The 535589-nt window shown below is 39.4% G+C and overlaps 1 protein-coding gene and 1 non-coding gene across 2 annotated transcripts; one reads left to right on the forward strand and one right to left on the reverse strand.

The window, feature by feature from the left end:
• Positions 1–238753: 238753 nt before the first annotated feature.
• On the forward strand, positions 238754–487271 carry TTC29 (tetratricopeptide repeat domain 29). Its single transcript, XM_068990160.1, has 11 exons — positions 238754–238845; positions 240697–240780; positions 274568–274791; positions 280069–280254; positions 311625–311837; positions 318887–318972; positions 354410–354501; positions 373294–373417; positions 381258–381486; positions 486619–486688; positions 487221–487271. The coding sequence occupies exons 1-11, from the start codon at positions 238754–238756 to the stop codon at positions 487249–487251; spliced, it is 1431 nt and encodes a 476-aa protein (XP_068846261.1). The 3' UTR covers positions 487252–487271.
• Positions 470938–471065, reverse strand: LOC138094179 (U6atac minor spliceosomal RNA). The gene has a single exon (XR_011146215.1). It is a non-coding gene; the product is annotated as a U6atac minor spliceosomal RNA (small nuclear RNA).
• Positions 487272–535589: the final 48318 nt, after the last annotated feature.

Below are 535589 nucleotides of genomic sequence, written 5' to 3' on the forward strand. Positions count from 1 at the left end.
GGAAGGAATGATGCCAAAGCTGAAACTCCAGTACTTTGGCCACCTCAAGTGAAGAGTTGATTCATTGGAAAAGACTCTGATGCTGGGAGGGATTGGGGGCAGGAGGAGAAGGGGATGACAGAGGATGAGATGGCTGGATGGCATCACTGACTCGAAGGACATGAGTCTGAGTGAACTCTAGGAGTTGGTGATGGACAGGGAGGCCGGGCGTGCTGTGATTCATGCAGTCGCAAAGAGTCAGACACGACTGAGCGACTGAACTGAACTGAAAGCTTCTCAGAATACAGATTAGGACTTCCCTGGGGGTGTGAGATGAGAGTCCGCATGCCAATACAGCGGAGACGAGTTCGAACCCTGGTCCAGGAAGATCCTCCATGCCGTGGAGTGACTAAGCCTGCATATCACAGCTGCTGAGCCCCGCACCGAGAGCCTGTGCTCTGGTGTAAGAGAAGGTACCACAATGAGAAGCCTTCATGTTACAGCTGGAGAAAGCCCACACACAGCAACAAAGGCCCAGTGCAACCAAAAATCAATGAATTATATATATAGGGACACAGGACCCCGGTGGGCTACGGTCCATGGGATCGCAAAGAGTCAGACATGACTGAGCGACTAACACTTCACTTCAAAGAACACAGATTGAAAAATACTGGTTTCATCTGTCTACTCATTTACAGATGGAAAAATTGAGTCCTAGAAAATCAAGAAGCCATGAAGGATTTCTGGCCTTGAATTCCATCAAGAAAGCAAATATATGCAGGACTCAGTGTTTTGGCTGACTCAGAGCCTTTAAATCAGAGATGAATGAATTGGGCTGAACCATAGTATAAACGGCTCTTCCATTTATTCTTCTATCACCCTTCCTTGAGAGAAAAGAGACAGAGAAAGAAAAAGACCTTTCTTTTCTAAACCCAGTGGGCAGGGGTGCTGAGAAGGGTAATCCCTGGTAGTCAGCCACACCCTCTGCTTCTGGTTACTCTAGGTCCCAGCCTCTGTGCTTCCTCCTCCCACAGCCCCAGGAGAGCTGGGAGGCGCCTCACTGCACATCCTCTGGCTCAACAAGGCCCTGAGCAGGACCAGGTCCCAGAGCAGTCATTCTCATTCTTAAAGAATTACACGGGACTAAAGAAATAATTTTTACTTTCCTGCTCATTCCCCGTTGCAAAACTTGAAATTCTTCTGGTAAGTTAACTCTGTGACACATACACAATTATAAGAAAAATATTCAAAATGGAAAGATTTTCTGGTTCAGTATTCCTACTGGTACCTAACATGCCCTGATGCTTCACTGGCAAAGATGTTACTGTAATATTACTTTGTCATTCATATTGAGAGGGTTTTGGCTAAATCAACCCACAGGACAGATAACCATGTTTATAACGTGACTGACCTGTTAGGTTATCTTGCAGGGACCACAGATTAATGAACTGTGAACCAAATATAGCAAACAGATTTGCTTTGTGTGGCCTGTATGGTGTTTTGAAATAATTGCCAAAACTTAAAAATGAAGAGATTTAACATAAAAATCCAGTTTCCCAGTGTCTCGAAAAGAAATTAAAAGATTGGGCAACACTGTGTCCAAAGCCTTAAGGACTGCTGACAGGATTAATTTTGATCTGGGCTGTGTAGCTGCTGCCCCCTGTAGACGGGACATGTATTCTTCAGTTTGTATCATCCCTGGTGTGTAGCCTGGTTCTTTATGGTGGACAGTATCCACATCTTTATTAAAAATGAGACAGGATACTTTTCAAAACAATGTTTCCAGGTTGCTTTGAGTACTTATTTCTGAATGATTTTCTACAAAAAGTTTGTTTGGACAAAAAGCTTAGAGATGTACAAATAAAGTACAATAAAATAATTTTAGAAGAAATAAATGAGAAGCAAGAAATAGTTGACATAAAAGGTACTTGTTTATATATAATTGGTCTAATGTACATAGCGTATATGATTTTGTGGACATCTGAGTCTGCTACCCTTGTACAGTATGTGAAGAGATAATACTGTGTGCTGCTAATTCTAAGATGCACATTTCCCCTCATGTCTGACCAGCTCTGAAATTGAGACTCATTGCAGAATTGCTGTCAGCCAGGCAGCAGTCATGGTGGAGTGGCCACTGCCTGCAGATATCGTCATCACTGTTTTTGCTGCTGTGTCGATTGAGATTATGTGCAATGCTGGGGAGGTGCATAGTGAGTGTAATTGTTATTTCAATTTCAAACATCTTCAACAAGAAGCCTATTATTCAGCCTTGCCATGAAAAGTGACCGTCTATGCAGAAAGACAGCAGCTGGCCACAAATTTGATACTAGCTGAAGCCAGTGTTTTTTGTGGGAGGAATGACTGCAATTCCTTCTTTTCTTGGAAAGAGCAGCCAAACACTTTAGGAGACTAAGGAGGGGAAAATCTTACCGGTCTAGAAGGCTTTGTTACATTTTGTTACTGAGATAAGTGCAAAAGTATTCCTGTTACAGGCCAAACAGTGCAATAGGAGGCAAGAGAAAATGTCAAATAATTTGGAAGAGATGAAAGAAATATCTGGCCAAAGCAAACTGTGTGGCCCACCCAGGCTGCAAGTAGAACCAACATTATTGTGTCATAGATTGATTGCGAGTGTATACTCCTTTTTTTGTATTGCTGCATAAAATGGTGACTCTCTCAATCAATGATGTCTTAAATTCAAGAAAATATGGTAAAATACCACCTGCTGTCGTTGTTCAGTCTCCAAGTCATGTCCAAATCTTCGTGACCCCATGGACTGCAACACACCAAACTTCCTTGTCCCTCACCATCTCCTGGAATTTGCCCAAGGTCTTGTTTACTGAACTGGTGATGCCGTGCAACCATCTCATCCTCTGTCACCCTCTTCTCCTTCTGCCTTCAGTCTTTCCCAGCATCAGGGTCTTTTCCAATGAGTTGACTATTTGCATCAGGTGGCCAAAGTATTGGAGCTTCAGCTTCAGCATCAGTCTTTCCAAAGAGTATTCAGGGTTGATTTCCTTTAAGATTGACTGGTTTGATCTCCTTGCTGTCAAAGGGACACTGTATGACCGTCTCTAGGTGGTTTATTAAAAAAAAGGCAAAATACCACCTTTTTGTCACAGAGAGTGAAATAAGTCAGAAAGACAAAAACAAATATCATATATTAACACACGTGTGGAGTCTGAAAAAGCTAGTATAGATGATTAGAAAGACATAGAGAACAAACATATGGAGACCAAGGAGGAAAGGGGGGTGGTGGGATAAATTGCGAGATTGGGATTAACATATATACACCACTGATACTATGCATAAAATAGATAACTAGTGAATTGAGAGAGTAGCATGGAAACATTCACTACCATATTAAAATAGATAGCCAGTGAGAATTTTCTGTATGACTCAGGGAGCTCAAAAGATTCAGTGGTGCTCTGTGATGACCTAGAGGGATGGGAGGTGGGAGGGAGGTTCAAGATCAGGGGACATGTGTATGCCTATCGCTGATACAAGTTGATATATGGCAGAAACCAACACAATATTGTAAAGCAATTGTCTTTCAATTAAAAATAAATAGACTTTTAAATTAAAAAAAGATAACTCGTGAGAATCTATATAGCACAGAAAACTCTTTACTCGATGCTCTGTGATGACCCAAATGGGAATAAAATCCCCAAAAGAGGGGATATATGTATATGCATAGCTGATTCACTTTACAGTACAGGAAGAACTGACACGGGGGAAGCCTGGCGTGCTGCAGTCCATGGGGTCACGAAGAGTCGGATGCAACTTGGTGACCGAACAACAAGAAACTTGTGCAAGGTTGTAAAGCAACTATACTCCAATAAAAATTAAAAAGAATCAAACAAAAAGAAAAATATGGTAAATAAAGCCAAAAATCAGTGTTGAGTGCAAAAAAAAAAAAAAAAAGACAACCTGAGAGTTATGAGTTAAGTTTTGTTTGGAGCCAGATGAGGACTACAGCCTGGGAGACAGCCTCTCAGACAGCTCTGAGAGACTGCTCCAAAGAGGCAGAGGGGAGGTCAGTATACGTGTGATTTTGTTGAAGGATGATACGTGCAGTTGAGCACACATTTTGGTAGACGGTCGCTGCTAGTCATGAGGAGCAGATGTCACCGTTTATGGTTACGGTGCTTTTCTAGATAAGTGCAAATATAAGAAACTGAGATCATAAAATCTCATGCAATTATTTAACTATCTGAAGACGTGTTCTGCCAGTTTTTCCCAGGGTGCAGAGAGTCTCATCCCTGATCTCCACCCTGAACCCCTTTTAGGAGGTATTGAAAGTCAGTGACTACAGTGGCTAGTGAATTCATTCTTGTAGACAGGCGACAATTTTCAGTTGGCAACAGGAAGAACTAATTGAGCTAGCCATCGACACCATCTCTTCACCTAGCAACTACCCACCTTTTTTCAAAATTGCTTCCTTTCCCTTTCTGAGCACTGAGTGAAAGAGAAATGGAGGCAAAAACGAATAAATGGCTTAGCTCTCAGGAAACAGTAAATGCTGGTGAAGCAGAAAACAGAACCTGAGATTGGTGCTCAGTCATGATAAGTAACACAACCTCCCAAGCTGCCTCTAAAATTTTAAAGGAAAAGTAATTAAGACCAAAACACCAGAGAATTATCATCCCAAGTATTTCCGAATTAAAAACGGGCATGTTTTAATCCTAAGAGTTTTGGAGGAAGTCACAAGTGAAGGGCGAAGTGAACTTGACTTACTGCCTTTACAGACACCAAAACCCACTGTTCAGGACAGGGACACATCCAGCCTTTCTCATGTGTTATTACTTATAGTACGTGCCATAGGACAAATGTTTGTTATTAGCAGAAGTTTCATGAACAAGTTTTATCATCCGTTTTCTGGTCCACTCCAATTTAACAACAATTTTCTATTTTGCCTGCAGGCTAGTAAGCTAAGTTTATGCCAAACACATTTCTATTTTTGCTGTCATGGCCCTAAATGAACATTTTGTTTTGAAAAGGAACTGGAAAAATACATGCAAGAAGGAGAATGTAATTTACTTTCTGACGTTTTCTAAAATAATTTAAAGTGATTCCAAGCAACAAATAGCTGCTTGCTTCAGTTATCTTTCTAGAAAGTGAACTACTGGCTTTGGTTTGATTGGAAAAGACTTGTTGTTACTCTGCAAAGGTCTGCCTTGTTAATGCACATATTTGGGGCGTTGTCTAGTTTTACCTCTGCTCAAGGGGCTTCCTAGGTGGCTCAACTGGTAACAAATCTGCCTACCAATGCAGGAGTCTGAGGGGACTCAGGTTTGATCCCTGGGTCAGGAAGATCCCCTGGAGGAGGGCATGGCAACCCACTCCAGTGTTCTTGCCTCGAGAATCCCATGGACAGAGGAGCCTAGCAGGTTACAATCCACTGGGTCCCAAAGAGTCAGACGTGACTTAACATCTGAGCATGCATACACCTCTGCTTGAAGAACCCTTGAAATGGCCTTGGAAGTTATGAAATTCACTTGGGTATTTTGTGTTCCTCACATTTTAAAATTGTGATATCAACCAAACAAAATGCCAATTGGAAATAGCCTCATCTTATCCCTTTTGGTAAAATCCTTGACTTCCAGGCCTAATTAGTACATCTTTTATTTGGAAAACAAAATGGAAATGGCCTTTCATAAAAGTTAACCACACATACTCCTCTCTTCAGAGGGAAAACCAGAGCATAAGGTATAAGATGACTTTCCCTAGCAAATTTCTGCTTTCATTTTTAAATTGCTGAAGGATTTTGCCCTTGGGCTGACATGTTTTCATACCCTTTACAATTTTCTAAAAGTGAGATTTTGGTGATTGTTTTGAGAATATCACTATAACATGTTGAAAGCCAATTGAAAATAGAAGCTGTTCATTGCTAGAAATTTTGCACTTGGATAGAATTAAAGCTGGGAGGTGTCAGAAGCTTAATTGGGCTGGAACATATCAACATACTTTTAGTTTATACAAGTTTGTGATACAGAATAAGTACTTAATAAATATTTGTTGAATAAACCCTGTGGCATATGCATGCACAAATGCCTGTGTGTGAGCTATACATACTATCAATACAATTTGAAATTAGGGCATGTCCTACAGGTAAAATATTTATGATTAATCAACAGATGAACTCAGTAATAATAGCCATACTAGTAACAATTTTTAAGTTAATAATAATCATTCATTTTGCTCTTCTGCTGTTAACTCCAACACAGATAGTGACTCCCAGACCTTGGTAAGTTGTAAGCAGATGAGAAGTCTCTAGAGTAATCACCAGATTCAATCTTTGTTAGGTTACAGAGCTCAATCTTCATCCTCCAGTAGAGTAAGACCAAGAAGGATCTTTTCACTGGTTATACTTGGCTGGGATGAGAAGAGCAAAAAGACAGACTTTCATTTATTCACTGATACATTCCATATATCTATGTGAAAAGGGCAAGTTATATAAAATTTCAGGTGATGGAAGAAAGCCATTTATACATGGACCAGAGTATCCTCTTTCAACTTTACCTAGAAATTCTCAAGTATTTCTCAGTTAATTTAAAATAATTTGATTTCTTTAGGTAGATGTATTCCTAAGTATTTATTCTTTTCATTGCAATGGTGAATGGAATTGTTTCCTTAATTTCTCTTTCTATTTTCTCATTATTAGTGTATAGGAATGCAAGGGATTTCTGTGTGTTGATTTTATATCCTGCAACTTTATTATGTCTATATATAGAAAACTATAAAAGACTGGTGAAAGAAATCAAAGAGGACACTAATAGATGGAGAAATATACCATGTTCATGGATTGGAAGAATCAATATAGTGAAAAGGAGTATACTACCCAAAGCAATTTATAGATTCAATGCAATCCCTATCAAGCTACCAACGGGATTTTTCACAGAGCTAGAACAAATAATTTCACAATTTGTATGGAAATACAAAAAAACCTCGGATAGCCAAAGCAATCTTGAGAAAGAAGAATGGAACTGGAGGAATCAACCTGCCTGACTTCAGACTATACTAGATAGCCACAGTCATCAGGACAGTATGGTACTGGCACAAAGACAAAAATATAGATCAATGGAACAAAATAGGAAACCCAGAGATAAATCCATGCACCTATGGACACTTTATCTTTGACAAAGGAAGCAAGAATATACAATGGATTAAAGACAATCTCTTTAACAAGTGGTGCTGGGAAAACTGGCCAACCACTTGTAAAAGAATGAAACTAGAACACTTTCTAACACCATACACAAAAATAAACTCAAAATGGATTAAAGATCTAAATGTATAAGACCAGAAACTATAAAACTCCTAGAGGAGAACATAGGCAAAACACTCTCCAACATACATCACAGCAGGATTCTCTATGACCCACCTCCCAGAATATTGGAAATAAAAACAAAAATAAACAGATGGGACCTAATTAAAATTAAAAGCTTCTGTACAATAAAGGAAACTATAAGCAAGGTGAAAAGACAGCCTTCAGAATGGGAGAAAATAGCAAATGAAGCAACTGACAAACAACTAATCTCAAAAATATACAAGCAACTCCTGCAGCTCAATTCCAGAAAAATAAACGACCCAATCAAAAAATGGACCAAAGAACTAAATAGACATTTCTCCAAAGAAGACAAACAGATGGCTAACAAACACATGAAAAGATGCTCCACACCACTCATTATCAGATAAATGCAAATCAAAACCACAATGAGGTACCATTTCACACCAGTCAGAATGGCTGCTATCCAAAAGTCTACAAGCAATAATGCCGGAGAGGGTGTGGAGAAAAGGGAACCCTCTTACACTGTTGGTGGGAATGCAAACTAGTACAGCCACTATGGAGAACACTGTGGAGATTTCTTTAAAAACCGGAAATAGAACTGCCTTATGACCCAGCAATCCCACTGCTGGGCATACACACCAAGGAAACCAGAATTGAAAGAGACACATGTACCCCAATGTTCATCGCAGCACTATTTATTATAGCCAGGACATGGAAACAACCTAGATGTCCATCAGCCAATGAATGGATAAGAAAGCTGTGCTACATATACACAATGGAGTATTACTCAGCCATTAAAAAGAATACATTTGAATCAGTTCTAATGAGGTGGATGAAATTGGAGCCTATTATACAGAGTGAAGCAAGCCAGAAAGAAAAACACCAATACAGTATACTAATGCATACATATGGAATTTAGAAAGATGGTAACAATAACCCTGTATGTGAGACAGCAAAAGAGACACAGATGTATAGAACAGCCTTTTGGACTCTGAGGGAGAGGGCGAGGGTGGGATGATTTGGGAGAATGGCATTGAAACATGTATAATATCATATATGAAACGAATAGCCAGTCCAGGTTCGATGCATGATACTGGATGCTTGGGGCTGGTGCACTGAGATGACCCAGAGGGATGGTACGGGGAGGGAGGAGCAGGGGCTGTTCAGGATGGGGAACACGTGTATACCTGTGGCGGATTCATGTTGATGTATGGCAAAACCAATACAACATTGTAAAGTAATTAACCTCCAATTAAAATAAATAAATTTATTTAAAATAAAAAAATAGAAAAAAAATTGATTTGAGAGGGATTTGGAAAAGTTTAAGAATCCAAGCCATTCCCTGGTGGGCTCAGTGGTAAAGAAGCTGCTGGCCAATGCAGGAGATGCAGGTTTCATCCCTGGGTCGGGAAGATCCCCTGGAGAAGGAAATGGCAATCCACTCCAGTATTTTTTCCTGGGAAGTCCCATGGACAGAGGAGCCTGGAGGGCTACAGTCCATAGGGTCACAAAGAGTCGGGGACTGAGTGACTAAACAACACAACAATATGTGGCAACCCAGGTGCAGTACAAGGGTGGTCAACCAGGAGATGCTAACACCCAGACTGCTAAAATTATTTACTTAGATGTAAATATGTTCATAGACTATCACTTAAATTTCTAAGTTATTAATTTTATACTCAGTTCCAAGTAAATGTAGGTATATTAGATTACAGTAATTAATACTATGACTAGTTAAGACTTCTATCACAGATTTAAATTTTAGAGAATAAAAAGTTCTGTATTGGCCTGTGGAATGTCAAAATAATAATAGTTGATTTCTTTTGTAATTCTATGTTTTTTATTTCATGCATTTATCTATTGGTTTCACCAAAGTGTTGAAGAAGTCCATGGCACAAAAGTACTTTTAATAAAAGGAAACCCTGGACTTGCTCTACTGAAATAACTGTTAAAAATAAAATATATGAGGGAGGCTGCATTCTACATGCCATAGTTTGTTAGAACTTTGAACGGATCCTCCAGGTCAATGACTCTTCCTTTTAAGACAGCTTTGGAAGGATGACCTGCGACGGCATGAAACAAGTTGGTGTGGTTTAAATCTTGGTGGAGAGTTACAGGCTTGTCCTGGATGCTACCAGGCACAGTTCTACAGTACCCCATAACTGAATTAATTTCCAAGGAAGTTCAAGCTTGGACATTAAACGAAAATGGCAAAAACTACTAAATTTCACTCCTGGGAAGTAAATGTTCCTTGTAGTATTATTACAGTGTCATGGGCCCAGTTAACCAATTGGGAGAAAATGGTTTGTTTTTTGGGGGGATTAAATATTTAATGGTGACACATGTCTATAGTTATGGGTATAAAGAGAGAAATGAAATAGTGTGAGCTCTGTATTCTGACTTTGTTGGCTGACAGGATGTTGGATTGTTTGTATGTATTGAGCATCCATGTTGCTCAATACATGGCCCAGACATTGTGCTAGGTTTTGAAGGGTCTGTAAAGTAAATGAGACAATTTAAGAAAATGAATATATTATTTGAGCACAGAGAATGGTCATTATTTCTTTAGAACATGAATATTTTGTTAAATGACATTGTTGTGACTTTAAACGGTTAATTCTACTTCTACTAAGATTTCTTATCATCAGGAAACAATTGAATCAACTAGTTTTCCTTTCCTTTAGAAATTCCCAGACTATTAATATTCATTGTCATGCCAAGCGCCAAATGCGGCCTCCCTGAAGAGGACAGCAAATAGGGCAGGGAGTCTAGCTGAGTCGGTGAAGTCACTAGATATCAGTGAGGGGCCTTGGGCACTTGGAAGGTGATCTTGACCCAAAAGATCTCTCCTAGATTGTCTCAGATGGTTCACCTTATTGAATAGCTCTTCTCTAGAGAATCATTGAAGTGAATGAAGCCTCCTTGTTGGGACTGGCCTCAAATGTGGACACACAATTTCTGATAAATTTTCAGAGCAGAGCTAAATACAAGCAGGAACATTGAATAACATTTTATTAACAACTTATGACTATCAGAAAGGAAACAGACACAGGAATATAAAACTAAGTGATTTGGCATGTAAGGAATAATTCCTAGCGACATTACCAAAATGACAATTTAGGGTCTTGAATTCAAGCATAGGGTCTGAATAGACATTTTTCCAAAGAAGGCATCCAAATGGCCAACAGGTGCATGAAAAGGTGCTCAGCATCACTCATCATCTGAGAAGTGCAAATCAAAAGCCACAGTGAGATAGGACCTCACAACTGTTAGAATGGCTATTATCAAAAAGTTAAGAAATAAAAAGGTTGGCGAGGCTGTGGAGAAAAGGAAAATTTTGTGCACTGTTGGTGAAAATATAAACTGGCATAGCCACTGTGAGAAAAACAGTACACAAGTTCCTCAAAAAACTAAAAATAGATCTACCATGTGATGCAGCATTTCACTTCTGGGTGTATATCCAAAGGAAATGAAGTCATTACCTGGAAGAGATATCTGCACTCCCATATTGATTGCAACATTTTTCATAGTAGTTGAGATATGAAAATAACCTAAGTATCCATCAACAGATGAAAATGTGATATGTATATACAACATTCCATTATATATAATATTTAAATATATGTAGTAATATTATTCAGCCATGAGAAAGAAGGAAATCCTGTCATTTGTGGAAACATGGATGGACCTTGTGCATTTTACATTGAGAGAAATAAACCAGACAGAGAAAGACAAGATATATCACTTATCTGTGGAATCTGAAAAAAAAAACTGGACTCGTAGAAATCAAGTGTAGAATGGTGATTGCTAGCAGCTGATGGGGTCAGGGGACTAGGGAGGGGTTGATAAAAAGGTACAAAATTTCAGTCACAAGTTACATAAGAACTGAGGATCTAATGTGTACCACAGTGACTGTAGCTGATAATCCTTTATTGTATAATTAAAATTGGCCGGGCCTTCCCTAGAGGTCCAGTGCTTAAGGCTCTATGCTCCCACCGCCAGGGCATAGGTTCTGTCTCTGGTCAGGGAACTGAGATCCCATGAGCTGTTTAAAAAAAAAAAAAATTAAAATTTGCTGAGGCAAGAGAGTAGAACTTTAGTGTTCACACCTAAAAAAGAAAAAAGACAGTTATGTGGGATGTAAGGGATATGTTAATGAAGGGGACTTTCACACTGTGTACACATATCAAATCACCATGTTGTACACTTTAAATATAATTTTATTTATCAAATATATGTCAATAAAATTAGGGGGGTTGAGGAATAACTTCTTTCTCTTGAGGTTGTGGTCCAGCAGCTCCAGAGAGGCCATGCTTCCTGCTCCACCTGGGGACGCCCTCCAGCACCTTCATGCCCACTAGGCTCATTGAGGTCCCAACCCCAAAAGGACGCTCAGAGAGAAGAGCTGTCACTCCTGTGGACTGTCCCCTTCCTGATGCCAGAGATCACATCTGTTTTGCTTGTCCTTCACTGAACAGTTGTTTATCGAGTGCCCACCCTCTGCCAGATGCTTGGGATGTGTCAGGAAACTGGAGAGACAAAAGCAAAACAAAACTGTCATTGAGCAAAACACAGTAAGGAAGTTTGAGTGGGATGAATTCTGTGCCATGGGGAAAAAAAAAAGAAGAATAGGTTGAGAAAGATCAGAAATGCCAGTAGGGAGCTGGTGTGTTCAGGGTGAGCTGTCTTTACAAGATAGAGTGGTATGGAGAGGACATTTAGAGAAGGTAGAGCTGAGAAAGATTGGAATGAGGTACAAGAATTAACCTTGGGAATATATGCTGGTGGGGGAGAGGATTGTATACCAGGCAGAGGAAGGAACCAGCACCTAGAGCTTAAGCTGGTTGCTAATTAGAGGAAGGTGCAGAGACCAGTGTGGCTGCAGAAAGGGACAGGGTGACCAGGAGCAAGTGTCAAGGAGACTTAGAGGCCATAGTAAAGACTTAGGCTTTTCTTGAGTGCAAGGCAGTCACTGGACGGATTTGAGCAGAGGTGTGGCATGATTTGAACTTAAATTTTATCAGAGTCATTTGAGCTGTACTATTGTGTGGAGGGTGTTATAATATTCCAGTTGGGACAATTCTGCAATTGTCTACCCTACCAGGGTTTTAATGGTGGAGGTAGTAGAAAGGGGCCATGCTCTGGTTATATTTTGAAGGTAGAGACAATGGGATTTCTCTTTCGGTTTTTTAATTGGAGGATAATTGTTTTACAATGCTATGTTGGTTTCTGCTGTACAACAACGTGAATCAGTCATAATTATATATATCTGAAGCAACTTAGCATGCATGCCTCCCTCTTGAACCTCCCTTCCCCCTCCCATCCTACCCCTCTAGTCATCACAGGCTGGGCTACCAGTGTTATATAGCAGTTTTCCACTAGTTATCTGTTTTACACGTGATAGCGTATATATGTCAATGCTATGCTCTCAATTAGTCCTACCCTCTCCCCAGCTGTGTCGATATGTCCACTTTCTACATCTCTGTCTCCACTCCTTTCCTGCAAATGGATTCATCAGTACTATTTTTCTAGATTCCATATATGTGCATTAACATGCAATATTTGTTTTTCTCTTTCTGACTTACTTCACTCTGTATAATAGGCTCTAGGTTCATCCACCTCACTAAAACTGACTCAAATTTTTATGGCTGAGTAATACACAGAAGAACTGTACAAAAAAGATCTTCATGACTCAGATAATCACAATGGTGTGATCACTCACCTAGAGCCAGACATCCTGGAATGTGAAGTCAAGTGGGCCTTAGGAAGCATCACTATGAACAAAGCTAGTGGATGTGATGGAATTCCAGTTGAGCTATTTCAAATCCTGGAAGATGATGCTGTGAAAGTGCTGCACTCAATATGCCAACAAATTTGGAAAACTCAACTCAGCAGTGGCCACAGGACTGGAAAAGGTCAGTTTTCCTTCCAATCCCAAAGAAAGGCAATGCCAAAGAACGCTCAAACTACCGCACAATTGCACTCATCTCACATGATAGTAATGCTCAAAATTCTCCAAACCAGGCTTCAGCAATATGTGAACTATGAACTTCCAGATGTTCAAGCTGGTTTTAGAAAAGGCAGAGGAACAAGGGATCAAATTTCCAACATCCACTGGATCATGGAAAAAGCAAGAGAGTTCCAGAAAAACATCTATTTCTGCTTTATTAACTATGCCAAAGCCTTTGACTGTGTGTATCACAATTAACTGTGGAAAATTCTGAAAGAGATGGGACTACCAGACCACCTGACTTGCCTCTTAAGAAACCTATATACAGGTCAGGAAGCAACAGTTAGAACTAGACATGGAACAACAGACTGGTTCCAAATAGGAAAAGGAGTACGTCAAGGCTATATATTGTCATCCTGCTTATTTAACACATGTGCAGAGTACATCATGAGAAATGCTGGGCTGGAAGAAGCACAAGCTGGAGTCAAGATTTCCGGGAGAAATATCAATAACCTCGGATATGCAGATGATACCACCCTTATGGCAGAAAGTGAAGAACAACTAAAGAGCCTCTTGATGAAAGTGAAAGAGGAGAGTGAAAAAGTTGGCTTAAAGCTCAGCATTCAGAAAACTAAGCATGGCATCTGGTCCCATCACTTCATGGGAAATAGATAGGGAAACAGTGGAAACAGTGGCTGAATTTATTTTTCTGGGCTCCAAAATCACTGCAGATGGTGATTGCAGCCATGAAATTAAAAGATGCTTACTCCTTGGAAGGAAAGTTATGACCACCCTAGACAGCCTATTAAAAAGCAGAGACATTACTTTGCTGACTAAGGTGCATCTAGTCAAGGCTATGGTTTTTCCTGTGGTCATGTATGGATGTGAGAGTTGGAGTGTGAAGAAAGGTGAGCGCCGAAGAATTGATGCTTTTGAACTGTGGTGTTGGAGAAGACTCTTGAGAGCCCCTTGGACTGCAAGGAGATCCAATCAGTCCATCCTAAAGGAGATCAATCCTGTGTGTTCATTGGAAGGACTGATGCTGAAGCTGAAACGCCAGTACTTTGGCCACCTGATGTGAAGAGCTGACTCATTGGAAAAGACCTTGATGCTAGGAAAGATTGAGGGCAGGAGGAGCAGGGGGCGACAGAGGATGAAATGGTTGGATGGCATCACCGACTCAATGGACGTGGGTTTGGGTGGACTCTGGGAGTTGGTCATGGGCAGGGAGGCCATGGCATGCTGCAGTTCATGGGGTTGCAAAGAGTCGGATACGACTGAACAACTGAACTTGAACTGAACTGAATATTCTATTTTATATATATGTATCATATCCTCTTTATTCATTCATCTGTTGATGGATATCTAGGTTTCTTTCATGTCCTACCTATTGTAAATAGTACTGCAGTTTTTTTGAATTGTGATTTTGATTTGTGATTTTCTCAGGGTATATGCCCAGTGATGTAATTGCTGGGTCATAGGGTAGTTTTATTCCTAGTTTTTAAAAGAATCTCCATACTGTTCTCCATAGTGGCTCTGTCAATCTGTGTTTCTGCCAACAGTGCGGGAAGATTCCCTCTTCACATCCTCTCCAGTGTTAATTAATTGCAGTTGTTTTTTTTTCTCTGATGCTGTGAATTGATACCCCATTGTATTTTTGAGTTGATACACCATTGTAGTTTTGATTTGTATTTCTCTAATAATGAGCAATATTGAGCATCTTTTCATGTCTGTTTAGGTCTCTGCACATTTTTTTATTGGATTTTTCTGATACTGAACTGTATGAGCTGCTCATATATTTTGGAGATTAATCCTTAGTCAGTTGCTTCATTTGCAGTTATTTTCTCCCATTCTGAGGGAGCCAACAGGATTTCTTAATGGATTGAATATACAGTTTGAGAAAAGGGAAGGAATCAGGTATTTTGAGTAACTGGAAAAGAGTTGTTAGCAGCTGACCTTGAGAGCATGTTGAGGAGTCAGAATATGAGACCCTTAGTTATGAGCACATTGAATTGGAGGTGCCTTTTAGATTTCCAAAAGGACAAGCTGAGTGGGTGTTGAATATGTGATCTCCAAGGAGTTCAAAATATGCCACTCTAAAATATGCTTCTTTGGCATATTGATTATATCAAGTCAAAGGTGCTTGAAAAACAGCAGAGGCAAGAAAAACACTCTGATCTTCCTTGTTTTTCTCAAAACTAGGACATGAAATTTCTATATGAAAGATGTCCTACCTATACAGTAAATCTCCTATGGACAAATAAATTCTGTTCCAAGAGCATACTCATAAGTCTAAGTTTGTTTCTAAGTTACCCAAGGTGTCCAACTAACACATTCAGCTGTATGGTGCTGCTTTTACTCTGGCTTCTGGACGTCCTGGGCTTGAAATAAGGATGCTGTGCCCCTGTACTCTGCACAGTACTGTATGGTAAAGTGCACAAGAGCACAGCCACTTGTAGAGGATGTGCACAAGTGACAGTGTGTGCAGACACGTGAATCAGCTCATGTGACTGGATATGTGAACACTCGTTTGAACGTTCATAACTTGAAGGTTTGTGTGTAGGGGACTTACTGTACCAGAAGGAAAGTAGCATTCTCATCCTCAAAGACAAGAAACTGAAATGGAGAGAATTCTATATAAATAAACCTTGCTAAAATAATTCTTATCTTCCTTCAGCCTCCCCACGTGGTTTAGTCACATTTCCACACTGCCTCTCTTTGTTCAATCTGATGCAAAAAAAAAAAAAAAGGTTTTGCCATTTCTCTGGGTTAGAATCCCATGTCATAAAATTTCTACTAAATTTGTATGCTTTTCTCCTGTTGCTCTGTCTTATATCAATTTAATTCTCAGGCCCAATTAAAAGAACCCTAAGAGGGTCGAGGTAAATGTTTTTCTCTCCTACAGTCTCCAGTCTGGACAATGGTTTGGGCTGGAAAACGCTGCCAGGTGTCTAGTAAGCCCTCAATAAATATTCACTGAATGAAAGAATGAATGAATTTAAGGTTTGTTTTCCAAGGTCCAGTTTTCTCTCTGAGGACTTTCCTCTTCTCCAGATAATTATCCCAGAAATATTAACTCTCTTTAGTGGAGACATCAGTCTGTTTGACATCACAAGACAACATGGTCAAGACCTAGCAAAGTGAGTCTAGCAAACCTACGAAAGCACAGATTTCTATTCATATGTAAATTGGGTGTAGGTGGGAATGTTGGTTGGATGGGTGCCTATTATAATTTTTGCAAGGTCATTGAACAAATGGAGAATAAGTTGGGGCCAAGGAAAGTGACATGGGTCTTAAATACATAGGGCATACTCCTAAAAAAGGAGATTGCTGCTGCTAAGTCACTTTAGTCGTGTCCGACTCTGTGTGACCCCATAGACGGCAGCCCACCAGTCTCCCCTGTCCTTGGGATTCTCCAGGCAAGAACACTGGAGCGGGTTGCCATTTCCTTCTCCAACGCATGAAAGTGAAAAGTGAAAGTGAAGTCACTCAGTCGTGTCCGACCCTCAGCACCCCATGGACTGCAGCCTTCCAGGCTCCTCCGTCCATGGGAATTTCCAGGCAAGAGTACTGGAGTGGGGTGCCACTGTCTTCTCCAAAAAAGGAGATTAAGAGATGTAAAAATCAGTACCATGGGATCAATAAACTCCCTTCTTTCCCCATTCACTCCATTTGCTTTTCTAGAAAATTTGCCCTGTGGAAGACAAAATAGCTTAGCTATTGGAGGAGTTGCCCTCAATTGTAGTTAGTAATACTGCAACACAACTTTACTTTTTAAAACTGAAACTTCCCTATCCAGTCAAAAATCATGTAGGTCTTTCATACACAAAGCATTTCTATAAAAGTAGTTAAAACAACATGAAAGAATTACCAACTTGGCGGAGAGTCTTTTTAAACAGCCCAACTAGTCTGTTTATAAATGTGGTTGTCTAAAGACATGCTTCGAATTCTTTGCAAATAAATATTTGTATGATATTTTTGTACAAAGATTAATTTGCCCTCGGAGAAAATGAGTTGAGAAATATTCTTGTGCATAGCTTCACACTTTCAGTGATATGATGAACTTATAGAATTATTTCTATTAAGTGAAAATTTTGGTGAAATTAATTAAAAATGTGGGCCATATTCAAACTACGGAATATGCTGTTTTAAATAATTTACTACAGAGCTAAAGGAAAACAAAAAGTATATCTAGATGACAGTAGCTTAGCCATTTTAAGAAATCAATCTCACTAGAGGCTAAGTTACCCTCTTTATGAGATCATAATTTCTAAAGCACAGATATTGAGTTCTGCTGCTTATATCTGAGAGTGACTGTACATCTGTGGAATACTTCTAAAAGATAATTCATCTTTTTGTAAAAATAAACACAAATTTGGTTGTTGGACAAGGCTATTTGTACACAAAATATTACTTTTTCACCTAACAAGAAAAGATTTGAAAATTTTGCATCCAAATCTCATTTGTCTTCTACTAAGACTGATTCTTTTATTTATGTCATATTTATCATCAGTGAAAAACTTCACTTGGTTTGGTGCTTTATTTTGGCAATTCCCAGACATTCTATTTGCCTTTACATCAGTTTCCTTATAAAAGGAATAGAATATGTTGGTTAATTTTGGCAACAAAACCTCTTACAGTTTTATGACGTTGAGTTAAATGTTATCATGAGGGAAATAAAACTGGAATTTGGAGTAGGTGTCAGAACTATATTTATCAAAGTACAGCAACTGAAACAATGAATTCAGGTAGTAGGTGGCTAGATTTGAACATTAGCATCATTTGAAATGATTATGATTGTCGATTTAGCCTACAAAAGTTTAAATTCCTGAAATGCATGAATTTATAAGTATGCTTGGCAGGTGGATTCTTTACCACTGAACCACCTGGAAAGCCCCTTATACTAAAAGAGGATAAAGTGAGGTTAAGATCTGGTTTCCTAAGCAGGAAGATTGTATTGCCACACACAGACACAAATAGATCCTAACATACTCTGGCAGAGTTTAGTTGAACCAGAACAATATTAATATTATAAGACTCATCCTAGCTTGAAGGATGCGCTCAAGAGAGTATGTTTTTAAGAGAAAACCAGTTCTAAGGAATGATTTCTCACCATGAATTAAAGTTAATTAAGCTTGGCTTTCTTCCTGGAACTTGATGAGAGGGAGATCCTGACTTAAAAACATCCTGAGTCCCTTTGGGGACCAGACTTCTTCAGGCTTATCCTTCACTCGCTGCAGGCCAGTTTGGCATGGAGTGTCCTTGCCCCATAGCTCTGGCTTCATGGTAACAGAGTGGGAGTTCTCCGACGCTTCCAATTGCTCACCAGGCAGTTTCTCTATCATAATGCATCTTTGCAGATTGTTCATCTCTCAACTAGAACAGAGGAAAGCTACCATGAGGAAGAGCAAGTGGTACCCCTCCCATCCCCCTTCTACTTGGCATCTCCTTTTCTTTTTCATTCTACTTATGGTTGGAGTCAAAAAGGAGCTGCACTAGGGTGCTCGAGGAGGGGAGAACAAAAACCTAATGTAAATCCTGAGACACTTTCTATTCCGTAAACAACTTGCTCTCTGTGTTACTGAGCCCAAGCTCATACTGCTCATCATACAAGAGGCCAATAAATTGAGACGTGAATTACTGGGGCAAGAAATAGCAACTTTATTTGGAAAATCAGCAGCCAGAGGAGATGGTGGACTGTTTTCTCAAAGAGCCATCTTGCCTGGGTTAGAATTCAGGCTTCTTTAATACTGAAAGATTCATTCATGCATGCATGCTCTGTTATGTCCGACTCCACGACCCCATGGAGTGTAGTCTGCTAGGCTCATCTGACCGTAGGATTTTCCCAGACAAGAATACTGAAGCGGGTTGCCATTCCCTCCTTCCAGGGACCTTCCCGACCCAGGGATTGAACCCATGTCTCCTGCATCTGCTTGGCAGGTGGATTCTTTACCACTGAGCCACCTGGGAAGCCCCTTATACTAAAATAGGATAAAGTTAAACATTTCCTGGTTCTGGTCAGCCCCCAGAAGGGGTCTGTTAATTTCATTCTGCATGCAGCCATTCACAGGTGGGCCTGATCAGGATGTTTTCTGTGAACTGAACACAGGTATTTTAGTTTGATGCTCATTACCTGGGGCGTAGGATTCCCAGAGATGTGCCTTTATGTATACCTTGAGCTTATAGGCAACGTCCCTTTAGTGATTAACTTGTAATAGAATATGTTCTTCTCTATTGTACCTGAAGCTGCATGTCCAGATGGCAGTTCTCAGCTCCTTGCTCCTTGCTCCTATCTTTGTAACACAGCGCATGATGTTTTGAATACTGTGTTTAATTGGACAATGTAATGTTTGAAGACATTTAACTAAGGGACTTTATCTTGTTCGTTTGAGGGCAGTTTAGAAAGCATCAGTTATCCTATATCCTTCTTTGGTGTTGTGGGCATAGGTACCCAAGGATATTTTAGCAGCCAATTGAATCGGCAGCCTCAAGGCAGTCTTACCATCGTTAGGGTTTGTGAAATTTCCTAGTTGACAATACTTCTAAACTTTCTTTTAGTTGATGAAATTGTAATCAGTTTCTTTGAGTTCCCTGCTTCATGGAGAGCAAAAGGCCTGGATGGAATGAGCAGGTTTGGAGGCTTTTCTTGCTAGCTGGGTGAACTCCAGTCAGGAAGAATGGGATAAGCCAGTCAGAAATACTAGACACGGCTCTGCTCTTATCTGATCAGTGTGTGTGGTTATTTTCTTTTAAGATTTATGTATTCATTTTTGGCTGCTTTGGGGTCTTTGCTGCTGCAAATGGGCTTTCTCTAGTTGCTTTGAGAGGGGTCTGCTCATCCCTGTAATGTGTGCCTTCTCATTGCAGTGACTTCTCTCGTGGAGCATGGATTCTAGGTGTGTAAGCTTCAGTAGTTGTGACTCACGGGCTCAGCATTTGCGGCTTCCGGGCATCAGAGCACAGTCTCAGTAGTTGCAGCTTCTGGACTCTGCAGCTAGGGCTCCATAGTTGTGCTACACCGGCTTGGTAGCTCTGAAGCATGTGGGATCTTCCTGGACCAGGGATCAAACCCATGTTCCCCTGCATTGGCACACACTTAACCGCCAGATCACCAGGGGAGCCCTGATCAGTGTATTTTTTTTTTAAGGAAACATTTCCAGAGAGCTGGAATGAGTTTATTAATTCTGGTAAAGAAGTGAATTTAAAACCTAAGAATCTAATACACTGGTCTAGTTTCGAGTCTGGTCATCTTTCTTTTTTTTCTTTTTTAATTTTTAAATTTTTTTTACTTTACAATACTGTATTGGTTTTGCCATACATCAACATGAATCCGCCACGGGTGTACATAAGTTCCCATTCCTGAACCCTAATGATCAACAGCCCTTGGGACTTCAGTGGCTAGGACTGGTCACTCATGCCATAACTAATAGTCCTGCATGCTGCAACAAAGATCAAAGATCACGTGTGCCCCAGCTAAAACCCAGCGTGACCAAATAAATAAGCACTAAAAAAAAAAAGACCTCAACAAGGACCAAAACCCTTTGTAACTTCTGTGCCCCCTGAGCATACGTGATGCTGGGAGGGGTGGTCTCCTGGGTTGGCGATGAATTAGCTGAACTGCTCAAACTCAAGCAGTGGTGACGGTGCAGGGAGAGGAGACCTGAGGGGTGGAGATTCCCTGGCGGTGGTCTCCACCAGCCTTGCTTGCTCTGGCCTCAAGCTCGACAGCTGGATGAGCATGGGGACTGGAGACACTGGGCAGAGCTGTGTTCTGATATGAGCCTCCCATGGACCAGGCATCCTGATCCCACCATCACACTCACAGCATCTTGAGGTCACAGGTTCCTCTCCAAGAGCAGAGTGTACTTGTCAGGGTGGAATGTTCCCTTACAAATGATCAGAGAGTGGCAATAACATTGTAATCGGGATACAGAAAGTACTTTTCACCTCTGCCAAGTTTTCCTGTGTTCTTCAAAGTGTATTTTCTCATTTTCATGAATTCTCTTTCCTTAGGCAGAGTTTAGAATTCTTCTTCCACAGACAATGCCTTATTGTGTCTGCAGCTTTGAACAATGTTCACCTTTTAAATTGCTAATGTGGATTGTGAAAGTGACAGAATTTTGATGGTAATCCTTCCCAAGATGAATATACCATGATTCCCCCAGCTGTCCTAATCCTGACCTGACCCTGGAAGGACTCCCTTCAGGAGGCGTGTTATCCAAATTAACACATTCCCCTAAAATGGGTTTCCCTCGGTAAAATAATTACTCTGTAATGACCAATGACTAAAATCCATTGACAAAGGGAGGGATATTGTGTTGATATTAATGTGTCAGATTTTATCTTTTAGAATATCCACTAGCTTAAGGTACTTTGTTCTATTTTATTTTCTATTTACCTTGTCTTTCAGGAAGCTTATAGATAAAGAAATGAAAGACCTTGAATGAGAGAGGCAAGTCTTTTTAATGTAGATGCAGTAAACCTCAGAGCTGGGACCACACGGTAGCTCACATTCTGGTTGTGTTTTGCATCCTTCCTCTGTCCATTCTTGGTTGTGTGACTTTCAACCAGTTCCCTGACTAGTCCTGCTTTTGGAAGCGGTGACTGAAAAAGGTGGGCCTTGCACAAGAGTAAGAATGTGAAATCAGTACCTGAAATAGTGTGGTCACTTAGTACACATGTGCTGGTTGAGTAAAATGACCAGCAGGCTAGAGCATCTAAGTCTGTAAGAAGGACAATGCCATGCAGACAGTGGTGTCGTCTCTGGGGGCTTCAAAGAGCTCCGGTTCTTGATGTCTCAGCACAGAAAGAATTCAGCAAGAGGAAAAGTGATAGATAAGAAGTGATTTATGAGAATAGGACTCTTGTGAGGTTTACAGGCTGGCAGGTGAGAAGGTGCCATGCCTGAGAACTTAGTGGGCTATAGCTTTATAATCAAAGGAAAGTGGGGAGGGGGAGAAGATCTTCTTTGTCTTTCTGGTCATCATCGATTCCTCCTCCTGTTTGAGCAGGGGAGTTTTCTTGTTCCTACATGGTCAAACTAGGTCCACAAGTGACTGCTTTATGCATGCAGAGAGCAAGTCCTAGGGGTCATTAACTTACTGAGCTCACTGGGCAGGATGTGGGTCTCATGCTACGATTATTTCATTATTTTGGGGCATGCCTCATGCTTCTGTTGCATGGTTTTGTTGCTAAGCAAGCCTGCTTGGTTTTGTAGTCAAGCAAACTTGCTTTCTTGAGTAATCATTAACTTAGGGATTTCCCATATTTTTCTACTTACAGTCCACTAGTGGGATTAACTATTTAATCGCCTACTTTGTCCCTTTGTCCCTACCACCTAAGTGAAGATACCCAATGGTGGGGGAACAGGGACTGAAGCAACACCAAGTGAACTGAAAGCAGAACAAGATGCTCCTATCAGCAATTTGGGGCAAAAAGAGGCTGAATGCTCCTCTGTACTTATACAGATGATCTAGTCTGCGATATGTCAGAAATGTGAAGAGTCCTTTCCCACACTTCCTAATCACCTATAGCTGTATTCCAACCAACAACAAAGTTTGCATGGGCAGTGGAGAGGCCCATATCTTAAAAAATACCTATTATTTGTGTGAGTGTGGTTTTTTTTTTTTACTATATAATTTTTAAGATAAAATTTTGGAATATTAATTTTAATAAAGAATTGAGTTTCAACTAGATTGCATCTAGTGTACATTTATTTCATCTCTGTTTTGGAAACACTCATCGAGAGAGAAAGCTTGAGTTTTTCCAGGTGCATATGATGTGATTATCCAGAAAATAATGATGAAAAAAGGCAGGAGGATCAGCTATAGGGGGTGGGGGAGAAGATGGAGAGAGTCCTTATCCCCCAGATATTTGAGATTTGCTGACAAGAAAAAGATTACATTTGCCTTAGAAGAAAGATGGAAAGGAAAACAGAGCTGTATTTTAGGACCTAATTCTTTCTTAAAGTCTGAATAGAGGAAATCCCTGGTGGTCCAGTGGTAACGAATCTGCCTGCAATGCAGGAAATGAGACTTGGGTCCCTGGGTTGGGAAGAGCCCCTGGAGGGGGAAATGGCAACTTACTTCAGTATTCTTGCCTGGAGAATCCCTATGGACTGAGGAGCCTGGTGGGCTACAGTTCATAAGGTCACAAAGAGTCGGACAAGACTGAAGTGACCTAGCACACACACTTAAACACCAGTGGTTAAGACTCAGCACTTTCATTGCCAGGGCTCCAGGTTCGAACCCTGGTTGGGGAACTACAATCCTGCAAGCCATGTGTCTCAGCCTAAAAACAAATTACAAAAAAAAAAAAAAAAAAAGAACAAACCTGAAATAATGAGATTATTTACCAGACTACACAAGGTCAGTAGAAAAGTTACCACCATAACCATGTCCAAAAAGAAATCCATTAATCTGTGGATTCAGGAAGAAAGTAGGAGGCAAAGTAGTCATGATGTCTTGACCTCGGGTTAGAGAAAGGAAAAGTCCATAATCCAGGTGTGATTCAGGGAGGTGAAAAGTCCAAAAACATCAGCTGGACATTTGGCTTCTTTGCAGAGCAGGAACTTGGCAGGAGCTCATGGTGATGGAGACACATTATCTTATCACCCCCCAGAGAAGGCCTCCAGCCCTGAGCTTAATGGGGTTGGCAAGGAAGAATCAGGAAACTGAAGAGTGTGTAGCTTTGCTGGACTGTGACTGCACCTACTGGAAGATGGGCAAGTAACCCCAGAGCTCTTTACCACCCTTTAGCTCCAATAAGGGTTACATTTCTCCAGATGCATGGGTATTTTTAAGCCAAAAATGAGAACAGGAACATATCCACTATGGAAAGAGATAAGCTTTGGACTGCTTAGACAGCAGACGATCCAAAGAAACTAAATTCCAGGACAAATATCACCCTGAGGAGTTCGGGGAGGTGAGGGGGAGGGCGGGGTGTGGAATTCTTAATCTCTGTGAGATGACAGACTGCAATTGATTATCTCAGCAAATGGAATTACCTGGGACTTGGTCTCAAAAATCAAGAGACACACTTGTTTTAGGCTTCATAATTTTTTTTTTATCACCTATTACAGGTATCAGTTTGCCAACACAGCTATGTTTTTTCCAGTAGTCATGTACAGATGTGAGCTGAACCTCAAAGAAGGCTGAGCACTGAAGAATTGATGGTTTCAAATTGTGGGGCTGGAAAAGACTCTTGAGAGTCCCTTGGGCAGCAAGGAGATCAAACCATTTAATCCTAAAGGAAATCAATCCTAAATATCCATTGGAAGGACTGGTGCTGAAGCTGAAGCTCCAATACTGTGGCCACCTGATGCGAAGAGCTGACTCATTGGGAAAGACCCTGATGCTGGGAAAGACTGAAGGCAGGAAGAGCAGGGGCAACAGAGGATGAGATGGTTGGATGGCATCACTGACTCAATGGACATGACTTTGAGCAAAGTCCGGGAAATAGTGAAGGACAGGGAAGCCTGGCATGCTGCAGTCCATGGAGTCACAAAGAGTCTGTCACGACTTAGCAACTGAACAACAGCAACAACAACTTTGTCAGCTGAAGATTTGGCACAATATGTGATTTTGAAAAGAATGTATCCAAAATAAAGGCAGCGTTTCTATAGAGATGCAGCCTGATGTAGCAGAAAGAGCATGGATTTGGGGGCCAAAACTGTGGGATGAAATCTGAAATCTTCATCTTGCCTCTTTGATATCTTACGTAAGTTACTTACTGTCTCTGATTCCCCGCCCCTCCCCCCTTTTTTTCATCTGGGCATATGAAAACCTACATACTATTTTGTGGTGAGGATTAAATGAGATACTGCTATGAATGTGCTGGGCTCAGAATAGACATGTTAAATGACAGCTCCTAACATCATATTGTAGGGTTTGGGGATATAATCTGAATCCTGAAATTCTCAAATGTCCTCAAGTGACTTCATTTTTTTCTTCTTAGATATAGAATTGGGAGGTGGGGACAAGGATGAAGTAATTGGAGAATTATTTTAAAATAAAAAGAGAGCACCAAAAGTTTATTTATTTTTTAAATATAAATTTATTTATTTTAATTGGAGGCTAATTACTTTACAATATTGTATTGGTTTTGCCATACATCAACATGAATCCGCCACAGGTATACACGTGTTCCCCATCCTGAAGCCCCCTCCCTCCTCCCTCCCGGTACCATCCCTCAGGGTCATCCCAGTGCACCAGCCCCAAGCATCCTGTATCCTGCATCGAACTTGGACTGGTGATTCATTTCGTATATGATATTATACATGTTTCAATGCCATTCTCCCAAATCATCCCACCCTCTCCTTCTCCCACAGAGTCCAAAAGACTGTTCTATACACCCGTGTCTCTTTTGCTGTCTCGCATACAGAGTTTAAATATTAAGCTTAGAATGTGTTCTCTGTCATCCTCCATTGTTAGCTTGCTCTGCTTCAGTGTATCCATCTCTGAAATGGGAATCCCATTCCTCACAGCGATGAATAATTTATAACAGAGGACAGAAGAGTCATTGGCACTCTGCTTCCCCATGTCAGAAGGTCTATATTTTTCAGTGGTCTAAGCTTCTATCTTTACCCATGGCACTCAAAACCATGAGGGGTTTTGAAAGACCCCCCTCTAAAATGGCCCAGTTTTCTCCTGCTATAGAAATGAGAGATGAGGTGTATTCAAGTGGTAAGTCAGTGACACCCAGTGGCTGTTGCTTTTATATTTACCTTTTTCATTTTCAATATAACTTTGTAAGGTTCTGCCCCAGAACAAATGAAAAAGGTGATGAAGCTATGGAAGTCATAGAAGCCTTCAAAGAAAGTTTTTTAGCTGATACAGCTTTGCTAGCAGATGGGAATAACCTAAAAACAATACCAAAAATAGAGTGCCAGAAGGTGGGGAAAACAGTTCTGGGAATTTCCTGCCCTGTCATTTTGCATTTTATTAAAGTATGTCCTTAAGCTTTCCGTCACTGTTAGGTTTCCCAAGAAACATTCCCATCACTGAAGTGATAGGTCAACTGTCCAAATTTCCCCGAAATTCTAATCTGTTAGAGATAGTTTGGGAACATCCCTGAGGAATTAGACTTCATAGGTGTCAGTAAAACTTAGCTGAAGGTTTAATCCAAAGCTCCACAAAGCTTCTCTTTGACATAATAATGGTGGAGGGGTTAAAGGTCTGGGAACTCCTGCAAGGGCTTGGTGCCCCATGGATGAAGCTGAGTAGACATTAGTGTAATGATGCACAGCTGGGCTCAGGTTCCAGCTTGTACCCTCTGTTGCTGGATGCTCTCAGACCACTCATCACCTCCTGGAGCCTTGATTTCTTCATCTGCACAATGAGACTAATGATACCTAATCTACAGGCTGTTCTAAGGTTTTAATGAAGTAGTGCACCCCAGATAATGGACATACGGCAGCTACTCCCTAAATAGCAATCGCCCTTATCCTTATTTTTAATCAGCTGAGGTTCTTTGCCAACCCCGATGGAAGATGTCTGAGAAAAACCCTTCTGTGAAATTAGGTCTCCTGACTCTTCTCTCTCAGGTGACCACATGGGTGGGACTCTATTCACTGTCATGTTTATAATGACTGTTGTATAGGACTGTTTTCCATAGAGGATTGCTGGACTAATCTTACTACAGTACTTTGGGTTTCTAGAATGAAAGACTCTAAAGAGTGCATTAGAAAATTCTTAGCTAAGAACTTACTTGGTAAGGATTAGTATTTTTGCCATATGAAACAGTGCGGAAGTTATTACAGCATAGAGATATGTGAAGTCAGGCAACTGGGTAACATAGTTTGTAAAGGATTCCACTCAGGGCTTGTTAAAAACAGGAGTCTTCTAGCTCTTGGTTTGTTGCTCCTTTTAATTGCCTCATAAATATTTTCAACAAATGGTTTATTAAAGTATGTAAACAGGAATATGGTAGCAAGTACAGCTTCCAAACCAAGGCCTATTTCTTCCCCTTTCCTTCCTTCCTTTTTTCTTTCTTTCTTTTTTTACATTCATTAAATACATGGGATGGTTAAGATGCCAGGTCTTGCAACCATATGAACTTGAATTTGAATCCTGGCTTTTCCACGTGCTGGTTAACTTCGATTCTCTAAACTCCAGTGGCATCCTCTATAGAATAGAGATGATAATGCCCACCTTACAGAATGGTTGAGAAGAATAAAGGAGAGAATGTCTGGAAAATATTGAGTGCCTGGCACATAGTGCGAGCTCAGTGTAGAGAGGGGGAAAATGGTGATGACCCAGTGCATAGCTCTTATCCTTACCTGGGTCCAACTCTCGTTGTATAACAATTATTTTTTACTCCCCCTTTACTATCTTAAAATGAAATTGTAGAGCTAATATTAGCTACCTACTACATTCTTTAAAAATCAATGCAATGCTCTCACTGAAATATAGAGGAGAGATAGAGGAAGTTCGCTTCTCTGTCTGCTGACAGCACCAGCACCATAGCCAGGGTAATCTCCTTACCATGCGTGCATCTTCTGCCATTTCAGACATGTTCTGCTCTTTGTGACTCTATGGACTAGCCCTCCAGGCTCCTCAGCCCATGGGATTCTCCAGGTATGTCAGGGTGATCAGGTCACCCAGGAGATGGATGCACCAGGACTCAGGGACCCCACAAGGGGCTGAGCCAGACCTGACTTTGAGTGTCTGAGTGTATTCTACGGAGGCATGGGTCAGCAGTGGCTGGCCACGGGGATAGGGGCTCTGGTTGCAGCAGAGCTGGGAAGTGTGGCATGTGAGCCCCACCATAGAGCCACTGAGCAGACAACCCACAAACTGGAGAACAATTATACCAAAGAAGTTCCTGCACTGTTGTGAAAATTCCAGGGCCCACAACAGATTTCCCAACCTGGGGATCCAGCAAAGGAACTGAGAAGACCCAGGGAATTTGACTTTGAAGGCTAATGGGATTTGATTACAGAAATTCCACAGGACTGGGAAACAGACTCTTGGCAAACAAAAGGGTGCGAACAAAACCTTGTGTGCACATGGACCCAGGAGAAAGGAGCAGTGACCCCACAAGAGACTGAGGCAGACTTGCTGTGAGTGTCCAGGAGTCTCCAGCGGAGGCTTGGGTGGATGACAGTGCCTGCCATGGGGTCAGGGGCACCGAACACAACAGTCCTGGCACAAGCCCTTTTGAAGGAGGTCACCATTACTGCCATTACCCCTACCATAGTTTGCCCTCAGGCCAAATTACATGGAGGGAACACAGCCCCAACCATCAGCAGAAAATTGGATTAAAGATTTGCTAAGCATGGCCTTGTCCAGCTGAGCAAAACCCAGATTCCTCCCCAGACAGTGGCTCCCATCAGGAAGCTTCCACAAGCCTCTTATCCTTATCCATCAGAGGGCAGACAGAATGGAAACAACAATACAGAAAACTAACCAAACTAATCACGTGGACCACAGCCTTGTCTAACTCAATGAAACTGTGAGTCATGCCATGTGAGGCCACCCAAGATGGACGGCTCATGGTGGAGAGTTCTGACAAAACATGGTCCACTGGAGAAGGGAATGGCAAACCACTTCAGTATTCTTGCCTTGAGAACCCCATGAACAGTATGAAAAGGCAAAAAGATAGGACACTGAAAGATGAACTCCCCAGGTCAGTAGGTGCCCAATATGCTACTGGAGAAGAGTAGAGAAATACCTCCAGAAAGAATGAAGAGACAGAGCCAAAGCAAAAACAACACCCAGTTGTGGATATAACTGGTGATGGAAGTAAAGTCCATGCTTAAAGAACAATATTGCATAGGGACCTGGAATGTTAGGTCCATGAATCAAGGTAAATTGGAAGTGGTCAAACAGAAGATGGCAAGAGTGAACATCAACATTTAAGGAATCAGTGAACTAAAATGGACTGGAATGGGCAAATTTAATACATCATATCTACTACTGTGGGCAAAAATCCATTAAAAGAAATGGAGTAGCCCTGATAGTCAACAAAAGATTCTGAAATGCAGTACTTGGGTGCAATCTCAAAAACAACAGAATGATCTCTGTTTGTTTCCAAGGCAAACTATTCAGTATCACAGTAATCCAAGTCTATGCCCCACCCCTAATGCTGAAGAAGCTGAAGTTGAATGGATCTATGAGGACCTGTAAGACCTTCTAGAACTAACACATAAAAATGGCGTCCTTTTCATCATAGAGGACTGGAATGCAAAAGTAGGAAGTCAGGAGATACCTGGAGTACCAGGCAAGTTTGGCCTTGGAGTACAAAATGAAGCAGGGCAAAGGCTAATAGAATCATAGCAAATGCCCTCTTCCAACAACACAAGACACGACTCTACACATGGACATCAACACTGAAATCAGATTGATTATATTCTTTGCAGCTGAAGATGGAGAAGCTCTTTACAGTCAGCAAAAACAAGACCGGAAGCTGACTGTGACTCAGATCGTGAACTCCTTATTACAAAATTTAGCCTTAAATTTAAGAAAGTAGGGAAAACCACTAGACCATTCAGGTATGTCCTAAATAAAATCCCTTATGATTATACAGTGGAAGTGACAAATAGATTGAAGGGATTAGATGTAATGGATAGAGTGCCTGAAGAGCTATGGATGGAGGTTCGGGACATTGTATAGGAGGCAGTGATCAAGACCATCCCCAAGAGAAAGACGTGAAAAAACGCAAAATGATTGTCTGAGGAGACCTTGAGAATAGCTGAGAAAAGAAGAGAAACTAAAGGCAAAGGAGAAAAGGAAAGATATGCCCAACTGAATGCTGAGTTCCAAAGAATAGCAAGGAGAGGTAAGAAAGCCTTCCTCAATGATCAATGCAAAGAAATAGAGGAAAACAATAGAATGGGAAAGACTAGAGATCTCTTCAAGAAAACTAGAGATACCAAGGGAACATTCCAAAGATGGGCACAAGAAAGGACAGAAATGGTATGGACCTAACAGAAACAGAAGATATTAAGAAGAAGTGGCAAGAATACACAGAAGAACTATACAAAAAAGAGCTTCATGACCCAGATAATCACGATGGTGTGATCACTCACCTAGAGCCAGACATCCTGGAGTGCGAAGTCAAGTGGGACTTAAGAAGCATCACTACAAACAAAGCTAGTGGAGGTGATGGAATTCCAGTTAAGCTATTTCAAATGCTAAAAGGTGATGCTGTGAAAGTGCTGCACTCAATATGCTGGCAAATTTGGAAAACTCAGCAGTGGCCACAGGACTGAAAAACATCAGTTTTCATTCCAATATCAAAGAAAGGCAATGCCAAAGAATATTGAAACTACTGCACAATTACAATGATCTCACAAGCTAGCAAAGTAATGCTCAAAATTCTCCCGGCTAGGCTTAACATATGTGAACCAAGAACTTCCAGATGTTCAAACTGGATTTAGAAAAGGCAGGAAACCAGAGATTAAATTGCCAGCATCCATTGGATCATACAAAAACCAAGAGAACTCCAGAAAAACATTAACTTCTGCTTCATTGAGTATGCTAAAGTCTTTGACTGTGTGGACCACAACAAACTCTGGAAAATTCTTCAAGAGGTGGAGTACCAGACCACCTGACGAGCCTCCTGAGAAATCTGTATGCTGGTCAAGAAGCAGCAGGCAGAACTGGACATGGAACGATGGACTGGTCCCAAATTGGGAAAGGAGTACGTCAAGGCTGTATATTCTCACTTTGCTTATTGAACTTATGTACAGAGTACATCATGTGAAATGCCAGGCTGGATGAAACACAAGCTGGAATCAAGATTGCCAGAAGAAATATCAATAACCTCAGATATTCAGATGACACCACCCTTATGGCAGAAAGTGAAGAAGAGCTAAAGAGCCTCTTGATGAAAGTGAAAAAGGAGATTGAAAAAGTTGACTTAAAACTCGACATTCAAAAAACTAAGATCATGGCGTCCGGTCCCATCACTTCATGGCAAATAGATGTGGAAACAATGGAAACAGTGAGACTTTATTCTCTTGGCCTCCAAAATCACTGCAGATGGTGACTGCAGCCATGAAATTAAAAGACACTTGCTCCTAGGAAGAAAAGCTTTGACAAGCCTAGACAGCATATTCAAAAGCAGACATTACTTTTCTGACAAAGGTCCATATAGTCAAAGCTATGTTTTCCCAGTAGTCATGTATGGATGTGAAAGTTGGACCATAAAGAAGGCAGATGAATGGATAAAAAAGCTGTGGTACATATACACAATGGGATATTACTCAGCTATGTTGTAGCTATGTTCAAAATGTACACATCTGAATCAGTACTAATGAGGTGGATGAACCTGGAGCCTATTATACAGGGTGAAGTAAGTCAGAAAGAAAAACACCAATACAGTATATTAATGCATATATATGGAATTTAGAAAAATGGTAATGATGACCTTATATGCGAGACAGCAAAAGAGACACAGACTTTTGGACTCTGTGGGAGAAGGTGAGGGTTGGATAATTAGAGAGAATTGCTTTGAAACATGTATTTCCATGGGTGAAATAGATCACCAGTCCAAGTTTGATGTATGAAAGAGGGCACTCAAAACCGGTGCACTGGGACAACCCTGAGGGATGGGATGGGGAGGGAGGTGGGAGGGGAGCTCAGGATGGGGGCACATGTACATCCATGGCTGATTCATGTCAATTATGGCAAAAACCACTACACTATTGTAAAGTAATTAGCCTCCAATTGAAATTAATTAATTAATTTTTAAAAAAGAAGGCTGAGAGGTGAAGAACTGATGCTTTTAAACTGTGGTGTTGGAGAAGACTCTTGAGAGTCCCTTGGACAGCAAGGAGATCAAACTAGTCCATCCTAAAGGAAATCAGTCCTGAATATTCATTGGAAGGGCTGGTGCTGAAGCTGAAGCTCCAGTACTTTGGCCACCTGACTGGATGAACTGACTCATTGGAAAAGACCCTGTTGCTGGACAAGATTGAAGTCAGGAGGAGAAGGGGATGACAGAGGATGAGAAGGTTGGATGTCCTCTCTGACTCCATAGACAAGGAGAGCTGGTGAGTGACAAGGAAGCTTGCTGTGCTGCAGTCCATGGAGTCGCAAAGAGTCAGACACGACTGAGCGACTGAACTGAACTGAAAACAAGTTGACTTATAATAATATGCATTTCGGTATAATGCTTGGGTGCACCTTGAGGCATGAGCTTTGTGCCTCCATGATGGCCCTGACTGACAGCTAACCATGCAGACAGAGTCAGCAGTGTGGTGCACCTACAACAAATAGTAGTGGTCTTGGAGACTTTTTGGAATCAGCGGAAAAGCTTTTGCTACTATTGCACACAAGGCAAACAATCATATTCTCTTATGTATGCATTAGTTACAATGCTGGAAATTTTATACTGGTTTATCTAAATTAAATACATCATTTATATTTAAACCATATAGAAACAGTTTGTTAGAGTTAGATTTTAAGCTCAGAAAATTATCATTAGAGTTTTCATCTATAAAAACTTTGGAAAGAATGAATTTTCATCATGGAACTGCCTCCTTCATGACAGGATGTTGAGCATCCTTGGTCCTTATCCCCTAAATGCCAAAAATCTTGTGCTGCCCAATTTTTGTGACAACCAAAATGAAAAGCACAACTTTCTAAAATGCCCTCTAGAACCACTGACCTGCTGCTGCTGCTAAGTCACTTCAGTCGTGTCTGACTCTGTGCGACCCCATAGACGGCAGCCCACCAGGCTCCCCCGTCCCTGGGATTCTCCAGGCAAGAACACTGGAGTGGGTTGCCATTTCCTTTTCCAGGGAATCTTCCCAACCCAGGGATTTAACCTGTGTCTCCTGCATTGCAGACGGATTCTTTATCACTGAGCCACCAGGGAAGCCCATGGTTTATTACAGGATATTGAATATAGTTCCCTGTGCTATACAGTTGGACTTCATTGTTTATCCATTTTGTAGTAATACTTTGCATCTGCTAATCTCAAACTTTCAATCCAACCCTCCTCCACCTCCCTTCCCCCTTGGCCAACTACAAGACTGTTCTCTGCGTCTACGAGTCTGCTTCAGCTTTGTATGTACGTTCATTTGTGTCTATTTTAGATTCCACATAGAAGTGATACCATATAATACTTGTCTGTCTGACTTCGCTTAGTATAATGATCTCTAGGTCCATCCAGGTTGCTGCAAATGCCATTGTTTCATTCTTTTTATGGCTGAGTAATATTCCTTGTATATATACATCACATCTTCTTTATCCTTTCATCTGCTGATTGACATTCAGGTTGTTGCTCTGTCTTGGCTTTCATTAGTAGTGGTGCTATGAACATATAACTTTTTAAATTAGAGTTTTCATCTTTTGTGGATATATGCCCAGAAGTGGGATTGCTGGATCATATGGCAGTTGTATTTTTCATTTTTTTGAGGAATTTCTTTACTGTCTTCCATAGTGGCAGCCAGCTGGTGCACAGTGCAATACCAATTTATGTTGAAGGGGTATTTTTAATTATTGTGCTAGACTAAGTTGATTAAGAAATTTTTCTCCCATGATCCAGTAAGTGGAGGCCTATGAAAAAGGTAGACTCAATTATAGGGGGATGTGGAAATCTTATTTTCTTTACATATGATTACAGACTGAATAAATTTGTGATCATTCTGTGCTATTATTAACCTGGTATTTAACCCTAGGATCTAGAGATTACACAGTTAAAATGCTGTTTTGGTGAGAGATGGTTCAAACTCATATATCATAGCTGCTTGATTTGCAATATCACTTCAGATTCATATTTGGGTCCAGAATTTACCTTGCTAGCAAACAAAAGCAGCTCAGTAATTTCCAATGGAAAATTAAAATACCATGGAAGTTTTGTTTGAAAACATGGGCTCAATTATTAGTTATCACCTGTAGGCAAGTTAAGCTTGAATCTTGTTAAAGAAATTAAAACAGCAAATGCCCATGTTTTGAGTTTTCATGCATCTTTTCAATTTCTGGACTTGATGGCCCTTAACAGGGACCCCTGCAGAGAGGAGGAAGGCTTCCCCTAAGGTGGGCACAGCCTAGAAGCCTGTTCCCCTCGCTCACCAGGAGACACTGCCAAGAGTCTGCCAGTCCCAGTGGCCATGGCTGAGCTCCCACATTTATAAATAGACTCTTAGTAGTTCTGGGAAGGGTATGGAGTCACCAGAAAATAGAGCAGTTCTGGGTCAGCGGGGAGACAGAGGACCGTGATACATGTTAAATTAATGCCAGAACCCAGAGCACTATTACTAATAATGTTTTCTTTCTCAGAAGGTCGGGCAATTCTCTGGCTCCAGGGGATTTTTTTCCCCCATCTTGCCAAATCACTTGATTTTTACAAGTGCCTGTCTTTGCCTTTTCCTGGCAAGCTCCAGGGCTGACTTCCAGTTACTTCCCCCAGTGGGCACACACTTCCAGGGTTCTGTGAGCTCATGGAGTTGATTTTTATCTTCACGGTTTTGTGGCTACAGTCATTCTAACATGGCTCTTTTTTTTTTTAATTTTTATTTTTACTTTATTTTACTTTACAATACTGTATTGGTTTTGCCATACATTGACATGAATCTGCCACGGGTGTGCATGAGTTCCCTATCCTGAACCCCCCTCCCCCCTCCCACCCCATATCATCTCTCTGGATCATCCCCGTGCACCAGCCCCAAGCATCCTGTATCCTGTATCGAACATAGACTGGCGATTCGTTTCTTACACGATAGTATACATGTTTCAGTGCCATTCTCCCAAATCATCCCACCCTCTCCCTCTCCCTCAGAGTCCAAAAGTCCATTCTATACATCTGTGTCTTTTTTGCTGTCTCACATACAGGGTTATCATTACCATCTTTCTAAATTCCATATATATGTGTTAGTATACTGTATTGGTGTTTTTCTTTCTGGCTTACTTCACTTGTATAATCGGCTCCAGTTTCATCCATCTCATTAGAACTGATTCAAATGTATTCTTTTTAATGGCTGAGTAATACTCCATTGTGTATATGTACCCCAGCTTTCTTATCCATTCATTGGCTGATGGACATCTAGGTTGTTTCCATGTCCTGGCTATTATAAACAGTGCTGCAGTGAACATTGGGGTACATGTGTCTCTTTCAATTCTGGTTTCCTCGGTGTGTATGCCCAGCAGTGGGATTGCTGGGTCATAAGGCAGTTCTATTTCCGGTTTTTAAAGAAATCTCCACACTGTTCTCCATAGTGGCTGTACTAGTTTGCATTCCCACCAACAGTGTAGGAGGGTTCCCTTTTCTCCACACCCTCTCCAGCATTTATTGCTTGTAGACTTTTGGATAGCAGCCATTCTGACTGGTGTGAAATGGTACCTCACTGTTGTTTTGATTTGCATTTCTTTGATAATGAGTGGTGTTGAGCATCTTTTCATGTGTTTGTTAGCCATCTGTATGTCTTCTTTGGAGAAATGTCTATTTAGTTCTTTGGCCCATTTTTTGATTGGGTTGTTTATTTTTCTGGAATTGAGCTGCAGGAGTTGCTTGTATATTTTTGAGATTAGTTGTTTGTCAGTTGCTTCATTTGCTATTATTTTCTCCCATTCAGAAGGCTGTCTTTTCACCTTGCTTATAGTTTCCTTTGTTGTGCAGAAGCTTTTAATTTTAATTAGGTCCCATTTGTTTATTTTTGCTTTTATTGCCAGTATTCTGGGAGGTGGATCATAGAGGATCCTGCTGTGATGTATATCGGAGAGTGTTTTGCCTATGTTCTTCTTTAAGAGTTTTATAGTTTCTGGTCTTACATTTAGATCTTTAATCCATTTTGAGTTTATTTTTGTGTGTGGTGTTAGAAAGTGATCTAGTTTCATTCTTTTACAAGTGGTTGACCAAAAGACTCCAGCAGAAAATTACTAGAGCTAATCAATGAATATAGTAAAGTTGCAGGATATAAAATCAACACACAGAAATCCCTTGCATTCCTATACACTAATAATGAGAAATTAGAAAAGAAATTAAGGAAACAATTCCATTCACCATTGCAACGAAAAGAATAAAATACTTAGGAATATATCTACCTAAAGAAACTAAAGACCTATATATAGAAATATAAAACACTGATGAAAGAAATCATAGAGGACACTAATAGATGGAGAAATATACCATGTGCATGGATTGGAAGAATCAATATAGTGAAAATGAGTATACTACCCAAAGCAATCTACAGATTCAATGCAATCCCTATCAAGCTACCAGCGGTATTTTTCACAGAACTAGAACAAATAATTTCAAGATTTGTATGGAAATACAAAAAACCTCGAATAGCCAAAGCAATCTTGAGAAAGAAGAATGGAACTGGAGGAATCAACTTGCCTGACTTCAGGCTCTACTACAAAGCCTCAGTCATCAAGACAGTATGGTACTGGCACAAAGACAGAAATATAGATCAATGTAACAAAATAGAAAGCCCAAAGATAAATCCACACACCTATGGACACCTTATCTTTGACAAAGGAGGCAAGAATATACAATGGACTAACATGGCTCTTTAAATGCCACCAAAAATACATATTTCTTGAAGATATGTATACATGGGGAGAATTGTAGGTTTGAATAAAATGTAATGGCTAGAAAAAATTCATTGTAAAACAGAGTTTTAAAAAGATCAACAGTAGTTGAATAAACTAAATTTTTTAAAATGGCAAAACTCCCTCCACACTTTGAATAGACCACGTGGTCCAACTTATGTAATAATGTAGAAATAGATTAATGTTTATTTTACTGCATAAGTGCATAGACAAAAATGAATGGCAACATAAAAGTTGGAAGGAAATCTAATGAAATGTTTATACGAATTGACCTCTATGATGTGAAATTACAAACAATTTTAATTATTTTCCTTATAATTTTCTTCACTTTCAAGTTTTCCTATAATAAGTACCCAGAAGTTTTATAATAAGAAAATCCCTTTTAAAACTGCCAGCTGTTTTTCATTTCCTTTTCCACATCAACTAGGATTTATATTTCTCTAAAATGACAGTAGATGTGTGTGTGCTGCTGGAGGTGGAGGGTATAGTACAGGAAGAGGGAAGCAGGGAAGAACAGTGTTTTCATAAGCAATGAATTCATGCTGTTGTCTTAGATACAAAGGATTTTACTTGAATTGCTCCAGGCTTCTCATTTACAAACAAGGGTTATAAACTGTAAAGAAGATTGTCTGGATTTTGGCAACGCAGAAGGCATTTTGCCTTACTTTTCAGAAAATTTTTATTTTATATTAAACTATCATTGATTTACAATGTGTTAGTTTCAGGTATATAGCAAATTGATCAGGTGTATGTATATATACATTCTTTTTAAATGTTCTTTTCCATTATGGTTTATCAAAGGATACTGAATGTAATTCTCTGTGCTAACAGTAGGCCCTTGTTCGTCCATTCCACTAGCCCAGATTTCCCACTCCATCCCTCTTCCAGACCCCTCCCCTCAGCAACCACAAGTCTGTTCTCTGTGTCTGTTTCTGTTTCAGAGTTAGGTTTACCTGTGCCGTCAGTTAGAGTCTACATATAAGTGCTATCACACCATATTTGTCTTTTTCTTTCTCGCTTACTTCATTGAGCGTGCTCATCTCTAGTTGCATCCAAGTTGCTACAAATGGCATTATTTTGTCCTCTTTTATGGCTGAGTAGTACTCTGCTGTATATATTTATCACACTCATCTGTCAATGGACATTTAGGTGGCTTCCATGTCTTGGCTATGGTGAATAGTGCTGAGGCTAGCAGTCTTTAATAACAGCTCCAGAGAGGGGTAATGTGCCATGATTTCTTCATGAGTGGCCAAAAAACTAAGGGGCACCCTAGAAACATTTTCCAAGATACTGTACATCATAATGAAGTAGGAGAGACTTGGACCATCTTCTGTGAATGAGGTAAACCCCGCCTATTTCTGGAAGGATGTCACAGCCGTGGCTTAATGGCAGAGCTAATGAGCATATGTTAATTGCTCTTTTGGGATGCTTCTTCTTGGTTCTACCTCCTCCACAAAATTCCATTCTCTGGTTGCATTCTTCATGCCTCTCTAGCCTTCTGCAGTTGCTTGGTGAATCTTAAACTAAGATCTAGTGAACTTTTTGAGAATCAGTGAACTATGTGTTCCAAAAATGCTGTTTATGCATTGTGGTCAACCTATAGACTAGTTCTGGTCTGCAGAGAATTACAGGATTCACAAGCCCCCATAACTCTGTGCTTCTCATTTAGGAAGAATTTCTTGCCTCATTGTACTGTCACAAGTTATTTTTGCATCTTTTTTTTATCTCCCCTACTAGCTGTAGGCATCTTGATTGCAGTGACTTATCGTTTATCTTCACATCCCCAACACCATCAAACAAGTGCCTTGCACATACTAAGTGTTCAACAAGCATTTCTAGAATAAGCATGTGTGTGTTTGGACATTTGATAGACAAACTACCAAAAGCCCCCCAACACCTGTGTTTTGCCTTCTGCTCTATTGTCAAAATTTTGAGAGTGATTAGAAGGAAGTATAATAATTTAAAATTCAGCATCAAAATATTTGGAATAGAGTGATTTTTAATCTCATATATCATCTGAGTCCTGGTCCAGGTACAACCTAATCTCTTTCCCAATCTATCCAGTACAGCGCTGTGGAGTGAGCATTGGCATTCCTGATGAGGAGCCAGAGGACTCCCCCAAAGCCTTTAAATTAATCTAGGAAAACATGTTGTGTGCCATATGGTTTCACTTGTGCTTTATTGAATTCTAATTCTTGAGAAAGGCTGAAGTTCCACATAGTAAGGCAGTTTTGTACAGCAGGTAGAAGATTCTGGAGACATATTGTGTGGAATCGAATTCCATTCCTACACTTGCTGGTTGTATCCTTGGGCAAATCCTTTACCCCTGTTCTACCTTAACTTCAGCATCTGTAAAATGGGGGTGATGAAAGTCCATGCCTTTTAGGCGGGCTTCTCCAGTGGCTCAGCAGGTAAAGAATCTGCCTACAATACAGAAGACACAGGAGACTCAGGTTTGATCCCTGAGTGGGGAAGATCCCTGGAGGAGAAAAATGGCAACCCACTGCAGTATTCTTACCTAAAAAGTCCCATGGAAGAGGAGCCTGGTGAGCTATAGTCCTTAAGGTCGCAAAGAGTCAAACTCGACTGAACACCTAAGCATGCACGCACCTTTTAGGTACTTATGAGGATTAAGCCTCCCTCTCCCCCTTTCATGTAATTATTCAAACAATTCCATATCTAAGGCCTCACTAGCCAGTAATTTTGGATACAGTCCAGAAGACTGCTCATAAGCTGGTGTCTTTCTCTGGGTTATCCTTACCTACATTCTCTCTGTCAGGACTTCCGGCGTGCACACATATTGGTACAGGGTGCGCAGAGTCCCATCCCTGTTGGGTGGGGCACCTTTTCATTCTCACCAGACTGGATAACAAATACAGAGGTCCTAAATCAGTTAAAAGGAGAAGGAAATCTTAAGTAAGAAGGCCTTTTATTCGGGTAAAGATGAAAGTGTGTCCCAAGATGGAAGTGTTAAATGAACAGAACAAGGAACAGTTAAGTCCCAGACATGACCAGCGTCTCCCTCTAAGAAGTGTATTTATGAATTTTGCTGCAGGACAATCCTTTCTAGCCTTCGCCGGGGGACCCTACTTCACGCATAAAGCAGGTTATTTCAGTGTTCTTTGAAAGACAGCATTATATCCTTCACCTCTTTTAAAAAATTGGAGCGTAATTGCTATACAGGGTTGTGTTAGCTTCTGCTGTGCAATGAAGTGAATCAGCTACGTGTATACAGATCCCCTCCCTCTTGGACCTCCCTTCCACTCCCTATCCCACCCCTCAGGGCATCACAGAGCACCAGGCTGGGCTTCCTGTGCTGGACGCAGCCCAATCTCCCCATTCATCCCACCCTCCTTTTCCCTCCCCATGCCCACATGCCTGCCCTCTAGGTCTGTGGCTGTGTTCCTGCCCTGCAAATAGGTTCATCTGGACCATTTTTCTAGGTTTACATGTGTGCGTTAATATACCACGTTTGTTTTTCTCTTTCTGGCTACCCTCACTCTGTATGGCAGGCTCTAGGTCCGTCCACAGCTGTACTACAGCCTTTACCTTTGAAAGATACACATGATGGCTGCCCCCAAAGTAGTCTTGAAACCTTCAGAAATTAAAAAATAAATAAGAGTAACACTCAATTTAAGAGATCACTTAGACCAAACCAAATATTTAAAATTAAGATAACTAAAATTGCTGAATAATATGCCTTTTCTTTGATGGGTGCGTTTCCTTCCTCTATGATTCTGTGTGTGTTAACTCCCAGGGAGGAGTGTACATGCACAAGGTGGAAGCAAAAGCCGCCCTCATCCAGTGATTTGGGAGGCCAGCTCCATCATACAATGGAGTGCTGGGAACATGGGCTGTTCCTAGAGGAATGCCTCAAGGAGAGAGTACCGCCCCTGAGAAGTCAGAGGTGGGGAACTGCTGTAGCACCTGCCTTTGAAAGGCTTTATGTGTTCAGACAGCCTGAGTGATTGGATAAACCAACGGGCCTGCCACTGTCGTGAAGTACGGTGCCACTGATGGCCTGAAAGACCCCTGCTATTAAAATTCACCTTAGGTGGTGGTTTAGTCACTAAGTCGTGTCCGACTCTTGCGACCCCATGGAGCCTGTCAGACTCCTGTGTCCATGGGATTCTCCAAACAAGAATCCTGGAGTGGATTGCCATTTCCTTCTCCAGGAATCTTCCCAAGCTAGGAATTGAATCCAGACCTCCTGCACTGTAGACAGATTCTTTCCCAACTGAGCTATGAGGGAAGGCAAATTCACCTTTGAAGCTACATGCATATGAGCAAATTTACACTGTCATTTTTTAAAAAGCCAAAGGAAACACAATTCGGCTGTCTTGTGATTCTAGAACCTGTGATTCTAGAGGCTGACACCAGGGCCCAGAGGGCCTGAGGGTAGTAATCCCTAGTTTAGAAAAAATATTTCAGTAATAGAAATCTTTATTGAAATTTGTTTACCTTCCTCCCTTAGGGTTCATTTCCTTCAACTTGTCATTTCACAAGACATTCTGATTCTTTAATGTCTCCACTTGACCACTAGATGGCAACATCGTTCTTTCGTGTCACAACTCTGATACAATTAACAGGATGGATTTCTTTTCCCAACAACCAAATTTAAAAAATTAAAAAGCAAAGACTAGTAATTTAATCCCTCTGTATCCTAGGAAGAAGGTAGAGCATATTAAATTATGATTTCGCAATTTACATACCTAGAAAGTGTACTAAACAACATTCTGTTTTTATGCCTGCTTTGAAAACAGGCAATTTGTGCTTGATGCTTATAGATCCTAGAGTGGTTTCTATTCCTCTGGTTTTTATGGCTGCAAGGAACTAGCCAGACGTTGGATGATTTTTTGAATAAAACAATCTAACATCTCGATTATGCAACAATCCGGGAGGCACTGGTTTCCAAATGCAGAGGCATAATATTAAATAAATAAATGAAAGCTTCCAGTGACCTTCCCTCAGAGATCCTCATTCAGTAGGTCTGCAGCGAGGCCTGGGTGTCTGGATTTTTTAAAGCACTTTCACATGCTCCCAATTATCAGTAAGTTTGAAAGTGGACCCAGTGTCCTTAATTTTTCATGTAATTCTCAAAACAAAATGAATTTTAATTTAATTTAAAATTGCCATATGCACTTTTTTAAAAAGACAAAGTGTACTAACTGAAAAATACTCAAACATCTCAATTGCAAAAAAGCTGAATCTGTAAAAATAGTAGAGCTCTAGTAATTGAAATATTTATTCACCTGATGTATCTAAAACAAAGGTTATCAGACCTGAGTATGGCCCGGTGTTGATGTGATGAAATGGTAGCTTTGGAAAAATGCCCTCTCTCCTGTGTGTTTTTTATGATGGAACATTCTCAAACTGGGAAGTGTTGACTTTCTACAGAAGTGATTTCAGATATTCTAGAATGATGCCCCTCTGTTATCTATTAAATATTAGGGTGTATATCCTTAAACATCATTAATTATCTGAAAGTATCTGAAAAATTTGAGGAGCCCATCAGCTATGTGAAGTGCGGGTTTTCTTTGTCATTATTTATTTTCCCTCTCCTCGCCTTCTCTATCTGTCTGTCTCTCTTTCTCTGTGATTCCCTCTCTCTCTTTCTCTCTATCATTTCTCTAGGTCCTTATTTAGTGTTTGGTTTAATGTGATAGATTTAGACCAACTCATCACCTTTCAAATATTATTTGCCTTGACCCATTTGAATCCACAAACATCATGAGTTTTTTTCTGTACCTAATATGATCTTTTCTGAAATTAAACATTATCATGGTGATGAGTGTCAGAAAATAAACACCACCCTTTCTGGTGTTAACTCATGGTTTTAAATAAAGTTCCTCATAGTGACAATTTAAAGAGAACAGTGCTTTCTTGAATGTATTTAAAATGAAATTACAGATTCTTCTTAAACATTACAGAACAATTTTATTTTCATAGCAGAACACCAGAATGACATACCATGATTTCTCCAGTTTAAAAGAATCAAATCAGCTGCTCACCAGACTGTACTTATATGACTTTTTGTTGCTATCAGGCAAGATTTGGGGAAACTTACTGCTTTGTTAAATTCCTGTGTCTTCTTTTCTGTTTGTTTCTTTGGTTCTTTGGAGTTAGTATTTAATGGGGACAGAGTTACAGTTTACGAAGGTGAAAAATCTGGGAATGGATGACGGTGAGTGTGATTGTACTCAGCACCCCTGAACTGTATGGCTAAATATGGTTAAAATAGTAGGCTTTATGTTATGTGACTTTTACTACAATTAAAAAAAAACACTTGAAATCCTTGAATTTAAGGACAAAATTCCTATAAGTTTTCTAGTTCATGAAAGATATTTCTAATTTTTAAAAGGCATTGCAAAAAGTCCATCAGAAGATGGGGCAGGAATTGCACGGTGCATTGGCTTCAGAGTCAGACGAAAGTCAGAGGAATCCTCGCTCGGGAAGCTGCTCTTTCTTCTTGTCATAAATGGTGTCCCCCTGCTCCCTTCCCTGCATCCCACTGCTGGTCCTTGGCGGTAGGAACAGAGTAAACAGAACATTCTATTCTATTCGGGAAGTTTTGGTTCAGAGGCAGCATCTCTGAAGGCAAGCTGATGGGAGATGTTCCCACTGAACAAGGCCAGCAGAGGGACCTGGCGTTCTGCACATCTGTCTAGGGCGGCACGGGAATGTGTGTGTCCAAATAAACATTTATTTTCTGAGAATTGTATCCCCTATTCCTCTTGTTTTAAAAAATGCAAGAGAATTATCTGCAGGAAAACATTCAGCATCAGATCAAAACAGGAAAATGAAGCCGTGCTTTCTAGTGAGAAAGCTGTACCTCTTCCCCAAATTGGCAGTGATTTTGATTAGCGGGAACCACTGACACTGCTAACCAACCCTGTGTTAATTTTTTAAAGGCACTTGAGGTGTGTTTCATGGCATCTTGTGCCTGTGCAAACTAAAAAATTAAAATAAATTTCAAAAATATTTTAAGCCCCCCCAAAAGTGTGTTGGAGGTGGAGGTGGGGAGGAGCTCTAAATTTAGAAGATTCCAGATTGTAAACACCTGAAAACCCTGTCCTGGTTTCCAAATGTTTACCTGTCTACAGAGCTGTCCCCCTGATTAGCTTCTCTCATCAAAAAGAAATTGTGGTACCCCGAAGATTGGGTTGACAGTGTTAACAACAACTTGTTTAATGAGCAGTGTTATTGAACAATGCAGGGGATGCTGAAGAGTTTTCTTGAAAGGACTATGGTGTTCGAATGTTGTTATGTTGTACGCTCCTACTGTCTCTTATTTTGACAAGCTATCGAAAAGTTTGAGATGAGCTTGGGCAATTTTTGTTTGTTTTTAAACCTGGTTGCTAAAATAGAAATGGAACCCTCGCTTACTTGCTTTTAAGGGAACCCAGGCTGTGCCATTTAAGAGAGCATGTGGCATTAATACAGCACCGAAGATTCTCCAAGTCTGTACATGCTGATGGGCAGGAACCACAGGAGATGTGCTTATTTATTTTAAAACACTAACCGCCCCCCGCCCACCAGTAAAGGTTATTTACTAAATGGTAGGCAAATCGCCAGTTCTTAAGGCTGGCAGGAGTTCATCTTCAGAAATCATTAACTGCATTCCAGGCTTTTTCTTGAAGCTGCAAATCCGTTTTTCTTGGAGTGTCTGCCTCCTCCCTCCTCTGAGATGAGCATCTACTCCAGCGTTTGTTTATTTTAAATTAATTTTTATTGGAGTATACTTACTTTACAATGCTGTATTAGTTTCTGCTGTACAGTAAAGTGAATCAGCTATATGTTTCCGTATATGCCCTCTTTTTTTAAAATTTCCTTCCCGTTTAGGTCACTACAGAGTACTGAGCAGAGTTCCCAGAGCTATACAGTAGATTCTCATCAGTTATCTATTTTACACATAGCATCAATAGTGCATATATGTCCATCCCAATTTTCCACGCAGCTCCAGTCTTAAATCTCACCATAGACTGTACACATTCTATCTCTCAGGACATGTAAGATCACTTTCTTTAGAAGTCTAACCTAAGTTTCCCTTCACAAAATTACAATGATTACCTTTTTTCTTATTAGAAAAACACATCCCTTTTCTTTGTCAAGACAAAACTCCAAATCCTTTGGTTTTGTGTGTTTGCCATTTTGCTTCTGAAGTTTGGTCTTCTTTCTCGGCTAGTTCGGATTATCTTATGAATTGTTTGGAACTTTCCCCATTTCCCTTATTTGTGGAGCCATGACCTGAGAATAAGATGATGTTAAGCCACTGGGAAATGTTGAATTAAAAGAAACTCGGGATAATATACTGAAAAACAAACACAGAAATTAGTGTAAACCCTACTATTGTAAAATTCTAAATTTCATGGTTGACTAAAATTGCACATCTTATTAGGAAGCAGCTTTATTCCCTCCCAGTTGATAAAATCAGACTTACTTACTTATAGAATCCCTTAAAAGCAAACAAGTGGGTTAAATAGTCTAAAGATCCCAGCCTCTTTTTCTTTTGTTTTTAAATTAATTTTTATTGAAGTGTGTTTGCTTTATAATGTTGTGTCATTTCCTGCGGTGCAGCAAAATAAATTAGGTATACATACGCATATGTCCATTCTTTTGGGAATTTCTTCTCATTTATGTCATCACCTAGCATTAAGTAGACAGCATTACTATTTTATCCTAGAATTTTCAGGTTTTTGCATGTAATATTTTCTTTTTCATGTCTTCACGGCAAAAGGAAGTCAATATTGTTCAAAGTGAATCAACTACAGTTTTACATATATGCCCTCTTTTTTTTAAATTTCCTTCCCATCTAGGTCACCACAGAGGACTGAGCAGAGTTCCCTGAGCTATACAGTAGATTCTCATTAGTTATCTATTTTACACATAGTGCCAATAGTGTATATATGTCCATCCCAATTTCCCGCTCAGCTCCAGTCTTATAAAGTCTAATAAAGACTGAATTATTTACCTACTTCAGAGTCATTTTGTCAGAGTGATTTAAAGATTGAGACATAACTACAAATATGTGCAAGACAAGAGGTGTTTATTTTTAAAAGCAGATGCTTAAGTGCAGAGCTTTCAAAGGAAAAGACTGTGGAACTGATTCTGTGGAGATACAGCAATATTGTGATGAAATTAAACATCTGTTCTCCTTCAGACAGACTTCTGTATTCACAAGGGCGAAGATTTCCCTCCACTGAGCAGTAAACGAGATGGAATAAAATAGCTAGTCGGTTTTTTTGAGGGGAAATGCTTCAAGATCGGGAAGCACAGATTGCGACCAACACTAACTGGTAAAAAGTACAGTGGGTTCAGGGAAAACTCTTCAAGCTGACTCAGAAAGCAAACGTGCAAACTGGGTTGTGAAATGGATGGTACCACCTGTCATAAAAGAAGGCTCGCGTGCGTGTGTGTGCGTGCACGCACGCGCATGGTATTTTCTGTGGCCAAGAGCTAGGCAGCAGGTAGTAAGAGGGGGTGGCCAGCAGCCAGAATTTCTGAGCTAATTCTTTCTCAGTTTTAATGATCGAGACCCTTACAAAATCGCAACTTTCACATGGGGAGCAGAATGTTAACGTCTTTATTTTTATTTGAAGTACAGTTACTTTACAATGTCGTGTTAATTTCAAGTGTACAGCAAAATAACTCAGTTATACACACACACATTCTCTTTCAGATTCTTTTCCATTATAGGTTATTACAAGGTATTGAATATAGTTCCCTGTGCTATACAGTAGGACCTTGTTGATTATCTATTTAATATGTAGTAGTGTGTTGGGCTTCCCTGGTGGCTCAGACGGTAAAGAATCTGGTGCAATGCGGAAGACCTGGGTTCGATCCTTGGATTGGGAAGATCCCCTGGAGGAAGGCATGGCATCCCACTCCAATATTCTTGCCTAGAGAATCCCCATGGACAATAAAGCCTGGAGGGCAACAGTCCATGGGCTCACAATGAATTGGACACAACTGAGCAAGAAAGTTATGACCAACCTAGATAGCATATTAAAAAGCAGAGACATTACTTTGCCAACAAATTTCCATCTAGTCAAGGCTATGGTTTTTCAGTGGTCATGTATGGATGTGAGAGATGGACTGTGAAGAAGGCTGAGCGCCGAAGTATTGATGCTTTTGAACTGTGGTGTTGGAGAAGACTCTTGAGAGTCCCTTGGACTGCAAGGAGATCCAACCAGTCCATTCTGAAGGAGATCAGCCCTGGGATTTCTTTGGAAGGAAATTCCAGTACTTTGGCCACCTCATGCGAAGAGTTGACTCATTGGAAAAGACTCTGATGCTGGGAGGGATTAGGGGCAGGAGGAGAAGAAGACGACAGAGGATGAGATGACTGGATGGCATCACTGATTCGATGGACGTGAGTCTGAGTAAACTCCGGGAGTTGGTGATAGACAGGGAGGCCTGGTGTGCCGAGATTCATGGGGTCACAAAGAGTCGGACACGACTGAGCAACTGAACTGAAATGAACTGAGCAACTAAGCGGAGAAGGAAATGGCAACCCTCTCCAGTATTCTTGCCTAGAGAATCCCAGGGACAGAGGAGCCTAGTGGGCTGCTGTCTATGGGGTCACACAGAGTCAGACACAACTGAAGCGACTTAGCAGCAGCAGCAGCAGCATAGCAACTAAGCACAGCACAGTGTGTATCTGTTAGTCCCAAACTCCTAATTTATCTCCCCCTCCCCAGCCCCTGCAGTCCCTGGTAATCATGAGTATGTTTTCTATCTCTGTGAGCGTATTTCTGTTTTGTAAATAAGGTGATTTGTATCATTTATATATATATATATAGGGAGGGTGTTATAGTAGTGATAGTGTCAGTCGCTCAGTCGTGTCCAACTCTTTGTGAGCCCGTGGGGTATCGCCTGCCAGGCTCTTCTGTCCAAGGGGTTCTCCAGGCAAGAATATTGGAGAGGGTAGCCATTCCCTTCTCCAGGGGATTTTTCTCACCTAGGGATCTAGGGTGTTAACTTCCAAACAAAACCACAGGAGGTGGCACCCAAGGAGAACAGACGTTGACAACCAGCGATTGTTAGAGCAGCAAGGATCCCTGGGACTCTGGGACCTCCAGATTACAGAGGAGGAAGCTGCGCCCAGTTAATGTTGTGTGGTCAGAGATCCCTCAGTGAGACCTTGCTGGACAATGCAGCTCCCGTCACTCTGCCAGCTCATTCGTTGCCCTTCTAGACCAGATGGGTCACGAGTCCTTGAGTTTCTTTCCCACCAATTCTCCTCTTCCTCACTCTTCTCAAGGGGAAAATGATCTTGAAGTGGCAGTGTGGAAACTTGCTGGGTTTGATCTCAGTGAGTTAAGTAACACCTCGGTTTAAGCTGGATCACCAGAGAACTGTGTATTTCATCTGGTGGAGAATGGACTTTGGTGAATTCTGCTTTCTTTGTGTGGCGCCACTGGCTTGGGTTATACTGTGTCTAGGAAGAGGCTCTATGAATCCTGCTATCTACTCACTTCAGGGATTCCCAGGTTCGCATCCACAAAAATCGAGCACTGGGGAATGTCTTGATATGACTTCAGTTCAATCAGATCAGTCGCTCAGCCATGCCCAATTCTTTGCGACCCCAAGGACTGCAGCACGCCAGGCCTCTCTGTCCATCACCAACTCCAGGAGTTTACTAAAACTCATGTCCATTGAATCGGTGATGCCATCCAACCATCTCATCCTCTGTCAATCCCCTTCTCCTCCCACCTTCAGTCTTTCTCAGCATCAGGGTCTTTTCAAATGAATCAGTTCTTCACATCAGTTGGACAAAGTATTGGAGTTTCAGCTTCAACATCAGTGCTTCCAATGAATATTCAGGACTGATTTCCTTTAGAATGGATTGGTTGGATCTCCTTGCAGTCCAGGGGACTCTCAAGAGTCTTCTCCAACACCACAGTTCAAAAGCATCAATTCTTCAGCACTCAGCTTTCTTTATAGTCCAACTCTCACATCCATACATAGCTACTGGAAAAACCATAGCTCTGACTAGATGGACCTTTGTTGGCAAAGTAATGTCTCTGCTTTTGAATATGCTGTCTAGGTTGGTCATAGCTTTTCTTCCAAGGAGCAAGCATCTTTTAATTTCATGGCTGCAATCACCATCTGCAGTGATTTTGGAGCCCCCCAAAATAAAATCTGTCACTGTTTCCATTGTTTCCCCATCTATTTGCCATGAAGTAATGGGACCGGATGCCATGATCTTAGTTTTCTGAATGTTGCGTTCTAAGCCAACTTTTTCACTTAGGGGAATGACATGACTTAGGGGAAGACATTTTTTAAAGTTTTAGAACCCAGGAAAAGCTGTTTCTCTCCAACAATTAGGGTGTGTGTTTTTCAGAGGCTATGAGTCTCATAAACGGATTTTCTTTTTCAATCAGGCCATTAGGAAGCATCATTTGTCACTAGAAAGACAGTAGAGGATGGTGATTAGATCTCAGAACTGAGAACCAAAAAGATCCTGTTTCGGGGCTTAGCATCCACACTCAACTACCGGAAGCCTCGGTTTCCTCACCTGTAAAATGAAGATTCTCATAATCTCTCTGTGGCTCCACTGTGAAGAACAGACTTTTTCACAATGATAACAAAGGTAAAACAATGGGCATCTTTGTGGCTTGTGTGTGTGTGTGTGCATGTGCACTATGTGTGTGTGTGCACTGTGTGTGTGTGCACATGCACTGTGTGTGTGTGTGTGTGTGCGCGCGCGCGCACGCAGGAGTGCACGCTTAGTTGCTCAGTCATGTCTGACTCTTCTTGATCATTTGGACTATAGCTCATCAGGTTCCTCTGTCCATGAGATTTTTCAGGCAAGAATACTGGAGTGGGTTGCCATTTCCTTCTCTAGGGGATCTTCCTGACCCAGGAATCGAACTCCTGTCTCTTGTATCTCTTGCATTGCAGGCAGATTCTTCACTCACTGAGCCATCAGGGAAACCTGTGACCCATGGTAAATGCTTAATAAATGGCAGTGAGTATTGTTTTTATTCATGCAGTGAACAATAACATATAGTTAAGCCATAAACATCAGGCACTCTGCTAGGTTCTGGGAATAAAATACAGAGTGACTTATACCTCGTTCCTATTCTCAAAGAGTGTGATATCAGACAGCAGAATTAGGAGATTAAGTAAATGGTAAAATGTAACAGATGCCAAGATGAGGGGTGTTAGGTGAGAGCAGGTTTCAGGAGCATCAGAACTGGGGATGAACCCAGAACCGGAGGAAGATTGGGTGTAAGTTCACCCAGTAGAGACTCAAGAAAAGCCTCGCTGGCAAAGCTTTGCAGGGAAGGACATACCTGGACTGTTGACCAAGGTGCCATGAGGCCAGAGGGATGAGGTTGAGAGCAGTGAGGAACTGGGTCATGAAGCCTTGTGAGCTACACAGAGGAATCCTGACATTATCCTGAATACAGTGGGAAGTCATCAATGTGCTGTCAGCAGGACTAAGACCTGATCTGATTTGCTTTTTAAAGGCACCTCTCTCCGTGGAGAATGAGATTAGATGGGGGCGATGGTGGGCTTTGGGCCAGGGTTGCAGCATCCAGAGTCAGATGTGTACCTTTCACCTTCCAGCAACCATACTGGAGTGAATGGTTTGTATTTACATATTTTGGAGTATTTCCTTTGGCCTTTTAAAAAGACCTATTTTTCCCTTGGCTTTAATTTCAACTATTTACTGTATACTTTTGTATCATGTGCCTTGGTTAGTCTCCTGAAATATACTTTGTGGAATGAGGATTGAGAGAAAGAAAGAAGAAAGAGAGGAGAGAGTACTTATGAACTGATGCCCCTTTTAAAAAACACATTTGGATGTATGTGTGACTCGTGGTAAAGAATCTGTCTGCAAGGCAGAAGATTTGCAGGAGATGCAGCTTTAATCCCTGGGTCGGGAAGATCCCCCGGAGGAGGGAATGGCAACCCACTCCAGTATTCTTGCCTGGGAAATTCCATTGTCAGAGGAGCCTGGCAGGCTGCAGTCCATGGGGTTGCAAAGAAATCAGACACAATTGAACGAGTAAACACCAACAATGTACATATATTAATAGCTGATGTACCTTGTTGTACAGCAGAAAGTAGCCCAATGTTATAAAGCAATTATACTCCAATAAAAAAATGACAAATTTTAAATTAAAAAAAAATTAAAAATACATTACTTCTGAAGAACTGAAGGGTTTCTGTCGTGGATGTGACCTAACTGGGGAGAAAGACCACAGAGCAGAGTCCGTGGCACGTTTTCACCATCAAGTGCATTATATTCTTGTTAAGGGTGTGACCTAGAGAGCCTTCCCACTTTAGTCCAGTCCCAGCTTACATCCTCTGTTAAACATCTGACCGTAATTCAGAGAAACCTGTTTGTTAAAGCTGGTGCAGTCAGAATAGTTTATCGAAATCAGAGTTCATTTGTTCTTTACCCAGCAAGATGTGTCTGAGAGAAAGATTTGTTCAACCAGGTGATATTCAGCTGCATAATAGGCTAACCTGAGCCCTTTGAATTCAAGCAGAAGAAGTTCTCAGCCTGATTGGAATTAACCCACTCTGACTTCTGCTTCATCTTCGCTAAAGCAGAGATGATATTGTTGGGCAGGCAGAGAACCTGTTGGTGTTAATGAGGGGTGGGGTTCAAGTTGGTTTTGCTTTTCTCAAACTATTAAGAAAGAACAAAAAACATTATTTCGAATGAAATCAGTTTCCAGGAAGAAGAAAAAAAAAAACCTGAGAATTTATTATTAAAGAAAGAAATAGAGCCAAGGTGAAAAAAAGGCCTCCTCACATCTCCTGGCCAGGTGCTCTGTGCATATAAATGTTTCAAGTTAAGCTTTAAGATCAAGGGGAAGTCTGTAGGGAGCCTTGTTTCCTGGAGATCTGCTTGCTGGAGCTGCTCCCGAATACAGGCTGCCCATTTTTATTTGGTTATTAAGGATTAAAGGGGGCGACGATTCTGGAAAGGTAGTTCCTTGGTTTCCATTAACTTGGTACAAGATAGTGAAACGCAAGTGTCCAGGGGAGAATTTGCGTATGTATTTGGGGCTATCAGCTCTCATCCTTCCCTGCCATCCTGTGTGTATGTTTAACACAAAATTGCCCTTCCTCTCATGAGCTCAAGCCAGAAAGCAGCTTTGCTGCAATGACTGAGAATCTTGGTGCCTCTCAGAAATCCTCCTGGTTTGCACAGGAGCGCAGAGGGAAGATGAAAAGAATTTCACATGAGATGGTGGTTGCTCGAGGTACCTCAGCGGAGCAGTCACCTCAGAAAGCAGCTGGCCCTTCCCAAGTTGGCTGGGCTTTCAGCGTCTCTGAACATGCGAGCAGGGAGGCCACCCATCACTGCATATCCAGATTTTAAAACTTGGTTTGTTATTGCTTCTGTCACAGCATGTCCTCTGAACTAAAGTGCGCCTGACGTTACTTTTGCCAAGTGCCTAAGAAAGCTTAGTGATAAAATAACAGACACTTGAAGAGAAGGCTTTGCCACTGTGGTGGGTCATTTTATTCCAAAGATCTCAGAGTTTGGGGTCATAAATGCTTATTGCAATAATAGTCATTAAAATAAAAGTATCAGTGAAGGGCTCTGCCATCAAAAAGAACAAAATAACACCCCCCCAAAAAAAACGGTTCCTGATTTCCACCCACTCCTAGCAGAATGAGACCTCCGAGTTTATAGATTTACACTTTCTGTCATCACCATTTTTCATCCCCACGACAGCTCAGGAAATTCAAATGTAAAGACCAATGGGCTGAGTCTAAGGGACCGAAGTGACTTGTCCCAGATCATGTGACTAGCAACTCATCCACTTTGGAATGGAACCTAGATATTTAGACTCTGATTCTTGTGACTTCAGTACTGCACATTCTTCTTAATTATTCCCAGGTTTTGTAGCACAGAAATAGGCTGCATAGTTTGAACAGTGAAAGACCAAATAAAGAAATATAGTTCTGGACAGTGTCTCTTACTGACTGTATGTTTCTAATTGAAATTTGAGTGTGCTCAGGGCCTAATTTATTCTCTGTTATAATTTCATAGTTTCATGTCATGACTACCCAGTATCATGGAGATTTTAAATGCGTGGGAGCTCAGTGGTACAGTTGTGTCAGACTCTTTGTGACCGCATTGACTGGAGTCGGCCAGGCTCCTCTGTCCATGGGATTTCCCAGGCAAGAATACTGTAGTGGGTTGCCATTTCCTCCTCCAGGGAATTCTCCATCTGTTACTTCCTAGTAATGAACACAGTTAAAGATTATAGACATGTAGTTTCACTTTGTGGTTATAGCAGTCTTCTGCTAAAATGTGAACTACTTCTGTTTGAGATGGAATAATAACCTAGAAATAAAGACCTAAAAATATTTTACTGCCGTGCATACTAGTCCTTAGACCTCTGTAAGGTACTTGCTAGCTCTCCGCTTCTAAAATGTTTCTGAATGCTGCTGTTCCAGTCTGTGACTTAGAGGTGTTAGAGAAATTCAGGTTGAGAACAGGATTGCTGCAAAGTAGACAGTCCACTTCATTTATTATTAGAATATATCTCAAGAAAAAGCCATACACAGGCATTTGAGGGTGTTGGGTTTAGCCATGATCAGATGCAGAATCTGACTCCCTCTCTCGGTCCCACCAGCAGTGCCTTAATTTGTGGGTTTTTAAGGAGAAAAGATGTGTTGCCTCACTCATCCATGCAACAAGTTTTCACCCCATATCTACTGGGCATGGGGCACGAGCTGATCACCCAGAAGTCAACTAGAGAGAAGACCTCAAAGAGCTTTGAGTCGGCAGTTCCAGCGGCAAATAGGAGGCTAGTGGGAAGGGGGCATTCTCAGTGGGCAGCCCAGGACCACTCAGACCCTTGTGAAAACCCTGAAGAACCAATATTGTTTCAGTATGACCATCACTGTTACTTAAATGTGATGGCAATAACTTATTTTCTACTGCAATTCTTGTTGCCAATGCACATGGTGAAAATTTCTAAAATAATTTACCATTGTATTGCTCCAATCTTTTTTTTCCCAAATAGTATGAATTATTGTAAGACAACTCTGTTTAGGGTTGAATTGTTTGGGGATGAGAATGGAAAATGAAGCTATCAGACAAATTAACAAAATGAAAGTCGCAACTTGAGTGATCTAAGAAACCCCAGGCTGCAAACTCTACCGGAGCCATGGATAGGTTCTCTTTAACTTGTTGCTTTTCCAGGAACCTCTGTTTTAGTATTACAACAAGTTGGATTCCAAACGCTGGATAGTTTAGAGTTCATTCCCACGCATTTTTATTTCCAGATATTTAAACAACTCCATGACAGTGACCTAGTCAGAGCAGATGTTATTATGGCCATTATCCAGAGGAGTAGACTGAGACTCAGGGATAGATTAAAGATACCAGTTAGTAGTAGAGACTGGAATTTAACTTCAAATCCAGTCATTTTTTCTACCTTCCTACCCTGAATTCTAAATTAGGTCTTCAAAAAATTTGAATATTTAAAACACCCAATATGTCTAGTTAAGTAGCTATTTGGGGAGCTAAGTGATCTTCGAGTCATCCACCCTTGCAAGCGACTCCATCTCAGAACTGAGAGTCAATTCAGTTTTTCCCAGCTTCAGAATAGAGGAGCCTATGGGAAAATAAGTTTAAAGGTTGTGGATCACCAGTCACTTTTGACTGGTAATTAAAAAAAATCAAACAAACCATCTGGCAGTTGTGTCTTAACTTCTTTCTGCTGCCAGTAGCTGGACCTATACACATTCAGACCTCACACACAAATGCCAGTGTCTGCATATTCTCACTATGAAGAGGCATTTTCAGTCAAAGCAGAGAGAAATGAGGCTCTGCCTGTCTGTTGCAATAACATTAATATTATCTCTGTTCAGATGCTTTTAGAAGTACGAAGTTAAATGCAGAGCCCTGGAGATGCCTGGGAGCGCACATGAGGTAAGCGTAACCATTCACGAAACACCTAAGAAGCCGAAAATTTGCAGAATAAACCTCACCATGACTAAATAGAACAATGTCGCCTTTCCCATATGAGATTGACAGCAGGAAATAATGACAATAAGGTTAGCGTAGGATGTATTTGTGATGCAGAGATGTGGAAGATATATATATATGTTATATATGTTCTTGGTCATGATATTATTAACTATCCATGTAAATTTAAGCTTGGGTAATAAAAGGCTTGAAATTTGAGGGAGGCACATTCAGTCTGGCTATAGATAAGCTAAGGAAGAGTAGATACAAAATAAGTGTTCATTGCAGGTGCTTTGACAAGGAAATGTCATTCATATTAGTGGATAGCATTTCAGGATTTAGAGGCACAGAGGGTCAGCTTTGCAACAAGAGCTTCAACTGCAGAATGGAATGTGCTGAGTAAAACTGGCCTGAGATGGTCCTGCCAAAGGCAGTGATGGGCTGAGTTAGCCCCTGGGGACAGGGGAGAAAACGCTGGTGTCCAGTGGCCTATTGACCACTTCAACTCTTATCTTTTCCACTGCTGTTAAGTGAGAAAAGGATTTTACACACACGCACGCATCTATATATATGCACATCTATATACATGCTTGCTTATTTATCTATGTAAGACTTAATTTTTAATTAAAAAAATTTTTTAAGACATTTTTTTTTTTTTTGCTGTTTTAGGTTCCCAGCAAAATTGAGATTATAGAGATTTTCCATGTACCCGATATACATGTGTAGCCTCCCCCTTATCAACATCCTCCCACAGAGTGGTACATTTGTTACCAGGAATGAACCGACACGACTTATACTCACCCCAAATCTGTCGTCCGCATGATGTTTCGCTCGTGGGCTTGTGCCTTCTATGGGTTAGGACAAATGCATAATGACATACATGCATCATCATAGTGTACGGAGATCGTCACTGCCCTTCACATCCTCTGCGCTCTGCCTGTTAATTTCTCTCTGCTCCCCTACCTTCAGTTCCCGGCACCATTGATTCTCTTGCTGTCTCCATACTTTTGCCTGTTTCCAGAATGTTGGAATGTCACAGTATGCAGTCATTTCAGATTGGCGCCTTTCACTTAGTAGTATGTGTTTAAGTGTCCTCCGTGACCTTCATGGTTTGATAGCTCATGTCTTTCTCGTTGTTGTCCAGTCACTCGGTTGTGTTTGACTTTTTACAACCTCATATACTGCAGCACGGCAGGCTTCCCTGGCCTTCCCCATCTCCTGGAGCTTGATCAAACTCATGTCCATTGAGTCAGTGATGCCATCCAACCATCTTATCCTCTGTTGTCCCCTTCTCCTCCTGCCTTCAATCTTTCCCAGCATCAGGGTCTTTCCTAATGAGTCAGCTCTTCACATCAGGTGGCCAGAGTATTGGAGCTCCAGCTTCATTTCTTTCTAGTGCTGAGTAATATTTCATTGTCTAGATGTATTACAATTTACATACCTATTTACCTAATAAAAGCACTTTGGTTACTTCTAAGTTTGCCCTAAATATCGGTGTGTAGGTTTTGGTATAGGCAAAACTTTTCAACCCCTTTTGGTAAATGCCAAGAATGTACTGGATTGTACACTAAGAGTATGTTTGGTTTTGTAAGAAGCTGCAAAATTGCCTTCTAAATGTCTGTACCATTGTGCATTTCTATCAGGAGTGAAAGAAAGTTCTTGTTGATCCACATCCTCACCAGCATTTGGTATTGCCAGTGTTCTGGATTTTTGGCCATTTTAATAGGTGTGCACCTGCATCTTGCTGTTGTTTTAATTTGCCTTTCCCTGATGACATAAGACGTGGAGCATCTTTTTCTATGCCTACTTGCCATCTGTATATTTTCTTTGGTGAAGTGTTTGTTCAGCTGTTTGACTCATTTTTTAAATTGGGCTGTTTGTTTTCTTATTCTTGAGTTTTAGAAGTTTTCTGTACATTTTAAAGAACAGTCCTTTATGAGATGTGTCTTTTGTAAATATTTTCTCCCCATCTGTGGTTTGTCATCTTGTTCTCAGGATGGTTCCTTTCACAGGGCAGAAGTTTTTAATTTTAATAAAGTCCAGCTTGTTAATTATTTCATAGACCATGCCTTTGATGTTGTATCTGAAAAGTCATCACCGTACTCAAGGTCTTCTAGAAAAGCTAGATGCTATCTTCTAGAAGTTTTATAGTTTTGGATTTTACATTTAGATTTGTGATCCATTGGGAATTAAGTTTTGTGAAGGGTATAAGGTCTGTGTCTAGATTTATCTTTTTGTATGTGGATGTCCATTTGTTCCAGCACAGATGGTTGAAAAGACTGTCTTTGCCCCACTGTATTACTCTGCTCTTTTGTTAAAGATCAATTGACTATATGTATGGAGTTCTATTTCTTGGCTCTCTATTCTGTTCCATTCTTCTATTTGTCTGTTCTTTCACCAATAGCATACTGTTTCACTTCTGTAGCTTTTTATGAAGTCTTGAAGCCGAGCAATGTCAATCCTCCAACTTTGTTTCTCTTCAATATTGGGTTGGCTCTTCTGGGTCTTTTATCTTTAATACAGATTTTAGAATCAATTTGCTGATAACCACTAAATAGCTGGAATTTTGATTGAGGCTGCATTGAGTCTATAGATCAAGTTGGGAAGAAATGACGTCTTGAATCTCCTTATCCATGAATATAGACTATCTCTTCATTTGTTTAGTGCTTTGATTTCATTTATCAGAGTTTTACAGTTTTTCAAATATAGTTATTATTCCTATTTTCCTAGCATTATACCTAAGTATCTCCTTTTTTTTTAGAGTGGTAATGTAAATGGTATTTTGTTTTAAATTTCAAATTCTACTTGTTCATTGCAGATATACAGGAAAGCAATTGACTTTGATAAATTAACCTTGTATTCTATCCTGAATAGAAGGACTATAAGCCTTTGTTAGTTCCAGGAATTTTTTATTGTTGATTCTTCTGAATTTTCTATTAATACATAGATGATCATGTCATCTATGAACAAAGATAATTTTATTTCTTCTTTTCTAATCTGTGTATCTTTTCTTATCTTGTCTTATTGCATTAGCTAGGACTTTTAGTACAATATTGAAAAGGAGTGGTGAGAGGGAACGTTCTGACTTTTCCTGATCTTAGTGGGAAAGTTTCTAATTTTTCATCATTATGGATAATGTTAGAGATAGGTATTTTGTAAATCTTTTAGATCAAGTTGAGAATGTTCCACTATATTCCTAACTTGCTGAGAGCTTTTAAAATCATGATGGGTGTATTTTGTCAAAATTTGCTGATATGATCATGTGATTTTTCATTTTTAGCCTATCAATGTGATGAATTATACCAACTGATTTTGGAATGTTGAACCAGCCTTGCCTACCTGGGATATATCCCATTTGGTCATAGTATATAATTCTTTTTGATGTTGTAAGCATGCATATTTATTTAATTTTGCTTTTACCCTTCTAACTTTTTTTGTGTGTGTGTTAGTTCTATAAGGTCTTCACAGAACTGTTCAGCTTCTTCAGCATTAGTGGTTGGGGCATAGACTTGGATTACTGTGATATTGAATGGTTTCCTTGGAAACAGAACAGAGATCATTCTGTCATTTTTGAGATTGCACCCAGGTACTGCATTTCGGACTCTTGTTGACTATGAAGGCTACTCCATTTCTTCTAAGGAATTCTTGCCCACTGTAGTAGATATAATGGTCATGTGAATTAAATTTGTCCGTTTAGTTCACTGATTCCCAAAATGTCAATGTTCACTCTTGTCATCTCCTGTTGGACCACTTCCAATTTACCTTGATTTGTGGACCTAACATTCCAGGTTCCTAGAGTCCCTTGGACTGCAAGAAGTTCCAACCAGTCCATCCTAAAGGAGATAAGTCCTGGGATTTCTTTGGAAGGACTGATGCTGAAGCTGAAACTCCAATACTTTGGCCACCATGTGCGAAGGGTTGACTCATTGGAAAAGACCCTGATGCTGGGATAGATTGGGGGCAGGAGGAGAAGGGAACGACAGAGGATGAGATGGCTGGATGGCATCCCTGACTCGGTGGACATGAGTTTGGGTGAACTCTGGGAGTTGGTGATGGACAGGGAGGCCTAGAGTGCTGTGATTCATGGGGTTGCAAAGAGTCGGACACGACTGAGCAACTGAACTGAACTGAACTGATGCAATATTGTTGTTTATAGCATCAGACTTTGCTTCCATCACCAATCACATCTACAACTGGGCATTGTTTTGGATTCGGCTCCAACTCTTCTTTCTTTTTGGAGTTATTTCTCCACTCATCTCTAGTAGCATATTGGGGGGTTCATTTTTCAGTGTCATATCTTTTTGCCTTTTCATAGTGTTCATGGGGTTCTCAAGGCAAGAATACTGAAGTGGCTTGCTATTCCTTTCTCCAGTGGACCACATTTTGTCAGAACTCTCGACCATGACCCATCCATATTAGGTGACCCTAAACAGCATGACTCGTAGTTTCATTGAGTTAGACAAGGCTGTGATCCAAGTGGTCAGTTTGGTTAGTTTTCTGTGATGGTGGTTCCCATTCTATCTACCCTCTGATGGATAAGGATAAGAGGCTTATGGAAGCTTCCTGATGGAAGGGACTGGTTACTAGGGAATCTGGGTCTTGTTCTGATAGGCAGGGCAATGCTCAGTAAATCTTTAATGCAATTCCCTGTTGATGGGCAGGGCTGTTTTCCCTCCCTGTAGTTTGACCTGAGGCCAAACTGTGGCAGTGGTAATGGCAGTAATGGTGACCTCCTGCAAAAGGACTTTTGCAAGCATGTCACAGCCCCTAGGACTGTTGCATTCAGTGTCTCTGACCCCATGGCAGGCCACTGTCAACCCATGCCTCCACCAGAGATTCCTGGACATTCACAGGAAAGTCTGGCTCCGTCTCTTGGGGGGGTCACTGTTCCTTTCTCCTGCGTCCTGGGGTGCATAAGGTTTTGTTTGTGCCCTACAAGAGTCAGTTTCCCAATTACTGTGGAAGTTGCGCCGTCCTGTGGAAGTTCTATAATCAAATCCCTCTGGCCTTCAAAGTGAGATTCCCTGGGGGTTCTGAGTCTCTTTGCCAGAAAACCAGGTTGGGAAATCTGTTGTGGGCCCTAGAACTTTCATAACAGTGTGAGAACTTTGGTTAATTGTTCTCCAGTTTGTGGGTTATATGCTCGGTAGCTCTAAGGTGGGGCTAATGGTGACCTCCTTCAAGAGGACCTATGCCATACACCGTGCATCCCAGGTCTGCTGCAGCAAGAGCCCCTGTCCCCATGGTAGGCCACTGCTGACCCTTGCTTTCACAGGAGACACTCAAACATTCAAAGAGATATCTGGAGTAATAGGCAAGTTTGGCCTCGGAGTACAAAATGAAGCAATACAAAGGCTAACAGAGTTTTGCCAAGAGAACGCACTGGTCATAGCAAACACCCTTTTCCAACAACACAAGAGAAGACTCCATACATGGACATCACCAGATGGTCAATAGAGAAATCAGATTGATTATGTTCTCTGCAGCCGAAGATAGAGTAGCTCTATACAGTCAGCAAAAACAAGACTGGGAGCTGACTGTGACTTTGATGATGAACTCCTTATTGCAAAATGAGACTTAAGTTGAGAGAGAGTAGGGAAAACCACTAGACCATTCAGGTATGTCCTAAATAAAATCCCTTATGACTATACAGTCGAAGTGCCAAATAGATACAAGGGATTAGATCTGATAGACAGGTGCCTGAAGAACTATGGACAGGGGTTCATAGCATTGTACAGTAGGTGATAATCAAAACCATCCCCAAGAAAAAGGAATGCAAAAAGGTAAAATGGTGGTCTGAGGAGGCCTTACAAATAGCTGAGAAAAGGAGAGAAGCAAAAGGAAAAGGAAAGATATACCCATATGAATGCAAAGTTCCAAAGAATAACAAGGAGAAACAAGAAAGCCTTCCTCAGTGATCAGTGCAAAGAAGTAGAGGAAAACAACAGAATGGCAAGACTAGAGATCTCTTCAAGAGAGTTAAAGACGCCACGGGAACGTTTCATGCAAAGGTAGGCACGGTAAAGGGCAGAAGCAATGTGGATCTAACAGAAGCAGAAGGTACTAAAAGAGGCGGCAAGTATACACAGAAGAACTATACAGAAAAGATCTTAATGAATCAGATAACCACGATGGTATGATCACTCATCTAGAGCCAGACATCCTAGAGTGCAAAGTCAAGTGGGCCTTAGGAAGCATTATTACAAACACAGCTAGTGGAAGTGATGGAATTCCAGTTGAGCTATTTCAAATGCTAAAAGATGATGCTGTGAAAGTGCTGCACTCAATATGCCAGCAAACTTGGAAAACAGCAGTGGCCACAGGACCGGAACAGGTCAATTTTCATTCCAATCCCAAAGAAAGGCAATGCCAAAGAATGTTCAAACTACTACACAATTGCACTCATCTCACACACTAGCAAAGTAACGCTCAAAATTCTCCAAAGTAATGCTAAAAATTCTCCACGCTAGGATTCAACAGTACGTGAACCAAGAACTTCCAGATGTTCAAGCTGGATTTAGAAAAGGCAGAGGAACCAGAGATCAAATTGCCAACATCCCTTGTTTCATAGAAAAAGCAAAAGAGTTCCAGAAAAACATCTACTTCTGTTTCATTGACTATGCTAAAGCCTTTGACTGTGTGGATCACAACAAACTGTGGAAAATTCTTGAAGAGATGGGAATACCAGCCACCTTACCTGTCTCCTGAGAAATCTGTATGCAGGTCAGGAAACAACAGTTAGAACTGGAGATGGAACAATGGACTGGTTTCAAATTGGAAATGAGTATGTCGAGGATGTATATTGTCACCCTGCTTATTTAGCTTTTATGCAGAGTACATCATGTGAAATGCTGGGCTAGAGTAAGCACAAGCTGGAATCAAGATTGCCAGGAGAAATATCAATAACCTCAGATATGCAGATGACACCACCGTTATGGCAGAAAGTGAAGAGGAACTGAAGAGCCTCTTGATGAAAATGAAAGAGGAGAGTGAAAGAGTTGGCTTAAAGCTCAACATTCAGAAAACTAAGATCATGGCATCCGGTCTCATCATTGCATGGCAAATAGATGTGGAAACAATGGAAACAGTGACAGATTTTATATTCAAGACTCCAAAATCTCTGCAGATGGTGACTGCAGCCATGAAATTAAAAGACACTTGCTACTTGGAGGAAAAGCTATGACCAACCCAGACGGCATATTAAAAAGCAGAGACGTTACTTTGCCAACAAAGGTCCATCTAGTCAAAGCTACGGTTTTCCCAGTAGTCATGTATGGATGTGAGAGTTGGACCATAAAGAAGGCTGAGTACTGAAGAATTGATGCTTTTGAACTGTGGTGTTGGAGAAGACTCTTGAGAGTTCCTTGGACTGCAAGGAGATCCAACCAATCAACCTAAAGGAAATCAGTCCTGAATATTAATTGGAAAGACTGATGCTGAAACTGAAGCTCCAATACTTTGGCCACCTGATGTGAAGAGGTGACTCATTGGAAAAAACCTTGAAGCTGGGAAAGATTGAAGTCAGAAGGAAAAGGGGACAACAGAGGATGAGATGTTAGTATGGCATCACTGACTCTATGGACGTAAGTTTGAGCAAGCTCTGGGAATTGGTGATGGACAGGGAAGCCTGGCATGCCTCCCTGTCCACGGGTTTGCTTTGTGTCCATGGGTTCACAAAGAGTCTGACATGACTGAGTGACTGAACTGAGCTGAACTTCTAACTTTATAAGGGAGAGGAAAATATTTCCTGAATATTTAAAAAGATCTAAATATCTGAAACGGTTGGTCTATGTCATAAACTGAATACAAGGTCTGCATTTTCACACTGATTTTGATCTCTTTATTGAATTCTGCAGGTAATGAGACTGGAAGTTTTCTCTTTGAACATGATGGTAGTGATCAGACTATCTGCAATCTTGTACTCACCTAAGATTTGAAGCTATGGCCAAAAATTATATTTATCTTATTTTTTTATTTTAGCAATATAATTTTAGGATTTTAAGTTACTAAATGAACTTAGTAAAGATTTCGCTATCCTGCAATTCATGTCTTGCTTTTTATTTTCCATGTAAATAGGACCAACATACAGTTATTTCCAAATCAAGGAAGTTAGATACCGGCATCTAGAAATTAGGAAAGCTGAGCTTCAGTCTTGATTTTGTATTAATACCTTAGCCACTATCTATTTATTGCATGTTATAGTTGGATCATTTCCTTTCCTCACTATTGTGAAGTAGAAATAAAAGGATTAGTCACACATTACAGAATTTATTCAGTGTCTATTGATTGGCAAATATATACCAGGGCTATCATAAACAGCAGGGATCAGAGATGAATAAAACAAGGTCTCTGTTCTAGTGGCGCTCACAGGTAAATGACGCAGGTGAGTAAGCAGATAAATAATTCGAGTGCTCTGTCCGAGACATGACTAGAGTTTTCTGAATATTTAGGGGATAATGGATCACTGGCACTTCCCTGGTGGTCCAGTGGTTCAGAATCTGCCTGCCAATGCAGGGGATGTGGGTTCAGTCCCTGGTGTGGGGAGATTCCACATGCCTGAGGGCAACCAAGCCCCTGTGCCACAGCTACTGAAGTGCTTAGAGCCTGCAAGCTGCAGCAGGAGAAGACACTGCGAAGGAAAACGGACACGCTGCAGCCAGGGAGCAGCCCCCGCTCAGCAGAGCTAGAAAACCTGCGCACAGCCACGAAGACCCAGCACAGCCAAAACAGATACTACCAGAAATGAAGACTTTTATAAAAGAAGCTCTGCCTTAGGGAGTTCCGTTTGACTTGTGTCTTGAGCACTTTTTGTATATGCTCGACAATGCTCTTAAATGAAGCAAGGATTACTCTCTTCATGCATTTCACAAACCCTCTCCCCAGATGACTGAGATATACTCCAAACTGACTCCCCCTCCTGTAATAATATGCATTGTTTTCAGCTTACAGAGCATTTTCTCATACAAGTCTTGACACAATGCCTATTACTTGGATGTGATGCTCCTCATTTCACAAGGGAGAAAGCTAAGCCCAGAAAGGTCGGTAATGTGCGTGAGGGCCCATTCCATACAGTCTGGCTTTGAACCTGGGCTTCTTTCTGGTTCCCTCAAACTGAAGTCTTTCGTCTTGTTTAACTCTGGTTACCTAAATGGTAAAGTCTGACAGCAGTGTTTCATTGAGCTTCCTGTTTAAAATGGAACATTTTTAGTTTACGTTTCTATTGAAGAGATGGGCATTCATGGGCCCAGATACCCAATCTGTTAAAATGAATTTAGGAACCATTCTGCTGGGCAAGCCGGCTGTTCTATCCAACCCAGTCTAGTGTCGACAACAGAAGCCTCAAGGGATTTGCGAGGAAAGGATGTAGTTTTCCTCCCTGACATTAACCTTAAAGGTTAGGTGTACTCTCAGTAGCCATTTATGGCCCTGACATTCATAAATTTGGTCAAAACCTTTATGAATCCATTTATATTCCTTGCCTGTACCTCTTTTGTGGTAATGAGCTCCATGGGTTTATTATTTTCTTATAAAGTAATACTTCCTTCTATTTGTCCTTAACTCACCTAAGTGTGAAGAAGCTTTCCTCCTCTAGCGAGGAACTGAGAATTCGGAGAATTGAACTTGCATTTATTTTACATCCGATCTCCCAAATTATCCAGGAATTTTTTATTTTTTTCTTGAGCAAGAATAAAGAAAATTGTGAATTCTATTTCTGTTGCAGAGGGACCAATATTTTATTTAAAGATTAAGAATCTATCTTCTGGCGTATTTTCTGTGCACTTTTTGATGATGCTTAAACGTGCTCTGGAGTTCTCTTTTAGAATAACCTCATTTTGGTATTCATAATACATTATTTGCATGTTGAAGGCAGCTCAGATCTGGGCCTAGGGAAGCTTGAGGAAATTTTTGTTCTAATCTACGGCCACTTTTGGAGAGTAAGTATATAGTTTATTATGTTGTATGTATTTCATAGCTGAGTATAACGGATGTATTATAGAAGCTTATTGCATAGGAGAAGAACACTGGCCAAGGTGTGAATAATTTGTTATTCTAGAACCATCTCTGGATTGTGGCCTCCAGCTTTATAAAATTAAGGGTTGAATTAAGTAAATTTCAACATCTCTTCATACTTTAAAATTTGGAGTCCCCGTTTCCTTGGCTGTTGAGTTGCTGATTTAACTGAACACACCCAATCCTCTCTTCTCTAAGTCCCAACGGCTCCCCCAAAACTTCATCACCATTCATTTGCTCAAAGGCTTTTAGATGGATCAAATACACTGTTTGATTTTCTCCATTTTGCCTATTCCTCACTTCAGAGATCCCTTATTAAATGAAAAAAATCATAATTTCCCTACCCCACCCCGTTATAGAAATGATGAACTTTCCTATAGATTGTTCTCAAGTGATGGGTTTGTTTTAGGTTCCACAAGCTTGTCTAGTTTGGAAGTAAGTCTTGAAGGTCCCCTCTGGATCTCTTCTGTTCTAGTTGTTTACCCTTATAATTGATCAGCGTCATTCTTTAGGAGTTGCCATTGACAAGGGTAAATATTAACCAAAGGCTCTCCATTTGCATGTTTGAGTTTGCTCAGAATTTTAAGGCCCAGTGGTATCTATCCTAGCTATGTTTGTTGACTCGAGTTGATCTTTTTTTAGCATTGGACTCTTACTGGTTTTGCCATGAAGTGTAGACATTGGATAAGAATTATTTTCTTCACTTTTTTCCGAATAGCAAAAGCAGGGCTGTCAAGTTTTGAATCATTTGAATACATTACTCTGCTCAGCAAATGGCACTCATCATCCTTGCATTTGTGACCAGGCCTTCTCTACCTGGAGGCTCTGATGCTTCCAGCACACAATTCATACTGTGGTGAAAGCATGTGAACTCATGGGCCCAACAGTGTCATCTGTGAAATGGAGCCAGTGATCCCCATCCTAGGATTGCACGTACACACCTCTGACACACAGAGGGTATTTCAGTTTGTGGATGTTTTCCTCCCTGGTGCTTTCTAGATCTTTCCTCCCACCCTCCAACAATGCCAGTAGGAACCACAGTGGCAGAGGCGTATGAAAGCCTTAGGACTCCAAGTCCAGAAGAAATGGTGTTCACAGATGAATGCTATGGTCTGTGAAAATGTACGAGGATTTTAATATGACTTATAAACTTGACCAGACTGATGGTCACTGTGTTTAGAAAACTTGTGTTTTACGGTCAGGTCGGCTAGGTGTCATCACGCTAGGCTCTTCTGTCTCTGCACCTATTAACTGCGGTGATCTGAGTCTTTCTCTTCGATAGCCGACTTTATTAGACTATAAAGCTTCATCTGTCCAGGTTTGAAATCAGAGCCCCTGCTCCTTGGATGATTTCCTTTGACAGTTGAGCTCTTCTTCCAACCTCTTTGTGCTGTCAGAGCGTTACTGCCAGGAGACAGCTGATTTCTACCACCTGCCCTAGGACAGCCCTTAAAGGACTTTTAATCCCCTCTGTTCACCACCAGTACTTGTCTCCTTTCTCTGCATCTTTGAATGGAGAGGTGAGGTGGCTAGGAAGAGGGGGAAAGAGGAAGCATAAATGCTGGCCAGATCTTTAGAAAATGGTAATTTTATAGAACATAGTAGTTTGTAAAATTGGTCTCCTTTAGTAAACAAAAATGTAACAGTTTCGAGATATCAATCAGAAAATAATGAATGGCTTCCTTACAGAAATAATAAACTACGTATTTATCCATAAAGATACTCCACGAATGCTAGAGGATTCATGAGGCTGATTTTTGAGTTTTAAAAAGCTTGAATCACTCCTTGAGGTTCCTAGTGCAAAGCATTTTGTAGAGACACTGGAGATTTTAATCACGAATAAAACACAGGTCTTCCCTTAATTCCATTTATAGTCTGAGAAAAGAAGCTGAGCATAGACTTATATATCCAAATAAAATTAATATCAAGCCGGGTAACATGATAAAATTCTACGTATGATACAGATGAAATGCTACCAGAATCAAACAGAGAGGGAAACCAACTGTGGGCTGGGGATGGGGGTCTGGGAGGTGAGGGTTTTAAAACCGAGCCCTGTGGAAGGGATAAGATTCAGGCTGACAAGTGGAGGGAAGGGCAGCAGAACTAGAAGAACTGAGTCATCGAGAGATGAGGCTAAATTTTCCCATGTTTGGGGACTTTCTCGTGTTTCCCATTGTTTAAAAGGATCTGGGGAGTGTGAGGGAAGAATTTGGTGGATGATGGGCATGGAAAAACTGCCCAGTTCTTTTCACCTTTATCTGGCTACTTCTTCTGAAGGTCATTGTCTCACACACATTCCTTGAAGATTTTAGATCTCACGCTCTAATTTAGAGAAGTCCAAGTTTTTCCTCATGGCACTTTATGATCTGCTAATCTAAATTCAACCGGGCAGGTTAAGAGGGTGATAGCTCAGGCATTCACTTCTGAACGTTTCTTATTATTTAAAAAAAAAAATTTTTTTTTTAAACTTTCCCTTTGTCCTCCACCCTCCAAAACCATAAGTTCATTGTCTAAGTCTGTGAGCCTCTTTCTGTTTTAAGGTCATGTACACACTGCTGTATTTAAAATGAATAACCAACAAGGACCTACTGTATAGCACACGGAGCTCTACTCAGTGTTATGTGCCAGCCTGGGTGGGAGGGGTTGGGGAGGGAATGAATTTATGTGTATGTATGGCTGAGTGCTTTGCTGTTCCCCTGAAACTGCCACAACATTGTCAATCGACTACGCTACAAAACAAAGTAAAAAGTTGAAAGTTACCAACTTTTGGGTTTTTGTGACTCAGGGAAAGTTGGCAAGTTTAGGACATGATGGTATTTTATTATTTTCCTTAAAGAAAATAACTGATACTCTTAAGACAGACTGCTTAGGTTTGAATCCTGATTTCTAAATTCCATGCCTTAGTTTCTCTAAAGTGGGTAGATAATAATAGGACCTATTTAGCATACTGTAAAAAGTGAAAAATCTGTTATTTCATAGAACAGGAAATCCAGAGGGAGGGCACTTTTAGGGCTTACTCACAGTGAGCAAGCACTGTCTTGGTTTGGGCCGGGGTGGGCAGTGGGGCAGATCAGCTCCTTTCTATCTTTTTCTCTGCCATCCTTAGCAAATGGCTTGGTATCTAGGCTTCTCAACTGATGATCCCAAGCTGACGGCTGCAGTTCCTAGTTTGATACGGCCATTTCCTGCTGGTGCATCTTCTCACCAATGAGGGAAACCTTTCCCGGAAATGCCAAGAAGACCACCTCTCGTTTCTCCTGGTTTACCGCTTCTCTAGGTAGAATATGCCTGCCTTGAATCAGTTGCTGGCAAAAGGGATAATTGACAGAGGCCAAGGTCCCTCCACTGGGGCTTGAGGAAGTACCATTTTCTCTGAGCTCTTGGCATGAAGGTGGGAAACAGGGGAAAATACTGGGACTAAGACAGCAAGGAGGAAGCAGAACCATGGCTCTGGGGCTGGCAGCAGATTATCTGCCTCATTTCCGCTGTACTGTTCGGAGGATTAAGGGATAGAAAAGATCCATAAAAATAATTAGCAAAGTGCCAGACACATAATAAGCCCTCGATAAAATTTAGTGGTTATCCTTATTCTTATTGTTATTTATTATTCTTATTAAATATTAAATTTAAATAATCGAATATTATTTCATTTAAATGAATATTTTCTCTAAGTGATGTGGGCATAATCACCTTTCTCTTTTTTAATAATTATTTTTTAATGTGGATCACTTTAATGTCTTTATTGAATTGGTTACCCTACTGCTTCTGTTTTTTGGTTTCTCTTTTGGCCAAAAGACATGTGGGATCTTAGTTCCCCAACCAGGGATAGATCCCACACCCCCTGAATTGGAAGGTGAAGTCTTAACCACTGGACCTCCAGGGAAGTCTGGTTTTATCTTGGAAAGTGAAAGTTCTAGTCTTTCCCTTTATAGCTGGTTTTATCTTGGAAAAGTGAAAGTTCTAGTCTCTCAGTCATGTCTGACTGTTTGCAACCCCATGGACTATAGCCTGCCAGCCTCCACAGTCCAGGAAAATTCTCCGGGCAAGAATATTGGAGTGGGTAGCCATTCCTTTCTCCAGGACTGGTTTTATCTTTCGGGGTAGTAACTCTGATATTCTCTCAAAGATGCAAATGGGAATTCATCAGTTTCCCAATCTACCTGGAATGGCAGTGTTTTTCCTTCACAGTACCTACTCTTAGGGTACATATGCTGTAGGTTCAGTCTGAACCATATTGATAATAGTATTGTGCTTCTTATTAGCTGAGTAACCTTGAATTAGTTATATGTGTCTTCATTGCTCCATCTCTAAATGCGTGTGAACTTGATACTTAACCTCATTGGGTTCTTACGAACACTAAGTAAGTTGATTCATGTACGGCCACACTTCAAGGGTGCTTAGTATATAGTAAGCACTCAATAAATGTGAACTATAAGAAAGCGAGCATTGAGGGGCTTATCATTTAGATTTCCAACCTGCCTTCTGGAGCATCATTGGTTTAGATTTATGCTCAATGCCCGGTAGATTTTGGACTCACCTCACTGTATCCTCATGAGCTTCTGGTGACAGTGCATAGGGAAAAGAGAATGGGCATAACCAACATTTATTTGTATGGTGACTTGATCAGAGGATAAACAGCTATTTTTATTCTCAGTGCTTTTGGCAGTGAACAGCAGAACTGTGGTCTACAAGGTTCAGAGAAACAAGTTTATTTCTGACCCACAGCAGAATGGTGGTGCTGCCTAGTGACGAAAGAGATGCTTTACAGTCTCAAAATGATGAGTGCAGTTCCAGAAACACATCCACATTCCAGCAGAAACAAAGGAAAGAAATATCTTATTTTTAAGGAGGAAAATAAGCACTTTCCCAGGATTCCCCCAATCCCCACCCCCGCAAAATTCTCCTTCTGTTCTAGTGGGCAAAACCAGGTGAGAAGCCCATGTGAGCTTCAAGGGAAGCTGGAAAAATGAATATTCTGTTTTGGCAATTTCTAAGTTAGAGGCAGGTCAAGGGAGGATGGTGTTGGGAATGGTAATTGGGACAGCCAATCTATGATGCCATAATAGTTTTATTTATTCATTTATTTGGCTGCCCTGGGTCTTAGTTGCAGTGTGCGAGATTTAGTTCCCTGATGAAGGATAGAACCCTGGCCCTGTGCATTGGGAGCACAGGGTTTTAGCCACTGGACCACCAGGGAAGTCCCATGCCATTACAGTTTTAGATGTTAGAGCCTCAAATCAATGCTTCGTATTTTCACAAAGTCCAAGGCAGAGAAAGCAAAAGGACGCATCTGAGTAAAGATATCACTGCTCTGTTGAAATGGCCCATCAGGTATCTTTTAATTTGTATAGTTGCTTTTAGGGAAAAAAAAAAAAAATTATCCATTTGGTTTGACCATGCTGGGTTTTCCAGAGTCTCATTCCTTTTCCATAATTTATTATGCAAATGAAAGAATACGAGGCCTGCCATTTGGCATGGGGGAGAAAAGCCTTAAGTTACCTTGTGTTTTAAATATAAAACATCCTCTTGGAGCCCTACCCTGTGGTGCTGGGAAGTCAGAGCCTTCCCCCTACTCACCAAGCTAGGCTCACACAGCTTTCCTAGAAAGAGTCCGTTTCCCATCTCTTGGTATTTGTAAACCCTCTCTTTGAGAAGAAAATGGGCTGGACTAGGAAGTCACATGAAGACAGAAAGGGGATCTAGGCCACCTCAGTAGTAAAAGGTAAAGACATTTAAATTCATTTGGTTGAAAAGATAAGTACAGATAAAAGCCCAGTAAAAAGGAACCAGATGCCCTGGGCCAGGAAGCAGACGGACAATGGACTTGGCGGTCGTCCACTGGGCCCTTCACCTCTGGTGGTGCTTGGTTCTGAGAAGCTGTAGGTGCCAGCCTACCCAGGGGCTTCACCCTAGTGCCGTGTGGGGAAGAGGGGCACTGGATGATGAGCGCTGGGGAGGGAGGGGCAGGGGTGGGCAGAAAGGGTTTCAGGAGGGTGAGGAAGTGGATGGGAAGGCGGGGAGCCTGCAAGGCTTCAAGCGCTACACAGTCAGAAGAGCCTTGGTCCACGGAGCTCAGAAAACTTTTTCAAATATGCCCTTTGCTTTTAGAAAGAAAACTCGAATACCTCTGTCCTTAGCAGCGGAACATCATCTTAAACTAGAAAGTATCTTTATTTAGGAAGAACTGAAAGAATGCTATTGACACCGCCTGGGCTGTCTGGCATTTCTAGAGCAGTGACATATTTTCCATGATTCAGATCAATTAATTAAGCACAGGCTGAGTGTAGGTTACAAGCGAAGGTCTCTGCCAGTTTCTAAGTTTAATAAGGTGAAAAGGACAAGGCACAGCCCTAGAGTGGTTTATACTATACCTGGGGCTAATTTTTTTCCTCTTGGGGACATCTGGAGATGTTTTGGGTTGTCATGACTTGGAAAGACCCTACTGGAAAGAGGTTGAAAAACTTTGCACTGTCTTAAGGATACATGGGGAAAAAAATAAGAATAAATAGTGATACGATTTTAGAAGTGTACCCAAAATAAAGAATTGCCTTGAAGATAAGACCCAGAAATTCCATCTACAGGAAGTCATGGAGGATATAAAAGTGAAGTCAGGCTTTCAGTGAACCTTGAAGTATACTTACGAGTCAGTCCATCAGGAGCAGGGGTGAGAGAGACCTCCTTAAGGGATTACATAAAGAAGAGAAAGTAAGACTGTAGGCAGAAGCATGTGCAAAAGCAGAGAGACTCCAAATTGCATGATGTGAGAAGTAAGAAGGACTGGGAAATGATTCTGGGTAGGGTTGGTGGGGAGGCAAGATTGAATTATTACCAGCCCAGGAAGCCAGACTAAGAAGCCTGAATTCAGTTCTATAACTGATGGGGGACAATTGAAAAACTTCAGGCCAATGAGTGACATAACCAACATTTTAAGTGACTCAACATTTAAGTAACTCTTACATTCTGAAATTTAAAAGGACTAGAGTGGGGCCCGCTTATTCTAGCCATTAGCATTCTACCAGGTCTTTCTCTCCATCTCTGTCTCTTTCTGTCTCTGTTTCTCTTTATGCCTTTGTCTCTGCCTCATTCTCTCTCCTTCTCTCAACTTAAATTATATATCTCCAGAACCATCTATACTTTTATATTTTACCAAAATTGTTGCTTGTCAACAAAGAAGTCTGGTCTAGAAGGAAAATAAAGTCAACAAGTGTCTAATCACCCGGGAGAATATGGAAGCATTGAGAGCTTAGAGATTTCTGAGAAGTCAAAAGAATAAAGTTTAACAAGAAAGAGACCATGTGGCTACAGAGTTGTGGCTTTTCATGTGGTGTGGCTACAGAGTTGTTGTTGCTTAGTTGCTCGTTCGTATCTGACTCCTTGCAACCCCATGAACTGCAGAACACCAGGCTTCCTTGTCCTTCACCATCTCCCAGATCTTGTTCAAACTCATGTCCATTGAGTCGGTGTTGCCATCCAACAATCTCATCCTCTATCGTCCCCTTCACCTCCTGCCTTCAATCTTGCCCAGCTTCAGGGTCTTTTGCAGTGAGTCAGCTCTTCGCATCAAGTGGCCAAAGTACTGGAGTTTCAGCTTCAGCATCAGTCCTTTCAATGAATATTCAGGACTGATTTCTTTTAGGTTTTACTAGTTTGTTCTCTTTGCCATCCAAGGGACTCTCAAGAGTCTTCTCCAACCCCACAGTTCAAAAGCATCAGTTCTTGAGTGCTCAGCTTTATTTATGGTCCAGCTCTCACATCCATATATGACTACTGGAAAAACCATAGCTTTTACTAGACGGACCTTTGTCAGTAAAGTAATGTTTCTGCTTTTGAATATACTATCTAGGTTTGTCATAGTTTTTCTTCCAAGGAGCAAGTGTTTTTTAATTTCATGGCTGCAGTCAGCATCTGCAGTGATTCTGGAGCCCAAGAAAAGAGTCTCTCACTGTTTCCATTGTTTCCCCATCTATTTGCCATGAAGTGATGGGACTGGATTCCATGATCTTAGTTTTTAGAATCTTAAGTTTTAAGACAGCTTTTTCGCTGTCTTTCACCTTCATCAAGAGGCTCTTCAGTTCCTCTTCACTTTCTGCCATAAGGGTGGAGTCATCAGCTGCAGAATATTAGAATTTAACAGTTTGTATGTAGAGCAGATCCAGGCAACACCAGGTGCCTAAGGTGTTGCTGAATGAAGCAGAAGAGAGTAGCCACTGGGTTTGAAGAGAGCAATGAGTCATTGGATTGAGGAGTTCACTGGCTTATTCTTGTGACCATCAAAGATGCCTGAGATGATGACAGGGCTTGAGGTAAAGATGAAGAATTTGAAGGAGGTGTCACATGTATCCATAAACCTGATGGAATGGTTGTGAGACCACAGAGATGAGATGGGTAGAAGACATCCAGTGGCTTCACCTGCATAACGAGGAGGAATTTTACAACATAGCAGGGGAGTAACTCTCTGGAAATAGCAACAGGGAGCCAAGAATACCAGCTTAGTGCTTGATGAATAGTTCTCAGGAGAACCACATGAAAAGCACCATCCTTAAGGGAGAGCCAGAAATCAAGAAGTTATTTGGTGAAGAAAACAAAGAAGTGTGGACATTTATTTAGCCTGGAATGGAGGGTCTAGAGATCACAGCTAAACTCCTTGAGAAAAGGAGCTGTATCTTATTTACATGCATCTCCCTATTGCCTGTAGTATGACACAAAGTAAGTGCTCAATAAATAAATGAACTAATTCCACATGGTAATAATATAGTCATGCTCAAAATTCTCTAAGCAAGAACTATATAAACCGAGAACTTGCAGATGTTCAAGCTGGATTTAGAAAAGGCAGAGGAACCAGAGATCAAATTGCCAACGTCCACTGGATCATAGAAAAACAAGAGAGTTCCAGAAAAGCATCTACTTCTGCTTTATTGACTACACCAAAGCCTTTGACTGTGTGGATCACAACAAATTGTGGGAAATTCTTCAAAAGATGGAAATACCAGACCACTTTACCTGCCTCCTGAGAAATCTGTATGCAGGTCAAGAAGCAACAGTTAGAACTGGACATGGAACAACAGACTGGTTCCAAATCAGGAAAGGAGTATGTCAAGGTTGTATATTGTCACCTGCTTATTTAATTTATGTGCAAAGTACATCATGCGAAATGCCAGCCTTGATGAAGTACAAGCTGGAATCAAGATTGCCAGGAGAAATATCAGTAACCTCAGGTATGTTGATGGCACCACCCTTATGGCAGAAAGTGAAGAGGAACTAAAGAGCCTCTTGATGAAGGTGAAAGAGGAGAGTGAAAAACCTGGCTTGAAACTTACCATTCTAAAAACTAAGATCATGGAATCCAGTCCCATCACTTCACAGAAAATAGATGGGGAAACAATGGAAAAAGTGAGAAACTTTATTTTCTTGGGCTCCAAAATCACTGCAGATGCTGACTGCAGCCAGGAAACTAAAAGACTCTGGTTCCTTGGGAAGGAAAGCTATGACCAACCATAGACAGCATATTCAAAAGCAGAAACATTACTTTACTGACAAAGGTCCGTCTAGTCAAGGCTATGGTTTTTCCAGTAGTCATGTATGGATGTGAGAGTCAGACCATAAAGAAAGCTGAGCACCAAAGAATTGATGCTTTTGAACTGTGGTGTTGGAGAAGACTCTTGAGAGTCCCTTGGACTGCAAGGAAATTCAACCAATCCATCCTAAAGGAAATCAGTCCTGAATATTCATTGAAAGGACTGATGCTGAAGCTGAAGCTCTGATACTTTGGCCACCTGATGTGAAGAACTTATTCACTGGAAAAGACCCTGATGCTGGGAAAGATTGAAGGTGGGAAGATTGAAGGGGATGACAGAGGATGAGATGGTTGGATGGCATCACCGACTCGATGGACATGAGTTTGAGTAAACTCTGGGAGTTGATGATGGACAAGAAAGCCTGGTTTTCTGCCATCCTTGGGGTTGCAAAGAGTCAGACACGGCTGAGCGACTGAACTGAACTGAACTGAATAATATAATCACATTTAGTTAACAATGAGTTCATAGGGAAATACTGGGAATGGAAATATATTATTCTTGAAAATTAACTCAATATCTTTTATAATATATCAGATTTTGCTGAAAGATGCAGTATGTCTATGGTTTAGACTTTAGCTGACTCTCTGGAATACATATTTTTTCTCTTATAGAGTCAACTTCCATTTACTACTTGACTGTTTCTAAGAGGTAGCAATCACTTTTATACAAACGATGTTTGAAAATAAGTATTGTGGTAGGCAGGACTCTGGGTATTTTGTGTGTGTTTTGTTTTTTGTTGGTTTTTTTCTTTTTCAGTATTATAAACTTGATAATTCAGGTTTGCCTGATTGAACAAGAAAGCTGTTTTGGCATCATTATCTCAATGGAGAAATTCAAATGGCTCTATAATAATGGATTATGGTAGGTAGGTGATCTGATTAGTAGCATCAAGTTAATCTGAAAAGTCATAAACTATTTAGCTGAATTTATCCAGATCATATGAAAAATAGGAAAAAAAAAAGTTCATGAATGATACATTCCAGGATTTTAAACATCAAAATTTTCTAGAAGGTTAAAATTATGTATCAGTTAGGATCCTTCTCACTTAAGCAATAAATTCAAATTAAAGTGACTTCAATGTCTCACTGTTTCATATGAGAAGGAGGAGGTAAGCTATGCTTGATTGATGGATTCCACATCTCAGGGATGTCACAGTGGATCTGGGTTCCTTCTGTGCCACCTTCTATCACAAGTCAGGAAATTCCTTTAGTATCACAGGAGGACCGTAGCAGCTCTAGGCATAATATATATTCATTTATTCAACAGGGCTTCCCTGGTGGCTCAGATGGTAGAGAATCTGCCTGCAATGCAGGAGACTCAGGTTCAGTCCCTAGGTTGGGAAGATCTCCTGCAGAACAGAATGGCTACCCACTCTAGTATTCTTCCCTGAAGATCTCCATGGACAGAGGAGCCTTGGCAGGCTACAATCCATGGGGTCGCAAAGAGTTGGACACAACTGAGCAACTAACATTCAACAGTAATTTATCTAGTCCACGTTATGGGCCAATGTTCTAAGTGGTGGGGATATTATAATGGGACCATGTGGACTCAATGGAATAAGCTGGCCGTGAGTTCAGATAGATGTTCTGCTATATTATCAGATAAGATTCTGTGTTGTTTTCAAGGTAACATTCCAACGGAAACTGAGCCCAAAAAGAAGTGGGGGGGATAGAATAAATATTTATTTCAAGTAATTAAATAGTAAAGAGCAACGAAGCCAGGCTTGGTACTAGAGGCCATTGGAGGGCCTCTTTTGTAAATGATTGTCCAGGGGATTTCTTTGGCTCCATGGAAGACTTGAACGAAGGCAGGGAGTGTCCATGGGAACTTCTTAGGGAAGGGATTCCAAGCAAGCGCAAAGCCCCTAGTGGTGTGGTGTGGTTGATATGTTTGAGAAACAGCAGGGAGGCCAGTGTGGCTGGAAAGTAGTGAGTAGGGAGGGGATTTATAGGACCTGAGATTGCCGAGGTAGGTAAATGTTAGATCCTAAGGGCTCTGTAGGCCGTGGTCCCAGGTGGTGCAGTGCTTCAGAACCCACCTGCCAGTGCAGGAGTCGCAGGAAAGGCGAATTCAGTCCGTGCATTGAAAGATCCCCTGGAGAAGGAAATGGCAACCCATTCCAGTACTCTTGCCTGGGAAATCCCATGGACAGGAGCCTGGCGGGTTACAGTCCGTGAGGCCACGAAGAGTCAGACACACCTGAGCATGCACATACACACAGAATCTTGAATTATATCATAAGATAAAATTTGGGGAGAGTTTTAAGCAGGTAGGTGACATGATATATGTTTGTAAAGGATAGATTCTTCCCACTTCATGGAGAATTGACTGTAAAGGGGTGAGAGGAGAAATGGGGGGGGGGGAGGGGGGCTTGTAGGCTATTGAAAGCAGTCCAGGTAAGAGGCGACTGGGTTTTGGTGGTGGAGAGAAGGAGAAGTGGTCAGATTCAGGATATAATCAGATAACCATACTCATCAATATCCTCAGACTGGAATAAAAGAAACTTTCCTCCACTGTTCCTTTTTATGTTTGAGGAAAGGTTTTTGAGAAACTTCCCAGCTTATCTCTTCCTACTCCTCATCTGTTTGAACGGTATCTTCTACCCAGATCTAAACCAATTTCCTGGCAACTGGGGTGAAACTAAAATGTATGGATCAGATGGATACAACTGTCCTCTGTGTTACAGAATGGTCTGGACTCACCTGGAGGACGGGCCACCTGGAGGAGGGAGAATGAAGAATCTGTGGAGCTCAGTGTGAAATTAAAATGCAAGGCCCTTTGTTGAAAACTGGAGAATTTCAAGCTGGACTGCATGACACCAGAACATTAAACCAAGTAAGTACAGGGCCCTTCTAGCTATGGGGGCCTTGTGCCCTGCCAGTGAAGCTGGTCCTGGCTCTTAGCAAAGCAGTGACTTTGGATCAACAACTAACGTTTTTGTCTCACATCAAAATTGTTTTGTTGGGAGTAATTGATCAATACACAATCTTGGCGGCAACATCAAGGCTTTCTTTCAGGTCATTGAGTTCTTGGTTATTGTCCTACTGGCCAGAAGGAGAAATTAATACCTGCTTGATATATCATCCAGCACTGAATTCCTTCTATTTGTTTTCCCCTTTCACTGTCATGTTGAGCTGAATCCCTTGTCCGTAATCTCAGGAACAGTGAACTCATGTTCTACTCCATTTCCTAACTTAATTCTAACTCCAACCCCTCGACCCTTCTGAGGTCTTGCCCCTGCTCCTTAGAATGGATATGTGCTATTGTTTCTTTTTCCCTCTGTCTTGGGATTTCTAGCTATCTTTTTGTTTGTGTTTGTTTTGGCTGAGTGGCCTTTCTAGTCAAGGCAAGCAGGCTGTTGCCCCAAGGCATGTGAGATCTTAGTTCCTTGACCAGGGATCAAACCCCTGTTTCCTGCATTGGAAGGTAGACTCTTTTTTTTTTTTTTTTCTTTTTACTGAGATAACTTTATATCTTTATTTTAAAAAGAAAAAAAAACTTTAATTTTACTTCACATGACACAGAAGAATTAATTTGAGATGGGTTCAGTGGCTCTGAAGGTAAAGAATCTGCTTGCAGTGCAAGAGAGTTCAATCCCTGGGTGTGGAAGATTGGAGAAGGGAATGGCTACCCACTCCAGTATTCTTGCCTGGAGAATTCCATGGACAGAAGAGCCTGGTGGGCTACAGTCCATGAGGTCCCAAAGGAGCTGGACATGACTAAGCAACTAATACTCTCTCAGAGACCAAACCATAAGTCAAAACCATAAAGTTTATAGAAGAAACATAGGAGAATATATTTGTAAATTTAGTGTAGGCAAACATTTCATAGGACACAAAAAATATAGCCATAAACTAAAACTTGATAAAGTAGACTTCATCAAAATTAAGAATATTAACACCTCTGTAACATGGGTGAAAACATCAAAGAGATATCTCATAACATATAATCAGATTGGCTGTTTAGCACATAAATAGTTGCTCAATAGAAGGGGATGACAGAGGATGAGATGGTTGGATGGCATCACCAACTTAATAGACATGTGCTTGAGCAAATTCCAGGAGATGGCGAAGGACCGGGAAGCTTGGTGTGCTGCAGTCCATGGGGCTGCAAAGAGTAAGACATAACTTAGCAACTGACAGCAACAGTGCTGCTGCTGCTGCTAAGTCACTTCAGTTGTGTCCGACTCTGTGCGACCCCATAGACGGCAGCCCACCAGGCTCCCCCGTCCTTGGGATTCTCCAGGCAAGAACACCGGAGTGGGTTGCCATTTCCTTCTCCAATGCATGGAAGTGAAAAGTGAACGTGAAGTCGCTCAGTCATGTCCGACTCTTTGCGACCCCATAGATGGCAGCCCACCAGGCCCCCCTGTCCCTGGGATTCTCCAGGCAAGAACACCGGAGTGGGTTGCCATTTCCTTCTCCAGTGCATGGAAGTGAAAAGTGAACATGAAGTCGCTCAGTCATGTTCGACTCTTCGCAACTCCATGGACTGCAGCCTACCAGGCTCCTCCATCCATGGGATTTTCCAGGCAAGAGTACTGAAGTGGGGTGTCACCCTCTCCAGACAACAACAGTGGAATTAGTCATTAACAAAATGCAGATTAAAATACAATGAGATAACACTACATACCCACTAGAGTTACTATTAAACTTTTTAATATTTAAAAGATTGAAAATACCAAATAGCGAGGCTATAGAGCAAATGGACCTCATATATTTGTAAAATGATCAAGCCCTTTGAAAATTATTTGGCAATTTCTTATAAAATTAAATATATACGTATTCTCAAATTATGCAAGGATATTCAATAGCTACTTGTTGAGAGTTTAACTAAAGACAGCAGATTCTTAACTACTAGACCACCAGAGAAGTGTTAGCCCTTGTTTTGACAATGCTTTGTGAGATCTTGCAGGATATTTACCTTTGAGGATGGACACTGGCCCCTGGCATTGTGACCAAGGGTTCCTACAAGGCTTCTCTTCAGCACTCACAAATCCTCTTTCCAGATAATTTTGATTTGTGTGTGTGTGTGTGTTTTTAACTTGGTCACCGCATTAGTAGGATATCATGGCTTCCCCGGTGGCTCAGATGGTAAAGAATCTGCCTGCAATACAGGAGACCTGGGTTCGATTCCTGGGTCGGGAAGATCCCCTGAAGAAGGGAATGGCAACCCACTCCGGTACTCTTGCCTGGGAAATCCCGTGAACAGAAGAGCCTGGCAGGCTATAGTCCATGGGGCCACAAAGTGTCAGACGTGACTAAGTGACGAACACTTTCATTTTCCTGGAAGTACACAATACTTTCCACCTCAAGGGAATTCTTGACACTTGTCACTGAATGTATTACTTTAGAGCTTCCCAGAATTTTAACTATATGGTCATCACTTGTGGGATTTTACCACTGATGGGGACAAGGAAAGGAGGGAGAAAATGTCTCTGAAGGGTCAATATTGCTACTATAGAATAAGCAAATTGTTTTCCAGTAGGGGGGAAAGTATATAACTACCAGCCAGTATGTAGAACAAAAGAAATTGCACTTCGCTTTTTTTTTAAAGATTTTTTTTAAAAATTTGGACCATTTTTAAAAGGTCTGTACTGAATTTGTTACAGTATTGCTTCTGTTTTACATTTTTGGGGTTTTTTTTGGCCACAAGGCACATGGAATCCTACTTCCCCCACCAGGAATTGAACCTGCATCCCCTGCATTGGAAAGCAAAGTTTTAACCCCTGGTCCACTAAGGAAGTCCCAAGAAATTGCATTTTAAATAGGCAAAAGTTGGTTTTGGGGAGGACAGATGTCTTCCCTTTTAGCAGATGAATTTTTTATATCTCAAAGGAGAGAACACCCAACTGCTCTGATGATTTAGACATTCACCAGTCAGAATAATTTGGATGTCACTCTCTGAAATCAGCAGTCTTTGATTTTTCTTCCCCCTTGGGTTAGAGTTCCAAGTGAAGGCTGTGGCTTCCCAGGACATTGTTCTTTTAGAATAAGGACAAGCCTGGTAGCTGCCAAGTCAGAAAGACCTCATTCTTGAGGTTTCCAATTGCTAGTGAAATTCGGTGTTCTGTGTGATCATTCTTGTGATCACTGAGAAATGGAAATTATTTCCGTATGTTCGAAGATACCTGGCAGCTTGTTTTTTCCTGTAATTATTATCATTGGCTAATCAGAAAACAAAATATTTATAGAATCATATCTGTATGTTATTATTTAAAAATTTTTAATGAACTCTTTAAACTTTCTTCAGCCAATCAATGATGCCCACCCAACCACTTTTGCTTGAGTTAATTCTTTGCTTGGTCCTGAGTGTAAACCTCTAGTCTCAGCTGTCACTTATGACAAATTAGAGCTTCCAGGCTCACAAACACAGATCTTGCTGGTCACATGTCCCAGAGATGGAGAATGGGATTTCTCCCAAGGGCCAGCTCTGCAGACCCATTATATCATCTCACACTCTGAGTGAGTCTCCCCTTCCCAGACTTCCTGAGCCCCCTTTGACTGTACAGCATCTTTGTCTCTGACCTCTGAACAGGGTCAGTGTTGTAATAGCAGAGAGAAAGCTTTCAGGAATGAACAAATGCTCAGAGAAATCAGGTAGCAGATTGAGTGCAGCATGGTGATCATTTCTGACAATGCTGATAGAGGAACTTCCGCTGCAGCCCATTGATTTCAGTGTCAGGCAGATGAAAAGGAACCTATTGATGAGCCTTTGTCGTTGCTTTGCCAAAGGTGTCTTGTCAGATAAAAGACCAATAGGGGAAACCAACTTACAACAGGCCATCACATCAATTTTCTCGGTGCTGAAGGGAAGGGAATGAGCTATGGTATTTAAACTAATCGATGCCTGTAAAGACACTCTTAAACTCTTACAATAAATTGTTTTGATTTGTTAAAAAAAAAAAAGAGTGGTCTGTAAAAAGGATAAAGGAAAATGGGCCACAGACATTGAAATAAGACATTTCCATTCACAATGACAATGAAGTTACAACATGTAAAAACATTTTTTAATGTTTGCCCATATTGTGAGGCTTCCCTGATGGCTCGGCGGGTAAAGAAGCCATGTGCGATGCAGGAGAGAACAGAAGATGTTGTTTCAGTCCTTGGGTGGAGAAGACCCCCCTGGAGGAGGAAATGGCAACCCACTCTGCTATTCTTGTCTGGAGAATTCCATGGACAGAGCAGCCTGGCAGGCTTCAATCCAGAGGGTCGCAAAGAGTCAGACATGACTGAATGGCTAAGTACACACACATGGGCTTATAGCATAGCACGACAGTGTAAAGTAATTTGTGGAATCTTTTTTAACTTCCCGGTATTGGCTCTTAGAACTCACAACTGAGAGCAAAGGCCACTATTCTGCATTCTGAAGTTAGAGATGATAACTTCAGGCTGGGGTGCCAATCATCTTTCTAAAAGGCTTGTTGAAAGATACCATTTCAGCAGCGTGTGTGCGCTAAGTCACTTCAGTCATGTCTAACTCTTTGCGACTCCATGGAGTGTAGCCTTCCAGGCTCCTCTGTCCATGAAATTCTCCAGGCAAGAATACTGGAGTGGGTTGCTTTTCCTCCTCTGGGGGATCTTCCTGACCCAGTGATCGAACCCATGTCTCTTGAGTCTCCCGCATTGGCAGGTGGATTCTTTACCACTGAGCCACCTACAAAGCCCTTTCAGTGGAATCAGAGACCAACACTGTTTCTAACTTCTCTCATCCCACTCTCCACTCATGTTGTCTTTGTGTATGTTTAGAAAACTGGAAAAGGGCCAGGACATAACTTTCAGAGGCCCTGTGATTTCCCTAAAGGAAAGAGGAAGGCACTTGCTGGTTTCTCCTCTGAAACCAAATGGAGTGGGAGCGAAGAACTTCTTCACAGTGTTTGCAGGTGTCAGTGAGAAATAGACACTCTGCCCCATGTGATGTCTCCTAAGTGACAGGGCTTGCTGGCTTGCTGTGGTGTTTGAAGGCTGGTGCACTGGAGAAGGAAATGGCAGCCCACTCCAGTATTCTTGCCTGGAGAATCCCAGGGATGGAGGAGCCTGGTGGGCTGCCATCTATGGGATTGCACAGAGTCAGACACGACTGAAGCGACTTAGCAGCAGCGGTGGCAGTACTGAGAAAACATGGAAGAATTATAAAGCTGGATGAAGAAGGATGAATTGGTTCTCTTATTTCAGGGTTCCCATGAATGGGCTGGGAAAGGATGCAGAGTAGAGAGGAGGTGGGCAGGGATGACCATAAACTTGCTGGGGGTCACTGCAGGCTGGGATGTGATATGGTGGCCAGGTGAGGCTCAACTTTTGAAGATGTGTTTGGATTTCTCAAAGACTTGAGACCTCAAATAGTCTATCTTGTTATTTTCTTTAGTGAATTTTTTGGAGTTAAAGCCAATGGTAGCAGGGTATTGAGACATCTTCCTACCCACTTCTACTTCAATGATCACAACTTGATTAGTGAAACTGACTACAGGAAAGCAACAGGAAGGGACTTCCCTCATGGTCCAGTGGTTACGAATTCACCTTGCAATGCAGCGGATGCAGGTTCAATCCCTGGTTGGGGAACTGGGATCCCATGTGCTACTGAGCAGCTAAGCCCATACACAGCAACTAGAGAGTCTGTGCACCGCAAGAAAATATCCCACTAGATGCAACTAAGACCCAGTGCAGCCAAACAAATAAATGTTAGAAAAGCAACAGAAAGTTTTGCACTTCTGACATATAGCTGCTCACATAAAAGAAAGAGTAGTTTGGCCTAACAAAGAAAAGTGAAGTCGCTCAGTCATGTTTCCAACTCTTTGTGACCCCGTGGACTGTGGCCCACCAGGCTCCTCTGTCCATGGGATTCTCCAGGCAAGAATACTGGAGTGGGTTGCCATTTCCTTCTCCAGGGGATCTTCCTGACCCAGGGATCAAACCCAGGTCTCCCACATTGCAGGCAGAGGCTTGAACCTCTGAGCCACCGGGGAAGCCACAGCAACGAAAGGACAGCCTATTTGTCAGGCACAGGGATGTCAGGAGACAGATCTACTTCCCTCTTCCCTGTGCTAACACCAGAGGACAAGGACACAGAGGAAGGGGCCCTGCAAGCCACTGGAGACAAAGGCTGAGCCGACTTCACGGGCCTGAGGGGGAAAGCCTCCATTCTAACCAGAGACTGGGCTGGACCACGTGTGAATCGCCGAGGATGACAGTAACGCCACGAGGCTGCGTGAGAGATTGTCGGAGGGAAGAGAGTTGGCCGCACCACTGATAGGAAATGACTGGGAAACGGAAATTTCCCTTCTTCAAGCTCAAGGACTTCAGACCTCAAATAAACTATTAGGTTATCTTCTTTAGTGAATGCTTAAGCTGAGTAACCACAGGCTTATTTTTAACAGGACAAGGAGATTTCTTGTGCATCCTCCACAACGAAACCATCCTAAATTCACGATGGCAGCAGTGTAAATTCACACCTTGATGTAGGGAGGACTGGGGTATCCTAGCTCAGGGTCAGCCTGCTTCTGCTGAACTCACATCTGACTGCCGACCCAAGAGAACTCGGGTCAAAGAGGACAAAGTGGCTCAAGCTGCTAACTGCAGATCTGTGAATGAAGTAGTTTGTGTTTATGCCAAAATCTTTAAGGGTAGTTTGTGATGCAGGTAAAGCTATCAGATACCTTATTATTTTTAAAAATTTATCATTTACTCATGTATTTTTGGCTGCACTGGGTCTTTTTTGCTGCGCACGGGCTTTTTCTAGCTCAGGTAGTGGGGGATACGGTGCTTGGGCCTCTCTTATTGCCGAGCGTGGGCTCTACGTACATGGGCTTCAGTAGCTGAGGCACACGGGCTTAGTTGCCCTCCAGCATTTGGGATCTGAGTTCCCCTGAACAGGGATCAAACCTGTGTCCCCTGCATTGGCAAGCAGATTTTTAATCACTGGACTGCCAGAGAAGCCCGATACATTATTATTTGAAGTTTGAAAATCATAAAGCACCTGTTAAATAAAATCATCCCATTGTCCTGTCTCCCTAAAATAGCTCAGCACTTAAGCCTTAGTCTGCTACGTACCCTTGGCCTGAAATTCCAGCTCCTCTTACAGTTTCTGAGATGACATAGATATTCTGACCAAACGACACTTCTTCTAGCATGCATGCGCAGACAGAGCGTGCGTGCACGCATTCTCATTGTGTTTGGGTCTTTGAGACCCTCTTGAAGCTGTAGCCTGCCAGACTCCTCTGTCCGTGGGGTTTCCCATGTAAGAATACCAGAGCGGGTTGCCATTTCCTCCTCCAGGGGATCTTCCTGACTCAGGGATCAAACCCATGTATCCTGTATCTCCTGCACTGGCAGGTGGATTCTTTACCACTGCACCCCCGGGAAGCCTCAGACATTCAGAATCCCTTTTTAAGACACTGGTGTCATTGAGCAATTGCTTGTGTTGGGTACCTTCCACACCAGTGCTTCATCTTCATGGGGGTTTCATCCAGTTGTCACCGCTTAGACATCTCCTTGGTCAGATCCGAGGCTTGGTTTGCTCAAAGTAGCGCTTATGGTGGCACTCGAATTGGCAGAAACAGAGAACACCTTGGCTCACCTTGGTGGCCACTGACATTAAATTCACCCTTAAAGATGTCATCCTCTGTGATTCTTTAAGGGAAACGGAAATTTCCTCTGTGATTCTTTCTGTCCAATCTCATTTTATGGGGAAAAATATAAATTGTTTCTTGTTTTAAAGGATCATCAATTTCCTATTCCCCCCACTCCCACCATGAGATGCTTTTATGTTTCAAAACTCTTCTCCAACTGGCCAGGTCCTTAATGGCAGGTGGTCAACTCAGGCCAAGATAAGAGATCTGCTTGGCTTGATCCAGGAAAGGACTATAGACACAGGCAGGAGTCAGGAGATTCCTTTTCCTCTTGGCTCCATCACTGCTTTGTGGAGCTTTAGAACAAATCACTTCAGTCCACTGTGCTTTATTTTCCCCCAACTTTAAAGTGAGTAAAGTGTACCTTAACTGGCTTAGCGTGTGGTAATGAGGATGATACAGAGAGAAACCATCTGTCCCCAGACAGACAGGACAGAGGGTGTAGGCACATGAACTTGGGGGGTAGGTGGAGCTCCAGGCATCCTGTGATCCAGGGGAAACAGGGGTGAACTCACACTCAGAAAATCAGCTATTGTCACATCTTGCCTCCTTCCTCTCTCTTTTCTTCCCATTCAAAACAGTACTGTGGTAGGTTGCGCTAAATGGAAATCACATTCATAGATGGCCAGCCTGGCTCCTTGAATATAAAGGTACCAATTTCAACAAGCGAACAAAAGCATTTAACAGCTGAGGAAACAAATTGACAAAGCAAACATAGGCACACTGCATACGAATTATTATCTTTATCAGGACAATATAATATTCTCATTAGGGTATTTACAAAACAAAAATAATTTCTGTTAAATAATGAGCAATATGAAAAATAAAATTGTGATCATAAAAATCAATAAATCCGAAAAAGTGAATATTTATATGTATAGTTCCACTCAGGTCAAACAAAATGAATAAAATATGCAACCTAGGCACATCAAAGTTCAGAGAGAAAGCGACGAAGAACTCCAGATTCTAAACATGGCCAAACTACAGTGAATTGATAGGGTAAAAATGAAATAAAAGGGCTATAAGAATGCACAAATAAAGAGAATAGGAATGAGGTCATTAGAGGCCCATAGACTTTAACACATATTTGAAAGATTGAGAGCAAGCAGGATAGCGTTGGTTGTTGGTGCAGCAGGGCAGAGAAAGCCGGAGCCTAGAGCGTGGACAGAAGATTTATCCTTCAAGGGAGTTGCTTGTTCCAAATCTAAGGTGCTCAAACATTAATGCCAGCGGGCATCACGCTTGCCAAAACACAGATTGCTAGACCCCCATCCCACAGTTTCTGACTTGGTGGGTGTGAGGTAGAACCTGATAATTGGCATTCCTGATAGGTTCTCAAGTGGTGCTGCTGTTGCAGGTATTAGAACCACATTGGAGAACTCTGGATAATAGTCTTGGGTAGTTTTAGGACATTGATTTAATCATCAGGTGTAATAGAGGGCAAGCCTGAGATATAGGCCAGAAAATGGGGGGGCTTAGCAAAAGTCTGTGTACAGAACAGTTAATTGTCTGATCAGCTCCTCAAGCATATTCAGAATGCTAAATAATCAGGAATTGCCTCAAACAAGAAATCCAGATTTTTTTGACTGAAGCTCAAGTGAAAAGGCCTGGTGGTAACTAGTCTGTATTGTTTGATTTTCCTGCAGTGATAATGTATACACATAGTGTTAGTCACTCAGTCATGTCTGACTCTTTGCAAATCCATGGACTGTAGCCTGCCAGGCTCCTCTGTCCATGGGATTCTCCAGGCAGGAATACTGGAGTGGGTTGCCATGCCTGCCTCCAGGGGCTCTTCCCAACCCAGGTACTGAACCCGGGACTCCCACATTACAGGCAGATTCTTTACCACCTGAGCCACCTGGGGAAGCCCCATATTCATGTAGGACTTGTGCAGTTAAAAACCAGGTACACATACTATACAGGGGTGGGATTTCACCCCAGTCTCCATCTTTATCCTGAAAGATCAAGGAATATGCTAGAAGAGCCTTGGTCCTTGAGAAAGAGGTTTTCACAAAATATGCTTTTTTGGTATCTCTAGAGAAATTGAAAAAGGAAAAGAAGACATTTTCACCCACATATGGAAGGGTACATTTTTCAGTTCTGTCAAGAATCAGATTATAGCATGTACATACACAAATGATGAACCTCTTAGTATCTGTTTATAATGAAAACTTCTGCTAGTAAGGACTTGAGTAATTTAACTGCTCTATTTATAACTGTTTGTAATGTGTCTCAGAGCCCAGATTTTCTCACTACAGTTACATTATTTAGGGCTAGACAAGAAAGCTACAATTCATGAGACAATAACCATTTTCTCACTAAAAACTGAATGTGCATTAGTATACATGAATGTGGGCTTATCATTTTAAACAGCTCAAGTCAAATCGTCACATCTTTAAATGATCTTTTTGCTTCTAAAACTCCTCAGAGTTAACAAATGTTACTTTAAAAATGTAATTATCGAAATTCTGATCCACTCTAAACTGTATCCATCTTTCCTTGTGTGAATTTCTGTTTTTAGTAGCAGTGTCAATGGAAACCAAATGTACATTTTCAAATAGGTTCTAGGAAAAGAATTTTGCCTCTCTGTAGTATGGAACCCTACTAGGCCATGTTCACTGGTACCCAAGCTGACAGCCAACAGAGCTATTTTCCTTCCATGGGAGACACCTTGCAAAGCAACTCTTTCCAAGAATTTATGACGGAATCAGTTGCCACTCCAGATGTTTATGCTTTTCTCGAATAACTTCATTCTGTTAGCCCATCATCAGCAGTGTAATGAAAAATGGACGCCAAAATACCGTGTTGCCAAAATATCATAATTGACATAGCAAAAGTCTAGTCTTTGCTGCCTCACTTGGCTGGATGCCTCCAGAGAGTCAAAGGCTATTGGTGATCTGAGTTGGTATGCACTCTAAGGAGGGAAGAAGTGTCCTTAGTAGATGGATGCTTTGACAGAGTACAAAAGAAAGTGAAATAGCCTGTTTTAAAAACAAAAGAGGGGAGAGGGAAACAGAGGGATTTCGTATGCCCTCTACCCCCAAACTCTCAGAGACAATTTAATTTAATTATCATAAGTATTTCTGTCTTTTTTTCAACCTGTGTGGACTTTTACATTGAAATCAGATTACTAATACTAAAATGAGAAGTAGGGAATAGCTACTACTCTCCAGACTCCATTCAAAACTTTCAGGTATTCTTCTCTTTAATTCTCATAACTCTTGAGATGAGTATTGTAAATCCTCATTTGACACATGATGATACTGAGGGACAGAGAGGTGAACTAGCTTGCCTAGAGAGAGGTCTCTAACAGTGGGAGTGAAACTCAGTCCCCAGTCAGTCAGACTCTGTTGCCCATGACTTGAATGCAGAGCTGTGTGGAAAGCAGTCAATAGGATGCAAATGTTATACAAGTGAAAAACACTTTTAATCAATCACCTTGATATTTCGTGTGATACAAACTAACTTCTTGTGGATAAATTGAATTTTACCAGATGCAGGATGATTGATCATTCCTGATTGAAACAAGATGCCCTCGTTTTGTCTCTTCTTGGGTCTGGTTTGATAAGAGATACTTTGCAGAGGCATTGATATCCAAAGTTATCTCATAACATCTAGGCTGTCCAAACCTCTAAAGCAAATACAGATCTTTCTCATGTCTAGGGTTACTTCGTTTTTACAAAGGAGAAACTAAGACGTTTGTTTAAATAGAAATAAGATACTGGGTAAGCTACATACCAGAACCAGATTCATTTTGAAGATCTCTGAAGGATTTTGCTTGATATCAGCTTCTATTTTTTTCCCTTAAAAAAATGTTATAGGCCAGTGGGCACTGTGTGTAGGGTTCCTGCCTCAGGAAAAGTGATACTAGTAATTGTGCCTGGAAAAAAAAAAAAAACTTAATAAAGGGGTGAATGAATGAATGAATGAATGTCCAAGTTGTTTGGACAACAGCATAATTCCCAAGTTTAGAAATTTCAGAGATAAAATGTTTTTGAGGGTGAAAAATATGATACAATTTAAATGGATGAGTAACCAACTCCCTCTTACACAGTTCATGAGGTTCTCACGGCAAGTACACTGGGGTGCTTTGCCATTCCGTCCTCCAGTGGGTCACATTTTGTCAGAACTCTCCGCCATGACCTGTCTGTCCTGGGTGCCCCCCACGGCATGGCTTATAGCTTCACCGAGTTACGCAAGCCCCTTTGCCGTGACAAGGCAGTGCTCTGTGAAGGGGAGAGAGTGAGCGATGGTGTCCAGGCCTGCCGCAGTCCATGGGGTCACACGGAGTTGGACACGACTGGGCAGCTGAACAACAACCACCAATTTTCATTTTACTTGCCTTTCTTGCTTTTTTTCTCTTGAAAATTTTTTACTCTTTATGTGAAAATTCTCTGATACTTACCAACTCTTTAGAAAATGCTCCCTCGCTAATTCTAGAGACCAGCTCCTCTGCACCTTCCCAGGTGCTGCTGTCTTGTTGGGATTGATATCATTTCTCATGGTCCTGGGTAGGAAGCCTCAAAGAGTTAGTGTAATTCCCTGAACCCTTCATTTCACTGGCAGGCAGTGGTGAGACCAGAACATATTCACTGTGAAATTGCTTCAAGGGAAAGTGTATTTACCTACCATACGATCCAGCAACTCACCTTCTGGGCACATATCCAAAAGAAGCATAAACAACACCTTGTAAAGAAATCTCAACCCCCACATTCATAGCAGCATCATTTATAATCACCAAGACATAGAAACAATCTGAATAAAACATGTAAAAGTGTAATATATATGTTATATAATTCCCCAAGAAGAAGAAATGCAAAAAGGCAAAATGGTTGTCTGAGGAGGCTTTACAAATAGCTGAGAAAGAAGAGAAGTGAAAGGTAAAGGAGAAAAGGAAAGATATATCTATGTCAATGCAGAGTTCCAAAGAATAGCAAGGAGAGATAAGAGAGCCTTCTTAAGTGATAAATATAAAGAAATATAGGAAAACAATAAAATGGGAAAGACTACAGACCTCTTCAAGAAAATTAGAGATACTAAGGAAACATTACATGCAAAGATGGGCACAAGGAAGGACAGAAATGGTATGGACCCAATAGTAGCAGAGGACATGAAGAAGAGATGGCAAGAATACACAGAACTATACAAAAAAGATCTTCATGACCCAGATAACCATGATGGTGTGATCACTCACCTAAAGCCAGACGTCCTAGAATGTGAAGTCGTTAGGAAGCATCACTATGAACAAAGCCAGTGGAGGTGATGGATTTCCAGCTAGCTATTTCAAATCCTTAAAGAAGATACACTCAGTATGCCAGCAAATTTGGAAAACTCAGCAGTGGCCACAGGACTGGAAAAGGTCAGTTTTCATTCCAATCCCAAAGAAAGGCAATGCCAAAGAATGTTCAAACTACTGCACAATTGCACTCATCTCACATGCTAGCAAAGTAATGCTCAAAATTCTTCAAGCCAGGCTTCAGCAGTACATGAACTGAGAACTTCCAGATGTTCAAGCTGGCTTTAGAAAAGGCAGAGGAAACAGAGATCAAATTGCCAACATTTGTTGGAAAATAGAAAAAGCAAGAGAATTCCAGAAAAGCATCTACTTCTGCTTCACTGACTACGTCAAAGCCTTCGACTATGTGGATCACAAAAAAAGTGGAAAATTCTTAAAGAGATGGAAATACCAAACCACCTTACCTGCCTCCTGAGAAATCTGTATGCAGGTCAAGAAGCAACATTTAGAACTGGACATGGAACAACAGACTGGTTCCGAATTGGGGAAGGAGTACATCAAGGTTGTATATTGTCACCTTGCTTATTTAACTTGTATGCAGAATACATCATGCAAAATCCTGGGCTGGATGAAACATGAGCTGGAATCAAGATTACAGTAAGAAATATCAATAACCTCAGTTGTGCAGATGACACCACACTTATGGCAGAAAATGAAGAGGAACTATAGAGCCCCTGAGTGAAGAGGTGAAAGAGGAGAGTGGAAAAGCTGGCTTGAAACTCAACATTCAAAAAACAAAGATCATGGCATCCAGTCTCATCACTTCATGGCAAATAGATGGAGAAACAATGGAAACAGTGACAGATTTATTTTCTTAGGCTCCAAAATCACTAAAGATGGTGACTGCATCCATGAAATTAAAAGATGCTTGCTCCTTGGAAGAAAAGCTATGACCAACCTAGATAGCATATTCAAAAGCAGAGACATTACTTTGCCAACAAAGGTCCATCTAGTCAAAGCTATGTTTTTTCCAGTAGTCATGTATGAATATGAGTTGGACTGTAAATAAAGCTGAGTGCCGAAGAATTGATGCTTTTGAACTGTGGTGTTGGAGAAGACTCTTGAGAGTCCCTTGGACTGCAAGGAGAGCTAACCAGTCAATCCTAAAGGAAATCAGTCCTGAATATTCATTGGAAGGACTGATGCTAAAGCTGAAGCTCCAATAGTTTGGCCACCTGATGGAAAGAACTTTTTCATTGGAAAAGATGCTGATGCTGGGAAAGATTGAAGGCAGGAGGAGAAGGGGACAACAGAGGATGAGATGGTTGGATGGGATCACTGACTCGATGGACATGAGCTTGAGCAAGCCCTGGGAGTTGGTGATGGACAGGGAGGCCTGTTGTACTGCTGCTGCTGCTGCTGCTAAGTCACGTCAGTCATGTCCAACTTTGTGTGACCCCATAGATGGCAGCCCACCAGGCTCCCCCGCCCCTGGGATTCTGCAGTCTATAGGGTAGCAAAGGGTCAGATACAACTGAATGACTGGCCTGAACTGGATTCAGTCATAAGAATGAGGGAATTCTACCATAGTGACAACATGGATGAACCTTGAAGTAAATTTTTATGAAAGTGAAAGTCGCTCAGTCATGTCCAACTCTTTGCAATCCCATGGACTATACAGTCCATGGAATTCTCTAGGCCAGAATGCTGGAGTGGGTAGCCATTACCTTCTCCAGGGGATCTCCCCAACCCACTATCAAGCCCAGGTCTCTTGCATTGCAGGCAAATTCTTTACCAGCTGAGCCACCAGGGAAGCCCAAGAAAGGGGAACCTGTGGCTGCATAGGTCAGGAAGATGGTATACTAAATGAAATAAGTCAGACATTGGACAAAAAATATTGTATGATCTCCCATATACATGGAGTCAAATCAAACAGACAAAATCCAAACCATCATAGAAAAAAGAAATCAGATTCGTGGTTATGGGGTATGGATGAGGGGAAGTTGGAGGAAGGTGGTCAAAAGGTGCAAACTTGCTGTTAAAAGATAAATATGTAGTAGGGGTGTAATGTGCAATGATATATATATATATATATATATTTATGATATACAGTAAAATTGTTGAGAGTAAATCCTAAAAGTTCTCATCGCAAGGAGGTTTTTATTCTTTTATTTTTATTTTATGTTAACTAAATCCATTGTGGTAATCATTTTGCAATATATGTGAGATTAAACCATTATACTGTACACCTTCAACTTCCAAGAATTTTTAAAATTGTGTTAAAAATTTGTGTGAAAATTAATGTTCAGTTCAGTTCAGTTCAGTCGCCCAGTCGTGTCTGACTCCTTGCGACCCCATGAACCGTAGCACGCCAGGCCTCCGGAATCTTATTTCATGTGACATGTAAGACTATCACCACGATAGCTCCATCTGGGGCTCTGTGAAGACCTAGAGGGATGGGATGAGGGGTTGGGAGGGAGGTTCAACAGGGAGAGGATACATGTATACTTATGACTGATTCACATTTTTGCATGACACAAACCAACACAACATTATAAAGCAATTATCCTCCAATTAAAAATAAATTTAAAAGAAGACTGTCACTCCAATTTCACCTGTTTACTGACCAAATTCTCAGCTGCCTGACAAACCTCCTCCCTCCTTTGCAGACTTTTCAAATTTTACATTTCCAAAATTTAAATAGCCATGTTTCCTCATTGCATAAAGCTTGTTCTTTTCTAAAGAAAAAAAAACCCAATGCTGTGTCACGATCACGATTTGTGTGCTTTGTGCACAATTTTGCGTACCTTAAAAGATATACGTTTTGTGTACCTTAGTGGTACACATATTTGTTGAATTAAAGTATTTGCTATAGTTAAAAGGTTTTCTACCTAAAACTTGTAAATAATGGTGCTGCCCATAGCTACAGGGGATGGGGATGATGTTCAGAGAATTGTCAGAGATGTAAATAACATACTTTCCGGCTAAGGGACACGAGAGCTCAATTTTTTCTTTTTCTTTTTTTTTTTCCTTCAATTTGTTCAAACTTATTTTTTTGTCGCTCATAACTCAAAAACAGTTTAATGGAAAAACTTCAAGTGTTATAAATATATTAGTCCTTGATGAGAACTCGAATGTAAGAATAATTTTACCAACACGGAATTTAAAGTTTTTTTATTTATTGAAGGTTAATTTTTCTTTTCAAGAGAGAGCCCCATGAAGTCCCTATGGATGAAATCATTTCCACCAGGCATCTGGCAATATTTTCACTAATCTAAGGTTTCATTTTGAAAAAATAAAATGCCCAGTCCTTTCTTTGAAAGGACAAACTCTTCACCATAAAACAGTTTCCTGTGGGTCAAAGCTTGTCATATTTACTTCTGTAGAGTGGCAGGTTATCCCACAGGCTCTATTTTCATTTGCTCCATATAGTTCTGCTTCACCTTTGCTTGCAGACCGTTCTAGTGCAAGTCAGCAGAATGCCTCTGTCTGGAGAAATGTGTGTTGGCCAGTGGGAAAGATTGGGTCAAGTGAGAACCATGATGGCTACCGGCATCAGCTCCCTAGACACCCTCAAAGCAAGGCCAGGCCCTATTCAGGAAGCAGATGCATTTTTCCTCAACTCTCCCATTCAGGTTAGTCCTCTCCACCTCAGTGAGCAGGGAACGTCAGGCTTTCCCCCCAAGAATGCCTGAGCCACAGGTTCTGTGAATGAATGTGGGCTACCGCTTTTCCAATGCTTTCTCCAAAGAAGTGTAGGGTCTAATGGAGACTCTTGGACAGCAAGTAGGAAGGAAAATTGAAGTCACAGCTTTTAGGACAAGTGCTTTCTCTTCCCACACACGCTATGGATTGCTTAATGCTCACAAGAAGCCCATGGCCTTGAAATTCCTTCCAGAAAGTCCCTACAAGGAAACAGAATAAACCACAACCTCCCCATTATGGAAGGCTAGTAGCCTGCATTATCCTGTAGGAATGAAGGGCCTGTGGCTCCACAAAGTCTCAGGCTTTTTTTTTTTTTTCAACTTGATTTGTAGAACTGCTGACCCCTTATCCCTAGGAAGCAGGAGATAATAATAAACAGGTAAAAGCTATCGTTAAGGCCAACCTTGCTCACTGATGATGTTTCCTCTACATTCCTCTTATTAAATGCTTTTAAAGCTGGCCACCAAATCGGTTTCGAATGCATTAAAACTCCTGCTGAAAGGATCAGCCTAATATAATATGGAAAAACGATAAAGAGCCATGAAATACTGCTTTGGGTTCATTGGCTCAGGTATGGAATAAACATCATCTTTGAGGTTCATGCTGCCATTATAAACTCTTCTTGTGGTAAGTAGTTCTTACCACAGTCAATGCAACTGGCAGACAATATGTGTACTCTAAAACTACACGACCAACAGAAGGATTTTTTTCCTTCCCAGGAAAGCACACCTTCCCATATTCTGTTGTAATGATACACAGGCCTTCACCTGGGATGCCCTGTTTTGTCCGGACTATCTTGGTGAACATTTCTATTAGCATCAGTTAATTCTCAACCCTGGCTTGTGTTTCTATCTGGGTTCTTCCAGAGGGTGAATTGACACTACCGAGCCTCTGCTAGTACATCATGGGAAAGGATTCCAAATAGATTTGGTGATATGCGCTGCTGGGGGGGGTTGTGGATTGGTGGACTGTTCACTCCTAGCATTTTTGCACCCTGAATGTGATCAGGGAGTCACCAAAAGTTGGTGGAAACAGACAAGCAAGTGGTTGTTGACAGCACAGCAGTATTAGTCTTGAAGCTCCAGTTGGGGAATTAGACTGGATTGGAAGAACAGCGGAGCTGACTAGGTCAAAGAGCAGTGAACCTTGAAACAGTTTTAAATGCAAACAGATGAAGAGAATGAATTCATCAGGAGATACACAGCCTAAAGGCAGACACAGAGGGGTCTTAACTATACCAACAGGAAGTATGAACTGCTGTCAGAGGAGGAGGAAATTCGAACTGGCTGTGGACACTTTTTTTTTTTGGCAGGCAGTCAGAAGATACAATATTCTACAATGTATATTTGGGGACGATGCAGGGGGCATGGGTTCAATCCCTGGTCAGGGAACTAAGATCCCAAGTATCAAAATAAAATAAAAATTTTTTTAAAAGAATACAATATATATTTCAGCTAACAAGGCATGAAGTTGGGTAAACAGATGAATAAGGATGAATGAATAAGGGCCTACCCAGTAGCTTAGTGGTAAAGAATCTGCCTTCCAATGCAGGAGCTGCAGGAGATGCAGGTTCACTCCCTAGGTCAGGAAGATCCCCTGAAGAAGGAAATAGCAACCCACTCCAGTATTCTTGCCTGGAAAATTCTGTGGGCAGAGGAGCCTGGCAGGCTACAGTCCATGGGGTTGCAAAGAGACAAGACTTAGCAACTAAATAGCAACAATATATATTTCAGCTGATGAGGCAAGAACTTGGGTAAATAAGAACTTAACATTATTCAGTTTTGTAAAATAGTAACAAAAATTAGAAATTTCCAAAAAGAACTCAGATTTCCAATCCACTTCTCATTGCATGCCCCATGCCTTTTTGTGTTGCTCCTTGAGCCCATTTTGAACATAGACTATTTATTTCTTCTCTTTGAAATTTTAAAAATCACATTGTAGATTTCAGTTTGCAGATATACATTTTTCATTTTATGTATATTTGTAATAGGCTGTGGTTAAGTCTATTGTGGTTCTAGTGTTGCAACAAAAACAAAATACATGGACACAAAATTGTGTCATTATAGAATAGAAGGGAATTGTTTTATATAGGATTAGAAAGGAAAAGAGGGGACAAAGGGTGAGGTGGTTCAATGGACATGAATTTGAGCAGACTGTGGGAAACAGGGAGGACAGAGGAGCCTGGCATGCTGCAGTTCATGGGGTCACAAAGAATTGGACACGACTTCCAGACTGAACCACAAGATAAATGATGATACGATCCCTCTCCTCTTCTAATGCACATATGGAAGCAAGCTGGTGACTTGGGCTTTTTTGATGTGATGAGTTTCTCATCCTACTCTCTCTTCTTTCAAAATAAAACTTAGGAAACACCTCTCTGAGAAACTAGGCAAAGCTGGGAAACTGTATCTACTCTCTCACTTCTGTCTTTATCATATATTTTTTGTTTTAAATGCTTACTCGTTCAACAGGAATTGAAGTGAAGGTCACCATGAATTAGATTTGTCATGATTCCTAGTAGTCTTTGAACTTAAAATTTCTGGTTCAGCTTCACTCTATATTAAAACTGAAATTGGCTTATAATTATTTTTTATACTCTTCTGATTTTAATTTAAACTTATGTTAATCTTAAATTACTTGAGATGTTTTTTCTCTATTGTTTTAAGCTTGGTGCAAATTGCTAATAGAATTACTTGGCCTTGATTTTTTGATATTGTTCTTTGTGTTTGTGTGGGTTGGAAGTTATGTTAATAGCTTTATTTACGGATTCAATTTCTTTAGTGATCATTAGTTATTTTAAGGATGTTTGTCTTTCTTTTTAAGTTAGTTTTGGTAGGTTATATTTTCCAACAGGACAATTTCCTTGTCTAAGTTTTCAATTTTTTTAGCTTAAATTTATTTACAGACTATTTCTTCTTTCTGCCCTCTTGAATGAGGAAAGATGGGATATTAGCTGGGATTCTTTTGTTAATAAACAATAAAAATATGAGTCCAGCTCTTTTATGTTCTTTCATGGAAGAGGGAAACGTACTGATTCCCAGGGCTGATGTTCAGATGTCACTGGACCCAGCTGTTCAAAAGGGTTTCCTTGATGGCTCAGTGGTAAAGATTATGTCTGCCAGTGCAGGAGACATAAAGAGATGCAGGTTTGAACTCTGGGTTGGAAGGATCCCCTGGAGGAGGGCATGGCAACCCACTCGATTATTCTTGCCTGGAAAATCCCCATGGGCAGAGGAGCCTGGTGGGCTACAGTCCATAGGGTTGCAAACAGTCAGACACAACTGAACACACACAACAGTGCTCAAAAACTGTTAGCAAGTATCAGATGTCATTTTCGAAAAATCTCTTGATTCTGCTCTTCCATATAGGCTTCATTCTACTGACTACCCTTAATGGGAAAGAAATGTCCACCCCTAGCTCCAGGCTTATATCCTAAACACTTATCTACTCCAGAAATACAGAATGATACTCCTTTCCCCAACTTTTTCAGTAAAATACCTCACATGTGAATCGCTTTATTACTGAAGAAGTCATACGTCTATCCCTAGAGCATGTGCATCTTTGATTGGTGAACCCTAGGGAAGTATGGTATGCTGTGCTGCTCTCAGTGGGAGGGAGAATGTATACTGATTAGGTTAAAGAAATGGATATGCAGTGTATGTGCTCAGCAGCCAGCACCTTTCTCCATCATCAACTTGCATTGCCTTAGTGCTTCACTAAAGCGATGCTTACAAAAATGTAAGGCCTCCTGGAACTGCTTGTTGGCTACAGAAGAGTATATGGGTAATAGATGCTAGAATTTACTGCACTGAATTAACTTCTTTATTAAAAAAGTTAACAGTGAGCTCATACAATGAAGATGGTCCTAGGTGCAGTGGGAGCTGGAACTGCTGCTTTGGGAAATGGGAGAAGTTGATGGAAGGCATGTGAAAAATTTACAAGTGGGGTTACAGATGGAGTTAAGACTGGAAACCATACATTTAGAGTTATGTCAGCTTAATGTGGTTTGAGATGTTTCTCAAGCTCTGAGTGAAGAAAATAATGTTAAAATTGGATCATGTTGAGATTCTTATGGGGCTTCCCATGTGGCACAGAGGTAAGAATCTGACTACCAAGGCAAGAGACTCAAGAGACATGGGTTCAATTCCTGGTTCAGGAAGATCCTCAGAAGGAGGAAATTGTGCCCTATCCCAGTATTCTCTCCCAAAAATATCCCATGGATAAAATATCTTTTCCATTTCTTTGAATTTTGTTCAGTTTTCTTCATTAATATTCTATAGTTTTTAGAGTATAGTTCTTTCTTTGGTAGAGTTCATTCTTATTTTATTCTTGAAGAGATTTTAAACAAGATTTTTTTTACTTTCTGTTTCTGATAGTTCATTATTAGTATATAGAAAAGCAACAAATTTCTGTATATTAATTTTGAATTCTACAACTTTGCTGAATTTATTTCCTAGTTCTAATGCTTTTTAGGTGGCAACTATAGGGTTTTCTATATAAAATATCACACCATCTGCAAATAGTGACAGTTTCCCCCTCCAATTTGGATGCCTTTTCTTTCTTTTTCTTGTGTGATTGCTGTGGCTAGGACTTTCAACAGAATAGAAGTGGTGAGAGTGGGCATCCTTGTCTTGTTCCCAAATATAGGGAAAAGGCTTTCCGCTTTTCACATTTGAGTATGATCTTACCTATGTGTTTGTCATAAATAGTTTTTATTATGTTGTGATTTGTTTCTTCTATACTCATATTGATGACCATTTTTACCATGAATGGATGTTAAATTTTGTCAAATGCATTTCTGCATTTATTGGGATGATCATGTGACTTTTATAGTTCCTTTTTATAATGTGATGTATTGTGTTGATTGATTTGCAAATATTGAACCACCCTTGTGTCCCTGGAATAAATCCAACTTGATCATGGTGTATAATCTCTCTTATTTATTGTTGGATCGTGTTTGCTAATATTTTGTTGAAGTTTTTTGCTTCAATATTCATGAAAGATATTGGCCTTTAATTTTCTTTTTCTATGTGACATCTTTGTCTGCTTTTGGTATTAGGGTAACTGTGGCCTTGTAGAATGCATTTAGGGGTGTTCTGCCCTCTTCGATTTTTTGGAATAGTTAGAGAACAGTAGGTAGTAGCTTTTTTTCTATAAATTTGTGAAATCATCCAGTCCTAGACTTTCGTTTGCTATGAGTTTTTCCTTCATTATTACCAATTCAGTTTCACTACTAGTGATCAGTCTGTTCAAATTGTTTGTTTCTTCTTGATTTAGTCTTGGAAGGTTGTATGTTTTTAGAAATTTATCAACGGCTTTTAGGTTGTCCAATTTGTTGGCATAAAATGTTCCAAAATATTCTCTTACGATATTTCATATTCCAGTGGAATTGGCTGTTATTTCTCTTCTTTCATTTCTAATTGTTTATTTGGGTCCTCTCTCTTGTTGGTGAGCCTGGCTAAAGGTTAATCAATTTATCTTCAAAAAACCTGCTTTTGTTTCATTGATTTTTTTCTACTTTTTAATCTTTGGTTTATTTATTTCCTCTCTGATCTTTGTTATTTCATTCCTCTGCTGACTTTGATTCTGTTTGTTCTTCTTTTTCTATTCTTTTAGGTTTGTAGGTTAGCTTGTTTATTTGAAATTTTTCTTATTCCTTGAGGAAGACCTGCCTCACTATAAATTTCCCTTTTAGAATTTCATTGCATCTCATAGATTTTGGAGCGTTGTGTTTCCATTTTTGTTTGTCTCAAAATACCTTCTGATTTCCTTTTAAATTTTTTTATTAACTATTTTTTAGTTTTTTTCCTTCAGTATCACATAATTTAATCTTCATGTGTTTATTGTCTTCCCATTTTCCTTTCTGTAATTCACTTCTATCTTTATATCACTTTGGTCAGAAAAAAATGCTTCATATAATTTCTATCCCCTTAAATTTATTGAGACTGCTTTCATGGCCTAGAGTGTGATTTATTCTGGAGAATATTCTATGTGCACTTAAAAAGAATGTATATTCTACTATTTTGGCATGTAATGCCCTATAGGTATATATTAAGTCCAACTGGTCTATTGTGTCATTTAAGACTACTATTGCCTTATTGATTTTCTATCAAGATGATTTATCCAGTGATCTAAGGGGAAATGTTAAAGTCCCCTACTATCTTGCTAGTATTGTCAATTTCTCCCTGTTAGTATTTCCTTTATGCATTTAAGTGATGTAGCCTGTATTGGATATATGATATGTGGTATATGGATATATGATAAGTGATATACGTATCCTGTACTGGATACCTATATGTTAACAAGTATAATGTCCCCTTGTTATATTGATCACTATATCATTTTATAATTCCCTTCTTTGTCTTTTGTTATAGACTCTGGTTTAAAGTCCACTTTGTCTGATATGAGTATTTCTATCCAAAAATGGAAGATTATAGTTACAGAAGTAGTTTCAGAAGCAAAAGTGGCCATAAAAGAATATTTATTTATTTTCTGGAGAATCATAAACACAAAGGTTCCACTGTTTCTATTTATCTGAACATCTCAAGACACCATTTTTATTAAATTTAAGTTTATTCTTACCCTGTTTTATTCAGATTATATTGTTTTGAAATTTCCTTTCCATGACAGATACATTTTGGTTGTTTTCATTATTATTAATTTCTACTTGGATGAGGCTCTGCATAAGACCTGGTAATACCAGGACAGAAGGGCTCAGACACTGCTCTCAAACTGTCTCTCCACTGTTGTTGGAGGTCAACATATACATAGATCTTAAAATAATTAGAGATGTGCAAAAGGTCCAGAGGAGAAGAAAAAAAGTAATACTTAGCTCTTCCTAAGAGAGGCATTCACATAAGTGGTAGTAATTAACTTGGGTCCTGCTGCTCCTACTAAGTCACTTCAGTCGTGTCCAACTCTGTGCGACCCCATAGATGGCAGCCTACCAGCCTTCTCCATCCCTGGGATTCTCCAGGCAAGAACAATGGAGTGGGTTGCCATTTCCTTCTCCAATGCATGAAAGTGAAAAGTGAAAGGGAAGTTGCTCAGTCGTGTTCGACTCTTGGCAACCCCATGGACTGCAGCCCACCAGGCTCCTCCATCCATGGGATTTTCCAGGCGAGAATACTGGAGTGGGGTGCCAGTGCCTTCTCTGAACTTGGGTCTTAAAGAAAAATAAAATGATAATAATCATAATAATATATATTTATACAGTCACAGTTATAAATGCCTTCATATATTAACTCTTCTTTGGTCTTCAAGGCAACCTTATGAGTTAGGTTCTATTATTATTCTCAATTTACAGATGAGGAAAGTGAATCACAGTAAGCTTAAGTAACTTGACCAAGTTCATATAGCTAGTAAGCATTGGCACCTGGGTTCAAACCAAGGCAGTCTGCTCATAAGCACTACCTCACATCAGGTAAGCAGTTGTTTCCCAGGGAGACAAATACAGGAAAGCATGAAACTATGGAATTCTCAGGAAATCACAAGCAGTTCAGTATTGCTGGATGTAAATTACGTAATTGAAAGGAAAGAGGTAATTAGGGAGAAGGACATCATCTAAGAGAATTTAGGTATTAGTCTGTTGGCCACGGGGGTCGTTGAACAAGTACAGCCTATCTCAGAGAAACTATTCTGGGGAAAGTATGAAGAGATTGAAAGGAGGCAAAAATTAAAGAAAAAAGAACTCTACAGAGTTTTTTGACAGATACCAGGTGAAAGTGATGAAGTGAACCAGAGCATTGCAGTGCTGCCTTGGAAACATTCTGGCCATTTTTTCTCTCTAGATCTGTTCCCTGCCCTGAGCATCCTTGTTCTCTGTTCTTGAGGTCAGGAATTGCATTTCTCAGATTTCCTTCCTTCTGGCTTCCATGTAGCCATGGGAAATGGGAGACAACAGCTGAGAGTTAGATTAAGGCAAAACCAAGGGTATTTCATCTTCCTTGGTGGCTCAGATGGTAAAGCATCCGCCTACAGTGTGGGAGAGCTGGGTTTGATCCCTGGGTTGGTAAGATCCTCTGGAGAAGGAAATGGCAACCCACTCCAGTATTCTTGCCTGGAAAATCCCATAGACGGAGAAGCGTGGTAGGCTACAGTCCATGGGGTCGCAAAGAGTCGGACACGAATGAGCGACTTGGCTTTCACTTTACTTTCAAGGGCATTTCTTCTTCCTTAACACTGCTACGCCTTCAGCAACATTGCCTCTCCTCCAGGGCTCCAAGTCAGCTGGGCGGCCTCGTCCTCTGTGAGCCCAGGCCCTACCAGAGGCCTTTGCCGAGTCATAGCTCCTGGTCAGAGGCCCCTGCTTCCAGTCCCTGACAGCACCACCTCTCCTCTTTGTCCTCTAAACACCTCACATGGTTACAAAAGACATTTTTGTGTGTGATGAAAATAATTATTTTTAAAAATCTTAAGATGTTTTGACCTTTGTTTAGGTAATTTGGATAATCTGAAATAAGACCTTGTATGCCTTTTAAAGAAACATAAAGGAGCTAAACTTACCTAAAGAACCAAAGTACAAGTTGCAGCCAAGAGAATAAACTCTGTTTGAACTCTTGTCACTTTCTTAGCTCTTGTACAAATCTTTGAAGTTTTCATCAGTTATTTATCTGTCACTAGTGTTTTATTCTGAATGTCCTCAGGGAAGATGCTCTTATGTATTTCCAGAGAACTGTGACAAGCCCCATTTATATATTATTGTCTCTTAATATTAGAAATATTATTGCCATAATGATCAGATTTGAGATTTTTTTGAAAAATCTCAGTTAGGAACACACTATTGGATATTGTACCGTTGGTAATCCTCAATAGGTGAACTCTTCAAAGGGCTTATTTTTTTTAGGTTTTCAAAAATTACTATCATAATGCCTGTTGTATGTAATATAATATAACAATGTAATATAATTTGGTTATGTTGTCATAATTCTAATACAGTATAATGCATTAAATTACAAAATTCAGCAGATAAAAATGATTATAGAGACTGAATTTTGTCACAAGTTGACATCATAGTCTCTCAATCCTACTATACAGCTTTTATTTTTAATAACATTTGCAACTCTTCAATTAATGCATCTCTTTATATAACATGTATTTTTATTAACAAGAAGGAAATCAAGTGCTATGTTCTTCTAAGTTCAAGTTGTATGTTTCCTATAATTCGCATCTTCCTATCATACAGGAGCTTGGAAATTAAAAAAAACATTTAAATTCAACTCAGATGTGCACATGAAGAATATGGCTTAGAACAAGAATCTTGAGAGTCACCACTTTTTTACGTGACAAGAGTCGCAGTAGTAAAGCAACTAATTGAAATTCTAGCTCTAGGGAAAGCCGTTAAGGTTAACATACTTCTTCAGGGGAAAAGATATTCTTGAGGCAAAGGAAGGCTTACTTGAAAACCTCATACAGCGTTTTTAGAAGAATCTGGATGTTAGTATTTTCTCCTGATAGCCTTTAGTATTTCTCTCCTGATTTTTTTTTGTTTTTGGTGTGTGATTCCCTTTTACATTCTCTTGTTCTATTTTCCTTAGAAATGTTACAGCAATTTGTACATTTAGGCCAAACACAGGGACACATTTGTCCTAAAAAAGCACTGCTAAGAGGATGAAGCTCGTGCAGAAGTACCTACAGGCAAGAACTTTCACAGTTTGCTTTTCTTCACGTGATTTACTTTTCTGATTTGAAGATGCTTTGCTCAGGAGATCTACTTGAGTTACTCATATTTTGTATATTTCCTCTGAGTGGATTTTCCCACCTCCCAAGAATTTTATTTTTTGTGACTTTCTTTGCCATTTTACCACTATTTTACATTTTCACTTTCAAAATTCTCTAAGTGAACACAGCCAAGGACCCCAAAGTGCCAACCATCTGAATTCTCAGAGCCCTAAATGTGTTATTGGATATCTTAGGCTGCAGGATTTGTCATCAAATGTTTTTCAGTTAATCCCACTAATTTGAAGCATTGGTTTTCTCCATCACCCTATACTTCAAGCAAACCCACCAGTAAGACAAAAATACCACTGGACTAATATAAAGACAACCAAAATCACATATAATTTTGTGTGTTCTTTTTTTAGTCTTACGCATTTTTTTCAACGTCTCATTTTGTGTTTTAAATGGAACCTGCGGAAGTTGTAGCAAGTTCTTCCTTTGAACGCAGGCTGTCTGCACTCCCCCTAGTGAGCCCACCATGTATAAACAGTATTTCTCTGTGTGTAGGAGAGAATTTCCCTAGAGGCCCACAAAACACTTAATGAAGTGTGAAGCACAAACATTTCATTACAACATATTGTGTATTTTTGCCTTTAATAACTACATTCTTCATCCAGGAACTCTCTATGGCTTTCAAAAATGAATTACAGTAGTATTATTTTCCCCAGAAAATAGTTTCTCCATGACAGAGGCAGCACTTTCCTAAACTATTGTATTTATTAGCAACCTGTTGCCCTTCGACACCAGAGCCATTTTCATCGACCCCGATCGAGTGTGGATCATTTAAACTTCCTTTAAAAATTATTAAAATAGTTTTATGTTATTGGATTCCCTTTTTCTTCACTGTACACGGCACCACCGAAAGCAAGGCATGGAGAGGGAAAGTGTGATTTCGGGGAGGCTACGTGGAGTGGAGAGCTGGCTCTCCACTGCCAAAGAGCAAGCATTTAATTGAGGAGTGAGCAGGTAGTGGGCGGGAGGAGCTTTCCTGTGACTGAGCACAAAAAAGTCAGATAAACTCTGGATTCCTGCATTTGACTACTCCCAACGTAGGCCCCTTCAGAGGAACTCCCCACCTTCTGCCATCTGTCTCTGCCTCTACAAGGCAGCCTCCCATTGGCTCTTTTAAACACATCAGGTGATTAGGAAGCAACTAACCCTACTGACTCTGGTCCTGTAACCATTAACGGAAGAGGATCACTGCTGAACTCCGTAACTCCACAACTCGACATGGACAATGCAGAACGATCTTAAATGTTCACAGAACATGTGTGTGTGTGTGTGCGTGCACCACTGTATCCCAAATGCCAGCTTTGTTACAAAATTAAACCAAGGTAACAACGAAAAAACAGACCGCATGTGAACCTGTGGTGTGCAAGGAGGAAGCTGGTCCTTTTGTATAGGTGTTTTTTCTTAAGTTCAAATGCCACAGGATTTCTCAGATGAAGTGGGTTGTGTAATGTTTTCTATTTTCTTTAGAATCATAGCTGCATCTCATAGCTTCCCTGAATATCGGTTTCTACTGGTAGTCTGTTTACAGAGTTTTGAGAAAATTAAAAGGAAAACTCTGAAGATTATAGAGAGTTTTAGGGGCTTTAGGTCAATGTTTGTGCAAGCGGATATTAAGCTAGCTCTTCCTTTCTTCCAGAATCCTTTTTACTACAATGAATTACCGTGGAGCTTGGAAATACAACCACCTTACCTCTCTCTTCTCTAACAAAGCAATATGGCACTAAGCCAAAATAAATTTTTACAGTTTCTTGAAATATTTCATTTGTGTTTGCTAGAATGGGAGATTTTTTTATCCACCTTTATTTCCATTAGATGTGACCCTTTAAGCTGCTTTTGAGTCTCTTAACAATCCTGGTGTTAAAGTGGTAGGCAGCCATGAACTCATTAGAGAGGGCAGAAGGGATAAGCTTGTTGATAGTTGTGAACTTGGGGCTGGCAATATTCGATGGCCAACGTTATGACTACGACATGAAGTAGTTTGCCTTTGGCCTATGATAGCCTCTCTGTTTATCAGTGAAGTGAGTTATCTAAGTGTTGTTAACATCACTGATTTTTAACAAACCTTTAATTGGCTTCTCTGGTGGCTTAGAGGGTAAAGTGTCTGCCTGCATTGCTGGAGACCCAGGTTCGATCCCTGGGTTGGGAAGATCCCCTAGAGAATGAAATGGCAACCCACTCCAGTATTCTTGCCTGGAAAATCCCATGGACTGAGGAGCCTGGTAGGCTACCAACCATTGGGTCGTAAAGAGTCGGAAACGACTGAGCAACTTCACTTTCTTTCTTTCTTTCTTTAATTGTTAGTAATTTGTGTCTAAATTATCTTTAATACAAAACATCCATATTTTTACTTTCTTGGATTTTTTCTTAGAAGGTAATCTTTTAAGAATGTTATCAAAATCTGTTAATAACTTATAAATGAAATTAAATAGGCCCTTGATAATGGTTCTTTCAGACAGATTTTGAAAAGATGAAATAGGTAATTTCAGTGTTTTAAAAGTCTACTATATATACATAAATTAATATAATCAGTTGTTTAAAGTTTAATTCTTTGGTCTGTAAACTTTCTTAAAAATACATCTCTTTTTGTAAAATTTTTGGAGGCAGAAAGAACAATTTGTTCAAAATAACAATTTGCTATTTTCCTTGCGTTAAGGACATCCAAGCAAGTTTTCATCAGTGGCAAAAGAAAAAGTGGATAGTTGGTGATGAGGATCCTCTTTCTCTGCCACTTGCTTCTTACAGTTTTCAGTAAATAGAGCTTATTTTAAAGGCTGGTGTGTGTGTGTGTGCTCAGTCACTCAGTCATGTCCATCTCTTTATGACCCTGTGGACTGTAGTCCACCAGGTCCTCCATCCATGGGATTTCCTAGGCAAGAAAACTGGAGTGGGTTGCCATTTCCTCCTCCAGGGGATCTTGCCAGTCCAAGGATCAAACATGCATCTCTTGTGTCTCCCACATTGCAGGCAGAGTCTTTACTGACTGAGCTAAAAATTGGTAGTTTGATGATTTAAATAAAACCCTTAAAATAAAACGTTGAGGTTTTACTAGCTGTGGGTCCCTTGCTTAACTCTCTTTTGCCCCTATTTTGCATACTGTACTTGTAATATACATTCACTCCTACACGCGTTCATTCTGTACATAGTCCTTGAGCCCTGCCTGTGGGCAAATGGGAAACAAAGCTGAACAAGACGTGAGTTATGTTCTCAGTATGCCTACTCGACGTGATGTTGTAGATTGGATCAATCTTGTCTGTCCCAGTTGATGCCTTTCTGTATTACAGAGGATGGATACCTAGAAATAATAATGGATACCTAAAATAAACTCTATTTTCTGACCTAGAAATAACACATCAATCGACTACAGATTCCCTTGTAGCTAGAATTCCATGTAGGCACTAACTTTCACTAAATTAACACACCCCACTTAAAACTTTGTTTTTTTTTTTTTTTAATTTTTATTTTTACTTTGTTTTACTTCACAATACTGTATTGGTTTTGCCATACATTGACATGAATCCACCACAGGTGTACATGCGTTCCCAAACATGAACCCCCCTCCCACCTCCCTCCCCATAACATCTCTCTGGGTCATCCCCGTGCACCAGCCCCAAGCATGCTGTATCCTGCGTCGGACATAGACTGGCGATTCGTTTCTTACATGATAGTGTACATGTTTCCATGCCATTCTCCCAAATCATCCCACCCTCTCCCTCTCCCTCTGAGTCCAAAAGTCCGCTCTACACATCTGTGTCTCTTTTGCTGTCTCGCATACAGGGTCATCATTGCCATCTGTCTAAATTCCATATATACGTGTTAGTATACTGTATTGGTGTTTTTCTTTCTGGCTTACTTCACTCTGTATAATTGGCTCCAGTTTCATCCATCTCATCAGAACTGATTCAAATGTATTCTTTTTAATGGCTGAGTAATACTCCATTGTGTATATGTACCACAGCTTTCTTATCCATTTGAAAATGAAAGTAGGTAACATGAGTTTGGGGTCATGTGTGGGGAGATTGAATGAAAGCATTTGGTTTTCCCAAGGCATCTGAAATTTAGACTCTCTGTCTTTTTCCTGGTAGGTGCCATGAACCGAGAGGAGGCAGTAGAAATGGAATTTCTATACAAACAGTTCCTTTGGTGGAGCCAAACAGTTCTTTTGGCTGCATTGCTCCTTGGATGTACATGATCGAAGCTTGATTCCCTGGTCCTGCCAGCAATTCTATAAATTGTGTAATAATCTGTAATAGACGCCATTCTGTGTAAGCTAGCTGGAGTGGATTCTGTTGTCTGTGTCAGAGTACTCCGACCTTTACACTATGCAGTCGGCAGATATTGTGGGTGTAGATTATTTTCATATCAAGTAAACATTAACTAGTGCTATAGGAAGGTAAGGATATATATGTATGAAAATTGGGAGGAAGAGATTATTCCTTGCTTGGGTGTTCAGAAAGAAAGAGCTATTGATTCTTGAGAAAGGTTTTGGAAACTTCTGGAATGGGGAAAACGGTGCACCAAGTCAAGGAAGAAGACAGAATAAGATATAATAATAGGAATGAAGCTAGAACACCGACACATAACAAGCAATACACCTAATGAGACAGTAAGAGGAAATGTTAGAAAGATAAAACAGAAAATAAGGAGAAACTGACGTTTTTGTGCAGGGTGGAAAAGAATCACTGATTGGTTAGTTCATTTAACAATTGTTTCTTGAGACGCTATCCTGTGCCAGACACTGCCAGAGAGAATGCTGCCTCATTAAAATTAATCTAATAGTAAGTAATCTAATCTAAACAATGAACTTTAGTGACAAGAGCACTTCACACAGGGTGCCAAAAGCCTTTTTACCATAGTCTAATGACAGATAATCATCTGTGACAATAGGAAGGAGTTTACTATAGTTTTTACTGTCAACTTCACTACAACTTCTACAACTTCTCCTGTTTTCTTTACACAGCACAACTTTTGACTTCATTATATTGGTTTAAAAGTTCCATTGTATGTACTGACACACACATGATGAGTTCTGTCTTGCTTATAACTTTTATGTAGGCATGCTTTATCACCTCGCATGAGATTGCAAGTTCCCTGTGAATAAATGACTCTGATATTTCAGGCATACGCTAGACAATAAAAATCTTGATAAAAGTCTCCAAATCTACATAAGATTTGCAGAAATTATCTGAGAATTCTGTGATCCCTTTAAACCATATACAAGCTAGAGATTAGCACAGGTCATCCAGGCTTTTGTGATTCAAGAAAAATCAGCTCTCACCTCCATCTCACCTGCAGTGGAAGACCTGGCCTCCCTGAGAACCTCTGAGGGTCCTCCTGGGACAGGTTTGGGGTAGGTGAGAAAGGCTGAGACTACCCAGGTCTCGTCTGGCCCCAGGTTCTGAGTCCCCTAACTCTCCCAGTTTTGCCATCCCATCCCATGGTGAATAGAACCTCAACTCATTCACTGACCCAAATGTCAATACCAGCCTTGATGTCAACTTACTGATGAGTTTGAGCCACAGAGAGGGCTTCTACGGGTTATAGTAAAGTAGGCAAATGCTTTTCTGCTGGCTATTAAGAGGCTCTGTTTCTAACAGTCCTTTCGAGCACCTGACCTCTGTCAGTCTTTCTCCAGCTGTTTCTTTGTCATATCCAGCTTCTTAACACGCTGCTGTCTTTTTGGTTCTGTTGTGCGCTCCTTTCCGTCGATTTTACTCCCATCTCCAATCCTCATTAATTGTGTGAGTGGAACAATCTGATTATTTGTTGGTTTACTACTCTCTCCTCCTCTTGCCATCCTCTTGGATTAAGTTAAAGCCTAACTTCCTCACTCAAGGAATTTTCCCAAACAAACAGGGAACAAACCTCTTGTGTCATTTTATATAATGTATATTTATTCAACTATGTAAGCAGTGACAGAGACCATGTATTCCAAATTCTTCTGTTGGAGGAGAACTTAAATTCCTGCCAGGAAAAAGGAGGTGAAATTGGGAGAATAAATTATGCTAATTTATGAAAACACCATATAGACAGAATTAAAATGTCGATTGTTAAATTGTGATACATTCTTGAGTTCTGTCCCCCATTGGAAAAAGCAGTAAGGTATTAAAATTTTTTCTCTTTTTTAAAACTTTGTCTGAAACTGTAAGAAGTGAACCTAGCTTACCAGAATTCCATTATGACAACATTGAAATCCTGAAATTTACAATAAGATGTAAATTTGTTTTAATGCGTTTAGAATTTTAAATTCTAAATATTAAAGTGTTTTGCTATAGATCAATCAAACTTTTCAAAATTTAAAAACCCTTCCAAAACATAGGATTTTAATGTATTAGATGGTTTAATATAAACAAAAACATTATGCCTTTGCCCATCTGGGAGCCAGAAATATATTGGCTGCTAGGAAATCACAAGTCAATTAACAAAGGCGTCAGAGATTTCTAAAGCAAGGGAAAGCATTCAATTAAGCCAGAAAGCTTTTCCCTTTGTCTGATGAGTCTTCTGTGGCTGGTTCACATTGATAGTCCACAAAATCTGAAAAGAGACCACACAGTGCCAAATAGCAATTTTTCTCCGACCTGCTCATTGGCTTCCAAATCCGCTTTGTCTTATGAACAAACAAGCCTCAGGCATCTTTCCTACTTTGGGTTAAATTCAGACTGTCTGTGGTAGATGGTATGTGACCTGTCTCAGTTTACTTCTCTCCACATATATGATACTTTCAGCTCAGAGTTCTGACTACTTTAGATAACTTAACAGTCGTTTATTTTAGAGCGAAAGATATGTGTGCCTAGGGAGGGAAGTGGTCTCAAGCTCCCCTATTTTGAAATAGGGAAAGGCGATTCTCTAAAGCAGTTTCAAAAATAGAGATTGTATGGTTTTTTTTGAATATGGAAATGATACATTTTCATTTTGGAAAATATTGAAAAAGAAAAAAGTAATTATACCCAGAAATGATCATTGTTATTATTATTTTTTACTCTAGTCTTACAAATGCATTTAAATGTGTATAAATGTATATATTCTACATAAAAGAAATAAACTTTTTTATAGTACATTATGAGATCATTCTATGTTATTGGATATTCTCCTAGAGTATTATTTTCATTGCCTAATAATATACACATATACCATAATTTATTTTAATTAAGCCCACACTGTTACATATTTGGTTTTTTTCCTGTTTACTGTTTCAAATCATGCTTCAAAAAAATGCACATGCTTGCGTATATGTATGAAATTGCAGCCTTTTCATTATAAAAAATATTGATACTCACAGTTTCTTCACCAAGAAATATGGTAAATTTTTAAACTATTTTCAATAAATAGTGCTCGGTTGTCCTCGAAAAATGCTATACTGCCAGTAGTGAGGGAAAGTGGGCATTTTCTTGGTAATTTTGATTGACATTGTTTACCTTAAGCTTGTTTATTTCAATTTTTATCATTTTTGTGCTTTTTCTAGAGATTGCATAAATGGCATTATATTAGTTTTCTGATACTGCTCTAACAAGTTACCACAGATTTAGTGGCTTTAAAAAATCCCACAAATTTATCATCTTATAGTGTCATCTTATAGTTCAAGACCAGAATTGAAGTGATCTCATGGGGCTAAATGAAGGTATGAGTAGAATTCTAGGGGAGAATCAGTTTTCTCGCCTTTCCTATCTTCTAGAGGCTGCCTGCACTCCTTGGCTAGTGGCCCAACTCCATTGTTAAAGCCAGAAAGGACTGGTTGAGTCTTTCTCCTAACACTGTCCCCATGGTTCTGATTCTTCCGCCTCTCTATCCCCCTTTCAAGAATCACTGTGATTATGTTGGCCTACCTGGATCATCCAGAATGATTTCTAGCTGATTAGCAACATTAGTTTCACTCCATGGCTATAACATAGCACATTCCATTCACCAGCTCTTGGGACATGGATATTTTGGGGTCATGTTATTCTGCCTACAACCTGTTTTCATTTCTTACTAGCAAAAATACAGCATAGGAAAGAACTTTTAATGAATAGGTATACATGCAATTTGAATTCTACATTCATATTACCTATATGCATATATATATGTATGTAGATGTATGTCATTTTATGTATATAAATGACCCCCAGCTTAGATGGTTCAACTTGCAATTATTTGACTTTATGATGGTGCAAATGTGATATGTACTTAGCAGAATCTGTATTCACATTTTGACTTTTGATCTTTTCTTACGCTGGTGATATATGGTAGAATATGGTATGATCATCGTACCATCATGAGAAACGCTGGGCTGGATGAAGCCCAAGCTGGAATCGAGAGTGCCGGGAGAGATATCACCTCAGATATGCAGATGACACCACCCTCATGGCAGAAAGCAAAGAAGAACTAAAGAGCCTCTTGATGAAAGTGAAAGCAGAGAGTGAAAAAGTTGGCTTAAAACTCAGCATTCAGAAAACGAAGATCATGGCATCTGGTCCCATCACTTCATGGCAAATAGATGGGGAAACAATGGAAACAGTGACAGACTTTATTTTGAGGGGCTCCAAAATCACTGCAGATGGTGACTGCAGCCATGAAATGAAAAGGTGCTTGCTCCCTGGAAGAAGAGTTATGACCAACTTAGACAGCATATTCAAAAGCAGAGACATTACTTTGCCCACAAAGGTCCGTCTAGTCAAAGTTATGTTTTCTCCAGTAGTCATGTATGGATGTGAGAGTTGGACTATAAAGAAAGCTGAGCACCGAAGAATTGATGCTTTTGATCTGTGGTGTTGGAGAAGACTCTTGAGAATCCCTTGGACTGCAAGGAGATCTAACCAGTCCATCCTAAAGGAGATCAGTCCTGAATATTCACTGGAAGGACTGATGTTGAAGGTGAAACTCCAATACTTTGGCCACCTGATGTGAAGAACTGACTCATTTGAAAAGACCCTGATGCTGGGAAAGATTTTAGGTGGGAAGAGAAGGGGACGACAGAGGATGAGATGGTGAGATGGCATCACGGACTCAATGGACATGAGTTTGGGTGAACTCTGGGAGTTGGTGATGGACAGGGAGGCCTGGTGTGCTGCAGTCCATGGGGTGGCAAGGAGTTGGACATGACTGAGCAACTGAACTGAACTGAACTCATGATATGATCACAACAGTAAATAGCTGATACACTGACAACCATTCTGTTTTTCACTTTCAATACAATAGTCAATAGATTACATGAAATGTGCAACATTTTATTATAAAATAGGCTTTGCATTAAATGATCTTGTCCAAGTGTAGGCTAATGTAGTGTTCCTAGGACTTTAATATAATATAGGTGAGGCTATACTATGATATTCAGTAAGTTAGGCACATTCGATGCATTTTCAACTTGCAATATTTTCAATTTACAATGGGCTTATCAGAATATAACCCCATTTTAAATCAAGGAAGATCTGTATGGTACTTCTGTATGTATGGTTCTAGGCAAAAATCCTTAAGCTTCCTTCTGGATAATTTCTCCATTAAAATTGAGACTCTGATACCAGCCCTATCAACATCACTGGAATGCTTATACATTTTGATAAGCAACAGTGATAGGTGAGTTTTACAAAGGAAATCTGGAAAAATCATTATTTGAAAAGAAATTGCCGCATTGCTATGTTCCGTATTCCAGCACTAAAAAATAATGTTTTGATTGTATTTTCCTGGCTTTTTTTTTCCTCTCACTGATGCCCTGAAGCAGCAGCACCCAACCTTTTTGGCACCAGGGACCAGTTTCATGGGAGACAATCTTTCTACGGATCAGGGGTGGGGATGATTTCGGGATGATTCGAGTATATTACATCTTTTAAATTGGAATAGAATTATTTTACAATGTTCTATTAGTTTCTGCTGTGCAAAATCACGTACCAGCCATGTGTATACATACATCCCCTCCGTCGTGAGCCTCCCTCCCACCCTGCCCGACCCGATCCCTCTAGGTCATCACAGAGCACCAAGCTAAGCTCCTTGTGCTATACAGCAGCTTCCTGCTACTTGGCCAGACAAACAGAGAGATTAGCATCAACAGATTACTATATACACAACCATGCGCATTACATTTAGCGTGCACTTTATTCCTAAGATTATTACATCAGCTGCTCCTGAGATCGTCAGGCATTAGATCCTGGAGGTGAGGGACCCCTGCCCTATGGGATCTCAGAGTATTTTCATTATTTTAACATTGCTTCCTGGCAAGGGACAAACCAGTACATTGAATTTTGCAGTAGCCATTTGAAATGTATTCAAATCCAAAGATTTAGAATGTATATTGGAGAAGGCACTGGCACCCCACTCCAGTACTCTTGCCTGGAAAATCCTATGGGCGGAGGAGCCTGGTAGGCTGCAGTCCATGGGGTCGCTAAGAGTCGGGCACGACTGAGCGACTTCACTTTCACTTTTCACTTTCATGCATTGGAGAAGGAAATGGCACCCCACTCCAGTGTTCTTGCCTGGAGAATCCCAGGGACAGGGGAGCCTGGTGGGCTGCCGTCTATGGGGTTGCGCAGAGTCAGACACGACTGAAGCGACTTAGCAGCAGTAGCAGCAGAATGTATATTGCTTCTTTTGTGACTATTAAAAATAATTGTGTAACTTTCCATGGACAGGATGCACCTCACAGAGATCAGTGATGCTGTAGTCTACTGAAATATACCAAGACTGGAGCAGAGTGTCAACAAGAACCAGCCCAAATTAAATGAGTATGAGGAGCCTTCCTGTAATAAGGTTTAAAGTGAAGTGATCAGAAATAGTTTTTCCTTTAGCATACAGTTGAAAGGAAGGGCAGAAAAAGGGGAAAGCCAACCACCATGTCTCAACTTCATCAAGAAGCACTCCAAAGCAAGAGGGAACAGCTCAGACACAGTTTTAACACCTCTGGTTTTCAGAACACAGTTGGATGTAATGTCAACATCAAGGAACTGACAGAATGAAGCTAACTGGTGTGAGAAAAAAGATCCACCCCACTTCTTGTGAAGACGCTTCTAAATACCAGTTGTCTAAACCTATTGATAAGCATGGATGCATTATTAATAAAGCCAGCAGTCGGCCTGGTGCTACTCAGATGGTTCAAGCATTTAGTAGGAAGCATTGCTGTGAAGTTCTGCACAAAATAATGACAGTGTCTGTCTTAAATCGAAACAAACGGCTGTTGCAGGCTCTGGGGAGGCTGGGCGGAAGCAGCTGCTTTCCAGAGAAAGGCAGAGGGCCACCACCTGCTGAAGACAGGCGGGCAAGCAGTGGTCCGCTGAACATTGACTGCTTAATAATTCAGGGTAACAGGAACCCCTGGCTCTTCAAACATGGCACTGCCCCTTCATCATGGGCTTTTCATTGCCCTAATGAGCTCCTTGAAGAATGAGATGCTAAAATGTCTTCCAGCAATTCTCCAAAGACTGGGACTCAGACTGCCATAATAGAAAGTTCTCTGCAACTAAAGGGTTGAATTTCATAGTTTTTCTCTTTCTTTCTCTTTTTTTTCCTTCTCCCTCCTTCTTAGCCTCTCATATTCCCTTTCTTTCATTGTTTCTTTTGAATATTTCATCCATACTTCCATGGATATCATAAAAATGCCAGGTAAAATATTAAGTCAAAGGAAAGCTTGAGAATCACTTTCTCCATAAACTTCTGATGGATTTTAAGTGTTAAAGTGTTAGTCGCTCAATCGTCCAAATCTTTGCAACCCCATGGACTGTAGCCCACCAGGCTCCTCTATCCATGGGATTCTCCAGGCAAGAATACTGGAGTGGGTTGCTGTTCCCTTCTCCAGGGGATCTTCCTGACCCAGGGATTGAACCCAGGTCTCCTCTGTTGCAGGCAGATTCTTTACCATCTGAGCCATGGGTGAGACTTCCCTCTGATCCATTAATGGAACAAAGATACCTGGGTGGTCTGATTAGGTTCCTATGAGAATCACTTGGAAAAGATCGTGTGTTCCATGGGGCATTTCTCACAGTTGGAGACTTTCATGGCCAATCTTGAAGATGAATCCAACTCTCCTATCATGTCATGCCAAAGGAGAGAAACTCTTGGGCTCAGCAGAATGATTCTAGCCATCTGAACTGCCTGAATTGTCACATGTGAAGCCTGATTCTCATGACTCAAACAAATCAGAACTGCAAGAGAGAATTTGAGGTTTAATTGGTCATACCAAAGAAAAATATTGGCAAAGTGATGTTTTCATTTATTTGTTGAATAACAGTTTCTTAGTTGTACCCCCACTCACCTTTGTTTAACGAGGATTTACTGGACAGTACAATGCATGGAGAAGGAAATGGCAACCCACTCCAGTATTCTTGCCTGGAGAATCCCATGGATGGAGGAGCCTGGTAGGCTACAGTCCGTGGGGTCACAAAAAGTTGGACACGACTGAGTGACTTCACTCACTCACAATGCATGAGGCATGAGACTGGGTTCTGGGAAAACAACAGTGATGAAGGCCCACCTCTGCTCTTATGGGGTTTACACTCTTTCTTTGTGCTGTGCTTAGTCGCTCAGTCATGTCCGACTCTTTGCAACCCCGTGGACTGTAGCCCAGGCTCCTCTGTCCATTGGGATTCTCCAGGCAAGAACACTGGAGTGGATTGCCATGTCCTTCTCCAGGAGTGTCCCAACCCAGAGAACACTCTCTTTCTGGATATACAAATAATAAACTAGTGAAAATATATAAAGGCAGGAATACTGACTGTGTCCAGTGCTTTGGAAGACGTAGCAGAGTTTCATGGCAAGCATAGCGGGATTAGGAAAGGAGGTTCCTACAGACAAGAGATGTGAGGACAGTGTCACAGAGGAGGTGACATTCTACGCACATGACAAGGAACCAGCCGTGAAAGAAGTCAGATGACAGACTCTCCATGGAGAAAGAAAGCAGCTGTAGGAATTCTACAGGTCCTACCAGAAAGCTGTCATGCTGGGAGCAGAGTGAGTGGACAGGATAAGGCTGGTAATATTTATCCTCAAGTACATGTCATTACATCATTACAGGATGTGACTTTCCCAGTGTTCACTCTCCTCTCCTTCATTAGTAACAAAGTCTTGATTTTTAAAAATAGTAGCATGTCTAAATAAAAGATTACATTTCCTGGCCTCTTTTGGTAAGGATGGTTAATGAGGTATAAGCAGAAGATATTAAGAAGTTGGTTAAGATTTCTGGGCAATCTATTTAAGGGAATTGACTCAGCTAGAAGACATGACCTTTTGACCTTCTTTCCCATCCTCTCCTTTCTTGCCTGGAATTCAGGAGTTAAGCCGGAGCTCCAGCAGCCATGAGGGGCCATGTATCAGTCTTGAGAATAAAAACTGTGATTAACAATAGTGGAGCACAAACTAGCTAAGGAGCAGACTTCATGTTGACCAGGGCACCTCCATATTAGTCTATGAGTGCCTAGCCCCATGAAAGAGAAAAATAAACCTCTGTTTTACTCCATCCAATTCAATTTATACTGAATTGTTACATGCAACAGAATATAATTCTTTCAGAAATACCACACCTGGTGCCTTAGACTCTACCTTTTGTGTTCAAATACTGATTATTGAAAGAATGAACATGTTTACTAGGAAAGAAGACATTGGTAAGATTTTTTTTTAAGAAGTATTTTGAAAATAATTTTCTTGGTACTAATAATACTCTTGAAAAACTACTTTCAGAAATGATGCATATATACATTCTGTCATCCTTTTAATGTTTAAAATGAGACAACTTGAAAGATCTTACAAGTAGAGAAATGAAAATCTCAAAATGTTCAATGAGCCAAGAGGGACTTTGTCAATTCTAAATCCCTGATCTTTTGAGTTTAATGTATTATTGCTTGTTATAACTATTATTTGGTGCAGGAATGAAAGTAGCTCATCTAGTCATATTTACATTTTACCAAAATCATTCCCAGAATTAGTTGAATAAAATAGTTTTTAAAAGTTAATGGGTTTTCTTGGCTGCGTCTTCCTTTTGATATTATTATGCACCATATATCATCTTAGGACTTAGGAACCCATGTTGTAAGTGAGACCTTATCATATTTATAGTCCTATGAAATATCATCCACAGTAGCAATGACTACTGACAAATTTTTGTTCTCCATTTTTACCCAGAGAAAAGTAAAAATGTAAAGGTGGAAATATAATTGTTCTCCTTAAGTTGCCATTATTTGTCAAAGGACATTTGAATTGCTTTATAATTAACCTGCTTATGGCTGAAGTCTCAAATAGCAAAGATTTGAGACATTTGAATGAAAATTCTGATAGAGAAAACCAGTGACTTTACCAGTTTTGTTTAGTAAGTGGAAACATCCTTTGTCTATTAAGTTATACAATTTATTTGTTGAAAGGAGATGAAGCATAAAATCAATGTTGTTTAAAATTTAGAAAACTCATACTGAGAAAAATACCCCAAACCATCAGAGGTGTGGTTATGAAGGTGACAGACCTGTGTATAACTAACTTTGGTTCAAACAAAGATGTGTCTGTGTGTGTTAGCCGCTCAGTTGTGTCTGACTCTTTGCAACCCCATGGACTCACTCCTCTGTCCATAGGATTCTCAAGGCAAGAGTACTGGAGTGGGTTGCCATTTCTTTCTCCAGGGGATCTTCCCAACCCAGGGATCAAACCTGGGTCTCCTGCATTGCAGGCAGATTCTTTATGATCTGAACTACCTGCTACTGCTAAGTCACTTCAGTCGTGTCCGACTCTGCTTCAGTCGTGTCCAACTCTGCGTGACCCCATAGATGGCAGCCCACCAGGCTCCCCCGTCCCTGGGATTCTCCAGGCAAGAATACTGGAGTGGGTTGCCATTTCCTTCTCCAATGCATGAAAGTGAAAAGTGAAAGTGAAGTCGCTCAGTCGTGCCCGACTCTAGCGACCCTATGGACTGCAGCCTACCAGGCTCCTCTGTCCATGGGATTTTCCAGACAAGAGTATTGGAGTAGGGTGCCATTGCCTTCTCTGAAGGCGCCAGGGAAGCCCAAACCAAGATGGGATTAATTCTCTAAATAAAGTGATGCTAAAACTCAAGGAGAAAGTAATTATGAATACAGGAATCAAAGCAGGCTTCTGAGATGAGAGGACGTTTGATTGGAGTCTTGAAAGACAAAAAAGGGAATTCCCTGGTGCCCCAGTGGTTGGGACTCTGCACTCTCACTGCCTACCACAGGCCCAGGTTCAGTGCCTGGTTGGGGAGCTAAGATTTCAGAAGCCACGTGGTTCGTGGACCCCAAAAGAATACAAAGATGAGATTTTGAAAGTCTTCAGTTTGTAGACTGTGAAGGAGCCATCCAGGCAGAGGGCAGCATATTTGCAGAGTCTGGTGAGGTGCAAATGTTTGGTAAATTTGGGAGAAGAGGAAAGGTTCAATCCTTGGAGGCAGGAGATGGGCGAGTAGACGTGGTTTTGGGCTTAGCGTGACTCTTCTTCTTGAAAACCACACGTTATGAAGGCTACAGAAATGGGAAAACCTCACTCAACTACCTGAGGGACAATTAAAGTGGGATAAATGAAAAGGGAAATAGGGTGCTGGGCAAGAGAACAGCCCTGTTCAGGCAGGCAGCCACAGGCACTTGCCGTAGCAGTGAAACTGGCATGAAAGGAACAAGCCATAGATTGTTTGGGAAGGACCCTTTAGGCAGAGAGAGCAGAGCACAATATTTTTAAGAGATTGAAAGTGTGTTGAGAGTTGTTGAGAGTTGATGGGGGGAGTGGCAGGCAGTAAGGTTGGAGGCATGTGTGAGAATCAGATCACGGCTAGCTCCTTGTGCCACGTAAGGAGCTTGGGATTCACTCTGAGTTCCCAGGGAAACCATGGGAAGGACTTATTCCTGGAGATGGAAGGGTTTAGATTATGATTTACAAGGTCATTAACTGATTAATGAAGACTAGATTGGAGAGGGAGCAGAAAGCCATTGCAGGAATCTGACTGAGCCATGACCATGGTTTAGACTGAGGGATGGCCGTGAATATGAGAGCTGTGTGGGAGGCAGTCCAGTGTTAGTGGTTCAGTTGTGTCTGATTCCTTGCACCCCTGTGGACTGTAGCGCACCAGGTTCCTCTGTCTGTGCAATTCTCCAGGCAAGAATACTGGAGTGAGTATGCATTTCCTGCTCCAGGGGATCTTCCTGACCCAGGAATTGAACCCAGGTCTCCTGCATTGCAGGCAGAGTCAAGAGGATTTACTAAAAAGACTGAATGCTGGGTCAGTGGAAAGAGAAGAATCAAGAGGAATCAAGTATGACTCCCTTAAAGTCTTGGAACTAAAGTTATAATGAAATTCTTCAAGTCATCGAATTCAGGAAGAGGTTTTTAAAGAAGTCGGGAATTCCCTAGAATTTTCAAGATTCCCATTCTACTTAGGAATTATAGAACAATAAACAAAGATAGGGACTCCGATGCCAGTCGTGTCCGACTCTTTGCGACCCCATAGACTGTAGCGTACCAGGCTCCTCTGTCCATGGGATTTTCCAGGCAACAATACTGGAGTGGATTGCCATTTCCTTCTCCAGGACTCGAACCCAGGACTCAAACCCAGGTCTCCCGCATTGTAGACAGACGCTTTACCATCTGAGCCACCAGGGAAGTCCTGTTATACAAGTCAGACCTGCTTAAATCATAGTCTCCCTTCAATGGACCCACTGCTCTAAAAATAAATTGTTTTTAATGAATTAATCTCACTTAAAATCTACAAGTGAATGTCCTAAAATAAGCATAGTAGTTTGTGGTAGTTGTAGGTTAATTTTTGGTTTCTCTTGCCACGCTGTTGAATGTCTTCTTTAGCCAGTTACATTTTCTTGTTGATTCTGACAACTTATAGCTTAATCTCTCTTTTTTTTTTTTCCTGATGCTAAATGATGAAATATTTATCTCCTGTGATGGTGGACAGATTCAGTTGAATAACTGAATATTTCAAAACTAATTTTAAGCATCTGATTATTTTCCTACCAGGACTTTGACTGGTTTGTTATAAAGAGTGAAGAAAAAGGGTTTGTTGCCCTTCTCAATTTTGCGCTTGATTTGGTGGAATGATGTTCTGAGCAAATCCAAAAAGAGTAGAAAAGGAGCCATATTGTGTGAGCGCCATGACTTTACCTATGTAATCGCTTTTTGGCTAAAACCGATCTTTCGATAGTTTGCCTGTTACAATCTCAGGCAGGCACAGGTTTTTAAACATCTGAAAAGCCATATAGATTCGAAAAAAGATGGCGGAGGAATAGGACGGGAAGACCACTTTCTCCCTCACAAATTCCTCAAAAGAACATTTCAACGCTGAGCAAACTCCACAAAACAACCTCTGTAGGCTGGCAGAGGACAGCAGGCAACCAGAAAAGCAGACCATTGTCTTCAAAAACAGGTAGGAAAAAATATAAACGACGAAAAAGGAGACAAAGGAGGTGGGGAGGGAACTCCGTCCCGGGAAGGGAAGCCCGTCCCGGGAAGGGAATTTTAAGAAGAGAGGTTTCCAAACACCAGGAAACACTCTCCCTGCCGAGTCTGTGGCGAGTCTTGGAAACCCAGAGGGCAACATAACAGGAAGGAAAAATAAAGAAATAATTAAAACCAAGAGATTACAAGCCCAACAGTAACTCCCCCAGCGGAAAAGCAGCACAGAAGCCTGCATCCGCCATTGGGAAGTGGGGGCAGGGCAGGGACGCGCGGGAGGCGCGGGCTGCAGTGCTTTGTAAGAATCGGGCAGGAACACCCCACACGCAACCAGAACGATCTAACTTGGGCTAGCAAACCAAACTGTGGGATAGCTACAGCACGAAAAGCTCGAACATAAGACGCCGCCAGGACCGAGCACAGAACAAAGGACGGAACGGAAAAAGCAGGCTGCAGACCATCCCCCGCCGGGGACAGGCAGCCAGAGCCGTAAGGACTGGAAAGGGGCAATTGCAGACCCGGAGAGACTTTACTTACCTAACTGCAAGCGGGCTTCTTTGCTAAGACTTTTGGGGGTGCTGGACAGTCACAATCTGCCTCACGGGGGACGCCAGCGGTCCACCCAGAAAGTTGAGCAGCAGCGACAGAAAAGGTGACAAGCCGCGGCGATCACGCTCGCCAAACTCCTGAGCTACTCGGACCTGGGAAGGGCACAAAGCGCAGTCCCAGCCGAATCTGTGCCTCTGAGGGCTGCCTGAGCGCCAAACCTGAGCGGCTTGGACCGGGAAGTGCACGCAGCCTAGGGCCGGCCCCAGACGGTTCCCGGCTGAGCATCGTAGAGCCGGAGCGGTTTGTGCGCCGCGAGAAGGGACAGGTCAAGCGGGGCTGTGACACTGTGAGCACACGACAGCGCTATTTGTCTGCGGCATTCCCCCTCCCCACAGCGCGACTGAACTAGTGAGCCTGAAAAACCAGCAAACGGAAGAAGTTAAACAGAGGGAACCACCTTGGAAGTGATCCCACACGGCCCAAAACATCAGAGAAGAGCCGGATATATTTTTACTATTTTAAAAATCATTCCTTTTTTTTTTTTTTCTCTTTTTTTTTTTCTAACCTTTTTTTTTAATTGTTAAATCTTCTATTTCTCCTCTAATTTTTATTACTATAACCTATTATTACTATTTTTAAAAAAAAAAAGACTTTTTTTTTTTTTTTTAAGGCAAACACCATATATAGCCTTTGGATGGTTGTTGGTGGGGGTTTTTTTTGTTTGTTTGGTTTGTTTTTTTTTGTTTGCTTGTTTTTTTTTAATAATTCTTGGTTGTTTTTTTTTCTTTCTTTCTTTCCTGCTTTTTCCTTCTGCTTCTTTTCTTTAATATTGTATTTTTGAAAATCCAACCTCTACTCTAGATTTTTAACCTTTGCTCTTAGGTTTTTGTTGTCAATTATGTTCATTTAAAAACCCAAACTTCACTACCCAAGTTTACCTGAGAGCAAGATTACTGGCTTGACCACTCTCTTCTCCTATGGACTCTCCTTTTTCTCCACCAGGTGGCCTCTGTCTCTTTTCTCCCCCATCTCTTCTCTATCCAACTCTGTGAATCTCTGTGTGTTCCAGACAGTGGAGAACACCTAAGGAACTGGTTACTGGCAGGATTTGTCTCTCTCCTTCTCATTCCTCTCTCTTATCCTCCTGGTCACCTCTGTCTACTTCCTCCCTCTCCTCTTCCCTGTATAACTCCGTAAATACCTGAGCGGGCCAGACTATAGAGCGCACATAAGGAAGTGACTACTGCCTAGCTTGCTCTCTCCTCTTTTGATCTCACCGCATCTCATTCCAGTTACCTCTAACTACCCCCTCCATCTTCTCTTCTCCTTGTTACTCAGTGAACCTCTCTGAGTGTCCCTCAATGTGGAAAAACTTTTCATCTTTAACCTAGATGTTTTATCATCGGTGCTGTATAGATGGAGAAGTCTAGAGGCTACTGTAAAAACTGAAGACCAGAAGCAGGAGGCTTAAATACAAAGCCTGAAAACATTAGAGAACTCTTGAATTCAGGGAACATTAAGCAATAGGAGCTCATCAAATGCCTTCATACTTACACTGAAACCAAGCTCCACCCAAGGGCCAACAAGTTCCAAAACAAGACATATCACTCAAATTCTCCAGCGACACAGGAACACTCCCCTGAGCTTGAATATACAGGCAGCTCAAAATTATTCCAAAACCTTTGATGTCTCATAACCCATCACTGGTCACTCCACTGCACTCCAGAGAGAAGAAACCCAGCTCCACCCACCAGAACTCCAACACAAGCCTCCCTAACCAGGAAACCTTGACAAGCCACTGATAGAATCCCACCCACAGTGAGGAAGCTTCATAATAAAGAGAACTCCACAAATTACCAGAATATAAAAAGACCACCCCAAACGCAGCAATATAACCAAGATGAAGAGACAGAGGAATACTCAGCAGGTAAAGGAACAGGAGAGTTGCCCACCAAACCAAACAAAAGAGGAAGAAGTAGGGAATCTACCTGAGAAGGAATTCCGAATATTGATAGTGAAAATGATCCAAAATCTTGAAATCAAAATGGAATCACAGATAAATAGCCTAGAGACAAGGATTGAGAAGATGCAAGAAAGGTTTAACAAGGACCTAGAAGAAATAAAAAAGAGTCAAAATATAGTGAATAACGCAATAAATGAGATCAGAAACACTCTGGAGGCAACAAATAGTAGAATAATGGAGGCAGAAGATAGGATTAGTGAAATAGAAGATAGAATGGTAGAAATAAATGAATCAGAGAGGAAAAAAGAAATACGAATTAAAAGAAACGAGGACAATCTCAGAGACCTCCAGGACAATATGAAACGCTCCAACATTCGAATTATAGGAATCCCAGAAGAAGAAGACAGAAAGAAAGATCATGAGAAAATCCTTGAGGAGATAATAGTTGAAAACTTCCCTAAAATGGGGAAGGAAATAATCACCCAAGTCCAAGAAACACAGAGAGTTCCAAATAGGATAAACCCAAGGCGAAACACCCCAAGACACATATTAATTAAATTAACAAAGATCAAACACAAAGAACAAATATTAAAAGCAGCAAGGGAAAAACAACAAATAACACACAAGGGGATTCCCATAAGGATAACAGCTGATCTTTCAATAGAAACTCTTCAGGCCAGGAGGGAATGGCAAGACATACTTAAAGTGATGAAAGACAATAACCTACAGCCCAGATTACTGTACCCAGCAAGGATCTCATTCAAATACGAAGGAGAAATCAAAAGCTTTACAGACAAGCAAAAGCTGAGAGAATTCAGCACCACCAAACCAGCTCTCCAACAAATTCTAAAGGATATTCTCTAGACAGGAAATCGAAAAGGGTGTATAAACCCAAACCCAAAACAATAAAGTAAATGGTAACGGGATCATACTTATCAATAATTACCTTAAACGTAAATGGGTTGAACGCCCCAACCAAAAGGCAAAGACTGGCCGAATGGATACAAAAACAAGACCCCTCTATATGCTGCTTACAAGAGACCCACCTCAAAACAAGGGACACATATAGACTGAAAGTGAAGGGCTGGAATAAGATATACCATGCAAATAGAGACCAAAAGAAAGCAGGAGTGGCAATACTCATATCTGATAAAATAGACTTTAAAACAAAGGCTGTGAAAAGAGACAAAGAAGGCCACTACATAATGATCAAAGGATCAATCCAAGAAGAAGATATAACAATTATAAATATATATGCACCCAATATAGGAGCACCGCAATATGTAAGACAAATGCTAACAAGTATGAAAGGGGAAATCAACAATAACACAATAATAGTGGGAGACTTTAATACCCCACTCACACCTATGGACAGATCAACTAAACAGAAAATTAACAAAGAAACGCAAACTTTAAATGATACATTAGATCAATTAGACCTAATTGATATCTATAGGACATTTCACCCCAAAACAATGAATTTCACCTTTTTTTCAAGTGCTCATGGAACCTTCTCCAGGATAGATCACATCCTGGGCCATAAATCTAAACTTGATAAATTCAAAAAAATCGAAATCATTCCAAGCATCTTTTCTGACCATAATGCATTAAGATTAGATCTCAATTACAGGAGAAAAACTACTAAAAATTCCAACATATGGAGGTTGAACAACACACTTCTGAATAACCAACAAATCACAGAAGAAATCAAAAAAGAAATCAAAATATGCATAGAAACTAATGAAAATGAAAACACAACAACCCAAAACCTGTGGGACACTATAAAAGCAGTGCTAAGAGGAAAGTTCATAGCAATACAGGCATACCTCAAGAAACAAGAAAAAAGTCAAATAAATAACCTAACTCTACAACTAAAGCAACTAGAAAAGGAAGAACTGGAGAACCCCAGAGTTAGTAGAAGGAAAGAAATCTTAAAAATTAGGGCAGAAATAAATGCTAAAGAAACAAAAGAGACCATAGCAAAAATCAACAAGGCCAAAAGCTGGTTCTTTGAAAGGATAAATAAAATTGACAAACCACTAGCCAGACTCATCAAGAAGCAAAGAGAGAAAAATCAAATCAATAAAATTAGAAATGAAAATGGAGAGATCACAACAGACAACACAGAAATACAAAAGATCATAAGAGACTACTATCAGCAGTTGTATGCCAATAAAATGGACAATGTGGAAGAAATGGACAAATTGTTAGAAAAGTACAATTTTCCAAAACTGAACCAGGAAGAAATAGAAAATCTTAACAGACCCATCACCAGCACGGAAATTGAAACTGTAATCAGAAATCTTCCAGCAAACAAAAGCCCAGGTCCAGACGGCTTCACAGCTGAATTCTACCAAAAATTTCGAGAAGAGCTAACACCTATCCTCCTCAAACTCTTCCAGAAAATTGCAGAGGAAGGTAAACTTCCAAACTCATTCTATGAGGCCACCATCACCCTAATACCAAAACCTGACAAAGATGTCACAAAAAAAGAAAACTACAGGCCAATATCACTGATGAACATAGATGCAAAAATCCTCAACAAAATTCTAGCAATCAGAATCCAACAACATATTAAAAAGATCATACACCATGACCAAGTGGGCTTTATCCCAGGGATGCAAGGATTCTTCAATATCCGCAAATCAATCAATGTAATTCACCACATTAACAAATTGAAAAATAAAAACCATATGATTATCTCAATAGATGCAGAGAAGGCCTTTGACAAAATTCAACATCCATTTATGATAAAAACTCTCCAGAAAGCAGGAATAGAAGGAACATACCTCAACATAATAAAAGCTATATATGACAAACCCACAGCAAACATTATCCTTAATGGTGAAAAATTGAAAGCATTTCCCCTAAAGTCAGGAACAAGACAAGGGTGTCCACTTTCACCGCTACTATTCAACATAGTTCTGGAAGTTTTGGCCACAGCAATCAGAGCAGAAAAAGAAATAAAAGGAATCCAAATTGGAAAAGAAGAAGTAAAACTCTCACTGTTTGCAGATGACATGATCCTCTACATGGAAAACCCTAAAGACTCCACCAGAAAATTACTAGAGCTCATCAATGAATATAGTAAAGTTGCAGGATATAAAATCAACACACAGAAATCCCTTGCATTCCTATACACTAATAATGAGAAAGTAGAAAAAGAAATTAAGGAAACAATTCCATTCACCATTGCAACAAAAAGAATAAAATACTTAGGAATATATCTACCCAAAGAAACTAAAGACCTATATATAGAAAACTATAAAACACTGATGAAAGAAATCAAAGAGGACACTAATAGATGGAGAAATATACCATGTTCATGGATTGGAAGAATCAATATAGTGAAAATGAGTATACTACCCAAAGCAATTTACAAATTCAATGCAATCCCTATCAAGCTACCAGTCATATTTTTCACAGAACTAGAACAAATAATTTCAAGATTTGTATGGAAATACAAAAAACCTCGAATAGCCAAAGCAATCTTGAGAAAGAAGAATGGAACTGGAGGAATCAACTTGCCTGACTTCAGGCTCTACTACAAAGCCACAGTCATCAAAACAGTATGGTACTGGCACAAAGACAGACATATAGATCAATGGAACAAAATAGAAAGCCCAGAGATAAATCCACACACATATGGACACCTTATCTTTGACAAAGGAGGCAAGAATATACAATGGAGTAAAGACAATCTCTTTAACAAGTGGTGCTGGGAAAACTGGTCAACCACTTGTAAAAGAATGAAACTAGATCACTTTCTAACACCGCACACAAAAATAAACTCAAAATGGATTAAAGATCTAAATGTAAGACCAGAAACTATAAAACTCCTAGAGGAGAATATAGGCAAAACACTCTCAGACATAAATCACAGCAGGATCCTCTATGATCCACCTCCCAGAATTCTGGAAATAAAAGCAAAAATAAACAAATGGGATCTAATTAAAATTAAAAGCTTCTGCACAACAAAGGAAAATATACGCAAGGTGAAAAGACAGCCTTCTGAATGGGAGAAAATAATAGCAAATGAAGCAACTGACAAACAACTAATCTCAAAAATATACAAGCAACTTATGCAGCTCAATTCCAGAAAAATAAACGACCCAATCAAAAAATGGGCCAAAGAACTAAACAGACATTTCTCCAAAGAAGACATACGGATGGCTAACAAACACATGAAAAGATGCTCAACATCACTCATTATCAGAGAAATGCAAATCAAAACCACAATGAGGTACCACTTCACACCAGTCAGAATGTCTGCGATCCAAAAATCTGCAAGCAATAAATGCTGGAGAGGCTGTGGAGAAAAGGGAACCCTCCTACACTGTTGGTGGGAATGCAAACTAGTACAGCCACTATGGAGAACAGTGTGGAGATTCCTTAAAAAATTGCAAATAGAACTACCTTATGACCCAGCAATCCCACTGCTGGGTATACACACCGAGGAAACCAGAATTGAAAGAGACACATGTACCCCAATGTTCATCGCAGCACTGTTTATAATAGCCAGGACATGGAAACAACCTAGATGTCCATCAGCAGATGAATGGATAAGAAAGCTTTGGTACATGTACACAATGGAGTATTACTCAGCCGTTAAAAAGAATTCATTTGAATCAGTTCTGATGAGATGGATGAAACTGGAGCCGATTATACAGAGTGAAGTAAGCCAGAAAGAAAAACACCAATACAGTATACTAACACATATATATGGAATTTAGAAAGATGGCAATGATGACCCTGTATGCAAGACAGGAAAAAAGACACAGCTGTGTATAACGGACTTTTGGACTCAGAGAGAGAGGGAGAGGGTGGGATGATTTGGGAGAATGGCATTCTATCATGTATACTATCATGTAAGAATTGAATCACCAGTCTATGTCTGACGCAGGATACAGCATGCTTGGGGCTGGTGCATGGGGATCACCCACAGAGATGTTATGGGGAGGGAGGTGGGAGGGGGTTTCATGTTTGGGAACACATGTAAGAATTAAAGATTTTAAAATTTAATTAAAAAAAATAAATAAATAAAAAATAAAATTAAAAAAAAAAAAAAAAAGCCATATATCTTTTTGTTTTCAAATTTCAAAATAAAAGTTTTCAGAGCTCAGGTAAATGAGACGGTCAGTAATGTTTTTCTTGATTACTGCTGTTCCACCATCTAGAAAGAAGAATTTCTTTTGAAAGATGTATTTTTAAGTGTCTTTCAAAGAAGTTTGGATGTGGGCTCCTGGTGGTGCCCAGGAAGTGAAATGAACCATAAATGAGACACATCAAAAGTAACTTACAAGGAACTTTTTTAATATTAAAGTGATGAATCAGAGCTCAAATTAACAAGTAAAGGAGTCCGCCTATATAATGAAAATCTTTTTCCAACATAACACTTCATTATAAAGGGAGTTTTTCTATAATAGAAGCAAGTGTAATTACATTTTTATATATAATTAGGACATTATTATCATTTCACCATATCAAAGTTCATTATAAGACATCTCCGATACATTTTTCATAGAGCAAAAATAAAAAGAGAACAGGAGTCCTTCAATTAGACTCATATAAGGACATCCACAGAGACTGAGAGAAGCTGATCAAACAGCTTACTTAGCCCAAAAGGGACCAGGTAGAACCCATGTTGCTTTTATGACACAGAAGTTGCTTTTTTTGTATCCCATATAATTTCTAATTATGGTTTTTTTTACCCTGTTCTTATTCAACCATGAGAAATTAAAGGTGCAACGTTCCCAGCTGGAACCCAACTTTCCCCAATATTTCAAACTCTGCATCACGGCTCCCTGGTGTTTACTGGGCTGTGTGGAATTCTTACTCTGCCCAATGCAAACACCTGTCAAGCAAGAGGCAAGCTACAAACTGTTCTGTTTCACCAGCTTTATGAAAATGAAAAAGGTTCCCTTCTTCCCTTGCCCCCATCACCTTGCAATATTTTTGGAAGATAATTAATGTAGCTTCTAAAAAAATTAAAAAGTGACATATTTTTAGAACAGATCATCTCTAGTTGAGTGTGAAAAATGTGTCATGAGTCAGGACTTATAAATGTGAGAGCAAATAAATTTTGACTTGAAAAGTAGCATATTAACATGTTCCAAGTTAGTTAACACAAGGCGCATCTTTTATACATGACTTTACAGTGGAATGTTGCTTTTGGTACAGATGGAATGATGAAGATAGCATGATCTGAGGAACTGACTCTTAGTACGGCAGCCTCAGAATTTCAGCTTTTTGGCTTACTTAAAGGCCACTCACCAAGCAATGCCCCCGTGAATTTATCATTTATCTTCAGCTTGGTTTTAAGATGTTCAGCCTCTTCTCTATATGCAGGATGTGTGGGATGTGCCAGAGAAAGATTTATCTCTGTCCCTCGTGACTGGAAGGAACATAGGAAGGTCAGCACTGAGTGGTCAAGGGCGTCCACTTTGTACAAACAGGGAAACTGAAGTATACAAATTGCTGTTCCTGCTCCTAGAACTGGCTTTCCTGTCTCTGTGTGCAGGGACCTCTCTGTTCCACCACATTCCAGAGGCACTTGTCATGTTTCTCTACAGTTCTCACAGTTTCATGGATTTTTTAAAAATCAATTTATTTCTTCTGCACTAAATAACAGTTTTTAATTGTTTGTTGCTGCACCACAAGGTCTGTAGGATCTTTAGTTCCCCAACCAGGGTTGGAACCTGCATCTCCTGCATTGGAAATGAGGCATCTTAAACGCTGAACCACCAGGGAAGTCCTAATATATTTTTATTTTAGAGATCTTGTTTGTGTATGTGTGTGTTTATGGTATACCATTGCAAACTTCTCACCCTTTTTTTTTTTTTTTGCGTATGTGTATGTAATCCTCATTTTTTCCCCTCTCTTACATTTTCTTTGAAATTGGGCCCCAGCTGTGGAGTTGTTGTTTTTTTTTTAACTTTTTTTTTTAATTTTTATTTTTACTTTATTTTACTTTAAATCACCCTTTTTTATTTTAAGATAATGATTTGGTATGAATTAATATGTGTAGACAAACAAAAGACATGTATGCTATCTCTCAAACTAATGATTCAGAAGATATTTCAAGGATGCCAGATTTATAATTCTGAATACCAATTTTTATTATTATTGTTAAACTATTAACATATATCACAATTAATTGGACTTGCTGATGAACAGAATTTAAATAAACAGACAAATTATAGATGACGGTTTTACCTGGGCTTTATTGATCACTTCATTCTGTGTTTTTGATTCTTCTGGGTGCATATTACTTTGTATAAAATTCCCATAGACTACATATCAAAATGTTAAAGAAGACTACAAATAAACTGGTCATTTATGGCAGAGATGGATTTGAAATAATGCCTTTATTATAAATCTAAGCACATCCCTTCTTAAAATAAGTGGTAACTCACAGATCTCACAACTGTGAGTAACTCGTTTGACCAGTCACTTATACAGCTGTAAGTACAGACACAGAGAATCCTGTTAGGAATTAACTTGTCTCCCTAATTTCTTAACTCAAATATAGTGATCAATAACTTTTCAGGGTACTTACAATCCTGCCTGTAATCCTACCATGTATACAGTTGTGTCATCGTTGTCTTACAGATTAAATCTTTATCAAAAGTAGCAGCCAGTCTTTCTCTACTCAGATAGACCATCTGCTTATTCCTTTTGAATGTTTATGAAATTTGGTTCTAAATATTAGAATTTTCTATGAGAAATTATTTTCTAGAACCAGATGCCTTCTTCTTTCTCCATCCTAACCAAATTCTAAATGTTCAGATTATAATAAAATTAAGATGACAGTCTCTATGTAACAGTCTTAATATAACAGGGAAAATCTGTTTAAATACTTTCTTATTCCTTGCCTCATAAATTTAAAAATCTCAACATTAGCATAGAGATATGTCACATTTCCCTCCAAATAACCTAAAAAATATCATATTTCTGGCACATTAAATATGACCAGTTAAATATCTACCTCCTTTTTAGTGAAAGCAATAAATATATATTAAAATAAATATAATATTAAAATAGCTAAAGCATAGTCCGTTGAGAACAATCAACAGAAGAGTGTGTAAATCAATTATTGGATTCATTTTATTAAATTTTTATCATATTATCAAACCATGGAGCTTCTCCCTTATCTCATAATAAATAAATGCTTTGACAGAAAATGACGAAGTTTGTATTGTGGGCAGCATTGTCATCCAGCTGTGTGTCTGTGCCTGACAACCTAAGTTTTGAGGCTGTCTTGTATGAATTCAGCCTGCCAGTGAGGTGCCTTTGCACAAATTCGTGTGCATTCACTTGTAATTTGGTTTTGCATGCTCTGATTTCTTTTAAGGTTCACACGCGTTTGTTTATATATGATTCTTCCATTTGACTTTAGGCCTTTGGAGGAAAAGGAACTATATTTGCTATCTGATTTATGCTTTTCCATGGTGCCTGGTAATAAGCTCTGCCCATCACAAACCTTTAGTAAACACTATTGAATCATTTTCTAACTGCTATTTTCCACTATTACATGAGGGGTTTTTGTTTGTTTCTTCCACTTTAGTTCTAATAGTACTGCTGTCTCCCAAATCAGCTGAAAACTTTCCTTTTCAGAACATACGCATTTTAAATATAGCAGTGTGTACATGTCGATCCCAAACTGTATAGCACAGGGAATTCTGCTCAATGTTATACGGCAGCCTGGATGACGGGGAAGTTTGAGGGGAAATGGTTACCTGTATATTTAAGGCTGAATCCCTTTGCTATGCACCTGAAACTATTACATTGTTAATTGGCTGTACTCTAATTTAAAATATAAAGTTTAAAAAGTTAAAATGAAAAATGTTATGTATATTTCACTCTCTAAAAATATGTTTATAAGAGATAATATTTTTAAAAAATTTTAGTGCTAATAAACTTGGAGTTGTACATATTTAAAAAAAAAAGAACATATGAATGCTGGTGGAAAAACTGGGACTGAAGGACTGTAATGTACTATAATGCCCCCACTGCATTTGTGATAAATTCTAAGGTTTCAGAAATCTTTCTAAGGAAATGTCAAGGAGGTGCTTCTTATTTACAGCAGATGCATCTTTTCACAAATCAAAGGCAGTATAGGTTTCCCACTTTGCTTTCAGAATGCGGGGCTGGATGAAGCACTCTTTTAACCTATCAAAGGACTGATCCTGCGTTCAGAGTCTAAAGTTATGTGGATTCATATTTAATTATGTTGGCCAATTATTTTGCTACACTCACAGGATGGGGAGGGATGGTGACATAGAAGAGAATTCCCAAACCGCATAAACTATTGCTATTCCTCTCTGCATTACTACCATACTATCTACATATTGCTGTACCTTTTTTTTTTTTAAATGAAACTTTCATCTGTGGAAAGAATAGCATTAACATAAAGTGCAACAGAAGGAAGCTGCATTTGGCATAGAGCAATGTGCCGGAAAGGCTTGCATTTTAGAAATGCAGTTTTTGCTTCTTCAGAAAGAAGAATTATTCATCTCATTATGCTTACAAGTGTAAAGCTCCAGACATGTTTTTACAACATTAACTCAAAATTGGACTGATTTAGTATACTTGCAAATGGGAACTCTGTTGTTTTTACTCTTTGGCTCCTTGAGGTTACTATTACTTAGTATTTTTCACAAAGAATGTGTGTATTATATTTGTATTTCTTTCTAATTAGTGGCTATCATTGGGACAGCATTCAGGTAAAATGAAAAAAGATGCTTTGTGAAACTTAATGAAGTCACCAATCTTGTGCAAGAAACTAGGAATTTTATGAAGGATAAATATAAGTATCTAGATCTATTCCCTATTTAAATTTCTGGCCCTAGATAAGGGGCCATTCATAAAAGGCCAGAGTGATTTTGTTTTAAGGTTTTGTTTGTGGCTTCATGTTTAAGATAGAGTAAATCCTGTTATAATACTCCAAGTCAACTTCTAACTATATTTCTCCTCTAGAAAATTAGGTAAACAACAGTCAAGTATCACTCACAGGGCAGACCTTTTTATTTGACTGTACAACCAAAGAAACATAGACTTAAAATGTTCTCTCTTCCGTGAGACTCATTCTGAAAAAGCTCACTCCTCAACTCTGCACCAAGGTATATGTGTTTTGCAGTTATCAAGTTGTCTGTTCATTCATGCCTGTGTACATTCTTTCATTCGGAGAGTTGCTTAAGGATTGACCACGATGCTAATAGCTCCTCTCATGGAGCTCCCAGCCTGGCAGTAAAGCTCACTAGACAAGCAGAAACATGAGGTTAATGCTTTCCACATTTCAGAAGCAGTATTTGCTGGCTTTTCCGGCATCCTCCTCCAGGAGAGTTGCTTTGCCTGGGAAACTTGCCGTAGGGGTGAAACACCATAGCAGCAGTGATTCTGGTGGGCAGAACCTCCTCTCCAAGAGAAAATGCAGTTCTGACTCCAGTACTGTGAGCTGCATCTCCAGGGCAGCTTGGACAGCTGTCATGGCCAGCTCATCTCTTGTCTTTTTCTGACCTCTTCTGACCTCATTTCATCCATAAGTAATGTCTGAAGTTTCATACAGTGGCTGGTGCTCTGGCTTCAATAATGTAATTATTAGGGTCCCACAGTCGACCAGTTGGCCAGATGAGCATGGAGCACATCTCTCCCAGATGCCCTTGGCGCCTGACAGATGGCAGTGTCAATCGTGTTTAAAGACCTTGTTGTGTGCTTCGGTTTCCTTTTAGGTCCCTTTAAAGCTGTACCAGCCAAGTTGATTGTGAGAGAAGGTCCAAACATCAGGGCTGAAATGAAGCTCAGAAACCACTGAGAAAAAAAAACAGGTGGAAAGATACTTTGAAAGGACACGATACAGACTGGGGAGGAGGGCATAGATATGATTGGGTGTTTGTCTGTGAAACTCCCAGCAATACCCTTTTCCATTCATTCTAGTCATCTTAACTCGAGTCCAGGATCCCATTCTCCCATCCAGCTCTTAGGTATGATTAAGAAAAAGCCCCCCTCAAGACAGACACAACTTCTCGATTTCACTTGCCCCTTGGCAAAACATCCCGGTGCAGGGCCCAACCAACCCAACAGTCCCTCTCAGCCACACCCACCTCGTGTTTCTTTAGTAACATCAGCAGAAGGCAATGAATCTCCTCTCTTATATCATCACCCGTCCAAAAAGCCCAGGCCTGGATAAGCATTTCTTGAAGCACATCTTCCACGTAACCACATATACCTACTCTGTGTGTGTCACATGAGAAGCCAAGAAATCAACATTCTAGGTGACCACCTAAATAACATACACTTAGTTTTATTTCTGCAAAGAGATGGAGGCTCACTTCTGAAAAGCACCAGAGGGGAGCGTTTTTTTTTTTTTTGATCTGTTTACAATAAATTGACTACTTCCCTTCTCTCAAAATTAAAAAACGTAAATACATTTTACAATCCAGCAATGACTTTTTTTTTTTTTTTTTTACGGTCTGGGGCAGGGGAGGCGTTGGATTCGGCTTGTCACTCATTTTGAGTCATTCATTCAGGAAAACAGCATGAAGTTTGTGCTCTCTTCAGTGCTCTATTTGGATGCTGTCTGAGGCAATGGAGGAGAGAAGGCATAGCTGCCATCTGTGTTCACAGAGCTCACAGTGGAAGAGGGAAGACGAATGAGCTTCCTTCATGTATCTTATTAGACTCTTATGCACTGAGTGCCGTTTACCTGGAGAGGAGCTTGGAACTTGCAGCAAGTTCCCTTGGAACTGCAAGATAGCTGTGAGATCATCCAGAAGGGACAGGGGACAAGGTGGTCACAGATAGACATTTTGAGCTGGCGCTCAGCTCTGCTCCTCCAAGTTTCTCCATAGTGTATTTTGAATCCAGCCTCTTTTCTTCAGCTGACTGTGGTCATCACAGTCTAGAGAATCACACATGCCCCTGACAGTCTCTTCTAGAGGGGCCATGTCCTTCCTTTCAGCCATTAATTTATCACAGAAAAGACCTCAGATTGTGTCACCGTTTTCCTTTGGCAAAGCTTTCTGTTGGCTTTCTGTTGCCTGCGGTGTAAATTCTAAAAACCTGGTAGAGCCTGATTCAGTGACTAATCTTAGGGCCCATCATGCTGTTCCCCTCGCTCAGCCTCCCCCAAATACAGCCTAAGCCCCGGCCCTGCTGACTTCCTGCTCGTCCGTGACTCCAGGTCTCAACCCCTGCTTCTCCTTCTCGTCTGTCCAGCTGGTACATTTCTCCTCACACATAACAGATGCAGAACTCAGATGCAGTCTTGCCCCGTTTGGCCCGGCAGACTGCTCTTCCTTCCCGGGAGAACCCACAGCATTTCTTCATTCCTTTAAAAGATGATAGTGCAGCTGTTCTGCTTCCACTGGACTATGAGTTCCTTGAGGGAAGGGTTTGTGTCTCACCTGACCTTATATCCTGGGGCCCTAGCAAGATCCCCAGCACAGAGTGGCATCCTGACAAATCCTCCTTAAATGGACAGATACATGAAAGAGAAATTGACTGTACCTTCTCCAAGGCCTTTTGTCATCAATACCCTCCTTTTATTCATTGTTTAAGAGAGCTCAGTGATTCATTGAGTCATTCCATGGATGTTTCCAGAGTGAGTGTGTGACCACCTTTGGCACACACCTCATTCAATATCAGGGTACAGATGCTTTGAACATAGCTACAAAAAGTCAAGCTCAGAATATGAACAGATTACTTCTTGAGCCCAAAACTTCTGTCCCTGATTCTCTCAGCTCCCGCATTATTAGCATCTGGGTCAGATCCCTGTGTACGGAGCCGCTGACAGGCTTTATTTTCTTTATGATTATTTTCCTCTGGCTTCGAAGAAGTGCAGCCGTGCTGTTTGGCTGCTCGTGGTTCTGTGATGCCAAGATGTTTTAGAACAATGTTGTGATGCCTGGTCCACACCTACTACCACTGAGACAAGCCCAGAAGTTAAATTATGAAGCAAACGTAAGCTTTGAAGAAATTTTTATTTAATCTGTATTCCCCTGTTTCATCTGCACATCCATCCAGCACAATCTGCATCATTATTAGCCACATCAACTTGCTAAAAAAAAAAGAGAGAGAGAGTAAAAAGTAAGACATCTGTGTTATAGCATTAATATATTCAAAGGTTTTTACTTTCATCTTGCAGGCATTAACAGTGTGTAAATGCAATGTAAGCGCAACCTACAACAGCACCAAGTTAGCAGAAGGAAAACGGACTCAGGAGCCTAGCAAAAGAAGGGCGCCTACAAAAAAAAAGCAAACAAGGGGAAAATAAAAGGTATGTGTGTGTGCAGGGGACATCCAGGTTAGGAATGCTGTAAAAAGCAGAGTTTTATCAAGAAATCAAGTATTTTGCCTATTGCTCTCACAGAGCCTCCTAATTGCCAGCACAATTTCTAAGGCACTGAGGCAACCCTCAAGCAGTGTGCTGAAGGTGTGTTTGTGCGGCTATGCCCTCTGGCTTGGCTGCCAGCCTATTTCCTTAGATCAGAGCCAGAAGGCAGACTGTTTCCGAATACCGATCACCTCACCCGGACCTAATCCTTTGAGTTCTCTTTGGCATCTATCCCTTCTGCCAGTTTCCTCTTCTGTTCCTCTCTTTTCTTCTGAAGTTGACAACAAAGACATCCTCAGGGTCCTCCTTGATGTAAGACCACTCTTGATGTTATTACAGTGTGGTTTTTTTTTTTTTTTTGTAACCTAAAGTTGTGCTACTTTTATATTCAGCTAGCACAATATTTGCACACCAGAAGATAAAGGAAATGTGAATATGTTATCCGGAGTGATAGTTCCATTTTAATTTGTGCCCCTCAGTGTTTTTTTGATGTAAACCCCTTTCCTTTCCCTGCCCCTCATCTCCATACCTGATCAAGAACCCAAAGGTCTCTCTTTAGAGACGATGTTACTTCTATACCTTAAATTGGCCTGACCTGCCAGTTTTAATTTTAAAAATATGGCTGTATGCGATATGGATGAATATGGAATTTCTATGAAGCACAAAACTTTTGAACGGTTCCTGTCCTCTGTGATAGTGGGTTTTTAAAGGGAAATCTCCAAAGAGCTAATTAGTAGACAAGTAGAGCTCAGGCTGAACAAAGCTGAAAAGATAGCAGATAACTAAAAGGACCTGGCCATAGCTGACAAAAATCAAAGCCCTGACTGAGAGCTGGCAGTAACCTTGGGCTGCTAACTGACAGAGACAATAAAAAAAAAAACCCTCTGAACCTGGCAGAGTGACAGCCCCACTAGAGATTCTCGGAAGAGCGCGGGACCTCCACCACAAGGAAGCAGGAATCTTCCAGCAGGCAGAACCCAAGGCTCTTGCTGCCCATCTCAGCTCCAAAAGATGAGAACTGGCTCCGTTCCGACCACCCCTTATGGAGGAGACAGGGAGAGAAGAGGCCCAGGAGCTTTTGAAAGTTGCTCAAAAAGTTTCAGGCTGGCCTTGAACTTGAGGGTGGAGTCGTGGGAAGGAAGAATGGGGTGGGAGGGACAGCCTGAGATGGAGAAAGAGCCCCCCCAGCCGCCCCCTGGTTGTTGCCTGGGGCTCAGACGGATGAGCGGTGAATAAGGGCTGAGGGGAAGCGCTGGCTGGGAGAAGCCAATTCAGGCCAGGACTTAACGAGCCCAACAACCAACGAAATCCAGTCAGAAATACAATGAATGACTCTTGAAAGCAACTTGAGGCATGCCAGGGAAAAAAAGAAAGTGGGGATCAAGGACAAAAGTCACGGCAAGGGCAAGAGTCCTATGTTAGAACACAGAATTTGTAAGAAGGGTGTGGAGCAGACAGCTGCAATTTCAAACCCCTAGAAGTGAGAAATAATACAAAAATGATGATCTTTTTAAAACCCCCTTTAATTCGCTAAGAAGAGAGAGGAAGCTCTGATAGGTTTGTTAGTTTTTAGGCACTAATGAACCCGCTTCTAAAATTCCAAGGGTGTAAAGGGTGGTAAGAAAGAATGCATCTGTTAACTGAGTGATCTGAAAATATCTCTCTGCATTCATGAGATTCCACGATGTATTTCTGGGCATACAAATAATTTCTATTTAGGGAAGAAGCCAAGCCCTAACAAAGTGCTACAGCTACGAGGAGGTAGAAAACTTGAAAGCAAGCACTTAAAAAGCATTCTGCTTTGAAACCCAAATGCTAATAACATACATTAGGTGATTTTCATTATCCCTAAAGAAGATCTTAGTTCCAGACAAGGTCTTCTGGTTCTGTATTTATTCTTTTCTGAGATACTGAACTCTGAATCTGTTGCAGCTCTTGAAGACACGACCAGTGTTTGCAAACCCCAGGGACCTCATCTCAGAGGAAACAAGCAGACCAGGTGAAAGCTTTAGAAGGATAAACCCAAGGGATGTTTTTAAAAGACAGGCATGTATTAAAAAAAAAAAAAAAGCATATAAAAATGCTTACATTCAGGGAAAATGCATCTCAGTTATCTTGTTCAGACTCCAGTGTCTGCCATCATATTCAAAATGTTTATCATATTGATATAATTATATTTTTATGGTAAATATGATTATATGTACCATTCATCTTAAGCGTGTCTTTGAATCCTCCCTAAACTGCAGTCGTATTTCCATGAAGAATACATTGGACGAGTTAAGAAGCTTGGCTTGGCTCAGAATGAGTCTGATCTCAGATGTTTGTTGGAATCTGAGCAATACTGACAGATAACTGAGAAAGGTCTCCCTGAATCAAGCAAATATTTGAAGACTTGGCTCATGGAAAATCTGCCCTGTATTAAACTTGGAATAAAGAGGAATTTTTCTCTTTTGATTTGGGTTTGAGATTCAACATCCAGTTTGAAAAATAAATGTATACCAGAACATGGTGTTTTTTAAAATGGATCTGCTCCTATTTAGAGGTGAGAGCATAATCTCTAAAACAATCTTTAAAAAAAATACTTTATAAAAACAAGGCAAGTAACTTAGAAGCTATTATAAAGCATAGCCTGGCAAAATGGGTTTTGTGGTCTCCTTAACTCATACCTGCAAGAAAAGTTGAGGGTTCTCTGTTTCATATGTAATAATTTAGGCATGATGGAACATGTAGTGAGTTATTTTCTCTAGGAATGGAAATAGATTTTTGGTGCGCCATTGTTAGGGCTAAGCCAAACCTCTTCATCCCAGACCATAGCACATATTTGAGGTGTCTGCAGGATTCAGAATAATTATAGGGAGAATCTGAAAGGATTTTGCTCTGTGGCTGTACAGATGAGGTTCCCAAGGCCCAGACGGGTTAGGAAATTGAAGCCACGTGTTAAGCTGCACAGTGGCTAAGCAGAAGTAGAACGCAGGCCTGATTCTCCATCATTTCATCACTGAGACACATGAACTATACTGCTTTAGTCCCACCTAGCTTACTGATCTGTTTTGGTGTTAATCAATTACTGCTTTTTAAAAATTATAGATAAAACAAAAATAAACTGTCCAAATATAATGGCCTTAATGACCATGTCAAGGTAGTGTTATCTTACTGCTGAAATCCGCCTCCTACCTTTCTCTCCTGAAAGCACCTCTCTTGCCCTCTTACTCTGCTTGGGCTGCTGTAACAAAATGTCCCAATGTGGGTGGCTTAAACAGCAGACCTTTAGCTCTCAGTTCTGAGGTCTGGAAATTCTCCGGTGCAGGGTGCCAGCATGGTCAGACTCTTGGGGAGGGCTTCCTGGCTGCTGTCCTGCAGTGGCCTCACCTGGGGGACAGAGAACAAGCTTTCTGGTCTCTTCTTATAAGGATACTCATTCCATTAGGAGGGTTCTTTGCTCATGACCTCAGCTAATGCTAATCACCTCCCAAAGGCCCTACTTCCAAATACCATCACATTGGGGATTAGGGTTTTAACTTGAATTTAGGGGAGGACACAAACATACAGTTCATAACACTTGCTATTGTTTGTGGTTCTCGTTTTTATTTATCTTCCTAAGATGTGTCCATTTGAGAAAACACGTCAGTTATTGATTTTTCCCCTCTAGCATGTATAGGAGTGTCTGGCACATAGATACAATGATATCGGGCATGCAGAAGGAGTTCAGTAATAATTTTTGAATATGTGGATGAACCAGTTTTCAGTTCTTAGTTGAAAATCAGACAGTGGCTCACCTGATTTTTTAAAAATAGCTCTCCTTATGAATCTTAGAACTCATGAAAATGTCCCTAACAGGCTTCCTGCTTCCTCTCTCAACTTATGCCTTGCTGATCACCCATCTTACTAATTGAAACCTCTTCTAAGATGGGTTGACTGATGCAAATGCTGAAAGTCCTTCCTCTCTGAAAATGAGTGCTCGTGCATTTAAGTGGCTTTTCCTTCGTGGCTCCCTGTGACGAAACCTCGATGTATGTCACAGGAAAATGGAAGAAAGAGTGGGACCACACTATCACATAGGCACCAATTATATATGCCTCATTTACATAATTTTGGACAGATTTCCTTTTTTTCTCTGAATTTCTTCAGTGGGAAATCTTTAATGAATTCTTCAAATTCTTCAATGACTTTAAATAGATGCTTTCCATTCTTTTTCAGTCATCCAACTCAGCTTTTCTAAACAGTCTCTGTGGCAGGACCCATGTACAATGCTATCAACATAAAATTATACAAATACGATATTTTCCCAGTCTTTACACACTGCAATGAACTCATCTCAGCATTGACTTCCTTTTCCTTTTAGCTTAGAGAACAAAAACAATTTCTAAAGAACAATATGGCTTAAAAAAATAGGTCGGCCTGAATAGTAAAAGTTTTGCAGCTACCCTATGATAATTTCAATATCCTTCAGGGAAATTCTCAAAAGATATCAATGTTAAATGCCAAAACATCTCTTAAAAATGGCAGAAAGAACATTCAATATCATTATGTTAATATGGAGTGTCAGCCTTCACTCTAAGTAGTCAGTGTAACCGTAGTCCATTATTTTCATGGCAGAGGCATAATCTTTCTTTCTTTATCTCTCTCCTTTCCTTCCTTCCATCTCAATATATCATTTGAAAGTATGGAAAAATCGTGTTTGAGATCTTTTAAATACATTTATTAATATAATTTTCTTTGTTCCTTTTTTTTAAGTCCGTGTATTTCAGCAGAGGCTATGTTATTCCAGTCATTAAATTGCATTTAGAGATTATTTATAAGCTAAAATTTCCTATATTACTGATTGACTTTGGGGTAAGGATTCTTGATGGGAAATTTTTCTGTGTGCATTTTAATGTGAAAGCTCCTACATTTCTACAAATTGAATAAGTCACAAGGCAGTTATCTATAAAGTTGATGCTACTAAGAAAACTAAGACCTGTGGTTCTTGGAATAACTTTTGCTAGCTATTTAAAAAAATAATTTATTTATTTTTATAATGGATGGTATGTTTTTTCCTACATATAGAGAATTAACGTAGAGAATCCTTTATGATCACTTTTAAATTTAATTTTACAAGGTTCTGCCTCATGAAACAGAATAAATAAATTAAAGGTCTTGAATATAAATTGAGTCTACATAATCAAATTGACTTGACAAAGCTAGTTGAATTGAATAAAACAGTTATGCTCAGAACAACAAGCTGGATTCAATCAAATGCTATTGATAAAAGGACTCTGTTTAATGAACTCTGTTTCATGCGTTTGTGTGTGCTTGTGTATGGGTGTACACATATCCACACATAAGTACAAATATGCATATGGAAGAGGTAAATAATCTGTAACTCCCAAAACAGCTCTTCAAAGTACATCACTTCTGAACACACAGCTCCAGTATGAGTGGAACAGTCTGAAAAAGCATGGTACAACACAACACGTAGAACAGTCTGGGAAAGCCTATTCAACAAGAATAGTGAACATTCACAGTGAAAATTTGAATGTATCCTCTTAGCCAAATTTTACCTGTACAATAAGAAAAAAATATAATTGTGCTTATGACATGGTTTTTACTGCCCTTTATCATCTAAAATATGATTTATTAAGTTTCTACTTCTCTTTGTACTGGGTGGGATTAAGAATGAAGTTTATAAACTGATGAGCTAGTTATATCTTATCCTTATCTAACTCACTGCGGCTTTGCAGGTGTCTCCTCGGTTATTTGTAAAACAATGATTCCAATTAGAGATGAGAAATACATACACTCACAAAATACAAGGTGGCGTAGACTGCTGCCTGTAATGATTAGATGAGATGCCCCCCAAGCGTTCCCACTTCTCAAATACTTGAACCATCATAAATAGAATCTACGGAAGACCTCCAATTAGTGGCTCCAAATCAATGGTGTTTAAAGTTAGAACTGTACTCTGAGAACTCCACTTTGTATATATGTGGTAACAATTTTCATCTTAAAGTGCTTCCGCTAGTGCTTGTTGATGATTTTCCTCCCAATTTTATAGTTGGTGAAAGTAGACAGTGTGTTAAGTCAAGCTTTAGAGTTAAATGCATGATTTCCCGAGTCCCTGTTTATCCATGAGACCCATGCTCATGATTCAGTTGCCTCTCTGAACATACTGATGAGAAATACACTGTCTCTTCTTTCTCATAAATAGTCACAGAATAATATTTAACGTTAAAATTTTAAAAATTAATTAAAAATAAAATAGATTTCCAGTATAATAGCCTTTTAGTATAATGACTTCAGAGTTTTTTTTTTTTTAGATGAAGATCAATGTACCATGCTTTTCTCTAGGTAATGCTTTTTTTATGTTTTATCATCAAATCAAGTGATGCATATATCACAGAACTGACTAAACGCTCACAGTAGTACCAACAATGGTTGCACTCAGCACTGGATTGAAAGCATTGTAAAAGCCAGCAGCTGTTCTATGAAAGGGGCAAATTATGCATGATGAGTGTCTAATTTGAGAACAACACAAAGCTCATTTCATCCAAACAGCACAAAGATTGATGTGACATACTCAATGTATCTCTTATGGATTTTTTGATTGACCTCACTAAGACGAGGAGTAAATGAACACCACTCCCTACTCGTGGCTCAGAAACCAGGGAAAGGGAGGTATGTTTTCCTCTGGGAATGACTTCTGACTTGTTCATGCTGTTGAATGATTGATTCTAAGTACTTTACTATTTAAATAGGAACTTCTTGGCTCAGTACTGAGATGCTGTACATTGAAATGGAAGGCCTGTGACGCCTTTCCTCAATACCTCTGCAAAATACAAAGGTACTCGGTGGGATACGCTCATTGATGAATTCAGATAATCAACCACAAACTTTTCCTTTAATGACTTATCTCGTATTTATGAAATATCATGGTTAAAGTCTATCTAATAAAATAAATATTTTAAGCCTGACTAAATAGAAACATTACTGATCCTGCTGCCTTCTTTAAATCTCATAAATTATTTCAAAGCAGCAGCAATTTGTACTTGACTTCTCATCCTCTGAGGCAGGCCTCTAGGAGCCATATACCACTTCAGAATCCAGAGGTCGATGTATGCTATGCTGTCCTCTGTTGAACAATTCCATCTCATTTATCACTCTATCTCAAATGTCTATCCCAGGGCCTGGCACATAGCTGGCAATCAAAATGTTTTTGGTGAAGAAAACATGAATGGATGGAAATAGAGCAATTCTGGCCATGCAATTCCTTTGAGTTCTAATGACATGGCTAGGTAGTTGGGTAGACAATTTCCATTTTTTCTCACTACTTTTTGCCTTCTGCAGGAAATATAGCATCATATATCATGCATGGTGAGGTGACACCCTTAGAGGGTTGAGTCATTCAGATGAAGTGTTATCATCAGGTAAGTGATAAGACCACTTGGAGGAAAGAATACATGTTTTTGAAGCAAACAGACTTAGGCTTATATCCTAAGATATTTCAACTCTCAGCCCCTGTGGTCCCTTATCTTAAAATATTCACTGTGAAAATTTTCTTAGAAGATGAATGTACACTGTAGCATCACACTTGATATATGGTAGATTGGGATTACATATCATCTTCTCTCTCCTTTCAAACTATTTATAGGTGATTGTTATATGGAGAATTTGAGGGAAAGAATTAAGAATGCATTAAAATATTAACCTTTCCTTTTAACTTCACTGTAACCTGTGAATGATGCATCATTCTGTTTCCACTTACAGCTCTGGACAGTCTGTCATCTGCTTGTTTTATCTAGTCTCTTTACAAAACACAGAACCTGGCTCTTGCCTCCAATGGACTCATCAACCAAATGAAGCATAGATATAGACATAGATTTTCAGGAAGAAGACAAACAGTTACTTAAAGGAAATCAACATGAAACTCAGCTGGCCATATTAAACACTTAATAAATCCACCTGAGCTGCACTCACTCTCCTCTTGACAGGATAATTGCAGGGGTCAGTCATCAGGCTGGAGGGTGACGTGATCACGCAGATGGTGGGAAGGGGTAAGACAGGTGTTTGAGCAGACTCACTAGTCTGTCCAAGTCAATGATTTTCAATATGTTGTTTTGCCCCACAAGCTCCATTTTTTTATTCATATTGGTTCTGCAGATGACCACTGAGTAAACAGATACAAATGACAATAGAGCGTATTTAAATATTAAACATGACATCAACATGGGCTCATCTAACCATTGAAAATGTACATGGCATACAAATATTAAACATGACATTGACATGGGCTGATTCTAACCATGGAAAATGTACATGGTGTCCTTTTGTGATGAGAGGTTCTTACTGTTTAATGCTGTCATTGAGCATGGGTTCTGAAAGCTACAAGCAGATTTGGCCGCCAGAAGTGAACCACCAAATCCTAATCACCAATCATAATTCACAATTATCTGATCACTTATTGTTGTTCAGTTGCTAAGTCATGTCCAACTCTTTGCCACCCCATGGACTGCAGTCCTTCTCTGTCCTTCAATATCTCCCGGTGTTTGCTCAAACTCATGTCCATTGAATCAGTGATGCCATCCAACCATCTCATCCTCGGTCACCCCCTTCTCCTTCTGCCCTCAGTCTTTCCCAGCATCAGGGTCTTTTCTAATGAGTTGGCTTTTCGCATCATGTGGCCAAAGTATTGGAGCTTCAGCTTCAGCATCAGTCCTTCTAATAAATATTCAGGATTTATTTCCTTTAGGATTGGTTGGTTTGATCTCCTTGCTGTCCAAGGAATTCTCAAGAGTCTTCTCCAGCACCACATTTCAAAAGCATCAATTCTTCTGCACTGAACCTTTATGGTCCAACTCTTACATTCAGACATGACTACTAGAAAAACCATAGCTTTCACTATATAGACCTTTGTCAACAAAGTGATGTCTCTGGTTTTTAATACACTGTCTAGGTTTGTCATAGCTTTTCTTCCAAGGAACAGGCATCTTTTGACTTCTGGCTGCAGTCACCATCTGCAGTGAATTTGGAGTCCAAGAAAATAAAACCTGCCACTCTTTCTACTTTTTTGCCATCTATTTGTCACGAAATGATGGAACCAGATGCCATGATCTTAGTTTTTTGAATGTTGAGTTTTAAGCCAGCTTTTTCACTCTCCTCTTTCACTTTCATCAAGAGGCTTTTTAGTTCCTCTTTGCTTTCTGCCATTAGTGTGGTATCATCTGCATACCTGAGGTTGCTGATATTTCTCCCGGCAATCTTGATTCTAGCTTGTGATTCATTCAGCCCAGCACTTATGCTGGACTTAAAAATGTATTGTCTGCCTGAGTCCTCATCAACGCTAGAAAGGAACAAGCATGTGTAATAGTCCAGCTGATGTCAGTAGCTTTAAAGCAATATCTGGGGACATGGGAGGACAACTGAAAGCTGCATTAGATTGAATCTGGCCCTTCTGGAGAGACTGCCCCGACCTGATTGGCAACATTAGGTCAAAAGTCCTTGAGGACCCTGAGCTGTTAGAAATCAGTTATTACACTAAGAAGCACAGATTTTTTTTTAATTGAAATATAGTTAATTTACAATGTTGTGTTAGTTTTAGGTATACTGCAAGGTGATTCAGTTATATGTGCTGTGCTCAGTCATTTAGTCATATCTGACTCTTTACAATCCCATAGTAGCCCGCCAGGCTCCTCTGTCCGTGGAATTTTCCAAGGAAGAATACTTGAGTGGGTTGACATTTTCAGCTCCAGGGGATCTTCCCAACCCAGAAATTGAATCCATATCTCTTTGGCAGGCAGACTCCTTACCACTGCGCCACCTGGAAAACCTTGATTCAGTGATATATATATGTGTGTGTGTGTATATATATATATATATATATATATATATATATATATAATTTTATAGATTCCCATTTTAGCTTATTATAATACATATATATTCTTTTATAGATTCTTTTCCATTACAATATATTGAGAGATGTTGAGTATAGTTCCCTGTGCTATATAGTGGGGTCCTTATTGGTTACCTGTAATATTTTATGTATATAGTAGTGTATATATGCTAATCCAAAACTCCTAATTTATCCTTCCCCATCTTTCCTCTTCGATAACCATAAGTTGTTTTCTGTGTCTATGAGTTGATTTCTGTTGGTAAGTTCATTTGTATCATTGTTTCAGATTCCACACATAAACGATATATGATACCTGTGTTCCTCTGACTTACTTGACTTTGTATGATAATCTCTGGACCCATCCATGTTACTGCAAATGGCAGTATTTTATTCCTTTTAATGACTGAGTAATAGTCCATTGTATATGTCTGAACCACACCTTCTTTGTCCATTCATCTGTCAATAGATACTTAGGTTAGAAGCACAGATTTTTGGATGCTGTTGTTTCAGAATAAAGCATGAGGGACTGGTGACCAGAATGAAAGAAGAGGTGCAACTCACACATCAGGGGAGGCTAACAGGAGACTTGCTGCAAAGAAAGTGGTGTCAAGAAAGTAGAGAACCAAGGATATTGTCTTCTTTATCTCATACAGTGTGCTGGCAAGGCTTCTCTTTTCTCCAGTTACATTCTTCCCTTCAGCCAGATTCCGCCTAAACTAAAAAGCACTGCAACTTAATAAGATTAAATGCAACACCTAGTTCAGTTCAGTTCAGTTCAGTCGCTCAGTCGTGTCCGACTCTTTGTGACCCCATGAATCGCAGCATGCCAGGCCTCCCTGTCCATCACCATCTCCCGGAGCTCACCCAGACTCACATCCATCGAGTCCGTGATGCCATCCAGCCATCAACACCTAGATGTATCATAAATTGTATAAGCCATCAGAATTATAAATTATAAATGAACACTTTATTTACTGGCAAGCCTTTCTCACCTTGGGCACTGACAGCTGGCTCCTCCACATCTTCATGCATTTGCATCTGGTTGTTCTCTTCACTGTCCTTTCTCTGCTGGGTGGTCTCAGTCATCTGGTGGGATCCTCTGCATTTCATCCTCGGCTTGCTACGCTCATTCTCCTGCTCTCTGCTCTTCCCTTGCATTTTCTCATTACTTTGCTGCTCTCTCTCTAGTTCTCGTGTTTCCCTTCAGCCTGGCCTGCCCTTTCTCTCCTGCTGCTGCTCCCTGCGCTGATTTCTGGTCCTCTCCTGCTCTGTCTTCTTTCTTCTTCTCTGTCTTCACTTGTGGTTTCTCTCAGGAAACTCTGCTACTTTGCAAAGGAGAGAAGGAAGTCCAAATTTACCCCATTGGGAATGAAGTTTCTAACACAGTCAAGAGAAGAAACTGCTTGGATGAGAGAGCCACAGTCCTACTTCCAGAAAGCAAAAACAAGCTATTGAGTTGGCCAAGAGGTACATATGGATTTTAAAAGTTAGTACAGGTCTTTCTGTAAGATCTTAATATGAATTTTTTGGCCAACCCAATATGCTGACCAGGAATTCTTCAAGGCTCCATCAGCACACTTTTCCCCCAAGAAGTTAGCCTTGTTCTACCACTAAAGCTCCTCCTTTGGATGAAGGTTTTCCCTTCTTCTTTACTTTCTTCATTACCAGATGGGGGCAATTATTAGCATATTTTTTTGATAAACTAATATCATCCACACACAGCAAACTGAAACAACCATACAGTCACATGAGATCAGGGTTTTTAGAACTTAGAATGAAAAGGATGCTAGAAAAATTTGAACAGCATGTTAGTTGGCAAGAGTAATTAGATACCACCTACCAAGAAGGAGGCTTTAGGGCAATACAATTAAGGAGAGGTTTTATTTTTGTAGGATGGAGAGGAGAGGACAGAGTGAAGGGAGTGAAGAATGACTCAGCTGTCCTCAGGGTCTCTGGGAAGAAGATATCAGGAGAGGAGGCCATCACCATGATTCAGGGAAAAGATTATAAGTGGTATCCACTTTCTCTCTGGGCATGGTTTTGGACAAATGGGGACACTAGACCAGGTACGTGCAGCTTTGACAATGGAGACTGTGTTCGCCCACCTGTGAATTTTAGCTCTCATATCCCGAAAGTCACAGGAAAAGGAATCTGAAGGCTTGAAGTCATGTATGTATTTGTGCATTTGACAAATGATTATTTAGGCTTTACTGTGTGCTCTACAGTAGCTTTAATTTTTTGGCCGTGTCACACGGCATATGGAATTTTAGTTCCCCAACCAGAGATTGAGCCTGTGTCTCTCTATTGGAAGCAGGATTCTTAACCACTGGACTGCTAGGAAAGTCCCTCAACGCTGTTCTTGACAAGGAGAATACACAGTAAACTAAACAAAATTTCCAGCTTTAAGGAGCTTGTGCTGTAGTGAAGGACACAGATAATAAATCCCTAAACAAATAAATGAGCCACTACAGCTATTACTGCCACTGTCATCACTATGGCTGCCATTCCTGTACTCCAGTGGGTGGCCGTTCCCTCCTCCAGGGGGTCTTCCCAGCCTAGGCGTCGAACCCAGGTCTCTCGCATTGCAGATGGATTCTCTACCGGCTGAGCCACAAGAGAAGCCCACTAATAATAATTATCAACCCTTATCTGATGCTTGCAGTTGGCCAAGCATGGTTCTGATTCCTTTACATAGATTACCTCTCGTAATTCCCATAGCTTTCTTCTAAGGTAGGTGCTAAAATAATACCCATTTTTATAGATGAAGCATAAATAGATTAAGTATTTGTGGTATGAAGGTCTTCTGGCCAGAAGTGGAAGGGTAACATAATGTCAGTGGTGAATATTATGAATAAAAAGTCAATGCCCACTGTCTACAGATCTGGCAGATGGAAGTAATAGAATATATAGAGGAACAGCATAACATTTGGAATATGAGATCTTAGGCCAATGTTCCGTATCTGAGCCCTGTGATTTTTGGCAAAAAGTATTGTTTATTTAGAACTTCAGATTTCTCATATGTTAAATGAGGATAAGGAAACCTAGTTAGCAGGGTTTCTGCAAGCATAAAATAAGATTGTGCAATGATCAAACAGCACTTAGCACAGGCATAACATTCAGTATATACATAAAAATTTAAAAATGGGGAGAAACCAGAGTGAGGAGAAAGCAAATGGCTTATGGCTGAATATATCTGGGTTGGGAAATAATTGTGTTTCCTTAAGGAACACCAAAAAAAAGATGTCCTATTCATCATAGGGGACTGGAATGCAAAAGTAGGAAGTCAAGAGATACCTGGAATAACAGGCAAGTTTGGCCTTGGAGTACAGAATGAAGCAGGGCGAAGGCCAACAGAGTTTTGCCAAGAGAGTACACTGGTCATGGCAAACACCCTCTTCCAATAACACAAGAGACGACTCTCCACATGGACATCAGATGGCCAAGACCAAAATCAGATTGATTATATTCTTTGCAGCCAAAGATGGAGAAGCTCTATACAGTCAGCAAAAACAAGACTGGGAGCTGACTGTGGCTCAAATCATAAACTCCTTATTGCAAAATTCAGACTTAAATTGAAGAAACTAGGGAAAACCACTAGACCATTCAGGTATGACCTAAATAAAATCCCTTATGATTATACAGTGAAGTGACAACTAGATTCAAGGGATTAGATCTGATAAAGAGTGCCTGAAGAACTACAGATGAAGGTTTCTTAACATTGTATAGAAGGTGGTGATAAAAAAAAAAAAATCCCAAAGAGGAAGAAATGCAAAAAGGCAAAATGGTTGTCTGAGGAGGCTTTACTTTGTAAGTTGAGAAAAGAAGAGAAGCCAAAGGAAAAGAAGTAAAGGAAAGACATACTTATTTGAATGCAGAGTTCTAAAGAATAGCAAGGAGAGATAAGAAAGCCTTCCTCAGTGATCAGTACAAAGAAATAGAGGAAAACAATAGAATGGGAAAGACTAGAGATCTCTTCAAGAAAATCAGAGATACCAAGGAACATTTCATGCAAAGACAGGCTCAATAAAGGACAGAAATGGTATGGACCTAAGAGAAGAAAAAGATCTTAAGAAGAGGTGGCAAGAATACACAGAAAATCTATACAAAAAGCTATTCATGACCCAGATAGCCACGATGGTGTGATCACTCACCTAGAGCCAGACATCCTGGAGTGCAAAGTCAAATGGGACTTAAGAAGCATCACTACAAACAAAGCTAGTGGAGGTGATGAAATTCCAGTTGAGCTACTTCAAATGCTAAAAGATGATGCTGTGAAAGTGCTGCACTCTATATGCTGGCAAATTTGGAAAACTCAACAGTGGCCATAGGACTGGAAAAGGTCAGCTTTCATTCTAATTGCAAAGAAAGCCCATGCCAAAGAATATTCAAACTACTCCACAACTCCATGCATTTCACATGCTAGCCTAGCAATGTAACACTCAAAATTCTCCAAGCTAGTCTTCAGCCATGAACTGAGAGCTTCCAGATATTCCAGCTGGATTTAGAAAAGGAAGAAGTACCAGAGATCAAATTGCCAACATCCATTGGACCATAGAAAAAGCAAGAGAATTCCAGAAAAACATCTACTTCTGCTTCATTGACTAAGCTAAAGAATGTGGATCACAACAAACTGTGGAAAATTCTTAAAGAGATGGGAATACTAGACCACCTTACCTGCCTCCTGGAAAATCGGTATGCAGGTCAAGAAGCAGCAGTTAGAACAGGACATGAAACAAAGGACTGGTTCCAAATTGGGAAAGGAGTATGTCAAAGCTATATATTGTCACCTTGCTTTAACTTATATGCAGAGTACATCATGTTACATGCTGGACTGGATGAAGCACAAGCTAGAATCAAGATTGTAGGAGGAAATATCAATAACCTCAGTTATGCAGCTGATACCACCCTTATGTCAGAAAGCAGAGGAACTAAAGAGCCTCTTGATGAATGTTAAAAAGGAGAGTGGAAAAGCTTGCTTAAAACTCAACATTCAAAAAATGAAGATCATGTCATCTGGTCCCATCACATTATGCAAATAGAGGGGTAAACAATGGAAACAGTGACAGACTTCATTTTCTTGGGCTCCAAAATCACTGCAGATGCTGACTGCAGCCATGAAATTAAAAGATGCTTCCTTCTTGGAAGAAAAGCTAAATCAAGCTAGATAGGATATTCAAAAGCAGAGACATTACTGTACTGACAAAAGTCCGTCTAGTCAAGGCTATGGTTTTTCCAGTAGTCATGTATGGATGTGAGAGTTGGACCATAAGAAAGCTGAGCACCAAAGAACTGATGCTTTTGAGCTGTGGTGTTGGAGAAGACTCTTGAGAGTCCCTTGGACTGCAAGGAAATCTAACCAGTCAATCCTAAAGGAGATCAGTCCTGAATATTCATTGGAAGGACTGATGCTAAAGCTGAAGCTCCAATACTTTGGCCACCAGATGCGAAGAACTGACCCCTTGGAAAAGTCCCTGATGTTGGGAAAGATTGAAGGCAGTAGGAAGGGGTGACAGAGGATGAGATGGTTGGATGGCATCACTACTTGATGGACATGAGTTTGAGCAAGCTCTGGGAGTTGATGATGGACAGGGAGGACTGGCGTGCTGCAGTCCATGGGATTGCAAAGAATCAGACACAACTGAGTGACTGAAATGACTGACTGACTAAAGGATTAAGTCAGAAGACTAAGAAGAAATAGAGGAGATTCAGATCTTTCTGAGGGAAATGGACTCTTTAAAAAGATGGTCATTTCTGGAAGAGGAAATGAAGGTGAGCTGCCTCTGAGGAGCTCAGGCTGTCTAGAAGAGAGCATCAGATCTCTAAAGAACCTGGGCCTCCTGCATTCAGAGCACAGAGTCTTAGCCACTGGACCACCAGGGAAGTCCCTAAGAATTTTATTAAAAAATAAACAGAGTCTTTCAAGCCACTCGATTTTTCAGTGCATATGAGAAGTATACTAAGTGAAAAGTTTTAGGAGAAGAGTTCCCACATATTTGTTGTTAGCAATATTAAGGTGCTTTAGTTAGTCTTCCCTAGTGGCTCAGATGGTAAAGCGTCTGTCTGCAATGCAGGAGACCTGGGTGCGATCCCTGGGTTGGGAAGACCCCCTGGAAAAGGAAATGGCAGCCCACTCCAGTATTCTTGCCTGGAAAATCCCATGGACCATGGAGCCTGGTAGGCTACCGTCCACGGGGTCGCAAAGAGTTGGACACGACTGAGCGACTTCACTTCCACTTTCCTTTCTTTCAGTTAAATGACCAAGTATATGTGACTCTTTTTTGGGACCACCTAGAAGATGCTTGCAGGTGGCATGTGTCAGTAAGGCCACCTGATCTAGCCTCCTTGGTCTACCAGATGTTGGGTGGGCGCTTGTGAGGATTTTCTAAGTGAGTCAGATCTGGACCTCCCAGTTGCTTCTTGGCTTCTACTTTTTTAACTATAAAATTTATTTTGTTTCCAGCCTTGGTCTCTGTATTTTCTCTTGATTCAAAAGCCTGACAATTTTTAGTGTAATTTTCTAACACAAATAATGTGGAATGACTAATCAGTCAAAGTCACCATTGCAAATTCAAACTGTATTCATTAATACAAATAATTCTTACGGTGCCCAGTAAATATGTGTAAGCCTGTTAATAGTCAACCGCAGTGTGAGTGATTGACATTCTCCTCCTTTCTCTGAAAGACCCCGTCCTTTGAGTGTGAAGCCAGTGGGACATATGGAGATCAGCACTTTATAGAGTGTTTTGATTCACTCCGAGGAGTGACAATAAGGGATTCAAAACAGAGACAACATACAAACAAGATTCTTTAAAGGCTTCCGGAAACCGGCCTATAAACCAGACAAACTTTGAGTGGCGATGGGACTGTAGTCTTTTTGAGAAAGACAAACATTAATAGCTCTAGACAGGACTGATGGACTTGTAGGCAACACTGGAGCAAAAGTGATCCCCTTTTCAGTATAAAACTCAGTTTCACACTAACTTTACAATTTTTTTTTTTTTTTTGCTGAGCTTCTAGCATATCAAAAGTATCATCCTCTATTTTTCAAAACGTAGAGTACAATCTGTGAAATATTTTGAGCTTTGGGGGTTCAAAAAAAGAAGCATTCACTTTCCTTTTTCCCCTAAGTTTATTAGAGCCCACTCTCCATGAGGGCAGTTACCTGAGTCAGCTCTGCCTCTCTGCCCACCAAGGCCGATAGCGGGCTATGGAAGGGATGGTGAGGACACCCCATTCATAAGTTGTGGGTGTTATTATCCTCTACTTTTTGTGTGTCACTACATTCTTTCATTAATTCAACAATTATTTATTCAGAACCTAGTATGCCAGACACTGATGTAATCTATGGTTGACGTGAACTCACCAAATCACAGTGGGTTTTTTCACTGTTTCTTATGTAACCCTTTCAAAGAGAAAAACTTACTGTGAAATACCTACACCTATATTATCCTGTCCTATGAAGACATAGTCCTCTTAATATTAAAAAAAAAATACACAAAAAATTAGAGAATGATCCTTTGCCCGAAACTCAACAAAAAGTATTTGGAATATCTAATGTGAAATTGACTTTTTTAATGTACTGAAAAGGCAATCATTTTTTTCAGATGTTGCCTGCTAGAACTAGGGAGGCCAGATGTGGGTGTCCACTCTTTCTAGTCCTTGTTTATATTCACGGGCTGCTCTCCTGCTGGAGGTACGTCTGCTGCTCTTCCAGGACTGAAATGATGCTATTATGATATGTGTGTGCATGCTCAGCTGGGTCCAACTCTTTGTGACCCCATAGCCGCTACAGCCCACCAGGTTTCTCTGCTCAGGCCAGGAATACTGGAGTGGGTTGCATTTCCTACTGCAGGAGATCTTCCCGACCCACTGACTGAACCATGTCTCTTGCATCTCCTGCACCGGCTGGCAGATTCTCTACCACTGCGCCAAAGTACTCTGAGGCAATGCAGAATAAAGGCGAGGAGCTCAGGTCTTGGAAGTACCCTTCATGGATTCCAAGCCTGATTCTCCACATGTGACTCTGAGACTCTGAGCAATTTGTGTAAACTACAATTTGCTCAAATCTGTAATTCAGATTCTTCCTTATAAAGTAAAATTTCATCATACAATAATTATCTGTTGTGGTCCTTCTCAGGGAAGGCTGCTATTTTGGGGTCTGCTGCGGATACAGCCATAAGCAAACTAGATAAGTCCCTGCTGCCATGGAACTTATGTTTTGTATTTATTAATACAAATAAATATTAATATATACTGTCAAGAAGATAAGAGCTATGCAGAAAAATAAAGCATGGTAAGAGAATAAAGAGTATTTAGATAGAGTCATCAGAACAATCTTCTCTTAGAAGATATTTGATCAGAGGTCTGCATGATGTGAAGAATAAGTCATGCATGTAACTGGTGCTTCTGTGATAGAAAGGTGCAGGTGCAAAGGCCCTGAGGCTAACGCGTGCCTAAGATGATGATATTACTGATTAAATACAGTTGTTGGGAGGTTCAGTGAGTTAATTCACTCAAGAACTTTAGATAGAGCCTATGTATAAATTTGCTATTGTTGTTGTTTACTTGCCAAGTAGTGTCTGACTCTTTTGCGACCCCATGGACTGTAGCCCACCAGGCTCCTCTGTCCATGGGGTTTCCTTCTTGATAAATGCTAGATCTTAGTTTTGCAAGACGGCTGCATATATTCTGGCCCAGCTGGTGCAGGTCCCCACCTGGCCGGAGGCTACCCTGATGTTTGGGGACACTGCCACCTGCTGCTTCCTGCTGGAAAAACTAGCTGGTTCAGGTAACATTTTGAGAAGCTGGTGCTGTATCTCATCTGAGGCTCACCCTTCTTCCTGTGTCTTGGTTTCTACTGGCGTGACATCCATCCAACTCCTCACATCAATTCCGCCTTCTGCTTTGTATAAGATTTCTATCCCCAGTGCTGCGGATGTCACCTGCCACACTCCAGTGCTCTCACCACCAGGGATCCAGGACGATTGTCTATAAGGCAGATGCCTTCAGACCCAGATGACTGCCTCCAACTCATGTTTCACTGACATGTTTCATGTCAAATGGCTACCTCCAGGTGGTTCTCGCGGTAAAGAACCCTCTTGCCAATGCAGGCGACACAGGAGACGCAGGCTGGGAAGATCCCCCAGAGGAGGAGTTGGCAGCCCACTCCAGTGTTCTTGCCTGGAGAATTCCACTGATGGGGGAACCTGGTGGGCTACAGTGCATGGGGTCGCAAAGAGTCGTACACTACTGAGACAGACACACACCCTCTTTGAGCAATAATCCCATAGAAGAATAGAGACACCCAGTTATGATGGGGCTTATGAGACTACCCGCCTGCTCCAGGGGTGCTCTGCTGGTCTCATGAAAGAAAGAGGGACCGGCTCCTAAAGAGCTGCCGCTGCTTCTGTGCACCCACCAGTGGAGGCTTGTACCTGCTCCCACAGATTCATGACCTGAAACACATCTGTTGAATTTTTCATGATTTTTTATTTTTAGAAAATCACACTTCTGGGTACCTACAATCTTGTCCGTAGCTGGAAAAGTGACAAGTGGTGGAAAATGACCTCCTAGTCACACCTTGGTCTCGCTGTGCACACGATGATGCCATTTGGTGTACCTGGGTATTGGCAGAACTTGCTTAAGGAGCATATATTCTATGACTTTCTGTTCCAGTGCCTCTACATAATCCCCTAATGTGCTATCCCATGCATGCACGTTCCGTGGCTCGGTTGTGTCCGACTCTTTGTGACCCCGTAGACTGTTGTGGCCCACCAGGCTCCTCTGTCCATGGGATTCTCTGGGCAGGGATACTGGAGTGGGTTACCATTTCCTCTTCCAGAGGATCTTCCCTACCCAGGGTTCGCACTCACGTCTCTTTCATTTCCTGCGTCGGCAGGTGAATCCTTTACCACTGAGGCACCTGGGAAGCCTGCTATCACATGGTCAATCACAATAACATCAGCTACAGTGGATATTGTCAGCCTATTACAAGTTAGATGTTATGCTAAGACTTTTCATCTGTTATCTCATTTCAACCTCACAACAATCCTATGTAAGCCAGGAACTCCATGCACTGGTGGGCTATGAGATCACATCTCCCATTTGTACCCAGGTCACAATCGTCTGGTGTGAACCCCTTGTCACTAGCAGATGTCCAGCTTCTTTACCAGTGCTTCTTCCATGAATTTCTTGGAACCCCAGGAGATTCCTCCCACCCCCAAACCTGGCTCTCTCTGCCATGTTGGTGTGGGGCTTGGCCACTCCTGGCGGTTTTGCCACTCTCCTTTTCCTGTCCGAAGGATTGTTTCACTTAGGCAGCAGCTCTTGTTCCCTTTGGCACAGCTCTGTCTCACCTGTAGGCTCAGATGCCTCCCATATTTCCTTCTGTGATAGGGGAAGTTGAGCTGTAATATTTTAGCCAGATTCATGATGGCTTTAAGGACTAGAATGGAATAATATATGGAAGACTTCAAACTGGAGGTATGTTTGCTCTCCTTGGGCTCAAGACCCTCTGAAGCTCCTAAACTCTGAGACCCAAGCCTCTACAATACAGTGATCTCCCAGCCCCTTTCTTCCAGCATGATGCAGAGGCCAACTCTTGTTGGCAAGGAGACTTCCTTTCAAATGTGTCTTGTACTCTGATTCCAAATTTCTTCTTCAGTTCTAAAGAAGGACAGTTATGGGGACAGTTATCCCCATTATCTGAAATGTAATCCATGGGCTCTCATTTTGCACTCCAGGATGAAGAACAACTTGGTCCCTATGTGGAAAGCCTCTCCCTAAGCTTTACCCTCCAAAGGCAATGCATGACAACACCACAAACCAACACCACAACATTCACTAATTTCTGAGTTACTTCCTGTTGACTCACCTCCATTTGAGATGTAAACAGAGACATCCAAATTGAGTTCCTGCATTCTCAGCCAGAGCCCCCATAAACATGAGGCTGAAACTAGTGGCTATACTCCTTGGCACTTCCAGTCTCTGCTCCTAAACCTCACCATTCATATTATCCCAGTGGCTTCCCACCACAGCCCTATGGAGTCAGCAGTATTGGTATCCCTTTGGCACTTATTATGCACAAACACTGATGAGATTGGAGCTATAATTAGGTCTATGTAACAGACAAGAAATACCAGGTTTAGAAAGTTTAAATAACTCACCAATGTGGTAGACACTTGTGCATAGCGCACATCGTGTGTTTGCCACGTTCCCTCATCCAATGCTTCCCATCCAGTGCTAGGTCAAGGATAACCTACTCCCCTTATGAACTCCTTGGCCATTTTGAGACAGGCTGGGACCTAGGACATAGGACCTTTTGCAGCAGTGCTTGTATCTGGACAGACATCTTCTCAAGCAACAAAATAGAAAGAAACTATAAGGGACTAAAAATAACTGCATGCACGTGCAATTAGGCAAATTCTGGACAACCAGATACAAAAAAAATAAAAAAACCCACACCAAAAAACCAGCTGCCACTTTTGAAGTGCCGGGAGCAAAAGCAGGGCACTGCACACGACCTCTGCACGCAACACTACCTAAGGGGTGGACAAACCATCTAAACCAGCCCTCTGTCCTCATCCCCGGACACACCCCCACCCTCATTCCATATAAGGAACCAGCTTGGCCCCCGCTGGAGAGCAAGCCAGGGAACCTGTTACTTGTTTTCATGCCCTCCTCTGGTCCCAGAAGCCCAAATAAAGCCTTGCCTGAATTTCCTGTCTAGCCTCTTATCAATTTCTATGGATTGGCAAAGGCCAAGGATCCTGACTGGTATCAATTTCAGTAACTACCACTGTGTCTAGTTTGCTTTCTAGCTTTGGAGCAGCCTATAGAGATATTCAAGCATGTCTCCAGGTCTATACCTCTGGACTAATCACCAAATAAGGCAAATACCACTTTTTCAAAACATGCCACCCTGATTTATCGCTCATGGACAGCACAGCCCTCCTGCCTCAACCTTGGGGTCACTACAAAGACCTTTATGGACTCCTCAATCCAGAGAGACCTTTCTTGTCTGCACTGCCATAAGAACTTCTTTTTATTTTTCTTAAACCACACAACATGGTGTTTTGTTATTTATTACAAAAGGCCTTTATTAATCACTATGTATCATTGTGCTCTGTTCCCCTGTGCTTTTCATCTTTATATGTGTTGGATTTGTCTTCCACGTAAAATTAGAACTCCTTTGAAGGTAAAGACCTTGTCTTAAACTTCCTTTATGCTTTCTTTGAAGAATTTAATGTTATGCCAAGTTCATACAAATGAATATTGGCTTGAATATTGTTGACAATAATTAACCCAAAAGAGGGAACTGGTAGAGATAATTTATAATGTCCCTTAAAGTATGTGTTTTGAATTATTTTCCTACAGACAAAAAACATTCATAAGTGCTACAAGTTGTCCATGACCATTTTAGAAGCAAGTAGTAAAGCCTTTTTATCTTTATTTAAAATTTTTCAAAGTGATGAATCTTACGGTTCATAGATAAATAGTGAAAGAGGAAGCATAAACATGGTTTTTAATAACTTGAAAAAAGTTATAATAGTTTCCTAAGGTTACTAGGTAATAATGTTCACACATTAATTGCTAAGTAGTCTTATCTCAACATTTTCTAAAGTGTCTCTGGATGTCTTAATCATCCACTTTGTAAAAATATATTAAGAACGTGAGCCTTGCAATTACATATAAAAAAGGAGTTTAGCATTTTGGTTTGATTTTGGTGACAGTATTTGATGAAGGGAAATGCCACTACCTCCTTTTGAAGTATTTCAGTTTAATGAAGTTCCTTTTAACAAGTACTTACTAAAATATTGAATAAAAAGTTCGACTATCTTACTAGGTGGTTAGTGAAGCACTTCTCTTTCTACCTTTTTGGGAAACTGTACCGCTTTCTGATTATAAATGATCTATATTTTGTCTTATTTCTTAATGTTTCTGGAGTCTACTGTTATGGAAAAGTTAAACCTCCCTCAAGAACATAAACATATAAAGCCAAAGATTATCTTGCCACGGGCCATCACTCTGCCCTTAAATAATATGAATTTGATCAAAATCAGATATTGAAGTAGACGACATTCACTGGAAAGTTTGCATTCCTTTTCCTGTTTTCTTAAAATTCCCAGAAACTTGTTTATTTCCATAAAGAGCCCATTATCTTCCAAACGCATCAGCCTTTCGAAAGCTTTATTTAAATACCTCTGTCAAATGAAAGGCTTCTTTCATGCCATTTCAAGCCCTGAAGTACCAAAAGGGTAAATAACCTGAGTATCACTTTTGACTGACTTGACTTTGAAAGAGGCGCAGGCTAGGTAAACAGTCACTCAGCCGCCAGACTCTTCCCTGCCTCTCTATACATCATCTGCAAATATTGGGAACAGTGATCAACACCTTAATTCACCGGATTAATGAGTTAGAGCCCACAGAAAAGGACAAAAACCCATAACTTTTCCACAAACTTAGTTAAATGTCAAGGTTTTTAAAGGCCTAGTTAGCAAGTATATTAGATGAGATATGTCAGTTTCCCAATTTACGACTCTGACTTGTCTCTTGTGATTCCTTATAGCCTCTAGCCATTCTCCTCTTACCTGAGGCATTCTCTGGCAAAAACCTGATGCTTCCAGTCATTCTGCATTCTTGTGTTCCTTCAAAAATAATTGGACAGGCACCTTTCCATAAACAATCATCATTAGTTATATACGGTACACAGATCCGAACACCACACAAGTAAGTTTCAATGGAATGTCTTGAGCCAAATAATAGTAATTTGGTCTGCGTGTTACAGATGTGATTGACAGAGACTTAATGCACTTAGCACTTTTCCAGGAGGCTCTGTGCATCAGCTCCTTGATGCTCAGAAAGTCCTGCTCCCAGAAAAGTGACATAGACATTGACCATTGAGTTTGTTGCTATTCAATAGCCGGTCCGTTTCCAGACTCTATGATTAAAGTCATTATAGGAACTGTCAGCGGAGGAAAGAAATGAAAACTGTCACAAGAAGCAACTGTCTGAAATGCTCATGATTCCCATAATGTTTAACAGTTTGAAAGCAGGAAATTTTAAACTAATGAAGATCAACCTAAATTAGAAGCTGCAAGCTTCAAATATTTTCTGCTAGGTGGATGAACGCCACATCTCCCCCCCTTTTTTTTCTTTTAACCTTCTTGGGAAAATTCTGAAAAAAAAAATTAAAATAAACCTTTGTATCCATGGCTACAAATGAAGTTTACAACAAATATGAATTAACACCTTTCAAGGATCTGCTATTAGAAGCAGGCATATTCTACAGATAGATTGAGGAAATAAATGTTGAAACTGAATACTAGTACATTACTGGAAAGGTTTGAGTCATTATTTTCATATTCAAAGACCGTGATAACTTTAATGTTTGATAGGACACAATATTTCCAATTTGACAATGATCCTGAACTTGTTTATAAGTTGCTAGCAGGGTTTTTTTCTGATATTAAAAATGGAAATTTCTGATGTAAAATAAGAATTAGTTATGATTTTATAATATTCCACAGAGAGCTTTTATGGACATTAAAATGATTTATCAGTTAAACACGTTTTTGAAATGTATTCACTGAAAAATGATTCTAAGAGTTTAGTACCGCTAGTAGATTATCAGTGACTAGTTAAGCTCATTTTTTACTGTATTTAAAAACAAATGGCATGTCTGAAAACCTGTCACAGACTGTAGGAGCTTGGAAGACAGGATAACTAATTATAATGTGGTATTCTGAACGAGATCCCAGACAGAAAAAAAAGACATTAGGACAGACTAGTGAAACTTGAATAAAACTTAGAGTTTAGCTGACCAGTATTTGTTCCTTAGTAGTGACAAACGTGTGATAGCACTTAGAGTATCCCGTGGGACTTACTTAAACTACAAAAATAATTTGTTATTTACCTGAAATTCCTGTTTAATTGGATGTCCTGTACTTTATCAGTTAAATCTGGCAACCCAAATAGTGATGTAAGATAATAACATTAGGAGAAGCTGGGTGAGAGGTATATTGGAATTTTCTCTAATATCATTACAACTTTTCTATAAATCTAAAATTATTCTAAAATAAAGTGTATTTACATTTCTAAAGAGCAATGGGGAAACATATAGCCATGAAAGACAATTTGCTTTAATATGTTAGTTGGAGTATTTATATACCTAAAAAATATTAAAATCTGACACCAGCCTAAACTTTATTTTTTTTTCCATATGTAAACAAGTTCACCCTTTAAAAAAATGTATGGTTTAACCCCATTTGTCAGTAAAAGGAGAGCCTAATAAAATAATGCTAACAGTAATATTCTATTTATTTTTCGTTCCTCACCTGCTATGCCCAGGTTTTGACATTAAGAATATTGTGTTTGATATTTTCTGCATTAAAAACCACTTCAGGCTTTGGTTCCATTTTACTCCCAGTCAGAAAGATCAGAAAAAGCTCAAGTCACACAGTGAGAAACTTTATCCACTGAATGAGACATTATCCATTCCACCAGACTGCAAATCAAAGAGTATCTCTTAGGCTGCTTAAAAATTCATTTTAAAATCTGATCCTGATTGTACTTTTATGGTAATTTCATACCATCAATCATCCTTTTACCTTTAGTCTCTGGGTCCACCGCTCTCCCCATAGATCTCATTCATTCTCCCTCATTATAATTCTTTAGGTGAGAAAACAGGAGAAGAAACCTTAACAGAAAATGAGGGAAAGATGTAAATTTCTTGAGAAAAGTCAGGTTCACTAAGAAGCAGAGCTAATGATATGTTCTGATCTTCCCTTTTATTGGTAATTAAAAGATGGGAGGAAAAAGGGACCCCAAAAAGATAGAAAAAAAAAAACACGTCCCCCATGCAAATAACATGTTTGTAATCTGCATTTGATTTTATTAATCGGCTTGATAGTTTTAAGCTGTCAGCATTCTTACTTATTTCTCTCATTTGATGTGAACAAAAGAAATATTTTTGAAACTCTTGAGCACTTCTCTTTCATTGTATGATGCTTGCCTGCCCTTCATTGGGGTTACCTCCTTTCTAATTCTGTTTTTAGTAAATGGAATTATCAGAGCGTAGAATTATCAGCAGGCAGCTATGAGCCACACAGAGCAGGCCCCTCTCTAGGTATATAGGTTCACACAGAGTTATGGGAAATCAATAACATAACTTTGGTTATTATTCTCCATTTGGCAACGTACAGATGCCTGCTCCAGCTAACAATTAATCACTGGAAGGAAGGAGCATGGGGCTGTGTATCAGCCAGAAAGTGCTCATGGCAAGTGAAATAATTTCTAACGTTCAGTTTAAGTCAAGCATTCATTCAGCCTTTTCAGCGTGATTCAATTTTCCTAACAATAAATGCTATATTTTGGCTCCATTGATTTGAATGCTGACTCTGGTGTAAAGTATATTTCTTAGAGCAACAAGAAATGTAGCAGGTAATAAACTCAGCAGTGAGCTCAGCCTCGGAACATTTCGATTGGAATTTCAAAAAAAAAAAAAAAAAAAGGCCATTAATCACAAGGGAAGCGAAGCCCAAGTCCGGCTGCATCTTCTTTTCTACTGCCTTTAACAAAATGTTACCATAAACCACAGAATGCCAATAATAGCAATAATCCCTCCAAAATGGGTTGTTACCAGCAGTTAGTGACCAGTTTCTTAGTTAATGGCCTGAGGGGAAAGGCTTTAAGAAAGCTGTATTCACTATTTCCTCTCGGGCATTTTAACTGGATGCATTAAACTGCATTTTCATTGGGATTTCAAAATGTTTGTGCTCTGACAAGGCACTCATCTTAAGGTCTTTCGATTAAGTCTCCGTCTCCACAGTGTTAAGAGGAGCAAATAAGCACTGCATCTAAGTGGGAGGGGGATAATTTGACCAGTCCCTTAATAAGTTAAATGACAGTCGGAAATATGTAAAAATATATGTGCCGGTATCACGCGGAGGTTCTTTGTTCTGATGTAGCGGCTTTCTGTGTTGATGAGCTGTAAATAGATCTTCCGTTCATTCATTTCTTCAAGCAGATGATAATCTCCTTGCTGTCTTTGTGGGGTGGTTGTGAGAATCAAAGGCGATTCTCTTCGTGAAAGAGATCGGAACCTGGGTGGTGGTGCCCGGTACCAAAGGCAGGGACAGCTACCCGGCCACCACCTTCACCACTAGTAACCAGATGCACTTTGGCATAGCTAACTGGTTAATTCTCACATATGTCCAGAGGGTTAAATGCTAACTCCCTGTTGTAAAGGCACCTGGGGGGTGGGAGTGAGGGAGTGACCAAGGAAATGAGTTTTCCTTAACAGCTTCTAGCAAGAGTTTGAACTCATTCACATTTAGATTGCAAACATCAAGATTTAAGGGATTCCATTTTGATCTTAGGGCTTATAAAGCATCAGCGCTACTTCTTTTGAAAATGTAACCTTTTTATCAAATGTCATGAAACATCTGTTTATCAGAGTATAGTTTCTGTTAGAAATAAATTGTGCCCAGCATGCAAATTAAGTCAGGTCTATAGCCCTGGGACTTTGAAGTGATTATGAGGAATTTTAAAATTCCACAAGTGAAATAATAACGCTGCAATAATTAATGTTGGGACAAAACGATACTGTTCTTTTCTGGCAACCTAATGTACGTGAACACAGAGGTGTTTTACTAACGTGAGAGAAGCTGACTTAAATATAATTCAGGTGATAATATAGCATACCATAGCTGAGATGGTCATAACTGAATAATAATAATAATTAAGAATAACATTTTTCTCTTAGGAATGCCAAGATGCCACCTTTTTTAATGTATTATTTTTTGTATTTACACCTGAAGTAACTTCTTCTGATTCATATTTTATACATGCAGTTAACATATTATCATGAAGCATGGCCATCAAAACACTTTTTTTACTTCACCACATTAATCTCAGAAATGCACTTCTAGATTTAAACTCAAACATTCTGACACTATTTATATACTAACCATTAATCATTCAGAAAGGTAAAGAGGTTACATAGTATTATATAATTCATCAACTTCCACAGTCTATTGGTTCTAGGTGAACCACTTCAATTGCTCATTAATTGCAACCATTCACCTGACTTTGTAAATCAAGACAAAAATGATTGACATTAGAAAGGAAATAGCCAGCATCAGACACAGGTCTGCTCCTACTCAAGTTCAGTGCTGTTTTAGATTACCAATGCTCAATTTTATGTGTGCATGGTGGGGAAAGTGGTAAAGGGTGTGCCATCTATCTGTCTATCATCTTTTATTACATATTATATGTATACATATTTTTTAAGTGTGTGAAGAAATCAAAGCAATAGAAATGAAACCTTGTATAGTAAGTTTATCAAATTGAAATTACATCTTATGAAAAATCAAATATCCGTTTGAAATCAGAATTTCCTGTTTTCCTCATAACCAAAGTTCCAGGTTGGTCTAGCACCAATCCCTTTTAAAGGATGGCTGGAAAATGATGGAGAGCAGGGTTATCCCCTGAAGTGTATGTGTTATGAATGAATGGAGAGAAAGATGCTGCCCCACTCTGAGGCACCATTTTACAATGTGAAAGGCAGGATGAGATGACCCTGCAGGAGGTAATAGAAACCTTTGCCCCAGAAACCAGGCTGAGCTTGTGCAGAGGAGGGTGGTGCCAAATCTGTCTCATTCAAACCTGATCTTTCTCCCCCAGCTCCCTATATGGCCGTTTTATGAATGTCTGAAGTTATTGCAGTGGAGACAAAGCCTTTTATGCTGCAGTGCATCTCAGAAGAAGATGATGGTGCACAAGGTCTGGTTGAAAGGGACAGAGTATGAGGTCATGAGGTCATGACCTCTACAGGGAAGAACAGAGCAATTCTGAGCATGGGTGTGAACACGTGAGGGGAGGCTGTGGACGCGGAGGCCCAACAGCAGCTTTTCAATGTTTCTTCCTTGAGCCAGTCCTTTTGCCTATAAATGCATCTCTCAGAAATGTTACACAGGTTACAACATAGATCAAGAGTACTGAATTCCTCAGGAGGAAGACAAGCAAGCATTCCTCTACAACCACATCTTGAAAGATTGCAAAGAATGGAGGGAGAATGCCATGTCTTGCATATAAAACACGACATTAATTCAGAATTCTGCTAACTTAATTTTCTTCTGTCGGACACGGTGCGAATGTATCAGACGTCCAAAGAGTGAACACAAATGTGAAAGGAATGGTAATGAGCACAAACTCTTCTGGAGGACCCAAGTGCTTTGTGCTCCCTCAGCAACATGGCTGGTGGTGGGAGAGAGCGATGTGGGGTCAGAAGGAAGAGAAAGAAAACACACTGATTGGACTGGTCAGCGTTTTCTCACATATTATTATATTTTAGCTTCAACTGTGAGGTAGCTATGATTATCTCTAGTTTACAGCTGGGAAAGCCATAGCAATATGCCCAAGCTAGTATTCTGCACAGGCTGAGTCCCCAACCCCAAATCACATTTCCCAGATGCCGACACTGACGTTCTTTATTCAGTAATAATTTAGGGTCCCAGTGTATGCGAAATCAGCTTAGCAGGGTCTCTGCCTACAGACCCATAGATAACAATTAATCTGAATGATTAGAACCTATCTATTATTGCAGTTACATTTTAGAATACTAATTTTAATGTCTACACATTTCCAAAAGAGATTTCCCACAAATATTTTTGATCCCTGAGGTAAGTTTCCATATCATCTAGGCTGGAAAAAAGGGTCTTGAAAAGGATGTTTTTACCTCCACTCATGACCTACTTACTTTGCAAAATTATCAAAAGATTAAAAAGCTTTTCTGAAAGATTTTTTTTCGGATTCTGGTATGTACATTTCTTTCACTCACTGCTCCCTAATCTGCTTTTATTTTCAGAGTTTAAGAGATTTCTGAAAGACACACTTTTCCAAAGAGTCTGACACCAACCCTCAGGCTGCTTATGAAAATGAAATGCAAACACACCGCACTTGTACCTTGGGCTTGCGCAATTGGAAAATGTTTTTCCAATTACAAGATTATTCAGTAACCTAAGCCATTTCATAGGAATTCACAAAATTTCAGGACTAAAAGGGACCCCTAAGAACATTTAGTCTAACTTTTCAAATATGTTTGAAAAAAACATAGTGAAACACAAAATACTGAGTAAAGCTGATTTCTTCAAAAGCGTTTATCTCAATGTGAAACCCTCTTGCTAAGGACATTTTACTGTTAATACAAGCAATTCTCAGCATTCTGATTGGAAAATAGTTTCTGAGTGTGAACAGTGTGATCAAATCTGATTTGTGCCCATAAACTACATTACAATGGGGCAATGAGTTTCAGACTCTACTCCCACTCCATAGGATTTCACTATTAAAACATATTGAGAGTGATCTTTTCTCAAATATGTAGGAAAAGATTAAATTAATTGATAGAATTCTCTCTGCTGAAATTTTTGTCCCCTCATATTTTTAAAGCCTTCTCTATAATAAGACACTAGTGTAAACTATCTCATTTAGAACAAAATTACTTAGAAATTGTTGTTTTAATATTTCATTATGTTTTACATTATGACTTGTAGTTCAACTAGTTGAATATCTTTGGGACTCAGTAATAGTGGACTACTTTCCTGACCAAAGATACCACAAAGTACCATTTATTTTTTTGTTTAAATTTTACTAAAGTACAGTTTATTTACAATGTTTCATTTCTGCTGTACAATAAAGTGACTGAGTTATACATATACATTTTTTTTCAGATTTTTTTCCAGTATGGTTTATCATGGAATATGGAATATAGTTCCCTGAGCTATACAGCAGGACCTTGTTGTTTATCCATTTTATGATAAGAGTTTGCATCTGCTAACCCCAACCTCCCAGTCTATCCCTTCCTCATCCTACCACCCCTGACAACCAAGGTCTGTTTTCTGTATCTGTGGGTCTGTTGTTTTTGTAGATATGTTCATTTGTGTCATATTTTAGATTCCACATGTAAGTGATATATGATTGTCTTTTTCTGTCTGACTTACTTCACTTAGGAAGATAATCTCTAGGTCCCATCCATGTTGCTGTAAATGGCATTATTTCATTCTTTTTAATGTGCATGTTAAGTTGCTTCAGTCGTGCCCAACTCTGTGCGACCCTATGGACTGAAGCCTACCAAACTACTCTAATCCTTGGGATTCTCCAGGCAAGAATAATGGAGTAAGTTGCCATGCCCTCCTCCAGGGGATCTTCCCAACTCAGGGATTGAACCTGCATCTCTTGCATCTTTAGTTGAGCAGTATTCCATTGGTGATATATATATATATCTATTATATATATATAATAGATATATGTATATATTACATATATTCCAATGGAATATATTTATGTGTATATATATATATACGCACACATGTTATATAATATAGATACATCACATCTTCTCACAAAGATACCATTTAACAAACTCAGAAATACTTTTTATATCACACAGCATAGAATGTTCTAAATTCATTTCTGTAAATGGTACATTATAAACAATATTTTCTAAGTGTGTGTCAACCAGATAGGGAAGCAAGAAAAGAACCAGTGATGCACATTTATTCACTAGATCCCCAGAGAAGCCTGAGAAAGCAACTGAGGACTCCTGGGCTGGGGCCCATCCTGGGCAGGCCTGGAGTAAGGGGTCAGGGCAGCAAATAGAGGAGTTGCACCCCAGCAAGGTGATACAGTTGGTACATTCTCTTTGATAAACGTTGGAAGTAAATAACAGGGGTATGATTTCCAGGATTTTGCCCATATGACTCTCAGTAAAATGAATCATTTGTGAGTCAAGAATGAATCATAGTCTAAGTGATGAAAGCACAAAATAATAGGACTCTATTGTAAAATACATGAAAAGAAAGTCTAATAGGAAAAATTGAGTTCATAAAATGGAAAGGAAATGGTTGCTGCTAATTTTTCAAAGAACAGACATAGAAATTTGAGGCTATTTTTCTATGGATCTGGAAAGACTTTTAAATTGTGCCTGACCTGGGACTTTTAGAACAAAAGCTTCTAAGGCTAGGATTCTCTGCTTTGTTGGTAAAGCATTGTGATTCTCATTTAGAATGTCCAAATTTGAGATAGAATTGCAGGATTAACTTCTCTATTTCTGTTTATCAGAATGGAGGTTAGATGCTGGAAAAAGTCACCTAAGAAAATTGGGCAGAAAGACATGGAAACAATCTAGGTGTCCATTGGCAGATGAATGGAAAAAGAAGTTGTGGGGTACAGAATACAATGGAATGTTACTCAGCCATAAAAAAGGAATGAATTTGAGTCAGTTGAACTGAGGTGGATGAAACTAGAGCCTGTTATACAGAGCAAAGTATGTCAGAAAGAGGAAAACAAATATCATGTATTAACACACACACGCACACACACACACACACGTGTGTGTGTGTGTGTATATATATATATATATATATATATATATATATATATATATATATATATATCTCCTTCTCCAAGGATCTTCCCAGGGATTGAATCTACTCTTTCAGTGTCTCCTGCATTGGCAGGCAGATTCTTTACTACTGAGCTACCTGGGGAGCTCTAGAGAGAAGGTAGTAACATTATGTTAAGATTCAAGCCTACAAAGCAAGATTTATGGGTGGGGAGCATAAACCTCAGCAGCAAAGCAGGTGGGGAGCTGAAAACAGGAACAACTCTTTACTAGCAAGTGTCTGGGGGAAGATCCCCTGGTTGGTCCTCTTATTGGGCATGAAGATGGATAAGAAGATATAAATGAAATGAAATCAGCAAATAGAATTCTGTGGAATAAGGATAGACTATACCCAGCAAAATTAAACTAAGAGAATTCTTTTGCCTATGAGTTACAATCCCCCATATTTTTCTTATGCCTTCTTATGCAAGGCTAAAGCATAAAATAGTATCTCATTAAGAACTTGTAGGATGAAGTGGTTTGGTCTTGAGGACTGAGCAAAATGATTTGTTGGAAACAGCTGAAACAGCTGTTGGAAACACTGCAATAAACTATTGCTAAGGATAAATAAATGGGTGGCTGCTGTGTGCGTGGGATTCCGATGACTGCAGAGGGAGTGAAGTGTGAGGTTGAATATTAGGACTACCTTAAAAGGGTCATAATTTCAGAATTTCTTTCCATTTCCATTTCTACCACCTTGGTCCAAATGTTATCATCTTTCACATAAACTACCACAGGAGCCTCTTACTTGGCCTTCCTGCTTTTACTCTTGCCTTTTACATCATTATGTTCTCCAAAGAAAGGCAGAGGTGACCTTGTTAAACTATAAATTGCATCATGTCACCCTCTTGCTTTAAAGCCTTGCTTGGCTTCCTGTAGCATTTGAAGTACAATCCAACCTCCTCACTGGGCCTACAAAGGCCCTGCCTCGCCTGACATCTGCCTAACTTTCTTACATGTCATCCTTTACGCTCTGCTTTAACCACTGTGCTCATCTTCTTCCTATGCCAACTATGTGCCAAACTTATTCCCACCGCAGGGCCTTTGCACCAGCTGTTCTCCCTACCTGGTAAGCCCAGTTGCTCACAAAGCATGCTCCTTCTTATCATGAGGCCTCATCTTACAATATCTTTTTGGAGAAGCCTTCTCTGAACACTCTGACCACGCATCCAAAAAAGTCTCTACTTGTTTTCTAGGACATCACTCTGATTATTTTCATCATTTGGCACTATCATCACCTACTATTTTCTTGTTTACCTTTTTATTGTCTGTCTCCCCTGTTTTAAAGAAAAAGTATAATGACAATTTATTCAAACATGTATCCCCAAGAGCCAGACAGTCTGGCATTTAATAAGAGTGCAGTAAAAGAGTGTTGAAAAAACGAATGAACAAATGAGTCATTATCTTGGCTTGACAAAGAGCCTCAGTGGGGAATCTTGACCAAAAATGAATGTTTTGTAGGTTTATAGGTCCTTCTCTGCATGTCCTAAATGCCAAGCAATGAATTAACCCAAGGAGGAAAATCATTTAAGCAAGAATATTTTTGGTGCTGTACATAGAAGTTCTCAGATGGCACTAGTGAAAAGAATCTGCCTGCAATGCAGGAGACTAAGAGATGTGGGTTCCATCCCTGGATTGGGTAGGTCCTCGGAAGGAGGAAATGGCAACCCACTCCAGTATTCTTGCCGGGAGAATCCCATGGACAGAGGAGCCTGATGGGCTACAGTCCACCGGATCACAGAGTCGGACATGACTGAGCATCTGAGCACTTAGAGATCCTTATTGCTGTTGTTCAGTCACTAAGTTGAGTCCAGCTCCTTGTGACCCCATGGACTACGGCACACCAGGCTTGCTGCCCTTCACTATCTCCCGGAGTTTGCTCAAATTCATGTCCATTGAGTTAGTGATGCCATCCAACCATTTCATCCTCTTCTGCCCTCTTCTCCTCCTGCCCTCAGTCTTTCCCAGCATCAGGATCTTTCCTAACAAGTTGGCTCTTTGCATCAGGTGGCCAAAGTATTGGAGCTTCTGCTTCATCATCTGTCCTTGCAATGAATATTATAGATGCTATGAGTGAACAAACCAACCATCTTCGCTTGAGAAGGATCCATAATGGGGAATCTTGACCCCAAATGAATGTTCTGTGGGTTTATAGGTGTTTCTGTGCATGTCCCAAATGCCAAGCAACAAATTAACCCAAAGAGGAAAACCATTTAAGCAAGAGTGTTTTCGGTATCATGTAGGTAATGCAATGGCTCCATGTGTGGGATTCGTCTCTTTTTGGTCTTCTGTTCAGAACATTCCTCAAATATGAACTTTTTAAGTTTCATTCAAGCACATGTAAAACGTAAAGTTTTCCGCTATTTTCTGACAACTTCTGAACTGTTTCACAAAATCTATAGTATTTTTGTGTGAGACTCTCCAGCCAGTGTAGACAGGATGGTCTTCTGTGTTGTAGGTTTACAAAACTGTTGACAAATAAACACGGACTGCGTCGGGAGGCAGCGTATTCCTAGGTAGGATGTTCTAATAGGAATGTGCAATGGGCTGGGGGGAGGGGTGCAGATGATGAAGTGGGAATCTGTCCACCCACACTGGTTGGAAAACCTACTTTAAAACTTACCCAGCACCAACTGAGCTTAATGCGGCTGTTACAGGGAGTGTGTGCGCTATGATGGCAATGTGTCAGGCCTAATTGGGACCTTCTGAGAGCTAAGAGGACATGTAATTCTAGCAGGAAAATGGTAATCCACTCCCAAGCACTGTATTCACGGGAAAACTTTCCTTCAGCCCTCCCTGCCTTCCTCGCTTAGCTATTCAAGGGAAGTGATCAGTGCATGCAAACTTATAAAAATTTAAACTATTTGGGTGCTTTTAGAAATGAGTTACAGACCTTGACTAAACAGACTAAAAAATTCCTCCGTGACAATGAGGTACTGAATAGGTATGACTGACTCCTCTCTCACATAAGGGCAGGTCCAGCCAGTCAGAAAACTACCTGGATTTACAGGAGCGACATATGCGGGTGATTCCAACTCAAACTGTGAATGTAAGCCCTAAGGAATTCATTTTAAATGTTAGTTGCTCAACTGAGTCTGACTCTTGGTGACCCCATGAACTGTAGCCCTCCAGGCTCCTCTGTCCACAGAATTCTCCAGGCAAGAATACTGGAGTGGGTAGCCATTACCTACTCCAGGTGACCTTCCCAGCCCAGGGATCGAACCCAGGTCTCTTGCATTGCAGGCAGATTCTTTACCATCTGAGCCACCAGGGAAGTTCTCGGCATTAACCCTGATTTCCAATTTTAATAAGTGTTCACCAAACCCTTTCTGGAACAACAAATGGGAAGTGGTGTAAGACAGACACCTCTCCTTCTCTAGCTTAGAGAGAAGCTGAAGTGGGCTAGAAGGTTGCATATGTCGATATAATCAATCCTGATGTCATTAACACCGAGAGAAGTGGCCGTTCTCAGTAGGGTACTGACCAAGCTTCTAGTCTCCATTGATCTTTTGCTGGAGTGGAGGCATGGGATCAACGTACTTCTTGGAAGCACAGGGTCAAAGTACTTCTCAGATCTGAGCTGACTCCAGATGTCATGACCTTCATCTCACCTTGCTAATTAAATTGTTGTCCAGTTATTCGGTTTTGTCTGATTTTGTGACCCCATGGACTGTAGCACCCCAGCTCTGTCCTCCACTATCTCCCAGAGTTTACTCAATTTCATGTTCGTTGAGTTGGACATAGTGAACAAGAAAAGCAACCACTCATAGATGCAAAGAAATAGTTTCTACCTCTCACCTGTGGGTCATACAGTGTGGTCCACCATGAAAAGAAGCTTTTGACCAATAAACTATGATCTTCATAAAGATGAATCTAAAGGGAATAAAGCTAGAGAACTTAGGGAAATATATTTTTACCATGCTTCTCCTTTTTGCTTGCAAACAAAATAAACTCTAAAGGGTTTTATTGGGAATCTAGATGTTTTGGAGGAAGTTTGCTGTAACTGTTGAATATTTTTATCTTGGCCTGGTTTTTATTAACAATTATGGATCACATACTATGTGCCAGGTACGACTCCTGTGCTTTATACACATGAACTCCAAGAAGCAAGTTTATCACTATACCCAAGTTTATCGTTTTCACAGACAAAGGAGGTGCACAAACCAGGTGGCACTAGTGGTAAAGAACCTGCCTGCCAGTGCAGGTAAGTGTAAGAGACCTGGGTTCAATCCCTGGATTGGGAAGATCCCCTGAAATGGCAACCCATTCCAGTATTCTTGCCTGGAGAATCCTATGGACAGAGGAGCCTGATGGGCTTCACAGAGTTGGACACAACTGAAGCGACTTAGCACGCACACAACGAGAATAAAACACCACCTATCACAATAAACTGTGGAAAATTCTGAAAGAGATGGGAAAGCAGATCACCTGACCTGCCTCTTGAGAAACCTATATGCAGGTTAGGAAGCAACAGTTAGAAGTGGACATGGAACAACAGACTGGTTCCAAATAGGAAAAGGAGTACGGCAAGGCTGTATATTGTCACCCTGATTATTTAACTTCTATGCAGAGTACATCATGAGAAACGCTGGGCTGGAAGAAGCACAAGCTGGAATCAAGACTGCTGGGAGAAATATCCATAACCTCAGATATGCAGATGACACCACCCTTATGGCAGAAAGTGAAGAGGAACTGAGAAGCCTCTTGATGAAAGTGAAAGAGGAAAGTGAAAAAGTTGGCTTAAAGCTCAACATTCAGAAAACAAAGATCATGGCATCCAGTCCCATCAGTTCATGGGAAATAGATGAGGAAACAGTGGAAACAGTGTCAGACTTTATTTTTTTGGGCTCCAAAATCACTGCAGATGGTGACTGCAGCTATGAAATTAAAAGATGCTTACTCCTTGGAAGAAAAGTTATGACCAACCTAGACAGCATATTCAAAAGCAGAGACATTACTTTGCCAGCAAAGATCCGTTTACTCAAGGCTATGGTTTTTCCTGTGGTCATGTATGGATGTGAGAGTTGGACTGTGAAGAAAGCTGAGCACCGAAGAATTGATGCTTTTGAACTGTGGTGTTGGAGAAGACTCTTGAGAGTCCCTTGGACTGCAAGGAGATCCAACCAGTCCATTCTAAAAGAGATCAGCCCTGGGATTTCTTTGGATGGAATGATGCTAAAGCTGAAACTCCAGTACTTTGGCCACCTCATGTGAAGAGTTGACTCATTGGAAAAGACTTTGATGCTGGGAGGGATTGGGGGCAGGAGGAAAAGGGGACGACAGAGGGTGAGATGGCTTGATGGCAACACTGACTCGATGGACGTGAGTCTGAGTGAACTCCGGGAGTTGGTGATGGGCAGGGAGGCCTGGCGTGCTGCGATTCATGGGGTTGCAGAGGGTCGGACACGACTGAGTGACTAAACTGAACTGAATGTATTATTTTCAAAAGAGGATTTGAGTAAAACTGGAGAAAATATTTGACTTGTAAGGATTGCAGACTAGACGATACTTAGGAAAAGACACTGGCAATGACAAGGAGAAAGAAAGCAGTGTTCCAGACTTAAATGAGACTTTCAGGCACTGGGTAGGAACAAACAGTGATGAGTCAGAACCAAAGCTTCCATAGATCAGGAATGCTGCAGCCAGACCATTTCCCCTGCTGCCTAAAGCAAATGAAACCATGGTTCATAGTATTTGCCTGGAGAGCTCCCCTGTGTCCTGTTAGTTGTTTGCTGAAGTGTTTGCTTTGTTTTGTATAAACGTGCCATCTCAGGGGCTGCAAGAGGAGCAACATGGTAAATCTCCCTAACAAGAGCTCTTCCAGCAGTCGTTTGTTTCCTCGAGTCTAGTGTGTAACTACAAGTCACTTTCTGATCAGTTCTTCTCAGAACGAGGTGGCATGATGTGTCCTGCCAGGTTACCCAGAAGCAATTCTTTATTTATCCAGATTTCTCCCAGATCATTTCCAAAGATCTGTCTACTTGTGTTTTAGTTCACCAATGTTTTATTTACAGCATCTCACCGAGACCAGGCAGTACAGAAGGGGACCCTGTGTTTTGTGATAAGCTTTCCTTTCAAAGCTTCATGCTCAAAGAGAATTGACTAGAGTGTCAGCTGACCTTTAGCTGAAGCTTAACAAGCCAGTACCGTGCTATGAACAGAAAACAGCTTCACTGGACATCACCAACCAAACAAAACAGCATTTCAAATTGTTCTTAAGGATTCGAAGTTAGAATAACGCCTATTATAAACTAAATTTTAAAACATTCACTTGGGGAATTTGATTTTGTCCCTTAAAATATTTTTCTTCTCTGATGAAACTTATAAAAAAGTAGTCAACATTACTTTTCCTTTCCTCCATATTCAGCTTGGTAAAAAAATAATGTCAGCCAGAGACATTAACTCCCGCCTTGTCATACATGCTAAAGTGTTCTCATTATCTGCCTTGCCAGCTCTAAACTTATTCAACAAAAAAAAGATCTCAGCATGAAACTCATTCTGACTATGGGGAGCCCCATGAACTGTGTTTAAAAATTCAGCACAAAATGTCCTCATCGTATATAAGAAGTTCTCTTTATAAATGACTAATGCTTTGAAATTTAGGAGCCACTTTCAGGACTGTGTTTCTGAGGCATCTATGAAATCAAGAAAAGATGCTCTACAGGTGGCATTTTCTGAGCCTATGGCATGCTCCTGGTTTAAGAAGACCAGACAAATGCCGCTGGTCCTTGCTGGATTAGCACAATGAAATCTTTTTAACGTTGGCCTGTGGTGCTTATCTCTGAAACTGAAGAACCAGCCAGTGGCAAAATGGGGAATGTCACCAAATAGTTCAGACACAGAAAAGGCTGGCTTGATGAGTGCATAAGATACCTGTACAACCCAGTCCATACCCGCTCACAACCCACATCCCCCATTAAGGTGGAGGGACACAAAAATGAGGTCTCTAATGTGTAGGGTGATGCATTCCAGGACAGCAGTGGATGTTATTTGGATTCTCCATCCTCAGTAGTAAATGTAGAATTTCCTCTCTCTCCTTCTAAAAAAATTTTATTGGAGTTCAATGGCTTTACAATGTTGTGTTAGTTTCTGCTGTACTGCAAAGTGAATCATCTATATGTATATATAAAAATCTCCTCTTTTGGAGGTTTCCTGCCTATGTAGGTCACCACAGAGCATTGAGTAGAGTTCCCTGTACTATAGAGTAGGTTCTCATTAGCTATCTATTTTATATACAGTAGTGTACATATGTCAATTCCGATCTCCCAATTCATCCCACCCCCCTTTCCCACTTCAGTATCCATAAGTTTGTTCTCTATGTCTGTGTCTCTATTTCGTCTTTACCAAGAGCTGTACCATTTTTCTAGCAGCCACATGGAGGACATTGTGGTGGTTTCTTTAGAAACGATAGCACTACCGTATAACCCAGCAATCACACTCCTGGGCGTATGCCTGGAGAAAACCATAATTCCAAAAGATACATGCACCACAATGTTTGAAAGTGAAAATGAAAGTCGCTCAGTCATGTTCGATTCTGCGACCCCTTGGATTATACAGTTCATGGAATTTTCCAGGCCAGAATACTGGAGTGGGTAGCCTTTCCCTTCTCCAGGGTATCTTCTCAATGCAGGGACTGAACCCAGGTCTCCTGCATTGCAAGTGGATTCTTTACCAGCCGAGCCACCAGGGAAGCCCAAGAATACTGGAGTTGCAGCACTATTTACAATAGCCAAGACGTGGAAGCAACCTAAATGTTCATCAACAGAGGCAAGGGTAAAGAAGTGGCACATATATACAATGGAATATCTCTCAGCCATAGAAAGGAACACTCACTCTTTCCTGCTTGCTCTTCCCAATTCATCTCAGGCATCTCTACTTTAGTTCATATGTATCCGTGTCAAGACCTTCTAAATCACAGGCCCAGGGCAATTTCTCTCCTTTCTTTGGTGTGACATAGGTCACAGTTCTCCTACAGAGCTGAATGGATATGATGGGATACCTAAACTTAAGGCAAAAAAGGAGAAGCAAAACTGTAGATTCTAATGATCCAAGAGGATTGACTAACTCACCAGGCCCTGATGGGTTTCCATGGGGACCCACTCAGCACTCCTTCTAGACAACAAGGGTTCTTTATTACTTACCATAATCTAATTTTGATAATCCACCTATCTTCTTGGGACAAAAGTCCCTTACCATAGATACTCACTGACCTGGGTCCATGGCAGTGAAAGGGTGTTGGAGGATTGGGGCATGGTTGGGATGTAGATGTAGGCTGTCTATGAAATGAACATCTCTAGCATGATGGTTTTCCAACTTTGTTGTGTGTTTGAGTCACTTGATTCCTGTAATTCCTGTGGTATGCTCAGTCATGTCTGACTCTCTGTGACCCCATGGACTGTAGTTCACAAGGCTCCTCTGTATATGGAATTTTCCAGGCAAGAATATTGGATTGGGTTGCCATTTTCTACCCCAGGGGATCTTCCTGACCCAGGGATCGAACCCACATCTCTTGTGTCTCCTGCACTGACAGGAGGATTCTTTACCAGCTGAGCCACCAGCAAAGCCCCATGAAGAGCAGGCAGGTCTTTATATTGGAGGAAGACAAGGATGGGAAGCCAGGTACTAGTCAGTGTGACATCAGGGATCATGCCTCATACATAGTAGGGCCTGGCAGACAGTAGGTACTTTGTGATCATTTAATGAAGGAATAATTGAAAGAAAGCACAAAGGTGAAATACATAGAGACTATTTAAGAAACCACAAGTTGTCCGGTTTGGTCAGAGAATAAGGTAGGTTAGGTTTTACCAACCTTGGTACTAACAATGGTTTGGACCAGATAATTCATTGCTGTGGGAAGTGATGGTCCTTTGCATTTCAGAGTGCTTTGCAGGGTCACTGACTTCTACCTATGAGATGCCAGTAACATCTCTTAAGTTGTGAGAGCCCAAAACATCTGCAGATATTGGTAAATATCCCCCAAGGGGGTGAAACTGTGCCTGGATGAGGAACATCGTGATAGGAAATTGTTGCAAAACAGGAGGAGAAGGGATGTAGGATCAAAATTTGAGAGCTCTGATATGTCAGGGTATTACACTTAGGTATTTACATAGAGTGTTAGGGTACATAAGGTTTTTACACTTCATTTAATAGACAAAGCGTATTTATTAAAGATTTCTGGGCTAGGGAATTACAGAATCAGGGTTGTGATTTAGAGAGAATAATTTGGCAGTTTATATAACTAACTGAATTTTATAAAATATATGTATATAAATATTATCAAGAAACAAGGCACTTAGCTCAAACAGCTTTGAAACATTTTTGAGATACAGCTACCAGTTTTCCTATGAATCAGTATCACAACATTTGTTCCAAAACTAGTCCAAGTATAATCCAAATCAGCACACTCAGAGGGATTGCTATTCTCATTTCTCCTTACATCCTGGGTGAAAAGCTCATCAAGTCACACTTAAGAACGAAATGGGAGACAATGTGGAAAAGAGAAAGAAAAGTGATTTTAAAGCTTCTTCTGATACACGTTAACAGAGAGCCTTGAAACCATGTAAAGAGAGTCTGAAGCCAACAGCAGACAACTGCTTGCTCTACAGGGGCATCTTTTCATGGGCTGGCTTCCACGCGCAATTGCTAACAAGCCACAGGTGCCAAGCCACAGGAGCCCGGGAGAGCCTGATTTTAAGAAGAGAAATGACAATCCTCTACCCGTCATTCATCCCAAGGTGTGCTTGTCATCTCTCATAGCACATGGTGAGTTACCTTTTTATTAGTGGCTTTGGAAATATTTTCATGTGTGAGAAGCTGCAACACCCTTACCTGCAAAACCGCTCGTAAATGAGACTATGCTGGATGGAGGATGTGCGATCCACCTGCCAGGAGATGAAAGGTGTGCATTCACTCTCTTAGACGATCGGATTAAGGGCCTCTTTCCTTCCTGCCTGTCTCTTCACACTGTGAAAATGATGGGCACATGCAGTTCTCCTATCTTACTTCATTCTCTTCCCCATTTCTCTAACCATTTAAACTAGCCAGCTTGAAATCAAGATACTTACAAGAATGAAGTTAATCTCAGGGGTTTGCTTAATAATATCATCTGACATTTTGAAGTTTTCAAAATGCTTTCCCATAAGTCATTTTGCCTGAGCCCAGTCAAAGCCCTTAAAATGAACATTCTGTACTCCTTACAGAAAGAAACTGAGGTTCAGTAAAGTTTAACGCCTTGTCCATGGAAATCATGGAACCTGAGAAAGAAGATAGGTTTGCTGACTCCAGTTCTAACATTGTGACCATCTCTTAATTATTCTGCACCACCGTGTCCAACGATATTTAGATATTTCTTCCTTTTTTATTCTAGCCAGAGTCATACTTCCAATGAACACTTATAAGAATAATTAGACCCATCTCATCCTTTGACAGATCTTCATAACCTTTTGCTAGGTCTTCAGGCCTTTATCATGACTGCCTGAAATTCCTCATTACCCTCTGCTATCAAAGTTAACCTCTCCTCAACACTGTGGTGGGATCCCATCTGTTTTCAGGTACTTTCAGAACTATTCAGGTATTTAAGAACCATTCGTGTATTTAAGATTTGTCCTTCTCATCTTATCTTTGCTCTCAATCATGTCCAAAACTCTTCTTTCCTACTTCCCATTTAAGTGGGATTTATGACTATAAGTTCTAACATGGTGGTAAAAACAAGGCCTGGGTCTCCCATACTTCCTCTCCCTCTCTCTTCTAGGTTGGTTCCTCCAGTTTGCGGATAGAAAAGGGGGAGAAAATAAAGAATGTCTCCTAACCTTCCTAAATTGTAAAGACGCTAGACAGCAGAGGGGAAGAAACATTGTCAACTCTTTCCATATTGTGGAGCTTCAACGATCACTGTGTTCTGCTGATTCATTTCCTTGGTGTGAAGCAACAGCTGGGCCTTCAGTTTCTCTCTTTTCACCATTTGGTTTTTCTTCATTTTCTCTCACTCTTGGGATCAGGTGTGTGTGTGTTCACCTCTGTGAAAGAGTGGTAGCTCCTGAAGGAGACCTTCGTCATCAAGGTCAGAGGTGACAAGAATGGATACAAGTTTCAGTCCATCCCTGTGGAGGTCCAGCGTGCTCACCATGTTCTCTTCTTGAGTGCCTGTCCACACTCTTCAGGCTCCAGCATTTGACAGAGGCATTTTCACAGAGACAGTTCAGCCAGCCCCTGCAACTGTATAAACCAATTCTGCCTCTCATGTAAATCCATGGATGTGTGTGTGTGTGTGTGTAGCCTATTGCATCTTCTTCTCTGGTTGAACCCTAATAATACAAAATTTGGGTGTGGGGTCAAGAGACATTTGTTTTCAGAACAATATAAATAATTGCATACTTGTATGCTGATTGAAATGAACCCAAAAATATAGTGTAGTGGGAGAAAAAAGGCTCAAGTCACACCCTTGAATAGAAAAAGGGGACGAAGTACAGTGTGCAAGAGGAAGTTCTGGCCCTAGCTAGGGACACAAAAAGGCCATCTACATCAGCAAAAAACAGATTGTACAGCTACAGGTACTAGTAAGTGGATAAATAAGGTGTTGGCACCCTGGAGAAGTTTTCTTCTGAGCACTCTAAGTGGAATTTGTAAAATATTTACTTCAAGAAGAAGGAAAATAATATGAACCTATAAAGAAAATCTGAGATACAAAAAGTAATAATAAGAAAAGAAAATGATAAATTTGTGCATGCTAATTCGCTTCAGACTCTTTGCGACCCCATGGACTATAGCCCACCTGTTCCATGGAATTCTCCAGGCAAGAATACTGGAGTAGGTTGCCATGCCCTCCTCCAGGGGATCTTCTCAACCCAGGGATCAAACCTATGTCTCTTTTGTTTCCTGTATTGGCAGGTAGGTGCTTTATCACTAGTGCGCCTGGGAAGCCCAGATAAAATACTAGTTTTACCTAAACTATTCTAGATCATAGAAGAAGAGGGAAACCCTCTCAACTTACTCTATGCAACCAGCATTATACTAGTACCAAAACTAGACAAAAACTCCTAAAATTTTAACTAATCAAATCCAGTAATACATAAGCGGGATAATACATCATAACAAAAGGAATTTAACTTAGGAATGTGACATTACCCTAACATACTAAAATAAATTATTATAATTCTATACAGTTTAAGTGGAGGTAAAACATTTGATAAAATGTATTACCCATTTGTAGGGGCTTCCCAGATAGCTCAGTGGTAAAGAATCCGCTTGCCAAGCAGGAGACACAGATTTGATCCCTCAGCTGGGAAGATGACCTGGAGGAGGAAATGGCAACCCACTCCAGTATTCTTGCCTGGAGAATCCCACGGACAGGCTCCTCTGGGGTCCATGGGGTCACAAAGAGTCAGACACGACTTAGCAACTAAACAACAACAACAACCACAAAATCACCCATTTGTAGTAAAAAGTCTCAGTAAAGGAGACAAAAGTTCTTTAAATTGAGCAACATCTACTAAAGCATGCGGCTAACATCTTACCAAATGGTAAGAGACTGAATGCTTTTCCCATAATATCAGGAACAAGGCAAAGATATCTGCCTTTCTAGTTTGGAAATGTTTAAGTAAAGTGGTTTTTATTTATAAACCATATAATGTCCATGTAGAAACAAATAAACAAAAAATGCCAGTATTAGTAAATAAGTTAAGCAATGCTGCAGCATTCAAAAATTAATTGTATTTTTATATACTAGTAATGGCTTCCCTGATGGCTCAGATGGTAAAGCGTCTGCCTGCAGTGCGGGAGACCCAGGTTCGATCCCTGTGTTGGGAAGATCTCCTGGAGAAGGAAATGGCAACCCACTCCAGTATTCTTGCCTGGAGAATCCCACGGATGGAGGAGCCTGGTAGGCTATAGTCCATGGGGTTGCAAAGAGTCGGAAACAACTGAGCGACTTCACTTTCAATGGGAAATAGATGGGGAAACAGTGGAAACAGTGTCAGACTTTATTTGGGGGGGGCTCCAAAATCACTGCAGATGGTGACTGCAGCCATGAAATTAAAAGACACTTACTCCTTGGAAGAAAAGTTATGACCAACCTAGATAGCATATTCAAAAGCAGAGACATTACTTTGCCGACTAAGGTCTGTTTAATCAAGGCCATAGTTTTTCCAGTGGTCATGTATGGATGTGAGAGTTGGACTGTGAAGAAGGCCGAGCGCCGAAGAATTGATGCTTTTGAACTGTGGTGTTGGAGAAGACTGTTGAGAGTCCCTTGGACTGCAAGGAGATCCAACCAGTCCATTCTGAAGGAGATCAGCCCTGGGATTTCTTTGGAAGGAATGACACTAAAGCTGAAACTCCAGTACTTTGGCCACCTCATGCAAAGAGTTGACTCATTGGAAGACTCTGATGCTGGGAGGTATTGGGGGCAGGAGGAAAAGGGGACGACAGAGGATGAAATGGCTGGATGGCATCATGGGCTCGATGGATGTGAGTCTGAGTGAACTCCAGGAGTTGGTGATGGGCAGGGAGGCCTGGCGTGCTGCAATTCTTGGGGTTACAGAGAGTTGGACACGACTGAGTGACTGAATTGAACTGAACTGAACTGAAGAAGCAATTATAAGTTGAAATTAATAAAACAAGCTCATACAAAATCGCATTAAAAGTGTGAAATACATAGGGAAATTTTAACAAAATATGCACTAGACCTGAACACTGAAAACAGCAATGTATTATGAGATCAAGGAATACCTAAGTAAATGAGAAGTATGTCTTTTCCATGGGTCAGAAGACTCAATATTACTAAAATGTCAATTATCCTAAAACTGGTTAGGAGATTCAAGGCAATTCTGATTAAAAAATCCCATAATTTTTATTGAAAACTGACAGGCTAATTCTAGAAGTGCCTGGAAACCAAAGAACCAATAGCCAAAACTATTGGGACCAAAAACAAAAAAATTTAAACCAACAAATTCAGATGACTTACATTATTTTATTTGAACAAGAGTATTAGTAAGGCTAAACATACAAATCAATGGAATAGAATAAAAGAGCTGAGAAACAGACTCACATATAAATGGTTAATTGAATTTCCATAAAAGGACCATGGACACTCAAATAAAGAAAGAAAAGCTGGAGCAATTGGATAATCTTAAGAGAAAGAAAAAAAAAGAACCTCAGTTATTGCCTTAATCCATACATATAAGATTAAATTGAAATGGATCACAGTCTTAAGTGCAAGGGTAAATTTATAAAATTTCTGGAAGAAAACACAAAAGTTTATGTGACCTTGAATGAGACAAAGATTTCTAACTAATTTTTGTGTCTCATTTCAAGGATACAAAAAGCGCAGATCATAAAAGAAAACAAAATTGAGTTCATCAAAACTAAAAACATTTCCTCTTTGAAAACTACTTTAAGATAAAAAAACAAACCACAGACTGAGAGAATACATTCACAAAACATATATCTGGTAAAAGACTTGTTTTTATGTATAAAGAATATATAAAGAACTTTTACTACTTAATAAGACGACCTTTGCATTGAACTCTTCACCAAAGAATATATGCAAAATACAGAAACAATGACAAACCTGCAAGAAAAGATGTAACATTGTTAGTCATTAGGGAAATGCAGATTACACTTACATTAAAAAGACTATAGTAGAAAGAATGGCAACAGGTACCAAATATTGCCAAGAACTTGGAGCAATAGGAACTCCTGGATGTTGCTGTTGGGAATGTGAAATTCGACAGCTACTTGAAAGATAGCTTGGCACCCAAAAAGTGAACCATATGTTTACTATATAACTCAGTAATGTTATTCCTAAGTGTTTTCCCAAGATTAAAAAAAAAAGTCCACACAAGGACTTGTACTCAAAGGATCACAACAGTTTTATCACAAATTAAAAAATATAAACTTACCAAATATCCATAAACCTATGATATCCATAAACCTAAGTTATGGCATATTCATACAGTGGAATATTATCCAACAACAATAAAAGCTACAAGGGCTTCCCAGGTCGCTCAGTGGAAAAGAATCTGCCTGCCAATGCAGGAGATGGGGGTTTGATCCCTGGGTCAGGAAGAGCCCCTGGAGAAGGAACTAGCAAACCACTCCAGTATTCTTGCCTAGGAAATCCCATGGACAGAGGAGCCTGGCAGGCTATTGTCCATGGGGTCGCAAAAAACTCAGACATGACTTAGCACCTAAACAACAACAAAAGCTACAAACTCTAATTTAAAAAGATGCATGCACCCCAATTTTCATAGTAACACTGTCTACAATAGTCAAGACATGGAAGCAACCCAGGTGTCTATTGACAGAAGAATGGATAAAGAAGATGTGCAATATATTAATGGAATACATAAACTCAGCCATCAAAAGGAATGAAATAATGCCATTTGCAGAGCAATATGGGTGAACAAAGAGATTATATACTAAGTGAAGTATGTCAGACAGAGAAAGTCAAATACCATATGACATCACTTACATGTGGAATCTAATAAAGAAACAAATGAACTTATTTACAAAGCAGAAAAAGACTGACAGACATTGAAAACAAACTATGGCTATCAATGGGGAGGGAAGGCAAAGGACAAATCAGGAGTCTGGGATTGGCAGATGCAAGCTAATGTGTATAAAATAGATAAACAATAAGGTCCTACTGTATAAGCACCAGAGGAGGCAATGGCAACCCACTCCAGTGTTCTTGCCTGGAAAATCCCATGGATGGAGGAGCCTGGTGGGCTGCTGTCTATGGGGTCGCACAGAGTCGGACACGACTGAAGTGACTTAGCAGCAGCAGCATATAAGCACAGGGAACTATATTTGATATCTTGCAATAAACTGTAATGAAAAAGAATTTTTTTTAGAAAAGACGCACTCCTTAGCTCACTCCAGCTTAAACAGAATTTTGTTCAGGACTCAATTTGCCCGTTTGGCCAAATTGAATTATTGAATTGTAGAACAGAAAGAATAGGTGAAATATAATCAAATGCCAAATCAATTGCCTAGACCAAGGAGATAAATTTTCTCTTGTCATTTATAGTATGTGTTGTTTATTTGATAGTAAGTACACCAGGCAGAAGACTTATGTTTCTGCAAATTTATCATGGAGTCAAAATTTCATCAGCACTCACTGAAAAAAAGTAATATATAGAAGCACCCTATTTATAATTGTTCATAATATTGCATTATATCCAGATCATACAAGCAATTATGTACCAGAAAGTAGAGCTTTGTGTGTGTGTGTGTGGCTATTGGTGATGAACTATCAAATGAATTTTTCTCGAAAGTCATCATTGCAAGCATTTATTGAATGCTGACAGTATTCTGAGCACTATACCAAAAGGAAGAATGACAATCTTTTCTGTACTATATTTGCTATCTATAATTCATGGAGACACAAAGAAAAAAAAACAAAACCTCAAATCCACAAGAAAACTCACTCACGAGCTGTGCAGAGAATGTTCGGTGGCCTTCTCTGATAGGGCAGGCAGTTAGCTGGGGCAGTGGGGGAGCCCGGACTTTCCCTCTGCTCAGTTCACCTATTCAGAGACCAGAATATTCTTAACCTTTTCTGGGTGGGTGAACGACAGATTAGGAATTTCTAATTGCCTTCTCTCTGAGGGCTCTCTCCCAACCAAGTGGCGAAGGTATTAGCAGAAAGTGCTGTGCATCCAAGGTGATGATAACTTTTTGTGAAATTAAGAGACCTTTATTTGAAAACAGCTTCAATAGCTGGAGGCGTAGAATAGAAGAAAGGTCCTTCAGGCTGTAATAATTGCCGGCTGCCCTGGGAAATGGCTTCAAGGCCGGAGCAGTCGTGGCTTCATGCAAGCACATCCTCTAATTATTGAAAAACCTGTGTAGAGTCTCCATGTTAATCAGTCTCTCAGAGACTTTAGCTTTATGTGGTTAGTGCAGATTTACGGCATTTTTCTTTTCCTGTTATTAAAACTGATATTTCACAAGGAAGAAACTATCTCCAGACAACTGTTAAAATGCAAAGTTTCAGTCATAAAAGAAAACTGCAAGATTATTCTGAGAAGATTCCACAGAGATTTCCAAACAAGGATAAGAAACAACACATCAAAGACAGGGGGTGGGGGGTAGAATTCAAAAATAAAAAGGCATGAGTTTAAAATATTAACAAAAAGACTCAACAGTTGGCCCATAGAATCAAGAGGTTAGAGTGTAATTAATTTAAGTGCTTGTTACAATTATGGAAATAAACATTTCATGCATAAATGCAAACTGAATTATACATAATTATGGAAGCACTAAACTAATTGGAACATTTGGATTAACATAGTAGAAGCCAAATTGGCTTTTTAAACCAATGATACAGTGCTTTGCACATATCCTGCATGTACATGGCAAATATTAGTTATTATGGGTAAGAAGTATATTTAGAAACATACATTTCTTTCAAGTGTTTTGTTTCTCTTGTAAAGTGCTGTTGTTTTAGTTGTTAAGTCATGTCTGACTTCTTGTGACCCTTTGGACTATAGCCTGCCAGGTTCCTTTGCTCATGGGATTTCCCAGGCACGAATATTGGAGTGGGTTGCTATTTCCTTCTCTAGGGGATTTTCCTGACCCAGGGATCAAATCCACATTGGCAGGCGGATTCTTTACCACTGAGCCACTGGGGAAGCCCTCTTGGAAAGTATAGAGAGATATTTACGTATTAAACCGTGTGACTCTCATTGAAGAACAGACTAGAGCTATCTGTTGTGCCCATTATGTTCCAGACTCAAGTCTCCTTCCTACCTTACCACTTCATAACCAAAGCTTGAGGGATACCTGAAGATGGGTGGCAGGAATTGGCAATCTGAGAAAAGTGAAAAGAAATTTGTGCTTAATTGAGATGAGGCCAAAAAGATTGAAGATGAAGTCTTCCTCATTAAGTTTAAATTTAAAAGCTTTTTAAAATAGGTCATATAGCTACTTTTATTTTTTAAATTTTATTAGAATATAGTTTATTTACAGTATTGTATTAGTTTCAAGTGTACAACACAGTGAATCAGTTATCCATATACATATATCCTCTCTTTTTTAAGATTCTTTTCCCATATAGGCCATCACAGAGCATTGAGTAGAGTTCCCTGTGCTGCACGTGTGTGCACACTCAGTCATTCAGTTGTGTCTAACACTTTAGTGACCCCACAGACTATAGCCCACCAGGCTCCTCTGTCCATGGGATTTTCCAGGCAAGAATACTGGAGTGGGTTGCCATTTCCTCCTCCAGGGGATCTTCCTGACCCAGGGATAAAACCCATGTCTCCTACATCTACTGCGTTGGCAGGTGGATTCTTTACCACTGAACCACCGTGCTGTTCAGTAGGTCCTTATTAGTGATCTATTTCATAAACTGTAGTGTGATTGTCATTCCCAGTCTCCCGATTTATCCCTCCCCCCACTATCCCCTGGTAATATAAGTTTGTATTCTACATCTGAGACTCTACTACTGTTTTGTAAATAAATTAATTTGTACCTTTTTTTTTTTTTTAGATCCCACATATAAAAGCTTGTCTGTGCCTTCCTTGCTACCTTTTGGCATTTTTCAACATTAATCTGTCACATGTGTTTATTAACGTGCTTTTTCCTCTCCCACAGGCACCGCATCACTGTATGACTGTATGCAAATCTTTGTCAGTATATGTAAACATGACCCTCCTCGAAATGTCCTGTCCTACTAAAGCAAAAGGAAAAACAAACAATTATAGTGACAAAATTGTTCTTTCTCCTCTTCTTCTGTCATTAAAGTTCACATTCCTATAGAGAAGCAGAATCTGATCATAGCTTGATTTCAGGAAAGCCATCTGATTAAACTACATCGTACTACAGTTGAAATGACTAACGAAGCTCCCAGGGGTATCGTGTTGTTAGTACACGTGAATCTGTAAGTGGAAGGAAACGGTTCCCCAGACATGGCAATTATATCAGATAAGGGATCATATTAACACTAGGGACTCTTATCTCACTGGCTTGGAATCCATGTGCTCATGCATTATCTCATCTCCTTGCAGGATCTCACTCCATGATTTCTAAACTCCTGGGGAGTTGCTTTCCTGTGTCTAGGTATGAGTTAGCTGGCTACAATCTGCAGTGTTTGCACTGTGGTCCTCCTGTCCAACCATGGCCTTTTTCATTTACATGCTTTCTGCAAACCCCTTCACTAGGACCATTGTTCCTGGTGCTTTTCAAGAATCTTGGCACCTAAACCAAAAGCACTACATACTCCTTGAGGGTATTAGGAAACAGTCATTGAGGTCTTCAGTGATTTAAAGCCATTCTATCTAGTAGTGAGGACAGTGTTTTCATTTCTAACCCTGGGTCCTTATAGACACCAAAGTAACCCTCATGAACCTATGTCTCCTGTAATCCCATAAAGATAGTTTCTTGAGATTTTTGCTTCAAGCTGTCTTGACACAGGGCTCTGATGCTCTTCCCCAACTCTTTTATCCAGACTCTCAACCCCACAAAACTCAGTTTATAAAAGTAATTGCTTGTGGGCCTTTACTCACTAAATGTTCTGACTTTCAAGCCTATAAGCATGTCCGGAAGATAGCAAGGGTTTGATGAATCTTTGTAGAATTGACGAATAAATAAGTCAGGAAAAAAAATCAAGTACTATGGATCCCAGTAGCAGACATAGTTCAGGCTGTGGCTGGAGCCACAGTTATAAGCAAATTTCCAAAGGAATATTTAAAAAGTATAGAGACCTTTCTGAGATTTCTAAAACCCATTTGGCCTCTCCTCCTGAATACATACACAAACACACACATATATATGGGATTCCAAAGAAGGAAAAGAAAATTCTTGGAAGTTCTGGTGCCTCCTTCTCTTTTAAGAAGAAAGGGTAACGCTCTTCCCTCTGATAATGTTTGCCCTTGTATTGCCAGTTAATGCCAGGTTAGCTGACTGTGGGTCATGGTCTACGTGATGGACCGGGACAAGAAGGTCTGTCTTATGCTTAGGAGCTGGGGGCCGCAAAGCAAAGAAGAAACTGAGCATAGATAATCAAATCTTTGAAGGAAAACAATCAGACCTGGAGTCAGCTACTTTTATTTTTTATTTGGCTGTGCTGGGTCTTAGGTGCAGCTTGTGGGACATATAACAGTTCCCTGACCAGGGATCCAATCCAGGCCCCCTGAATTGGGAGCATGGAGTCTTAACCCCTGGACCGCCAGGGGAGTCCCTGGAGTCAGCTACTTATTGAGGACTGAATATTTTATTATCATGATCTGAGTCTCTGAGAGATTATATAACTTGCCTAGAGTCATACTTCTAGTGAGATTCAACTGTAGTCTGTCTGAATCTAGAACTTAAGCAATTTCTGCTCCCATTCAACCTCAAAGCTAGCACATATATCATAAAGTCTGATCCACACTGAGTAAGGGAACAGAAGTATCATTCAATGCTATAAATGTTACTTTTATCAATTTTCCTCTTATCCTGAATATTTTCTTTTCATTTACAGAATTTTTAGAGCAGACTAAAGTATTATGCATTAAAATGAGATGAGATTTTTATCTTGCTCTGGCATCCTATTTACTTAAAAATTTTAAGCTTTAGTTAACTTTAGTAAAAATGTATTTTATTCTTTCTAATATCTATTCTTATCAAAATTTCTAACCTTTATTCAATAATTGCTCTGTCTGGCTCTTTATACAGAATATTTTATTTAATTCTTTTCCCGCTCCTGTTCAATCACTAAGTTGTGTCAGATTCTTTGTGACCCCATGGACTGCAGCACACTAGGCTTCACTGTCCTTCACTATTTCCTGGAGTTTGCTCAAAGTCATGTGTTTTGAGTCAGTAATGCTATCTAACCATGTTATCCTCTGCCACCCTCTTCTCCTTTACCATTAATTTTTTTTTACTTTAATTCTTTATTTTTAAACCTTAATTCCTTTACCATTGTTGTAAAACTATTATCTTTAATCCCATGAAGTAGATAAACGGATGTCTTGAAAGTTTAAGTATCTTTCCCAGGACTAAATAAAGAGAAGTGACAGGGATAGAATATGCATTTATTTATTTTTAACGATAGATTTTATATTATTTTAATTAATTTTTATCAGAGTATAGTCACTTTTACAGTGTTGTGTTATAGAACATGAACTCAGGTTAGCAAAATTTGTGCTCCTCTCCAGATGGAGATTTTAACTATCCTTCTCCTGAATTCCCACTTACTCTCCCTTTTACTGACAGCATTCTGAAAGTCATTATCCCTGACTGTGGTATCATTTTGCAATGTAATATTTAACCTATTAACCGATCACAGTTTATAGCATTCCTCTTAGACATCCAGGAGTTCCGCAGTGGACTCTCAGAGTGGTCTTTTAAATCTCACCACCTTTTCTCAGCTTCATTAGACATGTTCATCCTTTGCTACTCTCTGCACTTTACCTTTTCCTCTTCCTCTCTCCTACTGCAGACTGAGCCCCCAATAGCGAAATTTGGATATGATTTATTAGATAGTTTTAACCAAGAACATCTATCCAAAAACAGATAGATGGACTGCTTTGCCCTGGGCAGACTTCTCAGACCAGGGGTGTTTCCCTGGAGGGGCTTCAGTGGGATGGGACAAGTAAGCCAAAGTTTTCCACCATAGTTGACTCCCAACCATCTATGGAGCAGCAGCTGCTGCTGTATAACAGTCTGTCTACTCACCGTGAATTTTTTCATCCACTTACATTTTTTAAAAGTCACATAGAATTTTTATTAGAGCTAGAATTGCCTAAAGAGGCAATATTCCCCAATGTCCATCAGTGGACAATTTTTCAGTGTAATGGTGAGTTGATTTAAGCTCTTTTTCAGAAGATTTTTGAAAATCATAACAGAATAAAAATAATCCAATCTTATAACAAAAGGATAAATATGCATAAAATTTATAATTTTATCTTAATCATATTAAGTTTGGTAGCTCCAAATGAATCTACCATTTAGCAATTAAAGATATTTTTCAACAGATCACTGAAAGGTTAACATATACATGGACCCAGCCCTGTATATTCTGATTTAGTACTTCTCAGATAGGGCTTGGTGCCAACATAAAAATTAAAAAAAAACCTTATAGGTGAAACAGTAAGTGAAAGTGAAGTCGTTCAGTTGTGTCCGACTCTTTGCGACCCCATGGACTGTAGCCCACCAGCCTTCTCCATCCATGGAATTTTCCAGGCAGGAGTACTGGAGTGGGTTGCCATATAAATAAACATCTATTCAGGATTGAGAAGCACTGATATACTATGTACTAATTCTTAATAGATACCACCTGCCTTTACAATGTCTCTTAAGTAGAAATGGTGGGTTGGGACAGCTCTTTATGAAAAAAATAAGTCATCTATCTTTGTTGGCCTCTCCTTCCCCCTAATTCTTAACAGATACTGTTTGCCTTTATAACATCGCTTAAGCAGAAATGGTGCTCAATTTAAGAGAGAGAAGCTGTTGGGACAGCTCTTTGTGAAAAAAATAAGTCATCCATCCTTGCTGGCCTCTCCCTCCTCCCTTACATCTGTCAAAGTCCAGGGCTGGGTTGGGTGGGACACTTACCCTCAGGCAGCCCAGCCATTAATGACCGAGCTGTTTACTCTGAGCAATGAAGCTACACTCAAGAAAGTGCTTTGGTTCTCTCAGACGGAGCCTAAGGGAATACGACTTCTGATCCAGCTTGTGAGGTAGTTGTTCTTTCCTGGGGTTCTCCAAGTTACTAGAACCACTTACCCCATCCTGCCAGGGCCCTGAAACTGTTGTTCACTCTATCCAGAAGAGTGAAATCAAATCCTTTTCTTTGAGGTGGGGAAGCTCTCAGTGGGTGTGGAGAAGGTGGGAGAGCATTAATGGTTGTTTGGGTTTCACTCTATAGCAGGGTCTGTGCAGCCTGTGTGAAAGGTTTGATCATACTGGGAATGAGAAAATGAGCATTTCATAAGACAAAGACATCACCCTAGTTCTTTATCTACCTGACCTGGAATTGCTACCATTAGAACTACTTCTGCAAATTCAGAACACAATGTGGGGGCTTTATCCTCAAGAAATCAAAGCCAATTTTGTGCAGGTCACTTCAGATGGGATAGTGTGAAAGTTAAAGTGTCAGTCACTCAGTGTGTCCCACTCTTTGCGACCCCATGGACTGTAGCCCCCCAGGCTCCCCTGTCCATGGAATTCTCCAGGCAAGAATACTAAAATGGGTTGCCATTTTCTTCTCCAGGAGACCCTCCTGACCCAGAGATCAAACCTGGGTCTCCTGCATTGTGGGCAAATTCTTTACGCTCTGAGCCACCAGGGAAGCCCATGGATGGGAAGGGGGTAGAAAAATCATTAACTCTCCAGGTAACTTTGATATTGTCAGGTCCCAAATAAGTAGGTAATGAGTCAGGCAAAACTGGATGGGATATGTTCCCAGGGAAAAGAAACCTAACAGGGAAATGTTTAAACACCTTAATTCTAATTTCAGACTGGCTACCAGTTTGCTTAAAGACCCATGCAGAGTAGAAAGACACTGGATTACGTCACTGATTTTTGCCACCTCGGTTGCAATGCAAATACATAGGGCGTGGACACCTACAAAAAATATTAAGTCAGAAAAAATTCTAATTAATTTAGAATGATCAAATCCTGGTATCCCATTGCTGGAAATGAACACAGAAATCATTGAGTCATTGATCCTCCTTTCACAGATGGAGAAGGCCAATCCTGAAGTTAAACAATATGTCTCAGGTTGCACAAAGGACTGATCCTACTAGAACCATGGTGGTTGGATTCTCCCAGTTTAAAATTTTCCAGTTGGTTTAGAGCCAGTCCTGATTTCCAGATAAAAGTTTTCTTTGTAAGACTTTCAGTGTAACATAGTTACTCTTAGAGGTATTTTTAATCAGCTGTCCATGTGATTGTCAATAAGTTACTTGCTGCTGCTGCTAAGTCGCTTCAGTCGTGTCTGACTCTGTGCGACCCCATAGATGGCAGCCCACCAGGCTCCCCCATCCCTGGGATTCTCCAGGCAAGAATACTGGAGTGGGTTGCCATTTCCTTCTCCAATGCATGTAAGTGAAAAGTGAAAGTGAAGTCACTCAGTCGTGTCCGACTCAGCGACCCCATGGACTGCAGCGCACCAAGCTCCTCTATCTATGGGATTTTCCAGGCAAGAGTACTGGAGTAGAGTGCCATTGACTTCTCCAATAAGTTACTTAGCTCCTCTAAATCTCAGTTTCCACATTTGTGACAGGATTGGACCAATTTTCCCTAGTATGTTAATAGATCCTCCAGAATCTCACACCACAATTCTTTTTTTAAAAAAAATTTTTTTAGTGAAGTATATTTGCTTTATAATGTTCTGTTAGTTTCTACTGCACAGCAAGGTGAATCAGTTATATATATATATATATATATATATATATATATATATATATATATATATATATCTCCCTTCCTTTTCAAACTTCCTTCCAAAAAGAAGAATGGATAAAGAAAATGTGGTACATATATACAATGGAATATTATTCAGCCATAAAAAGGAACAAAATTGGGTCATTTGTATAGACATGGATGGACCTAGAGACTGTCAGACAGACTGAACTAAGTCAGAAAGAGAAAAACAAATATCATATATTAACACATATATACAGAGAAAGCAATGGCATCCCACTCCACTACTCTTGCCTGGAAAGTCTCACGGACAGAGGAACCTAGTGGGCTGCAGTCCATGGGGTCACTAAGAGTCAGACATGACTGAGAGACTTCACTTTCACTTTTCACTTTCATGCATTGGAGAAGGAAATGGCAACCCACTCCAGTGTTCTTGCCTGGAGAATCCCAGGGACGAGGAAGCCTGGTAGGCTGCTGTCTATGGGGTAGCACAGAGTTGGACACAACTGAAGTGACCTAGTAGCAGCAGCAGCAGCAGCAACACATATATAGGTCCACGATTTTTGAAAGTGAAGTCATTTTTCAATCATCAGAGAAGAGCAAAAGTAGCAACATTTGCTATGTGCATGCAGACTTTGTGAGCACATGTGTTGGAAGCTGGATGAATCCAAGTCTTAGGTGATCTTTCTCATCTCCAATTCTTGTTGTACTTACTGCTCATGTCTCCATGAGGCATGTATCACTTGCCTTACACATATTTGCAAGTACATATATATACATGTTTACATGCAGATTTATTTGGGGTCCCCAGAAAGCAGGAGCTGTGACTTATAGTTCTTCAAATTCTCAATGCCTTGTATGTAAGAGTAAATGATAATATTTCCCTGGAATGAACTTAGATTACTTCATTACTTTCTTTACTGAGGACATAAATAGTATAAGGTATCTGGCATGGATCATTTCCCTACAACTACAGCAGGTTCCAATTGGTATGGGATGCACCTCTTTTTTTCACTGGGGTATAGTTGCTTTACAATGTTGTGCTGCTGTACAACAATGTGAATCAGCTGTATCTACACTTACATCCCCTCCTCCCACTGAGAGCTCCCATCACAGAGCACCAAGCTGAACTCCCTGTGCTATACAGCAGCTTCACACTAGCTACCTATTGCACCTCTTTAGATTTCCTTCTCATTGCAAAGGATATGAACAGGATCAAGAATGGGCCTAAATACAGAACCAAAGTGCAGAATCATTAGGCAATCTAACAACTTCCTTCTCCCTTTTTTAATAAACAAAAGGAAATAAAGGTAGTGTTATTTTTGCTGTATTCACTTTGTTTAATGAAAAGATATACCGTATGAGCAAATAAAAACAATTTCTAGCACAATACTAGAAAGTTGCATTACAAGAACTTTCCTTAGCAGCCTTCACTTTTCATCTCTCAAACGGCATAGAGGTATATATGATGGGAAGAGTTTGGGTTTATGTCAGATGTGACTTAATTTCTCTGAGTCTCTGAATCCCCCTTCTGAAACAGAGTTAACAATGCCTTTCAGGAAATTTTTACAAGGATCAAATGAAATAGTCCAAATCCATGTGCCTGATTTGTGACTGGTCCTCAATAAATGACTTGTGTTTGCAAGCAAAATGGACAAGAGCACTGTGTGGCTTGTCACTCTTTCCCAGTCAGTCACCTTTCTCCTGAAAGTGCTTACCACGATACTTACTTTTCTGCAGATCTCCCTAATGAAGTGGAATTGATCCTTCATGACAGGGAAGCCAACTATATACAAATACACACATGTACACACACACACACACTACTGTTATCTGAGGTTAAGAAAATTTTAATATTTATGCATAGATATGATCCACAGTTTTATATAAATATGTATGTATGGTATACATATTACACAGTCATTTAGAATATAACTTCTTTAAAGACAATGAATCTTGTGCTAGTTTAATTCTGTTTAGTTACCGAGTATATGAGAATACTACATGAATGCTGTTGTGGTTGCATTTTGTTAGAATGAGAGTCTCACTCACCACAGACTCATCCCCTGAGTGTTTCATATTGTAAGCATTTTTTTTCCTCCCCAATCCTCCTGCCTCTTCCACGCATTTGCCTTTATATTTGCATTGTCTGGTAATTTGGATATTTTTATTTGAGATTATTTGGCCTGTGTCAGGTATTCTTCTCTGTGGTCCCCAGGGTCTTGTATCTTGTTTTTAACTTCTTCTCTTGCCTTGCTCTCTTTTTATCAGATGTCATCTATTGTGCCTCCCTACTTTACCCTTGGGTGTTTCAATTATGCATGAATGAGATCTGCCTCACAGTTGCACGTTTCCATTTTCAGTCTAAATAACTGCACACAGAATGAAAAATCTCTGCACTGAACTTGAGAGGCTCTCCGCTGCTCCTGGGTTTCATATGGGCTCATACCAGTCCTCTGATCCCGGTAGCCATTGTAGGGTCGTGTTGATGTCAACTGTCCTTAGCATTCACCTCCGCTATTACTATCACCAAAGCTCTTGCATTCAGCTCTCTTCAGCTCTTCCTCCAATACTCCAGCTAAGACACTATTTCCACATTCATATTCTGTTGACTATGGTTCCTTTGCCAGTGCAGTATTCTTGCCTGGAGAATCCCATGGATAGAGGAGCATGGCAGGTTATTGTCCATAGGGTTGCAGAGTCAGACATGAATGAAGTCTCTGAGTACATATGCATGCCTGGTTCCTTTGAGTTTCCTTTCAAACAAGCACCAGATAATTTAGCAGCAGGTTCTCTAAGAGTCTTAAATCAATGAATACTGTTTCAGCAATACCAATAAATCACTATTCCCCTAGAAAACCCCATGGTTTAAATAAGTCAGAATTTCTCAAGATTTCAAACTTACTATGTTTATGAGGAGGCAGGATAGAAAGGAATGGAAAAATATCATGTTAGCCAGCATGAAAAGGTGTATGTGCCTGAAGTAAGTATGGGGTAGAACAAAAAGGGGATGAAGGTTCAGGTTGGTTTCCTTTTGTGAATCATTAATCTGGCCATGAATATAAGATCTTAGTTGTCTCAGCTTATGCCTGATATAGAATTACCACTTTATATTACTTACTGTATTTCATTTATATAATTCTGTGTCTCTAGTATTCAGTACAATGACCAACCCATAAAAGAAACTCAAGGATGAAATCACAAGGATGTTACAATTGTGACAATAAAACAAAGTATTATGTTATGCATTTTAAGTGTAAATTGGTAAAGTAAATCTGAAGTCATCAACCTAAGCAGCTGACCTCTAAAATTGACAGCTTTGTAACTGGAACAATTTAAGGTGACCATGATTCTTGTAAGTAATCCATTGAGTTCTACACACAAAATCATTTTAAATATACCAGGTTCGATCCCTAAGTTGGGGAGATCCCCTGGGGAAGGGAATGGCTACCCACTCCAGTATTCTTGCCTGGAGAATTCCATGGACAGAAGAGCCTGGTGGGCTACAGTCCACAGGGTTGCAGAGTCAGACACGACTGAGCAACTAACACTCTATCATCTTTATATAAGAAGGCTTATCTACAAACACAATGGGAGTAACTTGTGTAATCATAGAAATGCAGTATAAAGTAAATCCTCTCTTGAGAGAATAAGGTGGTTATGCCTGCATATAAAGTAATACCTCAGAGCCTTTGTAGGGTGTTTTTCAGCCCAGTTAATGGTTTAATTCTCCTCACTCTGTACAGCCCATGTTGTGTAAACAATCCTTAGAGCCAACCTATAAAGCAGAGTTGATGGAGGTCTTGCTAACAGTCTTATTTAGATGAGAAGCAAGTGCTGTCCAGGAAAATGTGTGTGCAGATTCCTGAGCTCTTCTAGCGCCACTCCACTATAGGAGAGCAGATCTTTGAACAGCTTTGTGTCAAGCCTTCCAGCAGGGCTGTCTGGTCACAAAGATCAGCACCCTGTGCCGTGGAGATGATGAACAATCCCATGTTTTCCAGTGCATAGACACACACTCTTATAACATCAGAGGGGTGACCAGAATTTGGAAGCTGCAGCATCAGTTATAAGCAAGAAAGCTGTATGTAGGCCAGCATTTCCCAGGCATTTTCATGAGACAGACAATTTCAAAATATTTTAAAAGTATGGGCAGAGCCAATATAGAGGCCATGAGGAAAACACATATGCACCTGCCTACGGCTCAGACAGCTACAGAATCTGCCTGCTATAAAGGAGACCTGGGCTCCATCCTTGGGTAAGGAATGTCCCCTGGGAAAGGGAATAGCTCCCCACTCCAGTATTTTTGCCTGGAGAATTCCATGGACAGAGGAGCTTGCTGGGCTATAGTCCTTGGGGTTGCAAAGAGTTAGAAACGACTGAACGACTAACACTTTCACTTTCACACCCACCTACTGTCACCATCATAAGTGAAATGATAGGTAGTACCAATAAATAAATAAACTGGGAAAGATATCATTTCAGTAGTTCTATAAGTGAAAGTGTTTTGTTCTTTTTCACAGGGTTTGGCCTCTGTGGTTGATGGCTCAGCCTTGGCAACTGCCTGGGGAAACTGCCTGCCCCAGCCTCTTGGAGGACAATCTCACAAGCCCTGTATTGAAGACCTCATCAGCCACTTTTGTTCAGTCCTGGGTGACCACGCAAGACATGTTTAGATTTTTACTGCTTCTTTAAATAACCAAATAGAAGTCTGTATTCATCCTTAAAGAAAACATTCAAAACCCACTCCACCAATATCACAGTGACTCTCTTGTTCTGTGGAAATTTACAGAACAGCAGGACAAGAAAATCCCTCGGAAATAAAAGCGTGTAAAAAAAAGATGGAGAACTTTGTCATTCAATCTGGTCAATAATTACTCTTGAGTATACATTTTCAAGGATACTAAACAAAAGCGTTCATCTGTGCTGTGATCAGCAGTGTTTCTAATGGGATATGGAGGAGAAGCAAAGTAAATACAAATCAACACATGAATTTGGAAAAATAACACTGTCCCTCTCGGGAACCTGAGAGAAAAAAACGAAACAGAAAACAATCAACTTGCTCAAAGTCTAGGTATAAGCGACATGATGATTAGTTAAATCATCTTAATGAAATGTACAGACCTATGTGCTCTTAGATAGATAATTCATATGCAATTTTATTATCTCTCAAGGTTTAATTAAATATTTGCCTTTTGGCTAATCAACAGCAATTAATAAGAAATGCTTTTAGTCATACAGCTTATAAGAAATATGGACATGGCCCACACTGGAATTTCACTGGTCTCTTAATGAAGGCAAGAGTGTACAATAACATGAGAGTATGGATCTCAAGCCTGGGTTCTCTAGGGAAACAGAACCCACAGGGTGTGTGGGGGGCTCCCCAGGTGGCACTCGTGGTAAAGAATCTGCCTGCCAGTGCAGGAGATGAAAGAGACAGTTCAATCTCTGTTTAAATGCATGAGGGACAACTTCTCAGGTCAGGAGTGATGAACAAATTAAACTTTTCAGACCCCCTCTTTCAGCCTCCCAAGATATATTTCTAAAAAGTGCCTTGCCCCAGGGTTCTCTTTCAGCAGCTGTCTGCCCTTGAATCTGTCTTAACTGGCTTCCCTGGTGACTCAGTGGTAAAGAATAGGCCTGCCAATGCAGGAGATGTAGGTTCAATCCTTGGGCTGAGAAGATCCCTGGGAGAAAGAAATGGCAGCCTACTCCAGATTCTTGTCTGGGAAACCCCATGGACAGAGAAGCCTGTAGGCTACAGTCCATGGGATCACAGAGAGTTGGACACAACTTAGTGACTAAACAACAACCATAGGGTGTGTGTATGTGTGGAGAGGGAGACAGAGACAGATTTATTTTAAGGAACTGACTCCTGTGATTGTGGAGGCTGGCAAGTCCAAATTCTGTAGGTCAACCTACGAGGCTGGAGACCCAGGGAAGAGCTGATACAACAGCTCTAGTCCAAGCAAGTCTGGAGGCAGTCATTCCAGGGACTTCAGTTTAAATATTAATCACCAGAAAATTACTAGAGCTAATGAATGAATATAGTAAAGTTGCAGGATATAAAATCAACACACAGAAATCCCTTGCATTCCTATACACTAATAATGAGAAAATAGAAAAAGAAATTAAGGAAACAATTCCATTCACCATTGCAACAGAAAGAATAAAATACTTAGGAATATATCTACCTAAAGAAACTAAAGACCTATATATAGAAAACTATAAAACACTGGTGAAAGAAATCAAAGAGGACACTAATAGATGGAGAAATATACCATGTTCATGGATCAGAAGAATCAATATAGTGAAAATGAGTATACTACCCAAAGCAATCTACAGATTCAATGCAATCCCTATCAAGCTACCAGCGGTATTTTTCACAGAGCTAGAACAAATAATTTCACAATTTGTATGAAAATACAAAAAACTTCAAATAGCCAGAGCAATCTCGAGAAAGAAGAATGGAACTGGAGGAATCAACCTGCCTGACTTCAGGCTCTACTACAAAGCCACAGACATCAAGAGAGTATGGTACTGGCACAAAGACAGAAATATAGATCAATGGAACAAAATAGAAAGCCCAGAGATAAATCCATACACCTATGGACACCTTATCTTCGACAAAGGAGGCAAGAATATACAATGGATTAAAAACAATCTCTTTAACAAGTGGTGCTGGGAAAATTGGTCAACCACTTGTAAAAGAATGAAACTAGAACACTTTCTAACACCATACACAAAAATAAACTCAAAATGGATTAAAGATCTAAATGTAAGACCAGAAACTATAAAACTTCTAGAGGAGAACATAGGCAAAACACTCTCTGACATAAATCATAGCAGGATCCTCTATGACCCACCTCCCAGGATATTGGAAATCAAAGCAAAAATAAACAATTGGGACCTAATTAAAATTAAAAGCTTCTGCACAACAAAGGAAACTATAAGCAAGGTGAAAAGACAGCCTTCTGAATGGGAGAAAACAATAGCAAATGAAGCAACTGACAAACAACTAATCTCAAAAATATACAAGGAACTCCTGCAGCTCAATTCCAGAAAAATAAATGACCCAATCAAAAAATGGGCCAAAGAACTAAATAGACATTTCTCCAAAGAAGACATACAGATGGCTAACAAATCCATCTAGTCAAGGCTATGGTTTTTCCTGTGGTCATGTATGGATGTGAGAGTTGGACTGTGAAGAAGGCTGAGCACCAAAGAATTGATGCTTTTGAACTGTGGTGTTGGAGAAGACTCTTGAGAGTCCCTTGGACTGCAAGGAGATACAACCAGTCCATTCTGAAGGAGATCAGCCCTGGGATTTCTTTGGAAGGATGATGCTAAAGCTGAAACTCCAGTACTTTGGACACCTCATGCAAAGAGTTGACTCATTGGAAAAGACTTTGATGCTGGGAGGGATTGGGGGCAGGAGGAGAAGGGGATGACAGAGGATGAGACGGCTGGATGACATCACTGACTCGATGGACGTGAGTCTGAGTGAACTCCGGGAGTTGGTGATGGACAGGGAGGCCTGGTGTGCTGCGATTCATGGGGTCGCAAAGAGTCGGACATGACTGAGCGACTGAACTGAACTGAACAAACACGTGAAAAGATGTTTCTCATTATCAGAGAAATGCAAATCAAAACCACAGTGAGGTGCCATTTCACGCCAGTCAGAATGGCTGCTATCCAAAATTCTACAAGCAATAAATGCTGGAGAGGGTGTGAAGAAAAGGACCCTCTTACACTGTTCATGGGAATGCAAACTAGTACAGCCGCTATGGAGAACAGTGTGGAGATTCCTTAAAAAACTGGAAATAGAACTGCCTTATGACCTAGCAATCCCACTGCTGGGCATACACACCGAAGAAACCAGAATTGAAAGAAACACGTGTACCCCAATGTTCATCACAACACTGTTTATAATAGCCAGGACATGGAAGCAACCTAGATGTCCATCAACAGATGAATGGATAAAAAAGCTGGGTTACATATACACAATGGAGTATTACTCAGCCATTAAAAAAAAATACATTTGAATCAGTTCTAATGAGGTGGATGAAACTGGAGCCTATTATACAAAGTGAAGTAAGCCAGAAAGAAGAACACCAATACAGTATACTAACGCATATATATGGAATTTAGAAAGATGGTAACGATAACCCTGTATGCGAGACAGCAAAAGAGACAGATGTATAGAACAGTCTTTTGGACTCTGTGGGAGAGGGAGAGGGTAGGATGATTTGGGAGAATGGCACTGAAACATGTATAATATCATATAAGAAACGAATCACCAGTCTTAGGTTTGATGCAGGATACAGGATGCTTGGGGCTGGTGCACTGGGATGACCCAGAGGGATGGTTCAGGGAGGGAGGTGGGAGGAGGGTTCAGGATTGGGAACACATGTACACCCGTGGCGGATTCATGTTGATGTATGGCAAAACCAATACAATATTGTAAGGTGATTAGCCTCCAATTAAAATAAATAAATTTAAATTAAAAAAGTAAAATGAAGATAAATAAATAAATATTAATCTCATATGTTGAGATTAACACATGCCCACGACGATATATAAAATAAGTAACCAACAAAGATCTACTGTATAGCACAGGGAACTATACTCAGTTATTTTTATAATAACTTGTAGCTCAGTCAATAAAGAATCTGTCTGCAATGCAAGAGATCTGGGTTTGATCCCTGGGTTAGGTAGATCCCCTAGAGAAATAAATGGCTACCCACTCCAGTACTCTTCCCTGGAGAATCCCATGGACAGAGGAGCCTGGTGGTCTACAGTCCTTGGGGCTGCAAGAGTCAGACAGGGCTTAGTGACTAAATCACCATCATAAGGGAAAAGAATCTGAAAAGGAATATATATGTATAAGTGTATATGTGTGTGTGTAAAATGAATCATCGGGCTGTACATCTGAAACTACCATGATATTGTAAATCAGCCATACTTCAATTAAAAAACGATAACCTCAGGGACTTCCCTGGTGGCCCAGCGGCTAATTTGCATTCTAATGCAGGGGATATGGATGCGATCCCTGGTCAGGGAACTAAGATTCCGTATGGTGTGGGGCAGTTAAGCCTGCATGCCACAACAAGAGACGCCCAGGGGCCTCACCTTCTGAGCCTGAGCACTCCAGCGCCCTTGTTCCATAACAAGAGAAGCCCGTGAGCCACAGTTAAGATCCAAGTGCAGCCAAAAATGATGATAAAAAATTATAGTCTCATCTTAAAAACACCTTGGCAATATTGAAATTGGTGTTTGATCGAATACCTGGGTTCTGTGACTTAGTCAAGTAGACACATATTAATCATTGCAACCCTGGAAAGAAAAAAAAAGAAAGAATGTTTATTTAAGGAGGCTTAAAATAAGATGAGAAAGTAAATATAACACTTGCTAAAGTCTCAGTATCAAACTAGGAAAAGGAGTTTGGTTTGAAAAAAGAAAAAAGCAATATTGGGTAACTGATATGGAGTCAGCTTAAGAATGTCATCCTATGTTTTATGCACAGAATGCACTCATAGCACCTAAAATATACACATGTAGTATTCTTCAACTGTCACCATACAAAGCATAAAACTGCACTGTGAAAAGAAGGGGTGCTTATTAAAAACATAAAGAACCAAGAGTGTCATTTGTTTCCTAACTTGTCATGAAATAAATAATGACCTTTTGATCCTCAGCTTAGCACTACCATTTCATGCAACCATTTCATACCATTTCAAACTACTACATGTTTTTACAGTCCTAGTTTCCCTGGAAAATAAAAAATCAAGGGAGGAGGAGAATAGTGAATGACAAATTACCAGTGTACTTTGTACATTTGGACAGTGGTAAGTGATTTGAGCATATAAAAAGAAACTTTGAGTAGTTTTTGGTAGAAATTTATTTGCCATAGTTTAAGCTAGCTGATGCTTCATTAAAAGTAATTTTTAGCGAGGTAAATTCTTAAACTGCAGTCAACAATAAAGCATGGTTTGAGGGACGAGAAAGTCAAACCCCTATGCAGAATTTAATTAGGATTCATTTGTAAAATTGATTTCATTTCCAAAGAAAACTTGGAAAATCTCTATTAATCTCATGACTTCATTTGAAGACATTATAATTTAGGGGGGAATTCCCCTCAGGACAAGTGGTTAAGACCCCACCCTTCCAATGCAAGAGGTGCAGGTCAGTCCTTGGTGGGGGAACTAAGGCAAATGAAAGTAAATTAAGGACAAGTTAAGCCAAATTAAAACAAAAAGACATTATAATTTTTAGTATGTTCATAAAATGAGCAGAGAATTGGTCCTGTGGCAGCTGATACAAAGCTTGGCCAACCAAAGGAGACTTTGCAAGACAAAATATGTTGCCCAAGAGTGACCCCATTTTTGAAGGGGTTCAAAATGTTGCCCCTTGAAAAGAAAGTTATGACCAACCTAAACAGCATATTACAAAGCAGAGACATTACTTTGCCAACAAAAGTCCATCTAGTCAAGGCTATGGTTTTTCCAGTAGTCATGTATGGATGTGAGAGTTGGACTATAAAGAAAGCTGAGTGCCAAAGAATTGATGCTTTTGAACTGTGGTGTTGGAGAAGACCCTGAGAATCCCTTGGACTGCAGGGAGATCCAACCAGTCCATTCTGAAGGAGATCAGCCTTGGGATTTCTTTGGAAGGAATGATGCTAAAGCTGAAACTCCAATACTGTGGCCACCTGATGCGGAGAGCTGACTCGTTTGAAAAGACCCTGATGCTGGGAAAGATTGAAGGCGAGAGGAGAAGGGGACAACAGAGGATGAGATGGTTGTAGGTCATCACCGACTCAATGGACATGGGTTTGTGTGGACTGCAGGAGTTGGTGATGGATATGGAGGCCTGGCATGCTGTGGTTCATGGGGTCGCAAAGAGTCGGACATGACTGAGTGACTGAACTGAACTGAAAAGGTAAAAAAAAAAAAGAAAAATAATAAAATATAATGATAATATGATAAAGTATAATAATGGCAGCCACTTCATTAATTTGTTCGCAGATTCTGAGCTACAACACGGAAAAGTGCTCAGTACAGTGCCTGGCTTATGTAAGTATCCCTTCCATGTCTATTACTCTTGAGGTGATGAGGGCTTGTTAAAAACCTGGCTGCTGATCTCACTCAGCCCAGTTGCTTGCCATATCTGAATAAGATTGCTCTTCTTGCATTTTCCATACACATAACATTCATTAAAGATCAAACTTAGTTTTCCCTTTAGAAAAAGAAAGAGAGAGAAATTTCCCAGTCTTGGGTACTAGAGAAATAGGAATGAATTGTTTCTAAAAACAAACAGGAAAAAGAATTCACCCCTTTCTGCAGGGAGTAGTCCTGGCTGGAATACAAGGCAGCCCAGTGGAAATGGACTGGGTTTTGTCCCCACTTTACATCCCCTGCCCTCAGGGGCCTTTGTAACAGATCTGAGATACACAGTGGTGTCTTTGACCCTGTGCTCATGTAGCTGAGGGGTCTGATGAGATGTTTCACATGCCTGTATGTGCTAGGTGAATTAAATTTGGTTTCTCTATTTCTGTCAATGGAGTTGGTATCCAATTAGATGGATATATAAAGCTTTTAAAATTTTATTTATTTTTTTCAATTTTTTTCTTTTCTCAATGAATTGTTTTTGGCTTTTATTTCCAATGCTGTTAGTTGCTCAGTCATGTCCACTGATGACCACTGGGTCCACTCTTGATGACCCCATGGAATGTAGCCCACCAGGCTCCTCTGTCCATGGGATTCTCCAGGCATAAATACTGGAGTGTGTTGCCATTTCCTTTTCCAGGGGATCTTCCCAACCCAGGGATTGAAGGCAGCTCCTGTATTGCAGGTAAATTCTTTACCATCTGAGCTACAGGACTTGAAGAAAGTGTATTTTTAAGATAATACTGGATCTTTTTTTTTTTTTTTTTTTGCCTTTAAACACATTTTTAATTGATTTATTTTTAAACTGAAGGATAATTGCTTTACAGAATTTTGTTGGTTTCTGCCAAACATCAGCATGAATCAGCCATAGGTATACATATGTCCCATCACTCTTGAACCAACCTCCCACCTCCCACCCCATCCCCCACTTCTAGGTTGTTACAGAGCATTGGGTTTCTGCTCCCTGCATCATACAGCAAATTCCCACTGGCTATCTGCTTTACATATGGTAATATATATGTTTCCATTCTACTCTCTCAATTTGTCCCACCCTCTCCTTCCCCCACTGTGTCCAGAAGTCTGTTCTCTATGTCTGCATCTCCATTGCTGCCCTGCAGATGGGTTCATCAGTACCATCTTTGCTGACTCCATATATGTGCTGCTACTGCTAAGTCGCTTCAGTTGTGTCTGACTCTGTGTGACCCCATAGATGGCAGCCCACCAGGCTCCCCCATCCCTGGGATTCTCCAGGCAAGAACACTGGAGTGGGTTGCCATTTCCTTCTCCAATGCATGAAAGTGAAAAGTGAAAGGGAAGTCGCTCAGTCGTGTCCGACTCTTAGCGACCCCATGTACTGCAGCTCACCAGGCTCCTCTGTCCATGGGATTTGCCAGGCAAGAATACTGGAGTGGGATGCCATTGCCTTCTCCCCATATATGTGCATTAATATGCAATTTTTGTTTTCCCTTACCTTACTCTGTATAATAGGCTCTAGGTTCATTCACTTCTTTAGAACTGACTCAAATGTGTTCCTTTTGCAGATTACAAAGAAAACTTCAACTGATGCAGCAACAACCAGAAATGGATTATTTAAGGGGAAATATATATACATGTTTTATGTTCTTATGTTCTGCCCACTCTTCCTGCATTCCGCACGTAATAGAGCCAGGAAGGGGATAGATACTCACAGATACAGGAGATGGGCCACCAGAAAAGTAACCTTGGCTGGGAGATAGGGCTGATTTTGTTGGGTATTTCACCTTCAGGACAGCCCTTTTGAAGGGTCTCTTTGTTTTTCTCGGCCCATCTATCCATTGCTTTCAGAATTATAAAATTTCTCTTTGTCCTTTCTACCAGGGAAACAAGTCAGTAGAAAATAGCTGAAACTCTGGGTAGAGTCTGGGCCACAGGACTGGGCAGTAGCTTGGAAAGATGGGAGGAAATGGTTTTAAAAGCCAAGGGATGGGGTTGTCTGGAATTGGGAGGTTGGGGCTAAGATAAAAGAGGGTCAAGAAAAATAGACTCAGTAATGACCATGGAGGCTCGCTGTGGGGGAGAGGAGGGTTAGCTGTGTGTCTGTGAAAGGCAGCAGGGGTAAGTTAGCCACCCCAGGAAAATGCCCTCCAGGCCGTTAGCCCTTTGGCATTTATCTATATTGGCATGGATGGAATGACAGCTTTTGCGGAAGGAGCTGACTGATTACACGGCCCACTTGTGCACGGGCACATGCTCAGAAGGGGGATGGACCACCTCACTCCTTAGGATGCCTTAGGAAGCATCCCTACAAAGAAAGCTACTGGAGGTGATGGAATCCAGTTGAGCTATTTCAAATCCTAAAAGATGATGCTGTGAAAGTGCTGCACTCAATATGCCAGCAAATTTGGACACAGGACTGGAAAAGGTCAGTTTTCATTCCAATTCCAAAGGAAGGCAATGCCAAAGAATGTTCAAACTACCAAACAATTGCACTCATCTCACATGCTAGTGAAGTAATGCTCAAAATTCTCCAAACCAGGCTTCAGCAATACGTGAACCGTGCACTTCCAGATGTTCAAGCTGGTTTTAGAAAAGGCAGAGTAACCAGAGATCAAATTGCCAACATCCATTGGATCATCAAAAAAGCAAGAGAGTTCTAGAAAAACATCTATTTCTGCTTTATTGACTATGCCAAAGGCTTGAACTATATGGACCACAACAAAATATGGAAAGTTTTTAAAGAGATGGAAATACCAGACCACCTGACCTGCCTCTTGAGAAATCTGTATGCAGGTCAGGAATCAAGAGTTAGAACTGGACATGGAACAACAGACTGGTTCCAAATTGGGAAAGGAGTACGGGCAAGGCTGTATATTGTCACCCTGCTTATTTAACTTATATGCAGAGTACATCATGAGAAACACTGGGCTGGAAGAAACACAAACTGGAATCAAGATTGCTAGGAGAAATATCAATAACCTCAGATATGCAGATGACACCACCCTTATGGCAGAAAGTGAAGAAGAACTAAAGAGCCTCTTGATGAAAGTGAAAGAGGAGAGTAAAAATGTTGGCTTAAAACTCAACATTCAGAAAATGAAGATCATGGCATCTGGTCCCATCACTTCATGGCAAATAGATGGGGAAACAGTGGAAACAGTGTCAGACTTTATTTTGGGGGGTTCCAAAATCACTGCAGATGGTGATTGCAGCCATGAATTTAAAAGACACTTGCTCCTTGGAAGAAAAGATATGACCAACCTAGACAGCATATTACAAAGCAGAGACATTACTTTGCCAACAAAAGTCCGTCCAGTCAAAGCTTTGGTTTTTCCAGTAGTCATGTATGGATGTGAGAGTTGGACTATAAAGAAAGTTGAGTACCAAAGAATTGATGCTTTTGAACTGTGGTGTTGGAGAAGACTCTTGAGAGTCCCTTGGACTGCAAGGAGATCCAACCAGTCCATTCTGAAGGAGATCAGTCCTGGGTGTTCTTTGGAAGAACTGATGCTAAAGCTGAAACTCCAATACTTTGGCCACCTGATGCGAAGAATTGACTCATTGGAAAAGACTCTGATGCTGGGAGAGATTGGGGGCAGGAGGAGAAGGGGACGACAGAGGATGAGATGGCTTGATGGCATTACTGACTCGATGGACGTGAGTCTTAGTGAACTCCAGGAGTTGGTGATGGACAGGGAGGCCTGGTGTGCTGCAATTCATGGGGTCACAAAGAGTCGGACTTGACTGAGTGACTTCACTTCATTTGTGCCTAGAAATCTTCTATGGAGCCAGTGGTAGCTATGGAATTTATTGGCAACTTAGAGTCTTTGTATCTGTCTAACCTCCTTGCGATGGACAGGGAGGTGATGGGCAGGGAGGCCTGGCTTGCTGCAGTTCATGGAGTCTCAAAGATTTGGACATGACTGAGCGACTAAACTGAACTGAACCTTCTTGTGACTATTTCCCATCATTTTATGAGAAAGGCATCATTTTATGTATGTTTGGTGCAACTTGGGGTCATAAAACAGAACCAGAAATCTGGTGTGGCTCTCTTTAATTCTTCATTCCTTTTCATGTTCTCCCTACAGACCTCTAGCCAGTTCCTGTGGCCATGCCTCTCGTTTCTTCCTCTGGAGCACTGATTAAAAGTGGCCTCCTCTTCCATGCTCAGTGCTGGACAAGTGAACTTTACTGTGACTAAGTCCCTCATCAGGGACCTGGCTATCAAATCTACCTCTTTAGCTTCTCCAGGCTTCAAGTTATGTAAATGCTAACTGCTACTCTAACAAAATGCAGACATCTATTCTAAGTAGTCCTCTTATTCTAGTATAACTCCAACATACTCTTTCTACCTTTTTTAACACTTTATTTTTTTTCTCCCAAATAGTCCTGTAGAGTCTTTAGCCAGACAACACAATTTTGGTCTGTATCTGAGTCTTTTGGGATTCACTTTGACTTTATCCTAATTTAATTCATGTATAATGTATTTTCATGCATCATAGGGAGCCAGAGTTCATAGCCAACTATATGAATGAATTGATAAAAGAAATTCAAAAATAATATAGTTCATTTAAATACACTTAAACACCAAATTCATTCATTGTATGCTATGAACTAGAGTGTTGAAATGTAGGTCAAATGTAGTATAGCTTAATTTCTTCTGTAAAAATCTATTTGTTTTTTATTTAATATTTTTATTCCCCACCAATTGTCCTCCACCTTGTAAGCTTTTGCTAATTCACAAACTTTTTAATTCTTACTTTTTAAATAATTATTATAACATTTTAAAAGTTAATTTAAAAATAAATTTTAGATTAAAATTTAAAATTAAAATGATAAATAGAAGCAGTTTCCTTCTGGTTCTCTGAGGGTAAACTGTCTTTGTCATGCATCAGATTAGGTCCTTTTTTCTTTGCCATTTTTTCATTTTATTTCACTCTTTTTTTTTTTTTTTAACCGTAAACCCTTTCTTTTCATTCTATCTCTGAAAAGGTATATTAAAGTTTCTAAAGGTTTCAGACCTATACCGCATACCTGTGTCTTGAGAAATAGATGCAGTGAAGGAAGTTTGATATCTTTGTAATGATAATTTAATGACTGTACTACTTGATGTTAGAAAATTCCTCAAAGTAAAATAGTCCTAATGTGATTACAATGTGTGCAGTCATTGAGAATATCTGATAGGCGTGGTATGAATCATATATTAAAATATGTTCTCACTTAAATTTAAAGCATTAGCTCAAACAATTCTCTGTAGAATAAATAGTATCTTGACCTAGATTTTTATTGTTATCTTTCATTCAATCTTGAAGAAGACCTTCAAACTCACTTGCCTGGGGCACTGCTGAGCACAAGGTTTTTTTTGTGCTCATGAAAGAAAGATAAGAGTTACTCTTGAGAAGTCAGAAATCCTACAGTAAAAACTCAGTGTGGGATTATCTGTTTCCTTTATCCAAATCACATCTATGTAGACCCTTGGTTTATTTTTATCAATTTGTTTGACTCTTGAACCACAATCCATGGTTATCATGTGTTAGCATCACTACAACTAAAGAGTGAGAGTGGGTATGGTTCAAATGTATTCCATTAAGTAATTTTATTTGGGAGGTAATCATTTCTAACTACTACGTTAAAATGGCAATTTAACAAGTGTGACTAATGGTTGAAAGCCTAGAAGCAAAGAGGTCACATAAAACCAGGAAAGAGTGAAGGTAGACTAATAGAGATGGCTCACCAAGTTTGAATCAATAGCTCAAGTATAAACAGGGGTGGAGGGGAGGGGGTGACTGGAAGGCCTGGCCAGGGAGGAGCTGGCCGCCAAGACGTCTGCAGGGGGACCAGCAAACCTTGGTTTCACTTTACACATCACTCCCATTTTTCACATTCTAAGCAAATGCTAAGTGCACATGAAATAATTATTCTATGAATGTTGTTGAACATAGTGATAATAGCCTACTGATAGTATATCTTCTGATAATGTATCAATTTTTTCCCACCTGCCCACTTCCTCTAACCTACCTCTGGTCTACTCTCCAACTGTTGAACGGATAGCTTGAACCCTAGAGCTTCTTTCACTTTTCATTTATTCCTGCTTAACATGCTCTTTCTCCCCGAACTGCTTGCCCTTCACCCATCTTTCTCAGAACCACCTGACATATGTCATTCGGATTAAGTTCTTCAGGGATATCCAGGCTCCATCATCCCCCAGCTCCTCTTGGCATTGATCCTTAGTTCAGCCTGGGAGCTGGAGTCTGGGTGTTTGGGGACATCTTGCCTCAGTTGTATGATTTCCCATGGGCTTCATTTTGCCCTAAGTAGTTGAGCAAAACTCTGTGCTGACCCAGAAAAAAAGCACAAGGGCAGGGAGCTCTGTGCATGGAGCTCTTTGCACATGCACACAGCTGGGCTCTACTTGCACCCCTTGGAGCCCAGAACTTTCCAGCGCTTGCAGGAGGCATCAGAAAAAAGACACCCTGAGTTTAACTGGCCTGACACACTTCTCCAGGGGAAACTTGTGAACCTGAGCCAAAGGGCTGGTGACTTGTTTACTGTGTAAGCAAGAAAAGGTGTGTAAGTAAATAATGTGAGGTGTGTGTATAAGCATGTTTGATGTAGAGTGGAAACTTGTACAGAATAAACAATAGCTTTGAAAAATTTAAAAAACAATGATGTTTACAAAGCAAGATTCTCTATTCAGTGTCAGAAGCAAGTTTATATATTTATTTAACTTTGTTCCTTATTACATATCAGGTTAACACTTCCTCCTTTGATGGTTTTCATCCCTTTTCTGGCTTAACTACTGTCAGTGTTTTAATTACTTCCAAATATATATCACTCAATCTGAGTTCCAGTCCGGTTTATTCAGCAGCTTCCTTGACCACTCACCTCTGCACATCTCACTGACATCTCAAATTTAACATGTCGATATAGCACCCTGGATTTGCCTTCCTTCTGTTCTGAGACACCCCACTTTCCCTCTCTCACGTTTCTCCATTTCAGTAGAGAAACCATATTTCGAGTTGCTGAGTCCAAAGATCTAGGATAACAGGGAAGCCCCTCTATTTAAAAGGATTATGAAGACAAAAGGTAGGATTTATAAAACTTTTTGATAATTTTATTCCTAAATATATTATACTTGTTTATATGAAGGCTAGTCTCTTTATGTATATATGGTAGTGTGTCGTGAATTTTGCACACTCTAATCACAAAATTTCATCTTAATTTACATAACTCTTATGCCTTTCCAAGTTGGAAGAATAGAAAAATTGAATGGCTGTAATACTAGCACAACAGACATATTGGGGTAGGCTGCTCTGTAGAGTTTCACAGGAAGACAGTCTTTGGTGGTCTTGAAAAACATCAGCTCAGTGTCTAGTTTACAGCCCTACAGAGTCCAAAGGGAAGAATATTTACCAGTTCACCAAGAAATAATCTGGAAGCAGAAGCTGTTTTACATTCAGTTCAGTTCAGTCGCTCAGTCATGCCCAACTCTTTGTGACCCCATGAATCACAGCACGCCAGGCCTCCCTGCCCATCACCAACTCCTGGAGTTCACTCAGACTCACATCCATCAAGCCCATGATGCCATCCAGCCATCTCATTCTCGGTCGTCCCCTTCTCCTCCTGCCCCCAATCCCTCCCAACATCAGAGTCTTTTCCAGTGAGTCAATTCTTCACATGAGGTGGCCAAAGTACTAGAGTTTCAGCTTTAGCATCATTCCTTCCAAAGAAATCCCAGGGCTGATCTCCTTCAGAATGGACTGGTTGGATCTCCTTGCAGTCCGAGGGTCTCTCAAGAGTCTTCTCCAACACCACAGTTCAAAAGCATCAATTCTTCGGTGCTCAGCCTTCTTCACAGTCCAACTCTCACATCCATACATGACCACAGGAAAAACCATAGCCTTGACTAGACAGACCTTAGTCGGCAAAGTAATGTCTCTGCTTTTGAATATACTGTCTAGGTTGGTCATAACTTTTCTTCCAAGGACTAAGCGTCTTTTAATTTCATAGCTGCAGTCACCATCTGCAGTGATTTTGGAGCCCCCAAAAATAAAGTCTGACACTGTTTCTACTGTTTCCCCATCTATTTCCCATGAAGTGATGGGACCGGATGCCATGATCTTCATTTTCTGAATGTTGAGCTTTAAGCCAACTTTTTCGCTCTCCTCTTTCAGTTTCATCAAGAGGCTTTTTAGCTCCTCTTCACTTTCTGCCATAAGGGTGGTGTCATCTGCATATCTGAGGTTATTGATATTTCTCCCAGCAATCTTGATTCCAGCTTGTGTTTCTTCTAGTCCAGCGTTTCTCATGATGTACTCTGCATATAAGTTAAATAAGCAGGGTGACAATATACAGTCTTGATGTACTCCTTTTCCTGTTTGGAACCAGTCTGTTGTTCCATGTCCAGTTCTAACTGTTACTTCCTGGCCTGCATATAGGTTTCTCAAGAGGCAGGTTAGGTGGTCTGGTATTCCCATCTCTTTCAGAATTTTCCACAGTTTATTGTGATCCACACAGTCAATGAAACATTTTAAAAGCTAGTTTATGCACCACCTTGCCAATTAATATTCAAATCTGTATTTAACTGGGCAAGAAATCCTGTCTACTTACTTGAGAGGTAACTTTCCATTTCACAGTAGAAAGCAGCTTGAGAGTCAGAAGTGAGAAAGGTATCAGATGTCCTTACAAGGTATGCCTGCCAGAATTTGGCCCCCTTTAGTACTGTATTACTCCAGGGCGATCTCTGGCCAGATGATTGGAATTTGCCAGTAGAGTCAACCCGTTTCCCTGGAAATGTGAAAATTCTTCCTCACCCACAGCCTTCCACTTTTATCAGTCACATTATCTCTTCTAGGCAACTTCCCTGGTGGCTCAGTTGGTAAAGAGTTTTCCTGCAATGCAAGAGACCTGTGTTCAATCCCTGGGTCAGGAAGAACCCATTGAGAAGGAAGTGGCAAGCCACTCCAGTATTCTTGGTCAGAGGAGCCTGGTGGGCTACATTCCATGGGGTCCTAAAGAGTTGGACACAACTGAGTTACTAACTCTGGCTAGGAAAGTTATATCTCAGTGGAATCAATTACAAGCACGATTTTCTAAAAATGCTACTAAGTTTTGACAACCATAAGCCCTCAGTCTCAGAGGCAACGTGTTTATAAGCCATCTTATATAACAGGCTACTTTTACAGAGGCTTCGTCTGCCCAGGAGAGTTGCTTTTCACAGCTCCCAGTTTCACTTGACACCCTGTTCTCACAGTTCTCACATGTTCTTGATACAACGTCCTTGGTCCCTGTAGCTTCCTATGAACTGACTATATATGTTGTTCTTTATTTTATTAAATAATTATCTGCTTTGATCGTTTCAGTGGCGCTAACAGAGAAAAACTGAAAAACATTTTTCACTATGAATTTCATCAGTGTTTTCGAAGAATAAGCTATTGGAAAACATCTGAAATTTTCTATCACAACTTTCAGCTTTCTATCTCTGGAACAGAAGGTGATGAAGAGAAAAATGAAAACACTGAAATATGTAAATTGGGTGTCAAATTTATGGAAAATATTTTACCCTTCTTTCAATGTGTCATTGCAGCAATGAAATATGACACTGATGTGCTCTTCTGAAATTTACGTATATAATGACTTATCTACAGAGGAAGCTTACAGTGGTAGTTTATTTGATCTTCAACAGCACTGCCTTCTCCATCTCATCTTTCAATCCAAACATTTTTCAAGAAGAGAGGTGGTTTGGAATGGAAACAAAATGTGTCTCTTGGTGAATCATTTCTCTCTGTGGTACTAAGAACTCTAACTCAACACATCTTGGAACTCTAAATTTTTACAAATGGGACACTAGGTATAAAATCAAGCAGAACCATTCTCTCTTCTATCTCTTGGTTGTTGTTGGATTCAGGTATACTGGCTCTGGGGGGAAAACACCATCTGTTAATTCTTGGTTCGGTGTACATAGTGTATCCTATAGCGCAGCACCCCAAACTTCGAAATTAGTATATGCCAGCTGTTCAAGCCTTCGTTTGTTTCCTTTTATAAGCTCAAGTCTTTGTGGATAACAGGTTATGTGTAAAAGCAGTTTATCCATGAGTATCAAGTCCCTTGACTTATTCCCAAGAAGCCATTGGTACTGTGGCCATAAATAAGGCATTTATGACGCATAGGTGATGCTGCTTTTATAAACATAACCAATAAGGAAGGAAAACCTATACAGGATATGCATCTATTCTAATTAAGAGAAAATACTGCCTCCTCTTTGATGAAAGGGATATGATATGACCAAATTGCTACCAGGTAGTAGATTGGCTCTTCCATGGTAAGGGATCCTGAACAGGGGGTTGCCACATAGCCTCTTAGCAGCAGGAAAGATCCAGCCACCCATGCGGAGAGCAAATCTTGCTACTGTGCTTATCCATGGGCAACCTCCATTCCTATGAATATGATTACATTGTTCATAAGTTATTTAGTAAACACTGGAATAAGTTTACCTCTACTGAGCAGTAAAGTGTATCTGCCTTGTTATTAAGAGCCTCTTCTGTCTATTCTGGGTCCATTCTATGTAGTCAGTCCAGGTAATTCTCCCCAGACCCCTTGCTTCTTCCATGTCTCTGATCATTCAGAAAAGCAGCTAGAAAATGCCCATATATCAGTGTGGACTTCTTTCTCAGACACTTTCTCCATCTAGGTAAAGTGGACAAGAGTAAATGGGGAGCATTAGCCCAATTCCCATTCTAACTTCAAATATCAAGACATAAAATGTTGTAGAGAATTTAGTAAAGTTTTTAAACGTATTGGTCAGGATCCTTCAAAAGCTGGTGCAAAAATGGCGTAATATGTGAGGATCTTATTTGAAGATGTTCCTGCTCGAGCAAAAATAGGGAAGGAACAGAAGAAGGCTAGGAGAACTATCAGACTGTGACGCCATTCTGACCCCAAGGAAAGAAGGAGAGGTCAGGCAGCCATAGTTTTAGACTGCTAGAAAACCAGAGGGGACTCCTTTAGCCAAAGCTGGCTTTCAAGGGAGTTCAGTGTCTCTCAGGAATGGGTTTGCCTTAGTACATATGAGGCTGTGAGTGACTCATGAAAGGTGAGGAAGCAAATTTCAAAACACAGTAACTGGGACACGTGATTAATTATACACCCTGTAGTGAGCAGCCTACGAGATACAATCTCATGATCACTGCAGTGTATCCTTAATTATCTTACTATCTAAGAAAAATATTAAGATGGTACTGTTAAAGTTGTTCACAGAACCACTGGGGAAGTTATTTTTTTTTTTAGCATTTTAATTTGTATTATCCAAAATTCTATCTTCCTGGTTATGTTATCAATTAAGTTTAATTGATTTTCTATTTTCTCTTATCATCCTTTACAGTACTCAAATTTTTTTTAATAAATCACATGGACTCATTATTATTATAGTAGTAAAGAGAGTTATATAGAGGTATGAACAGAAATCTCAGCGGCCACTAAATTGGCCTGTACAGATGGCTCTTTTTGGATAGATTACCCTAGTTAAGGGCTTCCTTGATGGCTCAGACTGTAAAGAATCTGTCTGCAATGCAGGAGACACAGGATATGTGGGTTCGATTCCTGGGTCAGGAAGATTCCCCTGGAGAAGGGAATGGCAACCCACTCCAGTATTCTTGCCTGGAGAATTCCATGGACAGAGGAGCCTAGTGGGCTACAGTCTGTGGGATAGCAAAGGGTTAGGCATGACTGACTGATTAACACACACACCCCGTGTCAAAGACCTACTCCTCAGTTTTGAAGATCCAGAAATGTGACTTTGAAGCATACCCAGTGGTGATCAATCTTAGTAAAGGCTTTAATCCCACATAACTAAAGTCACACGTGTTAACACACAAACCAAATGCCACTGTCTTAATTTACAGTGAGAATATAATTTCCGGGAGAACATAAATTTCATGTGAGTTATTTAGCCAGAACACACTTTTCATCCATTTAGGAATCTCTACATAGAGAAAGAAATTCTACTTATGAGATTCTTGATAAGCATGGAAAAGAGTTAATTAAAATCATGACTTAGGGGAAAAGCTTTGGAGTCAGCTAGACCAAAGTTATATGTAGACTATTCTGTAAATAACCAATTTCACCCATAAAGGGCTGATAAATTTTATTTTCAAATATTATTTCAGTCTTCTTGAAGGTGATACTTTTCCCATGCCATAGCTACAACAAATTCTATAAAATTGACATCTATTTCAACTATAATCCTGAATATCCTAGATCAATAAATATGTTGTTGTGTGTTCAGGTTTTCCTTGCTTTTGTTGGAACTCAGAATATTTTATCACTGTATTTTTTCATGGGATAAGCTCTTCTTCCACAGCTTTCTGCCTCTCTATTCTAAAACTGATCATATATCCAAAGAGCCAAAGCCATCTGCTCTTTGAGTCCCTTTGGTATACCTGACACACCTCTACTCTTTTTCTCGAGGCTCAAAGTCGCATCTCAAGCAGCATCCTCTCTGTGAACATTTTTGTGACTGCCGAACCTCCACTCAGTCCTGTCCAGATGTGTGGTCCCTCCTGGGGGCACCAAATGTGATGTCATCTTTGCAGCACTTGCCGCATGCACTGTGGACGTCCACAGGATTGGATGGTCCAGCGTGGAGCACCAGCCACAGTGGTCTGTGCTGTACCAGGTTCCATTGGGTTAACTGATTACATCAGCTGGTTGGAGGCCAGTAATCAATGGGGTTGGGGTGGAAATATTTGGGAGGCCTGAGGTCAATACCAGAGAAGAAAGTCCTATCTCAATGTTAAGTGAATCATCTTATATAAGAAGCAAGTTAGGAGCAAAGAGGATTGAGAACAGAAGAGGGAGCCGAATGTAATGGCAGGAGACAGGACCTCATCCGGTTCTCTCTTTTTCTGGTGAAGATGGGACATGGAGCTTGAAAGCAAAGGAATAGTTGTCTCTGTTGTACCTCTGTGAGTTCACTGAGGACATGACTTACCTTTATATTCCTACCCTAGCAGACCACCCAGTTTGTTGAAATGATGGATGGATGGATAGATGGATTTTTAAATTTAGACTTTCAAATTTAGTGTTTAGGACCATTACTTTATATATATATCTTTTTCTGCAATATCTAATTCAGCTTTTATTTTTACTTTTATTTAATATGTTGCTTCCCTCGGAGACTGAACTGGAAGTGTTAGTAGAATTTTACCAAATGTGGTATTTGTCATCTTGTTTATAACAGTCTTTGTAAAACGTCATTATAGTCTATATTTTTGTTCATGAACTTACAATTCCCCTTGCATATAAACAGTTAGATCTCTGTCTTTGGAGAATGGGAAATTTCATTTCTGAATTGCATTAGAAAAATACTGATATGCCTCTTAATATCTTAGAATGATATTTGTGTAAATGTAAGTAGCTGGATGAAAGTATAGACATGAATATGTTTCTTATTGGACTTCCCAGGTGGCACTAACGGTAAAGAACCTGCCTGCCAATGCAGGAGACATAAGAGGTGGGTTCAATCCCTGGGTCAGGAAGATCTCTGGAGGAGGGCATGGCAGCCCACTCCAGTATTCTTGCCTGGAAAATCTAATGGACAGCGGAGCCTGGCAGGCTGCAGTCCACAGGGTTGCAAAGAGTTCAACACAACTGAACGACTTAGCACGCATCCATGTTTCTTATTATAGACATACAAAACTAAGTTTTCAAGAGATTTGACAACTATTGAAGCAGATTATTTTGTAGAAATTTGTCTTCACTTGTAGAAAACATTGCTGCTGTACCTTGACTCAGTGTGTGAGGCACAAAAAAATGAGTAAAATTAACAATGAAGCATGTATGTATGTTCAAGTTCAAATGATACTGGTTTAATTAGCAGATTTAGGAGTCTGAGAAAATAGAATTGTACCAATCAGAACCAAAAGTATAAAAATGCTGAAAGAAATGAGTTTTAATACTGATATTTATAAGACATGATTTAAGGAAGTTGTTTTTTGTATACTTCGTATTTTAAAACAATGTGGCTTGTACACATTAAGAAAAAAAACACAGCTAAAACTATATTTAAACCAAGAAAATATACATTAGATTTTAAAAAAGGTAGTTTAGGTTTTCAAGTTAAGTCCTGACCGTCAGGCTTCTTTAATGTTGATGGTGTTAAGGAAATCTTTTTCCAGACCCTTGGCTTTCATATGTGCTTTTTCCTAACCTTGGTATGCCTGCTTGTTAAGCCTTCAGTCTGCTCCTTCTCCTTCTCCAATCCCTTTTCATTTTACAAAATCTTGACTAACAAAGGGACCATTTGAGAATGCATAATTCAAAAACATTTTGCTGATTCTATTCAATTAAATCTTAAAAGGTATTTGTCTAGGTTCTTTTAACTGCAAAACAATTCAAGGGTGAATGTGGCTCAGACAGTAAAGAAACTGCCTGCAATGCAGGAGGCCCTGTGTTCAATCCCTGGGTCAGGAAGATCCCCTGGAGAAGGGAATGGCAATTCTCTCCAGTATTCTTGCCTGGAGAATCCCATGAGAGAGAAACCTGGCAGGCTACAGTTTATGTGGTTGCAGAGTCGGACATGACTGAGGGACTAATACCTTGTGGCTTATCTGGTAAAGTATCTGCATGAAATGCAGAAGACACAGGAAAGTGAGTTTAGTCCCTGGGTCAGGAAGATCCTCTGGAGGAGGAAATAGCAACCCACTCCAATATTCTTGCCAGAAAAATCCCCTGGACGAGGAGCATGGCAGGCTACAGTCCAAAGGGTTGCAAAAAGTTGGCAATCACTTAGCAACTATGCACACTGCTGCTGCTGCTAAGTCGCTTCAGTCGTGTCCGACTCTGTGTGACCCCATAGACAGCAGCCTACCAGGCTCCCCCGTCCCTGGGATTCTCCAGGCAAGAACACTGGAGTGGGTTGCCATTTCCTTCTCCAATGCATGAAAGTGAAAAGTGAAAGTGAAGTTGCTCAGTCGTGTCTGACCCTCAGCGACCTCATGGACTGCAGCCTACCAGGCTCCTCCATCCATGGGATTTTCCAGGCAAGAGTACTGGAGTGGGGTGTCATTGCCTTCTCCGAACTATGCACACACATGCATATATATTGGTAAAATCTTTTATCAAAAGGCATTCAATTCTAAATTCAGTGTAAAAATGATTACTTGCAAGTGTTGATAAGCAAACTGCTTTTTGTTTTTACCTTAGAATATTTAGTGCAGTGCCCTGTTTATGTATGATCAATACATATTGACTAGGGTTCTCCACCTGATTTATTGCACAAATAGAAAATATTTAAACATCAAAAGCACTTTCTAATATTTTCAGCCAGATCAAAACCACATCATTTGACTATATAAGTAGAATATTTTGGCCTCAAATTTTTAAACAAATTTTATCAAATCTCTACATAATAATAGAAAAATAAATGTAATAACATATGCTCCTTAATGCAATTTCTTAATATAATTTTAAAAGTCTCAGCTATTACTTTAGAAAACACAATGTTCTCACGTGTTTAGTGTGAATAATCAATATTGTCTGTAATTAATACATACTATTTCACAATAACATTTTATCTCATTTGTAATACTTTCTTAACTACTGTGTAAATTAACTTTACTTGTAAGTAATAAAATCAACTCTGGCTAACTTTAGAAAAATTAAATTATTGGAGTGATATCAGAAGTCTAAAAGTCATTGTGAAACTGTGAAAGAGACATGGGAAGGGCCAGTATCAGGGCAGAACCTGGGGCTAGAAAATAAAAATTATAGTTATTATGTCAGGGCAGGTTACAGCTTCCAACATGATGAGAGGCATAATTCATAACATATCAGGCTCCAAAATCCAAAGATATGTAAATAAGCATTTGGGTTTGATGTGCAAATTTCAATGAACCATACTTTACTTTGGATTAGAGTATCCATCCACCTAAACCACCGCCCACCAAACTTCACGGAGGTGAAAGACTCCTGTATTTTCACAAGATATTTATGCTTCCTTTTGGGATGCATGTATAGCACCAAGGCATGGAGGGTGCATGCTAATTTTTGTTCTCCGACTCTATTAGAGAACCTCCCAGTGCAGTGATCTAGGCTGGTATTCTGTAAGATGGTGAGCTAATTAAGGCACCTGTGTACTAAGTTGCAGCGAGGAGCCAGAGTTGACAGATTACTGAATTGAAAATAAAAGCATACTGCTGTCCCTGCTAGGTCACGGCAAATTGTTTCTGTTTGTTTGGGGCTTTTTTTTTCCAATTAATCAAAATATAGGGAGTAGAGGAGTTTATGCTGCGTTTGTCCCGGCAAGAAGGATCTATTAGAAACAGCAGCATTATGAGAGCTACCATCTGATTAACCTTTTATTCTTCAGAATACAAATCTATTTTGGTCAGATAATCCTGAGAATTAAATGGAAAAGGAATTGGGGCTTCCCTGGTGGCTCAGTGGTAAAGAATCCACCTGCAATGCAAGAGATGCATGAGGCTCGGGTTTGATCCCTGGGTTGGGAAGATCCCCTGGAGGAGGACATGGCACCCCGCTCCAGTATTCTTGTCTGGTGTATCCCATGGATAGAGGAGCCTGGCAGGCTGCAGTTCATAGGGTCGCGAAGAGCTGGACACAACTGAAGCGACGGAGCATGCACACAAAGAATTATCATTCTTATATTTTTCAAGTCTGAAATTCCAACATGATGCAACACTACTTTTAACTCACTATTTTGGTAGGAAAGTGTAGGGTTAGTTTGAAACTGATCCATGGTAGCTTTTGATTTATCTCTAGGGACACCTGCACCCATGGTACTTTCCAGTGTCGACCAAGATAGGAATGAAATGTACTGGCTGGTGATATATAAGGTGCTGTGTAAAATCTGAAACTCCCTTGAAGGCACTATGGACTAGTTTGTCTACATTATTTATGAAAAATATATAGACTGTTAATCTGCACCTGGTTTACCTGGTTACATGGCCTATTTTGTCTATAAGACTGGTAGAATATAAAAGACCCCTTAGTGAAAAGGGAACCCCTGCACACTGTTGATGAGAATGTGAATTGGTAGTCATTACAGAAAAAAATAAGGAACTTCCCCAAAAACTTAAAAATAGAATTCACATATGATGTAGCAATCCTAATTTTGGGTATAAATCCAGAAAAGACAAGAAATCAGTATCTTGGAGGGATATCTGCCCTCCCACTTTCAAGGTAGCATTATTTTATAATTGCCAAGATATGTAAACAATCTAAAGGCCTTCAATGGGGGAATAAATAAAGAAAATGTGATATATAGCATATATAATAATATATATAATGTTTCATATTCTATAATGAAATATTAGCCATAAAAAAGAAAATCTGGCCATTTGCAATAATATAGATAAATTTGTAGCACATTATGCCAACTGAAATAAGCCAAACAGGGATGGACAAATACTGTATGGTATCACTCTTATGTAGAATCTAAAAAAACGGCCTATTACATTGAAGCAGAGAATGGAATGGCAGTTGCCAGGGGCTGCGGGCAGGAGGAAACGGGGAGGTGTAGGTCAAAGGATACAAGCTTTCAGTTATAAGATGACTAAATTCTGAGGAACTCATGTACAGCATGGTGATCAGAGTTACTACTAATACAGTAAATTATGCTTGAGATGTGCTGAGAATAGGTCTTAAGTGATCTTACCACACACACAAAGAGTTAACTACGTAAGGTGATGAAAAATGTTCATGATCTTGATAACCATTTCACAACGTACAGGTACATCAAATCATCACATTATATACTTTAAATATTCTTATTATTATTACTTAAAATTTTTATTTTTTCAGTTATTCCTTAATAAAGGTAAAAAATTAGAAAAAAGAAGTTATTTATTGTTTTAATTCTAAAAAATAATAAATAAAAGATCCCTTGGTACATTTTCATTCTGGAGGCAAAGTGCATCCTGTACAACTGGGAGAGGATGAGAGAAGTTGTCCCTGGGTGTTCAGGACCAATCTGAAGCTGCCTTATATATGTTGTTAGAGTTTCAGCTTCAGCATCAGTCCTTCCAATAAATACTCAGGACTGATTTCCTTTAGGATGGACTGGTTGGATCTCTTTGAAGTCCAAGGGACTCTCAAGAGTCTTCTCCAACACCACAGTTCAAAAGCATCGATACTTTGGTGCTCACCTTTCTTTATAGTCCAACTCTCACATCCATACATGACTACTGGAAAAACTATAGCTTTGACTAGATGGACCTTTGTTGGCAAAGTAGTGTCTCTGCTTTTTAATACGTTGTCTAAGTTTGTCATTGCTTTTTTTCCAAGGAAGTGTCTTTTAATTTCATGGCTGCAGTCACCATCTGCAGTGATTTTGGAGCCCCCCAAAATAAAGTCTGTCATTGTTTCTATTGTTGTCCCATCTATTTGCCATGAAGTGTTGGGACCAGATGCCATGATCTTCGTTTTCTGAATGTTGAGTTTTAAGCCAGTTTTTTCACTCTCCTCTTTCACTTTCATCAAGAGGCTCTTTAGCTCTTTGCATTCTGCCATAAAGGTGATGTCATCTGCGTATCTGAGGTTATCAATATTTCTCCCGGCAATCTTGATTCCAGCTTGTGATTCATCCAGCCTGGCATTTCATATAATGTACTCTGCATGTAAGTTAAATAAGCAGGGTGACAATATACAGCCCTGACGTACTCCTTTCCCAGTTTGGAACCGGTCTGTTGTTCCATGTCCAGTTCTAACTGTTGTTTCTTGACCTGCATACAGATTCTCAGGAGGCAGGTCAGCTGGTCTGGTATTCCCAACTCTTTCAGAATTTTCCACTGTTTGTTGTGATCCACACAGTCAAAAGCTTTGGCATGGTCAATAAAGCAGAAGTAGATGCTTTTTTGGAACTGTTTTGATTTTTCTATGCTCTAATGAATGTTGGCAGTTTGATCTATGATTCCTCTGTCTTTTCTAAATCTAGCTTGAACATCTGCAAGTTCATGGTTCATGTACTGTTGAAGCTTTGCTTGGAGAGTTTTGAGCATTACTTTACTAGCATGTGAGATGAGTGCAATTGTGTGGTAGTTTGAGCATTCTTTGGCATTGCCTTTCTTTGGGATTGGAATGAAAACTGACCTTTTCCAGTCATGGGACCACTGCTGAGTTTCCCAAATTTGCTGGCATATTGAATGCATCACTTTCACAGCATCATCTTTTAGGATTTGAAATAGCTCAACTGGAATTCCATCACCTTCACTAGCTTTGTTTGTAGTGATACTCCCTAAGGCCCACTTGACTTCACATTCCAGGATGTCTGTCTCCTATCATAGTCAGTTTTATTTAATAGGTCAGGTGGTCACTAAAAAAAAATCCTGCCATTGTCCTGTATACATTTACAAATGTAAGGGGAATAATCATAACATGGGCTTGGTGTCTACTATGCCTATTTTAGAACTTTAAAAGAAAAACAATTAACTTACCTTAACTCTGTTTATAATGTGTTTTTCATCCTTAAAAAATAGCATTAGCTCAGAATTAGTGTCCAGTGTCTAGCTCAAAAGTTTTAGATGTATTCTTTTTGCCATTGTAGCTACCTAATTAAATAAGTAATTATCTCAGAGGGGAAGAAAAGAAATTCACAGTGTGCATTGTGGTATTATTTCTGGACCCCAAGGTACATCAGTTCAGTTCAGTCGCTCAGTCGTGTCCACCTCTTTGTGACTCCATGAATCGTAGCACGCCAGGCCTCCCTGTCTATCACCAACTCCCGGAGTTCACTCAGATTCACATCCATCTAGTCAGTGATGCCATCCAGCCATCTCATCCTCTGTTGTCCCCTTCTCCTCCTGCCCCCAATCCCTCCCAGCATCAGAGTCTTTTCCAATGAGTCAACTCTTCGCATGAGGTGGCCAAAGTACTAGAGTTTCAGCTTTAGCATCAGTCCTTCCAAAGAAATCCCAGGGCTGATCTCTTTTAGAATGGACTGTTTGGATCTCCTTGAAATCCAAGGGACTCTCAAGAGTCTTCTCCAACACCACAGTTCAAAAGCATCAATTCTTAGGTGTTCTGCCTTCTTCACAGTCCAACTCTCACATCCATACATGACCACTGGGAAAACCATAGCCTTGACTAGATGGACCTTAGTCGGCAAAGTAATGTCTCTGCTTTTGAATATGCTATCTAGTTTGGTCATAACTTTTCTTCCAAGGACTAAGCGTCTTTTAATTTCATGTCACCATCTACAGTGATTTTGGAGCCCCCCAAAATAAAGTCTGACACAGTTTCCACTGTTTCCCCATCTATTTGCCATGAAGTGATGGGACCAGATGCCATGATCTTCGTTTTCTGAATGTTGAGCTTTAAACCAACTTTTTCACTCTCCTCTTTCATTTTCTTTCTTTTTTTTAAATTTTTATTTTTACCCTATTTTACTTTACAATACTGTATTGGTTTTGTCATACAATGACATGAATCCACCATAGGTGTTCCTCTTTACTTTCTGCCATAAGGGTGGTGTCATCTGCATATGTGAAGTTATTGATATTTCTCCCAGCAATCTTGATTCCAGCTTGTGTTTCTTCCAGTCCAGGGTTTCTCATGATGTACTCTGCATAGAAGTTAAATAAGCAGGGTGACAATATACAGCCTTGACGTACTCCTTTCCCTATTTGGAACCAGTCTGTTGTCCCATGTCCAGTTCTAACTTTTGCATATAGAGCTTTCATTCAAGAGGCTGTGGGTCTAATCCTGGTATATAAAGAGAGACCAGTACTTTCCACTCTGTATTTTAGTAGCTCAAGTCAGGACTGTGTTTATCAGCTTTAGGATATATTTTTTTTCTTCTCATACAAATACATTTCTAATTAAAATGGTTACTCATTAATTTGATTCCAAGCAATGTCATGAGAAATGAATCACAGCCACAGATCTCTGTAGGTGAGGTCATTCTAATGAAAACAGCAGCGTGGCTGAGTATCATGGTGAATATACCCAATCTCCCATTGAGCTGTAATAACTTGATTTCCCTTGGCCTGGAAACAGTGCATTTTCACTGAAGCCATGGTGCTCATTTCAATGATAACATTTCCCACCAGCACTCTTAATGATGGGAAATAATTTAGTAGAGAACTTACAGAGTCTATGGCATTTTCCTCCATAAATGGTTGGTGAAGGAAAAATGTTCAGGACTTTCTTTGGGAACATAGTTCAGAGGTGAGACATACAATATTGTATCCTAGAATTCCTTTCTCTGAAAGACTTTAAGTAACTTCCTTTAAAGTAAACTAAAAGTAAGTTTGCAACACAACTTACTTTCCAGTTGGCCAGACAGTCATTAACTAAACCAAGAAACTGTTAAATAAAAATATACCTAGTCACCCAAAATAGCATGTGGACTCTAGAGCTTTTGAAAAAACACAAAAACAAAAACAAAAAAACCTTCCTTGACAATTTTATTCTTTATAATATTATTGTTTCACCTTTTTCATTCAAGAGTCCCCAAACTCCATTCTGAAGGAGAAACGATGTACCTAGGGTTTGGCTAACATAAACTAGCAAACTCCTTGTATGTGTGATGTTTTTTCAATGTAAACTAACAATTTCTGCCTCTGTGTGTGTGTGTGTGTGTGTGTGTGTGTGTGTGTACACACATGAGCCTTCTCAGAGATTGAGTTTTTCATTTTTGTCTCCCAGGATATGATGGGGAATACTTCTAATTATAGATCTGTGAATATTATGAGATGTTGAATAAGAAAGAACTTAGTCCACAAGCTACTTTCTCTTCAAGGAAACGACCTTGGGCAAAGAAATAACATGGTCTTCAAGCAAGGGAAAATAGCTACCTCAGACAAAGGAAGGACATTTTTCTAAGCAAATATACCTCAGTGGAAGATGTGTAAGAGGGAATTCCAACTTTAGGTTGCTCAGAGTCTTCCGAATATGCCACTGTGATCCCAATTCCATTGTTAAAATATCACTCTTTTCTCATGAATGCCCTAACATTCATATGGGGGCTCGTCCCTGGCTGCAAAATCAGCTCTTAGTGGAATTAACTCACTTGACTTTTTTCCAGAATGGTTATATAAAGGGTTTTAGTCCATGTTTTGAGAACAGAACTTACTATTTTGATTTTGTCATTCTCTTGTTTGTATATATATATATATTTCTGGCCATGCCTTCCACGTATCCATGTAGGGTTTCAATAGCTGTTAGAGGAGTGCCTGTGTGTGTGCTAAGTCGCTTCAGTAATGTTCGACTCTGCGAACCAATGGACTATATCCTGCCAGGCTCCTCTGTCCACGGGATTCTCCAGGCAAGAATACTGGAGCGGATTGCCATGCCCTCCTCCAGAAGATCTTTCCAACACAGGGATTGAACTGGCGTCTCTTACATCTCCTGTGTTGGCAAGTAGGGTTGGTTTGCTTGTGTTTTTAACCACTAGCACCACCTGCGAAGTGTGTCTTCAAAAGCAGGCACTCATCCTCAAATGCTTGAATTCCTCATTTTCTCATGAGGCCCTTTGATGGTAGCTCCATGATCTGTTGGAGTTTCACCCTCAGTGAACATTGATTACAAGTAATCTCAGTTGATAATCACTGTTTCACAAAAGTTGTCACAGCTTGCTGCTTCCTTACAAAACTATGAACTAAAGCCTCATTACTTTTCACATTAATGTAGGTGGCCAATCCCAAGAATCTTACATTTTCCTGAAGACCATTTCCCACTATCCGGCTACTAGTACCAGTATTTCTATCAGTTAGAATTCAATCCCAATGAATAGAATTTACTGTGCAGTTAGTCCCCTACATACGACCTTCAAGTTTTGAACTTTGAAAGATGTGAATGTATGTTCGCATGTCTAGTCACATAAGTTAGTTCACGTGTCTGCATACATTGTCACATGTGTGGTTGTGCTTTTGTGTACTTAACAGTACAGTACTGTATAGAATATAGAAGTACACTATCTTTATTTCAAGCCCAGGAAGTCCAGAAGCAAGTGTAAAAGCAACAGTGATGTTGCTGGTACTGGTAATAAATGCCAGCTATTGAACTGTACTGCAAGATTCCTTGGTGGCTCAGACAGTGAAGAATCTCCCTGCAATGCAGAAGACCCAGGTTTGATCCCTGGGTTGGGAAGATCCCCTGGAGAAGGAAATGGCAACCCACTCCAGTATTCTTGCCTGGAAAATCCTATGGAAAGAGGAGCCCATGGGGTCGCAAAGAATCGCACTCAATTGAGCGATTAACACACACACACTGTAGGATTAATAATGTCTGCTTTCTTGTGTGTGTATGTTTGTTTTTTATGTCTTATTTGTGTGAAAAGTATTATAAACCTACTATAGTACAATTCTATATAGCTGATCTTGTTAGTTGGGTACCTAGGCTAACTTTGTTGGACCTAGGAACAAATTGGACTTACGAACGTACTCTTGGAAAGAAACTCATTTGTATATAAGGGACTTATTTTAATGAGAATTTACTGTGAACTGATCAAAAAGGAATGGACAGGGATCTGAAAAATAAGGGCTTGGAACTGGCAAGAATCAACGCAGATTCTGACTAAGAAAGTAGAAACTACAACAATGATCTAAAAAGCCCAAAACTGGCCTTGCTTATGTCATATTCTGCTTTCTTGGATAGAGGAGAATAGAATACCTAAATCTGCCCCCCTGGACCGTGTCTAATGGAAAGTTGTCATTTTCTTAAGACACATTTTCAGAAATAAGAAAAGGATGCAAAAACAGCCAAGTCACATGCAAATTTTTGGTTGTACACAAAAGCTCTTGTAGAGGATACACACAAATGACAGTGTATGTCAGAGGATTCCTAATAACCAACCCACATACAAATAAATTAATTTGATTCAGATTTTTAGAAAATTATTTTAGTTCATTTTTCTACTACAAATTTAAGACAGGTAGTTTGTAACTTGGCTATTATGAGTTCATCAAGGCCTCCCTGTCACTTTTCACCAGTTTTTATACTTGTTCTATATTTTCTCTTCCTCTATTTTATACCCTTTAATTTTCCCGTTGTCTTAATTTAGTATTCCATTCCTAAGAAAGGTTCAGAGGATGACAAACAGCACATATATTTATCTCTTTTAATAAAAATGTTTAAGTAACTAAAACAATAATATTAATAATAGTGATACAAAAATAGGGTAGGAACTGTCAGTGGATGAGGGATTTTTAAAACTGTCAGAAGATAAGAAAACCACAGCCCTCAAGTGGCTGAGGATAATCATCTAACAAAACCCTGGCGTCACTGCTCAGCATCTACAGGGGAAGAAGAGTAGGAGAAGTGGGGCTGAAAATAAGGGGAAAACTCTGAACATGATACAGTTTAACTGCTCAACACCCTATGTAACCCCCTCACCCCCAGGCAGAGAGCAAGAAGGAGCCCTTTAAATAGCACTTTTAATAAAGACTTTCAGTGAAATTTCAAGGGGAAGTTTAGGCTCCAGGTGGAATCCTTGTTACTCTGGCATAGAGGACACAGCCTGAGCACTGATTCTCTAAGTTCTCATCCTAAAAGAAACTCAAGGAGATGTAGCTTGCCCACCTTATCCACAGCTCTGGAGACTCTCACCTAAGGAAGAAACTTGGAGAACAGTACTATTCAAACGAGGAAGGAAACTTAACACAGAGATACAGTCCTTCCCTATTAAATATGAATCAATGTCTTTAGCACTGATGCTGAATCCACCCCCCTTATTTTCTAAATTCCATAGTTGAAGATCTTGATTTTTAGCATTCATATGACTACTCAAAATAAAGATCATATTTTCCAGCTGTTCTTGAAGCTAAAGATGACAATGTGATAAAGTTCTTGCCAATGGGGTGTAGCAAGAAACCATGCATTCATCTTCTTGGAAAGACTATGGTATTATTCCCAATTCTAGGTGGGGAAGGCAGAGAAGGTAATGAGAGGAATTACACATGGAAGAATCAGTTCTAGGCACCTCTGTTTATTCTGTTACTCATTCAATTAATTAAAAAAAAATATTTTTGAACACATACTATCTATGAACTCCAGTACCATTCCAGGGAATTCAGAGAAAAGTAAGACAAAAATAAGAGCTCTTTGCTCTTAAAGAGATCCTAATATTTCTGTGGAAATTTACTCATATAAACCAAGGACCACACAAAGTAACGGGCTTCCCTGGTAGCTCAGTTGGTAAAGAATCTGCCTGCAATATGGGAGACCACCTGCAGTGCAGGAGACTTGGGTTTGATCTCTAGGTCAGGTAGATTCCCTGGAGAAGGAAATGGCAACCCATTCCAGGATTCTGGCCTGGGAAATCCCATGGACAGAGGAGTCTGACAGGCTGCAGTCCCCATGGGTTCGCAAGGGTTGGACACAACTTAGTGACTAAACCAACTCATGCAGAGTAATACTTTTAATAATGAAAGTAGGCCTAAGGGGAAGGAGTTGAGAGAGAGAGAGAGAGAGAGAGAGTTTAATTCTGTGAGGCTGTTGTAGAGTCCTCAAAGTTTTCAGAAGGGTCAGTCTCTAGATACAGTTACACCTGAAGCTGGCATCTTTGTGTTGCAGAAAACAGTGTTTCCATTTTTTGCTTAAACCAGTTTGAGCTTACACTCAAAGTGTAATCTTCTGTCACTTACAAATAACATTCTCTGAGCTCCTTAGCTCTATGAACTATCTGGCTAAGGAGTGGAGAAAGAGAATAACCAAAGAACTGCCAGTGAAAAACAGCAAACAGGAGGAATAAATCCAAAGAGGCTGGAGGAACCTCCTAGAAAGCCACACTGGGAGAGCCGCATGCTGGAAGGACGGTGCATGGAATTTACATACCTCAAAGCTGAAAAGGCAGGAAGAACTTGAACAGAATTCACACAGTCAGTCACCTGTGGAGCTATGTTGTTTCTGGAAACTGAGAAATGAGTTCATGAGAACAGAATTCGAGGGGTCCCATGGAGCCCAGTCACAGATAGTCACAGTGATCGACTGAATGTATTCAATATAATGTAAATTTACTTGGTGGAAGTAATTCAGTAATTTATTGCAGCAAATTAGATGTTGGAATGAAAGTGTGGCTATGGTTGTTATGCTTGTAGTCCAAATAGAATCGATTTATGATTAACAGAATGGTGTGAACAGTACAGCTGACTCACTTTCTTACAGAGCGTGACAGTAGCCAATGAATAAACGCTTAGCTTTCCAGCACATCTATATTTGCGGAGTAATAAGCAACAAGCTTCACTGTCTTGCGCTCTGTCTGTATGAGACAATGAGCCAGGAAGTTCACGTCCTTATATTTACATGTGAGAGAAGGGGTGGGACCTTGGACTGCGATTAACTGGCTGACATTAAGTGGGTGTAAATATAAAATCCCGAGTTTCAGAGGAAATTTGAAAATATATATGTAAAGACAGAACGCAGGGAGAGTCTATGAAAGAGACCTTGAGTTTTTAGCTCATCACCACTCAAAACTGGATTCTCTTTCTGAAAACAGGATTGGGAAAGGTGTTTGCGTGGGACATGAAAAAAATAGTTCTGAGCGCAACAGAGGCTGAGGAAGATGAGAATGAACGACTTACCCAGCTGGATAGTGGGGGTCTTGGGGGTCTTGAACGCCAAGCTGAGCGTTTTTCCATCAATGTATGATAGGGCAATGTTGCAAAATATTGAGAATGCAGTGCCATGAGGGAAATGATTCAGGGCGGCAAATTAGAGGCCTCTTGGATAAGGTGAACTAATTTCTGAGAGCTGTCTAACTTCTGAGAGTCGTCTGGCGGGAAAAAGCTGCCGGGTGTGGACCTCCCCAGCACTGCGCGCGCTAGGCCCCGCCCCTGCAAGGCTCCGCCCCTGAGCCCGAGGAGAGTGGAAGCTGCACCAATCCAGAATCTCAGTTTAGCCTAACCCCGCCCCCTTCCTTCCCGTTCCGCCCCCTTTGTATCCCTGGAGACGCTCTTGCGTCCTCTCTCTGCGCCTGCTCCGCAGTGTCTGGGAACCACCGCGGGAGGAGAGGGCAGCGCCGGCGCCCAGCACCTGCCACGGGTGAGGGACACACTTCGGGGGAACAGAAAGCCAGAGTTGTTCCCCAGGACCAATCCATCGAGATTCGTGGCGGACTCCAAGAAGTAGATGGGTTATTTTTCCAGGCAGTCCCTCCTCTGACCCATACAGACCTTCCTCAGTCAGTCGAGCGACAAGCTTACTAAGCCAAGGCCCTCGCCATTTATTTCAAGAAATGCATAGAAGGGGGAGCACAGAAGGGCTCTCTCCTCGCCGCCCAGTTTACCCTCTGAGGGCAGTGGGAAAAAATCAATTAGTCCTGTGTAGAACTGGGTAGGAACTTAGATGCCTTCGGTTTTGGTAGATAACCAAAGTTTGAGAGATCACATTATCACTAGTCACATTTATATAAGAATACACCGATTTTTGTTGTTGTTTAGTCCCTAAGTTGTGTCTGACTTTTGGGAAATCCCATGGACAGTGGAGCCTGGCGGGCTACAGACCATGGGGTCCCAAAAGAGTCCCAAAGAATATATCAATAGTATTTCAGATGTATTGATATTTCATTGAATTAGTGATTAGGTTCTCCAATAGGAGCTATACTTCGTTTTATTTTATTTTATTTTTTTTATGGTTTGCATCTTTAATCATTGACATAATAAGTCAGCTGTCACAGCAGGATTCTTTTTTTTAAGTTTATATAACTACAAGTAGATACCTGGTGTTTTGTGGTACAAATAAATCTTATTCCATGATTTGGAGCAGTGAGGGGAGTTAGTGAGTTAGTCTGTTGACTAATTTTTAACTTTTTTCTTCTCTCCTTTGCTATTATTCTTTGCTTCCAAATTTTCAGGCTGAAGTCTGTAAACCTGGAGAGACCTTCAGCAGTAATCTCCAAATGTAAGTCGAGTGAAACATGGCCCACTTTCAAACACTTTTCCTGCTTTAAGTTTTGATTTAACTATCAATGCATGTCAGTTAGCAGGAAATGTGTGGTTTCTGTTTCTTTAACAACCTGTTTACCTATCATAGAATGCTAAATGTGTCCAAAAATACAAGGGATAAACATTTACTGACTTTTTATGTGATTTTTTTTTTTACTCTTTTCAGGAGCAGATTACTGACGTTTCTTCTATAGTTTTCTTTAAACTTTCATAGTAAAAGAGCTTGTGATGATAATATGAAAAGTTCCAATTCTTATCGATGATCTTGTTGATGATGGTAGAATCATATTTATTTTGAACTCTCTTGTGACACATGATACGTTTGCTTGCTGTGTGTTTATTGGCTTTCTTTCTCACATTTCAACTTTTTCCCCCAAGGTGACTGAATTCTGGAAATAGTGGTCAGCCTCAAACGTAGTTACTCCCCAGGTAGCCTGTGTCTATACAACTCTAGGCTTCCCCTTCCTTTGTGTTTCTTGATAAGGGTGTCTCTGGGGATTGTGGGGGAAAGAGGGTTACTCTTTGAAGAATTTTACTTGGGGGCCAGAAACTTAAACTCACACCATGGGACACATTCAGCCTGATCCACCCCTCTCAAACCTTTCATCCTGTATTTCTCCATTCTCATTTGTCTTTGCATGTGGGGGCCAAACTAAGAGATTGTAACTGTGATACAGGAGCCAACCAGGAGATCAAAGAGTCCACCAAATCTCCTCTGAATACCAACCGTGGAATGGCTTAAGGCAACCTTTTGATCTTTGTCTCAGCTCCTGTGATGCCTAGAGTACACTGCCCATTTGGTAGCACTGGGGGAGCTGCCTCTGGGTTCCCTAACAGACAGCTTCACCCTGACCTCCTAGGGCTAGGCTCACTTGGGTACCAGCCAGGGAAGTACCTCTCATTATTCTCCCTTAGGTACCCGTCCTGCGGTAGCACCCACCGTGTGTGGTGTGGAGCTAGGAGGACCCTGATAAAGTGTCAGTTGTGAAGGATGATGGGTTCCATTTCTGCTTCAGGCCTAGATCAGCCACTCCCAGCACTAGTCCCATTCCTTCTGGATGGAGCCCACTAGAAAGCAGGGAACACTCTCTAGTCCACACCAGGAAAATGATACTGTTCATATTAACAAAGAAGAAAAGGCTTTCTTCACTCAACAGGTATGATTTCAGCCTGAAATGACAGGCCCCTAAGTGTGCTTGCATTTTTTTTCACTTATTTTCCCCTTGGTTTGCTTCTATATGCTAAAATGCAGCTATTTTCTACTCTAAGAACATTCAGCAGAAATAAGACTGAACTGATCAGACATAAAAGAGATGGTGATTACTTAGATAGGAAAATAATATGTTACAGGATCCTTTTACATATTTGATGCATTTCAAATATTATGTGTGTCATAAAATTTGGTTAAACAGCTACCTATTATGTAAAACAAAATATCTTTACATAGCCATGTATGGATTGTAAAAAAAAATACCCCTTTCCCAATAGGCATAGGCTAGGGAGGATGTGGGGCTTAGAGCAGCGAAGGGAGCCCGTCACATTCCACCCTAACTTTGAGCTTAAACTTTCAACATAAAATGGTTGAGGGATATTTTTTCCAGCGCACAGTTAATAATTTTTTTCCACTTTATCATTCAGCTCTGACCACCCCCCATTCAGAGTTGTGCCTTGAGGCTTGCCAGCAGGGCTTGCAATACTTACATTAAACTAAATTTAAGAGTAAAGGTGCTCCTGCTGCTAATGTTCTTAGATCAGAGGAGAGCAAAATGAAGGAACTGGCAGCTGAAACTTTAATGGTTGGAAACGTTGACTCAGATTAAAAAAAAAAATCGCAGTTGATCTGCGTGACGAAGAAGACATGTTCCTCTCCACGTCTAACATGTGCATAAGATTTTATTAGATGCTTGTATTTTCTAGCAAAAATGGTCTAACCCAAGTAAACATCAGTGAGGATTAATTTTATATCACAACCTGGTAGGCCAGCTCTTGGGAGGCTTATACACGCCTTGCTGGAATACGTGAGATGGCACTGAGTTTCTGGGGTTTGGTCCCTCTGTGTGCGAGCTAAGTCGCTTAGTTGTGTCCGACTCTTTGTGACCCCGTGGACTATAGCCCACCGGGCTCCTGTGTCCCTAAGATTCTCCAGGCAAGAAGAGGGTAGCCATTCCCTTCTCCAAGAGATCTTCCCAACCCAGGGATTGAACTTGCATCTCTTATGTCTCCTGCATAGACAGGTGGGTTCTTTACTACTGGTGCCACCTAGGAAATATATTTAGTCCCACTGTGTACAAGTGTCTGGGTCTTCCTAGTGTTTGAAGAAATTGCAAGTACCTTTTTCTGGTTTTGAAGCTCCTTGAGAAACCCTTCAAAGGTCCCTAAGATTATGCAGAGATCACCTCTGCCCAGTGCCTTTGGTAAGCATAGGGACTGTTAGAACAGAGTCTTCATTTGTCAGAGAAGGAATGTCCAGACTGAATCAAGCACAGGCTTCCTTTCTTTCCCTTTCCAAATCCCCTGGGGGCAAACGCTGGGTTAGGAGCTGAGATGGCCTAGATTTGCTCTTATTTGCTCCATAACAGCTGAGGACTCTGCAATGTAGAGTCTTCGCAGCTTCTCTGAAACAGGCTCACAAGGAGTAGGATTGGGGAGCCTTTGCCCTTTAAATCTGTCCACCAGGTCTAATTTTGCCTTAGCTTTAACTTCTCACTACATGTTCTATACAGTATTGTCATTTAGTAAGTTCTGTTTATCCAGTTAACTCAACAAGTTGATATAACATCTGATCAGAAAAATACAAATTTTTATATACAGAAAAGTAACTTTCTTACGAAGTTATGGCATGCAGTACATTATGTTTCTTAAATGTTTGTTTTGGAGGCGATGACTGACATTTGCTATTTAGACTGAGTGCTTTAAAACTATAAATGTATAAAAATAAGTAGACCTTATGTTTCAAGGATCATATCATACTCTAATAATCTGGGCAATGTTAGGATTCTATAGACTTCCCCAATGGCTCAGTGGTAAAGAATCACTTGCAGTGCAGGAGACACAGGAGATGCAGGTTTGATCCCTGGGTCAAGAAATCCCTTGGAGGAAGAAATGGCAGTCCACCCCAGTATTCTTGCCTGGAGAACCCCATGGACAGAGGAGACTGGCGGGCTACAGTCCAAAGGGTAACAAAAAGTCAGACGCGACAGAGCACACACACACGCATTATATCTAAAATATGACACTTATCTCCATTAGAATTTTCTCTTTATTATGCAAATAATTATTTTCAGGCCAAAGTAATTTTTTTTTTTTCAGAAACACTAGACTGCCTGTTTCCACACTGAATTTCAAAAGGCTTTTCCTCAAATCTCATTGCTTTTCCAGCCTCCATTTTGCCATGGCTTTGTACACAGCTCTAGAGGAATAGGTTGTCTCTGTAGGCTGCAGGCAGTCCTACCTTGAGTCTGACCACATCTCTCCACCACCTCTACCTAAACCACCATCCTCTGTCATCCAGATTTCATAGCAACCTCCAGCTGGTCTCCATGTCTTTCTTTCTGCCTTCTACAGTCTAAGTCCAAAAGAGATGGCAGAATAATCCTTTCAAAGTAGAAGTCAAACTGTGTCACTCCTGGGCTCAAACCCTCCAATCAGCGTTAAAGTCCTTTAAGACCCTGTTATCATCAGAACACCACCAAATTTCTCCTTAACTTCTCTGATGTCATATTTTTCTGCTGTTATTCATCCCTGGCTACTGGTGAGCACTGGGTCCTTTTTAGTTCCCTGCTTGATTTTCAGTTATAGATCCCATCATCATCTAATCTTCTGTGTTATTTTTGCTTGTTTGTGTATTGTCTGTTTCCCCACCATACTGACCCTATAATATAGATTCTGTGAGGCTAGAGATTTTTGTCTTTTTGTTCACTGCCTCATCTTCAGCACCTAAAATAGTACCTGGCACTAAGCAGTGGCTTAATGCATATTTGTTGATTATATTTAAGGCCCAGATTGATGGTGATTTACCCTAGGTCACAGAGATAATAAATACTGGAGGAAGTGATTTAGAACCTGAAACAAGCCTTGCTTATGGGTATGTGACCCAGGATGGTAGAGGTAGAAGTGAAATGGTAGAGGTCAAAACTTGTGGAGATAGTGGTGGTAGAATCAAGAGGCTCTGGTCTTCTGAATGCCTCTCCAGCAGGAGAAGGTGAGTTCTTTTGTATCTGAAAGTGCTTGTAACATGTGACAGTTTTCCACTATAAGTTCATCAACATCATGCCCACACTTCTTCCTTTTTGGAGTAAGATTTAGATAACTGGATTTTATAGATCTGCCTTCATTATGGCTCACTTACTTTCTCCATTGTGGCGTATTGCACTTCCCAAAGATAGCCACAGTATCTTCCATCCCACATCTTCCTCTTACAATGTGACTTCAATGCTTTCCCCTCAGTGGGTGAGTCCATTTCATTAGCCTTAAATCTAGGCAGCATGTTTTAACAATGGAAGTCATGCTATGTGACTTCCAAAGCCAGACCCTGGGAATACAGCCTCCACTTGGCTTTTCTCTGGGTACTTGCCTTTCTAGCCCTGAGCAACCACTTAAGAAGTATGAGGCTGCCATACTAAGAGGAAGCCCAAGCCATATGAGGAGGTCACATGTATGTGTTCTGATAGATAGCCCCAGCTGAGGTCCCAGATAATAGCATTCACCGCCAGGTATGTGAGTGAAGACCTTATAGGTATTTCCTCTTTCCCACCACTGAGTTACCCCTAAACTTCTGAGTCTTCTCAGCAGAGGCCCCAGTAAAAATGAAGTAGGGAAAAGCTATCCCCACTGTGCCTTCTCCTAACTCCTGACCCACATAACATGAAAGGTAATACATTGATTGTTGTTTTAAGCAATGTTTTTTAAACCACTACACTTTTAAATTGAAGTATAGTTGATTTATAATGTTTCAAGCATATAGCAAAGCGATCAGTTATATATATCTGAATATATGTATAAGGTGAAGTGAAGTTGTTGCTCAGTCGTGTTTGACTCTTAGCAACCCCGTGGACTGTAGCCTACCAGGCTCCTCTGTCCATGGGATTTTCCAGGCAAGAGTACTGGGTTGCCATTTTCTTCTTCAGGGGATCTTCCCAATCCGGGGATTGAACCTGGGCCTCCCATATTGGAGGCAGATGCTTTACCATCTGAGCCACCAGGGAAGCCCCTGTATACATATAATATATGTATACTCTTTTTCAAATTATTTTCCAGTATAGGTGATTACAAGATATTGAATATGGTTCCTTGTGCTACACAGTAGATTCTGTTATTTATTTTATATGTTGTAATGTGTATTTGTTAATTACAAATTTCTAATTTATTCCTCCCCCCCTTTCCTTTTTGGTAATCATAAGTTTGTTTACCACATCTGTGAGTCTGTTTCTATTTTGTAAATAAGGTAATTTGTATAGTTTTTTAAAAGATTCCACATATAAAGATTCCACATTCCACATATATCACATCTAAGTGATATTATATTTGTCTTTGTCTGACTTCTTCACTTAGTATGATAATCTCTAGGTCCATCCATTGTTGCTGTAAATGGCATTATTTCATTCTTTTCTATGATTGAGTAACATTCCATTGTGTATGGAATATTATCTTTTTTATCCATATCTTTTTTATCCATTCTTTGCTCAATAGGCATTTAGTTTGCTTCTACATCTTAGTCATTATAAATAGTGTTGCTGAAAACATTGGTGCATATGTTTCTTTTTGATTTAGAGTTTTCATCTTTTCCAGATATATGCCCAGCTGTCTCCTTATTGAGAATTGTTCTTAGCATTTAGCACTTCTAAGGGAAAGCCTTTATTTGTGAGAAAGTTTTTAGAAAACAGCAAAGTATGAATAATTTTAAGTTATTGTTTGTAACAGGAGAGCAAAGCATGAGTATTTGAAATCCATAGCTGCCCTAAAAATCTTCACTTTTTAATTGCAACCAGCTCTACTGACGAAACCCATACCAAAGCTCCTAGTTGTCTGAATCTTCAACACATTTATCAGATTTTTTCTTCTCTACTTTGTGATGGAGATGCAGACAAGTAATAAATTGGCCAAAAGGCAGATAGTAAGAAAAATAACGAGAGAAGCCACCTGCAGTATTCACTCACTGAGCTTCATGCCTGAATAACAGAGCTAAAGATCCACGCGCAGAGGCATTCTCAGCTCAGATGACTGACTAGATCTCTAATAATGTCTTAAAAGATTCTTTGAATGATTTACTGTTTAAATGCTGTTTCCGTTTATTTTTTTGGCAGTCCAAAATGACTACCCTGCCCCCGCTGCCCATGACACGCCCAAAGCTTGCGGCCTTGGCTAGACAGAAGCTGCCGTGCTCACCAAGAACAATTCCAAGGTATGTGACCCTGGCTTTCTTTTTTTTTCCCTACAGAAGAAATTTCTTGCAGTAAGAAATGTCAGTAACATATCTCAGCAATAAAAATTGTTTAAAGACAAAAGTACATTTTTATATTCAGAATGTTCAAATTTGCTGTTTCAGAAAGATTGATAAATCTTATTCAAAGATTAAGATTATATTTATTTAGCAGGCAAGTGCTCATTTGGTCATTTTATTCCCTACTGCCATTATATTGTGGTTCCTGCAAAGCTTTGGAAATACATTTCCTTTTTAAAATATGTGTGGGAAAATTGAAAGCAGAAGCTTTAGGCGTGAAAGTTGTATGGCATCTAAACCACAAGACCGCGATCCTGATTTCTGTTTTGGAGGAAGGAAGACACAGTCTTACTCCGAGGGTAAACTAGTAGTCATGATTTAGCGCCTGAAATGATCCTAGAGCTTGAAAATACATCAAACCTCCCCTGCCTGTGAATGGCTGCTGAATTCAGGGAGTTTTCATCTTGGGCCGAAAACCTGCAGGGCAGGAACTTGATGTTTTTGATTGTAATTATGCATATTAACTAAGACTGTGTTACTTAGAAGTTTCCACGTCTAGTTTTATTGATTTTTAATTATGCACATATTATTTATCAACATAAATAATTTGCATATGTAGGTTTGATTAGCTTTTTATGCATGCCTTTCAATTCCTACAAGGCATAATGATCAAAGTATTATGAGACTGCTTTGTTCGAAGAAGCACCATACCTCATTTTTGGTATTTCTGGCAGTGACCAAAGCTCCTGGACCAAAATAAATACGTTCAGCTAAACTGGCACCAAAGTTCTTTTGTAATAGAAATGAAATTTGTAGAAACTGTAAAATAGAATTGCAGAAAATTATGTTTACTTTCAAATAATTTGAAAAGCAACATTTTTGATAGAGGCATAACTTCAGTGTATACATTCTTATTTTCCATCTTCCTTTTGGACAATGTGAAATATTTGCAAAATCTGAAAAAGCTAGCTGCTTCTTCCTGTCATTTTGTAATAACTGAGTTTACATTTTCTTTTCAACATGAGCAAAAACATAACTCAGTGTCACATCCCTAGGATAAGACAGATTTTAAAGAAAAAAATTTTGAATTCTTTTTATTAAAGAAAAACATTTTTATCATAACCATTTAAGGCAAATTTTTTAATCAACATTCTCCATTAGTTTCTGAATAAAAAGAGATACTTGTATATCCTGTACTTCAGTTGCCATGATATGTTAATAGTCTGCTTATTCTTAAAGGTGCAAGGGGTATGAAGAATGAATATATTACATGTGTAATATATTTCTCATTAAAGTCTTCTTAAAATCACTTTCAGCTTGAACTTTTAATAGTAATTTGAGTTTTATGTGTGATTTTTAAAAACCACTTGAACAGAATGTCAGAGCAAAATTCTATGTTTTCAACGAATAAATTCAACACATTTGTATCAAATAGGGGTGTTTCAGTTCGCGATACTGTGCTGAACACAATCTGACTTCTGTAGCTGGAAGGCTGTGAGAGAACATAAGTAAAATGGACGATCTTAAAAGTTTTGAGGAGAAAACCCCATTTATTTAAGAATGTAGACTATTTTAGTATGTTGGTGTTTTATTTGTTTACATACTGAGTTCAGTATTCTTCCCTTTTTCCATTCAAGAAAGTTAAAAATTTGAAATTAGCAATGAAGACCTAACACTGTAGCTCTTGCAGAACATTTGTTATCTAAGATATTATACCCTGAATATTCCTGTTCTCCTGGCGGCATTTTATATGTTTCGTACCTTTTCACTTCGATAAGGCAGTTCTTTATTATTTCTTTCTATTTCATTTAGGTCTGAACTGATCAAAGAAAAAGATGACATAGATCATTATCTGGAGGTGAATTTCAAAGGATTGTCAAAAGAGGAGGTTGCTGCGTAAGTATATACCTCTTAAAGGTACTTTAATATAAAGTTTGTTTTTTTGTCTTGATTCTTTGTTGAAATTTCAGTTTTCCTGTGCAGTTCATTTTTTTCACTGGAACATGACATTTAAAAATTAAAGCTCATATTAAATAGTGATAAGTCACATCTATTGATCTTATACATATCAAAGTCTTTAATTTTATGACTTTCAAAATTCTCATATTTACTAAGATATTATACTATCGTATTTGCAATATTTTAGTTAAGTCGGTATCATTGATTGCTTAATAGCTTCCATTTTAGGGTATATTGCCTCCATGGGGGAAAAATGCTTTATTAAGAGAAAGAGTTGTGTTATCTTTTTTCCTGGTGATTAAAAAGAAATCCCTACTAATGTATATTTTCTCTCCCATCAAAAACTTATAAAAAGAAGTAATGGATCATAGTTTATTGGTTAATTTAAAAATAATTGCATGTATTTTTTTAATGAACAATGTAAACTTTGCCATTTTACTGCTAGTTAGAACCTAATATGTGGTCTGAGTAAAAATAGTATAAAAATCCATGTAAGTTAGTGAGAAATAAATGGAAACCTAGAATAATAGACAAACAGGTTTAATATTTCTTACCTATAGATGTGTTGACTCTGTTATTATCAGATTTTTAGATGTAAGTATTGACAAATAGAAATCTTACATATGTACATGCATCTTATGGAATTTATTAGATGGCTAAAATGTTAAAATATTTTATAAAACAAATGCTTTTAAAAGAGTTTTTCTATGTATATTATCTAGTGCTATGGGATTCCATTGAAGAGGTATTCCTATTGATGGTTTTGGTGTAGGTTTTCATGCAGTTTAAAATTCGAAGTCTCTTGATACATTTCATTAGATAATTGTCAGTGTGCATATAGCATGGAAAAATGGAATAGTTCATTCTATCCATATTTTATAGAGTGACAAAAGTTACAGTAAATATAATCACTGTCTTTCTTGGAGTTCTATTGACTGCCAAGTGTAATATCTGGGACCTTTGGTTTTTAAATGCTATTCTAGTTGCTAATTCATTAACTTTCCATGGTAACCTGTTGGATAAAATTAAAGGTCAATATAGTCTGATGGTGTGATTCTTTCTTAAAAGAAAAATATATGTGAGTGATATTTTCATTTTGATTTAAATATGGGATATCTAAAAAAATAAATATAATGACTAGCTATTAAGAATTAAGAATTAAATTTGGAGTTAAACTTAGGCTTCACTTATTTAACAAACTAGACACCTTTATACTTAAAATTTGCTTTCAGTCTGCACTGAAGAAAACATTATTCTTAAACAGTCCAGAATAGGCTGTACTGATGAGTGTTCTCTTACAAATATTTTTTTCACTAAAGAAGTGAAAGTGAAATTGTTAGTTACTTAGTCATGTCCAACTGTGTAACCCCATGGACTGCAGCCTGCCAGGCTCCTCTGTCCATGGGATTTAGCAGGCAAGAATACTGGAGTGGATAGCCATTCTCTTCTCCAGGGGATCTTCCAGACCCAGGGATTGAACCTGGGTCTGCTACCTTGCAGATAGATTCTTTACTTTACACAAAACAAGTAGCACTGGGGAGTTCTCAATCTTTAACATTGAATTCTACTTAAACCTACCTACACTTGAGTACTTTTTTAGATCAGAGCTCTTCCCTAAGATAGTGGGTACAAATCTTAGTAGGAAGTTTTTGTACTTGACTCACTATTATGCTTCTGACTGATACACATTTTAAACCTTGCCCTAAACAAACTAATTGAATAGCATGTAAAGGACAAAATTGATTTCAGCATCTCCCAGCAATACCCAACAGATGCCATGAGGAATTATGCATATTCCAAGCAATTTCTGCGTATAACTTTTAATCAGCCATTCTACTCTAAAAAGAGGAAAGATAAATGCAGGAAGCATTTATTAAGTGCCTACTTTATATCTAATACTAGGATTTTCACAGAGCGAGAAACAGTGTTATTTTACTGTAAAATATTTGGTCTCATCTTTATCTTTATTTGAGATAGTACAAGTAGGGAATAAATATGCAATGAATGAATCCTGATTATACTGTGAGATGTAGCCTAGAGGTCTGGAGAAAAATCAGAGAAAACTAAGATGTTGGATAAAACTTGTCAAAGAAGACATATTCCAAGTTTGGCTCCTTATCTGTTAGCATTGTATAATGAACAAACTGGTGAGTCACAGGTCCTCACTATACAAGGACATAATGGGGAGAAATGGATGAATCAGATTTTCAGTCAAGCAAAGCAGTATCTAAGATATATCCTCAAATGCCTCTCTAGACTGCCTTATTCCCTAAGATGATAATAGAAATGTATACTTAGATAATTCATGTTCATTAGCTTTGATATCCTGTAATGTGGATGTGTTCTTTGTCTAGTCCCAGAATAACCCTTCACTGTCTACTCTAAAATTTACCAAACTATTGGTACTAATACATAAACTCACACTCCATGTCCCTCCTGTTGCAATGGGTTGGAAAGTTCCTGTTCTTGTCTAAGGATTATGTCTCTACTTGTACTGCAGGTGCCATCCCCTCTTACTTGTTCCAAGACTTTCTCCAGCCGTTAAACATATTTAATTGCTACATCATCAATTTCTTTTTTTGCACTGATTCAGTTTCATCAGCATTCGTATCTACTCTAGTATTTACCTTGACTTCTTATCCTCTTCCAGATTCTGCCCCATTTTTCTCTACCCTTCACAGTAACTGAAAGCACTATTTCCATATTTCTTTATCCTGTTCTGAGACCAGCTGAGATTGACTCTGAATAGATTTCCAGACCCAGAACTCACTGAAATCTGTTTATTGTGATCAGTATTCTCCTTTTAAATCACACCTAATGGTCATGTGTCTGTCCTTATCTTTCTTGATGTCTGCACATTATTTGATAGAGTTGAGTTCTTTCTCTTTGAACATTCTGTGCTTGTATCTTCCACGATGCCATGTTCTGTGGTTTTCCTCCAGACTGTTTGACCACAGGCAGAGCTCAATAGCTAAATGATAAATGAATAAATAGGTGAAGAATAACTGTTGGATTACTAACACCATGAAATCCGTATTGTGCTATGATATTCTTTGATTACAGCATTTTTAGTTCAGTATTGTAGGTAGCTGGTTCACAGTTGTATTGAGGAAGTTTAATTCCTCAAAAGTGTATTATGTTTACAAGTAAGAGTATAAAATTTAAATGGATAGTTGAGCAGGACAGGCTAAAATAGTTGTTACTGGAATGGCCAAACCTAGTTGATGGGGAATCATTTTACTTTGGATTGAGTAAAATGGTTCAAAGGCAAAGGGCTTCTGAGTTTTTTATCATCTACATTTGCAGAAGGAATTCTAGTGTAGTATTCTATACTTCTTAAGTGACCAGATTATTGCTGTGCCTAATAATGACATTTTGATTTTCTTAAATAAGTGGTTGAATAGTTCATTGATAGTATTTGACTGATCTTTAACAACTAAAGAAGATTATGTTTTATTTCTGTACTTTGTGCTTTTTTATTCTGTGTTATATTATCAGAGTGCATTATTTAAGTGATACTTAAAGTACCACTTATTATTATAATTGCTTTGAGTAGCTAAATAATAAAAGTGTCATTTATAGATTCAAATAAAATTTTCTTGGGGGCAGTTTTTACAGCTTTAGCTATGTATATGAGGATACAAATAAGCAAAATTATCAAGGGACAAAGAATGTTAGTCTGCTCAATATTATTTTCTGCTTCAGATATCAAATTCTATTACACAGAAGAATAGATTTAATTCAAAATTGTGTGCATCTCTAAAATATTTTCTTCTTTGAGAATATCTTCCAGCATCACCAGTTGGTGTTTACTGAGTGTCACTTGGTCAACACAACCTTTCTATCCTGCCTTTGAATTGTACCTTACTTACTCAGTTAAGGTCATGGAGAAGGGAAAGGCTACCCACTCCAGTATTCTGGCCTGGAGAATTCCATGGACTGTATAGTCTATTGGGTCACAAAGAGTCAGACATGACTGAGCGACTCTACTCAGTTAAGGTAAATTAGTCTTTTGTCAGTCTTAGGTTTTCATCTTGAAAATATTTCAAAACTGTCTTCCGAAAGTGCTTTTATAAATGACAGACATACTTGTTATGGGGCTTCCCATGTGCCTCAGATAGTAAAGAATCTGCCTGTAATGCAAGAGACCAGGGTCTGACCCCTGGATTGGGAGGATCCCCTGGAGAAGGAAATGGCTACTCACTCCAGTATCCTTGCCTGGAAGATCCCATGGACAGAGGAGCCATGGGATTGCAGAGTTGGATATGACTGAGTGACTGAAACTTTCACTTTTATCCTTGTTGTGAGCAAATTTAGCATTTGGCTTTGCCGTATAGTCAGGCTCTTAGAATATCTATAACAAGGTGAAGGTGTTTATTCAGAATATAATATTTCGAGATAACATTAGGGGGATTTAGGCCCTTTAGGTGAACTCTTCCTCTGCTTCATTCATCTTGTTTACTTTTAAATAATTTTGTGATATTTTGTTTTTTCTTCAAAACACTTTGCTTCTCTTTTTAAAGTGATAAATTCATACAGAGTTTTGACAATTAAACTTTCTGAAGATGCCAGTTTCTAAATAAATGGCTACATGACTAGCATGTAGGAATAGGCAGAAGAGAGAAGGAAAGGACAATGACCCACTTTCCTTCTCAGACGCAAATCAGACTTTAATATTTTCTTCCTTGAATACTCATGGCTGATTCATGTTGTTGTAAGGCAGAAACCAGCATGACACTGTAAAACAGTTGTCCTCCAATTAAAAACAAAATTTCAAAACAAAAATCTTCTTCTTGATTTAAGAAAAAGAGACAGGATTTTGGTGTTCTTAAGTGGAGAGACAATTAATCCTTACTTTCTCCTGAATATAAACAAAATAAGCAATAGCAGAGAACACAGATGGGAACAGAAGAGAGATGCCACTCCTTTTTATTTTTATTTATTTACTTATTTACAATCTGGTGCTGTTTTCCACAGCAGATCCCTAAGATGTGAAACTAGGAAAGAAAAGAATTTTTGACCATAATTTTTTGAAAAAGAATATTGACATCAGTAAAGTTTATAGTTTGGGAATTTAAAAAAATGCAGAGGAAAGGAACTTTTAAAAATTGTTTGCTGGATACAAAAGGGATCTCAAGTTTACACCAAAACCAAATCTAAGTAAATAAAAAGGAAAGATTTTAAATGTCAATAAAACAGAGAAATGTCAATTTCTTAGGCATTTATATCTTTATGTCCTTTAAAAGTTTGCTTTAAAATGTTAATTTTCACATATGGTATTTAAACTTAACAGCTTTAAGTAGACTTAAAAAAGCTTTATAAGAGAAAAGCATACGAATCATAGGAATCATGACATTAAAATTCTAGCTATTAGGGGAGATTTCTTCCTCAGCTGGAAATTTGGCTTTGCTACTTAAAACCTGTGGAATTTGTTGCAGGTCACCTGACTTCACTAATCTTTGATTTCCAAAACTACTGGGAGACTGTAATAATAAAAGAAAATTCTTATGAGAGTTAAAAAGAGAATCTGTATATGAAACACAGTTTCACTTTCTTTAACTGCCGTTGATCATTTTTCTTTGGCTTTTAAAACATTCATTAATGTAAATGAACTAGATATTTGGCACTGACATTAAGTGTAGATTTAGGTAGCAATATTAATTTATCTTTTTTCTTTAAATATTTATAGTTACATATTTTATTTTGTACCAGGTATCGTTTTTAGTAAGAGATACATTTCAAACTCAGTAGTGCTAACCAAGTAGGGGAAATGTTTTTAATTTCAACTTACAGTAAACTTTTCAGAAATTTTTTATGCTATACTAAATGACATAATTTGCATAGCTTCCTAAGCTGTGCAGTTTTCTAAAATGTCTATAAACTGCTTAAACTTATTGTTACCATGATAAGATTGCTTTGAATTTAAACCTACTGTTTCAGAAATGTGTAGAATATAGTCAAAGAATGTAACTCTTCGTACAATAGCTCATAAACCTGGAAGTGCATAATGGCACTGTATTTAGAAATCATTTGGGAGATTTAGTAATGAAGAACAAAGTGATAAAAGGGGATTAGCACCCAGGTACCACAGAGGTTGAGTCAGTTGAAATTCAAAGTGGGATCAACATACCCGGGCACATCATATGTAATTTATGAAGCCAGATGATTTTACTATGTGAGCTTTGTCTCTGATGTTGTGTTCTGTCCGTATTAAGAAAAACTTGCATGGGAATATCCAAAACTAATTTGACTCTGTTCCATTCTCTGTTATGTTCATCTTGCTTCAGTTCCATAAAAATCATCCCCCTGACTCATATCCGTACCCTGTTCTGTTTTCTGTGTTGGAAAATGGAGATGTTGTAATAAACAGTGTCATCTTCTCAGTGCTTAAAGTAAAACCAGGCTATGGACTCACAAATGCTTGTATGCTTTCCTAGGGCTTGCAGAGTCCTCAGGGTTCTTCCATGTTGTAGTATTTGTAACAATCTCCTTCCTTTTTAAGGCTGAATAGTATTCCACTGTATGTTTATACCATATTTTGGTTATCCATTCATCTGTCAAAGGCACTTGGCTTGCTTCAGTGTTTTTCCTATTATGAATAAGGTTAATGTGAACATGCGTGGACAAATATCTCTTTAAGACCCTGTTCTCAATTCTTCTGTGTATATACTCAGACGTAGAATTGCTAAATAATTTTGGTAACTCTATTTTAAATTTTTTGAGAACCACCATGCTGCCACCACTATGGCTATGAAATTTTTCATTCTCAACAACAATGCACTGTGCTTTCTCACCAACAGTGCACAATGTTTGTCTTCTAATAACATAAACAGATCATTTTGTTATAGAAAGACTTTATTTTTTAGAGTTTTTGGCTCACAGCAAAACCGAGGGGAAGTTTCCCAGATACCCCTTGCTCCCAGACATATTAATACATTGTTTTTTAATGCTGTATCCTAAATTATGTACAAAACAAAATGTGGAGTTATAGATCAAAGTTACAATAATACTAACTCTTAGAATAATTATTTGTATAAGTTCATTAGTCTCTCAAATTATGTAAAAAACAGAATGTGAAGTTACCAACTATTATTAATATTACAAAAATACTAACATATAATTGACCATGTGTCTATCTTTACTGAGACCTCTATTTCTTTATGTGGTTTCACATGACTGTCTATTGTCCTTTTATTTCAGTCTGCAGGACTGCTTTTAGCATTTCTTGAAGGGCAGGTCCAAGGAAAATAAAGTTCTTCAGTTTTGGTTTATCTGGGAACATTCTTAATTTCTCCCTCACTTGAGAAGTACAGTTAGGCCAGATGTAGAATTATTGGTTGACAATTGTTTTAGCATTTTGGACATTTTAGACCCTGCTTCCTGGCTTCCAAAGTTCCTAGTGAGAAATCTGCTTAAAAACTTATTGATGATCCTGTATATCTAATGAGTTGCTCCTCTGTTGCCCCTTTAAAGATCCACACTTTGCCTTTGGGAGTGTGATGATAATGTGCTTCAGTGTGGATCTCTTTGAATTTTCCCACATAGAGTTTACTGAACTTTTCAACTATTTATATTCATGACATTTATCGAACTTGGGAAATTTTTATCATTTTTCTGAAACGAATCTATCTACCCACCCTCTGTCCTCTTCTCCTAGGACGCCCACAATGCATTGTTGTTGTTGTTCAGACACTTAGTCATTCCAGGCTTCCCTGTCCTTTACCATCACCCTGAGTTTGCTCAAATTCATGTCCATAGAGTTAATGATGCCATCCAACCATCTCATCCTCTGTCATCCCGTTCTCCTCCTGCCCTCAATCTTTCCCAGCATCAGGGTCTTTTCCATTGAGTCAGCTCTACACATCAGGTGACCAAAGTATTGGAACTTCAGCTTCAGCATCAGTCCTTCCAATGAATATTCAGGGTGGATTTCCTTTAGGGTTGACTAGTTTGATCTCCTTGCAGTCCAGGGGACTCTCAAGAGTCTTCTCCAACACCACAGTTCAAAAGCATCAATTCTTCGGTGCTCAGCTTTCACATGATGTATGCTGCATATACAATGGCACCCCACTCCAGTACTCTTGCCTGGAAAATCCCATGGATGGAGGAGCCTGGTGGGCTGCAGTCCATGGGGTCGCTAAGAGTCGGACACGACTGAGTGACTTCACTTTCACTTTTCACTTTCGTGTATTGGAGAAGGAAATGGCAACCCATTCTAGTATTCTTGCCTGGAGAATCTCAGGGACGGGGGAGCCTGGCGGGCTGCCGTCTGTGGGGTCGCACAGAGTCAAACACCACTGAAGCGACTTAGCAGCAGCAGCGTGCTGCATATAAGTTAAATAAACAGGGTGACAATATACAGCCCTGACATACTCCTTTCCCAATTTTGAACCAGTCCATTGTTCCATGACTGGTTCTAAGTGTTGCATCTTAACCTGCATACAGGTTTCTCAGGAGGCAGGTAAGGTGGTCTAGTATTTCCCTCTCTTTATGACCAACCTAGAGAGCATATTCAAAAGCAGAGACATTACTTTGCCAACAAAGGTCCATCTAGTCAAGGCTATGGTTTTTCCAGTAGTTGTGTATGGATGTCAGAGTTGGACTGTGAAGAAAGCTGAGCACTGAAGAACTGATGCTTTTGAACTGTGGTGTTGAAGAAGACCCTTGAGAATCCCTTGGAGTGCAAGGAGATCCAACCAGTCCATTCTGAAGGAGATCAGTCCTTGGTGTTCTTTGGAAGGAATGATGCTAAAGCTGAAACTCCAGTACTTTGGCCACCTCATGCGAAGAGTTGACTCACTGGAAAAGACTCTGATGCTGGGAGGGATTGGGGGCAGGAAGAGAAGGGGATGACAGAGGATGAGATGGCTGGATGGCATCACCGACTTGATGGACGTGAGTTTGAGTGAACTCTGGGAGTTGGTGGTGGACAGGGAGGCCTGGAGTGCTGCAGTTCATAGGATTGCAAAGAGTCGGACATGACTGAGCGACTGAACTGAACTGAACTGAATGATTTTCCACAGTTTCTTGTGATCCACATAGTTAAGTGGATCAAGTGTGTAGTCAGTGAAGCAGAAGTAGATGTAGTGTAATCAATGAAGCAGAAGTAGATGTTTATATGAAATTCCTTTGCTTTTTTTATGATCCAGCGGATGTTGGCAATTTGGTCTCTGGTTCCTCTGCGTTTTCTAAATCCAGCTTGTACGTCTGGGTATTCTTAGTTCATGTATTGGTGAAGCCTAACTTAAAGGATTTTGAGGATTACTTTGCTAGCGTGTGAAATGAGTACCATTGTGCAGTAGTTTGAACATTCTTTGGCATTGCTTTTCTTTGGGACTGGAATGAAACTGACCTTTTCCAGTCCTCTGGCGACTGCTGAGTTTTCCAAATTTGCTGGTGTATTGAGTGCAGCACTTTCACAGCATCATCTTTTAGGATTTGACATAGCTCAGCTGAAATTCTATCACCTCCACTAGCTTTGTTCATACTGATGCTTCCTGAGGCCCACTTGAGTTTGCACTCCAGGATGTCTGGCTCTAGGTGAGTGATCATACCATCATGGTTATCTGGATCATTAAGATCTTTTTGTACAGTTCTGTATATTCTTGCCACCTTTTTAAAATATCTTCTGCTTCTATTAGGTCCATACCATTTCTGTCCTTTATTGTGCCCATCTTTGCATGGAATGTTCCCTTGGTATCTCTAATATTCTTTTTTTTTTTTTTGGTATCTCTAATATTCTTGAAGAGATATCTAGTCTTTCCCATTCTGTTGTTTTCCTTGATTTCTTTGCATTGATCACTGAGGAAGGCTTTCTTATCTCTCCTTTCTGTTCTTTGGAACTCTGCATTCAGAAGGGTATATCTTTCCTTTTCTGTTATGCTTCTTTTCTTTGCTCAGCTATTTGTAAGGCTTCCTTAGACAACTATTTTGCTTTTTTGCATTTCTTTTTCTTGGGCATGGTTTTGATCACTGCCTCCTGTGTACAGTGTTATGAACCTCCATCCATAGTTCTTCAGGCACTCTGTCTATCAGATCTAATCCCTTGAATCTATTTGTCACTTCCATTGTATAATTGTAAGGGATTTGATTTAGGCCTTATCTGAACGGCCAAAGTGGTTTTCCCTAGGTTCTTCAATTTAAGTCTGAATTTTGCAATAAGGAGTTCATGATCTGAGCCACAGTCAGCTCCCGGTCTTGTTTTTGCTGGCTGTATTAAGCCTCTCCATCCTTGGCTGCAAAGAGTATAATCAGTCTAATTTCAGTATTGACCATCTGGTGATGTCCCTGTATAGGGTCATCTCTTGTGTTTTTGGAAGAGGGTGTTTGCCATGACCAATGCATTCTCTTGGCAAAACTGTTTGCCTTCGCCCTGCTTCATTTTGTTCACCAAGGCCAAACTTGCCTGTTATTCCAGGTATCTCTTGACTTCCTACTTTTGCATTCCAGTCCCCTGTGATGAGAAGGACATCTTTTTTTGGTGGTTGTTCTAGAAGGTCATTTAGGTCTACATAGAACCATTCGACTTCAGCTTCTTCAGCATTAGTGGTTGGCTCATAGACTTGGATTACTGTGATATTGTATGGCTTGCCTTGGAAATGGAACAATGCATATTTTGGTCTATTTAATTAAATGTACACATTTGTAGAGGATATTTTTCCTTGATTATTTTAATTAGATTATTTGGAAACTTTCAGAATTTGTACTGGGATGAGTCTAAAATCATTTTAAATACTCTGAGCTGGGAAGTATGTGTTTAGAAATATGTTTATAAATATATATAGTGTGTATTTGTGGTACATATGGAATGATGACAACTATGCTCACATCTGTATCCTCAGTATTCATATGGTGCTTGGCTCACGGGTGTTGGGGCAGTTGATGAATAGGGATCTTTTACTCCTTTGCACATGTCCTCTGCCTGAAATGCCTGCTCCTTCTCCCAAGCCTTGTGTACTTGTTAAACTTCTCTACCAGCCTCAATTTAACTGTTCCTTGCTCTGTGAGGCCTCCTTTGATCCATCCTCATTCACATGGTAGGGTTCAGAGTGCCTTCTTGAATTTCTTCATAGCCATTGATAACCATGTACTTGTGGATTTTTTTTCCTTCTTGATTAAAAATAAAATATTGTGGTCCACTAGTGGATAGTGATTATGACCCATCAGTTTGGCGATCATGTGTGTGCGTGCACTAAGTGCTAAGTCACTTCAGTCATGTCCAACTCTTTTCAACCAGCATTTAAAATATGAAAGAGAGTATAGTAGAATAGAATTAGAAAAGGGTGCCTTTCATAGAGAGGTTCTGCCAGATGTAATGAAATAGGGTGTGGGGTCTGAAAACAGACTCTCAGGACTCCAAACCCCAGCTTTACACTTACTAACAAGGTAACTGATCATCTTTGACCAAGTAACTTAACATTTCTGTGCCTCAGTGTTCTCATCTGGAAAAAATACAGATGATTATCGGACCAGGCTCATGAAATGGTTATGAGGATTAATTGAGTTAATATTTATAAAACGATCAGAACATTTTGAGTATTAGTGCTTTTAAATTTTGTTTCATATAACGTACCTATATGTGTGAAATATACATGTACATTTACCGAACTGCAATGTAAAATGTCTTTCTTGCCGTGAATTGCCATATGGAGAGGACTCTGCTCTAGACTCAGAGTTCTTTGAAAGCAGTTTTTCATTCTTCTTTAAGACTTGACTTACATAGGATAATGCTTTATTTCTTGCTAACTTCCTTTCTAGAGAGGATTGAAGAAACTTGGTGTTTTATTTTACATAGCTGTCAGATATATATAGTAAATGAAAGGCTAGTATGGGAGAAGTATGTAAATATGCTCCCCACTAGAGTTAATATAGTTCCTCTGAAAAAAAGATTAAATTTAATTCTGAATTTCTGTTCAGACTGGGCAAAAGGGAGATATGATGGACTGCAGAGTTCTCATTATCTGATGAAAAGAAGCATATCAGTTCTTCAAAAGAGAAAAACTTTTTCCTGATAAAACTCCAAAAGAAGGTTATCACATGACCTTATATAAGACAAATGGAGCAATGTAATAAAGTTTTGCACACCTAATGAAATGGGTGTATAGACAGCTTGTCATAAATATTACATCTCCTAGCTAGGTTTTAAGGAAAGGAAAGGAAAGGAAAGTGAAGTCGCTCAGTTGCGTCTGACTCTTTGCGACCCCATGGACCGTAACCTACCAGGCTCCTCTGTCCATGGGATTTTCCAGGCAAGAGTACTGGAGTGGGTTGCCATTTCCTTCTCCAGGGTATCTTCCCAACCCAGGGATCAAACCCGAGGTCTCCCGCATTGCAGACAGATGCTTTACCATCTGGGCCACCAGGGAAGATAGTAATCCATAAGGCAGATTAAATTAATACTGTGTGCTGCTCTGTGTTTTAAGAGAACTTCACAATAAACCTGTGAAGAGTTGTTACTGCTCTCAGAGACCAAGGCATGGAAAGGTTAAGTACTTTGACCGAGGCAGTCTAATGCTAAAAAGAAGTACAAACGGTAAGATAGAAAAGATAATTCATAGAGAGGAAAGAGTGAGTAAGCTAGAAAGAAAATGAATCAGGCATATGTCAGAGATCAGATTTCTAGACTCCTCCTGAACAGCCAGTGCTATTACGGATCGAGAACCTCCCTCTAGGGTCATTTCATAAGGACCCAGTTATTCTACAACCCAGACTCGTATGTCCATAAAATCTCCTTAAGCTTGTCTGAAACAATCCCTTGTCCTGCAGCCCAATAACCAGAGAAATACATTACTGAATAAGGGAATTGTCTTGAGAGTTAAACTTACTTAGGGTTTTGTTTTTTGTCCCGCTTCAAGATCAAGATGGATGGCTAAAGAAACGTCCTTCCTATGTTTGAAAGGATGGCCCAGAAGTCCAAAAGACAGAAAATTCTTAACATGATGAGAAAGAAAAGAAGAAAACTGAGAATTACCCAGATTTTCAGAAATCTATTTTAAGACAGCAGTTTGAAAATGACCAGAGATAATAATGATAAAAGAAGTTGGTTCATCAAGAAGTTGTTCAGTCGCCCAGTCATGTCCAACTCTTTGCGACTCCATGGAAAGCTCATGGCAGGCCTCTCTGTAGATTCATCAAGAAGATATAATCATAAATGTGCTTGTGTTCCTATGATAGAACTTTGAAAGGCTGATGGAAAGAAAAGGAAAAACAGAGAAGTCCACAATTATAGTTGAAGATTTTAACACCACTCTTTCAATGATTGATTAAAAATCAGCAGAATATTGAGGAGCTGAAAAATACCATTGATAAACTTAATTAGCATTTACATACATTCCACCAACCAGTAGCAGAGAACACGTTATTTTCAAGTACACATGGAACGTTTTTCAGAAGTGATGATATTCTGAGCCATAAAACAAATTTCGATATACTTAAAAAGGTTTAAATCCTAAAAATTTTCTCTTACAACAATGGAATTAGAAATAACAGCAGGAAGATCTCTGAAAGATCCCCACAAATTTAGAAACTAGACAGTGTATTTCTGAATAAACCATGGATCAAAGAAGAAATCAAAGCATTTAAAAATCCTTTGAACTGAATTTTTTTTTAAATGACATATCAAAATTTTCAGCTAAAGCAGAGCTTAAAGGGATGTTTATAGTATTAAAATGTTTATATTAGAAAAATAGAAATATCTAAAGTTATTGCCCTAAGTTTTCATTAAAAAAAAAAAACTAGAAAAAAATTGAAATTATAGAAAAAAGAGTAGTAAAATGGGGGCAGAATACAGAAAACAGTAGAGAAAATTGACGAAACTAAAAACTGCTTCTTTGAAAAGATCAATAAAGTTGATCAATCTATAGTCATAATGATTAGAGAAAAAAAGACACAATTTACCAATTTCAGAAATGAAAGAGGGGATACATCACTACAGATTACATGAATATTAAAATGATCATTAGGAAATAAACTATATACTGATAAACTCAACAACTTATAGAAATGGTTAACTTTCTTTCAGTTGTGTCTGACTCTGTGTGACCCTGTAGACGGCAGCCCACTAGGCTCCTCTGTCCCAGGGATTCTCCAGGCAAGAACACTGGAGTGGGTTGCCATTTCCTTCTCCAATGCATGAAAGTGAAAAGTGAAAGTGAAGTTGCTCAGTAGTGTCCGACTCTTAGCAACCGCATGGACTGCAGCCTACCAGGCTCCTCCACCCATGGGATTTTCCAGTCAAGAGTACTGGAGTGGGTTGCCATTGCCTTCTCCACTAACTTTCTTGAGACACTGCCAAAGTTCACTTAAACAGAAATAGATATGACAATGGATTCACTAAACATATTGAATTAATAGTTTAAAAACTTTCCTCAAAGAAAATTCCAGGCCCATTTGGCTTTACTGTGAATTCTAACATTTAAGAAAAACAAAAAATAAAAAAACCCATCAATTTGGCCCAAACTCTTCAAGAAAATAAAAGAGAAAATGCTTCTCAACTCATTCTATGAGATCAGAAACCCTGATACCAATACCATTAAAAGTCATTACATTAAAAAAAATAGTAGAGTAATAATATTTCTCATGAATGTTGATGCAAAAAATCTTTGAAAAAGGTAACAGTTGGTCTGAGCTCCTGCCAGGGAAGCTGGTGTGCCATGCAAAGTCCTTTCCTTTTGGCATCAGTGCAAGGAACAGCCAGTTTGTGCTCTCCTGAACCATTTACCTCAGGATGAAGCCTACAAACAGAGGAAAACCAAACACACTACCCGTCTTAAGAAATCTAGAACTTTATTATTTTGAATAGACAAATAGCTTCTGATTATTTGAAAAAAATATTGCAAAAAAGAGTAAAAGATTAACAAAGAGAACATTCAACATGAGCTGAAACAAAGTTCCTGTAGAGAAAAAGAACTACTTTGGGAGATTTCCCATTTCTTTCCTTACAGACATTATAGATAATCTTACATCCTTTCAATATAACTTGATGCTATGAAATCAGAGAAAAAGAATTCTTTAAAAGTTGCTGAAATATTTTTTTAAAACTGAAAGAAAGGATGGAAGAGAAAGATAAGGTTAGCTCTTAACATGCAGAATAAAAACACAAAAGATATAGAAATATTTCAGAAGGCTTGAGCTACAGAACATAGTCTGGGTGGAGGATATTTATCCAAGAGAAGTAGAGAAGAGAAAATGGAGAGAATGGAAAATAATAACTACATAGATAGAGATGTGGATAGATTTGTAGACATAGAAATCTTAGATTGGAAAAAAAAAAAAACCCTACAGATCTTTGGACTGTGACTACCAAAAAAACCCAGAAATTAAATAACCAAAAAAAAAAAAAAAGAAAAAACCCACTTGGATATATCTTTATGAAATTTCAGAATACTGAGTATAAAGAGGATACTAGAAGCTTTCAGGGTTTGGAGGAATGGTTGTCATCAAGAAATACAGATCAGACAACCATCACGATTGTCAGTAATAACACTTGGTTCTAGAAAAAAAAGAATAGATATCTTATGCAGAATAATTATTTTAACTTAGGATTCTGTACCCAGGTAAACTATTAATCAAAACTGAGGGCAAAACAAGAATCGTTTCAGATAGTATGAGAATTGGTAAGCATCTCTTCCTACGCAGTCTTTTTGGATACTTCATCCCTGCTCCAGATGGTCACTGCAGAGTCTAGGACAGAGGTCCCCAACCCCATGGACCAGTACTGGTCTATGGCCCCTTAGGAACTGGGCTGCACAGCAGGAGGTGAGCCACAGTGGATTGAGCGAAGCTTCATTTAAATGTATTTGCAGCCGCTCCCCATCGCTCCAGTTACTACCTGAGCTCCGCCTCCTGTCGGATTAGTGGTGACGTTAGTGGTGACATTATAGGAACAAGAACCCTATTGTGAACTGTACATGCAGGGGGTCTAGGTTGCATGCTCCTTGTGAGAATCTAATGCCTGATGATCTGAAGGGGAGCTGGGGTGGTGATAGTGCTGGAGAGCAGCAGCAAATACAGATTGGCAGAGACGTTTGACTGCACAGAGACCATAATTAATCAATTGCTTGCAGACTCATATCAAAACCATAGAAGTGAGTGGCAAGTGATGGTGAGTTGTATAATTATTTCATATTTTATATCACAATATAATACAGAAATAAAGTACGCCACAAATGTAATGTACTTGAATCATCCCCAAACCATAACCCTCGCATCCGTGGAAAATTACCTGGATGAAACCAGTCCGTGGTGCCAAAAAGCTTAGGGACTGCTAGGGGAATGAAGGGGATTTCCTGGTGGCTCAGTGGTAAGGAATCTTTCTGCTAATGCAAGAGACATGGATTTTATACCTGGGTTGGGAAGATCTCCTGGAGAAGAAAATGGGAACCCATTCCTGTATTCTTGCCTGGCAAATCCCATTGACAGAGGAGCCTGGAGGGCTGCAGTCCATGGTGTCGTCACAAAATAGCTGGACATGACTAGTGGCTAAAGAACAGCAGCAGCAGCAAGGGGGAAGAAAAGAGAATTCAAGAGAGAGTTATGGGGTCTAAGAAAAAACAGTCCCTAACTCAGAAGCTCAAAGTAAATGTCTACAAAGTTGCTTTAAACTGATGTGATTAAGCACCTGAAAGTTCTTAATTATAATGGTTTAATATATAACATATCACACATATTAAGGTTAGGAAAATGATTGGGAAATTGAGATTTAAGTGTATTATTTAAATATTCTATTAAATGCAGAAAGGTAGTATAATGTATACTATCATCTATATTATATAAAAATAATGTATAGAAATATTAATGTATAAAAAAATAAACCCAACAAAATTTGCAAATAGATCAGTTGTCCCCAAGAATTGAAATGTCATTTCTATTAAATACTAATTTCGATGTGTGTATACATACACATGTACATATATATTCTATTCCCCTGACTTGTCTTTTCTTGTATCAGTGCCACAGCTCATTTTATTTATATGGTTTAAATATATTTTATATCTGACAGTCTCCTTCTTCGTTCCAAGTGATCAGGTTTTTCTTGAACATTAACCATTTTATATGGATTTTAGAATTATCTTGCCAAGAGTCAGGAAATATCATTGAGGTTTTTATTAGGACTGCCTTGATTTTACATGTTATTTTAGGAGACTTGGTATCATTAAAATATTGAGTCCCACGTCAGCAAGAACATCCAGTTAACACTACATGGTGTTAAATAATAGGAATGACACCAGTCGTTTTTTCAAATCCCTAACTTTAATGGAAATGATTCTACTGTATCACAAAACAGGGACTTTATGCTATAGGTTTGTAATAGACACATATTACCAAGATAAAGAATTCATTTTTTAGTTTCCACTTTTCTTAATCATGAATGAGTTTTGAACTTTACTAAATAATTTTCTAGCATCTACTGAGATTATCGTAAAGTTAAGAGAGTCTAATTTTGAACCATTCTTAGAACTCTGGGATAAACCCTACTTATTCATTATAGTTTTAGTTTGCTATGAGATCTTTTTGATGAGGGAGTATTATTGGGGGAATTTTGTATCTAAATTATGATACTATTGAGCAATAATTTTCTTTTGCTATACAAAAAATTAGCAGTTACCATAATTAGAAAATATATTATCTATTTACTTCCTGATACTTTGACGACTTCTGCTTTTGTCAATTATAAAGTGGTTGCAAAATTTGTCTTGTCACATAATCAAAGTTTTTTTGTTTTATGGATCACATTTTTTTCTGTTTTACTAATTTATACATTTGCCTTTAATACTTCCCTCCCTGTCTTTTATTTGACTTCATGACATTGTTATTGTATTAGAAATTTTTTCCTAGGATCCTGAGCTGAAAGCCAGCTTCTTAACTAATGTTAGTTACTCTTATTTCCTAACAAATGCACTTAATTATAAGTTTCTTTTCGAATCCATGATGGTTTCTTCCCCCAGGGTTTAATATTTTTTTCTTTCAGTTCTAAATATATGAAAATTTCTACAGTGATTTCCCCTTTTGGCCATGAATAAATTAGAAATATATTTATACATTTGCAGTGTATAGTTTTTTCTTGTGGCTTTATTTTTTTTTTGCAAGGGAGAATGCAGGATTGGGGACTGAATATATATTTGTGCTCAGTAAATGTGCCATGTGTGATATCAGTTTATGAAATGTTTAGTGTGGCCAGTACATGATTAATTTTTATAAATATGCCATGTATGTCTGAAAAGTAAATATATATTCTCTATTTGGTAGTAGTTCTTGGATAGAAAGCAATCAGAATCTAATTATTAGATTGAGCCTATTATTTCAGTCAAGTTAGACAATTGTTAGTCAAATATTTTCCCCTCTATTTTTATAATTTTCTGGAAAAAAATGCCTTTTTTGGCTGATTTTACATATTTTGAAGTTATTGTTATTAGGAGTATTATTTGTAGCTGCCATATTTCCCAGTAAAATAATCTTTTTATTAATCTCTGATATTTGTATGCCTATTTCATCTTTTTTGCCCAAATTCTATTTTATTTGATACAAATAATGTTATATAAGCTTTATTTTTGTTGGAATTTGTTCTATTATGTAAAAACACAAAAGGAACAAATTGCATGTTGTTCTGTGTCTTAAGGAAGTTGTAATCCCTACTTTATGTCTAACTTGTATAATTTTTTAACAGTTTGAATTCAAGCCTATTTTATTTTCTCACAAATACTTCCTTTTGTTCTTCCAATATTCTTTATGATGTATATATTTGATTTGATATACCCTAAGCTCTTAGTTACAAGTAGGAATTTTCTAAATGTTTGAAATAGCTGCAATAAAATGAATGAAACATTCCGGAAAATAAGATATTTATATATAGATGTTGTCTGACTAAAGCTTCAAAATGATCAGTTGATTTTTTATTTTTATTAATTCAGTTTTTACTAAGCGTAAAATGAAAAATATATTCTGGAAGTTTAACCACTGAGAATGTACAGCTTGTAAGAAATCCTGGCTTCACTGTTTATATCTGTAATACACAACCGCTTTGCAACAGTAGTTAAAGAGTCCACAGTCTGAAAGGTTTCTTCATAGGACTTACAGCATGGAAGTTATCTTTTAAGCATTCAAGTTTGAAAGGAAAAAATATATTCTTAATTTATTTTTTGATATGGGGAAAATTGAAATATATTTATTGAAAAAAAATTACTCCACAAAAAAAATTTTGAAGACATAATGAGGTCGCCAGCTGCTCTAAAATAATCAGAACTTAACATTTCTCCTCAGTTAAATTTACTCTAGATTTCTTATTTAAGAAAAAAAGAATGATAGCGCTGGAATGAGCCTAAAAATCATTTATTTTTTGTCTGGAAAAAAAAAAAGACAAAAGAAAAAGAATGTAGTTAACAAAGCCCAATGGATAGTTTGCAAGGAGAAGTTTTTTAAAGCTTTTTTTTTTTTTCCTCATGACAAAATATTAACTCACGAGAAGAAATGTCATAGTAAGAGAAGTCGAAATACAGGTTTTGTTATTTATCCTCACGCTATCCTAATGCGATTACATTGCTGAAAAGAGCACAGATAATGTTTTGTTTTCATTTCTAATTCATGTAATTTTCCCTTTGTAATTTAAACATGTTATATTTTTCTTTTAGATACTTGTCATATTTATAGGCCAATGTACACTATTTTCTTGCTATCATTTTAATAGCTATTTATACATTATAAAGGGATATATGTTTGGAAGGAACAACATTAGAATATATTACGATAAAGTCGCAGGTATAAGGAATTGATTGGTTTACTTTTCCCAAAGAAACCTCCTCATGCAGTTGTTTAATGTGAAAGGTTTTTCTTGAAAAGGTTAAAAAAGTTCTAATCAACTTTTGTACATTATGTAGAACTTCATTTTCTAAACTCTGCAAAAGAAAGTTTCATATTTAATGGGAAATCATGAATTATTCCATTTATTATCTACTTCCTCCTTTCAAAGACATGATCTGGATAAAAGGCGGGGTGAATAATTTCAAAAAAATACAATACATTTTTAATGGGAAGGTGCAAACTACAGATTCTCATGACTATTAGCAAGTGTAGAGGAAACAGAATTTTACTTGCAAAACTCGTCAAACTCTTGGAAAGATAAAATGCATGACATACTTTAGTTAAAAAAAAAACATAGTGAGATGAAGTTTTCTTTTTAATGCAACTTGTTGTTTTTACTAAGTTTTGTCTTTATATTCTCCAGCTTTCCATCTTTATTAAAGTTTGATTGTTTTCCTCAATATATGTGGAGAATTGATAGTTCTTTTATTTATAAAGATATGAAAATGAATAATTCAAAGAAAAGTTTTAAGTGATATTATCTGTGACAAAATTTCCTAAATAATAGAATTTCACAAAATTTGAAGTGCAATTACAGAATTGTTTTTAAAAAAAACAAAGTGACTCTTTTATGGAGTTTTATATTAATTTAAAAATTACAAATATTAATTTAGATGCAAATATGGAGTTGAACTAGCATGCCGTGTTTACACATGTGTATAGTCCATTGTTTGTAGCATGAAGCTTAATTTTTCCTTTTCTCCTCTTTTTCTTATTGCCATTATAATAGGATGTAGAATCTGACAGGATTATATTACTTATTCAGATTTTTTATCGTTATAACTTAATACAAAAGCAATGATTATTTTTAGGGTTTGATTTTAAGCCTATATTTAATTGGATAAATAACAATATAATCAGTATAAACTGGTTATATAATTATGTTTTCCTATAGTGGAAAGTTACAATGTAAACTGAAAAAACAAGATTTGGTACGATTTCCTCTCGGTTAGCCAGGGTGTTTGGATTCACGTGTGATATTTCTGGGTTGGAAATATTTTCCCTGAAAATTCTTGTTAAACAATGACCTTCATTTATATCTTTCCTTGTTTGATCTTTGGCTTAAAACATTGTTTCATTAAAAAGTCTGAATTTCTTAAAAGGGTTTGTAAATAATAAAACCACGTATAAAGATTATGTGTGTGATTAGTCTCACATAAGGCAGTTTCTTCAGGTGTTTTTTCACTGAACTGCTAAGGAAACACTTTAAAAATGGTAGATTTTAGATTTTTTTCCGGTAAAGAAAATCTTTCAGTAAAGAAAATGTGTGTGACAGCTACATGTATAAATATTTTAGTGCTATTTTATATTGATTGATTGATGAATAGTTTGTTCCTTCCTGATTGATGAAAATCTCTGTACTTCAAATATTTGATTGAATGGAAAATCATTTGAGTAAATCATTCTTACAGAGTATACACATAAAAAATACCTTTATATTATTAAGGAAATCATTTAAAGTCATTTTAAGGATTGCACTCGGTACTGTTTGCTGAAAAACCAGTTTTCCTCTGCTAAAGGGTAATACTCATCATCAAATATACTGTTTAACATTTATTGATCTCACAAAAGTTACTGCCTTTTGTGCTAAATACTGGCTGTGACATAACTGAAACTGAGAAATCATCTTTGTTCCATTCTTCACAAACAGTCCATATATCCTAAAATAAAAATCACTCATGTCGAAGTGAATTCTTACTGTGCTATTGTTGAGAGAATTCTTTGCTGATCAAATTTTTTGATATTTTATTTTTTGTTGAAAGAATTATATTAGTAATAGTCCCATTGACTATTATTATTACATTTTTTAAAAAAGAATTAAAGGTTCAACTTAGGTTAAGTAGTTTTTGTCCAAATGGAATTTTTCAATGTGCATATACTTTTAAAATGTTGAAAATCCAACTGTGCTAACTTTGATTATTAATAGATGAAAATTTGTATTTTCCAAAAATCCAAGCAAAACTTGTGTATGTAATAGTTTCCTGTAAAGATTCAGTTTAGCAAATAGGATTGTTTAGAAAATCACAAAAAATTCTGTTCCGTAACCTTTGAGGTTGGAATTTATTTTTTTCAATTATCAAGTACAGCCAGCTATAAAATGAATCAAAATCTGAACTGAAGCAAAAGTCCTGCTATATTAATAACTTATATTCTGACTTTTACTAACATTTTATGGTGATTAGTTTTTTCAGTTTATACAATTAAAGATGATTACACATTTATTTGACTAATAATTCTAGTGAAATTTCCAGAAACTATAAACTTATACCTGCATTAGTGATATTTCTTTGGAATGAAGCCAAAACGTTAAATATTTTTCAGTCTTTATATAAAATTATAGCAATAAAAATGTATTATAGTTCAATTAAATATAGCACAATAGATACACTTTCATAATTATTTTAAAATTTTTCTCTTAAATACAACCAATCTATTTTACAAAGAAAATCAAGATTGTTTAATGGCTGTGATGTTACAATTCCTATTGCAAGATTAGTCACAGCTGCAATTATATTATGAGTTATTTGGCTTATTTTAAATATATGTTAAAGGTATACATAAGCTGAAGTGATTATATTATGTTCATCATATGTTCATTTTCCTTAAAGAAGTTCTCCAAAAATATGTAGGGGAAATTAATAATAATATTTATAACTAAGTATAATTGTAATATTAATTATAACAATAGATTCTTTTGTTCCAAGCATAACAAATTCTACTTTTTGAGACAGTAACATATGTATTAATACAGTCAAATTAAGTTGTATAGAATATAAGCAGTGATTACCAGGTTGGTTGTGATTAGTGGACATATGGAGACAGAAAATGAATATGTTTTAGAGAAATCATCATAATTTTAAAAGTGCCCTTAGCATACATTTAATTTGGATTAATAAAAATGCCTTAATAAGTATGTTTCTCTCTAGAATATGTTTTTAGTTTTTCAAAGCTTAAAAATGGATTGGTTTGAAAACCGTGAATGTGTGATATGCCACCTGCCCTATTTACATTTTTAACAGTTGAGTATTTGTTAACTGATCCCATAGACAGCTACATGTTTTGCTGTTACCAGATGGATGAGATAGAATGCCATGCATAACTTTACATTTATCTTCTTTGAGTGTCACCTTATTTGCATATCAATTAAAATAATATCTGTATTAAAATGGATAATGAAAGTTATCAAATTTACATGACATGACTGCAGTTTGCAAAATTTCCAGTAGATGCCCCCAGAGACCAGTCAACTCATTGGAAATCCTTGAAATTTAAGAGTCTTTTTTATATTGAAACTTTTTCTCTTGCTGTATTTCGAAGTACATAGAAAATAAATTAGAAGTCCTAAAAAAATTCCCAACTCCAATAGTTTATTGTGCAAAATTATATATGAGTGAGTCATATATTTGTAATCCATATTACTCAACTCTAATAATCGTTAAAATCCTACATGTGCAGTATTAAGAAAAATGCTGTCAGTTTTCATTGTAAAAGCATTCTGTAGGCTTTTAAAGTAAAATCATTTCAAACATAATTTTTTCTTTCTACCTCCTCTGTCTTTATATATTTACATGACTAAAGAAATGCTATATCCTTGTTTTAGCATTTTAGAAATAAGGATCCTTTTCACACACAAAAAAACCTATAAAACAAGCCTATATAACATATGATTCTTATCAGTGTGTGTGTGAGTCAAGAAACAGATTTGTTCCTCCTTCTAATTATACATAATATCTACCTTCACTGAAAAGTATGGGCAAGATTGGTGACTCACTTTATTCCACAGAAATTATATTAACTGAAGCTATTTAAGTATTAATTTGAGTCAATGTAATTATCCCGTAGGTGATTCTAATAACATTTATCCCTACAATACGAATTTAAGACTGTTATTACTGACACATAGATAACCCAGTAGTGACTTATAAATATTAACTTAGTGGAATAAAAGTATTATACTGCCTTTTGATTAGATATAACATATCTTTTGAGTTTATCTTTGTCATATTAAGTAAAAATTTTATGATCTTGTTTTAGAGTATTGAGCTTATTGAACTGCTTTTGAAATATTTTACTGAATGTGAAGCGTCACCTTGGTTCAGTATTTCAGTTTGACTTATGAAAATGTTGAATTACATTAATCATAGAATAGTTGATAATGCATTTTAATTTTGAAAATCTATCTAATGGCTAGTATAAATACTTGTAAGTACAAAGTGAAGACGATAAATTGGCATTCTGCTCATTTGTGTTTTTCATACTCATCCAGTTTCATCCTTTTACATGTTTGTCTTATGTGTTTGTCAGTGTTACCCGGTTAGACTTTACATCTCTGTGTGGGGATCACGTCTATTCAGTTTGCTTTGCCTGGATGCTACTGATTGTCTGCTGCCTTGTTTGAAGGAAAGGGATTCTCTCTCTGGAAGAGTCGCAAAGTGACAGCCGTGTTTTTCCCCAATCCAGCACAAACATTCATTAACACGGATAAAGAAGATGGCTTTCTTTCTTCCTTTTTTTTAACTGAACTATATTTGATTTACAGTGTTGTGTTAGTTTCAGGTGCACAGCAAAGTCACTCACACGCGCACACACATGCATGTATGTATATATATACGTATGTTTGTTTTGTTTCATTGTCTTTTCCTATATAGGTTATTACATATTATCGAGTTTAGTTCCCTGTGTTATAGAGTAGGTCCTTGTTGCTTATTCTATATATTGTAGTGTGTATATGTTCCTCCCAAAAGACAATGGCTTTCTAACTGGAGTCACATCATAATTATATAATGATGTCAAATTTCTCAACAATCAATACAGGTAACAAAAAAAAATGTGTGAAGGAGGAAGAGAAGAAGAAAATTAACGTTATTTGATATAATCGGGGGCAATGTGATAAAGTGAAAAAAATTCAGAATTTGTAATCAGAGAAACCTGATTATGAAAGCCACCCCAGCCAGTTATTATCATGTATGACTGTGGGCAAGCCAAAACCTCACCAAAGAGGGTTTCTTTATCTGTAAAAATGGAAGTCGTATTTTTAGAGTTATCGTGTGATTTAGAAATGATGTCTGACACATAGTACATGCTCTGTGAATAGTAGCTATTCAAAATGGTTTAAGGCAGAATTTAAAAATGATAAAATATCTCCGTGGCCCTTTAATAGAAAGCTGTCCATTTCCCAGCATCTTCACACATTCAGCTGCTATAGAATTGTGTTGGATTGTTCAGGTTTACTTTCTTCCAGTATATAGATTCTTTTTTTATGGAGTATAATTGCTTTATAATGTTGTGCTAGTTTCTGCTGAACAGTGAAACAAATCAGCAGTATGTTTACATATATCTCCTCCCTCTTGGGCCTTCCTCCCACCCCCTCCCATAAAGGGAAAATTTGTTGTAAATTCAAAATATTTAGAATCTCCATTGAATAATGCATTTAAATAGTAATAAAAACCCATATGAAATGCATGACCACTTAATTCCAGTTTTAAAACCACTTTTCTCCAGCTGCATCCCTTAGCCCGGTTACGCCTTAAGCACCTGCAGTGGCAAAGATCTTCCTTAGGATATAGACTTTAGATGTTCAGCATATCTGTGAATGTCACAACTTCTGTTTCTATGAATGGCCTCTTTTCTGTCAAGAGGACTCTCCTCAAATTCCGTAATATTGAAACGTTCCAGAAATTTTACCAGAATTCTCAGTTTTCATCCATCAGGGTGATTTCAGGTCAATGATATTTTTCTTATTCTAATGCTGAAAAAGGGCATATTCTAATTTAGATAAGTATTTGTTGTAATATAAAAATAAAACCAAAGACTAATAACTTCATGTCCAAATGAGAGAAGTAAAATAGTGAATTTGAATTCTCTTTATGTTTCTGTTTGCATTTTTTAAAATTCCTTTTTGTAAATCAAGTAAACTTTGCCTGTTAGAAAATGTAAAACCTGACAAATTCACATATAATAGTAGAAATTGACATACATTTTTATTTTCAGATAGCAAATTCATTTTAAAAATTAAAAATTATTCTGTTTAAAAGAAATGTTATGCATTAACTGTGAATGTTTAAATAGGAACCTATTTAGTAAAGCATTAATTGCGCTTTCTGGTTCTAAAATATTAGTAATGAGGCTTTAAGAATGTCATACATGTATGTGTGTATGTGTACACAAATGTGTGTGTAAAATTGAGTTGAGGTCAGAATAGTCATGTATACTTTCTAAATACATCCTATTTGAAATATTTTTTGCAAAGAATGATCTTTTTTAAAAATGTACTAAAAATTTTAAAAATTGATACCAGTTATATATCATGGATGTTTGGAGCTGTCTTGGGTACCAAGACAATCCCTTCTGAATCAGTTCACGTTCTTTGGTCACAGACGCAGAGACAGAGTCTGACGAAGTAGAGTGGAAATGATTTTATTAGAAAGATATTTGGTAACTAGCTGAATTTAGGGGAAAACCTGGCTCAGAAGAAAAGGAAAAGACATGGGACACTTGGAAGGATCTAGGTAGTCAGAACCGCTTTCAACTCTTGTCAGGATGTTGCTGCCAGGTGGACTGAACTCCGAAAACCTTCTACCTCTTTGAGTCTCTTGCTTCAAGATTCAGAATGCTGGGAGAGAGACCAGTGGCTTAATGTGGGAGGGAGTCTTTGAAATCAGGTCCCACCAAGATGACACATGATGTGCCATTTCCAAAAATACTTCAGAGTACTGCGGATGTGGAGCTAGATGCTGAGCGGATCAAATCCACCCCAAGCACCCTCAAGGAGTGATGTTGCACCCTCAATGAGTGACATTCTGCGTTTCTGTCCCGGCTGGGACGAGCACTGAGATGGCCTCCTGACAGTTTGTTTCTACTGTTTATATCAGGGATCCCCAACCCCTGGGCCAAGAACTAGTCCCAGTCTGTGGCCTATTAGGAACTGGGCCACACAGCAGGAAGTGGGCGGCAGGTGAGCGAGCAAGCGAGGCTCCATCTGTATTTATAGCCATTCCCCATCCCTTGTATCCCCCTGGTCTATGGAAAAATTGTCTTCCACAAAACTGATCATCCCTAGTGCCAAAAGAGTTGGGGACCACTGTTTTAAATCGATGATCTAATTTTTATTCATAATTTATACACACACAAACACATATATATATTCTTTTTCAGATCCTTTTTCATTATGTTATCACAAGATGTTGAATATAGTTCCCTGTGCCACACAATAGGTCCCTGTTGCTGGTCTGTTTTATACACAGCAGTGTGTATCTATTAATCCCAAACTCCTAATTTATCCCCCCCCACCACCTTCTCTTTTTGATAACCATAAACTTATTCTCTGTGTGTCAGTGCTTGTTTGAAGCAAGGCTGGATTTCCAGCCCCCTGACCTCTCAAACTTCCTCACCATCCGCCAGACTATCTTTTGGGTACCTCTTGGATGTCCACTTCAGGTTCCTCAAACTCAAGTTATCTGAACCCATGCTTGTTACCCTTCCCCAAACCTAGTCATCCTTTTGTGTTCCCCTCTTTAGCAAATTGGGCTTCCCAGGTGGCGCGAGGGGTAATGAACCGGCCTCCAGGAGACATGAGAGGCATGGCTCGATCCCTGGGTTGCGAAGACCTGGAAGATGGCATGACAACCCACTCCAGTATTCTTGCCTGAAGAATCCCCATGGACAGAGAAGCTTGGTGGGCTACAGCCCATGGGGTCACAAAGTGCTGGACAATACTGAAGCAGCTTAGCACACATGCATACGCTTTAATAAATTACCAACTGCCCACCCCCAAAATCTTATTGTCATCATAGCTCTTCTCCTTCCATCAACCCTAACATCCACTCAGTCACCAAGTAGTCAGTATTTTTATATCCTGAATATGTATCAAATCCACCTACTGCTGTGTGTTCCCCTGCCTTAACTTCAGTTAGTCCCATGGTCTCTCTGTCCATGAACACCAGTGTCTCCTGCCTCTTCTCCCTGCTCCCGGTTCTACCCTCCTCCCAGCCATTCTCTTGGACCTAGTGTGAATTTCAGAGTCACAAGCTCAAGGATGCTAAGTTAAATGTCTTTTTTTTTATCACTAATTATAATTCCTGGTCCTAAGCCTTGATTCTCCCTAATGTAAAAATCCGACCTCGTCCCTCTTAGGTAAAGTCAGTCCAATTCAGTGATTTCTCAGGCTATTCAGATTCTTACACTCCTTCCCATCACCCTGTGTTCCTATATAGAAACAACGCAACACTGATACCAAGAACACAGCACTGATGCCAGGTAGGAAGAAACAGGGTTACTAGGTTTAGCAAATAAAAATACAACATGCACTTCAAATTTCAAAAAACTGAAACTATTTTCGGTATAAGTATTCCCATGCAATATTCAGGATACACTAATACAAAAAACCATTTGTGGTTTATCTGATATTCGGATTTTACTGGGTATCCTGCCCAGGTTTATCTGGCAAGCTCAGGAGAGGGGGCTTGTCAGCATTTACTCCCAGATCTTGATCTAGGACCTTGTGATAGACTCTAAACTTGCCTGGTATCCATTTCTCCTCACTTTACTAACCCAATTCCAGTTTCATTTGAGGCAACAGTGTGCCTCCAAATAGACAGGATATTTGTTTTTCTAGTCTTTGCAGCCAGGGATGGCCACGTGACACAGTTCTCACCAAGGGAACAAAGTGGAATTCCAATAGTAGTTGCAGGAATAAAAATATTCCCAGTAATAGAGAAAGACACAGCTGATGTCACCCGCCTATCCCATTTCCTCTTGGCTGGAAGGTGGACTTGATGTCTGGATTGGGGCAGCCCTCCAGTGACCAGGGACAGGCAGGAAATAATCCCTGAAGCACAGGCCTTGAACTCGCCAGGCCACAGAACCAAGGCTAACAGCTGCCTACCTTTGGCATCTTGTGCTGTGAGCAGTACAAACTTCTAGTTTGGAAAGCACCATGAGCCAGGTTTTCTCTTCCTTGGAACTGAATGGGTTCCTAACCTCTGGAGTGCTGTCCAGGGCTCTGTCACTGATGCGCTTGATTCATCCTTTTCTGTCAGCTCTTGAAATATGCTGACCTGCCTCTTTCAGGAGCACGCCAGTGCTGCTTACTCGCAGAGTTGCAGCTGTGTCCCCATTCAGTCCCAGGTGGGCAGCACATCCGACAGCCTTTTCGCACACACGCCCTTGCTAGGGCCAGTGACAGAGGGCAGACACCCCAGCCCTCTCTTCCCATTAACTTTGATGTCACACACGGAGGTCACCAGACAATTCACAGTCTTTGACCCATACTGTCCAGGGGCCATGGCACATCATGCAGGCTGTTTGGGTTTTCTTCTAATCAGAAGCTGTCTGCAGTGACTTTTGCTGCCTTTCCATGCCCTGTGTTGGGGCGGTGGGGAGGGGAGGGAGAGACACAACCTGACTCACCTTACATCTCACGCTTTCCTTCTCCACACTCTCGGCCAGAGGGCAGAAGCAAAAATCTGTGCTTGCTTCTCTCTTCTCCATTTCAAATATTTTTGGTCATTGTTTTGACAAGATGGTGGCCTTTGACTTGTGGACCTGGGAATGTGGTTTCCTTACTCTCTTTATGGACTAGTCCTGTAACAGTAGGTGCCTTGCATTGGCCACTAGGTTGAGGAGGATTGCAATTCAGTTGCGAATCCACTTCCAAGTAATTTTTCTAATATATTGGATTGGCTGAAATGTTTGTTTGAGTTTTTCCATGCAGCTTATAGAAAAACTCAAAATAATTTTTGGCCAACCCAATGCAGAAAGCTGAGCACCAAAGAATTGATGCTTTTGAACTGTGGTGTTGGAGAAGACTCCTAAGAGTCCCTTGGACTGCAAGGAGATCCAACCAGTCCATCCTAAAGGAGATCATCATTGGAAGGACTGATGCTAAAACTGAAGCTCCAATACTTTGGCCACCAGATGTAAAGAACTGACTCCTTGGAAAAGACCCTGATACTGGGAGGGATTGTGGGCAGGAGGAGAAGGGGACAACAGAGGATGAGATGGTTGGATGGCATCACCGCCTCAGAGGACATGGGTTTGGGTGGACTCCGGGAGTTGGTGATAGACAGGGAGGCCTGGTGTGCTGCAGTTCATGGGGTCGCAAAGAGTCAGACACGACTGAGTGAGTGAACTGAACTGAGTACAATCTCACTGAGTCATTTCCCAGACTCAAACACGTCTATGACTCTATCCCACTCTTAGCTTGGAGTCCAAACTATTACGGTGCTCTGAAGTCTCCACAATATGGGTTCTGCCCTCCCCTTTTTTTAACTTCCCTCTTCCTACTCCCTTCCTTATCACTGTATGTATTTAGTTCTAGAGCAAAGCTGATCCACTGAGTAAAAAATTCTGGGTGTATGGCACCTGGGCATTTTTGTTTTGTTTGCTTTTTAAACTCTATAGGGTGAGTGTGTTGCTGGACTTCATCATGTTTCTCAGAGAATATTCATGTACATATTTTTGCTTGGTTCTTAGAAGAATCCTGTGATATAGGTATAGCAAAGATTAATATATATATTTCACAGATGAGAAGAAGTGAAGTCCTGAAAGGTTAGGAAGAAATGGCCTGAACCTCAGGGGTTTTAATTCTAGACTGTAACCACTCCACACTGAAATGTTTATTGATAGTAATATCACATCTTGTCAGTTCTAAATATTTAATTGTCCCCTATTTAAAAATGTAAAATAATTAGTAAAAAGTGATATCATTTGGCCTCTGATTACTTGCTTAATAGATTAATAGCCACCACACAGCTATTATTCCATAACTCTTTATTTCCTTATATAACAATGTTCATGCTCTGAAATTATTTATGATTTGTTTACTTATTTGTTGGTTGTGTTCTTCCACTAGAATATACACCTCACAAGGGTATTGACTCTATTTGATCTAGAACAGTGCCTAGCACTTAATAGGAAACTCAATAGCTATTGATTGAATAAATAAATACACTATTCAATTGTTTGAATAGTGTATTTGATCTGCAAGGAGATGAGACCAGTCAATCCTAAAGGAAATCAACCCTGAATATTCATTGGAAAGACTGATGATGAAGCTGAAACTCCAATACTTTGGCCATCTAATGCAAAGAGCTGACTCATTAGAAAAGACCCTGATGCTGGGAAAGATTAAAGGCAGGAGGAAAAGACGACAATAGAGGACAAGATGATTGGATGGGATCACTGATTCAATGGACATGAGACGGTGAGGGACAGGGAAGCCTGGAGTGCTGCAGTTCATGGGGTTGCAAAGTGTCAGACACGACTGAGCGACTGAAAAATAACAACAACAACTTTCAATTGTCATTTTATCTCTTTGCATATGATTTATTATTGTTAGAAATGAAGTAGTAATCTAACACGTCATTCACTTAATCCTAACTGAAAATAATTTTTAAAATATATTTAGCAAGAGATATCCATAAACTCTTTCTGCATAAATGAATGAATGAATGAACCTTCATAACATACAGGGAAGCCACTTAATAGAGCTTTGATTTGATATTCAGTGACACATTTAAATTTTGTTTGCGTTACTGGCTTTTTGTGTTGTTTGGGTGGGAGGGTAACTTATTAAGTATTTTTGGTTATTGTCAATTGCTATGGTCTGAATGTTGTGTTCCTAAAATTCATATATTGAAATCCCATTCCCTGGAAGTGTAGGTAGATGGGGTTTTTAGAAGTGATTAGGTCATGAGGGTGGGGCACTCATGAATAGGATTCAGTTAATCAGTTCAGTAGTTCAGTTGTGTCCAACTCTTTGCAACCCCATGAATCGCAGCATGCCAGGCCTCCCTGTCCATCACCAACTCCTGGAGTTCACTCAGACTCACGTCCATTGAGTCAGTGATGCCATCAAGCCATCTCATCCTCTGTCATCCCCTTTTCCTCCTGCCCCCAATCCCTCCCAGCATCAGAGTCTTTTCCAGTGAGTCAACTCTTTGCATGAGGTGGCCAAAGTACTGGAGTTTCAGCTTTAGCATCATTCCATCCAAAGAAATCCCAGGGCTGATCTCCTTCAGAATGGACTGGTTGGATCTCCTTGCAGTCCAAGGGACTCTCAAGAGTCTTCTCCAGCACCACAGTTCAAAAGCATCAATTCTTCGGCACTCAGCCTTCTTCACAGTCCAACTCTCACATCCATACATGACTACTGGAAAAACCATAGCCTTGAGTAAACGGACCTTTGTTGGCAAAGTAATGTCTCTGCTTTTGAATATGCTGTCTAGGTTGGTCATAACTTTCCTTTCAAGGAGTAAGCATCTTCTAATTTCATGGCTGCAGTCACCATCTGCAGTGATTTTGGAGCCCCCCAAAACAAACTCTGACACTGTTTCCACTGTTTCCCCATCTATTTCCCATGAAGTGATGGGACCAGATGCCATAATCTTCGTTTTCTGAATGTTGAGCTTTAGGCCAACTTTTTCACTCTCCTCTTTTACTTTCATCAAGAGGCTTTTTAGTTCCTCTTCACTTTCTGCCATAAGGGTGGTGTCATCTGCATATCTGAGGTGATTGATATTTTTCCCAGCAATCTTGATTCCAGCTTGTGTTTCTTCCAGCCCAGCATTTCTCATGATGTGCTCTGCAAAGAAGTTAAATAGCAGGGTGACAATATACAGCCTTGATGCACTCCTTTTCCTATTTGGAACCAGTCTGTTGTTCCATGTCCAGCTCTAACTGTTGCTTCCTGACCTGCGTATAGGTTTCTCAAGAGGCAGATCAGGTGGTCTGGTATTCCCATCTCTTTCAGAATTTTCCACAGTTTATTGTGATCCACACAGTCAAAGGCTTTGGCATAGTCAATAAAGCAGAAATAGATGTTTTTCTGGAACTCTCTTGCTTTTTCCATGACCCAGTGGATGTTGGCAATTTGATCCCTGGTTTCTCTGCCTTTTCTAAAAGCAGCTTGAACATCTGGAAGTTCACGGTTCGCATATTGCTGAAGCCTGGCTTGGGGAATTTTCTTTTTTCTTTTTTTTTTAAAATTTGTTAACGTGTTTATTTTTTTTTTTTTAATTTTTAAATCTTTAATTCTTACATGTGTTCCCAAACATGAACCCCCCTCCCACCTCCCTCCCCATAACATCTCTGTGGAGAATTGTCAGCATTACTTTACTAGTGTGTGAGATGAGTGCAATTGTGCAGTATTTTGAGCATTCTTTGGGATTGCCTTTCTTTGGGATTGGAATGAAAACTGACCTTTTCCAGTCCTGTGGCCACTGCTGAGTTTTCCAAATTTGCTGGCATATTGAGTGCAGCACTTTCACAGCATCATCTTTCAGGATTTGAAATAGCTCCATGAATAGGATTAGTGCTCTTATAAAAGAGGCTCCAGAGAGTGCTCTAGCTTCTTACATTATATGAGGACACAACTAGAAAGTTCAGGCTATGAACCAGAAGGGGCAACCTTCCTGGAGCCTTGGTCTTAGACTTCTGGCCTCCAGAACTGTGAGCAATAAAGTTCAGTTGTTTATAAGCTACTCAGTTAGTGGTATTCTGTTGTTCAGTTGCTCAGTCGTGTCTGACCCTTTGCGACCCTATGGACTTCATACTCTGCTACATCAGCCCAAATGGACTGAGACATCTGTCAGCTAGCTTATTTGTCCTTATCAAAGGGAGCTCAGCTCTGGAACTGATATATTTATAATGTAATTTCCCTAAAATTACTATATTTAGATAGCTCTTGGCATCTTTCATTAAACTGGAGTTGTTCAATTATAAGTGTTTGAGGTCGAGATAGCTTTCAGCCCTTTCACTGAGGAAAAAAAAAAGGCAGCATGATCCAACCTTTAATTATTATAGGATCAAAAAAATCAAACGATTTGAAGGATTAAAATAACGAGTTCAGTGTTCTGATTCTTATTCCCAGTTACCGGAACTCGTACACGAAGAACGTCTGTGTGGAGATGCTGCGGGATGGTTATCATAAGTCCTTTACCGAGTTCTTCGCTCTGACAGAGAAGTGGGGTGCCCTGAGGGAGGCTGCGAGGGTCCGATCCCTGTCCTGGGCACAGAGACCCCTGGAAGAGCAGCCCGACAAGCTGGATCACTTCTACTACTACCTGACCAGGGCTGAGACAGCTGAAAGGAAAGGTACGTGGAGGGGTTTGGGGAAACAGCACCACCGAAACCAGAACAGGGAGCACCTGAGGGCAAGTCCCCAGTTGCTTCATATGTGAATTTAAGACCATTAGGACACCTCAGCACAATTCAGCCTAGTCAACCAAGCATCTTCATGGAATGGACAGTAGAGAATGCTGACCCACAAGAGTGCCCAGACACATGGCCGTCCTGGCGATGTCACTCTAAGCCTGGGTAGACACTAAACAAATAGCACCTAGTAACATCTCCAGGGCTTCCCAAAGTATTAAAATCTTTGGTGTCATTAATTAGACATCTTTATATAGTTTTTTTCTTTATACGTAATCTGAATATTGACTTTCACTGAGGAGCCCTTTGCAGAGTATTGTAATTTGCCAGTTAAACTTATTTTCTAGTATTTATAGAATGGAATTTGAAGGTTTTATCCTTAAGTTCTATGCTTAAAATTTCTATCAGAGAATTTTTATTAGTGAATTGTGAGGAGACAGGAAAAGTCTATAATCCATAGTTATGAATAAAATTGTTAATTTTTTATTTTCTATCACATCATCTCATTAATTCCTTTTTTGATATTGTAAATTTTTCCGGAAGGTCAATATGTTTCAATCTACTACAGTTATATGATATCACTGTCATAAGTATTTCTTAGTTACATGTCCAGAATTGGTCATTTTATACAATCAAGGAAAGGAAATCCCCAAATTTGGCATATACATTTAGTATTCTCAATTGTCTTCTTCTTTGACATTTTTTGTGTGAAAATACCACTGGACTCAAAAAGAGAGAAGCTTTAAGCTCCACCATGAAAATGTCTCTATTTCATTGGACAGCACAATACGTAAGTGAACTTGTGTGTGTATGTGTGTATGCGTAGATAAGCGGTGATTATTTGTGTAATGAAAATATTTAACTACAGAATTGACTTTGAAAAGAGTCCTTTGGTAAATTTTAAAATGTGATTTACATATACATTCTCAAGAAATTAACTGTTTTAAATTTTAAAATGCTACTGTAAAAAAACTTATTTTCTAGGTCAGGCCCAAATTCTGAGGTGATATTTACACTGAAAATAGAATTGATCAAGATAAAATTTGTTTATAAGTCATTTTTTTCAAGTTGAATTAATTTGATTCATTAAACATTTTAAATAGAAGCATTCATTTTAGTAGCATAATAGTATAAATTTAGGCCAAACACATCAGTAGTCATAAAGTATCATAAAAGAAACTTATAAAGCATTTTATAATTATAAAGAAACTAGAATGCTAAATAATCTATTTGAAGGTAGAAAAATACTTTATTTGAAAAAGTAATTATATTATATATAAATTAAAATGATTCTCCAATCCCCCCAATTTAAAAAGTCCAAGCTTCATAATAGCCAATGTCTTATACACATGTACAAGTAATGAAATATTTTTCTTACTGAGTAGTTTGTCACATGTTCTTGGTAACTAAGGTTCTATTTGATAAATGGAATAAAATTACTTCTTGCTCAGAACAACTCTTCTGTAGGGTTATTGACTTCAAAATGCTGTGGCTTTTGCCTGGTTAAAATACAAAAAGTTAAAATTATTGCAAAAAAAATTATTGGAAATACATCAGTTGAAGGACAAGTAAACATTTATATGCTTCTTTAAAAAGAAATGTGTAATTTTTTCACATTTAACACATGAACTTTATAGGAGAAAAACTGTAATTTAAGAATGTCCTAGAAAGTAGTGCAGGGAATATGTATAGAAACTCTTATTAACTTGAATTAATTCTAAATCTTAAAACCCATGTATACCACACACTTAATCTAGAATATAGAAATCTGTTAATAGTTCCTGGACGATTTCACCCCATATGGTTGTGGAATCGGAGACAATTATCTTGAAGCAGCATCGTATCTTTGAGTATTCTTATTGCTTCTCATTGGAAAGACCGTCACTCTAGGGTCACAATGAAGTTCATTTAATCAAAGCTATGGAACTAACAATAGTCATCTCAGGTCAGTTCTGTCTCTTGAGACTCACAAAGCAGAAACCCAGAGTTATTTAAATTACTTTTCAAAATATCATTTTCTGTTTTATAGCAAAGAACTGTTTAAAGAAAGCCGAGCATTCTTTTTGGATCATTTTCCATTTGTTACATAGTATTTCTTTGTCCCTGATACCATTCTTATATGACCCAATGTGAGTCATCTCTGTACCATCTGTAACATGATTAGGGCCTGGTGCCCCATGGGGCTGAGGAAGAGATGGCAATAATGGTAATGGGTAACCGAATCAATAGATAATTCAAACATTATTTACACTTGACTTTAAATTATTGTCAACGGTTAAGCAGCAGTTTTTTTCTCTAATAACATTTATTTAAGATACCCAAAGTATGTTTTACTCAAGCAGAGTCCCACTGGATGTTTATACAGTTTATATAAAGAAAAACAAAAGTGAGTGTCTGGTGAAATAAGTTTGAGAAACAACCATGTGAATTAACATATACATTAAGCAGGTTGGTTTGTTGCAGGACTTATCAGAGCCTTTGACATGTTAATGTATCGTGTGTTTCACTGAAAGAGAGAAATTAGTAGGAGCACTTTCCAAATTTATTTCATCATGAGATCTCCTTTTAAGGTGGCATAGTGAATATTGGTCTAAGAAATAAATCAACAATAAAATTGATTTTCATCTTATTAATATAGCTGCTGACAATTTGAGAAAATGTTGTGCAAGCAAGGAGAAAAGGCTGTTTAGAATGTAAAGGGTATAAATCATGTGTTTGTATTATTCAAAGGTTCAAAACTTTCAATTTTTCCATAGAAGAATAGCTTAGCTGACAAGTAGTCTTTAAATATGTAATCTAAATAGCTTCTAAGCAAAACCAAAAAGTTTATCAAATGTTGGAAACTGTTTTTCTATTAAAGCTTAATTACTGAAAAATGGAAAATTATTTTAGGTTTGCATACATATTTTTTTAAAGCTCTTTGTGTGACTTTCTAAAATGGAAGATACGAAACGTTTTATTCACAGGTTTTAAAAATACCAGCTCTCTAATCACTGTGTATGTGGGCTTCCCTGGTGGCTCAGATGGTAGAGTCTGCCTGCGGTGCAGGAGACCAGTGTTCGATCCCTGGGTCGGGAAGATCCTCTGGAGAAGGAAATGGAAACCCACTCCAGTACTCTTGCCTGGAAAATCCCGTGGGTGGAGGAGCCTGGCAGGCTACAATCCATGGGGTCACATAGAGTCGGACACAACTTCACTTTCACTTTCAGTCACTATATATGAGTAAGAATATAAAATATTACAAAACAGATTTTAATGCTCTATTCATATTAGGCACAGGTCCAGAATGGAAAGATAAAGCACAAGAGAAATCAGTTCTGAAATGAGAGTATTTCTTTTAAATAAATTGCTCAGGGTTTTACCCCCTACTTTTCACCTAAGCTATTGCTTATTGTGAATAACCTTTAAAAGGGAGAAAGTCTCTGCAGAATCTCCAGTTCCTTCAAAACTGGGGAATAGGGAGAATGTATTTTAACTTTAATTTTTAGTTCTAAAACTTATTTTGAGATAAATCTTAATTTCCTATGGAATTATGAAGTAGCGATTTCCCTGGGGGCATAGTGATAAAGAATCCACCCACCGATGCAGGGCACGCAAGAGATATGGATTAGATCCCTGGGTCAAGAAGATTTCCTGGAGGAGAAAATGGCAACCCACTTTAGTATTCTTGGGCTTTCCTTGTGGCTCAGCTGGTAAAGAATCCGCCTGCAATGTGGGAGAACTGGGTTTGATCCCTGGGTTAGAAAAATCCCCTGGCGAAGGGAAAGTCTACCCACTCCAGTATTCTGGCCTGGAGAAGTCCATGGACTGTATAGTCCAAGAGGTTGCAAAGAGTCGGACATGACTGAGCGACTTTCACTTACACTTTCCGGTATTCTTGCCTGGAAAATTTCCATGGACAGAGGAGCCTGGCAGGCTGCATGGGTGTGCAAAGAGTTGGACCCAACTGAGCGACTGAGCACAGCACAGCACACACAGTGTGTAAAAGCTGACATTACGTAGGTCTTAAATTTCTTTGGGAACATTGGAGTGACTTATGTACAGTTTTCAAAAGTTAATTTTTGTTGTAATCAGCCTATTGTCAATTTTTTCTCAGCCTTTTGACTTTAATCATATAGGAGTACCAGTGGGCAATATGTAATGCTTTTCATAATTGTAATTATTTCAGGCATATATAGATTGACTCTTCTGATAGTAGTGAGCAATTAATATCACTTAATTCCAACAGATAGTGATTGCTGTAAAAAGTCCTTGGAAGGGTAATCCATACCCTACCATTTACTTATGACTGTGTTTTTAGCACAAATGCAAAGAAATGCAAAGATTATGTATTTTTTCATGTCCACCAATAGAATGAAATCTACAAGAGAGAAGTACCATTTAGCACAGACATTTTTGTTTAAGTTTATGACTGTTTGCAATGAAGTTTGTAAGACTGGTTCATAGTTTATCAGTATATTTTTTGTGTGTACAAATAGGTCAGATATTTGCCACTTTAGGGGAAAAAAAGAGGGATTTAATAAACTGACAGCTAATAAACTAGTAACTTCCTGAGTGAGAGAGATGACTAGTATTAACACATTTTCAGCAGAAGAAGATACCCATAGAAAAGATCATGCTAGAAATCTACTGTTTCTTAACATTGCTAGTAACTTGTACTGTCAGGAACGGTGCTGTAAAGTGTATGGAACATACAGTGATCATCATTTCTTGTATCTGTCTATAAGCTGCATGCTTACTTTTTCTTTTGGGTGAAAATACCTTGATATTTTTAGATTTCATCTGCTTTCTTCCTTTATCTTTTTGCCATGGTTAGGAAACATTGCATTCTCTGGAATCTCTAAATACTTTTCAAATCTTCAGTGGGATAAGTACTTGCTGATACCATATAGTCATTTATTCCAAAAGAACTGAGCCCATTGCTAGCAGACACCATTCTGTTTTTGTCTTATATAAAGACTACTATATCAACCAAAGAGTATATCAGTCTAAGCGCTTCAAAAGATTTTTTTTTGTTTTTCTCATGTGTACATCCTTTAATTAATATAACTAGTTTAATAGTTAAAACACATTAATTTTTACATTTCCAGTTTTTAAATAGTTAATCATGCTTTTAAAGAAAAATAGAAACTAAATGTCACTATATTGGTTTGCCATTTTAAGAGATGTGCCTTGAGACATTTTTCTAATGCATTTTCTGATGTTTTTCTCTCTTTGAAGAATACTTTGAAGAGGTCTATAATAACTTGTATGCTCTGGCCTGTTACTTCAATAATTCTGAAGACAAGTGGGTTAGAAACCACTTCTATGAACGATGTTTTAAGATTGCTCAAGTCATCAAAATTGACGGTGGGAAGAAGGAAGCCGAGGCACATGGACACATGGGGCTGCTCTTCGAGGAGGATGGTGAGTAGCCCTTTGCCAGGGTGCCCTAGGGGCTTTGGAGGCTCTTGAGTCCAGGTAACCAGAAAGCATGTAGGGGTGGAGAAAAAGACCTGAGGCTTGGTGTTAAGAATGTAAGTTGTGTGTGCTGTGTGCTCAGTCTTGTCCAACTCTTTGCTACCCCATGGGCTGTATGTAGCCTGCCAGGCTCCTCTGTCCATGGGATACTCCAGGCAAGAATACTGGAGTGGGTTCCATTTCCTCACCCCGGGGATCTTCCTGATCCAGGAATTGAATTGAGCCTCTTGCGTCTCCTGCCTTGGCAGGTGGGTTCTTTACCACTGTGCCACCTGGGAAGAATGTAAGCTATTGAGATTAAAAAGCAAAGGGATGTGACTTTGGACTCACACTCTATATTGCTACTCTCATACCCCAGCTGAGTACTCAGCCTAGAGTTCCCAGCAGCAGCATCACAGAGAGAGAACTTCTTCCCAGTCTTCCACGTACATCTTTCCTCCCCATTGCACCATTTCAAATTATTTTTCCTTTCGTGTAGACCTTTTCATTCATTTTAACTTGATTTCTCATGTTTGAAAATGGAAAAGAGGAAAGACACACATGGTGATTTTCCTGACATGCCAAATCCCATATATTCAATCTCTATAACTTAGATACCATTTGTTGTGGTTTTATAATAATTTCTGAAGGAAATATTTCTTTATAAATAATGTCATGCTTAATAATATTATATTAAGACAAGCCAAAGCCTGAGGCAAAACCACAAATTCATCAGAAACATATTTCTTATGGTGGTTTAATAAAGATTGTGAGTAGAAATTTAAGAATTAAAGTTATTTGTGGAAGAATAGTGGTTAGATCATTTACAAACCAAATATATGGGAAGATGGAAATATTTGATCAGAACTAATTCTGTTTCTCCCCTCAAAGCACTCTCATCTCCATGAGTTTTTGGCAATAGGGTTAAGTTAGAAAATATTTGCTATTTTATGGCTAGAACTGCCTAGGACTTTGAGAAAGGAGGGGACAAAAAGGCTTTCATGCCTCAGGAAATTGCACATTGCTTTCTACAGCATGGTAGGTACTGGAACGTGGCTGATGGTCAAGGGCTCTCTTGGGTGATAGGTATGAAGAAGAGCAGAACAATTCAAAGAAGTGAGAGATCATAGGTACTAGATTCAAGGAAGGCAAGACAGAACCAGAAGGAACTGGTTGGGGAGGACTTCACTGGGGGTCCAGTGGCTAACACGCCAGGTTCCAAATGCAAGGGGGCACAGGTTTGATCCCTGGTCGGGGAACTAGATCCCACATGGTACCCAGAGAGGCCAAAAAAAAAAAAAAAGAGTAAGATGTAAAAAAAGAAGAAAAAAGAAGGGACTTGTGGGGGACATGAAAGATGGATGTAATTTAGGCAGGTAAAGAAACAGGAATATATTCTGTAAGGCAGAACTACATAGACCAAAGCAAAATTAGAGAAAATGATAGGTGCAGCAACTTGGTTAAAGTGGCAAGTATATTTCTGAGCAGTGACTGGGACTGAGTGTGTATGGAAAGATTTGGGTTCAGAGTTTGGGCTTCTGTCTCTTTGGTCTAAGGAAAGGAGTGTGATAGGAGTCTCACTGTGAGACACCCCATGGGAAGAGGAAGCGGGAATGGTTAGGAAGCTGCTGCATTCATTCCACCTTGAAGGAACAATCCAAGAGTATTTAAAAGAATATATTTGAGCATATCCATAGCAAAAAAAAAATTTTTTTTGGCTTCACCTGTGGCATATGGGATGTCAGTTCCCCAACCAGTGCTTGAACCGGTGCCCCCTGCCTTGGGAGCATGGAGTCTTATCTGCTATACCACTAGAGAAGTCCCTACAGTACAATTTAGGATGTCTCAAAGCAAAGGGTTAGCAACATTAAGCGATACCTATGCAACAGAGTTCAGTGCAGTCACGAAATTACAAATTAGAGCCAAATTCATTCGTTTAGCAAGTGTTTGTTTAGGACCTAATGTCTAGAGATAAAACAGCTAGCAAGATAGACAAAATATTTTCCTTGCGACACTAAGATTGTACTGGGAAAAACAGGCCTTAACCATTCGTATCTGTTATAACGTATGAACTAGTGGTAAATGCTGTGATGAAAAATAAGGCAAAGGAATAGATAGCAGTTGCTACTTTACATACAGTTTTCACCTTCTAGAAGATGAAGCATGAAGAAGGTGAGGGAGTGAGCCTTGTAAAAATCTGGAGGAAGAGGTTTTAGAGAGAGGATGTCGGGAGTGCCAAGTGAAGGCTCAGCACTGTCTGGAACTCAGTGAGGAAGGTGGGGGATGAAAGGAAAGGAGCCAAGTTTAAACCAGGAGGTTGGGATCACATGGGAGCTTGTAGGCCAAGCTGAGGACTTTGGATTTTATTCTGAATTGTGCGAAAAGTGAAAGTTAAAATGTTAGTTGCACAGTCATGTCTGACTCTTTGCAACCCCTGCAACCCCCTGGACAGTAGCCTGCCACGCTCCTCTGTCCATGACATTCTCTAGGCAGGAATACTGGAATGCTGCTATTTCCTTCTCCTGAGGATCTTCCCAACCCAGGGATCGAACCTGAGTCTCCCACATTACAGGCAGCTTCTTACCATCTGAGCCAACAGGAAATCTCAAAATATATATCAGTTTAAGAAAATGCTCATGGTACATTAAAGAGAAAATGAGATCCAAACACAAGGTAAAATATAATTATATTTGGTATGTGTTATGTACCAACCAAGTGTTAACAGTGGTTGTTTTTTGAATGTGGGGATCATATATAGGTGATTATAGAATTATGTACTGAAGAGTTATTACTTACTGTAATTGAGAAGTTACTTGTTAAAACTCTAGAGCCTGTTGTTAAAAGTAAAGTTTAGTTTTTCAGTTTGTAAAAATGGAATAAATTCTTGCTTATGTAAAATTCAAAGTAAAATCTTTGCATAAGCTTTTTAAAATGATTATTTTTAAGCTTTTAAAAAATGATTAGCCTTTTCTGAAGATGAGGAAACTGTGGCACAAAGAAATTGAGCTTGTCAGTGCTGGGGCTGGTGTTGACTCAGCTGGCTTCAGAGCCTGTGTTGGCAGCCACCACCCTATGCAAACCAAGAACTGCTTTACTTTCAACTGTAAAAATTCCCCAAAATTATACACCACAGTGTAATTTAGCACTTTCTCATTCTCTACTGTAAGTATATCCCTCAGATATTGTCTGTCTTATTTTGTTTTTATAATTGGAACCATCAAATTCTCCAACTATGAGAAATCAAACAATGGAACTTTCAATTACAGACTCCCCCAAAAAAAAGAATTTAAGAAATAAGTAACAAATTATATATGAAAATTAAAGCTGAAGAAGCCAGGGCTACCCTGATGAAAGTTTAGGAGTGGCCTCATTGAGTTTCAGATAGCTACCACAGACATATTCTGAACTTTTCTATACATTTTATTTCTGATTTTCAAAACTTGATGTGATATTTTTTAAATTTTTTACTGTAAAAAACACATAATAGAATTTACCATCCTAACTATTTGTGAGTGAGTTCAGTAGTATTAAGTGCATTCTCACTGTTGTGTAACAACAGTTCTGGTCTCCAGAACTTTTTCATCTAGCAAACCTGGATCTCAGTACCCATGAATCAACAACTTCTGACTTTTAAAAATCTGTGAATGTTTGCATTGGAGGATTTATAAATTGTTTTCTTTCTTTCTTTATTCATTCTTCTATTCATCCACTTATTCAACAAATGTTAGAGCTACTTACGAATGGTTACTAATACAAGTAGCAACCAGGGCACCATATCAACTTAGTGGCTGAGAGTGAAAATGAGTTTGGAAAATGTGATCAAGGTGGGGCTGCTGTGAGATTACATTCACGGGTCAGTGGCTCACTCACAATTAGATGCCCCACCCTACAGCATGATAAAATGTACCCAAATGCCATAATAAATAGGATGTTTTGTCTATAAACCTACTCTTAAGTTAGATTGTGTTTGTTTGGGGGTTTTTTTGCAACTCCTTTTTGAAAGATCTGAACTAGTTTTCTATGCCCTTAATCAGTTCATTGGCCACAAGACCTGTGCCTTTATTGCCTGATTGATAAAATGATTTGAGTTGATATTGATGAAAGTTTTAGAGATTCAGTTTATAAGTTTGTAAGTTCATTCATTCATTCATAAGTTCAATGTACTTAGGAGGATAAACTAGGACTACTTAAAATATGGGACTAGAGTGCCATGAGGGCTCACCTGAACATGGGGTCCCCCTGAGGTGATGGTGTGTAGCTTCCGCATATCTGATCTGATGGGTCCAGACAAGCCCCATGGAGGCCCCGCAGCAACAGCTAGGTGGCAGCTGTGCCCAGAGGCAGGTGGCAGCCTCCTGGTTCCAGGGCGCCCATTCAGGTTAAAGCAGGGTACCAGCCAGCAGATGGCAAAGGGCAGTTTGTCACAGCGCAGTGAACCAGGCTGCAGTCCAGGGCATGGCTCCAGCACCCTCGGGGAACTAAAGAGCAAATGAACATGAGCAGAAGCCATGTAATGGGGACTGGGCACCTGGGTGCATTTGGGGCCATTGTTCAGCCCACAAATAAACCGTCTGACCAGAGCACAAACTGTAGTCTCCACTGCTGCTAAAGATGGTGCTGGTATGCAATGTGGACTGGCTTCCATTGACTCAAAGGCTGGCTGTCTATTCTTCAGTTCAGATATCTGCTAGGGTAGCAGGCATGGAGTACTCATGGTCTGACAAACACTTGTAGCAGATCAGAGGCCGTGTCCTTCTTTCAGAATTGTCACCTACTTGGAAGGACAGATGGATAAGCAGCATTCACACCACATCGGTGGAGCATTGGAGAAAGTTCTCAGACCCTGGGCTGGTAGGAAACATTCCCATACATTCCAGAGCAGCACACAGAGGTCTGGAAGGGCTGGATGTCAGAGTCTGGGAGAGAGATGGTTTTCTAAGAGCTGTGATTAAGGAAGTACCAGGCTTCTCCCTGGGTATGGTCTGGGACCAATAACAAGATTATGTGCCAGAACCTTAACTTCAGTCCTCTCTTGCCAGGTCACTGTTTAGTTGTTGGGTCAGGGAACTAGGATCCAAGTCTTGCAGTTGCACCTTTATTAGTGGTAAGCAAAGAACTGGTGGGTCTGAGCACATCAGCATTCAGAATTCAGCTCCTACCTTCTTTGCTTCCACTGATTTAGGATCTGAGTCCAAGCCTTGCCTTTGACCAAATTAATGAACTTAGCACTGAGACCAGCCAGTTTCCTTGGAGTCTTGTAAGAGTTGAGTCTGTTTTTTGGGAGAGCTAACCTGGAGGATTAGAATTGGTCAAGGAAACACTTGATTTCTGTCTAGCTCTCAGTCCTGTCCTGTCTCCCCCTAGTTCAAAGAGGGCTGGCTTCAAGCAGCATCTCTCACTCTGCCAACAATCTCTTCCATTTCAACTCATATGGACTTGGAATGTAGACCTCCCATCTCGGGAGGCAGAAGGATGATAAGAGTAGATGTTGGGTGACCACCCTTGGTGCTGATCATCTTCCCTGAGAACAGGCAGGGGGAGGCCCTTGTAGGAACAGCTTAGGAAGTGCACATCTTCCAGTTCCAGAGTTCTTCATCTGTAGCTGTAGTACCGGGATTGAGTAAAGACTGACCCAGACCCACAGCGTTGATCCCAGATTCTCCTAGTAACTGGGACTTGTGTAGAAGAGTTGTCCTGGTTGGCTTGGTCAGTTCAGAGCCTACAATTTACTGTTGACAGCCAATTCTTTGGATGAATTCTGGATGGTGTATCCCAGTGGGATTTGCCAGGGGGCAGAAGGAACCAGAAGGAGGGTTACAGTGGAATGGCTCCCCCTCCCCCAGACCATCTGGTAGTGCAAGACAGATCCAACACAGGACGCCCCACTCTATGGGCTTCCCTGGTACCTCAGGTGGTAAAGAATCTGCCTGCAGTGTAGGAGACCCAGGTTCAATCCCTGGGTAGGGAAGATCCCCTGCAGAAGGGCATGGCAACCCACTCCAGTATTCTTGCCTGAAGAGTTCTATGGACAGAGGAGCCTGGTGGCCTACAGTCCATGGGATTGCAAAGAGTCGGATATGACTGAGCGACTAACACACACAGACACCATTGTAAAGGACTGTCCCCTTTACCATCTTCATCTCATGGCTGCTGCTGCTGCTAAATCGCTTCAGTCGTGTCCGACTCTGTGTGACCCCATAGACGGCAGCCCACCAGGCTCCGCCGTCCCTGGGATTCTCCAGGCAAGAACACTGGAGTGGGTTGCCATTTCCTTCTCCACTGCATGAAAGTGAAAAGTGAAAGTGAGGTCGCTCAGTCATGTCCGACTCTTCGTGATCCCGTGGACTGCAGCCCACCAGGCTCCTCCGTCCATGGGATTTTCTAGGCAAGAGGGAGGTAGAATTTGGAAGCCCACTTTTCTTGTCTTGTACATAGATTCGGTGGTGGTTTAGTCACTAAGTCGTGTCTGATTATTGTGATGTCATGGACTGTAACCCGCCAGGCTCCTCTGTCCACAGGATTCTCCAGGCAAGCATACTGGAGTGGGTTGCCATTTCGTTCTCCAAGGGATCTTCCTGACCCAGGAATCAAACCCAGGTCTCCTGCATTGCAGGCAGGTTCTTACTTCCCTGGTGGCTCAGAAAGTAGAGAATCCACCTGCAGTGCAGGAGACGTGGGTTTGATCCCTGGGTTGGGAATATCTGCTGGAGAAGGGAATGGCTACTCACTCCAATATTCTGGCCTGGAGAATTCCATGGACTGTATAGTCCATGAGGTATCAAAGAGTCTGAGTGACTTTCACTTTCACTTTATCCTGTTTTGTAATAGTCAGCCTTTTCCTAACACATCCTCCACCCATTGTAAGGAAGATGCCCCCTTTCATTTTTTTTTGCATGAATTTTATGAGGGGCAGTAGTTCAGCTTTCCTCTCAGTGAAGTGTCCACTGTGTGTTAGGTAATTACTTTCAATATCATACACACACACACCACCAAAGGAATTCTATCACTGAGAGCCCTAACCCCATAGGGGTTCCACTGCTAAGGATTGTTCAAAGCTAGTTCCTGCTAATGATCTCTAGCCAGCCATCCTGAAGGCTGACCACAGTATCACTAGCATTTTCTTCCCACTCCCATCTTGGTCTTTGATTTCTTTCCAACCCCCCTGACTTGCTTCCAGAAGGCCATGTTATTGGCCTGGAGAGATGCCCGGTTTGCTGGGACAACTGCCATGCTAACGAAGTAATTGGTCGGCCGCACTCACAGCAGGCCTACCAGGGCCACGCTGCTCTGAGAAAACTCAGAGAGACAGGAGCAGAGCAGGTGTGCAGGTCTCCCATTGCCCTTCCATTGGATGCTCTGTGTTTAGGGAACTGTTGTTACACTCTTGGTATAATTGGGGACCAGACCCAATAACAACATGACATGGCAGAGCCTTGACACAAGCTCTACCCTGTCACCTCAGCATCCATCGTTTGATGTCAGATCAGCCAGCCCTTCCCCTGTGATTGGTATGGAGGAACGGATGAGGTCTCTGCATTGGGATTGCGATCACAGGATTGTTTGTTGTTTGGAGAAGGAAAAGGCAACCCTCTCCAGTATTCTTGCCTGGAGAATCCCGTGGACAAAGGAGCCTGGTGTGCTACAGTCCATGGGGTTGCAAAGAGTCAGACACGACTGAGCAACTAACACACATAGAGTATGGCAAAGAAAATCATAGGCTATGTCACAAGATTTGCCACCTAGGCATTCGTAATTTCGGGAGCCCCAACCTCTTTCCTGTCAGGAGAGAACTCTAGGGTCTAAGCCTTCGCTATAGGTCAGGATTCGTTGCCCTAAAAACACTAAACCTAACTGGTTTCTTTGGAACTTTGCCAGAGTCCATCTCTATTTCTAGGAAACTAGTCTACAGGGTATCAGTTCTGGACAAGTTAACCCTTATTTGTTAAATCTGGAAGTTCTGTGTAAGGAGTGACATGAACATGCAGAGACTAGGGTCAGATTATAAACACAGAAGTGCTATCCTTTAAAAACTAGGACAAAGTCGATAAGATGGTAAGCTTCTAAAGGATCTCTACCACCGAAGACTCGCTGTTTTAAAGAGTGGATCAAAGCGGAAGCATCAGTTAAACCAGAGGATCCCTGTGCTATACAATACGTTCTCATTAGTTGTTTGTCTGCTATGTAGTATCGGCAGTGTACATGTGGTGACCTGAACGGGAAGGAGGTCCTAAAGGGGGGATGTAGGTACGTGTATGGCCGATTCATTTTGCTGGACAGTAGCAACTAACACGTTGTAAAGCAGCTATACTCCAGTAAAAATTAATTAAGAACAAATGAATGAACAAAAGTAAGAGAAGATCCCATTTCAGTCCTAGAAGAATGCCTGCTAGATGCTGAAACTGAGTGAGTGCTAGTCTTACCAGCTAGCGGATCCAAGGGCAGACTGTGCATTCTGCTTGCCTTTAAACACCTGGACTAAATATTCCCAATTGAGAGATGTAGAAAATGAAAGAAAAACAAACCATTAATCTGAAAAACAAACCTATAAATGGAACAATTAGAAAAATTCCTTGTGTCTTCAGGAAGATACAAGAAGACAGAAGAGTTTAAGGATAAAACCAAATGAGATGACAGTGAGCCCCAGATGAAGTAAGGAAGGCTTTCGATGAAATGCAGATTTCATTTCAATGAAATGAAATTAATTGGTAGAATTAAACTACAGAGGGGAAAAAGAAAAGAGCAAGATTGTGTTTATGCTCAGTCACTTCAGTCGGGTCCAGCTCTTTGCAACCCTATGGACTGTAGCCCACCAGGCTCTTCTGTCCATGGAATTTTCCTGGCAACAATACATGCCTTCCTCCAGGGGATCTTCCCAATCCAGAGATCAAACCGTGTCTCCTGCATCTCTAGTACTGCAGACGGATTCTTTACTACTGAGCCACAGGGAAAACCCTAGTGTATAAAAAGTTGACACCACGGAATATTAAATCAGGGGTGTTGAGGGCAGGCAGACTTGGAATATTTTCCCGAAATGCAGGTGAAAGACTCAGAAATGAAAACAATGACATTATAACTTTGGAAGTTTCTGAGATAGAGTAGATAATAGCTAAAATGAAAACAATAACCAAAGACATTTTAAGAAAGCTTTCTTGACCCCCCCAAACGATGAGTATGCAGATTGAATAGCTCTTTATGTTCTAGTCAAAAATAAAAGGAAAGATCCATAACTAGATAATTCTCAGGAAATTTTTTGAACGACTCAGATTAAGACAGATTCCCACCTTTATTTGAAGAGAAAACACAGATTGCCTGCATGGAAAGCAAAATTAGATAGTCTCATTTTTTTCTCCTTTGCAACAAAAAATGCCATGAAACAAACAAGCAAGTAGAGTCCAGGGGATTTGAGGGCAGGGGAAAGAGAGTGGGCCGCTATAAACTTCAGAATAGGCTACAGAAGTAAGTTCTATTCCCATGTGAAGCAACTGGAAGATATTCTTACCTATGCAAGCTTCAGAAAGTACACGTGAATGTAGTTTCCCTGTATGCCATATTCTGTAACCCAACAAGAGATAAATCAAAGGTAAAAATTTTAAGAAGAAGGAAGTCCTAATATAAAAGAACTGACAGTATACACCGGAACCGGTTAAATAGTAAGTGTATACAAAATGTCAGTAATTTTGGAGATAGAAAATACAAAGTATGAAAATTGTGTTGTATACAATATACACTCCTTTGAAGGAATGTTTAAAATTGTGTGATTTAAATTTTTCTTTTTATGATTTTTTAAACATTTTATGGTAATGTTAATTACATCAATGACTTATTTTAAGATTAAATTTTATAAGAAACAATTAAACATAAACTATAAAAAAAATAGAAACTATAGGCAAGCATGTATTTTAGTCTTAGATGGGAAAGACCTTTGAAACATAAAAACAATGGAACAAAGCGCAAAGAAAAGTGATGGGATTTATGGAAAGATAATGATATCTTCTCACTGCTCCAAGCTCAGAACCAAGTCAGAAGAAATACAGGAATCAAATAGATCATAATTGCTAAGGCTAGGTGGGGAACAGAGCTTATATCTGTTCAAATCAAATCGGTTATCTCACAGAATTCATCATAACCACCTAGTTGCTGAAAGTCAGCTCATGCTCAGACTCTCCTGTGGGTTCTAAGCTTGTGCCTGTGAACTTCAGCATGGCACTTGAGAACAGAGGCTAGGGAAAATGAAAGTTCAGGATTTCACCAGTCAGAGATATTGTTGCTCCTTCTCTGTGGGGAGAAGTAAACAGGGAAGGAGACAGGAGGTCCCCTCATGGAAACAGGAAGCTAGTGAAATAGCTTCCCCTCTTTCAGAAATACTGACAGATTTGATACATCAAGAAAAATTATTTATTGAAGACTTCATTTAATTAAAGAGAAGCTAAAACTTGAAATTATTGGAAACAAATAAGATAACAGATTAGTATAATTATTATATAAAGAACATTTACAAATTGGTAAGAAAAAAACACTTAACACACATAGCGTTACCACAAACAAAGCTAGTGGATGTGATGGGAATTCCCGCTGAGCTCTTTCATATCCTAAAAGATGATGCTGTGAAAGTGCTGCACTCATTATGCCAGCAAATTTAGAAAACTCAGCAGTGGCTACAGGACTGGAAAAGGTCAGTTTTCTCATTCCAGTCCCAAAGAAAGGCAATGCCAAAGAATGCTCAGACTATCACACAACTGCCCTCATTTCACATGCTAGCAAGATTATGCTCAAAATCCTTCAAGCTAGGCTTCAGCGGTACATGAACTGAGAAATTCCAGATGACCATGCTGGATTTAGAAAAGGCAAAGGAACCAGAGATCAAATTGCCAACATCTGCTGGATCATAGGAAAAGCAAAGGAATTTCAGAAAAACACCTACTTATGGCCTCATGACTACGCTAAAGCCTTTGACTGTGTTACAACGAATGACGCACATTGGATGAAACACAACAAACTGTGGAATATTCTTAAAGAGATGGGAATACCAGACCACCTTATTGCCTACTGAAAAACCTGTATATAGGTCAAGAAGCAACAGTTAGAACTGGATGTGGAACAACAGACTGGTACAAAATTGGGAAAGGAGTATATCAAGAGTACATCAGGTGACAGGTATATTGTCACGGGGCTTATTTAATTTATATGAAGAGTACATCATGTGAAATGCTGAGCTGGATGAATCACAAGCTGGAATCAACAACCTCACATATGCAGATGATACCACTTTAATGGCAGAAAGCGAAGAGGAACTAAAGAGCCTCTTGGTGAAGGTGAAAGAGAAGAGTGAAAAAGCTGGCTTAAAACTCAGCATTCAAAAACTCATATCATGACATCTGGTCCCATCACTTCATAACAAATAGAGGAGGGGGGAAAGTGGAAAAAGTGACATTCTGTTTTCTTGGACTCCAGAACCACTGAGGATGGTGACTGCAGCCATGATATTAAGAGATGCTTGCTCCTTGGAATAAAAGCCATGACAAAGTTAGACAGCTTATTAAAAGGGAGAGACATTAGTTTGCTGACAGAGGTTCATCTAGTCAAAGCTCTGGTTTTTCTGGTAGTCATGTATGGATGTGAGAGTTGGACCATAAAGAAGGCTGAGAGCTGAAGAATTGGTGCTTTCAAACTGTGGTGTTGGAGAAAACTCTTGAGAGTCCCTTGGACAGCAAGGAGATCAAACCAGTCAATCCTAAAGGAAATCAATCCCAAATATTCATTAGGAGGACTGATGCTGAAGCTGAAGCTCCAATATTTTTGGCCACCTGCTGGGAAGCACCGACTCATTGGAAAAGACCCCAATGGCTGGGAAAGATTGAAGGCAGGAGAAGGGGGTGACAGAGGATGAGATGGTTGAATGGCATCACAGACTCAGTGGACATGAGTTCAAGCAAACTCAGGGAGATAGTGAAGGGCAGGGAAGCCTGGCATGCTGCAGTCACAAAGAGTCATGCACACAAACAAAATAGAATGACATGACTAGGCGGGTGAACAACAATAAATTATATACAATAAACTCTTATCCAGCCAGTCAAAATGCTATTTTCCAATGATTATAGTAATAAGAGCCACCGCTTATTGAGTGCTATGTGTCAGTCACTATAAAAGTGCAAATTCTGGCCAGTGGTTTATGAGTACTCACTTCCAGGCTGAAGCTTGGAGGAGCAGCTGAGTCCTTCCTTTTACCTCTGTTTTTGCCATGATGGCCATGGAGGAATTATGATGAGATGGTGAAATCTTGAGTTGGAAGCAGCCTGTTCCCTGAATGAGCATTTGGAGGGGAGCTGCTCAAGAGAGTCACTCTACCCTAAGGGGACTTCACCTGAATGAGAAAATTACTTTGTCTAAGCCCCTGGGATTTCAGGGTCTGTTTACTACCATGGTGCAGCCTCATCTAACTTTGACGGATACAATCTCCAACACTTGCATGCCCTCATTTGAATGAAAGATTTCACAAGTCTTGTGAATGGCTTTTGGCTGTTTCTCTGAAAATGTCACACTAAAGCTTTCCTTTGGGATGTGATATATAATGTCTTTGTGCTTTTCCAAACACTTCCATTTTAACATTTTGAGACACTTTACAAATCTTTTTTAAATTTACTAACATACCTTAGTCTCCCAAAAATTCCATTTCTATTTTTAATGTAGAAAACATAGATGCATTTTATAACACATTTCTATATTGTTTGAATATAATAGATGAGCAACATATTTATGATCCAGAAAATAAAAATAGGTGACTTTTTTCTTTACTTTTTTAATATAAATTCATTTATTTTAATTGGAGGTTAATTACTTTACAATATTGTATTGGTTCTGCCATACATCAACATGAATCCGCCACAGGTATACACGTGTTCCCCATTCTGAACCCCCCTCCTTCCTCCCTCCTCCCTCCCCATACCATCCCTCTGGATCAGAATCACTCCATCACAAGTCTGCAATAGTGTTTTGCCTGCTAGGCAAAACAGGGTCCTAAACTATTTCAACATCCCCTGATTATCATTATTGAAGAGTAAATCCAGGAGGAAATAGTGGTCTCCTTGGCTGATCCTGTCTTGAAGTGTTACCACAGAGACTTATTACCTCATCATGGGTCTTGAAATTGGGATCCAAAACTTGAGCTCACTCACTCAGTCTGGACTTCACATTCCCTTCACTGAAATCTCTCAAAGCTCCCTCTAGGCTAATTCAGTAACTCAGTGTGGAAGAACCACCAACCATGAGAGCAAAGATGTCGAAAATACACAAATAGCAGATGTGATTGTCAGCATTGAAAACTGTTCACAGATACTTCAGAAACCCATCAAATGAGAGCATTGAACCAATTTCACAGATTCTCTAGATGCCTTATCTGAGAAATCAAGGGAGTCTGATCTGCTATCCTCAAGATAATCTACCCTGAAAGTATCTCTGGCACTCAGCCCCACTGAACCATCATCTCAGGTAATGCATACAGCTCGAAACATCTAGCTGTCTGTGGACATTCTCAGGACAGATTTTCACTGCTGAAGTACAGCTTTAGAGACACACATGTTACATGTAGATCCTTGCCATGAATACTCAGACTCTCATTCTATGCCTCTAGGGACGTTGTTGTTGTTTTAGCCATTCACTCCTGTCCAACTCTTTGCAATCCCATGCAGAGCCCACCAAGCTCCTCTGTCCATGGAATTCTCCAGGCACAAATACTGAATTGGGTCGCCATTCCCTTCTCCAGGGGATCTTCCCAACCCAGGCATAGGACCCCAAGTCTCCCACACTGCACGCAGGTGGGTTTTTTTTTTTTTTTTTACCGTTTGAGCCACCAGGGAAGCCTAGAGACATTGGGTGGCCTCGAACCATACCAGTATATATGCTCAAAAGAAAAAAGCCCTGTAGCCCTGCTCACCGCCTAATATTCATAGGCTTTTGTATCCTTATATTTTTATTTTCCAGCTGCCCCAGCCTTAGGGCAGTGATTCTGTGCAGGATGGTTGCCTTTCTCAACCTGTTTTCTCAAGCAGCAAATATGATTGTTAATATTGACTTAGACAACATTTTTATGAAAATGCCGAGATCTCAACCCGCACATCTGCCCCTGAGGCAGAAGTAGTAACGCCACCACAGATCATGGGCTGTGGTAAAAGGAAAGCAGGCCGAGGGTCTTATGCTCCCTCAAGTTCTACAGTCTCTCTCTCCCACCTAGAAAAAGCACCAGGATTCAAATGAGTAGGACTTTTAAAAATGTGTGCCCATTCACTCAGTCATGTCTGACTCTGTGTGACACCATGAACCCCACCGGGCTCTTCTGTCCATGGGATTCTCCAGGCAAGAATACTGGAGTGGAGTATCATTTCCTTCTCCAAGGAACTCTTAAAAATGGGTAAATCATCCTTATATGTTAAAAAAAAAAGCATTCCAAAAGTTCGGTTGTTTCTTGTTATAAAAATTATTGGGAACACGTGTACATCCATGGCAGATTCATGTTGATGTATGGCAAAACCAATACAATATTGTAAAGTAAAAAATAAATAAATAGTAAAATTAAAAAAAAGTTATTGGCAACACTTTTAGAATTGATCACGACACACAGTTGGGCCTCAGCACTGTTCAGGATAGAGTTTCTGGCTCTGCTCAACCTGGAGTTTGACCATAAATTTCTGGGACCCTTTTCATTGTTGCCATCAACAGCCTGGCTTTCTTCCCTTCCACCTTGCCTTCTGTATCTCTCTGTGTATGTTTGTATTTTCAGATCCATCATCTGCCAGACCATTAGACGCCCATCCTTCATTGGATGCCTCTTCAGAAAGTAAAGGAGCCCTCCAGTCCCCACCCTGTCTCCTCTCTGCTTGAGCTCAGATTCGCCACTGGCACGGGCTCCCACCTGCATCTCACTCATAACCATGTCTGAGATACTCGTTGTGTCTGGCTTTAGTGGGATAATAAGCCTTTTTCCCCCAGCCTTCAGTCTCTTATCCTGGAGCCAGATGTGCTGCCCTGCCTCCCTTTGCTTCCCCAGTGTTGGCGCTGACTGCTCTCAGTACCATACACAACCAAGACGGGACCATACTACGTATGAATCTGATACTCATTTAGAGAAAAATTTCAGTCACATTTGCTGTGGATTGAATTGGGACCCATCAAGAGATGTTGAGGTTTTCTTTTTTTTATAAGAAAAGGCCTTCTTTTAAACATTTTAATTTACTTGTTTATTTTTGTCTGTCCTGGGTCGCTGCGCATCGACTTTCTCTGCTTGTGGTCAGTGGGCTACTTGCTAGTTGTGGTATGCGGGCTTCTCAGGGCAGTGCTTCTCTTGTTGAGGGGCATACTCCCTGCCACCAGGGAAGCCCTTCTAGGTGCGGGCTTCAGTAATTTTGGCTTATGGGCTCTACAGCGCGGGTTCAGTAGCTAAGGCACACGAACCTATTTGCTCCCATGGCATTTGGAATCTTCCCCGACCAGGGATCAAACCCATGTCCCCTGCATTGGCAGGCAGACTCTTAACCACTGGACCACCAGGGGAGTCCCCAAGAGGTTGAATTAACCTCAACTACATGTGAATGTGACCTTATTTGGAAATAGAGTCTTGGCGAACGATCAAGTTGAAATGAGGTAATTAGGTGGCCCCAATCCGATATGACCAGCATCCTTATAAAATGGGCAAATTTGGGTGCAGAGAAAGACGTACAGAGGGAAGATGTGAAGACATAAAGAGATCCTCATCTGCAGGCCAAGGACCAGGGGACCTCCCTGGTGGTCCACTGGGTAAGACTTACCTTCCAATGCCAAGAGTACAGACTCGACCCCTGGTTGGGGAGCTAAGATCCCATGTGCCTCGGCCAAAAAAAGAGTATCCAAAGAACACCTGCTAGGAGTGAGGTATTGAACAGATTCTCCCCGACAAGCTCCAGGAGGAACTAGCCTTGCTAACCCACACCTTGATTTTGGACTTCCAACCTCCAGGACTATGAGAGAGTATATTCTGTTATTTAAACCACCCCGTTTGTGATTCTCTGTTATAGCAGCCTCAGGAAACTAATACAATATTCGATATAGTGTCAGTGATTTTTATTAACTAAAAAAAATGGGGTTTTTTTAGGAAAAAATAAAGGAATATAATAGTGGAAGGTGATATAATTGGACATGAGAAGGATGTAATGTTCTCTTGTTTTAAACACTTATTGTGGGTGGTGATCAATTGAATATTATCTAAAATAATATAAGAAAAAATTTTTTAAAAACTCCTTAATATCTAATATAAACAATCTCTTCCTAGAGTTTTGGCTTTTTACCTTACTCTATATTCCATTACAAAAATGACTTCATTTGGTGAATATTTTTATTCTTCAGCATTTGAAATGAAATTTATCATCACAGTATTCAGTTCTCAAAAAAAGGTTGAAATATAATGATATAATCAAAGATTTTAATATTGTCAAAGATGCTACATCAAATGGATAGAAATTTCATGGTAATTTCTTATTCGTCATGGAATAATGTTTGCCAGTTTAATAGAAAAACAGCCTTAATAACTAAAAGAAATGCAAAGGATATATCAGTTTTTAGTGTGGTATTTTATTTTCTCTTTCATTTTATTAAAAATTAATAGCAATGTAAGCTCTGTTGAGAGGATTTAAAACCCATCAAATATACAAAATCTTAACTGAGACAGCCCTGGAGAAAGGCACCAGTGCTGTGGAATGGTGGCAGACTTATTTTGCTTTAAACACTATTTCACACTACTAGAATTGGTTCTTGTGTGTGTGCTCTTTTATTTGGAAAGCGAAACTAGCTAATTTTAAAGATTTCATTGAATTATGAAGCAAAGAGAAGGACAGAAGTTTTTACAGTTGATAAAAATAATAATGATGAAGATTAAAGAACTATCAGAGATCCAATCATATTGTTAATCATGAAGAAAAGTGAGGGGGGGATGTTAATTATTGATTAGTTCTTTGGATAGCAAGGGAAGTCCAAATCTACAAGGATATTAGAAACATGGTACAAAAGCTTTAATAAAAATATGAGATATATAATAAGTTTATTATATAAAGATATAAGGCAAACATTAGCAATGGATGTTTAGACATTGGATGACCATCTTGGTCTGCATGGTTAACCGAAGGGCATTTGAGCATCAGGCTAGAGATGAAGTCTAGCAGAAGAAAAACTGTTAGATTGGACAATAACCTTAGATTCACTTTTGACACTGCTGTGTGCTAGACAACTATGTGTATCTGGGTGAGTTATTTAATCGTGGTAGATCTTGCTCTCCTTGTCTCTACAGTGAGGGAGTAGGGGCAGGATTGCTCTGAGTTCACTTCCAGCTCTACTCTGTATGGTCACTTAAATAGCTATTGAAAGATCAGTCCTTAAAAACTGTTAACTTCTTTAATTTTCCTTTAAAACATTAAGTGTATTTGAAAGAGGAAGCCTTGCTTCCACGAATAACTTTTCTGCTGCCTTTCCAAGTGGTGGGATTACTATTGTGTATGCAGTAGGTGCTTAGTAGGTACATATTCTCCTGGTATCAAGAGCCTGCAGGCTTTATCTGCTGATCCCTGTTGTTCCACTTGGATGCTGGGCTACTGCCTACAAACAAGGAAATTCTTTGAAGCATAGTAGCTTGGGTGGGAAATAGAAGAAAAAAATTGTTCCCTGGGGATTAATTTTATAAGTGTTCATGATCTCTACAGTTGATATTCAAGAAGAGATGCTATAGGGGTGACACTCAGGGTCAGGGAAAAGACCATTTAACACTTCTTAAAATTCAAAAACAAAGCAATCCTGGTTCCTTAAAATAATACTTATATATATTGCTGGTGATAATGTAAATCATTTAAATGGTTTTAGAAAGCAATGTAGCAATGCATAGCAACTACAAAATTTTCCATACATCTTTATCTGCTAATTTCACTACTAGAAATTAAAATATATATATGGAACAATTGCACTCATCTCACATGCTAGTAAAGTAATGCTCAAAATTCTCTAAGTCAGGCTTCAACAATATGTGACCGCGAACTTCCAGATGTTCAAGCTGGTTTTAGAAAAGGCAGAGGAACCAGAGATCAAATTGCCAACATCTGCTGGATCATGGAAAAAGCAAGAGAGTTCCAGAAAAACATCTATTTCTGCTTTATTGACTATGCCAAAGCCTTTGACTCTGTGGATCACAATAAACTGTGGAAAATTCTGAAAGAGATGGGAGTACCAGACCACCTAACCTGCCTCTTGAGAAATCTGTATGTAGGTCAGGAAGCAACAGTTAGAGCTGGACATGGAACAACAGACTGGTTCCAAATAGGAAAAGGAGTATGTCAAGGCTGTATATTGTCACCCTGCTTATTTAACTTATATGCAGAGTACATCATGAGAAACGCTGGACTGGAAGAAGCACAAGCTGGAATCAAGATTGCTGGGAGAAATATCAATAACCTCAGATATGCAGATGACACCACCCTTATGGCAGAAAGTGAAGAGGAGCTACAAAGCCTCTTGATCAAAGTGAGAGAGGAGAGTGAAAAAGTTGGCTTAAAGCTCAACATTCAGAAAACGAAGATCTTGGCATCTGGTCCCATCACTTCATGAGAAATAGATGGGGAAACAGTGGAAACAGTGTCAGACTTTATTTTGGGGGGCTCCAAAATCACTGCAGATGGTGACTGCAGCCATGAAATTAGAAGATGCTTACTCCTTGAAAGGAAAGTTATGACCAACCTAGATAGCATATTCAAAAGCAGAGACATTACTTTGCCAACAAAGGTCTGTCTAGTCAAGGCTATGGTTTTTCCTGTGGTCATGTATGAATGTGAAAGTTGGACTGCGAAGAAAGCTGAGTGCCAAAGAATTGATGCTTTTGAACTGTGGTGTTGGAGAAGACTTGAGAGTCCCTTGGACTGCAAGGATATCTAACCAGTCCATCCTAAAGGAGATCAGTCCTGGTGTTCATTGGAAGGACTGATGCTGAAGCTGAAACTTCAATACTTTGACCACCTCATGCGAAGAGTTGACTCATTGGAAAAGACCCTGTTACTGGGAGGGATTGTGGGCAGGAGCAGACGGGGATGACAGAGGATGAGATGGCTGGATGGCATCACCGACTCAGTGGACATGAATTTGAGTGAACTCCGGGAGTTGGTGATGGACAGGGAGTCCTGGTGTGCTGTGATTTGTGGGGTCGCAAAGAGTCGGACACAGCTTAGTGATTGAACTAAACTGAACTGATGGAAAAATACCCAAAGAGGTTAACTGTTACATAATTTATAATGGAGAAATAATCTGAATATTGAAGCACTAGACAAATGATTAAAATATACATCTGGGCTTCCCTGGTGGCTCAGACGGTAAATCTGCCTGCAGTGTTGGAGACCTGGGTTGGATCCCTTGGTCAGGAAGATCCCCTGGAGAAGGAAATGACAACACACTGCAGTGTTCTTGACTGGAGAATTCCATGGACAGAGGAGCCTAGTGGGCTATAGTCCATGATGTCGCAGAGTCAGACACAACTGAGCGCCATATAAGTGGAATCAAACCATATTTGTCTTCACATACTGTGTATTGAAATGCATTTTTAAGGTTTACTTAAAAGGTCCTAGCATCTTAAAAGTCCCTTTGGAGGAAACTTTTCCAAAAAGATTCTCTGGAAGAGGAAACATGTAATTCTATTCAGGTTTCCTAGTAACCATGTGAAATAAATCCAGTCCAGAAAGTGTCTAAGTATGAGCACCGATTACTCTCAACACCCATCCTTCACTGAGGCTGTTAGACTGACTGCAGCCCTATGAAAGCAGCTCCCCTTTAATCTCTGCATGATTTCGAGACTTAATACTTCCAGTATTTCGTTTCCTGGGTAAATTCCAAGACTGGATTTCAAAAATGGGCACTGGTATACATTATCTAAGGTGCATCTGACTTGATCAATATTAGAAACTGAGTCACTTTATATTTGAATAAAAGTGAATGTCGTAGTTTAAAAGGCTTTTTTTTTTCCCCAGAAGTGATTAACATTGCTATTTCTACATAAATTAATTGTCACTTTTCGGGGCATGTCAGTTTATTCTCCATCTGCCATGTGTACATGTTCCTAAGACCTTATAGTATTTAATGAAGAGATCCTTTTTAAGTATTGATAGCCACAAGAAAATTATTCCATGTTTGATCTGTGTTAAAGAATCAAAGTCCAAGATCTTTGAATGGAACTTAGAATAAAAATGTAATTAGGTTACATCCCTAAAGTCTGATATATCTTTAAACAAGACTGCAAATGAAACTTTATTAGCGCTTCAAATGAATTATTTCATTGCCTTTTTTTTTTAATTCATTTTCTTCCCCTTCTCTTTCATGTCTGTGTTACTGACATTGCAGCTTGTATTTTACCTGTCTTTTTCAGGGTGATTTAATTATTTACTGCTTAACGAGTAGTACAGAGAGGAAGCTTCATTCAGAGGTGCCTGCTCTGTAGTGGGTTTCTCTTTTTCAAAGCTTTGCAAGGAGGTCTTGAATAGAGGCACCAAGGCTGCAATTCTTGCCCCACTGGATGCACCATTCTGAAAGCAGTATTTCCTCTTGTCTCTCTGAGCAGAGGCACTGCCCCAGAAATATCTCCTAGGAGGGGCCACTGACCAAGAGTGAAAAGGGTGCTGGGTGCAAGCTGGATGACGCGTGCTGTTTGCAACTAGTGTCTTAAAGGCTTTCCATTTGAATAAGTGATACTGTTCCATAGCATTTACATCTGAAGCACTCCATAGAAGAGGCTCATCCGGGGTGCTGACACAGCTTTCTCAGTGCCCCTTTCAGCCACACCCTGCAGTTGGCACTGCTCTCCTTGTCTCAGAACCTTTAAAGAAAGCGTGGAAGAGGTCCGATGATATCCTGGCGTTGGGGTCTTTGCTTTTAAGTCAAACACTGAACAGTTTCCAAAAACGGGTCACTTTGAACAAGTAAAGCCATCATGAGCTTTGGGCGTCAGCTCTGCCACCTGCTTGGTATGTGAATTTAGGCCAGAGAACCCCTGATGCTCATTGTCTTTATCCCTAAAATAAAGATACTATTATCACACATGTGCAATCTAAAGAACAAATGAAGATAGCAAAATGGAAGCAGACTCCCAGATAACAAGAACAAACTAGTGGTTACCAGTGAAGAGATGAAAGGGAAGAGGGACAAAAGAGAGGTAGGGAATTAAGTGGTACAAACTGCTATGCACGAAACAAGTAAGCTATAAGGGCATATTGCACAGCACAGGGAATGTAGCCAATTTTCATAACATTAATAATCTATAAAAATTTGGAACACTGTTGTACAACAGAACTAATATAGTATTGTAAATCAACTATACCTCAGTAAAAAATAAAGATTTTAAATAAGGTGAAGATGCATATATATGCATATATGCACATCTGATATATTGGGTTGGCCAATATGTATATGTATATATGTGTGTGTATATATATATATTTACTACTGTTAGTGCTAGGCACATGGTAAGGAGTCCATTAACGTGATTTTTCTCCCTCCATACTCACCTAAATAGATTACTTTGTTAGTTGCTGTTGTTTAGTCACTAAGTTGCGCCCAGCTCTTTGCAGTACCGAGGACTATAGCCCATCAGTCTCCCCTGTCCCTGGAATTCTCCAGGCAAGAACACTGGGGTGTGATCCCATTTCCTTCGCCAGGGGATCTTCAAGACCCAGGGATCGAACCCATGTCTTCTTTACCACAGGTGGATTCTTAACCACTGAGCCACCAGGGAAGGCCTTCAGTTAGTCAGGTTTTTGTAATACCCCAAATTGGCAGATACTTATTTCAATCAGAACAGCCATGTATGGGGAAAATCCTCCTCATTCCCCTCATCTCCCATAGGGGAATCAATAGTGATACTTTAGCATCTACACTCCCCACCTTTCTCTTGGCTCATGTAACCATAGTACACGTCATCAGAACGTGGTTTATTTGAAATCATGAGCAATCTGTAATTCAAGTAAGAATTATGTGATTGATCAAGTCCAGAGCAAAATAATTCATTAGTTGATCTAATGTCAATATTGACTGTATTTCTCCTTAGACTTTTATGTTTGTCAACACTTTTTACTTACAATTTTAAGATGAGGTAGAAAGCTCTATAGGCTTTTTAATGGCTAGTATTAATTTCCTGTTGTTTATACAGTGTATAAGTGGTTTACCCTTTAAAAAATTATTGGAGAGATTTCAGTACTTCCAAGAGTGAACATTTAAGAGCAAAGCTGCCTAATGCTTAATCCTTAGAAATTATAACACTTGGATAGAAAGTACCATCTGAGCATAATAATTGGTGTATTATAAGTTTGTGCACCATGTCCAGCACTGACCACAATTCAGCTATCTAAAATCACAAGCAACAGCAGTTGATAACAGTTCCTCCAGAATATTTCAGAAGTCCTGGCAAATTTTTTGGAATTTAAAAATTAACTCACCAACATTGCCAACATCAGTGATAAAGGCTTTGGTGAATTTCTCCCATGCCTTCCTTTCTGTCTTCCTGGGACCTATTTTCATTGTCTTGGTTTAGTGACCTGTATTCTTTAAAAGAGGCATGGTAGCACACCTACAACTTCCATCTGAAATCTTTGCTCAAAATTATAAGGAAAGGATTCCAGTTTTTAAATAGCACCTTGAAAGTGTTACTCCTTCAGTCATGTCCGACTCTTTGTGATCCCATGGACTGTAGCCTGCCAAGCTTCTCCGCCCATGGAATTCTCCAGGCAAAAATACTGGAGTGGGTTGCTATTTCCTTCTCCAGGGATTTTTTTCTTCCCAACTCAGGGATTGAACCCAGGTCTCCTGCATTGCAAGCAGATTCTTTACCAACTGAACCACCACCTTACATTTTCTCTAGACATCCCAGAGAAGCTACTCAAAAGTTACGGGCACATTGTCTTCCCAGTTTATTAGGGATGCTCTTGAGTTTCAGAAACAAAATCTTTGTTTTCTGGCATTCCATCTTGCACTGGTGTGCAGTGGGTGAGAACACAGAACACATCTCCCCTGATAAGAGATAAATCCTTAAAAGTGATAGTTTCCATTGGGAAGTATGACAGACCCTTAATATTTCAGCATGGATCATGCCTTTATAATTACCATAATTGAATGTTAAAACCCAAAGATAATATAAATTGTTCATGCAGTTAAACTGAAATGGACAGCAGTGTCTTTTGTTTTAATAAAAAGGCAATAATAACATTTTTCTCTTTTTGCTGCTGTTCAGTATTGCTTCTAGCAGAGTTTATGCCTACATCATACAGAATAGTACCAACTGCCAAAGATGTCCAGTAGCTTCAGATTAAAATGTAATATGAGATACATAAAGCTTTATTGTTCCTTTAGGTTGTTGTTTTAAACCAAAGTGGAATATTTCCTTAAATTCTTTAAGGAAATGTGCACCATTTACAACTAAATATGCTTATGACTTATACCAAGGCTGCTGAAGAAGTAGGCCTTATGAGCCTGTCAAATTATTCTCATGTAGTTGTTCCTGTAGCATTATTTTTACTGGCAAATGTACAAGTTGATAGAGAAGGAAATAATTAGCTACTTTCAGAATTGCTGATGCATGGAGCTAAAGCAGGCCAGCCTGGGCGTCTTAGAGATTGTGACATTTGAAATTACCTGAACAATTCCAGAGCCATCTTTGGCCATAATTAACACCTTGCCTAATTAATGTCAAGTCTAGACAGAGTCAGCCTGTTTATGAAATATTATTTTATTTCAAACTTGCTCTCACCTTTATTATATTGCAAACTTTAGATTCGTGTGCTGTTTTCTTAAGTGGAGCAACTTCTTTTTTTTTTTTTTTTTCTTTTTTTCTTTTCCCTCCCCCTTCGAGTAATCAATGCACTGCTGAATGAGTTCATTTTAATGCACTCAATCATGCCTCTAATGTTCGTAGCTTACGGGCGCAAGCATCAGTAATGCAGGAATGTTATATGGCTTTAGTTTGGGCCATTTCATAAAATATTCATGGAATCAAAAATGTGCATCAAAATAGCGGCTGGGAGAATTACATTTATGTTCCTGCTTTTATGGCAGCTTCACATTTAAACCCATTTGTGTTAATATCTAGTCAATCTTCCTACTTTAAAAAAAAAAACGAAAATGGGAGAGACCATATACATTCTCCTTTGCTTAATATTTGTTCTAGACATCTGCTGTCATACAACAAATATCTATAAACTTTCAGAGATATTGTGCCAGGGAAGAGGGGTAAGCAGCAATTTGGGTAACACCCAAATATATAAAACCTTGTTTTTTCTACATAGTGTTTATCTTAACATCCTACCAAACATTTTGCAGTTTACAGCACTGTCCAGGTTTTTGTTTGTATTTTTAAATAAATGGGAGGATTTCTTGTTTATGTGGGCTTTGGGTAAAGGGAACTCCTTTGTAGCAGTTTTATTTTAAGGGTACACTTTCTTTTAGATGAAAAACTATAAACAACATCTGTAGATGTTGTATAATTGTTTACAAAAGCAAAAGCAAACCAGAAAAACCAAGAAACACTTGGGACTGAGCCTACTTCTGTGCACGCCTGGATTCTTCTCGTATGCAGTTGTTCACAGTGTGTCTCCCACTGTGATATGTTTTCTGATAGTATCTCATGTTCTTGAGATAAATTGATTATTGATGGAAGGCCATCTCCAATCACTCCCGCAAAACATCTTGGCTCCATTTTCTTCCCTGATCAGCTTGAAATATGAGTGGAGCTCTGGATTTTTGTTCTGGTGTAGAACCAGGCACTCCTAGTGATGAGACACGACATGTCTTCCTTACCACAGTTACTCCTGTGATCTTTGTTACTCATAGTGATGAGTAATTCCTGGTGCAAGAAGATAAAGCTCATGTCCCCTCAAGATGCCTTTACCATCTCTGAATGTGCCTGAATTCTCCTCTCTTTGGTTTTCAGTAAACTTTTGCCTTTGGGATACCTTGTTCTAATTGTTTTTCTTCTCTCTGCTCTCTTTCTCAATGAAAAGTATTGTTAATGCCTGAAAATGCCAGAGAAGGATGCCTGTCTAGACACTTGTCCTTCAGCAAGATTGATGGTGGGATCTGGGACTCTTGCCTGGCCCTGATATATTAAAGCTTATCTGGTAACAAAGGGCAGACACACTGAGCATGCTGAAGAAGGTGTAAAGGGCTGCCATGAGCCAAACTTGAAAACCTGACTTAGGATCTCCATTTATATTTACATTTAGCTTTGTCAAAATAATCACTGGATTGAAGACTTTTTATATTATTTCTCTCAGGTATATTAAATTTAGAATTTTTAGATAAGAACAGGGTGCATTATGTCCTAATAAATATCTAATTGATATTAAGATGAGTCTTTACTCATAAAGTAAAGAAATCTTTAAAGTCCTATTCACAGTTGGATGGAGAAGGAAATGGCAACTCACTCCAGTACTCTTGCCTGGAGAATCTCATGGATGGAGGAGCCTGGTGGGCTACAGTCCATGGGGTTGCAAAGAGTCGGACACGACTGAGCGACTTCACTTTCTTTTCTTTCACTGTTGTAAATACAAATTGGATGGAAATGACCACATTGTTAGTCATGCTTAAAGGAAAATATTTTCCTATTTAAATTCATATGCTCCCATCATAGACATTTTAATATTTTTAAATCAAATATTATACCATATCATAATATGTACTTTCACATTCTGACCAGTCTTTAGAAATTACAGCCAGGTCATTTGTATGCTTATGATTATTTGGATCAAATCCTTGCTGGCTTACTTACTCTCCTATTTGCCATTGGGTAACTTTAGAAATGATTCCCTACATTCAAGAAGGGCTAGAAAACTCTTCTTCCTCTAAATAGGCACCTCGGTTTAAAACAGTGCTGATCACTACTATATATAAAATAGATAACTAATAACTAATAAGTACCTACTATTAGTTATAGCACAGGGAATTCAATGCTCAAAATAACCTATATGGAAAGAGAGTCTCAGAAAGAATGAATATATGGATATGAATAACTGATTACCTGTGCCTTACACCTGAAACATTATAAATGAACTCTGCTCCAATAAAAATTTAAAAATAAATAAACAGGGCTGATCAGAACCCCCCGGGACCTCCTCTGTAGCAGAGTGGTTGAGGAAGCAGACATAAAGCCATGAGTCGCTGGATGTGATCACAGGTTGGGACTATGTTTTTGACATCCTAGGTACCCTCACCCCATGGGTGTCACCTCCCAGTTTAGGTTAAAGTAGAGAATTTAGATGCGGACTACAGAGCTGGTTGTACATTAGACTCCCTCAGGGAGAGCAGTGAGAAGCACATCAGTGTGGAGTATCAGCTCGTTCATGTTGGAAGTTCCTGTGACTGCCTGAATAGGGGCACAGAGTTATAGACCTGGAACACATCATGTAACGCCAGCATTGTTTTAACTTGAGAGATTTATGTCCAGGCAATCTGACTTACTCCATCTAAGTTTTCTAACTTGTTCTGATATGGTAGAACCAAGCTCTAGGGGTGGTTTGGCAATCCTGGATTTAAATCTTAAACATCATCTTTTAGCAATTTGAGTCATTTAATGTTTGTGAGCCTTGGTGTCCTCTTTGGTGTAAAAAGAGGACACCTTTTGAAAGGTTTGAAAGGTTGTTTTGAAAAGTTAACTAGGATAATGTATGAGGGGAAAAAACCTTTTTTTTGACTAGCAGCCATCGCTCTTTGAGAAACAGTAGTCTGTACCTTTTACTGAGTATCTTGGCCTAGGCTCCTTTCTAATAGCAGAAACTCAAGCACAAAAGAGCTTAACTTTGGCTAGTAATTATCAGCTAGGCAGTACACTGATACTAGTCCCCACTGCTTAATCAAAAATCAAACTCAACTGAAAAGTTTTATTTCTCAATCATTCCAAGGCCCCCTTCCATACTAATTAACTGAAACCAATGTCCCAAGGACCTCTCATTTCATTTCTGCATAGACAGCCTGTGCAGGAAATCTGATGACATCAGTAACCGGGAGAGAAGTCTGGGTTGTTTGGAATACTGAGACACAGTCCCCAACTTTCTCCCTGTCTTCCCCATCTTCATGCCCCTCCCCATTTCCTCGACATCTCCTTTCCCCACTTTCCCCCTCTCCTTTCTGCCTGATGTGAATCAAATCTTGGACCCAGTTACCACTTCTCATATACTGTCTACATCATTATGCATCATTTGCATCTCATTATAATTAGTTGGGTTACCCAGAGCTTCCTCTCCTGGCTCTTCTTCTGGAATTCTTAGTGAATCTGTTATTGTATAACACACCTTTGGACCCTCTTTCCATATGGTTGCTGTGTGTGACCGCAGATGCTGTCAGGCCCTTCTTAGCCTCCTTATAGTCCCCAATTTTTTTTTTGGAACTCTCTGGTTTACTCACAGTTCCCTGTATCCATCCATCCCTATTTACATGACCAAAGAGAAATATGTATCCATACTTTATGAATAAATGGATGCTGGATGAAAAAAAAAGAACTCTCATATACAATCTTTCCAGGAATACAGAGCTACACTTTACAGGCAGAAATATAGTTAACAGAGGAAACATAACACACATATATGTCAATGCTCCATTCGAGTTTTAAAAAAGAAATGAGAGTCGTGGGTATTTGGAGAAAGGTGTTTCTGCTGAGTGGTGCTGCAAGAGAGAGGTGAAAAACTGTGCCCGCTTTTGTGGGAGGTAAGAGAAAATTTGTCAGTTAGATGTAAAGACAGAACAGGAAACCTCAACTGTGAGTATTTGTATCAAAATGAAAAAGAACTGGGCATTATTTTAAAATAGCTCCTATTACATATTTCTTTTAACACACTCAACATGTTTTGATGCAAGAAACAGTAGCAAATGCCAGTAATCAGAAAGAAAAACAGAAAACAAACCATCACCCAGATAACACTGATACTGTTTTGTAAATGTTTTCTGATAATCTTCAGTATTTTCACTTCTCATAAGCACCTGTCCATGTAATCAAATATTCTTCTGTAATATCATATTTATGTCTTTGTAGTCTTTTATCATGTGAAAATTTCATAGTACAAGTTTATAAACAGCTCAGCATCACAAGCCACCCCCTCCCATGTTTCTTTGCTGATACACCCTCCTTCTGCAAGGGGCTCAGACTCGTCATGTCTTTACTGAATTTTTGTACAGATCATTTCCTGATTGTATATCTCTGTCGTATTTCTTTGAAAATACTACTTCTTTATATGTGCATTTTAATATTTATTTTGATAACAAATTCAATGCAAAAATCAGTTCAGTTGCTCAGTCCTGTCCAACTCTTTGCGACTCCATGGACTGCAACACACCAGGTTTTCTTGTCCGTCACCAACTCCCGGAGTTTACTCAAGCTCCTGTCCATTGAGTCGGTGATGCCATCCATCCATCTCATCCTCTGTCGTCCCCTCTTCTTCCGCCTTCAACCTTTCCCAGCATCAGGGTCTTTTCTAGCGAGTCAGTAGGAAGAAATTATACACAATAGTCATAGCAGGGGAATGTTCAACCTGTACTGTGCAATGCATCTTTTTTTCCATTGTTTATTTTTATAGCTTTATTGAGATGTAATTGACATATAATATTATATAGGTTTAATGTGTACAATGTGTTGATTTGATATAGTTACATGTTGCAAAATGATTCTGACTGTAGGGTTAGTTAACACCTCTATCATGCATCTTATTTAAGGAAATTGAGCCTCATATGTCCTACATAGGGTCCTTTAATCAGTCGTGATAATATTTTCATCAGGACTCAACTACATATTTTGTTGGAAGAATATGTTGTACTTAAAAGAAAAATAAATAGTGGTTATGTTTCATTTGGCCTGTGGATTTTTAAAAAATATTATCACTATGCCGGCTGGTAACAGTAACTATGTTTATTGAGTACCTACTCTGTATCAGATATTGAACACATAGTAATTCATTTCTCACAATAACACCTTGAATAGTTACTCTATAATCTTGTTTGCAGAAGCCTAAAATTTGGCCACAAAGAGGGTAGTAATTAGCCTGAGGCTAAACAGCAGAAGGGCTTCCCAGGTGGTGCTAGTGGTAAAGAACCTACCTGCCAGTGCGGGTAGACATAAGAGATGGAAGTTCAGTCCCGGGGTTGGGAAGATACCCTGGAAGAAAGCACGGCAGTCCACTCCAGTAGTCTTGCTTGGAGAATCCCATGGACAGAGGAGCCTGGTGAGCCGTGATCCAATGGGTCACACAGAGTCGAGCATGACTGAAGTGACTTAGCACGCATGCACGCAAACAGCAGAAATGGTAACAGTGGTATAGGTACTCAGACTGTCTACTTGGAGCCTACAGTTACTCTTAAATAGTATTATTGGAATGCCTAGATGCAAGTGCCTTTTTGGTTAATTGCAGTTAAGTAATTCCAATACTATAACATTGGTATCTATATTACTACAGGATTTTGTGGGCATTTCTATAAGTCCGTTCACAAGTAAAATAGAGTCTATAGTGGGGAACTACAAACTACCCTTCCAGAAATGTGCTTGCTCACATTTTAAGGAATCAAATGACTGTAAGTTAGAGTTTTGGCTTTGAGAAGATATATTTTCAACTATATTATAAAATATAATTCAGAAGGGCAGTTGTTATTTTATTATTTAAAATTAAGCAGAGTATACAAAGTCTCCTTGAAAAGTTCAAACTTTCAGGAGTAGTTTAAAGCTTCATAATATTTACATTTGAAATCTGTAGCAAATGCACCCTCTCTTAAGATACCTCAGTTATTGAGAATGAAGAATTGCTGCTTTACTGGGATAACAGGACAGCAGAGAGGTTTAGAACATGGGCTCTGGAATCAGACTGCCCAGATCTGCAAAGCCACTGGCCATGCAGTCTTGGGCAAAATAGTTTCCTAAATTGATTATTTATTTATTTATTTATTTTTAGCTGTGCAGGGTCTTTGTTGCTGCACAGGATTTTCTCTAGTTGCAGCAAACAGGGGCTACCCTCTGGATGAGGTGCACGGGTTCTCATTGCGGTGGGTTCTCTGGTGGAGCACACAGCTCTAGGGTGCTCACACTTCAGTAGTTGTGGCACGTGGGCTCAACAGTTGTGATTCCCAGGCTCTAGAGCACAGACTCGATAGTTGTGGCCCACAGACTCAGTTGCTGCATGGCATGTGAGGTATTCCCAGGTTAGGGATCAAACTCGTGTCTCCTGCCTTGGCAAGTGAATTCTTTACCACTGAGCCACCATGGGCAAAATTCTTAACCTCACTCTTTTCTTCTGTAAAATGGAATCATAACAAATCTATATTCCATAGGACTGTTTTGATGATTAAATGAGAAATGCATATATAGTACATTGCAAACATCCCTTGCATGCATCATGTTGAGTAAATAAATGTTAGCTAATATGATTCTTGTTAATAATTATTACTTAACATTCACACCATCTCTAAACATATTCAATTCTCATTAATTTCTACTAGCCCAAGTATATCCCTTTAACAAGTGTCCATCCAAAATCAGTGCTGACTGTTCACAATAGCTAGGAAGGACATGGAAGCAACCTAGATATCCATTTGCAGACGAATGGATAAGAAAGCTGTGGTACATGTACAAAATGGAATATTACCCAGCTATTAAAAAGAACTCATTTGAATCAGTTCTAATGAGGTGGATGAAACTGGAGCCTATTATACAGAGTGAAGTAAGTCAGAAAGAAAAGCACCAATACAGTATATTAACGCATATATATGGAATTTAGAAAGGTGGTAACGATGACCATATATGCAAGACAGCAAAAGAGACACAGAAACAAAGAACAGACTTTTGGACTCTGTGGGAGAAGGCGAGGGTGGGATGATTTGAGAGAATAGCCCTGAAACATGTGTATTACCATGTGTGAAATAGATCACCAGTCCAAGTTCCGTGTATGAAACAGGGCACTCAAAGCCGGTGCACTGGGACAACTCTGAGGGATGGATTGCAGAGGGAGGTGGGAGGGGGATTCAGGATCGGGGACACATGTACACCAATGGCTGATTCATGTCAATGTACGGCAAAAGCCACCACAATATTGTAATTAGCCTCCAATTAAAATAAAGAAATTAATTTTAAAAAATCAGTGCTGAATCTCAGAACCATATTGAGATAGCTCCTTTCAATCAGCTGAAGTCCTCTTCAGCCTTACAAAGACTTGAATGCATCCCTGGTTCCACCCTCCTTCACCCCACTTGAATAGTAAAGCACAAGAAGTCTTCAAAATATCTGAAGCTACGTTCTGGTCTGTGGTTGGTATTTATGAGTGGCTTTTATTCCTCAGGTCAGCTTTTGGAAGCTGCGGAGCATTATGAAGCCTTCCATCAACTGACGCAAGGGCGGATATGGAAGGATGAGACAGGCCGTGTTCTCAACTTGTTGGCCTGCGAGAGTCTCCTGAGGACCTACAGATTACTCTCAGACAAAATGCTGGAAAATAAAGAATACAAACAGGCCATCAGAATTCTAATAAAAGCTTGTGAAATAGCCAAAGAAGGTGGGTGGAAAAGAGCACTCTCACACTGCTGCCTTTAATGGGCAGACACTGCTTCTCCCAAGAGGGAGGTAAAAACCGTCAAGTGTTTGGGTGATTATTTCCTATGAAATGCAGAGACAAATGCCATCAATATACTTTCAAGTTTCACTGTAAAACAGAGGGGCCTTAGTGCTGACAACAAGAAATCCATTAGTTTCTGGAAAGCTTTATCTCCAAAATTGCAACCCTCTGGGAGTAATGTGATAAACCAATAAACCCATAATGAGAAGGTAAGGTCATTTGCAAAAGTTAAGGGTGTGTGTGTATGTGTGTGTGTGTGTGTGTATACGTGCGTGTGCGTGTGTGTGCACACACGTGCACGCTTAAATTCATATATTTCTTAAAATCTGAGAGACCTTTCACTGTTTGTAAATTCCCTTTTGTCAGGTAATAGGAAATATATGATAGATATTAAGTTAGGAATAACAGGAAGATGAGGTTTAATATATTCTAGACCCTTGCCTGTCAAAGTGTGTGGCCTTTGGACTGACAGCCTCAGCATCATCTGGAAGCTTGTAAGAAACGCAGCATCTCCAACCCCACTCCAGACCGACTGCATCGGGATCTGCAGGTTTGCAGGGTCCCCAGGTGATTCATATGCACGCTCACAGTAGTGAAAATGCTTTTGTGAGAGCTGATCACATGCTTGATATTCTATATGATTTGCATATGTATAAAATATAAAGAAAAATTTGGAACATACACTCATAAGCTTTTACTTTGTGAGATGCAAAGTAAAATAAATTACCTCAGAGTAATTTATTAATAGAGTAGAACCCTTTCATGAAGGAGGAAAAATGGAAGTTATGCCCTTGAACCAAAGTTCATTAGCTTGTGTTTATATTTAATCAGTTGGTTTACTCAGGAACAAATGGCTTATTTGGAGTAAACAGGAGTGATTTTCTGGGTTTGATTTTAATTTTTTAAAGAGTGAAAGTAAAAAGCTTATTCTCTCTGTTACCTTTTAAAAATATTATTAGTTGAAATAAATATAACATTGAAAGATGTATCCCGTTGAATGAATGGTGATCGAGTACCTACCCCAAAGGGGTAAACACTGACATAAATAGTTAGTTCTTAGATCAATTTCAGCAGCTAACTTTAGTCATGTGAAAAGTTATGTATAATTTTAATGTAAGTTAATGTTATCAGTTAGGAAAAGGTATTTCACTTTAGGTTCACATTTGCTAAATCATAAGGTAAATTCACAAAGAAAGCAAAGTTCTTAGGGTCTCTTCCAACAGTCAGAGCCTGCCAAGCAGTCTCCTTTCTGAAAACATCTCTCACTTTCCAAAGGACAGATAAAGAGAATAGGAGAAAACCAACTTCTTATGCTGTAATAATTTTGAGTATCTTTTGAAACCAATAAATATTTGTGCCCATATTTTTCATATAAGTAAGAACGCAGGTTAAAAGATGGCACAGTATTTCACAGAGCTCTGACAGCTGCTGAAATGCTCTGGAACAAATCAGCCCTTCTTGTTGCCTTCTGCTTTGGTCAGGGAGCCTGAAGCAGCAAGCTGATGATTGCACGCCTTGCCTCCCACATTGGATTACATAGTATTTGGAGAGGACTGATATCCATAGTGCACCAGCTCCTTTGTTAGGGTGCCTTCGTGTAATGCACAAGTATAGCAACAGCCATACAGTAGTCTCATGACTCTAGTATTCAATTATTTTCATATTTCAATCATCATTGGTCTTTAATAAATTCACAGAGTTGTACAAACATCAACACTAACCCCATACTCACTAGAAGTCATGCCCTACACCTTTCTTCCCCTGTCCCCTAGTAACCATTCGTCTTTCTGTCTCTGTGCATTGACCTCTTCTGGATAGTTCACACAAATGGAATTATACTCTGTATGTTCTTTTGTGTCTAGCTTCTTTCACTTAGCATCATGTTTTCAAAGTTTATTCATCTTGTAACATGTATCACTACTTCATTCATATTTATGGCCAAATAATACCCTAATTATATGATTATTATCACATTTTCTTTATCCATTCATCAGTTGGTGGACATTTATGTTGTTCCCACCTTTTGTCTGTTATGAATAATGCTACTCTGAACATTTGTGTGCATGTTTTCAGTTCCTCAGGGTATATACCTAGTTGTGGAATTGCTGGGTCATATAACTCTATGTTTAACTTATTGTTGTTGTTCTTGTTCAGTCGCTCAGTCATCTCTGACTCTTTGTGACCCCCTGGACTGCAGCACGCTAGGCTTCCCTGTCTTTCACCGTCTCCCAGAGCTTGCTCAAACTCAGTGTCCATTGAGTCAGTGATGCCATCCAACCATCTCGTCCTCTGTCATCCCTTTCTCCTCCTGCCTTCAATCTTTCCCAGGATCAGGGCCTTTTCTAAAGAGTCAGCTCTTCACATCAGTTGGCCAAAGTATTGGAGCTTCAGCTTCATCATCGGCCCTTCCAATGAATATTCAGGAACTGGCAAAGAGTTTTCCCGAGTCACTGAATTGTTTTACATTGCCATCAACAATGTATAAAGGGTTTCACTTTAGCCACCCCCTCACCAGCACTTGTTGCTCGTCTTTTTATTATAGTCATCTTTAGTAGGTATAAAGTGATATCTCACTGAATTTATTTTGCCTATCCCTGTTGGTTAATAATGTTGAGCATCTCTTTGTGTGTTTACTGTCCATTTGTATATCTTCTTTGCAGAAATGTGTATTCAGTTTCTTTGCCCATTTTTAATTGGGTTATTTTTCTTTTTATTATTGAGTTATGAGAATCCTCTAATATTCTAGAGCAAGTCCTTCATCAGATTTGTGATTTGAAAACACTGACGGTATCCACTGAGGGTCAAGCTTTTAATTTGATGAAGCGCAAAGGAATGTATTCCTTCTTCTGTGGTTGTGCTTTTGATATCATGACTATGAAGGTTTTCACTAATGCAAAGTCATGAAGATTTACTTCTGTATATTATTCCAAGAGCTTTATTGTTCTAAGTCCTATATTTAGGGGTGTGTGTGGGAGGGTGGGTGTGTCAAGAGGGTCCAACTTCATGTTTTACGTGTGGATATCCAGTTGCCCCAGTACTAGTTGTTGAAAATGCTCTTCCTTCTCAGTCTTGTCTTGGGATTGTTGATAAGTTTAACTGACCATAAATGTGAGGGCTGGTGTCAGAGGCCATCTTAGTCTTCTTCCTGATCTTAGGACAAAAGCTATCAGTCTCTCACCATTAAGTTTAATGTTAGCTGTGGGGGTTTTTGTAAATACTGTTTTTTAACACATTGAGGAAGTTCCCCTCTATTCTGAATTTGTTGAGGGTTTTTTTTTCATCATAAAAAAGGGTTGAATTTTGTGAAATGCCTTTTTCTGCATCTATTGAGATGAAAATGTGGTTTGTCCTTTCTATTTAAAATAGTATATTACATGGACTGATTTGCACATGTTGAATCAACCCTAAATTCCTGGGATAAATCCAGCTCTATCCTGGTATTTAATCCTTTTCCTTTAACTCCTGGATTGGCTTTGCTAGTAAATATTGGGAATTGTCTATATTTATGATGGATGTTGGCTTGTAGTTTTCTTTTCTTGTGGTGTATTTTTGATGTCAGAATAATAGCGGCTTCATAGAATGATTTGGGAAGTGTTCTCTCAGTTTTTGGAGGAGTCTGTGAAGAACTGGTGTCGATTATGTTTTTAATATTCGGTAGATTTCATCATTGAAGCTAGCTGGGCTTCTTTTGTGGAAACGGCTTGATTTCTAATTTAAGTTCTTTACTTATTGTGAATCTATTCATATTTTCCATCTCTTCTTGAGTCAGTTTCAGTAGTATGTGTCTTTCTATTTTTCCATTTTATCAACTGTATCTAATTTGTTGGTATACCATTGTCCATAATATTCCTTTATAATATTTTTTATCTCTGTAAGAACTGTGGTGATTTCCCTCATTCATTCCTGATTTTCATAATTTGAGGATATTCTTTTTTTCCTTGTTCAGTCTAGCTAAAAGTCTGTCAATTTTGTAGACTTTTTCAATGAACCAACTTTTGGTTTTGTTGAGAACCTCTTTTTTTTTCTACTCTCTATTTCACTTATTTCCTCTCTATATTATTTCCTTCTGTTTGCTTTAAGTTTAATTATTCTTTTTCTACTTTTATAAAGTGAAAAGATGTTTCCTTTTTTAAAAAAACAGGCATTGATAGCTGTACATGTCCCTCTCTGCTCTGCTTTAGCTGAATCCCACAAGTTTGGGGGTTTTGTATTTTCATTTTCATTCATCTCAAAGTATTTTCTAGTTTACCTTTTTATTTCTTCTTTGATCCAATGATTATTTAGAAGCGTGTTTAATTTCCACATAGTTGTGAGCTTCTCAAATTTTTCTGTTATCTTTAATTTCATTTTCTTGTGGATACCATCTCCTCAGTGATATCTACTACCCTGACAACTGTATTTAATATTGAAACCTGCTTTTTTCTTTGTACCCTTACTTAGCATTCTCGAATCCCCTTAACCTGCTTAATTTTTTCCCCTAAAATACTTATCACCCTGAAACTTACCATGTACTTTATTATGTTTATTTTCAATTTTCTGTCTTTTTCTTTTATTTCTCTAAAATATAAACTCGCCAAGGACAGGGAATTTGTCTGGTTAAGGTACTGATGGATTCCAAGTGCTGAGAGTTGTGCCTGGTTTTTGGTTTTCAGTTACTAAGTTGTGCCTGACTCTGCGACCCCATGGACTACAGCACGCCAGGCTTCCCTGTCCTTGACTATCTCCTGGAGTTTGTTCAAACTCATGTCCATTGAGTCCGTGATGCCATCCAACCACCTCATTCCCTGTCGCCCCCTTCTACCTTGTATAGGATGGTCCTAATAAATAAGCACTGAATAAATGAATGAGTGAATATGTGTTGGCCAAATAACAAAAAGAAGGTTTAGGGCACATTTTAATAAAACGTTTGAGTTACTCCCAAGAACATTGTGTCCATTTTTCCACCTGGGATGACTTCCTCTTTGGATTCTCTAATAAACATACTAGTGTAAGAATGAACAATTTAGTTTTGAAAATAAAAACATATTAATTTCTTTAAGATAAATGATTATTGACTTGGATAGCATGGCTAATATAAATTTAACCCACTCAGGTAAACAACACAATATAACTAATCTTGGACACTTTTTTCTGTATGTCACTGTTGAGTGTGTCACTTAACTGTAATATGTTTTCCTTCATTATTTTATTATTTTCAGTTTATCTTAACTTCATCTCAGTAAACAGGAAGTTCTTATACTTAAATCCTACTATTATTTGGTGTGATCTATTTCAATTAGCTGTTTCAAAATCTTTCTGTCTACAGGAATAGATTTTTTTTTCTACTTTTTTGGGTTGCTTTTTACATAAAGTTTAATGCAAATAATGATCCTGTATGCAAACATGCAGTTGTCACTGCTTTACACCATTTAACATAGCAAGTACAAGTCTCAAGTAATCAACCTTTAATTATCAAAGAGGCAACTTCCCACCATAGTCTCTTGCTTCTACCCCTTCTTTTCCTTCCCTAGTCCCACCTTTCTCCCCAGCAGTCATAAGCCTATAGCAGAGAAAAAGTGAGGACCCAGCTGAATTATGAGTTCAGATTTCCCAGACTGAATCACTAGCATCATCAGCTCTGCTGAAGTGGGATCTTGAGGGTATAATTCTCTGCAATTGATGAAATTGTCAGAGAAGAAAAAATATACTGTCAGTGGCATTTGCTGTCCTGTTTCCTTGCAGTCTTCCAGTTGAGCCATTGCTTCACAAGAGGTAATTCAGTGAGTGCTGAGCAGAGAATTGCTAGCTCCTGTGGAAATCCATCATGGTGGGAATGCAGAGTGCAGAAATCTAAGGATCTTTACTTTCCAAAGATAAAAAATGAGGGTAGATAAATCAGCATTTGCACTACCCAGGAGTTAAGTAACATTAAAAGGAAAAAACTTCCAAAAGTAAAAGAGAATAGTATTATTTTAAAAATAAGAACCTCTTGTGGTTCTTGCAAGTGTATTAGATTTACATGGTAAATTTTGTACATTAACTGTTAGTAAATTATCTACTTATTAGACAGTGTGATGTATGTCTTATTGAAGCACATGTTACATGGTGACATATTTTGGGAAGAAAAATTTGGTAATGCCTGGAATAAAGCACATCCTACAAAAATTAGGCTAAATTCCTTCTGAAAAGATGGTGAAAAGCATTTACCAATCACTAGCAAGGGAAAATGTGTTTGGATTTCAAAATATGCATGGAACTTTATACCAAGAAACGAAGCTCTGGCATTCTTACCCAAGTTTTAAGCAATAACTTTCCAACTAAAACCTAGTCAAGGCAACAATTGCTTAACTTGCTAATTATCTGCCTTATTGGAGACTTAGCTGAATGCCAGTCTGTGTGTGTATGTGTGTTTGTCCACCAAGTAAGCCTGATACTCCTTATCAATTATTTCATGTATGTAGTCACAGCTGTGGTGAATGGCTGTAGGTTTTACATGGTGGTGCATGCATATTAAGTTGCTTTCGTCATGTCTGACTCTTGGCGACCCTATGGACTGCCAGACTCCTCTGTTGATGGGATTCTCCAAGCAAAAACACTGGAGTGGGTTGCATGCCCTCCTCCAGGGGATCTTCCCGACCCCCAGATCAAACCCGTGCCTCTCATGTCTCCTGCATTGGTAGGCAGGTTCTTTACCACTAACCCCACCTGGGAAGCCCTTACATGGGTGACTGGTATAGAAATCATATATGGGTGTCAAAATGCTAAGACTGGATTTTGTACACAGAGGAAACTCATCATAATTATATTGCTCATACACCTTATTCTAACATCTGTGACCCAGGTAAATTATATTAATGTCAGCCTTTTTGATCAGTACACAGCTAGGCTTCAGGGGTTGTTGTATACTTTGTTATAATAACTTTCCAGTGTCTTGAAAAGCAGAGACTCTGCTTGTGGTAATAAGCCAGTTTCTGCAATACCATAATATTTTTTCTACATTTTTGTTTTAGGAAATGACAAAAAGATGGAAGGAGAGGCTTCCTATTACTTGGGCTTAGCGCACTTGGCTGCTGGAGAGTATGAAACAGCATTAGCAGTAAGTTCAAGGAGACTTTTCATCACTGCCACTTTTAATTTTTATTTTATTATATTTCTTTAATTGTATGTTGTTATAAGGCCAACAGGAATGAGATGGGCCTGATGTAACTGTACCTGTTTATAGAGACTAAAGCAAAATAGCTATTCTAGAAGCATTAAAAATTGGTTTTACTGATGAAGTTAAATATATCAAATAATGGGGCCCTCCACTCCCATAGCACCAAGGACAAGAGGAAATGGATTTAAATTACAGCAAAAAGTATACAGTAAAAAAATTATAATAAACTTGTGGTTTGGGACATTTTTTTAGACAAGACAGTGGCTAATAAGGAACAGATTGAATTCCATTGTTGTGGACTTTTCGTTTGTGGGAGTTAGGGGAGAGGGCACCAAGTGGGGAAGGCATCGCTAGTCCCAATCTGAGAAGTAGCCTGTTTCATGATAAAAATCACTGTTTGCCTATTTTATGATCAGGCTTGGGGTGTTTGACACACAAAAAAATGTCAACAGCTATCTTTTCTATAACAGAAATAATTTTTCTCCCATTGTTCTCTTACCTCTAATACATTTCAAGTGTGGCTTCATATTTAATTTTATTTACATCTCAGGTAATAACCCTATTTAACAGGGAGTATTGGCTTTATTTTCAGCTTTTAGGAGCTCTTACTGGCTCTTTTAGATATTCATGCTACGTAGCATTCCTGTAATTGAGCTAGACACATTCTTTATCGTCCTTAAAATTGGGTCATCATAGGAAACATGGGTTTTCCTAGTTGACTCTTCTGCTTAATATTTTTTAGTTAATGACATGCGTTCAGCAAGGCTGTTGTGTTCCAGATACTTTCAGGAGCACAGAAGCTGACAAGATGCACATTTCCCTTTAGGAGCTAATTTAATGAGGTTGACCAATTTGTAAACAACTATAATTCAAAGCAGGATGGACAGGGGTTTTCTGAATTCAGAGATAAGTATGTATTTAGTTCCAATACCGAAAATCAAGAGGGTTGCACAGGAGAACTTTTGAGGGGTAGGCTATCTACAGGCAGAAAGTATGAGAGTCATGGATAGTGGAATATTAGACACACACTCATTCACACACACTCAACACATGAATGTTTGAGTAGGTTTGAGAAGCATTGAATTGTTATGTGCAAGGTAGGATACAGTAGGAGATCAGGCTGGAAAATTAAGTGAACACTAGCTTAAAGATATTCCCCCTACCTCATCACATGGCAAGTGCATAGCAAAATAAATTCAAACAATACCATAGTGTTTACAGTGAAAATAAATCTTCCTTCTACCGCTATACTCAGTCTCACAGTTTTCTCAAAGGCAATTAATAGTTACAAGTTTCTGATTTATCCTGCCAAAAATTTTCATGTCTATACCTGGCATATAAGTACACATATATGTGTGCCCATTTTGTTGTTTACAAAATAGTAAGTTTTTATACACACCGTTCTGCCTCCTGAATTAACTTCCTCCATACTAATGGATATCTAGACAGGTCTCATTTTAAAAAGGACTCATGGTGCCCCATGGTATAGCTATGCTATAAGGGATTTAACCATCTCCTGTTGGTGGGCATTTAGGTTATCTCCAAGCAGGTTTTTTTTTTCCTTTAAAAAAATTAATTAATTTATTTTGATTACTTTACAATATTGTAGTGCTTTTTGCCATACATCGACATGAGTCAGTCACGGGTGCACACGTGTCCTCACATCCTGAACCCCTCCCACCTCCCTCTCCACCCAGTCCCTCTGGGGTGGCCCAGAGCACCTACCGGCTTTGAGTGCCCTTCTTCATGCATCGAACTTGCACTGGTCATCTGTTTTACACATGGTAATATACATGTTTCAGTGCTATTCTCTCATATCATCTCACCCTCGCCTTCTCCCACAGAGTCCAAAAGTCTGTTCTTTACATCTGTGTCTCTTTTGCTGCCTTTCATATAGAATTGTTGTTACTTGTCTTTACAAAGAGAAACTGTATTGGTGTTTCTCTTTCTGACTTAACTTCACTCTGTATAATAGGCTCCAGTTTCATCCATCTCATTAGAACTGACTCAAATATGTTCTTTTTTATAGCTAAATAACATTTCACTGTGTATATGTACACAACTTCCTTATCCATTTGTCTGTTGGTGGGCATCTAGGTTGCTTCCATGTCCTGGCTATTGTAAACAGTGCTGTGATGAACATTGGGGTACACGTGTCTCTTTCAATTCTGGTTTCCTCAGTGTGTATCCCCAGCACTGGGATTGTTGGGTCATATTACAGTTCTATTTCCAGTTTTTTTTATTTTATTTTATTTATTTATTTATTTTTTAATTTTAAAATCTTTAATTCTTACATGTGTTCCCAAACATGAACCCCCCTCCCACCTCCCTCCCCATAACATCTCTGTGGGTCATCCCCATGCACCAGCCCCAAGCATGCTGTATCCTGCGTCAGACATAGACTGGCAATTCAATTCTTACATGATAGTATACATGATAGAATGCCATTCTCCCAAATCATCCCACCTGCTCCCTCTCCCTCTGAGTCCAAAAGTCCGTTATACACAGCTGTGTCTTTTTTCCTGTCTTGCATACAGGGTCATCATTGCCATCTTTCTAAATTCCATATACATGTGTTAGTATACTGTATTGGTGAAGATGATGTAAATCACCTAAGACTTGTGTATACAACAGGTATGCAGAGAGAAAGCCTGGTCTCGATAAGAGTCAGGGCTGCTGACGCTGCATAATTTTGTATTATCCATTGATCTCTATGTAAAATCAAAAGTATATAAGGCCTTTCTGGACAATAGAGGATGGGCCAGTCACTGGAAAGACAGGTTTCCCCCATGTCAAGTCTCTCTCTCTCTCTCTCTCTCTCTTTCTCCCTCTCCCTCCCTCTCCTTTTCAGGCTGAATTCCCATCTGGGGCATGGAGGCTTTCCGATTCTACTTACTTGCCCTGGCTTCCAAGATCCACGAAGGCTAAATTCCCATCTGGGGCATGGAGGCTTTCCGATTCTACTTACTTGCCCTGGCTTCCAAGATCCACGCGAGAGGGAGCCTAAGACGGGGCACCCTCAGCTATTCAAGTGGGCGCTGGTGGCCTGACGTAGACGGTGCAAGTTCCTTGTCTTGGAACTTTATTAGTTTTCTGCGTAAACCAAGTCATTCAGCCTCTTTTCTCCACTAAATTTCCCACTACACTATTTCTTCCTAATCTCTCTTTATATTTCTAAATAAATAAGTTTTTCCTCGGCACGCCATCCCCGCTGACAAAGCATTTTTTATTGAATTATGAACTAGCACTAAACTAAAAACAAATAGTGGATTTTTTTTAGAGCTGAAGTACCTACTAATGGGGAAAGTCCATTTGGTGAAGAGAAGCGATGGTTCCTATGATAAACCTGTGCAGAAGGTCACAGAGACCCTGATATTTAAAAGAGAAGAAAGCTACCAATATACATCAGATGCTGAGGAAAGAAGTAGTAATTCCCTTCGACCATAGTCAATTTACACCTGAAAATTTCCAAGTAGAGTAAATTCTTAACTTTAGAAAATAAATGTATCTTATGAAGTCCTAAGATTTCAAGGAGGAACATATTTTACCAAAAAATCACAGTCAAGACCTTATGCAAATCTGGCCCAGCTCCTACAATCAAACATTGCAACCATAAATTTATGTTAAGGAAAAGGATGGTCCTATCTAAGTAAATTGTTTTTGTGCATGAATTTTCTTTCTCTGTAAATACTTCATTCCACTTCCTAATCTTAGGAACATCAACTTAGATCAGTCTTCAGTACATTCATTGAGGTATTTCCCATTATTTAGTTATTTTCCATTATTAAGGATAACTTATTTCTAGACTACATCATGAGAAATGCTTGGCTGGAGGAAACACAAGCTGGAATCAAGATTGCTGGGAGAAATATCAATAACCTCAGATATGCAGATGACACCACCCTTATGGCAGAAAGTGAAGAGGAACTAAAAAGCCTCTTGATGAAAGTGAAAGAGGAGAGTGAAAAAGTTGGCTTAAAGCTCAACATTCAGAAAACAAAGATCATGGCATCCGGTCCCATCACTTCATGGGAAATAGATGGGGAAACAGTGGAAACAGTGTCAGACTTTATTTTGGGGGCTCCAAAATCTCTGCAGATGGTGACTGCAGCCATGAAATTAAAAGACGCTTAATCCTTGGAAGAAAAGTTATGACCAACCTAGATAGCATATTCAAAAGCAGAGACATTACTTTGCCAAAAAGGTCTGTCTAGTCAAGGCTATGGTTTTTCCAGTGGTCATGTATGGATGTGAGAGTTGGACTGTGAAGAAAGCTGAGCACAGAAGAATTAGTGCTTTTGAACTGTGATGTTGGAGAAGACTCTTGAGAGCCCCTTGGACTGCAAGGAGATTCAACCAGTCCATCTTAAAAGAGATCAGTCCTGGGTGTTCATTGGAAGGACTCATGTTGAAGTGGAAACTCCAATACTTTGGCCACCTGATGCAAAGAGCTAACTTATTTGAGAAGACCCTGATGCTGGGAAAGTGAGGGCAGGAGGAGAAGGGGACGACAGAGGATGAGATGGTTGGATGGCATCGCCAACTCGATGGACATGGGTTTGGGTGAACTCTGGGAGTTAGTGATGGACAGGGAGGCCTGGTGTGCTGCGGTTCATGGAGTCGCAAAGAGTCGGACATGATTGAGTGACTGTACTGAAGTGATCCTCTGAAAGGAGAATTCCCCATATTGGTACTTAATTTGATTTTATAGTACTAAATTCTTGCACTATATTTAATTATTCTGCATATAAAACAGTAGCAATTTCTATGTTTGCAGACATGTCAGAATCTTTATAATAATTTATAATGCTTCTAACATTGATGTTAGCTCTTATATATGGTTAACCCAAATCTCTAGCCTTATCAGCAGCATCCCATAGAAAAATGCAAATAAATAATGTATCTGAATAGTTATACTAATATTCTAGTGACTTATGGATTGTTGATAAATATTAACAATGGAGGATATGGGTTAAAATGATATCATCTTAAGGTTTCACTAAATAATTGTAATCAAATTTTATTTATTCTTTGACTCAGCAGATATGAAGATTATATATACATATATCAGGAAGCATTTCTATCAAAGGATAATTTATTTTATTTCTAATGTTTAGGATATAGAAAGTTTGAGGCAAGAAGTTTCCTATATACTTGTTCCCATTTAGTTCCTTTCCTGTTTAACTTGTTACCATCTCCCTTAATAGTAACTCCCTCTTTCATAACAGTAAACTCTTCACCTAAATGATAATCTAGCTGACATACACATGCTTGCAGATTCTACAATAACGTACATAAAACAAGTTTTCCTTTTAATCAATTTTATGTGATGATTTTTATCTACCACTGAAACTGTGATGCAACCCAAATAAATGTGAGCTCTTCACAGCTCTCTTAGTGGGATACCATGTTAAAAGGAAAACATCCAGCAAGCTAAAAGAAAAGTAATTTCAATTTTTCCATAGTTGTCTTCAGAAAACTAGAGATAAAATTCTTAACTCACAGCAACATTATTTTTTTTTATTTTTTTTCCATTTCTTTTATTTTTTTTAATTTTATTTTTACTTTATTTTACTTTACAATACTGTATTGGTTTTGCCATACATTGATATGAATCCACCACAGGTGTACATGCGATCCCAAACATGAACCCCCCTCCCACCTCCCTCCCCACAACATCCCTCTGGGTCATCCCCATGCACCCGCCCCAAGCATGCTGTATCCTTCATCGGACATAGACTGGTGATTCGATTCTTACATGATAGTATACATGTTTCAATGCCATTCTCCCAAATCATCCCACCTTCTCCCTCTCCCTCTGAGTCCAAAAGTCCGCTATACACATCTGTATCTTTTTTGCTGTCTTGCATACAGGGTCATCATTGCCATCTTTCTAAATTCCATATATATGTGTTAGTATACTGTATTGGTGTTTTTCTTTCTGGCTTACTTCACTCTGTATAATAGGCTCCAGTTTCATCCATCTCATCAGAACTGATTCAAATGTATTCTTTTTAACGGCTGAGTAATACTCCATTGTGTATATGTACCACAGCTTTCTTATCCATTCATCTGCTGATGGACATCTAGGCTGTTTCCATGTCCTGGCTATTATAAACAGTGCTGTGATGAACATTGGGGTACATGTGTCTCTTTCAATTCTGGTTTCCTCGGTGTGTATGCCCAGCAGTGGGAAAAAGTTCCTCTCTCCTCCCATTAAAAAAAAATCAATTTGTCTTTCTCTAAATATCCTGAAGGATGTATTTTCATGTCACTTCCTGGACACAAAAGGTCCCTCCTATGTTCTGCTCACAGATGTTTAATCACCCCTTTCTCCCCCATCTCTCCTTCTACCTGTTTTTCTCTCATGGGTCAAAAAATCATGACTCTTCAAAAGGCACATGAGATGTTCAACTTTGATAATATGTGTGTGTGTGTATGTGCATGCACATGTGTGTGCCCAGTCTGGTCCGAATCTTTACAACCCCATAGACTGTAGCCAGCCAGGTTCCTCTGTCCATGAAATGACATGTCCAGGCAAGAATACTGAAGCAGGTTGCCATTTCCTTCTCCAGGGAATATTCCCAACCCAGGAATCCAGCCTTCCTCTCTTATGTTTCCTGCGTTAGCAGGCAGATTATTTAGTACTCATACAACCTGGGAAGCTCCCACTAATTGTTCAGTTCAGTTCAGTCGCTCAGTTGTATCCTACTCTTTGCGACCTCATGAATCGCAGCACGCCAGGCCTCCCTGTCCATCACCAACTCCCAGAGTTCACCCAAACTCATGTCCATTGAGTTGGTGATGCCATTCAGCCATCTCATTCTCTGTCGTCCCCTTCTCCTCCTGCCCCCAATCCCTCCCAGCATCAGGGTCTTTTCCAATGAGTCAAATCTTCACATGAGGTGGCCAAAGTATTGGAGTTTCAGCTTTAGCATCAGTCCTTTCAAAGGACACCTAATTGTTAGAGAAATGCAAATCAAAACGACAGTGAAGTACCACCTCACACTGTTCAAATGGGCCACCATTAAAAAGTCTACACGTAACAAATGCTGGAGAGAATGTTGAAAAAAGGAAACCTTTTTTTTGAAGGAACCTTTTGAAGGACAGGGAAGCCCCGTGTGCTACAGTTCATGGGGTCACAAAGAGTCAGACATGACTTAGTGACTGAACAACCACAGTATATATATATACACACACATATATATAAGATATATATATATATCTTTTCCATTAAAGATTAATTCAAGATATTGAGTAGAGTTTCCTGTGCTGTACAGCAGGTTCTTGTTGTTTATCTATTTTATATATAGTAATGGATATCTATTAATGCCAAATGCCTTTTTACAGTTGGTGGGAATGTAAATTGGTACAATCGCTGGAAAACAGTGTGGAGGTTCCTCAAAAAAACTCAAAGTGGAGTTGCCATGTGGTCCTGCAATCCCATTCCAGGGCACATAGCCAGAGAAAGCTATAATTCAAAAATATATATGAACCCCAATGTTCATAGAAGCACTATTTACAATGGCTACCACATGGAAGCAATCTAAGTGTCTGTTGACAGAGGAACGGATAAAGAAGATGTTGTACATATGGACTGTTACCAGAAAAAGCAAGGGAATTCCAGGAAAACATCTACTTCTACTTCATTGACTACACTAAATCCTTTGACTATGTGGATTACAACAAACTGGAAAATTCTTAAAGAGATGGGAATACCAGACCACCTTACCTGCCTCCTGAGAAACCTGTATGCAGGTGAAGAAGCAACAATTAGAACTTTACATGGAACAACTAATTGGTTCGAAATTGGGAAAGGAATACAACAAGGCTCTATATTGTCATCCTGCTTATTTAACTATTATGCAGAGTACATCATGTGAAATGCCAGGCTGGATGAATCACAAGCTGGAATCAAGGTTTCTGGGAGAAATATCAACACCCTCAGATATGCAGTTCATGCTCTCTAATGGCAGAAAGTGAAGGGGAACTAAAGAGCCTCTTGTTGAGAGTGAAAGAAGAGAGTGAAAAAGCTGACTTAAAACTCAGCATTCAAAAAACTAAGATCATGGCATCTGGTCCCATCACTTCATAGCAAATAGAAAGGGAAAAAGTGGAAACAGTGAGATTATTTTCTTGGGCTCCAAAATCACTGCAGACGGTGATTACAGCCACTAAAAATGCTTTCTCCTTGAAAGAAAAGTTATGACAAACCTAGACAGCATATTAAAAAGCAGAGACATCACTTTGCTGACAAAGGTCTGTCTAGTCAAAGCTATGATTTTTCCAGTAGTCATGTATGGATATAATAGTTGGACCATAAAGAAGCCTGAGTGCCAAAGAATTGATGCTTTTGAACTGTGGTGTTGGAGAAGACTCTTGAGAGTGCTCTGGACAGCAAAGAGACCAAACCAGTCAATTGTAAAGGAAATCAACCCTGAATATTTGTTGGAAGGGCTGATGCTGAAGCTGAAGCTCCAATACTTTGGTCACCTGATAGGAAGAGCTGATTCACTGGAAAAGACCCTGATGATGGAAAAGATTGAAAGCAAGAGGAGAAGGGGTGGCAGAAAATGAGATGGTTGGATGACATCACTGATTCAATGGATAGGAGTTTGAGCAAACTCCAAGAGATAGTGAAGGACAGGGAAGCCCCACGTGTTACAGTTCATGGGGTCACAAAGAGTCAGACATGACTTAGTGACTGAACAACCACAGTGTATATATATATATGTTCTTTTTTAGATTCTTTTCCATTAAAGATTAATTCAAGATATTGAGTAGAGTTTCCTGTGCTGTACAGCAGGTTCTTGTTGTTTATCTACTTTATATATAGTAATGGATATCTATTAATGCCAAATTCCTAATTTACCCATCCCTCCCCTTTCCCTTTTGGTACTCATTAGTTTGTTTTCTATGTTTGTCTTGTTTTTGTTTTGTAAATAAGTTCATTTGTATCATTTTTTTAGATTCCACATATATGTGATATCTCTAATTGTCAAGTGGTTAAATATTTGAACTAATAGTAAGTTTTGAATGGGTCTTTATATGGAAGATAACTATGGTATAGAAAGAGTAGGTGCTAGTTGAAACTAGAAGACACGGATCTTAGTCCTTCTGTCACATTCGAGCTGCTAACTTTAGCTTAGTCACTTAACTTCTTGGAAGCTCAGTTTTATTTGTAAAATAAGGGTTACAAATGGCACTTTCTTTGTGCAAATCAAAAGAAAAAAACATAGGTTTACACTTTAGACTATCGTCAGTTTTCAAATGTGAGATACCGTTATCACTACAGATTGTGACGTAATTAGCACCGACCAATGACAGCAACAATACCCTAGCGTGTTAGGCTTCCCTGGTGGCTCAGACAGTCCTCTACTAGGTAACATACTAGGTGGCATATATTCAGTATCCATCCAGAGTGCCTGCTTTGTACTTATTTTTTTTTTAACTGTAATTCACTAGTTGTATCATAGGTAAATTACATAGTGCTTACATTTATCTTTGTAATAGCATATTTTTATAGTACAAATATAATAGACCATCATTTTATGGAAATATTAATTTATTATTAACTTTTCCTTAAATAGAAAAGGCATTTATCTTTTTTAAAAAAAAGGAATTGAAGTCATTTCTTTATTTAAAGACCAGACCTCTTCACTACCCATTAAATAGAAGTCGTCTTTCCTTGTAATTTAGAAATCATTACCTAAAAGTGACCCTGCTGTTCCTGTCTAATAGCCTCAGTGTCTGAGGGGAGCTCAGATGCAGGCACGGAGGAAGTCATGACCTCCTGCTCCCAGAGGGCTGCTGGTCATCATTATACAAAACATGCAGACAGTGCTTCACGCAGCCAGCGAGCCTCTTGGTCCCTGCGTAGTTCATCACCAGCTTGGAAAATATGCTGTAGCGGACTCGCCATGCAGTGTTGAGACAGGTCAGGTATAAGCTCAGTCATTTGCCTGCTTGACATCCAAGTTTTCATCGCTTTATCCTTTTGTCCTGTGACCACCTCAGGCAGTCTCCTTGTCAAGAATCTAAAGGAGGAGCTGTTCCATACCTCACTCTCCCAGTTGCTGCCGTGCAGATGCCTCTCTACTCAGGACCATATCCCCTTGACACACATCCTCACCAGTATCCAGATGGAAAGAGACACATGTACCGTAGTATTCATCGCAGCACTGTTTATAATAGGCAGGACATGGAAGCAACCTAGATGTCCATCAGCAGACGAATGGATAAGAAAGCTGTGGTACATATACACAATGGAATATTACTCAGCCATTAGAAAGAATGCATTTGAATCAGTTCTAATGAGGTGGATGAAACCCGAGTCCATTATACAGAGTGAAGTAAGCCAGAAAGAAAAACACCAATACAGTATACTAATGAATATATATGGAATTCAGAAAGATGGTAACGATAACCTTGTATGCGAGACAGCAAGAGACACAGATGTATAGAACAGTCTTTTGGACTCTGTGGGAGATGGAGAGGGTGGGATGATTTGGGAGAATGGCATTGAAACATGTATATTATCATATGTGAAATGAATCGCCAGTCCAGGTTTGATGCATGATACAAGGTGCTTGGGGCTGGTGCACTGGGATGACCCAGAGGGATGGGATAGGGTGGGAGATGGGAGGGGGGTTCAGGATGGGGAACACGTGTACATCCATGGCAGATTCATGTCAATGTACAGCAAAACCAATACAATATTGTAAAGTAATTAGCCTCCAATTAAATTATATATATTTTAAAAAGTATCCAAATAGCACTTCCTTCCTTTTCATTTCATACTTTTGCTAAGAAGAAAAATGTTCAAAATATCCGTTATCTGACAAGTGAGAGAAAGGTCATTGGATTAGAAAAAACACTGTAGAGGAAGTCATATTTCCTATTTTTTAAAAAAAAATGAATTTATTTCCAAATCATAGCATTACATTACCCCAAATTATTAAGCAATAACTTCAAGTGTGGTGTAAGCAAGTAGTCCATATCTGATCTTATTTGAAAGTGTAGTGAAAGTGAAAGTCACTCAGTCGTGTCTGACTCTGCCACCCCATGGACTATACAGTCCATGGAATTCTCCAGGCCAAACTACTGGAGTGGGTAGCCATTCCCTTCTTCAGGGGATCTTCCCAACCCAGGGATCGAACCCAGGTCTCCCACATTGCAGGCAGATTCTTTACCAGCTGAGCCACCAGCCCTCTGATCTTATTTAATACCTTTAAACAGCTTTATTAAGAAAATAGTATTTTACGTAGTTCATTAAAAAGTTTTAATTTAAGCACATTTTAAACACATAAGAAATGTAAAAATGTGTTTTAAATAATTTGGCGATTATGAAAACATGTTTTACTAATAATTTTGTGGCTATTACCTCTCTGTTTAAAGTCATGACCTTTCTAAAGCATTAAAACAAATAACCTTACAGTGACAATTTAGTATAAATTTCTGTAGCAAAGACTGCAGACTAAAATCTTAGTAAATTAAATTTTAATTTTAAAATTTCCCTCTAATAGGGAGCTAACTATCCTTAAACCTTTTTTTATTTATAGTTTTCCTGATTTTTTTTTCTTTATGGTATTATACCTTAGGAAATTGCCTATGTAGTTTTTCTTCTTTTTAAATGATAACTACATGATGGTATTTTTCACATAAGTAACAGTCACTTAGGTGGCAAAAGCATTATGGAAAAATTCAAAGGCTCAAGAAAAAAGGAAATTTGTATTTTAAAAAACAGTAATCTGTATGGCAAAATTTACAAATTGTAGGCTTTCATAAATGAAGAGATGCTTTATGTCAAAAAGTGAAGTTCATGGCCTATATGAGTATAAACACTGATAAAATGAAATTTATATGATAAATTAAAAAATTTATAAAATTTATTGATTTTTTTAAATGTGAAAGCTCATTTTAAATTCCTTTGAGATATAGAATACCACTTTGATTATTGTCATTTATTGTAAAAATTAAAAAGTACCACTAGAATAGCTGTTTACAAAGCTGCTGAAATTTTTGTTTCCAGTCATTCACATTTTAAGAAATAGTGCAAAAATTTCTAATATCTGTTTTGAGAGAAAATGAAGAGAAGGATAATTATTTTTGTCTGGTTCATTCAAAAGAGGATGAACTTCAAGACTGAAAATTGAGACTCTAATCAACTATCCCGAACAGTGACATATGGAACATAATGTATGTAGACCTCTTAAAGTTCAAGGCCTAGCATATGAAAATGTTCTCCTGAGCAATAAAGCAACCTGAATAGTTCATCACAAGACTAATTGTATGACAGACCTAGAGGCAACAGCACAGCTGTTAGGACATGTGGATCCAGAGGCCCACAAAGAAGTCATCACACTTGCAAGGACCTGGAGATGACTGTAGGATTAGATGGGCGAAACCACAATCATGTGCAGATCAGACTGCATCATTATAGATAGAGCCAAATCGCATATATTTCCTCTACAACATGCAAGGTATCTTCAGAAAGAAAATACAATTCAACTTCTTAAAATTTATCCAAAGTATTCTCAAATCTATCTGTAGTGTAGACAGTTACATGATCTTCAAGTAAATGCTGCATTTTTAAAGATTATCAGTATAATTAATGCTGCTGATGGTTCAGTCAGTAAAGAATTTGCCTGCAATGCAGGAGACCACCTGTGATGTAGGAGACTGTCTACAATGCACGAGACCTGGGTTTGATCCTTGGGACAGGGAGGTCCCCTGGAGAAGGAAATGGCAACTCACTCCAATATTCTTACCTGGGAAATCCCATGGAGAGAGGAGCCTGGCGGGCTACAGTCCATGGTGTCACTAGAGTTGGACACAACTTAGTAACTAAACCACCACCACCAGTGTACAACAGTAGCAACATATACTAGATTCTAAAAAATAGCATTAATACTATACTCTTAATTTTCAAACTATATCCTTAAAAAACTATGTAAAAACTATTTTACCCAGTAATTTCAACTTTCTCCTTAATCATATAAAAGTTTAGTTTATAACTAAGAAAGTAGACTCACTGAAGACTAAACCACTGTTTTTTTTTTCATGAATGTCTTCTATTGACCCTATTATTTTTTTCTAAATGATAACACTGATGGCCAGGGATAGAGAAAAAGAAGGAAGACAGTGAAAAAAACTAACCAACCCAGAAAATGATGTTTAGTTCTTGAATAATCAAGGGTTGATTACATAGATGTGTGTAACAGCTTTCATTTCTGAGCATTTCAAGGGAGAAGGTTAAGATTCTTTTACATAAAAGTGTGACTTAGAGGCAAAAGATTAGAAAGTCAAATTGTATCAAAGGTTGGCAAGGGTGTGAAACAGCAGGAACAATGGTTAGAAGTGGAGTCCAGTTTAGAGGGATGGGGTGGGCGAGAGTCAGTGTGTGATTACCCTGTGGTGCCAGCTCCACTCCACAGAGAAACTCTTCAGCAACATATTAGAGAGGGCCTTTGAGTGGGAAGGGAATAAAAGATGGAGGGAGAACGGAGGGGAAAATATGTACTAAAAACAATCAGGGGGACATGCACAGGTCAGTAGTGTGCCCTGCTCTAAAGAGTGTTGCTAATTTGACTGTAAGTGCTGTCCTTAGTCTCTCAGTCATGTCCGACTCTTTGCAACCTCATGGACTGTTGCCCACCAAACTCCTTCGTCCATGGGGATTCTCCAAGCAAGAATGCTGGCGTGGGTTGCCATGCCCTCCTCCAGGGGATCTTCCCAGCCCAGGGATCGAACTCAGGTCTCCCGTATTGCAGGCGGATTCTTTACCATCTGAGCCACCAGGGAAGCCCATGAATACTGGAGGGGTTAGCCTATCCCTTCTCCAGGGGATCTTCCTGATCCAGGAATCGAACCAGGGTCTCTTGCATTACAGGAAGATTCTTTACCAGCTAAGTTATAAATCACATAAAACAGCAGTCACAAAATGCTTTTGATTGCAACCTGAATGTGTCTCATGGTTCTTGCTCAAATATGCATTTTCAGATATTTTTTGCAGAGCTTTCAAAGTGTTCTTTGAGTTTCTGGTGTACATTTTTGCACTGCTGTTTGATGTAGAATCTTGAGATTTTGACTGGGGTTCCCCAGTCGCAGACTTGGAGACATGGATTGGAGGACAACTTGTTTATCTGGGAGAGGTTCCACCGGCAGGAGCATCAGGCAAAAGAAGGAGCCCACAGAGGTGTGTTGCCATTAGAGGCAAATAGAGCTCAGACGTGCTGGCACTCTCTGGAAACCAATCAGTTATCCCAACAGAGGAACAAGGGACCTGGTGTATTTACCCATGAATTCCCATCCTCTGTCTTCCAAGGACACTAATTCTCTGGCAGTTCCACTTTACCATGAACCCAGCCATCAGACAGGAAGTTCCAGGTGCTGCCTCAGATTATGGGAGCAACACTGATGTTGTCAAATACACCCGTGCAGATCACTTGATCTCCTAAGCTTCCTTTTCCATCCCATAAAATGGGGTGATAAAGTTACTGTGAGGATGAGATGAGACAAGATAGTGATGTACTTGACACTTAGTGAGCATTCAATAGATGGTAGATTTGTTCTGTCTTAAGAACACTCATAATTTTGCATATCTTCTGACTCAGGAATTATCCATTTAAAGAATTTGTCTAGAGGAAATAATGTATATAAATATTTAGTTATAGTATTTTTTTAATTTATTAATATATTTAGAAATTTAGCTGTAACTTTTATACACAATGTTATGTGTTGTTTATAAGGGGGAAAAATCCAAAAACAAAGTAAATGTTCAATAGCAAATTGATTAAACATTGTTGAGTACCCTATGACACAAAAAAAAAATATTTTATAACAATAAAAACATTATTGCCATATTTAGCAAAACATAGGGGTACAGTACAATGTATATTAAGGCTGTACTTATATGTATTTACATTACATACATATATATGAAAATAATGGACCTTTCCCAGTGGCTCAGCTGGTAGAGAACCCACTTGCCAATGCAGGAGATGCTGGAGATGTCAATTTTATCTCTGGGTGGGGAAGATCCCCTGGAGAAAGAAATGGCAACCTGCTCCAGTATTCTTGCCTAGAAAATTCCACAGACGGAGGAGCCTGGTCATCTACAGTCCATGGAGTCCCAAAGAATCAGACACGATGGGGCACACGTGCACACCACGTATGAAAATACTAGAAACACCAAATTATTTTCAGTGGTTATCCTGGAAGCTGGAATAATGGATGACTTTAATTTTCAATTTTGGGGGGAGTGATGGATCTGTAGTCCCCAAAATTTCTAACAGCATATATTGCTTTTGTAGTAAGAAAAAGTAAGCTATTATTTCTTTCTACTCCATGAAAATTTAAAGACTTTAATTAATGTTTTCAGTAGGTTTTATATAGACTGTTTATAGTAAAAATCTCCTGCACAGTATTGATCACAGCAGTTGATCATTTCTGCAGCTCATCTTATCCCAAAATATTAAAGAAAGTTATTAAATGCTTAAAAAGTAATAAATGACATTTAAAGATGACCTGAAAAAGTGAAAAGACAATCATATAAATTACAAAATATAAAACAATGTAAACAGGGAGAAAAATGCAGCCTTATGGCTTTTGGTATCCTAAGTAAATCTGGCCAAAGTCCATATGAACAAGAAAAGTAATTACTGTGTCGATGAAGAAAGCCTTCCTCAGCAATCAATGCAAAGAAAAGGAAAACAACTGAATGGAAAAGACTAAGGATCCCTTCAAGAAAATGAGAGATACCAAGGGAACATTTCATGCAAATATGGGCTCAATAAAGGACAGAAATGGTATGGACCTAACAGAAGCAGAAGATGTTAAGACGAGGTGGCAAGAATACACAGAACTGTACAAAAAAGATCTTCGTGACCAAAATAATCACGATGGTGTGATCACTCACCTAGAGCCAGACATCTTGGAATGCGAAGTCAAGTGGGCCTTAGAAAGCATCACTACGAACAAAGCTAGTGGAGGTGATGGAATTCCAGTTGAACTATTTCAAATCCTGAAAGATGATGCTGTGAAAGTGCTACACTCAATATGCCAGCAAATTTGGAAAACTCAGCAGTGGCCACAGGACTGGAAAAGGTTAATTTTCATTCCAATCCCAAAGAAAGGCAATGCCAAAGAATGCTCAAATTACCGCACAATTGCAGTCATCTCACATGCTAGTAAAGTAATGCTCAAAATTCTCCAAGCCAGGCTTCAGCAACACGTGAACTGTGAACTTCCAGATGTTCAAGCTGGTTTTAGAAAAGGCAGAAGAACCAGAGATCAAATTGCCAACATCCGCTGGATCATGGAAAAAGGAAGAGAGTTCCAGAAAAGCATCTATTTCTGCTTTATTGACTATGCCAAAGCCTTTGACTGTGTGGATCACAATAAACCGTGAAGAATTCTGAAAGAGATGGGAATACCAGACCACCTAACCTGCCTCTTGAGAAATCTGTATGCAGGTCAGGAAGCAACAGTTAGAACTGGACATGAAACAACAGACTGGTTCCAAATAGGAAAAGGAGTATGTCAAGGCTGTATATTGTCACCCTGCTTATTTAACTTATATGCATCATGAGAAACGCTGGGCTGGAAGAAGCACAAGCTGGAATCAAGATTGCTGGGAGAAATATCAATAACCTCAGATATGCAGATGACACCACCCTTATGGCAGAAAGTGAAGAGGAGCTACAAAGCCTCCTGATGAAAGTGAAAGAGGAGAGTGAAAAAGTTGGCTTAAAGCTCAACATTCAGAAAACGAAGATCATGGCATCCGGTCCCATCACTTCATGGGAAATAGATGGGTAAACAGTGGAAACAATGTCAGATGTTATTTCTGGGGGCTCCAAAATCACTGCAGATGGTGACTGCAGCCATGAAATTAAAAGACACTTACTCCTTGGAAGGAAAGTTATGACCAACCTAGATAGCATATTCAAAAGCAGAGCCATTACTTTGCCAACAAAGGTCCATCTAGTCAAGGCTCTGGTTTTTCCTGTGGTCATGTATGGATGTGAGAGTTGGACTGTGAAGAAGGCTGAGCGCCGAAGAATTGATGCTTTTGAACTGTGGTGTTGGAGAAGACTCTTGAGAGTCCCTTGGACTGCAAGGAGATCCAACCAGTCCATTCTGAAGGAGATCAGCCCTGGGATTTCTTTGGAAGGAATGATGCTGAAGCTGAAGCTCCAGTACTTTGGCCACCTCATGCGAAGAGTTGACTCACTGGAAGAGACTCTGATGCTGGGAGGGATTGAAGGCACGAGGAGAAAGGGACGACAGAGGATGAGATGGCTGGATGGCATCACTGACTTGATGGACATGAGTTTGAGTTAACTCCGGGAGCTGGTGATGGACAGGGAGGTCTGGCGTGCTGCAATTCATGGGGTCGCAAAGAGTTGGACACGACTGAGAGACTGAACTGAACTGATATAGATGATGGGCTATTTTTATGTATTTTTAAAAAATGTTTTATTAAAATATAGTTGATTTACAATGTTGTGTTTCGGGTATATAACACAGTTATATATGCATATATGTTAATATTGTGACTGAATATGTATATACAAATATTATAACTGCATTACTGTTCATATATGTTCAATATATTATAATATGAATATATTGAAGGCTCAGTCCTGTCCAACTCTTTGCGACCCCATGAACTGTACAGTCCATGGAATTGTCCAGGCCAGAAAACTGGAGTGGGTAGCCATTCCCTTCTCTAGGGAATCTTCCCAACCCAGGGATCAAACCCACTTCTCCTGCACTGCAGGAGGATTCTTTACCAGTTAAGCCACCAGGGGAGATTTTATGTTATAATATATATATAATATTAATATATGTGTGTATATATATATATATACTTTTTCTGATTCTTTTCCATTATAGGTTATTGTAAGATATTGAAGATAGTTCCCTCTGCTGTTCAGCAGACCTTGTTGGTTTTTTTTTTAATGTAAGAATTTATTTTAATTAAATTTTCATTTTTTTTTTTTTGCTGTACCACATGCCGTATCAGGGTCTTAATTCTCTGACCAGGGAGTGAACCCAGGGCCATGACAATGAGAGCAGTAGGTCCTTGTTATCTATTTTATATATAGTGATGATAGACTGTTATTTGTTTTATAGTTCAGTTTGGTGCACATTGTTGAATAAGAGATTTGAGCCATTTCCTCATCCTCAAGTAGGTTTGTATTGTGCTGCAAGCCTGCATTGTCCACAGAGGAAATAGGCCCCTAATAGACACTCATGCTGTGCTTATAACAGGAACCAGAGCCAGAGAAGCAACAGGGAAGCCTTATCTTATTTGAAGATGGAGGTAATGACATTTGAGTGGGACCTTTCCAGACCCCTCAGTGGAGAGGAAGCAGCTCAAGTAAAGGCTGAGGAATGCAGAAAAGCATTCCAGTCACGCTGGGGTGTGAGTGTAGGGGAGTGGAGCTCTTGGGCAGGGAGGCTGGAGAGCCTGGGTGGTGGGATGACACTGAGTAGGGGAGGGACTTGCTTTGAAAGATGAGCGGGCAGTTGTGTGTAGGTCAAATCAAAAAGAAAGAGTAGAGGAGGGAAGACTAATTATGGGGTTCTTCTGAAATATTTCCAGTGAAGAAAGATGAGCCCTTGAACTTGGTGGTGGTGGTGTAAATCCTAATAGACAACATTTGAGAGATATTACCCAATTTTACAGTTTTGCTGTCTGGGTAGATGAAAGTATGGAGACAGGGTGGGAGTCCAAGTTGAATCTGGGTTTTTTTGTTCAAGTAATCCTAAGTATGATGGTATTGTTAACTGAGATAAAGCCATTGGAGGAGAAGCAGCTATGCAGAGGATTTAATAGCAATTTGGAAGACATCTGCGTCTTTCCAGAACATCACACCATTCCAAGTGCCACCTTTCTGCTGGCTACAGCCTCATTTCTAACCTTGGGTTACAAATATTACCAACACCACTGCGTCTTGACCCAGCGAATCCCTAGGAGAGGGTTCTGAAATGAGCTAAGTCAGATTGCTTACCTCATAAAGTTTGTTTTCAAGGTTTTTTTTTTTGACATGAATCTTTTTTAAAATCTTTATTAAATTTGTTACAATATTGCTTCAGTTTATGTTTTGGCTCTTTGGCGGTGAAGCATGTGGGATCTTAGTTCCTGGACCCACATCCCCTTCTTGGGAAGGTGAAGTCTTAACCACTGGACTGCCAAGAAAGTCCCAATATATTTGCTTAATCAGAGCCAGCCTTCTGTGCCTGGGAACTTCTAGAGCCGTGGAGGATGGTGGGCTGAGAGAATACAGTTGACACAGAGAGAGAAAAACCAACGTAAGAAATCAAGAGAACAATTCCTAGTAGCATTTGAGTCCCTCTTTTCCCCTTTGGTCTAAATTAGATTGGGGTGGTTTTTGTCCCATGACTTCAAATGAGCCCTAACTGAACAGAATCATCCTGAGCAATAACAACCAAAGTGTCTTTTCATGTTATGTGTCTAGAACTGTATTCATCCTTATTATTTATATGCTTTGCCTCATTTAATACTCACAAGAACCTTAAGAGGCAGATATTACTAGTATTTCCTGTGTACTCCCATTTCACAGATGAAGAAGGTTGAGACTTAGACTAAGTGGCCTCCTCATGGTCACAAAGCCAGCAAATGCAGAGTCAAGACTGACTGAGGAGTCAGCTCCACACATAACTGCTAATGCTGTTGCAACTGGGGGAGTTGTCAGTAAGATGATTTTAAACTCCCTTGTTGAGTCTCATCACAGATCTCTCATGTACACTTTTAGTAACATTCTCATCTGTTCTGCTTAAGTAACTACTAATTGGCATAAATAACATTTTGTTATCATGCCCAGTAGAAATTAGTATTGAATAATGCTTGATGATTAAAAAGAAAAATCACCTCCCAAGTGCTGGGCCAGTTCAGGATGAGCACAGAATTAGGAAGAGAGGGTGTGAGGATGCAGGAAGTAGTAGTGTCCAGTGGCGTCAGGCTAGCAGTGACCCACTGCTTTGTAGCTTCTCCAGAGAAGATGTCAGGAATTCTCCCCTCTCATTTTCATCTTCCATCTCCCTCTTGCGCTCATAGATAATGGGGTACCATGGGTTCCTCTTGGGTTAAGACTTGCCTGCTTCGCTGAATTTGCCTTGTTTCCTCTGGCTGTTTAGCTGACAGTGAACTATGTAGCAGCACTGGTGTTAATACATCTGTAAAACAGAAAAAGCAATCGAATTCTTTTTCGAAAGCAGCGTATTTAAACACATGCCTACAACCCCTGGTCTCTTCTTGCTACTGATACAAATCTTCTATCTCTCAGTAAATGCAAGGGGGGTGAGCATTAAAAGTGTCTTTCACTAGATTTGCAGCTGAAACAGCTGATAGGGCAGAATGATTATGATTTTTGAATAAAATAAAATAGGGGGAGGGAGACAAGGTCCTTCCAGTAGATTGCAGTTCTCTCGGTTGCTGTCTCAACCATTATCACAGTGTGATGTAGTCTTTAAGAGCAGGGCCCCTAGAGTCACGTTGCCTGATTCCAGATCCTGGTCCTGCCACTTCTAGTCCTGTGACCTTGGGTGAGCTACTTAAGCTGTCTTGTGCTTCTGTTTCTCACCTGCAGCATAAGGATTACATTAGTAACAGTTAGGTACTAATAGGTACTCATAAGATGGTGGTGAAGGTTAAATGGGTTAATATGCAGAAAATACTTAGAACTATGCCTGACATACTACACTCCTTCAATAAATGCTGGTGAATAGTATGGAAGAGTAGAAGTGGTTTTGTTTGGTTTTTTATGTTTTTTTGCTGGGCTAGTGCAAGGATTATGTTATTCCAGCTGCCACTGCTAACTTAGCAGATCATTGACAAATCTCTCAACATCTCACTTTGTAAATGAAGATGGTATTTATTAATATAGCATGTAGCTGACAATTCCAATGGAATAGTAAGAAGTTAATGGTTTATTGGTCCTTATTATTATATTGCAAATGATTTAACTATACCTTTTCCCTAAATTTAATTAAACATATTCATTTTCCCTATGAGCTTATATTAGCTTACAGCAGAGTGACTGTTTATGATGTTCATTTTATATGTTATAATATCATGGATATTACCAAAATAAACATTTTCCCTTTAAAATGTTACATAAATATTCATTAATAATTGTCTCAAGTCTGCAAAGCAAAAATGACTTTTTAATTGTTTTTTGTAATAGATTGTGTAGGAATGGAAAAGTACTGCCCAAACAGTCACTCTGATCTTAAAAATCAGTTCTGAATGCACCAGAAAGACCACCAAACTGGGAGTCAGACTTCCTGAGTTTTAATTGTGGTTCTGTTAACAAGTACTTTGGCCTTGGGCCGGTCATTAAGCCTTGTTCAGTTTCCTTAATGACATTGTTGTAAAACGTTGCTCTTACAATCTTGGCTGACACCAGGACAGGTGGTCCCAAAAGGAACCGGAACTTGGAGCCCCGTCTGCACGGAGCTGTCAGGGAGCCTTGTGGGAGAGAGGGCCGGGTAACAACACTGCCTCTGAAATCGGGTGACCTGGGTCCACTGTGTTTCCTTGATCACTTACCACTTGTATGATCTTGGCCCAGTGGCTTCACCTCTTTGTGCCTCAGTTTCCTCATCGTTAAGAAAAAAGTAGTAATGGTAATAATAATAACAATAATGCCTACCTGTGGGTATTGGGGAGATTTAATTAGTTAATATGTGTAGTCTCAAGAGAAGTCTATGACATTTTCATCCAGGAAATCGTTTCAGAGCACCTATTGCCAAATCCTGCTCCAGCACTTGAAATACATCAACAGCCAAACAGACAAAGGTTTTTGTCCTCACGGAGCTTCCATCCCAGCAGAGAAAGACAAGGAACGTGAAATAAAATGAACAATTGATAGTTCATTAGACCATCATAAGCCATAGAGGAATAAAGAAAAAATACAAAGGAATAATTCAGGCGTGCCAAAGCAAGTGGTAGGTGGGAGGAAATTTAAATCGATGATCAGAGGCCTTGCTGAGAGGTTGACATTGGCCGGAAGACTGGAAGCAAGTGAGAGAGTTAGTCACGCAGGTGAGAGGACATTCCAAGCAAGGGTGATGGTCAGGATTGAATCCTCAAGGCAGCAATATGCCCCAGAGGCGTGGGGCCAGTTAGGCTGAGGAGAAGCAAAAGGGGAGCAGAGGAAAAAGAGCTAAAGTCAGACAGGTAAGGTGGGATCACAGAACGCTTTGTGGGCATTGTAATGTGATGTGGTTTGTGTCTGGGTGAAAAGTGGGTCACTCAGGCAGAGGAGAGACACAGGAAATACTCAGTGTGAAGAATTCCTTGGTGGTCTGGTGGTTAGGGCTCTGTGCTTCCACTGTAGAGGGCCAGGTTCAATCCCTGATCAGGAAACTCAGATCCTGCAAACCATGTGGTGCACCCCAAAAAAGAAAAAGATAAGGAGGGTTAATTAGTACCAAGTACTGTCATTAGCCATGTGGTGAAAAGTAGCATCTAGTAATAGACAAAGCTGTAACTGGGCAAGCATGAGGCTAACGTCTAGAACATTGGGTACCGGGGAGTGGGTGCCCCTGTAGCTGAGTGGAGGATATCTTGTGGGAATGGTGCCAGGAGGCAGTAAGCTGAGAGGTCTAGGTCAGCACGACCATGCTCAGGGTTACCCGGCAGCAGACCTATCACAGTGCTTAAGAAGAGAAAAGGCAGGATTTTAAGTCCAATAAACCCAGTTCAACTTCCTTTCTTCTCTTCCTACTCTAGCACTGTGTATACTAGCGCGAGTTAACCTCTCTGCACTTCCTATTTCTCATTTGTGCAATGGGACTATTACTATTTGTCTCAGAGGGCTCTGTGAAGATCAAATATATCAAAACTGTAAAATACGGCACACATGTAGTTTTTGCTCAATTAATGGTGTGTGCATGCTGCATCTCTTCAGTCGTGTCCAACGCTGTGTGACCCCATGGATTGTAGCCCGCCAGGCTCCTCTGTCCATGGGATTCTCCAGGCAAGAATACTGGAGTGGGTTGCCTTACTCTCCTCCAGGGGATCCTCCTGACCCAGGGATGGAACCTACATCTCCTATGTCTCCTGCATTGACAGGCGGGTTCTTTACCACTAGCGCCTCCCAGGAAGCCAATTAAAGTCGATCAATGGTAGTGACTGCCATTGGCAAGTGACAAGCACCAGGTCACAGGGACTGGGGTTTAGGAGTGGAACTTCTGATGGGAGCGTGCTGATGGTGGTAAGGAAGGTCTCCAGACTCACAGCGAGTAGGGACCCGACCAGGTACCAAGGCAGAGATTCAGGTAAGAAGGCAGGGATGCAGCTCCGAAGGCTGGGGCAGTTGCTGGGGACTTGGTTTCAAGGCACACGGCAAGAACCCAGTCACTTTCAATAAAGTTTGAAATCAAAGTATAATTTGCAGCAAACCAATCTGATACAAAGCTTCTGCCCTGGAAGACCGTGAGTAGGAATGGTTCTAGGGTCTGGGGTAGGTCGAAGTTGCTGACTAGGGAGACCCCAGCAGGGCAGATGGCAGAGCTCAAGAAGCCAAGTCACTAGAACATGATTATAGAAATGATCTTTGGGGCTCTATAATTCTGTTTCTAGGTATTAATAAATAATTTGAAAATGCCCAATATAATGGTAATTTTCTAGTTTAGCCTATAAAGCCTAAAACTTACTATAAGAATGTTAGCAGCAATTTGTTTTGCCTTTTTATTTTCAGCTCATATGTTATTTCCAGGGCTGATCAAAGGCATTGGTTGCAGAGTATAAAATAAATCACACTTCTAAATAAACCACTGAAGAGTGTTAAATTGATTTAAGTGATTTTCAGAATATTAATATTTAAAACAGCTCTGTCCCAAGCCTCTTTATGGCTACCTATAGCAGTAATAAGCACCATTTCATTCTACCATTCTTCATCTTATATTACATAGAAAACTGTGTAAAAAACATTATTTTTTAGCACTGGAGTAGAAATGTAAGATTTCAGCTGTTTATTTATGTTTAAATATCTTGAATTTTATTCAGTCAATAAAAGTATACTCGATTATTGCATTTCTTATACTCCTCTCTGCCTAGGTTGAGGTGACTAGAGTGTCACGTTTGTCTTTTTACTGTTAAAGAAAACTTTGCCTCCCACTCACAGTCCTTAGCACTAAATTTGAATTTAGGCAGCATGTATTTCAGGATTAGTCTCAGTGTTAAGAAACTGGGCAGCTGCACAATTATGCAATTTTGGCTTATCTGAAAATACTAAATTGCATACATGATTTTCCTAGATTTTTTTAATATATAGGGAAAAATGGCATCTGCAGTGTTAAGTGGAATATCAGTGAATATCCCTCAGTGGGAAGGTTTGGGCACCAAGGTGTCCCATGTATCCATTTTGGTGGTCGAGTCATCCCGACAGCACAGAGTGACAGCCAGTGATGTGGGCAAAGACACACTGGTGATGAAAGCAGCCAGCCAGCTGGGCCACAGCACGCATATTCAAAGGCATTTCTGAACCACACACATCTGAACTTACCTGGGTCCCCAGCCTTGCCCACTTAACCTTTTCTTCTCTGCCTCCAACTGTCTTCTTCTTCTTCTTTGTGTGTGTGTGTGTGTGTGTGTGTGTGCACACGTGCACGCTTCAGCACCCTCCCTTTTTTCCAAGGCCCCTGCATCTGTTTGTGTGTCAGTGTGGCCCTCCTGCCACTCAGCCCGCCTGCCAAGAAATCCGAATCGTCCTCCCGGCCTCCGCTCAGCCTCGCTGCCCGCCTGTCACTGCTCCGCGCTCTGCACCACGCTGGCTTGTTTTGTCAATAACCATTTATTTGTTGCTGGAATAGCAGCAGCCATTACATCTGACCTCCCTGTTTCATCAATTATGGATAGATTATTGGATGTGAACATCTGCAAAAGCTTGCTGTTGAACTCACCTCCTGGCTAGGATTAGATAAAGTACTAAACTGTTGTTTATTGTCAGGCCAAAACTCTACTGGGAAGGCAGGGAATTCCAAGAGTCACAGAGCCCCCATCCGAAGGACCAAACATCGTTTCATATTGCCACCGTTTCCCCTAAGATTCCAGCCATTTATTATTTACACTTATTACTCGTCGTTATAACCTAGTTGATAAAAGCTCTTGGCAGGCATTGCATTTCCTATCATTGTCACATCTGTCAGAATGGAAATGACTCATAAATTGTTTTCTCGTCTCTTCTCTCATGGTGAAAGGGAAATAGATGAAGCTTCCTCTGTGTGCAAGCCTTCAGAGGAAGACTTTCCTACCATGTTTTATTTTCAAGAAACGTGTTCACGCAGCCAGATAGGAAAGCATTACACTGTGGATCTAAATTAGGGTTTACTGAGTTTAGCAGAGTAATGGCCTGTGGTGGAAAGGATATCAAATTGTACAGAGACAATATGCTCAAAATGTTTTCTCCCAGCTTTTATGGATTTCTGAGAAGGGGGAACCAGAATGAAATTTTATTGAATCCAGCCTTAAATGAGGAAAAAATCTAGTAAGGGGGATTATGAATAGAGGATGGTTTTTCCACCATGGGAAAGACAAATCTCCTAGTGGTAATTGGTTCATGCAGAAATACAGAAATTGTCACAGCATCAGTGTTTATTAAAACATTCCAGGTCGTCACTTGCTAATATAGAACCCTCCGTGAGCCTTCCCTGTGGAACCAGAAACCGTTTTGTGCAAAATGGTCCAACGGAGGGAGGTTGGTAAGTGGCCATTTCAGGGGAAGCTGAGGAGCTTGCTGTGTCACTGAGCTAGTGGCTTTTCACTGCTCAGCTCTCCGACTTGTTGCTTTTAGAGTAGAAACTGTAGTTGTCTAGATTAAAAGAGAGGGAAAAAGTGATCCAAAGTCCTTCTACAGGCAGGAAGAATGACTCAAGATACCATGACGAATCTAACATGATTTCAGCCTCTAATCTGCCTCCTCGCTAAATTCCACTTGGGCTCATAATGAGGGGAAGTTGTTTATTTAGAAATGTGACCGGATGAAATAGGCACACATTTAGATAGGGGAATTCTTGTCATTTTAAAATGTCATACAGGGACTTCCCTGGAGTTTCCAGTGGTTAGGACTCATAGCCTTCACTGCTGCAGCCCCAGGTTTAATCCCTGGTTGGGGAACTAAAATATCACAAGCCACGTTGGCACAGCAAAAAAAAAAAAAAAAAAGTCATTTGAATCTTCCTTTAGGAGTCTGACTTGTTTGCTGTTATGATATTTGAACTCTCCAGGATGGCTGTTAGCTAAAAATGTTCACATGCTTTCTATTTACCATAGTTTTAAAGTGTATTTTTTAAACTGTATTTTTTCCTTATTGAGTGAGTTATAAGGCAAAACATTATATAATATAATTAATATATATTAAGCTCTGATATATATTCTATGTAATATATTAATATTATATAATACTTAATATATGAGCTTATTTCCTTTGAGCCAAGTAAATATTTATATATAATATTATGTTATATAATACAACAGCTCATTATATCCACATTAATGCTCCTGCAGGTACTGTATTACCAGGACCTTCCAAAACTCTACCACATTCATTCAACAATTGTGTGTGTGCTCAATTGTGTCTGACTCTGTGAAACCCTATGGACTGTAGCCTACCAGAGTCCTCTGTCCATGGGATTTCCCAGGCAAGAATACTGGAGTGGGTTGCTATTTCCTCCTCCAAGGGATCTTCCTGACCCAGGGATCAAACCTGCGTCTCTTCACTACATTATCATAAGACTAGGAGCTAGGGGTACAACAGAGAGAAAAACAGATATCGTTCCTGATCTTGTGGCACCTGTGATCTAACTGGAGAGAGAAACATTCTTAAGTAGATACATATGGTGCTTTACTCAGTGGTGAAACAGCACAAAGTAGAGTGTGTGTGTGTGTGGGGTGTGTGTGTATGTCTGTATGTGTGGTGTGTGTGTGTGTGTATGTGTGTGTCTGCCCACCAGAAGAGTCGTGCATGAAATCAGAAAGAGCAGTACAGGCGAGGGGCAGGGAGATGGAGAGATCTGAGTTGATTCCTGACAGCAGGAGGTCTTTGTGGCTGGAGGGAGGTTTCCAGAGTCCTGCACATTCCAGTAAGACATACATGTTGCCATTTCTGCATGGGCAAAGTGACAGTACCTGTTTGGCCAAATTAAAATTGATGGGCTCTTCATTTGATTCTGTTTGCCACCACCCTCTTTAGTCTCCATAAAGAGCAGAGAACTGAAATGGTTGGTAATGTTATCATAACACAATCATTCTTCACACTCCCTTTTCATCCTTCTGTGAACATTGTTGTCCTAATGCTCCTGCAGTTACTGTATTACCAGTACCTTCCAAAACTTGACCACATTCATTCAACAGTTGTGTGTGTGTGCTCAGTCCTGTCCAACTCTGTGTGACCCCATGGACGCAACAGGCCAGGCCTCCCTGTACCTCACCATCTCCTGGAGTTTGCCCAAGTTCATGTCCATTGAATCGGTCATGCTATCCAACCATCACATCCTCTGCCACCCTCTTCTCCTTTTGCCTTCAGTCTTTGCCAGCATCAGGGTCTTTTCCAATGAGTGGAACTGGAGACTTTGTTAGTTTAAAAAATATGCAAAATTTTCCCCTCAACTCTTTTCTGACAGTGAAATCTCTAATCATTTTATATAACCTGCATCAACTCTTGCTGTAGAAAGAATCTGCCTGTATTGTTTTTCACTGATAAACATGGAAGGGGAGAAAGGCTTGAAGTTATTTACTTGCCACTTTAGTTCCACAGAACTCTTACTTCTCAATACTTCTCAGTTTTTTCCTTTGAGTGCAAGAAAGAGGCTCATGCAGTGGACCTCTGGTAAGTCATTGACGGTAAAGATTCCCGTGACCAGAAGGAAGAGCATAGCCCGTGAGTCCCTAGGGTCAGTGGAAAGTTGGCTTCACCAACTGAAAGACTCTCGGGAACTGGAGGAGTCCTGGAAGAAGAGGGGCTCAGTTTCCTTATCACCCTCTTAGCAGTAGTCTGTCTGACCCACTCTGTTGACGTGACTTGACCACATTCTTGGTGGTCTTTGAGCACCTTCTCACTTCTGCCATTACCCTCTGTGTGGTGTTCCTGAATTTCCTAAGAGAACATGACTGAGCTAACTGATCACTCTATTCTTCCACTGAATAGAACTTTTCATGTCTGGCCACCTCAGTGATGCCTTTGGTCAAGGGCCTTCTACAAAATACACAGCAAAACCTCCAGTGGATTTCCCAAGCAGGAAATAAAGGGCAGGGAAATTTTCTTTTTAAGGAGCTATAAATATAACTCACACCATGATTGGGCTGTCCAAGATAAATGTTTCCATGGTTTCTAATTTACCACATAGAAAATAATCATTGAGAATTAGAATAAAAATTCTTTGTGAACATGTCTCTTGTTAATATAGTACACACATATATTGACTGATTTAGAAAATGACAGTTTTAAGTAATATGTTCCAATTTACTACTGAGGAAACTTTTGTTTGTAAGTGTATTTCTGTTTCATTGTTTTGAGGGTCATCTGTATATTGAATGTATATATAGAGAGCTTTTAGTGAAGGAAAATTCTTGGAAATTTTTGAGATTTATTTTTACCCTTACAGCTTTTGAAAATGCAATGTAAACTCTAATATGTGAGAGATTAACCAGCAATTCTAATTCGGTTTATGAATTTAAGTGAAATTCATGGTGAATTTTCATCCAATTTTTGAATATTTCAAGGTATAAAAATGTTTACTATCTTTGAGCAGCACTGATCATTGTATATGTAACAGTCAGTATTTAATATGAACCAAAAGCTTTGTAGATTTAGCCTTTCTTGTTATCACTTACTCCATGGTAGGGATATTTTTTTTAAAGCAGTTCATTAAGAATATGCAGTATTTTTCAAATAAGGGAGAAAGGTTGAAAATAAAATTTCAAGTGAATGAAATGACTTACCATTTTGTTTCTCTTGTTTAAAAAAAATCAAACATAAGATAAATTCATCAGGGATTTTGAACCCAAAGATAAATGATTGAAAATAATTAGGACATATCTTCAACTACTAAATATATCAACATAGTCTAAAATCAAAATCATATTTTTGGAATGGAGAATTCTAGATCCTTTGGTCCTACCCCTTTATCTTTCAGACTTGGAAACTGAAGCTCAAAGTAACCAAGTAACCTGTCCAAGGTCACACTCTGAGCTCAGGGCCTAAGAGAAGCAAGAACTCATGTCTTTTAACACTCGGTTCTTTCTGCACTGGGCCATCAGCCTTCCCTTTCTGTGTCCGGTGATGTAAACAGTCGGTGTGTAACAGTTTAAATAATGAGTAATGCATTTCATGGAGATAGCACACATAGTCCAAATGATCCATAAAAAAAGTAAAGCTAGACTACTCCTAACTTAAGGCTATATTTTCAGCGGAATGCAAAATATTTAACTACTTTCATGTGTTATTGTTTGCAGAGCTGCACACTTGATTGTCCTCAGTGTTCATTCAATATAACATATTTGCAGCAAAAGATTACTGTGTTTATTGCATGTCAGATACTATGCCTTTGCAGAAAGTGTACAAGAGCCTTTAGGTGATGGGGAAATAGTATGTTTACCTCATTTTTATCATCTTCTCCCATCGCCTATTGCTGTCCCTAGTAAAATGCTCTCAGTGTCGTTGATGCCCAGTCTGGTCCTCAGCCTGTTACTGCAGTGCTTGTCAGAAATCATTAGCCACTGATTTCTTTGACTAATGTTGCAGTTGATTGTCTGAATCATGTTCAGATGCTGTAAATGAGGCAGAAACATCCTTTCTGCTCACCAACTGTGAAATGGCTAAAGGGGGTTAGATTGCCAGAAATCAGAATAAATGTATTTCCGATAAGATTTGACAATGATTTCAAGCTCAAGATGGCAAACTTGATTTTTTTTATTTCTGTATTTCTTATTGCACAAGAATAAATCTGTATCATTTCCTTTTTCTCTTCAAAGTAATGCACAGTGTAGAGCTCAGTGCTGCACCTTTGTTATGAAGTGGCACAATTTCGGTTTTGTGTAGGGCTGTATAACAAAATGTTTGCTCTGCTGCCTTTTTATGGTGGGCAAGGAAGAAAAAGATTTTTAAAAATGCACCCCAGGCAATGGGCTCATAACTTCATATTTACAGACAAGTCCGATGGACCCCTGTTGTGGTTTTATAAATGTATTTTGGTGCAGTTCGGTTTATTTAAACTCTTCTAGAACTCTTAGACTTGTAGACAGAATTTGAAATAAAATGTTCAAATGTTGAGCAAAACTGTTGGGGTTTCATCCTCACTTGTTTGGGAGTGTCCTGGATGCCTCTGTGAGTTTGGAGGCTTTAAGGGGGAAAAATGGCTCTTTCCGGTATTGGAAGAACCATCACATGAAAGAGGAATGGACTTATCTTGTCCCACAAAACACAACTTTGGCTAGCAGGCAGAGTCATAGATTTTGATTGAACTTAACGAAAAAAATTTTTTCACGTAACTCTCCAATGATTCAGTGCCTAGTCTCACAGGAGGGTAGTCTCCCATCAGGAAAATTGTTCAAGCCAAGACTAGATGAGAATTTCTCAGTGGCAGTGCTATTTACATTTGGAACTGGTCACTTCTTTATCATGGGAGAAGGGGGTATATCATGTGAATTATAGGCTGTTGGGCCGCATCCCTGGCTTCTCCCAATTATGACAGCCTAAAACATGTCCAGACATTGCCAAATATCCCCTATGAGGCAAACAACCCCCATTTGAGAAACACTCATTTAGATAAGACTTGGGAAAACTAAGCAGGTGCTTCATTCAAATCCTTAGTAGTAGAACCTTATAACATCTTTTCAAGGTAGACTTTATTCATTTTAATTTTACACCCGAGGAAATAAAACTCACAGATACTAAGCCACTTGACACATGTCACTCAGCTCAGTAGTAAGCCTGTCTGACTCGAGTGTAACGTATTTAAAGAAAATTTGAGCACCCAGAGGGAGATTGGATTAATTTCCCATAAGGCCCTTCCAAAGCCTGTTCGATGCCTTCAGAGTAAAAGTCCCAACAGGTTTCAAGTATTGCAGTAACTAAGGAAGAGAGTAGTGGGGGGAAGGTAGTAAGTGGAGAAAGAAATGTATATAGAAAAAAATACCAAAAATGTGAAATAAAAGAAATGGAGTTTACTGAAATTTTTGAAAAGCTACAAAATTTCCATCTCAAATGGGCTAGATGCTGTAACTTATTTTCGATGTCATTTTCCATGGGTTGTTTTCCTACAGAAACAATGGCAGTTTGGGTCACCAGCCAGAGTGCAGAAGCCCATTTTAAATTTCATGCCACCGATCTGTATTAGTTTGAGTTGTGGATGCTCTGTGCCATGCCAGAAGGAAACAGAAAACTATTTCCCCTCCTTTCCCTAAGCATTAAACCTTGAAATCTTGGAATGATGGGAAGCCAGGCAGCCAACTGCATCATCTTTGATGTGGCATTTTCATCAAACACACTGAGCTGCCTAGAAAGTAGAAAAGACCAAAACTATGAATTTCCCTTCCCCTAGACTTAGCGACTAAATGACCACCATGACAATGAGTTTTGAATGCATCAAAATACTTTGCACCTGATATTCTTTTTTCTCTTCTCTTCTCTTTGATTTGTGATGACAGAATTTAACCTTCCAGACACTAGATATGTTTTCAACAAATTGCATGCTACAGGAATATTCAGTCAAATACAGTGGATCCTTCAGATTTCCACACTATATTTTCTCACTTAAAGTATTCTTTGTAAAGAAGACTCCACTATTTGTCTAGTGATTTAAGTTGATCAATATTCATTAATTTGCAAATTGTACCTTAGTTAAAAAGCAGGTAACATAACTTACTGTAAGGTCAATATAACACATCTTAATTTTCTACACAATTTGAGTTTTTTTGAGGTATTTAATATTCATTTTTAAAATTGAAGAATAATTGATTTACAATATGTTGTTAGTTTAAGATATACAGCAAAGTGAATCAGTTTTATACTTTTTTTCAGATTATTTTCCATTATAAGCTATTACAAGATACTGAACAGTGTCCCCAAAGTAAACCTTTGTTGCTTATCTGTTTTATGTATAGCAGTGTGCATCTGTTAATCCTGTACTCCTAATTTATCTCTCCCTTTCCTCTTTGATAATTAACGGTTTGTTTTCTGTGTCTGTGAGTCTGATTCTATTTTGTACGTAGACACTTTTGTATTATTTTTCGGATTCCACATATAACTGATATCCTATAATATTTATCTTTGTCTGACTTACTTCACTTAGTATGCTAATCTCTAGGGTCATCCACGTTGCTGCAGATGGCATTGGTTCATTCTTCGTGGCTCAGTAGTATCCCGCTGTGCACATATACCACATCTTGTTTACCCGTTCATCTGTCGATGGACGTTTAGCTGGCTTCTACGTCTTGGCTGTTGTGAACAGTGCTTCAGTGCACATTGGAGTGCATGTATCTTTTTAAATTAGAGATTTTGTCTTTTCTGGATATATGCCCAGGAGTGGGATTGCTGGATCATATGATAGCTGTACTTTTAGTGTTTTAGGGAACCTCCCTACTATTTTCCATAGTGGCTACACCAATTTACATTCCCACCAACAGTTATTTTCTTTTTTTTTTTATTATTTTTTATTTTTTATTTTATTTTTTTTATTAAATTTTAAAATCTTTAATTCTTACATGTGTTCCCAAACATGAAACCCCCTCCCACCTCCCTCCCCATAACATCTCTGTGGGTGATCCCCATGCACTTAATAATGTTATTTTTCCACATACCATATATGTGTATATTATATATGTGTGTGTGTGTGTGTGTGTATACATATATGTATGTATTCCCCTTTGGGCCAATAATGAACTATATTTTTCCCACTGTCTGTATATTTCCGATTTTTAGGTAAAGTGTTTAAGCTGAGTGATGAACTCTCTCAAGTCACGAAGAGAATGTGTTGTCTTTACTCTGAGGAGGGGTTCTCTGGGAGCTCTTCACTGATGGCTGGTTAACAGAGTCCCAGAAAATTCTCATCCCAAGTTCAAATGGCTCTCTGTATTATCTCACACCTCTCAGAGGGAGGTTTTCATTTTTGCTTCTGAGGAAAGCTTCTCAGGGAGATTTCTTAGGCCAGATGTGTTGGGTGTAGTGGAAGTACATCTTGCATCCCAGTCTTCTTACTCTAAGCTGAGTGTTCCTTCCAGCCAACCCCATCGTGTTCCATGAGGAAGCTTCTGTAAAATCAAGTCCAAGGTCAAAACTAGAAGCCCAGACTGAGCTGGTATTTGCCTCAGCTTTTCCCTGGGAGTGCTGCATACTTGTGTGGGAGAGGAGCCGTCAATACTGAAGTGTTTACCTATCCTTTCTTGGACATCTACCCTCTTAACCATGGTCAAAGGAGGCACAGTCCTAAGATAATGCTGGGTACTTCCAGATGTTACATTACTGCTTCCGGGTTCACAGTGACCAGGGACATGGGAGCATGGTGCAGGATAAGCGGCTGAAGCCCTGGAGAAACTTGTCTTCAGTCATTACTAATTCAGACAGCTGCATCAGTGCAAACCTCTGTACCACTAGACTGTAAATCCCTTGAAGGTCTGTAGGCATGCTCTCTTTTCTGTAAGATTTTCCAGGGTCTAATAGAGGGCTTCCCCGGTGGCTCAGTGGTAAAGAATCCACCTGCAGCACTGAGCTGCAGGAGACCCAGGTTGGATCTCTGAGTCGGGAAGATTCCCTTGGAGGAGGGCATGGCAACCATACTTCAGTATTCTTGCCTGGAGAATTCCATGGACAGAGGAGCCTGGCAGGCTATATATAATAGCCCATGGGGTCGCAGAGTCAGACACGACTGAAGCAACTTGGCACGCAAGCATGCAGTGTCTATCACAGCACTGGCATCCAATAACAATATTTACTGAATAAATTGTTTTTGACACAAAAACATAGTAATATTTGATCTTTAAATTTCTAGAATGTCGTATAAAACATGTATAGGCCAAAAGAGACACTAGACAGTCTCTTTCTAAATATTTTGATGTTTGGATTTAATAAAGTCTCCTATAAATTCACAAAATTCAAAGATTCTGTCCTTTAACTCAGAGAGCTCTATGTCATGTCATATCAGACAGTCTGAGTGCTGTCATTTGTGTAGGACAGAGTGAACAGAAAATTCTCAGGTTCATACAAGACTTACTAAGAGGCTTAAAAATAAGAATTGAATTGTTGAACTTTGCAGGTTTAACAGGAATTACAATACTGGGTCAAGATGCATCAGTAAGTTTTAATATCAGTATTATTTCAAACAGTCACTAGTAAACCACACACACACACATCCACGCACACACACACACACACAAATTAGGAGGTATCACCATGGCCTCACTAAAATTATTTCCTAAATATTAACTTTAAGAAAGTAAAGATGGATATCAACACTGTCTCTAACATGCAAACTTTCTAAGATGCCTAATTCAAGCTGAAGACACATCCTGAATGTCCATCTTCCCTCCTGCTGACTCTCTCTCAACGCTGTCAAATGACTTTCACTAATTCTTTCTTAGAAAATGTGCAAAAAGGATTTCCATAGAGGTCTTTGGAGATTTCCTGTGTCTTCATGTGTGTAATAGGTTGGGTCAAGTAACAATCAAGGAAGAAGAAGGAATTTTATTTTCCTTCTTCTAGCCCTTGAAAAGGAAATAGAATAAAAAGGAAAATCATACCATGCAGATGTCAGTGTTAAATTAAGATCATACTTTTGGCTGTGGCAGCCATAATCTTTTGATTATTGAAGAGATTGTTGGTAATGAAGTACATTTGTAAGACATAGTTTTAGTGTATTCTGAACACGTGTACAAACTGTGAGATATGCCTCTAATAAAATGATAGATTTAGAAATTACCTGGCACCTAAAATCATGCTTTTCAAACAGCTATTTATAGGAAGAGAAGTGATATTTAACCTACCCTAGTAGACTATTATAATCTGCCTTATATTACCTAAGATAATAGTCCTATATTTTCAAATAATGTTGTAACCCATTCAGTTATTTATTCACAGCTAAGTTATATCAATTGGAAGATTTTGGATTGTGCAGGAAAAGAATTATTTTTACAAAAGTAAGACTTCACTGTCAAGGCTCAAAGAGATTGCTGTGAAACGAGTAATACAATAGATAAAAATAAACCAAACCAACATGAAATTTTAATAAAAAAATTTTATGGTGACATGAAAAACAGCTATTAATTTGGATCTTTTCTGTTTTGAAATGAAACATCAGTGAATCTGGTCATGTTATATGTTTAATATGTATTGCTCTTTCCCCATAGGTCCTCAACACTTACGGCAAAATCTCTACAGACCTGGATGATGATCTCAGCCTGGGGAGAGCCTATGAAGCCACGGCCAAGGTCCTGCAGAGGTAAGTTTGCACATCCTTGTCTTGCTGTCACTGTGAATTCACTCAACTGTGAAAGACTTAAATTGTTTGAGGTCTGTCGCTTTCCATTACTGCCTGCTTAAATTTTAAGCAGTGCCCTTCTTAAGTGACCCTTTCATCATAAGTTATTTTAAGCCAAGGTGGTATTTTTAAACTTGCACCTAAACTCTTCTTTTGTCTGTTCCTCCTCCATATTATTTTACATTTTTGATTTTCTGAAAGTTTGGTGATGACCTTGAATGAGAGGGAAAATCAGGTCACCTCTCACAGGTTAAAAAAGCAGAGAGCACATAGACAGTACGCTTCAGTGACTGTGGTTCACCGTAACCTTTCCAGATATCTTCTTTGAGGAAAGTTTCCATATATCTTCTTTGAGGAAAGTTTCCATTTTATGCTTCTTCCATTAAGACATCCATCTCTCCTTTGAACGCATCTGGATAAACGATCAGGTGCAAAAACAATATTCCCAGTGTTTCATTTAAAACAGAAAAATTGAACAAAAATATACATAGCAACTTGTGATACAAATTTTTCCATGGAAAATATATGATATGGCATTCAGTCATCATATTGTGATCGTTGTGTACTCCATTTAAGCACTGCATTATATTTAGCCAAGATAGAGTAAGAATAAGAAAAGTTATCAAAGTTATGGCCTTGGTTTTTGGTATGTTACCTTATATCCAAGATATAGCTTTTAAATAATTTTGTAGTAGTAGTATTAACTGTGTAGTAGTAATACATAGTATTACTATGTAGTAGTATAGTAGTAGTAAATATTGTTGTTATTGTTGTTTAGTCCAGGTGTGTCCGACCCGCTTGCAACCCCATGGACTGTAGCCCTCCAGCCTACTCTGTCCATGGGATTTCCCAGACAAGAATACTTGATTGGGTTGCCCTTTCCTTCTCCAGGGGATCTTCCCGACCCAGGGATCAAACCTGCATTTCCTGCATCGGCAGGTGGATTCTTTACTGCTGAGTCACCAGGGAAGCCCAGTAGTAAACATAGATTGTGTCAAATTCTGATTTGTTTCTATCTGTATTTCAGTTGTAAATACATACAACTGGTGGTGTTTTAACAGGTAAAATTATTATTCCAAAGGCACTTAGAACATCTAATGCATTGAAAATGGATCTTCATTATGTAATTATCATTGCCAATATAGTAATCATCAAACATTAAATAATTAATTAAATATCAAAACACCAACACCAGTGACGTGTAAGGTGCCGAAGAAAATAAATTAAGTGCACTGCAGTCTTCACTGGATGAATGATTGGGACAGACATATTTATAAGAAGGATATGGATATATACTCTAGGACGGCAGGGCCAGCCATGAGTAAAGCAAGCAACCTGTGAGCGTTGTGGTCCCTTCAAATGAAGGTTGATAACCGTCCTGTGGATGATCAACCTAGCTATCCCTTAAACTTTTCTTTTCCAAACAATCACTGGAAAGAAGCAGATGCTTGAACACACAAAAAAGAGAAATGTAACGATTAAATTTAATGTCTGTTTGGAGCACACCAACTCTGTACCCTTTTGTTCAGCTCATTTTGATTATTTAATTGCTTGAGTCTGCTGTGAACCTTGTTTAGAACCAGTAGGAAACAATGGGATGATTTGTCTTGCCTTGTAGCAGCAGACCTAGCCTAAGCCTAAACAGTTAAATAAATGCATCCCTTAACATGTTTATAAAATAATTTCTACAAAATTACATTGTGTTTTAATATAACCAAAGAGATAAAACTTCAGGGAAAAATCTTTTCTTCTATAACCTGTTATATTGAGCACTAACTATGTCACAAAACAAGTGTTGGTCTTCACCTTTGGTTACTGATAGTCTTTATAGTTATTTTTGAAACTTCTGAAAACCTGTGGTCATCTTAAAATACTTTTCACCTGTTAAACTGGGGTCTCATCTGGAATATTTTATTTTCCACTCCACGATTTGAATTTCTCACCTATATTGTATACCTTTTGATGAAGGTGAAAGAAGAGAGAGAAAAAGCTGGCTTAAAATTTAACATTCAAAAAACTAAGATCATGGCATCTTGACCCCATCACTTTATGGCAAATAGATAGGGAAAAAATGGAAATGGTGACAGACTTCATTTTCTTTGGCTCCAAAACCAATGCAGACAGTGACTGCAGCCACAAAATTAAAAGACACTTGTTTGTTGGAAGGAAAGCTATGACAAAGCTAGACAGTGTATCAAAAAGCAGAGACATCACTTTGCTGACAAAGGTCTGTATGGTCAAAGCTGTAGTTTTTCCAGTAGTCACATATAGGTGTAAGAGCTGGACCAAAAAGAAAGCTGAGCACTGAAGAACTGATTATTTCAAACTGTGGTGCTGAAGAAGACTCTTGGAAGTCCCTTGGACTGCAGAGGTCAAACCAGTCGATCTTAAAGAAAATCAACCCTGAATATTCATTGGAAGGACTGATGCTGAACTCCAATACTTGGGCCACCTGATGGGAAGAGCTGACTCACTGGAAAAGATCCTGGTGCTGGGAAAGCTCGAGGGCAGGTGGAGAAGGGGGTGACAGAGTATGAGATAGTTGCATGGCATCATGGACTCAATGGACATGAGTTTGAGCAAAATCGATGAGATGGTGAAGAACAGGGAAGCCTGGCTTGCTGCAGTTTATGGGGCCCCAAAGAATTAGACACTAGCGAGTAAATAGCAGCAATACCATAAAACCTGAGGGGAGAGTTGAACAATTTGTTTTGCAACAACAACAGTCAAATGTTGTAATTTTGCTGCTTAAGCATTATTTGAGAGAAAGGGTCCATATATATCCATATATATATATATATCCATCTATATATAAATCAACTCTATTTCAACTATATATATATATAAAACTATATATATGTATAGATTTACAACATTGTGGTAGTATCTGATATATAGCAAAGTGATTCAGATGTATAGATAGATAGATATAGATATGCTTTTTAATATTCTTTTCCGTTATGGTTTGTTACAGGATATTGAATATAGTTCCCTGTGATATAGTAGGACTTTGTTGTTTATTTTATATATAGTAGTTTGTATCTGCTAATCTGAAACTCCCATTTTATCCTTTCACCCTCTTCCCCTTTGGTAACCATAAGTTTGTTTTCTATGTCTGTGAGTCTGTTTCTGTTTTATAAATTCGTTTGCATCATATTTTAAATTCCACATATAAATGATATCATGTGATATTTGTCTTTCTCTGACTAACTTCACCTCATATGATAATCTCCAGGTCCATCCATGTTGCTGCAAATGGCGTTATTTCATTCTTCTTTATGATTGAGTAATATTCTGTTGCATATATATACCACATCTTTATCCATTCATCTGTTGATGGACCCTCAGGTTGCTTCCATGGCTGTGATAAATGGTGCTGCTATAAACTTTGTGGTGCATGAATCTTTAAGAATGAGAGTTTTTGTCTTTTCTGGATAGAAGGCCAGGAATGGGATTGCTGGCTCATATGGTAGTTCTGTTTTTAGTTTTTTAAGCAACCTCCATACTGTTTTCCACAGTGGCTGCTAATTTATATTTCTATCAACACTGTAGGAGAGTTCCCTTTTCTCCATACTCTCTCCACCATTTACTATTTGTAGACTTTTTAATGTAGGCCTTTCTAATCAGTGTGAGGCGATTATAGTGTTGTTTTGCATTTCTCTAATAATTAGCAAAGTTAATCATATTTTCATTTTCATATGTCTCTGTTGGCCATGTGTATGTCTTCTTTGGAAAAATGTCTGTTTAGGTCTTCTGCCCATTTTTGATTGAGTTGTTCATTTTTTAGTTATTGAGTTGTATGAACTATTTGTATATTTTGGAAATTAAGCCCTGTTGTTTGCATGATTTACAAATATTTTCTCACAGTCTGTAGGTTATATTATCATTTTGTTTATGGTTTCCTTTGCTGCGCAAAAAAGTAAGTTTAATTCAGTCCTATTTGTTTAATAGCCTTGCTTTTTTTTTTTAAGGAATCCTACTATTTATTTATTATTATTTTTTTTTTAATTAATTTTTTTAAATTTAATTGCTTCCCTGGTGGCTCAGACTATAAAGCGTTTGCCTGCAATACGGGAGACCTGTGTTCGATCCCTGGGTCAGGAAGATCCCCTAGAGAAGGAAATGGCAACCCACTCCAGTATTCTTGCCTGGAAAATTCCATGGACGGAGGAGCCTGGTGGGCTACAGTCCATGGGGTCGCAAAAGAATCGGACATGACTGAATGACTTCACTTATATTTACATTGACTTGCAAGACTGATCTACAAAAACATTGCTATAATTTATGTCAGAGAATGTTTTGCTCAGGTTGTCTTCTAGGAGTTTTATGGTGTCATGTCTTATATTTAAATCTTTAAGCCATTTTGAGTTTATTTTTGTGAACAGTACAAGGGATTGTTCTAATATCATTGATTTAAAAGTGTCTGTCCAATGTTCTCAACACAACTTGCTAAAGAGACTTTTTCTCCACTGTACTTTCTTTGTCAAAGATTAATTGACAATAGGTGTGTTGGTTTATTTCTGGGCTATTTTGTTCCATTAATACATTTGTCTGCTCTTGTGCAAATAGCACACTCTTTCAATTACTTTAGCTTTGTAGTATTGTCTTAAATCTTGGAGGGTTGTGGCTCCTGCTTTGTTCTTTTTGATCAAGATTGCTGTGACAATTCTGGGTCTTTTATGGCTCCATAAAAGTTCTAAGATTATATGTGTTAATTCTGTGAAAAATGTCATGGGTAATGTGATAGGGATCTCATTAAATCTGTAGAGTGCTTTGGGAAGTATGGCCATTTTAACAATATTAATTCCTCCAATCCAAGAGCATGGGTTATCTTTCCATCTCTTTGTATTATCTTCAATTAATTAGTGTTTTATAATTCTCAGCATATGATCTTTCACCTTTGTAGGGTTTATTCCTACATATTTTATTTTTTGATATGTTTAAAAGGGATTTTTTAGCATGCTGTTCTTACTGTTTTTATGTGTTGGATTCAGTTTGCTAATATTTTGTGAAGAATTTTTGCATCTACACTTATAAAAAATATTGGCCTTTAATTTTCTTTTTTTGGTAGTATCTTTGTCTGGTTTGGTATCTTTGTCTAATGCCTTCATAGAATGATATTGGGAGGTATCCCCTCCTTTCAGTCTTTTGGAAGAGTTTGAGAAGGATTGGTATGAATTCTTTGTATGTTCAGTAGAATTCTACATTGAAGCCATTTGGTACTGACTTTAGTTTGCAGGGAGTTTTGTTTTTGTTTTTACATATTCTATTTCACTTCCAGTGATCAGTAAGTTCAAGTTACTGTTTCTTCTTGATTCAGCTTTGGTGTGCTGTATGTTTCTAGAAGCTAGTTCATTTGTCTAGACTGCCAAATTCGTTGGCATGTCGATCATTATTCATAGTATTGTCCTATTTTTCTGAATTTCTGTGGTATCGGTTGTTATTTATCCTCTTCCATTTCTTATTTTGTTTGTTTGGGTCCTCTCTGCAGAACCAGAGCACTCCCACTGGGAGAGAAGCCACTGAGTATTCTTCCTCGGGGACTGTCCACTGGGAAGTGAGTTCTGTGGTGTCGCCTGCCGTTCACTGTGTGAGCTTACACAGTACCCTGTTTGGGGAACTGCTCTTGACAGTGACTCAGCCATGGGAACGCAGGCACTGTGCCCCATTGTCCCTGAGGCACTGCATTCACAAAGCCACCCATGTGGCTGTCTAGGCACAGATCCACTGAAGTCAGGTGCCAGAACCTCAGTAATGCCAACACCACACTGTTTCAATTACTGTAGCTTTGTAATATTGTCTGAAGTCTGGGAGGGTTATGCCTCCTGCCTGGACCTGCCGTGGGAGCTATGGAAGCATCCAAGACTCTGGCCCCATCCCTGGGTGTGTGTACCTGCAAAGTCCACAGCTACTAACCCCAGCAGCAGCAGTGGCAAAAATTCACAGATCACACAACCATGCGGAGAGGACTCAGATTTCAGCTCTGCTTCCTAAGCGGTGTGGCCCCTGGGGATTGGCTCTGATTTCAGCCCTGCTCCCATGTGTGGGCAACCTTCTGGCACCTGCGTGTTCCCAAACTTGTAGAAGCAGAGCTGCACCAGCTGTGAGCACTCCAAGTGTGAGCCTGCTGTGGCGGGGCCCCTTCCCCTCCCTCTGTGTGCCTGTTAATAGTAGTGCTTCACTTCTAGGCTCCTTCTGAATATACCCCCTACTTGTAGTCTGTCCCACACTCTAGCCCCTTTAGGCTGTCTCTGCACAGCCAACCCCAGTCCTTCCCCCAGGTCTGTCCCCCGAAGCCTGAGCTTCAGCGCTCAGCTTCTGTGCACACCAGCAAATGTGCATCTTGGGCTGGGGAGTGCAGCGAGGTGACACAGACCATCTGTGCAGGTCTCTCTCTCTTCTACTTGCTGCAAGCCGGTTGCTGCACTCTTGTCTAAGCCTCTGAGGCTGCCTTTCTGTCCAGCTGATCTCTTTACCAGTGAAGAGGCTTCTTGGAGTGAGAGAACTGTTCCTCTTTCACAGCTCCCTCCTCAGGACACAGGTCCCATAATGGTTCCTTTGCCCTCCTTTTGTCATCCTACCTGGATATGTGGTAACTTTCTTACAATTTTGGCTGTCGGAGATCTTCTGCCAGCGTTCAGTAGGCATTCTGTCAGAACTGTTTCACGTGTAGGTGTATTTTTGATGTATTTGTGGAAGAAGGTGAGCTCCTTCTATTCCACCATCTTGATTGGAGACCCTTGGATCCAGCTATATTTGATTTATCGTGAAGAATGACGTGTTTTGGGGAGGATAGAGGCAACCAAGTAACAACAGTCCAATAACTGTTAAGACTGTTTCAACAATCTAATAACCTGCCTTGGGGCAAACATATAATGGACAAGAAAATGTATCCTCAGCTCACTTTTATACTAAATGAAGTTAATTCCCCTTGTAAGAATTCCTATCTACTAGAATACCAATGAAGTCATCAGTGATTTGTATGGTAGATATGGGTTCTTAATTGTATAAATGTGGCACAATGTTAAAGAATCCACCTGCCAATTCAGGAGACACAGGTTCTATCTCTGAGTCAGGAAGATCCCCTGGAGGAAGAAATGGCAAACCACTGTATTCTTGCCTGGGAAATTCCACGAACAGAGGAGCCTGGTGGGCTACAGTCCATGGGGTCACAAAGGATTGAACTTGACTGAGCTCATGTGTAGCCAGATAATGCACAGAAGAGTATAGAAAAGGGCTCCTCCAAGGTCTTGAAGAAAGTGTCCCAAGGCCACTATAAGCTTTCCAATCCAAATCTGCTATTTTGCAGCTTTTTTTGCTGTTTTTGGAGTACCAGTCAGGGGAGTGTAAACCACAACATATTCTTTCACTATTTGTGCAAAGTAACTCTAGAAACATTTCAAAAATAAAAATTCTGTACCTGTAGGAAAACAGCACCCTAGATACCTGACTGCTGTTGTTGTTTAGTCGCTAAGTCATTTCCGACTCTTTTGTGAACCTGCCAGGCTCCTCTGTCCATGGGATTTACCAGGCAAGAGTACTGCAGTAGCTTGCCGTTTCCTTCTCCTGGGGATCTTCCCAACCCAGGGATCAAACTCATGAGATATCTGATACACATTATTAAATTGAGTCCACTCATCACCAGAAATACTTTGATATACATTCTGTGTTCATTTTTAGAAAATTTCACTTCAAGAGCTTAGTGTTCTCTGGCATGTACCTGGATACACACACACACACACACACACACACACACACACACACACACACACACACACCCTTTCATAGTCCTAAACTGTCCTCAGATTAGCAGTAACACACAAGAAATGGAGCACAACCAAAATAGAGGAAATTATGGTGGTGGCGACTGGAAAATAAATCAAGCTGCACATGAAGCTTAGCATCACCTCTAAATCTCTCTCTCCTACCCTATGCAATTGCACAAGTTTCACTAATGGGAGTCCTATATCTATAAACATATTTCATCTCTTTAAAGGAAATGGAAGAGGATAGCCATGTCTAGGATAAGTGTGTGTTTAAGACCATCAGCTGAGCGTGCATGAAAGGTGAATAAGCTGCAAGGCTGGAAGGTTCTAAAATGGTTATAAGAATTTATACTAAGCTTTCAATTGAAAAACATGCCACATTCCCTCAAGACTAGGGACTTGGTAATACAGTTGCCTTTTTGGTAATGGTAGACTCAGCCCTGGTGTTAGGGTTATCGATGAAGGTTTTAATAGTGAGCAGGGCTTGTTATTTTTGCTGTTGGTCTGAATAATATTAATTGCACAGGGGTTTAAGTAGTATAACAGAAAATAAGCATTTACAATGTCTTTTCCCTCCTACTTGGAATCTAGTGAAAAAAAAGTCAGTGTTCTAAAATGAGAACAATTGCCTATGACACAGCTATAAAAGCCAGAATTATAGTCCATAAAACAAAGACAGACTGAGTTGAGAAATTACCAAGTGAATATTATTATTACATAGATAAACAATTTGAGTAAGTACAGAGGGAAATATCCTTATTTTCCTTTTGGCATTTTCCCCCCTCGTTTACTGAAATTCTTCAAATAGTCAGAATGATTTTTTTTAAATCTAGGGGAAAAAATCATAAAAATGAGAGTTGTTGAAGACATACTGGTCACCAGTAGCCCATCTCTGGGTTTATTCCTTACCAACTGTAAATTTTTTTGCAAACTCGGGTTAAATTATTTCCTCGAAAACTTTCCGCAGTGAAGATCTTTAAATCAATCAGTACAAAGTTTCAAGTGTGAAAATTGCCTTTCTGTTATAGCTGAAAATTAATTTCTTCTTGCTTGAGAGAAATGACATGCCCTAGTAATTTTCATATATTCTTTAAAATGGAACATCCAGGCTTTGATGCGAAATTTCCTAAAAATGACCCTGCAACATACATCAAAACATTTCTATTAATTCATGAAATTAAGAATAGCTTTTTACATTTTCTCTTGTCACTGATTCCATTTGCCTTATTACTTTCATCTGTGGCCCACAAACTTGGTGGCACAATCAACAAACCCCTCAGTGGCTGTTTCATCTCTGCTCTATTTGATTTCTTCTCTCTGAGTAAATGATTAAGTTTTCATGCATTGGTTCAACCAAAATCTATGTTCACTCAACCACATCCTTTATTGATTACTTCTACTGCAAACAGTAGGCCAAGTGTGATATACATAATTGGACAGTTGTCAGGGGATGTGGGTGTTAACAGTCCTGTTTTCCCAGTTGGAAACTGGAATCACCTTGATACACAAATATTCTGCACTATTTCATTCTCATTCTTTGGACCGAGGAGTCCTGTTCCTCAGAATATATGTTTTTAACTCTCTAAGGTCTGGTTGAATGAATTTAATGATTATACCATATAATATGCTGTTCCAGTTGCACCTGTGCACTGCATATAGAAAACTGGAATTAATATTTGTCTAACATTTTAACCTTGTGCTTTAACTTATACAAATAATCTGTAGTTTCCCATAAGAATATATTTGACTTTTCCCCTTGCAAAGAAAGACTGGTTTCTAAATCTGTTGCTAACTTTTAAATGTGAAAATCCTTTAAGTAGCATATAATGCTTATATTTCAGATGTTATGTCAACAACTATACTGGCTTTAGCACTGCACATTCATTGAGTGGGGCATACAATTTATAATAGGAAGCCTTTTTCTCTAGCATTATTTGTTAGAGCAAGTTCCAGATAATTCTGGATGTTTTGGAGATCTGTATCTCCTTTGGGAGAAAAACAACTTGACTCACCTAGCAGCAGTTTTATTTATACTGTTTTGTGTTTCTTGTTCACTGAACTTGTTTTTTTGTTTGTGTATATTGCAGTTTAACAATCCTCAGCCGTCCAAACCTAATGCAAAATGTTCTTCCATCAAAAATAGATCAGCTTTCAGGAACACAAACATAAAAATCTTCGGTGAATCCATTTTTACTAAATAAAGATAATAATTTCCCCTATAGTTTGATAAATAGTTATACAATGTCTTCACTGTCTCATTTCATCCATTTTTTTCTTGAATATTACAGTTCAAGAAAGATCTTTGAGAGTTAAATTAATATGATCAATTTAGTCCTAGAAATCTGCAAATTTGCTTAAAATTCTAAGTAAAATAATTATTTTATTTACTAATTTGCCTATACTGTCAAGCTTTCTCAATACCATTCTAGTTGTTCCACAAAACAAATATTATAAAGTAATGAGTGCACCTCTCATGATATCTGCATTTGAAATATTCAGCTTCATGACTTTTTTTGGAGAACTGAACTATTCCCACGTGTGGAAGAAGATTATTCATAATTTTGTTATAAAAAAGTGAGAACAGAATCATAAAATGCAATATTCACAACTTCAGTAATATAAAATTCCATTCCATTTCTGAAACATAGAACATTCTTTTACCAATAAAAAAGGAAAAAAGAATGCATTGGCAGTACCTGATACTCAGGTAAACAGTGTTAGTTCTTTTACTCTGTCCCTGGAAAATAGATACCAAGACTTTATGTGCCTGTCTTGCAGACTGTGTATTCAAAATATGGTGTTTAATTCATTGCATCATGGAAGATTTTCAGAAAACAGTGCTTAGTTAAATTGATTTTCCTCTCAGCTATTGACAAATCATACCACGTAGGAGAAGGCAATGGCACCCCCCTCCAGTACTCTTGCCTGGAAAATCCCATGGACGGAGGAGCCTGGTAGGCTGCAGTCCATGGGGTCACTAACAGTCGGGCATGACTGAATGACTTCACTTTCATTTTTCACTTTCATGCACTGGAGAAGGAAATGGCAACCCACTCCAGTGTTCTTGCCTGGAGAATCCCAGGGACGGCGGAGCCTGGCGGGCTGCCATCTATGGGGTCGCACAGAGTCAGACACGACTGAAGTGACTTAACAGTAACAGTAACAGCAGAGCTATGAGTCTGATAGCTTTTTATTTCACTGAGAGGTAATAATAACACTGGTGTGTGTCTGTTAGTTGCTTAGTTATGAACTCTTTGTGACCCCATAGACTGTAGCCCACCAGGCTCCTCTGTCCATGGAGTTCTCCAGGCAAGAATACTGGAGTGGGTTGCCTATTCCTTCTCCAGGGGACCTTTCTAACCCCGGGATTAAACCTGGGTTTCCTACATTGCAGGCAGATTCTTTACCATCTGAGCTATCATTTATTGAATTTTTACTGTGTGCCAAGCTATCCATATATGTAATTTTTCATCTCACAATACATATGACCATTTCAAAAGTGAGGACACAGAAGCTAAGAAATAGTGCAGATGTCATCAAAGTTATTTATCTAAGAGGCCAAGCTGGGATTCAAGCTTAGATCTTTCTACCATTTACCATAGCACATATCATGATTTTAAAGCAATTTAATTTAGTTTTACAAGTATACCACAGCTTATCTATGAAAATGGATGTTGTTTCCAACAAATCTTTGGAGGTTATGCAAGTTTATACCTCTAATCCTGCCACTGTCTTTTAAAAATTAAACTCTTTTGAAGTTCTTTCTGAGCTCGTGGGATGTCCTTTTGGATAGCTCCTACTCAACATCATAGATGGAGAGGTGGGCTTGATCTTTCAAAACAGCCAAACTGATCTAGAGACACATTTAGAAAACATAGAAAATAATCTCTGAGAGTAACCCCATTTTTAGAGCAAAACACATTAAATGACTTGTGAACGCTTTGTATCACTCCACTATGAAGTGGTTTCCTGAAGATTAATCCCCAAAATGCCATTGGTGTCATCATTAGATGATATCACTTGGAAAGAACTGTCTTCCTTAGCATACCAACTATGTCTGGACAATTGAAAATAGAGGGTGAAATCAGGGCTAGAAATATAGATATGTCAGGCATGTGCATATGGAAATTAGTACATACATAATAGGTAGTGGTACATGATTAAGAAATTGCCTGTGAGTTCAGTTCAGTTCAGTCACTCAGTCGCGTCCGACTCTCTGCAACCACATGGACTGCAACACATCAGGCCTCCCTGTCCATCACCAACTTCCAGAGCTTGCTCAAACTCATGTCCATCGACTTGGTAATGCCATCCAACTATTTCATCCTCTGTCATCCCCTTCTCTTCCTACCTTCAATCTTTCCAAGCATCAGGGTCTTTTCCAATGAGTCAGTTCTTCGCATCAGGTGGCCAAAGTACTGGAGTTTCAGCTTCAGCATCAGTCTTTCTAATGAATATTCAGGACTGGTTTTCTTTAGGATTGACTGGTTTGATCTCCTTGCAGTCCAAGGGACTCTCAAGAGTCTTCTCCAACACCACAATTCAAAAGCATTAATTTTTCGGCACTCAGCTTTCTTTATAGTCCAACTCTCATATCCATACATGGCTACTGGAAAAACCATAGCTTTGACTAGATGGACCTTGTTGGTAAAGTAATATCTCTGCTTTTTAATATTCTGTCTAGGTTGGTCATAGCTTTTCTTCCAAGGAGCAAGCATCTTTTAAATTCATGGCTGCAGTCACCATCTGCAGTGATTTTGGAGCCCAAGAAGAGAGTCTGTCACTGTTTTCATTGTTTCCCCATCTATTTACCATGAAGTGATGGGACCAGATGCGATGATCTTAATTTTCTGAATGTTCTCCTTTCCCAATTTGGAACCAGTCTGTTGTTACATGTCCAGTTCTAACTGTTGTTTCTTGACCTGCATACAGATTTCTCAAGAGGCAGGTCAAATGTTCTGGTATTCCCATTTCTTTAAGAATTTTCCGCAGTTTGTTGTGATCCACACAGTCAAAGGTTTGGAGTAGTCAACAGAGCAAAAGTAGGTGTTTTTCTAGGACTCTCTTGCTTTTTCGATGATCCAGTGGATGCTGGCAATTTGACCTCTGATTTCTCTGCCTTTTCTAAAACCAACTTGAACATCTGGAAGTTCATGATTCAAGTACTGTTGAAGCCTGGCCTGGAGAATTTTGAGCACTACTTTGCTAGCATGTGAGATGAGTGCAATTGTGTGGTAGTTTGAACAGTCTTTGGCATTGTATTTCTTTGGGATTGGAATGAAAAGTGACCGCTTCCAGTCCTGTGGCCACTGCTGAGTTTTCCAAATTTGCTGGCATATTGAGAGCAGCACTTTCACAGCATCATCTTTTAGGATTTGAAATAGCTCAGCTGGAATTCCATCACCTCCACTAGCTTTGTTCGTAGTGATGTTTCCTAAGGTCCACTTGACTTAGCACTTCAGGATGTCTTGCTCTAGGTGAATGATCACACCATCATGGTTATCTGGGTCATGAAGATCTGTTTTGTACAGTTCTTCTGTGTATTCTTGCCACCTCTTATTAGTATCTTCTTCTTCTGTTAGATCTGAACTGTTTCTGTCCTTTATTGTGCCCATCTTTGCATGAAATGTTCCCTTGATATCTCTAATTTTCTTGAAGAGATCTCTAGTCTTTCCCATTCTGTTGCTTTCCTCTATTTCTTTGAATTGATCACGGAGGAAGGCTTTCTTATCTCTCCTTGCTATTCTTTGGAACTCTGCATTCAAATGGGTATATTTTTCCTTTTCTCCTTTGCCTTTCACTTCTCTTCTTTTCTCAACTCTTTGTAAGGCCCTACTTCAGACAACCATTTTGCCTTTTTGCATTTATTTTTCTTGGGGATGGTTTTGATCCCTTTCTCATGTACAGTGTCACCAACCCCTTGCCCATAGTTCTTCAGGCACTCTATCAGATCTAATCCCTCGAATCTATTTCTCAGTTCCACTATATAATCGTAAGGGATTTGATTTAGGTCACATCTGAATGGTCTAGTGGTTTTCCCTGTTTTCTTCAATTTCAGTCTGAATTTGGCAATAAGGAGTTCATGATCTGAGCCACAGGCAGCCCCCGTCTTGTTTTTGCTGACTGTATAGAGCTTCTCCATCTTTGGCTGCAAAGAATATAATCATTCTGACTTTGGTTTTGATCATCTGGTAATGTCCTTGTGTATAGTCTTCTCTTGTGTTGGTGTTTGCTATAACCGGTGTGTTTTCTTGGCAAAACTCTGTTAGGTGACTTTAGTGATACAGATTTCACTGCTGAGGGACACTTGCAAAAACAAACTACCATTCACCCATTATAAACTTTTTAAAGGTTTTATTTTTTTTGTATCAGCTTTATTGAGATATAATTCCTATACCATACGATTCACCCCTCTCTTTTGACATTAAAGACTAGTTTTATTAAATGTTTAGTATAGATCAAAGACTGTGGATTAATGATATGCAGTTTTTCCTCAGAGCTGCTGTGTTTATTTCCATATAGATCACAGAAAAATAGCATTTAGATAAACTAGCTCATTTTAGTCAATGTTTCAAGGCAGGTTGACATTTTTTCCAAGGTGAATAAGAGTTCTAATCTTAGATAATTCCTCCTTGGTATAAACATAATTTTCTAACTCATTTTAATTGATTTGTAAAGAAGCCAAACAAATTTAATTTTCCTAATGGTGATGCTAACAAACACATCCCATTATATAATAATGGGATTATTTTATGAAAATTCTAAATATATGAAATGTGTTGCATTAGCTTATTTATTCCATATATGACCATTTCTGGTGTGACAGATCTCAAGGCCTTACCACTAATAATCAAATACTATCTTTTACATTACCTTGTCAAGAAGTGCTTTTCCAACTATTTATTACATATAGTAATAGCTCATCAATTATTGATTATAGACACTCATGGAAGAAATGATTCTACAGTGAGTTCTATTTGTTCAGAGATTTGGGTGAATGTTAGATTTCGCTCTTTTAACTGCAACCAGGAAATTGAAGGCCATTTTGCAAATGAATGTGTAAAGTGAGAACAGTTAATATTTTGATGCCCAACATACAAATGGAACAGTGTTGTATATTTCATCGCTTTATGGCTATACACACATGACATAAACAGAAACATGAAAAATTGGGTAAGTTAACTTTTGCATAAAATTAAGTTGAGTCAATTCAGATAGAGATTTGCTAGAACCATAAATAATTAGACCAGTTTTAGAGTTGTTTGATCTCATTATGTCCTAGTCATTTCATGTATATACATATAAATTCAATGTGAATTTTACACTTCCTAGACATTTTTAATCAAAAGGTCATTAACCAGTGAACTAACTGAATTCGTTACACTGAACAAGTAGCTTTATTTTCAGATTTTACTGAATCTAACATTCTTCCTATTGGACTACACATTGTACATATCCAATAAATAAAAATATTCCAACTAAACTGTAACATAATGCTTTCTTTTTGCTTAGAATTTGTATTTTACATTTAATAAGAGAGCTGTTTTAGACTCATTCACAATAAGTATTTTTACAATGATTCTTGAGAATTCTTGTAAAAAGAAACTATAAACAAAGTAAATTCATATTCCTTGAACATCTTTGCATTCGAAGTCCAATTCTTCTGAATCACCATTAAACTCAAATTGTCACTATTTTTTTCTCATCCATATCTTTTTTATGTCATCAAGAACATTGGTGCTATGTAGCCTTTCTTCAAATAGGGCTCCAGTGTCCCCTGCTTTCAGTATTTCTTCCAAGTCATGGGTTACCAATCTACCAGTCTTGAAGCTGGTACTTTCTTATCTTCCAGGATTTCAGAAAACAACCAGTCCTCATATTTCTTTCTGAAATTATCATTAAGTAGTTGTCAACAGAAGGATCAAGACATTACGATCATGAGTCATGTCAAAAGACATGGACAAGTTCAGTAACAACTATGACTTGACCACTCCTGTCTATGAAAAACTATAAGATGTCACCTGTTCTCAGGGAGGGATCTCAATTTAGGGAATGTTAAAATATGGGAAAGTGTGTGTTTTAGAATCAATGAAATATGGTTTCAATATTGCTGAATTTTTCTATATTCGTAATAATTAAAAAAGTTGTTAGTAAAACTTCTCCATATGCCATATTTGATACCACCCTATCTGGATCTCCTCTGAGTAAATCTTTGCTGTATAAACATAAAGAAATGCCCTTCTTGGACTTTCTTGGTGGGTCAGATGGTAAAGAGTCTGCCTGCAATACAGGAGACCTGGGTTCAATACTCGGGTTGGGAAGACCCCCCTGGGGAAGGAAATGGAGACCCACACCAGTATTATTGCCTGGAGAGTTCCATGGATAGAGGACCCTGGTGGGCTACATTCAATGGGGTTGCAAAGAGTTGGACATGTCTGAGTGACAAACACATTTTCATGCAAGATCGCAAAACAAGCTCTGAGTTTCAGAATTTCATTTTGTTATTTATTAAGGGTCAGAGCACAGATGCTCACTGGTAACTGCTGACCTGTGAAAGCAAAGATAGGTGGTTCTAGGAATTCAGAGACAATCAGGAGTAGGGGTTTTCCTTTGTTATGCTCCTTTGAGGAATATAATGACGGTGTTTCCTGTTACTTTAAAAACCTCTAAATTTTGGATTTTGTCACTTCAATAAAAAATTTCAATATTTCTGAGTGATTTAACAATGGAATTGTGTATCATCTTAGATTCATCATTCTTTTTTAGGGATTGACCCCAAAAATGTCAGATATTCAAAAGATATTAAATTTTTTCAGGATGCTTAATTTGGAGTCATTAGTTTGAAATCAGTTCTGGCCTTGTGTGTAATGTTATGCCTGTAAATCTTTATGGCTGTGAATCAGCAGTCTTTGAGTCAGCAGTCTTTGAATCAGCAGTTAAATGTTCCTTGAGTTGTTAAAGGTAGCTTCAGCTACATCTATTAAAAAATGCTCACAGCATATGATACCTTGGATGGAGCTGTTTACACAAATTAATGTCTTTTTCATTGGTTGCTCAAGGATTTTTCACCTTTGTTCTTGATCTCATGGACCCCCAAGTGTTCTTCGCATAAGACATCACTACAACTAGCTCTTCAAAGAAAAGACCTGTCTCTTTAGACTGACTTTCAAATAATTGGCTCTTTTAAAGAGATTTTTAGACCCTTTCCATTTGTTGTTTAGTCGCTTAGTTGTGTCCGACTTTGGCGATCCCGTGGCTTGTAGCCTGTCAGGCTCCTCTGTCCATGGGATTTCCCAGGCAAGAATAGTTGGAGTGGGTTCTCCAGGGGATCTTCCCAACACAGGGATCGAACCCACTTGGCAGGCAAATTCTTTACCACTGAACCACCAGGGAAGCTCCTTTCCACTTGCTATTATCCTTTACTGTTTAACTCTTACTCATTGGAGAAGGCGATGGCACCCCACTCCAGTACTCTTGCCTGGAAAAACCCATGGACGGAGGAGCCTGGTAGGCTGCAGTCCATGGCGTCGCTAAGAGTCGGACATGACTGAACGACTTCACTTTGACTTTTCACTTTCATGCACTGGAGAGGGAAATGGCCACCCACTCCAGTGTTCTTGTCTGGAGAATCCCAGGGACAGAGGAGCCTAGTGGGCTGCCATCTGTGGGGTCGCACAGAGTCGGACACGACTGAAGCAACTTAGCAGCAGCAGCAGCAACAGTAGCAACAGTCTCCAACATCTCAGTGACTTATGAAAATTAGGTCTTATTTCTTGTTTATATAAATTCTTGCCATTTGCCAGAAGCTAATGCCAGGAGCCAGGCTCCTTCCATCTCCGGGATTTATCTTTCCTTTCTTGAATCCTGGTTAAGAGATTTAACAATCCTCTATTTTCATTATATTTTTTCTAATACCTCCAGCAAATATTTTATGAATCACATATGCCTCCCTCTCAAAGAATTGGTTTCATTTGCAAAGGAATGTATAAATTTTCAACCTTTTTAGAGGTTTTATTTTTTAAGAAATATAACAGCTTTACTGAGATGTAATTCATATAGCATACATTTTACATTAAAATTTTAGGATTTGGTAGTTCTTAGTATGTTCACAGAGTTGTGCAACCATCACCACTACTTAATTTCAGATCATTTTATTCGCTTCAGAAAGAAATCCACACCTGTTAGCAGCCACACCCAGTTCCCTACCCGAGAGCCCCTCCCCGTCTCCATCGCCCCAGTGTCTGGTAACTATTAACTTGCTTTCTATCATTGTTGCATTAGCTGCTCAGTCATGTCTGACTCTTCAGGACCCCATGGATTGTAGCCTGCCAGGTTCTTGTCCATGGAACTCTCCAGGGAGTGGGTAGCCACTGTAGATTTGCATTTCCGGACATTTCACATAGATGGAATCATATCATATGTGGGGTTTTTTTGTGTGTAACTGGCTTCTCTCATTTAGTATGTTTATCCATGTTGCAGCATGTATCACTACTTCATTCTTTTTTATGGCTGAATAACATTCTGTGGTATGAATGTAGCACATTTCGCTTATCCCTTCAATTGATAGACATTTGCATTGTTTCCACTTCTTAGCTATTATCATGATTGTTGATATGAACATTTATGTACAAGTTTTTTGGTGAATGTGTGTTTTCTTTTCTCTTGGGTATATACATAGGAGTGTGATTCTTGGGTCATATGGTAACTAGTACACTTTTTGAAGAATTGACAAGTTGTTTTTCCAAGCAATGACACCATTTTACAATCCTACCAGTAATCCATAAGTTTAAAGGCTCACATTCTAACTCACTGTACACTCTATCAAAGATGAGCTACATGTTTTTAAAATTTACACCTTACATTTCATTATCATATCAGGATATTCTGTCTTAACACTTTCTAAAGCAAAGACACAAAGAAATCTTCTCTTAATGTGATATTAAATGAGACGAGACTTTCATGGTTTCTTTTTTTTTTTTTTTCCTAGCCAAGGACAGATGGCAGAAGCAGTCAAATACTTGAAAAAAGTTATGAAAATTGCAAGAAACAGCTTTCAAAACCTGGATTTTGTGAGAGCAAGTACAATGCTTGGGGACATCTACAACGAAAAAGTGAGCATACCGTGTTTCTTTGCATAATTTTAAACTTCTGTTTTTATTTGATCCTCATCTTCCCATAGTATGTTGTCCAGAATAGCCCCAGGAAAGCAGGACTTAGTCAATGCAGAAGGCAGTGGCTGGGAAGGGAAATGCCTGTTACTTCTTCCTCTTCCAGGTTGTTGTTGCTGCTGTTCAGCTGCTCACCCGTGTTCAACCCTTTGTGACCCCACGGACTGCAGCACACCCAGTTTCCCTTTCCTTCACTATCTCTCGGAGTTTGCTCAAACTCAAGTCTGTTCAATTGGTGATGCTGTCTAACCATCTCACCTTTGCCGCCCCCTTCTCCTTTTGCTTTCGATCTTTCCCCGCAGCAAGGTCTTTTCCAATAAGTTGGCTCTTCACATCAGGTGGCCAAAGTAATGGAGCTTCAGCTTCAGTGTCAGTCCTTCCCATCAATATTCAGAGTTGATTTCCTTTAGGATTGACTGGTTGGATCTCCTTGCAGTCCAAGGGACTCTCAAGAGTCTCCTCCAGCACCACAATTCAAAAGCATCAATTCTTTGGCACTCAGCCTTCTTTATGGTCCAACTCTCTCCAGTATGACTACTGAAAAAACCGTAGCTTTGACTATGTAGACCTTTGTAATAAGCAAAGTGATGTCTCTGCTTTTTAATACACTATCTAGGTTTGTCATAGCTTTCCTTCCAAGGAACAAATGTCTTAATTTCGTGACTGCAGTTGCCGTCTGCAGTGATTTTGGAGCCCAAGAAAATAAAATCTGTTACTATTTCCACCTTTTCCCATTCTATTCGCCATGAAGTGTTGGGACCAGATGCCATGATCTTTGTTTTTTGAATGTTGGGTTTTAAGCCAGCTTCTTCACTCTCCTCTTTCACCGTCTTCAAGAGGCTCTTTATTTCCTCCTCATTTTCTGCCATTAGAGTAGTATCATCTGCATATCTGAGATTGTTGATATTTCTGCCAGCAATGTTGGGTTGCTGGATGAAACCCAGATCAGATTGGGTTTCATCCAGCCCAGCATTTCACATGATGCCCTCTGCATAGAAGTTAAATGACCAGGGTGACAATGTACATCCTTGTCATACTCCTTTCCTAATTTTGAACCAGTCAGTGGTCCCATGTCTGCTTCTAACTGTTGCTCTCACAAAGTATCACACAGTTACCTTTTTGCCAAGCTCAGAGTGCTGGAGTAACCTACCCCAGCTCACCAAGCTTCTAGGTGGCAGTGGTATTCAAACTCATCCACTGAACCACTGCATTTGCCATGTCAATGATTTTAATCATTTTGGAATTATTTAGACTTTTTATTAAGAAAGTAAGAGTCTGAAATCAATTTGAATGAATAAAATTACCATATGTAGTTTCTACAGTGGGAAACATGCATCTCATTTCTTTTCACACCCTTCTCTCTTGCTCGCCCTGGCTCATTGGCCTTCTCCCTGTCCTCTCATTCAGTAATAATGTTTTGTGCCCTTTTGTCTTGGCTGTCACCCTTTCTCCTCTCCTCCTCCTTCACCCACCTTGCTTGCCTCTCGCCGGCCCCATCTTTCTGGAACCACTCTGGCCCCTGTGGCTGTCCTCTCCCTCTCCCCACTTTGTTGCCCCTCTTTGTGCTCCCGCCCATGTGTCACCCCCAGGGTTCTCTCTCTGATGGATGCCTGCCCGGCCAGTCTCTGTGTTCTGCTCTCTGCCTCTGGTGACCCTGTATCACTGATTTTGTATTTCCTTTTATGTACTTTTTCAGGATATAGTGATGAAAACAAGAGTCAACGCTTATGCCTTTGTGCAGCTCACCATCTAATGGGCAAGCTTATCCTAGGGTGGCAGAATTGACATTCCTAATAAATATATGTAGTCTTTTGGGGGGGATGGAGAAGAGTGTGGACAGTTTTCTTGAAAGTCTTTATTGAATTTGTTATAATAATGCTTTGTTTTAGGTTTTAAGACCGAGAGGCATGTGGGATCTTAGTTCCCTGACCAGGGATCAAACCCACACCCCCTGCATTGGAAGGCAAAGTCTTAACCACTGGACCCCCAGAGAAGTCCCAAAATATGTGTAGTCTTACCTTTTTAAAAGGATCGTCCTTCAAAAGAGAGGTGCAAAAAGCACAAATCGTTTCACCCTCCTACCAAACAATACCCAGAATACAGTTGTGTGTTTTTTTAACTATAACGTGGACATAGAATATCAGCCTGTATTTTCCCAATCACAGAAAGCATAAGGAAGGTAAAAGGCATAAACATATCTGAGGGGTAATATTTTTGTAAGGGCTTCCCAGGTGGCACTAGTGGTAAAGAACCCGCCTGCCAATGCAGGAGACGTAAGAGATGCGGGTTCAGTCCCTGGGTCAGGAAGATCCCTTGGAGGAGGGCATAGCAACCCACTCCACTACTGTTGCCTGGAAAATCCCATGGACAGAGGAGCCTGGCAGGCTACAGTCCATAGGGCTGCACAGAGTTGGACACAACTGAAGCAACTTAGCATGCATGCCATATTTTTATACTCACATTTTCTTAATTTTTTACCAAGAGTATCTTATCCACATGTACTTTATTCTCTGATTAGTAATTTTTGAAGAAGAATTTAATATCTAAAGCTAGCTGTGTCAAGTACAAAAGTTGATATTTTTTACCAGTGTATCCTTATTCTGTTATAAAATTTGGAGGATTATAGGTATCATGCTCTCTTCAAATATGCATACCTTCAATGATACAAGTACATTCATATGCCTTTGTGATTGCTTTTATCTTAATGTAGTAAATAGTCACAGTGTAATATTGAGAACGTAATACTGTAATGTTTTTATGACATCACAGACTTCAAGACAAAGCTTTGAAACTAAAATTATTAATGTTATGCTCTGTTTTTGTGCAGTTTTGTGATTCTCTGCTGGTATTTTCTCAAGTCAGAAAATCTACTGATGACTTCTCAGGCTGAGTCTGAGATGTTAAATCATTACTCTAAATTATTACTCTAAAAGTATGATTTGAAAATGTATAGCTAAGTGGATTAGAACTAAGTGATAGTTATTTTTTCTTCTCCTTGTCTTTTTGCAGCATCCTAAATTTCCTCCTACTCCTAAAAAGCCATTTCCTAGAAAAAGCTTCAATCATTATTAGCATTATTTCATTAAAAACATTATTTCATATATCTGCTACTCAGTTGCTTAGAAATGTTTCCTAATTGTATTAAATGCCTTTGTTCCAGTTATCCTACCCAAACAATTTCACAAGCTATTTGGAACACACACTATCTATTAATGTTAAGCTTTTTCTTGAATAAAACTATAGCAGGACAGAGGAACTATACCAACTTTTGCCCACCTGACTTTGAATCTGCCCTTAGATGTTTCTTAACTGTGACCTTGGGCAAGTTAATTCTTTCATCCTCTGTTTCCTCCTCTTTCATATATCAGTAACAAGACACCTTGAAGACTGGTTATCTGAGGATGAGAAATTTAAAAATATGTACATGGTTCCTGGCATATATTGGATACACAGTAGCATTTAACTTAGTTTCTCAAACTCAGGTCTCCCTCCTTCATGTAGGCTCATTCTCACTGCCTATTTGACATCTTCACTTAGATCTCTTCAAATATAACCTATTAAAAACTGAACTCAACTCATCCATCTTTCTCCCGAAATTCTGTTTCTCTCCCTACTTAGTGTTTAAGCAGGATGGAATACTATTCAGGCATTCTGTAGGCAAACTTCTCTTCTCAATCAGTGAGCTCTTCTTTTCTGACCTCAGATAGGCCCACGGCTTTAAATACCATCCAAATGTATATCTCCAACTCTGATCTCGCCTTGGGACTCAGGATGTGTGAAGCCAGCTGTCCCCCTAGCATCTCTCCCTGGATGTCTCCTAATAGACATCTCAGATTTGTATGTTTCCTCCCTCCCTTGACCTTACCTCTCCCAAGGCTCCCACATTTTGATAAATGACAACCATTATACATCAGCTCCACTGCTCCAGCCATTCATTTGGATAGTCTTGATTCTTCTTTCCCTTCCTGCTTTGTATCCAATCCAGAAGCAAACCCTGACCTTCCTGCCACCAAAACACACCTCAAATCCACCCTCCTCTCTCCAGGTGACCCACATCTGGTTCGGACACTATGTTTTCTCATGTGTACTGTTGAAGTAAGCTCTGAACCTCTTTCGCCATTTCTCCTCCATCTAATCCAGTCTGCACACAGAAGCCCAAGTAATTGTTTCAAAATGTGAATAAAATTGCTTCCCAGGTGCACTAGGGCTAAAGAACCTGCCTGCCAATGCAGGAGATGTAAAAGATGTGTGTTCAATACTTGGATCAGGAAGTTCCCCTGGCGAAGGACATGGCAACCCACTCCATATTCTTTCCTGGAGAATCCCATGGACAGAGGAGCCTGGGGGGCTACAGTCCATGGGGTCACAAAAGGTCGGACACTACTGAAGTGACTTAGCACGCACTCACATAAATAAAATCATGTTATTTCTTGTATTAAAATATTTCCATTGCTTCTCAGGCTTCTGGGACCATAAATATAAATCCTCACCCTGACTGGAAAGTCTGTATGAGATGCATTATCTCCCCCACCCCCAGTCTCTGATTTCATTGCCTTCCTCTTTCCTTATCCTCTCCACCACAGGCAAAGGGACTTTCAAGGAGTTCTTCAAATATGCTGAGCTGATTTCTACCTGAGGACATTTGCCTTAGCCAGGATGCTTTGTGTGGACAGCTCCCCAAGCAGAACTTCACATGGCTGGCTTCTTGTCACTCAGAACTCAGCTAAATGCCACATCTTCAGAGAGGTCTTCCCTGGGGCAGCCTAATAAAAGTAGCCACCAGCTCACCGTTTCGTGTGACTAGAGTTTGCCATGCAGCACTTATCATCATTTTCTTGTTTATGATGTTTTTCTTCTCCTTGTTGAATGTGTCTAGAATGGGAGCTTAATGAAAACAGAGAACAGGCCTGCCCTTTTTAAATTTCTTTCCAATTTCTAGAAGAGAACCTGGCACAGAGTTCAAAATATTTTTGTGAACAAAAATACGTGAGTTCATTGAATTGATCCATAAATTTGTAACCAATTTTATACTAGTTGAGAGTAAGTAGTCCCTTTTAAAATTCCAAGCTTCTGCTTCATTTTTGTCCAGTATTTTGACATTTTGAAAAATCGCACTGAATCTTTAAAAGCAACTCTAACAGTGCTGATCCTTGTCAGTCTACCTTTTAAGGACCTCTATAAACAGCCCTCGTCATACCTTTTCTGGCTCTATATTATTCATGAAATATATTCTAATTGTATTTTTTTTCAATATTTATTTAATTTATTTGGCTGCACCGGGTCTTAGTTTGCAACATGCGGGATCTTTAGCTATGGCATCTGAACTCTTGGTTGCGGCATGTGGAATCGAGTTCCCAGCCAGGGATCGAATCCAGGCCCTCTGCCCTGGGAACACAAAGCGTTATCTATTGGATGACGAGGGAAGTCCCTCTGATTGTATTCTTAACAGTAATTTCCAAGAAATAATATTATTTATAAGACCACAATTATAATATTAAACTCTATTTGGAAATATACAGTTTTCTCTAATTATTATAGTGCTATTATAATTAAAGTTAACACATCTTAAAAACATCCTAATTAATTTACCTTTTGCTATATAATGATAGAAGATGGACCACCCATCCCACCCTCCTGATGTGACTGGTTTTTAATTCAAAATATACCATCAATGTAAAGGAGTCAGATGAGAATATTTTAGGGAAAATAAATAGATATGGACCCTTTATGAGATCTTTTATCCTCTAATGAGGTCGGAGCATAATCACATAATTAAAACAATGGTAGTTCCAACAGTAACATGGTAAGGAAAATATGTAAGAAATGATTCCTCCTTTGTGCTAAGAAAATGCCCATTCACTTTGAGCTTGCTCATTGGACAGAGTGATGACAATTTAGACACTAAGAAGGATCACAATAATGCATGAAAATTCTCTTATACTGTAATAATGCAAGTTTTGTTTCAAGGTCTATGATGTCATCAAGATCCTGTCCTGAAATTGTCCACTAAATGCTTGTTACTGATACTTATAACATTAAATGAAGTTGTTTCTTCCAATAAAATGCACTTATGAGATGCATAAATTCATTTCTATAGATCACTTATGTATCCTCAAACTCATATTTGAGATTACCAGGATTAATTACTGGAATCTCCTGAATTTTATAATAGAATAGGAGGATTCACTGATAACAGAAACTGTGGAGGGTTGGACAGAACCTTTGGAGAGGGGATTAAAAGAGTAAAAATCTGGAATTACAAAGCACGGTAATGAAACCTTGCTCTAAAAAGGTATGTGTAAAAATTCTTGCATCAGAGAAGAATTGATATTGTATTACTTAAGAGAGCTTTAAACTAGAGAAATCTAGGTTGATAGCAGTTTTATGACAGGTATGTGTGTCTCAAGATTGAACTCTAGGCACAATTTGATGGAAGAATGATTACCTAATATAGAAGTATTTAGGGGAGAAAGCATTTGTTTAAAAAAAAAAGTCTAATAAAAGTTAGAATACTAATAAATGAATACTTCCACTAGCAGTAGAGCTTCCCTTGTGGCTCATCTGGTAAAGAATCTGCCCGCAATGCAGGAGACCTAGGTTCAATCCCTGGGTTGGGAAAAATCCCCTGGAGAAGGGAAAGGCTACCTACTTCAGTATTCCAGGCTGGGGAATTCCGTGGAGAAGTCCATGGGGGTCACAAAGAGTGGAACACGACTGAACGACTTTCACTTTCACTTTTTCACTAGCAGTAAGCTTGCCTGCTTGTATAAACTTTATTCATTGCTGAATCTCTACTGCCTGGCATGGGCCTGGCAAATAATAGCTGTTCATTGGATGAATGAGCTTGTTTCAACATAATAATATATCAAAATAATTCTAGAAATTCAAATATATGTTTATTTATTTATGAATAATTCTTCGAAATTGATATTACCACCTGAAACAGTCCAGTGGTTAAGACTTGCACTTCTAGTACACTTCTGGTACAGGAGTTACACATTTGATCCCTGGTGGGGGAGATAAGATCCCACATGTGTCTCAACCAAAAAACCAAAAACAAACAACAGACATAGTATTGTAACAAACTCAATAAAGACTTTAAGAAAAAATGAACAGCCTAAAGCTCAGGATGATAGCTAGAACAATAATTAGATAGTTATACTTCTCTGGTTTTAAAAATAGAAACATTTGGTCTAGTCATGTATTTTCATCTATTTTGTCCCATCTCTTTGATATCTAACAGAACGATTTATAATTTTAAGTAGTTTTATTTTCATAGTCAATATTGATATTATTTTCCAATCATATAATTTATTTAATTGGCATACAAATGTATTTGATACAATTTTATATTTTCTTAATTACAAAATCTAATTCTCATATAAATCCTGTTTTAGAGGACTTCTTCTGCAGTCCAGTGGTTAAGACTCTGCATTTCCACTGCCTAGGGTGTGAGTTTGATCCCTGGTTGGGAAGCTGAGATCTCACGTGCCTCAGAATGTGGTCAAAAAAAGGATCCAAAAAAACCCTGTGTTATATTTTGAAATAGCATTCCACCTGGTTGATATTCCTTGCTTGGTGAATTAATTTTAAGATATTGCATGGTTAGTAATCACAACTTTTAAAAGAAAACTTACTCTAAGAGAGATCCTGCTTGTCATCTTTCTTCTTGAAGATAAACTGCTAAAACTGTTGAAACATTAGTGTGGCGCATGCCACGGTGGGCAGATATGTGGAAGAGTAAAATAAAAATTAAGGAAAAATATTTCTCTTACATCTTTAGGGCCACTATAGCAAAGCTTCTGAATACTTTCAGCAAGCTTTCTACACAACAGCAGACATAATGAACATATCTCTGATGGATGAAACTAAAGTTCATTATGGAATCGCAAAAGCTCATCAAATGATGCTGACGGTTAACAGTTGTATAGAATCTGCAGACCTCACCAGCCTTGACTACCTGCTGTCATGGAAGGAGCGTAGAAGCGACATGGTACCTGATCCAACTTCTGGTAAGGCATTGCTTTTTGTTTGTTTGTTTGTTTGTTTCAATTGGAGGATAATTGCTTTAGAACGTTGTGTTAGTTTCTGCTGTGCAACAACATGAAACAGCTGAAAGTATATATATATATATATATATGTATGCCGTCCCTCTTGGGCCTCCCTCCCTTCCCCCTCACCCATGTCATCGCAGAGCACCGAGCTGAGCCCCCTGTGCTGTCCAGCAGCTCCCCACCAGCTCTGTTTCACACATGGTGGTGTATGTACGTCAGTGCTGCTCTCTGTCTGTCCCAACTGTGTCTCCTTCCCCCACTGTGTTCAGCTCAGTTCTCTACATCTGCATCTCTATTCCTGCCCTGCAAATTTAGTTTCATTCATACCTGTTTTGTCGATTCTGTATATGTGTGTTAATATACAATATTTGTTTTTCTCTTTCTGACGTGCTTCACTCTGTACAACAACTCTATATTCATCCGCATCACTACAAATGACCCAGTTTTGTTCCTTTTATGGCTGAGTAATATTCCATTGTATATATGTATCACAACTTCTTCTCTGCTTTTTGAGAACACTGTAGATTTTTGTATCATTCTTAATGGCCAAGTCATTTTCATTATAAAAGTTTATTCAACCGTTGGCGATTTTAATTTTAGTGGTGATTCTGTTTTGGTTTATTCATCACTATGTGAATGTTGAATGCATTTTCATGCTATATTGTAACTTCAGTGTTTAAGGAAAGCATACAATAGTGATAATGACTTATTCAACTTGACAAATCACCATTTTTTCAGTTATCTTACTCAACAGTATGTACTGATCAGTTGTAAGGAATATGAAATAGGTTTATGTTTTAAAAAATGTTCAGTGTTGTACCTTACTGACAAGAGCAAGTGTATGTAGATGCTAATTAGTATTATACTCTCACTTTTCTTATGATAGTCAGTTTTCCTATCTTTCTCTAATTCAGTTGTGACTATTAATTGACAAAACATTTGATAATAATTTCTCTTAATCCTACTTTTTCCTACATAATCACAAGAATGTGATAATTAGAATAATCTATTAAAAACAAATAAGTGGATGTAAGGGTCGATTTTATATATCAACTCAACTGAGTTTTAGTCCCCATTTAAGAACTTTAGGATTTTTAAACAATTTTTTAAAATGCTGCCTATGAAAGACCTTTGGATTACATAACTATTTGCTTGTAAATCACATTTTTAAAGCAAAATATTTTAAATGTTTGGGAACTCAAATCAAATTGTAAGTCAAAATTTCATAATGTAAAGGGGCATCTCCTGTCTGTATTTTAACTTTTTACACAATTTTTAGAGGTTACTTGCCATTTACAGTTACAAAGCATTTATAAAATATTGGCTATGTTCCTCTTGTTGTGCCATATATTCCTGAGTCTCTCTTACACCCAATAGGTTGTACCTTTCACTCGTCTACCCCTTGTGGCCCCTTCCCCACACTGGTCATCAGTAGTTTGTTTTCTGTATTTGTGAGTCAGCCTCTTTTTGGTACTATTCACTAGTTTCTTGTTGTGTTTTTTAGATTCCACATGTAAGTGATATTATATGGTATTTGTCTTTCTCTATATGACTTTACTTAGAATGCCCTCCAAGTCCACCCATGATGCTGCAGAAGGCAAATTTTCATGCTTTTTTATGACTGAGTATTGTTCCTGTGTGTGTGGTGTGTGTGTCCAAGGGGGTACTTGTTCTCCTTCCCATTCATCTGTTGATGGACACCTAGGTGGCTTCCATATCTTGGCAGTTGCAAATAATGCCAATATGAACATTGGGCTGTTTTTTTTGAATGAGTGCTTTTTTTGGCTATATTTTCAGGAGTGGAATTGCTCAGTATCTCCTATTTAGTACTCTTTTTTTTCCCCTTAGGTTATTTACATGAAACAATCATTTGTTTGGCTGTTTCTTTCCTCCATAGGATAAGTAATAAATAGTAGTAAACTTGGCACAAAGAAATTTTATTGACTCTTTTACATCAATAGAATACTGCTTTGTGACTATCTGTCCTCTAGGTAGAAAATAAGGAAAGGTCTCATTTAATGGAAGCACAGTAAGAGGAAGCAAGATGAAACCTTCAGAAGTGGATGGCTTGCTGAATTTCAATGTGCAATTTCAAGTGCTCAAAAAATATTTATAGTCAACAGTCAACTTTCACATAATACTTTGCTTATTCAGGATGTTGTCTTGTCATATATTTGGGTATCTGTTCTGTAGTTTTGAATTATCTTCCCTTTAGGCTCTCACCTTTTCTGCCCAGGAGCTACAACAGTGAAATTATGATCCGTTTATTAGATTACTTGTTTTGACGAATGGTTTGGTGCAAAATAAGTTGAGTTACTCACATTTTCAGATTTAGTTGGGATAAACTATAACCAACACAATGATAATCATGAAAAAATATATACTCCTCAAAACTAGCTTCAGATCAGAGTCTTGTGTTCATTCATTGCAGTCTTATTTTTGGCTTTTTAAAAATCTCTTTTGCTTTGCTTTAGTCTATAAAGCTATTTGTGTTTCTATTCTTTTTACATTTTACCTCCCCATTTTTTATAAGGGCATGTTGTGTTCTAAAGAGCTTAAGAGCAAACAAAAATGCACTTCAAAATATTGTTTTGACATATAAAATACAAACAAAAAGCAAAATGAATGAATAAAAACAAACACATAGATACAGGAACAGAGTAGTGGTTGTTGTTGGTGGTGGTGGTGGTTTAGTCACTCAGTCGTGCCCAACTCTTGTGACCCCATGGAGTGCAGCCCACCAGGCTCCTCTGTCCATGGGATTTCCCGGGCAAGAACACTGGAGTGGGGTGCCACTTCCTTCTCCAGGAGCTCTTCCGGGATCAAGGACCCATCCTGGATCTCCTGCATTGGCAGGTAGACTCTTTACTGACTGAGCCATCAGGGAAGTCCTAGAATAGCGGTTACCGCAGGGGAGGTGGGGAAGCAAAATGGGTGAAGGGGATCAACCATATGGTGATGGACAAAAACTAGAGTTTTGGTGGTAAGCATGCTGCAAAGTATACAGAAGTAAAAACAGAGTGTTCTACACATGCAACTTATGTTATAAAACAGTGTTACCATAATAAAAAAATAAAAAGTATTATTCAGACAGTAAAAATTCAGCTATTCATGCGGTGGAGAAGATTAAATTCCCCATAACTCTATAAAATTATACCCCCTTATTGATTCATTTGACCAAAACTAGAAATTTATGCCTGAATGAGCTATATCATTATAAAAGTGAAAAATAATAATCTTTCAGATTCATGGCAAATGAGAATTCACATACTACTGGTATAGTCAACATTTTTAGTGGTAGCTATTTTGTTTGTACATTAAACCTGTAGGACATTATCAAACACCTTGTTTGTTTTACACAAAAATTTTGTTGTTTTTAGTCACTAAGTCATGTCCAACTCTTCTGCGACCCCATGGCCAAAGCCCGCCAGGCTTCTCTGTCTATGGGATTTCCCGGGCAAGAATACTGGAGTGGGTTGCCATTTCTTTCTCCAGGGGATCTTCCTGACCCAGGGATTGAACCTATGTCTCCTGCCTTGGCAGGCAGATTCTTTACCATTCAGCCACCAGGGAAGCTCCACTAAAATTTAAAAATGCTTCAAAATTATTTCTTAAAGCATAACTCTTTATTATTCTGTCTTTGCTCTGTTTAAAAATTTTCATGGAGTCATTCCTGTTCACAAGTTAAATACAAGCTTCTCAACCTTTTTGACCACCTACCCCCCCCACCCCCCCGTCTACATATACACCGTAACCCTATTATTGCCTTACTTTCAGGTAAGGCCAGCCCTCTCCAGGGAAATCTCACCCACCTTGAAAGGTCCTTCTCAAATACTGAGATCTTCCCTCATTCTCTTCTCACTTAATATTGTTTCTCCTCTCTCTTCTCATATTAAATATCATCCATTTCTCTCCAGGTATTTTTCATTTGTCATATTCTGCATCTTGTCATGGCTGTTGCTATATTTGCCTTGTCTGCCTGATCAGAGTAAGAGTCTCTTGAAATCAGATTCAGATTCTTGATATTCCCTACAAAAGAAGGCATGTTTGACACCTACTAGGTACCAAGTAAATATTTGTCAAATTAAGTGGAATTCAAAGTGTATATGTATGCCCTCGGTATGAGCTAGTTTGTATTAACTACTGTTGAAAACAAGATTTGTAGTTCCGTGCCTCCTTGGAAAATATGGGGGAAAAAACTATAATGATCCAATACTGCATTTTTGATTTACCATCCAATTATGACATGAATGGAGGATAACACCAATATGATATTGACAAAATTAAGGAATGCAGAAATATTATTTGGAAATCTGAGGAACTTTTAGTTTTTCAAATTTTGCCTTTCTTCTCTGAAGAGGCGTCTTTAATCTTACTATTGAGGGGTCCCAGGTATTCAGTAAAAAGCAGATCAAAGATTTGAAAGATACATTATAAAAGCCGTGAGGTTATCTTCACCTCTGAGACTTACATCCTCCAAACAAATCATTAGCTCACAGAGCAGGCAATATTCTTTTAAGCAAAGGAACATGACCTCCTAAGGGAATAGAGCCGTGAGAGCACTCAGGTCTCTAGATAAAATAGAACAGTGATTCACCAGAATCACCTCTCATCTCTGTGTCTTTCAGAGGGAAAATAGCAAATATAGACACCTCTATACTCTTCTAATACATTTAGATTATGGTGGGAATGATTTCGCATTCCTCCTTCCCCTACCAATAGTAAAGTAAGAAGAGATTCTCCTCCCAAATTTGAGAATTTAGAAGGAATTCAAATTTTATTACAGTTCAATAGAATTATTCAAATCTGAAGCAACAGAAATCGTTTGACTCTGGAAAGCTTAATCTAGGAATTTCTGCTGATTTCTCCACAATACAGTTTATTTTCCTCACCAGAACTAGTATCTGTACCATCATGAAATTTTTTTTTAATGAAAAGCTAATTCATCTTGCCTTTTGGAGATCACAGACCCCAATGAGGAGCAGTGACACAGAAGCCCAAGCTTTCTTTATCCAACTTAATACAACTGTTAACCTCGAAATGTGATTGTGCATGCTGTCACCTTAGTCGTATCTGACTGTGTGTGACCCAGTGGACTGTAGCCCACCAGGCTCCTCTGTCCATGGGATTCTCTAGGCAAGAACACTGGAGTGGATTGCCATGCCCTCCTCTAGGGGGTCTAACCGACCCAGAGATCAAACCTGAGTCTCTTGTGTTTACTGCATTGGCAGGCAGGTTCTTTACCACTAGTGCCACCTGGAAAGCAAACATGGTTGGGCACTTCACTGATGATATCAGTAGCGTGGTCTTCATGCACATTCTTATTGTAACCAAGTGTAGATTATGTCAGGTAAATAGGATACAAATCCTCAGCATAGAAATAGATGAACACACTGGCTAGTCAGTAAAGATACTGTTTTCTACAAAAAGGCATGTGAAGGTTTCCTTGAGTTGCCAGAACTATCATCCTAGTTTTATAAATCATTTAATATTATTAAAGGAAAACAATAAAAAAAGCTTGAAATTGTCTCCCAGCCTTGGTTTGTGTTGGCTTGATGTGTGGTTCTTGGTTTAATGTCAAGCCACATTTTCTCACCCTATCCTTTTTTTTATTTTGCACTGATGACTTCATCCATTATAAAGAATGTGAAAAAGCCACATTCACATGTGTGTCTCATGTTCTCTTATACTTTGATTGCTACTTCTGGAGGGAGATGTTATGAAATTAGCCAAAAAGTCAGCAAGCAGGTTTTATATCATCCTGTGGTCACCCAGGATGACCTGTTGCAACCTCCCTCCAATCATGTGTTCAAAAACATGACGCATAAAAAGATTCTAGTGAAAACCATGGCTGAATCAATGCTCAGCCTACTGGCAGCTTAGTATCGTTGAGAGAGACTGTTACTCAAGAATCTGATGACCTGGGTCCTAATACCACATTGAGCATTAATCTGCTTTGTGACTTTTGCCAAAAGATTCAAATCTCTTTAGCCTGTTATCTGGAACCGACCACAGTTCTGTCATAAGAGCATCTTCTAAATAAGTAAGGTATTTTCTAGTCCTTAAAAAATATAATCTAAGTCTTCATGAGCATTTTATCTGTTGTTTTTCCCCCATAAACCCTGGTTTCTGAGAGTTTCCACAAGAGGTAATTTTATTATTATTATATCAAGTAGCTGTCTAAATGCTAGGTGTATTATTTGACCCTTCTGATAAAATTTATAATAAAGGAGTTTCTAGATATCAGATATCACATGCAATCTAACTTCTCCCTGGTTGGCACTGCTGAGGTTGCTAAACCTAGTTAACCATTTTATCTACGGCCTTTCAATTCATCTACCATCATCAACCTTATGTCATACTTCCCGTCAGTATTTCCTCAGCCCCAACATTTTCCCCACTGTTTGTGAAGCTTCCAGGTCCTATACACACCTGCCTCTCAGCTCATCATTATCCCCTCTTCATGCACTTTAGTCTGTGGCTATCTGTGAGCCCCTAAATTTGATATCACCCCTACAGTCTCACTTAGTCATGTCCAACTCTTTGTGACCCCATGGACTATACAGTCTGTGGAATTCTCCAGGCCAGAATACTGGAGTGGGTTTGAATGCTGAGTTTTAAGCCAGCTTTTTCACTCTCTTCTTTCACCTTCATCAACAGGATCTTTAGTTCCTTTTCGCTTTCTGCCATTAGGGTGATATCATCTGCATATCATGGTCGATATTTCTCCTGGCAATGGTATACTCTGCATATAAGTTAAATAAGCAGGGTAACAATATACAGCCTTGACATACTCCTTTCCCAATTTGGAACCAGTCCGTTGTTCCATGTCCAGTTCTAACTGTTGCTTCTGACCTGCATACAGGTTTCTCAGGAGGCAGGTAAAGTGGTCTGGTATTCCCATCTCGAAGAATTTTCCACAGTTTGTTGTGATCCACACAGTCAAAGGCTTTAGCATAATCAATGAAGCAGAAGTAGATATTCTTCTGGAATTCTCTTGCTTTTTCTATGATCCAGTGGATGTTTTCAGTTTAATCTCTGGTTCTTCTGCCTTTTCTAAATCCAGCTTGAACATCTGGAAGTTCTCTGTTCAAGTACTGTTGAAGCCTAACTTGGAGAATTTTGAGGATTACTTTGCTAGCATGTGAATGAGTGTAATTGTGCGGTAGTTTGAACATTCTATGGCATTGCCCTTCCTTGAGATTGGAATGAAAACTGACCTTTTCCAGTCTTGTGGCCACTGCTGAATTTAAAAACAAGTGTCAAATGGATCAAACTGTTTCTAAGTAACTTAACTGAATTCTAGAATAAAGGTCAAGAATATTTCTAAGAATAAGAAATATTTAGCACGCAAGTAAAATGCAGGGCTTCCTTGGTGGTTCAGTGGTAAAGTATCTGCCTACAATGCAGGAGAGGGAAGTTTGGTCCTGAGTTGGAAATATCCCCTGGAGAAGAAAATGGTAACCCACTCCAGTATTCTTCCCTGGGAAATCCTATGGACAGAGGAGCCTGGGGAGTTACAAGTCCATGGGGTCACAAGAGTTGGACATGACTTAGCAACCAAACAAGAAACAAAACAAATGGTAGAATACACAGTATCTGGCATCCAATCAAAATTATGTAGACAAGCCAAGGAGCAGGTATAACTCAAAGAGGAGAAAATATATAAATAGAAACTAACCCAGAAATGCAACAGATAATAGAATTAGTAGACCAGGACAGAAACAGGATATTAAAGCTATATTCCATATATTCAAGGATATAATAGAAAGTTAGACATATAGAGTCTGGAAAGATTTTAAAAAGCCAAACTGAATTTCTAGAAGTAAGAAAATGCCCAAGATGAATTATAAAACAAAACAAACTTCAGTGGCTTAGCAGCAGATTTATATAATGCAAAGGGAAAGATCAGCTTTGGAGACATAGCAGTAGAAACTATCCAAAATGAAATACAGAGAAAACATACTGAAAGGATATGAATAGAGCATGTTAGAGAACCCTGGGTCACTTTAAGAAGCCTAATGTGTGAGTAATTTGGAGACCTCCAAAGAAGAGGAAAAGAAGAGGGACTTGAAACATATTTTAAAAAATAATGAAAGGCTGATTTTTTTTCTGAATTTGATGAAAGCTTTAAACCCACAGATGTAAGAAGCTCAATTAACCCTAAGCAGAAAAACATGAAAATTAAACCAAGGAGCATCATAATCACAGTGTTTAAAATGAGTGATAAAGAGAAAAGTCTTAAAAGTTCCTTTGTAAAGGGTGAGGTGGAACAAACATAATAGGACCTGAAATCTCCTTGGAACCATGTAAATCAAAAGAGAATAAATAAAGTAACTTAGTTAAAGTACTAAAAGAAAAAAGGACCATCAAAATTGAAATTCCATACCCAATGAAAATATCTTTCAAAAGCATAGGTAAAATATTTTTCCAACCACACAAAAGCTAAGAAAATTCATCTCTAACACACCACTATGTGAATTCCATGCTTAGTCACTCAGTCATGTCCGACTGTTTACAACCCTTTGGACTGTAGCCCACTAAGCTCCTCTCTCCTTAGGATTTTTTTCAGGCAAGAATAGTGGAGCAGGTTGCCATTCCTTCTCCAGGAAATCTTTCCGACCCAGGGATCAAACCCTTGTCTCCTCTGTCTCCTGCACTGCAGGTGGATTCTTTACCTGCTGAGCAATGAGGGAAGCACAACAAATGTTTCACTCCAGGCAGAATAAACAGGAAATCTAGTTAGATACCTGGATGTACATAAAGCATGAATAAGAAAATGAGAAATATTTTAGTAAAAATAAAATCTTCTTTTTAAAATTCCTTTAAAAAAATAATGGTTGAAAACAAAAGTAATAAGAAAGTATTGAAGAATTTAAAACAAATATGGAATTCAATTCAACTCAATAGAGATATCTTGTTTTATAAAAACTACTTTCAGTTTCAACCAGGCAGATAACTGTCAACTTAGGGGCCACAATAGCTCCATATTTCAACTGAATTTCTTATTGCTCACCCCGTCAGTCTTGTTGTGAGGAAGCCCCTGTTTTAGAAGCATATTCTCATTGCCTAGTGGTCAACTCTCTTTAAAGGGAATTTATTTTGATTTCCATCTTGTTTTTTCTTGGATTGAAAAAAACAATCTGGCTTAGGATAAGTGATCCATTTTTATCTAAGTATCTTTTGGCCCAAAATCATTCCAGCCTCCCACAAAAAGCCTTCAGTGTAGGCATTGTGGATTTCAATGGCTGCCTTGTTATCTGGTGTGATAACTGTTTCAGGCTCCATGTACGCATCTGTGACTTCAGAACTGCCATCAAATATTTCTCCAAGGAGCCCTAACAAAAGTAAACTTTGAAAAAACAGTCACTAAAAATCAAAAATAAATTAAAATTAATAACCCTAAATATGTATCCAGTTGCTGATATAGTTGCAGAAAAAGAAAATATTTTAAGTGGCTTTAATTATTTTTTTCATTTTTTACATATTTCACCACATTTTTTAAAATATAAATTTATTTATTTTAATTGGAGGCTAATTACTTTACAATATTGTATTGGTTTTGCCATACATTGACATGATTCTTCCACGGGTGTACATGTGTTCCCCATCCTGAACTCCCCTCCCACCTCCCTCCACATACCATCCCTCTGGGTCATCCCAATGCACCAGCCCTGAGCATCCTGTATCATGCATCGAACCTGGACTGGCAATTCATTTCACATATGATAATATACATGTTTCAATGCCATTCTCCCAAATTATCCTACCCTTGCCCTCTCCCACAGAGTCCAGAAGACTGTTCTATACATCTGTGTCTCTTTTGCTGTATCACATACAGGGTTATTGTTACCATCTTTCTAAATTCCATATATATGCATTAGTATACTGTATTGGTGTTTTTCTTTCAGGCTTGCTTCACTCTGTATAATAGGCTCCAGTTTCATCCACCTCATTAGAACTGATTCAAATGTATTCTTTTTAATGGCTGAGTAATACTCCATTGTGTATATGTACCCCAGCTTTCTTATCCATTCGTCTGCTGATGGACATCTAGGTTGCTTCCATGTCCTGGCTATTATAAACAGTGCTGCGATGAACATTGGGGTACATGTGTCTCTTTCAATTCTGGTTTCCTTGGTGTGTATGCCCAGCAGTGGGATTGCTGGGGTCATAAGGCAGTTCTATTTCCAGTTTTTTAAGGAATCTCCACACTGTTCTCCATAGTGGCTGTACTAGTTTGCATTCCCACCAACTGCAAGAGGGTTCCCTTTTCTCCACACCCTCTCCAGAATTTATTGCTTGTAGACTTTTGGATCGCAGCCATTCTGGTTTTGATTTGCATTTCTCTGATAATGAGTGATGTTGAGCATCTTTTCATGTGTTTGTTAGCCATCTGTATGTCTTCTTTGGAGAAATGTCTATTTAGTTCTTTGGCCCATTTTTTGATTGGGTCGTTTATTTTTCTGGAATTGAGCTGCAGGAGTTGCTTGTATATTTTTGAGATTAGTTGTTTGTCAGTTGCTTCATTTGCTATTGTTTTCTCCCATTCCGAAGGCTGTCTTTTCACCTTGCTTATAGTTTCCTTTGTTGTGCAGAAGCTTTTCATTTTAAGTAGGTCCCATTTGTTTATTTTTGCTTTTATTTCCAATATTCTGGGAGATGGGTCATAGAGGATCCTGCTGTGATTTATGTCGGAAAGTGTTTTGCCTATGTTCTCCTCTAGGAGTTTTATAGTTTGTGGTCTTACATTTAGATCTTTAATCCATTTTGAGTTTATTTTTGTGTATGGTGTTAGAAAGTGTTCTACTTTCATTCTTTTACAAGTGGTTGACCAGTTTTCCCAGCACCACTTGTTAAAGAGATGTCTTTTCTTCATTGTATATTCTTGCCTCCTTTGTCAAAGATAAGGTGTCCATATGTGTGTGGATTTATCTCTGGGCTTTCTATTTTGTTCCATTGATCTATATTCCTGTCTTTGTGCCAGTACCATACTGTCTTGATGACTGTAGCTTTCTAGTATAGTCTGAAGTCAGGCAGGTTGATTCCTTCAGTTCCATTCTTCTTTCTCAAGATTGCTTTGGCTATTTGAGGTTTTTTGTATTTCCATACAAATTGTGAAATTACTTGTTCTAACTTTGTGAAAACTACCATTGGTAGCTTGATAGGGATTGTACTAAATCTATAGATTGCTTTGGGTAGTATATTCATTTTCACTATATTGATTCTTCTGATCCATGAACATGGTATATTTCTCCACCTATTAGTGTCCTCTCTGATTTCTTTCACCAATGTTTTCAAGTTTTCTATATATAGGTCTTTAGTTTCTTTAGGTAGATATATTCCTAAGTATTTTATTCTTTTCGTTGCAATGGTGAATGGAATTGTTTTCTTAATTTCTCTTTCTACTTTCTCATTATTAGTGTATAGGAATGCAAAGGATTTCTGTGTGTTGATTTTTTATCCTGCAACTTTACTATATTTATTGATTAGCTCTAGTAATTTTCTGGTGGAGTCCTTAAGGTTTTCTATGTAGAGGATCATGTCATCTGCAAACAGTGAGAGTTTTACTTCTTCTTTTCCAATTTGGATTCTTTTTATTTCTTTATCTGCTCTGATTGCTGTGGCCAAAACTTCCAAAACTATGTTGAATAGTAGTGGTGAGAGTGGGTACCCTTGTCTTGTTCCTGACTTTAGGGGAAATGCTTTCAGTTTTTCACCATTGAGGATAATGTTTGCTGTGGGTTTGTCATATATAGGTTTTATTGTGTTGAGGTATTTTCCTTATATTCCTGCTTTCTGGAGGGTTTTTTTTTTTATCATAAATGGATATTGAATTTTGTCAAAGGCTTTCTCTGCCATCTATTGAGATAATCATATGGCTTTTATTTTTCAGTTTGTTAATGTGGTGTATTGCATCGATTGATTTGCAGATATTGAAGAATCCTTGCATCCCTGGGATAAAACCCACTTGGTCATGATGTATGATCTTTTTAATATGTTGTTGGATTCCGATTGCTAGTATTTTGTTAAGGATTTTTGCATCTATGTTCATCAGTGATATTGGCCTGTGGTTTTCTTTTTTTGTGGCATCTTTGTTAGGTTTTGGTATTAGGGTGATGGTGGCCTCATAGAATGAGTTTGGAAGTTTACCTTCCTCTGCAATTTTCTGGAAGAGTTTGAATAGGATAGGTGTTAGCTCTTCTCGAAATTTTTGGTAGAATTCAGCTATGAAGCCATCTGGGCCTGGGCATTTGTTTGCTAGAAGATTTCTGATTACAGTTTCAATTTCCATGCTTGTGATAGGTCTGTTAAGATTTTCTATTTCTTCCTGGTTCAGTTTTGGAAAGTTGTACTTTTCTAAGAATTTGTCCATTTCTTCCATGTTGTCCATTTTATTGGCGTATAATTGCTATAGTAGTCTCTTATGATCCTTTGTATTTCTGTGTTGTCTGTTGTGATCTCTCCATTTTCATTTCTAATTTTATTGATTTGATTTTTCTCCCTTTGTTTCCTGATGAGTCTGGCTAATGGTTTGTCAGTTTTATTTATCCTCTCAAAGAGCCAGCTTTTAGCTTTGTTGATTTTTGCTATGGTGTCTTTTGTTTCTTTTGCATTTATTTCTGCCCTAATTTTTAAGATTTCTTTCCTTCTACTAACCCTGGAGTTCTTAATTTCTTCCTTTTCTAGTTGCTTTAGGTGTAGAGTTAGGTTATTTATTTGACTTTTTTCTTGTTTCTTGAGGTATGCCAGTATTGCTATGAACCTTCCCCTTAGCACTGCTTTTACAGTGTCCTGCAGGTTTTGGGTTTTCATTTTCATTCATTTCTATGCATATTTTGGTTTCTTTTTTTATTTCTTCTGTGATTTGTTGGTTATTCAGCATCATGTTGTTCAGCCTCCATATGTGGAATTTTTAATAGTTTTTCTTCTGTAATTGAGATCTAATCTTACTGCATTGTGGTCAGAAAAGATGCTTGGAATGATTTCAATTTTTTTGAATTTACCAAGGCTAGATTTACAGCCCAGGATGTGATCTATCCTGGAGAAGGTTTCATGTGCACTTGAGAAGAAGGTGAAATTCATTATTTTGAGGTGTAATGTCCTATAGATATCAATTATATCAATAGATCAGGTCTAACTGGTCTATTGTACCATTTAAAGTTTGTGTTTCCTTGTTAATTTTCTGTTTAGTTGAACTATCCATAGGTGAGAGTGGGGTATTAAAGTCTCCCACTAGTATTGTCTTATTGTTAATTTCCCCTTTCATACTTGTTAGCATTTGTCTTACATATTGTGGTGCGCCTATGTTGGGTGCATATATATTTCAGAGAAGGCAATGGCACCCCACTCCAGTACTCTTGCCTGGAAAATTTATAATTGTTATGTCTTCTTCTTGGATTGATCCTTTGATCATTATGTAGTGTCCTTCTTTGTCTCTTTTCACAGCCTTTTTTTTAAAGTCTATTTTATCTGATATGAGTATTGCTACTCCTGCTTTCTTTTGGTCTCTGTTTACGTGGAACATCTTTTTCCAGCCTTTCACTTTCAGTCTGTATGTGTCCCTTGTTCTGAGGTGGGTCTCTTGTAGACAACATATATAGGGGTCTTGTTTTTGTATCCATTCAGCCAGTCTTTGTCTTTTGGTTGGGGCATTCAACCCATTTACATTTAAGGTAATTATTGATAAGTATGATCCCATTGCCATTTACTTGATTGTTTTGGAAATGCTGGGCTGGAAGAAACACAAGCTGGAATCAAGATTGCCGGGAAAAATATCAATAACCTCAGATATGCAGATGACACCACCCTTATGGCAGAAAATGAAGAGGAACTAAAAAGCCTCTTGATGAAAGTGAAAGGGGAGAGTGAAAAAGTTGGCTTAAAGCTCAACATTCAGAAAACGAAGATCATGGCATCTGGTCCCATCACTTCATGGGAAATAGATGGGGAAACAGTGGAAACAGTGTCAGACTTTATTTTTGGGGGCTCCAAAATCACTGCAGATGGTGATTGCAGCCATGAAATTAAAAGACGCTTACTCCTTGGAAGAAAAGTTATGACCAACCTAGATAGTATATTCAAAAGCAGGGACATTACTTTGCGACTAAGGTCCATCTAGTCAAGGCTATGGTTTTTCCTGTGGTCATGTATGGATGTGAGAGTTGGACTGTGAAGAAGGCTGAGCACCGAAGAATTGATGCTTTTGAACTGTGGTGTTGGAGAAGACTCTTGAGAGTCCCTTGGACTGCAAGGAGATCCAACCAGTCCATTCTGAAGGAGATCAACCCTGGGATTTCTTTGGAAGAAATGATGCTAAAGCTGAAACTCTAGTACTTTGGCCACCTCATGCGAAGAGTTGACTCATTGGAAAAGACTCTGATGCTTGGAGGGATTGGGGGCAGGAGAAGGAGATGACCGAGGATGAGATGGCTAGATGGCATCACAGACTCGATGGATGTGAGTCTGAGTGAACTCCGAGAGATGGTGATGAACAGGGAGGCCCAGCATGCTGCGATTCATGGGGTCGCAAAGAGTGGGACACGACTGAGCAACTGAACTGAACTGAACTTGTGTTTCCCATCTAGAGAAAATCCTTTAGCATTTGTTGGAGAGCTGGTTTGGTGGTACTGAATTCTCTCAGCTTTTGCTTGTCTGTAAAGCTTTTAATTTCTCCTTCATATTTGAATGAGATCCTTGCTGGATACAGTAATCTGGGCTGTAGGTTATTTTCTTTCATCACTTTAAGTATGTCCTGCCATTGCCTCCTGGCCTGAAGAGTTTCTATTGAAAGATTGGCTGTTATCCTGATGGGAATCCCCTTGTGTGTTATTTTTTGTTTTTTCCTTGCTGCTTTTAATATTTTTTCTTTGTGTTTGATCTTTGTTAGTTTGATTAATATGTGTCTTGGGGTGTTTCACCTTGGGTTTACCCTGTTTGGGACTCTCTGGGTTTCTTGGACTTGGATGATTATTTCCTTCTCCATTTTAGGGAAGTGTTCAACTATTATCTCCTCAAGTATTTCTCATGGTCTTTCTTCTTGTCTTCTTCTTCTGGGACTCCTATGATTCGAACATTGGGGCATTTAACATTGTCTCAGAAGTCTCTGAGATTGTCCTCATTTCTTTTAATTCATTTTTGTTTTTTCCTGTTTCATTTATTTCTACCATTCTATCTTCTACCTCACTTATCCTATCTTCTGCCTATGTTATTCTACTGTTGGTTCCCTCCAGAGTGTTTTTGATCTCATTTATTGTATTATTCATATATTGACTCTTTTTTATTTCTTCTAGGTCCTTGTTAAAGCTTTCTTGCATCTTCTCATTCCTTGTCTCCAGGCTATTTATATGTAACTCCATTTTGTTTTCAAGATTTTGGATCATATTCTCTATCATTATTCAGAATTATTTATCAGGTAGAGTCCCTATCTCTTCCTCTTTTGTTTGGTTTGGTGGGCATTTATCCCGTTCCTTTACCTGCTGGGTATTTCTCTGCCTCTTCATCTTGTTTATATTGCTGTGTTTGAGGTGGCCTTTCCTTATTCTGGCAGTTTGTGGAATTCTCTTTATTGTGGAGTTTCCTCGCTGTGGGTTGGGTTGGGTTGGACGGGTAGCATGTCAAGGTTTCTTGGTTAGGGAAGCTTGTGTCAGTGTTCTGGTGGGTAGAGCTGGATTTCTTCTCTCTGGAGTGCAATGAAGTGTGCAGTAATGACTTATGAGATGTCAGTGGGCTTGGAGTGACTTTGGGCAGCCTGTATATTGAAGCTCGGGGCTACATTCCTGTGTTGCCTGAGAATTTGCATGGTATGTCTTGCTCTGGAACTTGTTGGCCCTTGGGTGGTGCTTGGTTTAAGTGTAGGTATGGAGGCGTTTGATGAGCTCCTATGGATTAATGTTCCCTTGATTCAGGAGTTCTCGGGTGTTCTCAGGATTTGGACTTAAGTTTCCTGCCTCTGGTTTTCAGTCTTATTCTTACAGTAGCCTCAAGACTTCTCCATCTATACAGCAATGATGATAAAACGTCTAGGTTAATGATGAAAAGTTTCTCCACAGTTAAGGATACCCAGAGAGGTACACAGAGTTACATGGAGAAGAGAAGAGGGAGGAGGGAGATAGAGGTAACCAGGAGGAAAAGAGAGGGAATCAAAAAGGGAGAGAGCAAGGTAGCCAGTAATCACTTCTCTATGTGCTCTCCACAGTGTGGACCACTCAGAGATGTTCACAGAGTTACACAGAGAAGAGAAGAGGGAAGAGGGAGACAGAGGTGGCCAGGAGAATAAAGGGGGAAATCTAAAGGAGAGAGACAGATCCAGCCAGCAATCAGTCAGTTCCCTAGGTGTTCTCCACTGTCTGAAACACACAAAGAGATTCACAGAGTTGGGTAGAGAAGAGAAGGGGGAGGGAGGAAATAGAGGCGACCTGGTGGAGAAAAAGGAGAGTCCAAAATGGGAGAGAGCAGTCAAGCCAGTAATCTCGCTCCCAAGTAAAAATGGATACTGAAGATTGGGTTCTTAAAGGTACAAAATTGATAACAAATACCTAAAAGCAGAAATTAAAAATCTAGAGTAGAGGTTGGATTGTCAAAAGTACAATATTAAAGAAAAAAAAAGTCACAAAATTATAAAATATATATATATGAAGTTTGCTCTAAAAAATAGGGTCTTTATTTTTTGCAAAGTAATAGTATGTTATAAAAATGAAAATTATAAGAGTAATAGAGGACTTAAAAATAATTTTTTTTTAATTTAAAGAATGATAATAGTAAAAATATGTCTAGGACTTTCTCTGGTATTGTTGTGGACAGTGTGGGGTCAGTTCATTTTCAGATAGTTCCTTGATCCAGCTTATACATCTCAAGATCTATAGGTCCCTTCCTATGTCTAAGTAGCTTTAAAACAGAAATTTGACTGTGTGGCTCTAGTCAGCTAAAAAAATGCACTCCCCCCACCTACCCCCCCAAAAAAACATAATTTGTTTTCAGTAGTCATATTATTGGTACTTATGTTGGTTTTATTATTGTGAGACTGAGTTGTGTGTGATGCATCAAATAGATAATTGCTTTATACTGTCTTTTATTCCCAGTATCTTTGCAAACTGGGATTTTTCAGTGTTGTACAAATTTCCTCATTTGTAAAATCATTGTAGGAAGGGAATTAAACTATATCACCTCTGAATTTATTTTTAGTTTTCTAAATCTAGGTCTCCTAAGTTTCTAAGAAAATTCTTAAGCTTTTAAAATTCACTTTATTTTAATTAAATTTAAGGAAATCTTGAAAAACCATAAGAATTAGTATGGGTTTCAAAAGCATAATATTCTCAATATGATTTGCAGTGGACCCCATATAACAATAGGGGCTTCCCAGGTAGCACTGGTGGTAAAGAACCTGCCTGACAATACAGGAGACATAAGAGATGCAGGTTTAATCGCTGGGTTGGTAAGATCCCTTGGAGGAGGGCATGGCAGCCCAGTGCAGTATTCTTGCCTTGAGAATTCCATGGACAGAGGAGCCTTGCAGGCTACAGTGCATGTGGTTGCAAAGAGTTGGACATGACTGAAGCAGCTTAGCATGCACACATGCCATATAATAACTCCTTTATATTGTTTTTGCCATAATATTACAAGTATATCAACCTATAGTGAAGGAGGAGGATATAGATTTATACATAAACTGAAGCACAGTTACTTCAAAGTTCCTAAGTCATACTCTACAGTAACACATCTCTACAGATTTTTCTGATGAACTGAAGGACAGAATTAAGGCACATTCAAAAGAGAAACCACCCCCAAGAAAAAGAAATGCAAAAAGGAAACATGGTTGTCTGAGAAGGTCTTACAACGAGCTGAGAAAGGAACAGATGCTAAAGGCAAAGGAGAAAAGGAGAGATATACCCACTGAATGCAGAGTTCCAAAGAAAAGCAAGGAGAGATAAGAAAGCCTTTCTAAGTGAACAGTGCAAAGAAATAGAGGAAAACAATGGAATGGGAAAGACTAGAGATCTCATCAAGAAAAATAGAGATATCAAGGGAATATTTCATGCAAAGATGGGTACAATAAAGGACATAAATAATAAGAAGAGGTGACAAGAATACACAGAACTATAAAAAAAAGATCTTAATGACCCAGATAGCCACGATGATGAGACCACTCCCCTAGAGCCAGACATCATGGAATGCAAAGTCAAGTGGGCCTTAGGAAGCATCACTATAAACAAAGCTAGTGGAGGTGATGTAATTCCAGCTGAGCTATTTCAAATCCTAAAAGATGATGCTATGAAAGTGCTGCACTCAATATGCCAGCAAATTTGGAAATCTCTGCAGTGGCCACAGGACTGAAAAAGGTCAGTTTCCATTTTAATCCCAAAGAAAGGCAATGCCAAAGAATGTTCAAACTACCACACAGTTACACTCATTTCACATGCTAGAAAATAATACTCAAAATTCTCCAAGCTAGGCTTCAACAGTACTTGAATGGAGGACTTCCAGTTGTTCAAGCTGGATTTAGAAGATGTAGGAGAACCAGAGATCAAATTGCTATGATCCACTGGATCATGGAAAAAGAAGAGAATTCTAGAAGAATTCTGGTTCTGCTTCATTACTATGCTAAAGCCTTTGACTATGTGGATCACAACAAACTGCGGAAAATTCTTCAAGAGATGGAAATACCAGACAACCTTTACCTGCCTCTTGAGAAACCTGTGTGCAGGTCAAGAAGCAATAGTTAGAACCAGACATGGAGCAGCAGACTTGTTCCAAACTGGGAAAGCTATACATCAAGTCTGTCACCCTGCTTATTTAACTTATATGAAGAGTACATCATGTGAAATACCATGCTGGATGAAGCATAAGCTAGAATCAAGATTGCCAGGAGAAATATCAATAACTTCAGATATGCAGATGACACCACCCAACTGGCAGAAAGAGAAGAGGAACTAAAGAGCCTCTTGATGAAAGTGAAAGAGGAGAGTGAAAAAGTTGGCTTAAAGCTCAACATTCAGAAAACTAAGACCATGGCATCTGGTCCCATCACTTCATGGCAAATAGATGGGGAAACAATGGAAGCAGTGACCGACTTTATTTTGGGGGGCTCCCAAATCACTGCAGATGGTGACTGCAGCCATGAAATTTAAAGATGCTTGCTCCTTGGAAGAAAAGCTATGACAAGCCTAGATCGCATAGTAAAAAGCAGAGACATTACTTTGCCAAATAAGGTCCATCTAGCCAGAGCTATGGTTTTTCCAGTAGTCATGTATGGATGTGAGAGCTGGACCCTAAAGAAGGTTGAACACTGAAGAATTGATGCTTTTGAACTGTGGTGTTGGAGAAGACTTGAGAGTCCCTTGGACAGCAAAGAGATCAAACCAGTCAATCCTAAAGGAAATCAGTCATGAGTATTCATTGGAAGGGCTGATGCTGAAGCTGAAGCTCCAATACTTTGGCCAGCTGATGCAAAGAGCTGACTCATTAGAAAAAATCCTGATACTGGGAAAGATTGAGGGCAGGAGGAGAAGGGGACCAGAGAGGACAAGATTTTTGGAGGACAAGTCAGCATCACTAACTCCATGGACATGAGTTTGAGCAAGCTCTAGGAGATGGTGAAGGACAGGGAAGCCTGTGTGCTACAGTCCATGGGGTCAAAAGAATGGGACCCAACTGGGAGAGTGAACAGCAGCAACAAAAGAGACACAGCTATGAATTTGGAAAAAAACACATTTCAATGATGAGCAGTTTTCTTTGACCAAATTCATCAAATATTGCATGGTGAGGAATTTGGGCTTTGAAGTCAGGCAATCTCTTCCAGCTCCTTCACTTTATAGACTGTTGACCTGGGTAATTTTACTTCTGTTACGTCATCTGTAAAGGAAGATGCCTGTTCTCAGTCCAACAGGTTGCCTTGACAGCCTAGTCAAGGTCTAGTGACATAATGCATCTGTGGGGAAGATCCCACTGATTCCCTACCCAGTAGCCATTGCCCAACTTCCTTCCTGGTAACAGTCCTGATTGTTTTCTCTCTTCAAGTCCTCATGTTCTTGCAGAAGATTAGGGTTAGGGTTAGGGTTAGGGATGGCCCTTCTCCATCCCCAGTGTTTGAGTGTCTACTAATGTCAGTGACCATGACCTCATTATTACTTGCCAAGTGATAGCTTTCTGGAGGATATTTAACACAATTGTAATTAATAATATAAGAGAAGAAGATCTCCTAAGGAACTCTTTGAAACATTTTCCTCATTCTTAAAAAGATGTGCAAACAAGGAGATTGCCCCTTATTTCTGATGTTAAATGTTGATGTGTGAATTTGTGATGCCTGGAGCTGCCATAGCCAACATACAACTGAGATATCAAAATGATGAGGATGGCAGTGGGGAAGCATAGAAAGAATCTAGATCCTTAATGACTCCTTGCATGCTAAATTATCTAATCCTGTAATTGCCTGTGATTCATGGGGTCGCAAAGAGTCAGAGATGACTGAGCAACTGAACTGAACTGAACTGAACTTAAAAAAAAAATCTTTATAACATTTGTTTTAATATTGCACCTGCCGCTGCTGCTGCTCAGTCGCTTCAGTCTGTCAAACTCTGTGTGACCCCAGAGATGACAGCCCACCAGGCTCCCCTGTCCCTGGGATTCTCCAGGCAAGAACACTGGAGTGGGTTGCCATTTCCTTCTCCAATGCATGAAAGTGAAAAGTGAAAGTGAAGTCGCTCAGTTGTGTCCAACTCCCAGCGACCCCATGGACTGTAGCCTACCAGGCTCCTCTGTCCATGGGATTTTCCAGGCAAGAGGACTGGAGTAGGTTGCCATTGCCTTCTCCAAATATTGCATCTATATCCATCAAAATCACAGTCCAGCAGAAGTGTTCTTTTTGTATTTTTAATATATATGCTAAGGGGAAGTGAAAAAAATAAAAGCCATATTCAGTACTTTAAGAACTACTAAAGAAAATATACAACAGTTAAGTATACCACCCCTTTTAATATGTGACGTAACTTTCCTTATTTAGGCCACTTTCAGTGGCTTAAGTTATTGTTGAGTGAGTGAAGTTGCTCAGTCGTGTCCGACTCTTTGCGACTCCATGGACTGTAGCCTTCCAGGCTCTTCCATCCATGGGATTTTCCAGGCAAGAATACTGGAGTGGGTTGCCATTTCCTTCTCCAGGGGATCTTCCCCACCCAGGGATCGAACACAGATCTCACACATTGTGGGCAGACTCCTTATCATCTGAGCCACCAGGGAAGTCCTATGACTTATGACTTAGTACTCTATTAGCAACTCTTATTCACAATTAATTGCTACCACTTTAAAAAAAGCCATGAACTGAACTTAAAAAAAAACAACAACACCCTACTATCATTTCTTCAGTTCAGTTCAGTTCAGTTCAGTTCAGTTGCTCAGTTGTGTCCGACTCTTTGCGACCCCATGAATTGTAGCATGCCAGGCCTCCCTGTCCATCACTAACTCCTGGAGTTCACTCAGACTCAAGTGCATCGAGTCGGTGATGCCATCCAGCCATCTAATCATCTGTCGTCCCCTTCTCCTCCTGTCCCCAATCGCTCCCAGCATCAGAGTCTTTTCCAATGAGTCAACTCTTCGCATGAGGAGGCCAAAGTACTGGAGTTTCAGCTTTAGCATCATTCCTTCCAAAGAACACCCAGGACTGATCTCCTTTAGAATGGACTGGTTGGATCTCCTTGCAGTCCAAGGGACTCTCAAGAGTCTTCTCCATCACCACAGTTCAAAAGCATCAATTCTTTGGCCCTCAGCTTTCTTCACAGTCCAACTCTCACATCCATACATGACCACTGGAAAAACCATAGCCTTGACTAGATGGACCTTTGTTGGCAAAGTAGTATCTCTGCTTTCGAATATCCTATCTAGGTTGGTCATAACTTTCCTTCCAAGGAGTAAGTGTCTTTTAATTTCATGGCTGCAATCACCATCTGCAGTGATTTTGGAGCCCCCCAAAACAAAGTCTGACACTGTTTCCCCATCTATTTGCCATGAAGTGATGTGACCAGATGCCATGATCTTAGTTTTCTGAATGCTGAGCTTTAAGCCAACTTTTTCACTTTCCTCTTTCACTTTCATCAAGATGTTCTTTAGTTCCTCTTCACTTTCTGCCAAAAGGGTGGTGTCATCTGCATATCTGAGGTTACGGATATTTTGCAATCTTGATTCCAGCTTGTGCTTCTTCCAGCCCAGCATTTCTCATGATGTACTCTGCATATAAGTTAAATAAGCAGAGTGACAATATACAGCCTTGACGTATTCCTTTTCCTATTTGGAACCAGTCGGTTGTTCCATGTCCGGTTCTAACTGTTGCTTCCTGACCTGCCTATAGGTTTCTCAAGAGGCAGGTCAGGTGGTCTGGTATTCCCATCTCTTTCAGAATTTCCACAGTTTATTGTGATCCACACAGTCAAAGGCTTTGGCATAGTCAATAAAGCAGAAATAGATGTTTTTCTGGAACTCTCTTGCTTTTTCGATGATCCAGCGGATGTTGGCAATTTTATCTCTGGTTCCTCTGCCTTTTCTAAAACCAGCTTGAACATCATTTCTTACTTGCAGCTAAAAGCACTCTACAAAAAAATGCCAAGTAGTGCTGGCACATTATCATGGCACAGAGTGGCACATGTGGTTGTGTCATAGCCCCAGGCACTAGCCCAATGCCTGGCACATAGTAGTGCCCAGGGCATACTCAACTGCAGACTGTGGATTGAAAACCCTACTGTTTTTTTATTAGGCTCAGGTTTTAAGCATTAAGTAGTGTCTCAGAATCCTGACATTCTTTCTGAATTTTAAAAATGCCCCACGTTTTAAATTTACTTATCCCTCCTCTCAACTTAACTCTTTTCCTAGTTCAGATACCTATTCTTCAGAGGACTGAAATCATGAACAATGTTAGGAAGAAATCATCTGATTGAACCAATTCATACCTTATTACAAATGACTGCAAGTGCTTTAACCTATTCAGAGCAACTGGAATTTTTTACGTGTTGGAAGATTACCTATTGTCAGAACTTAGTTGTACTGTAGCATGCAACTGAAATCATTCAGAGAATGTCGAGCAGCTAACATGGCCTGGTCCTCCAGAGTCTTGGCTGCTGCTGCTGCTGCTAAGTTACTTCAGTCGTGTCCGACTCTGTGCGACCCCGTAGACGGCAGCCTACCAGGCTCCCCCGTCCCTGGGATTCACTAGGCAAGAATCCTGGAGTGGGTTGCCATTTCCTTCTCCAATGCATGAAAGTGAAAAGTCAAAGTGAAGTCACTCAGTTGTGTCCAACTCTTAGCGACCCCATGGACTGCAGCCTACCAGGCTCCTCCATCCATGGGATTTTCCGGGCAAGAGTACTGGAGTGGGTTGCCATTGCCTTAGAGTCTTGGAGTTGACCCTAAATTCAGCTTCCCTCAGCTATTCCTGAATTTCTTCTTCATTTTATTTTATTTATTTTTGCTAGTGCTGGTTCTTCGTTGCTGCAGGAGGGCTTTCTCTAATTGCGGCCAGTGGGGGCTACTTTCCAGTTGTGGTATGTGGGCTTCTCACTGCAGTGACTTCTCTTGCAGAGAAGAGCAGAGCAGAGGCTCTAGAGCATGGCCTCAGTAGTTGTGAAGAAAAGGCCTAGCTGCCCTTGGGCATATGGGATCTTCCCCGACCAGGGATAGAACCCGTAGAAGGCTGCATTTCTTAGCTGTGGGCAACTAGGCAGGGTGCTGTGACTACTTCTGGCAGAAATTACTTTCAGGCCAAAGTTACTTCCGGGCGAAAGCAAAACAGAGCCCACCTGAGATATTGCAGCTGATGCTCTCCCTCCTGTGGGGATCATGGAGAAAGTTTTAATAAACATTATGGAGACACAAGATTGAAACAGCTTGAATCACTAAATCTCTGCATGTAAAACAGTTGTCCTAGAAAGCCATTTGTAAGTGCAGTGAACACAGAATAATCCTTTATGGTGGTGAACCACTGAGACTTCAGAGTTGTCTGTTGCCACGGCTGAATTTAAACTTCCCTGATGCCCACGAGCTTCAGGATTCTTCCTGACAGGTCCCTCCACAGCAGCAGTGGGAGCTCCAGTGGGAGAGCTGGGCTGGCATTTCTCTATATGACAGTTTACAGATTGTGTATTTATAGGTTGTAGGTCTGCATATAATTTTTTAAAGGCAGAAATCCCTTGTTTTTAACTTCCATTCCTACTCACAGGAAACAAGTTTGATAAGACAAGAAGAAGATAAAGCATGAAAACGTGTCCTTTATATATTCTATGCTACTGTCAAAAAATTGACAAAAGATAAACATCTTTTCTGTTAATCTCATTTCAATCACAATAGGTTAATCAAAGTATATGTCAAGAAAGAGCTTAGAGAATTCAATGGCTTCCATACCTGATAAGAAAATAATTCCAAAGATGAAACATGCTGAAAAAGACAAGTCAATAGTTAATTGTAGCCATATTTTTAAATAAAAAAAGACCACAGAACTAGAGCATGAGTTTCAGATTTCCTTACTCTAATGCAGTTCATCCATCTTCATATGTTTTCTATAAGTGACAACTTTTCTTCCTTAGGAATCAAGTGTGACTTCAGAAAGCTAATGCTCACTTCATTGGGAAATAATAATGTAGCTCTAGATCCCTCGGGTTGAAAGATCTTTTTTTTTCCTTTTTCTTTTTTTCCCCCTCTGAGAGCCTCCTTCTCTATCTGCTGCCTTGGTTCAATAAAAGAGAATTCTTGATTGCTCAGACAAAAACTATACTTCTTTCAGATTCTGCTCACAGTTCTTGGGAGCTGGTGGTGTTACCAGTTTTAACTTTCCAATGTACGCTGAACTCACTATATCTAAGAAAAATGTAGCTGGGTTTCTCTAGTCTAATTTAATTTGTCTTTATTTGCTAGCTTGAAGAGCTTATGAAAATCCTGTCGATTGGTTAGACCACAGTAAAACTTGAGTAAACGCTGCAGCTGTACCAGCGGAAGGCTAGGCTTTGGAGTCCCAGCAGAACCCTGTGGTCACCTGTTTATGTCTGTCTCATTCCCAGAGAGGGGTTCTTACTTTGCATCTAGCTAATACAAATACAGTCAATTTAGCTAAGCACTTTCTGCCATTGCTAGAGTTTGAAAGCAAAAAAAAAAAAAAAAAAGAAAAAAAACCCTCTCCTGTGTATATTTGATTCTTCTTTGGTAAGGCTCTATTAGGACAATTCCATATTGTCTTTATGAAATTCCAATAGCTTCCTTCTGAAAAAAGAAGTTAACGCTAACATTATGAACATACTGGAGGCACAATTCTGTTGGATTCTAATTTTTTTCCAAAGTTTCCCTGTTTGGGGGTATTGCCTGGGAGCTTTGCTTTCTAATTATTTCTCTCCTTGGTATTTTCATTATTGTGAATTTTGAATTTTGATTTTTTCTAACCAAAACATCAATCAAAAAATATATCCATGGTCCCAGGATTTGCTTTCCTTTGAATTCTTTTACTCTGTCCTCCGTGTAGTTTTAACTCCCAGACATGGGTAAATGTTTTTATAATCTAGGTTCCCCAGCATAATTAATATAAAAATAAATACTTTTCATGATGAATATTCTTTTAGAAATTAGAAATCATTTATAATGCCTTGTTATGATGACTGACTTAGCTAAAAGTCCTTGGATGTATATTTCACTCTTCATGGGTAATGTCTGTCTCCCAGGAATAGGTAAAATGTGCTTAATATGGGAAATATGGAGCAAGAGTCTAATCAGATGAAATGTTAGTATATTTCTTAATTTTAATGCCAGATCATCTCAACTGATGTCTTGAGCTTCTGGAAGTGAATCCTTGAAAACAGTGCAAATGTGCCTGAATTCATTTACTTTTTTAATCTCTGAGCCACTGTAGCAATAAAATAACTGTTAAAACACTAATATTCATCATCCCAAATCCTTTAACACAGCAGTATACTCAGGTTTTTTTCTTCCTTTCAATGCCTTCTAACCTTCAATCTAAAAATCTAAGGCAAATAGATGTTCTTTCACCATGCCCTCAAGATAAACAAAGTTGGACTTTGTCAAACCAGTAGGGAAAACTAAAGTTAGCTAATTTAAGTGCTGTGCCTCTAAGGGACTGTATTTATTGACTTCTAACATGCAATCAGGCACTCAAAATGAGAAAAGACCAGTTAATTTTAGCCTTTAGTGAGACCTGTCTGATTTCTCAGAATTAAGACTACATATACCTTTCATTGTATCAGCAGCTAATAAAGTGTATTTTGCACTCTTAATCAAAGGAAGTTTGATTTAACACCTTCAAAGATCTAGTTTTGCTTATCAAATATGCTTCTGGGAAAAGGTACATAGTTTTCCTTGAGTCTCCACATTTTTGTAACACAGGTATAAAAATAACAATGAAGAAATATGAAATGAAATGAAGGTTCAGAATCAATAGTCAGGAAGATGATTAATGAGAAAAACCAGGGGAGAAATTTGGATCAAAATGACCATCATAAAATTTTGAGGTTAATATTTTTGCTACTCAGATTTGTTTGGCTCATGTTTTTAATACCACCCACAAACTAGGTTATAAAAAGGAGAAAATTTACCATACTGGAGGAAGCTATTATGTCCAACCTTTTAGGTATGAATTAAAGTTTAAAACTAAATGAATAAAAATAAACCTAAATGAGAAGGAAATCCAAAAAAGAGAGGATATATGTATATGTATAGCTATAGCAGAAGCTAACACAACATTGTAAATCAACTATACTCCTATAAAAATTAATTTTAAAAATAAATTTGAAAATTAAAAAATAAAAAACTAATTGTGTTGAATACAACATTAAGAAAAGAAACAATCTTTTTCATAAAGTCTTTAGTAGAGACAGATAAACAGAATGATATGACTTTATCATAGGAATACTCCCTAAAATATTGAAGTTCAATAGATATGTGTGTGTGTGTGTGTATATATATATATATATATATATATATAAACTGAGTGAATTCACTTGTTCGCTCAGTTTCATCCAGGGCTTTACAATTATAATCTTATTTGAAGATTTATATGATGAAATGTGAATATAGTATATTCCTTAGTAATTCGATTGGCAGGAAGCAGAGAACAAAACATTACACACACAACTTTTAAATAATTTATAATTAGTTACATGAATCTACTAAGTTTAGGCACACAATTATATGACTAATTATGTTGAAAATCCAAGTGGATGCTTAAATAGATGACCATGCCCTGAGGCCTTTCCAGTTGTTTCTGCTGTCTCATTTAACCATGCAAATGTTATTAAGGATTTCCTGGCTAAAAATTTTCAAGCATGTGGAAGTGTAATTGCATAGATAATTATGCATAATACTGTCACTTTCTATATTTAACATAGAATTTTCCCTTACAAAAATACAACAGCTTTCTACTGATACCCTTTTCAATACATGCCAAGAAAAATATAATTTATAAAAGATAGGTAGATCAAAACCAATCTATTATATTTTCTCCAGGAGGCATCTTGACTCTCTTTAGTATATCAATTTGAAGAGAAACAAAAATCAAGCCATATGTAAATTTTAAACACCCATAAATGAAATAATCTATACTTGTAATAATCCAGTAACTATTTTTAGACCCACATAAATATTTATACAAACTTGATAACAGAGGATATAAGAGAACTAACTATCCTGTTCTACAACTAAATATGTATATAGCAAATCTTTCAGGTTTTCAGATACTAAGGCCAGTTTATACAACAGCAAAAAATGTTCAGAAAAAATTAATGAACACATACACATTGTGGCAGGTTGATTTCTTGTCAGGAGAATCTTAAGGAGTATTACAATGTAGAATTCTGCCTGATGCCATGGTTGGCTTCTGCACAGCCCTGCAGATCCCAGTGTAGAGTTCAGCATGCATGCAACTGACTGGTGGAGCCTGGCTCACACGACTCTGCACAGCTCAAGGGAAGCTGAGGAAGTGAATATCTGGCTTTTCAATGACTAGAGTGAGGACAAGTCCTAATTTGCCACTTAAATGTATAAAGCAGAGAATTTCTTAAGCATGTAAACAGTTGCTGGCAGGAAACCACTAGAAATAGTGCTGAGTGCCATGAAGGAAAAATAAAGTTGGGTAAGAGGAGAGACAGTGATTGGGTTTGGGAGGGCTACTTTAAACAGAAGGTTCAGAGAAGTCTTTCAAAATATGTATGGCTTATAGAGAAACCTGATTTGGAATGATAAAGCTGTCTAAAAGGGTAGGGGAAAGATGTCCAGGTAAAGCCAGGCTTGTTTGAGTAACAAGAAGACCCATATGGTAGAAGCAAACTGAGTAAGGACAAGGAAGAATTCAAGTTCCAGTGATAGCTAGTTAATTTAGACCTTTCAAGCCATAGTGATGACTTTGGTTTTTATTCCAGTTGTGGTGGAAAATTGTCCCTAAGGTCTGAGAATAGGAGTCTGACTCTAAAAAGATCACTTTGACTGCTATGTGAAGAACAGGTTGTCAAGCAGTGGTCCTTTTGATTAAAACCTCCCTTAAGAAATATATCTTACCTTGTGATATGATGTAGAATATGGGGCTGAATCAAGACTTTGACAAACCATACTTACTACATGTGATGCACTCTGGTATTCTTCTGTTATAACCTAGTCTATTATATTTTTTAATGATTTTAAAGAAAATTGCAAATAGATTCTTATGAGGAAAAATGACATTGAGATTAGAATTGTTCATTGGTAATTCAAGATATTTTGTATTTCTAATATGATTCAAATAATTGAAGATACCCTGTGTAAAGTTAAACTTCACAATAAGCCTTAGGCAGTTTCTCAAGGATACAACTCAAGGACCACTTGCATCAAAAATTACCTGATTAGTGGTGGTGGGAGACGGTGTTATAAATGCATATTCTAGAGCCTTGTGTGCCTTGCCAAGTCACTTCAGTCATGTCTGACTCTGCGACCCCATGCACTGTAGCTGCCAACTCGTCTGTCCATGGGATTCTCCAAGCAAGAATACTGGAATGGGTTGCCATGCCCTCCTCCAAGGCGTCTTCCCAGCCAAGGGTTCAAACCCATATCTCTTACATCTCCTGCGTTGACAGGTGGGTTCTTTACCATTAGCGCCACCTGGAAAGCCTTACCACAGGCTTATTGATCCCGAATCTCCAGTGAAGGGACTTGAGAATCTGCTTTCAACAAGCTCACCAGGTGATTCTTATGTGTGAGAATGCTCTTAAATTTTTTCAGTATTTTAAGGTAATAGTGCAAGGTTATCTTTGCCTCGTGAATATGTGATGTTGTCCTAATATCTATAAACCAATTTAGTGAGTCTTCAGGTAATATTTCTTAGCAGTATTAAAAATTTACATATGGTGAATGGAAAGCACTTTAAATCAATACATCTCTTCCCTTGGCCTTCTTTATATATCCAGTATTTTAAAATCAAATGAAGGCCTTTGAATTCTTCCTTCTTAATTCCAATTCTTATTTGCTCACATCATTTATCAAAATAATCTTTTTCTCTGCTCAGTTACCTTCCCTTTTCCTTCTAAATGTTTCTAAAATTTCACTTCCTTAAGTCTATTTACCCATGTTGAAATGTAGTTAAATACCACATATTCACAACTCCACAATTCCAAGTGGTATATGGCAGTGCTTGATATATGGTATGCTGGGAAAGATTGAGGGCAGGAGGAGAAGGGGGCAACAGAGGATGAGATGGTTGGATGGTGTCTCAGACCCAGTGGACCTGGGTTTGAGCAAACTCCAGGAGGTGGTGAAGGACAGAGAAGCCTGGCGTGCTGCAGTCCATGGGATCACAAAGAGTCGGACATGACTTCACAACTGAACAACAACAATGACATAATATCATTTTTCAGTAGGTTTGCATGTCCTTGATATTTACTAAACATTATCCACCACTGCAGCTCAGGCCATGTCATGTCATTCTGTTCTGATGCATTTTGGATACAATAGGTTAGAAGGTATCTCTAGAAAAAGGCTTCAATGTATTATTAAAGTGTGTGGGAAGTTTGTCTTTAGCTAAGCAGCTGTCCTGTGGGTCACATGCATGTGAAAACAGGCTTCAGTCTGGCACATTCGATATCAGTAAAGAATGGGGTTTGAGATGAGGTGATAAAGTCACCTTGTAAAATGTTTTCCAATTTCACATTCGCTTTTGTTGTGGGTGGAACAATGTGCCCCACTGCTGGGGTCACCACAGCAGTCGGTCCAGACGACATTATCCTCAACCTTCACCTAAAGCCTAGAGTCCCGACGTACGGGTCTGTACGTCAGAGGCATCCTCTCCCATCAACTCCGCTTCAGATGCAAAAAAAGCGACAGAATCCCTATGTTCCTGGGGAAACATGGGGTTAAAGTGGACTGCCTTTCGGGGAGTGTTCAGTTGACTTGCCCTGTGGTGGGAGGCTGCGGTCCTAGCTAATGATTTGTAGGTACGGAATCCTCAGTTCTCTCAGGTGGTTTCAGTCGATCAGTTTCAGCAGAATGATGAAAAGGGTGAGATAAAATAAACTGACAGTTGCTACTCATCGTAGGCAGCAGGCTGTACCCAGGCAGCTGAGACCCTGGGAGCCCTCTTTCTTAAACAAAGGCTTTCACTGCAGTGAGCAATGAACTCCAAAAAAAAAAAAAAAAAAAATAGGGGCAGATTGGCAGCTGGTGACCGACAGGAGGAGGGAAAGGAGGGAAACCGGGAACCACAGCAATTGTTGGCTAATTAGAAGCCATTCCCACCTACTTAATACCAACCCATTAAGCAGAAAATACTTTTCATCTTTCTCTCCTACACATGACATTGTACTCCAATCAATGCCCTCCCGCTGGCTGCCTCAGTGCCCACAAATGAATACACTGCAAGTTTAAGAATGTGGTAATTGACGGGGGACAATGAAACTGCAACTTTCACAGTGTATTTTCTGAAGACCCTACTGCAGTGTTTGTGATGCTTAGATCAAGTAATCATATCTGTAAACTGACAGCTGTCAAAATGGAAAACCAGAAGAGAAGGCAGAATCGTAGGAGAGTTATCGGAGCCTTAATAGCAAACAAGCGTGTAAATCAATTTCCCCCCTTTTGGGGAACAACTCAATATTTGGCTTACTAAATTCACTGTCACTAACTCCATTTCAATCTTCTACACACACTCGCAGACACACATGAAATATATAAAGTGACCTATGGAAAGTATAATAGGTGTACATAAAATCATCTGGCATTATGTTTGAACAGCATATTAATCAAATTATTTCATTAGTCTCACTTTTAAACTTATGAGACATTATCTCAACAACTTAAATAAACTACTGGAAATTGATCCTAACTCAGTAGGACGATACTTGTGTACCACTACCTTCATGTTACTTGAACAGTTTCCCATATTCCCTTTGCAAGTGTTTGATGACTCTCAGAAACAGATCCTGTCTTAAATAATATTTACATGCAAATAGTATATATAATGTTATTTTCCCTGTTTCAGTTTTGTGACATTTATAAAGCATTTTTTTCTGAACCTAAATATCAACTTCCAAATTTTATTCAGTTTTCTAACCAATATTCAATCCCTACACACTGCTTCTGAGACACTGATCACAGTGTTAGCCAAATACTTAGATTTTGGAGTTGTAGGTAACAGAAAGGAAAACATTACTTCCTATGCTATGTCAACATAAGTAGGAATGTCTTTAAGAACAAATAGGATTTCAGAAACTGGGGTTTAATGTCGTTGTATAGAAGAAGGTGATGATACAAAAAGACTGCCTTTGGATTTCAGTATAGGGCCTTAAGTAGGAAAAACTTATTGGAAATTATGCTGTTCCAAGGGCTTCCCAAGTGGTGCTAGTGGTAAAGAGTACGCCTACCAATGCAGGAGATGCAAGAGACACGGGTTCAATCCCTGGGTTGGGAGGATCCCCTGGAGGAGGCAATGGCAACCTGCTCCAGTGTCCTTGCCTGGAGAATCCCTTGGACAGAGGAGCCTGGTAGGCTATAGTCCACGGGGTCACAAAGAGTCAGACACGAATGAGCACAGCACAGCCCAGCATGCTGTTCCAAAGAGGAGAGCATGGTACTCTGGTTTCATTTGTGTGCATAAAACAAATGCGTGAAATCCAAATTATCTTTTACTGAGTGTGAGTAGGATGGATAAGCTTTACATGTTGGCTCAACTGTGTTATTTTAAAGCATACATTTCAAACATAGGCATGATTATTACCCACAGTATTGTCTGAAAGTGCCGGATGTTTATAGAAGAACACATATAAACCACCTCTGCGTTACAATTTGCACACACCTGTAAGAGGAGACTTCTGAGGATGACACACTGCAAGAAGAGGAAAAAGAGGACGTAGTCTTCTTACCTTAAAATTATGGCCTAATTCATAAGCACAGTCCCATTCATTAGTTTTATTTGTCAGAAAACTTTAAATTAGATATCAAGCCTTGTAAGTAACTCATAGAAAAATTCTTCTGATCTCTGTAGCCAACCAAGTTCACTGTTTCACATGGGAGTGTGTGTGTGTCTGTGTGTGTGTGCGGGCAGGTCCATGGCTATGCACAGCCGCAGATTCTATTAGAAAGATGAAAATGGCAGCAAAAGTGTTAATATCACTTTAAGATTTATTAACAGAAATGTTAACAGAAATAGCAAGATTTTTAATGTTAGACTGCAGTTTTTGTTTTGAAACCAGACAGCTTTAAAGGCAAGTGAAAGCCCTGAGAAGGATTTACAAAGTCATAATGAAGAACTTTAATCACTGGGAAAATGTGGCAAATGGGTAAAGCTTGAGACTACTTTAGACTGTGGGCAGAGAATAATCACTGACTTCAAGTAGGTGTCATTAAGGTAAGGCTACTTTAACAACTGCCTTCCATCTTCTCAGGGAAGAAACAAAAGAAAATGGATTAACTACTAGAGCATATAAATCACTTATCAATCAGTCAAATTTTGATGACTGCAACAAGCCAAACATTTACTTTGTCGTTGCTGTTGAAGCAATTGTAACATACTTTATAGAAGGGTATATTTACCCACTAATAAGTGTATTAAAAACAAGGCAGCATGGTATAAACAGCACCGGGACAGCATCAATAAACATTAGCTGAAAATAAAAATGTTCGCATACACACATAAATACACGTTCATACAAACACTCAGTAGTCTGAGGTAGTTTTATGGGGGAGCAAAGAAACCCTACAGACTCAAGTATGTTATTTTTCCATTATTTTTTCACATATGTTATTTTTTCTACTGATAACCCTTAGTCACCAAGAAAAGATTAAATTATGTTCATTTATAGTCGATTTGAACATGCAGGGGAATCTCAAGGAAATTTTATTTTGTAGAACTTCTGTGTTGTAAAAGATTCCCAGATTTGTAGTTGAGTCTTCATTTTAAAGATGAAGAAACTTAACGTTTACCGGAGGTGAGCTGTCCTGCTGCTGCTGCTAAGTCACTTCAGTCCTGTACAACTCCGTGCAACCCCATAGACGGCAGCCCACCAGGCTCCCCCGTCCCTGGGATTCTCCAGGCAAGAATACTGGAGTGGGTTGCCATTTCCTTCTCCAGTGAGCTGTCCTACCCCAGGCCAAACAGAGGAAGTGGAAGGGTCAGACCTTGAATGGATGTCCTAAAGGCATACCCCACACTCTTTCCATTTTATTGTGCTACATGCAATAATCTTATTACCATTTAATTTTTTAAATTTTGGGTACCTAACAGAGTGAAAGTAAAAGTCACTCAGTCGTTGTCTGACTCTTTGGAACCCAATGAACTATAGCCCACCAGGCTCATCTGTCCTTGGAATTCTCCAAGCAAGAATGCTGGAGTGGGTTGCCATTTCCGTCTCCAGAAGATCTTCCCAACCACTCCCGAGGGATCGAACATTGGTCTCCTGCATTGCAGGCAGATTCTTTACCATCTGAGTCACCAGGAAAGTCAAAAAGAAAAAAAAAGTTTACCCTCTGCCTTCTAAAGAAGGATCGACAACATAAGGGGCTTTGAAAACTAATTCAAGCTACAGAGTTAATTGTTTAATCTACTTCACAAGTTTTCAGAAAGTTTAGAGAGAGAAGTGAGTCTTAGGTAGAGAAAGATGATCATAGATAAAGGTAGCAGCATAGGAAAATCCTGAACTCATCTCCTTCGTAGACACACAAAGTCTGCAGTAACCCATGGGATACCATCTGCTGAAAAAGAGCTGAAAGCAAGCTTCACAGCCTCCTCCACCACAAGGGATAGAAGGGCACATTGAGACACTGGGAAAGGCAGAGACATGACCTCGCCAAAACCCCTACTCCTCATGCAATGACACACACTAGGGAAGAATCTCACAGACCTAGAGCCTGTCCCCTGAGGACCGGGAGTTTGTGCCCCACACTGGGGAACCCAGCCCTGGGAACCTGCAGCAGAGAAATGGGGCCCCCAAAATATCTGGCTTTGGCCAGATATTTGGCCAGACAAGCAGAACTTGCATCTAGGGGACCTGGAGTATTGTAGGGATCTGAGCAGCTAACATGCTTACTTATCTATCCCAGGAGCCAGGACAAAAGCAAGAGTTTGAGAGATGATGGAAATATACATGAAGGAGATTCAGCTGCTAATCTTTTTGTAGTTAATTTTTATTGGAGTATAGTTGCTTGACAATGTTGTGTTAGTTTCTTCTGTACAAAAAAAAAAAGGGAATCAGCTGAATATATATATATCCTCTTTTGGATTTCCTTCCCATTTAGGTCACCACAGATGATCTTATTTGCAAATTAGCTGTGAATCTTAAATTGTCTGCTGGAGGGGTTAATTGGACTCTTCCTCGGGGACAGAGGTGCTGGAAAGCACCATTTTTCACACTCTCCCTTAACTTTGCTAGCATGGTAGACATGGGTAGATACAAACTTAATAAAGCTGAATGTGTGCTGCACCCTCAGTGTTCACCCCAGGCTTCGCAAAAGCCACAGGTATGCTCCCCCCACAGAACTCTCTTCTGACATTACTAAAATTAAGGGCATGCCCAGTCTACAGCCTCACTGAAGCTGGTGGGCCAGCACAGTGTGTACACGGCACACCTCTTGATTGCCTGTCTCAGATGGACAGAGGTTTATGCTCCTGGTCCATAATAATTGGGCAGACAGAGTTCTGGGTAGGCTCCAACACCCAGAACATTCCACAGACAGCAAACTGAAACACATCACCAGGCTGCAAGTGGAAAAGGTCCATTTAATTGTCCTGCAACTTTAGCCTGATGGACAGACTTCGGGTCTGTGGCACATCAAGTGGCTAGATGTGCACCATCTATGTGCCCTCTCTTGCACTCACCACAGCTCCCCAGAAATGCGACTCTACATTTAAATGAAGCCCCAATTCTTGCAACTGTTGCCCCAAGGATATCTCCAGATCTTCTAAAGGTTAGCAGGGTCTACAACTTTGGCTCCACGGGACTGCATCTATCTGTGTACTTTAAAGCTGCTGCCTGAGAATCTAGATTCCAATAAGCCCAGAAGTGCTGACCACGATCACTCCCTTTGGAACACTGAGGTCTTGGCACACCCTCAACAACTGAGACCTACCAAGATTATGTGTGCTGGAATCACTTTGTTCGTATATAAGAGACTGACACAACATTGTTAATCAACTGTACTCCAATATAAAATAAAAAGTTAAAAAATAAATATGGCAAAGGCAGAAGAAAAGAATACATCTGGCTACTGAAACAATTACAAATGTTCGAGAGACAATCAGGAACTAGGACAGGGATGAATGATAAGGTTCATCTCCTACACAAGGCCCCTCCTTCTAGACTAGGAGAGGTATTTGCTTCACCTAACAAATAGAAACAACACAAGATTCAAGGAAAATGAGAAAACAGGAAATTATATTCCAAACCAAACAACCAGACAAAACCTCAGAAAAAGACCTTTAAATAGAAATAAGTAGTCTACATGATAAAGAGTTCAAAATAATGATCACAAAGGATGCTTACAAAACTCGAGAAGAATGGTTGAACACATGAGAATGTCAACATTGAGATAGGAAATATAAGAAAGTACCTAGCAGAAGTCATAGAGTTGAAGAACTGAACTGAAAAATATACTAGAGGCATTTAATAGCAGATTAGATGAAGTAGAAGAACAATCAGTGACCTGGAAGACATGGCATTGGAACTCACCCAAATAGAGCAGCAGAAAGAAAAGAGAAGTTTAAAAGTTAAGAAAACTTAAGACCTGTGGGACAACATCAAGTGGAATCACATTCACATTACTGGGGTCCATCCAAAAGCAGCAGAATACACATTCCTTTCAAATGCACACAGAACATTCTCCAGGTTAGATTATATGTTAGGTCACAAGTCTGAATAAATTTAAGAAAATTGAAATCATATCAAGTACCTTTCCCAACCACAATCAAATGATACTAGAAATCAATTTAAAGAAGAAAAGTGAAAAAAAAAAGGTGGAGATTAAACAACATGTGGGTCAGTAAAAAACAAAACAAAAAACCCAGTAGATCAGTAAGAATAAAAGGAGAAACTAAAATACCTACAGACAAATGAAAATAGAAATACAAGATATCCAAAATCCATGGGATAAAGCATAAGCAGATCTAAGAGGAAAGTTCATGGTGATACAACCCCGCTTCACGCAACAACCCATGGACTGTAGCCTGCCAGGCTCCTCCGTCCATGGGATTTTCCAGGCAAGAATACTAGAGTGGGTTGCCATTCCCTTTCCAGGGGATCTTCCCATCCCAGGTATTGAGTTCAGTTCTCTCCCGAATTGCAGGAAGACTCTTTACCATCTGCGCCATCAGGGAGGTCCCTCAAGAAACAAGAAAAATATCAAATAAATAAACTTTTTACTTAAAGAAACTAGAAAAAGAAGGCAAATTAAGCCCAAATTAAGCTTTAGTATAAAGTAGGACATAATAAATCAGAGTGGTAATAAATGAAATAGAGACTGAAAAAAGCACTAGAAAAGATTAGTGAAGCTAAGAGCTGGTCTTTGAAAGGATAAGCAAAATTGACATTTTAGCTGTACTCACTAAGGAAAAAGGAGTGTGTGTGTAAATCATGTCCAACTCTTTGCTACCCCATGGACTGTGGCCTGCCAGGTTCCTCCATCCATGGGATTTTCCAGGCAAGAATCCTGGAGTGGATTGCCATTTCCTTCTCCAGGGGATCTTCCCGACCCAGGGTTGAACCCAGGTCTCCCACATTGCAGGCAGACTCTTTACCATCTAAGACACCAGGAAAAGAAAAAGGAGAGAGTTCAAACAAGTAAGAAATGAAAGAAGAGAAGTTACAACTGATACCAAAGAAATACAAAGGTTCATAAGAGAATACTATGAATAATTACACACCAATAAACTGGACAATGGGCTTCCTAGGTGGCACTAGTGGTAAAAAATCCACCCCTCCCCAATGCAGGAGACATAAGAGACACAGTTTCAGTCTCTGGGTCAGGAATCACCTGGAGGAGGGCATGACAAACCACTCCAGTATTCCTGCCTGGAGAATCCCTTGGACAGAGGAACATGGTGGGTGATAGTCCATAGGGTTGCGAAGAGTTGGACATGACTGAAGTGATTTAACACACACACACACACACACACAAACTGGACAACAGATAAGAAATGAATAAAATCCTAGAAACATACAATCTTCCAAAACTGAATCTCTAAGAAATAGAGAATTGAATAAAACAATGAGGAATGAGACTGAATCAGTATCAAACACCTCCCAACAAATACGAGTTTAAAACCAGACAGCCTTACTGATTAATTCTATCAGACATTCAAAGAAGATTTGACACCTGTTCTACTCAAATTTTTCCAAAACGTTCAAAAGGAAGAAGTGCTTCCAAACACCTTCTATAAGGCCAGAATTACCCTGATACAAAACCCCCCCAAAAAAGGACACCACATTAAAAAGTTACAGACCAATATCCCTGATGAGTAAAGATGCATAAATTCTCAGCAAACTATTTGCAAACTGAGTTTAACAATACATTTAGAGGTTCATACACCATGATCTAGTGAAATTTGTTACAGGTATGCAATTCAACATCTGCAAATCAATCAACATAATACAACACAATAACAAAATGAAGGATAAAAAAATCACAAGATCATCTCAAAAGATGCAGAAAAAGCATTTGACAAAATTCAATATTTGCTCATGATAAAAACTCTCAATAAAGTGAGTATAAAGGGAATGCACCTCGACATAGTAAAGGCCACATGTTACAAGCCTGCAGCTAACTTCATACTCAATGATAAAAAACTGAAAGTATTTCCTCTAAGATGAGGAACAAGACAAGATTGTCCACTCTCCACTTATATTCAACATAGTACTGAAAGTCCTAGCCATGGCAGTTAGACACGAAAAAGAAATAAAAAACATCCAAATAGGAAAGAAAGAAGTAAAACGGTCACAATTTGCAGAAAACCCCAAAGACTCCACTAAAAAATCTTAGAATTAATAGTAAATTCAGTAAAATTTCAGGATACAAAATGAGTATTCAGAAATCAGTTGTGTTTCTATACACTAAAAACAAACTAACTGAGGAATTAGAAAAGCAATCTTATCTGCAATTGCAACAAAAAAATTTAAACCTATGAATAAATTTCACCGAGGTAAAAGAACTGTACACTGAAAACTATAAGACACTGATGAAGGAAACTGAAGAAGACACAAATAGATGGAAATATATTTCATGCTCATAAATTTGAAGAATTATGTTGGTGAGATGTCCATGTTCATATTACCCAAGCAATCTATATATTGAGTAAAATTTCTATCAAAAATTCCAATAGCAATAATAATAATAAATGTAACATTAAAAAATTCCAACAGCAATTTTTGCAGGAATAAAACAAACAATCCTAAAATGTCCATGAACCACAAAAGATCCCAAATAGCCAAAGCAACCTTGAAGAGAAGAACAAAGCTGGAGGTATCACTGTCTAATTTCAAGCTACACTACAAAGCTAGAGTAATATAAACAGTATGGTATTGGCATTAAAAAAAGTCATATCAATGGAACAAATTAATGAACCTGGAAATAAACCCATGCTTCTATGACCAATTAATTTACAACAAAAGAACCAATAATATACAATGAGGAAAGGACAGTCTCTGGAATAAATGATGTTAGAAAATTGGACAACCACATGCATAAGAATGAAACTGTACCACTATCTTGTACCATACACAGAAATTAACTCAAAATGAATTAAAGGCGTAAATGTAAAACTCCTAGAAGAAAACGTAGCTGATAAGTTCTTTTACATCATTCTTAGCAATATTTTTTTTAGATCTCACTCCAAATGCAATGACAATGAGAGCAAATATAAACAAGTAGGTCTACATAAAACTATAAAGCTTCTGCACAGCAGAGGAGACCACAATAAAACAAAAAGGCAGCCTACTGAATGGGAGAATATATTTGCAAATCATATATCTGATAAGGGATTAATATTCAAATATGTAAATAATTCATATAGGTCAATAACAAAAAGGCAAACAATTAAATTAAAAATGGGCAAATGATCTGAATAGACATTTTTCCAAAGAAGGCATACAGATGGCCAACAGGCACTTGAAAAGATGCTCAACATCACTAATCATCTGAGCAACGCAAACCAAAACTTACCAGAGTAAGTTGTCATCTCTCAGCTGTCAGAATGGCTGTTACCAAAATGGCAAGAAACAACAAATGTTGGAGAGGTTGTAGAGAAAAGAGAACCCTCTGACACAACTAGTGGAAATGTAAAGTGACACGGCCAATATGGAAAACAGCCTGGAAGTTCCTCAAAAAATTAAAAACAAAACCACCATGTGATCCAGCAACCCCAGTTCACTGGGTGGTTAGAAGAAAACAAAAACACTTTCTCAAAAAGATATATATACTCCCATTTGATTGCAACACTCTTTATAATAGCCAAGACATGAAAATAACCTAAGCTTCCATCAGTGGATGAATGGATAAAGAAAATGTGGTAAAAATACACAATGGAATACCACTCAGCAATAAAAATTAAAGAAATCTTGCTGTTAGTGACAACATAGGTGGACACTAAGGGTATTAGACTAAGTGAACTAAGTTGTTCAGAGAAAGACTGATGCTGTATGATTTCACTTCTATGTGGGATCTAAAAAAGAAAACTAATGAACAAAGCAAAACGCAGATACAGAGAAGAGATTCAGTTCAGTTCAGTTCAGTTGCTCAGTCATGTCCGACTCTTTGCGAGAAGAGATTGGTGGTTAACAAAGAGGAAGGGGTCAACTTTATGGTGACAAATGGTAACTAGATTTATTGTGGTGATGACTTTGTAGTATATATAAACATCAAACTATTATGTTATACACTTGAAACTAATATTATGCTCCAATTTTACCTCTCTATGTTAGAAAAGGAAAACTGAGTCTTAGGTTAGTTGAACGTACCATTTAAGAGTAGGGTCCGAGGTTAATTCCTCTATTTATGAAGAATCCCCCTGCAGTGCAGGAAACATAAGAGATGCAGGTTTGATCCTGTGTTGGGAAGATCCCCTGGAGGAGGAAACGGCAACCCACTCCAATATTCTTGCTTGTAAAATCCCATGGGCAGAGGATCCTGATGGGCTATATACAGGCCATGAAGTCGCAAAGATTTGGAGATGATTAAGCATATGGTACGTAGAGGACCCTGTCTTTTCCTTTTTATCTTGAAAAATAATTGAGATAATATTTTTTAAATGTGTTATGTTAGATTCTGAAAGAAATGGTATTATAGGTATTAATGGTATTATATGATTCTTTCAAAAATAAACACTATGCATGCTAATAAAGTGGCAGACTTTATTTTTGGGGAGCTGCAGATGGTGACCACAGCCATGAAATTAAAAGATGCTTACTCCTTGAAAGAAAAGTTATGAACGACCTAGACAACATATTAAAAAACAGACATTACTTTGCCAACAAAGGTCTGTCTAATCAAGGCTATGGTTTTTCCAGTAGTCATGTATGGATGTGAGAGCTGAGCACCAAAGAATTGATGCTTTTGAACTGTGGTGTTGGAAAAGACTCTTGGGAGTCTCTTGGACTACAAGGAGATCCAACCAGTCCATCCTAAAGGAAATCAATCCTGAATGTTCATTGGAAGGACTGATGTTGAAGCTGAAACTCCAACAGCTGATGTGAAGAGCCACCTGATGAGAAGAGCTGATTCATTTGAAAAGACCCTGATGCTGGGAAAGATTGGAGGCGGGAGGAGAAGGGGAGACAGAGGATAAGATGGTTGGATGGCATCACCGACTCAATGGGCATGAAGTTGAGTAAACTCTGGGAGTTGGTGATGGACAGGGAGGCCTGGTGTGCTGCGGTTCATGGGGTCGCAAAGAGTCGAACACAACTGAGCGACTGAACTGAACTGATGCATGCTAAGTCGCTTCATTTGTGTCAGACTCTTTGCAACCCCACGGACTGTAGCCTGCCAGGCTCCTCTGTCCATGGGATTCTCCAGGCAAGAATACTGATCTGGGTTTCCATTTCCTACTCCAGGGGATCTTTCTGGCCCAGGGGTTGAACCCATGTCTCTTATCTCTCTTGCATTGGGTTCTTTACCATTAGTGCCACCTGCAAAGCCCCCAAAACACTATAATGAATAGCATTTTACATTATAGAATTGATTGCAATAGCAAAATCAGTCACTGTCATTTCTTATTAAATGAAAACAATGGACTAGTTGTTGCGCTGAATGTGGTATTCCAAAATTCATTTCTCTGTACATTTCACCAACACAATAAACACATGATAGTTTATTTCTTATGTAACACAGAAGTATAATTTAACAATCATTTTATCTTGTTATTTACTTGACTTTTCCCTTCTCTTGATAATGCATTCTCAACAACCATTAATTTTAAATAATAACATTTTCCATTCATATGGCCAAGATATAATGTTTAATATCTATAAAATAATGAACTCAATAATTTATTTTAAAAGTGGTCACTTTCTGCACTGAAGTGGCAGGGAAGGGACTATTAGGAGACCAGATAAATGCTGTATAAAAGAAGTGAAGAAATGTACTACAGAGTATAAAAGTTTTAGTGTCTTCTGCATGTATTAGATCAGGATGTCAGAAATCAATTTGTAGAATAGAAGTAAAACTAAAGAAAGGGAATTTGTAATTGACAGTTGCAGCAGAAGATTTACTTATAAATGAGGGCATTACATCTAAAAAGATGTCAGTGTTGATACCATGTTTTAATTAGCCTTGCGGCATGTTTAATAGCTGCCATTGTCTTGCTTTTTGGTTTGTTTTCTTCCTTGTATCAATTGGCCTGACAATCTACTTCTGGTTGTCATTTTAGATTTTTATTTGTTGAAAATTAAGTCAAGATTTTCTCATTTAGATACAGAGAACAGAGTAGTGGTTACCAAAAGGGAGAGGACAAGGGGGAAGGGCAAGTGGGTAAAGGAAGCAACTATATGGTGACAGATAGAAACTAAGTTTTTGGTGGTGCTCATGGTGTGGTGCATACAGAAGTATAAACATAATGCTGTGTGCATGAAACTTATATAACATTGTAAACCAATGTTATCTCAATAAACATAAATTTAAGGAAATGAAGTTTTCTCTTAGCTATCCGAATACTCATCTGGCTTACCATTGAATCTCTACTATTACCAAATTTCTTTCATAATCCATATATGTATACAAAGAATTCTGTAGAGAGACACTCCATGTGCACAGCTAGGTATATTTCATTTCCTACAGATTATAAAGTGAAAATGTTTCAAAAGACTGCTGTGATAAAATTTCATTTTCTGGTAGTCCTACATCAAAGGTGAATAATTTGAGGTAATGCTGTATTGAAGCAGCATGTTAGTAAACCTTGCTTGTAATGAAGTCTTGAGGTGAGGTGAAGTCTCTCAGTCGTGTCTGACTCTTTGCGACCCCATAGATTGTAGCCTACCAGGCTCCTCCGTCCATGGGATTTTCCAGGCAAGAGTACTGGAGTGGGTTGCCATTTCCTTCTCCAGAGGATCTTCCCATCCCAGGGATCGAACCCGGGTCTCCCACATTGTAGGCAGACCCTTTACCATCTGAGCAACCAGGGAAGCCTATGAAGTCTTAGTAAACTCAAAATATAGCGAGCTGGTTTTATATAATGCTTGTTTTATTGAACAAAACTTTCGGAATACAGTCCTTGTATTAACTTTACATGGTAATGAATGAATTTTATAGTCTACTGGTTTGTTTTTCATGGGCATCTCAAGATTTAAATCTCAAACTATAAAATTACATGTTTTTGACCATCATTTACTTAAGAATATTGGAGTCGCACCATATTTTAAATTTTGATTTCAAAATCTCAGCTTTAGTCAGAAAGAAAGGAATCTATTCACAGTTTGATTCTTTGAATCCCTTTTCTTCAGGTTACTATAAATTAACTCATTTCAATATGATGTTAACTATAAATTTTTATTCAAAATATATTTTTGATTGGGACAGAAGTGTAGCTACCTAATACTGGATAATCCAACTAGCCATTTTTCTACTCCCATTTTTTTGTCCCATACTATATTGTCAGATGTATTTCTGAACATACATTGTTATTTCAAGAAGGAGAATAGATATTTTTATAAACAAAGTTATGTCTCCTAACATTCTTTTCCTTTATAAATCACTGCCTTTCTTGTGTAGCTTTTGTTGTCTGTCTAAATAGTAAATTACACAGAGTTTATCTACTTTAAGTCCTCAGTTCCAAGATTGTCAGGATATTTTGATGTTTGTGAGATTCATGCAAATCCACAAGCTCCAATACCTTGGAATGTAATTAAGAGAAGTTATCTCTGTAGTGAGACCCAAGAGATGATAATTCAGATTCAAATCCAGCCATTTACTGTCTGATCTTCATTTTCTAACTCATTATATGAGCAAATTGTTCCAACTTTATAGAACTGTTGAAAACCCCTGGTACAGTGATATCTCTCATATATAGAGATAGAGAAAGAGAGAGAGAGATTCTATGCATATGTAAACTCTCTATATAGAGAGAGAGATTTCCCTCATAGCTCAGTTGATAAAGAATCCACCTGCAATGCAGGAGACCCCAGTTCGATTCCTGGGTTGGGACCTGCTGAAGAAGGGATAGGCTACCCACTCCAGTATTCTTAGGCATCCCTTGAGGCTCAGCTTGTAAAGAATCCACCTGCAGTGCAGGAGACCTGGGTTTGATCCCTGGGTTGGGAAGATCCCCTGGAGAAGGGAAAGGCTACCCACTCCAGTATTCTGGCCTGGAGAATTCCATGGACTGTATATAGTCCATGGTGTTGCAAAGAGTAGGACACGACTGAGCAACTTTCACTTTCATATATATGAAGGGAGAGAATATTAGTTAAATATTAGATCAGCTGTTTAATAGATGGACTTCTGGAAAGGCAAATCCATGAGAAGCCCCAGAGAGTGAAAGCTGAAATTAACCCAAGGAAGAGATCTTAGTCTTAAGAGAAAAAGAAATTGCTTACAGATATTGTCTACTACATACATGCCTGAATGTCTTATCTCTTTTTCCCAAATGGGACACATGATCCTAAGAAGAGAGCTGGAGACTGCTGTTCTCAAGAGATTGCACAGTGGAATATACTTTTTTTCTGTACTTATGAAATTGTTTAAGCAATTTAAATAAGAAAAAGATATATGTATAATGCAGAAAAGGAAGATACTCATAACATCACACACATACACACCAAGTTTAGAAAGGTTCCTTTAGAAAATTACTCACTCACTTGACCATGCTGTATCCATGAAGATGCCCAACCCTTGTGTATTACTGGGATGACTGAGACAGTGTGATTTTTACCCTAAATGTTGACTGAAATGTGCCTTTAAAAATGTATTCCACTGGGTTTAATTTGGGGAAAGCAGGTAGAATCTAGCAGATCTGGAAGGATATATCAATTCTGGGAATCTTTTATCTCTAAAATTGCCCTTTCACAACTGTTAAATTTGATTAAAATATTTTAAAAGTTCTACTACAAAGTATAATGTCACATTTACTTCAAATGGGAGGATTTTAGAAGGAATAAGATAACTTTATGTTTTAAACATTATTTCCTTTTATCTCTCGTATTGAAAATTGATACACATTTAAACATCTTTGCTTTCTCTTAAAGCTAAAATTTTTACTTAGAATTGTGTTTACTATCCTTAACACTTCAAAGAAAAATAAAAATGTATATAATACTTTCAAATAGTAAAATATTCCAACTTTTGAGAATCTCTACAGGTTTAGAATCCTAAGTAGCTATAAATGCCGTTACTGAGATGGGGTGGGGGTGAACTATAACATCTTATCAGCCAAAAAGATGATTTGAATGTAGTATTGAATTTAAGATTCACTTCTGAGCTTCAGCTATCTAGTTATAAGAGGCCCTAAAAGCAGTGGAAATAGCAGGTGGTTTCATTCTATATGAAAACCTGTAAATTCAGTCTTATTTTGACTGGCTTCCAGGGTGGTGTTCCATTAAGAGGAGATTCAGAACCAATGTAAAGGAAGAAAAATGAGCCCTTGGCAGTATCACCAGTAGTTGAGAGCCAGCGACTGTGGGGCAAGTGTAGTGATGCTCAAACTCAGTGAGATAAAGCCAAGTCTAATCTAATTCTAATCTGTCCTAAAGCTCCAGTCTGTAATGGCTGTCATGACAGAAACTAAAACAGAATCCTATCATCTTTCTAATTAAAATATTAAATTAAGTCAATATTTTTAAATTACTGATCAAACTCAAATATTGTACAATATTTACCAATGGATCCAGCTCAAAAATATGTTGCGTATTTTACTTGAATTCAATTTGCAATATTATTTTAAAGCTTCTCCTAAGCTGCAGTGAATTCCTTTAGAAACTTATTGCTCCTATTTGTTTAATGTATCAAGCTATCCCTAAACACTGGGATAAGTAGAAGTTATTTGGGAAAATCTGGATGTTAATGGAGAGGAATCAAAAATAAAAAGAAATGCTATAAATTATAACCAGGAGATATTCCACTGAGGTTGGCAATGAATGATTATAAAATAGTTCTCAGAAGTCTTCAATAATTCTGGACTGAGCTATGTATTATTTTATTCTTATATTTTTTACATGGTCTTTATGGGTATTCCAACCAGGTTATATTGAGACCAAACACACTTCAGATTTCAAGTTCCTTCTTTTATGGTTCAGAGTCTTTGCTGCTCAGCCTACAAATCTCAAAACAGTGTTTCAAAGCTGCTTTTTACTAAGTTGCTCGTTGTTGCTCACATGTAAGAATTAAAGATTTTAAAATTAAAAAAAATAAAAAAATAAAATTCAAAAAAAAAATAAAATTTAAAAAAAAAATAAAAAATAAAAACTAACTTAATATGTGCTCTGTTTCTCTCCTGATGTGGAATGTGCAATCACATGTCTACATTTACAGACATAAGATGTAGTTCTGCCTGAATATGGATGTGGAAGCTGCTGTTTGATCTGTGTACATGTGCAGCTGCTTCTCTACCACAGAGAATCTACAAGAACCTAAGCACGCAGAATACAGAAAGCAAAGTAGGACGGAAATTTTTCACCTAAATTCCCACCGAAAGAAAACTGAATAAAAAGAAAGGCTAAATGACATGCTGAAATTCTGTCCCTCTCTAACAAGTTTACTGGCATCCAGGTGGTGGCACAGATGTAGTGATAAGAAGCAGACAAACTTGAGACGTATTTTTGTATAGAACCAGGGTTTGTTGAGGGATTACATTTAAGGGTGAACAACAAAGAGAAATAAAAGATGATTCTTAAAATTTTGGGCTTGTAGACATGATTTTGACTGGGAGAAACCAAAAGCTCTGTTTTGAGCATATTGTTTTGGATGTTTAAGATTTTTTTAGATCCTCAACTACATGTTTCAGACCAGAGTTGGATATGTAAGTCTGGAGCTCAAAGGGAAGGACTGGGCTGCAGATACAAATTTAGAGTCACGGCTTACAGATAGCACTTGAAGCAATGTTACTTCATGAAATAAGCTTGAGAGCGCCTAAGCGGAAAGAAGAAAAAGAGGTCACTGCAAGCAAAAGTTGGGATTTGGAAGACATAGGGCCCGGTAGGCTGCCGTCTATGGGGTCGCGCAGAGTCGGACACAACTGAAGCGACTCAGCAGCAGCAGCAGCCGCAGTAGAGAACAGGGAAACGCACAGATGACTGTGGATTCATGACATACTTTTTTCCATTGAAATGTAGAATAAATAATTCTTGACTTTAAAAACAAATGGCCAGGACTTCGCTGGTGGCTCAGTGTTAAAGAAGCCCCCTGCTAACATAAGGTGAATCGGTTTGACCCCTAGTCTGGGAGAATCCCACGTGCCGAGGAGCAGCGAAGCCCGTGCACCGCAACTCTTGAGCCTGTGCCTTAGAGCCTGTGCTCCAGTACCGAGAGAAACCGTCACAGTGAGAAGCCGGTGCCCTGCAGCTGGAGAGGAGCCCCAGCTCACCACAGCTAGAGAAAGCCCGCCCACAGCAACGAAGACCCAGCACAGCTAGAAATAAAGAAATCACAACATTTTAAACAATAAGTGGCCAAGTTAGCAAAACATAAGGAAAAGACCCAAGGACCTAAGAGATGATGTGCTTGTTATGCTTGAAGTCGTTTTGTCTTAGGCGTGAGCAAGAAGACAAGTAATAGCATATGAGAGCCCAGACTTAGGGGCTTCCCCGGTGGCTCACTGGGTAAAAGAACCCGCCTGCCAATGCCAGAGACTTACGAGACACAAGTTCAATCCCTGGATCAGGAAGATCCCCTGGAGGAGGGCGCGGCAGCCCGTTTCAGTATTCTTGCCTGGAGAATCCCATGGACAGAGGAGCCTGGCAGGCCACAGTCCGTAGGGTTGCAGAGTAGAACACGACTGAGGCGACTGCATACAGTCGCTTACATTGCTCAGCTCTAAAAAAATAAATAGATCTTGCCATTTGCAACAACAGAAGGACAAATACCATGTGATTTCACTTACATGTGGAAACTAAAAAAACAAAGAAAACAAAATATAACTAATAGGTAGAGAGGACAAATTGGTGGTTGCCAGAGGAGAGGAAATTTGGGGGCTAGACAGAAGGGGGTCACGAGGTACAATCTTCCAATTATAAAATAAATGTCATAAGGATGTAATATACAGCCTGGTGACTATAATCAGGAATAGTGTATTGCATGTTTGAAAGTTTCTAAGAGGGTATATCTTAAAAGTTTTTGTCATACACAAAAAAATTGTACTGTTATTTGGTGACAGACGGTAACTAGACTTATCGTGGTAATCATTTCACAGTACATACAAATGTCAAATTATTTTGTTGTACACCTGAAACTAATATGATATGTCGGTTATACCAAATGTACCTCAACTTAAAAAAAAAAAAACTGTCTCTCTTTTAAAATGTGAAAAGGAAAATCTGTGTTAAAAAGTATTTCATAATTAAATGAGCCATTGTCAACAATACTAAGCTAATGAGATACAAAGCTTTTATCAGTGAATTTGGATTCAAGGAAATTTAAGTCTTTCTTCACTATTGCCATTGATTGCATTTACTGATCACTTTTACAGGCATACATACTCATCAGTTTCATTTGAAACATCTGAACAACATATAACCTTTGACCAAAAACTGACCATAAAACTAAGAACTAAAGTCCACACATTTTGTAATAATGAAGGTTTAAGCTCTCTCCTCCTGGGCATATTCACATTATGTGCCTGTAAGCTCTTTTCTGTATCCAAAATTATGATTAGTATATTTAATCAATGGTTCCTGTCCTTATTGGGGCTATCAACATATCAAAACGGCATGTGCTAATTGGATATAATACCAGCTAAGTCTTAGAGCTAATATAAAATAATGACTAACATTTATTGAGCCCTTACATGTTAGGTCCCATACTAAGCAATTTCTAGGCAGTATCTCTTTTATTCCTGCAAAGAATTATAAGTTAGGTACAGGTAAGCTTCTTAGTGGCAAGGACTTGGCTGCCTTCTTCACCACTGAGTATCCGTGCCTGGCACTGAGTAGGCTTTGAATGTATTTATCGAATAAATGAACGAATATTATTAGTGCAACTATTTTACACATTAAAAACCAGACGTTTAGAAGGTTAGGAGACTCAGTGAGTGACAGAGCTGGAATCTGAACCCAGGTTTGTTTGATGGCTGAGTCCCTGCATTGAACCACTGTGCTAAGTGTGCTAAGTCACTTCAGTCATGTCCGACTCTGCAATGCTATGGACTGTAGCCCGCCAGACTCCTCTGTCCTTGGGATTCTCCAGGCAAGAATACTGGCGTGGGTTGCCATTTCCTTTTGCCCTATTTGATCATTGATCCCAAGTTTTCTAAATTTGGAGTTTGTTATCTCATTAGTTTATACTTAATTTTGAACACTTTAAAAATCAGAATCCAGTTGAGTGTCTTTTTGTCAAGCAAATTGTAATGTATTTAAGTCAAAGAAATTATAGACCTACCTGAGGAAATACTTGCCTCCAACTCCTTAAACACAAAAGATCCTGTTTTTCAGAAAGTTCTACGTTTTCCCATCAAAGTGGTAATGGAAACCGAAGTGAAGGAGGAAGTAAGGCCTTGTTACGCAAAACATTTGGACATCACCCATCACCGAGGAGTATTTTAGAAATGCAGCAGCTCAGTCTACCCAGATCCACTGTTCTGGAATCTGCATTTTAACAAGTTCCCTAGGGTTCTTAATGCAGGCTGCGCTTTAGAATCCTCTGTCAGCTTCGATTCTCTTTGAGCCACAATATATTTTAACAAAACGTTAAAACATGAATATTCTGATTTCAACCACAGACCATTTACTTTAAAAGATTTGTTCAAACAGTATTGATCACTTGTGATTTCAAAGCATACTCCCAAGAACAGTTACTAAACTGTCATTAAGCTAATTAGTCATCTTTTTCATTAAGTTCATCAGCTGACTTCCAAAAATATCCATGAACTAGCATTGACTAAGATCATTAGGAATGAATGCCTCTTCACTAAACTATACTTAAGTGTGCAAAATCATAGTATTGTTTTGTATCATGTGACCTTTCAGTTCAGTTCAGTTCAGTTCAGTTGCTCAGTCGTGTCCGACTCTTTGCGACCCCATGAATGGCAGCACGCCAGGCCTCCCAGTACTCAGACTCACGTCCATCGAGTCAGTGATGCCATCCAGCCATCTCATCCTCTGTCATCCCCTTCTCCTCCTGCCCCCAATCCCTCCCAGCATCAAGAGTCTTTTCCAGTGAGTCAACTCATCGCATGAGGTGGCCAAAGTACTGGAGTTTCAGCTTTAGCATCATTCCTTCCAAAGAAATCCGAGGGCTGATCTCCTTCAGAATGGACTGGTTGGATCTCCTTGCAGTCCAAGGGACTCTCAAGAGTCTTCTCCATCACCACAGTTTAAAAGCATCAATTCTTCGGCGCTCAGCTTTCTTCACAGTCTGACTCTCACATCCATACATGACTACCTTTACCACAGTTAAAAAAAAAAATTCTTTTTTAAATACCATAAATGATATTACAGTGTTGTTGTTCACTTGCTAAGCTGCTAATATTGCAATGCTATGGACTGTAGCCCATACTACTTTTATGCAGTTATTTGATTGTGCTCACTATGTCAGCTTTTTAAAACTACTAATGCAGAGACTTCATATCCTGGGATTTGGGTTTAAATGGACATTCATTGGGTGGCATCCAGACACTAGTATATTTTTTAAAGCTTCCTAAGTGGTTTCTAAGGAGAGCTAGAATGGAGAACCACTAGAAATGTAAGTTTGAGAAATCTAGATTCTTTTCCCAGTGCCCCCACTACCTGAACAAATCAGCTAACTTCTATAGGTCTGCCTTTAATCTGTTCAACAAAGATGATATATTACCCTGCCTACTTCAGGGGAGTTGCAACAGAAACAAAAGGCTTTAAGCACAATATGGATGTTAATTTTATCATTTGAACTACATGTATAATTTCTAATGTTCATCATTTGATTGTTATTTTAAATGACCCAGACTGTGTAGTGTAATACTTTTTTTTAGAAATTATTAAAGCAACTAAAGACATATAAGCTCCTTAAACTTTGTAAGAATAACAGAGAAGTATCTGAATGAAAGCCAGTTTGTCAGCCCCAAGTGTAACTAAGGTAATAACTGGAACTAAGGCACACCCACTATGGGAAGATGCATTTCTTCTGTCCTACTAAAATCACAGCAGAAATAAGGGACTGACTTTGTTTTTAAGAAATGTGTAAAGTGCTTTTGAATTTAATCTTTATTTGGGATATGTATGGAAAATATATTCCTTTATTTTATTTTAGTATCTAAAAGCTATAAATAGCCAATGGCAGGCCTTTTTACTAACTTTCACTATTATATTTTTTGTGGGTATGCCTTAGTAAAAGCCCATAATATATAAAATAAGAAGGAATTCTTTTAATCTTCAAAATCAGGAAAATATTCTGAAACATGATTTAAAAGCTTGAGTATTTGACTTTACCAGATATGGTGTTTTTTATTTTGTATACGTCAATGTCTGTCTGAAAGGAGGTAAAAATATTTGCAGTCATTAACATAAAACATTTGTGACATTATGTCATGTGTACTTTTAGAATTTCAGTCCTAAATACTGATACTAGGATTTGATTCAAAAGTGTGGTATTATAGGGCAATATGTAGTTTTAAGAAAGGAAAGATTTGAAGAGAAGAGAAATGCTTGAAAGCAACCGTTTTGTTGCTGAAAGTTAGGCATAGTTAATAGGTTAATTTCTGTTTATTGAATAAGAGCACCCAATGCTGATTGATATAGTAATTTCAGTGTTTGCTATGGCAAATATTTAGCTCATTATCAGTTTTAATAGCATTTTGCAGAACAAGCCTTTTCTTGACATCTAGAAAATACTATTAAATTTCCCTGCATAGATACATTGTTATGACATGCAATAACTACTTGAATATAAAGGGGATTAATAATTTAAAAGGTGTTAACAAATTAGGGCCATCATTAAAAATAGACTTTGAACCATTTTGTAGCAAAATCAGATTGAGGTAATGCTCTGCTCTTATGATAAAGAATTACTGCATTAATTCTGCAAAGTGAACTTATTGCTCCTATTCGTCTCCAAAACCCTGGAGCATTAAAAGACAGGAAGAATGAAATGATCACTGCTTTTTTTTCAGACACAACAGCTCTAATATTTCCATCACAGTTTCACAGCTCAGCCAGCCTAGTTGTGTTAATGGGGGAGGAAAAACCCTTCAAAATGTCATCTTTTTCTTTAATTTTGCTTTTAGCCTGTGCTATAAAATTGGGCCAGATTTTCTTGGACAGTTTATGATAATAATAGAGAATTGTATTTCACTTAGGCCACATCAGTACTGACTACATGGCTTAACACTGTTTTATATCTGACTTTTTAAAATTTGATCCACAAGTATGAGGATCTTATTTCCACATGTCTTTATCTGCACATTTCCAATTCCTAAAGGCCTGAGTTGATGTGGCTGATTGGGATGGCTAAGTGATGGCCCCCATTTTTCTCCATGTACATCCCTCTCAAAATTAAGCATTTTTCCCTATAGAAGATTACCCCACAGAAGTTGTTTGGTCAGGAGAAATTGGTAGCTACATCTTCCTATTTGAATCTTTAAATTTAGTGCTCAATTTACTCTCTCCCCTTATCTCTTAAAAATATATGTGATAACATTTTTAAACACTTTCATACTTTCTGGTAACTAAGTTCTCAGTGTAAACTATTGCCAGAAACTGAAAAGAATGTGGAAAATGGTATAGAAATTGCATCTATGATGCTAATGCTCAAAGAACCATGGAATGTTAAAGCTGAAATGAATCTAAGAGGTCGCCTTGTCCAACCTTTGAGTTTGAAAGATGCAGAAACTGAGGCATAGACAGGTTAAATAGATTATCTTAGAGCACATGGCTCTGAGTGAGGGGCAGGGCCCCTCCACTGCTTATTTCTGCATTATCAGCCATCCCTCAGGTTTGAGATTCCCACGCTTCTCACCACTGCCTTACGACAGCTGTGAAGTGGAATGAATACTGCCCTAGGGTCAGCTGGCCTAGAACTTGAATCTCAAATTATGCATGTATTCTTAAGAAAATCTCATGACCTCTTGTTAGGGTCTGTTTCCTCATCTACTAGATATAGATAATAACATCCGACTTCAGGGATGCTGTGTGAATTAACTGGGATTATATTAATATATGTATAGGCACTGTAGGCTTCCTCAATGGCACTAGCGGTAAAGAGTCCACCTGCCAAAGCGGGAGACTTAAGAGACACAAGTGACCACTGGATCGGGAAGATCCACTGGAGGAGGGCGTGGCCACCCGCTCGAGTGTTCTTGCCTGGAGAATCCTCTGGACGGGGGAACCTGGCGGGCTACAGTTCATAGGGTCACGAAGAGTCGGACACGACTGAAGTGACTCTTCACGCATGCACACATAGGTACTACAAACCTCAAATCAGTACACAAATATAAGTTATTATCATTAAGAAGAAATTTCTGCTTCCACTAAATTAAGGCATTTTGTTATCTGGGAGGGGCATTATTATTAGTTAGCTAACACGTTAGTGAGGCCTTCAGGCAATGGGACAAAACAATATGTTTTTGTTTGGGGGAGAAGAGGGGTGGGAAAAGGTCTAAGGCACAGGCAAATAGAACAGAAGAGTGAGGCAGCAAGGTCTGCTGTCAAAGACAGCAGAAAGACAGTAGAGGAGACAGGGAGCTCCTGTTTATAATTGGGACAGTGTAGGTTTTGGAGAGAGGTTAAGTATGGGGAAAGGTTCAAGTTTTTCCATAACATCTTACAGAAAAACTCAAATGAACTTTTTGACAAACCCAATCATTTGGCCCCAGTGACCCAGCCAAAGAGTGATAGGACTAGGACTGAACCCAAGCCATTCTGGATTGGGTTTCAGTCAGTCAGTTCAGTCACTGAGTCGTGTCCGACTCTTTGTGGCCCCATGGACTGCAGCACGCCAGGCCTCCCTGTCCATCACCAACTCTCAGAGCTTGCGCAAACTCATGTGCATCGAGTCGGTGATGCCATCCAACCATCTCATCCTCTGTCATCCTTTTCTCCTCCTGCCCCTAATCCCTCCCAGCATCAGGGTCTTTTCCAGTGAATCAATTCTTCCCATCAGGTGGCTAAGCTGATATAATTAACTATAAGGGGGATAAATTACAGTACGATAAGTTGAAACACAAGGAAGCCTGGTGTGCTGCAGTTCATGGGTTCTCAAAGAGTCGGACACGACTTAGCGACTGAACAACAAGTGGAATCAAATGTTTATGCTAAGATCGTAAGAAAGCATTTTCTTATATCCAAAGCTGGAAGTGAAAAGTATTATGAAGGAAAACTCAGGAATCTCTGAAGATCTATAATGCCAACTTGCTAAAGCAATAATGTTCCATTTACAGCACAATTCAGTGAACGATTCCGAAAGAATTCTGGTTGAAATTTATCAATGATCTTCTTTAACCTTAAACAATTCACTGAAGACCTGAACAGCTTCTAAATGTTCTGAAAACACTGTATTTGCCCACCAAGGCTTCCTCTCAACTCACAGTCCTTCTAACAATATCTCTAACCCAACTGGAGGCCATATTTTCTTCTTGGGGTATAAATAGATTATGCAAAGTATTTAAGAATTCTTTAAATCTTGTGATTTAACCCTCTGCCAAAGATACCATAAAACCTAGTGCTGAAATGTGTTTATACATAATGTCATTTAACCCAGTTTTTGGATATCACTTGCAGTGGAATTTAGCAGTTATGAGACTAATGACTTTATCACAAACCTACTTTTAAAAAATGGTATTTAAATTTTCTTGTTAATTTTTCTGTCAGACAGGTGCAGTAAATCTAACATTAAAATATTCACTTAGAAACATTTAGCTCTGCCTGTTCCATCCACACAGTGAAGCTTCCTCATGCACCATCAATGCCATAAGAATGTCAAAATGAATGTGACCTTTTGAGAGTACCTATTAGTACAGAAGTAAAGAAAGAGAGAAGCAGCTCTGAAAATAGCAATAAATTAAGGAAAGATTTATTCCGTTTTAGACGCTAACCCGAAGACCAGTCTTATACATAATGATCCCCTAATCAAAAGTATCTTCTCTCCCATGTGAAGATTATTTGCTGACAAATATCTTGCTTCTCTATTTGAGGTTACATAATTAGGTATTTCTTTAACTTAACAAACATTTGTTTTTAAATGCAGCCATCTCTAAAGTTATGCCCATTCAGACATTAAAACGGGCTGGCTTAATCTGGTTGCTTTTTCCCTAACATTTAGTGGAGCACAGCTGAATGGAGACACAGTGAGTCTGAGTAAATAATTTTTTGACTCAAGACCTCTCTGCTCCCCAGATGTACTCCATTTCTGAAACCCCCAACTTGCCCTTAGCATTCTGCTCTCCTTGAGAATTCAGCTATCTGACCTGCATATGTGCCTATGGCAGAGGCCATATATTCTGAGCAATAGTCCCCTCTAGAGAGTGGAAGCTTTAAAAACATTTCAGTCAATATTATTGATAGTTGATTTATATCCTTTGAATGTGCAGTCCTAGATCAAGATTTTTTTTTTTTATTTCCAGCCATAGAGAATCATCATCATTTAAAATGGTGAGTCTGGGCAAATGCCAAGGTCTGCCTGTCTTTTGAAGGCTGGCTGTCTCATCGATTCACTCGGTTTGAGGCCACAGTACCAGCCAAATCAACTGCATTAGGGCTGAAATAGGATGATGAATACCTCGTTATCATTGAGGGATTGTGTCCTTATATGCAGAGATGCTTACAGGGAGAAATTACATAGAATGCTCTCAATTTTGTCGGTACGATATAAATTAGGGTCTTATTTTCAAACTTAGCCAATCCTTTGATTTAGAAATGAAAATCTGGAAAGTTGAATGCATTTTATGAAAAGTTAACTTGTGATTTGGGTTTCTCTTAAAGAAATAACTGGACATTTAAATTATAATTTTAAGTTGTAAGGACATGAGAATTTACCTTAGTATAAACTCGTCTCCTTTTATATACTGAGGATGTAATGTTCTAAATGTTTTTTTAAAAATAGCATACAATTACCCTTTAAAACATAGCTATACATAGATACATTTAAGATACACAAGGCTAATAATTTTTAAATAAGCCCTAAACTTCTTCTAAACCTTTAGTTGCATTTTTACGATCTATAGAGTGATGAAATCACACCTTAAGATCTGACTTATTAATGATTCTTTGGTAAAACATATAAGAAATATACAAATAATGATTGTGGTCAAATTTAAAGTCAACAAGCTTTTGCATGAAAAGTGAAATAGTCTAATCAGTAAACTGGAAGCTGATGATCTTTGTGGGGGAAAAAAATTGAAAAAAAAATCTCTTTATAGTTGCTGTCACTTTTAGCAGACAGTAAGAAAAAAACAACTCACATTAGTGTAACCTTGGGACCTGATCATCCTTTTTGAACTGAATTTATTCACTGCATTTCTGTTCTTCAGCGTCTTGTCTCCAAGCATCGCTTTGCTCATCGTTGTTAAAAGCCTCAGTCTGGAGGTGATCCGTTTATTATATTTTGATCATCTGTAGATAAAATGTCAAGTACAAGTGATGTAACAGAAGCAAATGATATCAATGTTAGAACATGATAAAAAACAACAAAGTCCTCTTACCTCACTGAGCCTACACATATGTACTCTCCTAAATAGATTCTACTGTAAAGTGTTTTTCTTTCTTTTTAAAATTAATTATTCTTATTGAAATACTTATTAACCAACTAACCAGGGAACTGCATGTCAGTAATGCCTCAAGGAGTATTTCTTATTGGGGTGATGGAGACTTGGAGTTGGGATTGGATATGATGCTATCATTCCCCTCCCCCGCCAGCCCCATGAGAGGGGTGAAGGCTGCATCTCTCTCTAGTAGCCCCTTGAGGTTAGCTTAGAGCAGCACTTCTGCTTTGGAAGAGGCTGTAAGCCCTCTGGGCTACAGGAATATGCTGTTTTTAATAAGAACCTTGCACAAGACACTAGCTATAATTCGGAGTCTATTTTCTCCCCTCTACCACTCTTGAAATGGAACAGATCACAAGGTGATTGAATACTTAGTGCCAAACTAGTTCTGAGCATTAAAAATCACTAAGAACATCAAACTCATAAGTTAGACTTTTTAAAAAATGGCTTGATTAAGATGCTTTGGGGTGCATCCTTCGCTTTATGCTCTGGGAGTGTCACTCTGTTGCCTTGCCAGACGAGAAGGGTGGAATGTGAGAATTACATTTGGGTTGCTGACATCATTGTCCTCCCCTCTGGCTTAGCAATCATCCACCCTGTTATTTAGTGTCATCTTTTCTCTAGAACAAAGTTTGGAACTCACATGGAGTCAGCCTATAAATATTAATGTGACATCTCTGAAAAAGGAATAAGGTGCAGATGGGGAAAGAAAGAGAAGGTCTTTTGGCGAAGTCTGTAAGTGCAGCAAATTTGGAGGTCACGGTCTATGACTTCCACTTTCAGAGTTCACTTTAAACAGTGACTAAAGTGAAAAAAAATTATATAGCCTCTATTTCTCTCTTTGCTATGCTATCTGCCTTCAATCAGTTAAGCACTGAAAGAGTTTGCCTTTTTGAAAAATGTGTCATTTAACTCAACTTATCTGAAAGTTATGAGCTGAGTACATCTGCTCATTGTGTAACCTTAAAAACTGAAATGCAAGTGTTAGTTGCTGAGCTGTGTTTGACTCTTTGCAACCCCAGAGACTGTACTCTGCCATGCTCCTCTGTCCATGGAATTCTCCAGGCAAGAATACTGGAGCAGGTAGCCATCCCCTTCTCTTAAGAGATTTTCCCAACCTAGGGATTGAACCCTGGTCTCTTGCATTGCAGAAAGATTCTTCACTGTCTGAGCCACCAGGGAGCCCCCTACCTTAAAAGCACTAGCTTAAATTCCATCGCTCATCACCATTAACAAACCTTTTGCAATCTCACAATACATACACTAATTTGCATTGAGTGAATGTTATGTTCTACCACACTGTCCACTACATTCCGATGAAAGTGGAAATGCCTGGGACTTATAGCCACCATGCAATGAGGTGGACTTTGACTTGGATTGCCTTTTACTTAGAAAAATAAGAAATAGGGGAACTAGGTATCTGTAGAGGAGATTAGGCAATTTTTCACCCCTATCCCCAAGAATATATGGCTCTTCAACATAAAGCAAATGAAGAGATAAAGAAGAGCTCATTGACTTTTCAGAGGAGCTTCTTTATTGACCTAAAGTGTTAATAGTTCAGAGGGTGGTGGTGTTGAGGGGCAAAGAACAAAGCAGTAGAGCATAAACAAGCAAGAAGAGAATGTTTGATTTCAGCTTGACTAAAGAGCCTCGTACTTTAGCCTAAGAAACTGACGCTGGGCAATTAACATAGAGACAGAGAAGTGGTGGGAACTGAAAATCTTAACTCTGAGTAACCAAAGAGGGGAGAGAATGACTGAAAAAGCAAAAGCACTGACTGCTGGGAAAACTTCATTCCTAGGGAACTGGCTTCAAGTGCCAAACCAAGAAATAAATTTAGCTTAACTGTTTGCAGCTTCAAACTCATATAACAAAGCTTTGTTGGTCAGATTTGACAACTAATGTAGAACATGGGTGTACATTTTTATTTTTTTATAGGATGGTGTTCATGTCATTGTGGAAACATATCAGAAGTCAGGAAGAGTGACAAATCGTATTTCATCTGCACTCCTTAGCATCAGATAAGCCAGTTAAGTTTAGTTCAGTTCTTCAGTCATGTCCGACTCTTTGCAACCCCATGGAATGCAGCACACCAGGCTTCCCTGTCCATCACCAACACAGGAGATTGCTCAAACTCATGTCCATCGAGTCATTGATGCCATCCAGCCATCTCATCCACTGTCTTCCCCTTCTCCTGCCTTCAGTCTTTCCCAGCATCAGGGTCATTTCCAATGACTCAGTTCTTCACACCAGTGACCAAAGTATTGGAGTTTCAGCTTAAGCATCAGTTCTTCCAATGAATATTCAGGACTGATTTCCTTTAGGATTGATTGGTTTGATCTCCTTACAGTCCAAGGGACTGTCAAGAGTTTTCTCCAATACCACAGTTCAAAAGCATCAATTCTTCAGCACTCAGCTTTCTTTATAGTCGAATTCTCACATCCATACATGACTACTGGAAAAACCATTGCTTTGACTAGACAGACCTTTGTTGAGAATGTAATGTCTCTGCTTTTTAATATGCTGTCTAGGTTGGTCATAGCTTTTCTTCCAAGGAGCAAGTGTATTTTAATTTCATGGCTACAGTCACCATCTGCAGTGATTTTGGAGCACAAAAAAATAAAGTCTGTCACTGTTTCCATTGTTTCCCCATCTATTTGCCATGAAATGATGGGACTGGATGCCATGATCTTTGTTTTTTTAATGTTGAGCTTGGAGAATTTTGAGCATTACTTTGCTAGCATATGAAATGAGTGCAACTGTGTGGTAGTTTGAACATTCTTTGGCATTGCCTTTCTTTGGGATTGGAATGAAAACTGACCTTTTCCAGTCCTGTGGCCACTGATGAGTTTTCCAAATTTGCTGGCATATTGAGTGCAGCACTTTCACAGCATCATCTTTATAATTTGAAATAACTCAACTGGAATTCCATCACCTCCACTAACTTTGTTCATAGTGATGCTTCCTGAGGCCCATGTTACTTTGCACTCCAGGATGTCTGGCTCTAGGTATGTGATCATACCGTAGTTGTTATCTGAGTCATGAAGATCTTTTTTGTATCGTTCTTCTGTGTAGTCTTGCCACCTCTTCTTAATATCTTCTGCTTCTGTTAGGTCCAGACCATTCCTGTCCTTTATTTAGCCCATCTTTTCATGAAATGTTCCCTTGGTATCTCTAATTTTCTTAGTGAGATCTCCAGTCTTTCCCATTCTATTTTTTCCTCTATTTCTTTGCATTGATCACTGAGGAAGACTTTCTTATCTCTCCTTGCTATTCTTTGGAACTCTGCATTCAGATGGATATATCTTTCCTTTTCTCCTTTGCCTTTCGCTCCTCTTCTTTTCTCAGCTATTTATAAGGCCTCCTCAGACAACCATTTTGCCTTTTTGCATTTATTTTTCTGAGGGATGGTCTTGATCACTGCCTCCTGTGTCACAAACCTCTGTCCATAGTTCTTCACACACTCTGTCTATCAGATCTAATTCCTTCAATCTATTTGTCATTTTCACTGTATAATCGTAAGGGATTTGATTTAGATCATACCTGAATGGTCTAGTGGTTTCCCTACTTTCTTCAATTTAAGTCTGAATTTAATTTAAGTCAATTTAACTCTGAAGAGTTCATTATCTGAGCCACAGTCAGCTCCCAGTCTTGCTTTTGGTGACTGTATAGAGCTTCTCCATCTTTGGCTGCAAAGAATATAATCAATCTGATTTTGGTATTGACCATCCGGTGATGTCCATGTGTAGAGTCTTCTCTTGTGTTGTTGGAAGAGGGTGTTTGCTATGACCAGTGTGTTCTCTTGGCAAAACTCTGTTAGCCTTTGCCCTGCTTTGTTTTGTACTCCAATGCCAAATTTGCCTGTTACTCCAGGTATCTCTTGATTCCTACTTTGCATTCCAATCCCCTGTGATGAAAAAGGTATCTTTTGGGGGTGTTAGTTCTAGAAGGTCTTGTAGATCATAGAACCATTCAACTTCAGCTTCTTCAGCATTGGGGCATAGACTTGGATTACTGTAATATTGAATGGTTTTCCTTGGAAATGAACAAAGATCATTCTATGATTTTTGAGATTGCATCCAAGTACTGCAGTTTAGACTCTTTTGTTGACTATCAGGGCTATGTCATTTCTTCTAAGGGATTCTTGCCCACAGTAGTAGATGTAATTGTTATCTGAATTAAATTCACCCATTCCAGTCCATTTTAGGTCACTGATTCCTAAAATGTCAATGTTCACTCTTGCCATCTCCTGTTTGACCACTCCTAATTTACCTTGATTCATGGACCTAACATTCCAGGTTCCTATGCAATATTGCTCTTTACAGCATCGGACTTTATTTCCATCACCAGTCACATCCACACCTCGGCATTGTTTTCACTTTGGCTCCGTCTCTTCGGCTCCATCTCTTCATTCTTTCTAGAGTCATTTCTCCACTCTTCTCCATGTGATCAGTTTGATTAGTTTTCTGTTATTGTGGTTTTCATTCTGTCATAGTGAATCAGATAAGCCCAACAAGCTATAAGTCTGAGGTCACTGAGAACTCAATTCTCATCTCTTTTTCAGCCCTGAATTCCTTTATGCTGATATTTCAATAGTAAAAAAAATTTAAACTATACTAATGTGCATGTGTGAAAAGTACCTTCTTCTTTAAAAGATATTTGTGAATTAACAAGTAGAAGCCAAATATATATATACATTAAGCACTCATTGGAAAAGACCCTGATGCTGGAAAAGATTGAAGGCAAAAGGAGAATGAGGGCAGCAGAGAATGAGATGGTTGATGACGTCACCAACACAATGGACATCAATTTGAGCACTCTGGAGATAGTGGAGGACAGAGAAGCCAGGCATGCTGCAGTCATGGGGTTGCAAAGAGTAGTCCCTAGAGCCACAAAGACTTAGTGACTGAACAACAACAGCAACAAAGCACTTCAGTTCAGTTCAGTTCAGTTCAGTCGCTCAGTCGTGTCCGATTCTTTGCGACCCTATGAATCGCAGCACGCCAGGCCTCCCTGTCCATCACCATCTCCCGGAGTCCACCCAGACTCACACCCATCAAGTCCGCAATGCCATCCAGCCATCTCATCCTTGGTCGTCTCTTTCTCCTCCTGCCCCCAATCCCTCCCAGCATCAGAGACTTTTCCAATGAGTCAACTCTTCGCATGAGGTGGCCAAAGTACTGGATCTTCAGCTTTAGCATCATTCCTTCCAAAGAAATCCCAGGGCTGATCTCCTTCAGAATGGACTGGTTGGATCTCCTTGCAGTCCAAGGGACTCTCAAGAGTCTTCTCCAACACCACAGTTCAAAAGCATCAATTCTTTGGCGCTCAGCCTTCTTCACAGTCCAACTCTCACATCCATACATGACCACAGGAAAACCATAGCCTTGACTAGATGGACCTTAGTCAGCAAAGTAATGTCTCTGCTTTTGAATATACTATCTAGGTTGGTCATAAATTTTCTTCCAAGGAGTAAGCGTCTTTTAATTTCATGGCTGCAGTCACGACAAAGCACTGGATGCATTTTATCATTCCTTGAATTAATGTGGTGTGGGCAGAGGTGTAGGGATTGCCTAGGTTAGTCAGATCATCCCTAAATCCGGAAGACTCAAAGAGGTTCGTTACTGTTTTCCTGAAACCAAAATTGAACACAGTTACTAAAACTGATGCTTCATGGAAGCCTCATTGTGTGTTTAACAGTTGTCTGCTGCTGCTGCTGCTGCTGCTGCTAAGTCACTTCAGTTGTGTCTGACTCTGTGCGACCCCATAGATGGCAGCCCACCAGGCTCCCCCATCCCTGGGATTCTCCAGGCAAGAACACTGGAGTGGGTTGCCATTTCCTTCTCCAATGCATGAAAGTGAAAAGTGAAAGTGAGTTAGATCAGTCGTGTCTAACTCTTCACAACCCCATGGACTGCAGCCTACCAGGCTCCCCTGCCCACGGGATTTTCCAGGCAAGAGTACTGGAGTGGGGTGCCATTGCCGTCTCCATAACAGTTGTCTACTATATACTTATTTGCGAAGGTGATTCTTGAGTGGTTCTAATATCAGTGTAATCACAGTAGAGAGAAATGGCCAGTTCTCATTGTCTGTGCACTCCATTGCCTTAAAAGATATTGAGACCAGCAGACAAATGAAGTTACACTGATCCAACAGATCTGCTACTGAGAGCTTTCTATTATATTCCTACCTCAGATATTGTACCACCATTAAGTTCACACATTCAAGTCCTGGGAATCTAGCCAACCTGACACAGAACTTGGGCTAAAATAAATCTACTGTATTAGTTTTGGGGAAAGTGATTAAGCTCTATGGATTCAAGATCAGTTCTATTTTTCAAGCAGTCAAAAGCAAATAAACCCTAATGTAAGAGACAAAATGAGAAGAAGCCTGGCAGAGATAAAATCGAATCACAGAGGGAAACAAGCTGCCATAAGACATGATCTGAGCCAGAAAACAACACAAAATCATCAATTTGGCCGTTGGTTTTGTTTCTTTTTTTTTTTTTTTTTTAAATCTGCTAACAGGAAACTTTTTTTTTTAAGTCATTTAAGGAGCCTGTCCACACAAAGGCATAATTTTAATCAGAATTCTTGCAACGTTTCCCAAATTCCTAAAGGCAATCACCTCTACTCAAATTAGTAACTCAGATAAATCACCATTAATTAGCTAATATAAGCCAGCAGGTGGTTTTGAGCCCAGAGACATTCCCTGGTTATTTAAATTATGTATACTACACCACAGTAAAGAAAGTAAGTAAAAGGGGGCAAAGAGACACGTCTATTAAAAAAAAAAATCTGTTTAGGAATAATACTCTAAAATCTGCAACTTCCACATCTTACCCAGAGGAATACAAGGCAGCCTTGACCCCCAACTCAAAAAATATCGTTCACCAACAGCCAGCTCTCATTTCAACACTGATTATGCATGTGATGGGCAAAGTGTGCATTGGAGCTTACTTGAATATATTTGTTCTAGAAAGATTACCAATTACTAAAGAATAGGACAGGAAGAATTGTTTTTCATGCATAACTTGTGACATAAGAGAATCTTCTTCATAATCTTTATGCCCTGGTGTTCTTTAATTGACCTACTCTAATTCATGTAATTGAGGGTTATTTCCTAGACTACAAAATGAGAAAGAGGCATGGAATAGCTGCTAACCGTCTAAGATTGCCTTTGCAATGGGAATGGTATATAGAAGATGGTAGTTTGTATTGAAAATTCCCTTATCCATATAGGGGCAACTTTTCTTAATCCTGTTAAACACCTGTCCACTGACTTTCTTAAACAGTGAACTTTTTGACAGTCTAACCACAGAATAATTTTTCGACAAAATGATGTTAAGACTTCAGACACCTAATTTTATGATGCCCATAAATGATGCCCATTTGTCCTTGTTTTATTTCAAACTTCATAGCTGTGATGTCTACTTAGTAGGACTCCTAAAACTTGAGCATGAGAAAATTAGTAGACATCTGATAACCTGACTGATGCCTTTGCTAAAGAAAATCAGCGTCTGACTCTTTGTAAACATGAGGGGTGAATTTCAGTAAACTATAATATGTTGAACCGGGAGATATATATTTGCTTTAAGAAGACCAAAAGTCTATTTGAATTGAAGCTTCCAGAAATAATCTAGCTCCTGGGATAGGCTGGACTTAGGTCTGGATCATTCTCTGAGCTACTTTCGGACCTGTGTGCAGAACCTTAATATGTGTATCTCAGTTATGCCTGGAAGGGGGCAGAAACCACACCAACCTATGAAATTGGGGAAGCGAGGAATGGTCCCCTCTAGCATTCTCTAAATATACTTTGATCTCAGTGGGGGAGGGAAAGATAAAACAACCCAACAACAACAAATAAAAATCACCGGAAAGTAGTATTTTTCGTTAAAACTAAAATTATCTGGAAAATACTCGTAAACCATTATTTCATTGTGTTCTAATATTTGCCACAGGATCAAATGAAAGGGAAAATCATGACTGATTTCTCAAGTTAGAGTTCACTATCAAACAGCATAATTGCTTCCGAAATAAAAATAGCTAACAGCATATTGTTAAGGCAATTGGAAAATTGTCACCAGTATACTTGGAATTTGTGACATTTTTAACATCCCCCTTTTTAACACAACTTTCCATCATTTTTCGAGCATACTAACAAGTCCTGCATGGTGATACAGCCCTGCATAGTTCAGAGAAGCAAATGCTGGCTTGTTGCTGGTTTCATGTAACCGTGCCCTTTGATATCTTTTTTTTTTAAGTTTGTAATAATGCTGTGACTACTGCTGTTCACAAATATTTTATTTATAAAACTATCCTCCCCTAGGGCTGGTACAGAGGATCTACAAGCTGAAGGCTAGTCTATAAACTCCACTCACTCTAGGAGACTGAGCTTCTTTCTCTAACATCAATCGCTGAGCTGGGTGTTTAGACAGAGTAAACTAGCTGTGCTTCCCAATCACAACAGAGAAAGCAAAGCATCTCTTTGCAAATAGGTTTTCCTGTTGTAGCATTCCTTAGACAAAACACATTTAGAGAAATACCTTGTGAATAACAGGGCCTTGTCTTTCAGTGGGAGTGCTAGAGGCCAGTGCTAAAGGCAAGAGCAAAAACAAAATGCCTTTTTAAAAGCCTATCACCATCTCTAGATAAACATTTGAATAATAACCCTTAGGGACTTCATACTATTGACACGAGACCATGTTGTTCCAGAGATTATTGAAAACACTGGTACAGCATGAGTTAAGGTCAGGTGGGTAGAGGGGAACTACATTTTGTACCAGAAGACCTGGGGTCTCAAGAGCACAGAGATTGTTCCTATCAGCTCTCATTTACGTGGACTTCCATCCATGGAGTATTAAGCATGACTATAGTTAATGGTGGCTCAGTTGGTAAAGAATCTGCCTGCCTATGCAGAAGACCTGGGTTTTGATCCCTGGGTCAGGAAGATCCCCTGGAGTAGGAAATGGTAACCCACTCTAGCATTCTTGCCTGGGAAATCCCATGGGGAGAGGAGCCTGGCAGGCTGCAGTCCATGGGGACGCAAAGAGTCGGATACAACTGAGCCACTAAACCACTATAGTTAATACTAAACTATGAGCTGTATTTCAGACTTTAGTTAAATTTTATTTACTAGCTAAAGCAGGAAGAAAAAGGCGTTCTTCATTTCCTCTCCTGATTTCCTAGCCACGCTTTATTTACTGCACCCAACGGGAACGAGAACATGGGCATGGCCAACCACGGGAGGTTAGCACCCCCTTGACACTCATGGCCGGTCCCAGTTCCATGACCTGGGTGCTCTTCCTGCCTGCCTGCATGTCTTTTCCCCCTTCTGCATCCAGGAAGCATTGGTTTTTTTCCAACAAATTTCTGCTTTCTCTCAGTCCACTCAGAATGCCCCATGCCCTTTTTTCTCTAGGCTCTTGCCTCATTGTGGTCCACCAGTTTCTGCCTGCATCTGCCTCAGATCCTTCATCTAATATCCCCAACTTAATATGGCAGGAGCTTGATCAAAATCGGTGATAGTCCAACACCCATACCAGGTATCTGGGTGTTAATGTTCAGCATTGTTTTCTCTCTGTTTTGTTTTGTTTTTATTTTCACACTGTACAGCATATAGAATGTTAGTTCCCTTACCAGGGATAGAACCCGTGTCCCTTGCATTGGGAGCTCAGAGTCTTAACCACTGAACTTCTGAGGAAGTCCCTGCTCTCTGGTTCTTGATCTATTGATGATGAAAGGGAAGCTCTCTCCACTTTCTTCTTAATATTTTACTCCTAAAATATTATAGGATTGGGGGATCACTCCCCATCTTCACCTCTAAAACTTCCCCACAGGGAGTAGGCCACTAGCCAGTCATTCATCAAACTTGAAAATGCAAACCATAAGCCAGACATTTTCTAGACCCTGGAAACAGAATATGAATAAAATGCAAATCCTGCCATCAAAGAGCACATATACAGACCAGTGAGCAGATGACAGCATACTCCAGTGGCTGATGAGTGAGGCATTCACACCATGGGAGCACTGAGAGCCCGCCACCTGCCCATCAGAGATAGTTACTGGGTCTCCACGCAAAGCTCAAGGAGTAATTCAGTAACTGGTCTCCACCCTTTGTGGGACTAGAATGTCTGCAAGAAGACAGCTTGGGTGGTTTAATAGGCATTTACTCCATCAGATCCAAACTGAGGAAACTCTAGTTTCTACCTCTGCACTTGGTTACCTATTCACTTTTCATTTCTCTCCTCTGCCTCCCCTCTGCTCCCCCTCCTTCCTTCCCTCCATCTCTCACTTGCTCTCTGTCTCTCACACACACACAAACACACCAAACACCCACTCTTCATGGGAGCAATCTAGAAAAAGCTGCCTTCATTCGAGGTACAGAGAAGCAGCAACCAGATATGTTATTAATCCTACAGACATAGAAGTATTTTAGAGGATTATCAAGGATATCCATACTCATTCCTTTCCCCTCTTTGCTCCCCTCAAAGCCATGCTGGCAACACTCTTCCTTATTGATAAATAAGCCACTCTTATCAATATGCCACTCTTCCTTATTGATAAATCAAGTCTGGGTGACTTGGGTTTGCAGGCACCTGCTCCTCATAGTAAATGGATGCTCTAAATGCCCCCATTACAAAGCTCGGTCTGCTCCTTTGATGAACGGTTCCATGTGAGGGAAGCTCTCACACTGCAATTTGTAGTCCTTTCCTTTCAATCAATCCCAGATATGAAGGATGCACACTCCACTGATGGGCCAATTCAATAACTGAGCCGCCACCCCCTTTACGGGACAATGCAGATGAAATGCTCTGTCAATTTAAACTGCTAGACAAATCTTGATTTTTCCAAAGCTAAGTGAGAGGCAAAATGCCCAGCAGAAGGAAATCAAACTATAATCATCCTCAAAGAAGATGTATTTATGACCCCTGAACTGACACTTGAAGGAAACTGATGGGCTAAAGATAAATGAGTGAAATTGGACTAAGTATTTCTTTGGGTACCATAAAACTGAAGGGCGTCTTATATCCCATGTTTTGTTGTCTTTAAGACATGAAAAGAAAAAAAAAACAACAATATAACCCAGAAAAGGCAGTCTGGCCATGCTGCTTGCTCACTGTTGAACTCTCTAAACCATCTACCTCTAATTCAACCTGACACTGCTAATTTTGGCATTAGAGTTTGAAACGAAAATCAATATCTGTTTTGAGCTTGAAAAGAGAGTGACTGTACCTTGGGTAGAGCATGGGCCAGGCACTTATTTTCAGTGATCTGTAAGGAAGGTAATAGAAATTTTCCAATTTGGAGCATTGAAAAGGCTTATCCAGATGAAATCTGATTGTCTTGAAATTCACTGTGAACTGAGTTCTTTCAGTGCTCTTAAGGCCTATTATAAAATGCTTTTCAAGCTTCCTTGCATGTTTTCCTCTTTAAAAACCCATGTTCCTGAGCATGTTACCCCATGAGATTTGGAGACTTTGCCTGCCTTTCCTGCTAGGACAAAAGGTCTTCGACTAATGCAGGTGAAGAGTGAAAGGCTCCAGACCAGAAGACTGATTTATCCTGTGCTGTCAGGCTGAGAACTCGCCGACAGCTTTTGCTTTCAGCTTTTGCTGAAAAAGAAAACTCCTGTCTGCGGAGTTTATTTTGCATTGTGTTCTCTATTATCTTCACTTGTTTTCTATTACATTCAAGTCTCTTTGAAGAAAATTAGATCACTAAAAGATGTTTTATAGAACGTAGGCTGCTCAAATCTAACCTTTACTTCAATCTAGTCCTCTGATCAGACTTTATTTTTTTGGGCTCCAAAATCACTACAGATGGTGACTGCAGCCATGAAATTAAAAGGTGCTTACTCCTTGGAAGGAAAATTATGACCAACCTAGATAGTATATTCAAAAGCAGAGACATTACTTTGCCAACAAAAGTAGTCAAGGCTATGGTTTTTCCTGTGGTCATGTATGGATGTAAGAGTTGGACTGTGAAGAAAGCTGAGCACCGAAGAATTGATGCTTTTGAACTGTGGTGATGGAGAAGACTCTTGAGAGTCCCTTGGACTGCAAGGAGATCCAACCAGTCCATTCTGAAGGAGATCAGCCCTGGGATTTCTTTGGAAGGAATGATGCTAAAGCTGAAACTCCAGTACTTTGGCCACCTCATGTGAAGAGTTGACTCACTGGAAAAGTCTCTGATGCTGGGAGGGATTGAGGGCAGGAGGAGAAGGGGACGACAGAGGATGAGATGGCTGGATGGCATCACCGACTCGATGGACATGAGTTTGAGTGAACTCTGGGAGTTGGTGATGGACAGGGAGGCCTGGCGTGCTGCCATTCGTGGGGTCGCAAAGAGTCGAACACGACTGAGCGACTGAAATGAGCTGAACTGAACTGAACTGAATCCTCTGATCAACTATTTTGTTTAAACATAGGAGGGAGGAAGTGAGAGGAAAAGGAAGGGGGAGGGAGAAAGGAAGGAGGGAAGAAGAGAGGAAAGTTCGTTCACACTGATGTGTCTAAAGAAAAAATTTTTTAGTGTTTTGAAATATTACTTGTTTAAGATTTTTTTTGGTGTGGACCATTTTGAAAGTCTTTATTGAATTTGTTACAGTATTATTTCTGCTTTATGCTTTGGTTTTTTGGCCATAAGGCATGTGGGAATCTTAGCTCCCCGACCAGGGATTCAACCCACATCCTCTGCATGGGAAGCATAGAGTCGTAATCACTGGAACACCAGGGAAGTTCCTTTTATTTCTAATTATTAGATATATTCGCTATATATACTGAATTCTATACCATCCGAGCTGCAAAGACTGCAAGAATTCTCTCTTCCTAGAAAGCAAGAAGTATGGGAAGAATCCTTGTGTGCCCCCTCTATAAAATTATCTAGTAACTCCAGCAATATATGCTCTATTGCTATTCCAAAAGGGACACAAATAAATTCTTTTTTCAACCAAGATGTCACATTCCTTACTACTCCATATCTGATCTTAACTTTTAACTTGAGCCTCCACACACACCCATTAATACTTAGATAGCATCCTTTCCCCAAATGCTCTACGAAGGAAAATGTAGATGGTCAAGAGTCAAAGTGCCTTCCACACACAGATACTTTCTTGAGGAGTAGTACTATTGACAGCTTAGTATGTGTTCTCCCACGCATGTCTCTAGGCAGCTGAGTCTGTGGTTTTGCTTTTCCTTTGTTCCTGTTTTGTCTTGTTTTGAAGTGTAGTTGACCCAGAACACTGTGTAGATCCAGGTGCATAGCAAAGTGGCTTATTTCCCTGCATTCAAAAATGCTCAACACCACACGTCTACTTACCATCTGCTACCATGCAGAGATATTACAGTGCTACTGGTTATATTCCCCATGCTACATATTTTATCCATGTGACTCATTTATTTTGTAACTGGAAGTCTGTACTTCCTAATCTCCTTCATCTATTTCACTCATTCCCTCAGCCCCCTTACCTCTGGCAAACACGTGTTTGTTCTCTGTATCTGTGAGTCTGTTTCTGCTTTTTTATGTTTGTTCATTTATTTTGTTTTTAGATTATACATACAGGTGAAATAAAATGGTATTTGTCCTTCCTCTTCTGACTTATTTCACATAGCATAATATCCTCTAGGTTTGTCCATGTTGCTGCAAATGGTAAGATTTCATTATTTTCTATAGCTGAGCAATATTCCATTGTATATTTGTGTCACATTTTCTTTATCCATTTATTTAATCACTGGACACTTAGGTTACTTCCATATCTTGGCTATTGTAAATAATGCTGCACTGAACACAGGGGTGCATATATCCATTCAAATCCTTGTTTTTGTTTTCTTTAGAAAAATACTCAAAAGTAGAATTGCTGAATCCCATACAGTAGTTTTCATTTTTGAGGAACCTCCATACTATTTTGCATAACGGTTTTAACAGTTTACATTCCTACCAAGAATGCATGAAAATTCCTTTCTCTCCACATGCTTAGGACTTATTTGTTTTCTTTCTGATAATAACCATTCTAATTGGTGTGAGGTGGTATCTCACAGTGGTTTTGGTTTGCATTTCCCTGACGATTAGTTATGTTGAGCATCTTTTCATGTGTCTGTTAGTTATCTGTGTGTCTTCTTTGGCAAAAGGTTATTCAGGTCCTCTGATCATTTTTAATGGGACTGTTTTTTATGTTAAATTGCATGAGTTCTTTTTATATTTTGAATATTATCAGATATGTCATTTGCAAATATCTTCTCCCATTCAGTAGGCTACCTTCTAATTTTGTTAAGAGTTTCCTTGGCATACAAAAGCTTTTTAGTTTGATGTAGCCCCATTTGTTTATTTTTGCTTTTGTTTCCCTTGCCAGAGGAGACATATCAAAAAAAAAAAAAAACTATAATCAGTGTCAAAGAGAGAACTGCCTATGCTTTCTTCTAGGAGTTTTAAGATTTCAGGTCTTACACCTAGGTTTTAAATACATCTTGAATTTATTTTTGCACTTGGTGTGAGAAAGTAATACAGTTTGACTCTTTTACAGGTAGCTTTCCAGTTTTCCCAACACAGTTTTGTGAAGAAACCATATATTCTTGCTTCTTTTGACATAGATTAATTGACCATATAAACATGTGTTTATTTCTAGGCTTTCTATTCTGTTCCATTGATCTATGTGTCTGTTTCTGTGCCAGTACCATACTGTTTTAATGATGGTAGCTTTGTAGTATAGTTTTGAACCAGAGAGTGTGATATCTCTAACTATGTTCTTCTTCCTCAAGATTTTTTTGGCTATTCAGCATCTATTGTGTTTCCATGCAAATTTTAAAATTGTTTGTTCTAATTCTACAAAAAATGTCATTAGTATTTTGATGGGGTTTGTATTGAATCTATAGAATGCCTTGTCTATATGGTCATGTTAACATTATTAATTCTCCCATCCATGAGCACAGTATATCTTTCCATTTGTTTGATCATTTGTAATTTTTTTATTAATGTCTTAAGATTTCCCCACTTCAAGAAACAACCCATGGGCTGTAGCCTGCCAGGCTCCTCCATCCATGGCATTTTCCAGGCAAGAATACTGGAGTGGATTGCCATTTCCTTCTCCAGGGGATCTTCCCAACCCAGGGGTTGAACCCAGGTTTCCCATGTTGCGGACAGACTCTTTACCGTCTGAACAATCAGTGAAGCTCCTCTGGAGAATCCCACGGACAGAGGAGCCTGGCAGGCTACAGTCCATAGGGTTGCAAGAGTCAGACACGACTTAGTGACTAAACCACCACCAAGGTTTTCCATGTACAGGTCTCTCACCTCCTTGGTCAGATTTATTCATTTTGATGCAAAATTGTAAATGGAATTGTTTCCTTAATTTCTCTGATACCTCATTGTTAGTGTATAGAAATGCAACATATTTGCATATTAATTTCTATCCTACAATTTTATTGAATTCAGGTTGCCTGCACCAGTGTCCTCAAGGTATAGTGAACTCCCCAAAATGGCTGCCACTGTGCAAGATCAGCAGGGGAGTCTGACCCAGGATCTTTTCTAATTAGTGCCTCTGCCTTAGGTCTCAGAGCTTGGGAGATTCTGCAGGAGCCCCTTAAGAGCAGAGTCTCTGTCTCCTGCAGCCCTGTGGCTCTCCTGAACACAAACCCTGATGGCCTCCAAAGCCGGGTGTTCTGGAGGCTTGTATTCTGGTGCAGTGCCAACAGGCTGGAGTGCCCACTGCCAGGTTCCTTGGGGAGAACCTCTGCATTTAAAAAAATTACCTCACTGATAACGTAAAAGAGATGGCAGTGGTCTCTCAGAAGCAAATGTCTAGGTACACTGGAAAGCCATAATATTATGTTTACATGCTAATAACAGCCTGGCTTGTTCAAATATTACCTGAAAATCATCAGTGTAATATTTCCTCCAGCTCCTATTTGACACCTTGAGAAAGTCACTCTGGAAGACATTTTTGGTAGGCATTTGTCATTCTCAAGATGAAAACCAGCGATTTAAACAATAAGTTATCCATACTCTAGCTAGATAACATAATAACATAAAATAGGGTAGGTAACTAGATTCTATTTAAATAATAGGTCTAATAATACTTTAAAATATGCCTCTTAAAGTCCATTAAGTATTAAGCTATGATTTTTTTCAAGGAAAACATATTTGAAATTAGGTCTATGACTGCCATTATTTCCTGCAAGCTCATGAATTTTTGTAATTGTGATATATATCATACTTACAGAAGTGTAAAACATATATATTTCATCCAAATGTTCATGTATTAATCAAAACATGATGCTAAATTCCATAGCATGTCAAATCCATACTAAGTGAGAATGTTCAGAATTTACCTTAAATTGTTAGAGTAAATCATTATCAGTTTTTAGATCTATTCACTCACCCATTCAAAAATTTATTATTGAATAAATGCTGTAAGTGTTGTAAAGATCTCTAAGTTAGGATTCTTACCTTCAAGAATTTTTCATTTTGCTAGAGGATGCAAGATACTGCCACATGATTTTTTTCAAATAACTATGAGAGATAACTCTGTCTTCATGAGTGGATTCATGGAAGAGTTGAGCTGGAGGAATGAGCTTAATTCTTTGTCCCAGTGGGTCAGGAAGATCCCCTGGTGCAGAAAATGGTAACCCACTCCAGTATTCCTGCCTGGAAAACCCCATGCCTGGTGGTCAACATTCTATGGGGCCACAAAGAGTTGGAAGCAATTGAGAACTAAGTGCGCGCATGCACACACACACATGCACACGCAAACACACACACACACACCCAAGGACCGGGGAATAGAAAAAAAAAGTCTAAATGATTAGTGGAGGCTTCCCAGGTGGCTCCGTGTTAAAGAATTCACCTGCCAGTACAGGAGATGCAGGAAACACATATTCAATCTGTGTTGAGAAGATCCCCTGGAGTAGGAAATGGCAACTCACTCCAATATTCTTGCCTGGAAAATTCCATGGACAGAGGAGCCTGATGGACTATGTCCATGGGGTCACAGGGAGTCTGACATGAACAAGCAGCCAGGCAACAGGCACAATAATGAAGGTGTATGAATCTTCTTAGAACATAAATAAATAAGCAGTGGAACAGCATGAACAAAGAACAGAAATAAAAAGACAAAAATTGTTTGTGAAATGGCAAGGAGCCCAGCTTACCTAAACATACTGTGTCTATGGGGAAATGATGAAAGAGAAATGGGAGATGGATTGAGGTAGAGAGCAGTGAAAGGTTTGGACTTGTGTTTTAGTCACTGGGAAGTTTCTCAAAGTTTCTAATGCAAAGGTTGGACGGACCTGGAGATTATCATACTAAGTGAGTCAGGCAGAGAAAAACAAATACCATATAATATCACTTAATTTAAAATCTAAAATATGACACAAATGAACTTATCTACAAAACAGAAACAGACTCATAGACATAGAAAACAGACTTATGGTTGCCAAGGGTAAAGGGAGGTGGGAGGCTGAGGTTAGTAGATACAAATTATTATACATAGAATGGGCAAACAAGGTCCTACCATATAGCACAGGGCACTATATTCACTACTCTATAATAAACCATAATGGAAAAGAATATGGAAAAAAATATATATATATATGTGAATCATTTTGCTGTACACCAGAAATTAACACAACACTGTAAATCAACTATACTTCAATAAAATTTTAAAAAATTAAGTTTTTATGCAAGGGTCAAATGAATAATGAGGAAGGCAATGGCAACCCACTCCAGTACTCTTGCCTGGAAAATCCCATGGACGGAGGAGCCTGGTGGGCTGCAGTCCATGGGATCGCGAAGAGTCAGACATGACTGAGAGACTTCACTTTCACTTTTCACTTTCCTGCATTGGAGAACGAAATGGCAACCCACTTCAGTGTTCTTGTTTGGAGAATCCCAACAATGGCGGAACCTGGTGGGCTGCCATCTATGGGGTTGCACAGAGTCGGACACTACTGAAGTGACTTAGCAGCAGCAGCAGCAGCAAATGAATAAAACAGCCCTTTAGGAAGATTAACCCAGGAGTAGAATCTTAGATGGATACTGGGGGCAAGAAAGAGAGAAGCCAGAGAGAGCAGTTAAGAGAGTAGTATAATAGATCAATTAATAGAGGCTAAGTTAAAGTGGGAGTCTTGAAAATGGAGAGGGAAAGCTAGTAAAAATCCTCATGTTAAAGTATTTTAACTTACACTTTTCTTCTTGAAATAATCATAATTTGTATAGTTTGTTTCAGGCACTCAGCTACATGCCAAGGCTAAAGAGATAAAATATGGATTCTCTTTTCAAATATTCAGTATAATAAAAAGCAATAGTAACATTTCAATCCTATAAAAAGTATTCACAAATGAATTCTACCAAACTTTTAAGAAATATATAGCTCTAATGCTATTTAAACTTTTCAAGGTTACAGGAAAAAAGGAAGCATCCAATTATTTTTGTGAAACCAGTATAAGACTTAATCCAAAAATTTAACAAAGCACTAAAAGAGATAAGTAATTATAGACCAATTTCACTTTCAAACTATACTACAAAATCTTGAATAAGCAGAATCAAGTAAACTATTAAAAGGATACCATGCCATGACCAACTGAGGTTTCTAATAGGAGTGTGAAGACAGCCCCTATTAGGAGATCTATTAATATAACTGACTGCAACTGGGATGAGCATGGCCTTCCCTCAGACCCCACTGTAAGAGTACAGATGGATCCCAGGGCTCCCCCTATTCATCCAGAGAGCCAGGTGTTGTATAATGTCACTTCATTTCTGCCTCCACATCAAAGCTGGCCTGCACAGAGAGGGGAGCCAGTCTCTGTGAGCTCCACGCAAAACCCCTTGCATTGGCCCAGTCTTGCAGCTTTACCCCTGCTATCTGTAGACTCTCAGGAGGAATCTCATTATGTCTGTTGTCACTGTTCAGACCAGTGATGACAAAAAATCCTCATCTCCCAAGACTGTCCTCCCAAAAGGTTTTCTGTATATCCATTTGTCCCCAATCCTAGTTCTCTTCAAACCCTGAAATCTTTCATTGAGTCCTCAGAAACCCACAGTCAGAAAAGCAGCACCCTCCACCTTTTCTCCCAGGATTCTTTTTATTGCTTGTGCTAACTGAAACCTGGCTGTCTTCCCAAGACATCACCTTCTCTGCTGTGTTCTCAAGTGATGGCAGTCTTCTCCTCCATAGCCTTGGGACCTTTGAGCCTAAAGGTATGACAAGTAACCTTGACCTTACTGCTACTTTTTGCAGGCTAAAACCCTACCTATAAATCTCAAGTAATGAGACTGTATTCTCTTATGGTTTGCAGTCATCTGTCTCCATGTCTCTCCTCTTCATCCCTTGAAGCTTTCAGCTCCTGGTTCATTGTTACCACACATAATGATCTTCGAGCATTTTCTTCTCTCATTTTCTTAACTTCCTCTCCTTCAGTGACCTTGTCTCTCATCTTATCTTACCAACTCATTCCTGTCATTAAACCTAGACCTTTTCAATAGTGAAAACTACACTGCCTTCAGAAACTCAGTTTCAAAAATCCCACTATCTTCTGCCCCTCCACTTTGCTTCACATAATAAATACAGAGAAAGAGACAAGAAGAGGGCAGGACACAACTTTTAAAAGAATGACATAGCCATTGAGGACACAATGAGAACTGGTCAGGATCAACTAGTTTCACGATGGCAGACAAGTCAACTTCCACTAGAACAGTATTTATTTATTTTTTAAGTTGGAGAATAATTGCATTGCAATATTGTGTTAGTAGCTGCTGTATAATGAAGTGAACCAGCTATATGTACACATACATCCCCTCTCTCTTGAATGACCTTCCCATCCTCCACACCCCACCCCTCTAGGTCATCACAGAGCACTGAGCTGCGTTCCCTGTGCTATACAGCAGCTTCCCACTGGCTGTCCGTTTGAGACGTGGTGCCGTGTATAAGTCAGTCCTACTCGCCCAGGTCGTCTCACCCTCCCCTTCCCCCACTGTGTCCACACGTCCCTCGTCTACGTTTGCATCTCTGTTCCTCCTCTCCAAACAGCAAATCTACACCATCTTTCTAGATTCCATACGTATGTGTTAATATAGGATGTTTGGTTTTCTCTTTCTGACTTCCTCACTCTTTATGCCAGACTCTAGATCCATCCGCATCACTACAAATGGCCCAACTGCATTCCTTTTCACAGCTAAACAATATCCCATTGTACGTGTGTAGCACATCTTCTTTATCCATCCATCTGTCAGTGGACACCCAGGTTACTTCCATGTCCTGGCTATTGTAAACAGTGCTGTAGTAAACAAAGCAACTGACAAAGAATTACTCTCCAAAATATACAAGCAGCTCATGCAGCTCAATATCAAAACATACAAGCAACAAGCCACTCAAAAAATAGGTGGAGGGCCTAAATAGACATTTCTCTAAAAAAGACATACAGATGGCCAGTGAAGACATGAAAAGATGCTCAACATTGCTCATTATTAGAGAAATGCAAATCAAAACTACAAAGATGTGTCACTTCGCACCAGTTAGAATGGCCATCATCAAAAAATCTGCAAGCAATAAATGCTGGAGAACGTGTGGAGAAAAGGGAACCCTCTCACACTGTTAGTGGGAATGTAAATTGTTGTGAATGTAATTCACAACCACTATGAATTAAAGTATGGAGGTTCCTTTAAAAACTAAAAAAAAAAAAATTAAGTGTAAAAAACTAAAAATAGAACTACCATATGACCCACCAATCCCACAACTGGGCACATACCCTGAGAAAGCCATAATTCAAAATGGTGCGTGTATTCCACTAGACCTGAGCCTCACTATACGCTCATTGTAATACATCAGCGTGCTAAATAACACACTCACAGGCACTATGACATTTCTGAGGCCAATCATAAAGGCCAAAAAGTGAGCAGTGATCCAATTCCTGGAAATCTCTGCCCCTTTCTCAAAATAGTTGGAATAATCCTCCGATCCATTCACCTATGAAATTACCCAACCTATATAAAGAGGTAAAAGATGGATCACAGACTTTAAGCTGCTTAAAAACAAAGGAAAAAAGATAATAAATTGGGGACACAGGTAAAAGTGTAAGAATTCTCCTGTGAGACTTAAGGCTTAACAATGTGGAGATGTTAGTTTCGGGAAGAAATCTACCAGCATCAAGTTGAAAGCAAGAGCAGGAAATGCTGACACTCAGGATCAAAGTTAAGGTTGACATTTCTGGAAACTTAATGAGAGCAACTTAAGTCTGTGATCCATCCCTTACCTCTCTGTCTTCTGCGTACTTGCCTGATAAAACCATTACATTAATCACTGAACTCTCTGCCTACTTCTTATTTGTATCTTTACCACAGAATGTCACTGCAGAAAAATATACAGCCAAGTGGTTGGCCTCGTTTTAAATTCATGATCACTAACCTCAAGTGGGCCCTTAATGCTAACTCTGATCATTATATTCCCTGAGTTCATTCTCTCTTCCCTTCTCCTAGACAATTATGTCACATTTTGTCCCCTTTACCCAAACCTCCAACAGTTTTCTTGTCCATCCTCACTCTCAATTGATGACCCTATTTCTTATTTCATTTTTTAAAAAATCAAAAGAATACTTCAGTGAAATATCTTCACGTCTACTCATTCACTGACATCTCTGCTCAATATACAGTCTCTCCTTTTACTGAGGATTGACTGTTACGCTTCTAGCCTAGGCCAACCTGTCCACCTGTGTACTATGTCTCATCCATTCTCATTTTCTCAAAGCCATTACCTCCAACAGTTCTCCCCTCCCTCTCCATCTGCATTAAATGGCCTGTAGATCATTCTTATCAGTATATGAACGTACTGTCATTTCTCTCGTCTTTTAACCTCACAACTTCTCACCAGTTACTGTACCATTTCTCTATTTCACTTTATCGCAATTTAAAGAGTCATCTATGTTAGTTGTCTGTAATTACTGTCTTCCCATTCGCTCCTGAACCACTTAGTTCCGTCCCACCTTCTACCAAGATTGCTCTTCTCGAGCTCGTCAATGAGTTTCACATCGTCAAACCCTGTCGTCATTTCCCAGCCCTCCTCATCTTATTTGACCTATCAGCAGCCCTGAGCAGGGTTGATTACTCCCTCCTCCTTTGTCTTTTTTTAATATTTCTTTGTTTATTTGGCTGAACTAGGTTTTAGTTGGCGCACTCAGGAGCTTTGATCTTTGTTGTGGCATGTGGGATCTAGTTCCCTGACCAGGGATTGAACCAAGCCCCCTGCATTGGGAGCTTAGAGTCATAGCCACTGGCCCACCAGGGAAGTCGCACTCCCTCTTCTTTAAATATTCTTCTCAGTGGTTTACCTCATTGGCTCCTCCTTCCTCCCTAGCCGCTCCTTCTCAGTCTCCTTTGCTGATTCCACCCAGTCTACCTGATCTTTAAATATTAGACTCATAGCTTGAGCTTTAGTTTCTTCTCTTTTTTGTTTGCACTCATTCTCTTATTTATCTCCTCCAGTTTCATGGGTTAAGTATTAGTTATTCATTAATAGATGGAGAAGGCAGTGGCACCCCACTCCAGGACTCTTGCCTGGAAAATCCCAGGGACGGAGGAGCCTGGTGGGCTGCAGTCCATGGGGTCGGGAAGAGTTGGACACGACTGAGCGACTTCAATTTCACTTTTCACTTTCATGCATTGGAGAAGGAATTGGCAAGCCACTCCAGTGTTCTTGCCTGGAGAATCCCAGGGACGGGGAAGCCTGGTGGGCTGCCGTCTATGGGGTCGCACAGAGTCGGACACAACTGAAGTGAGCTCAAAGTTATATATGCAGCCTGGAGCCCTCCCCTGAATTCTGTACACAAATTCCTCCTTGACATCTTCACTTGGATATCTACCAGACATCTCAAATTTGGAAGGTGCAAAATCATCCTCTCATCACTTAACTTCAAATGAGCCCAAAGAGTGCTCCCCTAGGCTTTCAGGTCCCAGTTAATGGATGCTTCATTTGTGCATGGGTGCTAATCTGCTTCAGTCATGTCTGACTCTTTGTGACCCTATGGACTATAGCCCACCAGGTTCCTCTGTCCATGGGGTTCTCCGTGGACAAGAATACTGGAGCGGGTTTCCATGCCCTTCTCCAGAGGACCTTCTCGACTCAGGGATCGAACTCGTGTCTGATAGCGTCTCCTGCATCTGCAGGCAGGCTCTTTACCACTAGTGCCACCTGGGGAGCCCATTCGTGTACAGATTTAAACGTGAGTGTCGTCCTTAGTCTCCTCACATCCACATCCAGTCTGCCAACAAATCCTGTTCCTTAAAAATGTGTCCAGTATCATGTAACGTCTTATGATCTCCCTGCTACGGCATGGTCCAAGCCATCCTAATCTTGCTTGGACTGTTAAATAGCTTCCTATACAATCTACTCAATAGTTTTCAGAGTTACCCTTTAAAAATAAAGTTAGATTACATCACTTCTCTGCTTAGAATCCCTCCAAATGATTTCCTATCTCACGTGGAGTGCAAGCTAACGTGCCCACAGTGGCCTGTGAGACCATGCGTGATCTGGCCCTCCGTCACCTCTCTGATAATCTTCCTACTCATCTCACCGACCTGTGCTTCTCTTCCTCTGCCCGTAGGGGTCCTCTTTCTGTTCCTGGACCACACCAGGCGTGCTCCCACACCAGGACCTTCGTATTTGCTTGTGCAGTGCTCCTTCAAGATATTTCCAAAGCGTATTTCCCTTAGAATTTCAGTCAAATATCATCAGGTCATACTTTTTTATTTGGGGTATAATTGCTTTACAATGTTGTTAGTTTCTGCTGTACAGCAATGTGAATCAGCTATATATCCCCTCCCATTTGGACCTCCCTCCCACTCTCCCTGGTCATACTTTTAAAAGTTGCAAACCACCCCCCACACACACGAATATACATTCCTTATAGGTATACACTTTGCTTCCCCTATAGCATATATTATCATCTGACATAACATGTTTTATTTATTTACCATCTGTCTTTAACCTCTAGAGATATAAACTCCATGACAACAAGATTCATCTCCACTTCCTTTCCTCAGTATTGTATCCCCAAAACTTAGAACATAGACACATTATATGTGTCTCACCAATTTGCTGAGTGCATGAACAACTGAAGAGAAAGATCACTTGATTATTCCAATGGAGAGCACAATACATTTAATAAAATTTATTATCTGTGATAGGAATAATTCCATTAAAGATAATAATAACATAAAGATACCCACTATCACGGCTATCTTTTAACCTTGTCATAGAAAAAAAAAGAAGATATATAAGAACTAGAAAAGGATGAGAAGAGTGCATGCTTATTTATGTAGATATAATCACTTAATTGAAAAACCAAGGAAAAGCAAATGAAAATCCTTATAATTTGATGACTAGATACAAAATTAATATGTAAAAATTAATAGTCTTCTAACTTCTGCTTAAATGTAGAAAGCTAGAAAAAATGTCATTCTCATCCTTACAGCAACAACAGAACTACAAAATCTGCAAAATAAATTTTTCTTGAGCTCATAAGAGACCTGAGATCACAGGGTAACCAACCGAACTCTACAACCAGAAGAGGAAAACTAGCAATGTGCCTTCATAAAAATAAAGCAGTACTACATGACAACATACCACAAACGAGTTTTTTTTTTTTTAAAGTTTTAAATGAACCTGGGGAAAAAATCTGTAAATATCACAAAGATCCCATCTCTTTATAAAAAGAGATCATAAATCAGTAAGCCAAAGACCAGTAACCCCATTTTTAACAACAACAACAACAACAACAAGGATATGGAGAGTTTACTGAAAAGTGAATTTTAAAATTGTGTACAATTTTAAAAAGTGAAAAAATGCTAATCTTTACTCATGATAAGAAAAATGTGAATGAAAAGTATAAGAAGAAATTTTTAGCTTTCAAATTGGCAAGTTTGATAATGCAATATGTTTGGTGAGCATGTGATGGTACAGTTATATCCCATGTATTACTGGTAAAAGACTAAATACAACCTCTAGGGAGAGTGGTCTGGCAGTTATAGACATTTAAAGGGCACACAGCTTTGACCCATAATTCTGTGTTTACTCAACACATTCATTCATTCATTTGCTTGTTCATTCTTTCACCTATTTACTAAGCATCTCTATGTGCTAAGCATTGTCTGAGGCACTGGAGATACAGCAGCAAATAAAACATAGTCTCCATTCTCATCCAGCTTATTCACTAGAGGGGAATCTAGAGCTGCAAACATAAGCACATAACATGACATAATACATCATGATGTAACATGCAGTAAAATATGATATATATATCCCACTGTGTATGGACAGAGAGTGATGGAATCGGACAATTCTACTTTAGATAGAATGGCTAAAGAAGACCTTTCAGAAGAGGTAACATTTCGGGAGAGACCTTATTAAAGTAAGGGAGTGAACATAAGTGTCTGTTGGTGGGGAGAAGGGTGAGGGACAATCCAGACTGAAGGAAGAACAAAGGCAAAAGCCTTACAAATGCCTAAGTATTGATTCACAGTATTGTAACTATAAAAGGTTGCAAACAATTTAAATGTTCAACAAGGCATTTAGTGGCTGGTTAAATTATGGTGCATCCATAGGTGAAACACTCTTACACTATTAGCAATGAATGAAGCAACTCCATATGTACTAAAAAAATAGTAGTCAAGAGAATGAGAAGACTAGCCATAGACTGGGAGAAAATCTTTGCAAAAGACACTTCTGATAAAGAACCTTATTCACAATATGCAAAGAACTCTTAAAACTCAACAGTAAGAAAAGAAACAACCTAGTTTAAAAAAAAAGCCAGAGATCTGGAGATACACTTCACCAAATATCATAAAATATTTGTGTCTCTTTGTCTGACTTAATTCACCTAGTATGGACAATCTCTAGGTCATTCGTATGGCTACAAGTAGCATTATTTTGTTCTTTGTAATGGTTGAGTAATATTCCATTGTGTATATGTACCAGATCTTTATCTATTCCTCCATGAATAGACATTTACATTTGCATGTTTTGGCTGTTGTAAAGAGTGCTGCAGTGAACATTGGAGTGCGCATATCTTTTCAAATTACGGTTTTCTCTGGCTATATGCCCAGGAGTGGGATTGTTGGGCCATGTAGTTTTATTTTTAGTTTCTTGAGGAACCTCCATACTGTCCTCCATAGTGGCTGTACCAATTTACATTCCCACCCACAGTAGAGGAGGGTCCCCTTCTCTCCACATCCTCTCCAGCATTATGTCATCTGTTAAATAAGAAAACAGATCAGCATGAGTGACAGAGAACTGAGATAACAGGCAAGGTTGTGTCAGAGAAGTTTTTTAGATAGGTGGTTTAGATGTAAAGCTACAAGGGACGCTACTCAAATTGTTATGTAACTCACTTGACATTCCCAGCACATATGATAAAAGTGCTGCAAGATGCAGGAACAGATTCACACAACTTTAAACTGCATGAAGTATTTGGTTTTTTACTCCCAGTTTCTTAAATAAAAATTGCAATGAATATATATATGTATATGTATGCATATATATACTTTGTATCTATACTATACATGTTTTAATATATTTATATTATATTCACTTATATAAAATCCCATGGATGGAGGAGCCTGGTAGGCTGCAGTCCATGGGATCTTGAAGAGTCAGACACAACTGAGCAACTTCACTTTCATTTTTCACTTTTATGCATTGGAGAAGGAAATGGCAACCCACTCCAGTGTTCTTGCCTGGAGAATCCCAGGGATGGGGGAGCGGGTGGGCTGCCGTCTATGGGGTCGCAGAGAGTCGGACATGACTGACGCGATGCAGCAGCAGCAGCACTTATATATCCCTATTATTTATATATCAAATATTCATATAATTATGTATTGTATATATACTTGTAAATTTGATGTGGCCTTTTTAAAAATTTGATATAGTCCTATAACTGAAAATCTTATTTTATATTTTTCTTCAACTTAATTTATTCTTAATGGGATTAACCATAAAAAATAAACCTTTTCAAGTAATTTTTGTCATCTAAATATGTATTGTCATCATTTTTAATAGTTTCCCATTCATTAAAACATAATTTATGTATTGTCTTTCCACATATAAATTGTCAGTTATGAAATACGGTACTTTTTCTTTCCCCCAGCCACATTGCAAGAGAGCCAAAGAAGGTGAACTTGAAAGGAGGAGGTTATTTGTGTAGTAAGGAAAAGCAGTCTTCTGATTCTGCTGTCTTCCTCTTTTCTCTCCTCTATGCCTAATACAATTACATAACCGAAATGCACAGAAGTGACTCCATATCCTCTTTGCTCTTTAAAACAACAGAATCCATAAAAATTAAGATACTTTGTGTAGCTTAAACCTTCTTTCATTAGAGTGAAAGTGTTAGTCACTCAGTCGTGTCTGACTGTTTATGATCCCATGGACTGTAGCCTCTGTCCACAGAATTCTACAGGCAAGAATACTGGAGTGGGTTGCCATTCCCTTCTTCAGGGGATCCTCCTGACCCAGGGATCGAACCTGGTCTCCTGTATTGCAAGCAGGTTCTTTACTGTCTGAGCCACCAGGGAAAAGAAACAAATTTTGAATAAGTGGGCTTTTTACTTATATACAAAACAGAAATGAACCCACAGACATAGAAAACAAACTTATGGTTACCAGAGGGGAAGGGGGAAAGGATAAGTTAGGCTGTTGGGATTAACATATACACACTACCATATATAAAATGGATAACCAACCAGAACCTAATGTATAGCATAGGGAACCATACTCAATATTTTGCAATAACCTACAAGGGAAAATAACCTGGGAAAAATGTATGTATGTATAACTGAACACAACATTGTAAATCAACCATACTTCAATTAAAAAATGATATAATGCTCCCCTCCAGAAAATAAGTAGTTCTTTCAAATTCAACTGTTTTAAATTAGTTTTAGCAACTATGTATAAAGATCCCTTTTCTTCTCTGAAGCACTTCAGATATATTAACTAAGAATTTAGACTTTTTCTGCTTTTCTAGAAAGATGACAAAATAATATATTTAAGAAGAAAGCAAGTTCTTTAAAACTGAGTACTTCTTATGTATTCATTAAAGAGTTATCTATAGATCTTGCTGGGGAACTTTTTTCTAAATTAGCTGGCTTTTCAGACCAATAGTTTTGTCTTTTGTGCTCTCACCTGAACTTTTAAGGGCAGTCATAGGTCATTTATTCTGTTTTTCAATAGATATTTATTGGTCATCTGCTTTGTGCCAAGCAATACTTTATTATATCACAATTTTTTGGTATAAGCGGAGTTGAGAATTTTTTAAAGTATATCTGGTTTACAATGCTGTGTTACTTTCTGCTGTATAGCAAAGTGATTCGGTTATACATATATATTCTTTTTATATTCTTTTCCATTCTGCTTTATCACAGGATATTGAATATAGCTCCCTGTGCTATACAGTGAGCCTTGTTTATCCATTCTGCATCTAATAGCTCACATCTGCTAATCCCCAAATCCCAATCCAGCCCTCCCCACTCCGCCTCAGCAACCACAAGTCTGTGCTCTGTGTCTGTGAGTCTGTCTCTGTTTTGTAGGTAAGTTCACTTGTGTCATATTTCAGATTCCACATATAAGTATGTCATGTGATATTTGTCTTTCTCTAACTTATTTCACTCAGTATGACACTCTCTGGGTCCATCCACATTACTACAGATGGCATTAATTCTTTTTATGGCTGAGTAATATTCCACTGTATATATGTATTGCCTCTTCTTTATCCATTCCTCTGTCAATGATATGTTGCATTTTTTTAAAAAAAATTATCGAAGTTTAGTTTGATTTGCAATGTTTTGTTAGTTTCATGTTAGAGCAAAGTGTACTCTTATAAATATATATAATCCACTCTTTTTTAGATTCTTTCCCATATAGGTTATTACAGAGTATTGAGTAAAGTTACCCGTGCTATACAGTAGGTCCTCATAAGTTATCTATTTTATATGTAGTAGTGTGTATATGTCAATCCCAAACTTCCAGTTATCACTTGTCACATTTTTAAAACCAAATCATAAGCTACAAGCTGTGTTCATTCAGGAAACATTAAGTATATACTCAGAATGTGGTCCACTGGAGAAGGGAATGGCAAACCACTTCAGTATTCTTGCCTTGAGAACCCCATGAACAGTATGAAAAGGCAAACTGATAGGATACTGAAAGAGGAAATCCCCAGGTCGGTAGGTGCCCAATATGCTACTGGAGATCAGTGGAGAAATAACTCCAGAAAGAATGAAGGGATGGAGCCAAAGCAAAAACAATACCCAGTTGTGGATGTGACTGGTGATAGAAGCAAGAACCGATGCTGTAAAGAGCAATATTACATAGGAACCTGGAATGTCAGGTCCATGAATCAAGGCAAATTGGAAGTGGTCAAACAGGAGATGACAAGAGTGAACGTTGACACTCTAAGGATCAGTGAACTAAAATGGACTAGAATGGGTGAATTTAACTCAGATGACCATTATATCTACCACTGTGGGCAGGAATTCCTTAGAAGAAATGGAGTAGCCATCATGGTCAACAAAAGAGTCTGAAATGCAGTACTTGGATGCAGTCTCAGAAACGATCTCTGTTCGTTTCCAAGGCAAGCCATTCAATATCATGGTAATCCAAGTCTATGCTCCAACCAGTAACACTGAAGAAGCTGAAGCTGAATGGTTCTATGAAGACCTACAAGACCTTTTAGAACTAACACCTTAAAAAAGGTGTCCTTTTCATTAAAGGGGACTAGAATGCAAAAGTAGGAAGTCAAGGAATACCTGGGGTAACAGGCAAATTTGGCCTTGGAATACAGAATGAAGGAGGGCAAAGGCTAATAGACTTTTGCCAAGAGAACGCACTGGTCATAGCAAACACCCTCTACCAACAACACAAGAGAAGACTCTACACATGGACATCACCAGATGGTCAACACTGAAATCAGATTGATTATATTCTTTGCAGCCAAAGATGGAGAAGCTCTATACAGTCAGCAAAAACAAGACTGGAAGCTCACTGTGGCTCAGATCATGAACTCCTTATTGCCAAAATCAGACTTAAATTGAAGAAAGTAGGTAAAACCACTAGATCATTCTGGTATGACCTAAATCAAATCCCTTATAATTATACAGTGGAAGTGAGAAATAGATTTAAGGGACTAGATCTGATAGACAGAGTGCCTGATGAACTATGGACAGAGGTTCATGACATTGTACAGGAGACAAGGATCAAGACCATCCCCATGGAAAAGAAATGCAAAAAGGCAAAATGGCTGTCTGGGGAGGCCTTACAAATAGCTGTGAAAAGAAGAGAAGCAAAAAGCAAAGGAGAAAAGGCAAGATATAAGCATCTGAATGCAGAGTTCCAAAGAATAGCAAGGAGAGATAAGAAAGCCTTCCTCAGCAATCAATGCAAAGAAATAGAGGAAAACAACAGAATGGGAAAGACTAGAGATCTCTTCAAGAAAATGAGAGATATCAAGGGAACATTTCATGCAAAGATGGTCTCAGGAAAGGACAGAAATGGTATGGACCTAACAGAAGCAGAAGATATTAAGAAGAGGTAGCAAGAAAAGATCTTCACAACCAAGATAATTACAATGGTGTGATCACTCACCTAGAGCCAGACATCCTGGAATGTGAAGTCAAGTGGGCCTTAGAAAGCATCACTACAAACAAAGCTAGTGGAGGTGATCGAATTCCAGTGGAGCTATTTCAAATCCTGGAAGATGATGCTGTGAAAGTGCTGCACTCAATATGCCAACAAATTTGGAAAACTCAGCAGTGGCCACAGGACTGGAAAAGGTCAGTTTTCATTCCAATCCCAAAGAAAGGCAATGCCAAATAATGCTCAGACTACCACACAATTGCACTCATCTCACACGCTAGTAAAGTAATGCTCAAAATTCTCCAAGCCAAGCTTCCGCAACACATGAACCGTGAACTTCCTGATGTTCAACCTGGATTTAGAAAAGGCAGAGGAACCAGAGATCAAATTGCCAATATCCGCTGGATCATGGAAAAAGCAAGAGAGTTCCAGAAAAACATTTCTGCTTTTTGACTATGCCAAAGTCTTTGACTATGTGGATCACAATAAACTGTGGAAAATTCTGAAAGCGATGGGAATACCAGACCACCTGACCTGCCTCTTGAGAAACCTACATGCAGGTCAGGAAGCAACAGTTAGAACTGGACATGGAACAACAGACGGGTACCAAATAGGAAGGAGTACGTCAAGGCTGTGTATTGTCACCCTGCTTATTTAACTTCTATGCAGAGTACATCATGAGAAACGCTGGGCTGGAAGAAAGCACAGCTGGAATCAAGATTGCTGGGAGAAATATCAATAACCTCAGATATGCAGATGACACCACCCTTATGGCAGAAACTGAAGAGGAACTAAAAAGCTTCTTGATGAAAGTGAAAGTGGAGAGTGAACAAGTTGGCTTAAAGCTCAACATTCAGAAAACGAAGATCATGGCATCTGGTCCCATCACTTCGTGGGAAATAGATGGGGAAACAGTGTCAGACTTTATTTTGGGGGCTCCAAAATCACTGCAGATGGTGATTGCAGCCATGAAATTAAAAGACACTTACTCCTTGGAAGAAAAGTTATGACCAATGTAGACTACATATTCGAAAGCAGAGACATTACTTTGCCAACAACAGTCCGTCTAGTCAAGGCTATGGTTTTTCCAGTGGTCATGTATGGATGTGAAAGTTGGACTGTGAAGACAGCTGAGCGCTGAAGAATTGATGCTTTAAACTGTGGTGTTGGAGAGTCTGTTGGACTGCAAGAAGATCCAACCAGTCCATTCTAAAGGAGATCAGTCCTGGATGTTCTTTGGAAGGACTGATGCTAAAGCTGAAACTCCAATACTTTGGCCACCTCATGGGAAGAGTTGACTCATTGGAAAAGACTGATGCTGGGAGGGATTGGGGGCAGGAGGAGAAGGGGTCGACAGGGGATGAGATGGCTGGATGGCATCACCAACTCAATGGACATGAGTTTGGGTGAACTCCGAGAGTTGGTGATGGACAGGGAGGCCTGGCGTGCTGTGATTCATGGGATCGCAAAGAGTCAGACACAACTGAGTGACTGAACTGAACTGAACTGAACTGAACTGAAGATACCATGCAAGGTACAGGGATGAATATATTACTTTTCAGAAGAGAAAAGCCTATAATCTGAAGATTACAAAAAATTGTGATTACATACTTATATTCAAACCACAAAATTTTTTTCAAAAATGACATCTTCACGTCAAAATACACGTTCAGGTGTGTAATGTACACACATTAAGGATACAAACTCTAACACGAGATTCTTTGCTCCTCAAGTATTTGACCCGCCAATCAACCTATCAAAGACTCTGAGTCTGACCATGGGAAGCCCAACAGGCTTATGTTCCCTGATACAAGCACTTAAATGCATTTATATGTATTCTTTTAATGTGTTAGTATTTTTTTTTTTCCCAGACCCTCTGCTCCCTCATAGTTGTTTGTTGCTTAGTCATTCAGTCTTGACCAACTCTTTGCAACTCCTTGGACTGTAGCCTGCCAGTCTCCTCTGTCCATGATATTCTCCAGGGAAGAATACTGGAGTGGGTTGCCATTTCCTCCTCTGGGGCATCTTCCTGACCCAGGGATTGAACCCACGTGTCCTGTGTTGGCAGTCATATGCGTGTTGGCAGGCCTGAGGACCTCTTCCATCCTTGTCCAGGGGAGTGCTAACCTTCTCTCCTTTCATATAGCGCTATTAATTGCTTTAACAAATTGTACATAAGGCTCTCACTTCTTCTCTGAAGACCAGGCACTAGTACAGAAAATCATGCTGAGTCCTCCACTACAACCCTCTCCCCAGCCATGGACTCCTGAATCCATCTCACCTGAACACTGCTACCAACTGTACCCCAGCATCTGTCACTCTCAAATGTATATTTTTCACTCAGGTGGTACTCAGTGAATATCTGTTGAATGAATGACAACTGAAAAGGGATTACCAGTGGACAGACACAGTGTGTGTTCAACATAAGCTCTACCCACTATTGGAAAAGCCCCGTTCAAAATTGGTGTCACTTGAACAGTAAAGTAGCATTAATCTTCTTCTCACTCATTTTTATACAAGGGGAATTTAAAATATGCTTCATCAAAAGTGTTCACTGAGCAATTGGATTGCTATTTGGCTTCTACAAAACACCTGTGGTTTTAGACCCAGAGGTGGTCTAAGCAGCATTTGAGAAGCCTTTGCGTACACTTTTTATTTCTCGTTGTCCTCACCTCTGAAAAGAATGGCTGACAACCTTTCCTTGTGATATCTGAGCTTTTAAGAATGTTGTTTTATCTATTTTTTATGACCAACCTTACACTTGTTAAGTGTACATGAAGACCCTGTGATAGGGTGCTCCGTGAATTAACAAGATTGGCTGGACAAAAGAAAAGAAATCATTTAGAAACAAATATTCACATTAAATACCTTGGATAGGTAGGCCTTCTGGGGATTTCTCTCTAATGCAACAAAAGCACACCATTTCTGTTTTCAGAAATAGTTTCTCTCAGATCCAGAGCTTGTCTAAAGCCATATTACATAAGTAAGGGCTTTGTTTGTACATTGGCATTTTACATCTTACAATCTTACTAAATCCTTTTCTGATCAATCTGATATTGAACAGATCTATATTGATTTCTTGTACACTTGTTTATGGTATTTGTTTTGCTATATCTAGGATTAAAAGCCAAATTAACAAGTGTAATCAGTTTTCTTAGTGATAAAGAAAAGTCCTCTAGTACTCTTAGACACATTTATCTAGGGATTAAAAAAAAAAACTTAAGTGAAGATGTTGTAATAAATGGATCGATTTATTCAATCACTGGGCGGAAGAACATTAGCTCTGGGAAAGGGCTTTCCTCTAAGAGCTTTAGTTACCGAGTTTCTCTTGTGTTGCACCAAATGATTTGCATTTTTAGAGAAATTTCATGTCTGCAGTGAGTTCCAGTGAAAACATGAATAAATTGCTTTTCTTTCTCTTTTTCTGACTTTATGAAGCTGAATCCATTAGGGGTTGAGTCAAAGTATAATGAAATAAAGGCAGCAACACACCCGATGGAAACCTGGCTTAAGTCCCTCATTGCCCAAGCCGTTGTCCTGTTAGTGGTCTTCAGGGAGATCCCTGGGACATGTTGCAAATTTTTTAAACCACTACTTTAGAAACCATCTCTAGAAGACAAGAAAATAGACAAAACAACAATTAGACAAACAACAACTTGACAGGCTTTCCACGGCAGTTCTTCTCAAGGTCAAATAAATCTTCCTCTCTGAGCCTAACCCAATACGGCTACCTAAGAGGCTCTCCTGTTACTCACCTTCCTCCTTTTGAATTCACTGGAGTGAGGGTGAATATGGCCTTCCCAGTTGGTGCTAGTGGTAAAGAACGTGCCTGCCAATGCAGGAGATGTGGGTTCTATTCCTGGGTCGGGAAGATCCCGTGGAGGGAGGCATAGCAACCCACTCCAGTATTCTTGCTTGGAGAACCCCATGGACAGAGGAGCCTGGCGGGCTACAGTCCATGAGGTCACAAAGAGTCAGACACAACTGAAGCAATTTAACATGCATCAAATAGAATACGAAAAAGAATATATGTCTATGTATTATGTGTGTACAACTGAATTACCTTGCTGCACAACAGAAACCAACACACTCATTGTTCATCATCTTCTGTTCAATAAAATGCAATATCTGACAATAATTAGGATATGATTTTTTTAATTTATAAAATTTGAAAGGTTCTATCATATCTCCTCATACAAAATACACTCTCAATCCACGGAAACGAATTTCATTTTTACTCATGATCTGAATGTTGCAGCTGAACAAAAGACAACCAGGTCTCCTTCCTCCTCTTACCAAATGGGCTGTTTTGCTCCAATGTTAAATAGTAGATATAAGAAAGAAGAAATTTATACAAAACAGCAAATGTCAAACTTTAGTGAGCAAGCAGATGACCTTGGTATCCTTTTAAATTGCAGATTCTGATTTACTAGATTTAGAGTGGGAGATTTACAGGGTTTGGGAGGGAGAAAAGGGGTGGTTTCATAGAAAACATTAATCTGATTTTGGTTTATTCCATCTTGACTAGAAAATAATGCAGAATCTGTAATGTGGCATTCACTGGAGAAATTTTTTAAATGGTATGAAGACATCACCACTGTATTTATTTATCTTAAGAAAGTGTCAGGGCAGATTGATAGATGTGAATCAGATACTCTCATTAAAAGTTTAGATATCTTGAAAAAGAAATGCAGGATAATACTGTGTCAATGCAATCAATTCAATTCTTCATCCGGTCTGGCTCCATTCTGTATTTAAGATAATGATGCTTAAGGGGGAAAAAAAGCTATAATTTTGAGTTTGAATATACTTCTGAACCTTGTATAAATTTTAATAGACTTCAAATATTAATGGAAGCCTTTGAAAGCGGAATTGCTATGTACCAGAACTTGTAATGGTATGACCTAAATCAAATCCCTGACGATTATACAGTGGAAGTGAGAAATAGATTCAAGGGATTAGATCTGATAGACAGAGTGCCTGATGAACTATGGATGGAGGTTCGTGACATTGTACAGGAGACAGGGATCAAGACCATCCCCAAGAAAAAGAAATGGAAAAAGAAAAATGGAGGCCTTACAAATAGCTGAGAAAAGAAAAGAAGTGAAAAGGAAAGATACACCCATTTGAATGCAGAGTTCCAAAGAATAGCAAGGAGAGATAGCCTTCCTTGGTGATCAGTGCAAAGAAATAGAGCAACACAATAGAATTGGAAAGACTAGAGATCTCTTCAAGAAAATGAGAGATATCAAGGGAACATTTCATGCAAAGATGAGCTTGAGAAAGGACAGAAATGGTATGGACCTAACAGAAACAGAAGATATCAAGAATAGGTGGCAAGAATACACAGAAGCACTATACAAAAAATATCTTCACGACCCAGATAATCACTCACCTAGAGCCAGACATCCTGGAATGCAAAGTCAAGTGGGCCTTAGGAAGCATCACTACGAACAAAGCTAGTGGAGGTGATGGAATTCTAGTTGAGCTATTTCAAATCCTGGAAGATGATGCTGTGAAAGTGCTGCACTCAGTATGCCAGCAAATTTGGAAAACTCAGCAGTGGCCACAGGACTGGAAAAGGTCAGTTTTCATTCCAATCCCAAAGAAAGGCAATGCCAAAGAATGTTCAAACTACCACACAATTGCACTCATCTCACGAGCTAGTAAAGTAATGCTCAAAATTCTCCAAGCCAGGCTTCAGCAATACATGAACCGTGAACTTCCAGATGTTCAACCTGGATTTAGAAAAGGCAGAGGAACCAGAGATCAAATTGCCAACATCCGCTGGATCATCGAGAAAGGGAGAGAGTTCCAGATAAACATCTATTTCTGCTTTATTGACTATGCCAAAGCCTTTGACTGTGTGGATCACAATAAAGTGTGGAAAATCCTGAGAGAGATGAGAATACCAGACCACCTGACCTTCCTCTTGAGAAACCTGTATGCAGGTCAGGAAGCAAGAGTTAGAACTGGACATGGAACAACAAACTGGTTCCAAATAGGAAAAGGAGTATGTCAAGGCTGTATATTGTCACCCTGCTTATTTAACTTCTATGCAGAGTACATCATGAGAAACGCTGGGCTGGAAGAAGCCCAAGCTGGAATCAAGATTGCCGGGAGAAATATCAATAACCTCAGATATGCAGATGACACCACCGTTATGGCAGAAATTGAAGAACTAAGGAGCCTCTTGATGAAAGTGAAAGAGGAGAGTGAAGAAGTTGGCTTAAAGCTCAACATTCAGAAAACTAAGATCATGGCATCCAGTCCCATCACTTCATGGCAAATAGATGGGGAAACAGTGACAGACTTTATTTTGGGGGGGCTCCAAAATCACCACAATGGTGACTCCAGCCATGAAATTAAAAGACGCTTGCTTCTTGGAAGAAAAGTTATGACCAACCTAGTGTTAGGGTTAGTCTCTTATTTGTGCCCAACTCTTTGCGACCCCATGGACTGCAGCCCACCAGGCTCCTCTGTCCATGAGATTTTCTGGACAAGGATACTGGAGTGGGTTGCCATTAAAAGCAGAGACATTACTTTGCCAACAAAGGTCCATTTAGTCAAGGCTATGGTTTTTCCAGTAGTCGTGTATGGTTGTGAGAGTTGGACTATAAAGAAAGCTGAGCACCGAAGACTTTATGCTTTTGAACTGTGGTATTGGAGAAGATTCTTGAGAGTCCCGTGGACTGCAAGGAGATCCAACCAGTCCATCCTAAAGGAAATCAGTCCTGTATATTCATTGGAAGGACTGATGTTGAAGCTGAAACTCCAGTACTTTGGCCATCTGATGCAAATAACTGACTTATTTGAAAAGACCCTGATGCTGGGTAAGATTGAAGGCAGGAGGATAAGGGGAATGACAGAGGATGAGATGGCTGGATGGCATCACTGACTCAATGGGCATGCGTTTGAGTGAACTCTGGGAGTTGATGATGAACAGGGAGGCCTGACGTGCTGCAGTCCATGGGGTCGTAAATGCTCGGACACGACTGAGGGACTGAAGTGAGCTGAACTGAGAACCTGCAATATAAAAGACTACAGGTCAGTTTAAGAGCATCTACCAAATCTACCCAAACTTAGAAGATGTATCCTGGTTTAAAATTTGTTATATCTTGACGTTACACTCATCAGATATAGAATAACCACATCATGATTTCTGCCTCAAAACACCAATGGAACAGATTACCTTGTTTGTTAACAAAAAGTAGGAAAGTATTACCAAGAAAATGTTGATGGTTTTGTTTTGTTTTGGTCAAGGGTGGGGATTGTTTGGTTGGTTTTCATTGTTGTTTTTGGTTTGTTTGTGTGGTAAAGTGGGATTAACTCTGTCATCTCAGGCTTTTGTTCACAGAATTGTTATAGACTATAAAATGAGAAGTTCCATGAATGACAAACCAGTATTACCGAAAACGGGGGTAGGGGTGAAAAAAGAGAAAAGGGAAAGAAAATCAAGAAAAAAAAGAAGCGTCAAATCGTATGCTACCATCAAGGATGTTGACACTTAAACCATGCTTCACGTGGCCAAACTGGTGACATTTGCACTTTGTGATTATTATATGCAATTTCTTTCTCTCTCACACACAAAATCCATTCTCATACTTTGCTGTGTATCCCAGGAGACTGACTTCAGACTGCATCTCACAGTTTCATTGCCTTCTATCTTCCTAGTTTGGATTTATCCAAACGAGTCATCAGCCAGGGAATAGAGGTTATGTGGTAAAAAGGTCAAGAGTTTTGCACTTACCCCTGACTTCAGCTCTGTCCTGACATCTGTGACACCACAGCCGCTTCTAGGCTCGGTTGGGTGAGCCCTGTTCTAAACTTTCATCCCTCACTCCCGAGTCCAATAACTCCCTCCTCTTCCTCTTTACTCTTGGCCTGGGGAAGATAATGGCATAGCATCCTTCCACTGCCAGTCGCTGAGTGCCCCAGCATCCTTTGTTGTTCAAGTTCTGCTCTTATCTCTCTCTCTCTTCTTTTTAATTCATTTTAATTGGAGGATAATTACAGTATTGTGATTGTTTTTGCCATATATCAACATGAATCGGCCATAGGCATACATATATCCCCTCCCTCCTGAACCCCCCTCCCGCCTCCCTCCACCCCCAGCCCTCCAAGTTGTCACAAAGCTCTGGCTTTGGGTGCCCTGTGTGGTATAACCAACTTCCCCTGGATATTTTACATGTGGTAATGTGTATGTTTCAATGCTATTCTCTCAAAGCATCCAACCCTCTCCTTCCACTGAGACCAAAAGTCTGTTCTTTGTGTCTCCTTTGCTGCCCTGCACACAGGATCATTGGTACCACCTTTCTAGATTCCATATATATGTGTTAATATGTGATATTTGTCTTTCTTGTTCTGACTTACTTCAGAACTCTGTATAATAGGTTCTAAGTTCATCCACCTCATTAGAACTGACTCAAATACGTTTCTTTTTACAGCTGAGTAATATTCCCCTGTGTATATATACCACAACTTCCTTATCCATTCATCTGCCGATGGACATCTAGGTTGCTTCCATGTCCTATCTGTTGTAAACAGTGCTTCAGTGAACGCTGGGGTACCTGTGTATTTTTCAATTCTGGTCTCCTCAGAGTATATGCCCAGTAGTGGAATTTCTGGGTTGTATAGTAGTTTTATTTCTAGTTTTTTTAAGGAATTGCCATACTGTTCTTCCAGAGAAGGAAATGGCAACCCACTCCAGTATTCTTGCCTGGAGAATCCTGGGGACAGAGGAGCCTGGTGGGCTGCCATCTATGGGGTCACACAGAGTCGGACACGACTGACGAAGCTTAGCAGCAGCAGCAGCAGCATACTGTTCGCCAGAGTGGTTGCATCAGTTTGCATTCCCACCACCAGTATAAGAGGGTTCCCTTTTCTCCACGCTCTCTTCAGCATTTAATGCCCTTGTCTCTTAACGGCCCCTGCATTAATGTCTCTTCAGAGTCCCAGTTGAATGTGCCATCTGCTTCCTCCTGACCGATACCCACTCGTCCTCCATTGTGAGTATCGAGTGAGGTGGCTAAAGGCGAGTGAGTACAAGGAATATGAGGAAGCTTCCCCTTGCTGAAGAGTTCAGTCAATGAGAGAACAGTGCTAATTAGGGCATAATGTGTGTCTGGCTGCACTCCAGACTCACAGGCTGTATCTCTGACCAGCCATTTTACACACCATCAGTTACAAGGAGGACCATGCCCAAAAGGACATGTCTGTGCCAACCCATCACCACTCCTGGGAATAATAATTCAGAGATGAGCCATTCAGTTGAGATAGCTTCAAAATCATCTTGGTTCCCAAAGGAAAGCTTTTGTAATGTGATTCTAGTGAAAATTTTATATAGGTTATTTTAAATAATAAAACCACCCCTGTCAATATCTTTGTCCAAGATCTAATTTCATTTTGCTACTTAATCTGTAGCTCATTCCTAATGACATAGGTTAAAAGTCAAGTTTATTAAAATATGCCTTATATTGGCAATTGGACTCAGGATTATAAGTATATATATATTCAACTCGCTTCTTTAAAATTTTTCTACTGTTGTGATTAACTGAATGAAATGACATAATGCTGTCTAGAGGATAAGCAGTTAAATTTTAATTTATTTATTTAAAGTGATTTTCTGATTATCAAGTGTGAATGACAAATTTCAGTGTATATACTCTGTTCTCAGTAGAGTTACCTTTTAAAACCACATTGTAATAGGCCATTGTAGATGTACTACCGTATCAATGCTGATATACTGGGCTTACTTCCATGGTGTTAATTCTATATGCTCTGAATACATGGGGCAGGGGTAGTGACTTCTCATTTTTTGGAAATCAGTTTCTGAGACTCTCTACTCTCAGCATGAAAAAGAGCTATTTCTACTAAAATTGAATCTATGTCTTTAAGTAAATTGTGCTGCAATGCAAAAGTAAAATATAAGCTCCTCGTTAACAATGTCATAATGCTACAGTCACCCAGAAGATACGAGCAGTTTTCATACATGGTATTTATTCTTAATCATTTTCATAAAACACAATCTGAATTTTATTTTTAACAAAACCCTTTGAGACATTTTGATAAGGTCAACAGAAAGCACAGTCTTTTAACAGGAGGTGATCAACTTTTTGACAATAGCAGGACCAGCAGACCTAATGGAGTAATAGCCTGCAGGGTCCAGCTAAATATAATATACGAACGTAATCAACCTCTATGATGACTATTCAGAAGTAATCCCTTTAGCTTTGAACTGCAACACATATTTCAACAAGGCAAAAACCTTATGAAGAAATTCTCTGCAGACCACACTGATACAATACAGCCTTCATATCCTGCTCGATGTGTTTGCTGCTTATAGTGAGTTTTAAATTTAAGATAATGACTGCTGTATATTCATGTGAGCATACAACAATACTTTTGATTTGTTGTGGAAAGGTTGAATCCATTACCAGGGGTCTAGTCTATAAACTCTGACACAACCTTTACATATGAGTTATTATTTAGCCTTTTCTGTTAAGACCATTAAGATGTTTTGTATGACAAAATGATAAAATTTCATTCACCTTTTCAGCCACAGAACTACCAGGTAACATCTTTTCCCTTTCAATTTATATTCACTTACAGATAGCATTTTTAAAATCTCATTTGTGTATCAAACTGTATTATATGAAAATTATATGCCATTGTCTTTGTGTAAAGGAATGGGATTGTAGGTTTATTGCAATTCAGCATCATTGACTTATTCTATTGCTCTTTGGTACAAGGTGAAGCTAAAAGCTGGTGAAATCAGATCCTTTTCTTGCCCACTTATGGGAATCTATGCTTTGAGAGTCTTTGGCTCAGATGGTAAAGAATCTGCATACGATTCAGGAAACCCAGGTTTGATTCCTGGGTGGGGTAGATCCTATGGAGAAGGGAATGGAAACCCACTCCAGTATTCTCACCTGGAGAATTCCAGGGACAGAGGAGCCTGGCAGGCTACAATCCATGGGGTCTCAAAGAGTTGGACACAACTAACACTTTCACTTTCACTGTTATTAACAAGGAGATACTTGTTTCTATTGAAATGGTAAGCGGTGTAAGCAAATGCCACACTCTCAAGTTTGCATTGTTTCTGGTCTCCCTTGTTGGAGCGATAGGGGTCCTAATCTTCCAGCTTTCTTGAAGACCTATAGGTCAAACATCTTAGATCATACCTTAAGTCAGACCTACAGCAGGAAAACTAAGTTAGGAATTAAATTGAGTGCTTTTACAAGATGGAACCAAGAGTCAACCGTCCCATGATTCTCACCTTATTGCAAGTGAACAGAAATCTCCAAACACCTGGATGATAACTTCATATCTTCCTTTATGTAAGTTAACCTTTGTTAAGGTTTCCTATGACAGTGGAAAAAAAGATGTCCCTTTCAACATAGGGGACTGGAATGCAAAAGTAGGAAGTCAAGAGATACCTGAAGTAACAGACAGGTTTGGTCTTGGAGTACAGAATGAAACAGGGCAAAAGTTAACAGAATTTTGCCAATAGAACACACTGATCATAGCAAACACCCTCTTCCTACAATACAAGAAACGATTCTACACATGGATATCACCAGATGGTCAACACTGAAATCAGATTGATTATATTCTTTGCAGCCAAAGATGGGAAAGCTCTATACAGTCAACAAAAATAAGACCAGGAGCTGACTGTGGTTCAGATCATGAACTCCTTAAATTGAAGAAAGTGGGGGAAACCATTAGACTATTCAGGTATGACCTAAATTAAATCCCTTATGATTATCCAGTGGAAATGACAAATAGATTCAAGAGATTAGATCTGATAGAGTGCCTGAAGAACTATGGATGGAGGTTCATTATACAGGAAGCCATGATCAAAACCATCCCAAGAAAAATAAATGCAAAAAGGCAAAATGGTTGTCTGAGGAGGCCTTAAAAATAGCTGAGAAAAGAAAATAAGAAAAGGCAAAGGAGAAAAGGAAAAATATGTCCATCTGAATGCAGAGTTCCAAAGAATAGCAAGCAGAGATTAAAAAAAAAAAAATCCTTCCTAAGTGAACAATGCAAAGAGATAGAGGAAAACAACAGAATGGGAAAGACTAGAGATCTCTTCAAGAAAATTAGAGATACCAAGGGAATATTCCATGCAAAGATGAGAATAATAAAGGACAGAAATGGTATGCACCTAATAGAAGCAGAGGATATTAAGAAGAGGTGGCAAGAATACACAGAAGAATGATACAAAAAAGACCTTAATGACCCAGATAATCACGATGATGTGATCACTCACCTAGAGCCAAACATCTTGGAGTACAAAGTCAAATGGGCCTTAGGAAACATCACTACGAACAAAGCTAATAGAGGTGATGGAATTCCAGTTGAGCTATTTCAAAGCCTGAAAGATAATGCTGTGAAAGTGCTGCACTCAATATGCCAGCAAATTTGGAAAACTCAGCAGTGACCACAGGACTGGAAAAGATCAGTTTTCATTCCAATCCCAAAGAAAGGCAATGCCAAAGAATGTTCAAACTACCACACAATTGCACTCATCTCACACATTAGCAAAGTAATGCTCAAAATTTTTCAAGCTAGGCTTCAACAGCACATGAACCGTGAACTTCCAGATGTTCAAGCTGGATTTAGAAAAGGCAGAGGAACCAGAGATCAAATTGCCAACATCCGTTGGGCCTTGGAAAAAAAAAAGAATTCCAGAAAAACATCTACTTCTGCTTAATGGACTATGCTAAAGCCTTTGACTGTGTGGATCACAGCAAAATGTAGAAAATTCTAAAAGAGATGGGAATACCAGACTGCTTGACCTGCCTCCTGAGAAACCTGTATGCAGGTCAAGAGGCAACAGTTAGAACCAAACATGGAACAACAGACTGGTTTCAAATTGGGAAAGGAGTACATCATGGCTGTACATTGTCACCCTACTTGTTTAACTTATATGCAGAGCACATCATGCAAAATGCTGGGCTGGATGAAGTGCAATCTGGAATCAAGATTGCCAGGAGAAATATCAATAACCTCAGATATGCAGATGACACCATCCTAATGGCAAAAAATGAAGAGGAACTAAAGAGCCTCTTGATGAAAGTGAAAGAGGAGAGCGAAAAAGTTGGCTTAAAACTCAGCATTCAAAAAATGATGATCATGGCATCTGGTCCCATCACTTTATGGCAAACAGATGGGGAAACCATGGAAAGAGTGACAGACTTATTTTCTTGGGCTCCAAAATCTCTGCAGATGGTGACTGCAGCCGTAAAATTAAAAGATGCTTGCTCCTTGGAAGAAAAGTTGTGACCAACCTAGGCAGTGTAACCAACCAAAAGCAGAGACATTACTTTGCCAGCAAAGGTCTGGATAGTCAAAGCTATGGTTTTTCCAGTAGTCATGTGTGGATGTGAGTGTTGGATCATAAAGAAGGCTGAGCACTAAAGAGTTGATGCTTTTGAGCTGTGGTGTTGGAGAAGACTCTTGAGAGTCCATTGGACTGCAAGGAGATCAAGCCAGTCAATCCTCAAGGGAGTCAATCCTGAATATTTATTGGAAGGACTGATGCTTAAGCTGAAGCTCCAATACTTTGGCCACCTGATGCGAAGAGCTGACTTATTAGCAAAGACCCTGGAACTGCAAAAGACTGAAGGCAGGAGGAAAAGGGGATGACGGGACAAGATGGTTGGATGGCATCACCAACTCAATGGACATGAGTTTGAGCAAGCTCCAAGAGATGGTGAAGGACCGGGAAGCCTGGTGTGGTGCAGTCCCTAGGGTCAGAAAGAGTCGGACATGACTGAATGACTGAAAAACAACACAGCGAGTGTGAATGTCTTTTATTTAAACCAGAAACTGTGACCCAAGTTGAGTAAAAGGAAAGCTGTGCATACAGTTATTCTTCTCAGAGAATCTACTTGGAAATATTTCACAATAAAAATCACCTTGGCTCAACACCTGGGAAATGAATGTTAAACAATTATTTGAGACCAGCCAGGTATAATTTCAAAGTTGGAAAGTCCAGGAACAATTTCTCCAGTTTAAGAAATATTGTTGCTACTGCTGCTGCTACTGCTACTGCTAAGTCGCTTCAGTCGTGTCCAACTCTGTGCAACCCCAGAGACGGCAGCCCACCAGGCTCCCCTGTCCGTGGGATTCTCCAGGCAAGAACACTGGAGTGGGTTGCCATTGCCTTCTCCAATGCATGAAAGTGAAAAGTGAAAGTGAAGTCGCTCAGTCGTGTCCAACTCCTAGCCACTCCGTGTGGACTGCAGCCTACCAGGCTCCTCCGTCCATGGGATTTTCCTGGCAAGAGTACTGGAATGGGGTGCAAGAAATATTGTTACACCCTGCCAAACCAAAGGGAGTGCTAGATTGAAGACATTAGATAGTATAAAACAGGCATTAGGATGTCTGGATGGTTCTCTATATTGTGATGCATTGAAAACATTCAACTGAGAAGCCCAAGGTAGTTCTTTACTTCAAAGAGTGATGAAATATATTAGTTAAAGTAAAGGCTAAGCTTCTATTACAAAGAGTCCCAAAGGTACAGTAGCTTAAGTATAGGGAAGTTTGTTTCTTCCCTAATCCTGAAGTGAGCTGTCTACATTTACAAGGTAGTCCCACAGGCATTCAGAAGGCCCTGACCTTCTGTCTTATTGCCCCACCATCCTCCAGGGCAGGGTTTCTCAATACTGCACTATTAAAATTTTGAGGTGAATAATTTTTTTGGGGGGGAGAATGGTATGTCTGTCATGAGCATTGTCAGATATTTAGCAGCATCCTTGGTCTCTACCCACTAGATGCCAATTGCACTTCCACCTACCAGTTTTAACAACAAAAATATCTGCAGATGTTTCCCAATCTTCCCTGTGGAGAAAAATCACCCAGTTGAGAATCACTGACTTGGATGTCATTATCATCCACATGGTCGGAACCAAATCATAATTTTCCATGTTCAAGATTGAGGAAATGGAAAGTTTAAGGAGAAATGAATGCCCATTGCCTAATGCTCAGACCCAGAAGCAGTGTGTATCATTCTGTCCACACTCATTGATGATAACTTATTCATGTGTCTTCAACCAAATCTGTACATGCTGATGGGGAAGATTTAGTAGAGTACAAAAAAACTGATAAGTGAAAGACAGAAGGAATTACTGGAGCCATGTCTTGTGTATTCAAGAGAGAATGAGATCTAGTAAAGAAGTAGCGGGGTTGGCCTCAGAGAGGAGCATGGGGGCATGAAACATACAGGACAGAATTAAGAGAATAACTCTTGACACAGAGCTTGTAGAAGCTTTTTCCTACTGTGTTTTATTTCCTCTATGAAAATGGAAAATAAATCATCAGATGAGGATTATGATGCATATGGAGAGTTGTAGGTTTTGGAAAATGGAAAAAAAAAGAGTAAATAAGTCATCTAGGAAAGTGGAAGAATGAACGGACTTAGGAATGTTTAATAGGATGGCCTGAACATATTAATGACATGACATGCATGCAGGCTCAGCCTTGTCCAACTCTTTGGGACCTGTAGCCTACCAGGCTCCTTTGTCCATGGAATTCTCCGAGCAAGCATACTGGACTGAGTTGCCGTTTTCTACTCCCGGGGATCTCCCCAATCCAGCGATTGAGCCTGCGTATCACGCGTCTCCTGTATTGGCAGGCAGATTCTTTACCACTTTGCCACCTGGGAAGCCGTGAAGGGTTCCCCCTGTTGTCTGTGACCATGAATTTAAAGTGAGACCCACTTGTATGTTTTTCCAGCTGAGCCTTATGCTTCTGGACAGGAATAGGCAGCATGTTGGCTTTACCTAGGGTTATAGTTTTGTCAAGTGAGCACAACAAAGTGAGAAAAGGGTAAGGAAGTCAGCGCTTATGCAAGAGGGTGAATGACCATGGAATTTAAACGGTTCAAAGAAGGGAAAGAGGAAATCAAAACAGAGAGGAACAATGAAAAGATGATAGAACTGGAAATCCCAGTAGGGTTGAAGAACTGCTGGTGGCGGGGTAATAGATGGAGTGATCTAGAAAGGATGAAAGCTGGTAGTCAGCTAGTGGAATGCAGGTAACTGAGGGGGCCTGCAGTTACTGGTAGTGGCGAAGTCTGAGAATGAGCATGGGAGCTGGCGGCTGCAGTAAGGTAAAGACACAGCCTAAAAGAACAGAGCTCAAAGAATTGAGATCCAGGGCGAAAGAGTCTTCTGCATGAACATTTAAATTGCTACATGAAGAAAGTAGTCAGCAAGTGACAATAGGCCAATGATCCAATGACCTGAGAATACTGCAGCTGCAGGGAGATGACAGTAGTTGAGTATGTGACCGACGACGTGAGTTTCAGGAAGAGAAGAAGGGAAGGCAGGTGCCCTGAAAGAGAATAATAGGGAGGAGGACACCTGCCCTTCTCCACGTCCAGTAGTAAGAGGACCAAGGAAAAGAAAAAGTAAAAGGGTTTCTGGGCTGGCAGTATCCTCAGAGGACAGCCAGGTTTCTGTCAGAGCAAGACAGGAAAAGAAACTTCAGAAAATAAAGTGAGAATACAGTGGAAATATTTCAGGAGTTGTGGTGAGAGATAGGGACCAAATATGAAATGTGCCAAACCTTATGAAAAGTAGAATGCAGGAAATGAAGGGGCACATGGACACCTGTCATCAGCAAGGATAAAGAGCATCTTGTTAGATACATCCCAGTGCCTTCAAGTCAAAAGTGGAAGGGCAGATAAGAAGGTTAAGTAACAAACTAGTGTATCAATTCATGTCTAAGTTTCCTAAATCTTATTTATTTGGATGTTTTATATCGGTCTCTAAATTAATTGTCCTCAGTTTTTGTTTAACAAGTCGTCTGATCCCCAAACAGTGGCTTATTCCAGTTGGTGTTTCATATATCACAAGAATTCTGTGGGTTAGGAACTCCAGTATGGCTTGGCTGGACATCAGTTGAAGTTACCTAGTGATGATACTCAACTGACAGTTGGGTGGATTTGCTAACTGACTGGAGCTTTGGTGGGATGGTTAGAAGGTCATCTGGGACTGTCAACTGGAGCATCTATACATGGCCTTGCAGGACGGCAATCTCAGGGTGGTAGGATTTCATATATGGCAACTGGCTTCCTCCAAAGCAAGCATCTTAAGAGAACTGAATGGAAGCAGCATAGCTTTTTCTGATTTAGCTTCAGAAGTCATGAAGTCACTTCCTCCACATGCTATTGATTACAAAAGAGTCCAAAGCCTAGCTCAGTTTCAGCAGGAGGGAAATTGGATTCTACCTCTTGAACGGGAAATGGCAAGGTCATACTTCTAAGGAACATGCAGAGTGGGAGATGTCATTGTGGCCATCTTTGACCAATATTCTCTGTAACACAAGTGATACATAACAGCTGTGTTTATATAACATTACATTACACACAGTTGATACGGGTAAGAGTTGTTGTGTATTATGTTAATCCCTCAGTGTGTCCAGTTCTTTGTGACCCCCATGGATTGTAGCCCGCCAAGCTCCTCTGTCCAAGGGATTCTCCAAGCAAGAATACTGGAGTGGGTTGCCATTCTCTTTTCCAGGAGATCTTTGTAACCCAGAGATCAAACCTGGGTCTCCTGCATTGCAGGCAGTTTCTTTACTGTCTGAGACACCAGATACCCCGAAAAGGGATTTCCAGGTTCAAACTCGTAAGAACTGTAAACTGTATTTGAGATAAAACATTAAATGTATACATCTTTTTTCTTTAGGAGAGTTTAGAAGATCCACAATGGAAAGTTTATATCACACCTCAGAGTTTTCGGAAGAGGAATCCAGTGGGTATGATAAATCAAGTTACACTTTCTATTAAGTATCCATATTATACAAGATACTAAATATTAATACAATGTAACTCTCCAAACACACAGAAAAAGTAACTTCATCTAACACTTGATAAGTCATAGATAATACTGAAACACCATTAAAAAAATCACAAATGTACTTTACATAAGGTTAAGTACTTTTAATCTTTTCAGGTAAGTCTAAAAATTACAGAATACAAAATGCAGTCAATCCTTGAACAACATGGAGGTCGGGGTGCTAACCCTCCTCCACACAGTGGAAAGTATCCATATACCCTATAGTCAGCCCTTCATATACTTGTTTCCTCCATATCCTCAGCTCTGCATCTACAGAGTCAACCAGCCACCAATTGTATAGTACTGCAGTATTTACTGTTGAAAAAGTCTGCATATAAGTGGACTCCCAAAGTTCAAACTCATGTTGTTCAAGGTCAGTTGTAATGTGGCAAGTGTGTGTGAGTGTGTTTTTAACTTTCTAGCCCAATATAAAATTTCATAATTTATTTTAGATTTTCAGGTAATCAAAAAAATGACACTTAAACCAGCTTTTGATCCAGCAACAAAGGAAGAAGAAATGTACCACCTCAGTCTTCAATACCTGTTACAGGAGTATGTTACAAATAATACAGAAAGAGTTATAATAAAGATAGGGTTATAACAAAACTATGACTATGTTTTCATTGGAATTTGTATTACAATTTACTACCAATTTAGCCTAAAACATTTAAATTCTTGAAAAATAAATTTATCTCAAATGCTTAGGAATACCAATAATTATCCATAAGCTAAACTGTAAAATTTTCCTCTTATCCATTATTCTACAAGAAATAGTGCTACTTTAGAATTGAAATTTGGTTGTGTCTAATGATTAAATCATCTTAAGCTTAAGTAAATCTGTGCTGAATAAAGGTGGGTAAAGATTTTTTTTAATTCCAGAGAATCTTTTTAATATACACAAAAGGATTATAAGCAATAAAGACTACCATATTGATAACTACTGCTCCAACAGTTTCCTTTACCTGGAAAAGTGAGAATAATTTTACTTTTTATACATAATTGGTTAAAATTTTTCCACATACATGACTATACATTGTGTATAGTATGTTTTATTGTTTTAACAATAAAAACTATTAAAGACCAAAATGATTCTGTTACCATAGTGTAAAGTGTTTCCTTAAGCATTTTCTTTACAAATACACCATCTCATCTCACTGTTTAAAAAGATCGACTATGGGAAAACTTTTATTTGTTTTATAAGAACAATTCTAGCTTTGAAGTTCTAAATCCAAATAACAGATGCTTATTTTTCCCTTCTAAAACCACTTCTGTAATAGCAGCCTTTTGCTGGAGTGTCTTCTTAAACTAATTTTAAGATCCTTTAAAAAGATGTTTGGAAAGTTTTGTGGGAATATTTTTAATCCCCACATTTTTGAAAACACTTCAGGACATTAGATGTATGAAACATAAGCCTGTCGGGAAGGTCAGTAGAAACTAGAATTTACGATCAAATGCTAAACAGCCACACTGCTCTCCCTTCTGATAGATTTAATCAAAAGGTTTCTGTGGTGGTTTCTCCTTAAATTTCAATCTGAGTCATTTTTATTTGTGAAACTGAAAACAAAATCAAGCTCTTATGATGACAGATGCAAATCACAATCACATCAAATGCTAGTTCTTACCTATAAAAATAAATAATGCAGCGAGGACCACTCACTGAGAAGGTATAAGTATTTACAATGGTCTCTAATTCCTTTTTTATCAAAATGACAGCACCTAAAATACAGCATTCCAGAATGTACCACAATTACTTGAGCTTTCAGGTTCTTCTTTAAAAAACTGGTACAATATCATCATGCCTTTTCAACTTTTCATACTTTCTCACAAGAATCCCTGAAAGTGGTTTAAAAAAAAATGTATCCCAGGTTACAATAAACAAGTATTTTTGTGCTCCCACATTTTAGGTTAACATTGATAATATCCTGGGGTAGATATGCGCTGATCTAATTTTTAGAGGACTGTTTATGCTTATTCTCTTCCTTTATTTCTTCCCTTCTAGGGACCTTCCTTTCCTCTCATAGGGAGGTGATAGCGTCTGCACAGGAATGATAGTATATATAGAAATGTAGAAGACATTTCTGGTTAACTTTCAAGAGTCTCCTTTAAAGGTGAAATACAGGGAGTCTTTAGAAAAATAAATGACCATAACTTCCATTAATTTCAAAAGTTTTAAATGCCTTCTTTCCGAAGTTACTTTACCCAGATATTTTTTAAGGAATGTATTGTATTAACATTATTACTAATTGATAGTTATCTCTTCTTCCCCTGCCCCCTACATACATACCACACAAATTATAAACAGTGACCTGGAGAATAATGTGGTCATGTAATTATTCAGAGATTCTTATTTTGTAAAAAAAAAAAAAAAGAGAGAGAGAGAGAGAAAGAAAGAAATGACCCAAATTGACTGAAAATCAAATAAAGAAAAAGATTCAAATGCCCTAGATTTAGTTTATATATTACTAAAAGTTGATTTTGTTTCCAAACATCTTGCTTTTGTTTCTAACTTCTCAAGCTCTGTCTGACATAACAGTTCATAAAATCATACCCATAAACAATGAGATTGCAACTGATTATATTGTTATTGTCTCCAAATTTTTGAATGTATATATAATAACTTTATATTTTATATAGCTGTAATTATATGTATATATAAATATGAATTGTATCAGTATTAAAAAAAGGTTTTCATCATTATTTGCTTAGACAATAAAGAATTTACCAGGGTGAATAACTTTGGCATCAGAGAACAATTAGCTTGTCACCATTTGTAATCCCTGAACTTTAAAACATGTTCAGAACCCATGAGTGGTCAAAGAAATGCAAGTTGAAGCAGCAGTGTAATCCTAACGTTTTATCTACCATATGGTCAATATTTGAAAAGAATAGAAAATAACCAATGGTAGGTAAAACAAAGCAGTAGAAGTGTAAGTTGTGAAAAATAAAAATATTTTTAAATCTCAGAGCAAATTGACAGCATGTACCAAAAGCCTTTAAACATTTTTTGACTCTGAAATTTCACCTCTAAGAATTTGTCTCAGGAGATAATTAGACAAGTGAGAAATATTGAAGATGCAAAGCTATTTATTGAAGTTCCTTTTGCAGGCTAATATATGAATACACAAAACCTATTAATAGATTCAACCTAAATACCCAATAATAAGTAATTAGTCAAATAATTTATAGTAGTATCAATACCTTCACGGGCTTCCCTGGTGGCTCAGTGGTAAAGCATTTGCCTGCCAATGCAGGTGATGCCAGTTCGATCCTTCAGTCTCCCCTGGAGAAGGAAATGACAACCCATTCCAATATTCTTGTGAAAATCCCCATGGACAGAGAAACCTGGCAGGCTACAGTCCATGGGGTCACAAAAGAGTCAGACTCGACTTAGCAGTTAAGCAACAACAACAGTAATACCTTTCATACTAGGCATATTAGTTTTCTATTGCCGCTACAACAAATCACCACAAATTTAGTATTTATATTTACATTTATATTGCTGAATATGCATAGAAGCAATTCCTAAAAGATATACCACTGAATGTTAATAATTACTTATAAAAGCTAGAGTTACAAGTGATAGAATTTTTTTTTCATTTTCTGTATTTAAATCCATGAGCATGTATTGTTGGCATTTGTTTTATGTTTATGTATGTATTTATTAATACATACATAAACATAAAACAAAATAATTTCTCTACTTTTTCTTCTGTGACCTTGGGAGAAAAATTCCCTCATTTTTGACCCCTTTTTGTTTTAAGATTTATTTATTTGCTTTTGGTTCCACTGGGTCTTCAGTGCTGTGCACAGGCTTTCTCTGGTTGTGGCTAGCAGGGTCTACTCTCTGTTGGGGAGCATGGGATGCTCATTGCAGTGGCTTCCCTTGTTGCAGAATACAGGCCGTTAGGAGAGTGGGCTTCAGCAGTTACAGCACGGGGACTCAGTGACTGGCTCACAGGCTCCAGAGCGCCGGCTCAGTAGTTGTGGCACTCCGGGCTTAGTTGTTCCATGGCATGTGTGAAGCTTCCAGACCAGGAATTGAACCCATGACCCCTGCATTGGCAGGCAGATTCTCACCCACTAGACCACCAGGGAGGCCCCCAACCCCTGTTTCTTAATCAGAAAAATGAGCTACATGATATTTTTCTCATCCTTTCCAACTCTAAGACTTTGTGATTCTAAATCAGCCACTCAACTCAGGTTCGATCTAAACTTAGAAAAAAAGGAAAAAAGGGGAAAATTTTAAGGATGGAAGGAAGCCATCAAGGATATAAGAAATCCTCTTCATTTTGCCAATTTCACACACCATAGAAAACTATAATTTCTTTCTAAGGTGACATGATTCATTCAAGACTGAGGTTCCCAATGAAGTTGTTTATTCACCTTTGTTAATTGTCAAGATGCTCTTGATTTATTCTAGCTTTTAAACTACATGTCCTGAAGGGGAGCATAAAGATGGCGGAGGAATAGGACGGGAAGACCACTCTCTCCCTCACTAATTCCTCAAAAGAACATTTCAACGCTGAGCAAACTCCACAAAACAACCTCTGTAGGCTGGCAGAGGACAGCAGGCAACCAGAAAAGCAGACCATTGTCTTCAAAAACAGATTTTTAACCTTTGCTCTTAGGTTTTTGTTGTCAATTATGTTCATTTAAAAACCCAAACTTCACGACCCAAGTTTACCTGAGAGCGAGATTACTGGCTTGACCACTCTCTTCTCCTATAGACTCTCCTTTTTCTCCACCAGGTGGCCTCTGTCTCTTTTCTCCCCCATCTCTTCTCTATCCAACTCTGTGAATCTCTGTGTGTTCCAGACAGTGGAGAACACCTAAGGAACTGGTTACTGGCAGGATTTGTCTCTCTCCTTCTCATTCCTCTCTCTTATCCTCCTGGTCACCTCTGTCTACTTCCTCCCTCTCCTCTTCCCTGTATAACTCCGTAAATACCTGAGCGGGCCAGACTATAGAGCGCACATAAGGAAGTGACTACTGCCTAGCTTGCTCTCTCCTCTTTTGATCTCACCGCATCTCATTCCAGTTACCTCTAACTACCCCCTCCATCTTCTCTTCTCCTTGTAACTCAGTGAACCTCTCTGAGTGTCCCTCAATGTGGAGAAACTTTTCATCTTTAACCTAGATGTTTTATCATCGGTGCTGTATAGATGGAGAAGTCTAGAGGCTACTGTAAAAACTGAAGACCAGAAGCAGGAGGCTTAAATACAAAACCTGAAAACATTAGAGAACTCTTGAATTCAGGGAACATTAAGCAATAGGAGCTCATCAAATGCCTTCATACTTACACTGAAACCAAGCTCCACCCAAGGGCCAACAAGTTCCAAAACAAGACATATCACTCAAATTCTCCAGCAACACAGGAACACTCCCCTGAGCTTGAATACACAGGCAGCTTAAAATTATTCCAAAACCTTTGATGTCTCATAACCCATCACTGGTCACTCCACTGCACTCCAGAGAGAAGAAACCCAGCTCCACCCACCGGAACTCCAAGATAAGCCTCCCTAACCAGGAAACCTTGACAAGCCACTGATAGAACCCCACCCACAGTGAGGAAGCTCCATAATAAAGAGAACTCCACAAATCACCAGAATATAAAAAGACCACCCCAAACGCAGCAATATAACCAAGATGAAGAGACAGAGGAATACTCAGCAGGTAAAGGAACAGGAGAGTTGCCCACCAAACCAAACAAAAGAGGAAGAAGTAGGGAATCTACCTGAGAAGGAATTCCGAATATTGATAGTGAAAATGATCCAAAATCTTGAAATCAAAATGGAATCACAGATAAATAGCCTAGAGACAAGGATTGAGAAGATGCAAGAAAGGTTTAACAAGGACCTAGAAGAAATAAAAAAGAGTCAAAATATAATGAATAATGCAATAAATGAGATCAGAAACACTCTGGAGGCAACAAATAGTAGAATAACGGAGGCAGAAGATAGGATTAGTGAAATAGAAGATAGAATGGTAGAAATAAATGAATCAGAGAGGAAACAAGAAATACGAATTAAAAGAAACGAGGACAATCTCAGAGACCTCCAGGACAATATGAAACGCTCCAACATTCGAATTATAGGAGTCCCAGAAGAAGAAGACAGAAAGAAAGATCATGAGAAAATCCTTGAGGAGATAATAGTTGAAAACTTCCCTAAAATGGGGAAGGAAATAATCACCCAAGTCCAAGAAACTCAGAGAGTTCCAAATAGGATAAACCCAAGGCGAAACACCCCAAGACACATATTAATTAAATTAACAAAGGTCAAACACAAAGAACAAATATTAAAAGCAGCAAGGGAAAAACAACAAATAACACACAAGGGGATTCCCATAAGGATAACAGCTGATCTTTCAATAGAAACTCTTCAGGCCAGGAGGGAATGGCAAGACATACTTAAAGTGATGAAAGACAATAACCTACAGCCCAGATTACTGTACCCAGCAAGGATCTCATTCAAATACGAAGGAGAAATCAAAAGCTTTACAGACAAGCAAAAGCTGAGAGAATTCAGCACCACCAAACCAGCTCTCCAACAAATTCTAAAGGATATTCTCTAGACAGGAAACCGAAAAGGGTGTATAAACCCGAACCCAAAACAATAAAGTAAATGGTAACGGGATCATACTTATCAATAATTACCTTAAACGTAAATGGGTTGAACGCCCCAACCAAAAGGCAAAGACTGGCCGAATGGATACAAAAACAAGACCCCTCTATATGTTGCTTACAAGAGACCCACCTCAAAACAAGGGACACATATAGACTGAAAGTAAAGGGCTGGAATAAGATATACCACGCAAATAGAGACCAAAAGAAAGCAGGAGTGGCAATACTCATATCTGATAAAATAGACTTTAAAACAAAGGCTGTGAAAAGAGACAAAGAAGGCCACTACATAATGATCAAAGGATCAATCCAAGAAGAAGATATAACAATTATAAATATATATGCACCCAATATAGGAGCACCGCAATATGTAAGACAAATGCTAACAAGTATGAAAGGGGAAATCAACAATAACACAATAATAGTGGGAGACTTTAATACCCCACTCACACCTATGGACAGATCAACTAAACAGAAAATTAACAAAGAAACGCAAACTTTAAATGATACATTAGATCAATTAGACCTAATTGATATCTATAGGACATTTCACCCCAAAACAATGAATTTCACCTTTTTTTCAAGTGCTCATGGAACCTTCTCCAGGATAGATCACATCCTGGGCCATAAATCTAAACTTGATAAATTCAAAAAAATCGAAATCATTCCAAGCATCTTTTCTGACCATAATGCATTAAGATTAGATCTCAATTACAGGAGAAAAACTACTAAAAATTCCAACATATGGAGGTTGAACAACACACTTCTGAATAACCAACAAATCACAGAAGAAATCAAAAAAGAAATCAAAATATGCATAGAAACTAATGAAAATGAAAACACAACAACCCAAAACCTGTGGGACACTATAAAAGCAGTGCTAAGAGGAAAGTTCATAGCAATACAGGCATACCTCAAGAAACAAGAAAAAAGTCAAATAAATAACCTAACTCTACAACTAAAGCAACTAGAAAAGGAAGAATTGGAGAACCCCAGAGTTAGTAGAAGGAAAGAAATCTTAAAAATTAGGGCAGAAATAAATGCTAAAGAAACAAAAGAGACCATAGCAAAAATCAACAAGGCCAAAAGCTGGTTCTTTGAAAGGATAAATAAAATTGACAAACCACTAGCCAGACTCATCAAGAAGCAAAGAGAGAAAAATCAAATCAATAAAATTAGAAATGAAAATGGAGAGATCACAACAGACGACACAGAAATACAAAAGATCATAAGAGACTACTATCAGCAGTTGTATGCCAATAAAATGGACAATGTGGAAGAAATGGACAAATTCTTAGAAAAGTACAATTTTCCAAAACTGAACCAGGAAGAAATAGAAAATCTTAACAGACCCATCACCAGCACGGAAATTGAAACTGTAATCAGAAATCTTCCAGCAAACAAAAGCCCAGGTCCAGACGGATTCACAGCTGAATTCTACCAAAAATTTCGAGAAGAGCTAACACCTATCCTACTCAAACTCTTCCAGAAAATTGCAGAGGAAGGTAAACTTCCAAACTCACTCTATGAGGCCACCATCACCCTAATACCAAAACCTGACAAAGATGTCACAAAAAAAGAAAACTACAGGCCAATATCACTGATGAACATAGATGCAAAAATCCTCAACAAAATTCTAGCAATCAGAATCCAACAACATATTAAAAAGATCATACACCATGACCAAGTGGGCTTTATCCCAGGGATGCAAGGATTCTTCAATATCCGCAAATCAATCAATGTAATTCACCACATTAACAAATTGAAAAATAAAAACCATATGATTATCTCAATAGATGCAGAGAAGGCCTTTGACAAAATTCAACATCCATTTATGATAAAAACTCTCCAGAAAGCAGGAATAGAAGGAACATACCTCAACATAATAAAAGCTATATATGACAAACCCACAGCAAACATTATCCTTAATGGTGAAAAATTGAAAGCATTTCCCCTAAAGTCAGGAACAAGACAAGGGTGTCCACTTTCACCGCTACTATTCAACATAGTTCTGGAAGTTTTGGCCACAGCAATCAGAGCAGAAAAAGAAATAAAAGGAATCCAAATTGGAAAAGAAGAAGTAAAACTCTCACTGTTTGCAGATGACATGATCCTCTACATGGAAAACCCTAAAGACTCCACCAGAAAATTACTAGAGCTCATCAATGAATATAGTAAAGTTGCAGGATATAAAATCAACACACAGAAATCCCTTGCATTCCTATACACTAATAATGAGAAAGTAGAAAAAGAAATTAAGGAAACAATTCCATTCACCATTGCAACAAAAAGAATAAAATACTTAGGAATATATCTACCCAAAGAAACTAAAGACCTATATATAGAAAACTATAAAACACTGATGAAAGAAATCAAAGAGGACACTAATAGATGGAGAAATATACCATGTTCATGGATTGGAAGAATCAATATAGTGAAAATGAGTATACTACCCAAAGCAATTTACAAATTCAACGCAATCCCTATCAAGCTACCAGCCATATTTTTCACAGAACTAGAACAAATAATTTCAAGATTTGTATGGAAATACAAAAAACCTCGAATAGCCAAAGCAATCTTGAGAAAGAAGAATGGAACTGGAGGAATCAACTTGCCTGACTTCAGGCTCTACTACAAAGCCACAGTCATCAAAACAGTATGGTACTGGCACAAAGACAGACATATAGATCAATGGAACAAAATAGAAAGCCCAGAGATAAATCCACACACATATGGACACCTTATCTTTGACAAAGGAGGCAAGAATATACAATGGAGTAAAGACAATCTCTTTAACAAGTGGTGCTGGGAAAACTGGTCAACCACTTGTAAAAGAATGAAACTAGATCACTTTCTAACACCGCACACAAAAATAAACTCAAAATGGATTAAAGATCTAAATGTAAGACCAGAAACTATAAAACTCCTAGAGGAGAATATAGGCAAAACACTCTCAGACATAAATCACAGCAGGATCCTCTATGATCCACCTCCCAGAATTCTGGAAATAAAAGCAAAAATAAACAAATGGGATCTAATTAAAATTAAAAGCTTCTGCACAACAAAGGAAACTATAAGCAAGGTGAAAAGACAGCCTTCTGAATGGGAGAAAATAATAGCAAATGAAGCAACTGACAAACAACTAATCTCAAAAATATACAAGCAACTTATGCAGCTCAATTCCAGAAAAATAAACGACCCAATCAAAAAATGGGCCAAAGAACTAAATAGACATTTCTCCAAAGAAGACATACGGATGGCTAACAAACACATGAAAAGATGCTCAACATCACTCATTATCAGAGAAATGCAAATCAAAACCACAATGAGGTACCACTTCACACCAGTCAGAATGGCTGCGATCCAAAAATCTGCAAGCAACAAATGCTGGAGAGGGTGTGGAGAAAAGGGAACCCTCCTACACTGTTGGTGGGAATGCAAACTAGTACAGCCACTATGGAGAACAGTGTGGAGATTCCTTAAAAAATTGCAAATAGAACTACCTTATGACCCAGCAATCCCACTGCTGGGTATACACACCGAGGAAACCAGAAGTGAAAGAGACACATGTACCCCAATGTTCATCGCAGCACTGTTTATAATAGCCAGAACATGGAAACAACCTAGATGTCCATCAGCAGATGAATGGATAAGGAAGCTTTGGTACATATACACGATGGAGTATTACTCAGCCGTTAAAAAGAATTCATTTGAATCAGTTCTGATGAGATGGATGAAACTGGAGCCGATTATACAGAGTGAAGTAAGCCAGAAAGAAAAACACCAATACAGTATACTAACACATATATATGGAATTTAGAAAGATGGCAATGACGACCCTGTATGCAAGACAGGAAAAAAGACACAGCTGTGTATAACGGACTTTTGGACTCAGAGAGAGAGGGAGAGGGCGGGATGATTGGGGAGAATGGCATTCTATCATGTATACTATCATGTAAGAATTGAATCGCCAGTCTATGTCTGACGCAGGATACAGCATGATTGGGGCTGGTGCATGGGGATCACCCACAGAGATGTTATGGGGAGGGAGGTGGGAGGGGGTTTCATGTTTGGGAACACATGTAAGAATTAAAGATTTTAAAATTTAATAAAAAAAAAAAATAAAAAAATAAAAAATAAAATAAAAAAAAAAGTTTCTTCAGGAAAAAAATAAAAAAATAAAAAAATAAACTACATGTCCTGAACTGTTATTATTAAAGCAACAGCACTGAGGATATTGTAAATTATCAGAGATAAGACAGAGAAGCTATTAATGCATCCATGCAGCCAACATTCATGATGGAGAATACAATGGATGTCTTATCAAATGAGCAAATAAATAAGACACATTGTTATAAAAACTTGAAGGATATAAATGAGATGTGATAGATAATAATGGAGAAGGGCCATAAGGGAAAGACTCTCTGAGGAAGTAACATTTGAACAGAGACCTGCAAGGTCACTTCATCTCCATTTGGCTAACTATAACAACAAAAAAAGATGGACAATAACAAGTGATCAGGACAATGTAGAGAAATTGGAACCCTCACACATTACTGATAGGAATATCAAATGATGCAACTGCTTTTGAAAGCAGTCTTGCAGTGCCTCAAAAAATTAAATTTAGAATTAACTTATAACTCAGAAATTCCAATTCCACCCCTGATGGGGAACACGTGTATACCTGTGGCAGATACATGTTGATGTATGGCAAAACCAATACAATATTGTAATTAACCTCCAATTAAAATAAATAAATTTATTTTTTTAAAAAAGAGTTGGAAATATATATTTAAACAAAAATGTGTACATAAATGTTCATAGCAGCATTACTCATAATAGCTAAAAAGTTGAATAACCCAAATGTCCATAAACTGATAGATGGATAAATAAAATGTAGTCTATCATGGAATGGGATGTATAAAGGTTGCACACCTTTGTGAATATACTAAAACCACTGAATTGTGCAATTTTTAAAAGTGTGAGCTTTATGTTTATAAATAAGTGATTAACAAATTGTATCTCAATAAATCTGTTACTTTTGAAGTAACAATAAAAATATTATGGGATAATGATAGCATCTATTTCACCTTCCTCGTGAGTTTTATCAAATTTAAAATGAGTTAATATGTATAAAGTACTTAAAGGAAAATATTTGACCCATTTTAAGTGCTATGGAACTGATAAATTAAAAAATTTCCTGTCAAGGTAAAAGTTTATGTTTTGATATACATTTCCACCCCTTCCAAACACATAGTATTAATGGAATAAATATAAAAATAATTTGAAATATATGCAACCAATAAACTACTAGTATTTAGAATGTAATAAATCTGCAAGATCAATAAGAAACAATATAACAGAAAAATGAGCAGAATATAAGAATAATCCATAGGCAAAGGACTCCAAATAGTCAATAAAATATGAAAATATCAACTTCACAGTTAATCAGGAAAATCATAGTAAAATAAGAAAATGCATTTTGTATTCACCCACTTTGACAAAAAATTAAAAATTCTAATAACCTCAAGTGTTGATGAGGATATGGAGAAATAAACATTTTTAGAGAACAATTGGACTCTCTCTAGTAGATCTGACACTGTATTGGATAGTAAAGTTAAAGATACTTAGAATGTATGAACCAGAAATTCCATTTCTAAGCACATTCCCTAAAGAAATGAGACAAATTGAGAATTTCCATGGCATCCTTGTTTATGGTAGTGAAAATTGAAAAATATCTATTAAAATGAGTACGGATTCACTATGGTATTACTACAATAGAAGCCATATAGGGTAGTGGATAAATGAATAAATGAGCTAGTATGCCTAGCAAGGACAAGTCTCCAAAAACTAATTTTGTACAAAAAGAAATGTTTCCGAATAATTTGTACATTATATGTATACATATAGAACAATGTGTGTATTTAAAAATTTTTTAACATGTGAAACAATGCTATATATTTCATACACATGCACATAGCTACAAAACAAAAATAGCTTGAAAATAATTAACAACAAATTCAGAATAATGGTTATCTCTGTGGAAGGAAGAAATGAGATCATAGAGGGATACACATAAGACAGCATCTGTATCTGTAATGCTGTATTTCTTTAAAAATTCCTACCTGAACGAAGTACAGAGTAAGATAAAGATTTGATAAAGGTGACTGGTGGAAACAGGGATATATGTATATTTTCCAAACATGTCTGTATAACAATAAAAAAAAAGAAATAACAGGCCCAAGGTGCAGTCATCCCACAGGACAGCAAACCGAAACTCAACTGTAGTTTCAACCTCTCCCAGGATCTTGCCATTTAAAGAGACAGTCTGAAATTTCCTGGTATGCACTAGTGAGGTAACCAGTGTGATAAAACCCTGACCTTCCTTTTCCCCAAGAAGATGACCTGGCCTGAAACAAGTCTGTCTTTTCTTTTGCTAATAATTTATTTGCCCTGTCCTCCTTCTGCTTATAAAAACCTCCCAATTTAGTAGAACTCTGTGAAGCACCCTTGTGTGCACTAGATGGGATGCTGCTTGATTCATGAACTGCTGAATAAAGCCAATTAGATTTTCAAATGTACTCAGTTGGATTTTGCTTTTTAACAGATTGGGTGGCAGTGACGTGATCAACATCTGGGGACAATGAGAAACACAGGTGTGGCAGCCAGAGAACGCTTTTGAGTTCTCTGTCTTACATCATTTCCAAGGGGCCCTTTGCTGAGTTCCTCTTGTTTTGAGTCCTGCTCTTCTTGCATTCAAGTTCCTGGTCTAATTGGTTTTCCTTTACTGGACAGGTCAACTTGAACTGCTGCATGATTCAGCCTGCAGCCCAGTTGAACTGGCAGACAATTCTGCCTAGACCCAAGCCCCTAGCCTTTCAGACTGAAATCCCCAGGTTTTTGAGTGGATAACACAGCTAATATTCCACCTTGGAACTGTCAGTGGTTTAGTCCACAATACCCCATTTCTTTGCAATCCATCCCCAGATGTCACACTGGGAACTTGGTGGCAGCTGCAGTTCTCCATTCTGTTTTGAATCAGTCCACATTCCCAGTCCTTGGGGTTTACTGGTTCAGTCCTTTCCCATGTCCAGAGTTCCACAGGAAATGGTAGTGGTACACCAAGGCTTTCTTTAGGCCAGCGTGCAGTAACATTTCCTGGTTCTTTCCAATATAATCACATGTTCATTTGTCTTGTTTCATGTAGATAAAGGCAAACTGATAATGGGATCCTTTGTATTCAAAGAGTTAGGCTCTGCAACTTTTGGCCCACCTGTCTGGAACAATGATGTCAAAAGCCGTGGATGTCTACAAAGATGGACAAGTTTTACTCCAGTTATACAAGATCACTCATTTAAAGGGGTTTCCCAGGTGGCTCAAGTGGTTAAAAAAAAAAGTCCTCCTGCCAATGCAGGAGCAGTGGGTTCGATCCCTGGGTTGGGAAGATCCCCTGGAGTAAGAAATGGCAACCCACTCCAGTATTCTTGCCTGGAAAATTCCATGGACAGAGGAACCTGGTAGGCTATAGTCTATGGGGTCTCAAAGAGTGGGACACAACTTAGGGTCTGAGCACACACATTTTTTTTAAATGCACTTGATTTTCCATTTCTTCCTAGATCAGTTTTGGAAGGTTATACTTTTCTAAGGATTCATCCATTTTTTCCAAGTTGTCCATTTTATTGGCATATAGTTGCTGATAGAGAAGGCGATGGCACCCGACTCCAGTACTCTTGCCTGGAAAATCCCATGGGCGGAGGAGCCTGGTAGGCTGCAGTCCATGGGGTCGCTGAGGGTCGGACACGACTTAGCGACTTCACTTTCACTTTTCACTTTCATGCATTGGAGAAGGAAGTGGCAACCCACTCCAGTGTTCTTGTCTGGAGAATCCCAGCAACGGCGGAGCTTGATGGGCTGCCGTCTATTGGGTCGCACAGAGTCGGACACGACTGAAGCGACTTAGCAGCAGCAGCAGCAGTTGCTGATAGTAGTCTCATGATCCTTTGTATTTCTGTGTTGTCTGTTGCGATTTCTCCATTTTCATTTCTAATTTTGTTGATTTGATTCTTCTCCCTTTTTTTCTTGATGAGTCTCTGAGGGAGAAGGCGAGGGTGAGATGATTTGAGAGAATAGCCCTGAAACGTATATTACCATATGTGAAACCGATGACCAGTCCAAGTTCAATGGATGAAACAGGGCACTCAAAGCCGGGGCACTGAGACAACCCAGAGGGATGGGAGGGCGAGGGAGGTCAGAGAAGGGTTCGGGACCGGGGGGGGGGGGGGGGGGGGTACACCCCTCGGGGGGGGTACACCCATGGCTGATTCATGTCGATGAATGGCAAAAACCACCACAATATTATTGTAACATAATTAACCTCTAATTAAAATAAATAATTTTTAAAAATAAAAAAATGCACTGAAAAACAGGGGATCCCAAGCTGAACAAATAGAATGGGATACCTATTTTAATTGGTGCATAGAAACTTATAAAAGACTAATGAAAAATTAAAGAGGCAAAAGGCACCTAGGCAACTCCTAGTTCTCACCCATGACATCTCCAAGGTTTCATCATCAGAACACTTGCCCAGAAACCAACGTTGCAGTTGTAATTTCCTGGGGTATTGGAAAAGAAATTGTCCTCAAATGTCACGTGCAAATTCTTCAGTGCCCTCTTACCTACCCTCTGAGGAAAACCTCTTCCTATCCCTCCCAAAGTTGCTGGGACTCAGGGATCTTTCTGGTAAAACTGTTTGCTTATTCTCTTAAAAAGCCAAAGTAAACTAAAAATTAATGAGGTTGTTTAATACTGCCAGAAATATTTACTGCTTGTCCTAGCCAAAACCTGACAAGATATTTGAAAGAGTTTAATAACTTTTATGATCTGAAATTCGGCCAAATTGGTAGCTGATAATCAGAGCCTGATAGGAAAATTTTTTCAGGCAGGCCCTCTCTTCCAAACTAAAATAAACTATATGCCCAGAGGGAAATAAGCAAATTGGAGAAAATGTAGTTGGAAGGGTAAGTCAACCTCTTTATCATCCAAGCTGCAATCCTGTTCTTTGGGGAATTGGAAACAACTGTCTTTCTCTTGCAAATTTCTGCTGCAGGGCCACAGGTGTGGCTCCAAAAGTTCAAAGCTCACCTCCCTTTTTTTAAACCAATTTCCCAAATCTCACCTATTCCCTTTCAAAATGCTAAAAAAAAAAAAAAAAAAAAAAAATCAGAACATCTTTAATGTTTTTCCTAGATTTAGTGAAATCTTCTCTGAGGCTACCAATGAGCTGGTAAGATATATTTTGGGAAACAAAGATGAAACAGTTACTTTTTCTCGCTTTCCAATCCCTCCAGAATTCAGAAACTTGAGCAATCTTATTACTAACAAATCAGTCTTGAGAAGAACTTGTATGGTAAATTACTATTGTAGCTGCATTTATATAAATGATCAGGCCAAGTTTCATACAAATAAATTAGTTTTACTATGATTACCTTGGGTAAAAATGAGGCTAACTGTAGAGGAAAAGATTACAATTGCACTTCTGTGGATATTAGAATCTAGTCCTGTTAATTGTCTTTGAAATTTTACTATATCCCTGTAAACTGAGGTGCTCAGTCACTAAGTCATGTCCAATTCTTTGCCATGCCAGGAAGTACTCAAGTTTAGTTTTGCTACCCCAGAATTGTAATTCTATTTCAGTCTTTCTTCAACAGCCACACTCCCTCAAGATCTTATTTATCTATTTTATACTATGTGTCAGATATATTATGTGTCAGTTAAAAATAGCCATATTTAATGACAAGCATTTTTAAAATAATTATTTTGTATCACTAAGATTAGGCTACATAATACAACAATAAGAAATCACGCCAAATTTCAATGGCTCACAACAAAGTAGATTTCTCACTTGTGTTATGTATTGACTTTGGATGTGGTTCTACTTCATAATCTCTTTACTGCAGGATCCAGGTTGAGGAATCCCCAATCTGAGACAAAATTATTCTCATGACAGAGAGAAAAGCGAGCATGGTGGACATATAGGATGACTCAAAAATTTCTGCTTATAAATTCTGTATAGCACATCCACTCACATTTCACAGGCCCTCCTTCTGCACCTGGGCCATGGAGAGGTCAGAAATCCAGACCCTTCAGATCAAGGCCAGCTGTCCTCATTGATCAGAATGAAGCCCAATTCTGATTTTATTTTATTCAAGTCTATATTTCTTCATTCCACGAGCTATCCCAAAGCTCACTACTTTCTTTAGGTACATCGCCTCCGACTCCAGCAGGTTTGGAATATGCCTTAATGTGTGTGCCCTTGACAAATACAAAGTGTTGTTGGGTGAATGTTCGTGTCTGCAGTGAACAGAGACATCGTGCCAGATGACATGTCCACTGCACGATAGCTTTCCATTCCCCTAGGATTAAACCTTCATGCTGCTTCCAATTTCCTATCCTGCAATCTTCGATGAGGACCCTCGTACAAATCCCTCCAGGACTCCGTGGAAAGGTCTGAAAGTTATGCTGCAGAGCAGGGGTATTGGCTGAAGGGCACCCAGGTAATATTGCAGAGGGCTGTCCGAAGGTTCTCTCGGGCCAGTTACCCTCCCACAGTAGTATGCTGGAGCCAGTTTACACAGGTTTGGAAGTGCCAATTATTAAATTTTTAAGAATTTTACAAGCTTGTCATTAAAACACAGCCATTATTAAAAATTAAACTTCACTGTATTGTATTCATTTTACTTCTTCACCTTTTATAATGTATTTTACCTCACTTCACTGTTACCCAGCCTCTAGGTGTTATTTACATCTATTATAACTGAATGATGGAATTGCTATATAACATTGTACTACTGACATCTCTTCCCAATTCCACCTTCATTGATGTCACATTGGCAGCTTGAACTCAGCCACAGTGGAAGCATTTACACCATGTGCATGCATGCTAAGCTGCTTCAGTCGTGTTCAACTCTGCAACCCTATGGACTATAGCCTGCCAGGCTCCTCTGTCCATGTGATTCCCCAGGCAAGAATACTGGAGTGGGTTGCCATGCCCTCCTCAAGGAGATCTTCCTGACACCATAGGTATTGGCAAATGCTACAAATCAGGCTTGATTGATTGCTTAAGATCTTTGCTCAAATATCACCTACTGAGACAGGCCTTTCCTCACACCTCTATTGTTAAGAATACACATGCATCTTCGTCATAATAACTACCTTCTTTATTCTTTATCTTCATAGAATACCCAGTTTATCTATGAAGTTACTTGTTCATTCTCTTTTTATCAGGGAATACTTATTTGAAATAATTAAATTACCATTTGTTAATTGTTAGTCATGTCCAGCTCTGTGACCCCAGGGACTGTAGCCTGCCAGGCTCCTCTGTCAATGGAATTCTCCAGGCAAGAATACTGGAGTGGATTGCCATTCCCTTCTCCAGAGGATCTTTCTGACCCAAGGATTGAACCCTGGTCTCCTGCACAGCAGGCAGATTCTTTACTTTCTGAACCACCAGGGAAGCCTATTTATTAATTAGCAAATGTTAAATTAATGTTTGTAGAGTAGAATGCAGGATGCCAGATGACAAGCAGCAGCAGACCAGAAGCTAAATTAAAATAAAGTATTTCATTGCTCACAGGTCCTGGAGGAAGTACACAGGACGTTTTGAGGGGCCTCACTGGGAGGCCAGGGTGCAAGCAGAGAAAGGGATGGAATCTGGGGCACCAGCCTTTACTGTGCACCCACGGGGTTTGAGGTTGTGCTTCGAGGTCTCCAGGCTAAAATCAGATTGGTCAATTCAAATCAGAAGCAGCAGCATTTCAGTAAGCTCCACAGGGGTCTTACCTAAGAAGCACAAAAAAAGAACGGTCCTGGAAGGTCTTGTGAGGTCGGGAAGACTGTTTATCACAAGGGCTCTTGGGGAAGTCATATCAAGAACTTAAAATTACTTCTGATTCTGTTATCTAGGGCATGCTCTTACTTAAAGGGAATAGTGTCCATCTAAGGCTTTATTGGGAGAAGGCAATGGCACCCCACTCCAGTACTCTTGCCTGGAAAATCCCATGGACAGAGGAGCCTGGAAGGCTGCAGTCCATGGGGTCGCTGAGGGTCGGACACGACTGAGCGACTTCACTTTCACTCTTCACTTTCATGCAATGGAGAAGGAAATGGCAACCCACTTCAGTGTTCTTGCCTGGAGAATCCCAGGGATGGGGGAGCCTGGTGGGCTGCCGTCTATGGGGTCACATAGAGTTGGACACGACTGAAGTGACTTAGCAGCAGCAAGGCTTTATTGACTATGCCAAAGCCTTTGACTGTGTGGATCACAATAAACTGGAAAATTCTGAAAGAGAGAGGAATACCAGACCACCTGACCTGCCTCTTGAGAAACCTATATGTAGGTCAGGAAGCAACAGTTAGAACTGGACATGGAACAACAGACTGCTTCCAAATAGGAAAAGGAGTGTGTCAAGGCTGTATATTGTCACCCTGCTTATTTAACTTATATGCAGAGTACATCATGAGAAACACTGGGCTGGAAGAAGCACAAGCTGGAATTAAGATTGCTGGGAGAAATATCAGTAACCTCAGATATGCAGATGACACCACCCTTATGGCAGAAAGTGAAGAGGAGCTAAAAAGACTAAAAAGCCTCTTGATGAAAGTGAAAGAGGAGAGTGAAAAAAGTTGGCTTAAAGCTTAACATTCAGAAAACGAAGATCATGGCAACTGGCCCCATCACTTCATGGGAAATAGATGGAGAAACAGTGGAAACAGTGTCAGACTTTATTTGGGGGGGCTCCAAAATCACTGCAGATGGTGATTGCATCCATGAAATTAAAAGACGCTTGCTCCTTGGAAGAAAGGCTATGACCAACCTAGATATCATATTGAAAAGCAGAGACATTACTTTGCCAACAAAGGTCCGTCTAGTCAAGGCTATGGTTTTTTCTGTGGTCATGTATGGATGCGAGAGTTAGACTGTGAAGAAAGCTGAGCACCGAAGAACTGATGCTTTTGAACTGTGGTGTTGGAGAAGACTTGAGAATCCCTTGGACTGCAAGGAGATCCAACCAGTCCATTCTAAAGGAGATCAGTCCTGGGATTTCTTTGGAAGGAATGATGCTAAAGCTGAAACTCCAGTACTTTGGCCACCTCATGTGAAGAGTTGACTCATTGGAAAAGACTCTGATGCTGGGAGGGATTGGGGGCAGGAGGAGAAGGGGACGACAGAGGATGAGATGGCTGGATGGCATCACTGACTCGATGAACGTGAGTCTGAGTGAACTCCGGGAGATGGTGATGGACAGGGAGGCCTGACGTGCTGCGGTTCATGGGGTCACGAAGAGTCGGACAAGACTGAGTGACTGAACTGAACTGAAGGCTCTTGAAGGCTGGTTGGCCAAACAAAATGGATGCCAAGGAAGCAATACCATGGAGTAACTAGGCTAAACTCTCAAAAACCACAAACTCCTAACTTCTATGAGAGTGTGAACATTGTTCAACTTATTCACTGCTGTAATCACAGCATCAGAATAAGAACTGGAATATAGTAGGTCCTCAACAAATATTTGGTGAATGAACAGATCAGTGGATGTATGTGAGTGAATGAATGAATGAACTCAGGTTTAATGCTTATAACATTGGAATAAATCTAACTATGGAAGAAATACTGGAGCAAAGCCCAAAGGACCACCTCAAGATATCCTTCATATTCATTAAAATTGAAAGCCAGCTGTGTATCACATCCTGTGACTATGAAAAGCTATAAAATGAAGATCCGTCCCTGGGGGTGGCGGGTGGGGGGGTCACAAGGTAATTAAAGAAATAGAACATATGTAGAAAGAATAATAGAATATAATAATTTCTTCAAGTGGTACAAGACATTTCAACTTCATACAAATAGGTGTGTGTAAATATATGAGAGATTTTTTAAATTTTCACAAATAATTGTGATATAGGGGGAAAAAAATCAAAGCACATTTGTCAAAACCAAAAAGATTTGCCAGTAACTTGTTATGTCTTATAACATAGTACTCAACAGCATTCAAAAAAAAAAAAAAATCCAACCTCTCCAAAGTGGATCATAACAATGCCCAGCATACAATAGTGAATTATTAGATATATGAAAAATTGGAAAACTATGACTTATAACCAAGAAAAATAGTGGGCAGTAAACACAGATCTGATCTGGATTTTAGTAGTAGCAGATACGCATTTTAAGATAGGTATTATAAATTTGTTCATATTTTTATGGAAAAGAGGATCATGATAAGTAAGCACATGAGAAATTGCAGCAAAGAAATAGAAACTGTAAAGGAAGAGCTGAATGGAAGCCTCATAACTGTAAATTATGCTAATATATTTTTTCAAAGGGCTTCCCTGGTGGCTCAGATGGTAAAGAATCTGCCTGCAATGTGAGACCCCAGTTCGATCGCTGGGTCAGGAAGACCCCCTGGAGAAAGGAATGGCCACCCATTCCAGTATTCTTGACTGGAGAATCCCATGGACAGAGGAGCCTGGCGGGCTACAGTCCATGGGATTACAAAGAGTTAGACATGACTGAGCAACTTTCACACACACACACACATTGTTTTTTTAATTCCCAGAAGGGCTTAAAAGTATATTGGAGACTGTAGAATAAAGTTAAAATGAAGGCAAATCAACAAGAATTATCCAACAGAGCAAAGAGAAAGCACTTGAGAAAAATTAACTGTGACCTGAAGGACAATATAAAATGGTCTAATGCATAAAGTGTAACTAGAGTCCCAGATGGAGGAGAGAAGACAAAGGAAAAAATAATTATATAGAGAGATAGATAGATAGATTTATACATATATACATATGTGAGAGTGCATGCTGCTAAGTCATATCCAACTCTATGTGATCCCATGGACTGTAGCCTGCCAGGCTCCTCTGTCCATGGGATTCTCCAGGCAAGAATACTGGGATGGGTTGCCATGCTCTCTTCCTGACCCAGGGAGTGAACCCATGTCTCTCTTGTCTCCTACATTGGCAGGCAGGTTCTTTACCACTAGCACCACCTGGGAAGCCCATATATATACACAAATACATATGTGTGAAAAAATAGTGGCCAAAATTTTACAACTGTGGTGGAAAACATCAACTTATAGCTCCAAAAAGCTTTGTGATCCCCAAATAAATGCACAGGGAACAAAATCTAGGTACATGGTAGTCAAACTGCTGACAACTGAAGTTAAAGAGAAAATACAGTAGAGAAAAAAAGTACATAATATACAACAACACAAGCCATGGCAGAGTTCATATCAGAAATAATAGAAGTCAGAGGACAATGAAATGATATTTTTAAACTGCTGAAGGAAGAAACTGTCAAACTAGAACTCTTTGTCAAGTGAACATGTCCCAAATGATTAGAATAAAGGCTGTTGAAAATGAACAAAATCACAGACAATTCAAAATTAGCAGCACTCAACTGCTAATGAAAACTGTTACGAAAATAAAACCACAGATTGGGAGAAACTATTCACAAGACAAGTATATGACAAAGATCTTCTATCCAGAATACAGAAGGAACTCATACAACTCAATAATATCAAGACACAATTCCAATGTAATAAACAGGCAAAAACTTGAGCAGACACTTCACAAAAGAACATCTACAGGACTTTCCTGGTGGTACAGAGGATCGCAATCTGCCGGCCAATGCAGGGGACATGGGTTCGATCCCTGGACTGGGAAGATTCCACGTGCCGAGCAGCAGCTAAGCCCATGTGCCGCAACTACTGAGGCTGTGCTCCAGAGCCTGCAAGCCGCAACTACTGAAACCCATGCACCTGGAACCTGTGCTGCACAACAAGGGAAGCCACAGCAATGAGAAGCCCAAAGACCCAACAAAGACTAGCCCCCACATGCTGCAATAGAGAAAGCATGCACACAGCACCAAAGACCCAGGACAACAAAACTATAATAATAATAAAGAGCAAAGCTTCCCTTTGCTTCCTAAAAAAAGAAACAAACATCTACAAATGAACAATAAACACAAGGTGCACAGCACCTTACTACTCACCAGCGTGATGTGTAAGAAAACGCAATGAGATATGACCTCACACCCACTAAAATGGCCAAAATTGAAAAGACTGATACTCCTATACATCGGGCAGGGATGTGAGCAACCAGAACTCTCATGCGTTGCTTGTGGGAATGTAAAATGACACAACTACTTAGGAAATTATTTGGAAGTTTCTTATAAATCTAAACATATTTCTATGCTATATCACCCTCCAACTCCATTTTTAGGTAGTTACCAAGAGAGATGAAAATATAAGTCCATACAAAATGAATGTTTGGGGCAGCTTTATGAATTGTAGCCAAAAACTGAAAACCCAAATGACCATTAGCATGAGAATGGACTAACAAATTGTGAGACATCCACGTGATGGAAAATTACCCAACAATTTTAGAAAACAAGTACTTGTGTACAGATATACACAAAACATGAATAAATCTCAAAAACATGTTGCACAAAAGAGTCAGACAGAAAAGAGTACATACCAAATGAATTTATTTAAGATTCCAACAACACACAAAACTAATGACAGTAGAAAACCAGAACAATGCTTGCTTCTGGCAAGTAGAGAGGAACTGAAAGGGATCACAAGGGAACTTTCTGAGGTGAGAGAATCATTCTACATCTTGATTGGCTACTGGCTATATATGGTTATGTGGCTTCCCAGGTGGCTCAGGGGTAAAGAACCCATCTGCCAATGTAAGAGATGCCAGAGATGCAGAGTTCAACCCCTGGGTGGGGAAGATCCCTTGGAGGAGGCACTGGCAACCCACTCCAGTATTCTTGCCTGGAAAATCCCATGGACAGAGGAACCTGGGGGACTACAGTCCATGAGGTTGCAAAAAAGTTAGATACAACTTAGCAACTAAACAATACACTTGTACACTTTTGGTTATACACTTTTCAAAACTCATTGAATTGTACATTAAAATTCTGTGTTTTACGGTATGTAAAGTTTACTTCAAGAAACAAAAACCACTGCAGAATTTTCAAATAAATTGACAATCCAACTTTTAAATTATCAAGGAGAAGCAAAGCTTACAAATAGTCAAGATACTGTTGAAGAGAACAAGTTAGGAACACACTTTTTGCACCAAAATCAAGACATTATAAATCCATGGTAGTTTTAAAATTTAGTATTTTTACATGAATAAATAAATTGATCAATGGAAGAGAGGCCAAAAGCAGACTCACACAGATCGGAGCTTGATTTATGCCAGAGACTACAATGAAGATCACTGAAACAGACTATTCAGTGACTAGTACTGAAAGAATTGGCTATTCAAATGGAAATAAAATTTGATCCTTGTCATAATACAGATACACAGAAAATAAAATTTTCAACTGAGTGAAGATTTAGATATGAAGGGCTAAAGTTCAAAACTTTTAGAAAAAAATATAGGTGAATACCCTTCTAACCTCATGTTAGGAAAGAACTTTTGAAACAAAATATACCAATAAAATTGACAAATTAAAATTTAAATTACTGTTCACCAAAAGAAGAGTAGAGAAACAAAAGCTACAAAATGAATGATAAAACACAGATAAACAAAATTTAAGAACTCTTACAAAACTGTAAGAAAAGATAACCATCACCTCCTAAGAAATGAACAAAAATGAAACAAAAACAAAGAAAATGAACAAGAACAAACATTTCAGAGAAGAAAAAAAATCACAAAGTGACTCAATAACAAAACAGAGGAAAGATGTTCTATCTCATTAGTAGCACTATGAGCTCATTCTTTTTTTATTATTATTATATAGCAGGGAAGGTTCTCAGTTCAATTCAGTTGCTCAGTTGTGTCCGACTCTTTGCGACCCCATGAATCGCAGCATGCCAGGCCTCCCTGTCCATCACCAACTCCTGGAGTTCACTCAGACTCACATCCATCAAGTTGGTGATGCCATCCAGCCATCTCATCCTCTGTCGTCCCCTTCTCCTCCTGCCCCCAATCCTCCCAGCATCAGGGTCTTTTCCAATGAGTCAACTCTTCGCATGAGGTGGCCAAAGTACTAGAGTTTCAGCTTTATCATCAGTCCTTCCAATGAACACCCAGGACTGATCTCCTTTAGAATGGACTGGTTGGATCTCCTTGCAGTCCAAGGGGCTCTCAAGACCTTCTCCAACAGGGAAGGTGTAGTGCTCTAAAAAAAAAGTAGATATGCACCAAATTATGTGGTAACACAAAATAAACAAATGTGAAAATCAATATTCAGCCAAATCTAAGACCAAACCCTTAGGTCACCACCATAGACTGAATTTCTTAGATGTCAGAATCTTTGGATTTTGCCCCCAAAGTAGTTTTTACTAAAATTTTTCATTAAAACCAGTAGTCAATTATTTAAAATTTAACATAAGAAGAACAATTCCTCGAAACTGTCAGCTGATGGATTGGTCCTGTGTTCACCATACACGTCATGTGTGAAACTAAATAGATTTTCTTTCAACTGAGGTTGGTAGAGGGGCATATTTAGGAGTTCTTCATTTTTGTTTAACGCTGTCTCCCTTTCTGTATATTCTTTGCTATGTTTAGATCAAAGATGGTTTAGTACAGATAGTGTCCATGATTTGGGTTGTTTTCCCATCTTGTCAAATTGAATAGGTCAGACTTAACATTTTACTTTTTATCCATCCTTCAAGATATGAAGAATTTCTAAAGAGAATTTTTTCCTGAACGATTCATGGCCTAAACAGAATTAAATAACTAAAAAATACTGTACAATAAGAATAGTTTTAAAGATTATTTTCAGTAATATTTGAATAGTAATACAACTTCAAAGATTAATTCTAACCTCTGTGCTATGATTTCTATTATTCTTTCTTGTACTATTTAAATTTTATAAATATTCACTGGCTCTAAGAGGATATAATATTCTTTTTAAAGTTATCTAGCCAACATGTTCTATCTTAATATTAATCTTTACTTTAGATCTATTTCCTTATACATTTATTATTTGAAATATTCTGATTATTCTAATAATTTTAATTTCTACAATCATTAAGTATTGGTGCATTTCACTCTGGCAATAACATTTACATTTATACTTCAACAGATGGATAGACTCTCAACATTTAGAATCTACAGAGATTTTTTTCATCATGAACTACAAATGGAATGTAATCTGTTTGAAAGTGAATATCCAGGTTGCTGTTGTTCAGTCGCTCAGTTACGTCTGACTCTTCATGATCCCATAGACTGCAGCACGCCAGGCTTCCCTGTCCTTCACCATCTCCCGGAGATTGCCCAAACCCATGTCTGTCAAGTCGGTGATGCCATCCAACCATCTCATCCTCTGTCATCCCCTTCTCCTCCTGCCTTCTATCTTTCCCAGCATCAAGGTCTTTTCTAATGAGTCGGTTCTTCACATCAAGTGGCCAAAGTACTGGAGCTTCAACTTCAGCATTGTTCCTACCAGTGAATATTCAGGGTTGATTTCCTTTAGGACTGATCCAGGTAGTGGCAGTATATCTGAATTCTATGCCTTGTTCATGTTGTTGGCACTGCTTTGCTGATTCAACATGGTAGTAACTTACATGACCACACTGCTGAACGTTTAGGGATGTCAACTGAAGTAGGCATTCATCTAGCCATCCTTCCAAAAGCCTGAGCCCAACCCAAAGACAAAAATATTGCCTGAATATTTTAGTTAACAACAAACTACAGTGCATCCCCAAAAGGAAGTATGTAACCAAACATCCATCTCCTAGACAGAACCTTATCCCATATCCACACAAATAATACAGAAATTCTCTATCTCCAAACTTAAAATTTTCCCAGACACAAAAACAGAGATGGACTGTAAAGATGCCCTGATGGTTGTTCTTGTTCTTATTCTTGTTGATAATGATGACTTCTTATCCATAACCCTCTGCCACTTGCTGGGCTTCCCATGTGGTGCTAGCAGTAGAGAACCTGCCTGCCGATGCAGGAGACATAAGAGACGCAGCTTCAGCCTCTGGGTTGGGAAGATCAGCTGGAGAAGGGCAAGGTAACCCACTCCAGTACTCTTGCCTGGAAAATCCTATGGACAGAGGAGCCTTGTGGGCTATGGTCCATAGGGCTGCAAAGAGATGGACACGACTGAATTGACTTAGCGAGCACGCACTGTCACTTAAAAAACTTCATAGCAGCCTCTCAAGAAACACCACACAGAGCCACAGCCCATGTTTCACGTATTCCCCCCATGGCGATAGCACAGCTTGAGAACAGACTTGGACAAAGTAGACTTCTTGGTGAATTCTGAATAAAAGAATAAAAATAAAATTATTTAAGGCATAAAAAGTATTTATATAAATAGGAAATAAACCCATATAAATACAGTCAACAGATCTCTAACAAAGGGGCAAAGGCAATACAATGGAGCAAAAGTCATATTTTCAACAAAGGTGCTAGACCAATTGGACATCCACATCACATGCAAAAACATTCATCTAGACCCAAATCCACACCCTTCACAAAAATTAACTCAAAATGGATTATAGACCTAAATATAGAACGCAAGACACTTATTTCTAGAGCATAACATAGGAGAGAGCCTGCATGACCTGGAGTGTGACGATGACTTTAGATACAGTAACAAAGGCATGATCCATGAAAGAAAGAACTGAAAAGCAGAACTTACTAAAATTGAAAACTTCTGCTCTGCAAACGACACCACCAAGAAAATGAGAAGTCATGGACTGGGACAAAATATTTGCAAAATACACATCTGACAAAGGACTGGTACCCAAAATATAGGGAGAACTTTTAAAACTCAACAGTAAGAAAAAAAAAAAAAGCATGATTTTTAAATGGGCCAGAAATTAAAGAGATACCTCACCAAAGAAGATAAACAGAAGGAAAATAAACATGAAAAAGATGTTACACATCGTTTGTCATCAGAAAAATGCAAATGAGATACTAATGTAACTATTTGGTCATTCTTGGCCAAAATCCAGAAAAAGGACACTAAATGTCTGTGTAGGTGTGGAGCAACAGGAATTCTCGTATATTGTTGATGGGACTAGAAAATGGCACAGCCACTTTGGAAGAGACTTGGCTGCTGCCTATAAAACTAAACATACTCTTTGTCATACCATCCAGCAATTACACCTCTTGCTAATTTATACAAAGGAGTTGCAAACTTAGTCCACACAAAAACCTGCACATAAGTATTTATAGCAGCTTTATTCATAACTACCAAAACTTGGAAGCAAGCATAATGCCCTTCAGTAGGTAAATGGATAAATAAACCATGGCACATCCAGACAGTGGAATATTATTCGGTACTAAAAAGAAATGAACTATCAAGCCACGAAAAGACATGGAATAATATTAAATGCATGTTACTGAGGGAAAGAAGTCGATGTGAAAAGGTCATACACTGCAAGAGTCCAAATGTGTGACATTCTGGAAAAGGAAAAACCATGGAAACAGTAAAAAGATCAGTGGTTGCCAGGGGTTAAGGGTGGGGAGAGAGATGAAAAGGCAAGGCACAGAAGATTCTTCAGGCAGTGGAAATACCCTGTGTGATGTAATAACGGTGGATTGGCTTCATTATAAATTTGTACAAGCCCACAGAATATACAACACCAAGAATAACCCTGATATAAACAAAAGACTTTGCGTGATAATGATGTGTCAATGTAGGTCCATCCATCGTAACAAACGTACTCCTCTGGTGAGGGATATTGATAATAGGGGAGGTTACGCATGTGAGTGGACACAGGGGTACCAAAATCTCTGTATCTTTCTCTCAATTTCCCTGCCAATCTAAAACTGCTCTAAAAAATAATATCTGTTAAGTTTTTTTATTTTAAAAAACAGTGGAAGGATACACACAAATGTAATAGAAGCAGATCTGAGTTATCAAGAAAACAGAGACGTGAATAAAAGCTAGACTTGGAGATGTATGCTTTCGTAGATTTTAATTTCTGTTTCACAAAAGCTATGTACTAACTCATAGCAAAATAATAAATGCATAGTAAAGTCTTTTTATAAACACAGATATAATAGAGCAAAATATCAATGATATTCAGCTCTATGATTTTTGTTAATTTACTTATTTTTTATTGTTTACTTATTTGTATTTTGTGAGTTTTCTGCAATAAGTGTATTTTCTACAATAAATATGCATATGATTTTCAGTAATTTCAAAAACTCATCATCCCACTTCCCTAAATTAATGGAAAATAATTTCAATAGTATCTCAGTATAAGCACTTTGAGCAACCTCAGAAATGTTTATAAACTCCCCGACCCCCAAAGTAAATTTGCTCTACCTGAGATCTCCTGAAGACCCCATCATTGAAGAACACTCTTTACCAATTTTAAAAGAGCAAAGTGCTTATTATTTTCAAGCCACGAAGTGCATTTTTAATTTTTTTAATTATTTTTATTTTTTACGTGAAGAATAGTTGTTTTACAGTACTGTGTTAGTTTCAGGTATATGGTACAGCTCTTCAGATATATATATTCTTCTTCAGATTCTCTTCCTTTATAGGTTATTACAAAATACTGAGTCTAGTTCCCTGTGCTCCACAGTAGGTCCCTGTTGATCATCTGCTTTATATTTAGTTGTGTATCTGTTAACCTCATCCTCCTAATTTATCCCTCAGCCCTCCCCTCCCTCCCCGATGATAACTGTACATTTGTCTTCTATGTTTGTGCTTTGGAGATAAGTTCACATATCTTTTTTTAATGTTCCACATACAAGCGATCATTTTTCTAATTTGACACCAATCAATCTACTTTATTTTACACAAACCAAATTTACTTAATATCTAGTTAGTGATACAAGTTACATTATATGTCCATTCACATTTATTTCTGTGTTTAAAGATAAACAGAAATACTTCATTTTCATAGATGCCCCTAAAATATATTTGATCGATAGCCTCATCTTCCCACTTAAGCGCAGTTGGATTCTCCTCTAATACTCGTCCATTCATAAAGATGAAAAGTGTAAAACTACTTTATTAGAAATATTGATTTTAAATTTAAAACTGTTGTGAATAAATTGCTTGTTTAAGAAAAGCCAGAGGGGAAACAGGGAGCTGGGGTGTTCTGTGTAAATAAGCACAGTTAGAGCATGGCATTCTCCTTCTAATTTCTATGGGAGATATTATGCAATCAAGCATAGTTTCTGTCTCTGAAGCTCAGCTGCAAAGAACAAAAAAGTCTGTGGCGCAGTATTGTCATAGTCAATGTCTATCAACAACTTACATTCGTGGCACATACCTAATACCAGCACATTCCTTGTTCTCCGTGTTCGTCCACTGAATTCACTGGCAAATAAACATTTTGCCAGAGGAAGATCACAAAGTGATTTCAGGAAATGTCTAAAGAAAATGAAGGAAGACATTAATCAAATCCAATAAGCAATGATCCAGCTAGTCAATATTCTTCAACAAACACTGCTCCAGCTCCCTCAAAACTGGTCTGTTAGTGGGCAGGAATATTCTCCCATCAAGCGTAAAAGCAACCTTTACCAGGGTGATCTGAGTTCTTCCTAGTACGTCCTTTAGTGAGGAGATAAACACTTGTCTCCAAAGGACTTCCTAGAACTCCATGCAGTATGGGTAGGAGAATTCTGAAAAAGTACAGCCTCCTTTCAAAGATAAACAAATCATGCTGTGCAGGATTTTAAGTGTAAGAATGATAATTCTTATGCTGGTGAACACCATTAATCCGTTAAGTTTTCAGCAACTACTAAATACATTAATGTCCTTGTTAGATATTCCAGGCTTTCCTGGTGGCTCAGATGGTAAAGAATCTGCCTGCAATGCAGGAGACCTGGGTTCGATCCCTGGGTCCAATCCCTGGGTCGGGAAGATCCCCTGGAGAAGAGGATGGCTACCCACTAAATTCCATGGACACAGGAGCCTGGTGGGCTACAGTCCATGGGGTCTCAAAGGGTTGGACACAACTGAACAACTAGCACTCACTTGTTAGATATTCCACGTAGGTAAATGTTACTAATAACAGAAGCCCTTATTGCAAAGCAGTGTTTTTCCACTCTAAATATGTACAAAGAGTTCATTGCACCACAATATCATTTTTTAAATAAAGAGTATTATAAAAGTAATTTCACTCTTTAAGTCTATTGGAGACTCATGTAAAGTCCTATGAGGCAAGGACTGAGAGGTATAAGGCCATCCATTCCCATACACTGCATGCCACTGATGGCAAGGCTGTGCTTTCATGGTTTCTCTATCAACTTTTTGCATTCCTCTGTTTTCTTGCTAACTGCTGTTACTTCCAGAGAAGGCAATGGCACCCTACTCCAGTACTCTTGCCTGGAAAATCCCATGGACGGAGGAGCCTGCAGTCCATGGGGTCGCTACCAGTCAGACACGACTGAGCGACTTCACTTTCCCTTTTCACTTTCATGCACTGGAGAAGGAAATGGCAACCCACTCCAGTGTTCTTGCCTGGAGAATCCCAGGGACGGGGGAGCCTGGTGGGCCGCCATCTATGGGGTCGCACAGAGTCAGACACGACCAAAGCGACTTAGCAGCAGCAGCAGCAGCTGTTAATTCAACTTCCTAACAGTACACGCTGCCCCTTTTCAAACACTGGCGAAGTTGGTAGTGCTCAGCTTCTCTTACAGAACCCAATGTGCTCTGAGCAGGCCTTTGAGGTTCAGAAGCTTTTATCAAGTACTTCTAGGGTTAAGAAGAAATACGTTATAATTTAAATCTGACTTCTGGAAAACAGGTGAATTCATTTAATATAATTCCAGAGTTATAGGAACTATTTCAACATTCTAACCTGCATCTTATCACAAAAGATAACACTATATTTAAGTCAAAATTCTATGGCATGAAAAGAAAATCCACAACGCAACAAAACAAAATTCTAGGCATAATCTTCTCAAGGTTGTCACAAAATGATGAACTCAATCAGGTTCCTAAAGCACATCCCTCAGAACACAGGTGATCAGTGCTGATACAGTGAGAAGCAATACTTAGAACCCAGCTCTGGGGCCTCTGCCCTGGGCACTCCCCTCCACCCTCCCTGCTCTTTCTTCCTCAGGACCAGGAGGGTAGATTTAGGATGAAAAACACGTGCCAGCGAAACTTCCCCTGGCGTGGAAAGAGAAGTGGGAAAGAGACTCAGAAGCAGAGAGCCAGGCAGGGCACCAAATGCCAAGAAACCCAAAAATTCTAAATGAAAGTCTGCATTCCAGGTCATTTTGCAGGTATGTCCATCAAGGTAAGAACATTTTAATAATTTGTTAGCTCAATGGATAGCTTTTGAGTATACAGGCATGTAATATTTAGCTGCTCATTTGTACTCTTGTTCCAGCAAGGCAAATAACCTATCCACTGTAAGTTCTACAAACTCAGTGAAAGCAGAGAAACATTTTACCTTGCTCATTACTATACTTCCAGGAGCAGACACAAAGTTGATGATGAAAAGTGTGCCCCATGGTTAGAAAAATGTTTGAGAAATGCTACCTTTCGCAGTTTCTTTTGGAAGATTGTGCATTTTAAAGGCTTTGAGAAACTACAGTTGTACGCAAGTCCCTCCTACCTTTTCCTCTAGAGACCTTCTCACATCTACCTTATGGTCGAAGTCTTTCAGGAATGTTTCAAATCAATAATATATATCAACCAGCCCACACTGGGAGCAACTCAAGACACCTGGAATGGACATAATTTACCCTCAAACAGGGTCCCAGATACAATTCAAACATTAGAGAAACTAAGAAATATATTGGGTCCTCTAAAGGAAATAAACATAAGATTTTTCATGAACAAACCAAGAATTTAATGAAGGCAAAAAGTTAATATTTTACTGTAATTTTTCTACCTGAGAATAGACAGTTTAGAGAGGAATACAGACAGAAAAAGTAACAACCTTATCATAGTAAATTCAAGGTGAAGAATAAATGTCCTATAAACTTTCAATACTCATTTAACACTTTATTTATTCATCAAAGTGTATTTACTTCTGCTCTCACTAATCTGGATTCAAACATTGACCAATTCAGCACTTTTAGTTTAGTCATGGACATCAGCTGTAATTAATACTAACACTGATAATGACTAACACTTAGCATCAGAGGAAGGCAGAGTGGGAAATTTACACTATAGACTTTTAGTTTAAACTATAACTATAGGGGGGAAAAGTGGGGATGTATACTAGGGCTCTTTCAGAGACAAGTCAAAGATACCCTATTCAAACTAACTTAACCACATAAAAGGAGTTACTGGCTGATGTAACTAGGAAAGATATGGATGCCATTAATTTCAGAAATCATGGAATTAAGGAACTCAACTCACTCCATTCTCCTCTGTTCTTCTATTTCTCTTCTCCATCCCTTTCTCCCCTCTCCTCACATCTCTTACCTTTCACACATCTCCAAGTGACATCATCACAGTTTAGAAACCCCAAAGGACAGAATATCTCAACTTTCAATATACAAAAACTCAAGGAATGAAGTCTCATTGGACTAGCTTAGGTCACATGTCGCATTAGATCAATGGCTACAACCTAGGAAGGTAGGCTGGGGCTTCCCTGGTGGCTCAGATGGGAAAGAGTCTGCCTGCAGTGCGGGAGATGTGGGTTTAATCTCAGGGTTGGGAAAATACCCCGGAGAAAGGCATGGCTACCCACTCCAGTATTCTTGCCTGGAGCATGCCATGAACAGAGAGCCTGATGGGATATAGTCCTTGGAGTCCCAAAGAGTCGGACACAACTGACATCAATCATATCATGAGGTGAGATCACTCAACACAATGCAGGTACTCTTACCAGAAGAGCGTACAGGCATGCCTAACATACAGAACTTCAGATGTCCCACGCAGCATGTAATTCACAACACTCTTCAAGTGTCTACAAAGGAGAATAAAGAATGTCTTTAAGAACATCCTCTAAGACAGAACTGATGATCCTATTTGCAGGGCAGCATAGGAGAGCAGACATAAAGAACAGACTTAGGGTCACAGTAGGAGGGGAGAGGATGAGAGAGTAGTCCTGGAGCATATACATCACCATATATAAATCAGAGAGCCAGTGGGAATTTGCTGTATGATGCAGGGAACCCAAAGCAGTGCTCTGTGATAACCTAGAGGGGTGAAATGGGGAGGGAGGTTCAAGAAGGAGGGAACATATGTTTACCGAGGGTTGATTCACGCTGATGTACGGCAGAAGTCCCCACAATACTGTAAAGTAATTATCTTCCAATTTAAAATAAAATTAAATTTAAAAAAAAGAATTATCTTCTAGGACTTCCCTAGTGGTCAGTGGTTAAGAATCTGCCTGCTAATGCAGGGGACACAGGTTCTATTCCTGGTCTGGGAAGATTCCACGTGCCTTGGGGCAATGAAGCCTGGTGCACCACAGCTACTGAGCCCACCCGCCGTTGAGCCCGTGCTCCAAAACGAGAAGCCACCGCTACGAGAAGGCCATGCACGGCAACCAGAGAAAGTCCACGTGCAGCAACAAAGATCCAGCATAGCCACAAATAAATAAATATAAAAATAGACACACTCGAAACAAAAAAAATTTTTTTTAAGTGTCTTCTAGTCAAGAGGTCAACAAGGCAAGACGGGAAGAGACAACTTCAGAGACAGAGGCACACACAGCAACCATCCTTTCCTACTGATGCTACTGAGACAGCATAGACACGCCTCTAGTCTCCCCAAGGTCAGCCTCACAGTCAGCAGAATGAAAAACTGCTTTGAAAATCATTGTAATGACGGTGCAAATACAGTGATTGATATTGGTAACAATTTATTTTGCCTTTATGTTACCCTAATTTCCTATGAGGTCATTATCTGACTAAATGGCACATAATAAAGGATCCTTCTATAGGAATTTAACCACTGCTAACTTGCCATGTGACCTCAGACAAATCACTTCATCTCTTTGTTCCTATAATATGAGAAGTTTGGACTAAATCATCTCTCAAATTTCTTTTGATTATAACGTTTTATTATTCTGTGGAGGGCTTCCCTGGTGACTCAGATGGTAAAGAATCTGCCTGCAATGCAGGAGACCTGGGTTCAATCCCTGGGTCAGGAAGATCCCCTGGAGAAGGAAATGGCAACCCACTCCAGTATTCTTGCCTGGAGAATCCCATGGATGGAGGAGCCTGGTGGGCTACAATCCACGGGGTCGCAGAGTCGGACATGACTGAGCGACTTCACTTCACTTCCCTTCCCTTCCAGTATTCCTGCCTGGGAAATCCCATGGACAGAGAAGACTGGGGAACTACAGTCCATGGGGTCACAAAGTATCAGACATGACTGAGTGACTAACACACACGCACACTCTATGGAAGTCTTTTTCCAAAGCTTTAGCTACTGTGCTTCAAAATATAGGGCACAGGAAATCCAACCTCTTTTGTTGGTGCTTGCTAGTTCTGTTTCCCTTGGGTCTTTCTCACAGCATGAATCTGAAACTTCAGTTGACCAATGTGCTTCTTACATATACTAAGACTTTAAGCTCAAGTCTAAACTCAAAATGCTAGTATTAAAAACGAAAAGAATCACTTTCCTTTAACATTTTCACAGAAAAAGTTCAGCTATTAAAATTTAGCTAGATGATTAAAATTTAAATAACCACTGTAATATAAAATAGATTTCAGATAAAATCTCTTCTAAGAAAAAGATGGAAGAGAGCTTTGAGGGAGAGACTGAATATGGGGAATCAGACGATTAGGGACGGAGAGGGACTGGGGAAGAAGTGAAGGAAGGAGAGAAAAAAGTTCTTTACCTTTAGGTAACATGGGAAGAGCATTTGAAAACCAAAAGCTTAGTTAAAAATATCATTTGAATTTGAAAAATACAACCAGGGAAGTCAACTTTTCTCATCCCTTATATCATATGTAATATCTACTAAAATTTCCAGACAATAGAGACCAAATTATCTTTATAACACACACTTTTGCTTCTCAGCTTCTTCCCCAACCTCCCAACAGAATGCAAAAGTCTTAGGCAGCTGACTTAGCTGCTGAGTCTTAATCCCGACTTTCTTACCCACAGCTAGGGCTGGGCTGCATGCATTAATGAGCCTGAGGGGCAAATGACCAATTCTGCTCTGTAGATGGTGCTTGACAACGCACTAAGCAGTAGGCATAACATTTTGCTTTCACAATAGATGAACCAACTTTATATATATTAGTTGGAGGATAATTGCTTTACAGTGTGTTAGTTTCTGCTGTACCACAACATGAATCAGCTATTATGTATACATATATCCCCTCCTTCTTGAGCCTCTCTCCCACAACCCCATCCCACCCTAGGTCATCACAGAGCACTGAGCTAAGCTCCTTGTGCTAAACGGTAACTTCCCACCAGCTATCTATTTTACACATGGTACTCTATCTATGTCAATGACACTTTGGATGAACCAACTTTAGAATGCCCTTTTTCAGGACTTCGCCTATTATGTGAAAACAATAAACAGTTCTTATTTTCAAAAATGTAAAAGTTGACTTCAGAGACAGGGGCCACCTGAGTATATGACCACTCAAAATTTGTAATCTATAAGAATTGGAGGATTTAAAAGGAGCTTTGCATAGACAACATGTCCAGACTGAGGAACCTGCCAGGGCAATAGTCCACAGGTATAAATAAACAATGTCTGGATAAACCCAGGTTGCTGCTGCTGCTGCTAAGTTGCTTCAGTCTTGTCCGACTCTATGCAACCCCATAGACGGCAGCCCACCAGGCTCCCCCATCCCTGGGACTCTCCAGGCAAGAATACTGGAGTGGGTTGCCATTAGCTGCATACAAATATGTAAGTGGAATGTGTTCAAATGTCATATTACTTTGATAAATGCCACATCTGCTTCCTATGCCCAGAAGGGTGGCTACAATAACTGGAACAGAGCCCCCAACTCCTTGAGGTGCCTCAGATCTCTCATCTCTATACAAATTCTTGCATGTTCCTGGGTCTCTATACAATAGTTCCTAGGTCTCTATACAATAGTTCCTAGGTCTCTATTCTCATCTCTATACAAATTCTATACAAATTCTTTAAAGCCTTGCTATTGTGGTGCTAGAAAGACCCTTGAGAGTTCCTTGGACTGCAAAGAGATCAAACCAGTCAATCCAAAAGGAAATCAACCCTGAATATTTATTGGAAGGACTGATGCTGAAGCTGAAGTTCCAATACTTTGGCCACCTGATGTGAAGAGCTGACTCACTGGAAAAGACCCTGATGCTGGGGAAGATTGAGGGCAGGAGGAGAAGGGGGTGACAGAGGATGAGATGGTTGGATGGCATCACTGACTCAGTTGACATGAGTTTGAGCAAACTCCAGGAGATAGTGCAAGACAGGGAAGCCTGGTGTGCTGCAGTCCATGGGGTCACAAATAATTGGACACGTCTCAGCAACTGAACAAAAACAACATACCTCTGTACTCTCACACTTCAAGCTCAGTAAACTGTTACCGCTTACTTCAATAAGTGGGCTTGTTGAGCATTTGAAGGATAACTGAAGATTTGAGTCTCTGTACATCTCTGCAACAGGAAAGAGTGAGTTAATTAAAAGCTTAACTAATTCTCCTCACCAGACTTCCACACAGCCTTTCCTTGTGGCCTGGCTTCCAGCCAAGTCCTGAAGGGCAGTCAAGGCTGCCAAACCCAGCTCCCAGCTGCTGGGGAATGCGGGGCTCAGATTATTACAGAGTGGCCAGATTATCATATGTTGAAAGTGAATAAAAATAGATTTATAATACAGAACTGATGCTGACTAACAAGCTAGCTTTTTCTTAAATGTATTGGCAATATGTGCTTCTCTTCTCAAAAACCACCACTCTTCAAGTCAATAGCCGTTAAAGCATGGAGTGACTGCTTCTCTCCCCAAAACATTTCCCCTAAATATTGAACTGACATGTTTTGCAAATAATAAAAGTGAAATGCCTTTGAAGCAGTTCAGTTCAGTTCAGTCGCTCAGTCATGTCTGACTCTTTGCGACCCCATGAACTGCAGCACGCCAGGCCTCCCTGTCCATCACCAACTCCCAGAGTTTACTCAAACTCACGTCCATCGAATCGGTGATGCCATCCAGCCATCTCATCCTCTGTCTGCCCCTTTTCCTCCTGCCCCCAATCCCTCCCAGCATCAGAGCATTTTCCAATGAGTCAACTCTTCACATGAGGTGGCCAAAGTATTGGAGTTTCAGCTTTAGAATCATTCCTTCCAAAGAACACCCAGGGTTGATCTCTTTTAGAAGGGACTGGTTGGATCTCCTTGCAGTCCAAGGGACTCTCAAGAATCTTCTCCAACACCACAGTTCAAAAGCATCAATTCTTCGGCACTCAGCTTTCTTCACAGTCCAACTCTCGCATCCATACATGACCACTGGAAAAACCATAGCCTTGACTAGACGGACCTTTGTTGGCAAAGTAATGTCTCTGCTTCTGAATATGCTATAGCCTAGAAAATATAATCATCCTCTCTCACAAAGAGAGGAAAAGAAACTCTGTCCAGTAGGTGACCTACTAAATTTCTCAAAACTGCATTGATGTAAAAATAAAATCACACTGTTTTTGTAAAATAAAAACAGGAAAATCTTTCCTACTTCTACTATTCTGCTATCTAGAAACCAAAATGAAATTACCTATTTTCACTCAAGGGGTAGTTGATGGAGTATTATTTTCCCTGAGCCAAGACAGTAAATGTGGATAAATCTATAATTCTTGAGCAAATGTATGTATCAAAATGTATGTTAGTTGAAATGACAAAGGCAGGCAAAGCTCAGTGGTGAAATGGAAGCTTTTTTTGAACCTCCATAGTGGTTATCTCATCTCTCAACTTGACCTTAACAAATAGTATTTCATGTGAGCCAAAATAGGCCCCAAAGAAAAGAAATTCTTCATTCTGCCTGTGTTAGTTCCAGGTGTGAGTTGCAGAGGTGAAGGGGAGGGCTGGTATAAACCACTATCTGTTCTTTCTTTATTTTTGTTTTGACCACGCCATGGGGCATGTGGGATCTTTTTCTGTTTTCTTTCTATCTTTCACTGTTAATAACTTTATTGAGATGTGATTTATATAGAATTCACCCATTGTCAGTATACAGATCCTCGATTTCTAGTAAATTTATACATTTGTACAAAAGTAACCTGTTTTATATTTTTATAAAAGTATAGTTGATGTACAATATTGTATAAATATAGATGTATGATATAGTGATTCAATACATTTTAACTTATAAAATAAAATAAGTTTTTATTTTATGTATTTACTTTTATTTTTTAATTGGAGGATAATTGCTTTACAATGTTGTGTTAGTTTCTGCTGTACAACAACATGAATCAGCTATGACACGTGTAATCTTCTCTAAGTTCCCTGATCAGACACCAAACCTGCACCCCCTGCAGTGTACACCCAGAGTCTTAACCACTGGACCACCAGGAAAGTCCCTTAAGTCCCTTAAACCACCGTCTGATGAAACGTAGTTGCTGTCTCAGCTTCCCTCCTGCCAAAGCACATGGGACTTAACTCCCACCATTTGCTCATCATTTTCTTCAGGTGTCTCTCTCTCCCTAGATGCATGAACTTTTCAAAGGTAAAATATGTCTTTTATCCTCAGCATCTCTCAAAATATCTGAAACAAAGTTTATTAAACCAATGATTTCAATGTTCAATTTATTCATTAATATAGTAATCCCAGGAATCTTGGTTTAAAAAAAAAAATCATGTAATGGAGAAAAGAAGATCTCATATTGAATTCAAACCATAATCACAGAATTCCCTAAAGGGTAATTACTCCCAGAATGTACCTTCAACCATAGGCTCATGCATAAAGCCCCAAAAGTATAAAAGAAACTAGAGAAAATCACTCTATTTATTTCCATTCTCTGCATATGCTGATGGTATCATATTTTGAGTTCTCTTCATTCTTTGCATGTTGAACTCCTGCCTAGCTGGAACACCCAAACTAGTTTCTTATTCCCTGGTTATTGACCTCCTAGATTCCAGGCATTCAGCTTGTTTCTGATACCTGGTTTTGCTACAAGCCTCTGTGGTTGCCTCGCCAGTTCTGCTGGGCTGCTATTTAAATCCTAGCATTAGGGACTTCTCTAGTGACCCAGTGGGTAAGACTCCATGCTTCCACTGCACAAACTCAGATTCCATCCCTGGTCAGGGACCTAGGATCCCACATGCTCTATGGCACAGCCAAATAAACAAATAAAAATCCTAGTGTTTTAGTACTTAAGCCAATACTTACATCCACCTCTAGAGTGGTAGAACGTGATTTGCCTTTAGTTTTCTCAAAAACCATAAGATGGAGAGAACAAGATGGTGGAGGAGGAGGTGGACGTGGAGGACATCTCTCTCCACGGACACATCAGGAGCACACTTTCAGACACAGAAGTGCATGCAGAGCGCCAGCTGAGAGTGGACAGGAGTGCCTGACCAGTGGAAAAGAACATATAGAACCATGCAAAACTCGGTAGGAGGAAGGAACTGGGCGGAAAACAGGAGTGTTAGTGGGACTGGACCTGCCCTCGGCGGGTGGGGGAACTGAAGCAGGGGTCTGATCCCCACAGCGGGGCAATTGTCTAAGCCAGAGGAGAAACATTTAAGGTTGAGAGTGAAACAGCTAATCCGTGGCAGCCTAAATGAAATGAGAATCAGACAGTCCTTGCCACAGCCATGCATACCCTGGACAGGGACGCAGGTTCCCTAGAAGGTGCAGCGGCTGGAAGTTGGACTTAAGGAATTGGGGAGCAATCCCAGGGCGAGGGCTGCTATTGACAGTAGAGAGACGGATGGAGGGGATGTGAGGGAGAAGATTGGTGGGAAATGCCTGTGGAGGAAAGCCAGGCAGCCATGGAAGCAAGGGGATACGCTGGGTCATGTGTAAGGGGTAGAGCCGTCACCATAGCCTCTCTCTCTCTACAGGCCAGCATCCGGAGCTAAACAACAAAGAGGCTGGCCCATCAAACGCCTGACACACTGAACTCGAGTAGGATCCCACCCAGGGTCCTCCTTTAGGTGCCTGACATGCCAATCTACAGAGTAGGACCCCAGCCAGGAGGGCCCCACTATGTGCCTGGTGCACCAAACAACAGAGAAGGACCCCAGGCAAGAGAACCCACTAAGTGCCTGAACAGTTGAAGCTATGGAGAAAGACTGGCCAAAGGGGCCTTCTGATCACCAGCTACAAGAGGCTCGAAAAAAGACTCTGATAGGGCCATAACTCCTTACGTGGCGCAAGCATTCCGTGTCCCTACACACTTGGCACCACCAGGGCCCCTGCAAACCAAGCAGCTGTGCCACCTTCACGCTCAACCCTCACTGGGGCAGAGCTGCCACAGGCGAAAAGTCTTGGATCTATGCGCACAGGGTCGCTTCAGTCGGTCTGACTCTGTGACCCTGTAGACTGTGACCTGACAGGCTTCTCTGTCAAGGGGGTTCTCCAGGCAAGAATACCGGAGCGTATTGGCCAATACTGGTTGCCATCCCCTTCTAGAGCACTTTATTTCCTGCTGCCCTAACTGCCAACTCCCCTGAGTACCTGGTGTTATCAGAACCCCTGTGACCCAAGCACCTGCAGCACCTCCACATGCGGCCCTCACTGGGGCAGATCCAAGCCCTCCAGGGCAGCCTCAGGAGCAAACCCCATATGGACAACCCACATGCAGAGGTAGAAATAAAACCACAGTTGAAACCCAGGGTCAGTGTGGCTAAGGAAGAAGACCCAAAACCTTCCCACCAGCTGTACAAGCTACAGATGAAATCCACCAGACCAACTAGGCAGACTCTGTGTCTATGGAATATATAAAAAGACACTGAGAGTTCCCACAACAGAAAACGCACTAGTTCCAATAGCTGTGGACATTGGAGGCAAGAACACACAGGAGTAGGACCAGATTAGAATCTGAGCGGCCCCCGCAGCAGGTCCAGAGATCAGCACGGTGTCGAGGGCATTTTAGGGAGGTGAGGTGGACTGTGACTTCCAGCAAGGGAAAGAACTCTGACAGCAGTAACCCAAGAAAAACATTTATTATTCTTATGTTTTGACTTCTTCTGTAGATTCTTTCGGATTGTTTTTCTTTTTTCCCCCATTTTCCCCTCTCTGTTGTAGTTGTCAATTTTATTGTCACTATGAAATCTAATTAAGCTTTTCAGCTTTTTTTTTTCCTCAGTCACATTTTTTATTGTTGTTATAAACCTCCTCTGTGTTGGGCTTTTGCAGTTCTGTGGAGTTTTCCTTTTTTGTTTTTTCTTTCTTCTTTTTCTTTTCTTTTCTCTTTTTTTAATTTTAATTTTGTAAAACCTACCATTTTTTTCTATATTTATTCCTTTGTTTGCTTTTCCTACTGTTCTTTTCCCCTTGCACTTAATCTTTAATGTACAGAAATCTTCTTTATCTACCTCTATTTAACTTTGCATATCTATTCTTTCATTTCTTTCCTTCCTTTCTGCTCAACATACTTCTTAGTTTTGTTTTCATTCCTTTATTCCTCACCGGCACCTTGCTTTAATTTTGTTTTCCAGTTTGTGCTTTAGTTAGTTTTGTTCTTAACTGGTAGATATAATTTTTTATTTCCTTTGTTCACCAGGTTAATTTACTGCACTTTATTTTTGTTGGGCTGTTTTGATTTCGCTTGTGTCCACACAAGAGACTGACCTAGACTTGCCTGTGAGTGTCCAGGAGTCTCCAGCACTGGCGTTGGCAGTGGCCTGCTGCAGGGTTGGGGGCACTGAGTGTAGAGTACACGCATGCTACTTTTCATAATGATCTTTTGAAGGAGCGAGAGCAGAGAGCCCATTAGGCATTACTGACAGTCACGATTATCTTCATTAACTCCACCATAAGCCTCTCATCCTTCTCCGTCAGAGGGCAGACAGACTGAAAACCACAATCACAGAAAACTAACCAGTCTAATCACAACTAACCCAGCCTTGTCTAACTCAATGAAACTATGAGCCATGTTGGGTAGGGCCATCCAAGATGGATGGGTCATGGTGGAGAGTTCTGACAAAACGTGGTCCACTGGAGAAGGGAATGGCAAACCACTTCAGTATTCTTGCCTTGAAAACCCAATGAATAGCATGAAAAGGCAAAAAGATAAGACATTGAAAGATGAACTCCCCAGGTCGGTAGATGCCCAATATGCTACTGGAAAAGAGTGGAGAAATAACTCCAGAAAGAATGAAGGGATGGAGCCAAAGCAAAAACAGCACCCAGTTGTGGATGTGACTGGTGATGGGAACAAGGTCTGATACTGTAAAGAGCAATATTACATAGGAACCTGGAATGTTAAGTCCATGAATCAAGGCAAATTGGAAGTGGTCAAACAGGAGATGGCAAGAGTGAATGTCGACATTTTAGGAATCAGCAAATTAAAATGGACTGGAATGGGAGAATTTAATGCAGATGACCATTATATCTACTACTGCGGGCAAGAATCCCTTAGAAGAACTGGAGTAGCCATCATGGTCAACAAAAGAGTCTGAAATGCAGTACTTGGAGGCAATCTCAAAAACGACAGAATCTCTGTTTGTTTCTAAGGCAAACCATTCAATGTCACGGTAATCCAAGTCTATGCCCTGACCAGTAATGCTGAAAAAGCTCAAGTTGAATGGTTCTATGAAGACCTACAAGACCTTTTAGAACTAACAAACACCCAAAAAAGATGTCCTTTTCATTATAGGTGACTGAAATGAAAAAGTAGGAAGTCAAGGAACACCTGGAGTAACAGGCAAATTTGGCCTTGGAATACGGAATGAAACAGGGCAAAGGCTAATAGAGTTTTGCCAAGAGAATGCAATAGTCATAGCAAACACCCTCTTCCAACAATACAAGAGAAGACTCTACACATGGACATCACCAGATGGTCAACATTGAAATCAGATTGATTATATTTTTTGCAGCCAAACATGGAGAAGCATTATACAGTCAGTGAAAACAAGACCAAGAGCTGACTGTGGCTCAGATCATGAACTCCTTATTGCCAAATTCAGACTTAAGTTGAAGAAAGTAGGGAAAACCACTAGACCATTCAATATGACCTAAATCAAATCACTTCCAATTATACAGCGGAAGTGACAAACAGATTCAAGGGCCTAGATCTGATAGATAGAGTGCTTGATGAACTATGGATGGAGGTTTATGACATTGTACAGGAGACAGGGATCAAGACCATCCCCAAGAAAAAGAAATGCAAAAAAGCAAAATGGCTGTCTGAGGAAAACTTACAAATAACTGTGAAAAGAAGAGAAATGAAAAGCAAAGGAGAAAAGGAAATATATACCCATTCGAATGCAGAATTCCAAAGAACAGAAGGAGAGATTAGAAAGCCTTCCTCAGTGATCAGTGCAAAGAAATAGAGGAAAAAATAGAATGGGAATGACTAGAGATTGCTTCAAGAAAATTAGAGATACCAAGGGAACATTTCATGCAAACATGGGCTCAGTAAAGGACAGAAATGGTATGGACCTAACAGAAGCAGAAGATATTAAGAAGAGGTGGCAAGAATACACAGAAGAACTGTACAAAAAAGATCTTCACGACCCAGATAATCATGATGGTGTGATCACTCACCTAGAGACAGACATTCTGGAATGCAAAGTCAAATGGGCCTTAGGAAGCATCACTACAAACAAAGCTAGTGGAGGTGATGGAATTCCAGTTGCGCTTTTTCAAATCCTAAAAGATGATGCTGTGATGATGCTCAATATGCCAGCAAATTTGGAAAACTCAGCAGTGGCCACAGGATTGGAAAAGATTAGTTTTTATTCCAATCCCAAAGAAAGGCAATGCCAAAGAATGCTCAAACCACTGCACAATTGCGCTCATCTCAAATGCTAGTAAAGTAATGCTCAAAATTCTCCAAGCCAGGCTTCAGCAACACATGAACCGTGAACTTCCGGATGCTCAAACTGGTTTTAGAAAAGGCAGAGGAAACAGAGATCAAATTGCCAACATCTGCTGGATCCTGGAAAAAGCAAGAGAGTTCCAGAAAAACATCTTTTTCTGATTTATTGACTATGCCAAAGCCTTTGACTGTGTGGATCACAATAAACTGTGGAAAATTCTGAAAGAGATGAGAATATCAGACAACCTGACCTGCCTCCTGTGAAATCTGTATGCAGGTCAGGAAGCAACAGTTAGAACTGGACATGGAACAACAGATGGTTCCAAATAGGAAAAAGAGTATGTCAAAGCTGTATATTGTCACCCTGCTTATTTGACTTCTATGCAGAGTACATCATGAGAAACGCTGGGCTGGAAGAAGCACAAGCTGGAATTAAGATTGCTGAGAGAAATATCAATAACCTCATATATGCAGATGACACCACCCTTATGGCAGAAAGTGAAGGGGAACTAAGAAGCCTCTTGATGAAAGTGAAAGAGGAGAGTGAAGAAGTTGGCTTAAAGCTCAGCATTCAGAAAACTAAGATCATGGCATCTTCTCCCATCACTCCATGGGAAATAGATGGGGAAACAGTGGAAACAGTGTCAGGCTTTATTCTGGGGGGCTCCAAAATCACTGCAGATGGTGTCTACAGCCATGTAATTAAAAGACACTTACTCCTTGGAAGGAAAGTTATGACCAACCTAGATAGCATATTGAAAAGCAGAGACATTACTTTGCCAATAAAGGTCCATCTAGTCAAGGCTATGGTTTTTCCTGTGGTCATGTATGGATGTGAGTGAAAAAAAAACCTATATTTTAACCCAAATCTTAGGTCTATATTATGAGGCAAGGCAAAGAGGGAAATCATAAGGGTAGCAAGCAGTTCTCATTTATCTAATAAAAAGACTATCAGTCTATTAAGAAGGAGGAGCGGCTTACAAGTTCTAAGAGAGATTTCTTATACATGTCAAAAACTGAACATCATACAACAGAATCCACGTCCTCCATAGCAGTTGTTAAAAGACTGCAGAGATGTCATTCACATAGCTGTTTCTTTCACCAACCCACGTCTATAGCCAGGTACAGGCAGACCAAACTAAATGCTGATAGCATAATTGAAGAAAATATACGTCACCATACTAAGTTTTAATTTCCTCAGATCTGAGACTTCCCTTCTCATCCCACATTCATTCACAAAACACCTTCCTAATAACAAGTAAGAATGGGCCTGCTGTCTCTGCCAGAACTACTGGCCACTCTTTAATTCATTGAGCAATGATTGATCATTCACTGATCAATCAATCAGTCAACAAATACTTATGGAGTGACCATCACTTGCCAAGTACTGTGCTCGGTACAAGTGAGCTCAACAGATTTGGTCCACTTTGATGAAGCTGACACTCCGGTGAAGGAAACAGTTTACCAAGTCACACAAATAGTTATATGCCAACTCCAGTAAGTGTTTTGAAGACATGACAAAGTGCTATGAGAGGCATAACAAGGACAGGGTTTAGCTTAGAGCAAAAGCAGGCAAAAGCGTTAAGAAACACATCCCTGAAGGGACTTCTCTGATGGTCCAGTGGCAAAGACTCTGCACTTCTGATGCAGGGGGCCTGGATTTGATCCCTGGTCAAGGAGCTAGATCCCATATGACACAACTAAAGAGTTTCCATGCCTAAATGAAGATCCTATGTGTTGCAGCTAAGACCTGGTATGGCCAAATAAATAAATTTAAATATTTCAAAAAGTGACATATGAGCTGAGCTCTGACTTGCTCTCATTAAATACATAATTAGCCACTGACTTTTGCTAATTAGGCACCATGTGTACAATTGTTGTTGTTCAGTCACTAAGTCACGTCCGATGCTTTGCAACCCCATGAACTGCAGCACACCAGGCTTCCCTGTCCTTCACTACCTCCCAGAGCTTACTCAAACTCATGTCCATTGAGTCAACAATCCCCTGCAACCATCTCATCCTCTGTCGATCCTGTCTCCTCATGCCCTCCATCTTCCCAGCAGCAGGTGGCCAGAGTACTGGAGCTTCAGCTTCAGCACCAGACCTTTCAATGAATATGTGTACAGTCCCACCTTAGAGCCTAAGAAATATACAGAGAAGCCTAACATTTGAAGAAGTTTAAATTCACTTACTTTGCCAACAAAGGTCCGTCTAGTCAAGGCTATGGTTTTTCCAGTGGTCATGTATGGATGTGAGAGCGGGACTATAAAGAAGATTTGGGAGAATGGCATTGAAACATGTACAATATCATATAAGAAATGAATCGCCAGTCTAGGTTCGATGCAGGATACAGGAGGCTTGGGGCTGGTGCACTGGGATGACCCAGAGAGATGGTATGGGAAGGGAGGTAGGAAGGGGGTTCAGGATTGGGAACACGTGTACACCCGTGGTGGATTCATGTGGATGTATGGCAAAACCAATACAGTATTGTAAAGTAAAGTAAAAAAATAAATTTAAAAAATTTAGAAAATAAGAAAGCTTTTTGGAAAAAGAGAATTGATGCTGTTGAACTGTGGTATTGGAGAAGACTCTCGAGAGTCCCTTGGACTGCAAGGAGATCCAACAGTCCATCCTAAAGGAGATCAACCCTGGGTGTTCATTGGAAGGACTGATGCTGAAACTGAAACTCCAATACTTTGGCCACCTGATGCAGAGAGCTGACTCACTGGGAAAAACCCTGATGCTGGGAAAGATTGAAGGCAGGAGAAGGAGATGACAGAGGATGAGATGGTTGGATGGCATCACCGACACAATGGACATGGGTTTGGGTAGACTCCGGGAGTTGGTGATGGACAGGGAGGCCCGGCATGCCTGACACAACTGAGCGACTGAACTGAACTGAACTGAAATTCATTTACACAGAAGAGACATGAGAACTCAATAATGACAAATGCATCAAATACTTGGCACAAATAAATTATAATGGGAAAAGGGGTTGATGACTCATTAGGGGCTGGAAAAACCCAGAAAGAGTTCTCAGAGAAGGTAGGACACGATGTAGACTTACAACAATGGTTTTTTTTAATGTTTTTGATTAAAATACACAATAAAAAATAAATTTTACTGAGTCACTTACATCAGAAATTAACACAACATTGTAAGTCAACTACAATTCAATAAAAATGGGTTTTTTTAAATTTTTTTAATTTAAGAGAAAAATGCATTTGACACTGTAGGCCAATATAAACATACAGATATAAACACAAGCAAAACTCAAACTTTGAGATACAAACCTTGTCCTCACAAAAACGAGTTCCAATTGATTATTTCTACTCTATTTCATTTTCTTAAATTTTTCTTTCTGCTGGTCACAATCCAGTAAATTAAGCTCATTATGCACTAATGAATCATAACCTAAGGTTTGAAATTTCTCTAACAGAAAATATTTCTACACAGAGTAAAGATTCTTTGAAATGAAGGAAAACCTGAAAGTAATTCTCACCTCCTACAAAAGTGATTCAAGCCAGTGTGACCTCTAACTTTTTCTCCCCATTCCTCCTGCTTCCCCTCATTTCCAGTTGCATAGGTACCTTCACAATGAAAGGGCTTCCCAGGTGGTGCAGTGGTAAAGCATCCATCTGCCAGTGCAGAGGACACAGGTTTGATCCCTGGTCCAGGAAGATCCCAGAAGCCGCAGAGCGACTAAGCCCATGCACCACAACTATTGAGCCTGTGCTCTAGAGAGCAGGTATCGAAATGATTGAGCCCACGTGCTGCAACTACCGAAGCCCATGAGCCCTAGGGCCCAGCTTCATGAGAAGAGGAGCCACCACAGTAAGAAGCCTGAGCACTATAGCAAAGAGGACCCCCACAGCTGCAACTAGAGAAAAGCCCACACAGCAAGGAAGAGCTGGCACAGCCGAAAATACACACATACAAAGTTACATAAAAAATAAGAGATCCGCACTTGGAATGTGGCCACACCACATACTTACATGATTTCTCCCAGGCATCATCTTCTCTGCCACCTTCTACCACCAGCATCGGCACCGGCCTGATTCTTAGTTGGAAGGCATAAAGCTTTTTCATACAAGCAAAAGTGAAGATTGCTATCAGAAGTAGGACTAGATCAAAATTTCAGCTCAGACCTACAGGTCGGGTCCTGAGACTACACATGGACAGAGGGAATTCGTCCATTAGACCTCTAGGTTTCTTCATGAGCATTAATTTTCAACCCAGTTCAGTTTTCCAAGGTCAGGCCTTTAAAAATTGATCAGACTTCCAGTTACTAGAGACAGAAAAATATATGTCATGCAGAGTAAGCTACCAAATCTTCCATGAACTTTATGGTGATCCCTCATCAATACCCCCCAATGTCAATAAACTT

Source organism: Capricornis sumatraensis, chromosome 17, assembly GCF_032405125.1.
Source record: "Capricornis sumatraensis isolate serow.1 chromosome 17, serow.2, whole genome shotgun sequence".
NCBI classification, from domain to species: domain Eukaryota; kingdom Metazoa; phylum Chordata; class Mammalia; order Artiodactyla; family Bovidae; genus Capricornis; species Capricornis sumatraensis.

Excerpts from the sequence above, each read along its gene's own strand:
- TTC29 (XM_068990160.1), top strand. The coding sequence starts at position 238,754 with ATGACTACCCTGCCCCCGCTGCCCATGACACGCCCAAAGCTTGCGGCC. Across the intron at positions 311,838-318,886 it reads TTGTGAAATAGCCAAAGAAG|GAAATGACAAAAAGATGGAA; the intron begins GTGGGTGGAAAA and ends TTTTTGTTTTAG. Across the intron at positions 486,689-487,220 it reads TCGGAAGAGGAATCCAGTGG|ATTTTCAGGTAATCAAAAAA; the intron begins GTATGATAAATC and ends AATTTATTTTAG.